The sequence below is a fragment of the Desmodus rotundus genome, chromosome 6 (assembly GCF_022682495.2).
Source record: "Desmodus rotundus isolate HL8 chromosome 6, HLdesRot8A.1, whole genome shotgun sequence".
Taxonomy (NCBI): domain Eukaryota; kingdom Metazoa; phylum Chordata; class Mammalia; order Chiroptera; family Phyllostomidae; genus Desmodus; species Desmodus rotundus.
The window spans coordinates 68,239,203-68,753,665 of record NC_071392.1 but is presented as its reverse complement, the minus strand read 5'-3'; the positions used below and the strand labels follow the sequence as shown (position 1 = coordinate 68,753,665).

At 38.4% G+C, this 514,463-nt stretch overlaps 4 protein-coding genes and 1 long non-coding RNA gene across 10 annotated transcripts; 1 reads left to right on the top strand and 4 right to left on the bottom strand.

Moving 5' to 3' along the window:
• Nucleotides 1-67,790: 67,790 nt before the first annotated feature.
• LOC123479172 (uncharacterized) lies at nt 67,791-89,399 on the bottom strand. The gene is made up of 3 exons (XR_006654706.2): nt 89,269-89,399; nt 68,554-68,674; nt 67,791-67,910 (listed from the first exon to the last, which is right to left on the bottom strand). It is a non-coding gene; the product is annotated as an uncharacterized lncRNA (long non-coding RNA).
• A 7,749-nt stretch (nt 89,400-97,148) lies between these two features.
• On the top strand, nt 97,149-147,189 carry FAM3C (FAM3 metabolism regulating signaling molecule C). The gene is made up of 10 exons (XM_024555164.3): nt 97,149-97,288; nt 110,307-110,361; nt 115,344-115,448; nt 123,999-124,028; nt 124,685-124,808; nt 132,239-132,297; nt 133,318-133,368; nt 134,531-134,615; nt 144,390-144,516; nt 145,112-147,189. Exons 2-10 carry the CDS (start codon nt 110,349-110,351, stop codon nt 145,199-145,201), a joined length of 684 nt encoding a protein of 227 aa, XP_024410932.2. The 5' UTR covers nt 97,149-97,288; nt 110,307-110,348; the 3' UTR covers nt 145,202-147,189.
• Nucleotides 147,190-155,180: 7,991 nt separating this feature from the next.
• WNT16 (Wnt family member 16) lies at nt 155,181-166,553 on the bottom strand. Its single transcript, XM_024555159.3, has 4 exons — nt 166,155-166,553; nt 165,725-165,966; nt 163,608-163,894; nt 155,181-156,787 (listed from the first exon to the last, which is right to left on the bottom strand). The coding sequence occupies exons 1-4, from the start codon at nt 166,247-166,249 to the stop codon at nt 156,323-156,325; spliced, it is 1,089 nt and encodes a 362-aa protein (XP_024410927.1). The 5' UTR covers nt 166,250-166,553; the 3' UTR covers nt 155,181-156,322.
• Nucleotides 166,554-189,363: 22,810 nt separating this feature from the next.
• CPED1 (cadherin like and PC-esterase domain containing 1) lies at nt 189,364-477,184 on the bottom strand. Of its 6 annotated transcripts, XM_053926522.2 has the most exons (25): nt 476,845-477,184; nt 475,874-476,352; nt 446,098-446,281; nt 412,789-412,895; nt 406,836-406,911; nt 369,054-369,186; nt 367,572-367,740; nt 339,883-340,059; nt 332,120-332,262; nt 331,000-331,072; nt 329,685-329,852; nt 328,699-328,803; nt 326,750-326,919; nt 322,736-322,806; nt 321,199-321,249; nt 316,726-316,912; nt 315,558-315,726; nt 236,263-236,380; nt 229,089-229,225; nt 223,460-223,561; nt 214,436-214,656; nt 214,081-214,182; nt 213,617-213,704; nt 209,487-209,633; nt 189,364-191,700 (listed from the first exon to the last, which is right to left on the bottom strand). In XM_053926522.2, exons 2-25 carry the CDS (start codon nt 476,120-476,122, stop codon nt 191,482-191,484), a joined length of 3,366 nt encoding a protein of 1,121 aa, XP_053782497.1. In that variant the 5' UTR covers nt 476,123-476,352; nt 476,845-477,184; the 3' UTR covers nt 189,364-191,481. The 6 variants fall into 6 exon arrangements, with proteins under 6 accessions (XP_053782497.1, XP_053782498.1, XP_053782499.1 ...); XM_053926523.2 differs by lacking the exons at nt 223,460-223,561; nt 476,845-477,184 and having other exon boundaries at nt 189,366-191,700; nt 475,874-476,769; XM_053926524.2 differs by lacking the exons at nt 339,883-340,059; nt 476,845-477,184 and having other exon boundaries at nt 189,367-191,700; nt 475,874-476,762.
• Nucleotides 477,185-487,581: 10,397 nt separating this feature from the next.
• Nucleotides 487,582-514,028, bottom strand: ING3 (inhibitor of growth family member 3). Its single transcript, XM_024555162.3, has 12 exons — nt 513,863-514,028; nt 513,542-513,613; nt 510,585-510,685; nt 509,087-509,152; nt 496,774-496,870; nt 494,653-494,724; nt 493,715-493,834; nt 493,296-493,453; nt 492,513-492,706; nt 491,080-491,269; nt 489,888-489,926; nt 487,582-488,124 (listed from the first exon to the last, which is right to left on the bottom strand). The coding sequence occupies exons 1-12, from the start codon at nt 513,888-513,890 to the stop codon at nt 488,008-488,010; spliced, it is 1,254 nt and encodes a 417-aa protein (XP_024410930.1). The 5' UTR covers nt 513,891-514,028; the 3' UTR covers nt 487,582-488,007.
• Nucleotides 514,029-514,463: the final 435 nt, after the last annotated feature.

Here is a 514,463-nt window from a genome sequence, read left to right as displayed (position 1 = left end):
TTTAAAGGAACCCAAAACACTAATTCAAAAAGACATATGTATTCCTATGTTCACTGAAGCATAATTTACAATAGCCAAGATATATGGACGCAACCGAAGTATCCATGAATGGATGAATGAATAAACAAGAAGTGGTACATATATAGAATGGAATATGATTCAGCCATAAAAAACAATGAAATCTTGCCATCTGCAACAACCTGAACCTAGGAGTATTATGCTAAGCGAAATAAATCAGAGAAAGACAAATACCATATGATTTCACTTAAGTGTGGAATCTAAAAAACAAAATAAACCAAAGAAGAAAACAGAAATAAACTAATAGATACAGAGAACATTTTGATGGTTGTCAGATGGTAGAGAGGTTGGAGCGTGAAAAAGGGGCAGGATGAAGATGTGCAAATTGCCAGTTACAAAAGCAGTCACAGGGATATAAAGTACAGCACAGTAATATAGTCAGCAATGTTGTACTATGTATGGTGTTAAATGGGAACTAGATTTATTGGGATGATCACTTCATAAGTTTTATAAATGTCTAATTGCTATATTATATACCTGCAACTAATATTGTCTGTCAACTATAATCAAAAAATAAAATAATTGCTTAAAAATAACATAAATTACTCTCAAGTCACCAGAAATTTCCTAATGGCCAAATTCCATGGACATATTCAGTCCTTAGCTTCCCAGACCTCTCTCTTACCAATTGACAATGTTTAATAATCTCTTGTGGAAACAAACTTGTCAGTTGAATTTCATGGAATTACTCTGTCCTTATTTTTCTCTTACTTTTTTAATTACTCCTCATTTAGTCAACATTATTATTATATTATTATTATTGTTTGTTTAATGTATATTATATATAAGGAACAATAGCTTCTTTCACAGAGTTTATTGACAAGTGGAGAGGAAAGATAATAAACTCAGCAATCACCAAAGAAGTAATGAAGGCCATAACTGGAGAAATACAGGGTGCTAGAGTAGGATGGGGAGACATTGCAGTAGTAATTAGCCCTTCTATGCTATTGACAAAAATGGCTTCCCAGAGAACTTATGCCTAAGCATAAATATCAAGAGCAAATGGGTGTTACTTATAGGGGAAGAGTGTTCAAGACAAGGGAAAAGAATTTGTGGAGGGCTGGAGGTAAGAGGTAGCATCACTCATATGAGGGACTGAAACAATTTCACCACAGTGGGACACAGGTGTGAATAACTATCATCACTGAAGACTTCTTTGTGCAAAAATCTAGATTAAGTGATTTTAGATAAAATATCTTATTTGATCCAAAATAGTTATTATTATTTCTAGTTTTACAAAAAATAAGAAGGTAGTAGCTAATATATAAGCACTTACAACCTATCAGGTATTGTTATAAGTGCTTGATATCTTAATTCACTGAATCTTCATAGCAACTTATACTGTGTAGTATAGGTTAATATTTATAGAATACATAGTATAAGTTTATATAATATGTTCTAAGTACTATTACCATCCTCATTTTACCTTATAACACAATTGGTCAGAGACAGCCAAAGGCAATCCTAGTCAATCTGTACGTTAGCAAGAGTTAGGGGACCTTACAAGTGAGGAGGATAAAGCTGGAAGAGTATGCTAGCATGGAGCTCCTGGGTCAGGAGATAGCACAGAGTGGGATCTGGGTGAGGAAGAAGAACAAAGGAGAGTGGGCTGAGAGCCCTGGAGAGGATGGATGTACAGATGGACTATCATCATGGGGAAAAATCAACAAAGGATGCCAGGGACTTTGGCTCATTTACTTCATTAAATTCGTATTTTCTCCTCTAGGTTAAGTTTTTATACCTGTTACTTTATATTTTATTGGTGGCTAAAACTGATTGAAAAATATCAACTGCACCCTGACGAGTGTTGCTCAGTTGGTTGGAGCTTTGTCTCCTAGATAGAAAGGTTGAGGGTTCAATTCCCAGTCAGGGCACTTAAAGAAGGAAAGCAATCGATGTTTCTTTTACACATCAATGTTTCTTTCTCTCTCTCTCTCTCTCTCTCTCTCTCTCTCTCTCTCTCTCTATCTCTTTCTCCCTCCCTCTCTCTTTCCCCCACCCCCTGCTCCTGCCATCTCTAAAAAGGAATGAAAAAAAATGTCTTCAGGTACAGATAAAAAGAAAAGGAAAAAAATCAACCCCTAATTTCTTAAACCATTCTTTGTAAGGGAATAGTAAACATATGAGTAAGTTGTTTTCACTCCTAAGAAATAGAATCCTTGACAGACCCACTAACATGATTGAATTTCTTTGTTGGGAAAACAATCTTTCCCTCTGTAACGTAACTTTCAAAATAAGAGCAGTACAATTCAATGAGCACCTAATACATCCCAGAATAAAGCCACCACTTTACAGGCATAATCTCATTCAATCTTTAGTATGAATCTCATTCAATCTATGTATGATCAATTCCATTCCACAGATGAGGAACTGAGGTCTAGAGGTATCAAATAACTTGTCTCAGTAGCATATTGGGTAAGTTCAGGAAGCAGAATTAAACCCTGACTGCCTGAGTCTAAAGTCCATGCTTGTCGTACTCCACATTACTCCCTCCAGGATGGATAAATGAATCTTGGATGTCCTAGGTTGTCCTACTGAACTAATTCACTCTGTTTTAGAGACATTGGTTCACTGACATCCTGCTGATACTACTCAGTAACCTACCACATCCTACTCTGCTGTAGCATGGCATACAAGACCCTTGCTTCATTACAAACCACGCCTAAGGACTCTTTGAACTCATCTCTCACCAGCTCTGTGTTTTTTCTCTTTGTCCCATCCACCCTTACCTCATAGGTAGAACCATCTTCCCAAAGACTATTTAATGTCCTGGGAATTTTTCATGAAACTGTCTTAATCATTTTTTAAATTTTCTGATAATATACATACTATGCCAATTTAGGAGATTACATGTATGAGTATGTATGTAAAAAGCCTGAAAGGATATACATAAAATATTATCAATAGCTATTTCAGGAAGGTTTTATTATAGGTGGTTTTTATTTTTTATTTATGCTTTCAGTGTCTCCCCAATTATCATAAAAATGTTTTAATAAGAAAAATTGAACAAAATGTTTACAATAGCTGTCACAATAATGCACCTGGTTTTCATAGCACGGTTATCAAATTTTCTGCAATTTGCTATAAACTAAAAAATAAAGGTGGTAGTTGCATTCACAGCCACATTGCTGAAGTTGGATGCATTACATGTATTGTGTATGTTACTATTTAAGTTAAAAACAAAATGTGGATCCATTCTCATTTTGGTGGCAGCACCTCCTCTGGCAGGCAACATATGCAGCACTGGACTGGGCTGAAATAGGTCATTTCTCTCTACTTTAAAGTTTCAAAGGGGTAAAAACACAGTATGTATCTTCATGCACTGCCTCCCAACAGGGTCTCTGGTAAGTCTGTCTCAGGTGGAAGAATAATTTTGAGAATGAGAATAATGTCTTCTGGAAAATAAAAATCATCTAATGTAGAGGTCATAAGTACAAAAGTAAAAAAAGTAATTGTGTCATTAACTATCTTGATCCCAACCAATTCTCTCTCTCCAAACTTCGTAACATCTTTTCTTCTTTCTTTCAACCTAATGCTATCTGGTTCAAAGATTTGGGGCTTTCAGTGTAATGGGGTATAGGCTGAGAGGCCCCAGAGCCTCCCCACAAGCCTGGCTGGGGGATGGGAGACATGGAGCAGGGCCGTTGAGAGTTACCTTATATATCAATAACAGCAGGCTGACTTCATACTTATATGCAAAAATGGTTATTTTGCATATCAACAGCAGGCTAGCTAGGGAGATGAGCATGACTTTGACCCATGATGTAACTGGGAGGCAGCTCCCCCAGCTATAGCACCTACACAAGAGCTTGGAGATGGTTCTCTCCCCGCCACCAGGCCACCCCTGACTGGACTACTTATGGCAGCCAAGAAAGGCAGAAAAATGCGGGAGTGCTGGCAGGTATAGCCAATTGTGGGAGGAGTTGGAAATGGTGTTAGGAAGGAGGTTCCAGGCTGAGATTTAAACTGAAAGGTGGACCACCATGTGAGACAGGGGAACAATGTGAGACCATGAGGGAAGAAAAGGAGTGAAAGGACTCTCCCTCCCTCCCCAGAGGAGGTGCCACACAATTTTGAATTAAGAACTGGAGATGGCGGCTACAAGGCTGATGGTGCTGGGGACCACAGGAGACCTGCCCAGCTGAGCACAGATTACTGGGAGGAACTGGGAGTCTAGTGAAGCTGTGGATTTCTATTTCTTTTCCTGAGATGCAATACCCCTGACTGGCCTGGTTTAGCAAGGGGAGGCAGGACTGTGTGTGTGTTTGTGGGTGTTTCAAAGTGACTGAAATTTAATGGCGACATTCTGCCATTACTCTAAACCTGTATAACTTTTTAATAAATAATTCCTTTCCTTTTCACCAAACTCTGGGCTAACTGTTACAGAGCAGGGCAGGGGATGGTTCACGATAAATTATTACAGAAAGGATTCCCCCTTTCTGTCTCTGGAGGTTCCTTCCCCCACGCTCACCTGCTAGGTTCGAAATGCCCGCCGCCAGAGGAAAGACGTCTCTCAATGCCAGAGACTGGTGAAAAGGAAAGGAATTGTTTATTTAAAAGTTACACAGACTTAGAGTAATAGCTTAATGTCTTCAATAAGATACTAAAGTCCTCTAGAATACCCACAGATGCACAGTCCTTCCCTCTCCCTGTGCCCAGTCTGGGGTACCGTGTCTCAGGAAAAGAAGTAGAAGTCCGTGGTTCAGGCTCCCAGCACCATCGGCTGTGTGGCTGCTGCAATCTCCAGTTAATCCAAAGCCATGTGGCACCTTCTCATGGCCCACCAGCAAGACTCCTGGTGGGAAGGCCTCCCCTTTTCTTCCCAGCAAAGTCTCTCCTGCTGCCTAAGCTGCGTGGCAAAAAGAAGCACTCCGTGTGGCCCCCTATTTACTTCAGAACTGCGTGGTCTTCCCTTTCTATGGCTGCCGGGCCTAGGTTTAAATCCCAGCGCCCATCTTCCTTTGCAGTCCCATTTCCGACTCCTCCTACAGTCAGTTACACCTGCCAGCATCCCTGTATTCTTCCAGCTTTTCTGAGCTGCCATAGTAAGTCTGGGCAGGTGTGGCCCCATGGCATGGAGCCAATCATCTCCAAGCTCTCACGCAGGCCCTGTAACCAGGGGGAGTTGCTTCCCAGTCCCACCTTGGGTTGAAGTCACTCCCATCTCCCTGGCTCAAAGCAGGGCCACATCTATTTAACATATCCATGAAAGGAGTTAAAGGTTATAGATATGTTAAATGACCATGCCAGGGGTTAGCTGCAAAGCTCTTGCTGCCCAAAACAGCTCTGAATGGCCCTGTTCCATGTGTCCCATCCCCCCTGGCTCAGGCTTGTGGGGGTGAGGACATCCTACATACATTTTTCTAATATTTCCTGGACACCCCGAGCTCTGGACCCCATTACAAATCCCTTCCTGGGGCCCTCCTCTTGGCTGCACCCTGCTTCATAACCACAATTCCTAATACCTGGCAGCTGGCAAGAAGAGCCATAGTACCAAAGAACCCTGGGGGTGGGGGGTACTGTTTCAGTTAACATTAGCACCATAAGAAGTTATCTTAGAAACATGTACTTTACATGTATCAAGGGTTTTAATGCCAATGAGCTCTATAAAATATCCTGTGAGAACCCAAACTTCCAAAATACATTCAAAAAGCAATAATTTTTCTTCTCTTTTTGAACTTAGTTTTAGTAATAAGATTTTTTTCTCTTGAAGATTGTCCTGGACCTATACCTCAGGAAACTGTTTCTACGTTATCACCTCACCTGCTTTCACTACCCTGCACTAGTCACCCAGGAACTCTTCGAAATAAATCTTAGGGATGTAGAATTTTAGAAGGCACCTTAGGATGCTCTGTACCAACTGCCTCACTTTATTGTCGATGAGAAAACTATAGCCCACAGAAATTAAGTGATCAGCCCAGGGTTACAGCAGAGGAAGCTGAAGATTTAGATTTCCTGATTCCAAACTGGGTACTCCTTTCATTCCACCACACACTGTTTCAAAGGAACCAGGAAATTCTTTGTAAGGCAAAGACTTTTCAAACATTGTGACAGCATCAGAGCAAACTCTCCTCTTAAGAAAGAAAAGCTTTTTGAGCAAAACTCCAGGGTTCTCCTTCAAACTCAAAGTCTCTGTGACCTTAATAGCAGCCATCTGTTAAGGGGCTACTGACTGCCCAGTTATTACAAGCACATCTCCAGCCTTCATCGCAGCCTTCAAAGTAGCTATCAAAATTCTCATTTGCTGAAAAGGAGGCTAAATAGTTGAGAGACTTATGCAATTTATCTCAGTTCCTATAGCTGAAAAGAGCAGAGACAGAATTCAAACCCAAGTCTTAAATGCTTTTTTCATTTGCTTCCCTTTCCATGATACAAGGTCTTAACTCCAGGGAAAAGGTGACTTATTTATGCTGTTTTTTAAATACAGAAAAAATATTTAGGGTTCATAATAAAACATATTCATGGTATACTACTTTGCTTTTCATTCATTCATTCAGTAGATTGGCATTGGAAACACGGGCATTATTGCAACACTCCAGAAAGAAGCCTGAAGTACTCACCAGGGAACATTCACAGACTTTGATCACTTACTCAATGACTAAAATGTGCCTACTTAATCTGTGGTTCTGGGCTACCCACTTAAGAAGAAAAAGAATTTAGAAAGGTATCTGAAGGCAGCAAAATGATTAAATGATTAGAAAGCAAAAACTACACAAAAAGGTATTCATTTCGGCAACTCAAGAGAAAAAAGTATGACAATAGTTTTCCAGAGTATGAAAGATTGTCATCCTGACAATGATGACAGACCATTCTCTATTTGCAAAAGAAGTGAGACAAAAAAAAATTAGCAAGGCATGAAGGTTTGACTAAATACGCTCAAGAGTCTAATGGGCATGAGAGATTTAAAAGTTGGCATAATTTATGGAAAAAAAGATGGAATATCAAGAGCCTAGGAGTCTCTAATCATACAAAACTTTATAAATTAGTATGATTTTCTTTAAGTACATGTGGGAAGAAGAATGGGACAAAATTGACAGTTCACAGTCCTCTAAAATGAGGTGTTTCAATATCACTATCATACAAAATGTTTAATATTACCACTTCTTACCTAAAGTTGAAATATTTATTCCTGCAGAAGGGATAGCCAACACTTTCATGACCATTGATATCTTGATGGCCACAGCTCTAGCTCTCTCTCTCTCTCTCTTCCTCCCCCTCTCTCTCTCTCATCTGCATGTGATTTGGAGCACGTGGTATGTGAAGAGCTCCCTCCCCAATCTTCCCTGAGGTGGGAACATTTTAGGTGTGGAGACCACCTAGGTAATTAAGTGTGCTCACAATTCTGGGGCCTGGAGAAGACTGAGGAGAGAAAGTGGAGGAGAAAAAAAGAGAGATCAATCATAAATTTTGAAGGGGATTCCAGAGATGACACTTGATTAGTCCTTATCTTTTAATGACTGTGCAAGTTGGTTGCTGTGCTGATTAGCACTTTCTCAGTGTTGTGAAGAAAAATTATATATACATATCCTACAATAGTGTGTGGTATGGAGTAAGCCAAATATTAACTATTATTACTATTATAATTATGACAGTCATGATATTTGTCTTAGGTTGGATTTCTTAGAAGACCCTGAGATAAGGATTCCTGAGCATTTGATTCATTAAGAGTGTCCCCCCACCCTAGAAACCAGTTAGGGAGAGAGGGAAGTATGGCATGGCAGTCATTGAAGCCAAGCTCTAATGGACTTCGGAAAAAGTCCCAGGTCCAGCCTGATCCTGTGAGGAGCTCTGAAGAATAAATTATACCTCAGCATTTGTCCTGCCTTAAGGCCAGGGAGTTGGGCTTTCATGCTCCCACACCTCCATAATCAGCTACTGGCCTCCCTGGACAATTCTTTCTGGCTGCATATGTTTGGAACCTCCCTGCCTGGTTTCAGAAGCTGTAACCCCCCATGGCTAGGTCTGAGTAAAAGACCTAGGGACCATAAGCCACTAAGGAGACAAAGCTTAACCTCTTGGCAGGGGCACAGCCTCTGCCCCCTTTACTTCACCCTGGTTGGCCCTGGTTAGCCAATGATGGGTAAGATTCCTAAAGGGAGGGGCAGCCTAACACAGGCATGGTCATGATGGGATTATCAGGGAAGAACTTGGGGGACTATAGAAAAAGGGGGTGATGGGCCCTCACCCCTCAGCTTTGACATAGCCTGAGTCCTCATTGTATCTGTAAAAAACCTCCTAATTTTTTGGCTGCCTGCATCTCCCACCTGACTTAAGCCTGAAACAATGCCTGAGGTGGGTGCGGCCCTGTGCTGGAAAGGGTGGTTCCCCAGGGCAATCAGGCCTTGGAAAAGAATGCATAAAATCCTGTGAAACCTGCTTTGCTAAGAATGCCCTCAATTTAAATGATAACGGTCCAAGTATAAAATCAGTTTGTTTCCTCAAAGTTTTATGGCCATTTAGCTATCTGACCCTGACTCAGAATAAACCCTCATATTCTTAGAATGTTATCTATTGTTTCATCATTACTTCCTGACAATGATTGATGAGCTTTATGTATATGCCCTGTATTCCTATGCAAATTAAACCCAATAAAAGCTCATTTAGGAACAGGCTCAAGGCCTTTCTCCTTTGAGAAATCAGCTACCTTTCCTCCCCAGGCAGATCATGTCTTGGTAGAATTATTCTCATCAATGGTGGCTGGTGGAGCCCTGCAGGTGGAGTCCACCCACATGCATACTCTCATAGCAGCTCCAACAGGCACAGGGCAATTTTTGAAGAAGGTCACAGTAACAAGCAGTTAGAAGCTCAGCACACAGAAGCTGAAGATGAACATATAACAGGTAAAAGGGACCCTAAGGGGGTGTGGAGAGAGCAATTAACAGTGTTTGCTCCAGTATACCATGGATATTGTACAGCCTCACCATCTCCAGTGAGCTGCCTTTACCATCAGTCAGGTAGTGACCATGCAATAAAGGAGAGCTCACTCCGGCAACACTTGCTTCCCCAACTCTCTTCCCTGACACAGAGAAGCTGACTTGACTTTTTCTACAAAAGCATTGCTACTATCATAATACATATAGCTTTAAAAAACAGTTACTACCCCTACAACTCAAGAGCAAAAAGCAAATACCCAATTAATTAACAGGCAAAGGACTTATATAGACATTTCTCCAAGGGGACATACAGATGGACAACAGGTATGTGAAAAACAAAATGCTCAACAACACTAATCATCAAAGAAATGCACAGCAAAATCACAATAAGATATCTAGCCAGGATGGTTATTATAAATTTTTAAAAAGATAAGTGTTGATTAAGTGAAGATGTGGAGAAAAGGGATTCCTTGTACATTGTTGATAGAAATGTAAATTGGTGCAGCCATTATGGAAAACAGTATGGAGGGTCCTCAAAAAATTAAGACTGGAACTAATGTATGATTAAGTAATCTGACTACTGGGTGCATATCCCAAGGAGTTGAAATCAGGATCTGGAAGAGATACCTGCACTTTCATGTTCACGGCAGCATTATTTACAATAGCCATGGCACGGGAACCATCGAAATGTCTATCAAAAGATGACCTGATAAAAAATGTGGTACAGATTATTCCGGCCAAGATGGAGGTGTAGGTAGACACACTGTGCCTCCTCGCACAACCAAAAGAAGGACAACAATGATTTAAAAACAAAAAACAACCAGAACTGACAGAGAATCAAACTGTATGGAAGTCTGGCAACCAAGGAGATAAAGAACAAACATTCAGACCCATAGGAGGGGCAGAGACGGGCAGCTGGGGCAGAGAAAACTCACAGCAAGGTGGAGGATTGTGGAATGGGGCAGGCCAGGCTGCAGCTGGTAGACTCCACAAAGTGGTGGCTGACAGACCTTGCGGCCCCACATTCATGCATAGATAAACCGGGAAGGAACAGCAGGGGAGCAAAGCAGACCATGCAACCCAGGGCTCCAGCTCCGGGAAATAAAGCCTGACACCTCTGATTGAAAACACCTGTGGGGGTTGAGGCGGCAGCAGGAGAAACTCCCTGCCTCACAGCAGAGTTCATTGGAGAGACCCACAGGGGCCTAGAACGTACACAAACCCACCCACCCGGGAAGCAGCATCAGAAGGGCCCATTTTGATTGTGGGTAGCAGAGAGAGTGATTGAAATCCGGCAGAGAGTGGAGCAAGTGCCATTGTTCCCCATTGGACCCCTCCCCCACATATAGTGTCACAGCGCAGGGATGAGTATTACCCCACCCTGGTGGACACCTAAGGCTCCGCCCCTTTACATAACAGGTGCACCAAGACACAAAAAATGGCCCAAATGAAAGAACAGATCAAAGCTCCAGAAAAATACAACTAAGCAATGAAGAGATAGCGAACCTATCAGATGCACAGTTCAAAACACTGGTAATCAGGAAGCTCACAGAATTGGTTGAATTTGGTTACAAATTAGAGGAAAACATAAAGGCTATGTTAAGAGAAACAAAGGAAAATGTATGGGTAACCAATAGTGATGGGAAGGAAACTGGGACTCAAATCAACAGTGTGGTCCAGAAGGAAGAAAGAAACATCGAACCAGAAAAGAATGAAACAACAAGAATTCAGAAAAATGAGGAGAGGCTTAGGAACCTCCAGGACATCTTGAAACGTTCAAACATCCGAATTATAGGGGTGCCAGAAGGAGAGGAGGAAGAACAAAAAATTGAAAACCTATTTGAACAAATAATGAAGGAGAACTTCCCTACTCTGGCAAAGGAAATAGACTTCCAGGAAGTCCAGGAAGCTCAGAGAGTCCCAAAGAAGCTGGACCCAAGGAGGAACACACCAAGGCACATCATAATTACAATACCCAAGATTAAACATAAGGAGAGATCTTAGAAGCAGCAAAAGAAAAGAACACAGTTACCTACAAAGGAGTTCCCATAAGACTGTCAGGTGATTTCTCCAAAGAGACCTTACAGGCAAGAAGGGACTGGCAAGAAGTATTCCAAGTCATGAAAGGCAAGGGCCTACATCCAAGATTACTGTATCCAGCAAAGCTATCATTTAGAATGGAAGGGCAGATAAAGTGCTTCTCAGATAAGGTCAAGTTAAAGGAGTTAATCATCACTAAGCCCTTATTATATGAAATGTTAAAGGGATTTATCTAAGAAAAAGAAGATAAAAAATATGAACAGTAAAAATGATAGCAAACTCACAGTTATTAACAACCACACCTAAAACAAAAACAAGAGCATACTAGGCAAACAACTAGAACAGGAACAGAACCACAGAAATGGAGATCACATGGAGGGTTATCAACAGGGGAGTGGGAGGGGTAGAGAGGGGGGGAAAGGTACAGAGAATAAGTAGCATAGATGATAGGTGGAAAATAGACAGGGGGAGGGTAAGAATAGTGTAGGAAATGTAGAAGCCAAAGAACTTATAAGTATGACCCATGGACATGAACTATGGGGGGGGAATGTGAGAGGGAGGGGGTGTGCAGGATGTAGTGGAGTGAAGTGGGGAGAAATGGAACAACTGTAATAGCATAATCAATAAATACATTTTTTAAAATGTGGTACATACATACAATGAAGTATTATTCAGCCATTAAAGAGAAGGAAATCCTGCCACATGAATGAGCATAGAGGGCATTATGGTAAGTGAAATAAGCCACACAGAGGAAGACAAGTAATGCATGATGCCACCTATATGAGAATCTATCTTTTTTTAAATTATTTATTCATTTTTATTCAGTTACAATTGTCTGCCTTTTCTCCCCATCCCTCTACCTCACCCCAGCCAGTCCCGGCTCCCTCTCCCACCTCTACCCTCCCCCTTGATTTTGTCCTTGTGACCTATATGAGAATCTAAAATGGCCGAACTCTTCAGAGCAGAGAGTAGAATGAGGGTGCCAGGGTCTGGGTAGAAGAGTAAATGGAGAGGTTTTAGTGCAAGGGTACAAGGTTTTAGTTATGCAAGGTGAATAAGTCCTAGAGATTCGTTGCATAGCATAGAGCCTATAGTTAATATTTTATTGTATACTTAGAAATTTTCTAAAAGGATAGATCTTATGTTAAGTGTTCTTATCACCAAAAAAAAAGAGTAATGATGATGATAACAATAAAGAGTGTGGGATGATATATTTGGAGGAAATGAATATGTTTATGGCATAGATTGGGTTTACGGTTTCAAAGATGTACACATATCTCCAAACTAAGAAGTTGTATATATAGTATATATATATGGCACGTCAATCATACCTCAATAAAGTGGTTTAAAAAATAAATTTCCCTTTGGATAATCTTAGTTGTTGAAATCTCAGGGCAAGAAAAGAAGTAGTGAAGAAAAGGCAAAGCAACTAACAGATACAGCTTTGACATGTGGCAATGACAAATCTCCATGAAAAATGCCACGTACTTGGGCCCTTCTGAGAGACACAGAAAGGGAGTAGAGAAGGGGGTGCTGAGCACTGAGGAACATTTTTACCTCCTCTCTACTTTGTTTCACTGTCCTTTCTGATACAAGCATATGTGCAAAGGAGGGAGTTGGAGCCCAAGTGTCCAAGATATTGAAGATATAAAAAAGCACAAATTAGAAGTGAGATAACTGTGAACCCACAGAACCACCTATTGCTAATCATTTACTATAAACAAAAGATAGCTGATTAAGTTATTTTACTAAAGCTAATTTTTCAGGTTCCAGCATCTATACATCTTCCAACTCTCAATCTACCACCCACTTATTTCATCAGTCTTCTTATGAAATTCTTTCTCATGAATAATTACATCTGAAGAATGACTTTCCAAAATCAATTGTTAACTATCCCCAACACCTGGAAAATTGCCTATCTGACAAAAAATATTCATTTTTATTCTCCCCAGTAACTGAAAATTGGCCACACTGAAATTTCATCAAATGTTTCAAAAGAGGGGAAAAAGTTAATTCTGGATTGAAAGTAAGAATAAAGATCTTACAGCCCAAAGGGGCAAAAAACTTAGAATGGAAGTGCTTTCTCAACCAGAGTATTCCTGTGGAGACATGATAATACAATGTCCGCAGTAATGGAAACAATAGTCCTACTTGGCACACTCTGAACAATACGCAATGAAACTTCATTTCTGGAGGCGTATCTGCTTGTGCAGGCATTTAGGCCTTTCTTTAGACTTGTCGCTTTTTATTGGTTATCAAATATTAAGTTTGTTGGATTAAATCGTTTAATTTGATCGTGTTTTACAAAACATGAAACCATTTTCTACAGTTCAGTAAGCCCATGGGTGGATGGCATGTATAATGTGATATTCCACTTGTTTTCCAATGTAGCTGAACTAACTGACATGCAATATCTAATCCATTTCCCCATTGTGCTTAAATTTTAAAAAGAAAAAAAAATTGAAAAGACTTATAGCCAACTTAAAATCTAATTAGGTATGAACTCTGAGGAATTGTCTCAATTCTATTGTCATACTAGAATGCTATTATATTAAATATTATTTGAAATAAGTGTGCCATAGCTAGGGCTGAAGAATAGGTTTTGGTATTTGGAAATTTTCATTGCTATAGTGCAATTTGACTTAAAATAAAAATAGGATTTAGTGTAAAGTTTGCTATCTTTTATTATCAGGAAGCCATTCATTAAATAGCTACCATATTAAATTTACAATGGCAGATTTGTGAAGGAACACACAAAAAAAATTGCCATAATTAGAGTATCTACAATTTCTAAAGAAATAATAGCATTGGTTGTACAGTTTTCATTTATTTAAAAGAATCTTTCCAAAATGATGAAGGGAAGCTTAGGTTGCAGTTGAAAAGCTAAAACAAATATACAGTTGCTCATATGGAAAAGACATGTAGGTCATGATCATTAAGTAGCTTTATTAACCCTGGGTTTTGTGTACTCAGAACCATAAACCTACTTTTGCCAAACTCAGTATAATATGTAATGTAGCTGAAAAAAATATATGTGTCAATAGTTCATATCAGTATGTGATAAATGTCAACTAGATGGCCCTATAATAACATAGAAGTTCAGAAGAAGCAATCCCTTCACACTCAGATGGGAACAATGTCATCTTTCCTCTTGGAAATGCCTACCTACAATGATGGAATTGATCGACACTTTAAAATGAATGACCAGAATGATAGATCAGACTCCAGATAATTTTGAACAATTCAACTCCAGATAAGTTCGGCAAAGCAGAGAGGAAGTGTGTTTTGTTTCCTGGGGTATAACCCAGGGTGCATGAAAACATGGTGTCAGAATAACAGTCTCTAGGGATGATGAGTGTGGTGCCGGAGGGAAGGCTCAGAGTCTGCATAACCTGCAGCTGAGGAGGAAAACGGTCAAAAATTTCTTGGCTCCTAAAAAGACACTAAAAATGCAGAAATCAGATCACTAATTCAAAGGAGTCTAATTAGGGATGAAGAAAGTGCAGAGATGAAGAAGGCTACATGTGGGACTGCACTGGTCTCAGCACATCAGGTTTAAAGGCCAATGCACGAAGGCCACAGGACCCATTACAACTCATTGGTGGCCAACCGATGCCATGGGATGGTTGAAGATCTGAAGTTTCCCTACCTGGATGACACTTAAGCCTCCCATTACTCAGATCATTAGATGGGTTAACAGGAGAAAGAGAAGCAGAAATTAGGTTATTTCTTTATACAGTGAGTTTTGTCGCTACAGAATCCATTCATTCATTCAATAGTGCTTATTGAGCTAGAATTTTTAAAACTGATATTATCTAGTTAGTGATAGCTATTATGGTAAATTTTAGACAGCATATGCATTAATAAGAAAATCTTGTCCTGAAGGTGAATACAGACTAATAAAATAGAGAAGTATGTGAACAAATGATTTCATTACAGAAGAATATGGGCTTTAATAGCATACAAACAGTACAATGAGAGTATAAGGAAGGCATAAACTTCTCAGTGAGGTATATAGGAAAGCCTTATTGTGGAGGAGATGCTGAGTTGTTATTTTTTGCTTTGTTTTGCTTTTTGTTTTTACCAGACAGAGGGAACAACAAAGAGTAAAAACATGAATATTTATCACAACATAGAGTTAAAAACAAATGTAAATCATTTAGACTGAATGGGGAGTACACTCCACTTGTGGAAAATAATGTTAGAGAGGTAGGCACAGACTAGGATTATGAAATTTTTACATATGTAAGGAGGTCATCCTTTGTATTTTGTGTTTGTTTTTAGTTAAATAAATACTAAAGAATTTTTAGGCAATTGCTAAATTATCAAATTTATGATAGATTATCTATTATCGTTACTTACTTTGTTGGTGGAGAAGCACTCCTACCCTAGGTTTATGGGATGGCCAAATACATGACACCTAGCACCAGGCAGATGAGATCAACAGCAGTTGGCTCATCGATACACGCCCAGCATGGGGATGGGGGTGCCGCAGGCAGAATATCACACAACATGCAGGGCCAGGGTTGTATTCAGGTAGAGAGTGAACAAGCAAGAGCTGTGGGTGGCAGGCTTTGTCATACCATGTCAACAAGGGGCCCTTTCCTTCTGGTGGTAGGCTGTGTTTGGCTTGTTTGAATATTCCCATGGGTTGAGAACTAAAATCCCTACTCAGAGACAAGCAGGAAGGGCAACTGGTCATCTTGATAAGGAGGGCTGTTTGATTAGGGGACAATATCCACAGTAGCAAAGTGGACAAGGGAACTTGCAGGTAGGCCAGTTGAAGTCCTCCTCATCCCACCAGATGTTAAAATAACAAATATATTGGGCTTTAATTTTAGGCCTCACACCATATAGCCTTATTTAACTAAATATAATTTTAATAATTAATTAAAATTACATTTATTTCAGACAGTGCTATTTTTAGGTTGAATGCTCCAAAATTCTAGTATGTTATTTGGAAAGAAACAGCACTTGGTGAGTACTCAATAAATGTTCTGTCCCCTTTCCATCTTTTCCTCCTGATTTCCCTGTGAAATAGTATTTTTCTCTTTGAATTTGCATAACACTCCATACCTCCCTTACTCCCTTTTTAAAAAAATGTATCCTACTATGCTTTATCATGACTGTGCTCAAATTATTTACATCTCAGGAGCATATACTCCTTAAGAGAAGAGGTAGCATTGCATGTGTCTCAGGACAATCTATACTGCTGGCAGAGTGCCATGTACATAGTAGCTACTCAATAAATTGGTCAAACTGAATGCTGAAGGAGTCGAGTAATTTGACCAAAACTGGAGCCAAATCTCTTGACACCAAGCATATCTTTCACCAACTCTGTAGACTGTTTCTATTGGAGATTTGAATACTTCTTAGAATTAAAGAAATTATTTTTCACATTGTCTTAAGCAAAATATTCCAAAAAAGACTTATTAATCACTTTAACATGCCCCTCTAGTAGATAAGAAAGAAAATAGACATGCACAAAATGAAACACTAAGTTATAATAGAATATCTTAACCTCAGTATGTTAGAATTTGATTAGTAATTGTATAGCCTCTTAAGTCACTAGTCTTCCCCTCTCTTTTGTAAAAAATATTGCTAACTATGACCTTTTCTCCCTTAGTTATATATGTGTTAATATCTCCCTCTCAAGTCAACCAATAGAAGATTGATTCAATGTGAAATGTTTGGTCCCGTCCCCAGGAACTGCTCTGGGTGGTCGATAGAAGGGTCCAGGTCTATATCTCTAGCTCCACGACAGACTTCACTGAGACTCAGAGCCATATGTCCAAATGCCTTCTGGACATTTCCACCTCCTCTTCCACAGACAGCCACAACACATACATACATTTCAAACTCATTTTTTCTCCCATACTGATCCCTTTTCTATATTCCCCGTCTAAAAATCACCATCACATCATCCACCCACTGAACCTCCAAGCTCCCCAAGCAGGAACCTTGGAGACAGCCTTGATGTCTTCCTTTTCCTCACCCAACCCCCATTACAGTCAATCTATCCTCCATAGAGCTGCTAAGGATTTTAGTGGGAAAATTTTTCTGAAAATTCAAAGTGGACTGTGTTACCTCTTTCTGAAGACTCTCAGTAACTGCCCTTTGCCTGAATAATCAATTATGAGGCCTTTGGTGTCCACCTTTCCCTTCTAATTCTTTCTTTCAAGTTCATCATTCAATGCTTCCAAACACATCCATTCATAATACATATATATGTATATATTATGTATATTTTATATATTTTAATTTTGTATATTTTAATATGTATAATATGTACTATATATTATATATATATATATATATTACATATATATAAAATCTGGAGTTCCTAGAATTCCTTCTGCAGTTCCAGATATTTTAATGTTGCTCCCTCTGCTAAATATGTCTCCACTAGACACTATGAATGAAAAGATCTCATACCCCAACTATAACTTTCCAAATTACTACCCACAAAAAGTTTCCAGGGAAGGAGAATACAAACCAGGGGCTGGCAGACTTCATTAGTTGAAAAGACACAGCTAATAATTTCGGGAGGTCAAGGGAATAGAATTTACAGCACCCCACTGATTAAATAATTCAATTAAACTCTTCAAATTGATTTGGAACAATGTGAAGAAAACTTAAAGGATTAAATTTTTATTTCAATTCCATCGTAGAATACTGAAGGAGATTTATAAGGTCGATCATCAAAGGTCAACATTTCAAATATTTAGTTGACGTTAGGTCACAAAGAAGAAAGCATGTCCTGCTATGGTAATATATAGTCTTTTATTCAACATTAACCTTGTCAAAAAAAGTTTATACTTCAGTTACTCAATTGTATATATAATAAAAATGTGAGCAAATTTCAGCAATTATAAGTATTGATTAATATGATATAGATGATTATTTAGGAACAACTGAGTTGAGTGTATATGGCAGTTAATCTTAAGTATTTCTGTTCCATAAATTTCTTAATTTAATGATAGCATTGTTTTTACTATGACCCTGTCCTCCACAAATATTCTATCCACATTATCATACCATAATATATAATTTGTTTCTCAATATTTGATTTTTGCTTTAATCTATAGTATCAACCAAAATAGTATCATATTTTATTTTCAACTAAATGAAATTCCAAAAGTATTTCACTGATTCCATAAGTTTCATAGAGAAATTGAATCATTGGAATTAATTTACTTGATTTTCTATTTGAAGTATGTGATGTCTCTGATATAGAACAGGCTTTATTAAAATGTTTGTAAAGTTCTTCTGGGGCCAACACATTGACTATTATTGCTTCATTTTTTGCACATGTTTTAAAAAATAAAAGTTAGAAATAAATGAAATTAATTCCAGGACTCATTTGATTTTAATAAAAAGTTATCCATAGACTTCCAAAAATAGCTATCTTCTTCTTAAGTAGATGCTAATACATCTCAAGCATATTCTTATTTTTCAGAGATATCATTTATTTTTATGAGATATATTTTTCATGGTTGGATGTTAACATCTTCAAATTTTGGTTTTTTTCGAAGCTCATTGCTGCCAAGAGGGTTTATTGTAAAATGAAAGAGACCAACTCATATTATATTATATTCATTATTGTATATATAATACATTACATTATTAAAATTATTATATCCTGTATAAGAAATGACTAAACCACTGTAACAAGAGCATTCAAACCACTTTATTATACACTCCACAGAATGGCTGCTAAGATTCTATTTCTCCCAATTACTTCATGTGCATGTAATTTGCAGTTTCCCGTGTTGCCCTATGATGCTACAGATTAGCAGCAATTGCCTCAATCCTTCCTCCACTCCAAAAGGGTGCCATATATCCTCTTTTACTGAAGACCATATGATCAAATAATCTACCTTTCTTCTAGAGATTTCCTTTTCAGAAGGTGAAAATCCTGTGGGAAGCTAAGTGCAGCCTTCCTAAAGGAGGTATTGGCATCTCCTTTCTTCTTGCCTTCCTTCCAGGTGAAGCACAACAGAGCCTCCTCCACTCTCTCCAAATACCTTTTAGTATTCTATTTTTTATTTTTATTTTTTAATCAAAGCTTACATTCAATAATATTTCTTATTAGTTTCAGATGTAGAGCATAGTGGTTAGACAATCACATACTTTGTAAAGTGATCCATCCCGATATTTCCAATACCCACCTGGCACCATACATAGTCATTACAATATTATCAACTATATTTCTTATGTTGCATTTTACATCCCTGTGACTATTTTGTAACTACCAATTTGTGATTTGTAATCCCTTCACCTTTTCGCCCAACCCCTCTGGCAATAACCGTGATGTCTGTTCTCTATAGCTGTGAGTCTGTTTCGGTTTTTTTTGTTCATTTTTTTCCCTTAAGATTCTACATATGAGTGAAATCATACGATACTGTCTTTCTCTTACTGACTTATTTCACTTAGCACAATACCCTCTAATTCCATCCATGCTATTGGAAATGGTAATATCTCATTCATTTTTTTTTTTACAAAAAATAGACATTTATTAAGGAAGATATAAGATACAAGAAACATTGTACATAGGACAATGATGCCTCAGTCCCCTTCAAAGAAGGCACTTTGGGACCTCACACAGTTCTCCCCACATCTTTCCACTGTTCAAAACACTCTGCAAAATCCTTTGTTGGAATCGCCATCAGCTGCCCATTGTATTTTCTTCAATCTCATGAATAGTTTGAAGTATCTTCCCTTTCTTTCTTTTTTTTATTTTTAATTTTTATTGTTATTCAATTACAGTTGTATGCCTTTTCTCCCCATCCCTCCACCCCACCCCTCATTCATTTTTATGGCTGAGTCATATATATATCACCACTTCTTTAGCCACTTGTCTGCTGATGGGCACTTGGGTTGCTTCCATATCTTAGCTATTATAATCACACTACAATGAACATAGGGGTGCATATATTCTTTTGAATTAGTATTTGGGGTTTCTTTGGATATATACCCAGAAGTGCCCACTTTCAATGTTTTGAGGAACCTCCATACTGCTTTCCACAGTGGCTGCACCAGTCTGCATCCTCACCAATAGTGTACAAGGGTTCCCTTTTCTCCACATCCTCTCCAACACTTGTTGATTGTTGATTTATTGATCATAGCCATTCTGACAGGTATGAGGTGATATGTCATTGTGGTTTTAATTTGCATCTCTCTGATGGCTAGTGACGTTGAGGATCTTTTCACATGTCTATTGGCCATCTGTAGGTCCTCTTTGGAGAAGTGTCTGTTCAGGTCCTCTGCCCATTTTTTAATTGGATTGTTTTGGTTTTTAGTCTTGAGTTGTATATGTTCTTTATAAATTTTGGATATTAAATTAACCCCTTATTGGTTGTATCATTGGCAGTATCTTCTATTCAGCAGGTTGGCATTTCATTTTGTTGGTGATTTCTTTTGCTATGAAAAAACTTTGTTGTTTGATGTAGTCCCATTTGTTTACTTTTAATTTTGTTTTCTTTGCCCAAAGAGATATATCTGAAAACATATTGCTAAAAGAAATATCAGATATTTTACTTCTTATGTTTTCTTCTAGGAATTTTATAGTTTTGAGCCTTAAATTTAAGTCTTTAATCCATTTTGAGTTTATTCTTGTGTATGGTATAAGAAATTGGTCTAGTTCCATTTTTGTGAATGTATCCATCCAATTTTCCCAACATCATTTATTGAATAGACTGTCTTCACCCCATTGAACATTCTTGAACCCTTTGGTTTTCTGATAAGAGGTATAATAGAACCCTAACAAGACCCCTTCATGCCTAGGTGAACTAGATGTCTGACCCTGGAAACTATGGTTCTTTGCTCAGCCACACTTGGGACCTGTGATTCTCCCTAGAAAGGTACTGAATATACTTCTGTGCCTTTAGTCCTCCACTTTCTTAGCTTTGAACACCATTCAGGGATCAGAAGTCTCTGCACAATTTTCTGGTCCCACTAAATTTGAAGAGTTGATTCTGTAAGCAATCAGTGAAATGACAATCTTTACTTCATATTTTTCATCTTGATATTTTCCTAGATTAAAGTTGTATGTTTGTTTGCTGTCATTCAACCACTCACAAGTTGATTTTTCTGGATCAACAGAATATACATAAATTTAATTATGTTGTTCAGTTGAGTATCATGTAATGCTTTAAAATATCGATTGCTCAGCAAGTTTCCTGCTGCCAGAGAAAACATTACTAAGTGGCTCCTCTAGATAAGTTAGGCTGGAGTATGACACCTGGGAGCTGCCTTTCTTAACTCAGGAACACCTTCACCTGATTCATTTCTTCCCATGAAAGCTTCCCATAAAAATTATAATAGACCTGAAGGGAGCTGGGGTTAGTAATATTACCTCATGATTTTATGTGAGTTTGGAAAAGTAAAACACCTCAAAGTCAAGTGAAATAGAACCATCTGTTTTTACTCTGATTGCCTCTCTACCACACTCCCATCATGCTGAAAATCTTGAGGTGGCTGTGGAATATTTAGCTTTAACTAAGCAGAGACTGAGTTGGAAATATAATATTTTAACTGCAATTTGCACAAACATTTTGAATGTTTCAATAAAACAAGTTAGAAATGACAGATCCCAATTTTTCTCATATAGAAGGGGTACCTTTTTCATATCTTTAAATTTATTTATTAAATAAATGAGAAAAAATTATAATTAATAAAACATAAAGCTTAGGGCCAAAAGTATGGTGATGGAAGATGATTTTACTTTGGGTGGTGGGCATACAATGCAATATACGGATCATGTATTGTAGAAATGTACACTTGAAACCCACATAATCTTATTAACCAATATCACACCAATAAATTTAGTTTAAAAAATTAAATTTAAAAAAGGAAAACATAAAGCAAAGGACATAAAGATGAGTAATGTAACCAATAGTAATTAGTATGTCATTGAAAAGTAAATTTTAACAGCAACATTAATTTATACCAAAAGCAACTATTCATTAAGAAAAAGATAAATTTACTAGAAAAGTAATGAATAGACTTAGATTATTTGATATACCAAATAATGAGAAGGAAAAAATTTTATGAGTACATTGGGAAAATATTTTAAATTTTTTCTCACTTGATAATGAAATATTAATATGCATGAGCATATATGGATATTTGTAAAATTACCTAGAGGGCTTGTTAAAACACAAATCCCTGTTTTCTACCCTCCAGAGTTTCTGAATTAGTAGCTCTGAGCAGGTGCGGAGCTGGGAAGGAGAGAACTTGCATTTCTAATTCATTTGTGAGTGACGCTTGATGCTCCTGATTCAGAGGCCACTTAGAGAACCACTGATTCTTTCAGATAATAATCTTACATCTCTTCTTTTTTTCCTTTTGCTTTACTGTAGTAAACTTAGTAGCCTGTTCCATACTTTAAAAACAACTGGCTGTCAATAAATATTGTCTTACATTAATAGTGACAATATTCTGATTATTTTTTATTTTTTAAAATTTTTTGTTGTTGTTCAGGTACTGTTGTCCTGTCATTTTCCCCATTGCTCTCCCCTACACCGTCCCCCCACCCCCAACTCCTACAGTAAATCTTCCCCCATTGTCCATGCCCAGGAGTCCTCTATTTGTGTTCCTTGTCTTGCCCCTTCCCCTTCTCTTTTAAAAATATTTTATTGATTATGCTATTACAGTTGTCCCATATTTTTCTTCTTTTTACTCCCCTCCATCTTGTACCTCCCTCCTACCATCATTCCCCCACCTTAGTTAATCTCCATGGCTCATATATATAAGTTCTTTGGCTTCTCCATTTCCCATAGTATTTATTCTTAACCTCCCACTGCCTATTCCTCCCACTGTCTATTTGTACCTACCACTTATACTTCTTATTCCCTGCATCTTTTCCCTCATTCTCCTTCCTTCTCCCCACTGATACCCTCTATGTGATCTCTATTTCTGTGAATATGTCCCTGTTCTAGTTGCTTGCTTAGTCTGTTTTTATTTTATTTTTTCTTTAGGCTTGCTTATTGATAGTTGTGAGTTTGTTGTCATTTCACTGTTCATATTTTTTATCTTCTTCTTTTTCTTAGGTAAGTCTCTTTAACATTTCATATAAGGGCTTGGTGATAATGAACTCCTTTAACTTGACCTTATCTGGGAAGCACTTTATCTCCCCTTCCATTGTAAATGGTAGCTTTGCTGCATAGAGAATCTTGGATGTAGGTCCTTGCCTTCCATGACTTTGAATACTTCTTTCCAGCCTCTTCTTGCCTGAAAGGTTTCTTTTGAGAAATCAGCTGATAGTCTTATGGGAACTCCTTTGTAGGTAACTGTCTCTTTTTCTCTTACAGCTTTTAAGATCCTCTCCTTTTCTTTAATCTTGGGTAATGTAATTATGATGTGCCTTGGTGTGTTCCTCTTTGGATCCAACTTGCTGGGGTTTCTCTGAGCTTCCCGAATTTATGTCTATTTCCTTCACCAGACGGGAAGTTCTCCTTCATTATATTGTCAAATAAGTTTTTAATTTCTTGCTCTTCCTCTCTTTCTTCTGGAAGCCCTATGATTCAAATGTTGGAATGTGTAAAGTTGTCCCAGAGGTTCCTAAGCCTCTCCTCATTTTTGTGAATTCTTGTTTATTCATTCTGTTCTGGTGAAATATTTATTTCTTCCTTCTGCTCCAAACCATTGATTTTAGTCCCAGTTTCCTTCCCTTCACTGTTGGTTCCCTTCATTTCATTTTTCATAGCCTTCACTTTTTCCTTTATTTTGTGACCATACTCAACTATATCTGTGAGCATCCTGATTATCAGTGTTTTGACTGCATCTGATAGGGTGGTTATCTCTTGATCGTTTAGGTGTATTTTTTCTGGAGTTTTGATCTGTTCTTTCATTTGGGCCATATTTTTGTCTCAGCACACTTGTTACATAGTAGGGGGCGAAGCCTTAGGTATTTGCCCTGGAGTGGCAACTCACTTTGCTGCACTGTGGCATTGTATGTGGGGGAGGGGTCTGAGAGGGAACAATACTCTTTGCTCAGCTCTCAGTTGACTTTCAGTCCCTTTCTCCTCTACACACAAGCAAATTGGGCCTTTTGGTGCTGATTCTCGGGTGGGTGGATTCTAGGACCCCCTAGGGTTTCTCCAGTGAATTTTCCTGTGAGGCTGGGAGTTTGTCCTGCCACCTCAAACCCCACAGGTTTTTCCAGTCAGAGGTTTGGAGGCTTTATTTCCCTGCATTGGAACCCTGGGTTGTGAGGTCTGTTTCATTCCCCAGTTGTTCCTCCCAGCTTATCCCCACACAAATGTGGGACTGCCCACTCTGCCAGCCACCACCACACCTGGTCCTCCAGCCACTGCCTTGCTGAGAGCCCTCGCCACCCATGCTGCGAGTCTCCACCCCTCCTAGAGGTCTGGGTGAGTATTTCTTGTTTAACTCGTTGTTGGACTTCCACACGGTTCAATTTTATGTCAGTTCTTGTCATTTTTTTGTTTTTAAATTTGTTGTTGATATTCTTTTGGTTGTGTGAGGATGCAAATTCTATCTACCTACACCTCCATCTTGGCCTAAAGTCTCTCCCTTTCCCCTTCTTTCCACTATTATCCGCCTCCCTTCACCCCTCTGGTCTCTGTAAGTTTGTTCTTTATTTCCATGTCTCTGGTTCTACTTTGCTCATTTGTTTGTTTTGTTGATTAGGTTCCACTTATAAGTGAGATCGTATGGTATTTGTCTTTAACCTGTTTCTGTTATTTATTCTTTGCTTTTTTCATAGAAATTCTTGTTCTTAGAATATGTTTACCACCACATGTTATCCTATACCAATTAATTTCTGACCTTAATGGATGCATATTTGAATTCTGATGAATTCAGATGGAAAATTACTCCCATGTTCAACATTTTCAAGAGTTTGTATAAACCACTTACATTTTTTTTAGTTCAAATGATGAAACAAAACCTAAAAGTCATTGCATAATGAAAGACCTTGTTGTTTTCAATATGGTCAAAATGATCATATGACCTGGTGTGACTATTAAGTTTCCTGAGGGAGTGGTTATATTTTATGAAACTGAGGTTTGGTTAACTGTTCCAGAAAACCCACAGGGGTAAGTGAATTTAGGGCATGCAAGTCATTTTTACTTAGTTGACAAGGTGATAATTGATTCTAGATTACTTGGCACATGTAACTGTCCTTGGCAAATTTCTGAGTTCTACCAGATGTTGGGCACTGTTTTTGGAAAGGTTGTGGACAGCTTCTTATGAGTGGTGTGTCACTCCAGTGCTGCAGGGAAGCACAAGCTTCATGTTTCATTTCATCAGAATGCTATTCCTTGGGCATCCCTGTCTTATCTAGTGCATTTCTTAGTCCCCCATGGGGACAGAAACTAATTCATTGATCTGGGCAGTGGTTGCATGTCATCGATTTAAGTAGATTTAAGTGGAAACTGAACTCCTTCCATAGCAAATTAATTTTCTGTTTTTTCATCTTTAATTTTACACATGAAATGTAACAAAGAGACTCTCTATGTTTTATAAAAGAAAATGAGAAATGTTTAGTGACTCTTTCATGGAAAAAAAGCAGACTGTCTCACAACAAAGTACCTTCCAGATATGGGATTGAATATGATTATTGCTTTTAAAATGGCCTTTAAGACACAAGTAAGGAACTTCCATTTCTGGGAGGATGAGGTCTACATACTCTTCCCTATTCCTTCTGCTAAATACAACTAAACATCCAGACAGTATGTGTAAAACAAACAACAACAACAAAAAAACTCCAAAACACTGAAAGAAGACAGACAAGATAGAGACTTCAATACGCAAGCAACTATATGGTGATGAGTTTCCTGAGGTTTTTCCATTGTGTGATTTTTGTTTTTTGTTTTTGTCTGAAATATCTACAGACTTGAAGCTAATGAAGCTAGTTACCTGGAGATGCCAATGAATAGAGAATAAATAAATAAATGAATAAAGTCCCAATAAAATCTGCTCTTTCAGCCAAAAGACCAAATAAGAGACGTTCTAGAAAGACAGAAAATTGTTAGATATTAACCACTCGACTTTAGACAAACACAGCAAAATAAAGTATGAACTTTAGATAATTGGTCTGTTAATTACTATTCTAATGTAAAATGTGAATAATAGGACAAACTGGGTGTATAGCATCTGGTAGCTGTAATATCTTCTCAAATATGAAGCATTCTGTTAAAATAAAGTCTTTTTAAAAATAAGAAAGGAGTTGATGTTACTAATTAAAACCTATTTAAAAATCACATCTAGATTTCCTAATGATACCTTTTTGCAAAGCAACTTACAGAGGTCGAAGGTCCATATGGTAAATGATGATCTTATTGCATCTATGTAAATAAAAAGGCCAAATATAGTAAGAGTGAGATCACCATTATTTTGACCAAGAGTCTTCTCTTTCTCTCTCTCTCTCTCTCTCTCTCTCTCTCTCTCTCTCTAGCTCTCTTTTTTATTTCAGATTATCTTTAATCAGAGTAGTGGGATATGACTGCAGAAAGAAATTTTATTTCAGTGAAAAATTGCATAGGTTTCTGAGTTATCAGATTCTGGCCCTGCTCACTGTCTTTCAATTATTTTGTACCTCTTTGTGAATTGCAGGTAACTGATGGATATGCAAACTGAGTCTTGTTTTGTTGAGATTTAATTGGCTTTTTTTCTCCACTGCAGAAAAAAATAGTTTCATTACTTACCTATAAATCCTACTACCTTGTTGCACAAATTGTCGACCCTTACACAATTTCTGATTCTTTCAGTTTCCTTCACTATCTGGCTGATGTTTCCAACTTTTCTTCCTCCCTGCTGTTTTGGCATCACAGAGAACAAAAACCTGACTGCATGGATTCTTATGGAGACCCTACTTTACCTTGTTGCTGGCCTTTCCGGCAGGATCTGAGAAAGCACTGTGAGCTCAAGCCTAAGGACATGATATCCACCTTGGAGGACTGACCATTTGTGGGCTGGATTCATGCTGGGACAAGTTGCTGTCTGGGTGTGCAATCTGGGAAGCCACACAGGGCCTTGCTCTTGGAAGGAAGGATTTCTGCTCTAATGCTCTGTTGTTGCCATCTTGAAATTTTTGATAAGTTTTGAACAAAAGGACCTGCATTTTCATTTTGCACTGGGCAATGCAAATTATGTAGCTGGGTCTGACTGTGAATTCTACAGTGGTATTTGTGGTATGAGCTTTTTGTGATGAATAACAATACTGCTCTGTCAGGAAAGCGAGAGTAAATGCTTATTAAATAAAGCCTGATCGTATTTCTTAATCATCAATGTTTTAAACCTGCAATGTAAACCATATGTGTACTGGCACTGCTATGATGTTAAAAACGTAAGATGAATGTGACTCTGGCCAAACAAGCACTGTGAAGGGTCCCAACCAAAGGGCACACACCCAACTCACTCCCTGTAATAAGCGATATGAAGAGAATCGCTGCTCGTGGAGAAGGTCGCTAGTCAGGTGAAGTGTATGTTGCAATCTCCAAATTTCCTTTCTTCCCGCCTGTCCGCTTGTGTTTTCCAACATGAACTCAGTCCCTCCCATTTCAAATCTGTTTCAACGATAAAGTTGTATGTCATTTGCACCTGCAATAATTTTTTGCCAATTAATGGTTCATTCTGGAATACTTTTATTTTGTTAACTCACTTCTAATTTTGAAATATAGCATCTTCCCCAGTAAAGAAATTATAAACATCAGACTTGAAATGACAGAGATTTTCCTAAGGTTCCTGAACTTTTGTTAATATAGGTAAGGTCTAGACATACTATTAAATGAAATATTTATGAAATGGCAGCACTTTTTCAAAGAGATATTTGCCCTGGTTTATTTAAATTAAAAATTATACATTCTGTAAAAGAAAGCTTAATTCATGTGTCCCTAATATAATTTGACTTAAATTAATAAAAATTGTTCTGATTTCCAAACTTCTGCATTTTTCCTTTATAAGTTGAGTTTGTTTTGTTTAGCTATAAATGAGTATTGCAAGGGTTTAGACTGAGATAAGCAATTTGAATTATAAATCTCTGTCTCTAATGGATTACTTTACCCAATTCACAAAGATATATATTACTCCACTCTCAGATACCTCTAAAAAAGGCGGTTGGAGGGGGCAAATATCTAAATTTACAATATAACTGTTGGCATATTGTCCCTATCTGATCAAATTCTGACAAGAAATAGCTATATGTGCTAAAGTAGTAAACTACCAATAAAATACCTAAATGCATGCGACAGCATTTGCTCACTGACCTATTCTTGGAGCAGGAACATCCATCTGGGAAATGGATGATGTCTGATCTCAGGCCATCTCCTACTGTTCCAAAGCTCAGGTTCACTTATACATTAACCCTGGCTCATGCCTGATAGAGCTTATCTGAAAAGGAACTGAAGCCATTTTATACTTCTACAGATCTTTACCTCAGATAAGTTTATATATTGTGTTTCAAAAATAAAGGCCTTTGTGATGTTAGAAATCAAAAGGCTGAAAGTTTTTACATTCATCACCTCCTTGATCCTCATGTTTTCAACCTTTTCAAAGATGACTTCATCCTTCTTCTTAATGTACCTGTGTTCTGATAGAAATGTCATTTACACCTAGCGAGGGTCTGTTTACTAAAAGAAAACATCCTGTCTTTTTCTCCTGTAAGAAAGTACTGCGGCACATTAGTGCTCAAGAGTTAAATAAAATAATTTCTTGCTAATGCCCATCTTATGACATGCATTTCAGCTCCATTTTTAGTATCAAATATGTGTTCTATCCTTCCAGTGACTTCAGTGGGAAATGTATGTAAAACGTATTTGAAGAGAAAATTGTACCAGAGGTTGATACACATTTCAGAGATAAAGGTCAGTCAAAATTATCAGTGAGATCTGTATCTCCACTATTCAACTGATGTTAAATGCACACATCAAGGTTATGCAATGATTTTTCTAGTATCAGATACTTCACACTAGTTGCTGTTTCTGCAGGTAAAGTCTCCTGGGTATACAAAGCATATGGGTCAGAATATCACTAGATGGCGCCAGGAGCATCTAAAATAGTTGAGTACCACACACAAGCGTCCAGAAATATTCCTGAATTTCAGCATGTCCTTAAATCACAGAATATTCCATGTCTGAAAGAAAAGGCATTTTTAAAAATTGCCTTTGCATATTTTTATATATCTATTTGTATAAATGTTTTCCTTTCAATGTTAAAAATATCGCAGAATTCCATTGGAAACTACATTTTTTACCCATTGAAGCATTGCCATCGCTTTTAAAACTGGTTTTCCTTCTTTGGTTATGAACCATTTAGTCCCTTAAAAGCTTACTTTTCAGAATGTATAAATGGCTATGAGAAAATTTGAAATAGTGGCTGGTAAGAGGTGGTCACAAGCATAGATTTGTGATATATAGTCTTTGTAAGTCATCCGGCAACTGCTCAGCTAGTTGCCTGCTAAGCAGACTGGCACCAAGGAATAGACAAGAGTCACACACAGCAACTGTGCTATTCACTCAGCTTTTATTGAATGCAGGTTCACTCAACATACATTAAAGTCCTACTCACACTCTAACAATCTAAGAGAAATATAACACACACAGAGCAATCAATGGGGGATAATGAACCCTATTTCCAGAGTGTCCGTCTGCAGGTCCAGGAGATAGCACAGTGGGCAAGGGAGTCATCAGTGTCTTGCAGGAAGGATCCCCAGTGGGCAGCAGGGCAGAGTCTCCAGCAGCCGATGCTGAGGGAGATCAGCATGGCGTGGAGCAGCACTCTGGTGTGTGGAGCTCAGCTGTCTCAGCAGTGGTCTGGAACCTGCCTCAGTTGTACCTTGAAAGTGGTGTCCTCCACCCTTCTGGGTCTTTTTGATAAGTGTCTTGGCACCCCTGATGCCAAGTGGGAAATTTTCCCAGGAACCTATGGGTGGTACATGGCCGTTCTGCTTGGCAGCCCGGATGGCAAGTGTGGAATTTCCCCAGGAGCCTGTCTATGAGTGGTCCCGCACTCTGCAGACGTGGCTGTTCTGATCGTGTGTGCAGACATCTTGGGTGTGTCTCCTTGCCACATGTGTCTGGCGTGACTAAGTTACTTTATGCTGTCTTGACTGAACCAATGCCATTTTATTGGTCCTGCTCTCCACAGAGGTAAAGTACCTTATCTAAAGACAGGTAAACAAGCTGCTGGTAACACTGAGTCTGACTTCCAGCCTACATAATCAAGAATCATGAAATTATAATAGTTTTTCTGACTGTAAGACATTGGATGAAACAGTGAAATGGACTGGAAAATTATGACCTCAAACAAATAGAATGGAATCCTTCATGTTGCTGATGATGGGAAACAGCTTCTAATTTCCAGGCTGCTGACCCACCATTCAATAGTTGAGCTTATTGGTACATAATTTACACTAATCTAGAGGACAGATATTTTCTTTGCTCATTTATTCTTTAATTAAAATATCATTGTTATGGGTTACATGAAGGGGGAAGACCAGATGTTAAAAGGGCTGGCGTGGGCTCCCGTTTTGTACAGGTGGAAGGATAGACTGAGGAATGGGGTCTGGAGGGAAAGCACAGAGACAAACCTACACAGTCGAGCCCGGAATGACAAAGTTTTCAGGACAATGAAAACTTTACATTATCATCTGAAGGTGGCTATTAGACCAGATGATCTCTCACAGTTGGCTCTTGGTGGTGGAGGGGGTGTTGCAATGTCTCAAAGCCAAATACTTTGGACACGAATGGGGTTTTATTCACTAAGACCTCCTTACGTTTGCACAGAGTTGTCCGGAAAGGAGATACTTTCTGATCAAATAAGTCAAATAATCAAAGCCTTATATTGGTTATCAATCAAAGATCTTTATTTTGATTTAATTGCTCATTTATCTCTATATTTACTTAGTAGTCTGAATTTTGGTTTGTACAAAGGATATTGAAAGCAGTGAACATTTTTTAAATAGGTGTTATGCAAGGTTTCATTCTTTTTTGTTGTTGTGCAATATTCCACTGTGCACATATAGGACATCTTCCTTGTCCACTCGTCTACGGATGGGTACCTGGGTTGCCTCCAGATCTTGGCTGTCATAATGAACTTGGCTGCAGTGAACATAGGGTGCACACATCTTTTCGGATTAGAAGCATCGCTGAGTTGCATGGTACATCTATTGGCAACAACACAGGTGGACCTAGAGGGTGTTATGGTAAGTGAACTAAATCAGGCAGAGAAAGACAAATATCGCATGGTTTCACTTGTACGTGGAATCTTAAAACAAAACAAAAAAAAACAAAATCAGACTCATAGAAACAGAGACCAAAGGGATGATTGATAGAAGGGACAGGGTGGAGGATAGGTAAAAAGGGGAAGGAGAATAAAGTAAATAATATTGTGATATGTTTGCCTGGTGACAGATGATTACTAGAACTAGTGGGGTGATCACACTGTAAGTTATAAAAATGTCAAATCACTATATTGTACACCAAAAACTAATATAAACAATATAAAATTATATACCAACTATCATTAAAGATAAAGTAAATTATACAAAAGAAAAAATAAAAATAGGTTTTATGCATTCAGTTGATTCCTGGAAAAAATTTAAAAAGCCAATAAATAGACATCTTTTATATTAGTAGGTCTCAGCAATATATATCATATAGGTAGAAGGCACAGATGTATTTGTTTTAACGAGTGAGTTCTAAATTTATAGATTGTTTACTGACTTCAAAAAAATAGCTTTGCAAGCATATCAGATATTAAAAGAGCATGAAACTCTATCAGACGTGTGATCCTGAGTGGAGTAATAACACCTCTGAGCCCCAGTTCCTTGCCTCTAAAATGGGGATAATACCTACCTTAAAAGAATTAGGTAAATTTAGATATCAAGTCCAGGCCAACACTTATCAGGTGCTCAGCCAATGTAAATTTCTCCCAACTCTCCAAGTCTGTCAGAGTGATGGGGTGTTATTTAAAATGGGCAGGCGTGCCGTTGGCCAGTGTGGCTCAGTTGGTTGGGGCGTTGACCCCTACACTGAAATGTGAAGGTTCTGTTCCAAGTCAGGGCACATGCCCAGGTTGAGGGTTCAATCATCTCCCTCTCTCTCTCTCTCTCATTCTCTCTCTTAATGAAAAAAAAAGTCCTTGGATGAGGGTAAACAATAAATAAATAAATAATAAAACAGGCAGACATACACTAAATTAACAGCATTTGAAAATAATATGACAGTCTTTATTTTGTCAGTGGGTAGATTCACTAAAATGGAGCAACATAAATTTCTTTAAAAACTTTTAATTGCCTCCTTTTGCTATCTCTGAAGTAAAAGCTATGCAAAGAGACTACCATATTTTTTAGACTATAAGACGCATTTTCCTCCCACAGATTTGGCAGGAAAATGGGCGTGCGTCTTATAGTCCGAATGTAGGTTACCTGGCTCGCTGGGGTGCGGGGGGTGCGGGGCGGTAGAGTGGGGTAACGGCATGCAGGAGCAGGACTGCATTTTTTGCTTCAAAACTTTTTTTCCTATTTTCCTCCTCTAAAACCTAAGTGTGTCTTACGGTCTGGTGCATCATATAATCCAAAAAATACTGTGTGTCAGTATCCGTCATAGCCTTTTCTAATGGTTCCATAAACTGACAGTTTTTTGCCTCTACTCCTCTTACTTGCCTGAAAAGTGAAAAGAAAGGGGAATGCAGCTGCCCCTGGCACCCACTTCCCCACGCCACACTGGGACTTCCCTTCGGTACTTGACGAGACAAAATGAACCAGGCAATTAGGACGCTGATTTCGTTGGTTCTGTTGCAATCCGCGGAGCGCGCCACATGATAAGATTGTCTTGGAAGGGCAGTGTTGCCTTGGACTTTTCAGGGAGGAGCAGATGAGTTACAGGTAAGAGCATTTATAGCTGGAATTGATTTGCAATCAAGAGAACAGGAAATAATTGTCTCTGTGTCTAGCTAATTTCAGGAGGACAAAGTTCTAAGCTTAGCTAATCACTCATGAAGCAAAGAACAGGAAGTTGGCTAGGGGGAAGGGGAAGGTTTGTCAGCAGTTTTAGGCAAAAGGCAAAATGTCTGCTTTTGGCCTTATCACAGGTAAACAAGGAAGTCATCTCATCTATGAGTCTTCTGGTAATCATTAGAAAAAGTGAAAAGGTATTCTTATTTAAGTCATATGCCAGAGGATGGTTCACTTCACTAAGCTGTTTTTCAGGACACAAAATGGTGAGGGATTTCAGAAAACAAGACATTGGAGAGATTTCTCAACCACCACTATTTTCTGGAAGGACAAGACTCCAGAAAGTTCCACATTGTCAATCCTCTCTCCCTTTTTGTCCAACACAAACAAATATCATTCATTGCTGAATGAAGCAGAGGTAGCCATAATCTCCTGAGTGAGGTGAACCAGGGTCTAGAAAATACTCTTTTGAGAGTTCTTATAGGAATTGTATCTGCAAAATAATTGACTCATGTATTGACAGGTAGTGTCACAGGTTAGTTTTAAGAGTTCTGGAGATCAGATATCTTAAAAGAGAAATGCCTTAAATGAAAAAACAAAAATATTAATACAAAAAACTAGATTAAAGCGAAGAGCCAGGAGTTAAGTCCCGAGAACCTTGGGTCCCGTGGCTTCCAAGAGTTGATGGATGGAAATCTTTTGATTATGCCGTACTGCTCACTGAAGTCAAGATGTCGGTGCTCTCATTGATGCTGCCCAGTTGTGGTAACTTCTCATATAAGGACACGCATGACCCAAGCATTTCACCAGACGTCCGTAGTAGCCCAGACAGCAACTTGCCCAAGGAGAAATCTGGCCCATGTGTGGCTTGTTGTGGTGATGAGACTTTCAAGGTGCATATCGTGTCATCAGGCTTTGGCTCACAAAGTGTTCCTCCTGATTTGGGGAGTAAAGGCCAGTAACAATGTAACCTAGAGTTTCAGTAAAAATCTATGCAGTCATGTGTTTGTTCCCAGTGATGCCAAGTCATGAGGGAGGGAGGAAAGTTGGAAAGGTCAGCCAGATAGTGAAGGAAACTGGAAGAATTGAAAAGTGGGTAAGGTTTGACAACTTGTGCAAAGTGACAGTGTCCAGTCCAATTTACATGGAGGTAACAAAACCATTTTTCCACAGTAGACAAGGTTATCAATTAAATCTCAACAAAACAAAACAATTTAGATTTCCATCACTTACCTACAATTTACACAGAGGTACAAAATAGTTCAAAGAAAATGAACATATTGCTTCATCATGCTCCTTATTCATCCTAATCAAAGTTCCACATCAAAAGGCCCCCTGAAACCAAACTTCAAATTTTCAACATCACGCCTTGACTTTGCCTTCTAAGACACAGCCAAAGCTCTGTCAAGTGGCGTTTTCTCTTCTTTGCCACAATAAGACAAGACAGCCTTGTCTTGTCTATAGGTCGTAAAAGTAATACATTTGAAGAGATGGCATTTGACAATTCAATGCCAAACTTTGTTAGGTTGAGGAGCTGAAAATGAAAGGAGGCTTGGATATGAGATGGGCTCAGGGGTTCAATTGGAACTCCTTCCAGGTCTTAAGTCTTAATTTGCCTTAGAATTAACAAATCTAAGTCTACACCCAGCCCGAGAAATAGATAAGATTTCATGTTTGTATATCATATTAAATGTACTGAAGTCTTTTAAAGCTATTGATTCCGTTTAGTTAAATTTGTTTCATGCTTTGTCAACCTTTTCTATCATGGTTATGAGAAGTAAATCTTCCTTTGGGAACTAATTATAACATCCAAACAAATGAAACTCTGATTTTCAACTTAGGAACCATTTCTTTTGCATTAATTATGTTTAAAAATCAACATAATGTCAGGTACTCACTGTATTTTTAAAAATATTCAGCAATATTTTTAAAATTATTTTGTGATTCATTGAGGTTATAGAAGACTCTTTAAAAATTAGAATAAATAAGTACCAATACTCTGATTTCTGCATCTTGCAATTCTTTTAAAAGTTTTATTCGAAATTTTGTTTGAAAGGTTTTAGCTAGTTTCTATTAGAGAGAAATATTCATTATTTTTGTGAATAAACCTATGCAAATATATGTTAATAGATAAGAGTACAGATAAAACTTTAACATATGGTCAGTGGACTTCCAGGTACAATGCTTCTTTATATTCTGGGTTTCTCTGGATTCCTATGTGTAAAATGATACTATATTTACACTATAACTGGTCATTTCTACCCACTTCAGAGCTCATCTGCTCTTTTATTAGCTTAATCTTATAGCTTTAGTCAAACTCATTTGGCATAGAAATGTGTGACAGACAGGGAAATGGTGATTTAAAAAGAATAAAGATGGGGGGGGAAAGATGAAAAAATGTATAAATCAGAGATATCAACATGTAGCTTTTTTAAAAGAGATTTTATTTATTTATTTTTAGAGAGAGAGGAAGGGGTGAGAAAAACGGAAATGTATGGTTGCCTCTTACCTGGCCTGCAACCCAGGAATGTGCCCTGACTGGGAATCAAACCAGCAACCCTTTGGTTTGCACTCAATCCACTGAGCCACACCAGCCAGGACTTGACATGTAGCTTTTAAACCAAGATATTTTTGAAAGTATTAGAAATAAGAATTAAATTGGTCCCTCCTTGGTATAATCAAAAAGTAAAAAAGTCTTCTATAGCCATTAAAATATCTCTTTTGTTCCCAATGACTTGCCAATATTGAAAAAAAAATCAAAACAACTAAAGAAAAGTATAGCAAATAGAAAAATCAATAGACACATTCAGAAATTAAAACCTGCTTTCTGTGATGTTTGGACATCTAAAAACAGCAGTGTGTTACCAGGAGATAATTCCCTTCCTCTACCACAGGCTTTATTTTTTGTAGTTATGACTCTATCTGCACAGACAGATTAACGATTCACTTTGGCTTTAAAGTTATTGGTGAGACACAACTGCAATTGAACTAGTGGAAAGTACTGAGCAACATTTATGAGGCTTATCTAACCATTGTGCTTATCTGCAAATGTCAGAATGAGTTATCCTTTAGTATTTCATGTGTACAGTCAATACCACTAAAGGAAGTTAAACAAATTGGTAACTGTTTAAAAACACACTTCAAAGGTACTTGATATTAGAACTGGCAGTTTCTGCAAAAATAATCATTGGGACATTCTTCAAGGAGGCTCTTTTACTCTGGCACCATTGCTTACTCCATTTTCACTGGGAGGTGTATTTTTTCTTTCTATTTCTTCTATTGACCTGTTTTTTAGATGCACAAAATATATAGGTACAGGTATATACATCTCCATTTATTCGGAATATTTTTTGAGTGTCTCATGCTGTGGCCACTGCGTTGAGGGCTGGAGACTGAGAGTTAATGCTAAAGAGCTATTTTTGCCCTAATGGAGCATCTAGTCTAGAAGAGGACAAAGTTATAAACAATGTGGTAAAATGTAATAAAATGGAGAAAGTTCAGTGTGATTTGGCAGCCTCCAGGACAGGCACCAAACAGCTTTGGGAATGGAAAAAGGAGGAGTCAGTAAGGGTCCCTGTAAAATGTAGCAAATAAGGTGGAATGGTAAGTAGGAATAAGGCATGTGGAGGTGGGAAGAGAGGATGGTCACCAGCAGAAATTAGCATGCCCTATATGTTTGAAATCAATCAAAGTCAGTTTGTGAGCACTTTCAGAGCAAGAACTCTACCTTAGTTTTATATACTGTATTTTTCAGACTATCAGATGCACCTTCCCCCAAATTTGGGAGGAAAATGGGGGCACGTCTTATAGTCCAAATGTAGCTTACTTGGCTCGCGGCGGGCGGGGGGGAACTATTATGTTATTTATGTTATTAAATATTTTACCACAATTTTTGCTTCAAAAATTTTTTTCCTATTTTCCTCCTCTAAAATCTAGGTTCATCTTATGGTCCAAAAAGTATGGTATATAACCTTGCTGCCTGGTTCAGGGGTTAGCATTTAATAGATGCACCATAATGTATTTTTTAGATGATAATTTTTTTATTCATTTTTTTATTGTTGTTCAAGTATAATTGTCTCCATTTTCTGCCCACCACACTCCCCAACCCCAGCCATCCGCACCTCCAACCCTCAACCCTACCCCCTTTTGGCTTTGTCCATACCATATGATCTCACCTGTAAGTGGAACCTAATCAACAAAACAAACAAGCGAGCAAAATAGAACCAGAGACATTGAAATTAAGAACAAACTAACAGTAACCAGAGGGTAGGTGGGAGGGGATACTGAGGGGAAAGCGGTAAGTGTTGTCAAGGAGCATGTATAAAGGACACGTGGACAAAGCACCATATTGTTTAATCAAAGAAATAAAGAAAAGATGCAGAGAGTTAACTAGGACATGCTCTAGAAGAAAGACATGAGGGCAGGAAAAAGTGAAAATCAATAGTTTAAAAAGGTGAGAAAATATATACAAGCCTTTGAGTAAGAAGTTTAAGGAAAACTGGGAATGAAATATAAACAAATGAATGGGGAAAAAAAGCAACAGGAAATGAGGTCTGAATGTCCATGCCAAGTCAAACTCATGAGGATGACCACAAAAAGAAATACCTACCAGACGTTTTGGCTACCTTATCAAGGCGCTGAAGTCCTTCGACTAGAAAAAATACCCTTGCATTGTGACAGGGACAAAGAGTTTCTACAGCGTTATTGAATCAAACGTTTATTGAATAAATAGATCTTGATCACGTTGGAAACTATTGTCCTATTTTTTATCCTTCAAAAAGGATTTGTTCCTAACATATTTATGCCATCTGTTTAACCACAAGTAAACAGTCAAATTATTTTGTTTATAACCTCAAACCCCAAAGCTTGTTCAGAACAGAAATATGAACCAGAAATAAATTACATGGTAAATCAAACCCTCATTTTTGGGGTGGGGACACTATGCAAAGTGGTTTACAATTTGTTCTTTGCAGTGTAAATGAAAACCCAAAGATATTGGCAGGAGAAGGAACCTTTTATTTTCTTTTTAAATGATGTTCTGTATACATTTGAATCAGACTTCACAAACAGAAATTTCCCCATTATCTAAAAATTTGAAAGAAAAATGACCCTTGAGAAGGTGGTAATTTTTTTAATAAGTTTATTGATTTTAGACAGATGAAGGGGGGCAGAGAGAGAGAGAAAGAACCATTGATGTGAGAGAGGAATAGCAACCAGTTGGCTCCCATATGTGCCCTGACTGGAGATGGAACCCACAACCTAGGTAGTTGCCCTGACAGGGAATCGAACCCACAAACTTCAGATGTATGGGACGATGCTCCAATCAACTGAACTAACCAGCCAGGGCAAGAAAGTGGTAATTTTTAAATATAAAAAATGTATTTTTAAAGAGAGAAATGCAAATTAAAACTACACCAAGAAGTGACTTTGCACCCATCAGATGGGCAAAACCCCAAAAGTTTGAAAACCCATCCTGCTGGTGAAGCTGCGGGAAACAGTGTCCTTCATTGAAACCTGGTGGAACTGCAAAGCGTCAAAACCCTGTGCATATGGAAGGAAATGTGATGAAACCTTTAAAAAGTACATATGCACTTGCAGAAAATGATTCCAGTGATAAACTGGCAAAAGTTGAAAATACATATGTGTAAGTGATTCACTGTCATTTTACTATGATAGTTCAAGAATGGGAATAACTCAAATGTCTGATTAAGGGACTGGTTGAACACACTATGTTTTATCACATCTACCCAATAGATTATTATGTATCTGTAAAAATAATAATTATAATTTGTAAAAAAAAAGGGATCTTCTATATAGTACAGTTATCTCTAGGATATACTGAATTAAAATAATAAAATAAAGAAAAAGGATGCATAGTATGCTACTATTTGGCTTAAAGGGAGATATGAGAATATTTCCGCATTTTCTTATATTTAAGACAATGGGATGATTACATACATAGTTATGTAATTATTGACAAAGAAATAAAGGAAATAAGATGAAAGAGAGAGAAGTACTTTTCTTAGCATATATGATATTCTGTAAATTTGACTTTGAAACCATGTAATTATTTTACTTACTCATGAACAAACATGTTTTAATCCCTAAATATTTAAAGCAAAGTTAAACAAATGACACTGAACCTGCTGGTGGCATCATTACACCAAGTGACTTTAAAACTCAGTAATTTAATTGTACATTTCTAGTGGTATATACCATGAAAATAAAAAATAAATAAGCCTGCAAAAGAATATCAAATTGTGTTTAAGGGACATCCTATTGGCATGGTAGCCTTCGTTACTAGTATGTGGGACATACTAGACTTATATTTGTATTGTGGGCCAAAGTATATAATTAATAAGGATTTTCACCATGTGAAAAAAGAGATATATATGAAAGATCAGAGAATTGTCCCTGGCTGGTGTGGCTCAGTGGATTCAGTACCGGCCTGTGAACCAAAGGGTCACAAGTTCGATTCCCAGACAGGGCACATGCCAGGGTTGAAGGCCAGGTCCCCAGTTGGGGATGTGCAAGAGGCAACCACACACTGATGTTTCTCTCCCTCTCTTTCTCTCTCTCTTCCCCTCTGTCTAAAAATAAATAAATAAAATGTTATAAAAAATAAAAATTAAATTTAAAAAATAATAAAAACCAAGTAAAAAAGTCTCTAGTCCTTTTATTAGAAGTATCAAGAGTCAGTATAAACCATAATATAGTTTATATATAAAGGTTAATGAGCTTAAAGTTAAATTTAGAGAAATTATACAAACTAAAACACAGAGAGAGAAAAAGGCTAAAAATATTAACAGAGCCTAAATGACCTCTGGAAAAATATAAAGGAATCTAACATCAAACACAAGTCAAATTGGAGTCTGAGGAAGAAAGGAGAGAATAAAGCCGAAAAAACATATTTAAGTAAATAAAGGCAAACACTTTTCCAAACTCAATTTTAAAAAATGCAACCAGGAATCCAAACGCTCATCAGTCCCCAAGCCAAGATGACCACACCTAAGCACAGCAGAGTCGAATTGCTGCTCCCCAAAGATAAACGGAAAATCTTAGCAGCAGAGAAAAACACTTCATGTTTGTGAGACAACGGTAAGAATAACCATAGACTTTTTATCAGAAATAATGCAGGGTAGAAGATAAAGAAATCAAATCTTTAAAAAAAGAAGGTAGAGTCAAAGAAAATATCCTTGAAAAATGGAGGCAAAATGAAGATATATACAGATAAGCAAAAGCTGAGAGAACTTAGCATTGACATACCTACATTAACATTACAGGGACGTTAAGTGAAGTATTTTATGCTGAACAAAATACCAGATGGACATGTGGAAATTAAGAAATTAGGGGCACAGGACATGGAAACTATACAGGCAACTATAGCAGAATTTTTCTTATTTCTTGATTTTTTTTTAAACAACTGATGTTTAGAGCCAGAATAGTAATGCTTGGATTTGGAGCAGGTAAAGATATTTAGAAAGAAAATGCATAACAATAGGAAGGACGGAGTACACGGAAGCACACTGTTGGAATAATTTTACGTTATATATGAAGTGGTGCAGTATTAGTTCATGAGCTGTAAGTTAAAGTGTTCATTATAATCTGTAGTAAAACTATATTTTTTAAAAAAGAGTTTTAGCCAAAATACCAATAGATAAGATAATAATAGACTAGTAAAAGTAAATACACAATAATTCAAATCAAGACAAGAAAGGAGAGACATGGTATAATAGATGATACAAATAGAAAACAAATATTAAAGAGTAGACAAGCCCATATATATAAAGAATTATATTAAATATAAATAAAATAAGAGAAACAAAGTATATAAATAAAGAAAACTCCATTAACATATAGAGATTATCAGCTTGGACAATAAAGCAAGACAAACTATGTACTATTTTTAGACAAGATAAACTTTAAATATGAAATATAAACAGATCTATTATTACAGTTAGATATTCAACCCACCTGTCTCAGTAATTGACATAATAACAAATCAATGTTGATACAGAAAATTTAAATAACACTTTCAATCACTTTCACTTAATTGATATTTATAAAAAAAACATTGCCCTAATTAGCAGAATATACATGCTTTTTAAAGGCTTACAGAAAAAAATATTCATTAAGTGCTTATATTAGTAAAGAAGAAATGTTATAATCAATTATATGAACTTCCACCTAACGAAAACAGAAAAAGAAAAAATTAAATCCAAAGAAAGAAGTAATTAATGAATGTAGGAATAGAGATATATGAAATAGAAAACAGAAGAACAATAGAAAATGAATGAAACCAAAGGTGCTTCTTTGAAAATACCACACAAAAATGTTTAATATTAGTTAATTCTAGAGAAGGGAATTTGTTGGCAGGGTAACAAGAATGGAAGGGAGATTTTTACTATAATAGTCTTCTCTTCCATTAGAATGTTGAGCCATCTTAATGTATTAATTAATTTCAAAACTAAATTAAATTTGCATTTAAAAGTAAAGAAAAAACTCAATTCTTTGAATCACAGTAATTGGTAGTTCTATACCTAACCCATGAGATATCTCCTGCATCAGTCCTGCCCAAGACAGGCTGAGATGTGATAATAGGATTAGAATCTAGACTGGGAGTCAGAATAGTGCAGAGAAATGTCATTACTATGAATGTCAGGTGCCAAGTTCCAGGGCACAGTAGAGGCAATCCTCAGTGTACGTGAGCCAAACTCGCAGTCTCTTACACGAAAGGTTGTGCCAAGCAGGCATTCAGACTCCTCTACAACCCCTACGTTTCCCTCCACTGCAATATAGTCCCATCCTCCAGCTCAATACCCCTGCATTGAGCACAGCTGTCTCTTATGCTGCCATCTGACCACATTTTATATGATGCTTTAAAATCCCAATCCATTCCTGGCTGGTGAGGCTTGGTGGATTGAGTGCCTGCCTGAGAACCAAAGGGTAACCGGTTCTATTCCCAGTCAGGGCACATGCCTGGGTTGCAGGCCAGGTCCCCAGTAGGGGGCACATGAGAGGCAACCACACATTGATATTACTCTCCCTCTCTTTCTCCCGCCCTTCCCCTCTCTGTAAAAATAAGTAAATAAAATCTTTAAAATTCCACTCCACACAGTCAAAGCTAAGAAGGAAGATGTAGTAGGATTTGGAAAGAGACAAATAACAGACGGGAGAGGAGAAAGTTTTTGTGATCAAATCTGGGAATCTAAGCACCCCATTATGACATAATTCACAAGGAAAAATTCACTTCTCTTTTCTATACAACCAGCATATAGACAAAACAGAAAATACAGGTCAAGGCGGATATTTAGACCCAATTAGTAAGTATGCATCTTTTTCTTGAAAATAAATCTTATATCGAATCTCATGTATGCATGGACAATACTGGCCAGTTAATGGAGATTGCAACAGAAGCAAAAGAGATGTTAGCACAGGCTTAAGGGACAGCAGACAATTCTGAAGAGCTTCAAGTTGGCAACTTTAAGTAAATTTTCTCCTCATGTGTCACTGACACAAAAATACGTGAAACAGATGGTACTGCTTGGCTATTTATAGTTTGTGTTGAAACTTGTTAAAGACAGTTTGGATCATGATTTCACAAATTTATCACCTCTTAACTGAAACATAGAATGGGGGTTTTCTTAGAAAGTGTTAGAAATGCAGTTGATAATAATAGTCAGTGTTTCTTCCTTCTACAGATTAAAAAACCCCTTAAAATCAGTAATGGCCTTCTGGATACAAACAGATATACATAGAAAATTATATACAAAATTGAGAGATATCCATGTCTATTGAATAAGCAGGTGCACCTTGGGTCTGTCTGTGATAGATTAGATAGATAGATGATAGATAGATAATAAATAGATGATAGATAGATAGATAGATATGGATAGATATAGACAGGTGGATGGATATAGATCAACATTCTACTGCAATGTACCTTTTTCCCTGAATGAGTGGTAGCAGTAAATGTATATATATCTTTGGGATAAAATTTATACATTAAGAAAAGAAGAGCTAGTGGCAGATTAATAGAAGTTCATAGAAGATGGGAGAAAAAGCACAGAATAAATTCCTAGTGCAGATAATTGCTATTCTTCCATCTTCCTTTTCTCGCTACTCTCCTCTTGTTGTCCTTCTTCCATCTCTCCACCTCCCTCCCCACTTACTCCCTTTTCTTTCCATTTTATTCTTCAAATGACTCCGAGCTCTTTATATAACACATACACAACAATGAAAGCTAAGACAAAAACTGAGGAAGTTGGAGCAAAGAGGACGGGTGGATCCAGAAAACAAATAGAGAATAATTCATACCTGTACCATGAAGAGGTAGAAAGTAGAGGTTGGAAAGCCTTGCATAGGAGCTAGGCCAGAAAGTTTCAGCATTTATCTTAGTTGTTTATTGCAGGTGTCAGTTTTATCCCCTGTGAAGGTCTCCTCATTGTCAGCCCAAATGGGCACAAATGTAAGTGAGACTGGAGCCTGGTCATGTTGCAGGGAAATGGTGAGATAGCAGCTGCTGGCCAAGGTGCCTCTAGACAGAGGAAGTTAGGGCCTCCCCTCTGCACAACCTTACGGTCCCTGGAAAGACCAAGCAACTTAGCAGCAGCTGAGAAAAAGGCTAATGAATATTTTAAATGAATTAATAATATCTGTATTATATATAAAATATAAATACATGTGTTTTTACTATTGTATAGTTTATCTAAATCTTGACATTTTTGGAGGTAGCTCTCCAACTCAAATACTTGTAAGTTTCACTTATAATATTTTTCTACAGGATGTATTTAGATTATGATATATATATATATATATAATACATATGTGAGAACATTTTCAGAGACTTCAATTATATAATTCACAGAGGGATGAAAACAGCAACTACTCAGTTTCTGTGATGATGAAAGGACAGATTGGGTGTGGAAGCGCCTGCTGCCTGGACAGGTGTTGAGGGAATGTTATTGTAGTTTTGTCAGAAACCTCGCCCGTGGAAGTGAGGCACACTCTCGACCCTCCATCTTTTACATCTCCCATGCATGTTGAATAGGAATTTTTCTTTTTTTCTTCAAACGTGGATTTTTAAAGTCCCTACATTTATTTATATGCACTTGTGTTATAGGGGACACCACTAACTATTGACCTATGATCACTGACAGAAACCACTAAATGTCTCCCAAAATATGTTTCCTTTCTACAACCAACCTTCCAGTTAATTAAATATGCTTTTTGACTACGTTTTCTCCAATGCAACGTGAGAAGTGATATGGGCCACTTCCAAATATAAATCATGTTCCATTAGGCTATTCCTAGCTCTTTTCTTCTTTTGGATCCCTGGGATAGTAATCATTAGGCTGATCCTGAACTTAATGTTTTTAGAATAACATAGGTACCATCAGTCTGGGTCTTAAAATGATTTTGTGGAGAAGAAAAATACCCTAGTAAACAAACAATTTCATAGGACTGATACATGAATGGTATTTAACCATTGATATTTTATGGTCTATTTGTTACAGCAGCTTATCCTAATTGATGTACCAAATGAGCCTCAGTATTCATGTCTGTAAAATGAGACAGTTGGACTTGATTACTTCTAAGATCACTTTTTTAAACAATATATTATGATCCTTAACCTTAGGTTAATAAACACATTGTATAAGAATTAATTTGTTCCAATCTGTAGAGACCTACACATTGAAGAGAATACTTAAAATTCAGGGGTTAAGAAAAAATAGATAATATGCATAATAATAATATAAAAAGAATCAATGAGTCCTAAAGACTAAAAGGGAAAGACTGGGGTGGGAGGAAAGAGAGGGAAAAAGAGACTCCACAGTGTCTAGAATAAGCAAACTTCTGTTTGGCTTGAAGTGTGAAGGCTTCTCAAAGCAAACAGAGGATCGTTGTGCCCACAAAGAACAAGAGCGTGTAGCCTGATAGTTTGACTGAGGGTAGAAGCCGGGTTAAACCAAGGGGGAAAGAAAAGACTTGAAGAAAGCAGACCAGAAATACCCGTGTTCAGAAGGACTGAAATTAAAAACCCCGTTAGAACCACTGCAACCTAAGAATGGCTACTCTGAGTCAGACCAAGCCCACTTTTCTTATGCCATTGTTGACCTCAAACATGTGCATTCTTTGCCCTTTCTGGTTTTATTACACTCTTTTAAATGTTCAGCAACAAAATGTGCAAAAAAAAAAAGTAGAAACCAAAATCCATGAGAACCTAAACAGTGGTTTTATAGAGAGATAGAATAATGGTTCCAGTTGGCTTCCAAAAGCATTTGCTTTATCTCAAAGGAGCTGAGAAATGGGGAGAGTTAGGATGTTAATCAAGTGCAGATGACTAGTGATGACAGAAACTGTCAGAGAGAAAGTTAAGGGTAGAGGATCTTCCAAGGAATCAGACAAAGGGCCAAGGTCTAGAACCAACCATTTGAGATGCCACATTAAATAATAAAACAACTTTGTGAGTGGTGTTATATGCTAGATATTAAAGTTTTTCATGTACTATTTCATATCTTACCCCAAATAATTTTGCCCTCACTTTATGGATTTGAAAACTAAGCTATAAAACAGCTAGAGCTGTAATTGACGTACAATTACAATGCAGTCTATCTTATTCTAATATCTACTTGGATTAGCTACATTAGATTGGTAAGCAAAATAGGTATTGAAGAGTAAAAATCATGCACTTTTATGAGACTCACAAAGGTTAAAGGCTGAGTTTAAAATAAACTTTCAGTACTGGCTGGTATGGCTCAGTGGATTGAGTACTGACCCGAAAACCAAAGGGTTTCTGGTTCAATTCCCACCCAGTAAGGGCACATGCCCAGGTGGCTGGCCAGGTCCCTACTACTGGGAGTGTAAGAGTCTACCACACATTGATATGTTTCTCCCTCTTTTTCTCTCTCCCATCCCCTCTCTCTAAAAATAAATAAATAAAATCTTTTAAAAATAAAATAAACTTTCAAAGGTGGGTTTCTTACTTTTTTCTAGACACAGTCTAACTTGTCAACAGCAGTTGATAAATTTCTGTCCTACCAGAGACCTTTCCCTTGTCACAGGTCTCTTCCTGACATCCACCCTACCCAAGACAAACAATGCATTGACCTTTTAATAATACATTAAATTTTCATCTCAATTCAAGCTAAGGGACAAAATCTGTCGTTTATTGGGAATAGGTACTTGAGCTGAAAAACCTGTGTCATCTGGGCAGTCAGTCATAATGGTTACAGACAACATGAGCAGCTCAAAGACAGCCTGAAGTCCAGGAAGAATGGGCAAAAGGTGACTGAAAGAGAAGAGAGGGAGGGAAGAGAATTCAGTGGCCCCTGAGAGTCAGAATGCATCCTCAGATCTTGACTTCCTAGTTCCCATCTCCGGTGTCCTAAACACTTGGCTCCACTTTGTGCCTTTGGGTGCTCTGGGATTCCCAGGCCCAGAAATTGGTTGTCAAATAAATGGAGGCATATGTTCTATTCATTTATTAGAAGGTAAAATGTTGTAAAGATTTCAATTCATCCCAAATTGATTTATAGGTTTAGTATAATCCCAATAAAAAGCTCATTAGTGTTTTGTTTGTTTGTTGTTTATGGAAATGGATAAGTTGGTTCTAAACTGTGTATGAAATTCAAAGGCTTAGAATAGCTAAAATAGTCAGAATAAAGCTAGAGGACTAATCCTAACCAATATCAGTAATTAATACAAAGTGACAGTAATTAAAAGAGAGTGGTATTTGCATAAGGAAAATATAATAAATCAAGGGAAAAGATCAGAGACTCTAGAAAAGCACTGGCACATAAACAGACATTAATTTATAATAAATGCCACAATACAAAGTTGCTATAGACTATGTCCCATAAATTCATTTTCTGAAAACTTAACATGAAGGTATTCAGAGGTGGGCCCTTTGGGAGGTGAACAGGTCGTAAGTGTAGAGCCCTCATGGATGGAATTAATGCCGTGATAAAAGAGACCCCAGAGAGATCCCTTGCCATTTCCAGCACATGAGGATCCAACACAACAGGAGCTACCTATGAAGTAGGCTCTCAACAGATACTGAAACTATCAGCACCTTGATCTTGGACTTCGCAGCCTTCAGAGCTGTAAGAAATATATTTATATTGTATATAAGCCACCCAAAGTTTTCTATTAGAGCATCCCAAACAGGCTAAGGCAAGAGTATAAACAACAAGGACAAGGATGTGCTTCAATAAATGCTGCCGCGCTAACTGCACAACAGTGTGAGCATGCTATGAAAAGGACCGTGACCCTACCTCACACCACACTCAGAAATCAGTCCTAGCCGAATGGCGAATGTGAAAGCTAAAACAAAAATCACCTGAACACACAAGGAGATATCTTCATGTCTTCAAGGCAGACAAAGTTATCTCAAACAAGTCACACACACACACACACAACACACACACAACACACACACACAAACGGGTTCTTTACAAAAGGAGATATCTAAATGCCACAAAACATGAAAGGGTACTGAACGTCATTATCTGTTAGAGAAAAGCAAATTAAAATCAGAGTGAAATACTACTAAACAACCACCAGAATAGCTAAAAACTAAACACACAAACTGATAACTCCAAGTGTTGGAAAGACTTGTGAAAAACTGGGATTCTCAATTTATTGCTAAGGCAAGAGAAAATGTGGTCAGCCACTTGAATATTTTGCAGTAGCTACTAAAGTTATTCATATGCTTGACATAGCAATTATACATATGTATATCTCCAACAAAAATACACCAAAATAATAGTCAGTATTCTGCTTGAATGGATCTTGTGTGGAGGAAAGGGATTCTTGTGCAACAAGTGCAGGGAAGATGAAGGCCATGAGACAAAATCCCTGCTTACCTGTTTCTTCTGCTCTGTTTAACGTGGTTTCTGATACTGCTTCCTGGACCCTTTGATCCACTCTGGGATCATGATTAAGAATAAAGGCTCTGGAGTCCCACTGTCTAGGTTCAAATCTCAGACCTCCCAGTTACCAGCTGTGTTGTTCATCTGCAAAGCACGGATGACAGTATCCTTTATTATTGTATAGTAGACCACACAATTTATAGGTTGTTTGGAGAGTTAACTAGTAAATAACTTAGGGCAATGTGTAGCACATACATGAGACTAAGTTAGTATTATTTTTCTGCAGTTAGATCACAAATATGAGTGGGAAACCCTCAAAAAACAGAATTATCTTCTGGAGGGTGAGCCCCTTGTAATACAGGTTTCTCCTGCTAGGTGAGTGTTCTAGGCAGTCATCTGTTTCATTTGTTTTTGTTTTGTCAGGTGAAAAAAGTCCTCAAAGGGAAACAGTTTGCCTGCCAATGTGGAAGAAGTAAAACAAAAAACAGCAGAAGCACTAAAAGACGTCAAAATCGATGAGTTTAAAAGATGAACAGTGGAAAAGGTCTTGATAGGTGTGTTGCATCAGATGGAATTACTCTGAAGGTGACTGAAGTTTAAATGTGTAAGAATAAATATATAATTTTTTATAAATAAATCCTGGGTTTTTTTAGGTCTCCCCTCCTATATATTTGATTTTAGAGAGAGGAACGTTGATTTGTTGTTCTACTTACTTATGCATTCATTCATTGATTCTTGTATGTTCCCTGACCAGGGATCAAATCCACAACCTTGGCATATCCGGACAACTCTCTAAGCAACTGAGCAACCTGGCCAGGGCCTCAGGAATTAATATCTTTTTGATACCCACCATGTGTGTGGGACTGTGCTAGACATTTACATATGGTGTTTCATTTATTCTACAAAACTGTGCCGTGAATTTGGTGCTGCCACCAATATTTTACAGGTGATCAGACAGGCTCAGAGAATTTATATAACTTGCCCATAGATACATAGCTGTGCAGCCTCTTTTTCGAGTCAGTGAATTGACCCAGTAATTAAAGAGGAAATGAAAAAGGAATCCCTGCACCCTGCTTTCTTCTTTCGGGCCCCTTTCCTCCTCTGCCCCACCCCCTTCTCTACAATTCACTATAGCCAAATTTGCCTCTAAAATAAAGATATTTCCATCTCCCCAAACCACACAAATGCCCAAATTGCTTTCTTCTCTCACCAAAAAGATACTCTTCTTTCATAGTCCTGAGCAAAAGTATATTAATACTCTAGATTTTAAGTAATAATATCTCCTTATTCCATCCTCAAATGTTATGCTCCACCCGACTCCCTCACCCCTACTGCTGGTTAAGTTTGCACCCGAGCTGCCCGGCAGGAATATTGCTTCACCTCCCTCCAGTGTTTTCCTGTTTACTTTTTAAACCATTATTCAGCTGGATGCTATTCCTTACAAGACTCATAAAACGGTGAATTCTTGAAGCATTCTACCAATCCTTCTTGAAGTTTCTGGGTAAATAGAGCGAGTTCGCTTTATATTTTTAGTATTTCATAAAGATATACTTTTAAAATGTGGCCACTTGATATACTTGAAGATATATGCATAACACTTTATTCTAGTCACTTTAATAGCTCTTACTGTTACACTGTGATTTTTTTATCTACGTATATAACGTTTTTCCTCTCCAAGTCAGTTTTCTCTGCACTTTTATTTCTAGAGTATAGCAATGGTCTGGCACATAGTAATCCTTCAGTCAGCAATATGTTGAATAAATGTGCTCATAAATGACCATGGTCTTTTGATAGGCTTTATCTAATATCTATCCTGGAGCAGTAGTAGTCTGAATCAAGAGGTTGTTACCCATCTCCAGTCATTTACATGAAACCATCCTCTTTACCTCCCCACCCACAGTGGGAAATGAACACTGAAAACCCTCAGACATAAGCATTTGCTTAGAAATTCCATCTGAGGATCTTACAATATTCCCACCCTAAAATGAAATGTTTGCCAGGGTTCATAACTGCAATCAACAGTGATAACTCTGACCTATTAAGCAAAGAAAAGGAGTTTATTCAAAGCCTATTCAAAAATCTCAAAATTGCCGGGAAGGCTGGGGAACCAGACTTCAGGCTAATTCTCAGGAATAAAGGCCAAAACCTCACAACAGAATTGGCCTGATGAAAAAACCTGCTGCCACTGCTGCCTTCCTTACTGCTGAGCACTGGAGGGAACTTGGCAGCTGCTGCCCACTCGATGCTACGTCTGTGCCAGGAACTCTGCTTTGGACCCTCTGGCCAGCTGCCCCTACCACTGCCAAGGCTGAAGTTCAGTGCCTCCGTTGCCACAGGCCCGAGCCAAAATGGAACCTCTTCTCAAGGACAATGCCTTTTGGTTACTTCTAACAGACACAGCCTCGGCCCAGTGCCTGCATTTTATCTGCTAGCAAGTGGGAATTAGAGCTGTGAAGAAGCAGGACCCATTGTGTGGGCATTTCCTCAAATACTGAACAGTCTCGCAAAGAAGACAGTTAGCTTTTAAAACTACAACTACATTATTAGAGACCGATTCAGACTCACTGCTGTGACTTATTAATCTCCATTTTCCTTTCAGCACTCAGCTTTGAAATCTTATTTTTCCTAACTCTAGGTGAAATCTTTACTCTGTCTCCCAGAAGGGTGTGCTCACTGGCCAGAACAACCCAGCTGAACTTACTCTCTGTAGGATCAAGAGATGAGATTAGATCAGGAATTCTGACCTTATGTCCCTACTGATAAACAATTTCATATAAAATTGTTTACAGACTGTCCACAGTGTCTGCTAATGAGTCATTTGGTTGAAATCAATTAGATGTGATGCAAAAGGTCTGCTAAAGGAAGTATATGCTATTTACTTAGGGAAAATATTACTTGTATTTCTTAAAATGAAAATGATTCACCATATAGGTTATAATTTCCCTTGTTATAGTTTCTCATTATTGATAGAATGATAGGATGTGCTTGGATTTAGATATACCACGTTAAAAGTATCTTTTCAGAAGTGAAAAATAGACAGGATTATACTGATGGAATATATGTAGCTCAGTCATCTTTGAATATCTTGAAGCTATTAAAGAAGGCACTTTTAATAACTTCAAAAATTAGTGATGACAATTTTCAGACCCTTGATGTCATAATTTCAATTTTCTTTTGTCTCCATTTCAGTCACACATTTATTTATATGGCCAAACCCAACTCATCATCTTCCTTTAAAAGTATTCCACTTCCAAGCTCCCAAAGTCGAAATGCTTTTTCCTCCCATGTGATTCTTTCTGTTCTCCTCTATCATACCTACTGAAACTGGATCCTCACCTTCTGTGACTACCAGGCCCTATATGTTGTCTTACTACCTCACATTGTTCTAACTTCACTTACTGAGCTACTGAGCAAGAATCCCTTAATCACATCACAAGTCACCACCATTAGGTAACTCCCACCTTTCTCTTCATCAGCTTCCACACCAAAGCTGCCAGACTTCACCGAAGAAAGTAAGAAAAGTATGCCTATGAGATTGTTAAATGTGTGCTTCCTAGTTGGGTGACCGCTCTGCTCCCCCTAATTTGTGTTTTCCATTTCTTGTTGATGCCCTAATTCTCAAAAGTGGTTTAAAGAAACACCTCTCCTTAAACCCCTTTTGCCTCTTACCTTTGGCCAATGGTTTATCTTTTACTCAGTTGAAAGATCACCAGCACAAAAGCCATGCTGCTTTCCCAGAGATAAAATGCTGCAAATAATGACAAAGTACAAAGTTTGATTGTATGAAACTATATTGTCCTGTTCCCATGGCCACAACTCTGGTTTAGGTCCGTATTCAAGGGCAGAGTTACCATGAAGCAAAGAAATTCTGTTTTGAGGCCCTTCATTTGTACCAATTCCAAGCCCCTGGCAGAAACCTGTGTTCACTTTCTGTTGCTTTGTAACAATGAATCTATAATTTAGCAGCTTAAAACATCACACATTTCATCTCACAGCTTCTTTGGTTCAGGAATCAAGGCGTGACTTAGCTGGGTCCTCTGACTCAAGGTTTCTCATAAAGCTTCAATCAAGGAGTTGGCCGGAGCTGTAATTTCACCTAAAGGCTCAACCCGAAAAGGATCAATATCCAGACTCCTGTGGCTGAGGACAGATTTTCAGTTCCTCAAAGGTCACTGGCCTCCCAGCTTCCTGCTTCAGTTTCTAACTGGCTGTTTGCCAGATGTCAGTCTCACGACCTCTCCAATACAGCAACTTGCTTTATAAAAGCCAGCAAGGGAGAGAGTCTTCTAGCAAAATGGCAGTGACTACGTTACAGAACGTAATCCCATTACCTTTGTCACATTCTGTTGTAGAAAAGCAAGTCACTAGGCCAGCCTACACTCAAGGGGAAGGGACTACACAGGGGTATAAATACCAGGAGACAGGGACCACTGTGGCCATTTTAAAGTATGCCTGCCACAAGACCCTAACAATATGAGACATATATTTTTATAAAATGTGCAAAAATAAAACATTTTAACTGCAACTGGTTAAGACCATTATGTCTTTTGATTTCAACATCCCTTCAACATCACTCTCCCCAGCAGTACCCATCCCCCTGTGTCACGAGGGGCATCAGCATGATGGTGGAAATTCTGTGATGCAGTAAAGAGGAAATAAAGTTGGAGATTATTTAAAGCATATTTAGTTTGGTGTGTCAAATGGTTCATAGTCATAGTTCCTTGTGCAGCATATTTCCTTGTGTGGCCACTTTATTGCTAGTTACTCAGGCGTAGGAATGGTTTCCGCTTACACAATTACTACTATGCTGACTCAGCTAGCGTTCCAACCCAGAGCAGAGGTCATATCTTGATATGCAAGTGCTCTCAGGCTTACAGTAGTAGCAGAATTAGGGCCGAGACACAAGATTTGAAAGGTACAGAGCCTGAAGTTAATGTGGGGGAAATTCAATCGTTAGATGTGTACAGTTACAAATGGAGAATTTGGTTCTCATCACCTCTCAGCCAAAACAAGTTCCATCTTGTCACGAATATATTCAGTAATTCAGCATACAGAGTTACTGTCGTAAATGCACAGGTTTTGGGGTTTTTTTTCTGAGAGGTAATTTTTGAAGTAAAATCATTAGGTTTCCTGTATATAAAGTAAAAGCACGTATGTCTCTGGGCCATTGTGTGTTTTATGTATTACATCATACTAGAAACCATCTTAGTGTGACATTATCAGTAGCAAGTTATAAAATTGGAAGAAACTTTTCTAACTTATCAATAATGTTTTTAAACTCTGATTTATCATGTCACATAAAAATGCAAATCATATTTCTGTTCTCTCTACAGAAAATTAGGTTACAATACTACTGTCTTTGGAAGAGGTAAGTATGCAGCTGAAAAATGTAACAAAATGACATGTTATAAATATATGTCAGGTTAATTTTAAAAGTTTGATGGGGGATAAATGGTAATGAAAAAATACAATAAAAAATAAATAAAATGTTAAAAAATAAAAAATAAAAGTACAATATTTTTCTGGATTTTCATGTTTATGGTATTTATTAGCTTTTTAAAGTATATGACTTTTTCCCTTTAAACAAGTGTTCACTTTAATATTTGATTTTGTATTACTTTAGTGTCCAACTGTGTAAGCTAGCTCCAGGCTCCCCAGAAACTGGATCACCCGTTTTTGGACACCATTGACCTGCACTGGTCTTGTGTACCAACTTCCTACATTATCTTCCTCACTTCAACCGGTTACATCCGCCGCTACCCAACAGTTTTCAAGGATACACTCTGACCCCATCATTACCCTGTTGAAAAAATCTTTACTGTCTCTCCATCATAATCAGTATCTGAACCTTTCAGTCTAGCAAATGAGGGTCCCAGTATAATTTTTAGTTTTTTTGTTAACAACTCCCTGTTTTTTTCTGTTGTGTTATGTTTTGTTTTTCTGCCAGCATAGCTACTTGCTATTATAATAACATCACTTTGGGTCTTTCTCTCCCTAATTTTCCTTGACTCACATTTTTATTTCTCAAAACTCTACCCATTTATTAAGACCTACTACAGATGTTTCCTGCAGGAACTTTCTCTGCTCTCTGAGACTATGATAGTCTTTCCCACATTCTGAATGCCTACAGCACAATCATTGTTCTTTTGTTTTATCATCCCATATTGTACTTGTATCACTTGATTTTTTTGAAAAAATGTTTTTTGATTCTACTTATAATCCTAAATGATCTGAGAAAAAATTTACTTATTTTTCATCACTGTAAACTCTCTAGACCCTCTCAAACTATACTTGTAGAACAATAAATATTATTAGTTGTGAAAGATTGGATGAATGAATAATGTAGCATTTGAGTAAGCAACAAATGAATCTATCCAAATGCTGCCTCGTTGTTCCTTCACAATAAACAATCATTTACTGGCGCCTTCCTATGTCATTGGTAAGAATTTAAAAATAGCAAAACAGCAACAAAAATGCATTGAGGTAGCATTCTAGTGGGGCGAACAATTCAAGAATCCCGTAAATTAATGTAAAATTTAACCCTTGATGGGGTCCCTGTAATAAAGTTAACCTGGGCTATGAGAGGATACAATGGGTCGTTCCACCTGGCAGCACAACTTCCTGTGCGGTTCCCAGGATGACCCAGAAGATGGGGCTCCATTTTATTATCCTCTTCTGTAAGAAAATAACCAAATTGTGTGGAATTTCACATAGCCACTACATACTGTTTAATTCCTCAATTAATAATTAATTTGATCTTGAAAACTGTACAAGATTAGATCAATGGTTTGTCCCTTATTTCCGAAAGTCAGCACGTTCCTGGTGCTGCTCTCTGAGGGCGGGAGTGAAACTGAGAAGCCCCGAGGGGAGGCTAAATCCTTTCCCAGGTAGAGTATTCCCTTTCTCAGGGGCCGTGGCTGTCGGTGCTGAGCCTATCCTGTCTGCCGTGCTCTTTCTTAGTCTGTCAGCCGCTGCCCACTGCCTTTGTTGCAGGATTCGGCCAGTCCTGCATCCTCCAAACAGCAGGCTGTCCGCTGCTGGGGTTCCCAGATTACAGTGTTAAAGGTTGAATTCTGTACCCCCAAGAAAAAACATTGGGGTCCTAGTCCCCCATTATCACAGACTGCACCTTTATTTAGAGATAGCTTTACAGAAGTAATCAAGTTGGAATGAAGTCATTGGGGTGAGCCCTAATCCAGTATGACTGGTGTTCTTACAAAAAGGGGAAATTTGACGCACAGACAGACAAGTACAGAGGAAAGAAGTGAAGACCCAGGGAGAGTGCCAGCTGTATGCAAGCAGTGCCTGAGACCACCACAGGCTAAGAGAGGCACAGCCCTCAGAAGAATCCGATCCTGCCAGCATCTTGATCTTGGACGTTTGACCTCCAGAACTGAGAGACAAATTTCTTTCTTTAGCCACTTAGTTTGTGGTATTTTGTTACAGCAGCGCTAGCAAACTAATAGGGTATATTTCCATGGAAAAATTTATACTAAACTAATGCCTCTGGGATGTGTATCTTATAGGATTTATCATCTCTCTAGGACTATTTACATTTCAAGCTTAAATGCAAATTCCGAAAGAGTGCCTAGAGTCTAAATGCTATTCAGCCATAAAAAAAAAAAAAAAAAAAAAAAAAAAAAGCGAATCTCTGAAAGCCCTCTTGATATGAACATTTCTTTTCTGGAACTGCCTTAACTTCACCAGGCTAGTCTGGGAGGACTTTCTCATTTTCTGCCTGCTACCACTGACAGAATTAAGAGGGAGTGTATCTGTTACACCCTCAAGCACAATGAATGAAGCCAAAAAACACTCATGAGCTGAGAATCAAAGAGGAATGTGCCAGGAACACAATGTAGTTTTGTATTAAAGTCTCTTAATGCTTGAATTACTACCATATTTACTTTAGAGATTGAACAAACCTTTGTATGTCCTGACTCACTGGGAGAGGCATTTTAAAATTCTTCCAAATGGCTGTTCCCTGTGAAGGAGTGACTACAAACTAAATAATTTCTGTTTCTTTCATCATAGAACAGCAGGAGGTGATTTGTCCCATCGGGCACAAAATATGTTCACCAAATAAAAGTAATGTATATGCTTATTTACTCTACATAAGTAGCAATAAAATTGTATAGGATAAATCCTCCTTTTAAAAATATTTGTTGATGCCCTGGCTGGTGTGGCTCAGTGGACTGAGTGTCCTCTGGGAAAGCAGAGAGTTGCTGGTTCAATTCCTGGTCAGGGCACATGCCTGGGTTGTGGGTCAGGTGCCCAGGCAGGGAGCACTAGAAGCAACCACACATCGATGTTTCTCTCCCTCTCTTCCTCCCTTCCTCCCCTCTCTCTAAAAATAAATAAAATCTTTAAAAAAATTTGTTGAGTTGGAAAAAGATAATAAAGAAATGAAATTAAATCACTATAGTTAATCTGCTAAATTATTAAAATTAAGTAGACTGAGTCATGAGAAAATGATTCTGTTTTCATTTTAACTGACTCTGGAAACTTAAACTTTTGAAATTTTTGGTTGTGTACCAATGCTTTAATATGCATTGACTCCAGAGATAACATTCTTAACAGTTCAGAAAAGAATGTTTCATTACCCAGACTATTGGACATCTTTTTAAAAAATATTGTATAATAGGCTATTATAGTTGTCCCAATTTTTCCCCTTTGCCCCACCCCCCCACTCCCGCAGGCAATCTCCGTACCAATGTCCATGTCCATGGATCATGCATGTATGTTCTTTGGCTAATGCCTTCACCTCCTTTCAACCAGCCCCCTTCTCTCCCCTTCCCTTTTACCGCTGTCAGTCTGTTCTCTATTTCTATGCCTCTGGTTCTATTTTGCTCATTAGTTATTTTTGTTCATTAGATTGTACTTATAAGTAAGATCATATGCTCTTTGTCTTTCACTGACTGGCTTATTTCACTTAGCATAATAATCTCCAGTTATAGCACCATTATTTATAATAGTCAAGATCTGGAAACAGGCTAAATGCCCATCAATAGATAAGTGGAGAAAAAGCTATGGTATGTTTATACAATGGAATACCACGCAGCAGTAAGGAAAAAAAAGGAATTCTTACCTGTTGTGACAATTGAATGCCTTGAAGACTATCATCACAGACTAATTCAGAGGCTAAGAATACATAACTGAATCTTTTCAAGAATATCCTTTTTCCTGCCCTGGCTGGTGTAGCTCAGTGAATTGAGCACCGGACTGTGAAGCAAAGGGTCGCTGGTTCAATTCCCAGTCAGGGCACATGCCTGGGTTGCGGGCCAAGTTCCTAGTTGGGGGCATGTGAGACGAAACCACACATTGATGTTTCTCCCCCTCTCTTCCTCCCTCCCTTCCCCTCTGTCTAAAAATAAAATAAATAAAATATATTTTTAAAAAAGAATATACTTTTTCCTACAAGAACTTTCAGCTTTCTTTTCAGTGTTCCTTTCTTCTTTGGAACACTCTGGGTGTTGCCTAGTTTTGTTTTGGTTTACAAATCCTAAGACCCTTGAATAAATCTTTGTCATTTATTACTAGTCAAATTCCTCCAACTCTTTGACCTCATGCACAAGCACCTACAATGTATTAAATGTTGGGAATATGCAGGTGAGCAAAAATAGGCACAGTGCCTCTCTCTTGGGGAATTGGCAGACTATCAAAGGAAATAAAGAGTAAGCACATGGCAAATTGAGACCACACTTATAAATGTAAAATTCCACCTGTTACAAGTTCTTGGAAGTACAAGTTGCAATGAGACTTGGTAATGCAATTTCAATAATCAAGATCAGGGAAACCTATAGTGAAGGTGTATACTTTTTCCATATCCGACATCTGAGCTCCCTTCCAACATTTACGGAATTTGCATTATGAGCCTTGGTGAGAGTCAGAAACACCTTCCACTACAGCTAAAAGTGTCACACACTTGTTTTCCCAGCTTCTTTTGGCTAGCATGCATGGGCTTCCCCCCCCTGTCTGCCCCTCTCTCAAGTTGTTGTAGTGGTTGTGGTTCCTCTAAGGTAAGTACCCCGTGCAGAAGTGGCAGCATTATAAACTCTAGCACATTGTGCCTCAAGACTATGGGAGAGGACTTTTCCCCAGATCAGTCTCTAAGGGGTGGTTGGCACGTTATTCTTGGATGCTGGAGCTTAGCTCTCCAGTCTGCACAAGCATCCCATCTGTGAATTACAAATATCTTTTTAACACATTTTTTTTCTGCTTAGTTCAGAAAAGCTTCTGTTGCTTATAAAGAAAAACCTTGAGTGATACAATTTTCCTGAAGAAAGTTCCACTTGGGCTGAGATTTGAAGGACAGATGGGAGTTAATTGAATGAGAAAATAGCCAAAACCATTCCAAGCAGAGAGAAAATCATGATGAGGGTTATACTGTAAGGGCAGGTGTTCAGAGAATGGGGAGAAACCCACAGTGTGAGAGGAACTTGGACACGAAGGGGAAACCATCTGACTACAACAGTTTAAAAGTAAAGGAAAACTGAGAGACTTAAGCAATAATTAAGAGGTATTTTTGAGTATCAGAACAGGTTGATAGTTTGGATTCAAAAGATAATGCAGCAAGGGGTGGACAGGAGTCAAGGCTTGCCTATCTGAGTGAATGACAATGCCACCCACTGATATAGGAAATACTAGAAATGGACCAGGTCTAGGAGTAATTAGGCAGGAGCAGAAATCATGACTTTGTCAGGGATACATAAAGCTTAAGAGATTTTAAAAATGTCCAATAAGAGGCATCAAGTAGGTAGTTTGCAGCTCAGAGACAAGGTCTAGACCAGACACTTCAATGTGGGAGTCATCAACACACATATGGTAATCAAAACTGAGATGAGCTCCTCCATTTCCAATGTTTACAAGTAGCCAACATCCCCACACTCCCAAACACCTGTTCTAGTACTCTTATCGTCTGCCTCCTTCAAATGATTTCGCCTCCTACTTCAAAGAAACAACTAAGGTTAAATTCCTCCATCTTCCTGCTTCCTCCATTATTTTCCCTTGAACATATGCTATTCTCTTTCACAACAGTTTCAGTAGGAGATGTGTCCTGCTCCTGTGCAAGGTTAATACCTCCACCTGAGAGGTAGCGGCTGATCTCTGCCTGACTGTTCAGATTTAAGGGAGGAACACTGAGAAGCTATCAGAAACTCTGTGCCCATGAACAGGGCTTGTTGACAGTGAACATTGCTGTAAGGAGTCATCTCAGGTCAGTTTCTTTCTTCTTGGACTGGTCAAATTAACCTAAAAATGGGTCTCTATCTTCTACCTAGAGCTTTACTGCCATTGATCTGGGAATTAGTGAGGGGAAGAGAGCTGAGTACCTCAACAGTCAGGATGTAAACTTTTACTTAATCTCCTTGTGTTCAATCTGGTATCCTTGTCCTTAACGGGACCTCTGTTTTACTCTCCCCAGGGGAAAAACCTCCAGTGGGAAGATTCATTCCCCTAGCTGTGTATGATTGAGGAGATTTAGGGAACTCCAGGCTCTGAAGCAGACTTTCAGCCAATCCTCTTCTTTTCTTCTTGCCCACTTATTGAGCATGGAGAGGCTTCTGTAGCTAATTGTTTTTTACCCATCATCCCTTTGCTGACTTAGCACTCAGCTTTCTTGGATCTGCTAAGTCACTGAACACTGACCATGGACTGCTTCCTAACTTCCCAAGTTTTGTTCCTGTCATCTCCTGTCATGTAAATTATCTGTTCTTGGGGCTTTACATGTTCTTGAAAACTTATTTTGCACTCATCATAACGGGGTCTTCAAAGTGAATGGAGGTAAATATATGTTTGCTAATTATATCTCACTCCTTTCATCAGAACACGTGAAGTAATGTTTCACTCTTAATCCTGGGTAGTGTAATAAGGAACATTCGTCACAAATTCATCTCACTTTTCTTACCCATTTTGGCTTCAACTTTGCTAACAACCTTTCCCTGCTTTTGTATACACAGTTAGATTAAGTGCACACAGTGTGCAGAAAACTCAAACTATAAACTGTGGACCGATGAGGTGTATTACATGAAGAAATTTTCTCCTTGCCCTTGGATTAAAGCTTTCAACTATTCTTTTCAGGCACACACTGGGGTTATTGCCAAAGGCCCTTTCACTGAGTTCTTGTCCTACCATCGAAGCTTAGGTTGGCTGAGTTCTATATTTTATCATCCTGCAACCCTGAATGCAGATCCCAACTGACCAGCCTATTTCACTAGTGGATAACCCCCGGCATATTTCTGATCAACCATCTTCCTAAGAACAATTAAGTCTCAAAACATTTTTTATTTTGACTATTTTTAATGAAAATTATATATTTCCTGCTTTAGGAAATGGGAATATTCCAATTATTTTTCTTGGAAGCTCAAGGTCATCATTCCAAGCATCAGCTAGAGTATTCTATCTTAATGATAGTTGCTGTTGGCCCAGCTAGGAAGAGGTGGTCTCTACTCTTTGCCCAGCACTGCAGCTTACACTTCTGCCCTTATGAGATTACACATTTTTTATATGTCTATCTCTGCCGTTAAACTTTGAGATCCCTAGAGACAGGAGAAAGAGAGGGACTATCTCCTTTTCATTTGTGTATTGCCTACTCCTAGCTTACTTGGTATCTTCATATAGTAAATGCTCAATAACTATTGGATGAATGAATGGGACTACATATTATATAAAACATAGAGCCAAATAAATAATGAAACTATTCACATAATTGTGACCATGTAAATACAATTTTAGCTCCTCCTCTCCCCAATCCCTCCCCAATCCCACACTATGGCTTGGTGCCCCAAGTGCTGGGATTTTCTGGGTCTTGCTTCCTGCTGGCACTCTTCCTGTGTGCTCTGTGACAGCTTCCTCTTATGTCTCCATCCGCAGCTACTCCTCTATCTTTCTGTCTTCCAAAAAGGCATTAACATCTCTTGCCCATGGTCTTGCCACCTTCTTTTCCTCCCTTTTTTTAGAAGAGATTTAACAATAAATAATATTAGCAGACAAGAACTTGATTAAAACTACTTGACATTCACCTTTCTTTACTGGTTTGAATTCTACATTATTTAGAAAGGTCACAAGGTTGAAAGCACTCTCCATTGCATGGTAAAACCACCATAAAAGTTTCTTTGACCTTTCAAGCATGAGGAAAGAATTTACTCCTATAGACAATAAAGTGTGTATAAATTTCTTAGCCAAAGGTTTTTAAATCTTTAAAGAAAAAAACAACAACAAGGAAACTGCTGCTAACAGATAGTTGATTGTATGTCACTAAATAGTTCTCTAATTGCTCTCTCTCATGAAAAGCTTTTGAGATAAGTTCTGCAGTATTATAATGACAGTTTTTATAAATTAGAAACCCCAAATCAGAAGCTAAAGAAACTTTCTTAATGTTTTTAAACAAAAAACTTTCAGGGCTGAAAGCCTTTCTAAAAGAGCGGGTTTATTGAGCTGTATGCTAGTCAGAGAAAGGACCAGGTCCTGGGGCAAGCAGTCTGAGCCATCAGCAGCAGCGACAGGCAAAGAAGACATGTCCATAGTCCTGGAGTTGGTGGGGCTCTTTTACGACACCATTCTGGGGAAGAAAGATGGAAGTCATTTTGAAAGAACTTACACTGGCTAAAGGGGATAGGAGTGTAAGGAGGGGATAGGAGGGTGCAGCCAAGGGAGGGGGCCCAAATGGGGGTTTGTAATGGGGTCCAGAACTCACTGTGTCCAGGAAAGATTAGAAAAAATATATAAATATATATACGATGCCCTCACCCCCACAAGTCTGAGCTGGGGGATGGGACGCATGGAGCAGGGCCTTTGAGAGCTGTTTTGAATAGCAACAGTTTTGCAGATAACCTCTAGAATGGTAATTTAGCATATCTATAACCTTTAACTGGTTTCCTAGATATGTTAAATAGTTGTGGCCATGCTTTGAGCCAGGGGGATGGGAGTGACTTCAACCCATGATGTAACTGGGAGGCAACTCCCTCTGGGTACAGCACCTGCGAAAAAGCTTGCAGATGATTGGCTCCATGCTATGGGGCCATGCCTGCCCGGATTTACTATGGCAGCCCAGTAAAGCTGGAAGAATATGGGAATGCTGGCAGGTGTAACTGATTGTAGGAGGAGTTGGAAATGGGGCTGCAGAGGAAGATTGGCGTTGGGATTTAAATGCAGGCATGGCGGCCATGCTCTGGCTTTTTGGGACCATGCGGCTTTGGTGAAAGTTGGGACCGTGCAGCTTTAGGATGCAACGTTTTTGCCATGTGGCTCAGGGAGCAGGAGAGACATTGCCTGGAAGAAAAAGGGTGAAAGGATTCTTGCTGGTGGGCCATAAGAAGGTGCCATGTGGTTTTGGATTAACTGGAGATCTTGGCAGTGACACAGCAGATGGTGCCGGAACTGAGGGGCTGCCTGAACCACAGACTTCTACTTCTTTTTCTGAGATACATTACCCTGGACTGGGCGAAGGGGAAAAGGAAGGACTGTGCGTTTGTGGGTATTCTAAAGGACTTTAGTATTTTTAATCAAGACATTAAGTCATTACTCTAAGTCTGTATAACTTTTAAAATAAATAATCCCTTTCCTTTTCACCAATCTGTGGCATTGAGGGATGTATTTTCCTGGCAGTGGGCAAGGCAAACCTAGTATGGGGGGGGCAGAGCACAAGGGTGGGTCCATTTGGTAAGAGTGTATCATTCACCCCCCACCCTGGGTCTGTTCTGTGACAGGAGAAGGTGAGCTGGAGCTAGTTCTGGAGATAGGTACAGAGCCCCTAAGGAAGAAGTGTTTGGTCCTTAGGGTTGGTGGTGGGCAACCGTCAGATCAGTAAGCAGGAAGAATAGGCACCTGGTGGTGGCCTACCGGACTATTCTCTCTAGATAACTGGGGAAAGAGCCACCTGGCAGTTAACTCAAAGTGTCAACACACTGTCAGGGATGAGCTGTCTTCTGTTGCTATTGCCCTGCAGCTAGTTGTTAACTGATCAACCTCTCTTATCTCCTCCTTGTAGCCTGCAGCCTCCTGTAATTCAATTTAGGGCACCTCGGAATTTTGTTCCTGTCAGTGTCCTGCACAGCTAGAAAATAGTGGGGTAAGAGTCCATTCCACAACTGACTTCTAAATCCACATTCTCCTACAACTTAATTCTTGTGGCTCTACCTCTGCCAAGGCACGAGGTTGACACAATATGCCAAAATTGATGGGTTTCCTCAGCATTCAAGTGATAGGATGAGTTTTAGTCTTTTTTTAAAAAATATTTTATTTATTATGCTATTACAGTTGTCCCATTTTTTCCTCCTCTTTATTCCCCTCCACCCTGTACCCCCCAGTCCCACCAAGCATTGCCCCACCTTAGTTCATGTCCATGGATCATACATATAAGCTCTTTTGCTTCTCCATTTCCCAAGCTATCGTCAACCTCCCCCTGTCTATTTTGTACCCGCCATTTATGCTTCTTATTCACTGTACATTTTCCCAAATTATCCCTCCTCCCCTTCCTCACCGATAACCCTCCGTTTCTGTGAATCTGTTTCTGTTCTAGTTGCTTGTTTAGTTCATCTTCAAGTTTTGAATACATTTTTAAGTTTGTTTTATCTCCACATTCTAAGTTGGCGGTAATTATAACAAACTTGCAAGTTTGTGGAGAGAGTTAAAGAGAAAATGTCATGAAAAAGCCTCGGGGAGTATGTCCTTGGCATTTGTCTCTGTTGGATTTGTTTGTTGCAAGGAAAAAGTGTCTGATTTGAGTGAGTTTAAGTAAAAGGAATTATCGTAAGGGTTTGTGTGAATGGAAAGTTCACTGAAGAGTCATCAAATTGAAGGCATCCTGCAGAGTGGGCTTTGCTTGTTTTTCCTTCTGCAGTGTGTGGGCTCGTCCGCAATCCACTTACGAGTCTCTCTGGACTCCTGCTTCGTTCTCCTCTCCCTCCTGACCTGCTTCCTCTGCTCATTTCTAATTCTGCTCCTTATAACTTCCGTTTGCATGAGGTTTCACCACAGTACCAACTCCTTTTTATGATATATTTTAGTGTAACTTCTTCTGCCTCTGCTAATAATTGGCAGAGTGGGCAGAGTACTTCACTAATTTGTTTAGTTCAGATTTTCAAGAGCAATGATCTGACTGACCCCCTTTATCCTTTCAGTTATTGACTTGATTATGCTAGGTAACTAGATTACATAGGTAACTGGGTTATACAGAACCAGAGCCAAATTTGCAGCCAAGCTTTAGTAGTTATGCAGGACTTCAGGGGACATACTTTAGTGCCCTAATTTCCCCTGGTCTCATTTTCCTAGTCTGTATTCTGTCTCTACTTTAGTCTTTAAACTTATTTGTATTTTCTACATTATTTATTTTATATATTCTCTTAAGAAACCTAATATATCTTATTTTCCAACTCTACACAAACCATCTCCATGGACAATATCTTTCTACTCCTCAAAGAAACCTAGGGTAGTGTCCTATCATTGTTAGAACAAAAAACTAGTGGTTTTGTTTTTGTATTTAAACACCATTGTGGTCTAGCAATTTCATAATCAGCAAAGCTCAGTGTGCTGGTCAAATATCCCAAATCTTATCCAGCTGAAAATTTCTCTTCTTCCTCAGCCTGAGCCTATATTGGGATTAGAAGCCTTCAGTGGGGAAGAGGGATATGAGGGGTATGTTCTCTTTTCCTGGCTCTGTCTCTTCTCCAGTTCCTGGCTGGGTTACTCATTCCTCCAAAGCCAGGCACTGAGTGAGAGGAGATCAAGGGGAAGGGTACCATTTTATCCAGCGGTGTTAGTGAGTCGGTTGGATGTTCAGAGCTGACCATTTTACTCCTCGGAAAGTTTTATAGTCCTCTTCCCTCTGGAGACCTCCAGGGTGTGTTCGGGTTCCATTAGGGATGGGAGAGGAGCAGGGAGGAGGAGAAGGCACACACACACATTCCTCAAATTCCCACAGAAGCCACAGGAAACCACGACCTCTCAGTTTGTCCTGCATAAATGGTCTAACACCTCACTTTAAAATATGGAAGTGTTTGGTATTTTGTTTTTCAGTCTTCAACCTTCAGCTGGAATAGAGTCTTCATCTAACAAGCTGTTACAGGGACAGCTAGTGAAGAGGAGGCACAGTTTCTCCCTGAAGGGCACTTACACTCTCAGAAAGTTAAAATATGCTGCTCTGAGGAAATATAATAATATAGTCCCACGAAGCTTCTTCCAGTTTGCTTAAATTCAGGGCAGAACTTGAACACTTTGGAAGACACATCTCACATCCCTAGGGGATCATTTAATGTATTATTTAGGTAGAGTTGCTGAAAATTACTTTCTGGAGTGTCTAATTTGCCATCTTTAAATCTTTAGATGGCGAAAGAACTCTAAATACACATGCATGCCACCACGAGCTGAACCTAAACAACAAAAAGAAATGACTGAACTTCCAATTGGTAGGCAAGTGCTTTTGAAGTAGTGTATAGAATACAAATTCTTCTACCTTTTTTGCAAATGAGGTGAGGTGGGGGTGGGAGATCTGAAACCTTGCTAGGTAATACACAACTTGAATTACTTTGTTTGTGATTGAATTATAACCTGGGTCTAATCTGACACATATTTCTAAGTCCTTTATTGGTTTTCATTTGAGCTGGAGTTTAGATTTGATCTCCCCTTGACCTCTTACTCTGGTTTTCCCATCCATTGTCTTTAAATGAATTCATTGTCTTGCCCTAATAAAAATGCAAGTTTTTCTTTATGCTTTATCTGTTTTAAGATGATGAAGGAAAAAAAGATTGCTGGGAATTGCTCATCCTCTCCTTCCCCTTTCTCTCCAACTTGCCACCAAGTCCTTTAATTTCTCCCATCCAACTGTCTATTGAATTCGTATGCTACTCCCCACAACTGCTGCCCCTCTTTGAATACAGACCTTCTTCGTGCCCTACCTGGATGACTGCTGGAAACTCTTACGTGGTCTCCTGGCCCTAGACTCTGCTTTACCTTTCACACCGACATGGTTCTCTTCCTGAGATACAGCTACGAAACATTTCTTCCTGGTTGCAGCTTGGCTTCAAATATTTAAAAAGTTCTTCATAAATTCTGAGTGCTATAGACAGGAATTCCTAGGACCTTTCTGATTTGATTATACTTTTCCTGCATAACGTCAGGTTATTTCCTCCATTCATTTCCCAATCCAGTTACATTACCTGACTTTTAACATGTCGGTGCCTAACATCTGCTCCTTTCTTTGCTTTGAACATGGTTTCCTGCCTTGTCTGCCACAAAACACAGTATATTTCCCAGCTCAAATACTACCCTTCAAGACACCCATTCCCTTCCTAACAAATCTAGCTCTTGTGATCCCATAGTCCTTATGGTCCCAAAGTTCTTTGCCTAACTTTCTATTTTAGCACATCTCACATTGTAAACTTTTGCTTGCAATTCTTTTTCTCCACTAGACTAAGGGGGAAATTAGTTTATTCATCTTTGCATCTCTAGCATCTAGTGCAGTGTATGACAAAGAGAATGCATTCCCTTAACATATGTTGAATAAATAAATGATTTTCGGGTACAGATCCTTTGGTGAGAAACCTAATTACTTTCTATGACATGGGAAGTACCTTTATAAAGAAGGTTCTAGAGCTGCAAACCAAATACTTAATCATTTCAGGAGTCTTGTCTGTGTCTGAGATCTAGGAACATAGCCTTCATTCCTTAATACCTTTAATACACTTCCTCTGCAGGAAATAATTAGGGATATCATACCCAAGCATTCATTTAAAGTATATTAAACCATTTGCCCCACTGTAAGAACTATGAAATCTTAATGTTCACAGGGATGTTAGTAGTAATATGACCCTTGTGAGTTGAATTGTGTTGCCCCCCAAATATGTTGAAGTCCTAACTTCCAATATCAATGCATGTGACTTCATTTGAAAACAGGGTCTTTGCAGATGTAATCAAGTTAAGATGGGGTCTCAGTGAATTAGAGTGTGCCCTACTCCCAAATATCTGATGTCCTTATGAGAAGAAACAAGACAGAAACACAGACACACAGGGAAAACGCCATGTGATGGCAGAGGCAGAGACTGGAGTCATTCATGTAGCTACAAGTCAAGGAATGCCAAGGACTGACAGTCACCACCAGAATTTAGGAAGACTCATGGAGAGTTCTCTCCAGAGTCTCAGAAGGGGCATGGTCCTGCTGACACCTTTGACTGTGGACTTGGGCCTTCAGAACTGTGGGAGACTAGACTTCTATTGTAAGGCACTGTGGTTTGGTACTTAGTAGCAGCAGTCCTAGGAAACTAATGTAATAATGCAGGCCTTATTCGATATCTTCAACATCTCAGACTGTGCTTGAATAACTCCTCAGGTGAGAGACTTACTACCTGCCAGGTTGTCACATTCCCTATCAGTGAAACCCATTATGCTGGAACGTCTCAGGAGGATTTTCTATTTACACTCTAAGCCTTTTGCTGATTATTCTCAAATTGAAGATCATGATGTATTTAGGTCCTATGGTTTTGACAGCTTTCAATGACAATTTACACGAGGATATTTATACGTGAAATGTCTGAGAGTTGAAAAATAGTGTTCGAGTTTCAAGCATATGGAGCTTCACAGATATTTTCCCTGGATTGACAAGAGACACTGGTATTATTTCAATACAACCTTACTCAGACTGACTGATGGTTTACATTTGTCATCACACCTTTCAGACAGAGGCAGATCATGTGGCTTCCTTCCTCCTACCTAGGCCTAATTAATCACATTACAGGAAGGTTTTGTCACTTTCCTGTTGACCTGGTTTCTGTGGTGCCCAATTAACTGAGTGAAAGACAGGAACAGCTATCAAGAAGCAATAACACCAAATTAAAAAATTAAAAGTCAAAGCAGCTAACATTCCAAGCAATACTGTGGGATTAAGGGAAAGCGCAGGCTGCCTGAAGGTAAGCAGGCATCCCCTGGCTATAAAATAAGAGGGGTGAGCATCACTCCAGTTTAGGATTACCATTCCTCAAGAAAATGCAACAAAAGATTTGTGAGTGTTTTTACTCTCAAATGGGCCATGCAGTTGATGTAAATTGCAATTTGAAGATCGTTTCACTTTTTCAGTCATCAGAGCTTCAGGGAAAACTGAGAACCAGGATCAGGAAGGTAAATGAATCCTTCAGATAGCTGCCAACACGGAAAATAAATGTTATCTCTACAAGAAGTGAGTGTTAACAGAGATAGTAGGTATAGAATGCTCAGATAACCACTTAAGATGCTAATCAGCGGGAACACTGGCAATGTGTGCAAATGAAAGGCTCTACGGTTATTACTCTCCCCTCTCCTCACTGCTCCACCCACCCCATCTCCCCCTCCCCCACCACAACACAAATGCTGCATTTGTAAGGCAACCCAAGGCACTAAAGGAAGCAAAAACTGATGCCATGCATTATTCTTCCCACAGAAAGCTATAGAGAGGATCACAGCTTATCCACAGCTTATCACAACTTGGTGTGTTTTTGAAAGTTTTGACCTAGAAGACTATTTTCTACCATTGAAAATTTAACACTCTACCTTGCTAGTCTGCACCCAGGGAGCAGTCAGCACAGGTGTGACCACGGGGGCATTTTGGTGGGAAGGCATGGCTGTTCTCCCTGAAGCTATCTCCACTTCTGGACTAAGGTCTCTCTTATTGTCTACCAAGCTTTCTATATTAAACTCACTTTGGGTTCCTTTCACAAAATTCCTTCAGTATAATTTCTGATAAATTCACCTGGTTAAAGAGGAAAATAAAATTCAGTTATTTCTTCATTTTAAATAAAAGTTCTACCTCTACTCAGTGTCACTCAGGCCCACTCAGAACCGGCGGCAGGAAAAGAGCTGGAGCAGTGCCAGCTCCCGCAGGGCCTCTGATTCTTAGCCTGTAGAGCAGGATGCTGCAGCCTCTGCTTCTGAGTTTCGAAATCAAGAGGAGAAAGATGCACATCAAAGACAAATCCAGGGAACTGTAAGAGGCTTACCAATAATCCATTATTTCCTTCTGTATCTTCCTTAGTTTGGCATTTACCTCACTTACCGTGCCCACTTGTCTCTCTGGTCTTCCCTCTTCAAACTCCTCATCAGCTGGTTTCTGTCTGGTAATCGCTCTGGTTGCCTACTGGAAACAGTCCAGGTTTACCTGGATTGAGTGCGAACGCAAGCTACTCAGGCTGCACCTCCACATAGAGCTTTTCCAAAGAGAGCTGTGCTTTTCAGTTGACCTTCGAGACATGGGACTGAAGGTCCCCAGACCTAGACATGTCTTATTCTATAGTTCCATGGTCACAGTGACACTCTGCAGGTGTGTGAGCAAATGGGTGCTGACAGGCTTCCATCCAGGGAGACCACGGTTCTCGGAGAATTTGAAAACAATAATCAAAACAACTAAATTTGGTCTGCTTTATATTATCATCATAGAGCAGCAATCCCACACGATGATAGTGTGGGGGGTGGGGGCTGCCCCCACCCTTGGTGAGCCACTCCTCCTGGGCCCCGACCTCCTGTACAGATCCTTGGGAGAGAAAGGCATTGTCTTTGATGACTCTTAGAAACTCCCTTTTTGGTTTCATCCATGGCACCGACCCTTCAGGCCTTCTGCTGACCTACTTGGAGACCTCCATTCCCAGCTCTGGGAGTCTCTGCTTTCTGTCTGGGCACATTTTTCTCTGTTTTGTTAACCTTACTGAAAGTTGAGTTTCAAACCGACTTAACCCTTAGATGAGCTATGCTTCTTGCTTTTTGTTCCAAATGAGCTTGGGACTTATTTTTGCCATAAGCCAGTAGCTTCAAGAGTGGATTTTGTGTGAAAGAACCCTACTCATATTTGGCTAACCCTCTGCCAGTATTCCTACTACATCTCTCTTTTGCCTTCTCTGAAACCTATTCTTTTAAAATATCTGGCCAAAGTCCTAGTGTGGTCTCTTTTTCCTCCAGAGGAATCATCTTTTATTATTTAAAAATACCATAAGCAAGCAGATTAACCAAAAACATAGACAAACAAACAGTGTGGTGATAGAAGGGAAGGAGGATGGAGGGTGGATGGAAGGGCAAAGGCTGGGGGCATGGGGATGGGGATGGAAAGAGACTTTGCTTGGGGTGATGGGCGCACCGTGCAGTGTACAGATGATGTTTTGTGGAGTTGTACACTGGAAGCCTGTATGGTTTTGCAAACCAGCGTCACCCCAATAAAGTCAATTAGAAGAAGAAATACCTTAAGCCCAGAGTTTCTCAAACCTTAGCCACTAACATATATGACCTTTAAGTACTTTCCTTTATCTAATTACCATGTAAGTAATTATTTACTCAGTAACTTTAAAAGCATGGTGCTTTCTCTCAGTAGCTCAGTGTATCTTACTTTGGGGAACCTGGTGTCATGTAAATACAGTATCAATATAGACATTTCTACCAAGGAAGAGGAAATCTGTTGCTGCACAATGCAGTATCATTGTGTAGGTAAATCATTTTTCCAGAGGAAAAATATTATATAAATGTGTTGTTTTATTAGTAGTATATACTTGCTACTGGTATCCATGAATGCCTTTGTGACGATTGATGGTGAAGTTGGTGAGTTAAGGAATACATTGTAAAGAATAGAAAACTAAAGTAGCAGCTTGTCTTGGCACAGAGCCTTTCTGATTTCTCTTCCTTTCCTCAATACAAAATTTCTAGGAAAGTCAGACCTCTGAGGCACCTACTCATCTGGCTAAATTATTAACCAAACTCTTTGCATGACAAGTAATTATTTAACAAATGCTTTCATTTCCTTGAGTATTATATACAGAATAACTATATATAATCTATATATATTATATATATATATAATCATCCATTTTGCTGAGTGTCATTTATTAACATGTTTGTGATTTAGGCTTTCTAAGTGTCTCTTTTCAAAGCTCAAAAGTTAAAACATACACACACACACACAACAAAACCAAAAGCCTTTTGTCATTTGTTTTTATCTTTGAAATATATGACCTTGGATTCTTAAGAATGATTGTGGAAACTTATCAGAGGCAGTATCTTTCAATAACCTTTGTGAGCACCCGGAAATTGAGTTTTTCCAGTGTTCAGTAATCTGAGCGATCAAACACTGAGATACTCCCATTCTACTTACTTTGTTCTTCAGAATCCAAGTAATGTGTTCCAGAGACTCTGGAAAGTTAGACAGCTTTCGAGGCAAACTGCCTAGATTTTTCAAAATATATTAGATTACTTGTTACTGTCATCAGAAAGGGTAATACAGATTCTTGGTACCACAGCCAAGGAGGAAACAATCTCCTGAACATCTTTTCATCTCAGTGGTGAGATAATGTACAGGAGCCCCTGGGCTAACAAGCATTTCTCACGTGATAGCCTCTCAGCTTTGCAAAGGCAAACTCACTACACTATTTTCATTGCTCAGTTGTGCCCTTGTCAAGGATAAATCCAAGATTAGATCCAAGGTTGCTCTTCATGGGAGGCAGCATAATCCTATTAATTGGAATGTAGTTCTAATCTGGTTGTAAAACAAAAGTGAGATATTTGTGTGTAATGCATAAAATGGACATTTGTCATTATTAAATCATAATAGTTAAATATTAAGTGATATTATGAGAAGGCAGAACTAAAAATTAGAGAATCAAGTAACATTGAATAAATATGACAGTAGCAAAAATTTGCAGTATATGAGCATAAAACATTCTAAGAAATAGCATAGATTTGTGAATTGAAAAGTGTTTCATCAATTTATGTGATAAATTTCCATTTTAAACTTAGATAAGAAATGTAGATTTGTACAAGATGAACAAAACAATGACTCAGTAGAAAGGCCTGTAATAGAAAGTGCTATATCACCAAGGAAATCCAGATTTCTGCAGATTTCGAGGCTGAGCTGAAAGGGTTGTGTGCCACTGAAGGTGGGCTCCAGTCAAATAGGAGGCATTCTCTGATCCGAAGTTGCATCTAAATGTCAGGGTTACAGGTACAGTTTACCTTTTATTTGTCATATACTAATGTAAAATATTTATTTTTATGAAGGCAATAGATGTAATATGAAAATCTTATAATAAAAATAAGCATAAATGAGATGAGAACTGAATAGCTATAAAAATTAGAAATCTTGGAAATGAAAACAATGGAATTATGGAAATGGAAACCTTAGGAGCTAGGGAAAACTACAATGGAGAGATAACAGTGAATTGAAAGATGACGTTGAGGAATTCACTCATAACACAGAACACAGAGACAAAAAGAAATTTTTTAAATTAAAAGAGATGGATTAGAAGTTAAGATGCTTCAAAATCTGCCTGATAGGTGTTACAGAAAAAGAGAAGAAAATAACAGAGAAGTAATATGTGAAGAGATGGCTAAGAATTTTCCTAAACTGAGGAAAAGCATGAATCAGATTAAAAGTATTCTCTGAGTGTCAAAGAAATACAAACAAAAATAAATCTACCCCTAGACATTTCCTAATGTAACTGCATATCCATAAAGGATAAAGAGAAAATCTTCAAAGCTATTGGAATGATCGCCTACAGAGAACCACCAGGTAGGCTGACAGAAGACTTTTAAAGATGGCGATAGTTGCCAGCACAAAGTTATACCAAAATTAAGGAAAAGCCCATCAAAACTTTTTGACAGTATTACACAATTTATTTGTTCCTAAAACTTAACATTCAAATATATAAAACAAAAACTGACGGTAGTCCGAGACAGTGAGATGGTCACTCTCATAGTCGGATGTTCATTGTAGCACCCTTTGGGGGTTTACAAACTTAGAAACAAAGAGAGTGTGCACCATGAAGGTAATGATTCGAAATACTGTGTTATACCCACACCATGCAATATTATTTAGTCATTAAAAGACTGAATTAGAAGCATGTCAGTTTCTGTTATGTTCCCACATAAATGAGAATATCACAATGCAGAGAGGTAGGTATACAATGATCCCAGTGTAAGAACAAACCCCACTGCTGATGTTTGCACCTGCTTATTATATGAGTATGATGAAATTTCTGGAAAAACACACACAAGATTACTTTAGTCACTTAACAGTTGAGGGGGGGGAGTGATGGGCACAGAAACAGATAGTGAAGGACATGGAAAGTTCATTAAATTTCAATTATTACAGAAAAAAATAACTTTGATCAAGAATACTGACCTAAATTTTTCAGTAAAGACTCTGAAGCAAGAAGGAACACAAACTACTAGGAGGAGCCCACCATGGGGCACAGAGAAGAGAATCTTTTGTTTTGTGAACAGTATGGGCTGGGAGCAGCATTTTATGTCTCCTATACAGACAGACAGACAGACATAATGTACCTTCTGTGTTGGATGATCAAACATTGCCACATCCTGTGAGGAATGCTTGTGTTTTCTTTTCTTCCTGTTTTTGTAACTTTGTCTTTAACATCTTTTAATTAGAAACAATCACTTCCAGTAATAAGTTGATCCAAAAACCAAAAGACAGTCATCATGATACCCGTCCATTGGTGCTTGAGAAAAATTGTTCTGCTCTCAAAAAATCAAAAAAAAAAAACCCTCACACATTTTCCCAAACAAAAATAACAAAGTAAAGTCAATCAGAATAGAGACTCTTTTGTGGAATTTTTGCTGTAAAATGAAGCAGAGATATGAATCAGCAGCTAGAGATGTTGGGAAAAGAAGGTTTACTGTGATCGTTGTTTGAAGAAGAGTGATTTTAAAGCAAGTATAGTATGAGGATGGGAAAAATTGAATTGAAAAGGTGACTTGGATGGGTCATGAGAAAGACAATAATTTCAGAAGTAACACCCATCAACAGCTAGGTACAGAGGGATTCTGGGGCATACGTAGGAGCTCGCCCTTAGTTCATAGCATGGACAGTCCATCCATTCTAAAAGGACATAGAGGAAGGGAAAACTGGGTAGAGATGCATGTACTTTAGTAGATCCGATGTTAGAAGGAAGAAAACTCCTTTCCTAACAGCTTCTATTTTCTCAGTGAAATCAGAATAAGGTTCATCAGTTAAAACTAAAGAGTGGAAGGATTGTTGGAAATTTAAGATTACTTCAAAGAATAAAGTGAAACTGTAAGAAAGAACAGTCAAAGGAAGAAAGCAATGATAAAGTCAACAAACATATCTATAAACAAAATTCCTGTACTTTTAAAAGAAAATAAAACTAAACCTATTTATGATTATCAAAGGCCCATGGGTAGGGGAGAACCACACTGGCCAAAGCTCTACAAATTCATAATTTGGGGAGTTTCTATCTGTAAGAATAGAGGAGTGACTTGTTACTCACATCCTTGCCGGTCTACTAACTACTTCTGGCTATTAAGATGTTTTAAACACTAAACTCAATAAAAATGGAGCCCAAATGTAAGGCAGAAGTTGAATCGAATTGATCAAGTGTCATATTATGTATGTCCTTTAATATAAAGTTTTCATGCTGATAAATGCATCATGCATAAATGGAATCCTACACTGTCCGTGGCTTAGCGGTACCAATCTCAGTCTCAGATAGGTAGTTAGAATTCAGCCTCCCTTAACTTTATTTTCACCAAAACACACTTATGCACCTTCTAGGTCCCCCATGCATTTGTTACTGTGCCCAGGTACATTCATGTGAGGACATATCTACTGTCCCAGGCAAAGAGCTAAGGATCTATATTAATCTACTTCTGTATAAAAGCCATAACGAGTCACACAGTGCTAGCATTCCTAAGGAAAAACAGATTTTATCAAATAACACTGAGATGCATAAAAAGGAATAGAGTGGGAAGACAATGGGATTCCACTAAGGTGTGTCTCAACCACAAAATTCTTCCTAGAATATGAAGATCTAACCAAGTGCCATAACACTTTGTCTCAGAAACCAAATCAGCTTAGAACCAGACTTAGGGACGGTCCAGAGCTTGTTCCAGCAGTCACACGTAACTATTGAAATTTGAACTTAGATACCTAAAGTTTTTAAAAAGTAAACACTCTGTTCTCTAGCTGTACCTGGCACATTTCCAGTACTTAACACGTGTGCGTAGCAGCCACCGTGTTGGACAGCACAGACATAGAACATTCCATCGTGACAGAGTGTTCTCCTGCGTGGTGCTGTCCAGACCACGGAAAGCCCCTGTGACTTATCTTATCCTCAAGATTGTTTCTGGCCCAAGAGAAGTGTAAAGAAATATGAACTTGTGACGCAGCCCCAGAACCCAGAACCCACTTGGACTTCAAACTGACCCCAAATTGGAGCACTGAGCTTTCCCAGTCTGGACGGGACTCAGTACAGACCCACATCAACCATCAGTTTAGGCGGAGGATAGAGCAACGCTTATACCTCAAATAACATAATAATGCCTGGGAAGGTCTTTTTAAAACTATGAAGTGTGTTGCAAAAATAAAATATTCTTTCTGTGTCCCTAAGTAGATGCCTTTACTTTGTTGTGGAGATCCCTAGATTATTATATTCAGTATTTGACTCTACAGCTTGAGACAAATACAGACAATTTGGAGGCAGTTCAAAGGAGACCCACAAAGATGATGAAGGGTTTGAGAAATAAAATACTGTGGTTCAAAATGAAAGTCATTCATCCAGGGAGAAAATTTTACAATTATCTTCAAGCATAAGCCTTTCAATTACACAGAGAATTATATCTAGCTACATTAAGAGATGCTCTGGACAGAATAGAGGAATTACATCAAATTAACAGCACAAAGAAAAACTTTCCGACAATGGTGACTGTGCCAGAGCAGGCTATTAAGGAAGTTTAATATTTTCTGGAAGTATTAGAAAGCAGAAAAGTTTCCATGTGAGATGCCTTCTAGTCACTGACTCCTTCTGAGGAAGAGTCAGATATAGCTCGTTATGCATATATTCCCACATTTTGTACCATGTGCAAATCTGGTCCCAGTTGGCCCAGGGACTGGTTCTGGCTCATATCAAGCCACAAAGAGCCTGACCAGTGACTACTATGAGACTGCGTCCAACTTTATACTGGGAGTGAGATAGAGGATAAGGTTGTTTTCAACCCAGAGCCCATTTCTCCTTTTTTTTTTAAAAAAAAAAACACAGCCCTTTTCTTTGGTGGAATCATCCCTGACCCAACCATATACCCAGGTCTAGTTACCAGAGCATTAATTCCCTCTGGTTGCCATGATTGGTTCAGAAATAACAAGTAACCCAAATGTATCTAATGAGATGTGATTTCAGGATATTTTCCTTCAAACTGCTGGGAGAATCTCTTTTGTGACATCCTTGTTTGTTAGTGGTCTGAGTGGGTTGCCACTGAATGAAGAGCAGAGCAGTAGTTCTTATATACACTTCCATTCCACTCTCCAGAGCAGAAGCATTGGAGCTCCTGCGAGGAAGCAGGCAGCTAGAGATGCTGAGCAATCCTCCAGCTACAGAGCTAGGGAAGGCAGCAGATGGAGAGGTGGGCCACTCTTTAGTCCACAGATTTTTCAATCCATCCCCCATTCTACACCAATACACTCTGCCACCTTCAGTGGCCCTTGGCTTTGTGGCACTTCCTTTCCCCTAAGCAATTTCCTGTGCCCTTAATTCAGTTACCACTGCACCATGCTTTCCTCTCTGCTAAACCTCTACCAAAATGTCCCAGCCACCGATGCCCCCTCTCTTGTTTTTGTTTTTATCTTTTGGTCCTTTGAGTATTTTATTTCCTTTACCATCATTTCAATTCAGTTTCAGTTGGGAGGTAAATGGGCCTGGTCCATCCATCATCTTTAAACTACTTTTATGGTGAGAACAAACCAAAATACCTAAGAAGAGGGAAAAATGTTCACAAGAAAGAAAGAATTAAAGCAAGACTTTATGCATGCTAGTTGTTGCCGTGAACAAGATGGCAGGCGCTAGGATGCTCTTACTCAGATGGCCCAGGAAGCCCCTGTGAACTCACCTATGACAGAGTAACCACTAATGCTTCAGGGAGGATGGAGATCAAATCCTGCTGGGTGCTGGCAGAGACCCAGTCTACAGGTGTTTGTGACTGCAATTTTCCCTAGACCCAGTGAGAGTGATATATAAGTTAATTTGCTTGTTTTGAGTTGTTCTCTACTTTAGGATTGATTTCAGATCTTTTCTCTTCATCAATTTTTTTGTTTATTTAACAAATATTTAATAACCAACTATAGCTTCAAAGTGTTATGTTATATCTTAAAATATAAAGATTAAGATCTAAGTCTTGCTTCAAAAGTTTTTCAATCTTTTAAAAAAAAGCAGTCTGTACTTTAAAAGTACAAGGGAAGGGGAGAAGTGTTTTTGAAAGAGAAATTCAGGGAAGGAGATGGAGATGAGGTGGGTGGGGTGGTGGTTGTAGGCAACAAGGGGAAATGTTTGGAAGTAGTCAGGCCTTTGGTGCCAGATTGGAACACTGATGTTTCCAGATGTCTCTGAAATCCCATCTCAGTAGCAGGGTTGATATTGGAGAGACTTACCCAGATTTGAGTGTGGGGCAATTTGTCTGGTGAAAGTACTGTTGCTAAAACACATAATTTAACTCTATTCTTGAAATGTAATCTAAAATCTTTTATGGTCCTTAGTTTTCTTGTATAATATTTCTAAGGTTGTTTCCAGTTCTGAAATTTTAACTAGAACTCAGATTCTTGTTTCTAGACAATCTTTCCATAGTCTTTCTATTTATACCACATTCTGTCCCCAACCCATTGAATTATTTTACTTTAACCCTGATTGAGAATTCTACATTACTTATTTCAGTCTCAAACCTAAGCATATTTCTTCCTCCCAATTTATTTTCAAGGTTGAAGTAAAGTTCAAGTGAAACCAAACACATATAATCCTAGAGGAGAAAAAGAAGGATATAATTTACTTTTTGGTGTAGAAGTCATTATTCAGAGCTACAAACATACTAAATGCTCCCAAATCCATGAGTGAAGTGATATTAATTGTATTTTTTCAAGGATATTCTGAAATGGGATTTTTTGACCTAAATGAATCATCCAACCATTATGGTAATAATAGCCCTCCCAAGCTGAGAAAGCCCAGGGTTTTGATACCATAATGTACTGCAAAAGCATCTCTCTATCATATAATTTAGACAACAAACTCTAATTTTATTTTCTTTCATAGTTAAAAAGGAATGGCTTAAAATTGGATGACTTTTTGAAATGGTTAGGAATTATTCATTTTTGCTCTTTGAATATGAGAATTATTCGAGTCTATGCCCAAAGAAACTTTAACTGTGCTATAAAATCTGGCCCTGACCAGGTAGACTAGTTGGTTGGAGTGCCATCCCAATGCGCCAGGGTTGCAGGTCCGATCCCTGGTCAGGGCACACACTAGAATCAACCAATGAATGCATAAATAAGTGGGACAGCAAAAATCAATGTCTGTCTGTCTGTCTTTCTCTCTCTCTGTCTCCCTTCCTTTCTCTCTCTAAAATCAATTAAAAATATATAAAATTCACTGAAAGAAATAGTGCTGTGTAAGTAGTGTTTCCCATCTTTTTCATATTATGACACATATGAAAAATGAAAATATTTGCGTGGCATGCAGGAATAAGCTGTCAAGGTCACTGTCACCCAGAGGCAACAAACCCAATAGTGGTAGGAGCCCTGCAGGCTGATAGGACCAGTATTTCACTCTTTGTTCAACACTAAGGTGTGCCAGTAAGGAAGCCTTGGGGTGCAGCAGAGAGTTTGGTACAAGAGTTACCTAAACTGCTTCCAGATCAGCACACCTGTCTTTCTACCTCTCTTCACACTCCAAAAAATCTGAATTTTGCTCAAGGGGAGCTAAGCATATGTGATTTTAATTTTACATTGGTTTAATAATTTTTAAAAATCAAAAGAAAATAACAGATGAAAATTGAATTTCAATATTCATTAGAGGTAGATTACTACATCTTCATAATAATTTTAGAGGCATACCTGCTATGAGAGATCAGCAATTAAATTGTTGACCTTAGAAACTGGGATTTAATCAACCATCAGAAGTACATATAAGCTCTCATCCAGGTGGCTTCAGTTGCATATCTAATCAAAAGCCAAGCAAAGCATGAAATATAGAAGGTATCTCTGCCATTAATTAGGTGGTTAATAAAATTCCTTAAATTTTCTGTTCATTACTTTTTACCAAGGTTTGTATAATGATCAATAAATGAGACACTAGTGTGTGATTGCTGTTGTAGAGTGCATCATAAAATCACTCCCATTTTATAGGACATTGGAAGAGAAGGAGAAATAAAGGGGGAATGAGGACAAGAGTCTCCGCAGTGAAAGAAAGGCATCTCTTCTCTTTTTCAAAAATTAATTTTGTGATAAAAAAGAAATTTACTTATTATGAAATCTTTAGATAATAAGTAAAGGAAGGCCTATGGTAACTTCCTCAGGGTCAAAGATTAAAATAATTTTTTTTTATAAACAAGAAACAGAATTGAAATTTTAACAAAATATATGGATGACTAGAATGTATCAAGTTCTGGGTACCAGACTTTGTGCCAAGCACTTCCCCAAGCTTTCCAAATTTATCTAATCCTTAGAACAACCCTATGATGTAGGCACATTGTCTTCACCATATAAATGAGAAGACAAAAACTTAAAAAAAAATTAATTGGCCAGTCTGAGTCCATACATAGGGCCAGAAAACACAAAGTCAGATTAAGAAGCTGGACTGTCCAGTAAAAGTGCCTTCCAACCTGAACACATTGCTGTAGGCCCAACTATTGTGAGAAATAGACTATAGAAAAGCTAAGCCATCTCATTTTACTAATTTAGCATGCTATTGACCAAATGTAGGTGGTTCCCTGACACAGACCTCGGCCCGCAAGATCTGTTGTGGTTGCAGTATTCCAATACACATACACACGGACTACAGAGATCCTGTGGGGGAAAAGGGACTGGGGGGCCACTCTCTCAAGAGGAGAGTGCTTCTGAGCGCCTTGGCCACACCCTCAAGGGGGGGAGTGCCACAACCCTTGCCTTGACAAGCTTTTATTGTTTTTCTAGGCCCCTTACATCAAAGAAGGTCCTCTTTTACTATGCAAAGGTTTGTTTTGGGTGGTTATCTTTGCAGACACATGAGAGGGTGTGCTGAATACATCAAAGGAGGATATTTGCAATGTAAAGGGAGAAGTGGTCCAAAGGCTAGGTTCCATACCTGGAAGGTCTAGCCCAGATTTTAGGAAGATAAAGATACTCAGTAAACATTTGCTTGCCTCAGGGTGAGGGAGTTTTAGCAAGAGCAAGTCTCATAGCAGTCTAGATACAATGCAGGCCTGATTTCCCACTGGAGAACTTATCCATGGAAGTGGGTCCTGCACGCCAACTTCACTCCCCACTGGCTTTTCCGAGTGGGGGCTGAGCCACATTTCCCACGCTTGGAACGGTTCCCCATAGTTCCCAAACATTGATACACATTAAAATAATCTGGGGAGCTTTTAACATTCCCAGCACCCAGGTTTCATCTCATACCAATTAAATCACAATGTTGAGGAGTTGGGGATGGGGGTGGGAGTGTAACCAAAATGCAGGTTTGGCTGCCACCTCAAAGAAGGCCAAACTGTGAGACAGGTGCTGGTGCAAAAGAAAAGAAGTTTATTCAGGTGCCCCAACTAAGGAGAATGGTGGACTCCCATCTCAAAGACCATTCCCTCCTTCCCTCTCACGCCCAAGATTCTTAACAATTAGGAAGGGAGGCACTTTTTTCTACCTAATCATCTTGCTCACTTTTGACACCTCAGGCCTTGTCCATTCATCTTTCTAATTTTGTTTTGTTTTTTTAAATTTTATTGTTGTTCAAGTACAGTTTCCTGCCTTTTCACACAGGGCAGAATGGCCATCATAAACAAAGCAACAAGCAAGTGCTGGAGAGGTTGTGGAGAGAAGGGAACCCTAGTGCACTGCTGGTGGGACTGCAGCCTGGTGCAGCCACAGTGGAAAACAGTATGGAATTTCCTCAGAAAACTAAAAATGGATCTGCCTTTTGACCTGGCAATTCCACTGCTAGAATTATATCTTTCTAGTTTTTGGTGTGCTCAGGCCCTGTCCATTCAGTTTTCTTTCTTTTGGCAGTGCTCAGTGTAATAACTTCACCCTGTGCCATCTTGGTGAATGGGGGAGACCCCCCAGTGCTCCCTGTCTACGGTAACAATTCTCCCCTTCAAAACTCTGGACCTTTGTAGTCTTACAAGGGTAAATGATGGAGGTTTCATCTCCTGTAGTTTCTTTCTGCTATCGAGAGGCATAGTCTTACCTAGCCCCAGGTCCAGAGATCCTCGCTATCTACTAAAGAAAGAAGGGGTCAAAAATGGAGGGAAGACTTTATGCAAGAAAGAAGGATTTCTGTCTTCATAAGGCGACGTACACGGTATCTAGAGCATGGCACTGCTGAGCAAGTGACGCTGGTAGACTGCTTCAGATTTCAAGAGACGGTGTTGCGGATGAGCTTCCAAAGTGAGATCTATTGTGTAGACAAGCAATCAAGTATACAGTGAGGGGTATGCCTACTTGTGCAGAGGGAATTGTAGTGAGATCAGAAACTGGAGAGACTACAGGATGCCTCATGACCTAATCCTGAGCAGGGCTGTGGGGTAAGTTTGCTGAGAAAGGCAGTATCTGGGATATGTGGACAAAGCATGGGCATAAAGTATAGCAACTGTTGAAAAATAGTAATAAAATAAACACTAACACTGTCACTTATCGTTGGGAGCCTCTGTCCCTTTCTGCAAGAGAAATTTTAAATCTCCTTCAGGAGTGTAGGCCTAGCTTTCTTTTGCACTATCAACAGCAGTGGCAAGATCCAAGTCCTGCTCAGGCAGTGCCCACTTTATCCATGTGTGGTGGATCTAAGACTTAATTCCTGTGAGCTTTAGGGAAGAGTGTGCTGTCAGCAGGATGACATAGGGACCAGCCCATTGCTTGGCTAACTGTTGTCCAGGACCTTGAGTCTTCCAGGTCTTTGGAAAGACTCAGTCTCCTGGCCGGAACGGGTATAAGACTCATCAGATGGGTCGATGGACTTAGAATAAGCAAACTTGTGCAAAGTTGTTAGTGTTTGCCCTAGATGTTGTACACATTGTTTGATTTTTGATCCATGTTCTAAATCTAAAGGAGTTATTCCCAAAACAGAAACTTGGAAGCGTCTCCCATAAACTATTTCAACCCACTTTGGGGGCTTAATTTAAAGCCCACTTTGAGGCATTACCCTCATCTGGAGCAAGGCAATAGGGAGTGCCTAGTCCCATTTCAACCGTGTTTCCTGGCACATTTTTCACCATGGTCTTCTTTATTGTGTGGTTCATTTCTCAGTCTTTCCTATCGATCGGGGTCTCCAAGATGCATGTCCTTTCCATTGACTCTGCAGTGACTGTCCTGTCTTCTGGGAGGTTTCTGAAGTGAATGATGGTCCATGGCTGCTTTGAATCTTGTAAGCAAGTCCAAACCTAGAGATCATTTCTTGGAATGAAAGTTTTGCTACCTCAGTTTCCCTCTCAGGTCTAGTGGGGTATGCCTCTACCCATCCAGAAAAGGTGGCTACAAAAACTATTAAAAATTTAAAGTGCCCTATGGTTTTAGGCATCAGTGTGTAGTGAACTTGCCAGTCCTCAAATGGGCATATCCTTTTCTATTGCACTCCTTTTCCTGCTGGGGCATGTTCTGTCTTAGGATTGGTTTTGGCACATATCCGACAGGTGTGGATACTTTTCTGAATGATTCTTTGTAAATGAGGGCACTTCAAATGTGGTCTAATGAGATCCACTAAAGCATACCTTCTACAATGAGTCTTTTCAGGTAGGTGTTTGAGGATGGGATGTACCAGAGCTTCAGGGAGTAAGATCATATGATGAGTACTGATCTTCCATATAGAATTAGGGCCAGTGTTAGAGAATCCCAATTCCCATACTTCACCTTGTTCTGTGTATGCGGTTTAAATTCTGACAAGTCTAAGTGGGGAATAAAAGCCCCAAGACATGGTGGCCCTGGGCCGCTTATCTTGTGGCTTTATCGGCAGCTTGGTTTTCCTGGCTTGTTTGGCACCATTCTTCTCGTGTTATGGGCAGTGCATTATGGCAGTCTGGTTTGGTAGATTCACTGCCTACAGCAATTGTAAACTCTCTTTTGCATGTTTGATGTCCTATTTCCCAAGGTTAAGAGACTTCTTTCTTTTCATATTGCTGACTGCTTTCTTTTCATATTGCTCCATGGCCATGGACTACCATGAAGGCATATTTAGAGTAAGTGTAGATGTTAACATTCTTTCTCTAAGGCTCTGGTTCAGCCTTTTGTGCTAAGGTTCCTATAGCAAGGCCCTGGGCTTCTGTTACTTTGTCTATGTTGACTACATGTACCCAGCTTGTCGTTGACAATTCTCTATGAAGTTGCTCCCATCTGCATATAATTCTCAGTCATGTTTTGTTGGCATTTGGACCAACAAATTCAGTCTGGGGTTCCATCATCCCGAACAGCTTATTAGACTGCTCATAGATCTCAGATGGGAAGATTTCACTCTGGGTCCTTCGGGCAAGTCAGGAGCACCTGGATCTGAAGAGCACGTTCTAGTGAAACTCCTAAACGTAATTGCTGCTTCTTAGAGAAAAAAGGCAGGTGTGCATGCAACTTGCAAAGTAAATATCAGCCCAATGATGGAATGAGACAGTCTGGTGTGTAGAGAAAAATTTACAAACTCTTTGATTCCTAAGCTGGCATTCTAGAAGTTGAAGAAATGCCTGTTTTTATAATTTTCCACCAGTCACTCCAGTAACCATCACTGCAGCTGAAATTTTCTTGGTTAGTTTGTATTTAGCACTGAGTATGTAGCTCCTGTACCTACGAGGAAGTAAATTAGCTTGTTTCTTAGTGTCAGTTGTACCTGGGGCTCTTGTGGGGAAATAGTAATAGGTTGGGAGGTATGTAGGGGACACACTGGGCCTCCTCATTCATCATCAGATTAATTATTAATTTCTAACATTTCTCAGCAAGGGTTTCTATCCTCTTTATTTTTCGTTTTGAGTTCCAGGTAGTCTTTTCTCTGATACCCTTCCTTTTTGCAATAGGCACATTGATTGATTGATTGGCAACTAGTGGGTCTTTCCCTTTTCTTTTCAGGTCCCACCTCTCCTTCTGGTTTCCCCATACTGTTTCTGAGAAAACAGTGGCCTGGTAAACTTTAAAGGCTATGCTCACCAGCTGGGAGGGATTCGTTCCTAACACCCCATCCAGTCATTCGAGTTTCCTTCCGAAATCCAGGACGCTTTGCCCAATAAAATTATGTATAGGACATTTTCTGGGGCCTGTGGGTATGCTTTCAATAGGTCCGATAGATTTTTTCTAAAAATTCAGAAGGATCTTCTTTTGATTTCTGTTGAGTGACCTGTATCATATTCAAGCTCTTTTGTTTAGGCATCCCTTTCTTAAGACCTTCTAATATGCACCTTTTGTAATGCTCAGGAAGGCTAGGTTGCCCCCTGTTTGGGTCCCAGTTTGGCTCTGTCAATCACCCCAGCTGGGTTGGCTTTCCCATTGAAATTCTTTTGATGAAGGCAATGAGCCTCTTCATTAACCTTATTTATAACTAGCTGCCTTTCATCTGCCATTAGTAAGATTTAAGGAGATCCTGTACATCTGCCCAGTTTGGATAGTGCGTGGCAAAAATGGAGGTGATAAGATCTGCCATTTTCTGACGATCCTCCCTATATGAATTCTTCCAGTTCAGTAAATCTGAGGTAGATAATGGAGTGTGAGCTCAGTAGTGGCCAGCAGGCTGGTTGTCCTGGTTTATTCCGCCTGTAAGGTATTGCCTTAAAGGAACTGTCCCATCTTGATAGGAAGGGTCCCTGGACAGATTGGGTGCCCTGAGAGATCTATCATGGGGGAGACCATTCCTTCATTACACAAGGATTGGACTGTCACCCCTCTAGGCCCTATTATAGGGGTACCTAGTAGCATAGTGGTGACAGGGAAAAATCTCCCTGCTGCTAACCCTGGGTTCCCTGGGTTTAGGCCATTAAAGAGACCCACCTCCTCATTTTCCTTTTCTTCCTGTGTCTTACTATTAGGGAGGGGTTTTGAAGCCAATTCCCTTCTCTGTATCATTAGGTTGTTTCTTTTCTTTGCCAAATCCCTATTGTGTAAAGACATAAATGCCTGGACATAAAGGATTCCCTTACCATTGGCAAAACAATTCCAACTGTATAATGGTATAGTAATTTAGGGAACCATTTAGGGGCCATTTTTTCCATAGTCTAAAGTATACATATTCCAAACAGTGTTACAATAGAAAATCAATTTGTTCTTAGTCATCGGATTATAGCTGTATGTGGACAAATCTGCTAAAATTCTGTCTAGTGGACTCCCTTCCGGTGTCAAAACTGAACAAACCCTGATTGCATAAAAGTACATACCCAAAACCATAGCCATAAAAAGACCCCAAAGTGGGAACATATGAACAAAACTTGTATTCATAATTCCTTTAGTCCAAGTGAGAGCTGACAAGCAAGTCCTAGCATCTTTTTGCATGCCAACTGAAATCACAAGTGGTCCTGACCAGACCCAAATGGCATGAAACCCAAGTGGCACAAAGCCCATATGGTATGAAGTCCAAGAGGCACAAAGCCCATAGCCTACCACAGGGTACATAAATGGTCCTAACTGAACCCAAGTGCACAAAGCCCAAGCAGCATGAAGCCCAAGTGGCACAAAGTCAAAGCAGCATGAACATAGAACCTTCGGGGTGCATGCTGGTTCAACTTACCCAGTCTTAGGGTCCATCTGCTCCCAAGAAACCTGTTTTATTTCACAAGCCAAGCATTTCAGGTGGCTGATGCCTTGAGAAAGAATGCAGGGAAATTCCCCAAGGAAAGCTCTTGGCAGCTGCTGGGAAGTCCCCACAGTCCCTGGCATAGGGTCAGCCTGCCACAGGCAGCTGGGACCCCTGCTGGGGTGCTCCGGGACTTATTGAGGTGCATGCTGTCCAGCAGAGCTGCCAAAAACTGTAACTGAAATGCAGGTTTAGCTGCTTGCTGCAACAAAAGTCAAACTTGTGAGACAGGTGCTAGTGCAAAAGGAAAGATATTTATTTAGGTGCCGTGACCTAGGAGAATGATAGATTCCCATCTCAGAGACCTGCCCTTCTTGCTCAAGCCCACGGTTCTTATAGGGATAGGGAAGGGAGGGCTTTTTTCTATCCAATTGTGTTGCTGGTTTTTGGTGTACTCAGGCCCTATCCATTCATCTTTCTATTTCAGTGTAAGAACCTCCCCCTGCGCCATCTTGGCCAATGTGGGGAGGCTCCCCAGCACTCCCTGACTGTCTATGGTAACAACTGGGCCACAGACTGCATAGATATTTGGTCAAATATTATTCTGTGTGCCATCGTGAGAGTGTTTGGGGATTAAATTAACATTAAATTAGTAGGCTGAGTGAAGCAGATTTGAAGTGTGAGAAATTCCTTCTGCCTTGCTGCCTTCAAACTGGGGCATGGTGTTGTCCTGCATTAAGATTCTTCACGGATGTTAAGCTGCTAGCCTTCAAATTGGAGCCACTCTTCTGAGTCTCCAGCTCGCCAAGTCAACTTGCAGACCTTGGGCCTTGTCAACCTCTATAACAGCATGAGCCAATTATTTATATTATCCTACTGGTTCTGCTTCTGTGGAGAACCCTGACTAATGTAGGCCCTACATGACTGAGCACTGCCTTATAAAGCTTGCCTTGGGTAACTCCCACATGCTTCAATTTCTTTTAATTGCCACTATTGCCAGATGAGCTCCAAACTTTCTTCTTGCCAGCTGTGCGTCAGAGCTCCCTAGCTAATCTCTCCTCTGGGCACTTCCCTGTGAGAGCCCTGCAAATGCAGTCAGTTAGTGCCATCCTCTGTTAAGAAGCACTCCGTGGCTTTTCTCTATCCTAAACTGTCTTGTCTACATTCATGACCCATTGGGCTCTAGCCCTCCTGTACATTTTCCAGTCATATGTCTCCATATCAGCCACTTGCCCTAGTCAGTTTTATTTCTTGCAGACTTATTTGGGCACAGTGGTCATTTCCCCTACAATACTTTGGGCCACATTATTACTCAAGCTTGAAATGAAACCCACCATCCTTTAAGAATTACCTCAAGCTATTTTTTCCTTCATAAAGCCTATTAGAAATCTAGCTACAGTCCGTTCACAAAGGACCAGCCTTCCTAGATGTCCTGCCCTTGACCCCTGCCTTCTTTGTATGTATGCATTCCTTATGTCTATTGTCATTATGCTTTGGCATGTATTTTCCCCACAAGGTGATTACAAACTATTCATAGATGCCACGATTCATGGACCATCTTTCCTAGGATAGTATTATGTCCCTATAAGGAGATAAAGGCATATTTCATGAAATAATGAATGGATGAATTAATTATTGCTCATTGTGGTAGGTTGAATGGTACCCCCCAAAAGATATGTTTACACCCCAACCCCTGGTAATTGTACAGGTGACCTTATTTGGAAAATGGTTTCTTGTAGTTGTGCTTAAATTAAGAATATTGAAATGAGATCATTCTGGATTTTCCAGTGATGAGTGTCCTTACAATATGCAAAAGAAGAGAGGACAGCTACAGAAGAGGAAGACAGGTGAAGGCAGACACACTCACTGGAGTGATTCATGCACCATCCCAGGAATGCCTGGAGCCCCCAGAAGCTGGAAGAGGAAAAGAAGAATTCGGCCTTAGTGGCTCCAGAGGAGCACAGCAGTATTCAAACCTTGATTTCAGAATTCTGTTCTCCAGAACTGCGAAAGAATAAATTTCTGTTGTTTAAGCCATCTACGTTGTAGTGATTTGTTATGGGCAGCCCTAGGAAACTAATACATTCATCATTCCCTTGGGCAGTTTGTAGAAATTAGTCTCCATCACATCTCGGTATAATGGTAGAACCGTTTTTATCTTAAAGGCTAAAGAGACAATGGCCCCAGGCTCCTTGCATAATAGGTACTTATTTTAATTCTTTAAAACTGCTGATGCAAAATCCCACATGTTCTTTTAAAACCTGACATTCAAATTACATGACTCAAGAATTCTGTCTTAGTCAAAAATGTTCCGTGTATAAAAAATATAACTTTTTTCATTTTGAGATCATTGTAGATTCAAATGCAGTCATAAGAAATGAAGGAAAATCTTGTGTATATTTTACCCAGTTTCCCCAAATGGTTATGTAAGGCAAACTATACTGCAATGTCACAAGCAGTGTATTGAAATGGATACAATCCAACAATCGTATTCAGATTTCCCCAGTTTTAATTGTACTTACTTGTGTGTGTGTATTTAGTTTACATAAATTGATCACCTGTGTTGGCTCATGTCCCCATCACCACAGTCAAGGCACAGACCTACTATTCTATTGCCACAAGGATCCCTCCAACTGCCCTTTTATAACTACACCCATCTCCTTCTGCACCCCACCTCCATCTTTCTCCTTGAGGATAATAAATTGGTGAATCTCTAGGAAATTATACTAAGTGAAATAAACCAATCCCAAAGTGTTCCATACTATATGATTCTGTTTACATAACCTCCTTGAAGTGACAAAATTTCAGAGATGGGTACCAGGTTGGTGATTGCTAGGGGGTGTATATTCTCTTGAAAGTGAAATATATTTAAAAATTTTCAAGGGTCTCAAAGTTGTCCTATACAGCAAATTAATTATTTTTTTCATTTAATAAACATTTGGGGAAGCATTTTGTGTCCCTGATACTACTTTGATGCTGGGAATACTCAATCTCTTCCTCAGCAAATCCACTAAGATAGCAAGTGAGAAGCCTCTAAAATTGAACTGTATGTTAATCCCTTTGGTGGGAAAAAGTACCCACCATGTATGAGAGGCTCCAAGAGAGCTAGGATATGACTGAATAACAACAATAAAAAAAAGAGCAAACAAAAGTGGAGGGGGGGTGATGAAGAGATACAATGGTGTTTATGTAAGAAAAAAGTAAAGTTCTGTCTCCATTAAGTTGTGAGAAACAGGGAACTTGGCATGTGAGTTAGGGATCTGAGAGAGTAAGTAGTTTAAGATACAGGTACAGGCAGTAAATAATAGCTTATGTGGCCTCTCCACTCCTGGAAGAGAGTAAAAAGTCCAATGAGGAACTTGAGCTCCTAGTGTTATGTTGGTATTTAGCTGATTATTGATAGGAAAGGGGAGCAAAAGGGAATTGGACATTGAGCTTAATAAAGTGGGGAGCATAAGTCTGTCTGCTTCACCAGGAAGCTTCACACCCCAGGGGCTTATAGCAGTGCTCTGCCAAGGAGATTAACACTCCTCCCTTCCCCCCACCTGAATTGTTGGGTGGCACAAGGGGAGGTGTTGAACCATAGAGGACTGTCAGTCTAACTAGGAGGTGTGGACCCATCCAAAGCCAGCAAAGCTTGGGAAGTTGATTGGTTCTTCTGAAAAAGCACCTGGTTTGTTCCAAGCCCAAGTAAATATAATCCCAAGGGAATAAACAATCTCTCTCTCTCTCTCTCTCTCTCTCTCTCTCTCTCTCTCTCTCTCTGTCTCTCCCTCTGTCTCTCTCTTGCTCAAGACGGACTCGTGTGGTGCACTCACCTGTTCTCTCCATAGCCATGTGGCCTTAGCAGCCATGTGACTTGTGGTCATGGGGACTCCACATGCAGGCTCCAGGAGTGAGCTCGAATCCTGCAACGCGGCAATGGACTGCAGCTGGAAACACATACTAAGCTACCTGGTTGCTAGACTGTACTGTACTTTAATATGGAGCAGAAACTCTGGGCAGTGGCCTTTGTCCTGGCCCTACTGAGGACAAGATGGACTTTCCCCATGGCAGCACAGACAGAGACGGATTATTGGGACATCAGGAGAGGAACCCCCTTAGTTTTACATAATCAGTAAAGTTCACCACATAGCCCCATTCTCCTGTGCTGGTCTCAGGAAATCCTTTACCTTGTGACACCGCAAGAACTCATTTTCCACCAACAATACTAGGCGGTATATCACTAGTGATGGAGACACCATGGTTCTGTTGGGCTGGAGGGTGGCAAGGGGGTTGAAGAGCCATGGGGTGTCAGCTCTGACAGACAGGCACAGGCTGTGTGCAAAAGGTAGCACAGAAAATAAATGAACAATAAAGCCCTTCAACATGAGTCCTAAGAATTTTAGAGAGCCCTAAAGAAACACCATGCAAAGTTCCAGGACAATTGGTGGCCTACAGTGGTAAACAGATATTTCACCAAGGTTTAGCATGCAGATCAAGGGATAAGAATATTTAAGAATTCTCTGGGGTCATATGTAGCAAATGAGTTTCATCTCCTACACTAAAAACTACACTAAATGTTCTCTACCACTACTACTACAAAAAGAAAATGACAAAAAAAAAGACTAAAAAACTCTGTGAATGAATTGTTATTGTTCCCATTTACAGGGAGAGAACTGACTTAGGCAGACTCAGCACTTTGTCTGAGGTCACTTAGCAGCTGGTAATAAGGAGACGTAGGATCTAAATTCATCTGTCTGACACCAAATCCAACCCAACTCCCCCATCTCAGGCTTTTCAATACGTTAAACAATGATGGGGTCAGGAGGTGGAGAAGAGAAGGGGAATTTGGAAAGGTGACATTATTTTGGAATCTATGGAAACTGAAAGTTAAATTTTCTACTCCTGATTTTGTAAAGTGAAGTGAGCAATTTCCCTGGCTCTTGCTTCATGAATAGAGATGGAAAATTTGACTATTGGATAGAACTCTACAAAATACCAGATGCTATATTTGAGCAGAACTTCTCTGGGTAAATAAATTACACTTAAAAATATGTACCAAACCTCAGTGAGGCCACATCAGTTCTACAAGAAATGTTTCAAAATAAAAGTGCAAAAAATGAACAGCTTAGGGGCTCATAAGTATCCTTTCATATTTGATCATGATACAAGGTCAGAGCAGCTCAGATGTGGTAACTTTTGGGGAAGGGGGTAGTGAAGGAACGCCAATAGAAATTGACAATCCAGTTACTGAAACAAATTTGGGTATGTAGGCTGATTCAACTTCCTTATCTAGGTCACAGGTATATCAAGAAGGACATTTTGCACACACAGCCTTGAGCAAATCATGCAGCCTTGCACAAATCATAAAGCCCGTAAGATTTGAAAGTCAACGGGATTTTCTGGGGGATTCCAACATTTCCACTGAATTCCCTGAACAGGTGATATTGAAATTAGCAATATTTAGGAAAAATTTGAACAAATTTAAGAGTGTGTATAAAACTACATGAAAAGAGCACACAAAGATGGCAACAATGCATGGAGAGTTTGTTTTGTTTGTTTTGCTGCTTGTGTATTTCTTAGGCCAGCTGTAACCACATAGGATTTTGACCTTCTGGAGCTTTGGTGAATTATGTTTAGTAAGTATGAAACCCGCTACATTACAGGTCTTAATACAGTAACAGTAATTAGATACTATTTTGTTACCCATATTCCTATTGCTTTGCCTTTCAAAGCGAACAATTCATTTTTATTTAATAAAATGGAGATTGTAATGTTTAATAAAAATACCACACTGTCAGTGAATCCTTTTGAGCTTAGACTACAAGGTTTCCATATTCAGTTCTTCAACAAGAATTGAAGTTACAGGCTGAAGCAATTATAGTTTAGGAAAACAAACTTTGTTCAGTTGCTTCCTCTCAGAGTGTTCTGGTGTTTTTGGATGACTTAATGTGAAGCTTATTCAATCATTCATTTACAATCCATTGAATGTTGGGGGTGTAGTCACACTTTCCCATTTGCTCTGTGGCAGTAAAAAAAGTATTTTCTCTCGAGGTCTGATAAATATATACAGGGCCTAGCACAAATAATGCCTCTTTTTTATTACAAAGTCATAAGCATGTAATTCTGTAACATAACAATATCACACTCAAACACAGCATATGACATTTTAGGCAAAATGTTCAAATTAAAACTATAAATTATTACACCCATATTATTACCCTACCAACCACACTCAGGCAGGCATTACTTCTGTTGGACCCCTGTACTTTAAAATACTGTATAGACTATGTGTATATTGTATATATGCAAAGAGTGTGTATGTGTGTGTGTGTGTGTGTGTTCACTCTGATCCATGGTTTCTGCATCTTTGCTTGGCACTAAAAACAGGTAACATTATCATAAAAAACTTCAAAAAGCATTTTTTAGATTATGATGCTGAGTCAGAAATATTTCTAGGAGGTAATATTTTAAAGTAAAAACAAACTATTCTTCTAAAGAAACCACTTAATAATTATTTAATACACACTTGTACATAATTTTAGGGAAAGGTAAGTTTTTCCATAGTCATGATTCTAATACATAATTTAGATGTGGGCTACCATATTCAGTATATCATTTATTCTGATTTATTCTGAGACAAAAATGCCCAATGGCCCCACATTGCAAGGTCTATTAAAAGAGCTAATCCAAAACAGTATCTTGTAAAGAGTAGAATCAAAGATATCATTGAAAAATTCAGTCTTTTATGGTATCTAGAATCATTTTTTATGTGGCTACAAAAACAGTGTTAGATGGAAAACTAGAGTGCTTCTTCATGCAAAGATACATTTGTTATGATTACATTGTATCTTAGCTACGTTTCAGTGTAAGTTAAACCACTATTTTATATAGACTGTGTTGCTTATGTATCAACTATCAATATATTGTTATGAAATCTGTGGGCATTCCAGCTTTTAAAATTACACTATGTTGTTTATTTAGGGTGTCCAAAGTAGCCAAATTCATAGAAACAGAAACCAGAATTGTAGTTTCCATGGTCTGGAGGCCCAGAGCAATTGGGAGTTTTTGTTTAATGGGTTCAGAATTTCAGGTTATTAAGATGGAAAGAGTCCTAGAGATGGATGGTGGTGCTGGAGGCACACAAGTGTGAATGTGCTTCATACCGCTGGACTGTACACTTAAAATGGTTAAAATGATAAGATTTATGTTAAAATACTAAATGTATCAAACGTGCCATGAAATCTGTGGTTATTTCCGTTTAAACCATACTATTTTGCCCTTACAGGTACCTAAAAACTGAAACAAATACAACTATTAACAAATAAAAAAGTTTATGGGTATAGCTAACCACAAAAAGAGCAGGTTCAAGTGGGTCATGGTGACCCTAAAACTGAGCATCCCCCAAATGGTTCCAAAGCTGATTTGCAGATGCTGTAACTGAAACGCAGTTTCGGCTGCTTGCCGCGAGGAAAGCCAAACTCGTGAGGCGTGTACTGGTGCAGAAGGAAAGAGGTTTGTTCAGGTGCCCACCTGGGAGAACGGTGGACTCCTGGTGCCAAAAGACCATCCCCCCTTCCTGCTCAAGCCTGTGGTTCTTATAGGAAGGAGAAGGGAGGGCTTTTTAGCCTATCCGATTATCTTGTTCTCTTTTGGTGTGCTCGGGTCCGACCCATTCACCTTGCTCGGTTTTGGACTCTCAGGCCCTGTCCATTCATCTCGCTAGCTTTTGGTGCACTCAGTGTCAGAAACTCCCCCTGTACCATCTTGGCCAGTGTGGGAGACTCCCAGCGCTCCCTGACTGCCTTTGGTTCCCGTGTTAGCACTGAAGGGAATGAGGAGTGATTTTCCTCCAAAGGCCCAGTCCTTCATCATAAACATCAACCTTCTCTTCCACTGATGTACACAGTATCTCTGCACAGAGTCTTCTATTTAAGGCACAGAAAATGTTGTATGGGAGTCTCAAGGGCGCTTCATTATCTACTTGAGTTTGAGTGCAGGTACTCAACTCGGACGGCACTAGGTCTTTCCTTCTGATCCATCGGACTTTCCGCAACAACTTGAGTAACGTGAGACAAAGGTGGAGACTCTGACACAAAGGACTACAAGAACGGGGAAAAGCCTCGCACACAGACCTGGGTATGGAGCCTCTCCCCGACAGAAAAAGAAGATGAGATGGAAGGAGGGGAATTTAGGGGGAGGCCTTTATGCAAAAGTCCAGCTGGCTCCTTAGGCCAACACAAGCTGCAAAGAAAGAGAAGTAGGGAATTTGGAAGTCTACATAGACTCCTAGCATTCAACCTGGCTCATCTGACGACTGGCCTGGCTTGGCAAGAGAAGAGCTGGTGGGAGGAGTATATTGTCCCACAGTTACACCAATGGACTGGATGAAGTTTGAGAGGTCTGAATGCACATTTTTGTGAACATTTTGAACAATAATTTTAAAACCATACCTGGGTAAGATATTTAATCTAGTATAGGTATCAGATTTGACACTTTTACTCTTGCTGTAATTATTCTACCTCTGTTCCCCACCCCCACCCCCACCCCCGCCCCCGCCCCGGCTGTTCTTTAAAAGCTAGGCACATTGCAGACCATCTCTCTATAGGCTTGACTTTATAACCCAACATAAACATGCTTAAATATAGTAAAATACCCCTATACCCTACTCCCAGACCTGGTCATCTTCTCCCCGCCCCCACCCCAAACCTTTTCCTCCAAGTTTAAGTTATCTATTGTTTATACAAAGATACCACAAAACTTAGCAACTTAATTATGTCTCAAGGTTCCATGGGCTGGCTGGTCTGAACTGGGCAGTCCCCACTTCTAATTGTCTGGAGTCACTCATGTTGTGTGTGCTCAGTGAAGAGCTCAGCTGGGGCTGGAACATGCAAGATGACTTCACTCACACCTCAGCTGGGGTAGCTGGAATGGTGAGGGCCTAAGTAGGTGGTGTCTCTTTCTTCATGTAGTTTCCCCTCATTCAGTAAATCAGTCGGCGTTTCAGTGTGACTAGATCCCAAGACAGTGGAATGAAAGTGCAAAGCCCAGAAGTCATACAGCATCACTTCCACAGCGTTCTACGGGTCAAAATAAGTCCAGGGCCAGCCTGGGTTGAAGAGGAGGGAGTACAGACTCCCCTTTTTAATGGTAAAGTTGGCATGAATTTACAGGAATGGAAGGAATTGTTGGTGATCATATTTGCAGACAATCTACTAGTTAGTATACAGAAATCCGATGCCAAATTTCATATTCTACTTGTGAACGGGTCCAATTCAAATTCTGAGACTCATCCTGGCGGGTGTAGCTCACTTGGAGCATCGTCTGTAAACCCAAAGGTCTCGGGTTCAATTTCCCACTCAGTGCACAAGCCTGGGTTGTGGTTTTGGTCCTTAGTGGGGGACATATGAGCAGTCCCTGACCAGGGCTCATAAGAGAGACAGCCGATTGATGTCTGTCTGTCTCTCTCCAATCCTCTCTCTCTAAAAGAAAAAAAAAAAGTCCTTCTGTGAGGGAAAAATAAATTAATAAATAATCAATAAACATATCCTTGGGTGAGGATGAGGATAAAAATATTCCAAGGCTTTTTACTTTTCAGCAAGTTTTATATTTAACAATATTAGATACTCCTTCAATGAGAAATTGTGTAATATGTTATAATTTTATATAAAACTCTGTACCTGTTGAAGAGAGAATGAATTTTCTTTTCAAATACCCACAGGGCATGGGCTTTGAGGCTGGGTAGGCATGTCAGTTTGGATGTTGGCTCTGCCAGATACTAGCAATAGCACCTTGGGCAACTTCCCTTTCAGTCTCACACTTTGCTCCTCTGTATTTATAGAATTACCGTGACATTAAATATATGTAAAGTGCTTGGATAAGAGCCTGGTGTACTATAAATGTGCAATAAATATTGGCTTTACAATATAAATTATCATTATCTATGACGTAACGCAGCAGCACCTGTTTTGAATTAAACCTCCTGGGGCTGCAAAAACGTGTAGTGTTACTAGAGTTAGTCCTTTATCCTGATTACTTTCACTGCCTCCCACACTTTTTGCCAAGTAGGTAGGTGAAACAATTGTTTGATTACCAGGTGTTCTAAAGCAGTGATTTACCAACTTTGATACATTGTAATTCATATTAAGAAATATAATTTACATTGTAACCCAGACCCTCAGCCACACCTAATGTTTCATGAAACAATACTTATCCTCAAGTTGTGCTATGAACTCTGATTTGTTTTCCTACTTCAGTGAAACAACAACTATTTCATTTGACCCACTATTATCAGCTTAATTGCCTACCGAAGAGTTCCAAGTTATATATTATGGTCATTGATGAATTAGGGCAGTAAACACACTTTCAGCCCAGAAATTGCTTCAAGTGTGCTGTAAGAATATGTCATACGTCATTTTCCCACAGGCCAATTTGGTTATGGAGCAAAAAAGCTCTTTCACAAATATGGCTTGACCTGCCTTCTCAAGAGACTTCATTAATTCTTTCACTGGGATAGGGGGAGGTAGAGGAAGTATGGGCACAGTAAATGTGTTTTTTGATAAGAAACAAAGTGTCTTTTTGGAGATAAATGGAGCTAGGCTGGAATTCCAACTTCACAACTTACTATACAGTATTTTGAAGCAAGTCATTTAAATTTAGTTTTTGAATCTCGGTTTTTTGATTTCTTAAAGGATTACACAGATAATATCTACTTTGGTTGTGTTGTGACCAGTGAATGAGAACACATACCCAAAGGCCCAACACATGTCCAGCAAACTGGCACCAAGAAGGCTCTTAGAACGCATTTGTTGCTTCCTTCTGGTACATGGAACTCAAACTCCAAAATACACAGCTATTCTTTAGGTCCTGCATTTTATATTTCTAGAAGAAAAGCTTAGTTTTACAGTACTTACTATGTTCAAGCCCTATTATTTTTTTAATGACACTCAATTTCGACAACCACATATTGTCCTGGTATTCTACTTAATGATAGTTAATAATGATTAATTTTTCTGCAATATGGATATGAATTACGAAACAAGTTTTTATTCTAGGGTCAGGTTTTGTACAGTGGGGTTTGCATAGAGTACCCATTCATCAATAAAATCATGGAAAGAATTTGTGTAGAGGAGAAAAACATTTCCAACTGTTGTACTGCTAAATAATTGAAACAAAATAACGTGCAAAAGATAGGCACCACTTTCTTCTTGAGTGCAATATTTAAGGTTACCAGCGCTCCAGTGCTGCGGCCAGATGGTATTTTCAGGATAGGTTAGCTAACTCTTAAGGAGTCAAAAGTAACTAACGTGGTAGGTTGTTATGACCATCTCATACTAACTAGCCAGTAGACCTTTAGAATGGGCCTGGTTATTTTAAAGTTTCTGCCGGATGATCAGCTTACGAAAGTGCCTGTGCGCGGGTTGGGGGTTGGGGAGAGGAGGGCGTGACGCATTCTCCTCTCCCCAGCGGTGCAACCCGGCGCTGCCGTGGCTCCCACGTGGCAGAGCCACACTGCGCAGCGCCGGACCCGGGCCACCGACCGAGCCGCAGACGCCTTCCTCGGCTCTCCGGCCTTTCCCTCCGGCTTGTTTCGCTCGGTCCTCCACCGCCAGGGGGCGGGCGCGGCGTCCCGGCGGCAGGGGCCCATTGGTCGTGGCGGGAAGCGGGGGAGGAGGCCCAGCGGCGAGCTGGCTTCCTCCGGCCACTCGCGGGGCTGAAGGGAAGCCGGAGGAGCTCGGGAGGAAGCGGAGAAACGACCGGGAGGCGGCGGCGGCTGCTCCCGTCGGCCTCCGGCGAGACTGACTGCGCGGAGGCCGGAATCCGGGCGAGCTTGGCGGAGAGGCGGGCGGGAGGCCGGTGAGACGGTCGGGGAGGCGAACGGAGCCGCGGCCCAGGGCGGGGAGGATGGAGGGAGGCTCTGAGGAGCGGGGAACCCACCTTCACCTTCATCCTCCGCTGACCCCGCCGCCGGGGCCTGGCCGCACGGCGCGCCCTGGTTCTCCCGGCGCGTCTGGCCGGGGGGAGGACGAGGGCAGGACCAGGGCTACCGGGGCGCGGCTGGCTGGGGGTCCGGGCTGCCGCCCCTGCGCCGTCATTCCCCCCAGGTGTCCCCTCCGGGTCTCTGGAGGGCGGGGCTGCGCCTGCACCTTGCGCTCGGGCTCCGCGCTGGGGCTGACACCTGGGGCGCGCGCTCCACGACGGGCACCGGCTCGGAAATAAGGGCTAAGTGCTTCGAAGAGGCAGGGATGGAGTTGATGTTGCATTGGAACACTGTGGAGGGCCGTCTTGGCTCACTTGTAGTAAAGTTTCAATGTCTCTTAAACTGGACGTACTTTCATTTTTAAAACTATCCAGCCCATTGTTGTTGGGTGTCGTTGATGAATGGGCTGTTCGTTCTTTTTCTTTCACCCCATTTGTTGCCTGTGCCCACTGTTTGTACCATGTGTGAGGATGAGTGACCCTGGATCCAAACAATATCAGGGATGGATTGACTGTTTGATATTGATATATCCAGCTGTGATTTTTGTGTTTTTATTCTCAACCTTAAAAAATTGTTTCGTGCAATACGGAACCACTGTTGAGTGGACAGAAGCTTTTCTTTGTTTCTTTTTTACTTATTAAAAAATATATGGATACATCAAGAAGGATGGCTGCTGTGGAATAAAAAAGTATATATAGATAGACCCTATTAGATCGCTTACCAGGAACTGTGCCAGGTGATTTCATAGGCACATTTGTTTCTTACAACCCAAAGACTAGATCCTTTTATGTATCTTTCCACACTTACAGAGAAAATATGAACTCCCCTAGGGGCAGATGTCCACAGCAGGTCCCAAATCCTTTGGCCGCCTTGGGGGCATTAATGGTATTCTATCACTTTTTCAAGTTTGGGGAAACACGACTTTCAGTCATGTGCTGCATAATGATGCTTCCAGCAGCTATGGACCCATGTCCCAGAAGAGTATGATGGAGCTGAAAAGTTTCCTATCGTCTAGTGACATCATACCGCAAAGCATTACTCACGTGTTTGAGGTGATGCTGATGCAAACAGGCCTGTGCGGCCAGCAGTGTAAGAGTAGAGCACGTACAGTTGACCCGTGAACGCCCGGGGTTAGGAGCTCCCATTCCCGCGCAGTCGAAAATCCAGGTGTAAATCTTGACTTCCACAGTCAGCTTTCCCACCCCAGATTTCACAAACTGCAGATCGAAAAAAGTATTTTCACATTCCCAACCGCAGAATCCAACTGTGGATTGTATACACTGTTTCAGTCCACATACACTGTTTTGATCCACAGTTGATTGAATACCCAGATGTGAAGGGCCGACTGTATTTATTGAAAAAAAAATCCACATATATGAGGACCCTCCCAGTTCAAACCCCTGTTCAATGGTCAACTGTATGTATAGTACACACTATTGTATTTGATAATGATAATAAATATGTACTGGTTTATGTATTTACTGTCCTATACTTTTTGTCATTATTTTAGCATGTACTCTTGTAACTTACTAAAAAAAGGTTTGCTGTGAAATAGTATGTCATACTACGCTTGCAGTAGCCTCATGTATCTCATGTTCACCTCCTCTCTCTCTCTAATGTATTGATTTTTAGAGAGAGAGAGGAAGGACAGAAGAGGGGAGAGAGAGAGGAGTGAGAGAGAGAAAGAAACATCAATTTGTTATTCCACTTACTTGTGGAGCTTCTTGTATGTGCCCTGACTGGAGATCCAACCTGAACCTGACCCTGGCCTGTTGGGCGATGCTCTAACACACTGAGACCCGGCCAGGGCTCAACCTCATCTCTTGATTGCATCATTTTATCTTGTGCTTCATTTGTTGGCTTGTGCAGCAACATGCTGTATAGCTTTGTAGCTTAGGGGTAATAGGCTGTATACGTAGCCAAGGCATACCATAGACTAGACCATCTAGGTTTGTGTAAGTGCGCTCTACGATGTTGGCACAAGGACAAAATTGCATAATGAGACATTTCTCAGAACATGTTCCCATCATTAAGCGGCACGTGACTATTCACACAGGGTTTTGCAGAGTACCAAGGGATCTCCATTTAACTTTGAAAATAAAAGTTAATAACTTAGGCCATTCAGCAAGAAATTGGCAGAGTCAGTGTCCGGCTTTGGGCACATTCACTACCTCTTTTAAAGGCTGCCCAGTTTCTGCCCAGAGTTCCGTTTACTAATTAAGTCACATTTCTTTTCAATTTTATACAGGTGTTAGTAGCTTTGTTTCACAAATTCTGTGTGATGTTTTCTCAGCATATTAAAGACTAGCATGTTTTTTTTGAAGTAGAAAAGTTCAACGCAGTGATTCTCAACCTGTGGCCCTTTCAGAATCATCCACAAATGGGGCTTTTTATTTATTTTTTGAAGTGTAGTTGGTATACCATCTTACTTATATTAGCTATATTAGTTTTAGGTGTGTTATGGCGTGACTCGATACTTTTATAACTTATATGTGACCACCCCACTAATTAGTATTCATCTGTCACCGTGTGAACTTTTTAAAAAGGACACAGGCAAGGTTCCCCTCAAATCCCTAATGTAGGGGGCTTTCTGTTTAAAAGGGAGTTAAATTGGCCCTGGCCAGATCGTCAAGTAGTTAGAATGTTGTCCTGATACGCCAAGGTTGCAGGTTAGATCCTCAGTTGGGGCACATGCAAGAACCAACCAATGAGTGGGTGAGTGAGTGGAACAACAAATTGATTTTTCTCTCCGTCTCCCTCTCTCTCTCTAAAATCAATAAATAAAATTTAAAAGTAAATAAATAAAAGAGAGTTAAATTAAGAATAAAGCACAACTGGGTTAAAGTGACTTTTAAAAATAAACTCAATGGATGTTTTAACAGAATTTTAATGTAGATTGCTACCTTAAGCATTGTCAGCTCGTCACTCTCTTCGTGATTAATGAAGATACATTAAGAAGGAAAACACAGTTGGGCTAAGAGACTGTTAAATGGCACCAAAAAAAAGTAGTGCTCACTGTTGGGGATCGTAAGAGTCTAATATTTTCACCACATATTTTAGGTCTTACCTGGTGAGTCTCAGTATTTAAAAATGTTTATATTCATTTAAAAATGTCAGAGTTCCTACTGTGCGCTAGCAGTTACCCTGGCGGCTATGAGTAAGGCAGCCTGGGCCCTCAGAAAGTGCCTTTACTCTATCTGAGGCAGTAGGACTCTCTGTCTCTCTTTTCATTTTGTACTTATTTCCTGAAGCTGAAAGGTGCAAGAAGCAAAAGATTTTGGTCTTAGATATCACAAAAATCCATCTAGTTCAGAGGTAAACACAATAGCAAAAATTTATCTCAAAAAAATTATCTCAAATTTAGTCCCAAAGGATCCTTGTCTTTGGGATCAGATAATCTGGATTTTAAACAATACCTCTGCACTCTGTTATTTCGTGAACAGGATTGGCCAGCCTATTTAATGTCATGCATGCCTTGTTCTCTTAATCTGATTGGGGAGATTGGGCAAAATTCTCAAGATCTTAAAACTTTAAAAAGCTTTATGGTTGCCCTGGCTGGTTTGGCTCAGTTGGTTGGGCGCCCTCCCGGAAACCAAAGGTCCTGACTCCCTTCTGATCTGGACACGTGCCTGGGTTGAGGGTTCGGTCCCCAGTCAGGGCTTGTGCAAGAAGCAACTGATTGATGTTTGTCTCTCACGTGGATGTTTCTCTTACCCTCTCTCTGGAATCAATAAAAGAAAAATGAATGAATATATAAATAAATAAGTGTTTTATGATTTTTATTCAGCTCCTAAAATATAGTCAGCCAAATTTCCTTTGGAGGAGGAAATTAAATGTTCCAGTACCTCTGAATTTACACAACTATTCCATCAGTATTCTTGGTTGAAACTGTTCTTATATTACTTACATTTTCCTTATTTCTAATCAAATTTTTGCTTCTGTTCATGATTTTTCTAGTTTTACTGTGTTGAATTTTCTTTTTCCATTTCATTTTTTAAAAACTCAAACATAAAGTTTGTCACTTACAATTCACTGACATTGGGTCCATTCACAGAGTGTGCAGTCATATTTCTGTTCAGCTGTAAAACATTTTTGTCACCCCAAAAGCAAACCTCATTAAGCAGTTATACCTCTGCTTTCCTCAAGCCCAGGGGTGTCAAACTCAGTTTCACCGGGGGCCACATCAGCCTCCCAGTTGCCTTCAAAGGGCCAAATGTAATTTCAACCCCTGAACAGTTAAGGAGTAGTTACATTTATATGGTCCTAAAATTATTTCGGCCCTTTGAAGGCAACTGCGAGGCTGATGTGGCCCCAGTGAAAATGCGTTTGACACCCCTGCTCCAACCCCTGGGAACCACTAGTCCACTTTCTGTCTTTATGGATTTACCTGTTCTGCATATTTCATGTAAATGGAGTCATACAATATGTGGTCATTTGTGTCTGACTTATTTCACTTAGCATTATGTTTTATGGGTCACCCATGTTGTATGTACGAAGACTGACTTCCTTTTATAGCTGAATAATACTCCACTGTGGATACGTGCCTTGTTTTGTTTAGTCATTCATCCGTTGGTGAACCCTGGGGCGTTTTTGTGTGCGTGAGGGAAAGTGGTTTGCACATCTGCGGCAGTGAGTTGGTTCCTGGGTTTTCATCCTAAGTTCTACAAGGTTTGTAAAGGTAGTATCATGGAATCAGGTGTACTACCTGTTGATATCACATGCAGTTAAGTGATCATTAAGTGTGTTTTGAAGAACCTGTGGTTGATAAAAATGAACTTTTAAATTGGTTCAGAAAATTTTACACTAGAAGGTTCTTACCACCCATTCTTTACAAATGGCTGCCAACTTGCATTCAGGGTTCTTGTTTGTTTGTTTGTTTTTAAGAATTGGTGAGCTGTCCAGGACTCTCGGGCAAATGGGACCACTCTTCTCCTACATTTGTTCACGTAGAAGTTCTGACTGACAGAATTATGTTTGCTCTCGCAGCTCTGCAGACTACTTAAAGCTCTAAAGGGCAGTGGATTTGTAGGGGGATTCTTAACCATTCATTCAGAATAGGAACCTGTAACTTCTCATATAATGTAAAATACTCCCATGAGATGAAGATAGTTATACTGTATGGAAATTTGTGCCTCTTTCTGTTCTCTTTTTCGTGGCAATTTATTAACTGGATACTTCTTTACCCTACTTATATTCAACTTATAGTTAAAATGTATTTAGTTTTATTTGTGCCAGTGTTGTCTATGATATCTATTTATTGCTGTCCTTTCATCTTCCTTCTCCTAGATGGATGGCACAGTGTAAGATTAAATTACTTTATGTTACAACTGTTTAATGGACAGTTGTAGAACTGAAGGAGCAGGCAGAACTAAAGGTCGTTTTTGTCTTGTTTTCTGTTTTGGAGATATTTTGTGCTCTTGGTTACACAAATCTGTCACCCTTTCATTTCTTTAACTGGATTATGACTTTTTAAGTAAAATTCTGCTTTGGTAGATGAAGAAAAACTGCAAGCGAACATCTGGGTAATTTTTATCTAACACTGTTGTAACCATAGCAAACAGGAGTTTTCTCAGCATCTTCTCTCCAGATTTATTCAACGGAGGCCTCTCCTCACCCCCACACGGGACCTGGCCCAGAGTCAGGCTCATTGCCATTCATTGTAAAGGAAAGAATGTAAGTTCTCATCATATGAATTTTACCTTTGGGCTTTTTTGGCCTAGATCTGCCTCACTTTTTTTTTAATTCCCCTAAATTTGTCTGTGTGTTGGGATTGATGTGGATCTGAAGTTCTCAGATCTGAGCTTGAGAGAGAATCAGTGTGGAGCTCCCAAACCAGGCCAGAGTTTTAATCCTTGCTCCTAGGGATTCTGGGCTGAGGAGTTTGTGTTGAAAAAAGCCGGCAGTTGTGGTGTTCATGCTGTGGGTGACATTTCTGCAGTTAGGGCTGCAGAAAAACAGATTTGATGTCTCCTTGAATCTAAGGTGTTTGTGAGGTACACCATATTTTATACATTAAGAAAAAAATGTAGATCTAGCCCTGACTTAGACGTGTTAAATGAGGGAAGTAATGTGCACTTCAGAATCAGTAAAACAGGGAACCACAAGCTCCTCTTTGTTATGATAAAAGGTTATTAGGAAGCATAGAAGCAATGAAATAAAAGAATTATAGTACAGTTCTTCAGACCTTTTACTATGTACAATATTTGTTTATAATAAACTTTAATATAAGGTGTCCTTACTTGGCATTTATTTGTAATGATGATTGTACTAGTGACTGTTTTAAAATGCAGTTTAGCTGTATTGTAGGCTATAAGGCACTCCAGTTTGGCCCATGTTATTTTCATCCTACCCATTTCCAGTCATTTACCGGTTGATGGTCTAGTTCAGAAGCCTTATTTCTAGCTTCTTTGCACTGTAGTGCGTTCCATTTGGAATTCCAGTCCCCTGAAATACTTAATGTTAGTTTGACATTGGGTGTGGCTTGATCATTTTATTTTTATCTTTATCATCCCCCAACCCTCATTAAGGCCAGCTAGCTGTTTATAAGCATATATACCAGCCATCTACTGTCCTGTCTTGCGTAGTTTTAGGATATAGTGGTGATGATCAGGGTCAAGCACCAAATCTGTGTCAGAGTAAACCTGAACTCTGGCTGCCAGCTGAAAAAGAGTGCTGATATTGTGGCATGTTGGGTATGGGAGGAGAGACATCTGGGGGTGAAAACAAATCTGTCTGTGCTAGTGAAGATTCAGTGAAGCATCGCCCTACCTGCCCATGGTGCTTCCTTACATCAGCTTGGAAAATGAAAAAACTTGGTCAGGAGAAAGTTCCTTAGCCATATTAGTGTACCGAGGGGAAGCAGAGCCCATGCCCATTTAGTTTTTAATCCCTGGAAGTACGTACATAGTTAAGTGCTTGTTGATCAACTGAAATATTTCAGAAATCTGATATCTCAAATTTCCAAAGAGGTAAGAACTTGAGGTGTCTAGCTAATTCACATTGATTGAGGGAGCTGTAGCTACGGAATTCTTGACATTGAAATGAACAATGTTGAAATACTTTTGCTCCCAGAATTGTAGTGTGTGTGGTCAGGTTTGGTTATGACAAGCAAAATTCCGAGGGGTCCTAAATTGAATTACAGGAGGCTGCAGGCTACAAGGAGGACATAAGAGAGGTTGATCAGTTAACAAGTAGCTGCAGGGCAATAGCGACAGAGGACAGCTCATCCCTGACAGTGTGTTGACACTTTTTTTTCAATATTTAAATTATTTATTGTTGTTCAATTACAGTTGTCTGCATTTTTCTCCCCACCCCTACCCCACCCCAGCCAAACCCACCTCCCTCCCCTGCTTCCACCCTCCCCCTTGGTTTTGTCCATGTGTCCTTTATAGTAGTTCCTGAAAACCCTTCTCCCCTCTCCTCTGGCTATTGTTAGATTGTTCTTAACTTCAGTGTCTCTGGTTATATTTTGTTTGCTTTTTTCTTTTGTTGATTATGTTCCAGTTAAAGGTGAGATCATTTGAATTAACTGCCAGGTGGCTCTTTCCCCATCTAGACAGAATAGTCCAGTAGGCCCCCACCGGTGCCTGTTCTTCCTGCTTACAGGTGATCTGACGGTTGCCCACCAACCCTAAAGAGCAAACACTTCTTCCTTAGGGACTCTGCACCTATCCCCAGAACTAGCTGTACCTCACCTTCTCCCATCCCCTTTAGCTGTAGCCAGTGTAAGTTCTTTCAGAACGGCTTCCATCTTTCTTCCCCAAACTGGTAGTGTAAAACAGCCCCATCAACTCCAGGACTGTGGACATGTCTCCACCTGGTGCTGCTGATATGGTCAGCAAAGTGTGTTTCTCTAATTTAAAAATATTTTAAATTTTATCATTTATTCCTCTATCTCAGGTTGGCAAAATTACAACCCATGGGCTCTGTATGACCCACGGCCAAGATTGGTTTTTACATTTTTAAGTGATTTTAAAAAATCAAAAGAAAATGGTATTTTAATATGTGACAATTTCATGAAATTCCAATTCAGTGTCCTTAAGTTAAGTCTGATCACAGCACACTTGGGTCCCGGGGTTGGTGTGTGGTTTGTGACTGCTTTCCAGCTACAGCGCTGGGCATAGACATTGCAGTAGAGACTGTGTGGTCCACAAAGCCCAAAGTACTGACCACCTGGCTCCTTTACAGAAAAAGTTTGCCAGCAATTGCTTTAATTTATTTACATAAATAAAGGTATTGTTGGAAATGTGTGAGAAATAGAGGCAGGAGGAACCGGATGATCTGATCCAAGTGCCTTTATTTGATGCTGCGCTTGCAGGCGGGCTGAGTCTGGACCGACTGCAGCCCTGGAGAGAGGCAGGAGTGGGGTTTTTAAAAGAAAAAGCACAGGGTTTGTGAGCGGAGGGGTTAGTCTCTTGCTCTTCTGGGTGGGTACCTCAAGGTTTCAGGATGTGAGCTGGGACAATGGGTTAGGTAAAGGGCGGGCTGTTCCCAGGTACAGGAGGATCAGTCTGACCACCTTTCTGTGGCTGGTGCCAGGTGTCTATTTTGGGAGGTGGGAGAGAGTTTCTATTGAACTGCGGGCTGTCAATTGAGTCCAGACTACTGAGTCATGAGCAGCCCAGCGGGCTGGGAAACTGGCCTGACTGGGTCATGAGCTGTCTGGCGGGCTGGGAAACTGGCCTGACCCTTTCAGGTATTTTTTGCCAATAATTTTTAATTGCATACTCGTGTTTCTACATAAAATCAGAAAAATTGAGTGACTTCGTTGCATTATCCTTTTTTGATTTCAGTATGACCACTGTTTTGGAATGAAAATTTAATCTTTTACATTTTGATTTTGAGGAGGCCTGTGTAGTCTGTGCTCTCCAGGGAAACGGAAGCAATAAGAGAGGGAGGCGGGGGACAGAGACAGAGAGATAATAGGTGGATACCATAAGGAATTGGCTCACGCAGTTGTGGAGACAGAAATCAAAGGATTTGCAGTCAACAAGCAGGAGAGCCGGTGGTAGAGTTTTGATCCCCATCCAAAGGCCTGAGAACCAGGAGGACTGATGGTGTAAGTTTCAGTCCAAGTCAGAAGGCAGGTGAAGACCAATGTCCCAGCTCAAAGACAGAAGACAGGGTCATTTCTCCCTTCCTCAGACTTTTTAGTTCTGTTGAGGCCCCCAGGCCCACTCACATTGAGGAGGGCAAACAGCCATGCTCAAGTTTTATCTAGAAACACCTTCACAGACATCCAGAATAATGTTAAACCAAATATCTGGACACCCCATGGCCCAGTCAGGTTGACACATAATTAACCATTTCTGGGCCTCAATATACTTTAAATGTACCTGCTTGTGCTTTGACCTTTTTTTCTTAGTCCTCTTGAAAAGCCCCAGTTCACATGACTATTAAGTGAATCATACACATTTCACTCAGTTGATTCATTTAAGATTGCATTTGGTCAGCATAGTTTCTTTATATTTATGAAGTTTAATTTGTAGTATTTCTTTCTGGTTTAATTGTTACCATTAATATTAAATACATCAACAGATGTGTTTGTGTGCTTCACTTTCTTCTCTCTTTGAGGAAGGTCCTAATACACATGCTTAGTCATTTTGTCACATCTCTGGAGTGGGGTTGGCAGCAGAGATTAGCAATTCCCAGAGCAATTTGCAAAAGCCAGATTGATTGGCATGGAATTTTGTCAACAAGTTCCTTATATTAGAGTATGTCAGTGAGCTGCGGGGGTGGAAGAGAAGTGGATTTGTTTGTAGCATCAGCTTCTTACGTGTCCTTCATACGACCTTAGACAAATCCCTTGACTTCATCTATAATGCCGTGCTAATGCCCACTACACTGGAGGGCTGTTGGGAAGATTACGTAGAATCAGAAGGTGTGTGAATTCCTCTGCGGTATGCATTCTTTCCTGGTTTATGTGGACTGCCAAGACCTTCCCCTCCTTGGTAAATGATTATTTTTATGATTTATTTTGTTTATATAGAATGGTGGTCTCGTAATTCAAATGATGCAGCTGGAGTCCATTTGTCAAGGAAAGAGTGAAAGGATCGACCTGTGCATTTATCTGTTTTTCCTGGTGGTGTTTGATTCCAGGACGGTACCTGCTCATTGGGCCTGATTTTCACACAACTTCCCTAAATTAGACTAAAGTAGATAATTGGGCTGAAGGAAGTGTTTAAATTATAAGACATTCAAAGCAATACGGTGTGTGTCGTTTTGAGACCCTAATTTAGGCTCTCTTCTTCAGGCTGGGGCTAGGTCACATTCTTAATTAGTGTTTATCCAGGACAGTGTCTCACTGCCGGAGGGCCTCGTGGTGACCTTGCTTGCAGTGGATTCTCAGGTGACTCTGCACTTTACCTGTTAGCAACCCGATCTGGTTCAGTCATTTATCTAAAACAGTGAAACTTGTTATTTTGGCCTATATGTATTTCACAAATGTACTCTCAGGGTTGTTTTTGTGTTTTTGTTTTAATCTGCCCCAAAATAGTTTTCCCTACCGTCAGTATTCTAGTTTCAGTAAGTGGATCTAATTTCTATATTTCTACCTTTTAATGAACATATAAGAAAAATGATAAATTCTTTACTTGTAGCTTCTGGATTAACAAGATCTGCGTTTCTAGCAGAGGCCTCTTTACACTTTCATTGTGGCGTTCGCGTTCTCTGGACCAGTTTGGTCCCTCCTTGATGGAGGTTCAGCCTCCAGTTTACACAAGATCCCACTGTTTTACTCCCCCCCCCCCCCCCCGCTGTAAGATCATGTGTAATGATGTTCCTTGTTTTTAAATGTCCTCCTAAGAAGAGGAGTTGGAATCAGCACATCGTAAACTGATGCTCCTTGATTTGCTCTCAGATATATTCAATAATCTTTCCTTATGCTGATTTACATTCTTACAAAACTAATTAGCTTCTTAAGCAAACTAATTAAAATGTGTTAGAACTGAAATTTGATGAGAATTTAATTTAGAGATTTTACTAAATGTTATTCCCTGACAAATTTAATGGAAAACATCAATTAAGCCAGACAGTTGTAGCTGCTTATATCACGGTCTTAACTGGTGACCAGTCTAGAAGCAGGCTTGTTAGGCAGCGCAGAGACAGCAGGCGTGTGAGGCAGTGACTGTAACTGCGCAGGTGTGGCCCCCTCAGCAAGTAATGGAAACAGTGAAATAGCACGGCCTTGTCTGCCCAACTTCTTATCACACTTTCAAAGAAATTTTCCTAGGTCACACTCAGATAAAGAGTTATTCTGGAACATTAGCTGGGAGGAAAAGCATGTGGGTGTTATGAACCTCGTGTCCATTTTTGCTAGAAGTCGAAACAGGGTTTATAAGCACTTGGAGTTTTCATTTGAAAAGCCGAGGATATTTTTCTGCTGTTATGTGATGGTTTGTGGATACTTCAGAATCTCTTCTTTCCTTTCGTATGTTCCAAGCTTGTGGCTAAGTAGTTAGCTTAAGTAGATGCAGAACATTGACTTTCCCTGTTATGTAGCATGTGTTCAGATAACTCACAAAGGAAAATAAATCAGTAATGCTTAATGCAGTATCAGGTCAACATGTTGGTATGTTCTTCCGGGTGATTAGGCAGAATAAAGAAGTTCACGTCAGGGCATTGACGCTTTGCATGCCCCCCACCCCGCTTACTCCCAGTGGGTGAAGAAGAAAACTGCAGGTCTCACTTCCTTTCAGTGGGTGGGGCATTGTTTTTATTTGAAGCAGGATCTGTGTATCATTAGATCAGACTTCATCAAACACCAGTATGAAAATACAGTCTAAAATAAGGATGTACATTTTTAGATTTTTTAAAATTTATCTTTAGAGACAGGGGAAGGGAAGGAGAAAGAGAGGCAGAGAAATGTCCATGTTCGAGAGATAAATTGATGGGTTGCCAAGTAGGGACCTGGCCGGAAACCCAGGCACATGCCCTGACTGGGAATTGAACTAGTGACCTTTCAGTTTACAGGCCGGAGCTCAATCCACTGAGCCACACCAGCCCAGCCTGGGCAAGATGTATTTTTGATTAATGCGATTCATTAATCAAAATTTCCTTTTGAATTCCTTTCCTGTACAATAGATTGAGTAGACAAGCTGTCTAACTAAACTTGGGCATGAACTTCCTGTTAATCACATTTACTTGCTTTTCCATTGGCTTTTTAAAATTTTACTTGAGTTATTTCTTAGGAGAGAAATATACATACACAGAATTTTTCCCAGTATCTATTTGTTGTTATTCAGATAATACCACAGGATAATTTCTTCACTGATGGTTAACATACATACACTGTCAATAATAATTGCTGCAGTATTAAAATTTTGATTCTATACTTGTGAATATATTTTTTTATAAACTGAAACTGAAAACATGAAGAGAAAGAGAAGCCTGGTATTAAAATAGGAAGGCTTTTCTGTAAGTGCTGATCATAATGACACCCGAATTATGTCACAGTGAAAAAGAAGCGGCAGCCTGTGGTGGAGTGAGCCCTGCAGCAGGGGCGGCAGACCTTTAACCCCGGACCCCTTCTGCAAGTCATTTGTTCCTGACTGACTGGATGAGCAGCTTAACCTCTTGGACCCTCAGTTGCAAATTGAAAGTTTGGAACTAAATATCCCAAGTTCCCCTTCACAAACCTGATGGCTGGTTTCCCCGCGTTTGTTCCTTCAGCTGGGAGCTGGGGGACACAGTGGAGGACATGACTCTCCCCTCAGTAGCTTCCATGGTCCAGCAGCAGGGGACACACCAGTCTTGAGAGCTTTGTCATTAGATGTCAATATTTCTAGAATGCGTGGAATGTCGGGACACTTAGTTTAATGCATACACTTCAGATTCAACCTAAGAAGGAATGTCCCTTCTAGACCTAATGCTGTTTGCCTTTTCTTTTGATTTTAGGAGCTTTTTTAATGAAAAGTGCCAAAGGCTGAAAAACCAAACATGAGGGTAGCAGGTAAGATAAACATGTCCATTCAGTAGAAATAACTTTGCTTCTTGTGTAACCTGTTTGTTTGGAGAGGATAAATAATCTTTTTCTGGATCAAATGCAAAGCTGAAATATAACAAGCTAAGTCATTATTTAGCCTCTTTACTTTTTTATGTAGTTGGCAAATCATAAATTGGACATTTAGTGAATGTTACATAAGTGGGGACTCTTTCACTGAAATTATTTATGCTCAGTAGTTTAAGTTATGGTTTTAATGTTCATGTTCATATCCATTTAGTTTATTTGCCTAATATTACATATGTAATGTCCATACGAACAATTTGACAACCTTAGGGACAGGTTTTTGTTTTTGATAAGTTCTAGCTTGTTAAGGAAAATGAGCTGTAAAGTTTAAAAGCTTAAATTTTCCTTCGGATATACATAAATTAAAACTGGTGTACGTAAAGGATTCGATAACATCTTTTCCCTTAAATGACTGAGTATAGGGTGGGGCACAAGTAGGTTTACAGTGGTGAGGACACAAAACAGAGTTTATTCTTGTGTTATTATTTATTAGTTATTATTTTCCAAATGAACAACTGTAAACCTACTTGTGCCCCACCCTGTATTTCCTAATTCAAGTTCAATCTTCCTAAATGAGATTATGCATAGGGACATCTGTTCTGTTCCTTAGGCAGCACACTGAGGAAATTGCAAAACACCACTTGATGTTCCTAGTATTAATGTAGTTATCCTTAAACATAAAAAGAGTAGGTCCATAAGTAACTAGAGGGGCTGATGACCTACCTCCTCTGAGTGATTAAGTGTGGTCCTTCCACACTTGCCCATCCTCTAGCACAGACAAGACCCTAAAGGAGGTAAACACTTCACGTAGAAATTTTTGCTAAGTGTGTGTCTGACAAAGAAGATAACCTATAAATCCTCAAAATCAAGTTAGTCTGTCTTTTATCGTCCTCTCACCAGCAAACAAAGTATTTTCCTATGGGACCATCTTTTAGAAGAACCTAAAATCAAAGTGGGAGGGCAAGTAAGTCTTTCTACAGGTGGTTAAAAATCACAATTATTAAACAAAGGTAACTGAGGGGTGTTCACTAATGCTTTTGTAGAAATTTGAAAATTGGAATATGTTAGTCATAGACTTACAAAAACATTATTTTTTGAGTAATTGTACAATTACTAAGCAAGAATATTTCCAGAAACCAAGAGCTTATTTGTGGCTTAAAAAAAGAAAGTTTAATGTCTTATGTTTTTTAACAAAAATATTATCTTTGAATACAGCTGGACTGTGATTACATATTTCCAGATGATTTTAAAAGTACATTATTTAATTAAACATAGTTATTTGAAATAATCAAAGCAAGTTTCCCTTTCTCACATAATTGTACATTCATTCTAGTTGAAATTAACTTTGTCAGCTAGTCCATTTCCCTGATTCTGACAGTTAATACCAAGGTTGATTGATGAGCAATTATTCACTGAGTGCTTATTTTATGTTCGGCACTGTTCCCAGTATAGTTCGTCAAGGGATTGCTTTCAGTGAGTGAATAGGGAAGATTAGCTATTAGTTTACTTCTTCCAAACTAATTAATCCTTTCTAATTAAAAAAAATCCTGGTTGCTTTGAAATGTGTTTATAGTCATTCATACAGAGAGGCATTGCTGTCGAAAGTTTATACTTTTTGTTTGGTGAAAAATATGATGTACTCAGATTAGTGCAGTTCATGGCTAGAAGGAATAGGGAACCTCATGGAAAGTTACGAATGAGAACCATGGTGTGACATTTGTAGGCCCCTTCAAGTTCCGAATTGGATGATGATCATCTCTGGAAGAGACCCTCTGTAACAGACATTCCAGAACTCTGACGCTATGGAGGCTCTGCCAGCCTTCACCTGCCTACTTCTCTTAGGGAACATGTGCTTGTTCTATTACCAGCTGGTTTCTCCACTTCTAACTCCACTTCCTTGGAGTATTTGTGTCCTCCTAGTTCCTCTGATGGTCCGATATAAGTGACTATGCCTTGGTTTAAGATTCAGTTCTACTACTGTCGAGTTTTGTGAACTTTGGCAAGTGGTCTAAATTCTTAGCTTTGTTTTTCTTATTTGTAAAGTGAAAATAACTATCTTGAGAAGCTGTGAGGAGAGATTATGCTTTAAAGCATGTAGCTCTGTAGTAGGCGCTAAGAAAATAGTGTATGTCTGTGTGTATGTGTGTGTGGTATGTATATGTCTGTCCAGAAGGTATCTAGCCATGTAATATGAAAAATAGAGACACTTATGGAAGAAGATACAAGATACAAGAAACACTTTACATAGGACAGTGATGCCTCAGTCCCCTTCAAAGTAGGCACCTTAGGACCTCACAAAATTCTCCCAATTGCCATCAGCTTCCCCATCATATGTTCCTGAATCTCATTGAAGATCTGAAATCTCTTCCCTTTCAAAAGTGATTTTAGTTTTGGGAAAAGCCAGAAGTCATAGGGCACCAAGTCTGGGCTGTCTGTAGGCGGGCTGAGTCACCTGGGTGATTTGATGTTTCACCAAAACACTCTGCACAAGACGTGATGCGTGAGCAGGCATGTTGTCGTGGTGGAGCTGCCAGTCACCAGTTGCCCATACCTCTGGCCTTCTGAATTATCAGAATAGTTTCCCCAGAGGAATGTTCAAGCTTAGTGCAAAGTTTGATGCAGATTTGTGGCTCTGCTCACTCAGTCATTTTGAATGTGATGGCCACAAAGAACACACGCTCACTCAATGTCATCTGCTGCCCCCACTGACTAGTGCAGTGAAGTTGTTGTTGTTCACACTCCAGTGCATTCCAGTCCACCCTCCTTGGCTGCCAGGTTACACTGATCACACACAAACCATCCTTATATCAACAATGGCTGGACTTTCTCTGTACAGACCTTCTTGTGTATATATGATGTATAGAGTTTGTTTAGTATAGGTTCAGGTGTAGCTTGGTATTGAATCTAGCCTAGAGCTTCCATATTTTATAAACTTGATATTTTAATATTTCAATCTTGAACAGCAAGGGTTTCATCTGTCTGCTTTAGAGGACAGGGAAAGGTAATCTCTAGTTTCACCGGCCCATGCTTGCTAGAAAATGAGATATTAACCTATCATGAAAATATGTAATATTCATACCAAGGGGTCTTAAATGATCCAGAAGGAATATGCTACCTATGACCATTCATCTATTTAGGAAAGACTTGTTGAGAGCAGAACTATGTGCCAGGCACCTGCTAGATCCCTTGGGGAGAAGATTTCAAAGCCTCGTGGAACTTCACTGTCTTACGTACTAAAAATATAGGCAACTTGTAGTTGCTCTTGAAACTAGGAAGCTCAGTTTGGGGAGGGGAGAAGATAGGAAACAGAAGTGGGTTGGGTTGATGAGTAGTTAGGTTTTCTTGTCACTACCTCATTTCTATATTTGGAATGATTCTCAGCGGAAATGAGCAGCTCTGAGAAACTGCTGCCTCTCAGCATTCTCAGCCCTTTGGAGCATCCTCAGTTCATTCCTTTCCCTCCTTGAGGATGTATTCCTTGTATCTTTAGGTTTATGAAATGAGAGGAATATAGTGCTATTTTACTCCTCCTCACCCAGTGAGTTGAGTTTTAGTAGTTTGGGGAGAATGTAGTGATGGGGGTTAGAACAGTGCTGTGCAGAGGGCTGGGCTGTGGCAGGGTCTCTGGATCCTGGTCCCTGTGCTGCCACTACGGTACCTGCAATCTGGGGCAGCTGCCTCACCTCTGGACCTTTGTTCCCTTACAGAGAATGAGATAACTGATGATATTTTCTACTTCCTTTTCTTTAATCCTTACCCAAGGTCATGCTTAATGATTTTAGAGAGAGGGGAAGGGAGGGAGCGCAACATCACTCAGCTGCCTCTCCTATGCACCCCAACCAGGGATCAAACCTGCAACTTGGGCACGTACCCTGACCGGGAATCGAACCTGAGACCCTTCAGTTTACAACATAACACTTCAACCACCTGAACCGTGCTGACCAGGGCTACCTCTTTTTATAGCAATATAAATTAAACTTTAGGTGAGAGAGGGTGATGGAGATTGGACAGGCAAATACTCATACTGTTCCTGAATAACCTAATGAGATGGCTGTGAACTCTGTAGGGTCAGAGGAACAAGTTTCCTTTCTGTCACTTTCCATTTCCTTTCCTGTCTTTTACTTTTACTTTCCTAGATTTACATAGTTTTGGAGAAAAAGGGCACGTGGTGATTAATATTAAGCACTTAATTAGTTAATAGGAGTGCTAACTATTTGTAAGGCACTCAGAAATGGTTAAAGATACAAAAGTATGAAAGACTAAGAGTCTGCCTTCATGGAACTTACCCTGTAACCACATTGTGAACCACCTATGGTGGGAGCTGGATGAAGTTGTATAGGAGTGGGAAAGGCCTGTCTTGAACTAGGCATCAAGTGTGAGGAAGAATACTTCTTTGTTCACCATACCAGGAGCACGCATGCACCTCAAGAGTGGTCACTTGGTGATAGGACATCTCACTTGAGAACTCCCCGTTAGGGGACAGCTTGCTCTCTTGTGTTAGTGTCTGCAGAAAGTTCAGTGTTTTGGTGTCATGCTGGACAGTACTGTTGCCCTTTACAGTTGAAAAGAATTAGGGATGGGTTCACCAACATACCTGGGGGCAGTCTTCCATCAGCCGGGACCCTCTGTGTAGTCAGCCAGCATTGCTGGCAGGTCAGGCTTTTGTACGTAAAAGCAGGCAGGTGGCTCAAGCAGTGCTTTGCCTGGATTGCTAGCTGATCTGATAATTCTTTGGTCGGGAAAATCCTTTATCTTGATAGATATTTGGTACAGTTTTTGTTGTAACTCAAGTGAAATTAAGTTCAATAAATAAAAAGTAAAAATTTATTAGTCTTAAAACTTTTTCTGTAAACTTATATTCTTCATTGAAATGTTACATAATAAAGTCCCGTGGGCTCACAAGCTCATTTCTGCACTTTATCTAGGTGCCGCGAAGTTGGTGGTAGCTGTGGCAGTATTTTTACTGACATTTTACGTTATTTCTCAAGTATTTGAAATAAAAATGGATGCAAGTTTAGGAAGTCTATTTGGTAAGTTCCATTTTTTCCCTTCCTTAAATCTTGTTTTTGATGTGATTGTTTCTTTACTACTTGCCAACATTGAGTCACCGCTGTTTAGTCTGTCTAGAAAAGAAAATGTAATTATACCAGCAGGCATGATTCATTGAATATTATAAAACACACAATAGAAAATTGTAAAATTAATTCAGTATAAAACATAAATCTTCCATTCAGCATTCTGAATACATTTAATGGAATCTATTTCATACATGCTTAGGGTCATTATTCATGGCATTCTAAATGTACATTCTAGAAGATACCAGTGTTTAGTTGGCTGCTAGAACACTTGGAACCGAACCCAACCCTCAGTTAAAAAGTGGTTAGGAGTCACGATAATGCATTTTAAATACCAGTCATAGAAATTTATTTTGCTTTTTTACCTTTATTTTCCTTCTGCAGCATTTTCCTTTTTACCAATTTATTTAATGCTACATTGTAAACACGCCACTATAAGCTACCTTAACTCAGTCTTTAACAAAATATTTACATTAATAAAACTAAATTGACATTTGAAATGTGTGCATAAGTTCTGGCAGTTGCTTAAGGTATTAAAAAACTGTGCTTGAAAGGTGAGGCTATGAAACCAATTAACAGTATTTTGACCTAGTGGCAGAAAGTGGATGAAACAGCTTTCAGATCTCTGGAATAATGAATTTTGTTTTTCATAAATTAGTATTTGGAAGGAAACCACAAGACCTAATTCACTTCCCCTTACATCTGGCTTCAGATGTAAGGAGGGAATATTGGGAGAACTGTAATAGCATAAACAATACAATATTTAAATTAAAAAAAACACCAACAGGAAGGCTAAGCACCAAATTCATTAGTCATCTGTGGGACTTGGGTAGTAGATAAGGGGACTTGAGCTTTATGTTTTATATCTTTAAAAAAAGCAAAAAAAAAAAAAACCCCACCTAGAAGTGAATGTAGGAGTGAGATTATAGATGATTGTTAAATTACTTGTTATATTTCTTTATCTGTTTTAACGTTTGCCCAAGATGCTTTGGGCAAACAAAGAAATACAAAGATAGGAAACTGAAAAAAAAAGCCCCAAACAAACATATATTATGCATCTATACCACTCTGTAATCTCTAAAAAATATACACGAAATTATGAGTCAGTTTAATTGCAGCAAACTTTTATAAGTCTTTTCAACATTCTTCTTCCAATATATCTAAAGCTTAGTTTTGAAAAAGACAAGAAAAGGAAAACAGCAATTTTTGATAAAATGCCAAAAAGAGTCATTGAGGCTACCATGAAAAAAATAAATATTTAGTAATAAACCTATTTTGAAGTTAATTTACAACAACAGCAACGACTACAAGAAGACTCCCTTAAACCAGTGCTTCTCAAACTTTACTTTCAAAGGAATTGTCAGGGAATCTTGGCCAATGCAGGTTCTGATTGATTGTCTGGGGTGGGGCCTGGGAGTCTGAATTTCTAACAGGCTCCCAGGTGGTCTGAGGTTCCTATCCATGGACCACATTCTGAGTATCAGCGCTTTAGACAATTCAGACGTGTAGTCATCAATTTCTGTGTAAGCATTTTTAGGTGACTTTCTTACAATGACTGCTTAAATGTACTTCCTTGCATTGCACTAAATTCTGCCTTTTATACTCCCAGGTAAATAATAGCAATTCATTTGCTTCTACCTGCTGGAATCCTCTTCCAGATTAATGATGTCACAAATAGTTAAATTGTAGTCATACTCCTTCAGGTCATCTTTTTAAGTTTTTATTTCATCAAGTTAAGGGAGGTTCCCTTTCAATTACTCTGTTAATGTAGTGACTATTCTTCTGAACCGTCTGCTTTTCAGCACAGGTCCTAAAATGAAGTATCCAGGATTCCACATAGAGTAGTTATTGCAAAGTGTAGTGAGCCTTGACTAACTTCTTCTGTATATGGTAGTTCTGTTACTACAGAGGCCCAGTCTGGTGGCCTTGGAGAGTGCAGCTGGTTTCAATGGAATGATGGGGCAGAGACACTGAAGGCATCCAGGACTTGTTCAGGGTTGCTGAGGCAACAGTGTGTATAACTAATTCTTCTAAGAAAGGCTGACGGTTAAGGAGGAAGATTATGGGATGGTAGTTCAAGGCCGGAGCAAGTTGGTCATTTTTTTCTTTTTTGAAGTCATGGAGAGACTTTCACTTGTCTGGAGGCCTTGGACAAAGATTCAGGGAATTACAAATCAGTGGAAAGAGATTGACAGACAAGAAAAGCACTATCCTTGAGAGAAGGGAGGCAATAGGACCATTGGTACAAATAGAACTTTTGGGAAAAGGCCCACTGTTTTCAGAGAGAAGAGTCTGGATGAAGCCAGTGTTTATGCTAGTTCGGATCTTCGTGTCGAGTCTGGACCCTTTCTGTCACCATCAAAGGGGTTTTACCTCTTTGGTATCTGCCTATCTCACCACTGCCGGAGTTACTAAGACTCATGAACCTTTAGTACTGCCGATTACCGAAGGATAAAGTCTACACTCCTTACTCAGGATGGCATTCAGAGCCCCCAGCCTGCCTCTGCTTCTCTCACCTGTTCTCTGTCCCTCCCCACCTGTGCCTCATACTCACTCTGCCAATCTGCACATGATCTGGGGACACAAAGCCCACCCTTTCATTCCCCAGCCACTGCCAGTGCCTCACCCTGCACTTCTTTCTCATCTCCCTTCATCTGTTAATCTAGTCCATTTTCAAAACTGCATAAATGTCCCCTTCTTGAGAGAAGTTGCATTTGAGCCTCCCTTTTCCCTATTAGAATGTGTTGCTCCTGTTTCTGAACTGTTTGTTCTAATGCATAGTAGTTGTGTCTCAATTGGACACTGGTTCTATTCTGCCTTATATTATAGTTTCTTTCCTTTTATCCTTTTTTATGTATTTGTCTTCCCTTACCAGGTAATAAATCTTGGGGGCAATAATACCTTGATTCTTCACCCAGCATCTAGTGCTAGGCCCATAAATAATAAATGCTGATTGAGTGGGAAATGAATGTAGGTGATTGAGAATTAGGATTTTTAGATGGAAAAAGAGTATTTCCAAAGTGGGATTCATTTAATGCTGTAGTAGTTGAAAAGCTGCTGGTCATCAGCTATGATTAAATGCTGAGCCCCTTCAACTAGGAGAGTTGTTCCTCTTCATTTTCATTTTGCGTTTTCCTGGTGTTGGGAACCTGCAGGATCTCATAGTGTGTGTTTGATTGAGGCATTCGTAGGGCAAGTGGTTGATTTTGTTGTTATAACTTAAGTCATACACCATATCCACAACACCGTATTGGATTCCAGTCTGTTGAACTGGTGAGAATTTAACTTGTATGGTTATATTTTACTTCTCATTTCAGAATAATGGAGCACGGATGGAGATACGGTTATTTTGCCATTTGTTCAGCATCTGACAATTTATCAAAGGATAACAAGTTTAACTGGGTATTAGGATTGTGTCTAAAACCAGTATCACAGGGGACCGTGAGATTAACTACGTGTCTTTTTTAAAAAAATTAAAACTATTTAAATTACAGTCAACAAAATATTTCATTAGTTTAGGTATACAAAATATATACATATAACTGATTAGACCTATATAACTTATTCACCCTGGTAAATGTAATAACTATAGTTCTTTTGGTGGTGAACATTTCCATTTTTTCATGTTGTTGATATAATATCTTAATAGTTTCATTAATTTAGATTCAGGTATAGTGTATAGTACTGCATTAGAAAAATGAAATGAAGTTATTTCTAGAAAGGAAGAATGAAGAATTTTGCCTATAATTAGTAGTTGAAATTACCAAAGTAGATTGCGATTTTTTAAAAAGATTTTAATAAAACTTTTTATTCTGTAGATTCACATGCATTTGTAAGAAATAACACACAGAGATCACATATACTCTTTACTCAGTTTTTCATTGAGTAACGTCTCATAAAACTACATACAGTGTCACAACCAGGCTATCGGCATGGGTCCAATCTGCCAATCTTAGTTATGGTTGTGATTTAACGTAGTGTTAGTGTTCAGCATGGATACTTAACATCTGTTGAATGTAATGAACACAGTCCAAGCTATTTTTTGCATATCACTGCAGTAAGTACTTAATGTTATATTGATTTATTTTTGTCCTTTCAGACTTACCATTGACATAGTGTATACATAAATTACTTCACATTACTGAAAACTGAAGTATAAAATAACTGATTTCTTTAGCCTGACTTGTTGAAAGACATTCATTGATGAAACCAAATCAGAAATGTTGATTGTTGTTGTTCCTTGAAGTGAAAAGTTGCATGTGTTGAAAGAAATTAATAATTAAAGCTATCAAGACAGTTTGAGGAATAAAAGTTGCAGAAGAGGTAGGACTTGTGTTTGTGTGCTATGCTATGCTCGTGTGCTACGTGTGGACAGTAATCCTGTTTTGTTTATGAAAATTAACCTGTTGGCTTCCAGGTGTTAAAATTCTCAGATTGCAGGGCTGGCAGAGGGCTTTCCGTGTTGATGAATATTGGATAAAAAATAGTTTTCATCTGGAAAGTCTTTCATGTGTTTCTTTATCTTTAAGCATCTCCCCGTACTTGTATACAAATTAAATGGAGGTGATGTTATTTTCTTAAAAGCCTGATGATTAAGAAACTGCTTTCTCCAAAGTTGTATGTATCCCAGTAAAATTTTTTGAACTGAGTAGCATTTACTGTTTTTACATTTAAGTTTTACAAGCAAACTAATTTGACCATTTTCGAGGCTCTTCCCTGATTTTCCTTCTACCTCCTTTTCTTCAGCCAGCCTCTCCTGAGCATTAAGTGATTATTAGTGTCTCTAAGATTCTCTCCCCAGCCCTCTTTTCACTGTATACCCTCTCTTTGGGTGGCGCCACCCAATCATTGGCTAATATTCTAGTTATATTGGTATCCTAGGTCTCATTTACTGCTGGCCTCTAGACCTTGCCACTTGGATCTTCTCCAAGTGTTTGAAATTAACAAGTCCAACACAGAACTTGCCGTCCATCCCCTACTCCCATCTCCTTACTAGATTATAATCATCTTGAATTCAGAGATGGTGGTATATGTATGTATGTTTGTATGTATATATTTTTGGCTCATGTGAATGAATAAATGAATGCATCTAAAGCTAAACATGTGAGGGACAAACTTGATTCCTCTCTTTCTATCACCCCTCCATCTAGTCTATTTCCAAGTCCCATCAGTGTTGCTTCCTTAGTTGTTCTGGACCTGCCTACTTCTTTCAAGCCCACCTTCATGGCCTTTGTTTGGGCTGCTACCCTCTTCTGCCTGGATGACTTCAGGCATCCTTGTGGACTCCTTATCTCAGGTCTTGAACCCTGTACAGTCGTCCTACACTTGAAAGTCAGAAAGTTTGTTGTGAAAACTCCATGTTTTGGCTTTCTGCTCCTAGCATGACTAGCGGTTTTTGTACATGTGATCATAAGGCCTCAGACATGCTTATTTCTGGGGTGTTGCAATGTGAGTTTGGGTGCTAGAATGAGATATGGCTTTGGAAACTACCTCTGACAGGTACTAATTATGATTTAGAACAAATCAAATCTGTAAACTTCTCTGTTCCCAGTTTCTTTCTCTTTAAAACAGGGATGATGCTCAAATCAATAATACATGCAGAAGTGTTACTGAACCCAAATAGTAGGGGGCATCCTACAGCTAACCGCCTACCAGACAAATCTCCAAAAACGGAGTTCAGTGGAAAAGAAAAGAATCTTTTATTTAATGGCAAGTTTCTGCCTAAGATACCTGGGTAACAAAAGTAAGGGGAAAGGAAAAGTCAGAGTTTGTCATTATAACTACTACATAGGTTCAAGAACTGAAAATAACATAAGAACAAAAATCTGTTCACAGTGCTGACTGGTATCACTAAGGTCTTTGGAAATAATGGCAAGTTTCTGCCTCAAAACCTGTTCCCTCTAAGACACCCAAAGAAAAATCACCCTGTCACCCTCTGCCAGTCAGTTCAAGGCTTGCACCAGGAACCACTTTTTCCACCCAAAAGTATCATGGACATAGGTGGTTTAGCTGGTGTGCAGTCGCTGTTCACCTCTAGGCATCTTTTGCAGTGTGCGCCCCTAGGCCTCTGTGCTGGCGACCGTTCACACCAGCGGGGGAGGGGAAAGAACCAACTGCCTTTTTGCTTTCTGGTGTGCTCTGTTTCCAAAGTCCTCTCCCAGAATCCTATGCACGGAAAGCGAGTGGGAGTGTCCAGCCTTCCAACCAGTGAAAGCCAGTGTTGGCCATGTTTGCTTTTGCCCGCTTCAGGCCATTAGTTCAGCAAGGGGACAAGTCTCCAGTCACGCATGCACAGCTCAAGCCCCTCCCCCATTTCCTGCGGGAGGTCGTGTTACAGAAGTGCTGATAGAGTGCCCAGCGTGTGTGAGTGGGCTACGGCGTTACCCTGCTCTGACCCGCTGTCTTCCTCTGGTCTTGCCACCTGGAGTTAGGTAGGCCAGAATTCCTGATTTGAACAGCGTTGCCCTGTAAGCAGCTTAAAACCGGAGCATCATGATAAGCGTGTTTGTTCAGGACAAAGTAAAATTGACAATTTCTAGTTCTCTGTTGTTAGTCACTGGTTGCTAATAACTCCATGGGTTTTCTCATTTTCAAAAAGTGAGTACACGGGGCCAGCTGATCTCTCTAGTTATTCTTCCTTCACATTTATTACATAATTAAGGAAAAATGGCATAATTAACAAAATTGGAAGAATAAGCCTGGTACCCTAATTTACTAACTGATCATTTTTTTGTTCCCTTCAGGTCTTTGTTTTTATCCATGAATATTTTTCATACAGATAAAGTTTGCTTTCTGCTTTATTCCAAATGCATTCAACGTTTCCTATGTTACTGCAGTGCCATTACCACTTCAATCCTGCGTAATATTCTGAGTGTTCTATAGAGTTAGTGATTCTTTAATTTACTTGGTTATTTTTCTCTTTTTAAACATTTACATAATATTTTTAAGCTTTAGCTTTCTGTTCTCTAGTTTGAGTACTGGACTTGGATACAGGAAATGCACAATTATCTAAAATAGTACAGAAATAAAAACTAAGTAACTATTTATAGTCAAACAGCTGGCAAACATTTATGACACTGCATACTTATTAGCCACTTCAGGAAATCGCTGTCCACAGCACTGCTGATGATCTGAATTGTAGTCTCCCGGGTGAGGATCAGATGTGTCTGCTTTAAAAAATCTCTAAATGTAGATGATCAGATTAAGGTGTGCTGAATTCAAGTTAAGATTTGATCAGAAGATTCTGGCTTCCTTGAACTGATAAATTATGAAACTCTTAGTAATGACCTTTATTTTTTTTATTATACACAATACATTTCTGTTTTCAAGACAAGCTGTCCACCACCACCATCCCTCTTGTGTTCTTCCCACTCTCCAATCTCCTAGCCTAAGCACTGAGGTGGGTTTATGTGTATACTCCAGGGCTTTATGTGCATATGTACATAACACCATAAAGCAGCAACAACTTTGGAACACCCTAAGAGTCACCAGCTATGTATTTAAAGCCATTTAAAAGGAAGTTTGAAGTACATATGATATCACTTAAATGTGGAGTCTGAGAACAAATTCAGAGAAACAGTAGAGTGGTGGTGATCAGGGGTGGGGGTGGGGAACATTGCTCCCAGGGCACAACTTCCAGTTACAAGGTTAGCAGGTTGGGGAATCTTGTGTTCGGCAAGGTATTTGCAGCTATTAATACTTTATCGTACTATAATACATAAATGTTGCTAAGAGAGTAGATCTTAAATATTCTTCCCACAAAGAAGAAATGGTAATTATGTGATGTGATGGAAGTAGTAGGTGATGCTATTGTGGTAATCATTTTGCAGTTTATAAATGTAGCATATCAGTACATTGTACTCCTTAAACTTGTATAGCATTAAGTGTCTGTTACATCTCAATAAAGGTGAAAAACATAAATTAAAAAAAAAATAATGGTAAGTTGCCGTGACCTGTGTGGCTCAGTTGGTTCAGCATCATCCAGCAAAGCAAAAGGTCGCTGGTTCAATTTCCCGTCAGGGCACATGCCTGGGTTGTGGGTTCAGTCCCCAGTCGGGGCGTGTATGAGAGGCAGCTGATTGATGTTTCTCTGTCACATTGATGTTTTTCTCCTTCTCTTTCCCTCTTCCTTCCCCCCTCTCAAAAAATAAATAAATATTTAAAAATTAAAATAATGGTAAGTTCATAGAATATCTTTCTGACTGGGGTGTAAGTGTATAGTAACTAAAAACAAAATGAAAATGTAAATATAAAATGTTCTATCTGTAATAAAATACTACCAGCCATAATCCCTTCACTTAATTGATTATACTGAATTATGTAGTCTAATGTTACTTTCTCACTGTTTTTCCAAAGTGATGTTCATGTTTTATTTATTATATACTGAGCAATATTCAAACACTTTTATTTTTATAGGTCTGTTAGCTCTAAATATGTTTTAAAGGTGGATACTTGCCAATAGCCTTATTCCTTTTAACAGAAATAACTTTTTTTTTTTTTTCTTAGCAAGGTCTGCATTGGACACAGCTGCTCGCTGTAAGTATTTCATCCCAATAATTTGCTGGTGGTTTATTCTGCTTTTTCTCCTTAGGCATATGAGAATTTACCTTCAAACATTGGAGATAGTTCAGTGTGAGCAAAACTAATTTAGAAATTGCTTTGTGAAGTAATAAAGATGCTATTTGATTGGATAGCCCAATATTCTTGGTATTTACTCATAAAGAATGTTTTGTTCCATTAGTGTGTTTAGCTTCAGTATGATAAGTACAGAAAGTGTGTAAAAAGAACTAGTATGTGAGCAGACTCTTCAGTGATGCCTTAGGCTTAGGCTTTTTAGTTTGCAACCATTTGTCCTGCATTTATGCACCGAAAATGCAAAGTAACAATTCAGAGCCTACCACCCATCCAGAATTCAGTAAGTAAACAAAAATAATTAGATACAATATACTTACCCTCATCCAGATCATATTATTTGGTTCATTAATATCAATTACTACCTTGGTCCCTCAGTGCTTTTTGTTTTGTTTTGAGGCTCTCTGATACCCCCAGGGGGAGGAAAAATCCTAGGGTGTGTTTTATGATATGTAGATCTTGGTGATTTACATAATTCCCTGGTGGTTTGAGATTTGAAGTAAACTGATTATAGAGTCTGTTAACATTCTCTTCTTTAAAAAAATCTTTCTTTTCCAAAGCTACAAAACCTCCCAGATACAAGTGTGGGATCTCAAAAGCTTGTCCTGAGAAGCATTTTGCTTTTAAAATGGCAAGTGGAGCAGCCAATGTAGTGGGACCCAAAATCTGCCTGGAGGACAATGTGTGAGTATTTACCCATCTGGAAGTCTAAGATGTGCTTGCTGTAAAGTTACAGCACATTGAACCTGAGTTCAGTGGGTCTTTTGAAAATGTATCGGGCATGCTTTTACTAAAGAAAACTGATTTCATTTTCATAATACATTTTTTCCCCGGGCCTTTAAGGAGTCGGAAAAGTGCTTGAATTTCATAGTAAAGAGTGGCCTAAGCGCAGTGTTCATCCAGTTTCATGGAGATGAGGGGTTTTCTGAGCGAATTCTCTAGATCTGCGCTGTCCCGTGTGGTAGCTGTGGACCCCTGCAGCTATTTAACTTTGGTTATTAAGTCATAGGAGAAAGATAATTCACTCACATTAATTAAAATTTAAACTTCAGCTCCTCAGTCACACTGGCCACACTTCAGGTGCCAGTAGCCACATGTGGCCCGAGCCCGCGGGCTGGACCAGCACTGAGAGCGAGGGTTTCCGTCCCCGCGAAGTCCTGTTTCAGCAATTTTCAGCCTTTTCACCTCATGGCGCACGTAAACTAATTACTAACATTCTTTGGCACACCAAAAAAATATATTTTTTGCCTATCTGACAAAAAAATAGGTATAATGTTGATTCACTCACACCGGACCTCTATTGTGTTGGCTGTCGGCATGTTTCCATTCGACAGTCTCCGGGGAAAGAGGTCCCTGACTGAACAGTCAGTTGGGTAGTGCATGTTCTAAAAGTTCTTACACACTGGTTGAAAATCGCTGTCCTCTTTGACAGCTGTGCCCTCGATAATGAGCACTTTATCTTTCAGACCAACACCTTTCATTTTAAATGTTTGAGTGCTGCTTGTTGAAGTATGAAATGACCCAGTAACCTCCTCAAGCCCATCGTGGCACAGGGATTCGTAAGTGGAGTGCTTCCCTGTATCGAGATGCTCTACAAAGTACAGTTTTTAGATTTTTTCAATCTCCCGCCTCAGTGTCAACTGTCACTTGTTCAAGTTCCTGCTTCTGAAGTCACAAAACCTTCTTTTAGCTGGTTGCTTTTAATCTGCTCTTGTCTAGAAAATTATATATGTGAGCTTATTTAGGCTTCATGTAAAATAATAAATATGCCATTAATTATGAAAATAAAGAGTAAAGTAATTTTACAGATAGAGGGGAGGAAACTAGGCCATTGCTCTGAGAATTTCATTTGTCTTTTCTTTTTAATAGAGAAGCTTTTAAATATTTATCCCAGCCCCTTTTCCAGTTAGCTACAGGTAGGTTCCATAGCCTCTTGTAATAATAACACTTGTCTTGTAAAATTAAAGGCTTGAGCTAGTTGATCTTTAAAGTCCCAACTCATTTGCTTTTTTTCCCTCATGGTAATAATAATCCATTGTTAATCCATTGTCTTCTGATTTCTCATTATAATAGACCTGTTTTACTGAATTATGTGAAAAATCACTTGGATTTTAGTTTGTAGATGTTACGTTAAATAATACTGTTCCTATTAACTTAGAATGTTCCCATTTCCTTATCTTACTTTGTTTGGCTAGAGAGGCTGCATGTTTGATTGTAAATAAGAGGGTGAAAGTTTTCTTAGCATTCCTGGCCCATGGATTGTCTTTGCAGATCTCCCCTACCCACATGAAGAATGTAAGTTTTAATGCAAAGAAAAGAGATCAAACTCTTTACTAGCAGGTTTTCTACATACAGATTATATAGGCTGAAAAGAAAAAAAAAAAAAGAGCATGTAGGTAGTGGAGTCTGATAAAATAAGTCCTGGGCTCAGAGCCAGGGAATTTGGTTTCTAGTGTGTGGAAATGTCATGTAGAATTTGTGTTTTAGTTTCTCTTACTGTAAAATTGAGGCAGGCCACCTGTTCGTTCTTATTTTGGGAATTGTCCCACCATTTGAATAATTGACGGGATTCTATAGCAAGGCCTTGGTCATGAAATCGAGTCCCTGGTAAAGGACTAGCCAGACATCCCCAATGGAAAAACTTCAGGGACCTGTACTTCTTCCAATACCTTCTGTTTCTGCACCAAAAGTTTTTCCAACAAAAAGATTAAAGAAAGAGTCTGAGTTTTCTTAGCATGACTTATTCACTTACTCATCAAGTGATTCTTGAGCATCGTCCCTGCTGTCGTGGGGCTCACAGCTGTTGGGGGTGATGATATTTAAGCCGGAGACACATCATAAGCTGTGCAGTTGCAGGGAGTGCGGATACGGGACTCAGATGAGGTTGAGATGTCCTACTTTAGATTGAGTCAAGGAATAATTTCTCCAACAGGATGATGTTTAGCCTGAGAACTGAAGGGTAAGAAGGAAGACAGCCAAGTGAAAAGTAGGGGAAGAACATTCTGGACAGAAGGAAGACAAGCTCAAAGGCCCGAAGATGGGAAAGAGATGGAGAGGAATGAGTAAGAGCCAGGCCAGAATTGAAGGGATTAAGAAGAACAAACTGGTAGTTAAAAAGTAGTCAGGAGGATGTAAGTAAACTATAGGGAACATAGTCAATAATACCATGAAAACTACATAGTGTCGGGTAGATACTGGAAATATCAAGGGAACACTGTGTAAAGTATATACTCGTATATGATTGTCTAACCACTGAGCATATACCTCACACCAGCAATTTTCAACCAGTGTGCTGCAGGAATTTTTAAAATACTCAATACCTGACTATTTAGTCAGGAGCACTGACCTCTTTTCCCTTAAATTGTCAAATAAAAAACTGACAACAGCCCTGCCTGGGTGCCTCAGTTGGTTGGAGCATCTTCCCATACACCAAAAGGTTGTGGGTTGCATCCCTGGTTGGATGCATATGGGAGGCAACCAATCGATCTTTCTCTCTCACTTAGATGTTTCTCTCTTCCTCTCTTTCCCCTGCCTCTTTCCCTCTTTACCTCCCTCCCTCCCTTTCTCTCTAAAATAAATAAGTATATCCTTAGGCGAGGATTTAAAAAAAAATTTTAAAAGAGGTAAGAGCCAACACAATAGCTATCCAATGTGAATGCCCTATCTTGAGCCTGAAATATATGTCATATAATAGAGTTGCATCTTATTGGTCAGGTTTTGCACAATAAGGTTGCATCTGATTGGTTAGTTCTTGGTATCAGAAATCCTCATATACAAGTATAAGCACCTGATTTTAATTAAAGTCACTTTGGATCAAAAAGGGTAGATAATCTACTACTATTATTTTTTTGTACATCCATCAAAATTATACCTATTTTTTGTCACATTGGCAAAAAATATGTTTTTGTGTGCCGCAGAATTTCAGTAATTAGTTTGTGTGTGCCATGGGATGAAAAAGGTTGAAAATTGCTGCCTTAAACCAGTACAAAAATACAATTGAAAGAAAAAAATAAAGAACCAAGCCAGTAGGAACTTGTAGGCCTTGCAGGTAAGGGATTGGGATATTTTTCTGAGTGAAATGAGAAGCTGTAGATGGTTTTCAAACTGTGGCATGACATGGTATCACTTTTGTTGAAAAACAGTCCTCTGACTGCTGTGTAAAGTGATTAGCGGAGTGGGGTAGGGAAGCGACTGGAAGGCCTGGCCAAGGGCTGCCACCCTGCCCTCCCGACCCCCACCATTGGCAACAGACTTTACATGTTACTCACTAAAATATGTAAGTAGCTACTAAAAATACATAAGGAGATATTTTAATATTTTCCTACATGTGTTCTGAGTACATGCAACTCACTTCAGAAACTTAGTGTTTCTCAATAGGGGTGATTTTGTTCCCCAGGGGACATTTGTCAGAATCTGGAGACATTTGGGGTTGCCACAGCTGTGGAGGTGTTACTTGGGGGGAGGGGCCAGGAGAGCCCCTCCACATGAATTGTCAGGCCCATAATAGCATTGACTGAGTTCGAGAAACCCTCATACGGATAAAAGACAATAGTTACGATTAGGGTTGTGGTTGTGGTTTTAAGGGTAGGTACATGCAGTCAAGATATATATTATGGAGATTACGATGCATTTCATTAGTTAGAAACACAAAATTCTGGGTATAAATATAAGGTGTCACACAACAAAAATTGTAGCTTTGTCTTCTGTATAGAGAACCATAGAACTTATGTATGTTCAGGATGTAGCTTTTATTGTGGACATATACTCATTTGATTTCAGTTTATAAAAGCTGATCTTAGGAGTAATACTTTACCTTTTATTATGTAATCTGAATATTTAGTATAGGAATATATAGCTGATTGTTTTAAGGGGGTTTTATTTTTTCCTGGGGTCAGATAATATTTTTGGTTGTGAGGGCCAAGAAGTAAAATCAAGAATATTATGCACATACCTATGCAGTTATTCAAAATGTGACCATTTAAAAGTGTAAAAGCCATTTTAAACTTATGAATAGTAAACTAACACACAAGCACACACATGAACACACACAAACTCCACAGGTGGCTGGATTTGTCCCATGAGCTGTAGTTTGTTAAACCCTGCTCTGAACTAATCACCCTAAGAGGTAGTACCTAAAACTAAAGCACATAGTAGGTATTTGAATCAAATATATTCAAGGATATAGACTCTATCTGTAGATTATATGATCATAGGATCATTTTCTTTAGATTTTTGCCTGGAGATAAGGAGTGGTAGGGGAGTGGGAACCTTCATATTCATGAAGGATAAAGGAAAATATCTCAACTGGTGTTAGTTAGAATGACGACTAAGCTTTATGCAGTTAAAATCTTCAATTCCAGGTTTTCCCTGATTGAATTGTTTCAAAAATTGGTGAGCTGCTGCCCTCTTGTGGGAAGCCCATGTTATAGTGCTTCTTTGTTGCCTTTTTTTCTTTGTTCTGTGATAGACCCCTCAGCGTACTCTGACATGATGTGTATTTGGAGAAGACACTGTGACAGTTATTAATGTAACAAGTTAATTACAACTGTTGCTTGTTAATAATAGTGTTCACTTATGTATTTCTGAAAGAAGCAGAACAAATGCATTTTGAAACCCCCTCTTTTGTTGAGCAGAATTGTTGGGCCCACCTCAGAACTGGTTTTGCACATACATAAAACATTCTGTGCTTTATTAAACGTAAATTTTATAAAATGACAAGTGAAATCTTGAAGGCAGATAGGCAACCAGTATGGGTAGATAAATAGTTAAGTGCTATTAAGTTTTTAAAAATCAAATTTTTGTACTTTTTTGTTTCTTAATACTTTTTATGGTATTTGTCCCTTACCGCCTGGCTTATTTCACTTAGCATCATGCTCTCCAGTTCCATCCACACTGTTGCAAAGGGTATAAGCTCCTTCTTTCTCTCTGCTCTGTAGAATTCCATTGTGTAAATGTATCATAGTTTTTTGATCCACTCATTTGCTGATGGGCACTTAGGTTGCTTCCAGTTCTTGGCTATTGTAAATTTTGCTGCTATGAACAGTGGGGTGCATAGGTTCTTCTGGATTGGAGTTTCTTAATACTTTTTAAATGGACATTGTAGTAGAGTCTTTTTTAACTTTTGTTTTGAAATAACTATAGAAATCACAAAAAGTTGCAAAAATGATACAGAAAGGTCCTGTGTACTCTCCACGCAGTGCAGTCATATGTCATTACAGTATAGTATCAGCATCGCAGAGCTGGCATGGGCACAATGTGTGTGTTCTGTCCCTCGCCACTTATCATATGTGTGGACCCATGTAACCAGCACAGCAATTAAGATACAGAATTTCATCCCCATAAAGATCTCTTTCTTACTACCCTGTTGTAAGTCACCCCTACCACTGACCCCTGGTGACCACTAATCAATCTGTTTATCATTCTATCATTTTGATGTTTTGAGAATGTCATAGAAATAGAATACGGTATGTGAGAATTGAGATTGGCTTTTTTCACTTGGCATAATGCTCTTGGAATACTGCTGCACCTTAATAATCTGATCCCTCTCTTCTTTACTGCTGAGTGTTGTTGTTCGGTGTGGATGGACCACAATTGGTTTATCCTCCACCTGCTGTCTTCACCCAAACAATTCCATTTGTTTCCAGTGTTGGGCTGTTACCAGTAAAGCTACTGTGAACTACAGGTTTTTATGTGGACATACACTTTTACTTCTCTTCCATAAAGTGCCCAGGAATCCTGGGTTGTGTGGTAAACAGGTATTTGATTTTGTAAGGAACCGCTGAATATTTTCCAGAGTGAGTGCACCATTTTACATTCCCACCAGCACATTGGAGAGATGCAGTTTCTTTGTACACTTGACAGCATTTGATATTGTCACTGTTTTATTGTAGCAGTTCTAATAGGTTTGTAGTGTGATATCTCAATTTTTTTCAAAATGTTTAGTAATGTTGAGCATCTTCTAATTTTTTTTTTTGCCACCTGTATGTCCTCTTTAGTGAAATGACTGTTCATATTGCTTTTCCATTTTGTTTGAGTGGTTTGGTTTTTGCTGCTGAGGTTTGAGAGTTAGTACTGCACCCGTTCATCGGCTGCAACCACAGGTTAACTACAGATGAGTTCTAGGAAAATCAGCTAGTACATTCGGTGGGAATCAGTTGGCTCTGTGGAATTACAATAAAGATAGGTTTTATTATTTGTGAAATTATGTGCCACACATACTTTATATCAGTAAAATTCACAGTAAATTTATGTACCTATATATGTATGTATAGAGTCTAAATATCTGGATACGTGTGTGTGTATTCAGACTTGTGTACTTTCCCCCCACACTGGACCTCAAACTAGGTGGTCACCATTGAACCGCACACCACTGGGAGTATTACTATTACCTTTAATTTCTAAAATTAAAGGTACCCATGATTTTAGTGTAATAACTAGTTGAACCATCTGAACCTGGTATCAAGCCAGTGTTTCACTGTTGCCTTCACTACTGTCCCAGTGTCATTGTCTGTCTGTGATGGCCTTGGCTGCGATTCCCGCAGGCGTGATGGTAAGCGGCCGCAGTGAGCCGCAGGCACTGTGAGAATGCAGCGGTACTTCTGAGCACAGGGGACCTGTACGCTGAGCCAGTTCGCAGTTAGGTGAAACTCACGAAGAGTGCTCCCGGTGCTTCTTGTGCTCAGGTTGTGAAAGGTGTGGGGAGCATCTAGCTCCCTTCTGTTTTCTTGTCACAGCTGATACTGCAGAAAGTGCAGGAGGGTGGTACAGAACTTGTGCATAATGTCCGTGTTTTAAGGATTTTCTGAAATGGCATTTCATAATCTGATGCAGAGCAGCAAGAAAGTGTTAATATTTTGCCTTAATTGTTGCTAATATATATTTCTATTTGTGAAGTATATATTTAAGGACATTGTGAAATTTTGTTTAAGGACATTGCTTTAAAGGTATTATTGGGCTGTTTTCTCTGACTTAGTAGAGACCTTTTAATCTCTGCAGTACTAAACAATTGTATATATATAATACCCCTAACCTTTTATTTTTTTGGAAGGTTTTTTCTTTGATGTATGTTTGTGCAATATCTAATTCTAAATTTGTCTTGATATTTTCCCTTTCAGTTTAATGAGCGGTGTTAAGAATAATGTTGGAAGAGGGATCAACGTTGCCTTGGTAAATGGTAAGGATAATTATTTTAGCTGACCGATATATTCGGTGGGTATTCGTATGCTCTGAAGTAAAATCTACTCTAATACCACGGGATTGGGGCAGAAGGCGCCCCTCTTGACAATAAAGCCCTACCCACCTTCCTGACTGCCCCCTAAAATTGTCCACCTCTAGGTGGAGACTTCATGTCTGAGGATTTATCACATGCTTTCTTGGAAGCATTCAGCTTCTGTGGCAACGTGTGGAGGACTTCCCATGGGATTGTCAGGATACAACCCACCTCATATTAAGTCCGTGACTTCTTGCTGCCAGTGTTGGAACCCTACCATGTGAAGGGAAATTGACACGCATGAGAGGGTGTCAAGGACAAAGGGTGATGCACTGTTGGATGGGGTGGGAGAGGAATGAAAATAAGGATTAATTGTAACTTTTCAATATTTGTCCACATTCTTCTGATAAGTTCATTAGAGTAAATAAGTTTATGAACCCTGAGTCAAATCTGAAAATATGAACCCGTGAAGTGAGGCCCCTTCACTGCATGCTGGTCTTCTCTCTGCTACAGTAATACCCTGGTAAAGCTACATGAGGGAATTAAAACACAGCCGCCTTTCCTGGTCCCTAATGTAGGGAAATATTTTTTACTTCTTTCAAAACAAGAGGTAAAATTTTGTGTTTCTTTCTTCAATTTCTTAGGTAAAAGTTTCCATACCTATTTGTCTATTTATTTGTTAATTAAGAAAAGATTTACAAAGGGAAATAAATGTAAGTGTTATAAAAGGATGTCTAAAATGTTTAACTTTGCATTGGAATTGTCTGCAGTCACTTGTGAATTCTGTGTGCTGCTCTTTGGCTTACAAGACTAGTGCGACTATCCAAGAATTACCCTTTAGAAATATGTCATTCAGATGGTAAAGGTCAGAATTTAAGTCTTTCTCAAGATAATTTACATCAGTCTTTGACTAAGAATATTTGTTTTATACAGTGTGGAGTATATTTCAGCTGCGTAATGTGATATGAATTCAATCTCTTTTAGGAAAAACAGGAGAAGTATTAGACACCAAGTATTTTGACATGTGGGGAGGAGGTAAGTTTGAGTAATACGTGCTGTTCCGTTGCTGGCACCGACTTCTTAATCACCTCAGTAAATGTAGCCCATTAACATCAGCCTCATGGCTTCATTTTTGTGTTTGTTTTGTTTCCCTTTTCATTAAATGCCCAGCTATGTTTAAGTGATCAGTCATATTGTATATATTTTTTAATAAAAATTGTGGTATATAATTAAGAATAGTGGTACAGAAATTGGGAGCTTAAAAAATCTGAGTTCTGTTCTCTGTAGGACAACTACTTCAAAGCTTTGGCTCCTTTAGGTTTCTGTCTGAAATTGTAAAAAAAAGAATAAGTAATTTGATGATGGACATAACCAAGCACTTTGGACTGACTGAATTGACTCCCTTACATATGAGTTTTCATCTCAAAAACAAATCACCTAACTAACCTACATTCTTTTCCGCAGTTTATAATAAGTAGCTATGCCCAGGAGATCCCTTAAGTCAGTATACACATTTATATAATTTTTAAAAATTACAGATCTTTTTGTGAATTGGATAAAATTTATGTATCCTCTTTTTAGAAAAGTATCCATACAAACAAATTCACACACACTGAGGGAGTCCATGAGTGTTTCTCCTGCCTCCCGAGCTCCTTACTTTAAATTATAAGTAATGCTTTCCCATGACTTTCCTATGGGGTTTTCATTTAGCCCCTTGAATGTCTGTACAAGACACACAGGATGAATCAGGGTGGGAAATTTTAAGTTATGGTGGCATCATATTAAGGAACAAGCTTAATTTTTTAACATGTTCATAAGATTTATCTCATTTGACTACTGTACATTAGAACTTATTTACAAATTTAGTATTTTTTAATAGTTTATATTTTTAAAGAGTCTTTATTCATTTTTAGAGAGATGGGAAGGGAGGGAGAAGGAGAGGGAGAGAAACTTCGATGAGTGAGAGATGCATCAACCAGTCCCCTGTCACATACCCCCAAGCAGTGACCTGGCCCACAACCCAGGCATGTGCCCTGACCGGAATCGAACTGGTGACCCTTTGGTTTGCAGGCGGGCAATCGATCCATTCAGCCACAGCAGCCAGGGCACAAATTTAGTATTTTATATTATTAACTTTATAGATTATCATGATGGTTACCCAGTCATTAAAACCAAAAACTTCAATCTTTTTCTTCAGATGTGGCCCCATTGATTGAGTTTCTGAAGTCCATACAGGATGGAACGATAGTCTTAATGGCAACGTATGACGATGGAGCAACCAAGTATGTAAAAAAAGGCTGTACGACTCTTTTGAACTGTAATTTCTATCTATGAAAGTAACATATTTTCATTGAAAAAAATTCTGAAATAGAACAGAGTTCCAGATAAACACTATTAACATTTTTTAGTTTGTTTCTTTCTGTCTTTCTGTGTATTCATTATGCATATGTCGGTATGTAAGTAGGATCCCATTGTACATAAAGTTTTCTCTTTTATATTCTGTGTTTTAAGAACTTTAAATTGTTTTCACTGATGTTAATATTCTTTGATAGCATTTTATTTTGGTTCATCCACAGTTGGCCCACCTTTATTTAAAAGCTCCCTGTTATTGCCAAGATTTTTGTATTATAAATAATGTTGTGATAAATACCCTTTTACATACTTTCTTCACCTTTAGTATGTCCTTAGGGGAAATACCTAGAAGAGGGATTGTGAAATAATAATTGCAGTATATTTTCATACAGTTTAATAGATGGTAATTTGTAACTTTTTACTTAAAGTTGTACGCTATATGTTGTAAAAGTTCAGAAATACAGAAAAGCACAAAGAAGACACAGTTCATCTCACTACTCAAAAGATAATTGTTGGTAATATTTTGGTTTCCACCTCCAGACTTTTTAATGCACAGATTTTCTTTATCCTAAACATTTGGAATGGTAGCTTTTTTTTTAATGTCTAGTATAGGTTTTAAATGTGTCATGATTCCAAATTTCTTGACTAAAATACCTACTGCTGAACTTTTAGGCTCTTTTCCAACTTTCATATTTAGCAGAAATATACTGTCTTAAAATTTTTTGAACAATCTCTTTTCCTTAAGACAAATATTTTTGAAGTGAGGTTGTTGAATTAAAGGATGAACACAATTTTTAAAAAGGATTTTTAAAGTTTGGACCAATTTTATGTGTCTTTCAGAAGTTCCATGACACTGTTAATTTTTTAAAACTTCCAATTCTAGAAGCTTTAGAAAGGAGTTTTGTTTTAACATCCCTTCCTTTGGTTATTGGTGAGATTGTATTTTTTTTTTTTTCATATTTTTAGGTCTTTGTCTTATAAAAAGTTTTTTGACCATTCAGGTTGACTCTCATTTATTTTTAAGAGCCTTTCCTATATTAAGGGCATTAACCATTTCCTATATTAAAATGTAGTATTTTCCACATTATTTGCTTTTGATTTTATTGATTTATATTGTTTCGACATTTAGATGTTTAGACTGATTCTTATATAGTCAGATCTGTGGGTTTTACTTTTTAGTTTTTCTACTTTAATACAGTACTTGAGAAGTATTTTTTTCATCTCCAAATTCCATATTTAGTAGATTTTTCTCTTCCAGTGATTTCACTGTTTTCTATGTTTTCAAAAATCCCCTTGTAACTGACTTTTCAGTAGTGACTTCCAATGCCTGTTCAGCTCAGGTATTCACAGAGAGGTGCCAGGGATATGGCCTGGGGTTGTGATGCTGTTTCAAATGTAAATTTGACTTTTTTTCTGGAAGTTCTGTTCATCCATTTATTCCTGCTTCAGTAAGATACTATTTCAATTTTTTATTAACTATTTAATACAAATAAGTACACTCAATACCTTTTTGGTGGGGCAAACTCTCATTTAATAGTCTTCTTTCTCAAAAACCTTTCCTACGATACTTTTCTCAGATGACTTTTGTCAAGAATAAAAATATATTTCTTACAGATTTTAATTGAAAAGCCTTTCAATGACAAGTTCCACACAGGAATATGGCATGTGGTTCTACTTTTTGATTTTTTTAATACATATATTTAACGTGTAGCTACATTATTGCCAATTTCCACTAAGAAAGCAGTGCCATTTTATGAATGTTTCAATTTCATTGACATTGTGCCTTTTATCTTAAAGATGTGTTAAACTTACAAGGAGGGACCTGCCCCCCCAAAAAAACAATGAATTTATTAAAAATTGTGTATTTATTCTTACATGTTTACATTTCAGTCACCTTCAAAATACTCTCCATCTGATGTGATACACCTATTGAGACCTTACTTCCACTGCTCAAAACAGTTTTTGAACTTGTCGATTTTGATGCCTTTTAGTGCTTCTGCCATTTTTTTTTGTTTCACTGCTTCTACATTGGCAAAACATTTCTCTTTGAGGAATTTTTTCATTCGGGAAAACAAAACAAAAAAAGTTGCTAGGGGCGAGATCGAGTAAATAAGGAGGGTGGGACGTGGAGGTCATGCCTCTTTTTTGGTCAAAACCTGCTGAACACTCAGTGTGGTGTGGGCAGGTGTGCTCGTGAATCACCCATCTTGAAATGGGCAAATGTGTTGCAAGAGTCTTCAAAAAAAATCAGCTGAAGCAGAGCGCAGCCTCTCACAACAGTGCCAGCTGATGCATTGATACAGATGGGTTCCTAGAACACTGACCTACTAGGGGAAGTCTGTACTACAAGGAGCCTGCCCTCCAGAAGATAATTCTGGGTTTTGGGGGGTCCTTCCTTGTATAGTTCAAAGGTTAAATAAAACAGGCATATTCAACCATTGCCATTTTCCTAGATAGAACTAAATAGACTATAATAGGCATTCTTCATCAAAAACAAGTAGCTTACTATTTGCTTTTGCTGGGAGATGAGGATATTACATGGATAATTTGAAGTTTAAAAAAAAATTTTAAAGTCTTTTCTGAATAGACACATCGTTTTCACCAGGTTACTTCATTACTATACCTGATATGCATCAGACCTGTTCCTCTTCTGCTAATAATAAATTGTAGCCATACCTAAGAACAAAGGCAAGGATGATATTATCTCTTTATCTGCTAATACTGGTATTCATTCGTTACATGCACCAAAAGCAGCCTCAGACCAGGACTCAACCTATAAGGCAAAAGCAAAAATCTAAACTTTGATATCTTTACACTTGGTCAAGTTCTGTGCATTTTTAAAAAAAATTTTGTTCAACTACAGTTGTCTCCATTTTCACCCCACCACGGCCCCCTGCCCCACCCACCCCCACCACCCACCTTTGTATCTACCCCCTTTGGCTTGTCCATGTGTCCTTTATACACGTTCCTTGATATCCCTTCCCCTATTATCCCCCATTATCTGTCTTCCTCCTCCACTCTGGTTACTGTTGGTTTGTTCTTTATTTCAGTGTCTCTGGTTATACTTTGCTTGCTTGTTTGTTTTGTTGATTAGGTTCCACTTATAGGTGAGATCATATGGTATTTGTCTTTGACCACCTGGCTTATTTCACTTAGCATATTGCTCTCCAATTCCATCCATGCTGTCGTGAAGGGTAGGAGCTCCTTCTTTCTTTCTTCTGCATAGTATTCCATTGTGTAAATGCACCTTCTGTGCATTTAAATGGTTTCTAGCTGTACACATTTTCAGTTTGGGGAACATTAATTCATATATCAAGTACTTCCCTCTTTTAAACACCAGTAAAATAAATTATAAGCATCATGTCCTTTATATGGAAATGGACAAACAATCCTTAGGAAGGGCCATCTACCTCTATTAAATATAGCAAGATGTTACCATGTATCTTGGCAGGTGTCTGAACATTGGAAATGATTCATCAGTTGTGGTATACCCAGTTTTATAATGAGATGAAAAGCTCTGTGTGTTATGGCTTTTCCTTACATGAAGCTGCTGAATTTTACCTGCTAAGGAATTGTTTGTTCTCCCCCTTATACCTGAAGGGAGTAGAGAGGATAAAATGGATGTGCCGTTCTCTCCAAGATAGGGACTTGCTATGTGTGTTGATTAGGGAAGGCAGGACTCATTTCCCCGTAGTTGTTCCTTTCTGATCCTAGTGTCTGCCATATACCGTGAGCCCCTGGGCTGTACTGGAGCTTCAGCAGACTCGCTGGGACTGGGCTTCATCACAGCACTTCCAAGCATCTTCAGTGGAACCTTAGTCCTTTAAAACTGGGGGTCACATAAGTTTGGGGATGACACCTGGTATTTTGCTCTTTTTTAGGGGTTTACAATAAAAGGCTATGAAGTTTTGTCCTAAAGAAACCTCTTTACCTTTGTTTATCCCAGTGTTTCTTGATTTTGACCAGGAAGCAAATTTTAAAAACAAATAAAACCCCAATGTCCAAGAAAAACTTACACTTTAGGGAGTGCAGGTCTCCAATGGTGCTTACTTTCCACCTCATGCCCTTCCAAAATAAGTTGCTTTTTTGTTGTTGTTGTTGTTTAGTAAAGAATGTAATAGCTTGCGTGAGCAAGCTAAATTTTGCTGTTGTATTTCTCCTTTTGGAAAGAACGCATCATGACCCGTCAGCATCATGCCTAAGTGAACCATTTAAATGATGTCTGGAAGTCAGGGATCTTTAAGACCGGGTTCCCTTGGAACTTCTCTGTGAATTCCTCCGCTGAGCTGCTCGCCTCATAACGGCTCCAATACCCTTGTCATTTCTCTATTTGAAATAAAACAAAACAAAACTACCCTGAAGTAAATGTTATGTTCTCAGGGTTGTTTCCTTCTGAATTCCACCTGATAGTCCTTTGCTTGGGTAATGGAGCAACAAAACAATAATATGTTCTCCCAAATCATTTGATACTTGAAGTGTTGGGAGCTAAATGGCATTTCTCTTTCAGTTTTCTCTTTTCCAGGCTCAGTACGTAAGGCTCTTTTAACCGTTAGTTGTGTTAATTTTCTAGGTCCATTTACCCTCCTGGCTGCATTTCATGGGCGTTCTGTGGTTGATTATTGTCTCTTAAGCTGATGCCCCACATTGCACAGTGTGTTCCAGATGTGGTCTGGCCTCTCCCGGGTACAGTGGAGATGCTAGCTCACCATGTTGTGGAGATTACATTTCTTTGAATATTCATGCAGACTCGTATTATATTAGTTTTCTTTAAACTCATCACATTTTTGGCTCATGCATTTTTGGTCAGGTTCAATTTTCTGATCTTTTCATTTGATCCTAGACTTTTCTCTTTTAACCACTGCCAAGACAGGTCTTTCTTCCCACTTAGAACTGGATTTTATTTCATCTAAATGAAGGACTTTGAATTCATGTATCCTTGTTAAATTTAATTTTGCCTATTTTTGGCCCACTTGGCCTTGATTCTGACCTTTGTGCTATAAGGTTTCCGTGATCTAAGCTTTGTATTCTCTCAAAGTCGTTCTTATGTCTAACTCTAAGTCACTGATGAAGATGCTTACCCAGAGAAGTGTGCCACCCTGCTGGAGGCCTCCTGCAAGGGATTTGTCTATTAATCAAGTGCAGAAACTGCTTTTCAAGCAGCTACTAATGGACCCTAATAGCCATGCCTTCTAGCTGCTGGGTCATTAGTTTACTCAGAGAGGCTATTTTCTGAGCCTGTCAGAAGCTCACTTGGAAATCATGAACTGTGCTAATTACTGTACCCTGGTTGACTGCCCGGAAACGTCTTCAGCAGCTGGAGTAGCTGAGATGATGTTAACTTGACCATTCCTCCTTCTTTCCCTCTACCCCTTCTCCTTCGTCTGTTCTGTTTTTAATGCTCACATGACCTTGTAATTCATTCAAGAGTTTTGCTAGGAATTGGAATTGGTTTTATTGAACTGTTGTTTCTAAAATTTTCCTTGCCTTGTTAAAAAACTGGAATGTTTAATTAACTTTTAATGTCCTTGCAACTCCATTTCCCATGATGCTTCTGAAATAACTGACACTACGTTGAAGATTATATTAACAAGTTCCTTTAGAATTTTGGTTTGTGGCGTGCATGGGCCTGGAGGTGTGATTTACTTCCGAGTGCTTACATGGACAATCTTGCACGACTGATCCCTTTTCATGTTGATTAAAGAGTGTTTGCCTCCCTGGAAAAGACACGCTTTGATCTCGATATTATATCATTCTAGTGAAACAGTACATCACTTCATTACTCACACTCAGTAGCAGGAGTTCTTTCTGTGGCCTTTAAGAGCTTTATGAGTCTCATCACATTTAAGCGCTACAGGCCTTCCCGGTAGTAGTAGTGAAAGTTGTCATTGGTAGAGTTGTTACTAGTAGAGTAGGGTTTGCCCTGCATTTTGCACACTTCATTTTTTTAAGTTTGAGCACATCACAGAACACTCTAATCATACCACCAATTCAGAAACTATCCTCCTTTTATTAGAGATTATTAGCAATTACATGATGAAATTTAAAGTCTCAGCTAATGGTTACCTATACCCAGAGCTTCCTATTCTTCCTGAGCTGACATGGTGATTTTCTTCCAAAGTTGCTGACACTTCTGCTTCCCGACACGTTCTTCCCTGGTAGTCAGACTTGAGCCCAGAATATCAGGTCTCCCCTAGAGAAAGGGAACTGGGCTTGGTTAGATGGTGTGACTGCCGGACAGTTGGATGGTCCGCCTCTCCCGGCAGAGGGGGTGGCAGAGCTGAGCCCCACTCCAGTCCCACTTCCTCTCTTTCTGCTCGAGCACTCTGTGTGGCTTCAGAATCTTTTCCAGAAACACTTGATTCCTGTCTGTCTACTTTATGGTTTGTCACAGGATAATGTATTTATTTAAAAGAAAATTCATAACTAAAATAACTTATTTCATGTAAGTTTTTAACAATGCAGCTAATTAAGACCATTGGTAAAGATTAAAACACATGTAATAAACTCATGGTGTTCCTATATAGAATAAAAAACTTATCTCTGGGCTTCATGCTGTGTATGACTATATTAGTTACTCTGTCTTTTAAAAGATGGGACATTTTGACACCTATGTGTATTAACCAATGCTTGAAACATTAGCTATGTTGTGTGGTTTTAAAATTCTTTTTGAAATATGAAGTCCTCTTTTATCTAGTTAAATAGAAAATATCAAAAAGGACTAATAAAGTCACCAAACCTACATAGGCAGGTCAGAAAAGTTTAGGAGTCATTGCGAGAATTATAAACTTCTTATAAACTAGGGAGATAGACGTGGGTAGGGACCCGTGGCAAGAAGGCCCAGGATGACTGCCAGGTGTGAAGATTCGTTAGGAGGACTGTCAGGACCCAGCATACAGACCTGCATACGTACGGCTACAGTTTGTTACATCAACAGGATACAAGGCAAAATCTGCAAGGACAGAGGTGCATGGGGTGAAGCCTAGAGGCCCGTGTTGCCAAGATTCCTCTCCCAAGTGGAGTCACACAGAGTGTGCGCAATTCTCTGGCAACAAACTGACAACACTGAGACTCTGTCTGCTGGGGAAGCTTATTAGAGACTCAGTGCCCAGGATTTTTATTGGAGGCTGGTCACTCACATAGGTACCTACTGCCCAACACATCCCAAAATTCCAGACTTCCAGAAAGAAAGTGGGTATTTATCATAAACTGCGTTTTTTGTTTTTTTTTTTTTTACATGTTAGTCACAGTGAACTCTTCTCGTCACTTTTGGGAGTGGAGGGAGGCCTGTCGAAATTCAAGTTTCCAGGTTCCAGCAAAGCCCCAGCCTTGCCAACTCGGGCCTGCTCTGTTAACACCTTTCTGCACTGGGCTCAGGGGTGTTCTCATGGGAAAGTAAGGAAAGAGATCAGCAGAGTCAAAATGTAAAGCTAACTTTTGAAGTTGCTTCTAGATCTGTTGCTAAATTGGCTTAGTTTATTTCTATAGATCAAAATGATCACTCTTGAAAATCAGAAGTTCAGAAGTAACAGTGACTACCCTTCAATATATCTCTTAAGTGATACAAAATTCGTAGCTAAGAAAGATTTTACATACTTCTTCCAGGGGCCAGGCCTGCATTTGGATAACCACCTACTTTGTGAGCAGTGTTTTGTGTACATAGCAATTCCTCAGCATTTGTGAACTTAACATTCAGCTATTTATGAGCAACCCTAAAGCCGGTGAGGAGCCAATGTGTGATTTTTCTGAGATGTAGTTGTGAATCATGCCCCAAGGCCTCTCTACAAGAAGATCGTCACTAGGCCTTGCAGTGAACCTACTGCTCAACCTCTGCACTTCAGTACTATTTATCCTAGTCCCAGCCGCAGAACTCCCGTATTTGTGCTGATGATGCAAGTAGAATGTTCTAAGAAAGTCGCCAGAAAGCAGAAGACCCGGGTAAACTAGCGAGTGGAATTTGACTGTTTCCAAATCCAGGACCTGCTACCACTGCAACTAAGGGAGCAGGGCTTAGGCAACACTCCCAGGGAGTGCCCCTCTAACGCAAGAGTTGTTTGTTGAGTGCGCTAGCGAATGAGAAGTGAGAGCTCGTTCATGAAGTGAGGATGGGCACAGGAGAGGGCTCCAGACCGACTTTGGGGAGCAAGCCACGGGCACAGACCCCAGGTTCTATGTGAAGGTCTTAAAATTTCAGGAGGCCGGAACTCCCCTGGTTCTTCGGCACATCCATTTCATTTATTTTGATTTCACTCGGTTATAAATGCTTCACTTTATGTAAATTTCAGTCCGAAAGGATAAACATTCCAGGGCAGCAGCTGATTTTTTTCACCGATTCTAGTGAACCTCCCTCAGGAGGACACCAGGGCCCAGGCTGTGGCTAAAAACAGCTCCACTGCCTTGGCCAGGGTAAGGTGGGGGGGGGGGGGCGCGGTGCATAAATCATGGAAGCCTAATGATATATGTAGTTCTCTCTTGTTCTCTGAAGCTATACACACACACACACACACACACACACACACACACAACCCCATTTATCGTTAGGTTATTTAAATGAGAACTATTGGACCCAGTGTTTTTTTATTAATATCTTAAAGGTGCTAACAGGCATTAGCATGGGATGCTTCAAAGATATCTGCACACCTTCCTTACTGACCCTCATGCTGTTTTCAGGTAGTGTCCCTCCAACCATTTACCTAGCCCCGCCCCTCCCCCAACAAACTTGCATTAGATTTTTCACAGAACAAACCTCTCAAACTGACCATAGTGCCATCTTTGGGTGAATAACAGTCTTACTGGCGAACAGCTGCACCGGAGGCCTTTAGTGGTTTTCTTTTCTTTCCTTTTCTTTTCACCTCTACAGCTGGCATGTGGCTACTGAATTTCTCCCTTTGAGACAGAGGGGAGATTGAGAATCACTCAACATTAGGATGATAACCTAATAACCTACACAAAACTCATTAATGACACCTTTCAAAGAGCTGTTGCCCTGGCAGCTGGCTTTTGCCACTGTCTGTCCTCCTGGCTGCTATGTGGTTAATATTTTCATTTTTATTAAATAACCACTTTGTACTTATCCCTGAAGTACAGTATATCCCTATTCTCAATTTTCATTTTATTGTAAAGAAAACATAGAATTAGAAATAGCTAGATTTCTATCAGCATTTACTTTTATTCAAATTCAATTTACAAATGACTTAGTGGAGATTCAAAGTGATGTTTAATTTTACAAAGATACTGGCTTCCTAAGGCCTTGGATTAGCTTAGACAGGCATCTGCTAACTGTAGTGTCCCTTACTTACCTGACGGACATAGATAAAAGTTAATTTTTATTATGATATAGAGATACCTAAAAGGTACTACTTAATGAAATAAAGTTAATTGCTAGATGTCATGTCTTTTGTCACTAAAGAATTCAAATAGTAGGAATTAATGGGGGTGATCTCAATGTAAAGTATAAAAATGTTGAATTGCTATATTGTACACCTGAAATTAATATATAATATCATATACCAACTATACTTAAATTAAAAAAAAAACTTCAAATAGGACTGTTACTCTAAAAAATGTCTTTATTCTTTTTTATGTTCTCTTATTTAGCTTACATTTCCTCATTTTATCTCACGTCATGTGTTAAATATCCTAGCTGAGTCTAGGTCACTTAGATAACGTGAGTATGCCATGTTTATCGTCTGTTCTTTTTCTCTGAGACTCAATGATGAGGCGCGGAGGCTCATTGCTGAACTGGGGAGCACGTCTATTACCAGTCTTGGTTTTAGAGACAACTGGGTCTTCTGTGGTGGGAAAGGCATTAAAACAAAAAGCCCTTTTGAACAAGTAAGTGTCGTAGATTTTCATCATTAATGGACAAAAGCAAATTGTGTAGAAGTGTACAGTACATATTCTAATCCCAGTTATTTGAAACTTAGAGCAGACATTTAATATGTTCAATTGTTTTTGTAAGTTCTTGGTAATGAATTATTTGAAATAACCATGGCACTGTTTAATTTCAAAATTTAAAAATTCAAGTTCTAGGTGGGAATGTTTTTTCCGACATGATAGCGCATTGGCATATGACTACTTTTACCTTCAGCCTTTTAGGAAGCATTGGTTAATCACAATTTTAATTGAGCTTTTGATATTAATAATCAATTAAGTTTGGAAATACTTTAGAACTTAATAGAATATAAACTTTACTTTTTGGCTAACAAATGATCCTTTAAAAAAACATCTGCAATATTTAGTTCTTCTGGCTGTTATTTGAAGGTCTGGCACCAGGCTCAGGGGTTGCGCATTTAATATCCTGAACAATAATTTACACAGACTCCTTGTTGACATGAGTGTTACTGAAACGAGTGCACTAAAGTGTGTTATTACAGATAAGCAATCCCCAGAGGTTTTTAAACTGTATACCATGACTGTGTTCCCACAGCACATAAAGAACAATAAGGACACGAACAAATACGAAGGCTGGCCTGAGGTGGTAGAGATGGAGGGATGCGTCCCCCAGAAGCAGGACTAATGTGGAGAAAACTCAAGGACGAGCGCTCTCTTACCGAGAGAGCTACGACGGAGAAACCACGCGTACATGTTCTAGGAGCATGCAGCCATCTCGTGTGTGCATGAGCATTCTCTTTTGATATCGGATTATTTATTGCTAACGTAAATAGATACCTTTGTAAATAGTCGTCATAATGAGTGAATCACTGTACCATTTCTAAGCAGACTTCTCAAATAGTACAATGTTTAGACTGCTATGAACATGACATCTTTTAATTCTGAAAGCATACTCGATCAATAACTGAACAGATTGTGAAAAATATATTGATACCTATCCTGGTTGCTGTGAAACTCTGTCGTGGATCATATGGATTTGAGGGAGACTTTGTTTGATGGCAGCACCTTGTAAATCACAAAGACGCTGGGCTGGTCGTGTGTGCGGGTTACTTTCAGTCTGGCCCTCTTGCTGTACCTCTCATAGTAGACTTTCCCTCCCCAAGAAAGCTAGAAATAAAATGATGGGGAAACTTGTAGCAGACATGTGAAAAGCACAATAAATTCTTTTTTTAATGTACACAGTAAAAAGTAAATATATAAATGCAGGTGGCTTTCCGGACTACAACTTGCTGGATTTTGTCTTGGCAATGTGAATAACTTGATTTTGGGTAAGCTGTTTAGAGAGAGAGGGTGGAGGTGGCAGCTCCACAGAACTGGGGGACCCAGCCAAGTCCCCCCACCCCGAGCCATGTCGGTGGAGAGCAATGCTGGCATGTATTTTCCTTATTTAATCATTATCGGCATCAACAAAGTGGTTTAGGAAGCGGCATGCTTTAATATCACAACAATTGTGGTTTATAAACCAAGAAATTAATTTTGCATTTATTTCATTTAACTTCATAATAGCAGTTTTTGCCAGAAGATAAATTTAGTGACATGCTGAGAAAAAAACCTACTTACTGAATAGACTGATAACATTTACAAAATAATTTTATTTGATACAAGAATGACTTTATACCCAATTATAGATAAAACTATAGAGACCTAATGTTTTTGTTAACTTCGTATGTTCACTAATTGACTCAAGTTTTTTATTTTTTTAGGCCATTAAATACTTATTGTGTAAGAAGTATCTTAAACTGGAACATAAACAGACTTAATGTTCAAACTGCCGTTCATGTTAAAAGGCAGTGCTTAAAATTGAATCTGAATTTCAAATGACTTGTATAAAACAAACTAAAAGCAGTATTTTTAATTTTGCTGTAAACCAAGTTGGAAGCTATTCAGATATTTCTTAAATACTAATGAGGTTTGCGGTACTTTTTTCCCCCTGAAGCTGAGTGTAATTCATGAATAAATGCATCTTACAAGTTCAACAATTTTTGTACACTTCAGATTTTGGTGCTTACATGCTAAATCACCTTCAGCATGTGTATCTTGATGTTTAAAATACTTCCCTTAATTCTGTAAATTATAAAGTGTTTTACAGTTCCGGAGATTGTGAAATAAATGTTGCATTTTTTAAAAGAAAATAATGAAAATAGATACTTTCAGTGTTCCATTGTGAATTTTTTGTACTATCTAGCAGAATAATATGCCTGTGGGACTTCACATTAAGGTTTGCCAAGTATTTATTGTATTGCTTAATGTGTAAAATGTACTTCATTCCTGTGTTTAAAACACACTAATATCCTCAGGATATATCTTAACATGTATAGAATTTAATTATCTAGGTAGCAGGACATCCCTTTCAAGATAAAAATTACAGAATGATACATAGCTTTGTAAGGGTGTATAAAATGTTGAAAGAAGGGACTGGGATTGGTTATGTAATCGCTTCGGTGCATTTTGCTTTTGTTTCAATTCTCTATTGAATAGACTGTGCCAGATTAACTTTGGAAGCAATAATTTTACTACATTTTCAGATGCCTTTTAAAAATCAGCATTATACATGAAACAATGTTTATTTAATGTTAAGAATTTTCTTTATTAAAACCAGAAATTTGGCATGGACACTCTGGTATTTGAAACTGTGTTTAAGGACCTATGGGTGCATATTATTTTTATTTGTAATCATAGATACTTTCCCAGAGCAAGGGTGTTATGTCTACTAATGCTGAACAAAGACATAGGACAGTAAGTGATAATTTGGGAAATTAAAGAAAAATTGAGCCAGTCTTTATATTCCTGACTTTAATTTGTTCACAGCAAAATTCATCATTGTTCTTCCTATATTTTGTTGTATTTATTTTTAAATGAATCAGCTAATATTTTACAGCTTCATGTCAGATGAAGCTCAATGCATTCAGCCTTTATTGCACTTTATACACTAACAGTTTAGACAAATCATAAATAATTGGACACCCCAAAAAGATGATAGTTATATTCAGCTTGTTTAACACTCCCTATCTTTATTTATTTTTTATTTTTATTTTTTAATTCTCCCTGGAGGATATGTGTATTGATTTTAGAGGGAGAGGGAAGGAGAGGGACACAGAGAGAAACACCAGTCGGCTGGTTGCCTCCCGTGCATGCCCAGATCGGGGATCGAACCCACAGCCTTTCACTGTGCAGGATGACACTCCAAACCCACCGGCCAGGGCAGCACTCCCCATTTGTAAATGAAAGAATGAGAAATTCCTGTATTTAATTAGTACAGCAGTTAAAACAGAAATGTATTTTGAACACTTAAAAACAGGAAAAGGAAAACTTGCTTGTGTTCATCAGGGAAAAGGTTTGCCACGTAACCTCTTTGACTCGGCCTTGGACATCAGTCAGTGCATGGAAACTGGGTTGTGGAATAAAGGGCCTGATTGCACCTTTTCTACACATTCCTAAGAAGAGGAATTTTGCTGGCTTTTCCCACAATGACTTTTCTGTGATATACTTAGATTTTCATTGTTACATGCCAGTGGCTAATTAATCTCCATTTTCCTCAAAGCTCCCTCGATCTAAGTAGGCCTCGTCTTCTCCTACGACTTACCGCCTCATCCACCCTCCCCTTTTTGAGTTCCAGCAAATCAAGGGTGTGATAGTGTGAAAAGCAGACAGGCCTGGTGGGTGCGATGTCAGTCAGTTGCTCGCCAGCCTGGAGGGAGCAGCAGAGGGTAGTGTAGGCAGCATGGTGAGAGCCCATCCAGGCAGGAGTCAGAACCTTCTGCCTGTCTGGTGAGGGCCAGACCACTGGAGGGCAGCTACATTCAGGAATCGGTTCCCACACTAGGATGTCTCTTCCAGGAGTGCTCAGAGTGCTCAGAAAGAGAAAGGGATGGCCAGCCTTTCTGTCACAGACAGGAGAGGCGTTTCTCTTCAGTTTGTTCCACAGGCAGGTTATAAGCAATCTTAACACAGGGAAGACAATCCCCCCCAACCCCAGCATAGAGAGTTCAGGGGTACCACTTGCTGCTGTTACTGAACCCGCTGTTCAACTCTGCGTACATTATGCCTACCACTGGAGTGCAGTGCATATTGAAAGAATGAGCTGAGGCTCAACTGCTAGAAGATACTGTCTTTTATTAGGAAAAATTGATTTGTGAACCTGCAAGCTCCTAATGCTCCACATAATCACACCATATTTGTTTCACTTGATAGCCAGAGAAAAATGTGCCTAAAATTTGAAAGAGGCGAGAATTATGGAATGAGACACTGCAGCATACTGGTGAAGAGTACAGACCTGCCTGAGTGTGACTGTTCCACCGTCACACATGAGGACCTTGAGGAAGTCGCTATCCTCACCTGTAAAAGAGGAATGAGACTGCGTGGTGACCAAAGTGCCTGGCAGGGACTACTCATTAAATGCAACTGCTTGTATTTCTGTTACCGTTAACTATGGCTCTCGTAGACCAGGAATGTTTAGCCCAAGAGAAAAGTCAGCCTCTCTAGCTTTCCAATCCCATCGTAGCAGGTGTTGTGGTCTGAAGGGCTGTGTTCCCCCAGAAATCCGTATGTTGAGACCTAACCCCCGATGTGATGGTGTTAGGTACTAGGGCCTCTGAGAGGTGATGCGGTCATGAGGGTGGAGCCCTCACTAGTGAATTTATTGCCCTTATAAACCAGACCTGAGAGCTCTCTGGGCCCTTCCGCCATGTGAGGACAAAGCGAGAAGATTGCTGTCTGTGAACCAGGAAGCAGGCCCTTACCAGACACCAAATCTGCTGACAGCTTGATCTTGAGCTTCCCAGTCTCCAAAACTGAAAAATAAACTTGTGATGTTTACAAGGCACTGAGTCTACAGTGTTTTGTTAGAGCAGCCCAAAGGGACCATTAATAACTCCAGCACTAAGGTTATAGAAAATGCAGCTCACTCACCTGAGGTTCCCCTTGACCTCCAAGCCGTAGAGTATATACTACCCACCCTTCCACTCACTGCACACTGACCACAAACTACCTTTCACATGCAGAATTCAAGTGTTTGTGTATCTCCAGGCAGCTAACATTTCAAATGATCACATGGTCATACAGCAGGCAGTGTTTTCTGGTTTCTTCCTGTGGCCACCCCAGTTGAAGATCCTCATAGGGGAAAACTCTGCTGAAGCCCCAGTCTGGGGGAGCACAGAATGACAGACCTTGATTCCTGCACTTAATGATCTAACTACCCACCCAACTCCTGCTCAGGGACTGGTGGCATAGCCATCAGGTCAAAGGAGATGCGGAGACTGAGCACCCTTGCGCACTAGCATTTGCTTCTTGCATTGAGGGCCTGTGACGGTTCTTACCCAAGGCCGCCTGGGCAAGAGAGGAATCCTAAATGGAAAATTTGAAATTTTTTTGCTTTTTAGGATCAACACAACAGTAAGTCTGTTATTTGAAATTTATACATTTGACTTCCAAGCACATTTTCAGCAATGAATCATGCATTCGAATGCAGTTCTGCTTGTCCACTGTGCTGTCACTACTGCTTGGATGTGACATCAGATGAACGAGCTCATAAGCTCAAAACTGGGGCCAGTGAATTCCCTGCCAAGTCTGAGCCTTCTGTGTCACCAGTGGAATAAAATGGCCAGTTTGGAAACTGACTTGTGTATACCCCTCTGGATGGGAAGCCTCATTAGAGAAGAACTGTGTGCTTTGTTTGACAAGAGCAGAAATGAACTTAAAGGAGAATGTCTTGCAAGTGCAAGCTCTGAACATTGGGGAGATTTAAAAGCAAACAGTGCTGAGCACTGTAGTTCAAAACAGGTTCAGTTGGTGGAGAAGGCAGCAGGTAGTCCCTGAGAGTTGTGCTTGAAGGTCACAGGTGAGAATTTCCTTGGGTGTGAGGAGAGGCACTGGGCCTTAAGTCCTGTGTGTCCCTTACCAAGGGGGGCTCAGGCAGCCCCCCAATAACTTCCTGCTGTCCTTCAGGGAGAGGACCTGAGGTTTAAGATCAGTAAATGAGTTTCTACCTTGACTGCTACAGGAATCTGAAACAACTCGGGAAAGAGGTTGAAAGCCAATTTTTGTGGACCTGTTAACACCTTGCAAGGGGGTACTAAAATTCTACTATAGAAATACTCTGTTGGAGCAGATTCCTTATAATTCCACAGCTCTGGGTGTGTGGGACATTGGCACAGTTACAGGAGTTGTGGCGATTGAAATTTTGAGATTGTCATGCCTATGGTCAACAAATTTTAAACTGTAGTTTTTCAAGAAATAATAAATTGGACATTTGTGGGGGGAAGTAAAGGAGTCCAATCCAGCAGAGGAAGGACTTCCTCATTCTGAATAGTGAAAGTTTGTTTTTCAATGTGTAAAATTATTTAGTCTGCACCTATTAAATGGGGGGGCATGTTAAGGAGGATTGATCACACTCATTTTTTAAGTTTTCCCACCTTGCTATTGTATCATATGCTATTTCTCACCTTGCACAGAGAGCCTTGTGAAGTATTCGTTGTCTGCAGGGAGTTTGAGATGAAACAAGTGCAACGAATAGGACTTGAAATTTATGCAATGTTATACATTAATTACATCTCAAAGCTGTGAAAAAATACAACTGACAAACATTTAAAGAGCTTATTTTAAAAGTAGGGACTATATATTAGAAGTACATAGTCAGTAGGAATGACTGACTTATGCTTTGTGTCCTGCACCTTTCCTTGGTTCATGACAAGTCTGAGGTATGTGCGAATGTATAGAGTTCAATTTGCTGAGATTCCTTGTCAATCGAAGAGTAGTTGGGAGCCGCAGGGGCCACCTTTCCTTTTCTTTGGGTAAACATGGCCCGCGTCTGGTTGTTACTAATGTGTAGAAGGGAAGGCCGTTGGCCTCCACAGAGATGAAGCCCTGAGAGGTCAGATTGGCAGTGGGATAGAGGGAAAGAGGCAGCCTCTTTCTGCTTTTCCAACTCTCCACAAATCAGATGCTTTCACTTATTCTGAAAATTAAAAAGTCACATGTAAAACTTCAGTTTGTGTTGACTTGGTCCACATTCATTATTATTCTCCCTTTACAACCAGTGGGAGAGGCTGCTTTTTCTAGCATGACTTCCTTTCAGTTTTTAATCGTGCAAACCATCTCTAGTGGTTTTTCTTTGGATGGGAATGTAAACCATTACCAATGGTAAATTTCACCCATCTATTAAAAATAACACCTTATGTAACAATTGGCTGTAAGCACAACAATAAAAAGGATGTAAGTATTTATTTAATGTCACATTAAATTAGCTTGATCTATACCCCTAGTCATTTCCTTTTAGAATGATTGTTAGGCTCTTGTAGAATCCAACTGTGAGTTGCACTGGGATCTAAAATAGCAGGCAGTTGAAATAACTTTGAGCTTAGAAATCAAGGGCCAGTGCATTTTAATTATATTTCTAAGATCTCCATTCTCCCATCACTTTACTCCCGCTCCTCAGCCAAGTTTATAAAACCAAACCATAAAGGAACATCCTGCAATTTTCATTACACTCACAAATCCTTCAAGCTCTCTAAATGATACACTGCAAACGCAGTGTGCTGACTATCCTGTGCGCAAGAGGCACAGTAATGATAGGATGGTCAAGGGCGCAGACCCTGCAGCCAGTCCATTCTGTGAAACGCTGGGCTAGCTGCCTAACTCACAGATCCTGTGTCTGTTTCCTCATGGATGGAATGTGGACCCCAGTAATGGTACCTACTTTGAGAGGTTATTGTGAGGATCAAATGTCTTTACGTATGCGTAATTAGAACAATCCCTCGTGAATAGTAAGTGCTACCTGAGTGTTTACTAACACGGTTTTCTTTTTCAAAGGAAATGAGTCCTTCGGGTGCCCCTGTGTCCCCTTTCATGCTGTGCCACACACATTTATCATTCTCGGCTTACCACATCATGCTGCTCCAAGAAATGTTGTGACTTATCACATCTGGTCTAGAGTGAAACTATTTTTTTTTTAATCAGGGCATCTTAGCCAACTTTCCTTAAGAAAGGCTTGTCTTAAAGACTATTCATGGTTCCTGGAGATGTGATTTCAATTTTTCTTCCCTCAAGTCAGCTAAGTGGATTACAGTGTTCTGGATAAATAACTAACCGGCTCCAAATGGTCGGTTTAATTCTTCAATCTTTGACGGCCTCTGGGAGGTGATGCAACAGGACCAGCAGCTCACCACATTGCCTATAAATAAATATTTTGATGGAAAGCTTTTCTGGTTCCACATTTTAAGCTGAGTAAAACCAAACATATGAGTACTGACAGTTCTTCAGAAAATTAAAGTGTGTTTCTAAAATCTTCACTGTGAATAGCACATGGTTACAAAAGCTGCAAAATAGTCACAGGATCTAAATTATGTAATAAAAATCCATTGTTATTCTTACTATAACTATCATCATTTCCTTAAAAACAAAAACAACATAACTGTCGATCTAGATCATAAAGAAATAATGCAGTTGTTTATATTTAAACAAATTTAAGAGTTTTTAATGTTTTATAAAGTACTACTATCAGCGAAATGCTTCAATTAGCCAACTTCCTCACCCAGAGACTGCAGATAATGCCACTTGTATGTTTGCCTTGATTTCATTTCAAGAGTCATCAGTGGCTCTGATCGTTGCTTCTCTTAGTTCTAAATTTACAAAAACATTGGACTTCTAAGTTGAAAATTAATACACTAGACTACCTCCTCTCCCCTTTTAACACCATAAAGGGCATTTAAACAAACCAAAGGACTTTGTACCCACAGTGCTTTTTCTAGCTGTGAGCCTGACCCTTATGATACCATAGGAAGCTGTTTCCTAAGCACATCACTAGAGCTGTGGACACCTAATAACTGTGCTGCCCAGTATAGAGACACCCGTTCACAGTAAAATAACACCCTAATTTTTCTCTGCGGACTCACTGCTTTCCTATCCGCAAACTATGTAGGTTTAGTTGGAATAAACCACACTGCCAGTCCCCCTGCATGCATCAAATTAGTGTATCACCCAATGCCAACAACCAATGGCCTTTGTGATTGGCTCAGGGATGGGCACACTAACCAATCAGGGCCAATGATGACCTTTGCTAGGCATTCTTGAGAAATGAATTTTTCCTCTCTCCTGTATGAGCAGTCCCCCCAAAAAGACCTTCCCTCTTTCCAAAGAACGGAACCCCTGTTGCTGCTGAATGAGTGGTAGAAGGATATAAGGTCTGGAAGTGTGGCAGTCATGATGATCAAAAGCAAAAACAAAAACAGAGACCATGGAGCTGCTGGGTTTGGAGGGGTGGGGGGTGACAGACACCCTTCAGCCTGATGTAGAAGATGACACCACAGAAGATCAAGCTTCGCTTTAACCGGGCAGAGCTCTGGACTTTTCAGTTACTAAGCCAATACATTTCCTTTAATGTTTGTCAGTCTGGGTTGCATTTTCTGTTACTTGCAACATAAAGAGACCTGAACTATGCAGGCAAAATAGCCTAGAGTGGATAAGAACGCATTGGGGCCCCGGATTTGTACTCTAGAACTCAGTGGTGTTATCCCCATGATGCAGAATGGGAAGGAAACGAGCTTAAGCCAGATTTTTTGTCAGTGAAACAGGTAAGAGATTCACGGATAGCTTCCATGGTGATGCCAGGGAGGAAAAGGAAAAGGAGAGCCCAAACGACATAGCTTGGGAGTTAGGAGTTCCTGCCCAGCAATGAACACATAGTATCAGGTATTTGTGAATTAGAGGCTGCCTGATTCTCACAATTGGTTGGTAAGGTAATTATGAAAAGTTTTCCAACTAATAGAAAAAATTGGTCATTAATGGGAACTACAGTATTCATTTTTTTAAAAAAGTGAGCATTTTCCATGTGGAAAAATAGATTTGCTTTGCAAAAAAAGGCATGAGAATAAATGTCTATGTTTAAGGTTATTCTAATCAGTGGATGCCAAACAATGGTAAACCACTTTTTAAAATAAGCATTGTATTTGTTCATTTGTCATTTCTGAGTATCTCATTCAATAAATAATAATTTTGTTAAACTTTAAGAGTCACATTTAAAAGTTTAGCCTTGACTTTAATATTAGACCTGAGACATTTTCCATGTATTTGCTCTTTTTCGTAACTTATTGTTCTACCTTGTGGAATGGGATTGAAAGGAAATAGAATGAGACCTGGGGGACAGGAAAACATTTCTTTAGCTTATTATTTTAAGAAAAGAATATTATTTCTTTGTCCATTCTGAACTTAGAAATCTATTTTTATATAATATTGAAATATTTAACAATTCATAAAAAACTAAGCATTTACATTAAAATACAACCTTAAATATAGCCCTGTAACTTATACTAGGAACCTTGTAAAATATGACGAATATACATGCATGAATGCCAAACCAAGAAACGCCATTCGACATTCACACGGAAAAGCAGCATTACATACAATAAAATAAATATCCAGGAAATCAAATCCACAAATTGATCATTATTCTGATTTAGATTCTTTTTTTCCAGTTAAGACTTTTACACTTTTTATATAATTTATTATAATAATTCTACAAGTTAAACATTGACTAATTAAAAACAGAGTTCAACTAATCTGACTGCTGAAATAACACAATCCTCAATATTTTGTGGCATATTTTAATCTATAACACTTATAAAACTGTCATTTTGGCAAGAAATACACATCCATATAACTAACTGCTCAATAACTTCTTTTTCAATATATAAAAAAAGGTCAGTTGATAGTATGAAAAGAAACAGAAGCTAATATTATTTCTGAGATAATTTTATTGCCTTAGCTTTTCAGTTTTGGCAATAAATGTCTTAAGGTTTAATATATATCATAACTTAAGAAGTGTATTTACAAAATATAAAACTTTTTAAAGTGAAATACTATACAAAATACTGTTTTTACACTTTTAATGGGTGCTTTTCCTTATCATGGATGCAAGTCCTTTACCTCTGATTTTCCCACATGCTTTCAGGAGCCCTTCCTCACACAGTAATTCGGAGTTGGGTTTTTAATAGTGGAAACTGGTCTACAATTAAAATATGAAGGCAAAGATCAAAGGTTACTATCGTATACCTTCTTGAGACTTTTCTAGAAACTGTCCTCCTTAAAAGCCACTTAAATCCAAATTACACATTTTACTTTTTTTACATCTTGATTCTTACCTTTTGTCACTAAATACCTCTAACAAACACTTTTTAGGAATATTATATCACTTGTGAAAATTCATTTTAATTGCCTTCCTTTTGAAATGCATGAAAGGGTAAGTAAGTACCCACCATTTCTGTTAACTTTTCAACATCTGTTTCTATGCACAAATACTTAATATAATTTCTCCATCTAAAGTACTGAGAGAATAAATGAGATTCATGTGTACTGCTCCCTGCTGCTGTAAGAGGTGTCTTTTAAAAGTTACTGATATTCACCCACCACCACTGAGTTCCATAACTGAGTGCCATAGTCAAGGATCTTATCTTGAGGACCTACCAGGTCTTTCTGCATGAGGGTTCTTTCCGTTTTTTTGTTGCTTAGGAGCCAAATTCCTTGTATGTCAATATATATTTTCCAGATCACCCAAATATGAACCTAAACCTTGCAGAATCCCTCCAAGTGCACATGCTCAGTGTGTGATTGACTGGACATCGACCAGGTAAAGGGAACTCTGAGCAGGGTCAAGGATTTGGGGATTCTGAGGCCAGCGGGCTTCACCAGCCCTGCACAGAGGCACTCTGCTGTTGTCACTGAGGAGTGTCGTCCAAGGCTGGGTGGAGTGGACTCCTTACTTGCAAGTGTGGACATCAGTCATGCTTTCACACCTCCTGCAGCGAACATAGCAGCACCAGATGAACTTGCACTCACACCTCTCCACGTGTCTGACCACGTGGGTGTTGTAGCCTCGGCCGCAGCAGAGGAGGTTGCAGCCGTCCGCACCCTCGGATGTACGGTTGCATTCTCTGCCTTGTGTCCCTGGGATCCCTAATTTCTTATCCTCCACACAGTAGTTGGGAGACTTGTTAACGTAGAGCAGGTCATCCTTGTGGATCGGTACTTTCCTCTGGTCTTTGTCTCTCCTGCGCATTTTCCTCTTTAGTTTGTCTGAGACTTGAATGCTGTTTTCATATTTATCTTTCAACAAATGTCCAATCTTTTCAAAAGAAGACATGGTTTTCCAGCATGTTTTTACAGCACAGGAGCCGGAAACTCCATGACAGCGGCAGTCTACTGACATCAGCTTAGCCACAGCCTGAAACCAACAGGAATGGTGTTAAATACCACTCGTACAGCGTTTTTACTCAACAACAGAAGCAAACTAACCTCATCACTTAACTTTCTAGGTCTGTTCCCTCCTGTATAAAAATGATGGGTTTGAATATAAAGGGTCTTTCAGATTGCTTAGGGTTCAAACGTTGTGTCCTTCTCTTGACCCTGTACAGCAAAACTTTCCGAGTCAAATTTAAGGTAGTAGACCAGGCTAGTACTGTTATTACAGATTGTCTGAGATAACAAAGCAAAGCTATTTTATTTCTAATCTCTCGTTTAATGTTTGGTGTTGGGGGATGTTCATGCATATCTCCATTTCCTGATGCCATTTAAGCACCTGGCCACTCAGAGTGTGGTTCAGGGACCAGCAATGCCAGCATCACTCGTGAAAATGCACACTTTCAGAATCAGAGCCTGCATCTTAATCAGATCCTCGGGGGACTCGGATATGCACATTAGAATTTGAGAAGCACTGATAGAGGAGTCATCCTTAGCTCGCATAGTGCATGGAAACATCCGGGGAAACTCACAAATAACCAAGTGCTCAAACCACTGAGATTCTGATTTAATTGGTCGATGTGGGGGGTCGGTAATGGTATTTCTACAAAGCTGCTCAGATGATTCTGATGCTCTCCAAGGGGTGAGACCTGCTGACTGAACTGAGTTCTCAGGTCTGACCACTGCAGTAGTCAGTTACACTCATGGAGATTGGGGCAGATGCTCTGCCCTGGTCACAGATCCCATGAGAAACCCTGACTAATCAGCTTAAGTTGGATGAAAAGAAAAAGGGGCTGGAGAGTGTGATTTTCCACAAAATCCTTCCTTTCCTCTGGAAAATTAATTCAAAACATATGTCCTGTTCTCGATGGATCAGTAACACCATTCTAACATAGAAAAAGGGGTTAATATCTATGTATTTTTTTAGTTCTGTGTGCCGAGTTTAGTTTATGTAGACTGAGAAATTAAATGCGATTACAAATATCTGTAAGAGCCCACTGCCTGGCACACATGAAGGTCTAAATGAATGCCCCCTTTCTCTGAAGAAGGTATAGTAAAAATGGAGATAAATTTCAAATAGGGTGAACAGTGCAAAAACAATAAAGAGATTTAAAAAGTTTTAGGGCTCTAAATCTCTTGCATACCAAGCTAGTCAGCATAGCTTCCTGCAACCTCCAGAGGATGGCAGAGCAGATTAATAAATCGTCAGGGCTAGCTGTGGAGTTGACGTCTGTCAACATGCTGGGTAAAGTGAAAAATTGATCTCTCCATTCAATAACTAGGAAATTGTGTGTGTAATCTCACCAAATAAAGAAGAAACCTCACAGCTCAAATTCCACTTACAGTTCTTATCAAACCGATAACATGACAGGGCTTTAGACTTCGCTATTTCTTTTGTACCAAACATGACATTGACATGTTTGTGGGATGTTACATTTCCTAACAAATTAACCAAGGTTCCTGAACATCTAATTAGACGGAATATTTCAAACAGTTTATAATATTTGTAACTTGAATGAGAACATATGGTATTGATTTATGCACTATTTGATACTTCTTACTGGTGTTTAAAATAATAAACAGAGTAGTATTTAAACCACGTTCTTTACAGACTGCAGCACACATGCGTATGCTCTTTGGGAATTCACGAACCCGAGAAGTTAGGTAGATACGTGTACTCCTTATTAACACAGGCAAAAAGGTGCCTTTCAGTGATACGAAAGCAATTTATAAAGTATGGCACACAGGCTTATTTGGTTAAATATAGGGCATTTGATATTCACAAAGCCTTAAATTTTTTAAAATGTCTCTAGGCACAGAAATATTCAAATTAATGCAATCTGCCTACTTCTGTGCAGATTTTAAGTGCCTGAAACATAAGAGAAAAAAAGGGCGCAGTCAATGCTAGGTAATAACAAAACAAATTGCCCAAAGAAAGCCCCAGATCTGAGGATGTATATTTATGTGTTTAAATCTGATCAACGTTCCGTACAGTCATCACCTAGTGATTTAACACTGCCCTTAGCTCAGGATCGTGACTGAAGAGTTGACTTTTTCTTTTACGAACCAGTTCGAATACCAGTTCAAATTGGTGTTGCCAATTTGTAAAGCGCAGCAGACAGAGTAGATGCTCACCGAAAACTTATGGAATAATTAGTCCAACTCACTTAAACAGTTTTAACTCCTCCTCTATTGGTAATCTGAATTGGGAAGAATTAATAAAAACCACTTTCTTAAAATGAGAGTCACTGCTGGCAGGCCAACGGTATTGGGAGAATTTGATCAGCAGTGGGAGTCCAAAAGAGCGACACACTGCTTTATAGGTTTGAAAGATCAAGAGAGACTGACTTTCAAATTCAATGATATAATCTGCTGAATTTGTATCACAACTTTGAAGGGATTTTCCTGCCTTAGAAAACTAGCCCTGTTAAATATCTGGAGTTAACTATAACTTTTCAGGATTAACATTTTAAAGAACTTGTACTTGATTACTTTTTAATTCTATTACTTTTTTTGTTCCTATCAATAAGTATAAAAAAGAAAGAGTGTTTTTATCTTACATACAGATATTCTTGGACAGAAAGACAAATCAACTTCAAGGAGAAGAATAACTTGACTTGCAATTTAAATGATTTATCCAAGGAAGAAACTTGAACAGACAAGGATTAAAATAAAGCAGCGTAACAACTACTACAAGAATTTGATGAAATGCAGAGTTCAAGGCAGATACACACACACACACACAAACTATGGAACTTAGTGCTCTCAGAGTGCATTTTCATAAATTATTTTACTTAATTTAGTTTTATAGGAAGAAATGTAGGTAGTTATAGACATGTACTTAATATTTCGGTTTTACAGAAAAATAAACAGTGTGGCTAAGACATTTGTCATACATAAGGAAAGTTGGTGTTACATGACATAAAATCTCTATATGAAGCTGGATAATTTTAGTAGAAGAGAAAAATGCTAGTACATTTAATACAATTGCACGAACACTTCAAAAATCTATATTCTGGAGATTTCCAGCTAAGATTCTTAATTAACGTTAAATAGCTGTTCTCAACCACAGTGATAGCACAGTCATTTTGGGGGAACAGGAAAAGTAAGAGAATAGCAACCGAATGAGTTGTATGTGGTTATGAGAAAATTCCTTTCTCTACTTTAGTTGAGTTGTTAAGGTTTATAACGATATTAACAGAGGAATGTTTTGTTAACTATTGCAAACAGATGTGCCCATTTTGGTGGAATATTTTCAAACTATGGGAGAGCAATTAAGAGGGGAACATTTAATCTACTGGGCTCCTTTGTGTTAAGTTTTGGTTTGATGCATTTCTAATGAAGTGAAATACGAAAGGCAAATCATAATACTTAAAGGTAAAAATAGAAACTGTTTGAGAAGTGAGCTAAGGAGTGACTGCTCTCACAAATTTGACTTAGGTAACACGGCAGGCAGGGACTGTTTTCCAGGGTGTCGCTCAACCCAAACTTTACAGAAATGACAAAAAACTGCTGTGTAACATTTTGTGATGAGCATTTCATTTTGTCAACTATCAGATGACTTTGTTTAAGTTTTTACGAGAACTGTGACATAAGATCGGATGATATATGTGGAATTCCTATCCCTCTGACCTATTTTGTGCCTTTTAGTCCAAAAATATATTTGAATCTGCTGAAAAGCAAAACACTTATGTGTTGTTCAAATACTTATAAATATTCTTGAAACAGGTCAATGAAAATTTGGGGTTGGGCCCTTCCCACTTTTCTGAGTTAGTCATCATAAAACAAATTATGGGGTAGGGAAACTTAAAAGTTTATGAGGTGGACATGGGAAGAATGGAAATATTTTAAGCACACCAAAAGAAATACCCATAAATATTCCAAGTCACATTATTCCCAGAAGTTCTGCCCCTGGAAGACATCACATCATTCTGTTAGCCAATCACCATTCAGCAACATTATTCTTGGAGTCATAACTTTAGGAATGGTGTCAGAAACCAAGTGGGAATTTAAGGTCAGCGGTTAGAAAATCATCTGTCCTGCTCACAGCACTACTAAGCGCCAGTACCCACATTTCTCTGAACGCTTTTCGACATTTGGAGTTTGGGATTTTGAGACTAGGAAAATCAACTCAATTAAATGCAGACCTTGAACTTTGCTCAGAATATGCCCACTAAATTAAAATTCTATTTGCCAATATCGAAAACGGAGTTGATTGTTCTTCCATGTTAGAAATAAGCTGGAAACTTGGTTAGTTTGTTGTTGTTGTGGTGGTGGTTTTTATATTTTTGGCCACCAACAGAAAGAAAAATACGAAAGTGCTTTGAATTGCAATTCTTAGTGAGAAAAGAACCATAAAACACCTCAAAATACCCAGTATTATTTTCTAATATTTTAAGTTACCATCTAGACTAATGTGAGAAAAAAGATTTAGTAGAAAATCTTTTAAAGAATCTAAAATCTTAGTAGAAAAATGTAAATTTTACATAAAATGTGTGTAAATGCATAGACTAAATTATTTTCTGCATAATTAGAATAATAGCAAGAACCTAGAGAATATAATGATATGGTGTTTTGCCAACAATGGATTAATATTGATACTGAATAGTTGTATGTTTTTAATAAAATTAGAATATAAATAATAGTTTAATATCCAACTTAATAGTTACAAAGACAAATACTGTTATTTAATTAAAAATTTCAAACAAGATAAAACTAAACAGCTGCCTACTATTATTAATAAAATACATTTTAGAAGTCTTTAGGACATTTCATAAGTTCAGAGTTGGCTTCATTCAAGAGAATCATAATATGAGTTTCTGAGTTTTGTTTCCTGGTTAAAATTTTAAAAAATTCTGACAAAATATTTAAAGAATGATTTAAAAAGATATAAGGTTTAAATTAATAATAAATATTCATTTAATTGTTTTCTTATTTTAAAAATATGTTATTGTCACCCATTTTTGTGCTTTTTTCTTGCTTAACTCCAGAGTTTTAAAGAACATATGTTAACTACAATTAATCTCTTTTATATTTATATATTAGAAGTAATTAAAAATTCCTTTATTGGATAATATTTAAAGCAAAAACTAATTTATTTAATTTTTTAATGTAAAACTTTAAGGAGAAGATACATATGCACAATTATAGTGCTAACCAAGTTACTTTAGTGATGTTAATTAACTTTTAAAATTTCTAAACAAGCCCTGTCCAGGTAGCTCAGTTGGTTAAAGCATTGTTCTAATACACCAAGTTTGCAAGTTCCATCCCTGGTCAGAACACATACAAGAAGCAACCAGTGAATGCGTAAATATGTGGAACAACAAATCAATGTCTCTCTCTCCCCCTCACCCACCTACCCTTCCTGTTTTTCTCTAAAAATATATATATATATATCAACAAAATTTTAAAAATAAATTTTAAAAAATTTTAAACAAAAATATAAAAAGCTCACATAGCTATTTACTAATTTTCTATTTTGCACCTTTTAACTGAATATTCAAATGAATTAAAAATTCAAATTTGAATTTCATGTGTTATAATGATATATTTATTGAGATTTCTGTTTTTGTATTTTAAACCAAAATGCTTAAGTAAAGAAAACTGGCTTAAACTTGCAACTATTCTGATTAAGTTCCATTTATTCATTTTCCAAAAAATGTAAAACAAATGCAACATATGCTTTAACTATTCCTGGGAGATACTGAAACTTGTTTTATTTCAGGAGAATGTGGCAGATTGTAGTGACAACGCTGGGACTTTCACAGGTTACTGGGTATTTACAGTGATATATAATATGTACTGATATTCCTGTCCTGAAAAGATTATAAGATAGAAAATATATATTCATAAAAAAAGTTTTGGGTGTTTTAGGAAAGTCACTATGAATTACCAAGTAATTCAACTACAGTGTAGAAATCAAATGTTACTGTGTCAATATTCATTAACATAGACATATAAGAGTTAAATTAAGTTACAAATTATTCAGTTATAAGAAAATTTAGTATAAAAAAGCCAGAATTCATAAAAGAGATTAATTAGATTATGCTATTTGAAATTGCTCTTGCTGAATCTTTATCCATATTTTAAAATATCCATATATTTAATACACTTATAGCTTCATTTCATTTATCTATATCAATTTTACAATGAACCTACATAGCTTTATAATAAAATACCTATTTCCCTTAAAAGACTTTGTTTTACAAAAAAAAATTAGTTAAATATTGTCTATTCCGAACGTATTCAAGAATGTTTGCTAGAAAAAGTAAAGACAAAACTGACAACATGTCTAGGAGACATTGCCCATTAAGAAATACGTTTAAAATAATAAAGTTCAAATTTGAGGAAGTGAACTTTGATCCAGTCCCATTAGGAAGGCAGATACTATAGATTTCATTTAGGCTCTGCCACTAACCAGCTAAGAGGGTGGAACCAAATAACCCAACAGGCTCTTGTACGTCTATTATTTTATAATTCGTGTGTACTAAGTGTACAGTCACAAACACTCCATAATAAGATTGAACTCATGTTAGATGGAGAACTTAAACTAAATCAATTGAAAGAAAAAATATGTAAATGCAGTTACACATATAACATACACATGTATAATATATGAAAGAAAAAATATATAAATGCAGTTACACATATAACACATACACATGTATCATATAATATGTATACACATATATGCATATATATTTCTGCAGGTATTTTTTAAAACTACTTGAATGGATTCATGCACAAGTGTAACCTTGTGTTATCTACCTAAAAGCACTGGATTTTATCCCATTTTCTATACGTACCTGCCTTCCAGCTTCATTGTTATGAAGGTTCATTGCTAACAGTACTTTGCTTTCTTTTCCCGTGGTGTTTCTGATGGGGAAATCTAGGAACTTTCGGCTGAACCACATGCCATACTGGACATCATCGGAGCAGCCTCCCCAGTGCCAGCCTTCACTCGCTGAGCCACCGTTCTGCAAGGTGGTGTCACAGGAGCACTCCGTCATGTTGCCTGCACTGCAGGACCTGGTCACGGAATGCACCAGGCCCGCGGCCATCACGGCGTAAATGAACGCCGTTTCCTTGGTGCCTAGAATAAAACATGCATCGCTGAATGAAAGAGCCATATCACTCTCTGATTACGTTTATAATAGAGCCTCCTACTCATCCTCTTGCCAGGGAAGCAATGTTTCAATTGCTTACAGTGGATGCTTTAATGAATACATATTTAGAAAGGATGATTTCCTGTTTTTCTAGTCTTTTAAAAAAGCAGCATTAATTTTGAGGTATCTTGCTTGAGGGGATTGTCATATATTGGATATCATTGTTCTCATACCTAAAAATATCTAAAATATGAGATGTATGTCAATACCTAGTTCAATGCCTAATAGACAATTAAAGCTCAATAAATACATGTCAAATTAAAAAAAAACAAACCTTTTGCGTGGATACCGTAAACAGTATACAATGCTCCCAAAGAGTCCAGATTATACTTGCTTTTAAATTTAAAATGTGTTTTTCCAAAACAAGCTGAAAAATTGGGTGCAATTTTTGTTCACATAAGCAATACATATCAGAAAGCAAATTAAAATTAAAATTAAACCAACACTAAAGCAATTAGTAGATAAATTACAATTTAGTTTCACATTAAAGACTGCTCTTTTTAGGATACCGTGAAAAACGGTCCTGGCATTATTGAATAACATGAAACCATGATATATTTTATATAGTACTGGTTAATCCTCTTACACTCTTAAAGATAAATAAAGTGAAATATGATTGAAATGTCACCCAAAACATGTTATGGAAAATTAGTGAATGTGTATTTAGCACACCTGCAATAGCGTTTGAGCTAAAACCTTGGAAAACTAAAGGCTTATTAAAGCATAAATAAAATGGACCAGAAGAGACTCCGCAGGCGACTTTTTTCTGTTCCGAGATGTTTAGATTGGAGTAGAAACAATTTCACGCCCGTTGTCCAATAAACCTTTTCAACAGCTGATGCCTTCGCTTTTCAGCAACTGTGAAGAACACACCCCCCTCCCCCCGCCCCGCAGGGGATCAGGGCTCCTTAGGAAGGGTGTGCCGGCCCGAACGCAGCAGGGCCCGGGCGATGCTCTGGCGGCTGTGTGGGTCGAGACCCGGTGGGGAAGGGTCAAAGGTGGACGGGGAACGGAAATGAATGTGAAAAGCAACGAATCTCCCAGCGCCCGGGTCCTAAAATTCTTTGAATCTGCTCATATTCCTGGAACAACCCTGGGTCTCTGTTCCTTTACCCGTAGCGAGTCACCAGGCACGTGGAAGTGCAACTTTGTTTTCTGCAGCTCCCCGCCCCCCCGCCGCGCGCAGAGGAGGGGAGAGCAGAACTCAGGGTCACTGGAAGCTGTCGTGCCCGGCTTGGCCGCACGTTGGGTTGCACAGGACAATCCCTCTTAAAAATCACCCTCGTTCTGTGTACCTGGTGCTCGGAGGAGCCAATAAACGTGGGGCTTCGCTGCGTTTAGCCACTTGTCCGGGGCTGGGTGAGCAGCGGAGCCGCTTAAATCAAAGCAGATGGGGCAGCAGCATTCCCTGCTGCCGACATCATGTTTCTCCAGCTGGCGGCCCGAGTAGGGGGGCGCTACGGGTCCGAGGGGTCGGCGGGGTGGGGTGTCAGAGTTTTCCCGCAACTCAGCCGGGCACAGCGGGAAGGAGGAAGAGCTACGTCTCCAAGCGCTGGCTCTGGACGTGGGGAGTCACCCTCTTCAGGACCGCACCTGCACCCGGGGTCTGGCTTCCGTAGCTCCCAATTCTCGTCCGCGAAAAGACCTCTTTTGGAATTTAGAGAGCGACGGGACTACACAAGCACTACTTTATGTACTGGAATTGGAGGAGTCGTCGTCCTCCGCCCCGCGTCAGCCCCGTGGGTCCCGGAACTCACCGCTGCTCAGCTCGTAGCCAAAGAGGGGGCTGGTGCCCGGCGGGGCGGCGGCGGCCACCTGGCAGTTCCATCTCTCGTGTCTGAACTGGCTCCTGCACTCCTGAATGCCCAGCCGGGCGCCCTCTCGGATGCTGGGCAGCAGGTACGGTTTCCTCTTGCACAGCTCCTTCTGGCGGCTGTTCAGCGGCAAGTTGGCGCAGCCCAGTTTCTCCGGAACCCCAAAGGAGGCGATGCCCAACCACCTGTAAGACACGGCCGCCCCTATCGTACGTCGCTCACTGGGCTCCCCAATCCCAAATTTTTTCCCCAAATTAGATCACCCGCCCTAGGGTCCCCGCCTCTACCCACCTCCCTTCTTAGCTTAAAGTTCCTGAGGCCGGGTACCTCATTTGTCACATACCCCGTGCGCCCCCGCTGCCCCCACACTTACATCCAGTTTCCTTGGGCTCCGCAAGGGAACAGCGCGAGCAGGGCTGCCCAAAGCGCGCACAAGCGGGACAGTCCCAGGAGCGCCGCTCTGTCCATGGCCCCCGCATGGATTCCCCCAGCCCCAGCCACTCCTCTTCTGCCCTCCCAGCCCAGAGGCCCGCCAGACCAGAGGTCAGTGCCCCAGCACTACGTTGTCCCTCGTCCTCTTCCTCACTGCAGACAACATAAAAAGAAGGCCAGCAGTGGTAGGGGCTCTCAGCAGCCTCCCGTCGCTTGTAGGGAGCAGTGTGAGGAGGTGGAGGAAATAGCCTGAGACTCTCCTCCCTCTCCCAGCTGGAGAAGATGGGCAGGAGATGCGGGAGAGTCCCTCGCACTCCAAGGTGAGAAACTTCTGTTGATGTAGCTGCGTCTCCATCGCCTCGGGCCTCTCCTCCCATCTCCTCCCCGCCCTGGCCGCGCCTGGAGCCTGATTGGCCGAGACTCTGCCCCGCACTCATCATCCCCAGATCTCAGGATCTCATTGGCTGAGAGCGGTCTCCACGGGAGGCACCGGGTCCGCAGGTCGAGTCCAGAGCGTCCAGACCCCGACGGGTTCTTGACTTATCCTCTGCTCACTGTTTCCAGAGCGGGTCTCTGCGGGAGAGTAAGGGACTCAGCCCTAAGACTGATAGGGACGCTTCTGTACTAGTAACCCTGAGTGGAAGCATGGATTGAATGGGAATGGGAGATGTTTCAGTTCCACCCACCCGAGTTGCACTTGGATTAATTACCCTCTGGGTGGAGTGGCTGGAAAATCTCACTGTCCCCGTTTCTTTCCTCTCCTTCACCTCACAGGAGAATAATCTTTTTGAGTCATAGTTGGTACCAAACAAGTTGACCTTTCAACACCCTGCTTGAGGTCTCAACGTGTCAGGAAGATTGAGAGGCCGGGTGAAACGCTGTCAGGCGGGAGGCATCGTCATCTGTGCAAGCATTCATTTTTAGCGAAAGGGAAGGTTCCAGCCTAGCACCTAACCTACCATATTTACATCGTGTTGTGTGATTTCCTTTCCCCAGTTTGTGTCACATTCCCCATCCTTGAAAGCACTGTCAGAAGATGGAGCACAGAAAAGCATGTGAGTGAGGGCTGTTCGAAGAGTTCTAGAATAGAGGGGGCTGCATCCTCACCCTGCTTTCCAATCTAAATTATGTCTGTCATGGAGACTTTGGCAAGGGCTACAACTGAAGACAGATTTTTAAAACATACTTATTAAACACCTACTGTGTGGCCAGTACTGTGGGAAATTACAAAGACAAGATTCTTTCCCTGGAGTACACAAACCAGCCATGGAGAGAAATCTAAAACAGAATAATATGAGCTCCTCTGTAAAGGAGAATATGGAATCCAGCCAGGTACTTGTGAGAGCCAAAGAGAGTTGGGAAGCAGAATGTTATGGTGCCTGGCAGTTTAGAAAGGTTAGTTGACTAGTGTTCTGCAGTCTCAGGGAGAGCTCTGAAGGCAAGGGGGACTGACTTAGCTGTGGTGTCAGAAAGCCCTGGCTCACCTAGTTGGTGACAGGAAATGTTTCCGAGAGGCATCACCTGCTCCTCAGAGGACCCAAGAAACGTTTGTAGATTCTCACGTGCACAGATCAGCTTAGTGGATGCCAAAACCCAGACTTACTCAAATAAAAGATCCTATTATTTGCTTTATTCTCAAGTAAAGGATTTGATGTGTTGCGTGTCTCCTATATTAGTCCAGAGCAATAAAAGCTCACTAAGATCCTCATCCTATCCCATTCACTCCTTTATTCAACAAGTAGTTATTGAGTGAACACCATGTACTAGTAAGCCGCATTGTAATTTTTAGAGAGTCAAGTTGATGATAGGGTGTAGTTACTGATCCAGAAATATTTTGGCGAATGGCTAGTGGCCTCTCTGAAACCCAGAGGCTTCATCCAAGCCTTCTTTATTCTGTGAGCCACTTCGGGAGGAGTCCTGGAGCGTTCATTGCTGTACCCCCACTACTGGGCCCAGAACATGAGATTCTGGTTCAGACGGAACACAACTTATTGAGTGAATTAACGTAATGAAGAACATTCTGAGCAGATATTTAAGTGGCTAAATGAGGAAACTAGAGAAGTGACTGCTTTTTCAGGGGACTGGAGAAGGGAGAAGAAAGCAATCTCAAAACTAGGAGAGTGGAAGACATTAATACTTTACGCTAATTTTAGTGGTAGATTTTTAAGGAAGTTGCTGGATTTTTTAATTGAAAAATATATGTTGAGCCTCTATTATGAGTTAAAAAGTGGGGGGTAAAACTAAGCTAAAGTTCATAGCCTGATTGGCAAGACAGAAAGTGAATAGGCAAGTGCAACACAGTGAGATAAATGGGGGAAGTATAGTACGCCATGAACCACACGGGAGGATTACTTACTCTAGTTTGGGAATGGGTTGGTCAGTTGAATATTGCCTTCATTTTTACTCTAGGGATCCAGCACTGTCCAGGCAGGCACTCAGATAAAGCATTTAGAGGAGAACTCAGAGTATTATGTTCTTACAGTTTAAGAACCCTAGGTCAACCGTTTTCAAATACAAGCTGCAATTTTAGGGCCTGAGTGGTGCTGTATCTCTTTTGTATAACGTAAGGCCTTCGGGTTATTCTGCCCATACCTGTAAAGCAAAGGAGACTTATTTCCAGGAGCTGATCCAGCTGAAGTAGGCATTTCATTAAATGAACAAACATTTGAGTGCCCAAATTGTGTGTGAACTTTTGTGCACCGAGACCCCCTTGTGTGCCCCCAGTGTTTTATTTCTTACTTTCTATCTCTGTCCCCTCTCTCTCTTTCTCTCTCTCTCTCTCTCACCCTGCAACATTTCAGCCCACACAATTGATCCTCATGTTATACATAAAGAAATGAATGTGGGGAGATTAAGAGACTTGCTCAAGGTCATAATAGAGTCAAAAAAATCTTATTTTAGAGGACTTATTCTTTATACCAAAACATACTGCTTCATAACCTAAGTCAAATCTTTTATGTTTTCTTAATCAAATTCCTGATCAATGGACCTCAGGGTCTGAATTTCTCTTTTGCATTCCATGGTTCTTTATCACAGTTCACAGATATCTCCATCAGAGTTCTGTGCCCTGATGCTAAACCAAAACTATATATTTCTCATTGAAAAAAATATATTGAGCCTCTATTATGAGTTAAAAGGTGGGGGATAACACTGAGCTAAATGGTAGTGGAGTTCACAGCCTGGGTGGGTCTCCTGAGGAGGTCTCCCTGAGGCCCATGGTGGTCTGCATGCATGCCTTCCATTTCCCCAGTCTTGCTGTCTGGTTTCTGTGGGCTGGGAGGACCAGTGGGAAGAGCATTGGGCTGACTTGGGTGGCTATTAATTTCAACTTTGAGCCTTAGTTTTCTTAAGTTTTAAAAGCTTCCTTTCAGATCTGAATCTCTTACTGGAGTTCCCATAGGGTTGGAGGGAGAGAACTGAGTGTGTGTGTGTGTGTGTGTGTGTGTGTGTGTGGTGGGAAGGACTGCATTTACTAGTGGATTTGCATTCCCAGGAAGAGGAAACCCTAGGCGCTGATTGACAGTTCCCAGGGTGGCTCAGTCTAGAGTTTTCTGCCCCTCATCTTGTCTTCAGTTCTACTTTTGCTTCTGGATTTCCACTAAAATGAATTATTTTAATTGCAGAAATTTTTTAAGTGCTTGGACTTTAAAATATAATATTGTCAGGTCATATGAAATTTTATTTAGAGGACAAAAGAAATTATTATGTTACAGATACTTTATTTATCCTGGAACATGAAAGTGAGGAGCTCTTTCATAATCTAATTGAGCTCCCTTGATATAAGGTGGTTCATCTCTACTAAATTAGTCTAGGTGATGCTCCTTATTTAGAGTTAAGAAATGAAGTTAAAAATGGGTGATAACCAAACATATACACAACTACACATTTCAAACTGTTTTCTTTCACAGCAAGTAGGAGACTCATTTTCTATTTATTATTTTTGATTTTTTAATTTGGAAAGAGGACAAAATATTAATTGGCTAATGGAATATGACCTGGTGTTTACTGTGCTGTGCAAGCTTTCTAAGCTTCAGGCGCCCATGTCTATAAAATGCTACAGAGATCATACCATTGACTGTTCACAACGAGAGCTAATATTACGGCATCTCATGATGCATGCAGCTACCTTGATTAGTTTTGTTAAAAGAGCACCATGTGACTCCACATTTTTATAGGTTACTGAAGCATCTAGAGCTTCTTGATTCCACAAAGAGAACATGTACTTGAACTTGTTTTTCTGGCAAGGGTAAGGTGTTTTGAGTTATATTCTAGAAAAGGATATTTAGGAGGGGGAGAGCCAGATTTCAAGCATATTCATTTCACTCAGAGGAGCTCTCTTGAGGGATTGAATCTATGACAATGGTCATCTCTGATCGGCTGGGCTAAGTGAACCAGGTACATAGCTGGCTGGCCACAAATCATATTTCCTGCTCAGGACATTTGAAGATTGTTGGCTGTAGAACCCAGAGGAGACTGTTCTTTCTGGTAGTTTTCTCTCAGTCCCTGGGAAACTCAGCAAAAAGTCTGCCTGCACAGATATGCCTTGGACTCTGCCTCTGGCAGTCCATCAGAGGACGAGACTTCTAAAGGCCCTGTTGTAAGAATTTCTGCTGCAGATCACAGAGACTTATGTACTGGAAACTGATACCAGAAGCACCCCAGCTGGTCTTAACTCCCATGACAGAACAGAAGACCAGAGGTGACTTTTTATATAACTGGGTCCCCATCCATTCTATTTTAAATTCCACCTGGATGCTACCACTGTGAGACAGAGCACAAGCTTGTGGTCGCTGGCTCTCAGGCAAAGGCAAGAATGCATTCTGGATGTCCTGCTGTCCTTTGGTGGCCAGAAAAGCCCATAGGGATAACAGTCTTGAAGCAACAGAGGAGATACCAGTGACAGAAAGAGCAGGAGTAGGATGCTGCCTTGCTTTTCAAATTTCCACAACTACAAATGTGTAATTGTTTTGCTTACTTGTGTAAGAATTCAGACTGAAAATGCCACATAAATAGTTAATAAAAGGGCTTATATCTAGTGGCATTGATACAGAGTATGCAGTCTTTTTGACAAACCCGAGTGGCCACCAGTGCCTGAGGGTGCAGGTAAACAAACACACCACAACTGAAAATGCAGGAAGAGCGTTGAGTCTCTCAGCATCTTTTTCAAAAACATTTTTCTGAATTTTGTAAAACCAAACAACTCCATGAATTGATGAATTATTACCAATTTTAATAAGTTATCAAGAAAACAACTTTAAAAATCTAGTATTTACATTCTTCTAGAGTATTATTTATGGAGCGATCACTGGGATATCTATAGTGGAAAAAAGTTTCCTCTTTTTTTATCTTTTACAAAAATTGAACAATCTGAAATTTTAAAGGAGAAAGTTCTGAGGGAAAAGTCATTTAGAAAGAATTGATGGTGCCCCTCTTAGTGTAACTGTTTGTCTGCACAATTAGACCTAATTGTTGCGATGTAATAAATGTCCTTCTGCCAATTAAATGCCCCAAATCAGCAAATGCTGAACTTTCTTTTGTATTCAGGGTTGTTCTTCATATGGTTAACTATTGGCTACTGTCCTCATTTTGGGTGAATAGCATGTCGAAGTGGAGTTGGTTAAACCCGGCCAAACAACAAATACCAGCTGGTATTCACTCATATCTCAGTCATCACATGAAAGTGAATCACATTTAAACTTGACCTTATTTTTTTACTTTCCTGATTGAAATCATTAATGATTTCTCATTTTCTCTCACCAATTTGATTTTAAACACCTTTAATCTAAGAGTATGAGTAATTGTCCTGGAACATGTTCCCCTCATTGTTTACAGCAAGACTGAGTGTGTAGTAGGCATTCAATAATGATTGTGTGGTTGTTGTTTTAACAGACAAGGAATCTCTCCTAAAAGTGGAATCAATGAAGCATTAAGTCGAGAGCTGTCAGCATTGACATAACCTACTAATTGGCCACTTTTCAATTGGAAATTCACCATGACTTGTAGCTAGTACATTGCATTAGAATGTGCCACGTGATTTGCACGAGTTCCAAGGGGACCACCAGATGGCTATGCCTAGTATTCACAGCTTCAGTTTCTGCTAGTGTTACAATCAGTAAATAAGCTGATACTCTTAAATCTTTCTGACAAATCTGTAGCTGTGCCATGGGCTCCTTTCAGGTAAGTTTGTTGAGCGAGGCTAATAACTCAAACTCTTACTGGAGTTCCCTCCAGAGAATGCTTTTATTTGAGTAGGCAAGTGCTCAGAGCCCAGGAGATTTACGAGGGTTCAGAGACATAAACACAAACTGCATAATAGGTGTGAGGTGTGTTCCAACTGCAGCCTTCTCACCTTCTGTTAATGATTACGGGAAGGGAGGCATCAATACAAAAACAGCCAACTTGAGGGCTGTCAAGTCTGCAATCTGATGAAGACTTCTGGTGCCAGACCAACTTTTGGGGTTGTCACATGGCTTTGGGAAGCAGCTTCCAAAATGGGCTGAAAACCACAATATTGATATACTGGGCCACATGCCAGAACAAAGCCTGAGTCCAGCCGACTTGGTAAAAGATTCCAGTTGCTACTTGAGCACCAGTGTATTGTCTGGAGTCCCCAGGGCACATTCATGAAACCAGCACCAGACAAATAACAGCGGAGCCACTTTTTAATGCTGTTTTGGGGAGAGAACTCATATTTGCCTTATAGGTTAACTGAGTTATGGCAGACTTCGGCTGGAAGGAGTTTTCCTTCAGGAACTGATTTGGCCTTCAGCATATCTTAATTTTATAGTAATTGTTGGCAGTCCAGGGTGGGGTTCAGTGCTGGAATCTTACCCTTCATACTCCACCCCTCCCTGCCCCAGAGGTTCTGATGAATAAAGCATGCACAGAGAGAACTGAACCAGTTTGGGCAAAGTATCAGCTTTATTAAGTGAAAGTCTTCCTAGTAGAGCTGGATTATGCAAAGTGAAGTTTCCTCTTTTTTCCCCCTGAACTGAAGACAGCAAAGCCTGTCCAATATATCAACTCAGTCTCAGGCTGAAAAGCTAAACCTCAGAGAAGAGGCTAGGATGAGGCAATAGGAAGTGGAAAGGAGAGCTCACTCTATTTGAGAATGTTCAGGTCTACGAAGAGGGCAGTTGGAGCCATCTCACTTTTTAGGTACCCACTGGTGACAGGGACTAACTAGCTGACCACTCTTTTTCCACAGGCGAGAAATAACCAATGAGGTGGGGAATAAGGTACTTGTTTCCTTACAATAGAAGAAAGAAGTAAGAGTACAGAAATTCAGAAGGGTGTCTGCACTTCCTTGCGCAGAGAGAGGAAATAAATCAGTCCTGCTAACGTAGTGTTGTAAGCCCTGAAGATAGATGGACAGGCAGATCAAGAGCCTTCATGGAAGCTATAGGCAGGATAAGTATGAGGCAAATGTCATGGACTGTATTCTGAGAAGAGACAAGCTGTGCCGTGATAATCGGCGTTAGTGGAGGAAGTGGTTGGTATAGGGTGCAATGCCACTTGCAGTCCTGCACTTGGAAGCCGTGGTAAGACACCCTCAGTGGTACAGATTAACCCAGAACACCAAAAATCGGTGTCCCTGAATAATGTCCTCCTCTACTTTTTAAACCTTAGAACACAGTATTTGGTTTATTTTTATGCTTGTGGTTTCCTTTGGTAACATTAAAATGAATTCATGGTCCCTCACATATTGTCATCTCAGGCAAGTGGCCCAGAAACATGGTGGGTGGCCCAGCGTAATCAATATGAGGCTAGAAAGGTCTGTGAGTATAAATTACAAAGTAGATTATCAACAGGAGACTCACAATCAGTAGGAAAAATTTGAGAAATGTATTATAATACTGATATAAATATAGATGTTCATAAAATGCTGAATAAATATTTTGATTCATTTTGTATGCAAATTATTTGCAGGTAGGTCGCATACACTTTCAGACTAGACAGAACATGTTATAGCTGCTTGTGACTGAATAAAACAAAATATGCTACGTTTTTAAGGATATTTTGAGTCATTTGCTGACACTTATGATGGAGGGTTATTTTTGTTAATGGCTTGCTTTAAGGTGTGTCTTGACCTGGAATTCAAAACGGAACAAAAAAAAGGAGTTGAAAGTTATAAATATATTTCACTGCTGGAGAAAACAGAAGAACCACTTAGGAAGACGAAGCTCATGCAGCATTGTTTCTCTTTTTGGCTTAGTTTTATGCAGTAGCCCACAGCAAGTCTTGGAATCTTTCTCTGTCTCTTTTCCTTATATTTTAATTGTAGCCTTCAGTAATCTAATCACAGCACAACAATAAATTAATGGAACTTTGCAAAACAACTTGAAAAATTCTCCCATTAAAATTCTCACAATATTATGGGTTTTAAAAAATCATTAAAAATCATGTGCAAGCAACCTAAGTGCCCATCAGCAAACGAGTGGATCCAAAAACTATGGTATATTTACACAATGGAATTCTACACAGCAGAGAGAAAGAAGGAGCTTATACCCTTTGCAACAGTATGGATGGAACTGGAGAGCATTATGTTAAGTGAAATAAGCCAGAGGGTGAGGGACAAATACCATATGATCTCACCTTTAACTGGAACATAATAAATAGAAAAAAAAAAAAGGAAACAAAATATAACCAGAGACATTGAAGTTAAGAACAATCTAACAATGGACAGGGGGGAGTGGGGAGGGGACAGTGAGGAGAGGGGATTACAGGAACTACTATAAAGGACACATGGACAAAATCAAAGGGGAGGGTGGAGGGCTGGGGAGAAAAGGCACACAACTGTAATTGAATAACAATAAAAAATTTAAAAAAAGTAAAATAAAAAAAATCATGTGGCCCTGGCCTGGTGGCTCAGTTGATTGGAGCACTGTCCCGTACACCAAAAGGTTGTGGGTTGAATTCCCAGTCAGGGCACATGCCTAGGTTGCATGGTGGATCCCTGGTTGGGGTACATACAGGAGGCAGCTGATAGATGTTTCTCTCTCATGTCAATGTTTCTCTCTCTATCTTTCTCTCTTTCTTCCTCTCTCTCTAAAAATCAGTAAACATATCCTTGGGCGAGAATTTTTAAAAAATCATATGTATGAAGTAATTAATTCTATTAAGTCATAACAAAAAAACAGCAGTTTCCCTCCTACCCATTTGCCATTTACCCCTCCCCAGAAGTAATAACTTTTAGCTGAATTCTTTTGGTATTTTGCTCCAATTTACTGAATATAATACTTTCACTTCTTAATTTTTAAAATTTTTGGGCATTGCATGTGACTTTCCACTGTGGAAGTTGAGGATTTGCTTTGTTTCTCTCCCATCTTCCCCTGCATATATGTGCTTTTGTATCTTGTATATTCCCAATGTAGATATCTTAAAACCGAAGTTAGACCTGCAGTTTTTATATTATTATGACACACAATGTTATTCATGCTAAGCTAGTGTACTATGGATAATTTCCTTTTCCTCACTTGCCTTTTTTCCTCTCTTTGCTTGGTTTCTGTGTATTTATCATGAATCCAGCCCCAAACCTCACCAATTTCCTGAATCTCAGATAAATAGAAGTTCTATCAATCTTTTGACACAGTATCTCCCGATGTCCCCTGACCTGTTCCAGTCCGGAAAGGTTGCCTCCCCATCTCCTGCTCCAGTGTCACATGCCGTCTGCTTCACCATCTGCCCCGAGGTCACTTTTTCCTTGTATCTGTGTAGAAAGCTCATTTTCTGAATCTTATATATTTCCCATTTTTGGTTTGGTCCCTTGTTGTAGTGGAGCATATACTTTCCTGAGAAAGAATGTGTAAATAATTTTATGAGGATTTGCCTATCTTACAAATAGCTTTATGTTATTCTAGTACTTTGGGTACATATTAAATTCTAGTTTAAGAGTCTGACTTTCTTTTAGAATTCTTAAGACATTTCTCCATTGTCTTCTAGTTTCCATCGTTAAAATTAGTGCTCTAATTTCAGATCTTTTGTGTATGAATTTATTTTTTTCCTTGATAGATTTTAGGATATTCTCTCTCCCCATTATGTTTAAAAATTTCATGATGATTGGCTAGATATGGGTATATTTTAATCAATTGGTCTAGATACCCAGTAGGCCATCTCACTATGAAAACGCATGTTTTTCACTTGTAAAAAATGTTTTTCAAAATATTTCTTGGATGATTTTCTCTCCTTTGTTTTTTTCTCCTTCCTACAAGAACTATTTTGTGACTGTTGGATCAACTTTCTGATTCTATAAGTTTTGTAATTATTCTGTCATATTTTCCACATCGTTTTTCTTCTAATTTCTGTGTTTTTCTCAATTATTTCTTTATTGGTTTCTATTTAGTTCTTCATTTCTGCTAGTATATGTGCATGTATGTATATTTATGACTATTTTTCTTAATGTTCCCTGCACATTCATTTTTTAAATTAAGTAAAATCTTGTAATTTTCAGGCAATAATAAGGTATATCATTTATCTTCTCATCATTTTGATTATATGTATTAGTTTCTTATTACTGCTATAAAAATTCTAAAATTTTAGTGACTTGAAATAACAAACAATTATTATATTACAGTTCTGGAGGTCAGAAGTGTACAATGGTTCATCAAGTTTGGGTTCCTCCTGGAAACTCTAGGGGAAAACCTTTTACTTCACCATTTCCAGCTTTAGAGGCTGCCTGCATTCCTTGGCTAGTGGTTGCCTTCCTCACATCACTTCGACCTCTGTTCTATTACCAGATCTCCTTCACTGACTGTGACCCTCTTGCCTCCCTCATAAACACTTTAGTGGTTACACTGAAATCTTGTGGATAAGCCAGAAAAATCTCTCCATCACAAGGTCTTTAATCACATCTGTAAAATTCTTTTTTGCTATCTAAGGTAACATATTTATAGGTTCTGGGGATTAGAACCCATTGTGGTGGGTCAAGTGGTGGTCTCCCAAAAGATATGTTCACATGTCTATTTCCTAATATCCAAAACCCTTATTTTGGTTCTTATTTGAATGTGATCTTATTTGTATTTTTCTGAGTTATATTTCTTTGCAGATGTAATTAAATTAAGGATCTTAAAGGAGATCATCCTGGGTTATCTGGGTGTGTCTTAAAGCCAATATAAGTGTCCTTATGAGACACAGAGAAGGAGAAGATACAGATATGGAGAAGGAAGAGAAAATATGTGAAAACTGAGGCAGACATTGGAACGATGCCTCAAGGAATGTCAGGAGCCACCAGAAGCTGGAAGAGGCAAGGATGACTTATTCCTTAGAGCTTCCAGAGGGAGTGCAGCTCTGCTGACACTTCAGTTTTCTGGCCTCCAGAACTGTGAGAGAATAGATCTCTTGTTTTAAGCAACCACATTTGTGGTACTTTGTTACGATAGCCCTGGAAAACCAATGAAGATGTGGACATACTTAGGGGCCACTGTTTAACACAGTATATTAATAACATTTTTTGCAATTTTCCCCCTGGCTTCTTCCAATTTGCTTTATTTTGTTTGCTTTGTCTCTGTTATTTTAGGAGCTTGCCTCAGATGTCTGTTCATCCTTAGTTGTAGCTCATGACTATGAGCCAATTAAAAGTTCTGAGCATGTTGGCAGGACTAATTCACTTCAGGTTTTGCTTTAGGGTAATTTCGATGGGTCATTTTATTGGCTAATCTTCAATATCAGTATATTTGCCTTGTCTCTTATGCTGGTCAGGTTCCCCAGAGAAGAATATGTCACTTTCCTGTTCTGATGATATTGGTGAAATCACTTTAGTCTAGTAGAAAAGAGGGACTGAGAGGTCTTAACATTCACTATCTAATATAATTCTTACTGCTTTCTCTTTTTTTAAAAGAAAGGCCAGCCTTGGGATGAAAATCTAATGTCATCCTCACTAGCATAACTGCATGACTTAAAGGGTTAATTTTGTCATGGACAATTCTTGAATCAGAATAAAGGACAACTTTTATTGGATTGCTGGGAAATGTGAGGTACACAATTAGCAAGTGAGTTACAGTCAGTAGGTTTATTCCTAAACTAATGACACACTCATGATTCCTAAGACTAAGCTAAGAAAAGGATTAGTCATTTCCAAAAAGCAGTTTCAAGGACTTCTGGTCAAGATGGAGGTGTAGGTAGACATGCTTTGCCTCCTTGCACAACCATAAGAAGGATCACAACTAAGCTCAAAACAAAAAATACCCAGAACTGTCAGAAGATCAAACCATATGGAAGTCTGATAACCAAGGATTTAAAGAAGCCATATTCACACAGATGGGTAGGAGGGGCAGAGAGGTTGTGGTGTGGCAGCAGTGACGCGGTGGTGGTGAGGTGACTGGCAGAACAGGCAGTCCCACGACACATTTGGTAGGTAAAATTGGGAGGTATAGTGGGGATCGAGCAATCCCAACAACAACAATAACAACAAAACGAGGAGAGAATAAGTAGACTCTAGGACAACTCCAAAAGTGCCAGTATAATCATAGGGATACCACAAGGAGAAGAGGAAGAGCAAGAAATTGAAAATTTATTTGAAAAAATAATAAAAGAAAACTTCCTTCATTTGATGAAGGAAATAAACATACAAGTCCAGGAAGCACAGAGAATCCCAAACAAGTTGGGCCCAAAGAGGACCACATCAAGACACATCATAATTAAAATGCCAGATGTTAAAGATAATCTTAAAAGCAGCAAGAGAAAAGCAGAGAATTACCTACAAAGGAGTTCCCATAAGAATGTCAGCTGATTTCTCAAAAGAAATTTTGCAGGCAAGAAAGGACTGTCAAGAAATATTCAAAGTGATGAAAAGCAATGACCTATAACCAAGATTATTCTATTCAGTAAAGCAATCATTTAGAATTGAAGGGCAGATAAAGTGTTTCCCTGACAAGGCAAAACTATAGGAGTTCATCACCATGAAACCCTTATTATATGAAATGTTAAACATTTGGAGGGTTATCAACAGGGAGGGGGAAGGAGAAGAATAGGGGAAAAGGTACAAGGATTAGGAATCATAATTGGGTAGGTACAAAATAGACAGGGGTATGTTAAGAAAAGTACAGGAAATAGTGAAACTAAAGAAGTTATATGTATGTCCCATGGACGTGAACTAAAGGGGGGATTGCTGGAGGTAAGGGGGTACCAGACAGAGGCAGGAAAGGGGGGGAAAATTGGGACAACTATAATAGTATACTCAATAAAATATGCTTAAAAAAAGGCGGTTTCAAAATGACAAAATTAATCAGTATAAAATAAGACATTTTCCTCTTGTGATTACAATTACCTCCCTCTAATAAAGAGCATCTTTGTCAGCAATGTAGTTACTTAATGGCAGTATAATCCAACATATCCAGATAATTAAAAATTTTAGTTTTTAACTGCAGACAATGACCTTTTGTTGCCTGTTTTGTGGCATATCCTCTAAAATCCATTTGCTGAACTTGTGGTTCAATTCCAGACCCTCTGATTGACTAATAATCATGACATAAAATCACATCTGCCCCCATTTCTTAGGTTTTCTAAACCTCTATTTCTTTCTCCCCTTAATTTATCTTGTTCCCATTCCTTCTCTTTCCTTATTTTTCTCATGTTCTGTTGCCTCCTCCTTCTTCTTTTCTTCTTTCCTTTTGTAACATGATGGACAAAACTCACCTTCCCAATTGGTGATGCTCCCTAACTCACACCAAAAGCTAACTAATGTTGCTGGAATCTTAGGATGGGTAGGTGACTTAAGTGTTTGAATCCTGTTCTCCCAAGAAACCTTTGCCAGAGGTCATCATTTAGTATAGCACAGAAATAAACATTGCAAAGAAGAGCATGATCTGTTCAGGTAACAACCATGCTTTTTATTTATAGGAAAAGGACAGAAGGACAGATTTTATAGTTTACCCTCAGGCCACTGAACTACCTTACCTCTGTGGAGGCCAGGGACAATAACCATATCTCATCAAATTTTTAAAATTCTTTAAAAACCTTTAAAAGAGAGAATTTCACCACAGCTTTCTTTAACGCTCTAAATATTCAGGAGCCATTCATGTCTTAGAAGCTTGATGAACATATGTTTTCATATAATGATCTGAAATAGTTTGGAGGCTCTAGAAGGAGAGCAGCATCCTCATACACTTGATGGAATAACCCCATCCTGCCCCCCACCCTGAAAAATGCACCTGCATGGAGCTGTGAGAATGGATAAAACAGCGAGGTCACTCAGCTCACCAGAGCAGTTAAATTGATCCCGGCAATCCTTGAGTTAGCTGGCATTGCAGCCAGATTGCACTTATATTCAAACCCTGTAAACAATAAAGTCCACACTTTTAGGTTCTATCAACAGTTAAGCCAGTGACTGATTGTCTCCTCATTAACCATGCTTTACATCCAGGGCGACCCTTTCAGTGGTTTGAGTTTAGATGCAGTGGGCTCCTGCTTGAAAGTGAAGTGCCATACAGCACAACCTTTTGCTGCTTTGGGTAGTGGTGAAAACCAGCAAACAGAAAGAGGCAGCAAGAAATGTCCTGTTTATTAGGTATTTTGACTAAAGCGGACAGATAAAATGCAAGACAATGGGTAATGGGAGTAGCTTAATCAGGTCATTAAAGTTTTCACCTCCCTGGGTGAGTAATTCCAATTTCTTTAGCAATTCCTGAGACATACTACATTCCAAGTTCATTGTTCAGCTGTGATTTTAAAGTTCAGCCTTTAGAGGTGAACTTAGCACAGCTTGTCAGTCAGTCCTGGTGGCCCATTGGCAGCCGATGGCCCCTCTGCTTCTCAGGCTCACCTTTCTCTCAGAGGAATCCTCTTTGCAACAGGGTTTCCCTCAAAATTATGCCCGTCCCTCTATTAACTCAGTGCATTGAGGTTATCCAGCCATTGTGAGAAAAATAATGTCATTAAATTCATTCACACTGCAAATGTTTAATAGCCTCAACTTTCAAGAATATTAGCACCTTTAGAGACTGTGGAGGTCAGTGTAATGATTTCACTAATTAAAAGGATCTCAAACAGAAGAATCTAGTAAAATAAAGAATTGTGGACACAATGGGGAGCCATCTGATAGCACAACCAGGAAGCTTTCCTTTTGTTCTTAATTCCAGATATAACTTTGCGCAAAAGTAAGGGTATCTTTCTCATGGTTTGTAGACACTCCTCTTAACACTTTCCAGATTCACATTTAAAAGGCATATGTAATATTTGTTGTAAAATCAAATTGCTAAAGAATATATCTGCTATCTTATTTTAGGGGAAAATTAAGCAGGGAAATCTTTTAGTTAATCCACTGTTGCAAAAAAATTATGGAATTGGTAAATGTAAAAGATGAGAGTACCTATTTGAAACTCACCAGAAACAGATGTCTTCCTACCTATACATTGCAGTAAAAATGCGATCCCTCCAACCGTAGTATTTTCAATTCCATAATTAAATTCAGTTGCATTGTTAATGTATGTTGACATTAACTTGTATCTCATATACACAAGACTGGGAATACACATCTGTTAACTTGAAACAGCTGTTTGCAAAATTACTACAATATGGCCAATACTTCTTTTAACCATTATGTGTTTCCATTTAAGCATAATTTGCATCTGTAAGTACCTATTATACATAAAATTAAAGGAAGATTTATGACATAATAATGAATGTTGAGGCTACATTAATATTGCATTTGACAATAGTATGGTAGAAAAATAAAGTTAATGGAATATTTCTACAGATCAGAAGCCATGACCCATTGGTATGCACACTCAGACCGTGTGTGGACATCTCCCCACACATTCTAGGGTCTGGTTAGTGGACAACTCCAGATGGGGTCACCAGCACAGTTCCTCTGTTGTCTCCTCTGTTCCCAGGAATGGTAGACTCTTCGGGATGTTGTGTGATGCTCCCCAAGTTTTCCAACTGCTCCATTTCTGGGTAGCTTTTATCTAAAGTTCTACAACTAAAAATGTCTTACTTTGTCCTTTCTTAAAACTTTAGTACCTGTGTGAGGCCTTGAATTGTATGGCCTGATGATTCATTTAGACCTGGGCATGACTTCATCAGACCCTTTCCCCTGTCAAAACTGGACAGAGAGCATCAGCCACTGCTGCGAAGAATGCCCAGGACGGTGAGGCAGAGGCCTGGAGCATCTTAGACCCGTGTGTGCTGCAAGACTTGGGGCCAGGAACCATTGCTGGCAGCTCCTCCAGTACCCAGAAACCTCCCCAGAGTCAGGGTGGCCACCCCGTGTGCAGTTCACACCTCCCCCAGCTCTTTTGTGCCCATCTCAGTCCTTGGGACACAAGAGGAACAAACAATTGGTCCTCGCTAGAGAGTTTTTGAAAGCGATAATGCCATTTCAAACATAATGCTTGCCAGAGCCTCTTAGATAAGTTCTATTCTGAGCACAGATTCTAACTCCAGAAGTGCTAGTGTATGTTAGAGTATTCATTTTTCATTTTATAAAAATGCATTGAGTGTCCTCTCTATGCTAGGCAATTTATTTCTAAACTAAGAATGCAAAGATTAAAATACTAAGTGAAAGAAGCCAGCTGGAAAAACCCCCCAAACACCCCACATATTGTATGATCCCATTTGTATGAAATGTCCAGGATAAGTAAATGTATAGAAACAGAAAGTAGATGGGTGGTTGCCTGAGGCCGGAGCGGGAGAGAGGGAGGGTGGAGAATGACTATATTTCTTTTGGCCATGACACAAATGTTTGAAAGACTATGGTGAAGGTTGCCAACGGGTGTAAATAGACTAAAAACCATTGAATTGTACACTTGAAATTAGTGAACTTTATGGTATGTAAATTTTATCTCAATAAAACAATTAAAATAATGAATGAACACAACTAAATAAGCAAAAATTTCAGTCCCTTCATCATGTTGTTTCCATTCCAGGGGATACAGACTATTAAACAGATAAAGATACAGGTCAGCATTGGGTAAATAGAGAGTGCTAAGGGAATGCAAAGAAAGGACACTTTGTTACCTGGGGAATCAGAGAAAGATTGCCAGAGGAGATGGCATCTAAGGTGAAAAGTAGTAGACAGAGAAAAGATCATGGGAAAAAATATTTGCTGAGCTCCTACTCTGTTAGATGCCGCATGGTAAAATGATGAGCAAGAGTCAATCCTAGGTCTAGAGGGGCTAAGGTCAGTGGGGTAAGGTATAAATAGGTGACTAGAGATAATTATTATATAATGGGTGTCAGCCCATGGCAGTTGGTGCAAAGTCAATGCCATCAAGAATCCCCCATTTGGTGTGCGGTGAAGAAGCAAATTTTACTTAGTACAAACCCCTTGACTGTAATGCAGCACGGCTGTGAACAACAGCTCAATAGTGCTACAGCAGCACGTCCCTGGGGCCCCGCCCCTCTTCAGCTAGGCCCGGCTGGTCCGGGATGGTTTGCTCTGCATGGGCCTGCAAGATGTTTTCTGCGCTTCAGCTCTAGCCAAGGAAATGCAGTCTTAGGTCTTTGGTGGAAAATCCACTCCCTGAGCCAGAGGGGAGCTGGTTTATATAATAAGATAAAAGTCCCCTCCCCTGGTCCCCAATTGGTTACAATAGAGACATTCTGATTGGTCAGACCTACGGGGAAAGTCTCAGTCCTATTGTTTGAAAGAGGACTCCAGGAGCTCTTCTACAAAGGCTGGCTCAGACAGCAGAAACAGTGCGGGCAGGTGGTTTACCAGCCTGGAGACAGGCAGTCTAGTGGCATGGAGGCAGGCAGTTTAGTGCAGACGCTTCTCCATAAAGTGCAGTTTGCATGAGAAGTTCCTGCACAGAAATGGCTGCTAAGCTCTGCTTCTTTGTTGTTGCTAGTTTTATTTGGGCCAAAGTAGCCACCAGGAGCCCTTCTTAGTCCTCAGGATTCACAAGGGGCAGTGCGACATAGACGGGTACAGGGAACGGGGAAGTAACAAAAAGGGGAATTAAATCTGGTCAACAGGGCGTGGCTGGTGTGGCTCAGTAGATTGAGTGTGGGCCTGTGAACCAAAGGGTCACTGGTTCCATTTCCAATCAGGGCACCTGCCTGGGTTGTGGGCCAGGTCCCCAGTAGAGGGTACCTGAGAGGCAACCACACATTGATGTTTCTCTCCCTCCTTTCCCCTCTGTCTAAAAATAAATACAATTAAAAAAAAAATCTGGTCAAGGGGGTGGAGGCTAAATAAAAATTCGACTTGGGGAGAGGTGGTTACATTTTAACCTAATATGCTGAAGAACTGTGACCTTGCCAAGTGTCTTTCACCCGATGACATCTTCTCACTCCTCGACCATGTCAGTCTTTGTCAGTGGGAAAGACCTGTGAGATCAGAGCCACTCAGGAAAGCAGGGACGTGGAAAGGAAGGTGAAGAGCCAGAGTGTATAGCTGGCATCCCTACTAACAGTAATGCCCACATTACTTGGTCTATTTATTTTCAGCAGGGTGCAGACCTGCCTAGTCCTCTTTCTTTCCCTGAGTTCTTTTTGTAATTTTAATAGTGGGAGCTCTTATGACTCTGCAGTCAAACCTTCCCTAACATCTTCTCATTCTGATGATTTCTGGCAGTTGGGTTACATGCCATCTCCCAACAGAATCGTCTGCCAGACACCTCCCCTAGCACAGCCCTCCTGGCTCTGCTTGGCAGAGGCCTCCAAGCACATTCCCCACATGTCCAGACGAGCACCTGGCTAAGGCATCCAGAGATAGAGAACCTGTTATTCAAAAGATTTTACGTACAGCTATAAATCAAAAATAAGGAGTGTTTTAAAGAAATATAATGGTTTTAAAACTATTTGGTACTTCTCTATTATTTATTTCATTTTGTAGGTATGTGTACGCACACACATGTATTTACACACACATTTGTATGCATATTTATTCAGTATGAGTTTTTGTTTAAAATAGTCCTGAATTCCTGTTTTGGAATTCCGTATTGACAACACTCTCCCCAGACACAAACCAGGAAGGCTTGGTTTGGGCCCCACGGTTTTGGCTTCTGTGTCTGCAGAGGCAGCATAACAAGACAGCGCTCAGTGGTGAGGAGAAGGCATTTATTTTCACTGCATTTGATAACTGCTCACTGAAGATAATGCCCAGGTAGGCTTCCACTGGAAGAGAAATCGGCATCCAGAAACTCAGGACTTCAAAGACTATGATGATCCCAGGAAACAGAAAAACATCATTTAGGCCAATCATTCATTTGAGACTACCCATTCCTCTGGGAAATAGGAAACTGAGATGCAATGTCTTTCTCAGCCTCTTCTCAGAATCCATAAATAATTCATGGGATATATCGATTTATTTCTAGGAAAGGTGGCCAAGAGAGTTCTGCATGTTTACCAATACCGTGGACCTGGGAACTCCAGCCCACGGAAATGACTCCTGTTAGTGGCAGGAACAACTTTGTGCTCAGGGTTGGTCCACACCCTTTTAAAAACATGCCACTAATTTTGCATAACTAACATGAACATTGAAATGGGGACTTTTTAGAGACAAGTATGAGCAGCGACCAGCTTTTCCCTAGAGGTTATGCACATGTGGTAGAAACTGGTGACCCCAAGCCTGTGCCATTCAATGACTGGACTCCTTTTAGGTTATAAAGGCATCATTTCAGTTTCCCCCTCTACTGTTCTTAATTCAGACCAAATTTTATCTTATAAGTAGAAGAAGTAGCTGCATATAATTTCATGCCCTGCCAATGACATAGGCACTGATTTTTAACAAAATGCTTATAAACTCTTTTTATGATACTGTAAAACTGGAGAGCTCATGCCCATTAAAACACAAGCTTCATGTTACATGTAATTAAGGCAAGGAGGAGAACATAAAAATGCAAGGTTTAAAATGTATCTTGTATTACATATTAAATACACACAGAAAATACTACATAAGTTCCATTTCAAAAGCCAAGATGAAGACAAGGATGAAAAGTCACTGTGGCTAAAAGATTCTATGCACGAAAGAAATTGAGATTGGAGGTTGGTTATTTCAAGTTCTCCCGAGGATATACAATTATTGGTATATTGATGATTAGAGGTCATTTTTTAGTTTTTCCTAATTATAAATAAGAAGGTATCATTAAAGGCACATTCAGCTGCTATTTGGTTAATCTAAGTTATAATTTTGGTCCAATAAAGTTTGAAAATTATTATTCATTTCATTTAAGAATGAGAGCCTCTGAAGTGACTTATACATTGAGAAGAGGTTTGAAGAAATGTCCAAGACCTGTCAAAGGCAGCTGAAAAGGGTGCTCAGAATTGCGACCCATCCCAGAACCCAGTGGAGGAGGAGGCTCTCTTCTGGAGTGACAACCAACGCTGTGGCCCCAGCTTCAACCCTTCTCTGATTGTGACGGGCTCATGGATTAACTGTGCCTCATTTACTTCAGGGTGGGCATTTTGTACCACTCTCTCACTTCCATGTATTTACGGCCAAGGGATATCAAGAATTCTGAACCCCAGATCTTCAGCTATTAATATAAGGTCTACTGGAGACTCAACAACTTCATATCTCAGTGAAGATTTGTGGATATATAGTTGATTATATGTTACAATATATGCCCATTTTATTTTAATATTCCTAAATTTTCTTCCTGTAATTCAGATCATTTACTTAATTTAAAAATCATATAATTATAGACCAAATAAAATGATATTATAAAACATAAGGAAAATTAAACTGTTAAATTTGATGCCATACACTGAGCTTTCAAACTACAGATTTTGAACATTTTATTATGGAAAAGAAATGGGAATATAATGAACAAAATATATAAATAAGTTCACAGCATCACCATTAGGCTTAGCCCAGCCCTAAACGTAGCATCAGATTGACGTGTTTCACCAGCCATCCCTGAAGTAAGAAGTCACTGCCTAGTTAAGAGGCGTGTTCTATTTCTGAGGCCATGTTACTCCTGAATTCTAATGTACAAATAACCGATTGTATTTACTTCACTTTTTAAAAATATCAAAGCATTTAAATGAATTTTATATGAATTACTTTTTTGTATAATAAAAATAATAATATGATGTTACACATAAATTTCCTACGTAAATATCTTGGTTAGATACATTAGATGTCTCCCCCTAATAAGCCAGTCAGCATAAATCCAATTCAAAACCTAATCTACCTAAATATGATGACTCTGTAGGAATATAAATCCCTTTTTATAGTGTTTTCTATAAAAGTGGCTATTTTAATTTCATTCTTATTATTACTTGGGTTTAATTATCTTCAGTTACATTGCAAATAGGCTTACAAATTGCAAATATGCCTGATACATTTTAAAAGCTAGTTTTTTGAGTGTATATTGTGTGTGTTAAAGCACAGTGATCTGACATTCACTAGAGCCATCAGACAAATGCTTTATATTTCAATGAACAGAAAGAAAACAAATGGAGGACCATTTGGGGAGGACCACATGCACTACAGCACATGGTTTTTTCTAAGAACCCTTAGAAAAAAATGAGTTCTACATTCCCCCTACACCAACTGAATGAATCATAAAAGAAATGTGGAAGGTGATAATAGCAGTTTCTACAGTAATAAAAACATGATAAAATGTTCTTGGACAGTATGAAAACTTAGAAGCCCTGCCAAGTACAAAACCTCGTTTGTAGGCACTGGCGGCGTCACGCTGTATTTAGCCGGGCTTTGGGGTTTCCAACAACTCCTGGTTCATCCCCCTAAGTCGAAATGATCTATCAAAATGTCTTAGTTTCTGAGAGCAATCAAAATCATTTGAACTTGAAACATATTGAAAAAAACTACAGTAAGCATTTGCAGAGCAATTATTACTTGATTCAGCCAAAATGACAGAATCTGCTGCTGTATCATTTTGCACTGCATACATATTTTTGACGTTATCAGCCCATTTGAGCTCACCCAAAGTTACATTGGTTCATTTTAAATACATAATCCTAGCCACTAACTTTGATGATATTTTTTATTTGTTTCTGTTTATAAGAGGAAAATTCGCAGAGAAAATTTTTAGATACTGATGCTTCTTTCCATGTTTGCTCAATTTAAGGAGCCCATAAGACAGGGGTGTCAAACTCATTTTCACCGGGGGCCACAACAGCCTCGTGGTTGCCTTCAAAGGGCCGAATGTAATCTTAGGACCTGTAAATGCAACTGCTCCTTAACAGCTAAGCGAGAGCTCACTGCTGCCCCCAGGTAGAAACAAGGTGCCGGGTCGGATAAAACAAGGTGGAGGGCTGGATTCGGCCCGTGGGCCGTGTGTTTGCCACCTGTGCCGTAAGATAATATTTAATAAGACCTTAACTGTGATCATCTTGCCACGCTCTTAACCTTATTTTTACATTAGATTTCTGCTTCCCCCTCCCACTACCCCCTAATGCCAAAGCATTACAGCTTTGAAATAACTCTTGTTGTGTTACATAGTTTTTGACCAGTGTTTGTATCCTGGAATCCTTCAGTGAAATGGAACTAAGAGGAGAAATTTCGATGCATAACAATATTATATTTTCCCCAATAAACATTATAAGAATGATTTCCATTTCAGAACTCAGTGATTTTTTGCCACTGTTTTCCCAGTAGGAATCATTGTTCTGTGGAGATGACTGCTAGGCATGGGCCAGCTATCATGAGGAAGATTAAATAAGCCGAGTGTAAACTCAACCAGCAGGCAGTAGTGAGCCCTTCTCCTTCCTCTGGCCCTCCAGGATCCTATCGGCCTGCTTGGACCGCTGGCAGCAGCACTCCGTGCTATTAAACATGTACACATGTGCCCACAAGGTCAGCAGTGATGCTCGGAAATACTTAGGCAGTTGTTCTTGACCTTTAATATTATAAATGCTTTCTTTAGTTTAGTTTAGACTGTATACTAATCAGTTTTACCAAAAAATACACTTCTTTTAACTTTCATATCTAAAAATATATTAAAATGCCTACTTTTATTTTTTACACTCAAATCATTAACTTGCTAAGCACATACAAATACACACCCATATACACACACCTATTTCCCCAAGGTAAAATACTTTGTAGTTTTTGTTCAATTAAGGAGTAACTAAAATGATTCTTAGCATTTCAGTGCTTTAGCGTAAAAAATGAAAAAGCTTACTACAGTATCATGTTCAAAAGCTTTGGTCACTGTTCAGCTGGGAGTTCCTCTGATGAAAATGTAGAAAATATCAGGGTTGGAGTGGGGTTATCTTATCAACCACACCTCCAATATCTGAGTCTGCATGATAATCTCTGTACCAAGTGGTCACCTTTGGAGGGTGGTACACCGACAGTGAAAAGGGAAATAAAAGATACTCTGAACACAGAGTATGACTCAGAAGACATTTATTAATACCCTCATTACAATTACATCTAAAATCCATTATTATTTCAATGGTGAAGAGGTAAGTGCCAGAGAAATCACATTACGTTGACAGTAAATTGCAAGAAGCATCCACTGACTAGAACCCTATTACAGAGAACATAATACGTCAGAACTCAGAGAGGCTGCATGAATTGGCAACATCTCACTTCATTGAAAAAAACAACTGAAAACCAAAAAATGGTGCTTACATGTAGCTGCAGATGGTAGGAAAAAACTCATTTCAAAAGTGAATTCTGTACCATTCTTTTAAAAAATCTATCATCTATCAAATGCAGATATGTATTGCATATATTGTGATATTTGTGCTTAAGTATAATTTAAAACATATATAAATTCATGTTACTTTCATATAAAAATATATGTATAAAAATAGAGTATTTAAAGGAGGTGGATATTCATAGTAAGGAACTGATTGATCAAAATAGTTTTATTTTTTATAAGGCAATAAAATTGAGGTATCTGTACATTTGGTAATTTCAGCCATGTGTTGAATTAACCCTCTCAGCAATTTTTTTCCCTCAAAGAAAAATAATCCTTTAAAAACCATTGTAACTGTGAGATGTTATCTCACAATGAAACATTTGTAAAATAAAGAAATTCACTATTTTGAAATTAGAATATAGAAGGAAAAGTTCTCAATACTAGAATTAGATGTGTTATATATATATATATGTATATATATATGTGTGTGTGTAATTGTTTTAATAAAAGTAATTTATGCCTACTCTAAATTTGGATTCGATACAGTTGTTCAGGGAAATAAAAGTATGGTTCCTAGTAACATAGGAGTATCTTTGGGTGTATACAAATGCTTTGTGGAAATAAACGCTTGTGCCCTTGGGAATGCCTAATCCTTTGCAAAATATTTACATAAAATGTAATTGTAATCTTACATTATATAGGGCTCTAATGGCAGCCAAATCTTTCTTAAACAATATCATCAATGAAACAAATGAAGTATACATGAGGAACTACACTTTGTTTCACACTTTAAAATTACATATTTAATCAACTCAGACTGCAGTTACCCATCCAACTTCAGGAACAGGATAGGAGGGAATGTTAATAAAATTACAAAGAGTGCAAAGTTACTTATACTGATGTTTTTACTGTAATTATTACACTTCTTATCTCTTTCATAGAATCTATTAGAATTTCTTTGTGGAGCATTCCTGTTTTCTTCCTTTCAGTTACAAAATTTAAAAAGCATAGGAAAAAATTTTTTAAATAAGCATTACATTCACAAAGCTAAAGCCATCATAAACACCCCGTGTTTCTCCTGGTAAAGGACACAGGCAAAACCCCTTCTTGCAAGTGGAATGTAGTTACTTTTTTACCCTTTTCAATATTAATGTAGTAATAGAGAAGATAACACAATACTCAGAGCATTATCCTTTCTTCCACATAATTCAAGTGTCTGCATTTCTCTCTCTCTTTTTAAAGGTTGATTTCATTCTCATTGGAGAGAAGGGGGTAAGGGAGAAAGAGAGAGAAACATTGATGGAGAAACACCGGTTGGCTGCCTCCTGCACGTACCCCAACTGAGCCCCTAACCTGGGCATGTACCCTAACCGGAAATCAAACCAATGATCTTTCAGTTACAGGATGATGTTCCAAGCTCCAAACAACTGAGCCCCACTGGCCAGGGCTGTGTCTCTCTGGATTATCACAATGCAACACCTAGCCCATGATGGTTCTTGTTCACATTGCATCTCCAGTAACCTTTTTCTGTCTCTGTCCCCAACAGAGATAACCAACTGATTCTAAGTGCACGTCTTAACTTTATAAAGCTGTAAGAAAAAAGTGTTACCACGTTTTTAGGTATGTGTGCATTGGTATGTATGTGCCGGTGTGCTAAGTGCATGTGGTGAATCTACAATACACGCGATGCAGAGAATTTGGCTCTTAGGCGGTCATCCAAGTGAGTGGTTTGTCTTCAAGTCCAAGTTCACTCCTCCTCCAGGGAGTCTACACAGTTCCTTTACTGGCACACATCCTGCTGAGTAGGATTTCAGAGCAAACCTGATTAATCGGACCTCTGACGTGATATGGCGATTGAACACTTGTTACAGAATCTTGTTGTTGTTGTAGTTTGCTTTGATTGCTGAAATATTTCCCCACAGTATGATTTCTTGATTGTCTTATTTTAATAAAGTGATTTTCTTTGGATAACTTTGATTTCACTACCTGCAAATCAAGAGCAAAAGAAATTAGGGAGGCAGCATCAAGGGCATTTGAGCTGTGCATAGAGCATTGTAACTAACTCGCAAACTTGAGCATCATTTCTATCACACGGATGGTGCCCGAAGGGCATTGTAATGACCAAGAACCAGAGTATCTTATTTTCTAGAGAAGACCAAGATTTAAGTTGGAACTTTTGCCACTTTTCTTACCGCAGAGCAGCTGTGCCCAATATAACTAAGGAACAGTCTCGGGTGTTTCTCCACCGCACTGCTGTGTGTGTGTGTGTGTGTGTGCGCGTACACCTTCAGGCCAGATGCTGTCACATTTAGCGGACGTGAATGTGCCTTTTTTCGACCACTGATTCAAACATGGTACTCTAAATCTGTCATGGCACCCTTTTAGAGAAGGACAATTCAAACTATTTTAGAGTAAAATTATTTTTCCATTGCACAGTCATAAGGTGACACCGTTGCAGTTAGTGGTTTCGTTGCTCTGGGCACCTAGCCAGTGATGGAGCTGGAGGAGCAGCCTATGCTTTATTAAGCTATTAACCCTATACTTGTTTGTACAGAGGCAGATACATTTTTATTTTAATTTTTTGAATAGGCATTGTAACAAACATTTATAAAAGCTCAAAAGGTTATATAATAAGAAATTTCCTTCCCACCCCTGCTCCCTAATCAATTCCCTCCCCAGAGGAAACATACAAGTACATTAATAGTGTCTTTGTGATTCTACTCACAGATATTTTATGACTAAAGACACACATATAGAAAGAGGCCATATTTACTGTCTATTTGTACAGTTTACAAAAACGGTGCTCTGGTGGAACCCTATAATTCTCAGCTTTGATCACTTAGTTAATATATCATTGGGTTATTAGCGAAATGATCAGAGAGAACTAGGTGGGAACCAAGACAGAGACTGGAGGGGAGTTGGGAAGTAAGGAGGAGAGAAAATACTGGCAAAACTGTTTTGGGTGTGTTTACAAATTAATAACAAATCATGAATTCCATCATATTAATGCAATTGTAAGACATTAATTTTGGTCAATATGGACACATGTGCTATTAATGACTAATGAAGGCAACACCATTTAACATGGAGTTTTAATTTTTTTTGAGTGTTTTATAATGATATGGATATATATTTTTTGATCTCATGTAAGAGAATGCAATAAAACAGTTCCAAAAATATATAATATTAAAAAGATAACTATTTTGAAGATAAGTATTTTTAGTTACGTTGCAAGTGAGCATGAACCTTTTTAGAAGATTTTTAAAGAGAAATTCTGTAATGATCTATATCTAAATGTTAACAATAGTAATTTTGGTGTGGAAAAATTATAGGTGATTTAAAGGGATTAATAAAAAAGTCATAGACACAGACAACAGTATGGCGATTACCAGAGGGAAAGAGGGGTGGGGGGAGGTAGAAGAGGGTAAAGGGGGATAAGTGGTGATGGAAGGAGACTTGACTTGGGGTGGTGAACACACAATACAATGTACAAGTGATGTGTTGTGGAATTGTACACCTAAAACCTATATAATTTTATTAACTAATGTCACCCCAATAATCTCAATAAATGTAGAATGCATTCTTTGTAACTTTCAGTCTTGACTTCCTAAAATTAATAAAATAAATGTACATTACTTGATAATCATAAAAATGTTGAAGCTATTCTCATTTTTGAAGAAAAAATGTTAACAGCAATGCATTTTAAAACCAACTATACCCGGCTAACCCCAAAGAAATGAATTGTTTTCCTGTAGCTATGGGAGGTTTGGCTTTTCATGGTCAGTCCCTCAGAGGCATTCATTGTTGAGAAGTTTAGTGAACTCAGCGGCTTGTGGTAAGGAGTCGCTATGGATCCTAATCTAGGGCTCAGTTTGCAGTTGCCCACTGATTGATATTCCAGGTCCCAAGGCTGTAAGTGTCCATTGTGTGCAGCTCCCCCTACCTCTGTTTGGTTGTACTATAGCTTTAAATATGATAGGCTGGGAGGTGCCCCAATGTTTTCCTAAGGTTTTGTCCATTTGGGGAGAGGTCTGTACTCAGTGATAGCAAGATTAGTAAACATTTTAAAAGTTTATTTAAGGAAACACTTCAGCATAAATATTACATCTGATCCTGAAAAAATATTATTGCAGGGTTCTGAAGCCAAAATAAGTTTACTTTTGTTTATATAATTTTATCTCACATTCTGGCTTTTGCAATTGCTTGGTGATCTGCATGCTAATTGCGTGTGAAATTTAAAAAATAAGTCCACCCCAATGCAAAAGGTTATAGTACTTCAAACATTATTTGAACGTTTTGTGTGATTTCAGAGCTGCGTTTCAAGTTGAATTACAAATGCTGAATAATGCTAGTGTAGACGCATGAAACAACCTTCAATGTGATTCATAAAAGAGACAGACAAAAATGCATATTTCCAGTGTATTTGCTGAAGCAGATGCTTCCACTCAGGAGTAAAGTCAATATTTTGCCATATCACAATGGGAAGTTTGATAATGTATTTCTCTTTCTAAATCACTGAGCTGATCTCTGAGAATGAAAGATGGGGTGTCCCTCGGCTTCTGAGGGCCAGCCTCTGGCCACCTGCAGTGTCAGTGCTTTATGCTTTCCTAGTGGACTCCTACACGCATGCCCGGACTGGCACAACAACTTAATGCACTTGCTTTCCTTTCAACACTATTTTTCAGGAAATAATAAAAGATGGTAAGTTTACTAATTCTCTTGATAACCCAGTATCAAACTGGTACCGAATCCTGAAAGCTGACAAATCTACAGAGAAAGAATTATTTCCATTTTCATTTGTCAATACATAGATGTAAAATAATTCTCCCAAATTCTATTGTAAATTGAATCCAGGAGCCTTTAAAAAAAATCCAGCAACATTCTACACTATGCCACTAGTACACACAATTTATTTCAGGAATGCAAATTTCAATATTATACAATGTTTAGTCATAGGAAATTACCAAAGAATTATTTGTGGCTATACTATCGTTTACATGAATACCCAAAATAATCTACTGAAAAATAATGAGATACTAGAAAGGTAATGCTTTAAAATCATATATCTTTTCTATATTTTATTAATATTCATAGGAGATATACAACAGAAAATATCCCATTACACTATTGAAACACCATTAAGTTAAACAGTAATGCAGGCAAAGAATTCATCAAAAGTCAAATGAGACATGAAAGAAAACATAAGCAAATAGAAAGACAAATCCTTCCAAACTAAATAAAGTGCTATGACAATGATAATCACAGCAGGATTTGGGAGGAACTTAACAAAGAAATTCTAAAATACATCTTTAAGAGTAAATGTAAGAAAATAACCAAGACCATCTGTGAAAGAAAAAAAGTAGTAATGAGGGGGACATTCAATACCAGACATTTATTCATCAATTTGAATGGAATGAACCTCCAACAACCATTGACGCAGTTTGTTAGTTGTATAAGCTAAGTATGAGCAGAACTTAATATTGAGAGAGGAGTACGAAGGTTCATGCTGCAGATTAAAATGCATTTAATGAACTACTACTAGTCCCTAAAATGTTTATGAAGAAATATGGTAGTTTTAAATAAAGCCCAATGCAATATAAATCCAGTAACCATAAATGTTGGCAGTATAATACTTTTAATTGCACAAGATTAAAAGCAAGAGAGCATGTTTGAAATGGAGCTCTGTGACAACCTGCTAGTAGAGTCTACAGTGGAGAAGGGGGTGAGAATTGGGAAATATGTGTAGTGTAAGGGTAGGAGTTTTTTTACTGTAAATACTAGGTTTTAAATTTTTAGAGTTAGTAAGACTCCATGTAATCCTTTAATAATAGAGAAACAGTAGGAGAGAAGCCAAATAATGCCATGTCTTATAAAGTTAAAATTTAGTTATATATTTTTCCATATATTATCCACTTTTTAATCTCCAGAGGTCTCTGCGTTGAGAAACACATGGAGTAATTCAGATATGGTCCCTCCCTCAAGGGGACTATATAAAGACACATGTCTAAGATACTTGAAGTAAGAACAAGAGCGAAATGACTTCAAAGACATTGTGTGAGACTAGCTCCCAAGGTCAGGCACCATGTTGTTTCCATGTAATGAATAGTTCCGTAGGACTTTAAAAAGTCTTAGTGCTAATTTATGATAGGCATGACAATCTGCTCACAGGCTATGACTTCTTTGAACTCATTTGTAAAATTCAGTGTCCAGCATTGGTGTCCCACTATTATATCTGAGTTTCAAAATATTATCTAATTTTACCTCCTTTTATGGGCTCTAAAGTGGAAGAAAAAGAGTAAGCTATGATTTTAAGGCCTGGAAATATTATACAAGTGAAAAATGTTTGATACCTGTACAATAAAGAGCTACTTGCTTCTTTCCTTTGATCTCATGTGTGGAAATGTGCCCACTTGGGTCCTTCCCAAAATGAGAGGACTATTTGGGATCATTAAAACCTAACTAAAGTGTCAACTGGAATGTGGCTTTGAAAGAGAGCTGTTAGCAATACAAATGTTAGTTTACCTCTGATACAAAAATAATAATAATAATAATAATAATAATAATAACAAAATTGAGCCATTAGACAACATCAGTGAAAGATTCGGGCCTTGAACCAGAGAGAAAAGACTGTAGATGTTTGTGTACAGTGGTCACCTCAATCAGAGGCAAATCTAATAGTCTGACACTTCCAAGTGTCTCTCTAAATCTGAGTGCCTATGATGCCACCACTGAGAAAGAGACGTGCCTACCTAGAGCAGTAAGGAATTACTACATATGATTAATCATACATGCATATGTGCTTTAGCAAATGTTTACATTACCTCGAATGAGTGTTAAGTGACAATTTTTTTCCACTTTAAACTAATCCAAAGTAACCTCTTGTCTTTAAGTTTTTGTTATTATTTTCCTTTTGAATTTGCTCTGTCAAATTATACTCAAAATTAGGAAGAGATAGTGAAGGGCAATTGTTCTCCAGAAAGTGTGATAAACTGTTGGATCAGCATTGTTTTAGAATCACAAGTATGAGTGTAATAATAAAATTTTTCTCACAGCAGTGTTCAAATTTAGATTGTTTCATAGAGAAATAGATGATTACAAGTGAAGATTACAGTGTTTCAAAACAATGATATATTTTAATATATTAGTTATAGAAACTTAAAGAGTAATTTTGGAGTTGGAATTACATTCTGTAAATATGAGATATTACAACATATGTAGATGATCAAATTTTTCTATGACTCAGTATGACAAGAATTAAAATTCTGTGATTTGGCATTTAGAAGTAACTTTTACATTTTCATAGGTTTCTTATACTCTAAAAGATCTCCGAGTTTATGATGGCAGATCTTTCCACATCTCTACATAAATAAGGACTTGAGGACACAGACATTTTAGAAGGCAAACAAATAGCCACGATTCAACTCGACTTGCTTGGCCGATGGCTATTATAAGACTTACAAAACAAATGAAAAACTGTCATAAAATACACACCAAAACTAACCTTGCAAGTTGTACTGTTAAATGCATGTAACTTCAACACTCAAAACTGGTTGCACATACATATTCAGCAGGAGGAGTGTATTACTATTTCAAGTAATTGCTGCACTGCAGTAACTTTGAGTTTTCAAAAAGCCAGTACAAACAAAGAAAGCTTGGTGAGTTGGAGAAGGGTCAGGAAGATTAGAAGCAAATACCTTTCCTAAAACTGATCTTGACCTGAATAACACCCAAAGAACTTCTGATGTGTTTCCAGAGCCACAGAACAAAATAGGAAACAATTTTCAGTGGTGCAAATGTTCCAAAATCTTTCTCGACTGGATTAGGGGAGGCGTTCTGACTACAAGCATGTTTCACAGTCATCAGCGGGATCTGAAGAAGACGGTGGGTAATGTCTTTTTAAAGTTGGAAAACAGGAGATTGACCAGGCAGAATATGTTAATGCCTTTCCAGATGAATGTATACAGTTGAAGTCCTTATTTGGTACAGTTGTTCTGCAGACAGCACATTCAATCGAAGGTCTTGTCATAAATTTATGACCATTTCAAAAAGTAGTCTAAGAATTCACAAAAATGGAATAAAAATAATATGATGAACAATAGGAGCAGTCAGTCCTTATAATTCATAATTCTATTTCAGGAAATCCTGTACTTTTTTAAGATAATAAAAATTTGTTCACCCCCCAAATATTTAATTATGGCCACATGAAATAAGCTATGTTTTGATTGAAGGGAGTCCAGCTTCTGAATGGGTCAAAGATGCTGAGGATTAGAGGGCAAGACTAAAGTTTTCTTTAGGAATGAAGTTTTTCGTGTTTTTTTTTTTTTTTTTTTTTTTTGTTCTTGGTGTTTCCAGATTTGCAATGTCTCAGTCCAAAACTCCAGCTCTTCTTGTACTGGCAGCTGAGCCCTTGTAAATCCTGTCTCTAGACAGAGCTCAGTTCCCAGATCTGGGAACAAATTCTGCTCTGGGGTGGGAAGGTAGGGAGGTTGATTATAAGGCGCTACCAGCCAGTAGTCTGCCAGTTCAATGTTAAACTCTTGGTTGTATCTTGTGCTCCTATGCAGTTCCCCAGACACTAACTCACTCCCCTCTATTAAACTAATTTTCCTAAGTAGCTGAATATTCATATTACTGAATTCTTAACACTATTTGAATGGCCTTCAATAGTCTGATCATAAGCTAATTTCCCACCCTCCTCAATTTATATATGTATCTTGGCTCTTGGAATCTATTTTACTCTTAACTCACAGGTATTTGTTTCCATCTATTTCTCTTAAATTTCTAATTTTTATTTAAGAACAAGAAACTAAAATGTAACTTAGAAACAATTTGTGTGGACCCAGGTTTCCAAATGCTGGCTTCATTGTAGGAATATGCTCAGCACCACTCTGGCCTTTTTAAAGGAGACCTATGGGGACCTTCAACTTCTTGTCAGAAGAGCTCTCCGTCCTCCTGTCCAGGTGGGGACATGTGCCTGTCTGCCAGTCTTCTAGGAGTTTGGGAAGAGGTTTAGGGGTTCTACCTTTCATCTTTCTGATTCCAGCCTCTGGATTAATTTGTCTTTGTTATAATTGTGTTTCTGAGTCCAGACTCTCAGCTGTTCAATTTTAAAAGCAATCATATGTATGGATGTAGGTTCTTGACTGCAGGGGTCGGGGAAGGGACTTAGGGCCCACCAGTTTTGTGTACAGACTTTTAAGCAAGTTCTTCTGACCTGTGCCTTAGCTCTGCCTTCCTCAGTGCTTGGCTCCTTTGGGTCGGAGCCATTCAGGGGATCTGTGTCGCGCCTCTACTTGCTGTGTCTCCTCTCAAGACCCATTATAACTTCCTTTGCAGGCTAGGTCAAAGTGCCTAAAATGAACTTGGATTCTTATCTGTTATGAGTTATTTCTTACTCTGTCTTTTTTGGGGGGAGTAGTAGTCAATAGCTTTATGCTTTTAAAGCCTTTTAAGCGGAGTTTCAAGTGGAAGAGAAGATAAATGCTTGCAGTCAATCTGCCACATTTAATCTGTACTCCAGGCATGATTTTAGACCTTACCCTTTAAGCTAGTTTCCCCCAAGTATGTTTAGTGAGGTGTTAATAGTTATGAAAAAAAAGACAAGTGGTTCTGTGGTCAAAAAAGTTTGGGAAAAGTTGGATCAAACTAGGCTCAATAGTCTTTTTGCTGTAGTGCTTTTGGGATCATTTAATATACTAATATTATTTGAGAATCCTTAAAGTGGAGGCATACACAGTATTTCCCAAACCACAGATCCTGCTTTCACCAGGCTAGACCATTAAAACATAGAATAGGAAATGTACATCAAGGCAATTCAAAGTCCATCTTTAGTTTGCTCTTAAAGATTGGCAGTAAACCCTCAGCTTATTGCAAAGAACATGAAATAGTGATGCACCAGCATCTCTTTCATAGGCATACTGACATTCTAGCTTCCCGTACTGCAGAGGCTGGGATGTATAGCTGCCTCATGGGGTCATAATACTCATTCAATATAGAGTGACTGACACACTCTGTGTTCCTGCTCCATTTAATCATCCATCTTAAAAGAGAGATCCTGATATAATTACTGTTACCACCATCCAATACAGGATACTCCCTTTGGAGCAGGATTTAATACCAAACCATTGCAGGAGAGATTGGACTCCCTTATGGCTAATGAATTCATTTTCACCAGGCACTCAGCTATAATGTAATCACCCTGGAAAAAAGACTAGGATTCAACTGCAGATGATGGAATGAGCACTAATTATTTTATACAGAAGGGGTGTAGGAATAGTCAGTAAAAGCTTCTGTGACTCCTCTAGTTAAAGAGCCATTAAAAGACTTTAAATAACAACATTGGATTTGAAGTATAGCAATATTATCCTGGTGGGAGTATGAAGGATGAATTCAAGAAATTGAAAGTGAATGTTCCAGGATGAAAATATAGCAACAGTCTAGGGAAGAAGAGACCACCCAGCTCACCTTGTTCATTTATCGGCGCCCTACCAACTATTCATCAGTGTCCTCGACCTGATCCTCTCCCATGTAATCAGGGGCCTTGTTCCAGCAGCCCTACTGCCTCTTATATTTTTAATGTTTCCCTTCGTACTGATAATTCCCCCTCTGCCCACAAACTGCCCCTAGACCATTTTCTGCTCTAAATTCAAGGTCTTTCCCTATTTCTTATTTTTACTAATTGAAAGGCTTTACCAGCCCCATTTCCTCACTTTTTATACCTCTTCATTATATTGTTTAATTTCTGCCCACAATATTTCACCGAAACTCTTCTTTAAAAAAAAAAAAGATTTTATTTATTTATTTTTAGAGAGAAGGGAAGGGAGGGAGAAAGAAAGGGAAACATCAATGTGTAGTTACCTCTAGTGTGCCCCCTCCTGCGGACCTGGCCTGCAACCCAGGCATGTGCCCTGACTGGGAGTCGAACTGATGACCTTTTGGTCTGCAGGACGGCACTCAAGCTACTGAGCCAGGGCCCAGAACTACTCTTACTGTGATCAGAAAGAACCTTCTCAATTCTAAAATCAATGATTATTTAAAAATCCCATCTTCATAGATCTATTACATTTGACAATATTACCCCTGTTTCAATCTCTTCTTGCAAATTTTCACTTTTTGGCTTTCCATGGCATCACACTCTATCAGAGTTGTCCTCTAACAGTCTCTATTCAAATGCACTTGTTTCTCCAAACTGCTTAAATGTCAATATTTCCAAGAGTTCCTTTCTTAGCTCTTCTTATTCTTCTCACTTTCTCTGGATGATCTGTTTTTATGGTTTAAACTATTACCTATTTTTTGATACTTCCAACTTTTTATTTCCAGCCCCACCCTGTCTCTTGTATCTCCAACCGCCTCTGATAGATCTCCACCTGGATGTCCTACAGGCATCTCAAACACAACATGTTCAAAACTGCATTCATCATCTTTTCCCTAAGCCAGCACCTTTGCAGTTATTCTCTGTCTCAATTGCCAGTTGAGCTCTCTAATCCATCACCCAAGTAGGGAATTGTCTTTGATTCTTCTTACTCCCTCATGCCACAGATAAGATCTAGGGCTTGTATTTGTCTGTTTCTCCCTTAGGTTTGCCGTCTCTGTCCTGGTTTGGGTGAGCCTTTATCACCTCTCACATGACTTTTGAAAGTCTCTCAACTTCTCTCCCTGATTTAGTCCTCTTCAAACTTCCCTCCCCACTGTTATCAGATTTACCTAATTGAAACAAAGACATGACCATCTCAATTCTATCTAAAACCTTTCATTGGCTCTTTATCACCTACAGGTTAAAGTCCAATCGCATACCATGATCTGCCCCTAGCCTGCTTTCCGCAATGCCCTTTCATGATTGATGCTTTACAATATACAGAATTGTGATTCCCTGAGAATGTCAGGTTATTTCAAAGCAACTTTGGTTCACACTGTCCCTTAGGATTGGAATGGTCTTCCTTTGCCACCACCCTGTTACCTGGGCCTTCTTTCACCATCACCCTATTACTTTGACTAGGGTCTACTCATTCTTTAACCATCAACTTGGAAAGTTTTCAAGGAGAGGTTCACTCAGTCCTCAGATTGGGCTAGGTACCCCTTCTTGGTGTTTTTACAATATACTATATATCTCTAACTTGCCATTTGACACACTGTATAATAATATGGGATTTTATGCTTGACCCTCCCACTATAACATCTCAAGGGAAGAGAGTATGTCTCATTTATTTTTGCATCACTACCATTTAGCTCAAGAACTGAACTCAGAAAACAAGTGTGGCATGACTAAATAAAGGAATAAACAAGGTCTAGGTAGTTGGAACAGAGTATAGGAAAAAAAACTTTGGAGAATATTTAGGAGGTAAAAATGTCTTGGTATCGAGCTACTTGAAGGTTGTGAGGAGGCTGGAGAAAGATAAGGAGGAGTAAAGGATGACTCTAGACTGTATGTGACAGCCCAACAGAGTAAATTTGGGAGTACTGGGGAAGAAGAAAGTTTAAAGGAAAAATTCATTCTTTCTTTGGGGACAGGATCAGCTGAGATGCTTATGGGAATTGTGCAAAATATCCTCCTGGCTCATTTTATATCAGTTAACACAATGCTAACAGGTACTCAAAATTGTGGAATTAAATTGTCATTATGAATTTATTAAAAATAGCCATGCTGATAGTTAAATTCTAGCATATAAGCTAACACTATTGGGATCAGTTCTTTTTTCTCTAAAAGTCATTTCAGTTTTTTAGATAGATAAATTTGAAGGGTTTTTTTTTTTTCATTATGTTCATGATAAACTTTTAAAGTCTGAAGGTGAAAGAGAAAAAACTTTAGGCCCATAATAAAGAAAGAAAATGTTTCTAGGCCAGATAAGCTTGTGTTTATGTAGTTAAGATTAAATAATGAGTAATAGAGGGGAAAATGGGGACAACTGTAACTGAACAACAATAAAAATTAAATAAATAAATAGATAGATAGATAGATAGGTAGATAGATAGATAGATATGATAGGATTGGGTTGGGCCCCAACCTTGAAAAAAGGTTAAATAATGAGTGTATAGTAGGGATTAAATAATAATGGAAAATCATCTCTGACAAAGAACTGAAAATCTCTTTTCGCCATGGGGCCAGAATCAAAGGAATCTGCTGCTAGTAGAGCATGGTGGTGATGCCAGAGCAGTCTTTTTTTCAGGGTGTTTTTGGGGTTTTTTTGGTGAGCCAAAAGCTGTAGTTACATCTGCCAGAAAACAGAGATATCATATAAGGTTTGTACAATTGATTAGCCCAGTGATTTTCAACTGGTGTGACACAAGAATTTTTAAAACATGCAATACACTGAACTCTTTTCCCTTAGCTTGTCAAATAAAAATAACAATAGCCAACACAACAATAGCCATCTGGTGTGAAAAAATCGTAACTATACCTATTCTTTTTTGGCCAGATTGGCCAAAAAGATATTTTTTGGAGTGCTGCAGCATTTTAGTAATTAGTTTATGTATTCTTGAGATGAAAAAGGTTGAAAATCCCTGGATTAGACTAATTAATAATCACATAGTAATTGCTTGTGGATTTGCCCCTTCTGAAGCTAGGCTTGGGCTGATAATATTTTTGCATCCTTTCCAGGTTTTAGCTTGTTGACAGTAGATGTTTGCCACATAACTAAAGGCATCATCCAAAAACCACTCTTGGGCAAGAGCAACCTGGATCCTATTTGTTGTCCTACATAAACATTGAGAAAACAAAATTCCATCTCTACCCATGAAGAGATACACCTGCTTTTCTAATCAGTGGGGACATTTTAGTCAAAACTGATGCACACCATTTGGGAAATTGTTTAAAATCTGTGGTGGCAACATATTCTCTCTTGGTGCCTTGACACATGAAAGAGATGCCCAAGCCCTTTAATTTCACCTGTGGCAACCAGAGACCGCTGGAGCAGACTTGTTATGTCTATGATCGAATTCTCACCACAAATCAAAGAGGACACATCACAAGATCCTACTGTAATGATTATAGCAATCCTTCTCAGGTATCTGTGAATCTGTTGTGGAAATGGTGTAATTGAACACCAGAAGATACAAGGCTCCCAAGTCCAAATTCTTAGGGCTTTAATAGAGCTGATTTTAATTCTTGCTATCACTGTATCACAAATTCCTTTGCCAGTTCATAAGATGAGCACAAAGAGAAAAAATGGTTATTATTTCTACCTTTTGCATGAGACTGATAATCTACTTTTCCTGGCTTGCTACATTTATTATAAAACCATTCTTTTCAAGAAGCTTTGGATTTACTTGATTATTTACAAGGTAACAGTGATTTAAGATGTTGTGTGATGGTTTAGAAAGATTATAAAACATCTGTGTCAGCACTAGAAACTTCCTGAAATACAAGTGGTACAAATTGTTCAAAAGTTAAGCAACAATTATGCCTAAGTGATGAATAAGTTTTGAGATTTTGTGATGAAGGAAGTCAGTTGAGAAAGATGATCTTATCAGCTCTGTGTGGTAACTAGAAAGGCAAATGCTCCTCGAAGTATGTTGACTCAAAAATGGAAACTTCAAAATGGAAAACACTACTTTAAAATCAATTGAGATAATTTGGAGCATACCTATATAGCCTGTCTTTCACACAGCACACATTAAAAATAGGGTTTAAGAGTTCTGGCCAGTGAGGCTCAGTTGGCAGGAGCATCATCCTATAAACTGGAAGGTTGTGAGTTCAATTCCAGGTCAGATATGCCTGTTTGTGGGTTGGTCCCCTGTCAGGGTGAGTGTGAGAGGCAACCCATCAATGTTTCTCTCTCACATGGATGTTTCTCTCCCTCCTTTACCTTCTCTCTAAAATCAAGTAATAAGCATGGTCTCAGGTGAGGATTAAAAAAGTAGAGTTTAAGAAAAAGTAATTTGTACATAATATTTGCACACAAAAAATTGTAAAATCAAGTAAGTGAAATAATTTTACCTGACATGCTTGTCATTATTATACAATTAACAACAGTTTTTATTATTAATAATTATAATCCAATTATAGTGGTTGAAAAAGTCTTTTTTTGTAGTTCCCAAATTCCATGATTATTAGTGTCAACTGGTCCTTGCTATGGCAGGAGGTACATGTAATGCAATCATGTGGGAACGGCATCTTCTGTTTTTAATTGCAGCCATGCTGGCAATCATTGGGGCACTTCTTTTTTAGACTTCCAGAGCACTAAAGCTGAAAAGGAAAAACAGATACCCACCCCTCAAATACTAATTGAAGACATTTATGAAAAATAAATAAATAAATCTCTCCTAAAAGAGACCAAAAAACCAATCTCTATGTCATCTTTCTTTCCTTTTTTAAATAATTTTTAAAAAGATTTTATTTATTTATTTTTAGAGAGAGGGGAAGGGATGGAGAAGGTGAGGGACAGAACCATCAATGTGGGGTTGCCTCTTGCACGCCCCCTACTGGGGACCTGGCCGGCAACCCAAGCATGTGTCCTGACTGGGAATCAAACCAGCGATCCTTTGGTTTGGAGGCTGGCTCTCAATCCACTGAGCCACACCAGCCAGGGCTGTATGTCATCTTTCAAAGTCCCCATTTTCTGTGAGTTTGGCAACTTTTGGTTTGTTTTTGTGGCTGACTCATATTGGGCTGACTCAGCTGCAAGTTCATTGTTTCTTCCTCTTCCAGGCTACCTGCTCTTGTGTTTCTAAGTCTTGACTTTTTGCAAATAGGATAGGCACCCGAAAGGTGTTATATTTTTTTTTTGTGGTAGAAATAAGTAGACACACAGTATGCAACAGCTTAAAATCTGTTCTGCAACAACATGTTCGAGATTAAAACTTAAAATGATTTCTACTGTGGGTGCAGGTGTTCACTGCTCTGCAATACAGATCCATTTGTCATATAAAAATGTAACATGAATCCATTAGTAGAACATACAGAAGAACCAATGCAGTGTCAATAACTTTTGGATATTCATAAAAATCTGAGGACCAGGATAAATTGTGACAGGCATCTTAAGGCTGAAAAATAAGATCAGAAGAAACCTTTAGTTGTCATCTCACTAGTCAACCCAATAAGGACAGCTTTCTGGTTTACAAAGGAGGCCAACCAAGAACAAATGAATGAATCAACATCTGACAGGATGATCAAATGAGACACTCTCCTTCTCAGTTTCAGCAAACTCCTGAGACCCAGAGCAAACAACAGTAGCCAAGTAACTTCATATTCCAAAGCAATGTCTGGTCAATGTATGCAAAACATGTAAAAATGTGGAAAGCATCCAGTTTTGCAAATCTTCGTTTCATGAAAAGAAATTGAAAAGTGAAGATGAAGTAAGAGAGAATTTCTATGTGAGAAGTTTTCTGGATGCTTTGTCATCTCTCTTTCTTTTGGATAGCTGCTTCACCTTTGCTTTAAGATAAGTGAGAAGAGGCTTCCAGTGACCAACTTTGAGAGATGGACATGTGTTATTTGGAGCTTGGGGAATGATGGAACTGGTATGAAAAGTGAAAGTTCAGCTTTACTGTGGCAGATAAACTGAGAGAGTGAGAGTGAGAGCCAGAGCAAGAAAGAGAGGGAAAAAGAGAAGGCTGCACTGGGGGCTAATTGTATTTCCAGCAACAGCTGAGCAAGGATGCACGGGTATTTCTTGTAGACCAAATGTTGGCAATTGAGTGTAGCAAGCCTAGTGTCATTCTGAATATTTTCCAAGAGGATTCCTGCAGGGGCAACATGACTACCCCAAAAGAAGGATGGACAATTAGAAGTCAAAGGGCCAAGGAAGGAATTCAGCAATGAGTGGTATTGCCTCTGTCGAGGAAACTATTTTTTGTAGGACCCCAGTGGGAGGTGCCTTCAAAGAAGTGCACAAAAGCACCCTAAAAAGAAGGAATTAGCATGTTATAATCAGAGAGTACATCTATCATTATGCTTATGTCAGTCAAGTAAGACTTTTGTTGCCCTAACACCTCCTCAGTGACCTGACCCAGTAAAGAAGGGGTGAGTGAAGAAAAGTAGCAAAGCAAGGTGAAGAAATAGGAAAGAAGCCCCCTGCTCCCTCTCTCCTACTTCAAGCTTTCGAGACCAAGGCAGGTCTGAGCTGGGAGAAGGAAATAACTTTATGTGGGTAAAAACACAGGCCTGCACAGTTTTAGTACTGAAGTGCTATTCTTCTTATACCTGAAAGTAGTTGGAGACCTTTTATTATTTTAAAGTGCTTTTTAAGTTATGGGATTTACCAAGATTTTATTCAAGTGGTGGGGAGAAGTTAATCCAAAGAGAGGTTGGAAAGGACAAGAGGGAAAGGATAACATTATTTTGTTTACCTTATCAGTTAAGCCTATTAAATTAGTGATTACAAATAAAATCATTTTGATTTATAGCCAAGATGGAGGTGTAGGTAGACACACTTTGCCTCCTCATGCAAGCAAAAGAAGGACAACAACAAATTTTAAAACAAAAAGCAACCAGAACTGACAGAAAATTGAACTGCATGAAAGTCCAACAACCAAGGAGTTAAAGAAGAAACATCCATTCAGACCACTAGGTAGGGGAGAAATGGGCAGCCAGGTAGAGAGGACTCACTGCAAGGCAGCAGCCAGAGGCTGGAGGACTGGGGCAGGCAAGGTAGCTGCTGGTGGACCGGGTAAGGCAGCGGCTGGAAGAGTGGGGCAGGTAGTCCCACATTTGTGTGCAAACTGGTAGGAACAACTGGAGAACGAGACAGACCACACAACCCAGGATTCCAGCACAGGGAAATAAAGCCTCAAAACCTCTGACTGAAAAATCCTGTGGGGGTTTTGGCAGTGGGAGAAACTCCCAGCTTCACAGGAGAGTTTGTTGAAGAGACCCACAGGGTCCTAGGATATACACAAACCCACCCACCCTGGAATCAGCACTAGAAGGGCCCAATTTGCTTATGGGTAGCGGAGGAAGGGACTGAAAGTCAGCAGAGAGCTGAGCAAGTGGCATTGTTCCCTCTTGGACCCCTCCTCCACATACAGCACCACAAAGCAGCCAAGAGGGTTGTCTTGCCCTGGTGAACACCTAAGGCTTTGCCCCTCACTATGTCACAGGCACATCTAGACAAAAAACAAAAAATACCCAATTGAAAGAACAGATCAAAACTCCAGAAAAAATACAACTAATCAATGAAGACATAGCCAATCCATCAGATACAGAGTTCAAAATACTGGTAATCAGGATGCTCACAGAATTGGTTGAGTATGGTCACGAAATAGAGGAAAAGATGAAGACTGTGAAAAGTGAAATAAACAAAAACATACAGGGAACCAATAGTGATGGGAGGGAAACTGGAACTCAACGGCGTGGACCAGAAGGAAGAAAGAAACATCCAACCAGAAAAGAATGAAGAAACAAGAATTCAAAAAAATGAGGAGAGGCTTAGGAACCTCCAGGACATCTTTCAACGTTCCAACATCCGAATTATAGGGGTACCAGAAGGAGAAGAGGAAGAGCAAGAAATGGAAAACTTATTTGAAAACATAATGAATGAAAACTTCCCTAATCTGGCAAAGGAAATAGACTTCCTGGAAGTCCAGGAAGCTGAGAGTCCCAAAGAAGTGGGACCCAAGGAGGAACACACCAAGGCACTTCATAATTACATTACCCAAGATGAAAGATAAGGAGAGAATCTTAGAAGCAGCAAGAGAAAAGGAGACAGCTATCTACAAAGGACTTCCCATAAGACTGCCAGCTGATTCCTCAAAAGAGACCTTACAGGCAAGAAGGGGCTGGACAGAAGTATTCCAAGTCATGAAAGTCAAGGACCTACATCCAAGATTACTCTATCCAGCAAAGCTTTCATTTAGAATGGAAGGGCAGATAAAGTGCTTCTCAGATAAAGTCAAATTAAAGGAGATCATCATCACCAAGCCCTTATTATATGAACTGTTAAAGGGACTTATCTAAGAAAAAGAAGATAAAAAATATAAACAGTAAAATACCAACAAACTTATAACTATCAACAACTGAACCTAAAAAAACAAAAACAAACTAGGCAAACAACTGGAACAGGAACAGAAGCACAGAAATGGAGATCACATGGAGGGTAATCAGCAGGGGAGTGGGAGGGGGAGAAAGAAGGAGAAGGTATACGGGATAAGTAGCGTAAATGGTAGGTAGAAAATAGAGAGGAAGAGGTTAAGAACAGTATAGGAAATGTAGAAGCCAAAGAACTTATATGTAAAAAGCTACCAACTAAAGAGGGAGCAGGATGTGGGTGGGAAGGGGTGTGCAGGGTGGAGAGGTATAAAGTGGGGGAAATGAGACAACTGTAATAGCATAATCAATAAAATATATTTAAAAAAAGAAAAAAAACAAATAAAATCATTTTCACCACTGAGGGGGAAAGTTACTCAAAAGACAGGCCCTCTGGTTGTGCATTGACTAAACCAAAGGAGGAAGGTCATTCGTTAGTTTAGCATATCAATAGTTTGGTTTTTCAAGCTTCCTCCACTAAAGACATCTGCCACTTTGGACACAATTTCTCATGGGAAGACTCAGCGTCTTTTAGACAAGGTAAATGCTCTCCAGGTTCCCATCTTCCTGCTTGAATTGATGAGTGATCCTGGTTTCCAAGCGTCTCCACAAACATTTTTTTTTTAAACACCTCATTTTGTTGAGCCTTAAATTGTGATTACTGCATTATTCGGCTGAATGATGACGAACATATTATTTAATCTCCTCCTGACATAGCTTTTTAATGCAAAATAAGACTGACAATGCAATTAAAAATACAATGAGCAATTTAAAAAATCAAAAGCTACAAAAATCAGAAAGCCAGAAGAAATACCTCATGGAAATGGCATCCACAGTTCCCCTGCAAAAACTCTTTGTAACGCCCCATTGTTATAGTGAATGTGTCGACTACTTCATAGCCGTATTTTTTTGCAGTATCCAGAATAATCAAGTTTTCTTTCCACAAGTTCTGAACTTCACTCTGTATTGCAAAGCAGAAGAATGAGAATTTTAATTAAGAGCATTGTTTAAGATTTAATAAATCAAGTAGAAACTGTATAAATGGCATTTTTTTTACCAATTGGTCTTATTTTGAGATAAAGAATTAATTTCACATAAATTTCTGAAATTAAGATGTGTTCTAATTTTTTAATTCAAAATATAAATGTTAAACATCTATGTATATGTAAAACAGCAACAGATAAGTATCTACAGTGATGTACAATTTGGAACTTTCCTTCCTATAAAAAGTAGCTTTATTGTCCACAAAGGTCAAAGGAAACATCTAAAATTCTCAATTTAAAAACAAGAACTTAAAAATCACACATGTTATGTCCATTTATTTAGATTTTTATTCAGGTAGTCATTTGAATATTAATTAGTATTTGTTTTGTGCTTAGCTCTGTGCTAAGCGACAGGAATAGAAGAATAAATAAATCATGGCCCCTGCTCTTAAGACATTACATTCCAATAGAAGAAACAGATATGTATACATTCACTAAGTTTTTCATTATGGGCAAATATTCCAGGCTCTGGATAGTAGAGAAAAGGAAATAGCTCTGCCAGGCACGAGGGCACAGCTGAACAGTGAGGATTCAAGAGGTGGCTCCAGTACCCAGACAAGTTTGCCATTGGGATGGGGGTGGGGAAGGAGAGCGGGCGAGTGTGCTTTGGGGAGAGAGCAGCAGAATTGAATGACGGCTCCAGCTGCTGCTTCTCTGGATCATATTCCTCCCTCCCTCCCCAACCATGTCCAAGGCCATGATCACACTCGGCGGGCGTTCTAGTACAGGTCCACTGTCAAGAAGAGGAACTCCTTCTCTACTCTAGCTCCAGGATCTGCTTGGCCAAGATTTTCTCAGACTGACCTGCTGTCTGAGGCTCTTCCTGTGTACTTCATCCTTCTCCCACACACTTCATATCAGATATGTCACAGTAAAACACAGCATACCCACTACGTAGTGAACTCAAAAAATACGTGGTGCGAGATTGAGTGATGTGCATTGGGTGCTGTGATCTGAAAGTCTTCCTACCACTCCTCTTCCTGGCAGTCTTCCCAGGCCTCTCCCTCATAAATCCCCTTCTGCTAATCTTGTCTTGCTGTCTGTGTCCTGGCAAACCCACACTGACAAAGAGAGGGAACTGTAGTTTCTCTGCCTTTTCCAAAGAACAAAAATTATTTTCATGTTCCAGGTCAAAATGCAAATTACTTGCATTGGTTACCCCAACCACAAGGCAAAAGAAGCAGTACAAATATGTCTAATTTTCTATATTCACTGTGCTCACATACTTATGTATACATTACATTCAAAGAGGAGTGTTTTGCCCCAAATAAAATAAGAAATAGAAAAGGTCCATAAAGGAGAAATATGGAGGAAAAGAGACAGATGTGAATTTTTTCCATTCTGTCACATGAAAAATGATGCTCAATGTTGTCTGTAGGCTTTTGTTTGTCCAGTTATAAGCATTTTCTCAACTTTAATATATCTAATTATGAATGGTATGTAGAAATTTACAGTAAACAATTTCTAGAGAAAGTTTTCTGGGGAAAAGTCAGTTCTCTGGGAAGTAGACTTTGGGATGGAAATTTGCATGCAGGAAGCTAACAAGAGGGTGCTCTTGGAATCAACATATGTAAGAGAGCGATGTGGTTGCAACAGAGGCTTTTGTGGATCCCACCAGGGGTCCTAGGACTGGGAAGGATCTTTGGAGATAATGGCCCAAATTAAGGAAAAGGGGCTGAGTCTTGAAACTCCTGCATGGGCAAGCTGGGTATCTGGAGCAAAAGTCAGTTCCTGCTGGGATTCAGGTGTTAGTCGTCATTAGTTCACATTTCCAGCAGCCCAGAGGAATGTCTCAGTCCTGAAGGGGAAATCTGGGAGCAGCCAAATCATACAAAGTATCATTCACTCATTCGGGCATAGGTATTTTTTAGGAGTCTACTATGTGCTGACTATTGGGTTTTGGACTAGGGCAATGCAGCCCTCCTTCTCTGGTTCTTGCTCTCACAGAGATTATTCTAGCAGGGAAGACAGACAGGCATGGACTGTATCTGTTGAATTACATGCATGAGGACACAAGACAATATTATAGGAGCTCATAGCAGCAATAGACCATGAGTCCAGTTTGCCCATTAAGTCTTCCCAGAGGAAATAGCATTTAAACTAACACTTTAATGGTGCTTGGAAATTACCCAGGTGAGGAGGTGGGACAGTAAGCTACAAAATTTCAGAGACCTGGAGAGTGACCGAGAGCATGATGTGTTTGAGAAGCTAAAACATGCTCAGCATGACCAAGCTCAGTGGTGTTGTGAGTGTGTATGTATATGGGTGCACATAGAGTGGAAGTGAGGGATAAGTCTACAGAGGAAAGCAGAGGCCAAGTCTTGAATGGCCATGTGAGCATATGAGGAGTTAAGATTTATTTTCTGCTCCCACTGCTATTATCCCTGTCTCTTTCATTGTACTGAGAACCCCCCACCTCTTGTTAAATTCTTTTGTCTTTCCTCAGTTTGAAAAGAGTGATGAACATCATCAAAGCCCAGGGGTCAGGCATAATGGTTAACACTATATCTGGTAGATAGTAAGAAATGTTTGCTGTCTGTTGAGATGGATTGATTCAGAGTTAGTAACCTAAATATATGTGAGGAACTGCAATCAAAGAAGCAAAGTGGAGCTACCAGAGTCCTCAAGAAATAATTTCAATCTTGACCTGTAGCCTTCAGATAACATTACGGGAGATTCAGCTCACAACCCAGAGCAAAAATTGTCAAGGGGCACATCCTCTTATCCTCAATAATCTCAAACTTTTCAGCTACCCCAGATCCTAGATACCTCAATTCCTTAACCCATCCCAACTTCAAGGGGCTAGAATTGAGGCTGTGCTTGGACCACTTTCTACCAGTTCTCCTGCTTTTGCATCATCGATCTGGTATCCATGTAGGTGAAGTTTCAAGAGAAGAGAGGGGGGTTATGTAATTTATGCTGGGGAAAGGTAGGGACACTCAACATTGACACAAAAATAAAAGCTCCCTCACCATACATACTAAATGAACCACTTCCTGTCCCTCCAATTCCCAGTGTTCCCTGAGCTCGCCGGCCCCCAGTCCCCTGAGCAAACACACACAAACCCAACTGCTGAGAACTCTCTGGGCTTGAACAAGAGCTGCTGGTTCCCTTACCTATGGTGTTGTCTTTCTGTTCTTTTTTGAGACTTCTCTTCAGTGTTGAGACTCATTTATTATATTCTATAAGAACTGGTCAGAGGCCTCTAACTCCTTTGATTTATGAATATCCAACCCGAGAAAAAAACTAATGATGTTACTTCAAAGGTGATTTTTTAAAAGTAAGAGTCAGATATCATCTTCAAAAAAGTCACTCTTTCCCAAAGCGCACATTAATACTGATAATTCTATCCGTGGTTTCAGCATGCGACTTTGAAGGTGTGTGAAGCATTACTAGGGAAAGGAGATGCTTAAAGCATAGTCTCTCACATCTACCATCAGTTCTCATTTTTTCAGAGTTTGGCACTCCCTTTCTGCTTTTAAGAACTCAAAGCATTTACAACACAGTATGGGTTACAGTCTCTTTATCTCCAGGAATAATTCTAACTGATCTGAAATCATAATCCATAAGTATATTATCTCCTTTGATTTTTTAAAGATTTTATTTATTTTTAGAGAGAGGAGAAGGGAGGGAGAAAGAGAGAGAGAAACATCAATGTGTGGTTACCTCTCACATGCCCCCTATGGGGACCTGGCCGGCAACCCAGGCATGTGCCCTGACAGGGAATGGAACTGGTGACCTTTTGGTTGGCAAGCCGGTGCTCAACCCACTCAACCACACCAGTCATGGCATGATTTTTATAAAGGTTGCTTAATATCAAGAGGTGCCTTTTTGTCCTTTTTTAGACACCAGCAAAGATAGGAAGCACAAAGTTCACAGAGCCTGGAGGAAATGGCCTTACCTGTGTTAAGAAATGTACTCCATCCACAGGCAGATGAAATCCTATTCCCAACGTTTTGATGATCACGAGGATATTGAGTAAATTTTCCCTGTGAAATAATTAGAATTCTAAAGTCATGAACTTCAATTACATTTCTAGATATCTGTGCTTACATAAAAAAATAAGTGGAATTCCTAGAATATGATAATTGGGCAATGAGACTAATTTCTCATTTTAAAGATTTGATGTATATTAGTTTTTTGTTCAGATAGAGCTTTATGTGTCAGTGGACATGTTTCTATCTGCAGTAAATGTGAGTTTGGATACTGAAGAGCCATCTTGTGACTGGAATATTTTAAGCTAGACTTTAAGTACTTAATTCTAAACAAGTTGCTCTTTAAACAAAATCTCGATAAAATTCAGTCACATCAAGAGTAATTTTTTTACTTCAAATACTAATGACAATGATTGTTGCAGAAATGTACCTCTTCAAAACCTTGTGAATAATTTGCAGGTGATTGGAATTAAGCCACTGAACACCACCAACAACCAAAACAGTCTGGCCCGAATTCTCCAGGGGACGTGATCTGAAATCCAGAAAGAAAAACACATGCTGCCTTGAAACAGATGGTAAACATTTTAACGAGATCGCCTCACATTTTATTGAACCATATCTGGCATCCCGATCACAGGACCTCCTCGTCATTTCCTACTCATTTTCAGCCATATTGCTTGGGCTTTAAGCTTTTCAGCACATTTGATAGATGGTGAGCAATTATGACTGCTCGTAAAACATCAGTGCATTGTGGCATTGTGCTGTTCATAATAGTTCCTTTGTACCTTTGCAGGAGATGCTCAAGTGCTTTTTCAAATGTTGGTCTCAGTGAAGGGCTTCTCCAGAACTGAGGGTAGTAGGAATAACTGACCGAAGTCTTCCCATCGTTGACATTGTGATAGGATTTAGTGCCGTGCACCTTCTGCCACTCCTGCAAGGTTGCATTCAGTCTTTCAATCAGATAGTACATTATCCCTCTGTTGGTTGAATCTCCAATGAAAAGAATCTAGAAATCAAAGAAAAAATATTTGCTTTCAAGTCTGATGTTTACATGGTGTAGCAGATAATAAAAAATAATCTGTTGAATGTACATAAACCCACAAGACTAAATCTTTGAAGAACAGCCCTTCAAACTGTTAGAAGTGGCATTCATTATATTCTCCCCAAACCTGTCTTCCATATACCTAGAAATCTCATCATCTACTGACACACTTATATTTAAAGTTTTTTGCTTCATGTCATCTTCAATTTTTCTATCTCCCTTATGCTCTTTAATTTCCCATCTAATCAACTTAAGTTTAATTGGTTGAAATAGACATGAAGTATTTTTGTGCTGTAGGAAGACTTGGAGGTTTTCCTATTTCTTGCCATGCCATCACTTGAGAAAAGAGCCAGAGGACTAGGATCTGGTTTTCTGAACAGCTGTGTGTGTCCCAGGTCACATATCCTAGTGCCATTTACCCTGGAATTCTCTCACACCCATCGCCCACCTTCCCCCCACCCCCCGCACAACCCTGCTTCAGGCTTCAAAGCTGTGCTATTGTTAATACTGCTCTCCTAATGGGTCTTCCTTCTTGCACAGTGGCTGCCCTGCATTTCATTCTACATGTGGTATTACTGAGATAGCAGTATTACTGGGATACATTTCCAAATGTCTAGCTCTGGTCATCACACTTTCATGCTTAAAAATCATATTGGCTCCTGTTTCCTATAGAATCAAATCTAACTTCCTTAGGTTCAGCTAACATTTGCTGAATTTTTACTGCATATCAGGCTTTGCTAGGTGGAGATCTCACACAGGCTACTCACTTTTAATATTCATAATTGTGAGGTTTGAGTCATTATTTCTCTTTCACAGATGAGCAATTTGAGGCTCAGGAGACTGAAGTGATAAATCTACCAAATGGGGAATACAAGACTCAAACCCAAGTCCTTTAACTCCAAGTGCAGGGTCAATGACCCCATTTTCTCAACGTTTCCACTCAGAGTCCTACTCTTTCACTGAGCATGATTTGCATTCAACAGCATCTGTTTTTCTTGTGCTGATCCAACTGCCTGGAAAGCTTCTCCTCCTGCAACCCCACTGGAGTAAAGGCCACACTGCTTCCAGACCTGACACAAATGTCCAATGCCCCAGCCAGAATGACCTTCGCTGTCCTCTGATTTCACCACAGTTTTTATTTCCCTATCAGATTTTATCAAAGACTACATGAAATTATGGCTATTTATATCTATGTCTTTTTTTTCTCATATCACATCAAGAAGTACTCGAGATCACAGTCTCTCTCAGGGTTAATGTCTAAGTTCTAATTTCCCCTGTAGTACAATGCATGGACTGTAAAAATATTTATTGAATTGAAAGTCAATGAGACTTTTGTTAGAAACAATCCCTTTTAATGTCTTTGGATAACATTTACTTTGTTCTTCAGTTTTTTCTCTCTTTGCTGATATTTCTGTTTCTGGTAGTCATACACATACTACTGGTTTTAACAGCAGTCATTTGCCGTAATTCTCAGGCACTGCTGCATTTGCCCACCCACAGCAATTCTAGTGAGAACCTGCAAAGGTTTACTCTTTCTGTGGTAACTATGTTTCAGCAGTTGTGTGCAGAAGTCCAGGAAGCCCCTGCAATTTGCCTTCAGATCATATACGGATGTCGTGAGCATCACCAAGCTCAACTGAACAACATGAGGTATCAAGGCCTCAGTCACTGATCCTCTCAGCTGACTTCCATTTGAGGCAATAGAATTCTGTACAAAAAATAATTTGTAAAATCACTTGAAATTCTTCTTACTGGACTTGACCTATAACTATTTCTCTTTGTTTTTTTGGCTGACATTTCTGAATTTTAGAACGGAACTTTGAATAATCAGGGAAGCTCTTAATTTCAGTTACTAGTAAGTATTCAACTCCTTTTGTATTAGTCTGCTGGGCTTCCATAAAAATGTACCACAGATTGGGTGGCTTAAACAGAAATTTTTTTTCTAATGATTCTGGAAGCTAGTAATCCAAGGTCAAGGTATTTGCATGATTGGTTTCTTCTGAGGACCTCTCTTCAGAAGGTCATCTTCCTGTGTCTTCACTTGGTCTCTCTTCCGTGCATGTCTGTGTCTTAATCTTGTCTCATAAGGACACCAGCCACATAGGATTAGGGCTAATCCATACAACCTTATTTTACCCTACTGACCTTTCTAAAGGCCCCTCTACAAATCAAGTCACAATCTAAGGTACTGGGAGCTTGGGTTTCAGCATATGAATTTGGTTGGGAAGGAATATAATTCAGCTCATAATACACATAATGGGCCATCAAGAACCAACTTTTAAACTAAATTGGCACCCGAGGTTTTCCTTACAGGTCCTTTTCATTTTAGTATCAAGATGCAATCTCTCCCAAGGCATTTCCAGGCAGCCAGTAAGATCACCGGGTGTCTGTACTGTGGGCTACAGAGTGATATTTAGAAGTTTTTAAAAAATCAAAGTAGCTGCATGTTACTGAGAGAGAAAAAAATCTAGATTTCTAGTTTTTTCTGTGGGTTATCTGAAGATGCATCCAGCAAAGCATTTCAGAGGTAAAAGAGTCATGTTTCAGAATTCTAGGTACTGTTACTTATTAACTGGATCATCTGAGGCAAATTATGTGACCTCTGCAAGAGTTCACTCTCTTATGTGTAACATGGGAATAATAATAGCACCACCTTAGAGGACTCCAATGAGATTTGAAATGTTTATCGTATTCCTGGCACTCAATAAGCACACTGTGAACGGGAACTAGCATCAGGACATAGGAAAGGCAAGCAGTGTTTTTGAGCACTGCCAGTGTGCCTTGCCGTGCATTGCTGGGCACTTCAAATTCATTAGCTCATTTGAGGGACATGTCAGAGTAGGCAGGGAATGTCTAAATCACAGCAGTCTCTTTCTTGCCCTACCAACCCCACTACAGACCCCCAGCAGGACTTGTAAGGTTAATGGGGAAACTGATGCTCTGGAAGAGAGATCATCACCCTGAGCAAACCAACACTCAGAACAGTCTGTTGAGCCTCCATTGCTGATTAGTGAATAACAAGAGCTACCTGCATGGGAGAAGTATCATCACCTTTGCAAAACCAGTTCTTCTATACTGCAAATACCTAGAAAGTATTTTTCAAGTTTAGTAGACACAACTCTTAGAAGACAGCTTTCTAGAGAATTATTTGATCCAAGTGCCATTCTATCCATGAAAGGTGGAAATGATAAAATATAACTAAAATGAAAATGTAGTTGTGATTTTTTTAATTCTCATTTGAAGACATTTTTTCATTGCTTTGGAGAAAGAGGAAGGAAGAGAGCAAGGGAGAGAGAGAAACATAGATGTCAGACAGAAACATTGACTGGCTGCCTCTCAATGCACCTGGACTGGGGATTGAAGCCTAACCCTAGGTATGTGCTCTGATGGGGAAATCGAAACTTGTAACCCTCCAGCTGGTACAGGACGATGCTCCAACTGAGCTACATCGGTCAGGGCTGTGGTCATGAATTTGACATTCCTCGTTTTGTAGGTGACACAGTTTTTGTAAGAGGTTAATTGGCATTCTGAACTAAATAATGTCCTAACTTCAAAACATCAGCTCTTTTAAGTGCACACACACAATTAAAAAAATATCAGGAATTAGAGAGGTTCTTTTCAGTCACATGATTCATATTCAATCTTTATATCTTTTAGAACATTCAATTTGATTAATTATTTAAAAGGAAATTTGTAGGTCAACTTCTATTTTAAAAGGTCTAACTTAGTATAACAAATATTCATAACTATCCATACAGTTTTTAAATAATTCTCCTTTCTGGTGAAAATTATTGCCTTATGTTAGCATGCACAGGTATTTGTTAGCATATGCAATCAAAGAAAGGATATGGGATCATGAAATACAAATAATCAGCAAGCAATTATAAAAGTAATCTATGTTTGCAATAAAACATTAAAATAACTAGTTTCCCCCATCAAAATAGCCATAAGTTTACAAGTCCCTGTGATATTATTAGTTCAGGGAAATGGATCCTCTCATATACTGCTGTGTAAGCTGAAGGAGGGAGAGTTTTTGTCTTCTGTTTGTTTGTTTAAATTGTTGAATCCCATGTCCAGAATAAGGCCTGGCAAAAAACGTGCTTCTCATTTGTCAAATAGATGAATAAAAACTTTCCTGTTGTCTATATAAATTGACAGTTTTTAAGAAATTTTAATTTGGTAAAACAATTAAGAATGTCTATTAAAATATATTTTAGAAGAAAAATAAATCAGCTCTGGCCAGTGTGGCTCAGTTGGTTGAATGTTGTCCCATAAGCCTAAAGGTCACAATCCAATTCTGGTCAGTGCTCGTGCCTGGGTTGGGGTGCCCTCCCTGCTGGGGAGTGTGAGGGAGGCAACGGGTCAATCTTTCTCACACATCAATGATTCTCTCACTCTCTCTCTCCCTCTCTTCCACTCTAAGTATGTCCTCAGGTAAGGATTAAAAAAAAAGAAAAGAAAAATAAATCAGAATAGCATCAACATTTATTAGATTGATTATATTAACATATAATCTTACACTTGAATTATTTTTTCTGTTAACAGTGATATTGGAACATGGATATATTGTGATGGGGAAGATTTCACAGTAGCTTTTATCAAAAGCTGATTACAATCAGAATAGAAATAATGACTGCATTTTTGTAAAAGTAAAATATGTGGGTGTACAGAAAAGTAGGTCCTGGAAATTTAATTTGATTAAAGTGGTGACATCATAACAGTTTATTAAAAAAAAAACATTTGAAAGATTTTATTTTGAAGTTTTTACAAATTCAATTTTTAACATCTTTCTATTTAAATATTTTCTTATAATTATATAAAGAAAATATTTTTAACCAAACCCCATACAGATACCCTCCAAGCCAACCTCTAATACCCCTTACTGTGCCATGTAAATGTAATCAGCCTTTATACCTGGACCATGAGAGGAAGTGGGAAAGGACTGACCTACTAACAATGATTTTACATCCCTCTTTCCTTTCTGTAGCGCTCACTTTCACCTTAGAAAATAAAAGTACCAAGCATGTTTTGCCATAGGTTTTGCCAAGGGAGGAATAACATGGTCTGGTCTTGGCTAATGAGCTGTGAGGAGAAGATTTCTGGGGACTTCAAGGAAAGGTTTGCCTTCTTAAGAAAAACAGATCATCCTTAGTCAATGTCCGTCTTCTTCACCGGATGTGAGATCCAGTTCCATGGGACACTGGAGCTGCTGCAGCTCAGTGTGCCGGTGAGACTAAATACTGCTGACAGGCTGAGGGCAGGAGAATGGAAAGATGGAAAGCACAGAGGCTCTGAACAACTGAGTAATGGACTAGCCTGGGACATCTCTACCTCTGGTTATGCTGCAGAACAAATGTCATTATTTCATCCCATTCTACTTCAGTCTTCTGTTCCTTGCAACCAAGATACCAACAAATAAAACTGCGGTGGTTTTTAAAGCATGGTCCCAAAATTATTTGACACTTCTGCCACTGAAAGGTAGGTTCTACATCCCCTCTCCTTGAACCCCAGTGGACTGCGACTGCTTCAATGATCAGAACATGCTACAAGTGATGCTGTGTGACTTCTGAGCCTGAAGGCAGTGTAGCTCCTGCCTTGCTCGAAGGCTTGCTCACGCTTGGAATTTGAGCTGCTGTATAAGATACCTGACTAAGACTGCCATGATGTTAAGAAGATGACAGTTTATTCTTTTTGTTCATTTGTATTTTCTAAAATGAACATATTTTGGTTTTTTATGTCAATAATAAAAAAGCAACAACAGCAGTATCAATAACAATAAATCTGTTTTGTTGAAAAAGCATTTTGAAAATTCATATAAAAATTGAGTACTAATGAGCTTAAATAAACTTTATTTCTACTTATGTAGAACAGGCCTTGGTTCAATAAACTGATCACAGGAATAATGTTAATCACATTTGGAACGCCAAGAGCAACTTTATTCCAAAGATTGAATTGCGTTTTTCCGTGCAGCATCTCTTTTTCGGTTCTGCAGTGCTCTAAGGGGAGGCTGTCTCCATCAAGGTGGCTCTGGAGGGGAGCAGAAACATCTGTGTCGGGGTGTGTCAGGAGAGCCTGGATCTCAGCTCATCTGCTGGAGACGGGATGTGTTTAGGAAAGGTTTGTATCTGTTCTATGCCTGAGACTCATCATGCAGTGTGTATCAAAAAGTATGTAAAGGCGGGTAGTTTCTCTGCTTTTTTCACACCCCTTCATGAACCACAGGACCTAGAAGTACATCATGTTCCCAGGATCTAGTAAAACTTGAAGCTTATTTTCAAATAGTCTTATTTAAAAACATAAAATTGTTTAATTATCTTTATTTTCATTTCCAATTTCTCAGTTATAGTTCTTATATTCAATGGGATGTATTAAGTGGTATAACAAGTTGAGCCCCTAAAGGTACAATGGCTTAAACAAAATTCAGGTTTATTTTTCCCTAGGAAAACAGTCCAGGTGGTCCTAGGCAGGTGTCTGTGTGGGGTGGGGGCAGGGAGTTCATTCAGAATCTGAGGATGATTGGCCTGTGTCTTCTTCAATTATAGTTTCCAAGAACACCTCAGGCATTGGTATCCCATTGGGGGAAGGAACAAAGAGCTGCCCGGTTTCCCATGGGCCCAGCCTGGGGGCGGGGCTCACCACTGCTGCCCACACACCATTTGTTAGCACCCAGTCACGTGGCCTCCCACACAACAGATTGCGTGGGAGACTGAGAAGTGTAGTCAAGCTATGTGCCGGGAAGAAGAGAAAATGAGTTTGATGAATACTTAGCTAGTCTTTACCACATTCTCCTACGTGCTAAGTTTTCCTGAAGAAAAACTAAACTCTAAAATCAGACTTTCCACCTGCAAATTAGCAAAAGTGTGAAGTATATGAAAGGCTAATTTATAATCCACATGATGCATAAAAGAACTTCTATTTGTAGAGAAATAGGGGCCCTGGGACAAATAATAGCAAGAAATATCATTTATTAGTGGAAATATAACCAAGATTTGGGGATTTTTTAATGTAAATACACAATAAAGTGTTTTTATTCCATTCTATTTCATCATGAATGAAGGAAACTAAAAATGATGATATAAATATTTTATTCCATTACCTGCTTTTTTCCAGAGTCACCAGAGGTAACTTAGCAAATTAAGTTATAAAGAAATGAAAAGAAAATTATTGGTGACTATCTGGGCTGAGTCAATAAAGGCAGTAAATTGCCTGAAGCTTGTTAGCTTTTTAGATTCTTTTGATCTGTTGAGGCTGGGAAAGAATTAAGTATATGTAGAATCAACAGAGAGGGAAAAACACCCTTAAAAAGTCATTTCCTTCTTCCTCCATTTTCTCCTGCATAGGTTCTATCTTCAACATTCACAGAAGTGGGGATATTTTTTCAGATCCAATAAAGTGCATTACATTCCAACAGGGCTCAGCCCTGGAATTCACTGGAACCTTCCAGGAGGGGAAATTGCATAGGACTGTAATAGGAGCTGCTTGTCCATTAATATGGGCAGTACCTACTTGTTGGAGAGCTCTCACAGCTTGAAATAAAGGGGATGAAAGTGAGGTATATAGGCATTTAATTCACTAACTCTAATCCAGGGCCAAATATAGTCCATATATTTAAAAAGCTCACAGTGAATGATTCTGGTAGGCTCATGATTGAACACCGTTGTTCTTATGAGAAAAATACCCATTTCTAACTGAGGCAAGAGACAATTCAGCTCTATATGAAGTTGAAACCGATTAGATGGCTAAGTATATTTGGTGCATGGTGAAAATCTAGCTCAACAAAGCATCACGCTGTGGAATGTAATATGATTACAAGGAATGTTTTCTAATGATGCATTTTGATTAAATTGGCTATAGATGACCGACCAAATTGTTCTTTGGGGTCAAGAACAAATGCAAATTGACATTTAGGTGAATCACTTTCAAACACATCAAATCTGGCAAAAAAAAAAAAAAGGGAAACAAACAACTAAACAAGATCACCTAGACATCTTCTAGCTGCTGGGAACAAAGTTACTTGTCTCCATTGCCATGCCATTTGGATTGTGGGCATTGAGTACAGGTCATCCTTCGCTGGTGAGAGAGAGGGGCCCTCCCTTCCTGTTGTACTCCCCCTTTCTATTGAAACTTACAAGCAACAATGAATGAGTTTTGTAACTATAATGGAATTTACATATTAGTCAGAACATATCATTGTAAATTAGCCACACTTCAAAAATTTAAACACCTTTAAGTCCAAGACACTACTTAACTTGCGAACATTACTTTAAAATTCAAGTTACATTTCCTGTTTTAACAGCTGAATTTAAGTACTTTTAACAAATACTGCCTTTTTACATTTCCCTTTCTTACTTGTACTCTTCTCTCAGATACTTAACTAATGGTTTGAATTCTGACCTATGTTTTCAGCTGACAAACAAAATAAGGGCTTTTTAAGTTCAGTTTGATAAGGCTCCTGAGTTTTTTCAGCTGCAAATGTGATGATCATGTTTGTAAATTATTTCCTACATATTTTGCACTGTGATTACAAAGTTATGCTCTGATAAATTTCATAAATGCTCCATTCAGAGTTTTTTAAGTAAAAGGTTTGTATTTACGTAGAGAGATGTGTGAGAGTATAATTGAAAACATAGCTTGTATTTTGCAATTAATTTTGCTTTGATTCAACATGATTACACATCACAAAACCTATGCATATACGCAAAAACCTAAAAATAAAAATAACTCACATTTGGATAAATGTAGAGTTTAAAAGGAGTCTCACATTTACCTGCCCTCTGTACACAAACAAGTATGCCATGGAAACAGGATACAAATGCGTCCAGGAGAAACTTTGTTCCTTCTTCCCTCCAAAGACCAATCCCCTGGTCACCTTGTTGAAATGAAGACAAGTGACAGAAGCACAGAAAGTACGGTCCTGCTCATGTACCACTGCAGTTCCTGGTCAAAGTTACCAGAGACTTGAACACTTTTTTAAAATCTCAACTGATGTGTGTCTTGTTCTTCTCCCACAGGTTGGGCATTGATAGGTTGGCCAAAAAGTCTGTTTGTTTGTTTTTCCGTAAGGTGTCTTTAGCAGTGCTCAATTGTCTTTAACTTCATCAGAAACAATTTGGTTAGGTGGTATTGTGACAGCTGTCATATCAGTGTGCATTTAAAAAAAACATGAAAATTGATGAATTTTTGCTTACCATTTTAATACTGAAGATGGAAGCAAATATGCAACATTTTGGGCATATTGTGCTTTGTTATTTCAAGAAAGGGAAAAATGCAACTGAAGGGTAAGAAAAGATTTGTTCAGTGTATGGAGAAGGTGCTGTGACTGATCAAACATGTCAAAAGTAGTTTGCAAATTTTTGTGCTTGAGATTTCTTGCTGGATGATCCTCCATGGTCTGGTAGACCAATTAAAGCTGATAGTGATCAAATCGAGACATTAATTGAGAATGATCAACATTGTACCACGTGAGAGATAGCTGATATACTCAAAATACCCAAATCAATAACGTTATTGGTAAAAATGAAAAATGTATCTTTTTATTTTACAGAAAAAACCATATAGACCTTTTGGTCAACCCAATATTTCCAAGTATATTCTTGCATTCATCAATGTAAAACAGTAATAAAAAGTTGAAAAAGGTCAAAATAAGAACATAAGGAAATTCAATGGAAAAAAATGACTACTTGGAAATTCTAAAGAAAGCATAAAACTATCTGAATTTTCAAGTAGTAATTTCTAATAATTCTCACCTGCCCAGTCAAATCCTGTTGCTTTTTAATCTGACTCTTTGGAGACAGAAAACTCAGTTCAATGTATCCCCAAAAGCTGAAGCTTGCCTTGATTAGAACATAAAATAAAGTTCTGGGTTTTTTTGTAGCATGATATATTTGCACTATGTATTCCTGGTAACAGTGAAACTTCTGGATTCTTGTTGTAAAAATCTGAGATTCACATATTAGTTGAAAGTCTTCATGTTAGTGAGGAAAATACACCATTAGAATATGCATGTTTAAGTATGTCCCCACTTTTACATAATCCAAGATGCATAAATTAGAGTTTACCAAAACAATGAGAAACTTGGGATCATCTCTAGTACACTCCTCAACTGCTTGATTCCTGCCCATCATCTAGTCCCTGCTCCTTCTGTTCCCTCTAGTAAGAGAGGAACCAAAGAAAGCAGTAGGCCCCCTGGCTGGTGTGGCTCAGTGGATTGAGCGTTGGCCTGTGAACCAAAGGATCATCGGTTCGATTCCCTGTCAGGGCACCCCGGATTGTGGGCCAGGTCCCCAGTTGGGTGCACATGAGAAGCAACCACACACTGATGTTTCTCTCCCTCTCTTCCCCTCTCTCTAAAATTTTAAAGAGTGGAATAATGTTCCTTTAAATAAAAAAGAAAGCACTAGGCTTGAGTGATAGCACTCTTACAGCAGATTCTTTGGGGGGGAAAATAAAGATTCCAGTTTTGTTTTTAGTTTAATTAAACTATTTCAAAATAATGTGATTGGTAGATTTTCTGTAACTATCACTTCAGCATCTTTTCCAGAACCTGTGAGCCTGAGTCAGGCGCCAGCCTCTATGCTTCTCCCTCGTCTGCAATTGCCAGGCTGTGGTAATGATCACACTTCTTGCATTTGTCTTCTCTTAGAAACTCAGCACCTTACAAGGATATGATGTGTGCACTTAGAACACATGCTTCGCTCCACACAAGTTCAATGAATGAGCAACATGACATCACAGAACTTACAAATATTATTCTGAACTTAACCCTGTTAAGTGATCGTCTGGATTCTCCTCTGTGGTAATATGTTAGGCACAACTGATATTGCAGAAATTCTGATATGGCACAGTAGAGTTGCTTTAATGGATTTACTAAATTAAAAATCACTTTATCTGATGGGATAAGAACTGTAGCAATATGAGGATGTTACTGCTCTATGGCCCTGCCGTCCTCACACAATTTTCTGTAGAATGTTGCTTAAAGATTATGTTTCTTTTCTTGAATGTTTGACGTAGTTGAAAGAGTCCCCTGCCCCCTCAAAATCAGTATAAAATATGCTTAAATCTAAAATATTTGTTACTTGTTTTTCTATTTTTGTAATTGTTATGCTTTCACATTTATTTGTCTTTGAAATAGAATGATGTTTTAGACAATTCTGAGTAGGACGAAAACTTAGTTGTCCCAGTGCTGAAAGGTAAGAGTTCCAGGATCATTTTGCATATTTATATTACTGTCATGGAAAGTGAAATCTAGAAGTACTGGGAAAACCTTTTATAACCTACTTCTATTCATAAATGGAGTTTTTTTTAAAGAATAAGCACTTCATAGGTATAATTGTAAGTGTTTGCACAATTATCTCTGCCTGTGTGGTGTATGAGCGTATGCACCTGCCCGTATATTACAAGGTCTTGTGATGCTAAATATAAATGATCTTTCTCAGGCTCTTCCTCCTTTGCACTCCCACTGCTCTGCCCTAGTTCTGAGGTATACAATATTTTCAAACATAGAGTTTTAGATTTACAAAATGCTCACACAGTGTAAAATGAAAGTAATACGGATGGTTAAACCGATCTCTCCACCTTTGACCAACCCTGCTTTACTGCAGATCTGGCTCCATGGACATGTGGCCTGGGCAGTTTCATGGGTCCTGTGCTTGGTTCATCGTGCTGCTGTTGACTTCTTGAAATTCTTAATAATTTTGAACGCAGGGTCCTGCTTTTTCATTTTGCACTGAGCCTCGAAAAACTTGTAGCCAGTCCTGTCACCACCTCACCCCTCTTCCACCCCTTTCCACTTATGTAATCACTCTGAGCTGTTTGCTACTTCCAGAAATATTCTGTGTGTGTGAGCATGTGTGCATTAGTTTTTCCATCGATGGGGTTATTCTATACACATTCTATACTTTTTTTGCATCCTCAGTGTTGCATGACTGAATTTTTCCATTAAACAGCCTGCACTCCCCAGCACCCATTTCCTCCTTCCCCCAGGCAGTCTCCATACTCCTGTGGGATGAGCTTTATGATTCTGGTTTTGCAGCTCTTCTGCTTAAAATGTGCAGTGTCTCCCTGTTGTGTACAGAATGAATTAGCATCCTGGTAAACAAAACAGTCTCTGTAGGGGCCCAGCCAGTGTGCTGGTGAGTTTGAGTTTCAGAGTGTGCAGGCCTGAAGGACAGCTCTGTACCAGGAAGACCACGAAGAGAAATCCTTTCTGCTGAGAAGTCAGCTAGCCAGCCTCTGCCAGGATCACCAATTCTGAACATAGGCCTTTATTTTTTGACTCTAACAGGTAGGAAAAAGTGATCTTCCCTTTGTCTTACCATTACTTTGAAGAGTTGCTAATAATTAGCCTGAAATTAGCAAAGACAATATTAGGGGCTTTGTGTTTGTGTCCCCCCAAAATGCATATGCTGTAACCCTAACCACCATGTGACGGTGTTTAGAGGTGGAGACTTTAGGAGGTAAGTAGGTGTAGACGAGGTCACAAGGACGGAGGCTAATTCTTGCAGGAAGAGGAGGAGATCGGAGCTCTCTGTCTCTGCCTTGTGAGGACACGGGAAAAAGGCACCCAGATCTTGGACTTCTCAGCCTCCAGAAATGTGAGAAATAAATATCTCTTTAAGCTACCCAGTCTATGGTATCTTCAGATAGACAGTAAAGAAAGTGTTTAGCTTTCTACAAAGTGGATTAATGTACAGTCTAGGATTAGACCATGTAGACTTATTATCTTACAGATGAAGAAAATGAGTCTGAGAAAGAAATGTATGTCATGGCCAAAGCCATGGAATTCAGTGATGAACTTAAATTAACATCTACTGCCTTTTGTGTTAACAGATTGTTTCAGCTTGGAATTTTCCTGAACCCTGTAAATTCTGAGGTTGGAATGGTATTCTGAAGGGTTTAGAGAAGTCTGATTGTTATGGCAACAACTACTTTCATTGCTTCCAGTCCTGCATTTCTAAGCTATAAAGGTTGGGTTGTCCAAGTTGGTGGTTAAAAATGCCTGCATAGTAGCCAATCACAGACATGTGTAATCATGGATGAATTACCCAATCTCTCTGAGCTTTAATTTTCTTAGGTGGAAAAGAATAGATATAATACCTACCTCACAGAACTATTAGAAATAAAGAAGACATTAACTTCTCTGTTTACTCAAATATTTCATAAGCAACTATTATCTATCAAAAATTGTGCTAATAGTGAGATTACAGCAGTGATTCACACACATATTTCCTGCCCTCATGAAGCTAACAGTCTGGTTGGACGTAAGGTGTAAGAGGGCAGCATAGTTCCTGTACAGAACCAAAGCTCAGGTAATAACAACATTAACTGGCAGCTAGTAATAATATTAACTGGCAGTTAATACATTTCTAAATGCTTTTCTTCCCTTCCTTTTTAAAAAGTAACTAATACTGCTACTTCATTTTTAGAGATAGCCTCAATCACGAAAATAGGGGTGTTTACATTGCAATCACCATGAAGAAGAAAGACATCCACCTGTGCCCCACCCCCCACCCCCATCATTCTTCTGAAATTCTTTGCTAGGAGAAACTATGAGCATCAGCCTAATCTAAAAAACTAGCATGCATTCAGTACAGTGTCCTTTTTTTATGCATTTAATAGAGCTTTTTTTTCCCCCACAAATCAGTTTTTGAACTCAATCTTGCCCATGTGTGAGAGCTTACAAACAATTTTTAAGGAACTTCCCACCTAATAAAAAGCGCTTTGAAAGTCTGGATAAAGCTTACTTACTTCATGGTAACCAAGCACGTCAGTCTACGTGCCCAGTTTGCACGTCCGAGAGCTCTGCGGGAATCTACCTAGTCAGAGCACGCCTAGCAAGAAGACACTGAATGTCCAGGAAATCAGCTTAGAGCCACGCTAAAGGAAAAGCATCCTAAGGAGGTCCACGCGAGACCTGCTCGGGAATGTGAAAGAAATCAGGAAGGTTAGTGTGTCAGGACAGCGCCATGCACTCTCTCAGCTCCGGAGGAAGTGAGTCTTACATGCAGGGGCATTTCGTTGCCTGGGCAAGCTGCAGACGTCGGTTTTGACTGCCGTGTCTTGCTAGAGCTACGCTTGACAAGGCCAGCTGCTCGGAACTGCCAACTGTCAGTGGACACGGCAGGCTCTTAGCCATTTGTGCAGAGAAGACCAGCATAGAATTGGATCAGCACAGGACATGACTTTAATATCCTCCATCTGTCAAGGAGACTTAATTGGAAATAACTGAGTGTTTTCTGAGCAAGAATTGTTAAGTCTCTTCTCTGATAACGTTTATATTGTTAGTTATCCTCTGCAGAGTGAGAGAGAGGGAATAGGTTTAGCAGATATGACTGTGTGGCCTTTGGTGCTACAGGTGGTATAAATGAAAGGCTTCCCCCACTGGATCCGGAACCTACCTTCCTTCCTCCCAGGCACTGCTGCAGCTGAGACTTAGTTAGGACACCGTATTGGCAGTTGTGGGGCTGCCAAGTTATTTCTCTCCAGTCACAGGTTCTGTTGTCTGAACAAGTAAGGCAAGGCACGATCCATTGGCCTGGAATAGACAGCAAAACCTCCTTTGCTTCAGTTTCTACTGATGAAATTGCAGTTTGCAAGTAACCCTAGGATTCAACTGTGGCACACCATCACAGGAGTTGCAGTGAGAAGACCACCCTTGCCATACAAATTGAGTGGAGCAGTGCATGGCCTCCTCCCAACCACACAGAATCGTACCGCATGATAATGTTCTGAAATAACATAGCTCATGCTAGAATCAGGCATGAGTTCTGTGCCATGAAACCACATACTTACAAAAACTTAAGTGATCAGGTAGTACTCAACTAAAAAGTATATTTTAAAATAATTTTTAAAAATAATTATATTTTTCAAGTAGTACATTAGGGCCTTAATAGAACCAAAGTAGATGGAGAGCCACTAATATTGAGGTATTTGGCCACAAGTATTTACTCGTTTAACTCATGTTTATGTTAGCAATCCAATAAGAATATTACTTTAACATTCTGGTAATTTATTATTTTGAAAGGTATTTCCTTAATTTGATCGATGGCCTTTTGATGTGAATCTCTTCACCTCTTTCTAGCTCTGTTGTCTTTGTTTCTTCAGCTGTTAGATGAGGTATGCACTGTTCTCACACGGCTGGTGTGAGGATTTAGTGGGATACTGTATTTAATGTATCGAGCACAGTTACAATACCGTATTTGCCTTTGTTACTAGCACACTTTAGGCACAAATTAGGTCACAAGCTTCAATAAATGTTTATAAAACAAATGAATATTCACAATGTAGTTAAGATCTTTTCTATTTTATTGATAAAGTAATATGCATCCAAAATACTCCAGCTTTCAGGTGAATAGATACATTAATAATTTATTAGAAAAACACCAAGAAATGATTTTTGATTTTTCTTTGTTTATCTTTTCAGAAATGGAATGTGGACTAGCACATTAAACACGAAGTGGTCATATATCTCCTTTGTGGAAAATACCCTGATATCTACAGTAATAATTTGCTCTATCCTAAAGGTCTTGCTTATGTTATCACTAAGTGTTTCTCTTTAAAATTTTGAGGAGGTGAATATTCCCAGCTACTTTTTGAGTTAGAAAAGAAAATCTCAAACAATTTTAACCATTCTGGCTTTGATTTGTGGTTCTGCCAACAGAAGTATCTGGTGTTACATTAATTTCAGCAGGAAGAAGTTCTCCTTTCAGGGGATGAATGCAGTGCAGTTTGCATTCCATGACCTCAGGGACGTCGGAACTGTGCACGGGCATGTGTGTGTGTGGAAATAGTCATGGACAACACACTTTGAAAGTAGATCTAGTGTATCGCTTACGAAATGATCGCAGAAAGAGGAAGAGGTGTAGGTATGGTGAGAGAGAAACCGGGGGAGATAAAAGAAAATATTACTCTCTAGCTGGATTTTAATTTAGCATTTTATTGAGGTGGCTACCCTAGTAGATGCTATTGGTGTTAAAATATCACAACAATTAAAAAATAATTAACATTTTCATAGCATTTGCCAGGTGTTAGAGATATTCTGAGCACTTTTAGTAAATTAACTTATTTAAACCTAACTATGTTAAACCTCAAAAATTTATAATCAGATTCCAGGCTTATAATTCACACATATAAAATAATGATAGCATAATAATAAGTAATGCATAATTGAGTAAAAATATCTGTGTGGTACTAAAAGAGCCTGGGCTTTGGAGACACACACCTGGGCTCTGCCTCCAGCTAGTTCTGTGGATCTCAATGCTGCTCATTAGGGTCACTTGGAAAGCTCTAAAATCCCCATACCCAGCTTCTCTGTTAGACGGATTAAATCAGAGCTGCTGGGTGTGGGACTCAGGCAGTATTGTTAAAGTGGTTTCCGGTAATTCCATATACAGCCAAGGTTGAGAACTACTTTTTAACTTGTACAGATCACTTAATCTTTTCTCTGTAAGGAAAATACAAGGGAGGACCCTGGCATTATCTTCTACAAGGGGGCATGTACTACAAGGGGGCAGACCTCTTGTAATACAGGCTTCCCCCACTAGGTGAGTGTTCTAGGAACCCATCTGGACGAGTGTACCAGCTGGTGTTGTTGTCAGAGGCTATGTTTGGCTACAGTGAATTTTTTTTAAAGACTCTTTCAACATGTTTGTCTATTTCATTATGGGTAATTTACAAATGCACCTGCCCACACTGTACTGAGTGTTCAGCAGTTTTTGACCAAAAACAGCGTGACCCTCATGCCCCACCCTCCCTGTTTACATGATCTCACTCTGAGTGACTATTTTTTTTCTCCCAGATGAAGAGTCCTCAAAGGGAAACATTTTGTCAATGTGGAAGCAGTGAAACAAAAAATGGCAGAAGCACTAAAAGGCATCAAAGTCAATGAGTTCAAAAACTGTTTTCAGCAGTGGAAAAAAATGTCTCAATAGCTGTGTTGCATCAAATAGAGAGAATTTGGAAGGTGACTGAAGTTTAAACGTGAAAGAATAAATACACAATTTTTGATAAATAAATTACGGGGTTTTTTGGGAGTGGGTCCCTCCTTGCATATATAGTACCTCCCACAGTGCCTGGTATCTAGCAATTGATGAATATATTTTACTCCCTACCCCCATCTTAAGTAAGCCATGATAGTTCAGAATAAAGAAGGTGACACGGGGGCGAGAGTTGTCTGGAAGATTCCATGGAACACATGAAATAAAATCAGGTCTTTTGGATAGACAAGGTTTGGACATATGGAAGGCGTGGTGCTTTGGGATAGTGATGAGGTGGCCTGAAGCGAGACTGCAGACATGACTGGCCTAAAGAACAGACTGTGTATGTCGGAGAGAAAAAGGTCTGCTGGGGGAAAGGTGTTTCTGAAGTTTCCATAAGTGGAATATAGCAGTACTACTAAAAATTGCGATGCAGAAAATTTTAAGAGTATGTTTGTTTCGCCATCCAATTCTCTTTTACAATTTTTTCTGTGTTTTTTATTCAAAATATAACTTGCTTTCTAAATGTAATTTGACCTGGCACACAAGGTTTATAATCAATAACCAACTCCTGCACCTCTTTGCTTGGTCTCTTCTTATTTTATGTGATTTAGACACAGCCTTATGTTGAATGTTTGCTGTTTAATTCCTCAAGAAAACCTCCTTCTGGAAAAGCCTTTCCTTCATAGAGATGAGCATTTTGTGGGCATATAGAACCCTCTTGGTTGGGGTTGGAATGGAATCTCCTCCTTTCCTTCCTCCTCTTTTAGAGATGAGATGAACCGAGGTCTACAGAGTTAAATGAAGGAAGTGAAATGTGCTGCTAATGACTGGGCTGGACCAGAACTGAGGCCTAGGAGTCTCTAGTTTTTTCTGATCCTTTTATCACGTTGATCTAGGTCAGCACAAAATCATCAGCTCTGGTAGCCCTTACAGGAAAACCCATAAACAGTTTTTTTTTTTAAATGAACTTATCTTCATTTCAAATACCTGAATTTATTCAGTGTTGATAGAGACAATGTTTAAAATAAAAACGTTGTTAGTTTTCTTTCTAATAGGATGGTGGGGTGGGACATGAAGGTGTTTCTACTAGTGGGATTCTATGCAGTAATATTTGGAAGGGCTCAGCTTTCTTTCATCAGGTCCTTGGGTACCCGTGAGCACCTGCATCCTCTCCCGCAGACACTTCCCCTAACCCCGTACCCTTTGCTCACAGCCAATTTTGCACAAACTGAGGCCTTCTTTGGCCATTTGCTGCTAAGGCTGAAGAAATAAGTGGCCAAATACAAGCACATGATCCAAATATGGGTGCAATTAGTTTGCGGGCACAAAATCACAGGCACATAAAAAGGACAACTGGTTGGGTCTCTAAAAATTTGGCCTCAATGGTTCCTCCTACTATATGTTTACATAGTCATAACTCCTTGTGTTTTTGTATTAATTAACAATGTCTTTTTATTGAGTTAGTAATACTGCTTAAAATAGATGTCTGTATAACATCTGCAGGACTGGAGTTCCATGATATTTTAAATGATACCAGCTCTTAACTAAAATTGTCAAAAAAGAAGGATATAAATTCTACTGAGGGAATCAAAGCTGTGATTTTTGAAATAAAATATGACATATGTTTTAGGGAAAAACATTCTAAGGCATAAAACTACCTTTTGGGGGAAGTTATATGATTTGTAATTATAGCTTTGTACTTAATGCAAGTTAAATTTCAGTCATTTAGTGAATCTGATTGGGCGACACATTGAAGAAAAAATTTAGGTTTGTAGTTTTGGACCACAGTGAGATATAAAATTGTACAGATGGTAATACTAATTCCAGACTTCATAGTGCTATAAAATAAAGCAGTTTTGACTTAAGAAGAAAAATACTACCCATGTTTTCAGTATTAGAAACATTAAAGTGTAAGTTGTCATGTTTTCTTCCTAAAACTATGATTAAGCTTTTGTTTACATATCATAAAATGAAATCTGAACTGTTTTCCTAAAAGATAATTCTCATTCAATAGTCATTGCATAAATTTATTTTTCCAAATAAAAAGAATTAAGTTTTCTTTGTTAAGTAACGGATTTTATTCTTAGGTTATGTCCTATAACTGAATTATTTTCTAAAGATTAGAAATCAACTGAAGAAGCATGTAAAAGAAAACAGTCACTCAAGATCATATTAGCTAGTATTATTAAAAGACATTTTGACGATCGTTACATTGGCAATGGGAAAAAATGAATCTAGTTCTGCCAAATGCTTATATTATGCTGTGAAAATCAGATTTTGGAAACAACCTGTGGCTTAAAAAACAATAAGCTGAAGCTAGAGCTCCTTGATAAACTTGCTTCCAATGCTGTCTACCATGATAACATCTTCCAACAGGAGGGGGCCCTCCCATCAAGGAAGGAAATCAAAAAATCCATTCTTGCAAACCACTGTCCCCCACCTCTCTCATTTCCTTGGACTCCTTAGGACCTCCCAGGTGGAGCAGTTACCCCTGGCTGACTGTGCCCCGGCTGCTCACATTCTTCTGTATAAGGGAGGAGGGCTTGGATCTTGATTTTAGTTCAGCAACCATTTTTAAATCACCTATTAGACATTGAAAGGGACAATCTCTGCTCTGGAGAAACATACAATCCAGGGCAGTCATCAGTCAAAATGCATTGCTAATGCACCGTTGACATATTAATACACATACACTGTAACATTTGTGCAAATCCTCATATATATATTTATATTTATTTATTATGTGCATTATAAAACAAAAATAAGAATGATTAGATAAAAATAAATGTACATATATTTTAATCTTAACTGGCTTTATCCTGTGTCACTGCCCCACTCGGATGCATCATTCCACTTTGCAGACTACTGAGGAGAGAGAGAGAAACATGAGCACTTGAAGCAATGAGGTAAGCGCTATGGTAGACATGCGTCCGGAGTATTCTGGGAGCACAGAAGAGAAGCTAATCTGGGGGTGGGGAGGTAAAGAAAGGCTTTCTGGAAGGAAGACACAGCATCAGGAGAACTGGCTAAAGATGAGAAGACGACTTGTAGGAGCGGGGAATAATGTGGACAAAGCCCGGAATCCTGCAGCAGCATTATTGGCATAAAGTGAGGCCGAGAGGCTGGGAGGAGTTGGGAGAGAGGGGAAGGGTCAGGTTATGGAGGCCTGGAATCGTCAGACGAGGATGATGAGCTTGACCGGGGAGTCCATTTGGGGGGTTTCTCTAAGGAAGCCCAGCTGCTCAGGTTACCAGGAGGCTCCTGCATTATGGTAGCCTCCCCAGGGAGGAGCAGGCTCCGCCACAGCTTCATGTCAGGGCCTGGCATAAATCACTGCAAATCTAACAGACAAGACCTCCTGAAGAATCTCAGTAATGTGTCCTCAACTTTTTGTTGAAGAACTTTTGACTTGGTTCAGAGGAGGAACAGAATTAAGTTGTTTTATGATTCTCATAAATTGTCATCTGATAAAAAATACTAGACACATTGGTGTCTCCCTTGTATGCAAGAATATATATCTCATTTAGCCGAGAGAATCATAAACTATACCACCTGACATGCTATAATGGGAAAGTCCCTCTTTGTGCACCAACTGTAATTTATTATTTAGAGCACATGTTCGAGAACGGGGATGTGCCCACGTTCGTTAACTGTGTGCCAAATTGCGATTCGTCCTGCCCATTTGTGAAACTCATTCCCCATTTAAACTGTGGTGTGAAGTTCATGGTAAGGGTAAAAACGCTGAGTATTTTTTCAGACTTTTTAGATGAAGGGAGACCTGGGGTCAGAGTGGTAATGAGGAATCTTGGAGATGCTCCCTGCACCTCAACACCTGGGAGGCATTTCAGTCCCAGCTCTGGCTTGCTCCGCTGGTCTCCCCTGAAAGGGGCATGCTGGGGAAGAGGGGAGACGGGAATGCGGACAGGGGCTCCAAAGTCTGTCATTCATGGTCTGCTCTTGCCTTAGGCAGGATTGAACACTAATTTGAATTGGACATCACAATTTTCCTGCCTCTATTAATGCTCCATATATGGAAGATAATAGTGATCATTCTCAAATACTTTTTTTAATTAGAGAAAACAATTTAAAACTGAATGTGTATTCTTTGGCTTTCTTTGATTCATAAGGTCAACAGACACTCATTTTGTCCCTACTCTGTAGAAAGTACAGTACTAAGTGGGTTGATCCAGTGTGAACAGCCAGACTCTTGCCCTTACATAGCTGAGAGCCGGGGAACACTAACAGTAAACATTTGATGACATGCTTAATCACTTAAATAATTCTGGAAGCTGCTACGGAAGAACAGCGACAGGGTTCTATGGGAATATAGAAAAAGGAAATAAGTCAGAGGCTCAAGGAAGACTCTGGCACAAGTCACATTTGGGCTGAGGTGAGTAGGAGAGTAGGAATTAACTGGGCAAAGGGTAGAGGGTGGAGAGAAAGTGTTTAATTAATCAAAATATTTCACCTAGTAAAACAATGCATTTCATACAAATGAAAAAGTAACTTGTTACCCTGATTTTTTGTATAAAGATTTTTAAAGTAAGCATATACTTATCTACATTCGAGTTTTTGAAAGAGATGTGATAGTCACCTTTTGTGTCCCCGGACTGACAAATTTGTAGTTCGGGCTGTGAAATGGCTTCGATGTAGTCAGAGGAAACAGGCAGTAACCCGCAGGTTTCCTCCGGGTGGATCAGCAAACCACAGTCCTGCATTAAAATGACAAAAATCAGTTGTCAGAGGAATTAACCTGCCCCATAGTAATAAAATTAAAAAAATAAGATTTCCTGTGCCAAATAACTTTAATGGATAAAAAGGAGCAATTCTTGTTTGCTTTTTTTTTGTGAATTGACTTATCAATAGTTCTTTGTGCTGTAAGTACATATTGAGCTTCTCACATTAGAGGATTAATATAAATTTTCATGACAATTTAATCTTTTTTGGTCCTGATATTCATGTACTGCTCTGTCAATTTTAAAGAAATAGATGCAAGTTTTACTTAGAAAATACCCTGTGTGCTGACACGTTAAAAATATGCTATAATAGGGGGTGATCTTACCCTTCAATGCTGTGGAAAAGACAGTTAATATGAGAAGGAAAGTGGGAAATATTCTGGAAGAATGATAACTTAACAGGTGAATTTTTAAAAATTATTTTATTGTTGTTCAATTACAGCTGTCTCCATTTACCCCAAACACTCCCCCCACCCCAGCCAAATTACTAGATGAATTTTATTTCAACATTTATTAAGGACCCATGATGTGCCAGAAATGTAATTAAATACATGCATTTTATTCAGGACATGGTCATGTATGTATAAAAGCAGGTAACATCTCACTGCTGTGGTCATTTATGGAGGCTTGTACGGAGCATGCTCAGCACTGCCTTCTACCGTCTGATGCAGTGGAGGTCAGTGTTCGTTGGCTCTCTGAAACCTCTCTCCTCGTCTCTTCTCTGCTCCAGCAGGTTGGATCACTCATTTTCTCTTAGCTGCTTCTTCAAAGCTATTGGCACCTGTACCAGTCCTATGTCCTACCCTACCTCACCTGCTTCCATGGCCGCCCTGCTCGCCAGGTTCTCTCAGTCCACCATGGTTTAGGGCAAGTAAAAATGCTGTGATCTCTCTCAGGAATGTTCTCCCTTAATTTTGCACGGAGAGTATCTTTTTGCATTTTAGGTCTCGGCAAGGCCTTCCTGAAATCCTCGCCCAATTCCACAGCCCTGTTTTTGTCTATGTCAGCACCACAGGTTTCCTTCCCACTATTCACCATTGGGAATTGGGTTTGCGGTTTGAGTCTTTTCTACGAGACTGAATATTCCATGAGAACAAATAGTTATTTCACTCACACATACACCCAGTAGCTACCATACAATAGGAAACAATAATATTTTTGAATGCATAAACGGTTAGAGTCGTCTGCCTCTTTATGTAATAAATTCTCAATAATGGAGGGAAGTAATTAGTTTGACGTCTTCTTTGATCTCTAAGTCTGCCTCTAAGGAGCAATTACTAGTCACCTTCCCTCACACTCTCAAACATCCTAACCCTCGATTCAGACTCCCAGGTCTCATACAAAAAGGTCCGGAATACTGAGGGATGGGAGGCATGGGGTGGTGCAGGGTGGTATACGACTTCTTGAAATCTTGATTCAGTAAACATATTTGCATGTTTAATTCATGACTGAAACTGCAGTTTAAGATACTTATTAAAGGTTATAGAAATAGGATTTGTATTAAAATGTTCATTATAAGAAAGCAATTAAAATAACACAAAGTTTATAATGTGAGGAGTTTTAGTATGAATAAATCATCTGAATGAGGTGTGTGTGTTTGTGTGTGAGACATCTATCTATACGTTTATTTTTGCTGAAGGCTAACCTTTTTTAGGCTAGAAAAAATGTCATTAGGCATGTATCATAGAAGATAAGAAGATGTTTATATTAAATGTTACAGAGAGCAGTGGGAAAAATTACCATGATATAATGCTGATGGGAGTGCAGATGGGTTCAGCTATTTGGAACACAGTGTGTACTAAACCTAACAATTCACAGACTTCATAGCCTTGAAGTCAGACCTTAGAGCCTGCCCCAGAGAAACTCTCATGAAATGCGTGGGAACAGGTACAAGGACAGATTGAAATGAACTAACGTGAAGAGATTTCTGAGACACATAATGAAGAAAAACCTGAAGACCATATTTTGTTACAGAACAATATATACCGTACAAGAGACACCATGAACATGCCACATCACCACCGAAAATTCATGTATTTCAGACTAAGTTGTGATGTTCAATTGTTAATTATATATATTATTCATTACACATATAATCACATATATATGTAGTAATGTTGGAATAATTCTAAAAGTCTGGATTTAGTTAAACTTTTGCCTGAAGAAGTTTATTGTTTAGGGTCTCTGGGGTGTATGTACATGATCACATCCCAGTATCCATCCGGAGGGCAGCAGAAAGAGAGTTCAGACCGCAGCGGCCCAAGCCTCAGTCTGTTATGTAGAGGCTTTGCATGTAATTGGCAAATATCAATCAATGAGAAAGGTGCCCTGTGGGAACCAGCTCAATCACTGAGACTTCGGTGATTGAACTTGCAGCACTTCGGGTGGGCTAGAGTCGCCTCCTTTCTAAGGAGTTGGCATCTGAAATGAAAGCTGCAGATAATCGGGAGGTGGGAATCCCAAGGAGGGACTGCATGTCGGAAGCCATGAGGTGGGATTTATCCGACACCTTAAGTTAAAGCAAGAAGCCATTTAGAAAAACATGCTGACAATCTACATTTTATAATCTTCTTGAAGACGGCACCTCCAAGTCAGCACAAAACTCAGTGGAAGAACGATTCATTCACAGTGTGGTCCTATGTGTTGTGGGTGCATCTTTGAGATGGAGAGGTATTAATCTGATGTCTACTATGTGTCGAGTGCCTTACCGCGAAGGCAAGGCCCTGACCTCAAAAGACATGGTCTAAATGTTCATCAGAAGTTTCTTCTTAATCTTGAACTGAAATCCACATCTTATTTGTTCTAATTACCCTCTTAGCTATGGCTTAGAAGAGATTTACTGTGATAATACAGAAGCATGTGCTGATCTGATTTTAAAGCTGCTGAAACAAATGACTGGCAATAGACCGTGATATCCTAAAATGTTCAATGTTTACACTTTCCCAATATGCAGGATCCCACGTATGGGCCCATGACAATAGAATAATCGTAATGCAGGACACAGAAAAATGAAGTGGGAGTGGGAGCCAGCTGAGCGGCCACTCCTGCTACTTAAAACCATGGCCTGGTCTCTGTTTGACCCCTGTGTCAACCTCAGTTCGAAGTTCCCATGGGCACCTGCTGTGCAACCGTTGGTACGTCACCGTGTGGGTTCTAACTAAACAGACACAGTTCTAGTAAATTCCAAAGAAGACAAGAATCAAAGCAACATTGCAGAGGATAGACAAAGCGGAGACTAGGAGAAGGACAGTATATTTTGAAGGAAATGAAATTTAAAGTCACACCTGCTATTCTGTGGTTTAGGCCAAAGAATATTCTATTATATTCTGTGCTTTCATTAAATTTTTCCTGAGCAGTTAATCTTTGACTCCAGTTCCTATTTCCTATACCTTTGCGTTTTGGAAAGTCAGGGCAGCCTGATGGAGTAGATATTAATCATTTTCTAGGTGCAGCCAAACCATGTCAGCCTTAACATTGAATGAAACAAAGTGTATACAGCCTCAGGTCCAGAGAGTGGTTGACAGAGTTGAGGGAGTTTGGGGAAGCAAAGGTGGTATCAGTATAGTTGGGTGGGCTTTCTGCATATTTCATGGGATGAGAGAACAGTGGTGTACACTGGAAAGAGCGCTGCCGTGTGGAGTCGCTCTCGTGAATTTTAGGTCTAGCTTTGCCATGAACTGGCTATGTGATACTGAGTAAGCCAGCTGATTTCATTTTCTCACTGTAAAAGGGTGAAGGGTGGAGAGAGGAGAGGAGGAAGCTGCATTAAATGATCTTGAGTACTGCAGTAGCCAATGTCAGGGGCCTACACAATATCTATTCTCCTTTCTCCCTTTCTAACAGAAAGACCTTTGTTGCTTGTAGGATGCAATGTATCTAGCATTAAAAACCACCCAAACAAAACCCTATTTCCCAGTCTCCTTTGTAGCTGGACATGGCTGTGTGACACAATTCTAGCCAAAGAAATGTAAGTGGAAATGGGCTATAGATTTCTGGAAAAGTTTTGCTTCCCGAATGCCACTTTTTCTTTGTCATTCTGTTTCATCTTACCACTTGGAATGCAGATGTGAGCCTAAGGGAGGAGCAGCCATGTTGTAACCATGAGGCAACCATGAGCAGAAAGATAGAAAGACTTTGGCTATGTACTTCTGCACTTCTTGCTGTGGAAGAAAAACAAATTCCTACTTGTAAACAACTAACTATGTGTAGGATGCAGCCAAAGTTCTCTCTTACTCTAAGAGTCTTAGGAAATTTACTCTTCTCAGGCCATATAAATCTTTTTCAGTATTTCTTTAGATCTTAAAAGTGACTATCTCCAGTAATTAAAAAAAAAACAAACAATCTTGGAAGAAAAAATTCATTAGTATCTCTCATTTCTTCTTTACTGGTGTGATTAGTAATTTGGTCAAGTTCAGGCATATTCAAGAACATGAATGACAGCTTTTCTGATCTTAAGGGTCATCTCTTAGAGCTTCTAAGTCTAGATACATGGAAAAGGTAATATTTCATAGTGTTGGTTAAAATGACATTAACCCTAGAAAGCTCCACAGTTACGGTGTATCATTTTGCTGGAGATTTCACAAATTCCTGAGCAGGCTGTCATAGTTCTCAGTAGAAGTCAGTGAGATAATTAACAGGGGTTTTGTTGCTCAAACATGTGCAGAGTATGTGTGTTTAGTACGTAATTTTAAAATATAATGAACTTCTCATGCAGTGCTGCAGTGACTAACAGAAGATACTGAGGTGCCCTTGGTTTTGCCCCGTGTCCTACCTGTGAGTACGTGGCCACTGTTCCTTGTTGTCAGTTTCTCTGAAAGCCCGTTTAATTTCTTACAGAATATTTAGTTACAAAGGAATTAATAGTACTTCTCATTTTAATGGGATGTTATTACATTATAATATGTGCTATATATATTTAGAGTAATACCATATTGGACTATTTGATCTGGCAGGTATTTTTAAAACTAACCTACTTTTTTGGCCCCATGGAATCATTATTTAAGATGAACCAGTTCTCCCCTTTTCTCATTAAAGTAAAAAATTCTCACCTAACTTTAAAAATATACATTCAGCCCTGACTGGTGTGGCTCAGTTGGTTTGAGGATTGTCCCTGTGGACCGAAAGGCCATTGGCTCAGTTCCCGGTTTGGGGCACACGCCTGGGCTGTGGGATCATGCCCAGGCGGGGTGTGTGGGAGGTGGCCAACTGATGTTTCTCTTTAGCACGGGTGTTCCTCTCCCTCTCTCTCTCCCTTCCCTTCTTTCTTAAAAAAACAAAAAAAAAAGTCAACAAGAAGTTCGCAGTGAGGATTAAAATACGGTAAAAGAGATTTAAATCCTCTATGAAAGGCAACTTGGAAATATCTCACAAACAGAATTCTAATGCTAAGAATTTATCCTACAGATATACTTTATAAAGTCGACAAAGTTTCATGTGCAAGGGAATTCATTAGAGTGTTTCATGTCAGGAAAACTTGACACGACTCGTATTCATCAATAAGGAACAGGTTAAATAACTTACATATCCATGTAATGGCATATATTATAGTTCTTAGAGAAGGAGGATGCAGGTAAATGTATATGAGATACATTATTAAAAGAATAAAGAAAGTTGCAGGACAAAGTGATAGATATTATACGCGCTTGACTGCACCTGCTAACTTCTGGAATGATACACTCACAACTCTGAAGAATGGATCTCTTAGAAGATTAAGAATAGTAGGCCAGAGATGGGGAAGCAAAACTGAACTTTCACTTTTTACTTATTTTTGAAGATTTGGCGGGTAGTATGAATCATGCTTGTATTTTTAAAAATACAAATCTAAGTAAAGAAAATAATATTTAAAAGAGTAAAGTAAAATCAGCTCCTTTGAGGTATATTAGTTTCCTAGGGCTGCCCTAACAAAGCCCCACAAACTTGGGGGGCTCAGAGCAGCAGAAATTTTCAGTCTCATCGTTCCGCTGCTCAGAAATCCCACATTAAGATGTCGGTAGGTTTGGTTTCTTCTGAGGGCTGTGGGGGGTTATGGGCCAGCACAGTCACTGAATACTCTTCTTCACTGACAAAATTAATAGTTTATCAGAGGAAACATAAATAAAAAGGAAGTGAGTAAATATTCCAAGGTAGAAGGATAAGCATATGAAACATTCTGAAGCTGAAGGAAAATGCGGCCGTGTGTGTCCCAAGTAGACGGTGTGTGGAGAACAAAACAGGAACGGAGCAGAAATCAGTACAGTTATTTTGGAACCATGATTATCATCCTTGGCTCATTTTAATGACACAACATTTAGGATTGTGGCAATGAATTAAGGTCCTATTTTGTGTTCTGTTTAAACATTCTTATCAGATAAATCTCTAAGCTCTATCCCCTTTATAAAACTTATAAAAATTTTTACTAAGTAGCTGCCCTTTTAAAAGACAGTACAAAATTAAATACCTTTACTGAAAAGACATTTTGACTTACAGTTTGTTCTCATAAAATATTTGCTGTAAACAAGGTTAACCTACATAATTGCCTTGCTTTGAATTTTGACAGAGATTAGAAGCTAGCTAAGTCATTCTACTTTGCGCAGAGAGGATCTCTAAAAACATTGTTTTAAAAGTGTTTGATGTTACTACCCTGCTTCAGTAAGAGTTTACAGCTAAGTTTTCAATTTAAAAAAAATAGAACTTGGTGTCGGGTAGCAAAATCATACATAGAAACAGCAGCTTGACTCACTGTTTATGTTTGGAGTTCATAGTCTTATTACACATTAGAATCCATGGAGTAATGAGCGCCCATATGAGATAACACCATTGTGTGCTTCTTTCCTTAAGCAAACATCAGCTGCGAAGTGGCCGTACGTTGTACTACCTAACTCAGCGAAAAGAAAAACTGGAACAAATTTTAAGCAGATGAATTGGTTCTACTCAATTAAGTTTATTAATGTGAATCAATATTTGGAATACCTTTTTTTTTATTTCTCCTACATTCCAAATGCTTGAACTAATATGTGCTTTTCTCTTTTTTAATCTAAATGGCCCCCAGATTAACTAGGATGGGGTCAGCATGATCCTGCTTGCTGGAGTCCGCTCTGAATGCGACCCTCTATTCTCAGTTCGGAAATACAGATGAATCTGGCTTGTGTAGACTTCGGACTGAAAAATCCATCGAGATGGGGCCTGTGAAATGACTAATGTTTCCCACTTCCGGTGAGCTAGGAACTCCGAGGAAAGCAGCCTTTGTTGTGGTATTTCAGCACTTCTGGTTTGGGGTCCAGATGGAGTCCAGAAGGGTAAACGTGAATGTAAATGAAAAGAAAGAATCAATGTTTGGGTATTTGAACAAAGAAGTGTGGAATTGGAACTGAATGTGTGACCATGGGCTCTTTCATACTCTGAAGAATTGGATACATTTGGGAGTGACCAAGCAATAACAACAAAAAAGAAAAGGTTATTTCCTATTCCAAAGGACCCAATCTATTATTTTTAGACTGATGCAGAGTAGTGAGTGGCAATAGTGAGTAAGCTACAGAGATTAAAAGGACCTATTAAAAGCACTACTTTTAATAGATGTGTACTTTTCAATAATGATGACACCAAGTAAATGTTACCACATATTAAGTAGCAGGCAGGTTTCTCAGGAGAAATTGATCATTCATATGAACATAGTTATGATATAGCTTTTTCAGCAGGGGCTGTCCCACTTATAAAGAGTCCCCTAATAAAACATATGAAGTTGTGATTCTTAAAAATGTAGCTTTGGAAGGGAATCTTCTGCACAAATAGAGTTGCAGATTTTAATAAAAATGCAGTCACACAGTTCTGGGCACTATGTGGACATTTCCTGCCTACATTTATCTTGGTACCTGCTATACAACACAGCTACACACACGCACACACAATCACACCCAATGATCCCCAAAGAATTGTGGGATTTTAGAACTTGAAGAAAACACACCAAGTGACATAAGGAAAATATTATGCTACAAAAGGGTTGTCTCATTACATGCCTCAAGAATTATACTTGTTTTGAGGCTTTAATAGTAATTGCTTAGCACTAAGTATTATTGTTAAAGATCATCCACTAATCATCATCTTATACACTCACAATTAAGCTCAAATTATGCTAAATGTAGCTAAATTCTGTCTAGAGGAACATACTGGTGCACTCAAAACTGAACGTCCAAACTACCAGGACATTGTGAGATCAGAAATTAATATTAATTTTTGTATAAACATATTCCAACATTGTAAAAATTAGATACCTGTGAAAATAATTGTATTATGATATAACAGTCCTTTCTATGTACAGTCTTATATTTTCATACTTGTTGATCACATTTTCTAAAAATACTCTAAAAATACCCTAGGAAGAGTCTAAATGTCACTCCCCTAAGATATTTATTAATTACAGAAGAAAAAATGTAACTTTACAGTATAGAAACCCAGCCAGCACTACTTTCACAAGTGACAAAAAAGAACACATAATTTCTACAATTTTCTTGCCACAAATGTTTAACTTCATTAAATTAAGAGAAAACATCATATAATCCCAAACTGAGAGGCACTGGAGAAAATACCCGACCTGCATCCTTCAAAGGAATCAGGGTCGTCAAAGACAAGGAGAGACTGCAGAACTGCCGCAGAGTATGGAAGACTAAGAAACATGATGACTAAAAGCAACTTGGGTGGTAGAACAGAACATTACTGAAAAAACTAATGAAATCCGTATAAGGTGTTTCATTAAGTAAATATATTATACCAATATTAATTCCTTAGTATTTAAAACATTTTAGTATTGCTTGCATTGATAAAGTACCATGTCCATGTTAAATGTTAATATGAGGGAAAGATGGACGAAGGGTACTGGGAACTTTCCGTAAGTGTAAAATTAACTTTAAATGTGAAATGATCAGTTTAGTACATTTGATAGTCATATTTTAGGGTTTTATGAAGGGCAAAAATACATTAACAATAGAAAATGTTACAACCATTAAAAGGCTTTTAAACACCATTGTTGGCATTTCATACAGCAGAGCAATGACACTGTGTAATCATGTCTTACTGGAATTCATGGATTCCTATGAATTATAAGCATATTGATCTTAAAAACTGTGGGAGCTGTGGGAGGACAGGCCACAGGCTAAAGAAGAGCTAAAGTATACCTACTGCATTTATGTACTAACTTTTTGGGGATACCAGTCTCCTGGAGTTGAAAAGCAGAAAAGGAAATTCCATTTACAGGGAACCTGGGTGACCCCAGGCACCAAGGTAGGCACTTCTCATACACTACTGCACTGCGTCTGTACACACATTCGAAGTAGTATTTTATCTTCATTCAACAGATGAGAAAACAGATGTTTGTAGAGTTCTGGGGAAGCTATTCTGAAGTCAAACAGCTTAATGAGTACAATGCCTAGAGTTTGAGTCATGGGTGCATCTGACTTCAAACCCATGCTTCAGAGACTGAAAAACAAAACAAGATAAAATAAAACACACTCTTCTAAGAAACAGAGCTCGTGTTTGTAAAACATTTACGGACCAATTAACTCTTCCTCAGGGAAGACCCTTTTCTCATGGCTACAGATGGCATCCCTAAACAAAACCAGCTTCACACTCAAATGTTCAGGGTTGGTCAAAAGTGGGGCGAGGCAAGAGTGCGAATGACGCAGGCCAATCCTGTTGTCTCCAGTGGGAAAAGCCTCACAGCACCTTTCCAGAACACGCTTTGTCACTCCAATAATTTTTAGTTTTGAATAATAGCACATTATGCTCATTAACTAAAGACCTAACACTAATCCCCATGGTAGACGATGAACAAATATTTATATATTGTTGCCAATCATCAAGGAAAACATTAATTTTTATTGATTTTCAAAATCATTAGTATTCATTTGTCATGTGTTTTCAGTTCTCCAAAGGTGTTAATAGTTTATAATATGTATTCACTTTTTTTCAATTAATTCCTTTAACAGACATTCATTCAGCATCTACACGAGCCAGCCATATCTCCTGCCCACCCCCAGGGTTCTAACAGAGAAAACAGATATGTAAACACACGACTGCCATAGAATGTGCTAAGTGCTATAAGGAAGATCGTTCCAGACACAGTGTTAGCACAAAGGACTGATCAACTCTGTTTTGCAAAGGACACTGCAACATGAAATTTGCTGGAGTTCCCCGGTCAGATGGGAGCTCGGGGGCTTTCCAAGAAGTGGCGACAACTAAGTCAGGGGTGGGGGGGCCCAGTGCGATTGGTCCTCTCCCGTACAAATGCCCACACAGGAGTGGGTATCCTTTACATCTGAGGACTAACTGAACCCTGATACAACAAATCACTGATTTTTCTTTCCTGCTGTGCCTATTAGCCTATTGGAAGAGATTCTGTACTTAGCCATAAAATACACAAGACAGTCTGGAACAAATTGGAAATGGCTTCTGTCGACTTGTGCTTGGGGACTGTGTAAGGCATATGATGTCAGTTACAAAACTCTGAAGCCCTTTGTTCAGAACCCAACCCGGCCATCTCAGTTCAGGCTTATCAGCCCGCACGGCCAGTGAGGAGCTGGCATTTTCCTGTGGAAAATGTGCCGCCTCCCTTGGCATGTAACGCAGAATTAAGGGTTACCCGTTTTCACAGAAGAACTAAAGACTCCATGACCCCAGTTACAATAGAAGGTGCCCTGGAGAAATTTCAAGATATAAATTGTCATTTAGTATGTCTTAAACTCCCCACGGGTTTTAAATTAGTTCATTATTTCCTGAACTGGAATACTGTCATTGTGATTTGATTATTACTGTAAATGGTTGTCACAACTCACTGTGTGGGATGTAATGACTCTTTCATTCATAGCCAAGTCTGCTGAGTGAGTCCTTATAGATGACATATCTCTAAGTCTCCACAGCTTTACCCACAAAAGGCTGCTGCTAGGAGTCTGCCCAGCTTGCCTCACCACATTCAGCTAAAGTCACTGGGTCTTCCCTCCTCAGCCACATGCTCAGTGGACCTGCCTTCTGCCACTGCTTCTGCATAACCCACAACCAGGTGGCATTTCAAGCTGATCTCCAGAATATGCCACTTCTCTGCATTAGTCAACAGCTGTTCTGGGATCCTGCTGTCACCAATCAGATATGTTTGCCTGGCCCAGTAGAGCCGAGTTATAGCTAACATCGCTTTAAAGTCAGGCCCTGGCTTTGTTCTACAACTTTGCAGTTGTTACCCGGCCCAGATCTGATACTTTAGTTCTGCTCAGTGTTTTATCTTTAAAAGGCCAACTGTGTCTTAAGGCTTCACTGTATTGGCTAAGTTTGACAGATCAACCCAAAATGGACATAGCATTAGACACTACTAATTCCCACCCATTCCCCTTCCTCATGGCAGGTGGTCCTTGTCATTGGAACTGTGTACATGATGGAATGGCTTAACAGCTAAGGCTGGTAACCAGGAAAAATCATATCTAGGAGGATAAATTGCTCAATAGATTGGCCATTATTTGTTATCATTCCATATAGTGTTTCATAAAAGTTCAAAACAGTATTTTAATTGTACTTTAAAAATTTTAGTGAAATAGAAATGATACAATAATTTAAAGAAGGGCTATATGTTTCAAAACGTTTGTTCCATGGCATATAGGTTTCTGGAAAGTTAACAAGTAGGTGTTAAGTAAAATAAAAATGGTGTAGGCCAACTAAACTAACTTTTGGCAAAAAAATTTTTAAATAGATTTTGCTTGTTTTCACTGTCAGTGGTAAGGCATTCCACCAAATTATTATAATTTAATAAAGCTAATTAAAATTTTTAAAGATTTATCATTGTTTATATTGTATATAACTCAGCTGTCTCAAAGAGTTTTAATATCCTGAGGAGAAAGTCATTTTTGATGAGATCTCTTTGACTGTCTGTTAAAGAACCCATGACCAGGAGAGTCTATATAAATAGCTTCTCTGGTGACTAGTTTGTGTCAAAACCACTGAACTCAGAAATCATGTGGGATCATTTGTTGTATAATGGGATCATGAGTGAAAAACCCATATGTGACAGGAAGGGTCAAAACAAAAGAAAATACTACAAAGTTATATGAGAACAACTGGCATCATTTACTATTTATTAAAAATTATAAACAGAAGAAGTATTCTGTGATGACAGATATCTGTGCGGTATAACTAAGAAATCATTCCTGGAAATGAATAAGTTCTTGAGTGACCTGCAAGTTTTCCTTTTTCAGTAAGGCACACATTAGGTACACGGTCAGTTCTATGAATACACCCATTTCATTGTTCACTAATAGAAATATTCCTGGGTAGCAGTTGTAAAGGTCACTATTCAGACTGCACATTATGCTACTTATTTTTAAAATGAAATTTCTTTTCTGAAAAATATTACTCATATCTCATATTCTACATCAGAAATTATCTATTATTATACGCCTGAAATTGGCTCCACACTAGAGGTCTCCTCTGAAATTTATGTGAGCGCCACGCCCTGCTTCCCAGAGTCATTGTGGCGGGGGTGGCACAAGAAGGGACGAGACTTCTGGTCTCCGCATGGAGGCGTGGGTTTGAATAAAAAAAATAAAATGTTTTTTTAAAAAAGAAGGGACTAGAAGGGCCTAGACCTAACTTTATTAATAGTACTGTGGTGTGAGACTGCAGAATTTATATTTCAGCTCTTACCATTTCGTGACCCTGTGCAAATTAACCCCCTAGTTGCTCCGGTTTCCTTTTCTGTGAAAGCCAGCTTCAAATACTGTGGAGACGATTAAATAAATTGATACACGTACCGAGTGAAGAACCAACTAGGCATGATGCACAAAAAGTGCTCAAAAATGTGGTTGTGATTAGAACTGAAAACCACGTGCCAATAGTCACATTGTGTACATTATCTATGAGTTAGAGAGGATTAGATCAATTAATGGAATCTCTATACAAATGGCAGGGATAGAGTTAAGTACTTTGTCTGATGTATGGCCAGAATTCAGACACAAGTCTATGATTCTAGAACCCATACTCATTTTCATATATCATTCTGGAATTTAAAAGAAAAATGCATGTGTTGCTGGTAGTTGTGTACCATGGAACAAATAAATTACTTTCTCTGAGCCTCAGTTTCCTCACATGTAAAACAGGATACTGATGTATAATGCTCCTGTACACCTTGGCATTGTTTTTGTCATTCAGGTGACACTGTGTGAGAAGGTGTCGGTTGCTGGTAAATCACAACACAATGCTCTGTTTTTATTCTTAATGACCATTATCTAATCCATTTCTCAGCCACAGGCTTATGATGAATATACAGGGTAGCAAGGGTGGACTCGATCAGACACCCATATAATGTTTCCTTTGAGTTGGTTCAACATTTGCAGGGTTATTTTCCCCCTTTGAAAAAGTTTCTTACATATATAAATAGAACACTTACTTTTGATTTGCAACTATGTTCTATGAAAAAACAAGATATGAAAATATGTATTTTTTAATTATTTGATTTGCACACAGAATCATTTTTTACTTGTAATGAGAATTAGACATTCAAACACTTTCCTCACTTTTTAAGAACAATTTTGTATGTATTGTAAATAAAAAATTAGTTGGTGACTAGATATTGTTGAGCAGTATTGAATAGCAAAAGTAGACTGCAGATTAGAAAAAACAATTATTGATAAAATTGTTTCTACCTGGATATACATAAGAACACATATTCAGAGTGTTATCCTTCATTAAATAGAATAGGAGAAAAAAATCAATGTTTTAAAAACCTGCTGTAAAAGTTCACATATTAGTTCCAACAATATTTATATTTATATGCTTGAGGATTAAGAAATTGTTCTGATCTTTTTTGTTATAAGCAATCTTAAGATCTTTAAAATTTTTCTAATAAGTATTATCTTATTTAATTCTTAGTGAATTTGAGTAACAATATATATGTAGTTAATGAGTCCCTGATGATTTTAAAAGTGACTGTGATTATTTCAATGTTAAGGAAATTAAAATTATTATATGTAAAAATAATTGAAATTAAATAAAAATTAAAAGTTTCAAAATTTAAATTTGACATGTAAGGAAACACCCATGAGTCTTTTTTAGAAAATAGAAGATTAATACAATTAGAAGTCCATGCCTGAAACTTTAATACCACAGGGAAAGTGACGTGGAGCTCTTTTCTGAGGTTGTATAAAAAGTATTAATGTGAACACTGAAGGAAGCTACATCTTCAACTGAGTGTCACTTGCAGCCAGGGTAGTTGTTATTCATCACTCACTCGCTCAGGGACCACGTGCTGTGCTCTCACATCGTCATGCGCCGTAGTACAGAGATGAGCAACAGGAAATAGCTCCAGTGTGCAAGGGGCGTGGTGTTGAAAGGGGGAAAAATTTGAAGGATGAACAGGAAGAGAAGAAACAAATGTCTTCAAAGGAGGGAATAAATATGCAAGATCCAACAATTAGAGAGGTGTGGCATGCTTTAAGTGCATCAAAGACACAGGTCCGGCTCCACGTTAGGTTGTGTGGGAGGCAGGGAGCGAGGCATGGCATGATGTAAATAATACTAAGGGGCTTGGATTTTATCTTTCCTCTCCCTCATTCACTATGTATGTATGTATGTTTTTATAATATACATATATAAATTAGCAAGTTAGAAAATAAAAATCAAATTAAAATGTACAGATAACATTTTTAATTTCCCATCATTCAATATATGCATCCTGTATTTCATTTGTGTATTATACACATGGAATTTATTATTAGTGCATACATTTTACAAAAAATGAAATTAAACTCTCCACTATGTTTCATAACCGTTTTTTTACCCTGATGCTATGTCATGAATATGAGGGAAGGATTCTAATAGCAGTGGGATATTGTGACCTAATTAAAATCTGCATGTTGAAAACATTCACAAGCTAGACTGAAAACTGGTAATGCTGGCGGTGGGACCGTGGGTTATGAGACTATTATAATTCCTCATGGGGAAAGGGATGACTGAATTAGGGTGGTGGGGGAAAGAGCAGGATACAAGAGATGTGTGAGAGGGAGATAAAAGCAGTTAAGGAGAGGGAAAATGTTTGGGTAATTTTTGGAAATCTTTGGGCTAATGAATGGACAAATAAGAAGGAAATGGCTGCTTTATAAAGTGAGATGGAGGATAGGTGTTCATTTTATTTGTTGCGCTCTAAATGATCGTGGAACATGCAGGAAGGCTGCCCAACGAACAGTTGGATGACATGCATAAATATACAATAGAATTCTGAGGAGGATGATGATTGTAACATTTATCAAAATACTGTTTCTTGGAATCAGAGCAATATTCCTTTGACTATTTATTCCCAGGGAGTTATGAGAAGCTGCCAAGCCCATGTTAGTGATGATTTCAGGTCTTTCTGGAGTGCTGCTGCTCTACCATTGCCTGATCAGCTTTGTGAGTCCTCCTGGCTTCACCAGTGGGGAAGGCATAATAACCAAAATCCTTCGCATTTAATATCAATGTCTCTCACTTGAGTGTCTCTCCCCTACTCTTTACATAATTGTCCTGTTTTCTAGCCACACAGACCTGCTTGCGGTTCACTCATACACTGTCACCCTGAGACACTTGGAAACCACACACAAATGTTATCTCTTGTGAGAAATCATTTCTGGCTCCCACTCCCCTTCCTGACCCAAAGATTTTTTCCTCCCTTTACCGTAATGTCATAACACTACACCTTTATCATACATATCACACTCCATTTAACTACTTGTCTTTAAGGAAGTACATCTTCCTAGTCAAGGTTCCTCAGGCGTATAGATCAATCTACCTATCCATCTATCTATCTGCCATCTGCCTACCTCTCTACTTGTCTACCGAGGTATATATATTTGCCCCACAACCTAGACAGCAGTAACAGAGACAATAACATCTGCTAAATAAATGTGGCTTTTAAATCGCTTTGGCCTTTCTTTAAATATAGGATATGTATCTCACAATATAGTTAAACAACACTAAATATCAATTCAGTTCTCTCCCAGTTTCTTGGCATGTAATGATATCTCTTTTGGAAATAAGAAAGTCTGAAATGAATGCCATTGGAGACAAGAATCAATGACTTCTAGAGATTTATAGAAATCAATGGAGCGTTTCCTTGTGCAAATTTTTGTCAGTGTGTTGGAGAACTAGGCAGATTTAAGATATTCACTGTAACATGTAATGCTGTAACTAATATTAGTGTTGATGAGGGTGTGGGAAAACAGGCATACTCATACATTGTGTATTGTCAAAGTTATTTGTCAGGGTATATTACAGTTTAAAATTCTCATCTGTTTTCATCTATTAATTCCACTTCTAGAAATCTTTGATACAGAAATAAAGTGCAAATATGCAAACATTTATATTTAAAAGGATAATTGTAGCCATATTAATGATAGCAAAGCATAAGAAACCATGAGTGTCTGTCATAATGGACTATATAAGTCAAAATAGCGCATTTGCATAATGAAATATTATGTGGCCTTTAAAAAGATCTGAAAATGTACACATATATTAAGGTTTGGGAGAAAAGAAAGTTTCAGAGCATAATTCAACACAGTTACTGTTTGTATTTAAAAGGATAAATAGATGCAGATGTGAATATATACATGTCAATGTCAATGTGGTCAAAATCTGGAAGGATGTGCTTCCAGAGGTTATTGTCAGCATCAGAGCCTAAGTGTGGGTGAGTAGAATCAGGTGAATGGAAAGCCGATTTTCACCAGCCTAAGTTTTCTTAAAAAGTGGTAGGATTATGAGTGACTTTTTTCTTAATTCATGATACTACCAATTCTTTCAGCCAGTGAAAATAAAAAATAAAAAGGATAAAGAAAATTGTCATGCATTGATCTATAAAGATAGCTATAATATTGCAAGTTAAAAATGTAGGTTATAAACAACAAAAGTTTATGTTGAATTGTCTTATTTTGAGTAAACATATATAATATTTAAAAGGCTAGATGTGTGTATACCAGACCATGATGTTTGGGGCAAGATTAAAAAGGACATTCATGATTTGTTCTATATATTATGTATTGTTTGCAATAAAAACAATAAAAATAGTATTAAAACAACCATTAATAAAAGGTTGTCATGGTTTTGCTTCATGCCCTAGATATATTCTTTAAAAGTTCTGTGCAAATTAATTTTAGTAAGAAAAATTAAATTTTAATTATATTTTAATTAGATCAGTAGTTTTAAATTATGCAAAATATTCTGTATAGTGCATATAATTTTCTTGTAATCTTAATATTTATGACTCCTGGCTGTCCATTTTGGCCTATTTAAAACTTGTTCTTAGAGAATTAAAAGTCAAGGGTCCTTAATTATCTGTTTAAAACAAGAAAAATGTCATTATTCTGCTTTCACTAGCACTCTCAGGGAGAGCTCTATGCCCCACTTCTGTGGGTTCAGTCTCTCTTTTCCTTTTGAGGGAGGGTATGTCTTAAGTGCTTGAAGCTCCTGTTAGCATTGATATGCAGAAGTCCCACCTTCTCCTCAGAAGGGGTCTCCTATTCCGAGACCCCTCGTGGATGCCTGAAATTGCTGGATAGTATCAAATACTATATACACTATATTTTTTCCTATACTTACATAAAAAAACTATGATAAAGTTTAATTTATAAATTAGGCATAGTAAGAGATTAACAATAATAACTAATAACATAATAGAACAATTATAACAATACATTGTGATAAAAGTTATGTAAATTGCTTTAGGGCTGTTATTAAGTACAATAAAAGTTACTTGAGCTCAAGCCGTGAGATACTGATACTGCCTCCGTGGATCTCATGCTGCTCACAAAGGTGTGCAATTTAAAACTTACAAATTGTTTGTTTCTGGAACTTTCCAATTAATACTTTTGAATAGTGACTGACCACAGGTCACTTCAACCACAAAAAGCAAAGTTGTGGGTCCGGGGGAACCACTGCAGTTTCTATTTCAAGAGGAAAGAAGGAGCATTATTGTGGCCTGTGTTTGCATGTAGGAAGCAGAGGACTGGATCTACCCAAGTTAAAAAACCCTGAGATAGCAGCTGTCTAGTCCATCTTACTGTCAGAGGAATGAATGACCTTCCCTTTCTCACAGATCTTAAGGCCTACCTTTGGTCCAGAGTCAGCTTTTATCTGCCTTTTTAAGGTAATAAATTGACCCAGTAACTTGCAGTTTTTTAACTGCTACCAATCCATGTTTTAAAGAATCTTTTCCTTCCTGAATATTTAAAGTACATTTGAATTGGCCAGGATACAGTATCATATGCCTTCAAAGTGAGCAAAGTGTTAGCCGTAACGCAGTGATCACTTCAGGTGAATGCTTTTGAGAGAGTCGAGAAAAGTGAGCCAAGTGAATGGTTTAAGTTTCATTTCTTCATATAAGATCATATCTAATTCCATTCTCCAGTTCACGACTACTAAAAAAACTATTTCAGGCTTAATTGGAGATCAGTTTTCAGAAAGTAAATTAAAAACAACAATTCTAAGTATCTTTGAAAGTGTGAAGGAAAGATTATATCCAAACTTACCTGAAAATAGGCTTTCCTAAATGTCAACTGAAGAGTAACCAGAAAAACCTTTCCACAGTATGAAAAGTGAACAAAGAATTCAGAATTTCGTGTAGGGCGAAAAACAAGAGGAATGAAATGACTAACTTCCTCCAACTGGAAGTGTTGCTTCATTGATAGCTAAGTGGGATTATAAAATACCAAGTTATAAACATTTATATAATTTCTCAGTGTCTGATTTATAAAGGGCCATGTTTCTAATGGTTCCTCATAAAACATGGGGAGACTTTCATGCATGATAATGTATACAAATTTAAGAAAAAAATCCTTTAAAAAGGAAATATTATGTTGTTATACCTGTTAGTAAATACAGCCATATAGTTTTTTTTTAGTATTTAAAATTTATCTGAAATCTTCATCAACAAAATAAACCTTGCCAGAGTGGTCAGCCTTTTCCTGAATTAATAATGAAGAGAAACCATGTCCTAGAAAAGAAAACCAATGTTTTATGGAGGTGGCCTGCAGCCCCCATTTTAATCATCAAGATTAGGGAATGACCTTTTTTGTTGTGTTGTTATACTTATCTGACCATTTTCTGTAGGAAAGGAACACTAATAGCTACATAAAGCTTCAACACATGTTGCACAGAAAGAACTGTATAATCTGCTATTACTTCTCCCTGTAAATGACTACATGTCTAGCACTAGCCTGGGGCAGAATTGGCTGCCAGGAAACTTGACCTGCATCATGGGCTTAATGAAGCTGTAACTTTCTGTTTATAATTCTTTCCACTTTTAACTAGTATTGTGTCCAGGGGAAATGAGATAATGTGCCTCTCTTTTTCAGATCATCTAGGCTACTGACCTAGTACCCTGTGAAGGGACAAGCAACAGAACCCGGACATAGTTCAGGTACTGTGACCTGTGCTGCCCATAGCTCTGGCCCGGGTGGAGCACCTGAGGATCTTCACCCTCAGCGGCAGAGTCTGAGATCTGGCTCCCTGAGTGTGGGAGGACGGGCAGACTTTGGAATCTATCTGTATAGAATTTCCTTCTGCTTTTACCCAGATGACAATGAACGAGGCTGGGTCCTTCCAACAGTTTTAGTTTCTAGAAGTTTTCCTTCAGTGTCTCCTGCCTTTTTCTGATCCTTTTTCTCCTTTAGGGGCTTCTATGTGATAAAGCTGTTATGGACTTTTAGGCTTCTGTTCTGCTATCTAGGTCACCACTAAAAAGCAAAGGATATTATTATCTTTGTTCTCTAAACTCAAAATGAATTTTAGTTTGTCTTTTAAGCCCTCTCCCCCCAATTTTGGAACAAAGGGTTTAAAACTGATATATCATTAGGGATACGGAAGAAGTTTTTATTTTAGAATAGTGATTTATTTTCCTGCGAGTGTCCTGAAATGTTGGGTGTTTGAGGAAATACAGAGTACGGTGAATCTCTCTGAGCCTCTGTGCCTCCCCTGCCTGAGAGCAGGGAATGAGGCCAGGGTGAGAGCCAGTGTGAGTGTGGGTGCCGTGATGGGCCAGGGGATGTCTTGGCTTTTCTGACCCTGTGCAGAACGGCCAAGACCTGGGCCAGCCCTGCCATACATCCCCCACTAGCAAGCAGCTTTCCACATGTCTTTCATTTCTTTTTTCCTTTCCTATTCCTTCTTCTATTCTTCTGGGACACCCAAACATTTATGCTCTGATGGTAGAGAATGGATGATTAGCGGAGTAGAAGCCATAATGTGGGGGACTTAGCTGTTGGTAGAGAAGAAGTGAAAAGATGGTAAAATGGCCCCAGGCGTCACAAGGATAGAGAAAGAATTATTTTTAAATATGGAGGTGACTTGTATGTGTGCTGACAGAAGGGAAGGAGGTAGGGGAGAGGATGAGTTTGAAGAATAATTAATGGAGGAAGGCTTCCAGGAAACAGGTAGTGAGGTTTGAGGGAAGCAAAGAGGTTAGCCTTTGACAGCGGAAAGACATCTCCCTTTCACAGAGGGAGGGATCTGTGAAGGCACAGAAGAATTTGGAGAAATGGTGGGTTCACACCAGCTGACTTTGATCTTGTTAATGATCTGTTAGGGCACAGGGAGGGAAGCTTGAGAAGAATGGAAAAGATTTGGAATGGACAGGTCAGATCCTTTGGTGGTGGGCCAAGTGTGTCATCTTTATTTATGATGAGCTGCACGTCAGCGTGTCTTAAAATAAAAGCAACTGGTTTCAGAAATTAACAAAGGCCTAAACCTGAAGGAGAGAATAATTTTAGAAAAAAATAACATCAGCAGGTTTTGCATCGAGCATATTTTGAATACTTAACTAAATATGCAAGCCTTTCTAAAGTGCTTTGGAAAAGGTATCAGAAGACCTGGGTTATAGCACCAAACTCAGCTACTTAATAGCTTAGCAGTCTTTGGCAAGATCATCAATTATTTCCAAATCAGGTTCTCCATTTACAAAATGGATATCCATTAAATCACTTGATAAATATTTATTGACTGCCCATTACATGCCAGGAGCTCTGTTAGGGATTTCAGGCACAGTAGTAAACAAGACAATCTCTGTCTTCCAATTTCCATTAGTCCAGGGGCTCCCTACCCTGCTTCCTTTACCAGGAGGGTCAAATGAGATAATACACCAAAATGTGTTTTGATAATTCTGGAGCCCAACTTTAGAAAAAAAATCAGTAGAAAAGTATTTTTTTTTCCTTTAAACAAATATCCTGTTGTGATCCCAGTCATAACAATGATTATAGTTTCCGGATAGAAGACCCTTCCTCCAAATAAAAGACTATGGCTCTCCCACGCTTAGACCTCCTACCTGCACAGCTTCTCAGCCAGGCTTGGCAGCTGCTGTCTCTCACTGGGGAACAGGGACCCTGGCTTTACACTGGGCTCATGATATCCCCACCACTTCCTCATGTCTCCAGTGACTGGTGGCCCTGTTCCTGTGGCTGGCTCCTCTGAACACAGCAGTGCTAATTCCAGCAGGGCATGGCACAGAGCTCTCTCAGAAGAGTCCTTTGATCTTCAGCCTGGTGCATTCTTTGGGTGGTCAAAACTTTGGAAGGACAAGCTAAAAGAGCACATCTAGTGATTGGAAGCCAAGTCAAAGGTAATGTTTTGTAGAGGATTTCTGGGAGTAGAATTAAGGATATTGCCTTTTCTTTTTGATGTCTAAGTCTTTTTGATGTCTACATCTAGAATAAAAAAAAATCCCTGAAAGGTATGCAGGGGTCCTGGAAAAACCTATCATTAGGGCCATAGCCACAGTTTTATTTTTTAATACGTTTATTGATTTTGGAGAAGGCGGCAGGGGGTGGGGGGAGAGAGAGAGAGAGAGAGAGAGAGAGAGGGAAACATCAAAGTGAGGGAGGAATATCAATTGGTTGCCTCCCATACATGCTGGACTGGAGAATGAACACACAACCTAAGTATGTTTGATTCCTGACCAGGAATCAAACCCCCAACATTTAGGTGTATAGGATGACGCTCCAACCAACAAAGCCACATCGGCCACGGCAGTTTTAATTTCTTTATACTTAACTTTCGTCAGTGCACTCAGTTTTGCTCCATATTTCTGTTTTATCTAACATTCAAATATTGTTGTCAGTGGAGGAAGTCCATTTCTAACACCAGGATATTTCAGAAAAAAATATATAGTCTACAGATTAGACAAAGAGCAAAGCAGAAGATGAAACTAAGATTGCTTTACTTTCTGCTTTCTCTCTTCCTCTGTGAAAGACTGTTCTCTATAAGTGAATCCACCAATTAGATTCCTAGAGACCTTACCAGGTAGGGGCATGGGCCAATCACCCCATGTTAGATGTGAGAAAAGCAGTGAAAAGCTGTGAAGAAGGCAATTTCCTGGGCACTCATCTCTAAATAATTCATTTCAATAAATCGTGACTTGGAGGTATCTGGGTAAAAAGTATACTTTCCAGAGTTTCTTCCCAAAGCTCATGTTCTTGACCCTCCCATATGACACACACCTTTTCCTGCCTTTTGCCTCAGATCCCACCGTCTTAAAAACCACAAGATTTATCTGGTAAAGGCAGAAACTCCCACATGTATTACAGTGAAGGTAGGTTTTGGTCTGTTAAACTTTGGCATATGGTTTCTGCCTTTCCTTGTTTACCCCTCTTTCCATTGCTTTCTTTGCCTCCTGTTCTCTGATTTACCTTGAATGTGACTATTTTACTGCGAACCACCCTGACCTTGAATGCTTGGGAGGAGTTGGGAGGGGCTTCCCTGCTGTGACAGTAATGACACTGTTTTTCTTGCTGTCATTTCCTCATTTGCTTCAACTTCGTGGTGTCATTTGGTTCTCCAGCTTATGAAATTCATTTCTCTTTAAGTGCTCTACCCTGCATTATTCTCTATAAAACTTCCTATTTAATTCAATCCCACAACTATTTACTGATAATTGTGCTTGGTCCAGTGTGGGATCAAGATGTGAAAGATTCTATCTCTTTTTTCCCTCTAAGGAACTTAACATTTAGGGGAGATAGCCAAATGCAGAAAGGGCCAAATGCTATAACAGAGATTTTATTGGATACACTGGAAAAGAAGTAACTGAAGGTACACCCACATCCCAATGGAGGCTTCCCAGGACCTCTTTATTTTGCCTCCTTATGATTTCCAAATTCCCACACCCCTTATTTTGGACTTAAATCAGCATTTTCCTCAGTGTATTCCTTGTAATACTAGACCCAAGAGATGCTCTGTGAAAAAACAATTTCATGATCAATTAAGAATAGGAAATATTGTACACACATTCTCTTCTTGGGAATCCACAATGTACATCAGCAAATCTGTGGTTATCACCAGCAGAGGAGCAGAAGAAAATTGTCTAGCTCCAAATATTCTAATCCTATATAATCGCACATTAATTTTTTATTGTATAACGTCTTATAAGAAATAGTGTTTCTCAGACCACACTCTTGGAATCACTCTTGCCCTAATTGATTTACTAAATGATAAATATGAAAATTTATAAAAATTCTGTTTGCAAGATTTTATTTTCATCAACATATAAAAAGACCTTTCATATTAGTTCAATTTTTAAGTGCCCAGAATTGTGCTGTCCAGTACAGTAATGGGTAACATCTAGCTCATTTCAGTTGAGATGCATCATAGTATAAAATATACACTGGATTTGAAAGACAATATGGAAGAAAGAATGTAAAATATATCATTGCTGATTATGATATATTTGGGTATATTTTGTTTAAAAACATTATTAATTTTAACTTTGTTTCTTTTTATTTCAATACAAATTTATGGTAAAAAAAAAGAGCAAAGCAACAATTGATAAATATAATTTACCATCACCAAAAAATAAATACCAACATACAATGTAAAATGTACTTTGAGATAAACAAGTGGCATTTCAATTATTTTGCTGATATGTTTATGAGAAAATGTGTTCTCATTTTCTTTCAAATTAAAAGATTTCAAAAATTAACCTCACCTCATCCTTTTAAATTTTTAAAATATGGTTACTAGAAAATTTTCAATTACATATTAATTTACATTTTTTATTGGGTGGCACTGGCCTAGAAGTCAAGAATTGTATTTTTTCTATATTTTGTATTTTCTTATAGCACACAGAAAGATGCTATGAAGACCCAGTGAAGATATTTAAAACATTCTTGCTGACTGGATTAATTTGCTTGTCAAGGTTGGGATTTGGTTGGGAAAATCTGTGAACTGAATCTTATTCTCCAAGGTGCTCACCCTCTGACTCAATATTTTAGCCCCTGTGTGGGTTGCTCCTGTTGTTGGTTCTCTACTTTAGCCTGGGAATCACAGAGAATAATGTCTTAGAGCAGATACTGACCATCTGAGACCCCCTTCTTAGGCTCTTCTTAGCTCCCCTAGCAGAATGCTAACGTGCACTTGTAATTCCTATTTCAGCACAATCATTCAGCAAATTTCAATAGTTTTCTCTAGGCATTTACAGTCCATGGAGTTACTTCCTGCTATTGAATCTGTATTTACTGAATGATGACCATTGTTTCTCATAGCCCACCAGCCTACTTCTTGGGGGATAAGGGTAAAAACAGAGGTTAACATCTTCATTATTACCACACTTGCTTCAAGAAAATCTTCACAGATGTGTACTGACCACTGAAGGTCCATGTCATAACAAAGCGAGAAAAATACTGATTTAGAAGCTCTTTTCAGTTACTGATAGAAAAGAAATTTAAGATAAAATAACACACTTTGATAAGTCATGCCACGTCTGTAATATAAGTATCCCAGCAAGTGGTATCTTGTAAGCACCTGTATCTATAACCAGAGAAAGAGTCTAAGGTAACTGTACTTCACCTGAGCATCTACAACAGCCTCTGGGCTGGCGAATTCCAGAGATGGGTGAGAAAGCAGACTTGATGTGAAAGCTGCATAGAGAGGAAAAAAGCAGGATTGGGCAGTGCTCTCCAAGGAGTGAGTCAGAGTAAAAAATAGAGAAACAACACCATGGAAAATAAACTGCAGATGCTTTCAATCAGATGAAAGTGCGCCTGCCCTACTCACACCCGCCTACCAAGAAGAATTACGGTGGAAATGGATCTGATATACTCATCCTTCAGGCAGGAGCCCAGCCAGCACACAGGAAGCCATACTGAATGTAACCATCAAAGATGAGCTTTCATTTAAAAAGTGACAGAAAGCCATCAAGAAAGATGTATGCCCATGACAGTCAGGAGTTTGCATGTGAACAATAAGATCTCTTATTTTGTCAGGCTAGGGCTTTGGGGTATTTGAGATTTTCTTATTTATGGATGCCAAGATGGAGGATATTGAGGGGTTTTTCTTTTTAAATAATAAAATACTCTGCTGGAACCAGCTTGTCTTTTGCATAATAACTACCATCCCCAAACACATCCAGAGGTATGTTTATTGATTTTAGAGAGAAAGGAAAGGAAAGGGGAGAGAGGGGGGAAGGGGAGAGAGAGAAAGGCATAGTTGTGAGAGAGAAACATTGATCGGTTGCCTCCCATACACACCCTGACCAGGGATGGAACCCACAACCTAGGTACGTGCCCTGACTGGGGATTGAACCACAGCATTTTGGTGTACAGGGTGATACTCTAACCAGCTAAGCCACCCAGTGAGGGCTTCCTTGAATTTTTAAAATTGTAATCTTATTCTGAGTAAGTTGTATCAGTCTTTCTCTATCTATCACAATTCAACCACAGGATTGTTGTTAGAATTAAACATTGAAACACACTTCTGAACTTACTTCCTCAATATTAGTATTCCATCAGTGATTTCCTGTTGACCTTAAATAAACGCCACTTTCTTTAGCCTGACCTTTTGGGTTTTTGCAATTTGGCCCAATCTACTCCTCTGGCCTTGTCACCCACAATCACTTCTGTATCCTCCAAGACTGGTGATTGGGGCAGTTTGCTTCCCCACTCCTGGGCCTGGCAGGCCCGGCCCCCAACTCTGCACATCAGCACGTACCCAGTGCCCAAGTTCATCCCAGTCCTACTGTTCTCCCCGTGGCTGGGGCTCTCCATCCTCCGGGTCCTCTCAGCACTGTTCCAAACCTTCTTCCTCTGCCTCTGCAAACACTCGCACTCAGATGTGAACAACTCTTCCTCCTGAATTAAATCCCAGTGCTGCCAATTCTGAATCTCTCTGTACCTCAGTTTCTCTAAGTACAAAAATCAGGGTAATAATGGCATCTAGTTCACAGGGTTGTTGTGAGAAATAAATGAATTTCCGTAAAGTGCTTGATACATATATGCCTTTTATAAATGATCTGCTATTAGTAGCAGTTGTGGTCATAGTAAAGGTATTAGTGGTATTGTTATTGTTTTTGTATCCCTGACAGTGCTTCACGTGATCTCATACATTGTACATGATCAATAAAGCTATATAGGATAAAAGAATACATAAATAAACATAAAGCAAGACATTTTAAAGTGAGAGTCAGTGCACGAATTTGTTATTAAGTTAAAAAAAAACTGCTTTGGGAATTCACCCTTAACAAAATTAGTACTTTTTAGAAAATATAATATAAATTTTTAAGAGGAAGGAGGAACTAAATAGAACTGTTGTTGGCAATTTGTGGATTCACCATTTTTTGAAAATGTATCTTTTAGTATATGCAAGTCTGGAGAAGCAGATATTTATCTTACTGTATATTTGATATCCTTAAATTGTAATAAACTTAAACAAAATGAAAACTGAGTTCAGTTAAGGCTGTCTGACAACTGAATGGAGTTGTTTTTTTTTTTAACTTTCCAGACTGCTTCTATGCCTATTATTTCATTAAAGCTTTCTTGCTCTAATGAGCTAGACTTGTAGTCATAGAAAAAGCTTTAGAAACAAAAATGGAACAAAGGTAAGTTGTGATCTCAATTGTGGGCACGTGTATTCTTTTCTATCAGCGTACAGTGGTGGTGCAGGGGCTAGAGAACCACTCTTAGAGCTTTGAAAATTGATGTGCATTTCGAGGAGGAGAGCTGCTGCCTTTCAATTACAGTATTTTTCCCTGCTGTCTTATAACTATGTCCTCACTAAATTTAACATGTCCCCAGCCACCTATTTAATTCTCACAGCTGGGAGACAAGACTAGCCTGCCAAATCTATTTTCCTAGACTACCTACAAATCTGTCCTTTAATAATTTATTTTCTCTTTTATAATGGTCCCTAACCAAGCTCTAATAGATTTTGCTACATAGTTGCTGCCTTAATCAGAGAAGAGAATTTTATGGGTTCATTAATCGTGTTCTTTTTCAAAAGCTACTCATTAAGCATTTGCCCTATGGTTGCAAGCAGCCAGGAGGTCGGATAGAGGCTGCTGGCTTCCCAAGTTACAGTCTGCAGGAAGCTGTCACACAAGATCCACAACAGACTGCATACAGCTAGTGCCAACTGAGCAGATTGAAGTTTCCCTTCTCCCCTGCTCCTAGCAACAGGTCACTCAACAGCAACTCTCCTCCCAACATCTTTTCACCAGGACTATTCCAGCAGGCTATAGCGAAATTCCTCCCCAGTCCCCACATCCCAGAGCAGCTAAATTATGTCTGAAAACTGAATGACAAGCTTGGCAAAAGAACATTTTCTACCACGAGACAGTGCTTATGACAGTTTACTTTGGCCTACTCAACCAGCAGACCCACTAAACTCCATCCCCCCTGCCTTCTAGGAAAGCAGCAATTTAAGCCACACAGTCGCTTTACATACGCCATTCATGTCACCAAAACAACTGCCAAACAACACAAAGAGGCTTCCTGCTCCCCAGAAAACCCCTACCCTCCACTGTCAGTTTATGGCGCGTTCATGAGAACACACCAACCAAGAACCACACCGCCCGAGTCTGAGGTTTTGTTAGAAGTCAAGACACCAGGAATAAGCAGTGAGTAGTGTTTTTGAAGAAAAAAACAAGCTACATTTATATATTTGTTTTATAAAGATGATAAATATTTTCCTTAAAATTCATAGCTGTTTGGATGTCCTTCAGATTTCTTAGATATGTATGCAAATTTCCTTTTCCCTTTAGCGGTCATTACCAGGTAGAAATGAATGGAAATATTCTTGAGGTAAATTTAGTTACCATTGGCCCCTGACTTGCTCAAACTTTCCCATGTTTGGCTCCAGAGACAATATGTAAAGTAAACATTCTCAGCTAGCATAAGCATGTTAGATGTACTTCTCCTTTGACCTAAAGTGATCAGACTTTATTTTGAAAAATTAGACCTTTACTTGAATTATCAACATTAGTTAAGTTGATGTACCTTCAATCACTAGACTAATGAGTAGTTCTTCATTTGGTAAGGGCTGCTGTATAGTGAAAGGTCCCCCCACCATCTCCCAAAATAAAGGAGATTAATTAAACTATAGAAGGAAAGGGAAATATTTTTTAATGTATGTGTCTTTATAATCAGGTTGTTAACTATACATGAGGATTTCCTAGGTCAATATTATAGATATCTGTGTAGATATTTTATTATGTCTACAAAATGAGTCTGAGAGCTTATATATTTATATTTGTAACTCCTAACTTTTAATTAATTAATACACTAATTCATAAAAACAGGAGACTTTAGTATGGTGGTTTGTGTATTATAGTATACTAAGAAAGAAACACCTACCATTTGTAGGAAAGCTAATAAAAGGGACATAACAGATCATTTTAGTTCTCCTGTAATGAAATTTATAAAATTAAAAACTCATTTTCCTTTATGAGACATTAGGAAGTCTCAAAACACAGATGAATTAGGATTCACTTCTATTCTTCACATTATATTATATTTTCTAATAAGTAATGAGGCACACTGAGTTGAAAAGCTTGACAGATTTAACAGGGAAAAAAATAAACCAAAACCATGTTCAGCTGGTAATTGGAATGATCATCAGTCACAGTTGTGCTTTGTGGAAACAATATATGTTCTGCCTCAATGGCCTGGAAAACAGGCAAAATAAATTTATAGTTTAATCTGTGGTAATTAATTGTTTTGAATCAGTATTATTTAGGTAGTGCCATGAACATTTGTTACTGCTGTCACTTAAAAATATATTATCGTCAGTGCTTTCTCATCCATGGTAGCAGAGGCTAAGTCTGCACAGATAAATGAATTGCACAGGTATTAATTTCTAACTCTTACTATATACATGTATGAAAATGCATCTGATTTATTTCTGAGACTTTGTACCAGGGATTTCTCATTCTTTTATTCAGTTTTACAGGTAATAGGAAGTAGTGAAAATTTGGCATAAGTCAGAACTACGATTAAACCCGAACTCTACCACTAATCCTGGATAAGTTACTGACCTTTTAAAGCCAGACCTCTACGTCTACAGTGCAGTTCCTCACCTCTACGGTGCGGTTAGTAACACGCATACATGGGGTTACTGTGAGGCAATGACTACAAAATACTTCAGCAAGCCCGACACATGGTGCTCGGAAAATGATAGCCCTCCCATTTCTCCTACTATTGCTCTGCTCCGAGTCTCCCCCACTCCTCAGAATCAGGGAGCACATCGTGACATTGCTGAAATTTTCAGATGATCCATGAGAAGGCAAAGAAATTAAAGAAGAAATTGAATTAATGTGATTCTGATGTTATTCGTTGAAATGACCCAAAAGAAAAATCCCCCCAAAAGAAAGAAAAGCGTTAACATTTACCAAACAAGCCTTAAAGGTACTAGGGTACTATCAATGGTTTATTTTTTCAACTAAAGTGACCCAGCTTGTTCACATTTTCCATCATTTAGCTTGATATCCTTAATACAGTGTTGGCCGTTCTAACCACTCTCACATTTCGCTTTTGGTTCTTTCTCTCTTAAAATTTTTTTTATCAAACATTTGTTTGTATGCATTGTAAAAACAAATCAAAATTAACCATAGTGATGGCTAAAATATAAACCACAAATTTGACTGAGTCAGAGGAGGTTGTTTTGGGTAACCCAAAATTCCATGTCTATGCATATGTCAGTCCCTCTGTCAACTTATTAAATGATAAATGAAAGAGATCAGATGAACAGAATAAAAATTAATCCATCTTAAGAGTTCTATATGCTCTTGGTCATATCCCAGATCCAAAAGGAAATTTGACCTAGGTTTTGAAAGCAATAGTGTCTTAGAATGATTTTACTTGATGAAGTTCCCAGAAAATACATGGTTGAGGCTTGTCAGAGAGTCAGTAGGAAGTGCTCTGCTTCTTAACTGAAAACATAAAAATCTAATCAATTTTGTTCATTTTTAATATTTTATGTAAGTGCATTTTCTTTGTCACCAGGAATACGCATTTGTTTGTTTGTTTGTTTTAAAGCACGTATTTTATATTCAGACATAGAAATGAAGAAAAGGTAATTTTTCCTGAACATTTATTTGAACTTTCATTCTTCTACCCCCCTGACTCCTAATGCATATCAGTCTGCTTTCCCCCACAAGGCTCACTGAAGTTCCACAAATTGGAACACAATGTACAGTTAATGTACAGTTAATGTACACTATGAAGCTATCTGAAGGATACAGAGAATAAGGAGCTTGTACTCAAGAAACTTATTACTTGATTTCAGAGAGTACCCATAGAAAGTAACACATAAATCCATATACACCATCCATCATATACACAACTGTTATAAGTGCCCTGCTCTAGGAGAGCATGGGGGGAAGGTGAAAGAATCTAGGAGACGGATGACACTGGAAAGTGACAATGACATTTAGAAATAGCCAATGGTGTGGTAGTTAACAGCTGCAAATTCAAATGTAATATCAAAGCTTAAGCAGATTTTTACCCTCCTCAATTTCATTCTTCTCTGCTTCTGGCTCTCTGATTTACTGGTAAGATCAGAAATAGGACCATCACACAAGGTATTTTCAATGTATGCAAAGGTCCACTTATAACTTTATTCATTACCTAGAAAGTCTCTTTGGTGCTTGTATCTTGACAAGAGATCAAACAACATTTGACTAAAATATTTATTGTGGATCTAACTGTAGTGTCATTTTGTTGTGCCAGGGAAATAATGTTGAAGGACAGTGTATAAATTGAATTGTTCAAATAATAATGCTTCCTTTTGTCTTTATACTATCTTTTTCAATTTCTGTGATGACGGTGCCAATTAAAAATGCATTTCATTGAGGTCTGAAACTGATATACCTCCCAGAGTTTTGGACCCAAAACTCAATGAAAAGGAACCACAGAGGCATGTAACCAATAACCACCCAAATTTGAGTGAATTAGAACTGTTCTGTTTTGCCACACTAGTCAGAAAGCCACAGGCATTCCACCACCCCAAAAGGATCTGGAGAATTGACAGAAAATATAAAAACTGAACACAGATTGTACATAATTGTGCTGCTGCATTCTTACTTCAACAACCATAGAAAGAACCTCATTTCAATTCAAAGGCTTCCCTTGCAACGTAAGAGCCTCTCTAATAATGATTTTGACATAGTTCTTCACTCAGCAAATTTTTAATATGCCTTTAAAAAGTTATCCTAAAAAATACAACTGATATTTTTTATTGTAAGGGAGGCAAATTCCTAAAAATTTACCTTTATTTTTTTCTTTGTATTTTTCACACTGAAGAAATAGAGATCTGTACAAAAGTTTTAGGAGTCAAACACATTAATTCATTTTATTTCACAAATATTTACTGAGAAACTCAACTACATCAAGACAATTCATCGGATACTGAAAAGAAGTTTGTAGCTGGTGAGAGAAACTTATAATAGTGCGCAGTGCAGTCTGTGATCTGTGAGAAAAGGTGACCTGAAGAAAAGAAGCCTAACATCTCCCACACTTGGTCTAAAACCTCAGGATGAGGTCCTAGGAGATGAACTCCAATTGAACATGTTTTCTGGGAAAAGGCGACAGCACTGGTAAATGAATGACAAATTAGAGCATATGATAGTAAAATGAGGTGTCCAGAAGTTGAGGCACAAGATGGGAGTTGAAACTGGGGGTCCATTATATAAGACTAGATTTTATCTTCTAAGTAGGAGGGTCAAGACACTTGTGGACAGAAAAATTTTGCACCTTAGAAAAATCATCCTAGTGCCTAGAATGTTATGAGACTAGAAGTAGAGAGAAACATAGATCAGAAGTCCAGGTGAAAAATAATGAAGATAAAATTCTAAAGATATGAAAGATGTGGAAAAGCTAGAACTCAGTGCTCAGTGAAGTGTAGGGAGAGGCAGAGAGAAAGATCACCACCCAAAATCTCAAATGAGTCTTCCTCAGTATATTTGATATATATTATTTCTGGTGAGAACTGCAAGAATCTGAGCCATCTGACTTTACAGCTTCATTTCAATTAAACTCATAGTAATCTTAGAGTTAGATGAAAATGAAGGTTTCTTCTTAATTTCAATGTCTCTGGTTATATTTCGCTTGCCTGTTTGTTTTGTTGATTATGATCCACAGGAGGTGGGAGGGGATAATGAGGGGCAAGGGGGGAAGCGTTGCCAGGAACAGGTATAAAGGACACACGGACAAAAATCAAAGAGGGGTAGGATCAAGGGTGGGTGGTGGGGGGCTGGGGTGAGGGGAGTTGTGGGGGTAAAATGGAGACAACTGTACTTGAACAACAAAAAAAATGAAGGTTTGCCCTGCCTGTCTGAAACTGTTCATAAAGAGGCACTCATTTTATACATTGTTTGGGTATAGAAATTAATATTAGCCTTTGTTTGACCTTTGACAATAATTAACGATGCTCGTCTGTCAACATAATAACTGAATTTCAATGCATACATTCCACCAAATAAAACTAGCAAGGTAGTTTCTGTTGGGTTTTGTGCACCAGTGACATTGAACTACTTGCAGTTTCTCAAGCACACTACGTTGCTTCTCATCTTTACTTCTGATGTCCCCTAGGCCAAGAAGGTGCCCTCCCCTTCAGCTTCCCTTCTACCAGCCTTTAAAAATAATCTCAGAAGTCTGCCCTAATACACTGGAATCAGTGCTTTACGTTGAAGACTGCGGGACCTGGGTTTACTCAGTAGGGCACGAGTTTCCCTATAAATCTGTACACTGTTAGTCTCTGAAAACCTTACCTTTTTCCCATGCTTAGTATATTTAGAAGTCTTTGAATTTAGTTTATATTCCCAAAGGTGGCAAAAAGCATGCATCAACCAGCTCTCTTATTTTTTTTCCCCTAGTACCTATTCCCTGAGATTTGGGAATATTTTCCTCATTCCTTTCTCACTTTCTCCAATGCCACATATTCCTTGCCTCCAACTGAACTTGACATTTATAGGCTAAAGGAACTGATATTGTAACAGCCAACACTGGCCAGACCGGCTTTAAAATTCAGCAATGACTTGGGAGGGGGAAAATCTGATTTGTATGTGTGTGACTTTTGTAAACTAATTTGTAGTTTAACTCACATGACTTCACCAAGATTTAATAAAATCCTGTCATCACATTCAGTTTTCAGACTTTAGATGTTTGTTAAATGTTGTAGAATAATTCAGAGCTGATTTAATTTTTCAGAGTTTGAAAGACTATATTATTTAAGAACATTTTCAATGATCAGAAAATTATATATGTGTCTCGGCTAATAGGAAATAAAAGTGGGACAATTAAAAATATTTTTAAATATCATTGCTTATTTATTTTTCTAGTCTTCCTGAGTCTAGAAAAACATTGTCTCTCTAGTTTTTCTAAAGTTACAATTGAAAGTAGTCACGCAAATCAATACATAGGATGGAGGCAGTTTAGCGTCTGGAGAACACAGGACTGCGAGTGAGGAAACCTTGGCCTTTGTCCTGCTTCAAGTACTCAGATATGTGGTCCTGCACAGGGGAACTGCTTTTGGCTTCAGTTTTTTCTACAAATTAGAAAGAAATGGGAGGGAATGGACTAGACGTTACTTTCAATGAATATGGCACATTGAATTTAATAACTTGACATTCAGAAATGCAACTTACTATGTTAATAATATCATGCATTCACACTAAATATTTCTTTTATTTGCCACAAATTACTTTGTGAGCTTTTCTGGGACTTTAAATGGCCTTGTGAAGCTACTTGTAAATGGCCTTGTAAAGAGTAAGAAGATGCCTATACTTTGCTTGACCATTCCTAAGATATGTCCTCAAACTTTACTCACAGTAGCAGATAAATAATGGGTGAATACACAGAAACGTACAAATGGTTTAAACATCTAAGTCAGATCATGTTGTGCTTATTCTCAAAACCATCCAACCCCTTCCCTTCCCCCTAAAAACATCCAGCCTTTAGCATGGTCTACAAGGCTTTTCATGGTCTGTCTCTGCTCCACAGCTCCCTGTGCCTGTCTCACTCTCTTTGTCTACTTCTCCTCACTCCCTCTGCTGCAGCCACCCTGCTCCTCTAACTGCTGTTCTTCAAACACCAAGACCACTCACCGCAGGGCTTTTGCACTTGCTGTCCCTTCTGCCTGGGATGCACCTCCCAGAGAGCAAGGCTCCCTCTCACCCTTCATTCATGTCTCTGCTCCAATGCCACCTCATTGCAGAGACTTCTCTGACCAACTATTAAACATGCCCTTCTCACTTTCTATCCTTTTTCCTGCTTGATCTTCCTTCATAATACTTACCACTATCTAGTATATTTATTTACAAAAAGTAAATGTCTCTTTAATCCAAATGCAAATTTCAAGAGACCAAGCATTTTGACTGTTTTTGTTTACTGCCTTGTGGCCCACTGTTATTGCCTGGTGTCTATAATAGTGCCTGGTACTTAACAAGTGCTCAGTGAGTACTTGCTGGTTTACCTGGGGAAGACGCTTTACATCTATATCCTAAATGCACACAGAGCTAAGAGGATAAAGAAGGGCATAATATATAACATTAAAAAATTAAAGAAATGGTGAGAATCAATCTCGTTTCTTTTCTAAAATTTATGGTCATTTAAAAAGTTACCCATGGATAAACTCTTTATTTTTAATAAAATATAAGGAATCATGGCTATATTATTTTTGCTAACAATCTTTGACTTTATGGGATTTTTTCATACTGACTTCAAAATATCTTCCATAAATGAATATTTTCCATAAATCTTGGAGCATGGAAGGTGTTAGAAGTGAAGGTAAAATTGAATTTTCACACTATTATGTGACAGTAGGTCCTCAGCAGTGAGGTAGACCTGAAATTTCCCATAATATATACCCGTTCCTTTTTGAGAACTTCCTGAGATAATCATACAAGGGGTGATGGCAAATGGGAACCCAGGTGACTGTTGCTTTGGCTTATGTCTGTGCTGTTTTCCTTAGTAAACAGGGAAGGTCACATACTCGAGTGCAAGGAGCAATGTCTCACTCCCCCAAGCCCGAATCCCAACCTCATCATTTTTCCTCCCTCTTGCCAATGACATATCAAAGCCAACAGTCACACATGAGATGAGAAGGACTTGCCTGCCGCATCTCACTCTGTTTCTCAGTCACATCCCACGTACTTTGATCATCATACCTGTTCTTTCTTGGTTTTGCAATGCCACACTCTCCTGACTTTCTTCCTTCAACCTTGCCCCTCCTTTTTCCACTCTCTATTGGTTGGTTCCTCCCTTCCTCTGCCTCAGAAAGTTGATTTTCTACACACGGCATTTGGATTTCTTTTTTTTTTCTTTGCAAATGCTCTCTAGGAAGTGCCATCTGTCCCTACAAATTTATTTCTGATGTTTTATTTGTAGAAAAGTTCAGACAAAAGAAAAATAGATGAAATAGTACACTGAGCAACCATCTCAACAATTAGCATGTGGCTGATTTTCTCTAAACTCCACCCTCTGATCAACAGGATTATTGTGAAGCCATTTCCAGACCATCATGCCATTTCATTCATAAGTTCTTAAATAGGTGTCTCTAAAATGTAAACCCTTTTCATGCAAGTAAAATACCATCACCAAATTTAGAAAAATTAAAAACTCCTATTTCTCAGTAAATATCCAGTGTTTATTGTTTTTTTAATTAAAATATATTGCATTTATTTCTTTAAAAATTGTTATTGAATTTATTGGGGTGACATTGGTTGATAAAGTTATATACATTTCAAGAGTACAATTCTATTATAATACATCATCTGTACATTGTATTGTGTGTTCACCACCCCAAGTCCAGTCTCTTCCCATCACCATTTATCCCCCTTTACTCTTTGCCACCTCCTCCCACCCTGCTTTCCCTCTGGTAGTCACCATACTGTTGCCTGTGTCTGTGAGCGTTTTGTTGTTGTTGTTAGTTTGTTTGCTTAGTCCCTTCACCTTTTTCACCCAGTCCCTGCAACCGCCCTCCCCTCTGACAGCTGTATGTCTGTTCTCTGTATCTGTGAGTCTGTTTATCGTTCAGTGTTTTTTAATCATTGGTTTGTTTGAATTATGAGCCTAACAAGAACTGAACACTGCATCAAATTGGTGGTACTGTATACTTCCCCATTGCGTCATATCGAGAAGTACATAGTGTCTGACTGCTCAATCTGCAACATTAAAATAAATTTTAAAATCATAAAATAAAGTAAATCACCTATGTTCCAGAATTGTAGCCATATGTCACTATGAAGTGAGAGGGCACCAGAGTATGAAAGCCAGTTCCCTTCTTTGTCCCTCAGGGTACAGAGACTTGGCAACTTCTAGGTTGCCTCACCATTCTGCTTTGCTTCTCAGCTCTCCTGTCACCTGTGTAAGCAATCCCCTCAATTAAATTAACCCTGTTTGAAAGACCTGGAGTGTTTCCTGTTCTGGGCTGACCCGACTGATACAGACAAGAACATCCCAGGTTTAATTCTGGACATGATGAGTCTGAGGTGACTTTATGTGTCAGAAACAAAATTTAAACCCTTGGTTGTGGCCTACAAAATGCTGCAGGATCTGACCCCCTGTGCCTCTGTTCTTTTCACGCACCGGCTTCTCCCTTGTCCAACCACCTTCTCATCAAACTGGCCTTTGTTTTCTTTCTTCAAAAGGGCTAACTAAGCTCTTTCTTGCCACAGACCTTTCAACGAGCAGTTTCCTATGCCTGGAATTTTCTTGCCCAGACTTTTTCAACACTGGTCTGCTCTTATGTGAAATATCCCCTTTACAGCAAGACCCTCTCTGACAATCCCACCTATAGGGATCCTTCTCATTATTCTTCATTTCCTTTATAGCATTTTGCTTAATCTGTAATTGCTATATTATTTATTTGGACATTTAATGTTTAGATCAAGTATATAGTAAATTCCACAGAGCAGGAGAGAAATCATGCATATTTTATTGACTACTGTATCCCTGTGTCTAAAGCTTACGTCTACAGTGAAAAAAAAATGAATATGTGCGTTCCAGAGCTGGCCAGGTGTGCTCACGGGTGGATCCCAGCTAGTTCAATGCAGAGCTTAGGTTGCAAGCACACAGGAGGCGCCAGCATAGCCTACACCCAGTGCTGAGTTCTTTGAAGCACAATGACTCAGCTCACTGAGCTATACGCCTACACAAAAACCTTTGAGTTTGACCTGTGTGTGGAGGTTGAGAAGGTAAGTAGAGAATTTATTTTCTCTTCTAGAAAAGACAAGACAGACTTAACCAAATTGAATCACTGGGTAAAAAGAAATCCTAGCTTAATTAAACCAGTCTCCCTAGACTTGAAAAAGATTTAAAATAACTTTAAGATGAAAATATTTATAGTAATTTTACAGATTGCATAATTCTTTCATTTCTTAGAATCTCACAAAATACTTTGTTTCTTTAATACACTCCTAGGCACCTATAATATTTGATGTCTTATTTTGATAATTTTGCTAGTTACACACACAATATCCTATGTATTGTGAATCTTCTAAGAATTATATATTATGCTGATGTTCAGATTTGCAGGAAGTAAAAAATTCACACTGGCTTAGGGAAAGCATTTTGGTGGAGGTATAAAATATCAGGAATTCCAAACAGAACCATATGACTCTCTTTTTAATAACCATATAGGAGGTCAGTGCTAGTGTCTCCCCCATAATAGATAAATATTATTTTATGAACTCTTAGGTTTATGGAAAAAGAAGCTTACTACAAATCCCCATGCACACAATTTTCATGTAATTTACAAGTATTGAAACATATTCTGTCAACAATAAATAGGGAATTTGGCTATAACAAACATTTGGAGAGCAGTTGCAAATTTGTTTCCCTCTCTGCTCAACGTTACATACAACATTGTAAATATGGAATAATGTTTTGGGAAGGAATGCAAATGAAAACATGTAAAACTAAATTTAGTCTTTTTTGTCCTGGGCCTATTTTCTTAATGATGTTGTAGAAGGGCAACAAGTGTAACTATCAAAAATATTTGTATTCCATAATGATCGATTTTGTAACCAGTTTACTAGATACGATTCTCAACACTTTAATACATTATCATGTATGGATAATTATTTGCGTGCCAAATATTTGAAATGTCTTATGTCAGATGACTACCTGCCCACTGCAATTTTACCAACATATGCTCCCTTTCCTCTCGGCTCACATATTGTTCAAGCAAAGCATCTCAGTCATCAACAGCATACTATACTTCTTAATGGGAAAAAGACCATTAGGAAACTGTGATAATTGGACACAGGTCAGCAGGAACAATTCATTTATGAGAACCTCCAGTAAATAGACACAGTTTGCCTATGTTCACCAAGCATACTTGCTTCCTGAGTTTTTCACTCCCAACTATGAAGCTTCCTAGAGACCAAGAATGAGGTGCGAAGGTAGTCATATTGGACTTTATCTTTCTTTCTTTCTTTTTTATTGTTGTTCGAATACAGTTGTCTCTATTTCCCCACCACCACTTTCCCACCCCAAGTCCCACCCTCCATCCTTCTCACCTTTGGCTTTGTCCGTGGGTCCTTTATACATGTTCCTTGATGACCCTTTCCCTTCTTTCACCCGTTATCTCTCTCTCCCCTCCCCTGTGGTTACTGTCAGATTGTTCTTAATTTCAATGTCTCTGGTTATATTTGGCTTGCCTGTTTGTTTTGTTGATTAGGTTTCACTTATAGGTGAGATCATTTGGTATTTGTCTTTCACCACCTGGCTTATTTTACTTAGCTTAATGCTCTCCAGTTCCAACCATGCTGCCGAGAAGGGTAGGAGCTCCTTCTTTCTTTCTGCTGCATAGTATTCCATTGTGTAAATGTACCACAGTTTTTGATTCACTCATTTACTGGTGGGCACCTAGGTGCTTCCAGCACTTGGCTATTGTAAATTGTGCTGCTATGAACATTGGGGTACATAGATTCTTTTGAATGAGTGTTTCAGCATTCCTAGGGTATAATCCCAGCAGTGGAATTGCTGGGTCAAAAGGCAGTTCCACTTTTAGTTTTCTGAGGAAATTCCATGCTGTTTTCCACAGCAGCTGCAGCAGTCTGCATTCCCACCAACAATGTACTAGGGTTCCCTTTTCTCCACAATGTCTCCAGCACTTACTGTTTGTGGATTTTTTTATGATGGCCATTCTGACCTGTGTGAAATGGTACCTCATTGTGGTTTTAATTTGCATCTCTCTCATGGCTAGTGATGCTGAGCATCCTTTCATATGTCTCTGGGCCCTCTGTATGCCCTCCGTGGAGAAGTGTCTGTTCACATCCTTTGCCCATTTTTTAATTGGATTGTTTTCCTGAAGTGAAGTCCTGTGAGTTCTTTATGTATTTTGGAGATCAAACCCTTGTCTAAGATATCATTGGCAAATATGTTTTCCCATATAGTTGGTTCCCTTTTCATTTTGTTGATGTTTTCTTTAGCTGTGCAGAAGCTTTTTATTTTGATCAAGTCCCATTTGTTTATTCTCTTCTTTACGTTCCTTGGTCTAGTGAATATATCGGTGAAAATATTGCTGTATGGAATGTCCGAGATTTTCCTGCCTATGTTCTCCTGTAGGAATTTTATGGTGTGTGACTTATATTTAAGTCTTTTTATCCACGTTGAGTTTATTTTTGTATGTGGTGTAAGTTGGTGGTCAAGTTTCCTTTTTTTTTTTTTTTTTTTTGCATGTAGCTGTCCAGATCTCCCAATACCATTTATTGAAGAGACTATTTTTACTCCATTTTATGCTTTTGCCCCTTTGTCGAATACTAATTGACCATAGGGACTTAGGTTTATTTCAGGGCTCTCTATTCTGTTCCATTGATCTATGTGTCTGTTCTTATGCCAGTACCAGGCTGTTCTGATTACCATAGCCTTGTAATATAGTTTGATATCAGGTATGGTGATCCCTCCTATTTTGTTCTTCTTTCTCAGAATTGCTGAAGCTATTCGGGGCTGTTTATGGTTCCATGTACATTTTTGAATGGACTCTATCTTTCTGTACCTAGTTTCTACCCAAACCTTACTATCACTTGGATATTGATTCTACAACTTAAAACTATACTCTTAATTACTGGCAATGTATGCAATTACTGGCAAAATGCATTTTATATTTTGCTCTTGGCTATTATATTTTATCAACATTTGTACATTGTGTATTTATTTTATCTCCTGTGATTTAAAAGAGATTCTGGAATTAAAATGTAAACTTGTTTAAGGGAAAAATAGATACCTTCAAATAATCCTACACTGTTTTCCTTGCTATTTGTCACAGTCACTTATGAAATGGGCTATTCCTTGTATCTAATTCTGTCTCAGTAAGAGATACATCATTTGCTACACTTTTTGGTAGCAAATATTTATATATCTAGCAAATATTAATATTTGTAGATACTATTTAAAAATTACCAGTGACAGTATATTGTTTGTTATTCATAAAGAACACATAAAGTCATGTAGAACTGATGCTGTTGACCTAAAGAACTTTTATTCTGCTTGGAAATAGATTTGCACCTAGCTAAACTTATTCCTGCAGACATTATGCAATTGCTTACGAGGAACAGCATCCATATCAGAGAGGTTTTGCTGCAGGCTGATGTATAGTATTAATTGCAGGACAGAGTGAGGTTAATCTACTCATAAAGGAATTTCTGTGTCTCCTTCACTCCTTTGGAGACACAGGAATTAACCATGGGAATTAAATAGTTCCAGCCATAGCAACAATTATTTCTATGCTTTCAACTATATACTTAATTTCCTATATACTATAGGAAATTAAACTATATACTGTTTCCTTCTCTAGGTTTGCAAGGGTCACTTTGTTAAAGAAACTTAACTGTTTTCAGAGTGAAAAAGTTGTTTATCTTTAAACTTATTTATTCTCCTATTCCCCCATTAATTTGTTAGTAAGAACTGAGTACACTTCTACTGAACCTATTTTGAAATAATTTTCTGTTCACCTACCCCTAGTTCTTATTCTAATTCCTTTGTGAGGTTTTTGATTAAATCAATTGTTAAGTGTTCTCAAAGTGTAACTCAGAAAATAGTTACAATTATGTTTAATATTGCTAAAATTGGAAGAAATAGATAACCCACCCAATAGCCTTCTGTATGAAATACAATGAAAAACTTAAAAATGTCTCCTTAAAGTTGAACAAGAAAGGCTAAGCATTCTATGGCTTTTGATGGGTATAATAAAACACATAAATAATGAAAAGCAGCTTTGGAATTAAGTTAAAACAATAATATAACTTATTTTCCACTTATCTGAAACTGGACCAGAATCTCAACAGCATTTACACTTCAACTGTTCACAAAAACTATTGATTTACCCTCAGTTTTGTTTCTGTGGACTTAACCCCCCCCCCATTTTATATTTATTATTTAAATAATAGGAAAGTGGCTAAATCCAAAACTCTTCAACATCCAATGAAGAATTAAACCGTGGTTCCACTTCTTCGTCTTGGATGAAAAGAGTCACACAAAAAACTTTTAAAGAGGTGTAAAAAACAGTTGGTTTTCCCCAAGTGAATTGCATGAATCTTTATTAATAGTCTGGTATCTCTTCAGTTGTCAAAACTTAAACATATTTTGTGCCTTATTCTTACAACATGTTATAAACCAGCTTAGAAAGCAACATTGAAATTTACCTGAAAAAATATCAATTACGTTCTTCCATTCACATCTAATCCCTGCTAAGAGGTGGAGTATTTTGTGTAAATTAAACATTTACTTGAGCTGTTTCCCACAGCCATTCATTCATTCATCTGCTGGCTGTTACTTTGTCTATTAGATGCAAAGGTCTGTGAGGAAACATGAAGAAAAAGCCCAGGGCTTAGGGAATGTATGAGAGACTCCCAGCCTTCTGCAATACTCTATAGATATGTGGAAGTCTTGAGGGCCCACATCACCTTCCCTTCCCTGGGGAAGCTTTTGGAGCATAAGGGCCCATGTTTGTCCTCAAATCCACACCCAAATTAATATTCAATAACTACCTCACAGCTGGCAGTTGTCATCAACTTTAGTTTTCAAAAGTTATAAAAACTTAAGAGCAAATACTACTTAAATTTTAAATTTTCATTGTCATATGTCACTTTATTCTCTGCTGGCAATTACAAAAAGAAGAATTTCTAAGCTGAAGGGAGGTAGAAACTGCTAGAAAACTTGAGGGAAAGAACTATTTAGTTGCCATAAGCCAAGTGATTTCTAGGCCAAAAGTTTAGATAAGCACTCAGCACTTGGGGGAAGCTTGTGGGCTCCATGGCATGTAATTACTATGAATTATCTGTGACTGTTAATAATTACAGTATTTTGCAGATTCTTACATTTTTGTAATATTTTGCAGGAAAACAAAATGAATTTTTTGTTCATCAGGACAAAGGTTTGATTTTAGAATAATAAATACAAATAATTCTCTGAAGAAAAAAGTGCTAGTGTGAAGAGGAGTAAGGAAAAGACGGAGTGAATAAATACATCAAACACCTTCTGCATACTGGGCTCAGTGGTCCTTAGGCTGCATATGTTTGTCCAATGAGATAATACAACATCTTATCAAAGTAGGTACTATTCTCCCTTTCTTACAGGTGAGGTAAAGAAATTTGTCCGAAGCAATCCCAACAGCTAAGGGAAAACCAGAATTGAAGCCCAAGGCTGTCTCTCTGACTAGAACTTAAACCCTCAGCAGGGGCACTCCCCAATGGCATGCAGCTTCCAGTTCCATCAAACATCAGTTGGAATAGGAGAGAAGTTTGAGAAACCTAATGACTCTCAATAATTACACAACAAATAATGAGAAAGAAGGAGAAAACAAAAGGGCATGGGAAGGGGAAGGAAGGAGGGAAAGAGAAAGACAGGGAAGGAAGGCAGGTGGGAAAGGAGGAATGAACTAGGAAGGAAGGAGGGAGGGAAGCAGGGAGGGAGGAAGAAGATGACTAATGAACTGTTAGCAGTTACTTTCTCTATTCATTTCTTTCCTCTCTCTATGGATTTCTTTCATTTGGATAAAGGCCAGTCTGCTTTTAATGAAGAAATAAATACCATAACATGGTCTACCTAACTCTTCTGGCATTATTTTTAATGCATTTTATATGAATTTTTATTTTAGGAAATGTAACACCATTAAAACTAAAAAAGCCTTCATTTAAGAATTTAAGTATTTAAGTGTGAGGCTGATAATTTTACTGTAGCTTTTGCCATTCTTTTATTGTTTCATGTCTAGAAATTAAAAATTGTTTTAATACATTGGACGGGTCCAGTGCAGAATATTCTTGTGAGACGAGTGACGTGAGTGACACAGCTGATACAGATAGACACAAATGGCCCCCTACCTAGTATCCTACCTTTATTTGGAATACATACAGCTTTTGAACTTTCATACATCAGTTTCTTCCAGAAATATCTAATTCAGAACCATATTAAGAGTTGTGAGGCTAAAACATAGGTAATTAATATGCATCCAATATATTTTTAGTTATGGCTGTTGGACAATTACAACCCAGTCCTGCTGTAAACTGAATGTGACCTTTGGAAAGTGAGGCATCCACTCCCTGCTTCATTTCCTTTTCTGTAAAATAAACCTAATAACAGAAATGTATTAATGTTTTTGGAAGATGTAGGTTTTAACAATTTTACCAAGGTTGATTAAAGTATTACAAATCTATAGATGCAAGCAGTAATACTTGCGAACTTTTACTATTAATCAAGCTGACATTTTGCCTAAGAACTAATATATCCTACTTACGGTTGTAATTACAGAGCATTTTATGGTACTTTTCTGATATAGAGTATATTTATCCTTCAGCATCCATGGGGGATCAGTTCCAGGACCCCCCTCAGATACCCAAATCCAGTGATGCTCAAGTCCCTTCACCCTCAATGTCCCTGGGTTCTGCATCCACAGATATGGAGGGTGCGCTGCATAAATTTTTAAGACAACTCATGATTACTGTTCAAAATCAATAATGTATTTATGTATCAATCATAACAATATTCTGTAAGAAACGTGTTTCAAACAAGTGTCTTGAATTCTATCTGCAGAAACATAAATTCCAACATAATTCAGTCATTGCCAAGGCCTGGACTTGGTGGTTCTCTACCAACCAATATTTCAATATCTTGGTATTAGAGCAACTATGAACTTCATGCCCCAGTGCATTTAACACTTCTCATACTGTTCCTTCTGCATGGAATATCCTTAGATAATAAGTGAAATGCACTTAAGCCTTATGGGATACCTGAAGAATATAGCACTGTGTCAAGCAATCGGAGAACTGAGCATATTTTTTCAAAGCTGTAAAACAGGCATCAGCTAAAACAGTTGTCTCTCCTGCAGTGTGATAGTCACTCATACAAAAATGTAATGAAGTAGTTTAAGAATCATCTCACACTGTCCCATGAAGTTTACCTGAGTGCTGTTAGATATTTTTTGAAAATGATAAAAAATAGTAGTGTAAAAATTATTTTATAAAAATAAATAGTCATTAGTTTGAAGATAATTAAATGTATGACACATCCCTGTTAACACCACATTAGTTTTAAACATTACTAAGAAAGCATTAGAGAGGAGATATTTTAAAAACTATTGGTTGATCATTTAATGATAGCATTCTATTCCTACCATTAAGGGAAGATTTAACTCTGCCTTTTTTCTCTTTACTTTTCCATTGTGCAGGGAAGAAATATGTATGAGGTCTTTCCAGAAAGTCTCCAGCCATAGTTCATATAATGAAAACAGTTTGCAGGACATTGATGTAACCTGGCAGCCAAGCAAAGTGGACTGGAATATGCATGCGTGAACAATGATGACTTCACTGTACTAGTCAGTGGAGGCAGTAGACACTGTTGAATGAGCATGTGTACTGTGTGGCTGTTGCATTCAAAATGACTGACCAAGTAGAGCAATGAATCTGCATCAAATTTGGCATTAAGCTTGAACATTTCTCTTCGGAAACTATTCGGATGATTGAGAAGGCTGCAACTATGGGCACCTGGTGATTGGCAGCTTCATCACAACAACGTGCCTGCTCCTGCATCACGTCTTGTGCAGAGTATTTTGGAGAAACTTCAAATTACCCAGGGGACTCAGCCCCTCTACAGCCCAGATTTGGCACCCTGTGACTTCAGGCTTTTCCCAAAACTAAAATAATCTTTTAAAGAAAAGAGATTTCAGATCACATTTGAGATTCTGGAAAATACGACAGGGCAGCTAATGGTGATTGGGAGAACTGTGTGAGGTCCCAAGGTGCCTACTTTGAAGCGTACAATATTTCTTGTATCTGGTGTCATCTTCAACAAATGTCTCTATATTTGTAGCACATCGCTGGATATTTTCTGGACAGACCTCATATGTGGCTCTAAAATCTGGGGCCAATAATAGTAAATGGGAGCAGTACAGAGTATACCAAGGGGTAACTCACTGCAGACAACAATACAAGCCAGGAACTTGTGGAGAATAGAGTGCAGGAAACGTAGCATGTAATTCTAGATTTTTGTCATGCAATCCATGTATTTATGTTAAAATAATTATTTTTTTAGGATACTACTATCCTATTGGTTTCAAAGTACTAAAACAAATATGAAGTTATATCTTCTTCACCTGAAGGACTGCTTACTTTATTTTTCACTTTTCTAAAGTCTAACTTTTATGTCTTTTTAAAAATTAAAATTAAGTAATGCTAAGTTTAAACTACCAGTTAAAGTGATAATACAGAATCTAGTGTTCTTTCAAGGGAAAATGACAAAACAGATGTATTCTAATTGAAAAAGGAAATAGTATATCTTTGTAACTGTGCATGAATAATGGAGAAAACCAAATTAAGAGCCTCAGAAATCTTGAAAGAAAATCAAGTTTCCTGGCACATTACAAATGTATTTCCCTTTCAACGCTGATATTTTCCCAAAGAAAGATACTTCTAAAAACCCAGGGAAATCATTCATGTGTTGGCAGAGGAAAGAAGTCCACCCGCTGACAATCATTGCCTTGCCTGCAGTGTGCCAATCTACTCATGTGAGAACATGAGTCAGTTTAAGAATCATCACACGAAACTTACAGTTTGCCCAGTGCAATGGAACCCTTACTGTCAGAAATGTGCCAGACAGAAAGTTAGGCATCATCTGGGCCACATCTGACATGATTTCAGGATTCTGGAAAACCGAGAAACCTCATTTATGAGAAGGTAGCAAAGTGATATGAACTTTGACGAAGTCACACAGTAAACAAAAATCAACTGCAAATCAGTTCTATGCTCTAAGTGTGAAGTTTTTGACTCCAGTGTGTATCACAGGACACAGCATAATCATTGTTAGCTTCTTCTTTGCTCCAAAACACTGAATAATTTAACACAGTGAATGTTTACCAATGAGTCTACCAAAGTAATGAAATCAATTTTACTTCTTATACTAATTAAAGTGCACTTCACCCTCACTACCTTGGACCAGGGCTCAATAATAAACTTTACAGCACACTGGTTAAAAAGCCAGCTATAGGGATTATACCCTAAGAACCCTGAAACACCAATTAATAAAAACCTATGCACCCCAATGTTCATAGCAGCACAATTTACAATAGCCAAGTGCTGGAAGCAACCTAAGTGCCCATCAGTAAATGAGTGGATCAAAAAACTGTGGTACATTTATACAATGGAATACTATGCAGCAGAAAGAAAGAAGGAGCTCCTACCCTTTGTGACAGCATGGATGGAACTGGAGAGCATTATGCTAAGTGAAATAAGCCAGGTGGTGAAAGACAAATACCAAATGATCTCACCTATAAGTGGAACCTAATAAAAAAAACAAGCAAGCAAGCAAAATATAACCAGAGACATTGAAATAAAGAACAAACTGACAGAAACCAGAGGGGAGGTGGGAGGGGATAATGGAGGGAAAAACAGGGAAGGGTTTTCAGGAACATGTGTAAAGGACACATGGACAAAAACCATAGGAGGGTAGGATTGAGGGTGGGAAGTGGGGATGGCTGGGGTGGGGGGAGTGGTGGGGGGAAATGGAGACAACTGTACTTGAACAACAGTAAAAAAATAAATAAGTAATAAGTAAATAAATAAATAAATAAACAGTACACTAAAAAAAGCCAGCTATAAACTGCTGTTGAGTTTAAAAGCCATTGCCACTGAGTTATTATTCATCTGAAATCCTAAGCATCTGAACACACTTAAATTCATGTAGACAATAGAAACACAAGAATGTGAAGCAAATAAAGTGAGTTTCATACTAAAGGCTTAAAGATACAGACGCAGGAAAAAACTGTCTTCTGGTACTATTTGGAAGAAGGTACCGGAAACACTCCTTTCTGTACTACTGTGGTAGCACTCCAGCAAGATGTGGGGCATAAAATTGTCTTCAGATAATAATCCTCCCAGCCTTGAAATTTATTGCACATGTACATTAAGACATAAAGGGCTATGTTAAGTTTGATATATATTATAAAATATAAATATATAGTATATATAACTTATACATAACTTATTTTATATATATATATATATATAAATTTGTCCTCATTCACTCCTTTCTTACTCCCTTAAAATCTAGCTTGTGCCCTCATCATTCCAGGGAAATAGTTTCTTCTAAGGTCTCTATCCTCCTAACTAACACACTCTTACACACTTCTATTTTCTAGAGCATTTGATTCCTCTGATTACTCATTTTTGAAACATCTTTCACTCTTGATTTTTAAAGTACGGTACAGCTTGGTTCTCCTCCCATATCTCAGACCTTGTGTTTCTGTTGTACATGCTTGTTCCTTCCTTTCTCCTATCCTCTCAATATAGGGATCTCCTATTATTCTTCATTATTTATTGGACATCTTCATTCTCTGCCTTGGATGACCTCGTATGGCTTCACAGACTCAGTTTCCAAATTCATACCATTGTAACAGTGGAAAACTGTACCGGTGGGAAATTGTAACCCACCCCAACATTCTTTTGACATTGTTCCTGTAAATGCTGGCTCTGACTAATGTGTAGCTTGTAGATGTACAGCATGTTTGTATCAGAATCCTAGCAATTAACTTCAAAAGATACAGACTTTGACCTTCAGCCATCCCAGCCCCAGAAGACTTGCTGACCTTCATCCGTGGAGCTAGGGTGACATAAAGTCAAGATGACGTGAGTCCAGGATGACCAAGCCAGGATGATGCCCACCAGGCCATCACTTGCCTTATCAGCGTGGACTGTGCTCGTCTGCATGTAGAGAACTTTTCAACCCCCTTCCTTGACCTCTTTGTTCTGTTCCCCTTTCCGTCCTTATAAAAACTTCTACCTCCACTCAGATGTGGAGATGGGCTTTGTGACATGAGTCTCCCATCTTCTCAGGGAGATGGGCTTGTGATACATCTCTCATCTTCCAGGTGGCCAGCACCTGAAAATAAACCACCTTCTTTACAGCAGCACCTGCCTTTTTGAGTGTTGCCTTTGATAACGGCAGGCAGCTGGACCTGCATTCGGTTATACCACTGACAGCCACATCTCCAAGCCTGGTCTCAACCTTCACCTTCAAATTTCTATTCAGTTGCCTGTTACCTCTACTACATGACTCACCTGTGCTTGCTTCCTTTCTAAAGATTTCAAAAATTCCCATGATGGACATTGTGTAAATAACTTGTATTTTACTTAAGATTGCCCTGGTGTTTTTCAAAATGAGAGAATATATGTTGAGAAAATGTACAATAGGTTACATCAGAGTGGTTCTTTCTACTGTCTATATATACGTACAAAATAACAATTTTTTTCTTTCTAAATCAAATCTGTTTGACAAGATATATAGGCAGCTAAACAGATAAAAAGTTGTCTCCCTCCAGGAGTCGTAGCACCTTTCAAATATTTGCAGGCTGTTGTCATGCTCCTCTCCCTTCTTTTGAGACATGTTTGGGTTCTTTAGCCACAGTTGATAAATCAGTCCTTTCATTCTCTTAATGGTTTTTCTTGCTTTTCTCTGAACTCCATCCAATTGGTTTGTATTTTTTAGTAATGAGCAAACCAAAAATAAATGTAATATCCCAACTGTGATTCTTTTCATAAATGAATTCCAAATGTGATATTACAAAAGCAATTGTTATTCTGTAAAACACTTTTTAAAAACTCAAAAATAAAACCAAGGAAAACAAAAGAAAAGAGCAAGAGATAGTGATGGCTTCTATGAATGCTGTACCTCCATGAAATAGTCATAGAAATTCCCCTCTGCTTCAATGTTACTTGGTAAACTTTGTTTTTTGTTGTTGTTATTATTCACATTACTTCCAGGAAGTGAAAAATTACTTTATTTTAACTTTTTTACTTTAACTCTAGCTCCATGGCTAGGGTCCTGTTAGCATTGGACTAATTCCTTGATTGCTTCATACCTGCCTATCCTAAAATATCAGGTATTATTCATTCCAGGACGTTCAGTGTTAAATGCCACTCACCTCCAGTCAACTTGCTGCTTCTTGTACACTTGCTGCCACCATTTTAATGGAAAAAAAAAAAAGATGAACTATGTCCCATGGTTTAGCTGCCTTGCCTCACAAATCTATTGTTATTAAGAACCACTCCCAGTCCTGTCTCACGTCGCTGGCTCATTCCAGGGCCAGCGTCAGCCTTCCTCTATCACTCTTCCTACACTGGGTGGGTGAACAGCCACGTTGTGCTGACAATTTCCAAAATATGATAATCATTAATCCAAATTTTATTTTAACTTAAAAGTTAGACCTTTATTTTAAAGATAATTCATCCTGAGTTTTAGGACTACCTTGAAGTGTTCATATTTGAATCCAAGAAACAAAAAATGTATTGCCATATACTTTGATGGCTTTTAGCTAAAAAAGTGGAAGGGTAGTGGAGAATATGTGACTGGAACCAAACTGCCTGCATTTGAATCCCAGCTCCACTATCCCATGTAATTTCTGTGAGATGCTTAATAGCTCTGTGCCTCAATTTTTATAACTATAAAATGGGGATACTAATTATAATACCTACTTCACAGGGCTATGATGATTAAATGAGTTTCAATATGTAAAACACTATTATTTTGTGACTGAGTAGTTGCCAGCACCTCTGAAGAACTGCTTGTCATTGAGCCAAATGGCAAGAGACGACATCAAGTCTCCAACAAAAATGGTCTTTGCCTCAAGGACATTGATTTCTAGTTGGATATTCAAAATATGTACATACACAAAAAAGATGACAATCACAGCCCAGCATATGTGCTTTATACAGACCCAGACTCATTTGTATAAAGTTTCAAACTATTAGTCACTAGAGATTTGCAAATCCTTCCATACTAAATCTAGATTATTCTGCTTAGCCTGGTCAGCAGAGCCTGCTGGATCTGCCAGTACATGAAGTAATCAAAAGCATGCACTTACTCCAGGTTATCATAGATTTTATTCAGGTTAGTACCTGCCTTTAAGAAGAATAAAATATAGTATAAAACCTTAAAATATACAGGTATTTGCACTAAGTTATCTATCATGTATCTATTTATCATCTATCTATCTATCTATCTATCTATCTATCTATCTATCTATCTATCTATCATTTTCTATCCTTTTAGGGCTTCCTTATATTTTAAACAGACAGGCACATAAATCAAAATTCTGACAGGATATATATATCATATTTGTTAACATATTTTATTAACACCATCATCACTAAACCTTTATATGAGAAAGCAGTTTTCTATAATGTTTAAGTTTCATAGGAGATTTGTTAACTACATTAAAGGAAGAAAAAATATTCTCCAGCATAGTTCCAACTTTAGAGACAAACATAACAAAAAACATTAAGAGTATTTCAGTCTGGACAGAATGGATAAAACTCTGAGATAAAAGATGTATATCTTTGGCTTTCAATGCTTATCTGCCATTATGAACTAAGCACTAAATTTATATTTTAAAAGTTGCTACTTACTTGTAAATCTGCAAAAATATATCTCCCAAAATTTAATCTTTAAGATACTGGTTTCTCCTCTTCCAGTACAACCCTTTCTGTGGCAGACCCAATCACTTTCCTCAGTACCCAGAGCAGTCTGGGGCTTATAGAGGGATGTGTCTGTGAGTTACTAGCTGGTTTACCTTGGTAGTTGTTTAACTTTCTATTCTTCAAGTTCTATTTTGTCACTCTATTTTATATAGTTTTCACTATAAGCCACCTACTTCAAAGTCCTCCTTTTCAGAGAAGGGTATAAATAAAAAGATTTTAGAAAGAAAAGGGGACTCAACCCTAGATTTTCTGATTCCAAATTCTAAGGTCAGGATGACAGTTAAAAATATATCATTGTCCTTTAGAAATCAATTTAACTTAAATATTCATTGATTTTATAATGACTGCATTTTAATTTAGGAATCAATAGAGATACCCCAATTCTTAGGCATTGAGAGGTTTAAAAACAGTAAGAAACACCATTTATCCATTATGGTAGGAATACACAATATATGTTTATGGGATATTAGGAAAAGTTTGTAAAAGAAAATAATCAACATTTCTCAGATGATTTCATGACATTATTTTATCATATTGAATGAGATTTACAAAGAAAGCCCAAATAGGTTATATTAGGTTTAATAACCTGAGTAGATTGTGGAAGAACATTAGCGTGAGGACAGGCTCAGGAGGTGCTGTGGGTGGATGTAACAACATCGTATATTTTAAAAATTCTTTCTTCCAGTGAAGTCTATCAGCATGTGAGTAACAGCAGAGTCTGGAATATGGTATGATGCTAGTAAAGATACAGCTACTTTTCATCTGGGAAAATTTACTGGCCAATGGACACATGAGTGACCAGAAACTAAGTTTATAGATTTCTCTAAATTTAGATATTTCATTTTTATGATATAGTATTTGATAAAGTATTATTTCTATTATCAATTAAAACAAACTCAGTTTACTGGAAAATATATAGAGATGTACTAAAGAAAACAGGAAAATTTGAGTAATTCTAATGTTTGGGCACAGGAATTATTCTAAATTTAAATATTAAGTAAGATTAATATTTACTGAATGTATTAGAAATCCTTTAACCAACACTTTATAACTCATTTAAAGACAAAACTTTTCCTTGATTATCTGTCAATATTAGATTGAAAGACAAGAATCTCATCTTCAAGATTTTAATGAAGGATGGAAACTCATTTCTCTCTGTACTTTGTACTTCCCCATAACACTGTTTATGACACTTGTAATTAATTTATTTGTGTAATTATTTATTGAACATTTGTTTTTCCCCTTAAACTCTGAGCTCCATGAGGACAGTGATTGTGTCCTTTTAAATCTACACTGTATCTGGTACATTGTAAAATAATAAGAATATGAAGTATTCACTTTTATTGAGTGTTTATTATTTGTTAGCCCCCGTTGTAAGCATTTTACATGTATTATTGTAACGTTCACTCAAATATATTTGTTGAGCTAGTAAGTACATAAATTTATAATAAACCAAAAGACCCTAAATTTATATATATAAACACAACAAACTCTTTTGCCGAGCAGAACCGAGCCTGGGTGAGAGGGCCTTTAGAGGTCAGCGACCCCACCCACATTGGTGATGGAACCAGGGCTCAGAGAGGTAAGGCCACCTGCTTAACGTCGCAGCGGAGCATCGAGGATGTGGATTTTCTGATGATGCGTCTACGCTCCTGAGTACAGGGCGTCTCATCAACTTTGATGATTTAAGTTAATCATTCTGGAAACTGTGAATATTTCTTATACGGATTTATTCTTCATCACTCATACATTCATTCAAAAAACATTTGCTGGATATCTACTGTACACCACCATGCCTCGTGCGGTGGCAAGGATCCCCAAATAAAACACATGACAAGGGAGATGTGCCTGTAAACAAGAGTGTCACTAAGGTGGGGTCAGCATAAAATAGGGGAGTGTAAGGTACGGACGGAGTGGGGGGCGCAGAGGAGGAAGTGATTTCCTCCCGTAGACATTGGAAAAATCATTTGGCTTCATGGGATGTCTCTACGGGGGGGGGAAAAATCAAACACAATTCCTGTAATGTTGTAAAAAAATGGAATCAATCTTGGATATTAACTCAGAATCAGGTTAATCAATGCCCGAGAGAATCACGTTTCAGCACTATAACCCTGTGCCTACAAGCGAAGGCAAGGGCTTCAGCGGCAGCTCTTCCTCTCCGGACGCATTCGCCATAGATCAATTTTAATAATGCAATAAAGTTGCTCTTGTGTATAGAACTTAATTTTTTATACAACCATTTTCATACTTTCTTAGGAATATGATTTAAGCTAATTTAACATACCTGTAAGAGTTACAGGCAGCTTGTAAATTTGACTTTTATGGATCAGGTGACTTGGAATCAATTCAATATTGAAACTTGTATACATATTCATTCACAATGCATCCTGAAATTTTTATCAATTACATTTCATATTTTTTAAAAACTTATAATCACCAGCACATCTTGCAAGTATGCATACATATATTTATGTTGCATTTGATATTAATTTTTGTTACCACCCATTATGAATCTAGAAAATAAAAAGATCTAGCTGATGTTTTAAACTTCAGGCTGATTTCCCCCTTTATTACTACACTTGATCTTAGCCACACGGCTGAGAAGCTATGATTCCCCCCTTTCTTACGACTGAAACATTTGTATTGTTTGCCATACTGTGTAGCTTTACAAGGAGGATTGTTTCTAAAAAACCATGTAGGAATATGTTTTGGCAAAGAAAATCATGTATTAAATGTAATGTTTAAGAGAATACAGAATTTTGATTTGTTTGGGGGAAGATTACTTTTGAAATATTAACATCTCACTAACTTTTTAAGAATTGTAAATTTTAAAAATTGATTTCAGATTTTCATTAAGTGAAAGTGTAAATGTTCAATGGATACAGAGGTAAGACGATAAGTAGCTCTTATTACAGCAACTCTTTGGACTTATTAAAACTCTGACCAGAAATAAATACTCATGCTATCAGGGTGTCTAAGGACTGTGCTCCTAAGGAAGTACCCTGCACACATGGAGAAACGGAGTCAGGTTAAGGACCTCAGGACCTGAGCTCAGCTCCTGCAAGTTTAAAAGCAGTAGACTCTTGAGGTGAACTAAAACTAATGGATTCTGGTAGGTTCTTTCACACCTTAAAATCCACACAAAATGATCAAACTTTTATATCAGATCCCAAATACATTTCAGGCATCTGCTTCAAATTGTTACAGGATTCAGATGACGCATCTATTATCTTTATTACATTTCCCAATCAGACTTTACACTGTAACTCCTTTCAACAATCCCACGATCTTAAATACGATTCCTCACCTTGCTACAATATGATGTTTATAAACCAAACAGGTTGAAACTAGTGGAGGGTGAAGGATTCAATCTTGGTTGCATTCCAAATAACTCCTTTTTCCATAATGAAATAAATTCTGTTGACAGCCCCTTATTCTTAGGGTTCTTTCCTTTTCCTACAGGGCCAGGAAGGTTTCATACACTCTTTTGCCATCATCTTGGCTGCACTCTGATTTCATGACCTCGGAGTTAATCCTTCTTTTTTTCCTATTAGTGAGTATAAGCAGGCCTACTTCAAACAGATTGTAATAGGTCACAGGTTTAATGGGCACCGAGATAATCATCTAAATTACATTTCTAGGCCTGATGGGCTAGACACACTTAGAGGGTGACTTTACCAGCGTATTTGCTGTTAATCAGCAAGCTTGGTAGGTCTGAGTGTAGCTGCCTTTGCCTTCCTCCCTGAGGGGCTGGGTCATATTGACTGATTAGTGAAGGCAGCTGCATTAACTTTCTTCTCCCACAAAATGTGTCATGTCCCTAAAGGACATAAAAGTCAAATGTGGCCACAGCTCAAACACCAGACACACTCTTTTCATCTCTGTGGAATGATCTGCCCTCTACTCGTAGAGCACAATCCGCGGCAAAACAGTTGTTCCTGATTTTCACAATCTGTTAACACGTAGGAATTTTTACACTGAAGAACTTTCTTCTACATTTATTTCTTGTAGCATCTAGGAAAATGCCATAGAGTATTGTACATTTTTATTTCTATATGATTCTTAACTTTAAAAGGAAGAGGAAACATGGAATTACTCTAAAGATAAAAGGAACCAAAATAATTTCACCTCAAAATTCAAAGACAAACATCCTTTGGAGCTAGAGAGAGAATATCATCATGAGTTGTTTGTACTGTACATACTCATTCAATTTGGTTACATGTTTCAGTTTATTACCAAAGAAAACAGCAGCTTTTCCTCTGTTAGGGTATGATGTTAGAATGTAAGTGCATCCAAAACCCCGAAAAGGAATGAACTGAAATCATTTAAATTAATCAATATGCTTAACATATAAATGAATATAATACAGTATGTCTCAATCTCTACAATCCTCTATAATTTATAAGCGGCTTTTATATCTATTTTCATTTTTTTCTTAATAACAATGCAGTAAAATAGGTTGCGGCAAATATTATCTCCATTTACAGATCATCGCACTTTCCTGAGAAGTGGCATCTCAGTGACCCTGAGGGAGTGACAGAGCAGCACAGAAATCCAGGTCTTCTGATGCCACACCCCGTATTGCATATAATTGAATAACATTTTGAAAAATGTGGTCATCTGGTGAAATGAGCTAGTGATTTAAAAAAAAAAAAGCCATTCACTCAAAGAGGCCCTATTGGCAGAGCTGGTAAGTAAACTGTGTTCACTAAATTAGCACCTAAAATTTAAAAAATCAGATATACTGAACTGATTTAATAAGAAGGATGTTGATTTGTCAAAATAGCCACATATATTCTAAAGTTTCTGGAACCCTGGATGACTCAATAGCATGGAGTTTATAAAAGCCACAATTACATGAAATCATATTTTGGTTTAATGCTGAAGAGACCATGTAGAAATTGAACAAACAAATGGACGGCAAATGAGTTATGTTAAAACTAAAATCAAAAGAAATATTTGATTTTTATAAATTCCAACCTGAAAATACTTTAAGCCTTTTTCTGAATTAAAAAAAAAAGGAAAGAAAGAATAATTTAGAAACTTTAGACTGAGTAGTAAGTTAATCATACAGAGGACTGAAGTAGGAAGCGGACCTATTGTGAACTTTGTGTGAGGTCTCTGGAGATTGGGGACAGAATGAAAGAGAAGGAAATTATAGTGTGGAGAGGATTAATTTCTAAGAAAAGGTCTTTTTAACTACATATGGATTGGCCGAATGATCACTAAACATATCATCGTCTTTCATGATGGAACACTAGCAGAAGTGGTGTAGAGATGATTTTAATGTATTCATACAATAACATGTCACCAAACATGAATCTGGAGTCTGGTCCATTAATGAGTACAGCCTTTACTCTTATTACTGATTCATTTAGAAGCTTCAAATTTTTAAAGTTTGACAAAAAGAAGTCAACCAAAAAAACAGGTACAAAACAACAGGAAAAAGCACATATTGATTAAATGAAGTTTCTTTCTATTTGGCATCTTTTGCCTGATTTGTTTTCACAGATTTGAATTATGTTTAACAAAGGCAAATAAAACTAAAAAACATAATAACTTATGATACCAAAATAGTCATTTTAACTACTAAATCCAATATAATAGGCTACATAAGGAAAACAAAAATGCCTTTGGCAATTTTGGAGATTTTGAGAAAAAAATGCGGAAAAACATTGTTCAGAATCACTTAGAGAAAAGGTTAGGAAATGGAAAAAATATATTTGTGTCATAAAAAATGCAATGGTTAATAAAGGATTGAAAGTCAACTTACAGAAAGCACCATTAAAAAGGGTTGTTGTTTTTCTCTGAAAAAAACTATCTCCCTGGTGACCGTACCTAGAAATTAGTCTTTGCACAAACAAAAACAGGGTTTGTGAGAGGTAAAGAAACAGGGCTTCCTATCATATAAATAAATGGAAAACAAAAGAACTGTTGAGAAGATAATGCACCTGAGCTCCATTATCCTGAAAGCAGGTGCATAAGTTCCCAGGCGTAAAAGGCAATGGTTTTCAGAGCGCAGTTCTTGGACCAGACGCCCAGGATCAGCATCACTAGGAAACATGTCAAAATGCAAATTCTTGGCCCCACCCAGTCCCACTAAGTCATAAACTCCAGCTGGGGCTTGCAATCTGTGCTCCAACCAACCATCTAGGATATTTTGACACATGCTCATGTTTGAGAATCACTAGCATAAGGGAAAGCAGGACAGGAGACGAATGAAAGGAAGGTGAAGGGCAACAAACCTTAGTACAAATGGTCCTACCGCCTCCAGGTGAAGGTATTCTAAGCCGCTACAAGACTCACAAGCAATCGGTAATATGTAAAGAAACTGAGATATAGATGCAAGTGAACTAAAGACGTGTACTAGACTGGAGAGGAACTAGATGGTAAACTTTGGATCTAATCATCCAAGTCTGCTTTGGCACAAAGTCCCTTTAAACCTTGGGCCAAGTAGCCTGCAGTGGGACAGGCCCTGTGGCGCCTCAGAAAGGGAGGGATCACAAGGTCTTAATTAGGCCCTTAAATCAGACTTGTGATGTTCTGAGCTTTTGCTCCTTGGCATTTGCAAACACTTAAACAGTGAAAGAAAGAACAACACCTAACAGTGAAGTGAGACTAGGATATACTTCTAAATGTTCACTGACTTAAAATGTATAGGTTAGTCAGATTTTATAAAGTCATTTGGCCTACCCAAATCTGTGATGCCTAAATTATTTCTTTATTATTGCCACCAAGTAGTCAACTAGTCAATGCTTTGGATACTTTGGAGAGAAGCTTATTGTCTCTTGAAGGAGCCTATTTTCTCCTACTTTTGGAGAGTTATAGAGAATGCATTTATATTGAATTGGTAGCTGTCTTCCTATTGTAGTAAGGCTCAATTAAATGCCAGAATTAGGGATATTTGTCATTTTTCACTGCCCATTATGCTATCTCCTCTTATTTAACAGGGATCATCTACTATAAAAGCCAGGTACTCCTGCTCCATCTGTCTCGTATACTGGACAAGGACATGTGGCCTAAACTTGGCCAACTGGATGTCCTACACCAAGACTCTGGATACAGAACAACAACAACAACAACAACAACAACAACAACAACAACAAATAAGCCCTGGCTAGTGTGGATTGAGTGTCAGCCTGCGAACCAAAGGGTCACCAGTTCGATTCCCAGTCTAGGGTGCATCCCTGGGTTACAGGCCAAGTCCCCAGTAGGGGGTATGGGAGAGGCAACAACACACTGATGTTTCCTTCTCTTCCTCCATTCTCCTCTCTAAAAAATAACTAAATAAAATCTTTTTTAAAAGACAAATAAGAAGGAGCGGTTTACAATTCATTTATGGCTTTGATGTTTAGTAGTTGCAGCCGAGGCAGCAGCCTGTGGAATCTGGAAAAGGGAATGTGCCCAGTAACAGTAGGAATGAAGGTGCCAAGAGTGGCATCCAGACCAGATGGCTCTCATGCTGTCACATTGTCTGTGGTTTCTTCTACTTCCCTTGATTCCTGTCTATGTTCTGCTTCTTTAGTGTCCCTCCATAACTAAATTCTGTAAGTCACTGATGTTGTGAATAAGTTCCTTTTTCCACTTAGGTTTGCCAGACTCAATTTCTATCTCCTGCACCTAAGAACTTTGACTGATAATGAATTCGGGAGACATGTGAGAGGACCCACAGCTGCCCAAAGCTTCCTAGATGGAGTCTGAAGAAGAAGCAATAACTAGAATGCACAGCAGTGAGACAGAGATGAAACAGGTGGTATCATTTAAGCACTGACTCAAACTTCACCTCAAGTCAGAAAAAAATCTCAATTTTTCATTTACAACAGCTAGAAAACCACTTTATTTTTTTCAGATTTTATTTATTTATTTTTAGAGAGGGGAAGGGGGGGAGAAAGAAACATCAATGTGTGGTTGCCTCTCAAGTGCCCCCTACTGGGGACCTGGCCTGCAACTCAGGCATGTGCTCTGACTGGGAATCAAACTGGCGACCTTGTGGTTTGCAGGCCGGCACTCAACCCACTGAGCCACACCAGCCAGAGTGAAAAACCCTTTGTTTTAAAATCCAGTTCAAATTGGGTTTTTAATATTAGCAGTACAAATTGTTTTAACCATTATATTCCTTCTCTCAAATCCCAGCTTTCCTCTCCCATGCACACTGATTGATTTTATCATTCATAATGTGAATAAATTGGGTTACATCAGAAGACACAAAGTAATGGCCTTTGAGTTGAATCTGATCACAGAATTTTTATTTGTTTGGCTTGCAGAAAGTTCCTTTTTAAAAATTATTACCAACATATAAAACTTGGGAGGTCTTCCATCAAATTCCAAGTATTTCATTTCTTTTGAAAAAATCAGTAAATCTGACATACCGATTATTGCATTTATTCCAAAATAGCAATAATCCCCTTGAAGGGAATAGCTGCTCTTTGTTTTTAACAAGGCATATGCTGTCCCTCTGCCACTGTCCCTACCACTGCCTCTTGCCTCACACTGGGCCTCATTTTGCCAAGTACGTTACCCACCTCTGAAAGGATTTGTACTTGCCACACTTTATGATCAGTGGGGTCTGTCCCAGGTCTTAAATGATTCTACTTAAGTATAAAGCAAATGAAGAACTGTAAACAAAATTCTAGTCTGGAAAGCCAATTCACACTCTGTATATCAGGATTATAGGAATTTATTTGGAGGAGAACATGATTTGACTATGAAAATATCCAAAGTACTAATAACATGTGTTTTCTCTGGTAACAGGTTTGCTCTCTTGTCACCTGGAGTAAAAAAACACCTTAGTATCTTAAGAGCAGATAATTGAATAGCAATTAACATCATGAACTTGAAAACCAGGTGGACCTGAATTTGAGTCCCAGGTCTGCCCCTGTTTGCTGTGATCATAGTGCCCATCACATGTGATTGTCATGTATGTTAAAGCGATAAAAGGTGACAGGAACAGAATGTGGTAATAGACATTGGCATGACAGACTGCTTTACTGCACACGCTTATTCCAATTGTGAATAATAGTTTTGACTGAGGAGATTCAACTTCTAAGGTATAAATAAAAAATAGTCTTTTTCTTTCCAACTACTGTAACTATCATGCTTCACTGACCAACGTACCTCCTTTCTTAATGGACCTGATTTCCTTAATGATGTGCAAGCCCTTTGTCATTACACTTTAGTCAATGCCACTTATAAAAAGTCTCATTTTCCTTATAAAGACTTAGGCCTATTCACTAAAACTTTAATTTCACGTTGGATCCAAAGCTTCCCCAGGGAAGGTTAGGTTTGGAGCTCCTACGGCTTATGCTGGTTTAATTCTAAGGTTGCCCCCCGGGGCAGACACACCTGCCTCCAGTGACTGGAGTGAACACGGACCTAGTGTTGCTGTGAAGGGGTTTTGCCAATGTAATCAAAGTCTCAAATCAGTTGACCTTAAGTTAGGGAGGTTAAATCTGGATCTAGAGGTCAGAGACAGGGAAGGCAGAAACAAATCCTGAGAGGGATTCCAAGTATGAATGGTTGTCCACTGCTGACTGAGAAGGTGGAGGGAACCACACGGCAAGGAATGCAGGCAGCCTCTGGGGACTGGGAGCAGCCCTCGGCTGACAGCTGGCGAGGAATGGTGCCTTCCGTCCCACAGTTGCAAGGACCTGAATTCTACAACAACCTGCATGAACTTGGAAGCCCATTCTTCCCCAGAGCCTCCAGCCAAGAATTCAACCCGACCAATACCTTGATTTCAGCTTTTAGCCCCTGAATGAAGAGTACGGTCAGAATGTCCCTGGATTTCTGAGCTACCAAACTGTGAACTAGTAAATGGATATTATTTTAAGCTACTAAATTTATAATTCATTACACAGAAATAGAAAACTAATACCAGAAGCTTGGAGGTAGCGGATGGGATCTGTTCTCTCAGAGTTTCCCTAAGCTCAGTCTTCTTGGTTTGGGTCAGGAGGAAGGAGAGGGGAACCACATTCTCCTTCTCAATGGCCATCAGCCACTGTTGGCCTAGATCACTGTCTACACTTGATCTGGACAGAAGTAGCCTCATGTAAGCCCTGATGATGAAGCAAATGCCTGGAGCAATTAGAGGCTCACCTAGCTTTTCTAGCTGATCCTGATATAAAGGCTCAGGTACGTTTTTGTCCCATGCTTGGTCCCTCATAAGAGAACCTAGTTTCTTCTATCTTCCACAGCTTCAACTCCAACTCTGGAGGCTGTGGCTGGGACAGAGGGACATACAGGTCCTGCTATACAACTTTAGGTATAGATATACATGTAGGTCCTTTCCCTTCATAGCCTGGTTAACCTCACCAGCTGCCTTATCTCAAAAAGCTCCTTCTCCTTCCTCGCAGTACAAGGCCATTCATCAAGCCTTGTAACTAAGCAGGCATCCAGCAAGGTAAAGAAGCACATTTCTCTCCTTCTTGAAGTCATCATGGACTCCTCTCCCTTCCTCAGCTGGGAGTAGAGGGAGGTAGGTAGCCTTGCTTCACAAGCAACACATTCCTCAAAGGTGACCTCTTCTCTCTCAGTCCCCTCCTATCATTTGCTGTTGAGTGTGTGGAAGTCTGAGGCTAAGGGTGCCTTTGTTTTACTAAGGCATAAAGAATTTAGAACCTTGGCATTATCTGGTTAACCTCCAGGGACAGGCACGATGCCAACACTATTCTGTTACAAATGTAATTGTACAGTTTAAGATTTTTGAAAGATGTATGCATATGAGCTATAGCATGACTTTAAAAAATAGAACATATGTTAGATTTTGTATTGAACTTGAAAGTATAATTTAATTTTACAAATATTAATTAAGAATTTTCTAGGCATTATGCTTTGGGGGGACCAAAGACCTAGAATTTGGCCTGGAGAAACTTATTCTGTGTGTGCATGTGTGCGCATCCGTACAAATGTGTGTGTGCCTGTATGTGCACATCCACACAAGTAAGTGCAAGTAAGAGGAAGAGAGAGGCAGAGGGGTAGCAGAGAGGCAGAGAGCAAGCCCCAGGAAGAGACTTGACTAAGTACAGTGTTAGAAGACAGAGACCCACAGTGATGACATCGTCTTGAGCAACATTGTGTTAATGGGCAGGAGAATCCACTCTGCTTAAAATGGAATTTGAATGAGGTTGTGAGTGCATCTTCTGGTAAGAAATAAGAGGTAGATATATTTAAAAATGCATTTAAACTAAACATTTTAAGACTTAAATATGCGTAATACCTCAAATTGTTTCTTGGCCTAATCAATCCATGTACTTCTGTTTGGCTTTTTTGAAAAAGCAAAACTAACAAACACAAACTTACAATTAAGTCAGAAGCCCTCTCTGATCTCCCAAAACTAGAAGTTTATTAAAAGGTGACCATCACTCTCCACCCATGGATACTCGGGGAAGTTTTGAAAAATCTGAGTTTTACATATCAAAAGGGTGAACTGCATAAATGTTTTTATTCTTTTTTGAACGTGAAAATTTAAATTTATACCATTTTTACTATACCCGATAAAAAGTGAAATCTTTATTCTGTGAGTCTGAACAGGCAACTTTTGAAGTCGGATGTATCTATCAACATACTTATTAGAGGCATTTTCCCCTGCAGTTTTGGAGAGAGTCTGCAAACCAACACCGGTGTGGTTTAGATATTCGTAATTGTTTACACATGTCTCAGTAACAAACTATATTTGGAGGGGCTGGTGCTTTACTTTTAGGGTATGGGACAGCTGCAAATTATTATCGTTATGGGTAAAAGTGTTCTAACTGGATAATGGGGTTAAAAGGAATATAGTATCCCAGAATGCTTCCCTCTAACATGGAACACATATTATTTTATTAAATTGAGTTATATAAATAAGAATTGGCTATTGTCTGGTCAGTTACTCATGAAGGTGTCTAAGGAAATAGGTTCTCAGTAGAAGCATCAAGTAGAAAATTACTGCCCTGGCCCAGCTGCTCAGTTGGTTGGAGCATCATCCTGAACACCAAAGGGTTTTGGGTTTGATTCTTGGCTGGGGGACATACCTAGGTTGCAGGTTCGATCCCTCGTTGGGGCGCATGTGGGAAGCAACCAATCAATGTTTCTCTCTCACATCAATGTTTCTCTTCTCCTTTCCTCTCTTTAAAACCAATAAACATATCCTCGAGTGAGGATTAAAAGATTTTTAAATAGAAAGTTAATGTGATTTATTATTATTATTATTATTAATGTTGATGTTATGCAGAGAAACCTAGTAGTCCTTTTAAGGGCTAGATAGTTAATAGTCCACACATTGCAGTGACAGATTCTAATTAAATATTTAAGAAATGGGACATTGTTTCCAATCATGGTATAATGTATGAAATACCTTGGCGATGTGGAAAAATTCTTTCCATAATTGTTTATGTAGAAAAAGAAATAACAATTAATAAAGGATTGTGTGTGGCTCCCAGAACCTGCCATGTTTCCTCTAAGGAGGTAGACCATGTCAACAGCCAAGAGGAAGCAGGGTTCAAAGGAAATTCATCTAATATTTGTGCCCTGGTTATGAAAGGGGGTAAGAAGCTGTTCATCAGCTGCATGTGGCCAGCTGGCAGGGAGGGCTGCAGGCCAGGCGAGGGGTCACTGTGATCACAGATGGACTTAGCCTGGGAAAGGAGATGCCAGAGAGTCCCAGGCAGTGCATGCTATTTTGGGGGCTTTACACAAATCATTATTTTTTCATTCTGTGCCAGTGTTGATGCAGACAAATATATTTGTTGACCAGCTATTGAATGTTTGTAGATTACTAAAGTAAGTCTCATCCTTGGAGATATCACTCAAGGATTTTTTTAAATAATGATTTATAATTACTTCTAAGTATGACACATGCCTTCTTTTCATCAAAAAAATTATAGTTTTTGTATTTTATATCAAGTGCATGCCACTAAATCTTTACAAATAAGGGTATGAAATAAAGGGAACTCTTTTTAGTCAAGAAAACTAGTCAGCAAATTTTCAATCCATCATTTATTTTATAAACTTAGACATAGCTGTGTTCACTAGAGACTTTCTTAAGGATACGGAGCTGGCTCAAGGAACTCAGGAAACATGTCTAAGTCTGGATTCTCATCTTCACTCTGCCACTTAATTGGCAATGAACCTTGGTATGCTATTAAGGATGGACCTTGACAAGTTTTGAGGTTTACTCATATGCAGGGTGAGGGGTTGGACTTCCAAGATCCCCCCAACTCTGAAGTGTAGTGTGACAGTGATTCACACATGGCCTAAAAATGGATATAACGGCTGCCCACAGAGCTACTGGTCAATCTGCAGCTGGAGACATGCCCGGCCACTCACACCCTTCTCCACTGATATCTTCCCCATTAACAGCTTTGGTCGCTGGATCCCTTCCCCCACAAACAGTTGTCGCCGAGCTCCCTGGCATACTTGCCCCCTTCCTTAGGGCCCTCCCACTATATTAATAACAGTATGTGTTAAGACGATTTTTTTCCCAGTTCTATTGAGATGTAGTTGACGAAGAGGATTTCTGAAGGTTCCCTGTAACCTAACCTCACTTGAAAACTTCCTACTATAGAAAAAAAAAATTGATGCCAAATTTCAACCACCTACAAATTAACTTTGGAGCTATAGCCTTTTGGAAAACATATGCATATTTCAACAATCTAGTTTTTCAGGGAAGTGGAGTGGCTAAGAGCATAGCTTGTAAGTAGCAGAGCTATACAACCAGGCTTCGCAGGTTCAAAAATGGGCTCTGCTGCTATAAGCTGGGTGACCTTGAGCAAGTTCTCTGTACCTCTGTTTCTCCATCTGTGAAGTGGGAATTATCAAAGTATCTACCACATATTGTTTGGTTTTGAGAATTGAGTTAATAAACACAGAGCAATTAGAATAGGACCTGGCACACAGTAAGTGCTGAGAAAATTTTATATACTATGAGTTTTAAGTATTCTAAAAAGTGAAAAATCTCTAATCTATGAAGATGTAATTGGCATTTGGGAAATATCCAAAAGTCATTTGGAAGAAATTCTGATTTTAAAAAAGTAAAGAAAGGTCCTGGCTGGTGTGGCTCAGTGGGCTGAGCACCAGCCTGGGAACCAAAGAGTTGCTGTTTAGATTCTGTCACAGCACACGTCTGGGTTGCAGGCCAGGTCCCCGGTGGGGGATGTGTGAGAGGCAACCACACATTGATGTTTCTCTCCCTCTCTCTCTCCCTTCCCCTCTCTCTAAAAATAAATAAATAAAATCTTTTTTAAAAGTGAAGAAAGTTTAATAGTTTGCATCAAAATTATGATGTGAATATATATAATGAGACTCATTTTTTCATTTAATTTATTATCAGGTAAGGATAAATTTATTGCCTCTTGAAGGGATGGCTTTCAAAATGATGGTTTTCTTAGAGACAACACATCCTAAGCATTAAATTACACTGTGGCTATCCCGTGTGCCTGCTGACGGACAAAGGCCTTCATTAGCCTCCACTGCTCATTTCTGCAAATGGCAGAGGAGACCCTGACCTCCTCACCTTTAACGGAATGCACCAAATGATATCTGTGAGGGATGTTCCTGTGTTTGGGGAAAAAAACAACTTTTCTTCTTTTTGTTAAATAATTTGAATTCTCAGCCTCTCGTTTGGGATTGCTAATAAAATGGCATAAAAAACTGCACAACTTTCAAAATTAAAACACATTTCAGGGAAAATTGTACAGTCAAATTTTGGAACTTGTGTTTTATCACATTCACCATGTAATTTGCAGTATAATTTATTAGCACAGGTGGTTTGTTCTGCAAAGCTTTTTACATTTTTATGTTACTATATCTAAATTAAAATATAAGCAGTTTAAAAATCTCCAGATCAGTTTACCAGACCTCGGTAGGAAAAAAAATCCTGTTTTAAATTTTCCTCTTATGCCAGCCTGAAGACATGTTTTATTTATCTATTTATATTTTCAAACATGTATATTGAGATCCATGCCAGGCAGTATTATAAGCTCTTCACAATATTAGCTTGGTGTTTACTTAAAACAGCCCTACAAGGTTGGTGTTGTCATACCCCTCTGATAGATGAGAAACCTGGCCCAGTTCTCCAACAGTAAGCAGTGAGCTACAGCTCAAATCCAGACAGCACAGACAATGTTTTGATCGAAGTATTTAAGAGTGGTTACTCCACTTAAAGAAAAGTCTTCCCTTTCTACTATTTCTTGAATCTTTGAAATCTGGGTCTTAACTTCATCAGCTTAATTTTAAAATAACCTACCAGGTCAAGCATCCCACATGCAATATTTGTTTTCCAAATCGTTAGGCCTGGAAAGATCATCCTCAAGCACGTGGGGCGGTGGGGCAGGGGGCGGCAGAGTAGAAAAGGTAAAATCTCAGAAAAGTCACTGAAAGCCTGCCCCACATTGCTGAAGAATGAGTCCCAAAGAGATGAGGGCCACTGGGCAGGGGAGGCCTGGTCTGCTTTGAAAAGTGAGGTCGTGCTCACAGGTTTAAACTCATTAGTCTTGCCTAAAAAAAGGATGCGAGTGAAAAAGAAAAAAAGAAAGATTAGCAGCCTTTTCAAAAGACATCAGATATGTGAGGCAGTGAAGTGTCTTAACTCTGCCTTCAGGGAACCTATGCCAAACCGGCTTGTAGCTCTATGTTCAGTGAAACCATCTGCAGGGAATACCCCACCCCTCGTTCTGGTTCCTACAACGTGTGCCTTTCAAGGAAATGGTCCAGTTGGTCAAATGCATGTGGAAATTTTCTCAGCATTACCTAATTGAGACATTAAGCCAACCTTTTCTGAACAAAAAACAATTTGTCATAGCCTGCTAAAAGAAAGCACATCAATGGCTGTGACTAACAAGGACAACAAAAATAGTCCAAATGACATATTATCAAATTTCCCTGTGTTTTCAGAACTATCATTACCTACAACTCATAACCACTTTTTGAGCCTTTGAGAAGAAAGCAATGGGAAGGTGCTCGCTCCTCACAGGTGTTGATTTCTTTTTTTTTTTTTTTTTAATTTTTTTTTAATATTTTTATTGATTATGCTATTGCAGTTGTCCCATTCCCCCCCCCACTCCACTCCATCCTGCCCACCCCCCTCCCTCCCACATTCCCCCCCATAGTTCATGTCCATAGGTCATACTTATAAGTTCTTTGGCTTCTACATTTCCTACACTATTTTTACCCTCCCCCTGTCTATTTTCCACCTATCATCTATGCTACTTATTCTCTGTACCTTTACCCACCTCTACCCCTCCCACTCCCTTAATGACAACCCTCATGTTCTAGTTGTTTGCCTAGTTTGCTCTTGTTTTTGTTTTATGTGTGGCTGTTAATAACTGTGAGTTTGCTGTCATTTTTACTGTTCCTTTTTTTGATCTTCTTTTTCTTAGGTAACTCCCTTTAACATTTCATATAATAAGGGCTTGGTGATGATGAACTTCTTTAACTTGACCTTATCTGAGAAGCACTTTATCTTCCCTTCCATTCTAAGTGATAGCTTTGCTGGATACAGTAATCTGGATGTAGGTCCCTGCGTTTAATCTTGGGTAATGTAATTATGATGTGCCTTGGCGTGTTCCTCCTTGGGTCCAGCTTCTTTGGGACTCTCTGAGCTTCCTGGACTTCCCGGAAGTCTATTTCCTTTGCCAGATTAGGGAAGTTCTCCTTCATTATTTGTTCAAATAAGTTTTCAGTTTTTTGTTCTTCCTCTTCTCCTTCTGGCACCCCTATAATTCCGATGTTGGAATGTTTCAAGGCATCCGGGAGGTTCCTGAGCCTCTCCTCATTTTTCCAAGTTCTTGTTTCTTCATTCTTTTCTGGTTGGATGTTTGTTTCTTCCTTCTGGTCCACACCATTGATTTGAGACCCAGTTTCCTTCGCCTCACTATTGGTTCCCTGTATATTTTCCTTTGTTTCTATTTGCATAGGCTTCATTTTTTCATCTGTTTTTCGAACAGATTCAACTAAGTCTGTGAGCATATTGATAACCAGTGCTTTGAACTGTGCATCCGATAGGTTGGCTATCTCTTCGTCGCTTAGTTGTATTTTTTCTGGAGCTTTGAAGTGTTCTGTCATTTGGGCCATTTTTTTTGTTGTTTGTTTGTCTTGGCGCGTCTGTTACTTTAAGGGGCGGAGCCTTAGGTGTTCACCAGGGCGGGGTAATGCTGGTCGCTGCGCTGTGACGCTGTACGTGGGGGAGGGGCCAAGTGGGAGCATTGGCGCCCGCCTCACTCTCCTCCGGCTTTCAATCTTTCACTCCGATACCCACAATCAAACTGGGCCCCTCTGGTGCTGGTTCCCGAGTAAGAGGGCCTGTGCACACTCTAGGCCCCTGTGGGTCTCTCCAACAACCTCTCCTGTGAGGCTGGGAGTCTCTCCTGCTGCCCCCCCCAACCCCCACAGGCGTTTTCAATCAGAGGTTTGAGGCTTTATTTCCCGGAGCTGGAGCCCTGGGTTGCGCAGGCTGCCGTTTGTCCGGTTTATCTGTGGGCGAATATGGTGCCGCAGGGTGCTACCCGCCACTCTGCCTGCCCCACTCTCCGCCACTGAGTCCAGCCCTCTGGGTTTATCTGTACAAATGTGGGGCCGCAGGGTCTGCTATTGCTCGGACTGCCTGCGCCATTTGTCCCACACTCCGCCAGTCTGGGTCCCGCCACAGCCACGCGAGTCCTCTCCACCCCGTGCCCGTCTCCGCCCCTCCTACCAGTCTGGATGAATGTTTATTTTCTATTTCCTTGGTGTCGGTCCCCCTTGCTGTTCGATTCTCTGTCAGTTCTGGTTGTGCGAGGAGGCGCAGTGTGTCTACCTATGCCGCCATCTTGGTTCTCACAGATGCTGATTTCTAAGGCAATATTAGATTTAGTGGCATTTTGCTTTATGAACTATAATAATTGCTGATTCTTTGTGCTAATAGCAATCACTGAAAGATAACACATAATTCCAAAAATGTAAGACTGTTATATAGACATTAATTTTTTAATCAAAATTATGAATGAAATAATATATGTAAACATTTAATAGGTTGCTCAAAGTAGGTGCTCCATAAATTGAGTTATAATCATGTACATTTTTGTCAGAAATGAAACTGACCTTACTATGTTTGTTGCTATAGCTATATTCTACTTCATATTTTGAGATACCAGAATAAGAGTTTTTTACCTGGGGCTTTTTCATATTTTTGAAATTGTATACAGCATTGGGTATGATTATACATTATTTCTTGAGACAAGGGGTCAAAACTTATATCAGATATCCATCAAAAGGAGACCTTGTGCCCTGGCTGGTGTGGTTCAGTGGATTGAGTGTCAGCCTGTGAACCAAAGGGTCGCCGGTTTGATTCCCAGTCAGGGCACATGCCTGGGTTGCAGGCCAGGTCCCCAGTAGGGGGCACGTGAGAGGCAACTGCACACTGATGTTTCTCTCCCTCTCTTCCCCCAGTTCCCCTCTCTAAAAATAAATAATATCTTTGAAATAAAAAGGATACCTTGTTTCCCCTAAAGTGTTAAGAGCCACTGGCCCAGAGTAACCATTTGCTTTAAAGCCAAACTCTGTTGTTGAATGAAGCCAAAAATGTCTTTTAAAAAAATGTCATGTTTTAGATTTGGCTTGGTAGTAGTAGGAGGACTTAACAAATGTTAACCCTAGTGCCCAGTATCTCTCCCCTTTCTCACAGCAATCCTCACTCTCTGGCTATGGACTGTTTCTACAGGTAGTTTGGACTTAAGAAATGAGGATAAAAATGCAAAATATATTTTGTGAGATAAAAGGTATAAGGACCCTTCGGAGCATTTAAATCCTATGAAGAATCATTGGAGTTATCAAGAGGGTCACAACCTCTTTCAAAGTTCCAAATGTCACAGTTGAAATCTGGTTACTCTAACTGTAATATTTTATTTAAAAACCTCTCATAGTTCCTTTCTATTTCCCCATGCAGCACAGAAATCAGAAGACTAATTCTTAGAATGCCAAACATAAACTTCAAATCAACATGAGTATACACAGCAGAAGGACGTACTCAGAAAAACTTCCCTGGATGCTGGTGGAAGCCAAGAAGATCCAATTCTCCTGCACATTGTATTGGCATTACTGTGCTAACGGTAGTAAAAGTTTGTTTCTTCATGTAAAGGAAGCAGATGTGACTTGGAGAAACACAGAGAACAGATGTGCTGCTCAAAAGTTCTTATTTAAATGGTAATTCATCTGACCATAAGTTACATAAACTCACAGGGTGAGTGTTTAACATAACTCTTTTTCAGCAACTCAGAAGGATTAATTTATATAAGCGCTGAAACAGATCATGAATTAAAGAATGCACCCAGTTCACCTGCACTTGCTTTTTAAGAAAATTGTGCTAAACAAAAATTTTCTAGCCTTCAAAGCATGTAAAGTCTTATTGGCCACTAAGGAGGCCTCTGTGTTCAGAATGTCTGGGTGTGCAAACTGCTAGTGGAAATACAATTTCACCATCCTCACCTCCACATTGACTTTTGAAGAAGCTGGTAAAGAATCGCTCAGATCCTGCACACGGAACTTGAAACACTTGCAAAAGGCTAAGTGTTTAGCAAGGGCACTTAATAAGACATGAAAGAATGCCTACAGCCCAGGTCACTGATGATGAAACGATGCCTCTGCTGGAGATCCCTCAGAGTGGATACAAGTGTGGGACAATGTCTCTAGAAGCACCTGGGGCACACAGTACTTTAGGAGCCCAGGAAAATGTTCGAATTTCCTTTAAAATTAGAAGAAAAAAAATAAACTTTTCAAAAAAAATAGCCTCTGTACATAATATTTTTGAACATTCAACAAAATTTTTTTTTAATTTTCAAATCCTCTCCTGAGGATATGTTTCTTGATTTTAGAGAGAGAAAGAAACATCAATGTGAGACAGAAACTTTGATCGGTTGCCTTCTTGCAGGCACCCTGACCAGGGATCAAACCCACAACCTTTTGGTTTTGGGATGATGCTCCAACCAAGACAACCAGCCAGGTCTCAACAAAAATACATTTTATTTTATTCCTATAATTTGGTGTGTTTCAACAATTAATGTCACTTCCAATGTTTCTCCTTCATGGAATATAAAGACAGGATTCATTTTTAAATTATAGGTGTCATTTATTTATTTATTTCTAAGTTTTATTTTTCAATTACAGTTTATACCCAATATTATATATGTATATAATGTTAACACATTCATCTTCATATACAAGTTATTGTAAAATATAATTTTAAGTATTTCTGTCACAGACAGAGCCCACAAAGGTGAAAATGCCCAGGACCCACAAACGTCAAAAATGCAACTGTAGGGAAAGCCCAGGTCGCTCACTCTCCTTTCTGACTTCCCACCAGGTACCCTGCCCAGATGCCTTTAAACTCCAGCCCCCTCAATATTGTTGGCTCCTACCCTTTCTTCTCCCTTCTTTTCCTTCTCTGTACACTTGCACATAAACCCTAGAGGCGATCTAAACAAAAAAGGGTTTGGATGATGATGACAATGATGATGCTAATTCAATATTGACTGAGCACTTACTCCAGCACTAAACTTTTGCTAAAGCTTTGCATTTATGATCTAATTGAATCCTCAGTACAATTTTAAAGATAGGTACTATTAATAGTTTTGTTCTTAAAGACGGGGGAACAGACTTTAGGGAGCTCAAATGCTTTTTACTAGGACACACAACCAATAACGCCAGTTAGAGCAGAGCCAGAGCCGCACCTCAGGTTTCCTTGACAGCAGTTACAGGCCTTGGGAGTCAGTCCCTGGCTTTTAACCAACCACTGGGTTAAAAAAAATGGCTGGAGATACTTTGTTAAGATTCAAAATTTGTTCTGATAAAATAGTTTCCACAGAGGAAACAGACTCTTACCCTCTTTCAAGAGCAAGAACAAATTCTTACTTTTGCAATGAAACTGAGTATTTCTCTCCAACAGATGCTGTTGTTGAAAAATTAAATCATGTTCCTCTGGTATATTGAGGTAAGCAAGGTAACTATAAACCACTACAGAGAGTATGTAATTGCTATTACAACTTTGACAATGAACAAAGCTTTTATTTACTAATTATTGATAAGTGCTCTTCTATTCTTTTATTATAAATATTTGTTAATATATCAGGCAACTATCCCTTGAGCTTTATGGTGATAGTCCTCTGTAGTATTGGAAAGGTACAAAAAATAAATGGGAAAATTGTAAAGCTTTTGCAAACGTTGTAACTTGAGTCATTCACACATCATTTAATAACTTAGCATCTAGATCACTAATTATTTTTTAAAAGAAAACAGTAAATGCCAGTTTAAAATGCTTAGCTAAGTGTTGCACAAGACTTTTCTTCAAAGGGTATTTTCTCTTTCCTTGGTATTTTCCTTTTATTAATAGCAATTTATTTTAAAATGAAAGCTGTTTCTAAAAATGGATCCATGAAGCATATTCTCCTACGCTTCTGCTCTATGACCTCTCTGTAGATTACATTTATGGTTTTATTCTGGCAAAACACTTTTGGGGCAAAATGCATATGAGATTGTAGATCATCTATGGAAATCAACTTCTGTGGATGCTATATCGTTATCTATGAAAAAAATTTTGGTTTAGAAAATATTAAAAGAAATATTTCCCCAGAGGTATCTTAATTTCCTTAGAACATAAATATATTTTATTAATTCCTAAGCATGACATATCCCAGCCATAATAACAGTTTATTACTTTCTAAATCTTTCTTCCTAAGAGCAAAGCATTATGCTACTTATGAGTAAATCAAAATGAAATAACATGATGTGTATGTTATATGATCTTTTAACATTTTATTAACAATCATATTTTCTATAATTGAATGCATATTTCTGATTATGATAGTTACATTACACAGAAAAGAAGGCACATTAATAAGTAGAATAAAGAGCATAGAGTAGTATCACTGACTATAGAAATGGTGAAAAGTACAGGGATTAAAAAAGATAGGAATGTTGATTCTTCAACATTTAACATTGAAGGACTACCTCTAAATAACCTGTATCAGTAGAGATCTGCTAGATTTCCTAATAGAAAATAGAAAAAAAGGACCTCTCATTGGTCTCTATCAGTGGTTCTGAACTGAGGTTGATTTCGCCTCTCAGAGGACATTTGGCAACATCCAGAGACATTGTGGGCTGTCCCTGCTTGGAGGGGGTGTACTACTGGAATCTAGTGGACAGAGGCCAGGGATTCTGCCAAATGAAAATCCTATGATGCACAGCAGAGCTCCCCAAAACAAAGAATTATCTAGCCCCACTATCAACAGTGCCAAGGTTCAGAAACCTTGTTCCAAATCTGGTTGTTTTATAAGTCATGTAAATTAGCCCTTCTCCCTCACTGGCACTACCTAAACTAAGAGTGGCCTCTGTGGCAACCATATACGAATTCCAATTGGCAATATAATTAGAAACAAACACTAAACTCAAACAGTTAATTATAACTAAGTAGGTACTTAACAGTGTTTGAGCACATAAAGGAAACAAAATGTCTGTTAATAAATTAATTAAATTATCTTATTATTCACCAAAACCTCACAGTAATTGATTTTTTAATTAACGGGTAAGCCTTATATTTGATTTCTCTTTACTGTTAGTCTTTGGTGAAAGGGTCAATGAATAGTTGATGATCAGAAAGGAGGTGAGAGAATGAGGGAAAGAGAAAGTAGGAAATTGATTAACCACAAATTAGATTTTCCTTGTTGGTTACTTGAAGGTAGATTGCCTTTTATGTTTATTTAAAATTTAATAATGGAGCCCATTAGGCCAAAATCTAATTTGAAATGTAAAGAAGAATTGTAATTTTTCCCTTAACCAACAAATAAAATATAATGAAAGTTTAATTTACTCCCTTTTAGCTTCCATATGGAAGTTTTAGAGATTCAGCTAGATCAGCCTACCATTTAATCTGCAATACTCGCACTCTGTATTTCAACCTAAAGAACATAACGATGAGGTCCCATTTGTTTATTCTTTCCTTTATGTCCCTTGCTTTAGGGGACATGTCTGTGAGGATGTTGCTGCGTGGAATGTCTGAGATTTTCCTGCCAATGTTTTCCTCTAGGACTTTTATGGTGTTAAGACTTATATTTAAGTCTTTTATCCACCTTGAATTTATTTTTGTGTATGGTGTAAATTGGTGATAAAGTTTCACTTTTTTGCACATAGCTGTCCAGATCTCCCAACACCATTTGTTAAAGAGTCTATTTTTGCTCCATTTTATGCTCCTGCCTCCTTTGACAAATATTAATTGACTGTAGAGACTTGGGTTTATTTCTGGGCTCTCTGTTCTGTTCCATTGGTCTATGCGTCTGTTTTTATGCCAGTACCAGGCTGTTTTGACTACAGTGGCCTTGTAATACAGTTTGATATCAGGTATTGTGATCCCTCCTGCTTTGTCTACACAGCAAAGAGAAAGAAGGAGCTTATACCCTTTGCAACAGTGTGGATGGAACTGGAGAGCATTATGCTAAGTGGAATAAGCCAGGCAGTGAGGGACAAATACCATATGATCTCACCTTCAACTGAAACATAATCAACAAAAGAAAAAAGCAAACAAAATATAACCAGAGACAGGTAAGTTAAGAACAATCTAACAATAGCCAGAGGGGAAGGGGACAGTGGGGAGAAGGGGTTTCAGGAACTACTATAAAGGACACATGGACAAAACCAAGGGGGAGGGTGGAAGCAGGGGAGGGAGGTGGGTTTGGCTGGGGTGGGGTAGAAGGGTGGGGAGAAAATGCAGACAACTGTAATTGAACAACAATACAATAATTTAAAAATTGAAAAAAAAAGAATATAATGAAAGAAGGCACAATGGATGCTGGCAGTAAATAAAAACAACAATTCAAAAGACCAAAAGCTTTGAAGTCCCATAATACAGGGTCCGGCAGAAGTAACTCCTGCTCAAGTGTGGTTGGTAGGGTAATAATATGGTGTCATAATTTATAGTTTTAATTTGAACATTTCATCTAAAATGTCACATGGTATGCTTGAGTGTGATATTATTACATTACAGAATTACATGCTTATGATTTTGTAATAAAAGATTCTGTAATAAAAAAGTGTGTTTATTGTGCCAGACCCTGTATATATATATATCTGTTTAGCTATTAACTTAATTTAGAAATTCTCAAATACCTGAGAAGTGATAAGAGATAGGAAATTTTAACCCTCGCTCTTTGTATTCTAAATTTGATGGTGTTATCAGCTTGCAATAAAACCTAAAGACTCTGCTGAAATTAAACATAAAAGAAAGGTCTCTAGAATTTCCACTTAAAGTTCTCAAGCTCCACTTAGAATTTTAAGTGGAGTCTCTGGTGAGAAGACCTCTTCTATCGATTTCTCCCAGTCCCTAATTAAAGTCTGCAGCAATCTCCATGACATGTTCATTAGCTGTTCACTCATGTGACAGTTTCTAAAAGGAAAACTAAAAAATACTCATGCTCATTAGATACCTTTCCATATTGTAAAATATAATACTGCTGTGGGACCACATAGAAACTATAAATTAAGACCTGGACATGATTCTTACAAATGACTGAAATACTTTCCTTCAATCACCTGTAGGATACATCCCACAAAAAAACTTTTCTAATATTTTTCTTCATATAATAGTAACAAATGCCTAATGTAACCTATTGTCTAAGGTAATTGCATGGTATTTAACTAGTTTCTAATCAATATAATATTTGAGAAGAGAGGTGTGTCTTGGAAAATAATACATACTTCCCCACTAATGCTTTTTTCTTATGTTATTGAGGTATAATTTATATCCATGTAGATAATTCATAATAGCCAAATACATTTTATGTGTTTTATATACAGTAAATTACATAAATCTTCAAAACATAGTTAATTAATGACATTTTATATATCTGTTTACCAACTGGGTATATATGTAACCACCACCCAGGTTAAGATATAAGACATTTGCTCAGCAAATTTGGTCATGCTCAGAGGTATCCACACCTTCTAGGTAACCACTAATTTGACTTCTATCACCACAGGTTAGTTTTGCCTGTTCTTAAACTTCATATAGATGTAATACAATATGTCTTTTTTTGTCAGGCTTCTTTTTTCTCAACACAGTGTTTTGGAGATTCATCCATTTCATTATGTATCAATATACACAAAACACCTCAATAATATTATGTTCAATTTGTTTATCTCTTCTCTTTTGTTTACAGCTGTGAGCTAGTATTATAAAGAGAGTTAACAATGAGATTTCTCATGCTTGAAAAAAATAAGCTATTAAGGCATTAAAATACATGAATAAACCTTAAATGCATATTACTAAGTGAAATGAAACTATCTGAGAAGGCTACTTACTGTATGATTCCAACTATATGGCATTCTGGAAAGGGTAAAACTCTGGAGATAATCAAAAAGATCAGTGGTTGCCAGGGGTTTGGTGGGAAGTGGCAGGGTGGAATAGACAGCGCATAGAGGAATTTTAGGGAAGTAAAAATACACTGCATGATTTTATAATGATGGATGCACGTCATTATACCTTTGTCCAAACCCATAGCGTGCACAACACCAGTAGTAAACCTTGAGGTAAACTACAGAATTTGGTCTGTTGTGATGTAAAAATGTAGGGTCATCCTTGGTAAAAAAAATAAACCATTCTTGTGAGTAACATTGATAATTAAGGAGGCTATGCATGTGTGGGAAGAGAGAATACATAAGAAATCACTGTACCTTCCTCTCAATTTTATTGTACACCTAATTCTGCTCTAAAAATAAACTATTTTATAAGGTTTTTTAGCTGTATATTTTGATTGGACATATTACTTCATTTATCTTAGACAAACAACTAGGAGAATGCTCAGTTGTAGGATATATGTATGTCTACCTTCAGTAGTACTGCCCAAGTTTTCCAAAGTGATCAAACATTCCGCCCCGCAGTGTTTAAAAGAAAAATTGCTCCACTTCCTCCCAACACTTGGTATTACAGTCCTTTCAATATTTTGCTTTGTGGCACATGGGTAGTGGTATCTCATTATAGTTTCAGTTTGCATTTCCCTGATGACTGATGGGATTGAGCACCTTCTCATAAGCTCTTTGGCCTTTGGGCTCTCTTCTTCTTATGAAGTAAGTGCCTTTCCATATAAGCTTCTGAAAAACTTTCCTTGACTCCTTTCTCCTTATATCATGGGGAGCAGCAAATGTTAGAAACATATCAGATGGCATCAACAGACCAAGGTGTTACCTAGTGGTCTGGGTGCCCACCTCCATTGTCACTTCTTACCCAGACTCATCCCACCTGAGCAGTTCAGGTTTGTGTAAAGGGGACTTCCCCCAACTGCCTTCTTCCTGCCAGCAGGCCAGGTCACTACCACCTTCTGGAGGACTAGTTTACTCTCTTTGGAATGAAAAGGATTACTATCCGATGAAGAAAATCAAAAGGTGGATAACCGAGAGGAACATGTTTTGAACTTGTCTCCATAGTCCAACCCAGTGTTTCCTCAACTGCATTGCACAGAAGAATATTTCATAGCCATTCCCCAAAAAGAACATCAAATATGTTTGGAAATGCTACACAGTGCATATTCTCCTTTTGAAGACCTACCATTTTAATTAGAGTATGAAAAGTGCAGATAAGTCCTACAATAAAGAAACCTACTTAATTTTGTTCAGCCCATTGCTTCTTAAATGTATTTGACCTTGGAACCCTACTTTTTCCACCTTTCAAGTACATCTATTATTATCTTCCAGAATAATGATTCAGTCCTGCTTTAGCGCAATCTTTAGACCAGTGTGAAATTCCCTGTGAATTGGTGCTAGCTCATAAATTGAAGATATGTGTTTACTTGGAAAATATAAAACTCAGTGATGGGTACCCTTACAAAACAGTATTATATTCTGGGGAATAGATGAGATTGTGGTGGTGGTGGGCAGAAAGGAAGAGAATACCACATTTGGCCACTACATTAAAGAAAACATGGACCCCGACTGGTGTGGTTGGAAATCGTCCTACAAAGCAAAACATTGCTGGTTTGATTCCCAGTTAAGTCACATGCCTAGGTTGCGGGTTCAGTCACCGGTTGGGGTGCACACAAGAGGCAACCAATCAATGTTTCTCTCTCACATTGATATTTCTCTCCTCTTTCTCTCTTCCTTCCTCTCTCTAAAACAAACACAAATAAAAATGTATATCCACACCACTCACTGAGGTCTAATTGGCTATTACTCTCTTGCTAACCCTTTGTACTTCCCTGCTCCCAGCAGCATACAAATCCCTGTGACATGATGTATTTGCGATTATACTTTCTGACTGGATTAGTACATATGATAACAGCACCAATTACTACTTCCCTGGAATCACCTGTAGTGAGGGTATATGCTGTGAGGGAATATAGAAGTTTATGCATAGAATCCTAAAAAAGGAAAAAAAACAGAGGAAAGAACCTCAAACAAGATGAAGTCTCTGGGTGTTGTTCACCCTCCTCTAAAACCAACAGGGCAACAAAATTTGTGTTGCTCACAAGAGAAACTACAGCCTTTAGGAACAATCAAGTATTAGAAGTGAGTTAGAAATATATCTGTCCAAGTAAATTTAATTTCATTTATGGGGTATCCCTTCTCTAGAATAATTGCATCAATGTTCCTCTCATTCTTTAAAATAAATTCTACCAAACCTAGTTTAAAATTTCAAAAGTAGATCCAAGGAGCAATCCAAAAAACACAGCACAATTTAAAAGGGAAATATAAAACCAATTTCATAACCAAGTGTGAGTACTCAGACATTTTTTTTTCAATATTAACCACAATAAATCCAGTGAACACGGTAAGTGCAGGGAGGAGCCATCCCACTAAAAAGAAAACCATTTATAACAGGGCATCTTAGATACCTGGCTGAGACTCTTGGTTTTTGAAATGAGACCACAGTTTGGATTTAAAGGCATACTTTTTTCCTAACAATTTTCATTTGGCATTTTTCACCTGGGTTAATATCACTTCCAATTCAATCCAAGTGCAAATATAAAATTCACTTACCTGCACAAAACCGCATGCTGTGAAGTCCTCAAAGAAAGGCAGACTTGGACGGTCTTCTCGATAGATGGTGAGTTTGTAAGTCATCAGGGTCTCAGCCTGGGCTAGAGATTCATCCACCACAAGCATTGAGATTTTGTTTGCTCCTAAGCCTAGAGGGTAGTTGGCAAAGCTGGAGAGAGAAACAACTATTCAGCCCAAATGAATTCATACATCAATATTAAATGCCTACAATTTATATAAGGTCTGTACAATTTCATAGGAAACCTAAAATGTGAAATAAATATTTAAACTACTCTTTCCCAGTACTTTGGTAAGCTAAGAGTTATCATGCAGAGCAAGTCACATCTCCCATAAACTATAGAAAATGGAACCGATGTTTATTAACCACCTGTCAGGGTCATATATTATCTCATTTAATACTCACAACACCTCCATACAAAACTACCATTGTCCTAATTTTAAATATAGACACCATGACATAGAACTAGGAAACAAATTGCCCCAGTCACATAACAGAGTCAGTTTTGGGACCCAGGTGTGTCTGACTTGACTCCTCTTTTCTTTCTACTACATTTTCTTGGCTCCCAGAGATACAAGGACATTTCTTACCCTACAGCATAGGAGAGGAGTATCTTCCTTGCTATAGACATGGATATAAAAATGTTTTATCCTCTGTTCAAAATTACAAACAAAATAGTTGGTGAATCTCCAAAGGGTGGGAAGAACAAAATCCCAGTGAGACTAGGAGAGTTAATGTGACTATGTCTACACATTGTCCTCACCATGTTTATTCAGTTATCAACCTCTGAGTATTCAAAAACTAGAGGAGTTGGGTTGAGTAGAAGGAGGCCACTGTTAGGAAAGATTAACTCTTCAGCAATGTAAAAAAATGAACTTCTCCCTTAATGAGTCCTTTTTAATATTTCATAGCACAAGACCCACTCTTAAAACATGGTTACCAAGACTCTGTACAAAGATTGCAATAGATCAGTAGAACGCTGCTGTGTACTTTCTAACCACGTGACACCTGAAAAGTGGAAAGACTTCACACCCTGGCCATCTTTCCAGCTGATCTTGTGCCTCAACGTTTCTGAACCACCTTGGAAGGTTGCCTCAGTTGTCTGTTTCCAAATGTGATGGCATCGCCCAGCCCAGCAGCACTCCGTACCTTGGCCCTGCCCGATCATGCAGGTACACCTTGCACTGACAGTTCGAAGTCTCCACTCCAATTGTCACTGTTAACACATCAAATGGGACTTCGGAGTAATAATCTTTGATCTTCGTGTTAAATTCAGGACTTAGTTCCAAATGTGGAAGCGTGAAGATCTGCTTTATATAACATTGTTTGTCTTCATCTGTTTTTTTTTTATGACAAAAAAAAAAGGACAACTGGTCAAATTTTATAGCATTTCCTTTATATAACAGCTATGCCTTTACTGGTATTATGTAGCTCACAGTTTTTTGTCCAGCACAGGAGGTGGGAAAATGTCTTTCCAGTGGATTGATAACACATTCATGGCATTTATCGCATATATCAAGCAACCATGTAAAAGGGGGTGGTGACTCTGTCAGGTGGTGACAGAAGGGTACCAGCAGGAAATGAGGAAAATTTCTGAATGGGGAGTATCATTAAACTGCTGTTGGATTGATAAGTGGTTTGCAGGCAGCAGGGTGGAGCAAAGAATGTGAACTCCAATCTTATACCAAACAATGAGATACGAAGACATCACAGGGTGCCCGCCACCCGCTCCCTACCCCAGCCACCTCAGCCTAAGAGAGTACACTGAAGTATATAAGAGGGAAATGCTATATTCTTCCCAATTCCGTTAAAAAACAGCATATTACTTCACACCATTGATTCTAAGTCATTTTAAAGAATGTTTCTATCTGGCAGACCAATTTTTACAAAAGTATCTTGGTAAGAAAAAAGAAAAATAGCTATACAGGCACATATACCAGCCACTGCTAAATTATATTGTAGTCAGATTTGGAATAACCAAATTACTCAAAAGAAAGTTAGCAAATGTTTTTCAAAGGAATATTAACAAGCATTTAGTTCCAAAGTACTTTTCAATAAACAATAAAGAAAAACATAGCTAATTCTACAGAAATTAGTGAAATAAAAGTGTCTTTGCACTGCCTTTAAATTAAATGTTCAGTGATGTTAAACAACTTAGCAACAAAAATGGTAACAGAATTCGCTGTGGGAAGTTATACAACTGAACTTAGAAAATATATTATCTTATTAACTGTTGTCTCTTCCTCTATTTTTTTAATCCTCACCCAAGGATACACCTGTTGATTTTAGAAAGGAAGGGAAAGAGAGGAAGAGGAACATCAATGTGAGAGAGAAACATCCATCAGTTGCCTCTCATACGCACCCTGACCAGGGATCGAACCCACAACCTTTGGTGTATGGGACAATGCTCCAACCCACTGAGCTACCTGTCCAGACCTCTCCCTCTATTTTTATATGACAATCACAATTAATTTCTTAAAATCAAGTCTGATGATTTGTCTTCAATGTTTTAATGGTTTCTCATCACCTCCAGTATTCAGTCCAAGCCCCTAATAAACCAGGCAAGGCATTTCACAATCTCTTCCTCGTCTTCCTCTGTATTTGTTGCATCTCCTATTACATCCTAGACTCTGTGCTTCAGCAACACCAAAAGTTTTAATTTCTCTGACAGACATGGAGATGCACGACCAAATCCACATTAATGGATACCAATAACCTTAGGAATATATTATTCTAGTTCTGAGAACTAGGTCACAGTATAACTCCCATCATTCACTAAAATGATGACAATGAAAAATCTCTAAATTTTGGACCTACCTCTATGGTTTTCTCAGTCAGTGGAAGGAAAAATTACTCAGGTATAAATTAGGAACAATACAACAGATATGTTGGAATATCATTGTAGAAAAAACTTGTAATGAAAAAATAAACAAGTAGTCAATTTACTAGAATAGGTCAGCGAATTGAGTAAACCACCTGCTTGATTAAGTTTACTTGTTACCAAAAATTTTTATCTGGCTGATGGATATAGGTAGATTACAACTATAATTTTAATGATCATACCACCTCCTAAATCTTTTATAATAAATTTAAAAAATGAAGGCAAGAGCATGTTATTAGATTTCATCTTGAAAAGGACCATAACTTTGTATTCTAATTCAAGCACTTGTTAATAATGCATTTTTTCATCAAAGATTTTTTTCCAGCATAGTCTGCATTCGAGGCACTGAGTAAAGCCCAGTAAAAGCAAGCTGTTGTTGGTCACAAGAGCTGACTGGAGACTGTGAACCCAACCTAACTCTGTAAACAAGCTGATGTGTGGTGACACGAAGGTGCTTTGCAGAGGACCATTCCCTAGGCAAAAAAGGAATTTATAGACCTGCACTACACTTTTATGCTCTAAACCAGTTAAACAAATAACAAAATGGGAGGGGTTTTTTTTTTCAAAATAGTAATCATAGAAGATGTACTTCAATTTAATATATATATTTTATGAAATAGTCATGGAAAGTTGATTTCCCTATAGTTTACACTTAAACTTAACAGTGAAAGTTTCCAGTAGGGCTCTCCCTCCCATTGCAACACTGAAACTTAGCCCTACATGAGACAAAATATGTGATCCTACTTTTAAGCAAGATTTTTAGCAAGTACTTGTTTTGGGTTTCATTAGAAACTTCACTTCTGGCTTAAGTGCTGCATCCTAGACTCCTGCTTGAAAGCTCATGTACCCCTGACATCACATTCAACTGAATCATCAGTGTCGCTGCCTTCAAACACCTGGTGTTTCCTTGGCATCTTTCCCGTCCCAGTCCTAACTTGTCCCCGGCCAGCTTACTTTAGATCTATGGAGAACCTTGTGTAGGGTATGATGGTAGCGGGCTGCTTAACCTACTTGGCAGGTATGTGTGGGAAAGCTGTTTGAAGATTTGGTTGCTTTTAATGTATTTCTTTTAACCACAAAATTTTATTGCCCTCTTGAGGGATCATCATAACTCATATTAAACATGAGAACAGCCTAAACTCTGAAATATAATCCCACCTGTTCTGAGGCATTATTCAGTTATCTTTAAAGTCTTTTTACCACAAAAGTAGGAAGATTAATTATGAAGACACAGGTCAGATCCATTTTTTTAACATAAAAAATGAACAATGTTGAAGAACTTATCTAACATATTCACATTATTTATACCATGTAACTTAGAAACTGGAAAAAAATGAGATGACCTCATATAGTAACTTCATTTTATAAATGAGAAACAAGAAGACCAAAGAGGCGAACTGGCTTTCTTGCTGCTGCATCAACCCAAAGCCTGACACACAGCAGACTCTTGACAAATGTTCACTCTAATCTTGCTCCTGCTTTCCCACTGCACACTAGGCAGCAGTCTCCCAAGAGAACTGAACTGAGTAGGATGTGTTTCTCTGGGAGTGAGATGTTGAATGGTAAGTGCGGGGAAACAACAGCATAAGTAATATCTGTTATCTTTTCCTGATTAGCAATACCTTATTTAAAATGTTTTTTCTTTAATTGGATGCATTTATTGATTCTATTAAACCACATCATTACATAACCTTTCAGTGTACCCTAATTTTAATGATACTGTTAAACATAATGAATGTATTAAATTACATTTTAGAAGATACAAATTAGATTTTATTAAATTAGAAGACATAATAAATTAGACCTTAATCCATAATTACTTTCAGCTTTAATGTTTTACAAGAAAAGATTTTTTTATTTGTGAAAGACTAAATTTTCTAAGTACATGTTTTAGCATCAAATATATATATACTTAACATCAAACATATATATATATATGTGTGTGTGTGTGTATGTATGTTATATAAGGTCACAAAAAACCTACTAAATAGAACTCTTTTCTTTTTCCATCATATTATTATAAGATATGAAGGTAATTCATGAGCTTTGGACAAAGAATCTGAAGATTCGGCTTTGTGACCCAGCTCAGACATTTACTAGCCATGTAATCTTGGAAAAGTCAGTTAGATTCTCTAAAATGATTTATTTGCAAGACCACTGCAATAACGTTGAGCAGAGAGTGAAGAAAATTATTTTTAAATTTTAAAATCCATGTAATATTTGAAAATGTAATATATATATATATATTTCTTGGTTATACTTAGATTAAAATTCATGAATTTTAAGGAAACATATTGAAAATTAGCTTAAAAACTTTCAATTGTTATAAAGAAAATTTGACTCAAGTCCTATTATTCACAATCTGGCAGGGAAGGAATCACTATGGGGTGGCGAGTCCTAAAAATCCACGTAAAAAGCAGGGGAGCTAAGCTTTTCCCCTTGAGCAGCCTCCAACGTAAAGCCTTAGCATCCAGAGAACGCCTCAACAGAAGCTGGGAAGTCACTGACTTTAAACAAGTAAACATACAGTATAATATTTCCAGTTCAAAAATAGAAAATTAAAACATGTTTTTATGCAAAAGTGATAAATATTGACTCATTCAGAAACCTCATAACTTCTAATAACTTACTTAAAATAAATTAATAGCCTAAAGATACAGAAATAAAATAAAATGATGGCTTATTCAAGGCAGGGCCGTGCCTGTTAATCATGCCACTGATACGCTTCCACTGGAACTCACCGTTCCTGCAATGCACTTCTTTGGTTACATTCATAATTTGTGGAAGCACGACTGAAAAAAAAGTAAATTTAAATTGAAAACTGTTAATAAAATTTAAAAGAATACATATTCAGTAATCTCAAACAGCATAATTTAATGAAACATATTTTATTATTTAACTTTGTTACATCAGAAAGTACTTCTAAGTTAAACTGAAAGCTAGGTTAAACAAAAGAAGTTATCTGGTTCAAATCTCAAAAAGAATGATTATTTCAAGTAGGAAAATATTAAGGGACAAATATAGTCTAAATGTCATTCTTTGGCTCAAGGTGCTATCTCATAATTCCTTCTAGTTCTATAATCCTGGGGCTATAATAATTTCTAATATTATTAGAATTAGAGAAATTCCATCCAATCAGTTCAACTGATACCTACTAGAAGTTTCTGAATTCAACCAAACATCTATCTAAAATACTTCTTCATAAGTATCTATGGTACAAATGAGTGAATACACAACAACACTGAGTGCTTAAACCATTCATTTTAAAGGGCAAAAAAATGGTGGGAGAGAGTAAGACAGACTATCAGTTCATCATCAGTTCTCTACTGGGCCTGCTGCTTCCTTCTGTTGAAGCAGCGATCCCCAAGCTTTAGTGTGCTCAGAATCATCTGAAGGACTTGTAAAAGTACAGAATGCTGGGCCTCACACCCAGAGATTCTGATTCAGTAGATCGGAATTTTCCAAGTTTCCCAGATGACACTGATGCTGCTGGTCTGGGGACCACACACTCACAACAATTGGATTAAACTTGACTTTTAGTAAGAAAACTTTGACTTTTTAAAAATTATAGACATGGTATATTTTATTTTTTCTTCTTAAAATATTTTCTTTTCTTGCAATGAAAGTTCAGGTATTCTTTAGGAAAAAGTTGGAAAATAGAATAAAAATAAAAGAAAGAAAAATTATAAATTATAGATAAAATACAAGAGGTGAAATCAAAATCAGCATTAATTTTCCTTGAGGCTCATGTTGCTTGTAGCCAATTGTTTTACTTAATGATAAATCAAAAGCATCTTTCATGTCATAAATATTATTCCACAATATTAGAATGTCTTTATAGTATTTTATTGGATGACTATAGCTTATTTTATTTATCTTGTCCACTATTATTGCAATAGAGATGGCTTCTATTTTTTCATTTATTAATAACTTTTGTAATAAAATTTTGTTTACAATTTGAATTATTTCCTTAAAATTAGTATCCAGAAGTGATATTTCTGGTCTACAAAAATAACTTGAAAGCTTCTCTTGTATGTTGTTAAATGACCCTTTATGAAAGGTTCTAATTCATACATCTACCAGCAACATGAGAGTATTTACTTCTCTACACTCTCCCCAACTCTATTATTTTTAAGAAGAAACACATCTCTAGCCATGAGGGAAACAGCAATTCCTTGTTTTTCATTTTGATTGCTAATGAAGCTAAATAATTTTATATGTTTTTCTGCCCATGCCATACTAATTTTCATATTGAATTAAGCAGGACTATCCTTTTACCTTTTTTATGTTCAGTTGCATCAAATGGCACTTGTGGTTTTTCAAAGTTCTCATCTTCTGCGAAGGAATTCCTACAAATGCAATGCCAAACAATTTGATCAATGAAATGCACAAAATTCATGGAAATTACATCTAACAAACTTTTTTTTTCTGTGTGGGCCCAGTTATTTTGCTGAACACAAAGAAACACTTTCTGGATTTCATTCCTCAAAACTGGCAATCTTGCCTCAAGTGAGTTTGGTGGAAATCTCATCATCTCTAATCAGCAGAAGCACATTTGAAGAAAACCAGGGCAAAAAGTCTCTCTGCAGTCCAAAAGTAAGCAATCTCTGATAGCTGGGGCCCAACAGGAGTGACTCAGGAACACACATCCTTATTGGAATCTGTTTGGCTGAAGTAACAGTCCTGAAACGAGAAGCCTTGGAAACTCTGAGGCACAGACTGAGAAGAACATGTGTATAATCTACAAAGTGCAAGTGTACCATGCAGAAAGGCTTGCCAAGGCTTCCATCCTTAAGCTCTGATCAACAGTAGAGAGTGGTAAGGGTTAGTTATGTCTGGATGTGTTTGCCTCTTTCTTCTGTTGTGTAAGTAAATGCTTGGCCAGATTGCTCCTTAAATTCTCAATTTGGGGAACAAAATAATCTAAATTATTGCTGGTCCTGATAATAAAGAAAAGTAGGCGGGATGTGACTTGATTTTCCTGTGTTTTGTGGTAGAACATTTCTACTCCAACAAAATAGGGATAACATTACTGGCCGAACTTCACAGAGATGCAATTAGAATTAAATCAAATGCTCTGTGTTTAATTACATTTTATAAATATTTATCATCCCAGATATGTGCTGGGCACTGTGGTAGAGAAGAGATGAAAAAGCCACATTCAATTCCTTCAAAATATAAACATCAGCTAGGAAATTAAGAAGAATTGAGAAATTAAAAATATTACTGTGTGATAATTGCAGTTTTACTTTTGTCTGTGTATACATATATACATATATACATTATATATATAATGAAATAATTAAGGATAAAAATCATGATGTCTAGGACTTACTTTAAAAGACAGTTGACCTTTGAACAACATGGGGGTTAGGGGTACAAGCCCCAGTGCAGTAAAAAATTCACATATAACTTTTGACTCCCCCCAAACTTAACTACCATTGGCCTTTTGCAACCAAGGATTCAACCAACTACAATCGAAAATAACATTTTCGATCTGCAGTTGGGAATCTGTGCTTGGGAATGTGGAATACTGTTTTCCATCCGTAGTTAGTTGAATCTAGAGATGCAAAACCCAAGGATACTAACAGCTGAGTGTACTTATTGAAAAATACCCACAATAGGTGGACCTGTGCAGTTCAAACCAGTATTGTTCAAAGGTCAACTGTATTTCCCTCCCCAAAAGGAATTAAAAAGCAGATAAAGCAAGCATGGTGTGAAATATGTTTAATTGAAAATCTCTGAATTCATATGAAGCAAAAACTCCAGCTGAAGCTCATAAAAGATACACCCCTGAAATGCAAGGAAACTAAAGTTTGGAAATGTTATTATCTTAATGGAATGAGATACTTTTGTATATCAAGGCAACCTGCAGTGGTTTCTCATTTAATTTTGTGACTAAATTATGTTTTGAAAATATGAGTTTTCATGGAAAGCACATGAACAAAGTGCACTTGCAACTTTATTTCCAACAAAGTCAAAATTAGCAGAGTGCACCTTCTGTTCAGATTTTCTCCTATAGTGATTCTGTTGGGACCTTTGTTCTCTGCACGTGGGACTCACATTCCTGTCACCTTTTCTAACTATTGCTTTTCTGACTATCTCTTTTCACCTTGTAGCTATAAGCAGGTGATCTGTATTTAAAAGAAAGTAGAAAGTCAGGAAACCGTATAAGTAATACAGGTATGTAAAATTGGCTTTTTCTGTAGGAAAAAAAACAAAAAACAAAAAACCCTGAAGTTGACCACTGTGAAGATAAAAGCAGTGATGAATGACCACACCTGACCTCCCTGTCCCGGCTGCCTGATGTACTGGAATAAAGCACTGGACCATGGATGTGCAGGTCACCTCTGTTTCTATATATTACCTGTGTGGCTCAAGTAAATGACCCACCTTCTCAGGACCTCAGTTTCCTCATCTAGAAAATGTGTATGATATGCTTCCTTCTTATAATACAGCACAGATGATAGTTTATGCTCACAGGTAAACTTGAATATAATTAGAAATGAGTATCTTTCTTAAAATGTTCTAAAAGCAATTTACTATTTGCTTCCTGATAAAGATCTAAAGCTTACTTCTCTCAGTGTTAACTTTGCTAAATCTGTCAATTGTATCTTGTTCTTCCTATAATAAGTGAAATATTTTCCCCACTGTTGATGCTAAAGTGAACTTAGGACGGTATAGCAACATGAAAAAGAAAGCATGCTAATGATTTCTACCCACCTGCCCTGCAGCACACCACACAGCGCGCAGCGCCTGCCGGTTATCTTAGGTGATCCTTCTGGAGTAATACATGGTAGGTAGTACAATCCATATTTTACACATGTGGAAACTGAGTCTCAGAGGGGTCAGAACTTTACCTGCTATAATTAATAAACTCCAAAGTTGGGATTTTTGAATGTCGGTCTGTCTGATTCGAAAATGTCCTGACCTTTTCTAACTACATTCAACACTGACCATCAGTAAATTCCCTTATTGAAAGGTAATCAGTTAGGGTTAGGCTTAGGGGTAAATTCAATATTCTGAATTTAAGGTAACTTAATTGGTTAACTTTGCAACATATGTGGAGCTTGAAAAACCCCACTTTTTTGGGAAACAACCTTTCCAAAGTTTGCATATCCGAAGGGAACTTAAAGTTAAAAATACAAACAAAGAAACAGTACTTAAATAGTCTCCCCAGTAAATCAAGTATGCTCTTCCCCAGTCAATTATGACAAATGAGACAGTTTTGGATTATTTCAGTGAGTGCAAGGAGCAAACAAAGGGGCATTGAGCTATACTGTTTAAAACCTGATTTTCAAACACATAAAACCTTCTGTCAGGCCTACTACTTACTTCCAAGTATTGAAGGAATAAGGCCAACTTCATAAAGTTGTTAAAATTAAAGTGATTTTTTATCCTGAGAGATGCCTTAAGAATTCATCAAACATATAATTATTGGTATTTTTGAATTACAGGAAAAAATATTTCTTATAGACTTGCTTTCACTATCTCCTGAGGCAGAAGGAAATGAAAGCCAAGTCTGAAGTCATTCCGGAAGGTGACTGCCAGCGACATAAGATTACCGTGGCCTTTGTCTTTCACCTCCCTAGGAGGTTTCCTTCTGTTTTCCTGCCCATAGAAAAGTCAAGTATTCTCTTAATTCTATTACATAAAAGAGAAGTAGCCTCAGCTCAGGCCGTGGGCACTGCTCTTTTCACTAGCTGCAGGAGGTGTTAACATGTTCACCTGGTCCATCTGCCCTCCCATTCCCCCATTAGAATGGAAATGGAGATGGGAGGCCAAGAAACTTTTCTCCCAGCCCCATGCTTCCCTCTGAGTTTCTACCTTCTAAAAAATGTTTTCTAATATTGTGGCAGGGACAGAGATTTTTATAAATTTGCATAGATTTTGCCCAAAATAAAGTCATGCCTCAAAAAGCCTCTAAATAAATGCTTACACTGATGGTTCATAAAACAAATCTCACCTAATTCTTTCTGTCTGATGTTCCTATAATTCGAGGATATGTATTATTAAATGAAATTAGGTTGAAACTTTTAACTTCAAACATTATTTTTGAGTGGGTCAAGTCCAGTTGATTGGAAAAACTGTTGGATATATTTTTGTTACAGTGTTTGAAGACCACTAGAATCATTATGGTTTCAGTGATTTAAAGAAGCTTATTTTCCAGAGCATGAATTTTTGGACACACTTGTTTTTGTTGCTTTCTCTAATGTATCAAAGCCTTTTGAAATCAATCTTCAGACTAGAGATTTTTTTGGCCCGCACAATTCAAATTTGTGGCTATCTTACCATTCCAATGCATGTAGCTGTGCCTTTTTATCCAGGAGCTGAAACTGATCAAACACATTTAAAAGAGACGAATACTGAATCCAGACTGAACCAGGTTTTCCCATAGGATTTGCCATATCATAAAATTCACGTATCAAAGATCGAATCCCAGGAGAAGTTGATGGGACAAGCTGAGAAGAAATATTCAAAGACAGAATATCAGAATAAATGGTAGATAATAAATTAAAATGTAGTAGTACTAAGAAACTAATTTATAGCCATATTTATTAGATATTTTAAAAATCAAATATGCATTAAAAATCCATTTCAGTACCAGAACTTTTCTGTGCAGTTGTCAAGGTAAATGCTACTTTTACTAAGGTATTAATTTTTTTGATGATCATGTTTCCAAATGGGGTGAGTTTTTGTTCTCTTCTCATTTAATGTAAATATAAGTCTTCTTCCTTTAGATACCTGAGAATAGCTGAGTAACAGAGGGAGTCAGGCAGCAGGAAGAATGAGGAGGAATCCTCTAGTGCTGCAAGTGAGTTATACCCAAGTGAGAGATATTAATCCTGCCAAAAAATATCTATAGGTATTCTCTTTCTACTCCCAGTCAGTAAATTGGGGTGCGCCCTTTCTCCTGCAGAATAATTCTTCAGTTCTTCCTCACATCGTGCCAAGAGATGTTCCTGACATTCACAGTATCTGGAATGATGAATTCCTGAAGAATGAGGCCAGGTCTCTTTGACTATCTTTGTACATATGGAGCCAAACTGCCTTGAATGTAATACTATATTTCAAGTAATTAAAATGATAATCCATTCATTTAATTATCTTTGGGGCAATAAACTTACTTTGAACCCTCCAACATATGGCACTAAATTATAAAAACAAGTTGTCAAACGCTCCTTAATTAACTTAGTAAATTGGTTATAACTCATACAAGTAGCACATCAATACATAATTTTTAATAGTAAGAAACAAATATTTGATCAAAACACATTAATAATAAATTAACAGTGGATTTTTTAAATGTTATATTAAAATGTTTTGTATAAACAAGTCTTAAGTGAAAAAATGCAAATTCATTATAGTCTATACAAGTGGCAAAACTAGAAACACAGCACATTTGTGTGTAAATTATCCTTTGTTATTGATCAATAAATTAACAGTCCCAAAGAAAACACATAGAAAAGAAAACAATGTCACATTTTAGGCTGAAACCAATAAAAGTTATTATAATTATTTACATTTTCTTTCTTTCCTCACATTTTCTTAGTTTCCTGTGAGTTACAACAAATTAAGATGTAGGCGATTTCCTTAAATATTGTTGTTATACTCAATAATATTTGACTTTACATAACAAAAAGGGCCTAATAAGCAGGGGGAAAATTTGGTCACATGTAAATATTCCAAAGCTAAGAGTAAAACTTGTTTAGAAAAATTTGGATATTTTCCCCTTAAACACTGTCAAATCCATCCTGACTGGGGGGCTCAGTTGTTGAAGCGTCATCCCTGACCCCTGGAGGTTGCAGGTTCGATACCTAGTCAGGGCACATACTCAGGTTTTGGGTTGGATCCTCGAGGTCTGGGCACATAGGGGAGGCAACCAATCAATGTTTCTCTCTCACATCAACGCTTCTCTCTCTCCTTTCCTCTCTCTCTAAAATCAATGAATATATCCTCAGGTGAGGATTAAGAAGAAAAAAAAAAACCTGTCAAATCCTGGCAGCTATACTAACCTCATATTCTCTTCCTTTAATAAGTTACATTATTTGCAAACTCTTAAAGAATATGGATTCTGCTCATCTTAATATTTAGATATCTGAAAAGAGGAAAGGAGCTTACAAAAATTTCTGTTTCTTAAAGAAATAGCTTCACCTAAATTGAAGACAAATCAAGTAAGTTATGGCTGATCTACTATAATCTCAGTAATCAAGAGGAATCAAATGTCACTTTTGTTTTACCAGTTGGAATTGTCCCAAATTCCCAAGTTCCTTTAAGAAATTCATAATTGAGTTAATCTCCTCTAAAGGTAAGCATTGATTTAGTTCCTTTTCATAGTTTTCACCCTGTAATAGGAGGGGAAATATAAAAACAACTCTTAAACAATTGCTACAGCCCAGTTGCCTCCCACTTCATAATCCAATAAAATTTTGAACTCTATAAATAAGCAGCTGAGCTAATTAATGCTAAATAATACACAGTAACTGCAACTTGTAACAATGGTGTCTGAATATGAGAACTTCCCATTTGACAGAAAGAACCTGAATGAAATTGCTCAATAGTGCTTTGCGAGGAAGACTGGGGAGATGAGCCCAGAAGTGTGGAAATGTGTGACAGTGTGGGAATGCAGAAAGCATCTCCTTTAGCCTTCAGGTACTGGAGAATGGAGCAGCAAAATGTAGAGAACAATACTGCACCTACTAATCTGTACAGATATTTTGAGGCACTTAAAAACTTACATTAACATACCATAAAAACTAATCAATGCTACTCAGGGGTTCTATACCCTAATCATTATCTAATCAAAGATGTTAACCAGCTGTCAATGCTTTAAAAAATTAGTATTATAAGCCAAGCCCCTTGATGTTAATCTAGAACACTCACTGGTATTCTAGACTACCTCCAAAAAGTTATGGTATTCTTTTTCAACTATTCTGTAACATATAATACATATTATTCATAATGTCCACAAAATTTCTGTAGGAATTAGGAACTGCTTTACTTCATTTCAACCCATAATTTTACCATAATCAATCACATACTTAGTTGACACAAAAATAACATTGGTACTCAGGTCAGAAAAATATTAAAAGTTATAATTGATACAAATTAATTTCAAATGAATGATCAAGTTGCTTAGTTGCACAATAACTGCACAATGAATTATCAAGTTGCTTATAAAAAATGACTTGAAAAAATATTTGTCAGTACAAAAATATGCACTTACCTTAAAGACACCTAATTTATAAAGTCTCTGAAATATCTTGGAAAATATGGAAAGTGAAGATTCATTAGAGAAAAGAAAATTGAAAGTGTCTTTTAAAAGAAATTCTTCTGTATTTTGGTCCTCCAAATCCATATAATCATCATCTTGAAATTTTAAATGCTCATGCACCTGTGAAAAAAATAAAAACACAGAAAATAGTTTTCACTGACTTGCTTTTAATAAAGTGGAATCACTTTTAAGACATGATTCATTTCCTGTTGGACTGTAGATCAGAACTGACATCTAGTGGTCTTTTTAGAGGTCAACACTTTCATAAAAATGTAGTATTCTTTTGAAGATACTATCTTTCATAAGAAAATTAGCTAATGAATTATAAAGTCACATTAGTCTAGCTTGAACCATTGTTGAAGAATTGGTGTTCATAGAAGATAATATATAACATTTCTAAACAATGACCTTTAAAAGAATATATCATAAACTCTTAGGTGTGTGTAAAATAATGAATGACCGTTAACATACATAAATTCATAAAGTTTCAAATTTTATGGATCTTTGGATGATTCAACCAAATGTCTGAGCTATGTACAATGTAATTATTCTCCTAATAAGAAAGTTTGAAAATACGTCAATGCTATATGCAATTGAATTCTGGTTGCACATAATTTTATTTTGTCTCCCTTCCTGTCTTCCCACTCTATCCCAAAATAAAGTTTTCTATAGATTAATCCCATCAATATTTTTCACTAATGGCTATTTTAGATTAAAAATATCTTGGAGGAAATGATCTGAATGAGTTAATTTGATCTGAGTGGAAGTAAAAGTATCAAAGTATACAAAACACTCTTCAATTTATATATATTTATACTAGAAAAAATATATATTCAAAAATTCCTATGACTGTTTAAATTAATATATAGGTCAATTTTATATTTTACATATAGGTCTATATGTAAAAAGTAAGAGTTACCTTTCCATGAACCCATGTGAATAAGCTAGGAAATCTGCTAGTGTCTATTGTCTAAGTGTCTGCTTTTCTGCATTACTGCATACTTAGTTTTCTGCCATATTTATTTCACAAACAGTGTTGGAACCATAGAAAATCCACGATTGTTCTATAGGAATGCATGGCAGGAGGTGGAACTCAAGCCACAGATTTTCCACGTACTACTTAGTTCTCTGAACTGCCATAAATGTAAGTAGTGAATTTAATGAAGTTTCTATTTATTGATTCATTACTATGAATGAAAGGAACACAAACACACACACATCCTCCAGCAAAAGGTAAATGTTCACAGGAGGCCTTTGGCACACTCACCTGGAGTACTACAGGGGACCTGACACCGCCGTAACCAATATCAAAAGTTAAAAGTTGAAAACATAATCTACATCTGAAATAAAAGCACAGGGAACAAAATTATAATCAGCTTACTACATTTAATCTATTACTGGAATTATATTATTATTATATACTTGAAATTATATTATATATTATATATATTACACATATTGATAGCTACTAGTGTTAAATTTCAAGGTCTGTAATAATTTTTAAATGCCATTGCTTGGATAATCTACAATTACATATAATTTAATTTTGTATTTGGAATCTGTTTTGTTTCTTACTGAAAATACAAATTTATCTAAAGTATTCATAACACATTAAACTAAATGTTGAAGTCACTCTGTGAAAACCTAACTATAGCGAAGGAAACTCTCCTACTCCTACATGCCAGGCATTCTTTTTTTTTAAGATTTTATTTATTTACTTTTAGAGAGAGGAAGGGAAGGAGAAAGAGAGGGAGAGAAACATTAATGTGTGGTTGCCTCTCACGTGCCCCCTACTGGGGACCTGGCCCATCCCAGGCATGTGCCCTGACTGGGAATCAAACCACTGACCCTTTGGTTTGCAGGCCCATGCTCAATTCACTGAGCTATACCAGCCAGGGCCCATGCCAGGCATTCTTATCCACATATAAAGCATGATAAAGCTTAATTAAATTACCACCTTTGTTTGGCACATATGTTTTAAAATTTCCCTAGAAAATAGGCATAAAATTACACTCAAGTTAACAGATATGGAGAGAGGAGTTATTGAATTTTGTTAATAAAATTCTGTAAATAATAATATGCCTAGTCAATGGTAAGTATATATGATAGAAATAGCTAAGCTTGAAAGGGGCTATAATTTTAAAGATCAATTTAAGGAACTGTGCTTTACCTTCTGTTATCACTATTCAGATACTAACAAGTCTGCAATGTGCTCTGATGTTTTAGGATCTATAAACAAGGAAACATAAGTTTGGAAGTTTGTGTTTGTATACTGATATAAAATTTCCCAAGAAGAACTTACTTGTGATAATTAAGATATATGTTCACTACCAATCAATTTCTAGAAGGTAGACTTCTTAATATTTATTTATTTATTTATTTATTACCTATTGAAGGCCTTTGGTCCTAGAGTTGATGTTTCACTGAATACTTCGGCTGCCAGCAGGAGTTTGCTAATTGCTTCCTTCATATTATCAAAAGCCTGGAGAGGTGAACCGGCCCTCAGGAATGTCTCAAAAAAGGTTTGCAGCTGTGAACAAAGTAAAGAATTTACATGTTCAAACAACATCTCCCTTTGTCTCTCTATCATTTCCAAGGTGACCAATTTGAAGGATTCCTTTAGGTTATCTCTGTCACAACTTAAAAAGCAGACCCCTAGATAGAAAAGTTTGATAATCTAAGACATACATAGTATATATAATATATATAGAAAGAGTATATAATAGTCTGTAACTATGTAATGAATACAGGAGCTAGCAAAAAGTAGATTAACAAAAATAATACTACATAATTTAATAATGGTAAATAATAATCTAAGAATAAGCTGTTTCATGTACTCACACTATAAACCTACTTCTGCCAACCTCTGTTTATATCATATACATAATATATAATATATATTACATATATTTTTAAAATGTAAGCTTTTCAATTGAATATGAGGTGCCACTCCATCTTGTAATTTCAAATAATTTAGAGGTGTGTACTCCATTTTTATTTCTCTTTTTATGGAATCATGGAGAAAGAAGTGCAAGTGTAAGGCTTGTGATCAGAATGCCCAAGTTTAATTTGTTACTCTACTAACCAGGTGACTTTGGAGTTGCAACTCAATTCTCCAAATTTTTGTGTCTTCTTTAAAATGAGTTAATACCTACCAACAAGAGTGGTGTGCAACCAAATTAGGAGGGTGATGGCAGAGGAGTAAATGGAAGCTACACTAACCTCCTCCCAGGACCAATCTGGAATTACAACTAAATTGTAGAGAAATCATCTTGAATAACCAACAGACACTAGCTGGAAAGAAGACTTATAACCAAAGACAGACAGAAGAAACCACTTCACCACAAGACTGGTAGGAAGTAGAGGAGGCGCAAGAGGGCTGGCCGGGCTTCCATGGACAACAGCTTAAGTTCCAAAGGGATATTTCAGCAGCTTGGGGATTCCCCCTGAGAAGTGTGGGGTATAAACTCCAACCTGAGCTCCCCAGCCTGCAGCACCAGTGCTGGAAAGGAAACCAGATAACATCCAGTTGTGAAAAGTAGCAGGGTTTCTGGCTGCCAGGGTGAGATGATTGGAGATGCAGAGAGCCTCTTAAGGGGCCAAACACAAAAAATTTCATTTTCAGCCACTTAACCTGAGCTCCAGCAGAGGAAGGGCAGAGTGGACTAGAGATGCTTGAGGAGGGTCTGAGGTTGGTGGTTCTGGGGTGAAAACTGAAAGAACAGCCACCAGGATCCCTATGCTAAGACATTGTCCATGATGTAAAAACCACCTTTCTCAGGTGGAGCACTCCCCTCCAAATGACATCAGCCTGAGGGGAGCAATAGCCCCATCCACAGGAATTACTCTGCTCCACCCTGTGGAGCTGAAGCTGGGCTGCTGATTACAGCTTGATTAAATTAACAAACTGATCAGTTTAACTACTAAGGCAGAAAATACAAAGAAGCGGCCAAAATGGGAAGACAAAGAAGCAGACTTCAAATAAAAGAACAAGAGAATTATCCAGGAGAACTAGTTGAAATAGAGGCAAGCAATTTATCAGATAGAGAGTTTAGAGTAATGATCATAAAGATACTCAACAGCATGAAAAAAAGACACAGAAACCATATAAAAGGACCAGTCAGAAACAAAGAAAGCAATATCTAAAATAAATAATACACAGGAAGGAATAAATAGTAGGTTAGGTGAAGCAGATGATCAAGTCAGTGGTTTGGAAGACAAGGTAGAAAAAAAACACCCAAGCAGAGAAGCAAAAAGAAAAAATAATTTTAAAAAATGAGGAGAGCTTAAGAAACATTTTGGACAATATGAAATGTAACACCATCCATATCATGGGAATGCCAGAAGGAGAAGAGAATGAGCAAGGGGATCAAGAAACTATTTGAAGAAATAATGACTTCCCTAATCCAGTGAAGGAAAAAGACACACAAGGCCAGGAATCTCAGAGACTTCCAAACAAGTTGGACCTAAAAAGAGGCCTACATTAAGACATATCATAATTAAAAAGACAAGGCTCAAAGACAAGGAGAAAATCCTAAAAGCTGCAAGAGAAAGCAAGGTAGTTACCTAAAAGGGAGCACAAATTAGACTGGCTATCTGATTACTCAACAGAAACATTTCAGACAAGAAAGGAGTAGTGTGAAATATTCAAGGCGATGAAAAATAAGCCCATACAACCAAGGCTACTTTACCCAGCAAGGCTATAATTTAAAATCGAAGGAGAAATAAGGAGCTACCCAGACAAGAAAAAGCTAAAGGAGTTTGCTAACGCCAAACCAGTACTGCAACAAATGTTGCTTTAAGAAGAAGAAAAAGAAAAAGAAAAAAACAGAGGAAAACAGTCAAACAATAAAATGGCACTACATACATATTTATCAATAATAACCTTAAATGTAAATGGCTTAAATGCTCCATTCAAAAGACATAGGGTAGCTGAATGGATAAGAAAATAAGACACATACATATGCTGCCCCCAAGAGACCCACCTCAGATCAAAAGACACACACAGACTAAAAGTAAAAGTATGGAAAAAGATATTTCATGCAAATGGAAAGGAAAAAAGCTGGGGTAGCAGTACTCATATCTAACAAAATAGACTTTAAAACTAAGGCTATAGTAAGAGACAAAGAAGGACACGAAATAACAATAAAAGGAACAATCCAACAAGAGGATATAACCCTAGTAAATATAACATAGGAGCACCTAAATATGTGAAGCAAATCTTGATGGACATAAAGGGAGAGGTCAACACAAATACAGTCATAGTCGGGGATTTTAACACCCCATGGACTTCAATGGATAGATCTTCCAGGCAGAAAATCAACAAGGAGACAGTGGCCTTTAACTACCCACAAGATCAAATGGATTTAATTGATATCTTCAGAGCATGTCACCCCTAAGGAGCAGAATATATATACTTTTCAAGTGCACAAGGGTAGACCACACATTAGGAAGTCTCAATAAATTTAAGAAAATTGAAATCATATCAAGCACCTTCTCTGACCACAATGCTATGAAACTAGAAATCAATTACAAGAACAACACTGACAAACACACAGAGACATGGAAGCTAAATAATTTGTTATTAAACAATGAATGGGTCAACAATGAGATCAAGGAAGAAATCAAAAGATACCTTGAAGCAAATCCAAATCTGTGGGACACTGGGAAAGCATCCAAAGATGGAAATTCATAGCATCACAAGTCTATCAAAAAAAAAAGCTCAAATAAACAATCTAATTTCATATTTAAAGGAACCTGAAAATGAACAACAAACAAAGCCCAAAGTGAGTAGAAGGAAGGAAATAATAAAGATCAGAGCAGAAATAAATGAAATAGAGTCTTAAAAAAGATACAAAAGATCAATGAATCCAGAGCTGGTTCCTTGAATAGATAAACAAGATTGACAAACATTTAACCAGACTCATCAGGAAAAAAAAAGAGCGATAACCCAAATAAATAAAATCAGAAATGAAAGAGGAGAAAGAACAACTGACACTAAAGAAATACAAAGGACAGTAAGAAAATATTATGAATAACCATATGCCAACAAACTGGACAACCTGAATGAAATGGATGAATTCCTAGAAACATACAATCTTCTGATACTAAATCAGGAAAAATCAGAGAATCTGAATAGACATATTACACCTAGTGAAATTGAAGCAGTAACAATAACCTCCCAACAAACAAAAGCTTAGGACAGGAGTGGCTTCACAAGTGAGTTTACCAATCATTCTGAGAACTAACACGTCTACTTCTCCAACTATTTCATAAAACTCCCAATGAGGGAAGTCTTCCAAATTCATTTTATGAGGCCAGGATTATCCTAATTCCAAAACCTGATGAAGACACTAAAAGAAACAAAATCACAGGCCAATATCCCTGATGAACATAGACACTAAAATCCTCAACAAAATATTAGCAAACTGAATACTGAAATGCATCGAAAAGATCATACACTGTGATTGAGTGGGATTTATTCTGGGAATGCAAGGTTGGTACAGCATTTGCAAATCAATAAGTGTGATTCCCCATATAAGCAAAATGAAAGATAAAATTCACATGATCCTATCAATAGATGGAGAAAAAGCATTTGACAAATTCTAGCACCCATTTATGATCAAAACTATCAGCAAAGTGGGAATAGATTGAACATACCTAAACATAATAAAGGCTATATATGACTAACCCACTGCCAGCATCATACTCAATGTGCATTTACTACAAACATTCCCCTTAAGAGCCAGAACAAGACAGGGATGTCCACTTTCACCTCTCTTATTCAACATAGTACTGGAATTCTAGCCACAACAATCAAACAAGAAGGAGAACAAAAATGCATCCAAATTGAAAAGAAAGAAATGAAACTGTAATTATTTGAAGATGACATGATACTGTATATAGAGAACCCTAAAGACACAACCAAGAATTTACTAGAAGTGACAAATGAATTAAAAAAAGTAGTAGGATACAAAATTAATATCCAGAAATCAGTTGTATTTTTATATGCCAATAATGAACTAACAGAAATGGAAATTAAGAAAACAGTTCCATTCATAATTACTTCAAAAACTAAAATACCTATGAATAAACCTAACCAAGGATGTAAAAGACCTGTACTCAGAAAATTATAAGACACTGAAGAAAGAAATTGAAAAAGATATAAATAAGTTGAAGAACATACCATGTTCATGGATAGGATGGATTAACTTCATTAAAATGTCCATAGCACCCAAAACAATCTATAAATTTAACACCATTCCTATCAAGATTCCAATTCTGTATTTCACAGAAGTAAAACAAATATTTCAAAAATTTATATGGAACCACAGAAGAGGCCACATAGCAAGAGCAATCTGAGAAAGATCAACAAAGTTAGAGGAATCAGGCTACCTAATATCAAACTATACTACAAGGACGTAGTAATCAACACAGCCTGGTTCTGGCATAAAAACAGATACATAGATCCATGGAACAGAATAGACAGCCCAGAAATAAACCCATACATTTATAGTCAATTAATTCAACAAAGTAAGCAAGCATGTACAATGGGCTAAAGATACTTTATTCAATAAATGGTGTTGGGAAAATTGGAGAGACACATGAAGAAAAATGAAACTAGACCACTTTCTTACACCACACACAAAATTAAATTCAAAATGGATCAAAGACTTAAGTGTCAGATTCAAAACCATAAAAGTCCTAGAAGAAAACATAGGCAGCAAAATCTGACATTGCTCATAGCAATTTTTTATCGGGTATATCTCCCCAGGCAAGGGAAACAAAAGAAAAAAATAAACAAATGAGACTATATCTAACTAAAAGATTTTTGCACAGCAAAGAAAATCATCCACAAAATAAAAATGCAACCTACAGAATGGAAGAACATATTCTCCAATACATCTGATAAGGGGTTGATATCCAAAATTAATAAAGTACCTACAAAACTCAACACCAAAAAAAAAAATTAAAAAATGTGCAAAGGCCCTGAATAGACGCTCCTCCAAGGAGTACATAGAAATAGCCAATAGACATATAAAAAGATGCTCAATATCACTAATCATCAGAGAAACGCAAATTAAAATTGCAATGAGATACCATCTCACACCTATGAGAATGGTTATCATCAATAAATCAATAAGCACATGTGCTGGCAAGGATGTGGAGGATGTGGAGAAAGGGGAACCCTGTTGCACTGTTGGTGGGAATGCAGACTAGGGCAGCCACTCTGGAAAGCAGTGTAGAGATACCTCAAAAAATTAAAAGTGGACCTGCCTTTTGACCCAGCAATCCTACTTCGGGGAATATATCCAAAGGAACTCAAAACACTAATCTGAAAGAACATAAGCACCCCTGTGTTCACTGAAGCATTATTTACAGTTGCCAAGATATGGAAGAAGCCCAAGTGTCCATCAGTAGATGAGTGGATAAAACAACTAAGGAACATTTCCATGATGGAATACTACTCGGCTATAAAAAAGAAGAAAGTTTTACTCTTTGTGACAATATGGATGGACCTGGATAACATTATGCTAAGTGAAATAAACCAGTCAGAGAAAGACAAATACTATATGATTTCATTCATATGTGCAATCTAATAAAAAAACTGAACTAACAAGGAAAATGGAGAGAGACTCATAGATGGAAAGCAGGAGGACAACTAGTGGGGGTGGTTAGGGGATGGAGGAATCGAGCAAAAAGGAAAAAGGGCTCATAGACATGGACAACAGTGTGGTGACTGCAGGAGGGAGGAGGGTATAATGGGACTAAATGATAATGGAAAAAATACAATGAAGCTTGAGTTTTAAAAAAGAAACCAAATTAGGAGAAAATGTATTTGAATGCCACTGTAAAGTATGAAATTCAAATCTAAGCTTATTATCACTTCTCTGCATATATCAGAACAAAAATAACTCTATCAAAGTTGTTTCTTCAGCCCTGGCTGGTGTGGTTCAGTGGATTGAGTGCTGGCCTGCAAAGCTAAAGGTTTGTGGTTCAATTCCTGGTCAGGGCACATGCCAGGGTTGTGGGCCAGGTACCCAGTTGGGGCAGCGCAAAGCAGCTAGTGGATGTTTCTCTTCCTCTCTTTCTCCTTCCCTTTCCCTCTCTCTAAAAATAAATAAATAAAATATTGTTTAAAAAGTTTCTTCTTCACTACATTTTGCTATGGGAGATCTATAACTGTTAAAGACTCTAACAGAATTTCAGTGTTCTAACATTTTAACCTAAGTTTTCATGTGGATAGAGAGGATAGGTTTATTCCCCTATTGCAAAGGGGAATGAAGCTCAGATTTATTCCTTCTTAGAAACACTGTAGTTGGTATCACAAGTGTCTACTTTTACTTGCTTAAATATTGAAGTAATTAAATTAAACTACTTCAAGAGGATGCTTAGCATCAGAGTTCATGACATATTTTTTAAAAAGTATAAAACAAATCTCATATTAATTCATAGACTTTAGATAAACATGCTCTTTCAAAGATGAACAAAAATATTTTTGACATCTGAAACTAATATAAATAATATTGTCAACTGTAATTGAAAAATAAAAAAATTAAATAATTTTTGAAGAAACATAAAGCAAGTATTCTATTCATGTTTTGAAAGAATAGACATCTATCTGAACTGCTTAAGAGTGCAAACAGAAAAACTTTTGTTGCTATGATGAGGAAGGACAGATATTGGCACAAATCAACTGACAGAAATGGTAAATGTATCTTCAAAATATCCAAGTAAAATTCCCCCAGAGAAACAAATATGGACTTCATAAATTTTACCAGCTTAAAAACAGAAACCTAATAAGATAAATACTTTAGGGCCCTATGAACACATTAGCTTTGGCAATTGGGATGTTTTTCTATTACACTAAGAAAAATTAATGCAATAATTGAATGATCAAAAGAAAACAAATTAATGCAATCACTGAAGATGTTAACATCCTTAAGTCAAAAAGGGGTAATGTTATATTTTTTCCAAATAAAAGTAGCTCACATATTTCACTCAGCTCACCATATTACGTATAAAGTTATTGATGACATTATTGTATTTGCCCACTTCAATGCTTCCTGAATATCACAAAGTTCAAGGTTAATAATTTAAGAAACTTGGAAATGTCAGTGTAGCCTATAACATACATAAGATTGATTACCAGCCTTGGTTGGTGTGGTTCAGTGGATTGAGTGCCGGCCTGCAAACCAAAGGGTCGCTGGTTTGATTCCCAGTCAGGGCACATGCCTGGGTTGCAGGTCAGGCCCCCAGTTGGGGGCGTGTGAGAGGCAACCACACATTGATGTTTCCCTCTCTTTCTCCTTCCCTTCCTCTCTCTCTAAAAGTAAATAAATAAAATCTTTTAAAAATATCAGCCTCATCATTTAAAAAATTTATTCAGGTTATATTCTCCATGGCAATAAAGTAATAAGAAAATTAATGTCTTGGGTTATGTTTACTCTTCTGCTGTGAAAAGGATTATTTCTTAATTTCTGGCTATAAATGAACATTGAATATGGGCTGCCAGTACATGTTCAGTTCCATTTAATTTAACCTTTGTGAGAATTTTACCATGCTCTGAGCTTTGGAGGACAAGCACATAGCACAGAAGTAACTCTAAAAGCAAAAGTCCCAGCAGCAAAACTTTGGATCTATGTCTGTTACTATTACATGGTGAGACCTTGTGGGATTAAAGTACCTACTTTAAAAAGGTATCGCTAAGATTAAGTGAGAGAATATACATAAGTTACATCATCACATGGCATGTCAATAACTTAGTACTTATTAATGCCTTTTATTAATTAAAACAAGGCCAAAGCCATTTAAAGGAAAATTCAACTACAGTGGATGTTGCATCAAGACTCTCACAATGCAACACATGATTAAAGAATCAAACTGCTTCTGGGAATGCAGACACCAGCCAAGGAAGAACATTTAAAAAGTATATATGAGCCTTCCAATAGAAACGTTTTTAAAAGAGAATACTGAGGCACGGTGACTGAATGGACCCCTCCTGGTGATACGCCCACCCAGTCCTGAAATGAAAGAGCAGGACTGAAGGACCCAAATAACTGGTTTTCTCCCACCTCCCCCAAGAACTCAGTCTGCTAAGAGAGGGACTAGCATGGGCCAACAACCATGGGAGCCAGGACTGGACACAGCTGCCTTTATAAATATAGGTCTGAAGGGAAAAGAGAGAAGCGACACTTGAAAAGCAAGAGCCAATTGTGCTGCTATGAATATTGGGGTGCATAGGTTCTTTTGGATTGGTGTTTCAGGGTTCTTAGGGTATAATCCCAGCAGCAGAAATGCTGGGTCAAAGGGCAGTTCCATTTTTAGTTTTCTGAGGAAATTCCATACTGTTTTCCACAGTGGCCGCACCAGTCTGCATTCCCAGCAACAATGTACTAGGGTTCCCTTTTCTCTGCATCCTCTCCAACACTTGATTGTTGACTTGTTTATGTTGGCCACTCTGACTGGTGTGAGATGGTACCTCATTGTGGTTTTAATTTGCATCTTTCTGATGGCTAGTGATGCTGAGCATCTTTTCATATGTCTCTGGGCCTTCTGTATGTCTTCCTTGGAGCATGGATGGAACTGGAGATCATTATGCTAAGTGAAATAAGCCAGGAGGTGAGGGACAAATACCATGTGATCTCACCTTTAACTGGAACATAATCAACAGGAGAAAAAAGCAAACAAAATATAACCAGAGACATTGTAGTTAAGAACAATCTAACAATAGCCAGAGGGGAGTGGGGAGGGTGGAGGCAGGGCAGGGAGGTGGGTTTGGCTGGGGTGGGGTGGAGGGATGGGGAGAAAATGCAGACAACTGTAATTGAATAACAATAAAAATTAAAAAGAAAAAAGAAAAAAGGAAAGCAAGAGTCAAGATGGAGCAACTTGTTTTATTTGTGTGTTATTTCCACTCACAATTTTTGTTTCTGTATTTCCTTCTATCTCATTGCATGGATTTCAATTTATTTAAGCCCCTCAATTCAAAGGAAGTTCCAGTTGAGTGACCTCTTCTATTCAATTTATTTAGTATATTGGCAAGCAAACTACAGAAATGAGAGTAAAATCATGCAAATACTTACTAGGTATTTTTTTTAATCATCAATTTTCAATAAGTCACCTAAAGAGGGCACAATACCTCTATTAGTTTTTGTGATTAATCCACTTAGGCTAAGTGAAAAACTTCTTTGAATGTCTGGTTGTGTTTTATTACACTAATTTATATTTCCTTGGTCAAATTACTTGAGTTCTCAGTGCATCTCAGTGAGCTCAGATGTAGGAATAGAGAACTAGACTCAATGATCTCATAAGACAATGCCAAATCTGAGATTATTTGATATTAATTGCATTCAAAACTGTAAGAACCTGAAAAACACATTTCACCCAGGAGCTTTCTTAACTCAAGTACAAATGCCAGAAGCAGCACCTTCACTTTCTTTGTTAGTTTAAAGCAGTCAAACCATGAGATCACATATCAAAGATATTTCTGCTTCTCTGGATCAAGACTTTTAATCAATGTTTTTGAGTTACATAAAAAGAGACTATAAGATCCCAAGGAAATCAGTGCCTTGGCAATGAGGTAAAAATGAATTCAGGAACATCTTAAAACTTTTAACATGACATGAACCTATTTTACAAACTATAAATATTCCTCCTTCAATGTAAAAGTGAGGTACAAATTTAGTGCAAAATAAATTATGTACAAAATGACTTTGTAAGATCATGGCTGTCAAATCAGGCAGTTAAAGCATCACCATTTGTATCTGTGTAAAATTCAAGCAATAACACAGTATTTATAATTTTTATATCTATCCATTCAAGAAATTTATTAAAATTTACATAAAGGACCAAAATTATCAATTAAAGTGAAAGGATAAGAGGAACTGAGAAGAACTTGAACATATTTGTAGGAAAATTTTAGTTATACCTTGATATATTTTTAAAAAATTTTTATTGTTATTCAATTACAGTTATATGCCTTTTCTCCCCATCCCTCCACCCCACCCCAGCTGAACCCACTTCCCTCCCCCACCTCCACCATCCCCCCCAATTTTGTCCATGTGTCCTTTATAATAGTTCCTGCAATCCCCTCTTCCCACTGTCCCCACCGCACTCCCCCCTGGCCACTGCTAGACTGTTCCCAACCTCAATGTCTCTGGTTATATTTTGTTATTTTGTTTGCTTTTTTCTTCTATTGATTATGTTCCAGTTAAGGGTGAGATCATATGGTATTTGTCCCTCACCGCCTGGCTTATTTCACTTAGCATAATGCTCTCCAGTTTCATCCATGCTGTTGCAAAGGGTATAAGCTCCTTCTTTCTCTCTGCTGTGTAGAGTTCCATTGTGTAAATATACCATAGTTTTTGGATCCACTCATTTGCTGATGGGCACTTAGATTGCTTCCAGTACTTGCCTTTTGTAAATTGTGCTGCTATGAACATTGGGGTGCACAGGTTCTTTTGGATTGGTGTTTCAGGGTTCTTAGGGTATAATCCTAGCAGTGGAATTGCTGGGTCAAAGGGCAGTTCCATTTTTAGTTTTCTGAGGAAATTCCATATTGTTTTCCACAGTGGCCTCACAAGTCTGCATTCCCACCAACAGTGCACTAGGGTTCCCTTTTCTCCTCATCCTCTCCAACATTTGTTTGTGGATTTGTTTATGTTGGCCACTCTGACTGGTGTGAGATGGTACCTCATTGTGGTTTTAATTTGCATCTCTCTGATGGCTAGTGATGCTGAGCATCTTTTCATATGTCTCTGGGCCCTCTGTATGTCTTCCTTGGAGAAGTGTCTGTTCAAGTCCTTTGCCCATTTTTTAATTGGGTTGTTTGTCTTCCTGGAGTGGAGTCGTGTGAGTTCTTTATATATTTTGGAGATCAGGCCCTTGTCTGAGATATCATTGGCAAATATGTTTTCCCATACTGTTGGTTCTCTTTGTAATTTGGTGCCGTTTTCTTTAGCCTTGCAGAAGCTTTTTATTTTGATGAGGTCCCACTTGTTTATTCTTTCCTTTATGTCCCTTGCTTTAGGGGACATGTCTGTGAGGATGTTGCTGCGTGGAATGTCTGAGATTTTCCTGCCAATGTTTTCCTCAAGGACTTTTATGGTGTTACAACTTATATTTAAGTCTTTTATCCATCTTGAGTTTATTTTCGTGTATGGTGTAAGTGGGTGATCGAGTTTCATTTTTTTGAACATAGCTGTCCAGATCTCCCAACACCATCTGTTGAAGAGGCTGTTTTTGCTCCATTTTATGCTCCTGCCTCCTTTGTCAAATATTAATTGACCGTAAAGACTTGAGTTTATTTCTGGGTTCTGTGCTGTTCCATTGGTCTATATGCCTGTTTTTATGCCCGTACCAGGCTGTTTTGATTACAGTGGCCTTGTAATACAGTTTCATATCAGGTATTGTGATCCCTCCTGCTTTGTTCTTCTTCCTCAAAATTGCTGCAGATATTCGGGGTCGTTTATGGTTCCATATAAATTTCTGAAATGTTCGTTCTATATCTGTGAAATATGTCATGGGTACTCTAATAGGGATTGCATTGAATCTATAAATTGCTTTGGGTAGTAAGGCCATTTTGATGATATTAATTCTTCCAATCCATGAGCATGGTACATGCTTCCATTTGTTTGTATCTTCCTGAATTTCTTTCTTCAGTGTTCTGTAGTTTTCTGAGTACATGTCTTTTACCTCCTTGGTTAGGTTGATTCCTAGGTACTTTATTTTTCTTGTTGCTGTATGAAATGGGATTTTTTTTTCCTGATTTCTGTTTCTGCAGTTTCGTTGTTGGTATACAGGAATGCCTTTGAGTTCTCAGTATTGACTTTGTATCCAGCTGTTTTGCCAAATTCATTTATTAGGTCAAGTGGTTTTTTGGTGGAGTCTATAGGATTTTCCATGTACACTATCATGCCATCTGCAAACACTGACAATTTCATTTCCTCCTTTCCAATTTGGATGCCTTTTATTGCTTTTTCTTGTCTGATTGCTGTGGCTAGGACTTCCAATACTATGTTGAATAGGAGTGGTGAGAGAGGGCATACTTGTCTTGTTCCTGATCTTAGTGGGAAAGCTCTAAGTTTTTGTCCATTGAGTGTGATGTTGGCTGTAGGTCTCTCATATATGGCCTTTATTATGTTGAGGAATGCCCCCTCTATCCCCACTTTGCTGAGTGTTTTTATCAGAAATGGGTGCTGTATCTTATCAAATGCTTTTTCTGCATCTATTGATAGGATCATGTGATTTTTGTCTTTGCTGTTGTTGATGTGATGTATTATGTTTATTGATTTGCAAATATTGTACCATCCTTGCATCCCTGGGATGAATCCCACTTGGTCATGGTGTATGATCTTTTTAATGTATTGCTGGATGCGGTTTGCCAATATTTTGTTGAGAATTTTAGCGTCTGTGTTCATCAGAGATATTGGCCTGAAGTTTTCTTTCTTTGTTGTGTCTTTATCTGGTTTTGGGATTAGGATGATGCTGGCTTCATAAAAAGAGTTTGGGAGTCTTCCATCAGTTTGGATTTTTTCGAATAGTCTGTGAAGGATAGGGGTTAGCTCTTCCTTAAATGCTTTGTAGAATTCTCCTGTGAAACCATCTGGTCCAGGGCTTTTGTGTGGTGGGAGTTTTTTGATGACTGCTTCAATTTCCTCTGCTGTTATTGGTCTGTTCAGGTTTTCTGCTTCTTCTTCATTCAGTTTTGGAAGATTATGTTTTTCTAGAAATGTGTCCATTTCACCTAGGTTTTCAAATTTCTTGGCATACAGTTCTTCGTAGTAATTTCTTACAATCCTTTGTATTTCTGTGGTATCAGTTGTAATCTCTCCTCTTTCATTTCTAATTCTGTTTATTTGGATCCTCTCTCTTTTCTTCTTGATGAGCCTACTTAAAGGCTTGTCGATTTTGTTTATCTTTTCAAAGAACCAGCTCCTGGATTCATTGATCCTTAGGATTGTGCTTTTAGTCTCTATGTCATTTAACTCTGCTCTGATCTTGGTTATTTCCTTCCTTCTGCTTGCTCTGGGCTGTCTTTGTTGTTGTTCCTCCAGTTCTTGTAGGCATAGGGTTAGGTTGTTTGTGTGAACGGTTTCTATCTTTTTAAGGTAGGCCTGTATTGCTATGAACTTCCCTCTCAGGACTGCCTTTGCTGTGTCCCATAGGTTTTGGGTTGTTGTGAGTTCGTTTTCATTTGTTTCCGGGAAGTTTTTGATTTCTTCCCTAATCTCGTTCTTGACCCATTCATTGTTTAATAGCATGCTATTCAGTCTCCATGTTTTTGAGTGTTTTGGGTTTTTACCTTTGGGGTTGGTTTCTAGTTTCAGACCCTTGTGGTCAGAGAAGATGCTTGATATGATTTCAATTTTCTTGAATTTGTTGAGGCTTGCTTTGTGTCCTATCATGTGGTCTATCTTTGAAAAAGTTCCATGGACACTTGAAAAGAATGTGTATTTTGCTTCTTTGGGATGAAAAGCTCTATGCATATCAGTTAAGTCCATTTCCTCTATGGTATTGTTAAGTGACACAATATTCTTGTTGATATTTTGTTTGGAAGACCTGTCCATTTTTGATAGTGGGGTGTTAAAGTCCCCTACTATAATTGTGTTGCTGTCAATATCTTTCTTGAAGTCCTCCAAGATTTTCTTAATGTATTTGGGTGCTCCTATGTTGGGTGCATATATATTTACAATGTTTATGTCTTCTTGGTGGATTCTTCCTTTGAGTATTATGAAGTGACCTTCTGGGTCTCTCTTTATGGCCCTTCTTTGGAAGTCTATTTTGTCTGATATGAGTATTGCTACCCCTGCTTTTTTTTCCTGTCCGTTTGCTTGGAAAATTTGTTTCCAGCCCTTCACTTTCAGACTGTGTAAGTCTTTTGTCCTGAGATGGGTCTCTTGTAGGCAGCATATGTGTGGGTCATGTTTTCTTATCCATTCAGCTATTCTATGTCTTTTGATTGGAGCATTTAATCCATTTACGTTTAAGGTTATTATCGATAGGTAGTTATTCATTGCCATTTTTTCCTACCTGTGTTCCTTTCTCTTTCTCTTTTCCTTCCTTTCCTTAAAGCAGTCCCTTTAGCATCTCTTGCAGAGCTGGTTTGGTGGAAGCGTATTCTTTTAGACTTCTTTTGTTTGGGAAACTCTTTATTTGGTCTTCTATCTTGATTGAGAGCCTTGATGGGTAAAGTAGCCTTGGTTGCAGGCCTCTGGTTCTCATTACTTGGAATATTTTTTGCCATTCTCTTCTGGCTTGGAGCATTTCCATTGAGAAGTAAGTTGCTAACCTTATTGGGGCTCCCTTGTATGTTACTTCCTGTTTCTCCCTTGCTGCCTTTATGATCCTCTCTTTGTCTTCGAAATTTTGCCATTTTAATTATGGTGTGTCTTGCAGTGGGTCTCTTTGGGTTCCTCTTCCTTGGGACTCTCTGTGTTTCCTGGATTTGGGTGACTTTTTCTCTCCTCAGATTAGGGAAATTTTCCATCATTACTTTTTCAAACAGGTTTTCTATCCCTTGCTCTTCTTCTTCTCCTTCTGGTATTCCTTTTATACGGATATTATGTTTCATGTTGTCCTGCGTTTCCCTTATTGCCTCTTCATTCTTTCTGAGCCTCTTTTCCTTTTCTTGCCCTTTCTGGGTGTTTTTTTCTACTTTGTCCTCCAGCTCGCTGATCCGATCTTCTGCTTCATCAAGTCTGCTTTTCATTCCTTCTACTGTGTTCTTCAATTCAGAAATTGTATTCTTCATTTCCTCTTGGCTCTTGTTGATAGTTTCTATTTCCTTTTTCATGTTGATATAGTTTGCAGTGAGTTCTTTGTAGTTTCCCTATAGTTTCTGGTAGTTCTCTTTGAGCTCAGTGAGCTTCCTGATAACCATTGCTTTGAACTCAGTATCTGATAGTTGACTTGCCTCTTTTTCAGTTAGCATTCTTTCTGAGGCTTCATCCTTTCCTTTCATTTGGGAATTGTTTCTTTGTCTTCCCATTGTTTGTGAGACTCTTCTTGTTGGCCTCTGCTTCTTAAATTGCTCTATTCTGACTCCCTGGGTTTATGGTATGAACTTCTATGGTAGAATGCCAATGGGATTCAGTGGTGCTATCTCCTTAATCTCCTGTGCTCACTGGTCTTGAGCTGACGTTTATGGGTGTAACAGGGTCTAACTCTGGTCTTTTCAGCACTCCAGGTTTTGTTGTCTCACCTGTGGGAAAAAGAGAAAGGGGGAAAGAAAAAAAAAAGAAGGGAAGGAGGGAAAAAGGAAATAGAAAAGGAAAGGAAGGAAGTAAGAGGGAATAAAGAAAGATTGGAGGCAAGATAAGAAGGAATTTTAACAAAAATTAAAACAAAGGAATAAATAAAAGAAAGCAGGAAGAAGGCATAAAAAAGGTAAAGGATGGGATGAAGAAGGAATAAAAAAAGAAAGGAAGAAGGAATTCAGGGGGAAAGGAGGAAAGGAAAAAGAAAAAGAAAAAAAAGTCTTCTGCTGGCTTTAAACCGGTCAGGTTAGTTCTGCTGGTCGTCCTGTCTGTGGAACGGGAGGGGGTGGTTGGAAGGATTGGTTTCACTTTTCTCCCTTCCTGGGCCACACTGTTTGCTGTTGTTCAGCCTGCAGTCCAGTTCCTCATGGCCCATCTGCTCCCCAGTAGGCCTTTAGTTCACCAGTTGTGCTGTCCTTGAGTTGCACCAATTAGGGGCAACTCACACTCTACCTTCTTGCTCTTTGCTGTCTTAGATGCTAGCGGCTCTGGGTGCTGCTATGGGGTAGTTCAGCCCCCTACTGGGTCGAGTCTTTCTGGGGAATGCAGTCTCCCCTAACCCTGCAGCTCCCCTCTGCTGGGTGTTCTGCCTTTGTCCTAGAGAGCCAGTAGGCCCTGCAGGGCTCTGTAGGCAGGCGTTAGGTAGGCGTTGTAGGTGTGGTCCCTGGCAGGCAGCCAGGCCGTTGATCAGCCAATCCAGCCGCTTTGGGCTTGAGTCTCTCGGGTGGGCAGGGCTGCTTTGGGACTGAGTCACACTGCACTCGGGTCTGCTGTTTTGGGCCTGTTGGTGGAGCAGCTAGCCTCTGCCCCAGATGTGCACCCACCTGAGGTTTCAGGTGTGGGCCCCCAGGCCGCTAATCTGCGTGCGCGCAACCGGGCTTCAGGTGAGCGCCGGGGCTGCTTATCCCGCGTTCACAGTCCAGGGGCAGAGGGGGGAGGGGTGCCAGAGGCCAAGGCTGCTGCCGAGAGTCCTCTAACTAGCCCCTGAGTGCCTCTATTTTCTTTTTCTTTTTGAGAAATTCTTCCTATTCAAGCCCCCCAGGTCTAAACAAGCACCTGGCTGCTCACAGCTCAGCCTGGCTCTCTCCCAAGAATCCTGCAGCAGCCCCTGCGCCGGGCCGGGGCTTCTGCCGCCCTAGTCCCCTGGCGGGTCCCGGGGACCTTATTGTCCTTAAGCACTCTTCTTACCATCAGATCTTTCAATGTCCTCTATCTTTGGTCTCTGATCTTCATATGTGCTGGAATACTGTTGGCTGTTTGCTCTGCTCCTCAGATCAGCTAGGTATTTCACTGGCGTTGAGGGGAAGTGGACTCCGCTCCCACCTATGGTGCCGCCATCTTCCCATGAAAAGCCCCTATACCTTGATATCTTAAAGCACTTCCAAGGTGCCCTTCTACCTACCTCATTCCCCCTCCCCATCTCTCACAGCCCCTCACATGCTAAACTCTGGAATTGGCCTCATTATTTCCCTTTATCTTCCCACAAGACCTTGGGGAAATTGCTCTCAAAGACAACATGTGCTGCTCTGTGTTAAATTTGTTGACTTTTTTAAATCTGCTCTCCATCAGATTATGAGCTCTGTAAGGGCAGAAACTATACTGTTTTATCTTTGGGTGGTCAGTACCTAACACAGAGTAGGTATTGCAAAAGACTGTTGAATGAGTAAACCTAAGCACAGCATTACAGAAACCACAGAGACTTTGATAACAGAGATAGTTTACTGGGGCTTGAGGATAACATAATTTTCCTCTTTCAGACGCATGTTTACTTCTTATTTCCATCTCATGAGACAAGGAGTATATGCATTTTTTCTGGTGCTTTGTAATAAAACCTTTGAAAAGCAGAAGCTTACAGCTATTCGAGAGGATTTTTGAGCTAAGAAAGTTTAATCTAAAAGTTAAAACAAAGGCTAAAAAACTAACCAATTTTTTCAAAAACAGAGGTTTTTTTTTTTTTGTCGTATTCTTAACTAACTGGAAAACTACAAGAGCATACTGGTATTTCAATATTTTGAACAGTAGCATTATGCCTTACTAATGTTTACTAGAATTTCTGTCAATACTAATGTATAAAATAAAATTTTTCATCTTCTCAGAGTAAAGAATATTGGTACTTAAATCATTCTGCACCAACAATATATGAAAAGATGCTCAATATCACTAATCATTAGGGGAATGAAAATCACAACCACAATGAGATATTACCTCACATCGATCAGGATAACTACTATCAAAAATAAAACCATAAACTTTTAAGTGTTGATAAGGATGTGAAGAAATCAGAATACTTGGGCAAAATTGGTGGGAATATAAAATGGTACAACCACTATGTAAAACAATATGGAGGTTCCTCAAAAAATCAAAAGTAGACTTACCATATGATCCATAATTCAACATAGCCAAAGGAACTTAAAACAGGGTTTCAAAGAGATATTTACACACCCATGTTCATATCAGCACTATTCACAATAACCAAAAGGTGGAAGCAACTCATGTCTCCATCGATGGATGAGTAGATAAACAAAATATGGTAAACACATACAGTGGACTGTTCAGTCCTGGAAAGGAAGGACACATACTAAACTACTAGAGGATATTAACCTAAGTGAAGTAATCCAATTAGAAAAGATACTGTAATGAGGTATCTAGAGCAGGGGTCCCCGACCCCTGGGTCGTGGACCAGAAGCCAGTGCAAGCAAAGCTTCCTGAGCTCTGCCTCCTATCACCCAGTCCGCTTGCCCATCCATCCCCAGTGGGTAAGTGAGTGAGGCTCACCATGGCCCCTGAGCTCTGCCTCCTGCCCCCCGACCCCTTCTTCCACAAAACCTGTCCTTGGTGCCAACAAGGTTGAGAACCACTGATCTAGACTAGTCAAATTTACAGAAACAGAAAATAGAATGGTAGTTGCTGGTGGCCAGGGGGAGAGGGAAATGTGAGTTGTTATTTCATGGGTATATAATTTCAGTTTTGCAAAATGTTCTGGAAGTTGGTTGTATAACAATGTAAATATATTAAATAGTTCTGAACTGTACACTTCAAAATGGCTCAAAGGGTAAATTTTATGTCATATGAGGTCTGTCCAGAAACTATCCAGCCTTATACTATGAAAAATAGAGACATTTATTGAGGAACATACAAGATACAAGAAACATTGCAATAGGACAATGACACCTCAGTCCCCTTCAAAGTTAAGACTTTCTTGAGGAAATCTGTTCATTGGTAGTGGTTTGAATCAAGTCATTAGCAACTGCAGCATGATGTTCCTTCTGCTCTGGTAGCAGAAGCCACAGAACAAATGTTGCCATGACACCTTTCATGCCAAGATCCTGCATCAAAGTCTCAGACACAGTAGTTTTTGGAATCCCCAGATCGGCTTCTAGTTCTCTCACTGTCAGGTCACCGATCTTTGTTGATTGCAGCTTGTACACATTCAACATGCTCAGGTATTCAGCCTGTAGCAGGTCTTCCAGAATGTGGATCACTTTCAACAGACTCTTGAATATCTTTGAAGTTTTTGCACCACATTTTTATTTGTGCTGTACTCATTGCATCACCCTGAAAGCCTTCTAAATCATCCGAATAGTTTCCACAGAGGAATGTTCAAGCCTAACACAAAATTTGATGCAGACTCATTGCTCTACTTGCTCAGTCATTTTGAAAGTAAAGGCCACACAGTGCACAGGCTCACTCAGCAGTGTCTACTGCCCCCACTGACTAGTACACTGAAGTCATCATTGTTCACGTACATTCCAATTCACTCTCCTTGGCTGCCAGATTACATTGATGTCACACAGACCATTCTCATTATATTAACAATGGCTGGACTTTTTTCCAGACAGACATCATATCTATTAAAAAATTTTAAAATTTAAACAATTAAAAATTTTTAAAGTAATTTTGCACTTTTTACAGCCTTACTCCTTCCAACAACCATGTTTAAACACGTGCTAATTTTGTATCACCAAAGTCCAAAGAAACACTTCTTTCAGGGTTAGAAATTTTGCAAAGGAAACAATAAAAAATACCTCTCCTTCACTTCATTTCTCAGCTCCTGAAAATAGTGAAATCTCCATCTCTGCCCCATCTCCTCTTAGTCACTGTTTTACCGACAGTCTTTTGACCCTGAACTATTTGTGCATTTGTTTCAGATTAGAAATATCAAGTCAGGTAGATTGCATGTTGAAAAGAATGATCCAGAAGAGAAGCCAAACAAAGTCCAGAGAATGATCATTTCAGGTAATAGTCAATATGCAAAAGGAAATAACATGAGAGCTCACCCTTAATTTTATCAATGCGTAGAACTAAAGGCACTCAGTTAAACACATAAAATCCAAGATTCTATGTTCTTAGTCCAAATTAAAGGGGAAACAAGGATGCATACACATCTACCTATTTCTAATACATGTCCTGTTCTTGACTAATGTTATTATTCTGCCTTTTACGAACTCAGCTGGGATCTCTCTAACTGACTGAACCAATCTCTCACCAGGCTCTTGTAGAACTCTTGAAATGCACCTGAAGGAACCTGAATGCCTCAGAGTTGTACCTTAATGTAATATATTTAATATATGAAAAACTTTGATCACTCTATAATTCTCATTAAGAAAAACATGTTAATAAATGAGTTTTTAAAATTTCAGTTATCATATGGTTCTAAGTTTTTTCTTCCAAAAAATGTCAAGATTATAGTTATTGATTGTATACAATTGGTTGAAACAATAGAAATGTGTTACAAATCTTATTAAATAATTACTAGAATAAACAAGTAAAATTGTATTGAGTCCTGACCAGGTAGCTCAGTTGGTTAGAGCTTTGTCCCAACAGGCCAAGGTTGCAAGTTTGATCCTGGGTCAGGGCACATATAAAAATCAACCAATCAGTGCATAAATAAGTGGAACAACAAGTCCTCTCTCTCTCTTTCTCTCTTTCTCCCCCCCCTTCCTTTTTCTCTATAAGATCAATAAATAAACAAGTGCTGGTGAGGGTATGGAGAAAGGGGAACCCTTTTGCATTGTCGGTGGGAAAGCAGATTGGTGCAGCCACTGTGGAAAGCAGTATGGAGATTCCTCAAAAATTTAAAATGGATCTGCCTTTTGACCAAGCAATCCTACTTTTGGGAATATATCCAAAGGAACTCAAAACACTAATCTGAAAGAACATAAGCACCCCTGTGTTCATTGCAGCATTATTTACAATCCCCAAGATATGGAAACAGCCCAGATGTCCATCAGTAGATGAGTGGATAAAGCAACTAAGGAACATTTTCATGATGGAATACCTCCTAGAAGTAAAAAAAGAAGAAAATTTTACTCTTTGTGACAGTTTGGATGGACCTGGATAACATTATGCTAAGTGAAATAAGCCAGTCAGAGAAAGACAAATACCATATGATTTAACTCATATGTGGAATCTAATGAACAAACTAAACTAACAAGGAACATGGGGAGAGACTCATAGATGGAGAGCAAGTTGACAGCTATGGCAGGGGAGGTGGGGTTAGGGAGTGGAGGGATCAAGCAAAAAGGGCAAAGGACTCATGGACATGGACACCAGTGTGGTGATTGCAGGGGGAAGAGGGTATAAGGGGGGTAAATGGTAATTGAAAAAATACAATAAAATCGATAAATAAATTTTAAAAATTGCATTGAAAATGCACCCCTAACATTAATATGATTTTTTATTCAATTGTTTTGTATGTCCATTGAGAGAATATTACCTATTACTAAAATGAGAAGGGTTCAGTATCAGTATTTTTAATGTGAGCATACAAAACTTGTTCACATAAATACATAGTAACAGATAGAAGAGTTTAGTTATAGCAACAGATTTAATTCTGTGAACTCTCTCCAAAATATATGAAAAACACACAGTGATTTATCATGAAATATTTACTTTTGTTAAAGACTGAAAACAATCTGAGCAGTGAAGGAATTATTACTTAGTGCTTAACATCCTTCATTTTGTCTAACAAAGATCATAATTAAATTAGTCTGTTTTGGGGTTGTTTTTTGTTTGCATAGATTTTCACCCTGGAGCAGTCTTCATCATCACATTATGGAGAGATGAGAGCTGCTCTTTCTTTCAAAGAGTAGAGGGGATTCTAGGAACGGGATGGGAAAGGAGAACCTGCTTGAGAGGTGCCACCCAGTGAGATCAAATTTTAGCAAGGTATAAACATCAAAGATGAAGTTATGAGCAATAAATCTCAAAACTATCCAAGTGCTTGTGAATCCCTTAGAGAGCCTTTATGGATCCCCAGAGGCACGGACACCTTGCTTGAGGATCACGGCTCTGGATGTGTGTGGCCCAAGGAACACAGCTGCCACGTGTCAGAGGGCTGTGCAAGATAAGGTTCTACTGAATATTGAGGACTCTAGGGAGAAGTCTCCTCGGTGTTTTAAAGGGACATGCTTTATGAAAAAAAATCTGATATTTATAAAGAGAAGAAAAAATATTTGAGAAAGGGAAAAAATGACTAAATAACAAGCTTAAGTACTGATGTAAGGTTTCACTTAGTGCACACGTGGTATTTGGGTATAATTCTGTGTTGCACTTAATAATCATTAACCTTAGTTAAGCTGACACCATTTGCCAGACACCATGCACTCCTCATGCACTGTTTTGTTCATATTCATAGCAATGCTCAGCTTGATACTCGTCATCCCCATTTTATACAGAAGAATCTGAGTCTTCCATTAGAACACAAGTAACGTGCCTAAGGTTCTGCAGCCAGGAGGTGACCAGTACACCTGCGGAAGCCTGTAAGCTTGGCAGCAAAGCCCCAGTGTTACTTCCGCCATTGTGCCTTGGATTGAGCTAGTTCAGGAAAATGGATAGACCCTGAAATACAGAAGATTTAATCATCTGTTTTCAGTTTTATGAAAAATATGTTTGAAACTGTTACAATTTTGAAGTGTATCTAAAATATGAATTCAACAACTTGAGCATTTATGTAGCCTAATTACCTTTTGGAAAAACTAAGAATATTTTTTGTAACTTAAATAGCCTGGATCAAGAACAAATTTTGTGTTAAGTCAAATGATTTAAGAACATAAATATTCTCATCATTTGTTTTAGCTCATGGAAAATTGGCTTCCTTTAGGGTAAACCATGAAAAAAAAAACTGAATTAATTGGCTGAACCTACATTTGGATACTTTTTACTCACTCCCTGGAATCAGATCAAAACTCTTAATATTTAAATAAGTTTTATGCTTCCAGTGACATGAATAATTTTATTCATTTGTACTTATTAACAACCCTAAGCTTTAAAGCAAACATTAAATTTGGAAATTATATGTGATTTAATAACTTTTATAGTTGAAATTTTTAAGTTTTCCACATGTAATTCATCAGATAATTGATCAGAGGCAAGGTACAGAAATACAAAAGGCTGTGAATAGCACAAAAATGTAATTATTGCTTTGAATGGAAGTACCCTGATTGCATTATATTCAACCTTCTAAGAGAACTGTCAGGCTACCTTTATTACCTGTTGGGAAATCTTTCAGTGACTTACGAAGGAGTAGAGAGATTGAACAATAAAGAGAAAAGGTTAAAGTTGCAGAGATTTTATTATTGGACTCTGCACGTACATGGCTACTAATTTTCTTTATATGAACATTATTGTTCAAGCAGGTCAAAATGATTTCCATTAAAGTTAAAACATATGCATTCTTTAAGCCTTCAAAAAAATAAGTTCTGACAGCTTGTTTTGAAAACTTTCCATCTGTTACTGTCTTGAATATAAAATGACATTGAAATCTACAAATATTTTTAACAGGCAGTACAAGAACGTGCAAACAGGGATGCATTTGACAGAAAGATACCTATCTGATCTCTCTATATTCTCAAGTGAGTAAGGAAGTAAAAAGAGAAAATATTTTTCATTTATGTACTGGATATTTTATGCAGGGTATCTCTTTTAGGTCTCATTCAGTTTCATGGTCAATCACAAAAGAAAAGGAAATGTATTCATTATAAAAATAATGGGTTCTGGCTGTACAGTAAAGAAAATGATATCACAATTTGCCCTAACTTATGAAGCTGTAGTGCTACAGTCTGCAGAATCCATAGATTTATTACAACACTCTCTATTGCCCTACACCTCTCTCATATTACTTACCTTATACCTCTCTCTCACCAGTGTCCAAACAAAACTCATTCTTTCATATGGGGCACTTCAAATGGGCATTTAACTGTTGTGCATAATTGAAAAGTTCATGATTTAGTGTTCTAATTAAATATAATGCTATGTAGCCCAAACAAATGTCTTCTCATTGTGGTCTTCACTACTGACTTCTGATTTTCCTGCCCCCAACCACTTTCTCTTTGATTGCTGCCAGAGTCATCTTTGTGAAGCTCAGTTCAAATCATGTCATTCTTCCTGGGCCCGTGGGACATGTCTCATCACATTAGGAAGTGAGAGCAACTATTTATTCTTCTATTATTTAGAAGTGATGTAATACCTCTTTTGGAAATGGCGTGAGGGAAAGGAGGATGGGGAGGAGAAAGGCAAGGAAAGAAAGTGAATGGGTAAAGAAACATCAAATTCCCAAGGCAGAGGTTTTCTATGAAGAACCCTCCGGTAGGGTACGGAGCACAGGAGGCCTAAGGACCAAGCATGTGGATAGGAACTGTGGCAAGATAGAAAGAAGCGAGGGAAATTTCTTGGACAGTGGGATAAGGGAAACTGGGACAAAATAATTAAACAAGGCCAAACAATTTGAGCAATTTACAGCCAGCTAATGAATTACAGGTCTTATCTTCCCTAACCAAGGACACAGGAGCAAATGCTTTACACATTTCAGATTGTCCTAGAGCAGACCATGCTTGGCCCCAGTTCCTTTCTTTTTTTTTTTTTATAATTCTCACTTAAGGATATGTTTATTGTTTTTAGACAGAGAGGAAAGAGAAGGGGTGAGTGTGGGGGGATGGGGGAGGGGGAGAGAGAGGTGAGAGAGAAACACTGATAGGTTGCCTCCCATACACACCCCAAACAGGAATTGAACCAACAACCTTTGGTGTACTGGACGATGCTCCAACCAACTGAGCCACCTGGCCAGGGCTATCCAGGATCCTCTTAATGATGTTCTTGAAAGTAAAATTAACCAGAAAATAACCCTGACCCCACTCTACATACATTTTAATGGATCAACATATCAAAGAACACACCTGGAAAGCTAATGAATATTCTGTTAAGACCTTCCCCTGAGACATCCCCTAGGATTCCCACTGGCCAAAGAAAGATAAAAAGCCTCAAGACCATGAATCCAGTGTGCTCTTTCTAGCACATTGATGCCTTGTATCTCTCTTCTCTGTCTCCTCAACTCTAAGAGTCCCCACGAGATTGCATCCAGGGGAGCAGTGGACAATGGCAGCTCGCCCCAGGCTGACCCCCTGAACCTGTCTCCAAGGCCCCCTTGACTCTGATTTCCCAGTGAGCTGACAGCAGCCCCGCCTCGGCTCACTTCTGTCACTGTGACTTCTGCTTGTCAGTGAGCCAAAGCAACGTTACTTAGGCTCTCTCCTGTTACTTCTTCTACTCCAAGTTCTTCCTTTATTTCACTGACCCCAGCTTTAATAAATACACTCTCAAAATCACCTGGGCTCGTGCTGTGAAATCTTGCCTGCACAAAGTCAAGAACCCACGCACTACAGGCCGGCTGGAGGCAGACCTACTGCGGGGCCAGATCTGGTCTGGTAACCCAACGGCATAAATGGGTAAGTTGCTGTGAGATCCGGAGCCCGTCCCCCTCCACACTGTCCCACTCCCTTCCATCTGACCTATCTCAGCGAATGGAACCACCATTCTAATAAAGGCTGAAGAATCATATTTGAGCCATCTTCATCTGCCTGCCTTCTGAACTCATCACCAATTTGTGTCTACCTCCAAAAGGTATCCACTTATCTCCCTCTTCAAATGATATCCCACTAAGTAGTGCAAGCCACCATCCTCTTCACATGGTCACCTGAACAGGCCTGGAACTAATTATCTGCTTCCGCTAACAATCCCCTTCAATCTGTCCTCCCCACAGCTGCAGAGTGGGCTTGAAAAGGTCAATCAAATACCATTCCCCTGTTCACTGTCTTGCAGTAGAGTGTCTCTGCCCAAAGGAAGATGTTTCCGAATTCCATACGTGCCTCTCAGCTCTGTGTGATTTGCTATCACCTTTCTCTCCTACCTCCTCTCCACCACTCTCCTTTTGTTCAGCAGGACACACCTTCAGTGCTACTGACGTTCTGTGAACCTGCAAGGGCTCTCCTGCCTCAGGATGTTGGAATTGTCCATCTGCAAGGAATGTTTCTCCACAAACTCTTCATATGACCCTTAGTCTCATCCATGAATTACAATTCGTATGTCTTCTAGTCGGGAAGATCCCTCTGCCTCTCACGAAGTGGGCAATCCGGTTACTTTTCACACATCGCCCTCATTCATTTCTTTCTTAGCTATATGTATTTAAACATTTGTAATTGTCTGTATTTCTTTATATACATATAATTAGTTCTTTATCTCTATCTCATCTATAATTCCATACAAACTCCACAAAAGCATAGACTTTGTCTTGTTTATTACTATGTCACTGGAACCTAATACAATATGTAGCATAAGGAAACTACCCAGTCAATATGTGTAGAAGGAATGAAAAACCTAATTTAACCCATCGGAAATTATTCCTATTTTACAGATAGAAAAAGAAGTTCAGAGAGGTTGAAAGACTTGCCTGAGGTCAGACAGCTGGTATGAGGACTTCCCCATGGGACATCTATCCCAAGGCCCCTAGAAGCCTTGCCTTGGGATTTTTCTTTTTAATCTTCTAGATCCCACACAATAGGTCCAGTGTTAGTGGTTTATTTCTCTCTCTGTTAGAGTAAAAGTACAATCGGATATTTGCTTATCACTCAGATTGAAAGGATATCATCATTGTCCTATTTATATTTTTAAATCACATTTCTTTTCACTTTAACAGTAACTCTTTGCAAGCATGAAAATGAAATATTTTTCCTTAGCATAATGTTTTTCTTCTGTGACTTCTGAATTAGAGTAATGTGATTCTAATACATATTATTTATGTGGATGATTTGGGTAATCAAGCACACGGAAGAAATCTCATACTTTTTAAGTAGAAATAAAATTTCCAGTAGAAATCATTTGGGTACAGTACTTTTTTAAGCAGGGAGAGAAGGCTGTGGTACCTGGAACTATTGGATTCTGGAAGACTAGACACTAGGCTTGGAAAAGCTGATTTAAGGGGGAGCCACACAACAAGAGTATATACAGGGGTGGGCAAAAGTAGGTTCACAGTTGTGAGTATGTGAAACATACAGTTTATTTTGACTATTATTTGTTAATTATTATATTATCTTCCATACAAACAACTGCAACCTATTTTTCCCACCCCTGCATAAATACAGGGGGACCTGGATTTCTTCTCCTGTCTGCAATCTCTTTCTCTGAATATTAAATACTTGCTTCATAGAGCTTCTAAGAACAGGTTTTGTTAAGTGCGGCAGGGGGATGAGAGGACAAGCTGTTATGAGACAAAGCGGATGGGGTAGTGGGGTGGGGATGCTGCATATCAGTAAGTGAGAAGTCAAAGAATCACTGCCTATGGGCAGCTGCCCCACAGAGATAGCATTAACAAAAGCACTGAAATCTATCTGCATATAACAGCGGATATAGAATGCAGCACGATGCATGTGTGTGGATCCCGAGAAAGAATCCATCTTTGTTTTAGCAGCACTCAGAGAAATTTCAGTTCCACATCATGATATTAGGACACTAGATAATTCAAAGGAATTCCAGGTTAATAGGTGGTCTGAGGCTCAGGTTGAAATGAAATAGAAATACACACAAAAGACAACGGATAAAAGTAGTGTATTTTCAGATGCTAAGTCTAAAATCCTAGTGCTAACTTTACAATACTTTAATAAACTCGATATATCACAAAATTGTTTTAAATATAAAAACAATGTCCAATGACTGACAAATGCTGAAAACATTCTAAATAATTTTGTGGCCTAGGCCATTTAAATTGCACTGAAGATTTATCACCATTCAGAATCTCTACTTAGCAATACAGCCTTCCTAAAGCATGCATGAATAATCAAGTAACATTGAAAAAACAAATATGTATAATCCAATGAAAGAAAAAGGTCAAAGCTCTGCTGTCTAAACATTTTTGTCTGTTTTCCTTTCACCGTGGGATGAACAAGTCAGGCTATTAGTGCAGTGCCTAAAAGAACCACTTGGGGGCAATACAGCGTTTTTATTTTTATCTCATAGCTTTGCAGGTCTCCAGGCTATTTCTTTCAAATTTGAAGACACCTTTAACTATATGGGAGGGAAAAGCCTGTATTTCACTTTAAATTTGCAATGCATAAATCACATAAGACAAATGCAAGGCAGATTTTCTTCTGAAGGGAGCAAAAGTCTGTCTTCTTTTAGCCTACAAATCAATTTTTACTTTGTTGGCACAGTTACAAATATCTTATACTTAGAATTTTTCACAGTTGCTGAATATATCTCCAAGAATAAAGGAAAATTTTAATAGAAATGTTTAAAATGATGATAATAAGATTTAAAATGTACTAAGGGAAAATTGTTTTGTTTCTATATCTGAAAAAAACCTGTAAATATCATCTGTCTTTTTCACTGGGTATACATTTTTAATAAACTTAAGCATTAAAGTTATGATTTTTTGGAGACATTCCTTCCATAGTTTTTACTGTTATTATACTTTGCATTCACATACTACTTTATAAAGGAGTTATTTTTATTCCTAATTATTCTTTTCAGCAATTTGATGGGTGGAGTCTCTATTCCTAGCCACCTCCTTCACCACATCTGCTGAATACTAGGTATTATGTCAGGCACTGAAGGTTTGTTTCCTTTTCAAATAAAAGATAAACTTAGTCTCCTTTCTCAAGGATTTTAAACATATTTAGGCAAATAAATGTTTCTTCTTTTTTGTTCTCCTGATTCTTTGCTGACTTTATCTGATATTTTTCTCCTAACATATTCTCCGGTCCTCAGAAAATATTTACCATTACCACAGTGACGGAGAACTCTGGTGAGCCTTGTTGTCAAAGTCCAGGAATCAAGATTTATAAAATTAAATTCAGTAACTCTCTATGTGCCTGCACAGAAGTGGAAAAACTCAGGAAGTTTGCAGGAAGTTTTTGCCTTGATTTATGATCCCATTACCCCAAGCTCCATCTTAACAATTCTTTATTGTTTGGAGGGTAGTGAAAGAAGAGATTACAGCTGCTCTGTCTTTGAACATCTTTCTAGTTTAGCAAGCTCATCTATCAAAAAAAAAATAATGAGAAACTCAGAAGGAAAAGAGGAAAAGCAAGAAATTGAAAACTTATTTGAAAAAATAATGAGAGAAAACTTCCCCAATTTGGCAAAAGAAATAGACACAGAAGTCCAGGAAACTCAGAGAGTCCCAAATAAGATGGACCCGAAGAGGGCCACACCAAGACACATCATAATTAAAATGCCAAAGGTTAAAGAAAAAGTATTAAAAGCAGCAAGAGAAAAGCACAGAGTTACCTACAAAGGAGTTCCCATAAGACTATCAGCTAATTTCTCAAAAAAAACTTTACAGGAAAGAAGGTAATGGCAAGAAGTATTCAAAGTCATGACAAGCAAGGACCTACATCCAAGATTACTCTCTCCAGCAAAGCTATCGTTTAGAATGGAAGGGCAGCTAAAATGGTTCCCAGATAAGGTCAAGTTAAAGAAGTTCATCATCACCAAGTCCTTATTATATGAAATGTTAAAGGGACTTATCTAAGAAAAAGAAGAAGATCAAAACTATAAACAGTGAAATGACAACAAACTCACAACTATCAATAACTGAACCTAAAAACAAAAAAAGAAACAAACAAAAAAACCCCTAAGCAAACAACTAGAATAGAAAGAGAATCATGGAAATGGAGATCACATGGAGGGTTATCAGTGGAGAGGGGAAAAGGGGAGAAGGAAGGAAAAGATACAGGAATAAGAAGCATAAATGATAGGCACAAAACAGACAGGGGGGAGTTAAGAATAGTATAGGAAATAGAGAAGAACTTATATATATGACCCATGGACATGAATTAAATGGAGGGAATGCTGGAGGAAATGGGGGTTCTGGACAGAGGAGGACAAAGGGAAAAATGAGACAGTAATAGCATAATCAATACACTATAATTTAAAAAAAACAACGAGAAACTAAAACATCAAGATGATGCCATTCTGTGTGGACACAAAGTGTTTGAAACGTTGTTTATACTACTTCTTTTACTCTAAACACTTGTTTATTTTATAAACATGTTCAGTGAGATGTAATGGAAATCAAGCAACACTTCTGTACTGGACAATGGCAGAAAGAGAAAAAGCCTTCATAGACTAATTTATAAGAGTTTCGATGACATCCATAGGCCATCAACTCCTAGGCTCCAGTTTGGAAAAGATAACATTTGCTCTTGGCAATTCCTCAACTGGGACATTTCCTCATCCCCGCAAGGGTATCCTTTAGATGATGCAAAGGAGAAGCGGGCTTTGGACAGGTGAAAAGTGTTGAGCAAAGGACGAGGGAAATACACATTCTAACTTTCAAGATACCACTGAGGAATCTCCTTTCCCATCTTTAAAGCACCCTAAAGGAATTCCCTTACCTCTCCTGATTTCACACTTTCAGAAAATCTGGAATATTAGCTAACTTTCATTTTTCTGGATATATAATTGACAATTGCCCATCAGTTTTCCAGTAGTAAAGGAAATCATTTTTAAAATAATGATGGGAATAATAATTAGCAAGTTTATTTATTAGAGTTAAGTTTTACCTTATGTTGTCACTGTAACACACACACATATATATATGTATATATACATATAATATATAGTACAGACATTTCAGTTAATTATATTTACATATATGTATCATCTCAGTACATTAATTCAGAAAAGATATATTTGAATTCACACATCTTTTTTTACAGAACATATTCTTAAATCATATTTTTCCAAGATGGAAGTTTTTAGTATGTTATAATTAACAAGGCATCTTTAATAAAAGTTGCAGTGAGAGACAAACATGCACTGTAAACACGGCCAAGGGGCTGCTGTGCCAGGCGTCTGTGAGGCTCTGGGACACGGATGTGTTGCCTGTTGTTCTGGACCTAAGGGTCACGTGTTTAAATGGTTGCTTTTTTTATCAAATAAACATGACCACAATTAATGAATAATTTTCCCCCTATTTAAGATAACAATTGATGCTCGGTATTAAAACTAATAGGATTTAGTATTTTCAGTATTTAATAAATGCACAAAATTACCTGACAAACCTTTTATGGAACAAAGTTGGGAATGAATAAAATGAATGAATGAATAAAATTTTTCAAAACAGGACACAAATATCCTATTAACAGTATAAATTTATTCCGCATTGATGGGGTGCACCTTAAAATCACGTGCAGTTGCAAACCAGTTATCATTTTTATAGAGCAAACATATATCTAAAATAATCTTTAAGTCCAATCTGGGCTGATCAGGTAACTGCTTTTTTGCAATTATTATTCTGATTATTACTCTAAGACAGTTTTACCCACCTGTTTATTTATTTAATTTTGTGCTGTTATCTATAATTTCTCTTTGTATAAAGTCATGCTTTAAAATGAACACCCTGGTGCAATTTTTAAATTTAATCCACGAGTAGATTAAGTGATACATCAAGTCATTATACAAACTCCCAGGAGCAGGCTTTTATTCACACTCTTTCTATGTCTGATATAAATCTCGCTGGCCTGCAGAAGGGCCAGATGCTCAGTGAAAACATCTTTTATAAGGTCTGTTCCACGGTCCGCAGCTTTAGATGTAAAAAGGAAGATTGGGAGAACACTTTCTAAGGTTGAAAACCATACTGTAACTTTATACTTGCTTCCAAAGACATTACTCATTTTTACCCTGGGAATATATGAGCTATCTCACCTGACGTGATGAAAGGCACTGCAGAAATATTGACGACAAATGAAGCTAACTTCATCCCTGCGACACATCATGTTTCCAAAACTGAATAGGAGATATACACACTCTTTAAAAAGGGTCCTTGTAAATAACATTCCCTGCTTTGCCAAGGTTCACTCTCCTCTGTGCACTTTTGCTGATCACACCGATGTGAGCGGCAATATAGGCGCCAGAAATGGAAGAATGGTCCCCCAAAGGCCAATGCAGTGGTGGTAGACAGCTGATGATTTAGAGCCCCAGACTGAGCAAGAGCTTGCTTTAACTTGGGCTCCCAATGGAGAAGATTCTCACAGATACCAAGTGGAGAAAAGGCTGCATTAGCTCACATCTCCCCCTTTCTGTCAAAGTGGCCCTGCCAAGACATTCAGATTATGATGTCTTTCTAATGCATTTACTGAAAAAAACATTGGAAGATCATTGTAAAATACAGAGACTGGGTTAGACAGGTATTAAACAGACTTGGGCACCCTGTCTGGTGTCGCCGGTTATCCCCAGTCTAGGGCACATGCCTGGGTTGCTGGCCAGGTCCCCAGTGGAGGGTGTGCAAGAGGCAACCAGACATCGATGTTTCTCTCCCTTTCTCTCTCCCTCCCTATCCCTTTCTCTAAAAATAAATAAATAAAATCTTTAAAAAAATAAACAGATTTTGGCAAGTTATTCACATAGTTAAATTTTTTAAAATGATCTTCAACTGAACTCAATCCAAGACACATTTATTGAGAGCTGACTACATTCAAGGAATCAGCTTCATATAACTTTTGAACACTGAATATCATCAAATGAACATCTTTCAGTGTGGGCTGGCTGATCATACTATGAATTCATTTATGTCTCAACTAGATAGAATAAGGCTTTTCACAGTTCTTCCTGTCAAAAGTCACAAATCACTCCAGCAATACATTTTCATCAAAGCAGTCAGCTATGATCACAGGTATAAAGAATCTTCAGATGTCAAAAACTAGTCACAGATATGAGAGTTTCCTCTCTACTGGATAATTTTACAATGGATGAAGGGATGGCCTGCCACTTTTTACTCCAAGAGCCAAATTTCAATTTATGACATTTCTTGCAATTAATCTATGTGACCTGTGTAAGATAGCCATGAATGCATTTGACCAAAAGGTATAGCAAGAATGGTTATGAAAGAGTTATAAATTCATAGATATAACTGAAGTGTTTTATAATTTAGTTGGGAACTTTTTAGAGGAAGAAAAATTTTAATAAAATTATCACTTAGATTGTATTATAAATGATATAGATTGTAAATGATATAGTAAGCAAATGTTTCATTTGCTATTAATTTTTTCCTCTTTTCCATCTTCCTCCCCCTTTTAAATTTGAAATCCATTGGAAATATCTAACACTTAAATTTTAAATTATTTTTATTTTATAGAAGAGAATTATAGAAAAACTTAGTTTATAAATATAGTTTACAAATTTCTACTGTCCATTATTTCTCAAATTTCCTTTCCTTGATATTTTTCAGCTCTCTCCAAAGCTTTAGCAGATAAAGTATCTAGCAGCAGACCTAATTGGAAATAAATGAGCTCATAGTTATATCTGTTATTACTTTCAGACCACCGTTAGCTGCCAGGATACTCTATAAATGGGCGCAGATAACCAGTTTAGAGGGCTTGCCTCACTGCAGAGCGCATAAATCACCACCGATTTAACTACGTAATTTAGCCTTCGAATCCATGATTCAGTGCACACACACGTTATGTTTTGTGGAATTTAAGGACAGGATTTAATAAAACTGTGATGTCATGTGATGAGTCTTTACAGTGGGTTTTGGTTCTGTCTTCCAGATTAGCACTGAGAACTGCTTCTGTGTATTTTTTCATATCTAAAAATATTAAGAGAAAGCAGCGTTTGGAAGGCAGTACTGATTTAACAGATAAGTATAATCTATTTGTTTTGGCTGAAGCAATAAGTACTTCGGTTGACATGTAAATAAATATTCCTTTGTTTTCTGAAATCTACCTGTAGCATTAAGTATAACTTTGACCTCGTAAGGAATAATTGTTTGCTGACACATTAGCCCAGGAAGCTACAGGGCCTCTTCTCTTTGAGAGCAGGTGACAGTGTTATCCAGAATAATCAGGCAAGATCTTGAAAAGACAAATCCCAAAGAGGGGATGAATATGACAAGAACTACATGCTTTCCTGTGCTACAACTGTAGCTTGTATCTGTCCCACAGATGCAACAAAGATGTGAATGAAAAACAAAATAGTAAATATAGCGTGAAATGTAAAGAAATCAAATCACAGAGAATTTTATTTTCTCATGATATAACATTAGGAAGTCCATAAAAACGATCACAGAAGTGCCTATCATTTCTACCAGTCATTGCTACTATGGTTGGGGAAGTTGTGTTTAAATGCAAAAGAAGTAAAACTTTAACAAACTATTTGGAGTACCTGGAAGCCTCCATTGCTGCTGCTGCTGTTGTTGTTTATCAAGATGGTGAACTAATATAGCTGAAATGAGACTGAAGCATGAATTTAACAAAGAGACACATAATAAAAACCTGTGCGAAAGGGATCCTGAGCACTGGTTTGAGTGGCTCTGGCCAGTGGTGGCAGTAGACAGGGACATGTGGAGTTCGGGGAGGGTGGTCGCTGAGGCTTAAGAGGACAGGCTGAGGAAAGGATTTTCCTCCCTCCTCTCCCTTGTGATCGCACTGCCTCCTCCTTTCCTGATAAGGACATGAAGTCCATCTGCTCAGGTGAGGACTTGATGAGGAAATGTGTGAGATTGTGTTCACCCTCCCCACACTTTTTTCTCTCAAACCCTGAGTGTGATGGGTTATAACAGAGGGAAGTTCCTCCTCTCAGGGCTTTTCTTCCTAAGTGTTTATGGGATGAAATTCTGACCAGACAAATCACCTTGTATGTGTCCTAACAATACAAGGACAAAAACAAACAATTATTTCTGAAGAATCAGAAATGCCTTAACATTTATCAAATATGTTGTCACTAGAATTTTTTTTAACTAAGTTAACCTGAGTAACCTTTTATAACGAAACTTTTTGTGTTATTATGAAGTCCTTTCCTGAAACCCTTCGCACCACCCTGTATGTTAGTGCTTACCCCTGTATTGGCCCCGCCTGAGGGCTTTGTTTTTCACTCAGCAAATATTCCCTACGTACTGTTGTAATGAAATGTACTGTTCCTAAGAATGAAGCAAAACTGTAAGGGCAAAATTAGTATATTTTTATTTTTATTTGTTGCATTGATGATATTTTTCTTGAATAGTGAAAAGTCAAGAAAAACAATACAGTTGAGAACTAGCTTTGTAATAGGTCAAAGAACCTATAATGATGAATTCAGCAAAAAAAAAAAAAAAAGATGTAGCCTTTGTTATCCCTAGTGAATTAAGCTGCTTCAAGTTCATTTTTGAACCAACAACTGTTAAATGAAAATCTCTGCTTCCAGCAATAAAATGGTGCAATTTTTGTTCAATGGGATTTGATCATCATAAAGGTTAGAGAAAGGTGGCCCAACTCACTTTACTTCTCCTTGGTTTACTTTGTGGGAAATATCAACTTGACGGAAATTTTACCTTAACAGTGAAGCGTTTCTTCTTTGGTGGATCCCAGACGGTGCCAGTTGAATGAATGAATGCACGCAAAGGGGTCAAGGATGTCACCAACACATACGCTTTAAGAATCACAGATAGATCTTCAGCTCTGAAGACTGCTTCATGTGGAGCAAGGACTGTTGTTTGACCCCTAAAAAATAAAACAGCACAGCTAGTGTCCCGCATCATAGGGTATGTAATTTGTAAATCACTACAAAGCTTTGTACACTCATCTATCCTTCATTGGACCCCAGCCTTCAGTGTGCAAGCTTCCTTAAACAAGTTTACTGTGTATCAGCATCACTACCGGGTGGAGGGTACAGGTATAGAGAAAAGGATCAAAGTAATGAGTTCCTCACTCAGGCAGATTTAATCAAAATATTTTTTAAAGAAAGGTACAAAAATAGTACATAAATTAAGGTTTGAAGATTTTTAAAATTTAAATTAGTCACTTATGGTACCATTATAACAAAAGTGATACAAGTGAAAGCTTAGGGAACAGTGAAATACCTGAAATTTTCTGGCTCTGCCTTTGTCTGCCTTTATTGTACTGTTTTCTTGATAAGAAAAGATGTTATGTTTCTCGATAGTGGACAGGTTGCCAAAAATATGCCAAAATATTTTCCCCACTAGTTTGTTTCTACTTAATAATCCTCATCACAAATAATTAGGAGTTAATTTAAGGAATGAAATATCGGGAAAACACTTTAGTCTACAAAGGAAAAGAGAACACTAGTTTAATGTTTTATGATGAGCAACTGTACTTTCATCATAAATGGTACCAAAATGTATAACTATTTGCTTTTCTGAGCCACGTTTCTACATTCAAAATGTCTAACTTTGATCAATGAGAAGATGTTCTATTTCAACTTGAGAAGGCTAAGTAAGCAAAAGATACATATGATTCTTCAATAACCACTGTTAACTGTGGAAATACTGCCTCATGACTATACAGTTAGGTGAGGAAAAGTATTTTGTGCCTTGGATAAGATAATTAAAATCCCTTAATTTATCTACTTTACAAAATCATTTCCCTAGAGATAATTTGAATAATGTGGTACCCCAAGTTGCTTTCTTAGATCCTGGGAACCATAAAAAAAGTAATTAGGAAGAAAATTCCTTCAGCCATATTCATAGACTAAGGAAATGTCATTTGAGTATAAAATGGAAGTTAAAATTTTATAGTTTCACCTTTTCAAGGTTTTAAATTCAATTTACATTAATTTAACTTCCGAGATAAAAGTCCTATTTACCCAAATGTTTATTCTATGGCAGGAGAGGTTCGAATTAGTCTGGAAGAAAATCAATGATGGCATTTTTTATTAAAAAGAGAGAGCCAAAAATTAATGAAAGAGACCTAATAATTCAAACCTGCAAAAACCCCGAGATCTGTTCAGCATTTTTCTCTTGTTAGCTGTCTCCTAAAACGCATGCTGGAAATAACAATTCAAATGACTAACTTACAGTTGTTCATGTCTCCAGGCCCACAGTTTCCACATCTGTGGCTTCACTGTTTTTGAGAGGTGACTCCAAGTACTCAGCTTGAATTGTGTGCTCTGGTCCAAACACACAGAGGGGCTCACCAGAAGTCGCAGTTCTGAAAAGATTCCAAAGAGCAATAACCAGTCATTCTATTGCTTCCTTTTGAAATTGCTTCCAAAATAGAGTCTGCTGTGTTAAAACTACATTTGTTTTGTAGTATATTTTCCTACCACAGACTAGGAAAGCAAGTGTAATATCTGATTTGAAGTTTTCTTGCTCAGAAGAGGGGGGTAGACATGATGCCTCCTAGTGCGCTGCACCAGGCAGATCGATCTGCCACACAGCTCAGAGATGCATTCTCCATGTGGGGAGCTGACTTGGTTTGCAAGGAGCATGTTCCATAGACAACTTGAGTTTATTTCCTAACAATGTAGTCTTTCGCATGTAGAGTGTGTCATGCTCTGTGACCTAACAACAGTGCTTTATTATTTTGTAAGTATTATTTATTGGGTTTTTGCATTATATAAAAGACCAACAACAGTGACTTCAAAACACTCATGTTGGTATTTTTAAAAAATAGATGTACATAATTTTAAAAATCAAATTGTAGAGAAAACTATTGAAAAGAAAAGCATCCAGCAACTCACCCCCATGTAGGATCCCTCCCTTCAAGTCAAAGCCAAAGTATTCACTTTACCATCCAGCTAAGTAGAAAGTTGATAAGATGCACAACATCTTCAATATATAACTTGAAATAAATATCATTATTATCTACATAAACCCGTACATGTGGATACAGACGGTCCCTGACTCATGATTTTTTGACTTTATGATACAAAAGCACTACACATTCAAGAGAAACCATACTTCAAGTTTTGGATTTTGATCTTTTCCTAGGCTAGAGATATGTGGTACCATACTTCTCTGTGATGCTGAGCAGTAGCAGTGACCTGCAGCTCCAAGTCAGCCCTGCCACACGACACTCTAAACCAGAGACTTTCACCTCTTTCATCTCATGGTACATATAAACTAATTACTCAAATTCTGCGGCACACCAAAAAAAATATACATTTTTTGTCAATCTGACAAAAATAGGTATAATTTTGATACATTCACACAAGATGGCTATTGCTGTGTTGGTTGTTGTTATTTTTCTTTATTTGACAAACTAAGGGAGAAGACGTCAGTGTCTCTGACTAAATAGTCAGGTATTGCATGTTTTAAAAGTGCTGGCAGCACACCGGTTGGAAACCACTGCTCTAAACAATGGATACTCTACAGTGTATTCAGCATTAGGTGATTCTGCCCAACTGTAGGTTAATGTAAGTGTTCTGAACACATTTAAAGTAGGCTAAGCTAAGCTGTGATGTTCAGCAGATTAGATGTATTAAATGTATTTTCAACTTAGGATGCATGTATCAGGAAGTAGTCCCGTCCTAAGTCAAGGAGCCTCTGTATTTCTGCTTTTTAAGTTATCCAAGAGCCATTATAGTGGTCTGTGTCTGGCTTGTTCACCTACTAACCCATCCTGGAGTCCTTTCCATAGTAGCATATACGGAATTACCCTGTACTTCTTACTGGCTTAGAGTGCATCGTTAAATGAATATACATTTAATTTAACTATTCCTTTTTTGTTGTATATTTAGATTATTTTTATAATACTTTCCTTTTACTATTTCAAAAGTACTATAGTGAATGCTTTTCTACATCTGTTTTGGTGTACTTTTACAAGTCTATCCAGGGTCAATTCTAATCTGCATGTATGATTGCCAGGTCAATGAGTAAATGCATTGCAAATTTGACAGACATTATCACTAAATCGGCTTCCAAAGAGGTTGCCCCAATTTCCACTGTCTTCAACAGCATGCGAAAGTTGTTACTTCCTTACTGCCCGGTCACGGTGCTTTATTTTTAAATTATACAATATATCTAGCTCTCAAAATGGAACGGAGCCTTTAAATTATTTTCCCCTGGTGCACACTTCATCAATACTAACATAGTCTAATTTAAAACACTTCACACTCTTAAGTAAAAGTCAGCAGAAGTCAAGCTGTTCAATGTATTCCCATATCTCATTATTTAGCACAGTGTGATCTTTCTCAAAAAAATGATGGCCTATTTATGAAGCTTCCCTATTAATGACGTTCTAACACATCTTAATAAAAGAAATATTCGAACTGCTTGTTTCTGGAGGTGACAAATGAAGAGTCCTTAAGGTCATGGCTTTTTTTAAAGAATCAGTTGAAGTGTTTGTATAATCCTTTAGATTTTCAGTAAGAAAATAAGGGAATTATTTTTCACTAGACAATTTTGTAGATTAAATTTGCAGGAAGACAATATGTGTTCTTTTTTTTCACTAAATAGACATTTTTTAGAATTTGTTACTAAGGAAAATTTTGTCTCCCCTGAAGCGCTAATGTGTAGCCTTTTTTGTATAATGAGAACAGTGTAATTTACTCTGATTTCCCTTTACTTTTGCCTCCCAGAAGCAAAGCACCAATTCGAAGCCCAAACAGAAGTGACCTTGAAGAAACTAGACATATTAAGTGTTTCACCCAGGTAGCAGCTCAATAATTTTGAGGAAGTAGTCAAGAAATATGTCAAAAGAGTAAACAATTTTATGTCACTCTTGGTTTAGTTCAAGTGGAGGAGCCCATGCCGTGTACTTGAAGGAACGCAATACAGGAATTGCAAAGAATATGTCAGATTTCCACATTGGCCTCTAAAACTGTGGTCAAACAATGGAACTGAATATTGAGTAAAGTCATTTTTACCCTTTGTGTGTGTGTGTGTGTGTGTATACATGTACACATATATATTAGACTTTCAATTATATTATTCCAGGTTGGGAGGTTACGTTTATGATTTTAAAGAAATGAATAAACAAAACTCTGTTATTACAGGTCCCCTGACATCTAAAATCATTTCCACTTGATTACAGCCAAAAATTAAAAATAAGCTCCATTGATACATTTAAAAAGCTGCAAGTGCATTTTATGGAGCTTTCATAAATAGTTATGGAAACTTTAAGTGCCATAGGTTCTTATTTGACTGAGTCAAAGGTTTGTCAGCAGCCCCAACTCCTCATATCTCTCATTTGGCATTTCTACTAACGGCTCTCTAGATAGACCAGTCCAATCCACCTGTCTTAATTTCCATTCCCCTTCTCTCTTGGACACACACAAAGAGCCTAGAAATCTATAAAAATGTCAAAACTAGCTTTTGCTTTTGGAAGGAATTTGTGATGTGAGGATCTATGATACAAACAGTCTTCAAATGGCCTTGTAATTCATTAACACATTTATTAAATATTTTCAGAAAGTAATTAAATATGGAGGGCCCCGCATGTGTCTTTAGGGATTTCCTGCCCCATACTTTGAGAACTGAATAGATAGCAAATACAGATATGAAATATTATATGAACTTTTATTTATTTATTACTCTTAGCTTATTTTAAAGAACTTTAAAGCCTATAGCTTCACCACTCACCCAGAATAAATATAAATAATTTGTTAAGGATACCTGAAGACTGCCTTTATTGTGCCTTCCAATGTCTGGATGCCCAGGCAACCTGCTGACTATGGTACAGGTTTATGAAGAGGAAGATTAAACCTGAACCATGAGACATGGGTTTTCAGTTTGATTCTTTACAATCAATGCTTAATGGGCATGTGACATTGTCAAGGAACATTCTAGAATCCAGCATCTGATTCCTCATGAATTTTCTGAATGCCCCACATCACTAAACCCAATGCTTATACAAAATAAGTGGTCAGTAAATGTTTGTTCTAGCAATGAACTAGTTTTGGAAGGTTCAATGTGCAGTTAGAACAAAATAATATTTCAATGTATTAAACTATTTACTTGGGGGTTTTTCCCTTCTATTTGACATATAATTATATATGAACATCACAGCCAAAGACTAATACTGGAGAACAGCTGTACTAGCAAAGATTAGCCACCAAACTTATATCATATTTTATTTAGTATTTCCCCATAGCTAATAATAGGAAAGAAAGAGTGAAAATATGATTATATTTCACAACTGTTTGAATATTGTCTTGCATTTAGTATCAGGAAGCTAAATTTAGCCCATATTTTCTTATTTTAAAGCTTCCAGTGAGGCCAAAGGCCTTAATTAATTATTAACAATTAGTTTTCGCATAAATAGAAAGATGGCGGCAACATAGGTGGGAGCAGAGTCCACTTCCCCTCAATGCCAGGGAAATAACTAGCTGATCTGAGGAGCAGAGCGAACAGCCAACAGTATTCCAGCATATATGAAGATCAGAGACCAAATATAGAAGACATTGAAAGATCTGACGGTAAGAAGAGTGCTTAAGGACAATAAGGTCCCCGGGACCCGGGTCCACGCGGTACAAGGGCAGCAGAAGCGCCAGCCCAGGCGCAGGGGCTGCTGCAGGAGTCTTGGGAGAGGGCCAGGCTGAGCTGTGAGCAGCCAGGTGCTTGATTGGACCAGGGGGGCTTGAAAAGGAGGAATTTCTCAAAAAGAAAAAGAAAATAGAGACACTCAAAGGCTAGTTAGAAAACTCTCGGCAGCAGCTGCGGCCCCTGGCGCCCCTCCCCCCTCCGCCCCTGGACAGCGAGCGCAGGATAAGCAGCACCGGAGCCCCAGTGCTCACCTGAGGCCCGGTTGCGCGTGCACGCAGATTAGCGAACTGGAGGCCCACACATGAAACCCCGGAGGGGCGCCCACACCTGAAACCTCAGGTGGGAGAGCATCTGGAGCAGAGGCTAGCTGCTCCACCCACAGGCCCAAAACCTTGGACCCGAGTGCCGCGTGATTCAGTCCCAGGGTGGCCCCGCCCGCCCAAGAGACTCAAGCACAGGGCCCCTGGCTCAGCCGGCTGCGCGCTTGCCAGGCGCAGGGCCGGCTGACTGCGCACGTTCCAAGCACAAAGCCGCTTGCGAGCTTCCTAAACCCAAGGCGGCCGGATCCGCTGCTTGCGCGCGTCCCAAGAACAAAGCTGCTGGGTTGGCTGATCAACAGCCTGATTGCCTGCCAGGGACCACACCTACAATGCCTACCTAACACTTGCGCACAGAGCCCTGCAGGGCCTACTAGCTCTCTAAGACAAAGGCAGAACACCCAGCAGAGGGGAGCTGCAGGGCTGGGGGAGACTGCAGGCTGAACAACAGTGAAGAGTGTGGCCCAGGAAGGGAGAAAAGTGAAACCAATCCTTCCAACCACCCCCTCCCGTTGCACAGACAGGACGACCAGGAGAACTAAACTGAACGGTTTAAAGCCAGCAGAAGATTTTTTTTTTCCCTTTCCTCCTTTCCCCCTGAAGTCCTTCTTCCTCTCTCTTTCTTTTTTTTTCATTCCTTATTCCTCCCATCCTTTACCACTTTTATGTCTTCTTCCTGCCTTCTTTTATCTATTTCTATGTTTTAATTTTTGTTAAAATTCCTTCTTATCTTGCCTCCAATCTTTCTTTATTCCTTCTTCACTCCTCCCTTCCTTTCCTCCTTCTCTATTTCCTTTTTCCCTCCTTCCCTTCTTTTTTTTTTCTTTCTTCCCCCCTTTCTCTTTTTCCCACAGGTGAGACAACAAAACCTGGAGTGCTGAAAAGACTAGAGTTAGACTGTGTTAAACCCATAAATGTCAGCTCAAGACCAGTGAGCACAGGAGATTACGGAGACAGCACCACTGAATCCCATAGGCATTCTACCATAGAAGTTCATACCATAAACCCAGGAAGTCAGAATAGAGCAATTTAAGAAGCAGAGGCCAACAAGAAGAGTCTCACAAACAATGGGAAGACAAAGAAACAATTCCCAAATGAAAGGAAAGGAGGAAGTCTCAGAAAGAATGCTAACTGAAAAAGAGGCAAGTCAACTATCAGATACTGAGTTCAAAGCAATGGTCATCAGGAAGCTCACTGAGCTCTCTGAGCTCAAAGAGAACTACCAGAAACTACAAGGAAACTACAATGAACTCACTGCAAACTATATCAACATGAAAAAGGAAATAGAAACTATCAACAAGAGCCAAGAGGAAATGAAGAATACAATTTCTGAATTGAAGAACACAGTAGAAGGAATGAAAAGCAGACTTGATGAAGCAGAGGATCAGATCAGCGAGCTGGAGGACAAAGTAGAAAAAAACACCCAGAAAGGGCAAGAAAAGGAAAAGAGGCTCAGAAAGAATGAAGAGGCAATAAGGGAAATGCAGGACAACATGAAACTAACAATATCCGTATAAAAGGAATACCAGAAGGAGAAGAAGAAGAGCAAGGGAAAGAAAACCTGTTTGAAAAAGTAATGATGGAAAATTTCCCTAATCTGAGGAGAGAAAAAGTCACACAAATCCAGGAATCACAGAGAGTCCCAAGCAAGAGGAACCCAAAGAGATCCACTGCAAGACACATCATAATTAAAATGGCAAATTTCGAAGACAAAGAGAGGATCTTAAAGGCAGCAAGGGAGAAAAAGGAAGTAACATACAAGGGAGCCCCAATAAGGTTAGCAACTGACTTCTCAATGGAAACGCTCCAAGCCAGAAGAGAATGGTAAAACATATTCCAAGTAATGAGAACCAGAGGCCTGCAACCAAGGCTACTTTACCCAGCAAGGCTCTCAATCAAGATAGAAGGCCAAATAAAGAGTTTCCCAGACAAAAGAAGTCTAAAAGAATACGCTTCCACCAAACCAGCTCTGCAAGAGATGCTAAAGGGACTGCTTTAAGGAAAGGAAGGAAAAGAGAAAGAGAGAGGAACACAGGTAGGAAAAAATGGCAATGAATAACTACCTATCGATAATAACCTTAAACGTAAATGGATTAAATGCTCCAATCAAAAGACATAGAATAGCTGAATGGATAAGAAAACATGACCCACACATATGCTGCCTACAAGAGACCCATCTCAGGACAAAAGACTTACACAGACTGAAAGTGAAGGGCTGGAAACAAATTTTCCAAGCAAACGGACAGGAAAAAAAACCAGGGGTAGCAATACTCATATCAGACAAAATAGACTTCCAAAGAAGGGCCATAAAGAGAGACCCAGAAGGTCACTTCATAATACTCAAAGGAAGAATCCACCAAGAAGACATAAACATTGTAAATATATATGCACCCAACATAGGAGCACCCAAAGTAGAGGACTTTAACACCCCACTATCAAAAATGGACAGGTCTTCCAAACAAAATATCAACAAGGATATTGTGTCACTTAACAATACCCTAGAGGAAATGGACTTAACTGATATATATATAGAGCTTTTCATCCCAAAGAAGCAAAATACACGTCCTTTTCAAGTATACATGGAACTTTTTCAAAGATAGACCACATGATAGGACACAAAGCAAGCCTCAACAAATTCAAGAAAATTGAAATCATATCAAGCATTTTCTCTGACCATAAGGGACTGAAACTAGAAACCAACCCCAAAGGAAGAAACCCAAAACACTCAAAATCATGGAGACTGAATAGCATGCTATTAAACAATGAATGGGTCAAGAACGAGATTAGGGAAGAAATCAAAAACTTCCTGGAAACAAATGAAAACGAACTCACAACAACCCAAAACCTATGGGACACAGCAAAGGCAGTCCTGAGAGGGAAGTTCATAGCAATACAGGCCTACCTTAAGAAGATAGAAACAGTTCAAACAAACAACCTAACCCTATGCCTACAAGAACTGGAGGAACAACAACAAAGACAGCCCAGAGCAAGCAGAAGAAAGGAAATAACCAAGATCAGAGCAGAACTAAATGACATAGAGACTAAAAGCACAGTCCTAAGGATCAATGAATCCAGGAGCTGGTTCTTTGAAAAGATAAACAAAATCGACAAGCCTTTAAGTAGGCTCATCAAGAAGAAAAGAGAGAGGATCCAAATAAACACAATTAGAAATGAAAGAGGAGAGATTACAACTGATACCACAGAAATACACAGGATTGTAAGAAATTACTATGAAGAATTGTATGCTAAGAAATTTGAAAACCTAGGTGAAATGGACACATTTCTAGAAAAATATAATCTTCTAAAACTGAATGAAGAAGAAGCAGAAAACCTGAACAGACCAATAACAGCAAAGGAAATTGAAGCAGTCATCAAAAAACTCCCAACACACAAAAGCCCTGGACCATATGGTTTCACAGGAGAATTCTACAAAGCATTTAAGGAAGAGCTAACCCCTATCCTTCACAGACTATTCGAAAAAATCCAGACTGATGGAAGACTCCCAAACTCTTTTTATGAAGCCAGCATCATCCTAATCCCAAAACCAGATAAAGACACAACAAAGAAAGAAAACTTCAGGCCAATATCTCTGATGAACATAGACGCTAAAATTCTCAACAAAATATTGGCAAACTGCATCCAGCAATACATTAAAAAGATCATCCACCATGACCAAGTGGGATTCATCCCAGGGATGCAAGGATGGTACAATATTCGCAAATCAATAAACATAATACATCACATCAACAACAGCAAAGACAAAAATCAAATGATCATATCAATAGATGCGGAAAAAGCATTCGATAAGATACAGCACCCATTTCTGATAAAAACACTCAGCAAAGTGGGAATAGAGGGAGCATTCCTCAACATAATAAAGGTCATATATGAGAGACCTACAGCCAACATCACACTCAATGGACAAAAACTTAGAGCTTTCCCACTAAGATCAGGAATAAGACAAGGATGCCCTCTCTCACCACTCCTATTCAACATAGTATTGGAAGTCCTAGCCACAGCAATCAGACAAGAAAAACAAATTAAAAGGCATCCAAATTGGAAAGGAGGAAATGAAACTGTCACTGTTCGCAGATGACATGATAGTGTACATGGAAAATCCTATAGACTCCACCAAAAAACCACTTGACCTAGTAAATGAATTTGGCAAAACAGCTGGATACAGAGTCAATACCCAGAAATCAAAGGCATTCCTGTACACCAGCAACGAAACTGCAGAAAGAGAAATCAGGAAAAAAATCCCATTTGATATAGCAACAAGAACAATAAAGTACCTAGGAATAAACCTAACCAAGGAGGTAAAAGACCTGTACTCAGAAAACTACACAACACTGAAGAAAGAAATTAAGGAAGACACAAACAAATGGAAGCATGTACCATGTTCATGGATTGGAAGAATTAACATCATCAAAATGGCCAAACTACCCAAAGCAACTTATAGATTCAATGCAATCCCTATTAGAGTACCCATGACATATTTCACAGATATAGAACAAACATTTCAGAAATTCATATGGAACCATAAACGACCCCGAATAGCTGCAGTAATTTTGAGAAAGAAGAACAAAGCAGGAGGGATCACAATACCTGATATCAAACTGTATTACAAGGCCACGGTAATCAAAAGAGCCTGGTACTGGCATAAAAACAGGCACATAGACCAATGGAACAGATAAACCAATGCCCAGAAATAAACTCAAGTCTATACGGTCAATTAATATTTGACAAAGGAGGCAGGAGCATAAAATGGAGCAAAAACAGCCTCTTCAACAGATGGTGTTGGGAGATCTGGACAGCTACGTGCAAAAAAATGAAACTCGATCACCAACTTACGCCATACACGAAAATAAACTCAAGATGGATAAAAGATTTCAATATAAGTTGTAACACCATAAAAGTCCTTGAGGAAAACATTGGCAGGAAAATCTCAGACATTCCACGCAGCAACATCCTCACAGACACATCCCCTAAAGCAAGGGACATAAAGGAAAGAATAAACAAATGGGACCTCATCAAAATAAAGAGCTTCTGCATGGCTAAAGAAAACAGCACCAAATTACAAAGAGAACCAACAGTATGGGAAAACATATTTGCCAATGATACCTCAGACAAGGGCCTGATATCCAAAATATATAAAGAACTCACACGACTCCACTCCAGGAAGACAAACAACCCAATTAAAAAATGGGCAAAGGACTTGAACAGACACTTCTCCAAGGAAGACATACAGAGGGCCCAGAGACATATGAAAAGATGCTCAGCATCACTAGCCATCAGAGAGATGCAAATCAAAACCACAATGAGGTATCATCTCACACCAGTCAGAGTGGCCAACATAAACAAATCCACAAACAAATGTTGGAGAGGATGCAGAGAAAAGGGAACCCTAGTGCACTGTTGGTAGGAATGCAGACTGGTGAGGCCACTGTGGAAAACAATATGGAATTTCCTCAGAAAACTAAAAATGGAACTGCCCTTTGACCCAGTAATTCCGCTGCTGGGATTATACCCTAAGAACACTGAAACACCAATCCAAAAGAATCTGTGCACCCCAATGTTCATAGCAGCACAATTTACAATAGCTAAGTACTGGAAGCAACCTAAGTGTCCATCAGCAAACGAGTGGATCCAAAAACTATGGTATATTTACACAATGGAATTCTACGCAGCAGAGAGAAAGAAGGAGCTTATACCCTTTGCAACAGCATGGATGAAACTGGAGAGCATTATGCTAAGTGAAATAAGCCAGGCGGTGAGGGACAAATACCATATGATCTCACCTTTAACTGGAACATAACCAATAGAAGAAAAAACCAAACAAAATATAACCAGAGACATTGAAGTTAAGAACAATCTAAGAATAGCCAGGGCGTGGGGGGTGGGGGGGCGGGGACAGTGGGAAGAGGGGATTACAGGAACTACTATAAAGGACACATGGACAAAACCAAGGGGGAGGGTGGAGGTGGGGGTAGGAGGTGGGTTCACCTGGGGTGGGGTGGAGGGATGGGGAGAAAAGGCATACAACTTTAATTGAATAACAATAAAAATAAAAAATAAATAAAAATAAAAAAATGCAAAAAAAAATTAGTTTTGAGATTAGAAGTATAAATAAGTACTATTAGTGGATGTATTAATTCTTCTTCTTGCCTGAGGACACTTAGAAGTCTTAGTCCTTAGCCTGTAGGCATAAAAGCTATGTAAAAATATCCTCAGAATTTACATGCATAGCAGGTATTAACTAATATACATACACACTGAGGTCATAGCCAGAAAATAACTCTGTCAGGCCGTTGGGAGAAAATGGACAAGTGGCAGAATCAAAGGGGTAACTGAAGAGACTAACGAAGAGACAAAGAAGGGAATGTCAACAAACAAGTAGGAGGGAAGAGTTAAAGACAAACAGCGGTAAGTAGTAAAGCTCCCCATGGTGACAAATGGAAGCTCTGGGCCACCCTGGAAGAAGACTTGTCTTGGGCCACACATTAAATACACAAATACTAATGAAAACTGATAAGCAAAAAAAAAGTTTTAAGTGAATTTATGATTTTGTGTTGGGCCGTGTTCATAGCCATCTTGGGCTGCACGTGGCCCGTGGGCCGTGGGTTGGAACCCCTGGTAGAGTGAACATGGAGAGGCAAATGGAGAATATCCAGCATAAACCCTATACTTGGAAAATAATGTGTTTTGCTGCTAGTCTCCTCCTTCCTCTGACTCAGATATGAGATATGTGCATTGGTCACAGAAAAGGGGACCAACTGAAAAGAATGAGCAAGCAAAGTGCTAAGCAGTTTTGCTAGAGTTGTAGGTGAACCTTTCTGTCACAGCCTAGGAAATGAGTGTAACATGAGCAAGGATTGGTTTTCTCTCTCGACTTCAATGGGGTGTCTACTAGAGTGGCCTGATCGGCTCAGCCATATTAGGACGCTGCAACAGAACTGAGGCAGCACGAATGAGGAGGCAGAGAGGGACATCCTGAGATGTCCGGTGTCACAGAGCCCCCCTGGGACCCCTAAGAGCACAGGAAGCCATGTTCGAGGTCACCAGCAGCCAGCCACGGGGAAAGCGGTACAGAGGCTGGACCGGGCAGACTGAACCTGGGCCCGAGGAGACATGGGTGAACCCAGTAAAGACACATGTTCTAACTTGCCCAGCATATTGTCATATAGTTGCTGATAAATTTTTCCCTCAAAAATATTTTACAAGTAGTATCCCAAATAACATTTATTTTTAAAGGCCTACCTCCTATCTATTAATGGATTTCTATTCATAGATGTGACCATGAACTAATTATTTAAGTTCAGTGCCTTTACCTCGAGCACGAGGATAATAATAATAGTAACAACAATAAGAACCTACCTCACATGGACTCTGAGAGAACTAAATATAAAATTTCTTTTAAAGTACTTTGCATAGCATTTGGCATATATAGAACACTCAAAAATATTAAATAGCAACTAGTAATAGAAGTTTAGTATAACCCTTTTCTATAAACTAGAAAACCTGCTTACAACTTTAGAAACTTCGAAGTGTAACTAAAACTTTACCCCTTTTGAATTTTTTCAACATAAGGGCTCCTTACCACTGCAGACTATCAAATAAAGGCTGATCTATTAAATCCTCTTTTACATGATTCTTAAACATCTGACATTTGACATTAGCCTCTTAAGAACAAAGCAGGAAGTATGTGGGATAAGCAAAATGTTGTGTAGACCAAAACAAAACACAGCATCTTTCTTATAAGGAGCCTATAAAGACACCCTCTGTTTTTTAGTGATTCAAGTGTAATGATTAAAGTTTAGTGGTTCAAGTTTAGCAATGCAGTATCCCAGCAAAGCAGTTCGTTTCCTGTACACTCCACGTATTTAAAGGAGTTCCGCATTAAAGCTAAGTGTCTATGGATGGAATGACCCAATTAGTGTAAAATTTAAGTCTATTCCTCTCTGTTTTGTTCAGGGAATGACTTTTTTGCAAACACCCAATACAAATTTAAACAAAACCACCTCTTATTCAACAGATTTATGACAGACAGGTAGACAAACGCTCTGGTCTCTTTAGACTTACTTGCACTTAAATGATGTAATTTAGATCTGTATACTCCAAACACAACAATTCCTTAATAAGTTTTTACTTTTATTTTGTACAAGTAGCATCAGCCAAATATTTAAGGGTGTCATTAATACATAATTCTAGCCTTACATCAGGGAACTCAAAATTCAAAATTCCCTCCTAAAATCTGACATTATTATACTATTGTCTATATGGTTTTGACACCAATAGTTCGCTATCTATAGCTTCAGAATAATTCTCATATGCTATTACTATATAAGGGTGCCTAAGACCACAAACACAAACAGCATAGTATGTCAATATAGTATTTATAGGGAGAGAATAACTTCCACTTTATGTTATAGAAAAATGAGATGAGGTCCATGTCCTGATGTAAGTGGGGACATAATTTGACATGTAAAAATGGGCCAGATCAATGACATTGCAATGTTCTTTAAATGGGAAGGCATTGTATAAAGTTTTCACCAACTGACCAATCAATCAAATGCTTATGGAGCACTCAGTAAATGGAGAGCCGTAAGTGTTCGCTTTTCTGTTCTGTTTCAGTGGACGTGTCAAAGTCATGTAATTCTACACAAACAATTTTCCTCATGGACTGCTCTATGTTTTGACCATGACAACATAAGAACCTTGAATTCAGCTCATTTTCTTTGATAATAAAAGCTATGTCTAGACTACTTCAATTTTCTTGGCCCTAGGACTTCACTGCAATGACCAAATAGCATGAAAGATTGTTTTATTACTTTATGGCAGCTTAATTTTGCTTCAATGTTTTTCTGAGTGAATTTTCCAGAGGAAAAGAAAAATAATGCTTGACTGCTTCAACAAAACCAGAGACAAATAATTTAATATAAATTAATGAGCATCATTAATAACAATTTGAACACAATCCCAAATATTAATACAGAGTACAACAAATATGAAAATAGAACAGTTGTCTCAGCCTACCCACCATAAAAGTAAGTTAATTCCATTTCAACATTAAACTTTTTCCTCAGGAATATTTTCTGGAGTAAGCTATGAAATATTATTGAAATTACATCAGAATAATTAATGACTTAGCAAAACTCTCTAATAGTGATTTGAAGTTCTTTTCAAGTATATTAAGTCAAGCCTGATTTAAATGTAAGACACAAACACTAGGGTCATTACCCCTATTTTAAATAAAGCCACTAATCAACATATCTCTCCTTTAATAGTTGGCAACTTCCTAGACCAACTCAATTTTAAACTGTTACCTATTTTTGGATGTAATAAAGTATGCATGATATTACTGTCAATTTGCTTCTCTAATCAATATTATTTACAAACAAATGCATTATACAAACCAAGTATATATTTAAAATATCAAGATGTTTCATAATATCTGACGCTAAGAGAGTGAGACCGAAATATGAAACATGCAGAGACTGCGGCCAATTGTTAAAATGAAATCTAGTGGGAGACAAAGATCCAAATGCCAGAAACGGGTCAGGAAGACGGACGGTGTCAGCAGAGATTTTTCACTGAGACACTCAACAAGCACATTTCTACGAAAACACTCCGTCCTCATATTTTTTCTCTCCAATTGACCAGCAACAAGATTGGAGTCTGTGGAGCACGTTGGGCTGACAGGCATTACAACGCAGAGTCCACTCCTAATGGATGAGGGCACAAAGGGCGAGGTCAGAAGCCAGGCAACACCTGACAAGAGTTTCTGAAACATGTCTCAGTGTTTGACCTTAGCTAGGTACCTTTGGAACTAATCAGGTCCATTAGCCTGTTTCATACCTTGTAAATAACTAAAGAATGAATCAATTAATTGAGCCAAAGTGGGAGGAGCCTTCATATCTGAAGTGCTAAATAATCCTTGGTCTTTAAAGATGTTAATTAGGGCGCTGGCTGGTACGGCTAAGTTAGTGGGAGTGTCATCCTATAAACCGAAATGTTGCGAGCTCTATTCCTGGTCAAGGTACAGAGTAGGAGAGGCAGCTAATATATATTTCTCTCTCACATCGGTGTTCCTCTCCCTCTCTCTCTCCCTCCCTTCCGCCCTCTCTAAATCTATAATCTAATCTATAAGCACGTCCTTGGGTGAGGATAAAAAACAAAACAAAACAAAAAATATGTTAATTAGGTGATTAAATTCTTGTCTGGATTTTAAACTTTGAAGTTAATCTGTCTCTCCTCCAGGTAGAATTTAGACCAGGACACTAAATTCAAATAACTATATTCTATAAGGATATTATTCATATCTTCTTCATATATCTTTGCCAAGATGCCATATACAGGAAGTATTTTTCAGAGATCCAATATACTGTAACTCAGCTTCAGAGTTCTGACATCAGCATATCATCTCAATTAACACCACTTGTTTGCATGTCCCTGATAGAACTTCCAGTTCTAAGCTGCTACTTAAAGGCCTTAAAATAGGTGGATGATGGATTACAAGTCATTTTTATCTCGCTATTTCTTACCAAATGCATAATATGTCATAGAATAATTTTATGGCACCCAGTCATTTCAACTTAAATTAGGGCTTTGTAGTTGTTGCTTGAAAAGTCCTGTGACCTCTGGCATCACTCAGGTATTCAAAGTCCTGAGTTAACTGCTTCCAGTCTTTTCTGTAGTTTGATTCTGTAGGCCCAGCCAACAGAAGCTGAATTGAAAAGCTTGGATTGTACGTAGTGGAAAGAATTCAAGCTAGCTTTAAGTCAAAATAGGAAACTTTGGATAACAGTGATAAAATATCAAAAGAAAGGATATCCTTCCTCCTTTTCCCTCTAAGAAAGAACGATACCTTCTTCTTTGGGAACCAAGTCTTTGTTATGTTGTTTAATAATAGGAATAGATAAATTGACTTTAATCTACATAAATGAGTTGGAGAAAAGAGTGGACAAAGAGACCCATGAAGAGAGGTTGTGCCAGACAGTGTTTTGGTGAGTGAGAGGGGGTGCATAAGGAGAGAAGAGAGTTACAAAAACAGAATTTGGCAAAAATGTCATTGTGTTGAAAAAGGCTAATTACCCTATTGCTGACATTTTTGCCTCCAAATTAATGAGCATCAGCCATTAATGAGCACCAGCCTTCCCTCAAAAAAAAAGAACTATTAAAAATTTAAAATAATCTTCAAGGCTTTTGGAGTCAGATCAGTTGTTGGAGGAGGCGTTCTGCCTGTTTATCTGTTTGCTTAACACAACAGAGTGCTCAAGCATTCTCTCAAAGGGGCGATTCTTGCCCAGGTCCCTTACCATGCCTGGCTCAATCCCCTCAGGCCAAGTTCAGGTCCAATTGCCCAAGTTGGCAGCTAGGACTCTTCACAGTGAGGGAAGGGCGGTCACTGTCAGCTGAACAAACTCCAATTTAAAGGAAAAGTACGTGAAGTTTCTATTAGGAGAAAAGCTAAACTCAAGCGTGCTCATTCAATTTCATGGATCTGGAGTGAAAAGTGACAGAAGTCCGTGGCCGCCGTTATCCATCAGATGATTTGCAGTTCAGGTTTCAGCACTCTGCTCCAAAACTGCTCACCCAGTCTCCAGCCCGCCACTGCCGCCCACTGCTTGGAGAACACTGCCCTTTACTCGGCATTTTATCTGACCCCCAGCCCTGGCTTTTATTTACCAAATTTCTTTAAACATTCAGAGGATCAATTAGTCCCAGGAGCTTGAGTTAACATTAGGGCACATGTTTCTCACTAGAAATTTCAAAATTGGCATGAGACTCTAGTTTTTTGCTTGTTTGTTTTTTGTTGTTGTTTTTTTCAGGTTTGCTTCCTGTGTTGCGACCATTCAAGACCTGGCAGGTCCATGGCATTCAGGCAGACGGAGAATATTCACGGAGCCGTTGGGATGTCTGACAAGCCTTTATTCAAGGGTGGGAGAGTCACACCTGCTGCAAGCCACGTATCTCCCTGCATGTCTCTGCATAGCTCACACCATGGCCCTTGCTCCCCAGCATGGCATCCAGCATGGAGCCCCTACTGTCTTCTTAAATATTAGAACAAACGAAGCTGGCAAAAGCCAGAAAATTATATAACATAGCATGATTCTGCGCATGCGAGCCCACTTCATATTACGGGAACAGTTTCTCGGACCCAGTCTCAAGGCTGTGAGAGCACCACTTGATCAAGCCCATTCAAGACTATGGGAACACTGCTTCCCTTAGTTACCCAGACACCTGGGTGAGGAAGCCAGACTGCCTCCACTCACCCTACACTTCCCCAGCCATGAGCCATATTCTATATTATTAAGGCTTTTCACCCCCAAACAGCTGAATATGTTTCAATAGCTTATAAACAGCAAAATATCCTAATAAAATGTGTCCAATGGGTAAAATTTCTCTTAATTTAAAACTCAAAATACACCTGGTACATTGCTCATTTTGCTCTTGGCACAACACATGCGTAGATTTACCAATAAATCATGAAACTGGAAAATTTTAAATATCACTTTGTGGGTGGTATCTTTGCTTTTTATAGCCTTCTATGAATGTAGTTTGAAGTTTTTTTCCATTAAATAGCACAATCTCTTCTAAAATTGGCTGTTAAATGGCCAACTACATAAGACTAAGAAGGAATCTAGAAATAGAAACATTTCAACACACTGAACTGAAAAAGATAAATTAGGCATAACCAGCTTACTTAACTATGTAACCTTTCTCCTTTTCTTCTTAATTCTGTATTTAGACTTAAAGGAGACTTTCTGCCTCTGCAATACTTGGAACACAAGAATATAAATAGTTATGGCTTTCTATGTTGAGGGTAAATATAGCCCTATTTCCATACCTTGTTCAAGAGAAATATTTCAGGTCCAGTTGTGACATTTTACAACACAGCAATTCTGAACATCCCCATCACAACTCCCAAAACAGAAGAAAAGAAAAATACACCTGTTTTTGTTATTCTTTCAAACTGTATGGTCAATGAGAGATTATGCGAATGCTCTCAGGTTATGATTTACCAGTGCAGTGGAGTTTTATTGAGAAACTAATGTGTTCACTGAAGAATTCACCATGTCTGGCCTTGACTAGAACTGTGGGTGAGGCCTAACAGCAAGTACGGGATCGACGTTAAAGAAAGAGAGGTGGCTGGAGCGAAGCCCAAGGATCACAGGACGGCCTAAAAGAGGAGGGCAGCCTTCATTCTGCTGTTCCTACATCCCATAGGCTCTCTTCCACCACTGGTCTAGGTAAGAAACTAAAACAATATTAAAATGTACGTATTTTTTTTCAAATTATCTGTGAGATCGAAGATATAACATTGCCTTTAATAGGAAAAAAATATAGCATAAAGAAGGATTTTAATTACTGGTATTTGACAATTTAGTTTTGACTTATTCAGCCTTCAGAGAACACCAAGGGACTTCCAGCCGTGGGCAAGACAGTGACCGCACAACAGGGCTTGGCACCAAGGGAAAGCAGCAACCGGAGGGAAAACAGGCACAGCAGGAACTCGGTGTCCCTGACGCCGGGCCTGGCACCTTAACACAGTCAGCGACAAACACAGCAAATGCAGCCTGTGCCATGTGGGTCCCCAGCGCCAGAGCCCCTGTGGTGGGCATGACCAGTGGTGCACATCAGCAGCAGACGACCACAGGACACCAGGGCAGAGTGGAGCGAGGGCTGGACACAGTATCAGATATGGGTGTACTGCATTCATGAGCACGTGGGATACACCAGCTAAGATAAAGAGGGCATCTGAGGGCATCACAATGATTAAGAATGCTATAGAAATGTAATGGCTAAGGGTCATAAATTCTAGATTTTTGCCTTGTGTAGAATAAAGCTGGTGTTTATTTGGAATGCATTAGCAAGATGTAAAGTCCGCATCTGAATAGTTAGGCATCCATCTCATTAGCCAGTACACACACCACGACAGCTGTTACAATGTTAAGTATCACTCTGGGCACAACAAAATTCTCCCTTCTCCCGCATAGCTTTTGAATGTCTCACTGGATGTGGATGTAAAGCCTGTTGCTAATTATTTGAACCTAGGGCTTGAATGCATTTTATATATAAACTCCAAGCATCGTACCCACTTTTGACACACTGAATTTTGCAAAATGCAATTTCATGGTCAAGCAAGGGAACACTGTGTTCCGTTTTTTGCAGGAGTTGTTTACCATTTGGAAAGACACATCACCAATAGCAATGAGACCCATGGAATCTTAGTTTCCTTACAATACAAACACACCGATCTGAATTTGTTCGTATCTGTCACATTTATGATGATTCAAAATATAAGCAGGAACATTCGACTATTTCATTACACTCCACAGTGTCATTATGCCAAAGCAGTAATGGCATTATACTGATTTGCTGAAATCATGTGTATAGGTAAGTTATAGATATTTCCTTCCAGATTAACCAGAGGTCAGTAACTATATTTCTCATCAAAAGAGAATGTGAGGCCTTTTGGGGGGAGGGAAGATTGCTTTAGGACGACCCAAATGCAACTAGTGGCACGATTTTGAGATGAAGGGGCCTGAAGATATTGAGTACAGGTAAGACAAAGAAATATTTTTGTGGCCATTTTAACATCCTAGTTTGATTCCCAAGTTAGTGAATTTTGAAAAACATGGACCTCACCAAACTAGATAAAAGTAGTAGTTAGCAATTCTTAACTAATGCTTAATGAAAGTTACTTATTGAAGTAACAATCATAATTCTTAACTTTGTGGGTTGTTGGCTCTATGCAAGGCACCCCTTCCAAGTGGTCCAAGGTGGTCACTATCGTTCCAGCCACCCAGACCTGAGGCTGGTGGCTACAGCTGCATCTGAGTCACCCCTCATCCCAGGCATATGCTACAGTGTGACATTCGTCATAATAAATTTTCTGCTTTGCTTAGAAAGGTTTGCTTAGAAAGAGAGGATTCAAATCAGCATGGTGGCATACAGGGCAGCACGTGAGTTATGGACCTGCTCTTTCTAGCGGTGTAGACGGCAGGTTCTCAGAGCTTCCGTCTCTCTCTCTAACGAGGCAGTGACAGTGTCTGCCCCCCAGACAGTTGGTTACACAGGGTTAAAGAACACGTAGGAAAGTGCTTGACACAGTGTCTGACACTTAATAAGTAAAATTTAACATGACCTCTCATTATTATTTTAGGGTAATTTATCTGTAAAATGACACTGTGGCATAAACCAAGAAGCCCCACTATGGTTATGAAACAAACCCAGACTAGTCTGTTTGACGTCTATGCACTCAGCCTCCCTCTCTACGTAACACTGGCCTATTTCTCTCTGGGTTGCGATGACTCCAACAGGAAGAACACATATTGTTGTGAAGGTTTTATGTTAATGTGGAAAACTGAAAACATCATTCACTTTTTCCCCAAGTCAACTCACAGATATCTTGATTAATATAGAAACATTGCCTTACATATTACTTTTACAGATTTATAATACATATTCTATTATTTTTTACTAATCACATGATGTCTTATTTTTTACATACTTTTTTTACATATTCTTTTATAAAGCATTTTCATGACAACTCTACGTGCAAAGAATAGTCAGTACAATAGTTCCTACTTTTCACGTCCAGAAGGGAAGTAGAGACGGACCACATACTTTCCCAGGGACATATAACTGGTTAGCCACTGGGTGAAGCTTTAATTCTGGTTTCCTCCAACTCAGGCCAAATGATTCCTCACTTCTGCCTTCCCTGGGTGGAAAGTTAGATTTCTTCTACCTCTTAGATTAGAAATGTTACCATATGTACTTTCTCATAGAGGCTTAGAAATGAGTGAGGCAAGATGGGCCTTCAAGAGGCCCTCTCAACTAATGTGGATGAATTACTCACTTCTTTCCTTCGGGGGTAAGTTAGCTTTTTGATGTGCTACACGTTTTCTTGTGCAATGACTATCAGCACTGGGATTGTACTGCAGCCATTCCCCTACAATTTAATTAACTAAAATGACTCGAGTAGAGAGAAAGTTCCATATTTTACCATTAGATGGTGCTAAAAGAAGTTTAAAGAAAAGAGTCCCCAAAGTTACTGGTGCAATGAATCACAGGATTTGATTGGGGTTTACTAAAAAATAGAGTCCGTGCTTCTTTCCCATACAGAAGCACACCCAACCCATCATCAGAGAGTAAGACGTCTTCCAGAGCCACCCTATTCATTCAACTGTACTTCTGCCAACTTCAACTACAAAGGAGGATTCTAAGATTCTATTTAGGGGAGTGAATGTATTTCCCTTGGTTTATAGCTTGCCACAACTGTCATGTCAGGTCTTTATCAATATGTTTTCAACAGAATGTGTCAGTTGGAGGACACTGCATGCTTAATAAATTCTATTATTAATTATTAAGTTATAATGAGAAGTTCAAAAGACTAGTCACAGCAAGCATCATCTTCCCATCAATAATGTGTTATATAACATGCACTTTGTGAAGTTGTGTGCATTACAGTTAATGCATCACTCTAGTGGGCTTTTATTTTCTAATATTGATGATATCTGGCAAATAAAAGTCAGGTCATGGCCCTGAACATCTATGACTATGAATGAATAAAACCTTGAGTACCACAAATTTACTAACATTTTCTCTGACAACACTTTTAAGTTTTTCTTGTTGCTGTTCAATAGCACTGGAAGGAAACTGGGAGAGAGATTATGTTGAAGTTCAATACTGTATGTCCCCAACACTGACTACTCCGACTGTATATTGTGTATGTCATATAATAGACAAACTAATCCAAGTCAGAGAAGATTCAAATTTGCTTACTGGTTTCCCTCACAAAACAAAACAAGCGTGTAAGTTTCAGGATGAGTTTTCACCATGTCAGCAGCTAAGTCCTACAACCTGATTTTGTTCCACACTCTTCTTGACCCATTCCTTGAAATCTCCAAGTGGTGCATCCCCTGGTGGCTTAAAAATAAAAAGTTTGCCACTTCTATAAAAAACTCTTTCATCTATTTTGTAGTGAGTTATGTTCTTTAGGCAGCTTATCAAGACTTCAGAAGCACTGCTAATATTTCTGTTGCAAAAACAGTGATTCAGAAAGAACTGATATGGGGAAATCACTGCTTGGGTGATGAATTTGTGGAAGAAAATGCAAACAAATACGGTATAGTTTATTTTAGCAGGCTACATTCTGAGTCGTGGAATAAGCCATTGGTTGATAGATGTAGGCTGAATAAACAGCACAACCAAACTCAGGAAGTACAAATACAGTTTACTGCATTTTTATTATGTGATGCAAATAAAAGGTTTTAGTATGTAGCCCAATTTCATTGTTTCAAGTTCTTCATGTGTTAGCAAGCTGTTTTGGCATTGTTTAGATGCAATGCTACTTGCCTTTGTTTATCACTGAAATAAGTAAACAGAGGACTACTGGAAAGAGACAACAAAAGTGACTATCACTCTTATCGCCTCTTCCTTTATGGTCTGTTGAAAATCAGAATTAATAATCAGAATCACACAGAATGTACGTTTGCTGCACACTGTTGCCCCTGGTGTGTAAGAGTGGTAAGCACAAGATAAACTAAGTAAAATAAGTAAATATGCCTACAAGATGGCATGAGAGACAGAGGTCATAATCCAGAAATGGAAAATGTTACCAAATCAGTTCAACTTTAAAAGGTTAAGACCTTTGAAACTTGCCCTACCAAAGAGCAGAGGGATGAACAAGCTCCCTCAGCTAGTCAGTCTTTAGCACAACTTCTGATAAGTTAACAAGCTACCAAATGTTTACTGGAAAAGGTTATTTTCAAACAGATTTGATGCCAAACGTGCAAAGTATAAAGCCCTGAGCGACACAAGAGCAGGAGATACCTTTGGGGCAGTGAGGTTAGTCTAGCTTCTCCCAAAGACAAGGAAAAGTGAGTCTCCCAAAGCTCAGGCTCATCCACATATCCCAGTGTCACCCAGCTGCCATTGACCTTCCCTCTCGTCTCACCTGTGACCAGCCATGAAGTGTCCCATGCACACTGACAAGCTTGCTCCTCAGTTTTTAAGAAATGGCAAGTGAAAGGAAAAATTATGTAGTTTCCAACTAACAGGCTACAGTAAGCAGCAGATATTTTTTCCCATTTTCAAGGAAATGAAACAAGGCTATCATTTTCCCAAAATCTTCATTTGATTTTAGCTGTAATTAGTTAATTAAGAGATTTATGGTTCACAGGGCCAGTGGTGAATGTTATGAATAGGTGAGCCTGGGTAATTACTGCATTTGCATGATTCAACAGTTTCCATGTGGTTCTGACCAGTCTGCAAGGTTGTCTAAAATTCTTATCAATAGAATTACCCTCGCCTGAGGACATTTTTTTATTGCTTTTTTTAGAGAGAGATAAATATCAATGTGATTGGTTGCCTCCCATGCGTGGACCAGGAATCAAATCCATGACCTTGGATTTATGGAAGGCATTCCAACCAACTGAGCCACACCAGCCAGGGCTCTTATCAAAAGAATTATTCATTGGGGTTGAAGTGTGTCCTGTGGGGGAGAAGTGTACTTTTGAGAGAGGAAAAGAGAACAATGCTAATTAACTTATCATAATTAACTAGCTCTGGAGAACAGAGGCAAGGTCTGAGAAATGTGAGGGTTGGGGTTCAAGGTGGTAAGAGAGAACCAATCATGACACAGAAAAGCAAATCCCCATATAGACCAGCAGAAGGACACTTGGGTAGCTAGTGGATAGTATTGAGCTCTTGGTGCTAAAGAGAAGGAAATGTGAATATTTCCTTACTTTAAAATGATTTTGGGGGTAGAGGCAGATAGTTCTGCCTAAAGAATTTCATGGGCTTTATCATAACCAATCAATAAATATTTATTAATTGCCTATAATAATAGACATTGTCTGTACAACATCTCTTTCTTCTTTCGGGGATCTGTTCTCCCCTCTCCATATGGATTCGCTGAAACTGCCAGTCACAGTTTCCTGCCTCCTCCACCTACCCTTAGTTGTTATGGGCTGGTTTATATCCCCTCAAAATTCGTATGTTTAAGTACTAACTACCCAGTAACTCAGAATATGACTGAATTTGGAGAAAAGGTCTTTAAAGAGATGATTACGTTGACGTCACTATGGTTCATAGAAATGGGATGACGATAGAGGAGAGGGCAATAAAGTGTGCTGTTGCAGGGACAGTGAAGGGAGGAGCCAGCTTAAGCAGAGAGCTAGGTGAGTAAATAGTGGGAGACCAGGGAGAAATGCAGACTGCCTCAGACTATGCAGGTCTTAACTGCCACCCTGAGGAGTTTGGCAGAGGGAAGTGGTTAAGAAGATGGGCTCTGGAGTCATCCCACCCATGTGCAGATACCACATGTCAGACATGTGATCTTGGAAGCATCACCTCACTTGGCCACAGACCTGCATAAAGTAGGAATAATACTGAATCTCCTTCATGGAGATATTGTAAAGTGCTAAATAAATTAATATATGTATGTATGTAAATATATTTTTTAAAACATTAACATACATTTCACATAGATATTATATAAACAGGTAAGATATATAATAAAAATATATTTATTTTTAACTTAACCACATGGTTGAATATAGTGGATATTTTTCTATGCCAATAAATGTAGATATCCATCATTTTTAATGTCTTCATAGTTTTTACTGATAAATGTGATATAATTTGTTCACATTTGAATTGCATAATATTTTAGTATGTAAACATTGTACAGGAATAGAGAAGTTATGAAAATTGTGCAATTTCACTAAATTTTTATATTTTTCTTTCTGTTTATTTGAATTTTCTAGTCTCATAATTAATGTATATTACTAGTATAATAAAGTCATAATAAAAGGAAAAGGAAAAGAAATATTTAAAATACATATTTGATCATTTTTTAAATTTGATTTCTGTTTTCATTAACTTCCTTCTCATGAGTGGTCAAAGACCTAAACAGGATTCAGGAAAGAAACAGAATAACATTTCTGCTGACTTTCATGCTTGATAAATAAAAAAGAATAAAAAAAAGTATTTCCCACACCCACTGACTGCTGTTAACTCTCTTGATACTACAGTTCCTTATCTGGAGTTCCGGACTGAACTCTCCCGCGCTTCTGCGGGGCTGGGCAGTGTCATGAGGTTGCCTCTGTGGGCTCTGTCAGGGAGAAGAAAAGAAAGGGCAAAGGCGAGAAAGAAGAGGGGAGAATCCTACCTGTTATTGATCAAAGCAATTCCATTTCTTCATTAAATAGAGCCACTGAGATTTCTTTTGAGGTTTGGAGTTTAAAAAAGAAAAATAATCCACCTGGCGTCCACTGTAATCTAGACCAATGACCTTTCTTTCTGATTTAGGTTTCCTGGCACTATCTCAGACTCTCTCTCTTTCTTTCACAGAATCTGTGGAGATAAAATGCTGAAGCACAATAGTCAGCAAGAAGTATTGGATTTATTTCCTCTGCCCTAAATGCAGAACCATTAAGGTGAAGAAAACTGTCTAGAAAGTTAATCTATAAGAAGTAGTAAAACATTACTGGGTAAGTGAAGAGAGCAAACTCTCACCATTGTTTTCTTACTCCATCCTTCTGGCAGTCAGCACTTAGCTTCTCCCCTAAAGAAATGGTGAACAAATATTTATAGCATTGTGGGTTGAAATGCCTAAGGGTGTACATGTCCATATCCAGCCTACATGAATGAGGATCAACCGACAATGTGAGAAAAATGTTACATTTACCCTTTTAGGCAGCAACGTGGTGATCAGTCTCTTGGTTGCCATGGTAATCACCTAGAAGTTGTTACTACATCATGTAATTTATTGACACCAGTCTGCCTTGTATATGTGTAATTAGAGTTCTCTACTTATTTCATAAATGCAAATATCTTATTTCTCAAAATGGGTAATTATATCTTAAAGTAATGAGACAGTATTTTCACCTTCTCTTGCCTCTCTTCTCCAACCCACAGCCCAACTCAATATTGAGCTCTTCATAGGTAAACAGAGAAATCTGTCTAAGCATTGCCAAGACACTCTGATGATGGGCAGGGCTCCCATTCCACAACTCTGACTCCCTCAGAAGTGTCTTCTCGAGTCTTTCATTTAGAAATATGAGAGTGACTATTATACGGCAGGAACTAAGACCATGCACTGAGCTTGAGAAGTGAAAAATAAGGAAGTCTTAGTCCCTGGGGGGAGACAAACACATGCAAATACAACTGAGAGATAATGTGATGGCTATAATGGAGGCTTTCACAAGGTTCAATAGGAACGAAGTATAAATCTAGCTCACCAAATCAGGTAGACTTTACTTGGAAGACACACCTGAGTACTAATAGTTTAGATTTTCAAAACAAACTACACAAATGTTCCTACTAATTATCTCTGGGCTGGTGAATTCAGGATATTTATTTTCTTTTTCATATTATCTTCATTTTTAGAACAATATGCTCAGTTTGGGTCGGGGGAGGTATCTTTGGCCCATCACTTGACTTTTCTGAGACCTATAGTTGAATGGCAGATTAAGTTCCATTTCCTGGTCTCTAACTTACCTACCCCAACTCACCAATGGCTGGCTAAAGTGTCAGAAGACATTTTTTTTTTTACCAACCACAACCAAACCATTAGCACACTCTGCTGGCTTTTCTTGTGAAATACATCCTAACCATGGAAGAGAGGTTCTTCTCTACCTTTTATGAACTGAACAAAGCCTCAAGAACTACAATTTACTTAGAATCACAAAAGTCTGAATCTATGAGCCTTCGAGTGCATGAAAATTCCTCTTATATTCTTCTATAATGTGAGTGCTAGGAGTAGTTCTTAAATTTTTTATGTATTTTCATAAGTATTTTAGAGAAAAATTAGGAGAGGTTGCTTCAGGTGCCACTGGCCAGTTGTGTTGTTGGCAGTATAGTTTATTGTAGGAATAGTTTGACTCTTTCCATTTTAGCAAGTAAAAAAAAAAATCCTTGGAAGTGAACGCCAGCTCCTGTGATTTTCTCCAGTGTTTGTGGTGTGGAGCAGTGAAATGAGATTGCAGGATGTGGTGTAGAAGAAAAATACACATGTTGGAGGCGCTTGTATGGAAATACTTCAAGGGGCAGACTAAGGGGTCCAGGCTTGGTAGAAAAGAAGTTATGACCAAAAATGGCTGACAGACTTGGAGAAAGTAGCAGACTTAAGAGTATCAGAAGTGTCATTCGAGATCCAAGACTCAGTAACACTGGATAAATAAAAAAGCCAGAAAGGCTGTGATTATAAAGTGGTGAATTACTTTAAGCTTTCACAGATGGAGTAGTTTTCCATGATGCACGTTTCTGAGCAAGGCTATGAAGTGGGATTAGAAGTAAAGATCATGGATTTGATGAGATGAAAAAGCTGTGAGGTTAGGACGGTGTAAGGGTCATCTGTGCAAACATCATTTTGCTAAGAATAATGGCAGATTTGTAGTAGAGAGGAAGAAGTTAACTCAGGTGAGAATAAGGTTAAATAATATGATGAATAATCAAGATGTTGGTAGATAATAGTAAGAAGGAGTAGTGAAGAGATGTTGACAATGCCTCCCAAATCCAGAGACTAAAGTTTTAGCAGAAAACACAGCTTCATTGTTCTCAGACGTTAACAAACTTATTGTTCTGTGAAGAAAATCAAAGCTAGAGTGACCAAGGGTTTAGGGAAATGCAAAGATCTGCTAAAAGAGGGAACATAGAGAAGTATGGGGATAAGGAGGTAGGATCTGTAAAATTCAGTTACAGGAAACAATATAACAGGGAAGAGAGACATGAGAGAACTTTAAGTTTCTGATATTTTAACATTGCTGAGTTATATCTGGGTGATGCCACGTGGTAACAGCTTGCATTTTCCTGTGTCTTCAACCCCTTTTCTTAAAACCAAATGGGGAAATCCAGCCAAGATGGAGGAGTAAGTAGATGTGCTTCACTTCCTTGCACATCCAAAAAAAGGATAACAACCAATTAAAAAATGAAAAACAACCAGAACTGTCATAAAATTGAACTGTATGGAAGTCCAATAACCAAGAGTTAAAGAAGAAATATTCTTCCAGACTGGTGGAAGGGGTGGAGATGGGCAGCCGGCACGGAAAGGATGCACAGCAAGGCGGAGGCTGGTGGACCAGATGAGTGAGGCAATGCCTTGTGGACTGGCATATCTCACATTCACATGTGGATAAGCCAGGAGGAGCAACTGGGGAGAGAGACAAACCACACAACCCAGGGTTCCAGTGCAGAAAACTAAAGCCTCAAAACTTCTGAATGTCAAAATCTGTGGAGATTGCGGTTTTGGGAGAAACTCGAAGTCTCACAGGACAGTCCATTGCAGAGGCCCATGGGATCCTAGAACATACACAAACCCACCCACCTGGGGAATCAGCACCTGAAAGGGCACAATCCACTTGTGGGAAGTGAGGGAAGTGACGGAAAGTGGGGCTAGAGCCAAGTAAGCTAGCAAGCATTGTCCCCTCTGACGCCTCCCCCACAGACAGCACCACAATACATCAAAGTGGGTTGCCCTGCCTTGATGAATACCTAAGGCTCCACCCCTTAAGCATAACAGGTGTATTGAGACAAAGAAATATGGCTCAAATGAAAGAACAGATCAAAACTCCAGAAAAAGAACTAAGCTACGAGGAGATAGCCAACATATCCAATGTACAGTTCAAAACACTGGTAATCAGGATGTTCCCAGAAATTGAGTATGGTTGCAAAATAAATGAAGAAATAAAGGCTATAAAAAGTGAAATAAAGGAAAATATACAGGGAACCAACAGTGAGGGGAAGGAAACCAGGACTCAAATCAACGATTTGGAACAACAGGAAGAAATAAACATCCAACCAGAACAGTATGAAGAAATAAAATTTCAAAAAAATGAGGAGAAGCTGAGGAATCTCTGGGACAACTTTAAACATTCCAACATCCAAATCATAGGGATGCCAGAAGGAGAAGAGGAAGAGCAAGAAATTGAAAACTTATTTGAACAAATAATGAAGGAAAACTTCCCCAATCTGGAGAAGGAACTAGACATGCAAGTCCAGGATGCTCAGAGTCCCAAGGAAGTTGGATCCAAGAAGAAATACCCCAAGGCACATCATAAATAATTACCCGAGATTAAAGAGAAGGAGAGAATCTTGAAAGCAGCAAGAGAAAAGCAAAGAGTTATCACAAAGGATTTCCCATAAGACTATCAGCTGATTTCTCAAAAGAAACATTACAGGCAAGAAGGGGCTGGAAAGAAGTATTCCAAGTCATAAAAGGCAAGGACTTACATCCAAGATTACTGTATCCAGCAAAGCTTTCATTTAGAATGGAAGGGCAGATAAAGTGCTTCCCAGGTAAGGTCAAGTTAAAAGAGTTCATCATCACCAAGCCCGTATATGAAATGTTAAAAGGACTTATCTAAGAAAAAGAAGATCAAAACTATGAACAATAAAATGACAACAAACTCACAACTATCAACAACTGAACCTAAAAAAAAACAAAAACTAAAACTAAGCCAACAACTAAAACAGGAATAGAATCACAGAAAGGGAGATCACATAGAGAGTTATCAGTGGAAAGGTGGAAGGGGAGAATGGGGGGAAAAGGTACAGGGAATAAGAAACATAAATGGTAGGCACAAAATAGACAGGAAGAGGTTAAGAATCATATAGGACATGGAGAAGCCAAAGAACTTATATGTACGACCAATGGACATGATGAACTAAGGGGCAGGGGATGCTGGAGAGAGTGGGGGTGCTGGACAGAGGTGGGTAAAGGGGAGAAAAAAATGAGATAACTGTAATAACATAACCAATAAAATATACTTTACAAAAAAACCCCAAATGAGCTACATTAAAGAGTCTACATTTTGAGGACAGATACTGAAAATGTGCAGGTTATAGAGCCTTTCAAACTTCTCAATTTGTTATGAGTTTTTTATTTCATGTGCCAGGCCCCTGTAAATGTTTGGATGGGTGACATCTGTTGTAGATAAAATTGAAACCAGGAAAGTCAGCATTTGTGCTACCAGAACCAATAAGCGGAGACAAGGGTTGAATCTTTATGTGTGCTTTATTCAGATGCCAGCGATCTGAGAAGTGGGTTATGCACCCTAAAAACCATGTTAACATCTCATCTCAAGCCAACCTTTTTATAAGGAGAAGGAGGTAAGGGGTTTGGAAAAAAAGTTATTCAGATAAGAGTTGCAGTCCAGTGGTGATTTTCCTAGTATTTCTTTAACTTCTGATCAACAAGTCTTTATCTGTCACAGACATTCCCTCCCTGGAACACAATGGCTCTGATGCCATTTCCATCTCCATGGCTTGCTGGCGCCCTGGGGCACAAGGTTTGAATTGCTTGTCGACCTTCTGGAGTCATGTACGTCATGCATTCCAGTTCCTGGAATAACAGCTTGCCACTTGCGTTACTCACTTACGCCTATCAACTAGAACTATCAAAATCTATCCCTGAATCAAGTCAGAGCATCAGACAACTTGTTACCTGGGCCCCACTGGTTTAGTCCCTAAACAGACTGCTGGGAGTGAGCCTAATAAACTTGTTTTCTTTATGAAGGGGATAGAGGAAAGATCACTTTGGATGCAGTCTCAGTAAAGGACTGTAGTTTTCAAGAACACGAAGGGAAGAGGGGAGGATAGCAGAGAATGCTAACTTGGATTAGGCTGGTCATGGTAGAGATGGAGAGAAGTAGATAAGTAAGGTAAGCTTTGGGTTTGCTGATGAACTGAATGGGAATTTGAATGTACTTCCAGAAATTCTACTAATTAGAAATTCATTGGATTTGTAAGATTCTTTTATAAAAATGCAAATGTATCTAAGAGGCTTATGCCTGGGCTAAGTGTGTAATTTAGCCTGCATTAGTTCCATCAGCGTGCTTTTTACTACCAGCTAGCTGGAATCAGTCATACTAAAGAGATGAAAGTTTTGCTTGGGGAAAAGAATGTTTTGCATAAAGGTATAGTCATGTGTGAAAGAGGTGGGAGACTTTGGAAAGATAGGAACCTCAAAGAGCATGCAGAGATGGGGGCGACATTTGAGAGGACAGAGAATAAGCAAACTGGCCTCCCCTGAAAGTTTGACTAATTGCCTCAAAAAGATAAGTTCCCAATCTTCTTTAATACTGGGAATGTCTCATTTTTTGTACTCTTTTTTTAAAGATTTTATTGATTCACTTTTAGAGAAGGAAAGGGAGGGAGAAAAAGAGGGAGAGAAGCATTGGTATGAGAAGGGAGTATCAATTGGTTGCTTCTCATACACACCCTGACCTGGAACCAAAACGCAACCCAGGCATGTGCCGTGACCAGGGGACCTTTCACTTTGTGGGATGACACGAAACCAACTAAGTCACACCAGTCACGGCATTTCTTGTTTGAAGAAAAACTTTCCTCCGAGTTACAGAAGAGGGGAAAAATGAAATGAAAGCAATAAAAATCTTCAAATGGTATTAAGCAATGACAATTTCCATGTTGCTTTGTTTATTTTTTTATTTATTGATTTTAAAGAGAGAGGAAGGAGGAGCAAGAGCAAGAGAGAGATAAAGAGACATCAATTACTTGTTCTACTTATATGCAGTCATTGGTTGCTTCTTATATGTGCCCTGACCCCAAACCCGCAACCCTGCTGTATCAGGACAATGCTCTAACCAACTGAGCTAGCCGGCCAAAACCATGTTGCTTTATTTATGTTTTAACTTTTTTTTTAATTGATGTTATCGAGAGAGAGAAAGAGAGAGAAACATCAGTTTGTTGTTCCACTTATTCATGCATTCATTTGTTGCTTCTTATATGTGACCTGACGGGATATCAAACCCACACCTTGGTGTATCAGGACGATGCTCTAACCACCTGAGCTACCTGGCTTTGTTTAAAGTCAAGGTAGACTACCTAATTCCCTGACAATATTGTACTGGTATCATATGACAAATAGGAATTTTTAAACCTAAAATATTCAAAACCATCATCGGTGCCATGTGAGATAAGTAACTATTATTGGTCAATGTTTAAAAACTAATTATAGAACTGGCTGATGTGGTTCAGTGGATTGAGTGCCAGCCAGTAAAGCAAAGGGTTGCTGGTTCAATTGCCAATCAGGGCAACGTGACTGGGTTGCGGGTCAGGTCCCCAGTGGGGGGTGTGTGAGAGGCAACCACACATTGATGTGTCTCTCCCTCCCCCTCTCTAAAAATACATAAATAAAATCTTAAAAAAATAATTTCCATTATGTTATTAAGATATGTTTTATATTTGGTAGTAAATATCCACAATTTTTTAAAGTCCAGTCTTGTTTAGGTACAACAAAAGGTATTAAATTTTATTTATTGTTTTAACTTGCATGTTACTAAAAAATAATGACACTTATCCTAAAATGTTCAAAATGCTATCTTTGTGTACAAATTTGGGTACACTTCAAACTTTACATGAAAGCCACTGTTCACAGCTAAGATAATATTACTGGAAAGAATGAGTAATAGCCATAAATTTGGCTCATTCCTAACCCTGACTTCTTGGATGGTATTACTACATAAAAAAGAACAAAAACAACAACTCAAAACCCAAATAAAATAATTCTCTGATGTTTTGTTTGGACTTATATTTCAAATATGGAAAAGAAATCCTTTTTTATCAAAAACACAAACTTAATAAAAAGTAAAAAAATCAACAGCAACAAGTTTGAGCCATCTAAAAATTTTAAAACTTATTTTTTAAGCAAAGCATTAAGTGAGAAGATAGCCAGTAAAAATTCCATGAATTTGTGACTCTCAATGTGAGTCACAAGTCTAATGGCAGGTAAACTGTTTAGCTTTAGAATGGAACAGACTCTTAGTCTTACTTGCTGTCTTCAAGCACTCCTCCGCATCTGGCCCAACTCTCTCCTGCTGCTCTAGCAGGGTCCCAGCACGTTTACCGGTACGATCACCCATCCTTTCTTAGCATCCCTGTCTTTATTTACTGTTTCAGATAAAACCTGAGACAACATGTCTGTACGGGCAGAAGGCACAGTGGAAGCAGGGAATCTTAGCACTATTGATCCTTGCCAAACATCATTGTTTTTATAGATTAGGAAACTGAAGCCCAGATAGGCTTTAAATCTTGCTCAGCATCACACATGACATTTCAGAGATGGAAATTGTCAGGTAATCTCTAAAACCATTGAGTCACTTCTTCACGTACCTTTTACATTCCTGCACGTTGTGCAAACAGAGGCGCTGGCAATCTTTGTTCCGAACTATCTTTCCAAAGATATTTATATAGCAGATAGCATTGAAATATAGAGGTGGTGTCTGACTCCAGAGCAAAGAGTAGATGTTGTCCAATAGAACAAAAATAATGTCTCCCTCTGGGGCAAAGGGCAGACATGTTCACTGCTTAGTATGAAACAGTCAAAGTCCCTAAGGTAGGAGTTCCTCTCTTGAACTACAAACCACTAAGTGTACAAGTGTCATTTATGCTCTTCACATAGCCCTCTGGGGACTGGGATGCAGTGAACTGGTGCAAATGCTGAGAGCCTGACTGCAGCTATTGCTGTAAATAATAGAATCATTTGTCTCTGACCCCGGAGTCTCAGAGTCTCACGTCCCCTGCCAGCATCCATGAAGCTGTGGCAGGCTGACTTGTGGGCTGGGAAGTAGGAAGAAATCTCATGCTATTCACACTTTTTGACAGAAACATAGAATTTTAGGGACAATCAATTATGTAAAAAACACCTAATGAGAGGCCTTTTCCTTGGTTTTTCAAATCTAGCGTGATCCAGTTAATACCGTTATGTATTAACTATAATATATACTATATTACATTATATTATATATTATAATATCCAATCAAATTACACACACACATAATATATACTTTGTTTTTTAAATTTAATTGATGAAATGGTCTCATTATCCTCACATTACAGATTTAAAAAAAAACAACAACAGCAGCACCTTTAAGTTAAGTCACATAGCTAATAGGTGGTAGAACTAAAATCTCTGGTTTCAAATTTGTGTTTTACCTACCTCCAAATAAAACACAGTTTAAAATGGCATGGGCCATTTTGGTTTTATAAAATGGTTAAATTATATAGTATTGTGTTTAGTTTTACTCTCTTAGGTTTTAATAGTACTATTGTTTAGGTAGTGACATGCTGCAACCTAATATGTACTTAATATTAAATATTCAGTATTCACAACACATAAAATGCTCCTAATCTTATAAATGCTGAATTTATATTATATTATTATATAGTCACAGAAAAGGCCTACCACAAAAAGCTATGGTTTATAAGATTTGAATCATAAAATAATGCACTAGATATATTCTTTTAAAGCTACACAGCTGGAGAACCAAGATGGCGGCATAGGTAGACACACTGCGCCTCCTTGCACAACCAGAACTGACAGAAAATCCAACGGCAAGGGGGTCTGACACCAAGGAAAGAAAAAATAAACATTCATCCAGACTGGTAGGAGGGGCGGAGATGGGCAGCCGGAGTGGAGAGGACTCGCGTGGCCATGGCGGGACCCAGACTGGCGGAGTGTGGGACGAACGGGGCAGGCAGTCTGACCACTGGCAGACCCTGCGACCCCACATTCGCGCAGATAAACCAAGAGGGCCGGACTCAGAGTGGTGGAGAGTGGGTCAGGCAGAGCGGCGGGTAGCACCCCATGGCCCCACATTCGAGCACAGATAAACCAGACAAACGGTGGGGAGCAAAGCAGACTGAGCAACCCACGGCTCCAGCACGGGGAAATAAAGCCTCAGACCTCTGATTGAAAACTCCCGTGGGGGTTGGGGCAGCATCAGGAGAAACTCCAAGCCGCACGGGAGAGGTCGTTGGAGAGGCCCACAGGGGCCTAGAGTGTGCACAAGCCCACCCACTCGGGAACCAGCACCAGAGGGGCCCAGTTTGAGTGTGGGTAGCGGAGTGAAAGATTGAGGTCCGGTGGAGAATGGAGTGGGCGCCATTGCTCCCTCTGGGCCCCTGCCCCATGTACAGCACTGCGACCAGCATTACTCCGCCCCACCCTGGGAACACCTAAGGCTCCACCCCTTTAAGGAACAGATGCGCCAAGACAAAAAAAAAAAAAAAAGGCCCAAATGACAGAACACTTCAAAGCCCCAGAAAAAAATACAACTAAGAGAGGAAGAGATAGCCAACCTATCGGATGCACAGTTCAAAACACTGGTTATCAAGACACTCACAGAATTGGTTGAATTTGTTCAAAAACCAGATGAAAAAATGAAGCCTATGCTAAGAGAAACAAAGGAAAACGTACAGGGAACCAATAGTGATGTGAGGGAAACTGGGACTCAAATCAACGGTGTGGACCAGAAGGAAGAAAGAAACATTCAACCAAAAAAGAATGAAGAAACAAGAATTCGGAAAAATGAGGAGAGGCTTAGGAACCTCCAGGACATCTTGAAACGTTCCAACATCAGAATTATAGGGGTGCTAGAAGGAGAAGAGGAATAACAAAAAATTGAAAACTTATTTGAACAAATAATGAAGGAAAATGTCCCCAATCTGGAGAAGGAAATAGACTTCCAGGAAGTCCAGGAAGCTCAGAGAGTCCCATAGAAGCTGGACCCCAGGAGGAACACACTAAGGCACATCATCATTACATTACCCAAGATGAAACAGAAGGAGAGAATCTTAGAAGCAGCAAGAGAAAAGAACACAGTTACCTACAAAGGACTTCCCATAAGACTGTCAGCTGATTTCTCCAAAGAGACCTTACAGGCAAGAAGGGGCTGGCAAGAAGTATTCCAAGTCATGAAAGGCAAGGACTTACATCCAAGATTACTGTAACCAGCAAAGCTATCATTTAAAATGGAAGGGAAGGTAAAGTGCTTCTCAGAGAAGGTCAAGTTAAAGAAGTTCATCATCACCAAGCCCTTATTATATGAAATGTTAAAGGGACTTATCTAAGAAAAAGAAGATAAAAAATGTGAACAGTAAAAATCACAGCAAACTCACAGTTATTAACGACCGCACCTACAACAAAAACAAGAGCAAACTAGGCAAACAACTAGAACAGGAAGAGAACCATAGAGATGGAGATCACATGGAGGGTTGTCAATAGGGGAGTGGGAGGGGGAGGGGGGGGAAAGGTACAGAGAATAAGTAGCATAGATGATAGGTGGAAAATAGACAGGGGGAGGGTAAGAATAGTGTAGGAAATGTAGAAGCCAAAGAACTTATAAGTATGACCCATGGACATGAACTATAGGGGGGGAATTTGGGAGGGAGGGGGTGGGCAGGATGGAGTAGAGTGAGGGGGGTGGGAAATGGGACAACTGTAATAGCATAATCAATAAATATATTTAAAAAATAAATAAAAATAAAGCTACACAGCTAAGAAAATAGGACAGGAGAAATAATTCCACTTAAAAGACTATATAGTCCATAAAAATATCTTGTTAGTCACAGAAATAAAAAAAAAATAACACACTAACAGAATGGAGAGAGGACATTTACGTAGAACGTACAGATGTTCTGAGGAATAAAAAGTGCTTAAAGCAAAAGGAAACAAAAAAAGCTTCTTAGTTCTATGGAAGCAAAATATAAACTATAAACTTATAAAGTGGCAGTCCATTTCTCACTAAAAACGGGCGTTCATTCCTGTGACTCTATTCTAATTCTAATGCCAAATAAGCTTAATGTCCTGAGTCAACCATTTTGAAATGTAAATGGCAACAACAGAAAAACTTAAAATGTAAACGTTATTTTCAAATTGCCTTAACTGTATTTCCAGGTACTTATTAGAAGTGTATTAATGAAAGTAATTATTTTACTTGCTCCTCACAGCAACATGACTCTTTTTTTAATAAAATAACTACCCAGCTGTCATTTACAAAACCCAAAGAATTTAAAGATTATAGAGTCAGGTACAATTGTGAAGTAAAATAGTAACTACTGAACCAAGTTTATACAGTTATCATTTATTAGACAGGTATCTTAAATCAAAAGTTTAATTGATGCCCTGGCTGGTGTGGCTCAGTGGATTGAGCGCTGGCCTGAGAACCAAAGGGTCACCGGTTCGATTGCCAGTCAGGGCACAGGCCTGGGTTGTGGGCCAGGTCAGGTCCCCAGTGGGGGGCGCTCGAGAGGCAACCACACATTGATGTTTCTGTCCCTCTCTTTTTTGCTCCCTTCCCCTCTGTCTAAAATAAGTAAATAAAGTCTTAGAAAAAAAAGTTTAATTGCTAATTCATTTTAAGTTATTTCAATCCTTGGTAAATAACAGTAAGAAAACTGTAGTCTTCATAATGGAACATAACCAATGTTGTTAGTATGTGGTGTGAGAGCAGAAACCTCATGGGAAAGTTGATGGGTTAAGATATTAGTTTTCTGGTTCCATTTGGACACTAATTAAATTTTGAAATAATTAAAGCTATGTGGATCTAAATTTTAATTATATAGTAAAAAACTTCCTAAGGGCATACTTATTAAACATTAAATGGATTTTAAACAAGAAATCTGAAGAACCCTTACACTGATAAGTTTTAAAATAGGCTACAGTATCATCTATGAAGACTCATAACATCTGATGTTATTTTTTTTTCCTCTTGGGGAATCTATGAGAAAATAAGATGGTAATTTTTATCCCAAACTTCTGATGTTGTCAAGACACAAAATTTACTAATTCAGTACCCTGTCTTAAAAACACAGACAAAATGAAAGGATTTTTAGAAAGAAGAAACCTTTCTTAGGATCAGAATCACTTAATCATGAAGAAAAATATTTTTTTAAATGTCAAGTTTTCTTTAATTAAGAAGTACTATAATAAAAAGCAGAAGGGTATTAAAGACAAACATATAGAAAGAAAATGCATATTTATCTAGAAAGATGGAAAGCAAAACTAAAAGAAAGAATATTAATGTTGCACTCATATTTCTTATTATCAAGCTCCCCCCATTGGCAAAACTTTGTGGATGCTGGAGGATTTGTGATAGTGGAATTGGAAGACAAAGGAGCTCAATATGCAGACCTGAGATCTCATCTGTCAGAGGGTATCTGACAGGAGGGTATCGCTAGAGGGTATCTCTACAGAAGCCTACATATCTCACACATTTATGCATGAAGAAGCAAACAAAAGATTACCTGGAAATCTTGTAATTATTTGACATAATCCTTCCTTTCTGCAAAGCTGATACTGTATTTCTGGTAATATGTTTACCTGAAAGGAATGAAAAAATTCTAGTCAGTTGGGCACTTACAAATGCTAAAATCAAAGCAAAGGAAACACAGGTGTGAAGGTATACAGATGTGATACACAACCACACCCTACTCTCAAATATCTGCAAGTCAACATTTAGATCCAGGATAATAAAGTGGTTTCTTTGGTAACATAAAATCAAAGCCTTTCTTTTAGAAATCTTCAGAAATATTTGGGAATACTTCTGGAAAACCTTTCTATATTTCAAAGCCGTATTTGCTAGAAATAAAAGGAGACACTATGTTCTTATGGCAAACAGAGTAACACAAGTAACTTCATAGTTTCAAATTTAGCTTTGGCAAAAAATAGCACTAAACATAGCTCAAAGTCAACTAAAGTCCAAAGTTCCAAAGGCACCCAGTGATGTGAATCACAGACATTTACTGGAAATTCAGTGCTAAACCTATTTCAAAACTTCATGATAGTTTTCATTTCATATTGAAGGCCATTATTGCTTCCAAATGTAAATCCCGGTCATCAGGAAACACTATTTTAACAAAAATTTGTTCTTAAAAAGCCTCATAAATGTTATCACAAATCCATATATATATGTATATACTTTAACTTATAAAGATACAAACAAGGCAATTCTCTCCTCTTATGAATTTACAGATTGGTTAACTAGCTATTGTCAACAAAATCTCAAAAATAAACTCCAGACATGGTAAAGCCTTGTTAAAACCAACAAAAAGGGATCAATGTAAATTTGAGTACCAGAGTTATTTTTGAACAGTTATTACTCTCAAATTAATTCACTCTAAACTAAAAAAATACTGTACATTCTCTACAGTGTCCTGCTGGCTTGATTAGATAAAAAGAACTCAGTTTCAGTTGGTGAAACTCAAGGGAACCAGAACCGTGTTGTGGTCCCATTTCTCGCCCTTAACAGCATGGTAACCTTAAGCACATCCCGTGGCCTCTCTCACTTTTTCAGTTTGCAAAATAAAGCAGATAGAGCCTTTGGTCTTTAAGTTCCAGTTCTGCTCTAAGATTTTATCAATTCAAAATATTTTCATAGCAGTTGATGGTGCTGGGAACTGAGGGAGACCTGCTCAGCTGAGCATGGATTACAGGGAGGAACTGGGAGTCTAGCCGAGCTATGGGACTTCTATTTCTTTTTCCTGAGGTGTGGTACCCCTGACTGGCATGGTTGGGCAAAGGGGGAAAGACAGGACTGTGTTTCTGTGTTTGTGGGTGTTTTAAAAGGATTTGGGGATTTTAATGGCAACATTCCACCATTACTCTAAACCTGTATAACTTTTGAATAAATAGTTCCTTTCCTTTTTACCAAACTCTTGCATTGAAAGCCACAATTCCTAAGGGTGGTAGGCAAGACGAACAATAGTACAGAAAGACTGTACTATTGGGGAGGGGGGCTTGTTTTGGTAATGGTAGCTGGGCCCCCTACAACAGGCTCTTTTCTGTAACACTAGCACAGGGTAGAGGTCAAGGACAGAGCACTGCAAATATACAGGTAACTCATAACAAAAGTTTGAATTTTTTTTCTTAAGTTAACAGACAAAGAATCATTTAGGTGTAAAAAGCTTCAAAAGTCAATAAACTTAAACCATTTTCCCCCACATCAGGCAAAATGACGCAGTTGCTATTGACTAAATAGAATCTTTAATAGTAGAAGGACCCAGAAAGAGAACCAGCATTGGGTAAGTGACGTTAAAGACTGAGCACTGGCTCAGGTCCAGTGTAAAACCCTCTCCCACTCCTTGAAAGGCTCAGAGCAAACGTGTTGTCACTGCAAATGCTTAGAGCGTCCCAGGTCCCAGCGTCTGCTACAAACTAACAGGAAGAGAAGATTCCTGGCAACATGGGTAACAAAAACTGAACTAATGAGCCAGGAAAATCTGTGTAGATGCTTCACACACTGCACAACGTGTACAGGTTTCCCATAGAAGGGTAGGCTGCTGTGTCTCATCAGAGATGACTTTTCTCTTGGGACCTTGGGGCAGAAGAATGAACTGACTCAAGGTCAACAAAGGACCTGCTTCAAAACACTAGAGCCAAACCAAGGGAAGCAACTGCTCTTCCCCTTCCGCCTTCTGTTTTCCCATCCCCCACCAAAGACCTCTGCCCGTGCTCTTTCCTCCAAAGCGTATCTTTGGAAATCACAGAGTTGCAGCAGATGGTGACACATGGCACCAGAAACATCATTTCCATCCTACTCTGGAACTTAGCTCCACACTAAGCAGTTAAACGGAATGACTCAGCACAAAGATATAAACACATGCAAGGGCTACGGGTCGTACAGCTGTGGCAAATCAACTATATTATACATACTTTAATTTTTTAATTGTTAAGCCTAATAGTGCTCTTCTGTATCTTAGTACTTTGTATTCTTATTTTTATGTACATCGTAAAATTGATCAGATTTGCATCATTATCAAGTGGAACATGGAAGAAGTTTTTACTTGGTTTAGCTGACTTTTATATGATGAGCTTCTCCAGCTGCACAATGCAGTAAACATTTTTTATCAGGCTGTATTTGTGGGGGTAGTTGAGATTCACAGCAAAACTGAGCAGAAGGCACAGAGATCTTTCATATCTTTGAAAGGATTAGAATAAATATAAAAATGATAATGACATTTGAGCCTGGTATATTTCTGAGGTCAAACTAGGAGAAAGGAAATGTGCATTTGAAAAGATTTCAATACCAGCGTAATTTCTAAAATCCTAATCTGTGATAATCTGCACCTAAAGTATTTTCATTACATACTGTTAGAAGCAAAAGTAAAAAATAATTCTTATTTTGAGAACTTGAATAACAGCAACAGTACAATATTAATGATAAACATTGAGAAAGTATTTAAAAATAAAACAAACTAAAACTACAGTAATTCATTAAGGAGAATAGACATTTAAATTTAGACTATTTATAAAGTTTAAGAAAACACCTAAGAAGCCTTAACCAGTGTGGCTCAGTTGGCTGGGCGTCATTCCCGCAAAGCAGAAGGTCACTGGTTTGATTCCTGGTCAGCACACATGCCTGGGTTGTGGGGTTGTTCTGGCCAATCGATGTTTCTCTCTCACATATGTTTCTCTCCCACTCTTTCTCCCTCCTTCCCCTCTCTCTAAAAATAAATATTTTTTTAAAGAGAAGAGACGACACCCAAGTAAAAATAGTGTTTTTAGTCACTTGTGAACATCGAGAGTGGCGCGCACTTCACATTGTATCTTAGGACTGCTCTTTTTCTTCATTAGATGTGCACAGACCTCATATCTTCCATTTTCTCAAAAATAGGGTCTCTGACAGCTGTTCATTATCATCCATAAGAAGGAATTCATGACAATAAGAGAAACAACTAATTCATCCCCCATGTCTCTAACGTACAATCATCATTCCATCAAGTTCACCTGAAAATGGCCTTGCGTGCGTTCAAAGAGGAGCCATTTCAATAGTTCTCAGTGCTCCGAGTACTAAAAACAGCACCCTGGCTTTAGGGGCTGCTACTCCTACAAACACTTAGAGCTAGAAATCAATCCCTCTGCTCTGGAAACACTAGAACCATCTGCTCTAGTGAGGAGGTGAGATACAGCCCCAGTTGCTAAATTAAGTGCTACCCCAAGTAGTGGACCTCACTTCACTTTCAGCATCACATGGACCAACACAGCTTTAAGTTTATGTCACCCTCGTCCTGGCTAGAGAGACTCCTGACCATTCATTTTCTACAACAGATCCAAAGATCACTTTCATAAAGCACTTAAATTCCAAAGCTCCGACATGATTAGTAATTTTGATTTGAATAGGTGCCCTTTCTTTGCTCATTCTACAGTCATTGACAATCCTACAACATCCTCAACAAATTTGAAGCAACCTGTTTTGATATGTTTGCATAAATAAGTCATAGCCCAAGAAGCTTCAAATTATTTATGTTCCAAAGTAATAGCGAATAAGTATCATTTAGAATTTATGTATTCTTTAAGAATATTCATTAGTATAGGCTGTAAGTGCACTGGCTAAATATTTATGTAGAAAGGTTCTATAGTGATATGGTTATGAAAACAGAATTCGAAGTCAGACTGAATCCTCATTGTTTCATTTATTAGCTGCGAGGCCTTAGGTGATTTTTTTAACCTCTATGCACTTTAGTCTCCTCAATTAGGACACAAATAAATATGTAAGTTCTTCAAATGGTGCCTGGTACCACCGGGAGGCCTTGGCAAGAGATAAAACAGTGGGAGTGGGGAGAGGCTGGATACTTATCTCCTGGCTTCCTCTCTGTAGGATTATGATTTGGCAATGGCTAACTTTCCTACATTTATAGCTCCTCTCTTATAGCTCCTCCGCAGACCTCTCTCAGCTCCAGCTCTCATTAGGATGCACTACCCCATTCCTTCTGCGTACCTTCTTCAGACCAGAGGTGGGTAAAAAGTTATGATGTTGCTGGTTTCTTTGAGTCTCTAATCTTTTTGTTTGTTTGTTTGTTTTTCTCATCCTGTCAAAACCCCTATAAGTAGCTCCTTCATTAGTTTCTCTTTAGTTATATCCTTTGGAATATGACATTTTTTTCCTGCTGGGAGGCGGATTGGTAAACACAGAAACTATTGTAGACTTTATGTTTTTCACTGTGACAACTGTGGCCCGGACTAGCTTCAGAAAACGTAAAGGTAGTAAGTACAAATATTTGAGAAATATTGAGTAGGAAAATAATTGAGAAATATTGAGATTCCTTAGTATTGGTGATTGATGGAACGCAGATGACAAAGGAGAAAGGCTCGAGGGTGAAGGCCAGATTTCTAACCTAGGAAGTGACAGGGAATTGATCATGCTTATGACCAATAGAACAGAAGTTCGCAAAGCTTCTAAATGCAAGACAGGAGCATATTTACCAGAGAAAACAATGGGCTATTTTTCTCCATGTTGAGTTTGAGGTGTCTGTGAGACATACAGGGAAGATGATCAGCAGGCCTGGGGATATACATGCAAGCCCAAAGCCTGGGAAAGTGCTGTGAACTTTAGATGTAGCTTCGGGAATCACTAACTGCAAATGGTGGTTGAAACTTTAGGAGTGGCATTAGGAAACACAGGCATTTAAGAATAAGCAGGGAAAAGGTGGCTATTGAAAAAAAAAAACAAAGGGAGAGAAGAAATGACCAAAGATGTATAAGAACCAAAACAATGTGCTCAGCCCAAAGGCCAAGTGAGTAAAGAGTTAGATTGAGGAAGGAGTTACCAAGACTGTCAGTTGCAGAAATACCAAGTGCCTGTGGTTGCTACAATATATTTTGTTAATACCACTAAAAAATAGCTATTGGTTTTGACACTTTTCTCAGACTTGTTATAGGTACTGAAATAGAGCATATGCAAATTTTCTAGCACAGAGACTAGCACATTAAAGGTATTTGATAATTTTTAAACTTTTCTAAAAGCATTTATAAAAATTCACACAAAGTAGACAGTAATATTGGATGCCAATTTTTAAAGTTATTAAGAAATTATATAAATTTTATTATATCTCAGGATACCATTTTAACTTTGAAAAAGAAAAAACAGTGATCTAGAAAATGAAGATTTTACTACTTTGGATGAGCACGTGGTCAAGGTAAGCAACTATCCATTGACTACAGATTTCCCAATCAAGTTTGGGTCTTACTAGATAAAACTGGGTCTTTAATGATAGTAGCTGAAGTTAAGGGGGATTCTGTCAAACAAAAAGTGGTAAACTTTTTATGGTAAAGTGTGTAAGTCATGGCCATAGAAATTTCTCCAAATATACAATGAATCTAATTTTTGAGACTCTTTTTTTATATTATGGAATAAGAAATACTGGCAGTAATATCTATAGGGCTGGTGTAATCTGTGCACATTTGAAAAAAAATTTTTACCTTTTGATGTAAACCTAACTGGCACATGTCTTCCTTGGATATGCAGGGTTTTCCACCGGCTTTCCTAGAAGACAGGCAAATGAGCAGATCCCAAGAGCCCAACTCACCTATTAGCAAAAGAGCATTGAAAAAAAAAATATCAGATTTTTTAAAGACAGTATTTACTTATTCAGGTTAAAGAATGTAATTACTTCAATCCTACAACACAAGCAACAATGATTTTAAATATACTTAAAAGTCTATATCCAAAATAACTAAAATTCAACTTTTCTAATTTGGCATTTTTATATTTAGTATTATATCATAGGGAAATTTGAATTATCTGAAGCAATATCATAAAATTCCTTTAAAAATTATAATTGGAATATTTAAATAACTAACTTTATAAATTTGTAGTCTTATTTGGAGATTGAGAGGAAAGACGATTATAAAGCTTGTAAGATTGGAGATAGTTACAAAACAAAACAATGATAAGAAGTCAAAACACTGAATTTTTTGTTCTGGGCTTCAGCAGCACCTTTATTTTTCATAGATCTCAAACATCAAAATACTTTTGTAAGATTCTTACAAATAAAAATTGCAGTAGGCAGAAAATAAAATTCAATGAAAAATTTACAAGACAGATTTTGTCCAAAAGGAATTTGTGGGTCTAGTTATACACAGCACACAGTTAGTTCAAAATACAGAGTATAACATGGACCAATGAAAATAATATTTCAATTATTTCACCAAGGACAAAACTCTTTGCCAACAAATCTTAGTAACTTGCCAAAATAATCTCAGGAAAGTACATTCTTGTATAATAATTGAACACTTAAAAATTAACATTTGCATATATTTCACTTATTCTCTTTGATTTATATAAATTTTATCGACATTCCTTGCATAAAATTGGTACTTTAAAAATATTTGTCAAGTGAATGAATGAATAAGTTGCCCATGACAGGGTGGTAGACATATTACTTCAGAGAGGACATACAAATATGTATCTCAAAAATAACCAAAAAAGTTGTGTATAAAAGAATTGATATTACTTGGGAAAATTCCCTATTTTGGACAGAAATACAGTATAAAAAATTAAGTAATTTCTGTACACATGGTCTTTTGTTGACTACTCATGAGATAATGTTCCTTTAAGTCACTATTTACACCAGACCTTCCAAGTCATCTCCCACATTAGGTATTAGTGGTCTCTAAAAGGTAGAAATAACCAATATCTCCAAATGTTATCTTTTAAAATTTTCCCAGAAGAATTTCTCACTTGAGAGCCTAACATTTTTAAAGAAGGGATTTATAGAAAAAAAGATTAATAAGGAAAAGTGAAATGTGACAATTAGGAATGAAATTTCACTCTTCCCTAATCAAGTCTTTTATAATCTGACAAGCTCTGTGCTGTCTGGGCTATTGGTTCCTCTGTTTGTCATTGTTCTGTTGCTAGAAGAGAAACCTCTCTGCCAAACAAAAGGATCCAGGCAACTGAACTCCAGTTAACACCTGAGCTCTTGTCCTAGAGCTTCTCTGTTTCCTGTGTATCCCAACATGCTGAAAGATCATACAATAGTTCAAAGGGACAAGGAGAAACGGTGCAGGTGATTTGGGGGTAGGAGAAATCTCTCCATCTAATTGTTCCACACACCCTTACTTTGAAGGAAATCAGAGATTCCATTAATCCAATCCAAATACTCTGATGATTCCAATACTTTATTTTAAATGTGCACCTCACGTTTTTAGCCAAAACCTCATGATACAGATTCAAGGGGAAAACCGTAAAGACAATTTCACTCAATATTATTTTATTTCTACCCCAGGAAACACTACAACCCTAGAAGAAACATCCTGTCATAATTTACTCAACTAAATATTTTAAGAACATAAGGTGGTACATTTACACAATGGAATACTACACAGCAGAAAGAAAGAAGGAAGTCCTACCTTTTGCAAGTTCCAGCATGGATGGAACTGGTGATTATTATGCTAAGTGAAATAAGCCAATCAGTGAAAAACAAATATTATATGGCCTCATTTATAACTGGAATCTAATGAGCAAAGTATACTAATGAGAAAAATAGAACTAGAGACATGGAAACATGAAACAGACTGATGGCTATAGGAGGGGAGAAGAGAGGGGGATTGTGGTGGAAAGAAGGGGAAGGGACTAGTCAAAGAACATGTATGAATGATTCATGGACAACAGAGAGGGGATTGACTATGGGCAAGAAGGGTGGGCTGGGTGGAGAGGGGCAAAAGGGAAAAAATGAAACAACCATAATAGAATAAACAATAATTTTTTTAAAAAGATAAGGACATACAAACAGAGGATTTCAAATTATAAACTGTATTGTTCATGTATTAAAAGTGGAGTACATTTTTTATGTTCCTCCAAGACTGAGGCATGGCCTCCTTCACTACCCAGGGCATACATACAATGTCTGGATTTGGTAGAAAAAAAAAAGCCATAAATGTTTAAAACTGAAAGATACCTTTAAATAATTAAAAGCACCCAATTTATCAAGAACTTCCAATAAGCAGAACACTGTACTAGAAATATGAAAGTAAATAGCAAAAAAAAAAGAAAGAAAGAATGCAGTCACTGCCTTCAGCAATCTATCTGAGGGATGTAAACATGAAAAAGAATTTAGGATAACTTACAAAGCATCACAGTTTTTGACATTCATGTGGGTTACCCATCATCTCTCAAAACTATTTAATTAATATTTAGTATTCTAAATTAACAGTGTAAAAATACTTTATAGTACATAAATTTCCCTTTAAAATGAAATAAAGTAAAACTGAAATTTTCAAGCCATCTCTTTATATTTACTTCTTATCTAATTTTTGCTACCATGGTCTGAAAAAATGCTGATTGTTTCCACTCAAAATTCTTATTGTTACCTTCATCAAATTCCACCTCAAACTATTTTCCAGTTAAAGGTTAAACATTTAGTAGTCCTTTTCACTTTCTTTTCATTTCTTTCTCCAACATTAGAAGTCAACTACCTTTCCCAACTCCCACAGCCCTTTTTGAGAGTAAAAGCTTTGTTTCATAAGTGATATTGGGTATTCAAACTTGATTTTTCAAACCCCCAAAGCCACATGGAATTATAGAAACTGGGCGGAAAGCAAAGTACTAGCTAAGTAAATCACATTCAGAAGTCAACCTTGGAGCATTTGGGATACAAATTTTTGCCTCAGCAAAATTACAAATGAATGGACATGTGGAGCTTTGGGGCATGCTCACGGAGCTGGCAGCAGGAGACTGGATCCGCACATGCCCAGTGTGCACAGCAAAACTGTGGACTATGGGTGCTCAGGGAGAGTCAAGCCCATGTGGGGGGTGTGTTTGGCCTGCACAGTGTTAGTTTTGGTTTTGTTTTAGATTCAAGTGTTAGTCAAAATGCAAATATCAGCACAATTCACATAAAACTCCCAATTTCAGCCTTCATTTGAAAACTGGGATGCTCTAATAATACTCGGTCCATGCCCTACATGGCAGCCACTAACTAGAGCTAAGTACAGCTTCCCACATGCTCTCCTGTTTACCATACTGGTCCTGCCTGGTCCCAGTGCTGCCTGGTGGGCTCTGTCTCTAGCAGCAGAAAACAGTACTAGACCTGATGTAAAACACCCATGTGTCAGTGTCCCACCAATTGCTCATTCAGCAAGTTGATGCTCCATGTTTTAGCTTTTAATGAATTTACACTCGTCATTATATAAATTGATTTTGATGACTTCAGGCAAATTGATATTTGGTCAGTTGGTCTTAAAAGGATGTGTGAGTTTACCCTTTGATTTCCAGACTTGGCCATACTCTCCCATAATGTTGAATAAGGTCCCCTCAACTCAAAAGACATTTCATTGGCTATATTGAAGTTAGAAAGGACTGACATGTGACCTCTTAAGAGTTATCATTCTCTCAGGAGCCTACAAAGGCAAGAGTGGCCTGTGACCATCTTTTTCACTTAAGTCTTTTTCTCTGGTTGGATTTGCTAAAGTGGCCCCAGTCCTACTCTAAGATTGGTCAGCTCTCATCATTTTCTTACTCACACTCTGTTCTTGGACTCTTTTCCATATACAGCCTGCCTCAGCCTGTAGCAACAGTTATAAATGGCCTATGCCAGGCTTTTTCTAGGCATTGGGGCAAACATTCTTGGAGTTCATCTTACTTGGTGTGGTTCTTCTGCCCCCAGAAGGTTGACATCGGAGTGTAAGAGCTGAGAAGTCAAATGTGGCTTTGGGAAAAACAGGCAAAGCAGACCAGAAAGGTTAAATTAACTAGTTAGAGGTGGGAAGAGAATTTGATTATAGGAAGTCTAGTTCTAGGGGCCATTTTTGATACCATGACATCATTATCTCTTCAAAAAACAAGGAGGCAACAGAGAAACTTAGCTTTTGGTGCCTTATATATTAACTTATACAGAACTTCCAACAACACTGTGGGGTAGAAACAATTATGTATACTTTATGAGACAGGAGACTGAGACAAAAAGAAATTATTTAGCTTCGGTATTTTTCTAACTACTGCCCCATGCATCTATTTTCTTTGGGACCTTGGAGAAAAAAAAATACTGTAACAGGGATAGCTCAGGTATTACGAACCCTCACCCAGCAATGGCACGCTGCAAAAACATTATTAGTAATACCATTGGTAATTGAAGTAAAATTTTCATATGTAAAAGAGGCAGTATTCAACTGCACAAGTACTCAGAAACTATACATATTAACCTGGCCTCTACCTACTTTTGAAAAGAAATCTCTAAATGTTGCTTTGATTTTTTTGATGGTTAAACGAGTTTCATTTCCAAAGAAACCAGAGCAGGACTAGCCCCCCCCCCACCCCACCCCCGACTGAGTTAGTCAAACCCTTAAATGGAGAGGTCATGGGACATTGTTCTAGAAAAACAGGATGTAGATGTTTCATTCTCCATCTCAAAATTACAAAAAAACATGAAAAAATCTACAGGCGGTTCTCCATAAGCTGTGAAACAGAGTGGCTGATAACACCACTCCTATCACATCTCCACAGTGTCAGCTCTGGAAGCAGGATGACGTGCAGACAACTTCAGAAGGACTTGTCAGGGTCCAGATTTATATTCAGACATGAAATAGCACCGGTTGTTGTTTTTGTCCTTCTCTAAGGACTCTCAGAAACCAGCGGACATCTCAGTGTTAAAAGTAAGAAAAAATTTTAAAGGTTTTTACTTTTGTTTTTGTTTTAATCATGCATCTGCCCTAAGGAGTGAGGCTGCCTTTAGAATATTCCCAGCCTCTCACAGGCAGGCTGCCATGCAAAACAAACAATCATTTCCTGGCTCCCAGATGACCTCCCTCATTGATAAGATCTGCCAGCTCAGTCATTCAATCCAGAGAACAACAGAAAATTCTCAGATAGCAGCTCTATGTCACTGCTGTTTATTCTCGAGGAATGACAACTTCAATTTTCTGGCACATTGTATAAAAATCTCAGGATATTAAGTCTATTCGTGCTTTATTTTTCTTGATAGCATTTATCATCATCTGCCAGAGTATATATTTGTCACTATTTGTTTATTTACTGGCTCTCCCCATTTGAATGTGAGTTCCATGAGGGCAGAACTGTTTTGTTCATGACTATATGAGGTCTGTCCAGAAAAAGCCCAGCCATTGTTAATATAAGAAGAATGGTTTGCATGACATCCATACAACCTGGCAGTCAAGGAGAGTGGACTGGAATGCTCATGCATGAACAATGGCGACTTCATTGCACGAGTCAGTGGGGGTGGTATATGCCATTGAGTGAGCATGTGTACTGTGTAGCCATCACATTCAAAATGACTGAGTAGAGCAATGAATTGCAACAAATTTTGTGTTAAGTTTGAACATTCCTCTGCAGAAACTGTTCAGATGATTCAGAAGGCTATAGCTATGGGCAACTGGTGATTGGGCACCTTCATCACAACAGTGCACCAACTCATGCATCATGTCGTGTGCCAAGTTTTTTGGCAAAATGTCAAATCACCCAGGTGACTCAGCCCACCTCCACAGCCCAGATTTCGAGCCCTACAACTTCTGGCTTTTCCCAAAACTAAAATCACCTTTGAAAGGGAAGGATCAGACCATCTATGAGATTCAGTAAAATATGACAGGGCAGCTGATGGTGACTGGGAGAAGTGTGTAAGGTCCCAAGGTGCCTACTTTGATGGGGACTGAGACGTCAATGTCTTATGTATAATATTGCTTATATCTTGTATCTTCTTCAATAAGTGTCACTAATTTACATATGACATGGCTAGATATCTGCTGGACAGACCTTGTATTCTCATTCTCAGTACCTACGACAGGGGCTGGAAAGTAAGAAATATTTGCTACAAATCTGATAAATGCATAACTAAATAAATAACTCAATGTTGAGTATCAAGTCAACAATTATAAATCAAAAACCAATACACTGAAACACTTTTGTAAAAGTTAAAGATGAAAGATAGTGAAAAAAATTGTTAAAGTTGTTTTGAAAGGACCTACAGATATGTTCTTTCAGTAGAATGAAGGAAGAGACATAAACATAAAAACAAAGTTAACTATATTCATTGCATTGAAATAATTATAAAAACAAACAGCAGATTCTAAGAGTTTTTCTTACCGGAAACTTTTCTGGGAACACACACATGTTAGACTGAAGCAGAAAAGATTTACAGAAAATGACTCAAAAAATAAATTTGTCCATGAGCTTCTAAGATACATAGCTACAAAACCCAAGCCTCTTTTACTTATTCACAGTATTGATTACTATAACCATAAGGATACACCTAGTATGACTTCCTAAAATTTGTTTTCTTTTAGTGTAAAATACTGAAGAAGTTTACTTTCTAAATAATATATAATATTTCTTTACCACATAAGCATATTTCACATTGCACTGTTCCATCTGTATACCCTTCTCTTCACAAATAGATTATTAAGATTCTCATTGAATAACAAATCTTACTCTCTCTGTATCCATCCTTTATAAGGATTAGTATATGGTGTTACATTCATGAATACATTATTAACTTATTAATAATAAATTAGATCCTGTGCTTGATTCCACCACTGCATTGTTTGGATGTAAATTAGCTATTGGAAATACATATATCTTTTTCTGAAGCTGTTAAGTTTCATCAATCAGTTCCTTTAACTGTACTCTTAATATGATGAATCTATAGAGCAGTAACAGAGCACCCATAACTACATTTATTCATACCATTTTCTTTTTTATTGTTGTTCAATTATAGTTGTCCCCATTCCGCCCCATTACTCTCCCCTGCCCTACCCACTGCCACCTCCCACATTCAGTCTTCCTCTGCCCCATTGTCTTTGTCCATGGGTCATTTATACATGTTCCTTGACGACCCTTCCCCTTCTTTCCCCTGTTATCCCCCTCACCCCCACTCTGATTACTGTCAGTTTGCTCTTTATTTCCAAGTCTCTGGTTCTGTTTTGTTCATTTGTTTGTTTTGTTGATTAGGTTCCACTTAAAGGTGAGATCATATGGTATTAGTCTTTCACCACCTGGCTTATTTCACTTAGCATAATGCTCTCCAGTTCCATCTATGGTGTCATGAAGGGTAGGAGGTCCTTCTTTCTTTCTGCTGCATAGTATTCCATTGAGTAAATGTACCACAGTTTTTGATCCACTTATTTACCGATGGGCACTTAGGCTGTTTCCAGCACTTGGCTATTGTAAATTGTGCTGCTATGAACATAGCTTCTTTTAAGAACAAAAGAACATTTACCTTCTTGTATCTAACACTGATTATAGTAGACATTTAGAAGATGTTTATTGGATTGACTATTTCAATTTTCAGAATTCACTTGAATAGAAATCATATATACAAAACCTTGAGGTCTTCAATGAATTATACAACACAGTACAAAATCTAATTAAATCTGATTCCTTACTGGTCATAAGTTTTTGCTTGTTGTGCCTCTGGCTTCTTACTGTTTAAGAGCTGATGATTAAAACTTTGTGTTTTATCATAGAGAAAATCTCAACCATTCTCTCCCTCATTGTTCCATACCCACACCAAGGATCAAGCTTTTCTGTCCTAATATCTATCCCCTTTCTGCCCTGTGAGAGGTTGTGAAGGTCAATGAGATGGTTTCTGTGAATCATTTTGAGGTTCTGAAATTCTTCTAATCTATGCAAAAGGTCAAGAAAGCATGATTATTCTTAAATTTTTGCAAAAGTTTAAAAGATTCCTGCTTTGAAGAAATTTTCCATTAAGAAGAGCATGAAAGGAAATAGATTTTATTCTTATGAAATAAATTCAATAAATGTTTACTTTAGAGGGCTTGCTAAAGTTCCTTCCATACATTTCTTAAATGACTTTAAAAAATTTTTATTTGATTTTAGAGAGAAAGAGAGACAGACATCAATTTCTTGTTCCACTTATGCACTCACTGGTTGATTCTTGTATGTGCCCTGACCCGGGATCAAACCTGCAACCCTGGTCTATCCAGATGATGCTCCAACAACTGAGCTACCTGGCCAGTGCTGAATGCCTTTTTAAAAGGCTTTTTTGCCACTTCTGTTGTTTTCTATTGAAGTGTGGCTGGTTGTGTATATGTGTATGTGTGTTTAAACTTTCTTTGCTTTCAAGATCATTTTCTGTGTAAAAGAAAGCACTCATTACTGCATTTTTACCAAATATCTGATGTCTGCAATTCTTACCACTTAAAAGAAATGGACACTGCAGCAATTTAAAAATCATACTGCATCTAGTGCCCAGATACTGGTTTCTAATATTTTTTTCAATAAAAAGAACCAAGGTTCTTTGGAGAACTGGCTGATTCGAGAACTGGAGCAGTAAATATACAAGATGAGCCTGGAACATCCTAGTGCCAGAAAGTGAGAAAGAGCTCAAAACAAACAAGGAAAGGAACAAACAAAAGCAATGACGAAGGTATGTCAAGGGGTCACAGGAGCCAATGGTCAAAACTGGAAACAATTCGAGTAGCAAAAGTAATATTGGATTATAATCCAAAGAATAAAAAAAATTCCATGTGTTCATACTGACAAAAACAAATGATTAAATAAATAAATAATAAGTAGGGCATGAGGGGACAAATCTTCCATCCAGAAAAACTCCAAATAATATCCATGGCTACTCAGTAAAGGATAAGAAGCACAACTTCTTACTCCCTTTGTGTGGGCTGTACATAACGACATCCTTCCAAAGACTACAGTAAGGAAAGTGGAAGTAAAGGAAAAACTGCAGTGGACAATCTGACTAACACCCCCACAGTCAGGATATCGGGGTTAGTAGCAACTGCCATGTCATGTTGACAGTATATATACCCTTGATGTGGGGGGATGGGAACTGCTGTGGTCTTACTCCCCAAAACCACAACCCCCGTCCAATCATGAGAAAAACAGTAGGCAAATCCTAGCTGAAGGATATCAAAATGCCTGACCAGTTCTTCTCAAAACAGCCCAGGTTATTAAAAAAAAAAAAAATCGGAGAAACTATCACAGCCAAGAGAAGTCTAAGGAAAATGATGACTAAATGTAACGTGGCATGCTGAGTGGGATCTTGGACCAGAAAAGGGACATGAAGTAAAAACTAAGAAAATCTGAATAAAGTATAGACTTAGTTTTTAAAATATTAGAATAAGCAAATTCTATGGAAGGAAATAAGATGATGATTATGGCTGTAGCTAGAGGTAAACTCTCGAATACTAGTTACATGTCTCCCCAAGTATTTTATATTAAGAATGTTGTATTCTGTGCCCTGGCAGGTGTGGCTCAGTGGATTGAGTGCCAGCCTGCAAACCAGAAGGTCGCTGATTTGATTCCCAGTCAGGGCACGTGTCTGGATTGCAGACCCGGTCCCCAGTGGGGGGCACGTGAGAGGCAACCACATATTGATGTTTCTCTCCCTCTCTCTCCTTTCCTTCCCTTCTCTAAAAATAAATTTAAAAATATTTTTAAAAAAGAATGTTGTATTTAAAGCAATTCAGCACCACCATGCAGAAAGTGAAAAATAATTGCTTTTTATGCACACTGCATTCTTCAGTTAACAGAGATTTCAGTGATATTTAAAATACAGAGAACTGAAAAATAGATCAAGTGTTGAGTTCGTCACCCTCCTCTTAACATGTGCAGCCCCCATGTTCCAATCGTCTCTTTACAACTGTTACTCTCTCTGAATTCAACTCCTTCAGTGATTTTATTTAGATCCATTGCTTCAGCTCTTGCTTCTCTGCCATTGACTACCAAATTTACCTTTCTTGACCTTTCCTGTTTCAGAGAGGGATTTTCTATTACATTCTAGACCAGATACCCTTCTGAACAAGTACAATTCTGAACCTATTATTTCCTACCAGAAAACCTGTCTCTCCTCTGTTCTTACCATCAAAGGTGTAGCTGCTCTCTCTCTCTAACTAGAAAGCATAACCTCCTCTTTAATTTGTACTTGTCTTTCACTCTACTTCCCACTGATTTCCAATTCCCACCAGTCCTAAAGTAGGATTTCTTAAAACATTCCCTGACGTTTCCAAGTCCTATCATATTCAATAAGTCTAAGATCTTGCCATCTCTGCAAAGATTCCTAATTAGTCTCCTAGCTTCTACTTCTTTTTCCCTCTATAATTCAACTTCCCACCTACAAGCCACGGTCATCTTCTGAAAACACATCTCTATCACTGCCAGCACAATACAGATCGAATTCCTTAGCAAAGCAACCAAGGCCCTTCACATCTGCCCCAACCTATTCTTCTAGTCCCATTTCCCTCAAAGAAGCCCCCCTCCTTCCTCTTCAGCCGCACTGACCACTTGTTATCCCTGAGACTCCAAGCCCTTTGTACACCTGTGTGTCTTCAACATGCAGGTCCTGCTGCTGAATGTTCTTCCCTCCAAAACATGAATGAAAATCATTGTTACATGCCAAGAATTGTACTTGGGACACCTTCCCAGGTACCCACATTCAAAATGGTTTGCTTCCTTTTCTGTTTCCCCAGAACATTTTCTCTGCCCTTCATACTGCTTCTATTTTATCTAATATTACAAGTAAGCATATATATCCTTGCTCCTCAGAAATGGTTCTCAGACCTGCAACATTTTTATCAACTAAAAGCTTGTTAGAAATGAAAAAATTTCAGCCCCTGACTTTGAACTTACCAAATTAGAATTTGTCAGCCACCAGATCCCCGGGTAATCTCCAAGCACCTGTGAGTCTGAGAAGCACTGAAATACCCTTCTACCCTAGAGTTCCTTGAAAAGTCCCACTCACTCACCTTTGCAATGCTCTCCCACTACCCCCAAACAATTAGCTCTTGTGTTAAATAAAACTTAAATGTTTAGGGTAATTATAAAACATCCTGATGCCTTACTGCAATGTCCTCTTCATAATTCTTGTTATGAAGTTGGTGCTTTAAAATAGGTTCATTTGTTACTTGAGTGCTTGACATGAGTTTCTGACAGACACTCCTTATACCAAATTCCACAAAATGGCACAGGAGGTTTTTAATTAGCATTGTGACACTTCATTTAACCAAATATTATTCCTTCTTCCTGTTTTATTAAAAGTCGTTTTGCATGACTTCTTTAAAATGCCATGAATAAAACCTAGACAGAGTTAGTTTAACATTGCATAATAATGCACTGGGGACTTTGAGTAATCTGAGAGGAGAGGACAGTCATTGATTTAAAATTTATTCTAAGAATAATTTCACACTAATTCAACACAGATGAGAATTACATCCTAAGAAAACATAATTCACTAACATGGGAAGCAGAATCAATTCTCTCAATGGCTTACTACTTAATGCCACAAGTATTTTAGGATGATACATCTCTTATTCATAAGGCATTATTTTCATAATCTTTGGAGATTTATTTAATCCAAACATAATACTTCTGTAAGATATTTGTGGGGCCAGTCTTATCTTCCATTTTAAAATCGAGCAATAGATAATCTGATGAGCTTGTTCAAGGTCATTCTAAAAATCACCTATGGGCATAAAACTCAGACCTTCCACTAATAATAATACCAACATTAGGGGGATGGTAGGAGGATTAAAATAGTTAATATTTTGAGGTGTTTAGAACAGTGTCCAGGAATTAATGAACTTTATATCCATATCTGTTTAATGAAGAAATAGGTGGATGGTAGGTAGACATAGGCAGATAAATTCCAGATCTAAGTGATGAACTTCCAAGAAACAAAATGTAACTTCCATGTGTCTAGCAGCCTATTAAAGACTTCTGAATAGAATGATATAAGGGTAATTTAGAAAATTCATGAAATAATCTCTCACTGAACTCAATGCTACCCTCTCATGTTTCTTGAAAAGGCCTTCCTACCATAGAAGAAGGATATGTTAACTCAACAGACACTCATTGGTGGTTTCAATCTAAGGAAAAGAAAAGACCTCATTAATAGTAGGCTCCATTAAACCCATGCACATTTTCTAGAACTGGGCTCCCCAGTTTTCCCTCATTGGCATTATAAGTGAATTTGCTAAAATAGGTAACATCTTAAGCCTTCAGACAGTGAGGGAATGTAAATTTTCATGCATAAGTAGCAACAAGCTCCAAGTGGTAGGCATGACCTGGCCAGCTAGGCCAAACCTTGTGGGACCTAAAGTTGGTGTTTTAGATAAGGAGGGACCTGGGCAATGAGTAAACAGGGGTATCACCTAAGACAAGTTACATCCACTTCACAATTTTCCTAAAATTGGCCCTGCTCCCAGAAGCAAACGGGATATCAGAAGATAATAATAATGTGTGTCTTGAAGCTAATAACTCTGTTATACATGAGCTGAAGACTATTTAGGTCAATGTGAAACTGCGCCAAGTGCTATTGAAATGTGCCATACCTAAGGTGTGTTGTTTCTACATATCTGAGAAGCATATTTTATCCCACACAATTTAACAAAATTACGAAAAATTATCGTGGCCTCTATACGCAAAACATTAATTTTTTACCTCTGTAAAGATGTTTCGAACATAATTTGCTTTTTTCTTAACTATTTACTACTCAAATTTTGCATAGTAATCTTATTTCCCTTATTTAAAATCATTTCCTGTACTTCATTGACATTGAAATTTTTTTAAATTTACATATATATTTTATTATATTCTGATGCTTTAATTTCTATCAAATTCATTCCCAAGAATAATATTGCTGGCTTAAAAAGTATAAGTATTTAAAATTTTATTTTTCCCAGATTGTTTTGCCCACAAAAGGCTGTATTTCACATTTCCACATGCAATGTATGAGAGCTTCTTTTCCCAGAACTCCTACCAGCCATAGGTGATGTCAGCATTTTTGGATTTGGGCAGTCCTATAAATGTAAAATGACATGCTATAATTTAAATTGTCCTTCTGTAACTTTTTCTGAATTTCATGATCTTTGTTTTCAAGCAGCTTATTTGAATTCTTGGTATAAAAAAGATTTGTAAATAAAATATTAAGTTAAAATGGTACATAAAAGACATTTTTAATTGAATATGCAAGTAAAACTTTCTATTAAAAATCAAACTAACATGTCATTTTTTAACCTCATCAGATTTTAAAATGTGTTAACGTCTATTACCGAAGATCCATGGAGAACTAGTACTGTTGATGAAAGTATATTCAATGAGTAACCATTCTTTTATAGAGGAATGTGGCAGACTTCTACAATTTTAGGAAGAACCACAGTTTTAATATTTTCACCAATTGACCCAGTAATTCAGCATTATACTCAAATCTGTAAAATATAATATAAATCAATATTGTAGGAAAGTTGTATTGTATAGAATCTAGTGAAAATATTCTAAGTATGTATCAAGCAGGACTTAGTTAAAAATTATGGTATACCCATACAATAAAATACTAAAAATCATAAAGCAAATATTTTCCATACATTTTCAGGAAATTAGCCCTATATTGTAGTTAAAGGCTCAGGCTTGGAAAGAATAATCCTGGGAGCAAACCTCAGTCCCACCATTCATGAGATGCACGACTTAGTTCCTCATTAGTGAAACAGAAATACCTACCTGATGGACTAGGAGTGAGAATTCAATGAGGTAATGTGTGTAAAGTGGATGCACAGTGCATTTAGTTAATAATTTAAAAAAGGCACACCCTGGCTGGTGTGGCTCCATGGACTGAGTGCCAGCCTGCAAACCAAAGGGTTGCTAGTTCGATTCCCAGTCAGGGCACATACCTGGGCTGCAGGCCAGGTCCCCAGTAGGGGGCACACATTGATGTTTCTCTCCCTTCCTTTCTCCTCCCTTCCCCCCTCTCCAAAAATAAATAAATGAAAATTTTAAAAAGGCTAAAAAATTATTGATATGAAAATTTAATTAAAAATTTTGAGCTTTTCCAATGGCAAAACCTTCATCATAATATTAAAATTCTATCCGTTAAAACATGAGAAAAAGAGGTGGGAGGCAAAAGGACAGAATGTGAGTGTGTGTGCGTGTGTTACCCTTAGAGATACACCTGGGAAACATGCGAAGCATTGTTAACCATGAGCTAACCATTGTTAACCATAACCAAGCTTTTGTCTGTGGGTGCCGGGACCTACAGCAATTTTCACTTTCATCTTTATATTTGTAAATATTTCATTCTGTATTCTACTATAAACATGTAATATCTTTGTAAAAGGAAAACCAATTTTTTAAAAATGCAGTTAGAATATGTATCCAAGTACAACATAGTATTTTTTGAGAAAAACAACTTTGAACCTTTTCACATATTATACACCTTTCAAGGTACTGTAAAATGTCAATTAACTTGTATAGCAACAAAAAATATAGAAAATTAATTTGGATCTTGATCATTTTAAAATTCAAAATATCTCTGATGTAACAGAATGCATTTTTCTTCCCATAAGAAACAAAAATCAGTCTGAGCATGCTATAGTCATGCAGTGCCCAGTCATGAGCTAGAGGTTTCAGGCACCACACAAAATAAGGTCTTGCTGATAAACTTAAAATGCTATTTCTTCCAAAATGTACAAATAATGAAAAAAAATCCTTGAGCAAACAAACCAACAGAAGTGCAAATACTCGCTGTGCCTGATACATTGCCAATCTAGATGAGTCTTCAGATTACCAAGGAATGTACCTGCCGTTCTGGCATTCCCAGCATTCCCCCCGTGATGCTAATAATTTCTAGCAGAAAAGTTATCTGTTTCACACTACAGCTGTGAATTTAGATTTCCATGCTATACTTCCATAAAATAACAGGTAAAGTTCTCATTCTTAAAACAACCTCATTTAATAAAATGACTGTTTTAATATTGGTGAGGTTTCGTGAGATGGGACATTTCTTGCATATCTAATGGACAATGCTTTAACCTTCTCAGGTAGGGTTTTGACAACATGAATGAAGAGCTTTAAAATGGATTCTCATCATTCATACCAGTAAATTTAATTTTAGACATCTATGCTAAAGACGTAATTTAAAATGTGGACAAACACTTGTATACACAAAATTTGTGAGTGCATTATTTACAACAGAACATTGGAAAATAAATATCTGGATTAAGAAAATTAAATTAAGTGAACATTAAATACATCTATATAACATTTTATAGCCATTGAAATAAGGTCTAAAAAGTTTTTATGGCAGTGTTTAGGATAAATCACACGTCCATATTTTTTCCTTGACCCCACTATATTCCAGCAAGCCCAGCATGTCCAAAAGACAGTTTAAATTCAGCTGCTTATTTTTCAAATGAGGTCACGGGCCTTGACTGTAAAGCACTGAGCTAAGATACACCAAGGCTTTACATGTCAAGTCATAATTAATGGGTTTAGCATCTATGTATATTTAGTAGTGGGGCTTCTCATCAATGTGGAATGTTGATTCAGGGTCTGGATAAGACAAATGGGGAGTTGTCTGGCCATTAACTTCTTCGACAGCAAATAGGCAGAATTTCTTTGTGCTTCTGGAACACTGAAAACCTGTAATAAAGAAGTACCTAGCACAGCAGTTCTCAGTAAACAGTGCTGGACCAGCATATTACCATTACCTAGTAACTTATTTCTCAACCAGCCTTCCGCTGTTACTGACTCAGATCTACTGGGTGCACAGCCCAGCAATCTGTGACTTAACAAGCCTTTCGGACAATTCTAACACATACTAAGTTTGAGTATCCGGGTTCTAACAAATCGGTAGGTACTATGGTGGAACTTTGCCAAAACAAAGTTCTTTAAGCAAACATTTAGACAGGGATTCCCTTTTCCTTCTGATAAGTACAATATACAAAGCTAGCTATTAAAGAAGCAGGGCCCCCTGAGAGTAATCTCTGCCCTCCACATCCCTTAATCACTTGTTTGGTTACTCTGATAGTGAGGTAGAATGCTAAACAAGATTTTTTAAATTCCAAGAGTTCCCTGCTTTAAATGGACCATTCCGTTTTGCAGATCATGAGATTCACACATGACTTTCATATTTTTTCTTAGAAAATGCGCTGAAATGACTTATCATGATTATTAAAAGGCTATTAACTAATTAGTGGAATTCTTCCTTTCTCAAAAACCGAGACATCACTGACTTGACCAACTCGGATGGTCAAGGTTACAGAGAACACAGAGGGCGTGAGTTCTGTTCTTCTGCTGGTTTTGTTCAGATACAGCCTAGAGCTCATTTCACTTTGCTCTACCATACACCGATTTCCGGTCATACTCACTCTTTTTCCCCTAAACCTCAAAAGAATCAAATGGTGCTTGAATATCTGAAGAAAAAGAAAAGACTCAGCTATTTTATTAGTGTATTTGTAGGGTTTATTGTTTTAAATTTCTAATCCATTTAATTTTGTGCCTACCGGATATATGCAGAGCACTGTCCTATGCAGAATCGTGTGTAATGGACCAATAAAACAGTCCCTGCTTTACAAGAAGTTGAAAACATAGAAAGACAAACGAGATGAAAACATAAGAATTATAAACAATGTAGCAAAAGCACACTCCGGACATCAGAGATGGGCGAACAATGTTCGATGAGGCTTCAGATAACTTGTTTGCCAACTCCAGTTTGAGGGGAATTTATGGGGGAATATGTATATATGCATATATACAAACACATATATTTGGATTTTAGGAGATGGCAGAAAAGAGGTGATTTTAGCAGGCAAAAATCTCAACAGCATTGCACAGTTGAAAGCTTTCCAATGCGATCAGATGAGCAGGCCAATTACTTTAGTTCAGCTACCTGCCTACTCATTACTATCACCTGGGAAGTTTGTTGTTATTGTTTTAATTACAGTTTATAGTCAACATTATTTTATTAGTTTCAGGTGTAGAGCAAAGTGGTTAGAGAATCATATACCTTGCAAAGTGGTCCCCCCAATATTTCCAGTACCCACCTGGCACCACACATAGTTATTACACAGTATTGGCTATATTCCCTGTGCTGTACTTTACATCCCTATGACTATTTTGTAACCACCAGCTTGTACTTTTCAATCCCTCCACCTGAGAAATTTTTAAAAATATAATGATGAGCAGGTCCATTCCCCTCCCCAAAGGTTCAGATGTAATTTTCTGAAATGGGGACTGGGCACTGGCTTCTCTAATTTTTCAGTTCCCCAGATATTTGGAGAGTGAGGGCAGCCGGAGAACCATGACGCAGCAGGGATGCTGCGGTGGCTGAATCGGAGCACGGAAAGCTATGAATGCAGGACTAAGAACAACGGATTCTGTGCAGGAGGAAACGAGATGTCACTGTAGACTTGTGCACAGGGAAGCGATGTGAACAGGGCTGTGCCTGTGGAAAATTAAACTGGCAGTTGTGGTGGGCTGAGCCAGCAGCTGGGAGAGTATCGGGTAGGTGCTGTGACAGCACAGGAGAGAGACACAGTAACTGTACGGAATGCGGAGCGATGGCGGGAAGGAGCACACTTGTCAGGGCTTGGGGCCTGGTGTGTGCTGTGGCTGAAGGACAGTGAGGCCCTGAGTGTGAGCGTTAGAGCTGAGGGAACACTGCACCAACAGAAGCATAGTGGCCAAGAACCACGGTAACGCTGGGGTGAAAATGACAGTTCAGTTTCATACACATTTATACACAAAAATCAAAACATCTTACAGGTACCTTAAAAATCTGGACTCTCAAAATTCTGCCTACAGGGGACAGGTTAGGATTTGACATTATTTAAAGGTTATGTCTCCTGATGAGATTATTGAATCTGTAGAGTAGACAAATTTCTTGATGGAGTGCATTAAGGAAAGGTACAAGAAGATAACTAGGGATAAGTGTTTGGAGAATGCCATATTTGGAGAGAGAACTTAAAAAGGAGGGTCAGAAAGGTGGCAGAAGCAGGAGATGGCAGTATTGAGGAGACTAAAAGAGGAAAGGGTTTATAAGAAAATTCTAGACCCCGCAGCACCCACTCTGTGCAAGGGCAGGTGTTTAATTCGCTTTTATCCTACACTTCACCGTGTTTGAAAAGCACTGCTCGAGTAAGATAAAGAAAGCTGAGAAATTTCCTCTGTGAATTCATTTTAAGCTTAATTTATAGTTTTATAAATATTTGATATGATTTGAGAAACACTGACATTGTATTCATGCTCAAATCTGCTCTTGAACCAAAAATAATGCAATCATAAATAATAGTGACTAGATTTTGTAACAAAAAAGAAGTTTCTAGGAAAATTTTGAAAGGACATTTTTGGAAGGAGGTGTATATGTTGGGTGAAAGTCAAAATATTGAGTCTTGGCTGGTAGAGCTCAGTGGACTGAGCACCAGCCTGCGAACCAAAGGGTCACCGGTTCAATTCCCAGTCAGGGCACATGCCTGGGTTGTGGGAGCGTGAGAGGCAACCACACATTGATGTTTCTCTCCATCTCTTTCTCCCTCCCTTCCCCTCTCTCTAAAAATAAATAAATAAAATATTTTAAAAAATAATATTGAGAGTTAATCAGAGAGACATTGCTAAGGAAAAAATACCTACTTTTCCTTAAGTCTTTGTTTCCCAAAATGAACAAAAAGACACTATAAGGAAGAAACAACTTTAGCTAGAATAAGATGAAAAATCACAAAGGTTATCCAGAGGGAAATACTGTTTAACTGGGGAAAGTCAAGTCTGAAAAGGAAGTGATTCAGGTTTCAACCATATTTATAACATGAAAAGTGAAAAATTAAAGTGGTACAAAAATTAAAGGTCACTCTTCTTTCTTTTTCATTTTAAGTCATTTTATTTTTCAATTACAGTTGACATACATTATTATATTAGTTTCACATGTATACCACAGTTATTAGACATCACAAAACTTACTAAGTGATCATCCCAATAAATCTGACATTATACATAGTTATTAGTATATTACTGACTATATTCCTTATGCTGTACTTTACATCCCCGTGACTATTCTGTAATGGCTGATTTGCACTTCTTAATCTCTCACCTTTTTCACCCATCCCCACAACCACCCCCCAATCTGGCACACCATCAAAATGTTCTCTGTATCTATAATCTGTTTCTGTTCTGCTTCTTTGTTTATTTTGTTTTTTAGATTAAATTGTTTATATGCATTCATTGCCATTTTTATTGTTCATATCTTTTTTTTTCTTCTTCTTAAAGAAGACCCTTTAACATTTTATATACTACTGGTTCAGTGGTGATGAACTACTTTAGCTTTTTCTTGTCTGGGAAGCTTTTTATCTGCCCTTTGATTCTACAAAATAGCTTTGCTGGATAGAGTAATCTTAGTTGTAAGTCTTTGCTTTTCATCACTTTGTACATTTGTTGTCACTCCCTTCTGGCCTGAAGTGTTCAGCTGACAGACTTACGGGAGCTCCCTTGTAGGTAACTAACTGCTTTTCTCTTGCTGATTTTAAGAGTCTCTCTTGGTCTTTAACCTTTTGCATTTTAATTATAATGTGTCTGGGTGTGGACAATTTGGGTTCATCTTACTTGGGACTCTGCACATCCTGGACTTATTACATCCATTTCCTTCACCAAGTTAAGGAACTTTTCTGTCATTATTTTTTCAGAAAGGCTTTCAACTTCCTGCCCTCTCTCTTCTCCTTTTGATGTGACTTGTATGCTTGAAGTTGTTCCACAGACTCCTTTTCTATTTTTTCTGTTTGATTCTTTTTCTTTTTACTGTTCTGACTGCGTGTTTGGTTTTTTGTTTTGTGGGGGGGAGGGTTGCTTTCTTTTATTCCAAATCACTGATTTGATTCTCAGCTTCATCTACTCTACTGTTAATCCTTGTAAATTATTCTTCATTTAGTTAGTATATCCTTCATTTCTGACTGGTCCTTTTTTATGCTGCTGAGGTCCTCACTAAGTTCACTGAGCACCTTGTAACCAGTGTTGTGAACTCTGCATCTAGTTGATTGCTTGTCTCCATTTTGTTTAGTTCTTTTTCGGGAGTTCTGTTCTGTTCTTTCATTTGGATCATGTTTCTTTGTCTCATTTTGGCAGCCTTTTCATGTTTGTTGCTATGTGTTAGATGCAGCTGCTATGTCTCTTTGGCTTGATACAGTGGCCTAATGTAGTAGGTGTTCTGTAAGATCCAGTGGTACAGCCTCCCCTATCACCCAAGCTGGGTGCTCAAGGTGCGGCCCCATGTGATCTGTGTACACTCTCCCCTTGTAGTTGAGCCTTGATTGCTGCTGACTCATCAATGGGAGAGATTTACCTCCAGGCTGATCAGCAGCCAGGACTGGCTGCAACCACTGACCACTGACCACCACGGAGGATCAGCTGTGCAGGTGTCCATGCCAGAGAAGAACTTACTTCAGCAAGGCTCTGGTGCCCACTGAGTCCACCCCTTGAGTGTGTTGCTTGGGTGAGGGTGCTTGGGTGGTGATGCTTGGACATGGTTTGAATCTGTCCACTGGGTGCACTGGCTCTGGAGACTCCTGGGAGGTGCATGCCAAGGCGAGCTGCTGCCTGTGTTCTGCCTGGGGCCACCTGGCATGAACTACAAATTGATCTGCAGATGGCTACTACTTGTGCTGGACTTGAAGGTGCCCAAGCACCCAAGCAAGGCCAAGCAGTGAACCAAGGCCAGCTGCTGCTAGTGTCAGGGCTGAGATCACTTAGAGACAGATAAAGAGCACTCTGAGGCCAGATGCTGCTTATTTGAGTGATTTTAGGAAAATCTGAAGCATGATCCAAGAGAGGCTATTTATATGGAAAAGCCATTGGAAATAGCTAGGGTGGGCTTAAAAGCTGGGTAGGGTGGGACCTCAGGGAATCACCAGGGCAGTGCAAACAGTATGAGCCAGGGTGATGAAAACTCAGATATGGCACCCACCTGCCAGCTCTGTGGTGATGAGAGTGCAGAAAAGAAACAATGGCCTCTGCCAGCACTTCTGTCTGAGAGAAAGCTGCCCCCCACCCCTAGCTCTCACCCAGATGCCAGATAATTCATTTCCTTCCCCTATGTCTCTGGTGCCTTTCAAACTGCTGCCCTGGCACTGGAGCTCAGAGGAAGTAAATCTAAGTAAATCTCTGCATGGGCCCTTTAAAAGTAACTGCTTAGGACTCTAGCAGAGCTTCCATCTCTCTCAGCCTTAATCCTCACTGGTTTTTATAACCAGAAATTATAGGGACTTCTCTTCTGAACACTGGAACCCTGAGCTGGGGGGGCCTGGTGTGCAGCTGTACCCCTTTGCTCCTCAGGGGACCTCTGCAGCCGAGATATCCCTCCCAATTTTTATCTGCCACATGTGGGTGTGGGACCAACCCATTCCACATCCCCACCGCTCCTAACAGTCTCAGTGTGGCTTCTTTTTGAACTCTCTACTTGTAGGACTTCCATTCAGCCAGATTTCAGGTGGTTCTGAATGATGGGTGTTCTGTAGTTTAGTTGTAAAAGACACCAAGAGACAGTCTTGACAATATGGTTTAGATCCTCCCAAACTTCTCCCGAACCAGAGATGTCTAAAGTATTTCAAGCAGCTAATTCTAATAATACACAAGCATAGTATACACACCATATTTGGAGTCCCCAAACTCCCTATGAATTAATCCACACATTCATTTAAAAGGTCCCATATGAAAGAGTTCATTTTTCTTTCCTGGAGTCTTTCTTCATCTAAATATAATATGAATATTATTTGTTTTTACAAGTTAAATCTGCCATTCAAAGCACAGTTTAGACTTTGGCAAACCACACAAAAATTTCTAATTTCTTTTGTAAAAGATAAGTCTTTTTAATTTTAAAGAATATGAAAAGAACAATGACCTGAAATAAATTATTTATAAAAATTTCAGTGCTGCATCTTTTCAAAAATATAAAAGTATCAGAAAGTACATTTAAAGAAACAGGACTGAGAATGTATCTTCAAAGCTATATTAAACATTTCCCAGCTTGGGAAAATTCACATACCCAATCTGGTTTCTATGAAACTTTAAAAGATCAAACAATTAGAAGGAAGCTGGGCTTGAAGGAGAAATGCTAGGGATTTTAGTAAACATCTGGTTACCATTTTAAATTGTAAGAACTAACACACTTAAGGAGGCAGTTTAGTTCCTTTGGAGCAAAAATGAGACACTGGCTTTTTGTTCTCCTTGCACAGTGGAGGGTAGAGGAAACATCAGAACAGCGAGGTCACTTGAAACTCAACTTTTATAAATAAAAAAGCTTTTTTCAAAAGCTAAAGTAAATTGAACTCAGGTCCCTGTAGTATAAACAACTCAACTGAGTTAAGGTTAAATAAACATTCCTTGAGCTCTAGCGTGCCAATTAAAGAACACATTCTATTTGGTCGTAAATACATCAGTAATTCTATAAGCACTGAGGAAAACAACAATAAACCTGAACACACAATTACCGGGTACCATAATACAATAAAACAGAATGGTGCAGGCTTATAAGTTTATTTGATTCGATTTCTTTTTTTTTTTTCCAGTTTGATTAACTGAAGGCACAGAAGCACTTCTGATATTGTGCAAAACCTATTACTTGCATAATAAAAAACGTATGTCAAATGTGTCCTAGGCGAAATACTGCCAAAGCAAAACACACTGTGCCTTTTAAATGTGACCTTTACTTTTTTGTCTTCCTGCTAAATAGTCATACACCATAGTAAACTCAGGAAAGCAGCAGGGGTGGTGTGGGGCCTGAGGGGGGAAGGGAATGAGCAGGGAAGTTCATTAGGCTCTCGAGCTTTAAATTGTCGGTAGAAGCATCTGCTGTAAATGTGTCCTACTAGCCAAAAAGGACCAGATCCACATTTCTCCACTCCTCTCTGCAGCCCATTCCTCTCTGCTGCCCGCAGGACGCAAGACTACTAGCAAAGGCTGAAGGAAAGGAATTCCTAGAACGATGGAGGTTTAATATCTTGATTGCTCTCCCTCAGTCTGGGTGTGTAAATGTTAGAGCCCATCACAGAACTACAAATTTGAAAACGACTTTGGTGGTTAGTTGACTCACTCTCCTGAGTAACAAAGCAATTCTCTCAGCAGCATCCCTGACCCGCTTCTGTTCTAAAACTTCCTACTTTTTTGAGATAGGCTGTGCCGTTCCTGGATAACACTGACTGATACAACATTCATCCTTAAATTGGTCCTGGTTACACCTTCTAGAGTTACTACAAATAAATCTTATACTTGAGTATCCCATCAAACAGTGGGAATACAAAAACACTGGTGGAACTACTTACAGGGCCTCCCGGAAATATTTTTGGTTGGAACAATCAATAGTGTCATTCCTACTGCCGTTCTGTTTCAGCTGCAACTGTAGAAATAGGCCCTCTTCGAGGACACGTACATAGTTCTGACCCAATGATAACATATATTCTGGGTCAGAGCCTCTTAAACCACATATTATTTGGACTCTACCCTGAGAGCAAGTTTAAAACTTTTGAAACACATTTATTCTCTCTTAGGCCACTATTTCATTCTATGAACTGGAACAATGACTTGCTAAATAGCACCTGGATGATATGAAAGACAATAATTTGATGGTACTTCTGTCTTTTTCTTTAGAGAAGTATATGTTATAAATCCTGGGTCATATGATATGATTTTCTAAAACAAGGGGCTAGAGGAGCATAAAAATAAATATTTTACACTATGGTAATTAAAGAACTAGAGAGCTTAATGTAGAGGACACAAAGGGACCTAAATGATGGGGTAGGGGCAGGGGGAAGGGGGGCACGTCCTTAATGCTTCCTATGTTCTCAAACAGCAAAAGCTATATGCTTACGTTTATGTGTCCTTTACTGGAGAGCATTTTGAGGTAACGCTATGTGTTCCATTGTGTTATGGAATATTAAACCTTCAGTGAGCCAGTTGTCAGCTCTAAGCAGATAGCCCACCAGTGTTCATATCCTTCCCCAGCATCTGTTTTCTCCACGATCTGCTAAATACATTCATGTGAAAAGCTCACAGCACCAGAGACTGTGTTACGTGTAGACCTAAACTCACCCACTGTCTCCCAAAACCAACAGGCTGAGTAATGCTGGTAAATGACAGGGGAGTCTTAAAAGCAAAAGAAGAGAGGAACTCCTAAAAAATGGACACAAGCACTCAAAAGCTTTAGCTGTCTAGAATCATTGTGGTATGAAGTACCAGCCCTATAAACCACTGTCTTGGTGGGTACTTGATTTTCATTATAAGAGCAGATTTGAGCATGAGTAGGATATCAGTGTTCCTCTAAAGTTCTATAAAAATTAAACGCTTATCAGTTAAGTTTTAATGTGAATTCTCTCAGGTGGTTCACTACTTAAAGGGCCCAAATATTGGTTCACTATTTTATCTTCATTTACTCGTGTATTCAATAAATATTTATCATATGCCCCTATGTGGAAGGCATGGTTTTAAGTGATAAGCAGAACAGACATGGTCCCTGACCTCAAAAAGCTTACAGATTTTTTGGAAGTGAGCGTTTTTTCCAGATGAGATGATCCAGAATCCTGTGTGTTGGAATTCAGGAGCATTTACAACCCAGACCATTCCATGAGAATATGTACGTTGAGACAGAGTACCTTGAAAACATCTAAAAAGTTTATTTGTCCCCAAATATCTAGCAGCAGCATCCTTAGGTTACTTTGTATGGAACCCATTGTATATGTACCTCCCCACTAAGGAACCTTCACAATCTCCTTCTGTAGCTAGTTTGTGACAGTAGTAACAGATATCTCCTCCCATTTGTGGATTCCTACAGCGTCCCAGGCCCAGACCAATCTGAAAGAAGCAATTTGCAGAGGAGAAAAACAAGGCTTTGGGAGGGTATCTTGCCCACAGTTATGTAACCATAAAATGGTAATACTAGGGACTGCAACCCTGGTTCGATCTTACTCTAAAGCTTATTCTTTTTAATTACCACAGTCTACTACTTCCCCAAGAAAGCAATTTTGTGGTTAAGCTCTCCTTACTTGTGGGTAATTCAAATCACAACTTCCTAGTAGCTACTTTTTGAATACAAATAAGTGAAAGAAAAATTTGAAATGGGTTTTTCATTACAAAAGTTAAGATTGGTATGTTGTAGATATTTCTTTTCCATACAAACTTCAGAAACAGCTTTTGGCAAGCAGCCGTTATAAATAAACCCTCAAAGTTAGACTAAATTTCAAATGCTACATGGATGTGTTAGAAATTTTTTGAGTGTAAGTGAATGTAAATGAAAATAAAAGAAAGTGGAAATCTATTAAATTATACACAAGAGAAAAAATAGCCTTTTTTTCTTTTCTAATATATTTTCTACAACATTAAGGAGGGATCTGTATCTCTCACTCTATTATCTGTTAATAGTCCTTCCCAAGAACATAGTGCAGTAAATTATAGTGTCCTAATTATGGGGGGAAGATGCTGTGAGCAACGTTATTTAAATTACCATTCTCCAGAATACGGTATATCAAGTGTAATGTCAATACAAATATCAATGAGTACTACTTATCACGGCCTTAAGTCTAGCCCTCAGAGATATGCCTTCACTGCACCACGCTGGGATGTTCTCTCAGCTCATGCTGGAAAGTCGCTGTATGAACCAAGATATGATGTTCATTTATTGCAACACAAATGTTGCTCTGGTCCTTGACCCGTCACATAACACAGTGTTGTCTACTTAATACTCCCTTTGAGAAAGTTGTTTTCCATGTACTACCTGGGCAGGCAGAAGATTTACGGGAATGAACTGCAATGTTCCCTTCTTCCCAAGAGTGAAACTTAAATTCTTTCCCTGTTGCTCTGAGGACTCAAAATCTCAAAGCCAAAATCAAGCCTAAATTATGGTAGCTGAGATATCCAGTTTGAGCCCAATTTTTGTATTTTCAGTTTAGCAATTTTACAATTACATGTTTTAGCATAAACCATCAAATTCTTTTTGAATACGGTTTGGTATAAGTTAAAAATACCAAACTATCACAGTCCCAGACTTTGATCATCAGCTTGGTAAGGGAGCAAATGACATAGAATTAGTCTAGGTATGAGAGGCAGCGAACTTTTTCTGTGAAGGATCCCACAATAAACATTTTAGGTTTTGAGAGACATGCAGCCTCTGCTGCAACTAACTACTCAGCTCCGCTGTTGGAGAACAGAAGCGGCACAGCCAGGACAAAAATAGATGCGCGGCTGTGTTCCAACCAAACTGTGTTACAAAGACAGGTATCGGGCTGAACTGGCCCCTGGGCCTCCAATTGCCAAACCCTGGCAAGAAAATCAATATGATCTTTCACTTTTTGTATTTCTTCAGAAAACATTCCATGTACAATCCCAAAATTCTAAAAACAAGAGCAATTTCAAACTAGAAGAGTGACTCCTATTCTGTAGCTTTGATAGCAGTCGGCATTTGTTTTTTAGGTGAACTATAGAATATATTTAATTTAAAAGTGCAAGATTTCCTCAGAAAACTAAAAATAGAACTTCCTTTTGACCCAGCAATTCCACTGCTGGGACTATACCCTAAGAATCCTGAAATACCAATTCAAAAGAACCTATGCACCCCAATGTACATAGCAGCACAATTTACAATAGCCAAGTGCTGGAAGCAACCTGTGTGCCCATCAGTAAGTGAGTGGATCAAAAACTGTGGTACATTTACACAATGGAATTCTACACAGCAGAAAGAAAGAAGGAGCTCCTATCCTTCGGGACAGCATGGATGGAACTGGAGAGCATTATGGTAAGGGAAGTAAGCCAGGTAGTGAAAGACAAGTACCATGTGATCTCACCTATAAGTGAACCTAATCAACAAAACAAACAAGGAAACAAGTTATAACCAGAGACATTGAAATAAAGAACAAACTGACAGTAACCAGAGGGTAGGGGGGAAGGAGATAATGGGGAAAAAAGGGGAAGGGTCATCAAGGAACACATATAAAGGACATGTGGACAAAGCCAAAGCGGAGTAGGATCAAGGGTGGGAGATGGGGATGGGTAGGGAAGGCAGGAATAGTGGGGGGGAAAATGGAAACAACTATACTTGAACAACAACAAAAAATAAAAGTGCAAGATGCATTCAAAAGTGGACAGAAATTGCTAAATGTGCACTCTCCTTCAATTTCCATTTTTAACATATGCACATAAATAATTCTATCCAATGATAAAATCTACTGAGTCAGTCTCTTGGACCACATACTATTTGCATGTTACCATGGAATAAATTAAAAACTTTTGGGGAAATCTACTGTCTTTTAGACCACTGTATTATTCTGTGTACCAAAGCACTGATTTACTGCATACTACCTAGACACTAGGAAAGGGAATGATTGGTCCTTCTATCTTTTCCTTTAGAGAATTATATGTTCCTGTAAATGCAGAGACATAGATATATTTTTCCAAAACAAGGTTTGAAGGACCATAAAAGTATATGTTTTACATTGTTTTGTAGGCCTAAATCTAGAGACAATTGTCTTTTTGCTGTTCTCAAAATCAGCCTAAATATGAAACGCTTGTAAATACCTATACAGTTAAATCTTAAGTAGTGCAATGTCATTATAACAAGCTGACTTTTTTGCATTTTATTTCCAAAATTAACCCTAAAGATTGTTACTCCTTGAACCAATAGTATAGCCCTAGGACAGTACTCCCCAAACTGGACTATACATCAGAATTACTTGTTTCCATTTTTAACATATAAATTTCTGGGACCCACTCCCAGACTATTGAATGAGAAATATATTGGCTGGGTTTTACTGTGTCTCCTCCCAGAACTCTCATGGGGGTGGACAAAGTGATTAAATTCTTACCACATCCTATTGTGAAGTACATATCGTTACTGCCTTTAACAGATAAGAGAACTAGGGCTCAGAGAACTTTACTTGTTTAAGGTCATGTAGCCACAGCCCTATCCTTCCGGAGAGAGCCACCAACTTCTGTTATGTCACTAGAATGGAATTAACCATATTCTAATTTAGAACCCAAGACTTCTTTTCCTGTCAATGAGTGTTTACTAAATAAGTGGCAGGAAAATGAAATAAAGTATAAACTCCAAATGTCACTCCACAAGAACAGATTTTATTTAATAGTGGCATGTTGCCTGCCTGGCCTATGACCCTTTTATTGTTTTCTAATTTTTATGTATTTCTGTTTTTAAAAGTTTTTTAAAAAATGGCCCAAACTGGAAAGAGGCTACTGTGCTTCAAAGGCTGGTACAGAAAGAGGTCAGCAGAAGTGAGGGGGGTTGACAGGAAAGGAGAGGAGAGCAGGTAGAATGGATAGGTAGAAGAGGAAAAATGCGTTTTGTGTTTGCTTTCCTATGACAAGAATATATTTTATAAATGTGTCAAGTCTGCACCTGCATACTTAGTAACTTTTGCGGCAGTACTTATATTGTTTCTAATGTACTATTCAAATTTCAGGATCGCAAACAGCAGAAACTGCAATGGTAAAGTGAAGGATAGGTTGGTAGGTTTCTAGATCATTCTGAATTGCTTCCACTTGCTCCAGGCAGAGATTAAGTTTAACTGAGCCGACAGCATCAGACTTTCTGCTGCTGCTCATACATTAAAATAAGCAAGAGGTGAATATGTGGAAGTAAAGCAAAATGAATTTTGCAAGACTCAGATCTCTAGGAGGTATTTTTTGTAGTAAATTTATCAATTCAAACATAATTTATACATTAAACTTGTATCCATGGCAAATAAGCTGCAGTAAAAAAGTGTTTTTTTCATATGTTAGATAATCAAGGATATGTTAGATTGCAGTCACAGAAATTTTGTATTTCGGGACTCAGTGCATATTGATCTCAGTGAAAACTGCAAAATCAAGTGAAAAGCAAAACAAACAAACAAACAAACAAACACCATTTTTCTATACTGGTGAAATTACTAGCCTTTCCTGAGGCCTACCCAGGAATAATATCTCACTATACACAGTAAAAGAATACCAAGAAATAGTTAGGAAATGGATGCTTCCAAAGCTGAGGGAATGTGGGGGAGAGCAGAGGAAACAACATTTACAAGTGACAAATTCTGGTGACACTATCTGGTTATCTCATGCTACTGGGCCCAGTAGCTCCTTTGGCAACTACGTTCTATTTCTTGCCTTCAGGCTGCCTTTGCACTTTCTTAATATTTGGAAGCTACAAAGTAATCCTTTTTCTTGTAAAACTGACCCAAGGACCTCAAGGGAAAGAGGAGACATATTCCCTCTGCTTTGCAACTGGAAAAAACTGAAAATTGAATTGAATGAAATTGAAATGCACAGATGATCTGTGTTGTGCCCACACACAGCCAGGAGCACCTCTGAGGAGGGAGGGGAACACAGGAATTTCAGACGACAGTGGCGTTCTGCACAACTCAGGAGCACAGCACACATGGCATGCGTGTGGTGGTTCTATCACTACATACAGTCAACCATATGGTTCGGTGATGGGCTAAACTATTCTGCAGGATGAGAGGGAGTTTCCTTAACACCTCTTCTGATAAATGGTTTCCTGACAATATCACATATGGATGTTCTAGAACTCTAGATTGGTCCATCTTATTAGAACCAACCTCAATGAGGTTTATAACATTTGTTTCCACCCTTACTTGATATTCCAGAACAATTGTCTTCCCTTTCGTTTTTCTCAGTGGCTTCCAGAAGCCCAGTGCTCCTATGTTTCCATACTATCGCTTAGGGGGCAGGGACCAGCAAATGACATTCCTGAAAGCCTGTCCTCATAGCCCATACTATCCACACTTTTAACACCTTTCTATTCACCAAAGTGGATTTTGGGGTTCTCTAATCCCTGGGATTTTGCTAGCTAAGTAGCTTACAACTTAACAGCCAATGAGGTAAAAGGTGAACATAGTACGGAGCAATCATGGCTGAATGTTTCCCCGGCCTCTTTCTTTTTTAAAAAATAAATTTTATTGATTATGCTATTATAGTTGTCCCATCTCCCCCCTTTATTCCCCTCTGCCCCGTACCCGCAACCCTCCTACATTCCCACCCCCGCCTTAGTTCATGTCCATGGGTCGTACACATAAGTTCTCTGGCTTCTACATTTCCTATACTATTCTTAACCTTCCCCTGTCTATTTTGTACCTACCATTTGTGCTACTTATTCTCTGTACCTTTTCCCCCATTCCCCCTCTCTCCTTTCCTGCTGATAAGCCTCTATGTGATCTCCATTTCTGTGATTCTGTTCCATTCTAGTTGTTCGCTTAGTTTGTTTTTGTTTTTTGTTTTTTGTTTTTTTAGGTTTGGTTGCTGACAGTTGTGAGTTTGTTGTCATTTTACTTTCAAGTTCTTATCTTCTTCTTTTTCTTAGATAAGTCTCTTTAACATTTCATATAATAAGGGCTTGGTGATGATGAACTCCTTTAACTTGACCTTATCTGGGAAGCACTTCATCTGCCCTCCATTCTAAATGAAAGCTTTGCTGGATAGAGTAGTCTTAGATATAGGTCCTTGCCTTTAATGACTTCAAATAATCCTTCTCAGCCCCTTCTTGCCTGCAAGGTTTCTTTTGAGAAATCATATGATAGTCTTATGGGAACTCCTTTGTAGGTAACTGTCCCCATTTCTCTTGACACTTTTAAGATTCTCTGCTTCTCTTTAATCTTGAGTAATGTAATTATGATGTGCCTTGGTGTGTGTTTCCTTGGGTCCAACTTTTTTGAGACTCTCTGAGCTTCCTGGAATTCCTGGAAGTCTGTTACCTTTGCCAGATTGGGGAAGTTCTCCTTCATTATTTGTTCAAATAAGTTTTCAATTTGTTGCTCTTTCTCTTCTGCCTCTGGCACCCCTATGATTCAGATGTTGGAACATTTAAAGTTGTCCTGGAAGGTCCTAAGCCTATCTTCATTTTTTTGAATTCTTGTTTCTTCATTCTGTTCTGGTTGAATGTTTCTTTCTTCCTTCCTTCCAATGGTCCAAACCGTTGATGTGAGTCCTGGTTTCCTTCCCTTCACTGTTGGTTCCCTGTACATTTTCCTTTATTTCACTTTTCATAGCCTTCACTTTTTCCTCTATTTTGCAACCATACTCAACCAATTCTGTGAGCATCCTGATCACCGGTGGTTTGAACTGTGCATTGGATAAGTAAGCTATTTGTTCATCGCTCAGTTGTATTTTTTTTCTGGAGCTTTCATCTCTTCTTTTATTTGGGCCATTTTTTTTTGTCTTGGAGCACCTGTTACATAGTAAGGGATGGAGCCTTAGGTATTCACTGGGATGGGGGAACACACATAGCTGCATTGTGGTACTGTATGTGGGGGAGGGGTCCAAGAGGGAACAGTGCTGCTTGCTCGGCTCTCAGCCAGCTTTCAGTCACTTCTTCCTCTACCCACAAGCAAATTGGGCCCTTCTGGTGCTGATTCCAGGGTGGGTGGTTCTGTGTAAATTCTGGGACCCTGTGAGTCTCTCCAACAAACTCTCCTGTGAAGCTGGAAGTTTCTGCTGCTGCAACCCCCACAGTTTTTTCAGTCAGAGGTTTTGAAGCTTTATTTCCCTGCTTTGGAACCCTGGGTTGCATGGTCTGTCTTGCTCCCCAGTTGTTCCTCCCCATTTATCTGCACGGAAATGTGGGACCACCTGCTCTGCAAGCCACCACCTCATCTACCCTGGTTCTCCAGCCACAGCTTTGCCATGAGTCCTCTCTACCCTGGTTGCCCATCTCTGCCCCTCCTACCAGTGTGGATGAATATTTCTTCTTTAACTCCTATTGTCAGACTTCCATATAGTTCAATTTTCTGGCAGTTCTGGTTGTGTTTTGTTTTTACATTTGTTGTTTTCCTTCTTTTGGTTGTGTGAGGAGGCACAGTGTATCTACCTATGCCTCCATCTTGGCCAGAAGTCCAAATTTTCCCCCTGACTCTTTCATTCACCAGCATAAACCTAGCACATTAAAGAGTGAGGGGCCACCTAACTGATGAAGAAGTACTACGATGATGGCAAGATTGTTGAAACTTAAGTGATAAATAAATATTACTATGGTACCAGGGTCTGCATATTCTCTTCTAAAGGAAACCACTGCTGAGATCAGCAGTGGATTCAAATTACTATTTCTTCCCTCTCTTATAAAGAGAAAAGTGTGATTTGCTCAAGCTGAATGAACATTCCACATCCTTGTAGATCTAATAATAATACAGCCATGCAGGATAATGGGCCAAAAGAGAGACTGAGGCAATGAGAAGGTGAAGAAGATGAGCACACAAGTGAGAGCTGGAACAAGGGGGTTCAAATCCTGCCCTTTCCTCACCCCAGGTTTAAGAAACAGGGTGTGTCACTCCACCTCTTGAAACTTCAGTTTCCTCTTCTGAAATATGGGGGACAGGGTTTAATATTTCTTAATCTTAGGGTACTCAGGGGGTTGCAGTGAGGATTAAATGAGATTATGAATATAGAATAGAGCATAGTGTCTGTCATGGGGATAGTTGCCAAGTGTGAGCTGTTCTTGTCACTGCCCTTTTTGACCTTCATCATCTCTTCAGCTCTCTTTTCAAATAAGTTGTTGAAACACTTGTCTTTTATTTTTCACTTCAAATGAAAGAAATAAAAGTATTTGACTAGTAATAGCATGTGTGATAAATATCCACACTTCTTTCACATTTAGAGACAATCTGTGTATCACATTTAAGCTGGTTTCTTGAAACAATTTCCAGCACATTCTACTTTCAGTCAGATGAATTGGCAATTTTCTTAAAATATGGAGCAGTTTGGTGCTGGGAAGAACATGTATTCAGGCTCATAAACATAAACATTTTTTATGTAGCATTTAAACATGAACTATGCAACTCCAAAATGCTATAAAAGTATAAACTAATAATGTCAAGAATAAAGACATATAGCTGAAGAAAAATTGAGAGGAAGTAAAAAAGTAGCCAAGTTTTCTAAGGTACAAGGAAGCTGACTGGTGGCAAAAATTTGTTTTAATGAATTTTTTTTAGAGGAAGATAGTAGCACATTCCAGAAATTATTTAATATTCTATGTGAAGACACTTTGGTAATTACTTTTGTATTCTGACCTTTTCCTAGCAGCTCCAGCCCATGGTCAGCACCGAGTCTTTCTTCAGCAATGAGCACTGTGTACTGAAGTTGAGTGAGAATGTGCTGGTAAAGCTGAAGCTCCTTTTTGCTGTAGGAAGGAGGCCTGTAGAGGACGGCCCTTCTGCCATGGCTGCCAAAGTGTGTCTCAATTGATTCTTCGATCTAAAAAAAGAAAGAAGGCATAAAAACACAAAAGGAAGAAGTTGCACGTTTTTCTTGAAGAACATCATAAATGCAAATCAAGGACCATTCAGAAAGTTATCCTTTAAGTTATTCTCTAGATGTGAAAGACTCTGAAAGGCTAACAAGGCCAAAGACAATCTCACATGCAAGAACTGAAGGTGAACTGAATTTTTCTCACTTTTATGGAAAGATGAAAATTTGGGGCCATTAAAATATAAGACTCTTACAGGAATACTATGACCTAGAAATATAAAGCTTAATTCTAGCTGAAAATCTAAATTAATAGCAATGTCTTTCATCTGCATTGTGCTTTTATAAAGTAGTTCCAGCTGCATTATCTTATAACAGGTCTTTTAGGTAAACATGGTGGAGGAAACAGACTCAGAGAGAGAAGATGAATTTTGTGCAGGAAGAAACTGTTCAGGAAGCAGTAGAGCTGAGAAGTAATCCCAGAGCTCTTTAGAGATGTGCATTGCTACAGCTTTTCTCAGGATGCAGCAAAACTAGAATGCACATCAATGAGACTGAATGGATCTTTGTGTGAAGAAAATTACCAAAATATCATAATTTTAGGATCTCCCTTAAACAGTTTATTGTCTTCCAAATAAGTACTCCTATTTCTCACAATAATAAAAGGGAGAAAAGGTAAACGACAAAACTGGGAATCCAAGTTACTTTTAGTGGAAGTTCTGAATCAAACTGCCCATTATATGGATCTAAAACACAGTAAGCACCATGTCTTACAATATTTAAATTTCTTCATTATTTCTCATTACTGAAAGAATCAACTCCACATCTTTATCAGGGAACATGAGGCCATTCAAACTTAGACCCTATTTCCTGGGTTTCTGGTCATATTATGCTCTTAATAATTTCCATCCCTGAGTACACCCTGAACCTTCATATATACATAACACTGTGCTTTCACCTGCAATTCCTACCTCTCTCTCCATTCATCCATCTAGCAAACTCCAAATCAAACACTAGCCCTTTTGAAAAATTCTGTACATTTTCAAAAAAAGAATGTAATTGAAGTACATCCTGCCATTAGGCCTCATGAAACCGTGTCTCTCCCTGATGCGAGCTCTTTAAGAGGCAACCTGCTTTGTCCTGGTCTTCAGTACACACCGTACATATGTAATAAATGAAGGTATCTGCTAAATTAATGAGCTATAGCGCTATATCTGGATCTTTGAAGGTTAGTATGGAAAGAAGAAAGAAACATATTTAGATTATAAACCCTCTGAAGGCAAAAAACCATATCCCATTTTGCCCTGCACACAAATTATTTCTATCTGAAATTACTAGACAAAGCATAGTGCAGTGTAGAACACAAACTCTGGAGCCAGAATGCTGGGCTTAAATTCCCTGGCTCCACCAGCACTATGTGTGTGACCTTGGCCTTCCTCCTAAGGTGCTGTGAGAATTAAGGAGTTAATATTTGTAAATTGCTTAGAACTGTGCCTGGCATACAAGGAGTATATGTGTTTTTAAAATAATAATATATCATAAAGAGCAAAGAATGAAGAAAAAAGTTTCTGATTCTGAGCTCTGCCTGCCACATGTTATCATAGGCACTTACTACACGTGTGATGGGTATAATGGAAAAGAATAGAGCCTTACCTACTCACACTGTCTGTGCATGGTACTTTAGCAAAACATGATTGATTAGGTCTTTTTCCTTGTTAAAGGATATTGCATTTTATTAGTGATGAAACCATTTAAAGTTAAGAATTTAACTGCAAATTGGGACATGCTTCCCCCACAAAATCTGGTAATACTTTGGATAAACTTGTAAGAAGGAGTACTTGAACCCAAATACAGTCTGACCTTTTGGACACAAGAGTTAGAGGGAACCAGTAGCCCATTGGAAGCCAAAATAAAGAAACATGCATCTAGGTGGAAGGGGAAGACAGATGTTTCCAAATATATCAGTGTCACTCAAGCAAAACACGCAGTGCCCAGAATTCCCTTCTCAGATTATTTTCTTACGTAACCACAGGATGTGTGTCTCTCTGTTACAGATGGCTCAAGTATAGCAGTGATTTCACATAAAGAGACTGTATTTTCAAATTTTAAGTTATTATTTAGGAAGATGCCATTCCTCCTTTTCCCCCAACCAGGATCAGTTTAAGCAACACAAAGGTGGCCCTTACTGATATATCTTATGTAGATCATATTCTAGGTAAAGTATAAAACTGGCCGTATTTTGTAATAACCTTGATATAGCTGAAATTTTAACTCACGTCTCAGACTACAGGGATTAAATAGGAAATAAGATTGTCAGTCAAATTATGTTGTATTATCCTGTCATATGAACCGCCTTGTCCTTGCAATATTTATAACACACTGTATCAGCAGAATGGCCCAATACCAAGGAGCAAGAACAGTTTTAGCAGCCTGACAACAGGTGCACACACTGCGTATGTGAAATAAAAAACTATGTGAACAGTTTTATCAACCGCACCAGCAAATGTGGGATTGGAAAATGCCAAGAGGAGCACTTTTGGAAATAAAAGCTTCTGATTACTCGTACAATTTTGAAGATATATATTTAGTGGAACATACATTTAACCCGGCCACCACTGCAAGTAAACTTGAGACTCGTGAACGTCCTCGTGAGAATTTAGAAACTCTGGATGTTGGCAGTCGGATCTCTAAGTCGCTGCCCTCTTTCCCTTCTCCTTGAGAGACCTGTGGGCTATTCCCTCAGAAATCATTTCCTGGGATACATGATAGTTGTCTTATTAACTGAACACATTTTTATTAGAAGGACTTTACAACACCTTCAAGAAAGCGAAGGATAAGAGTGTTGTAATAAACTACTTCGAGTGTTAGATGCAGCAAGATAGAGTAAGAACAGAGAAACATTGGAAACTCAAAAATCTGAATTTGAATTCTGGCTGTGCCAATTGCTCACTTCATCCACTGGGGTAGTTATTACAGAATCTCTCTTTTATCAGAGTTTTCTCATAGATGTAATTAGAAATCCTACTTCATGAGGTTGTATTGGGCATTCCATGAAGTTTCTATGTGAAAGTAGGCAACATAATGTCTGACCAATAAATGATGTTAAATACATATGAATAAAACTGAATAATAATCAGTTACAATATGTTGTAACTCTGTTCTTATATTAGGAATTCTATAAGCTTTTCAGTTAATACAATTAGTCCCTATCAAAAAGAAAAAATCCACAATAAACTATACACATCCATATACTCTAATATGTTTTTCTTTGTAGTACACAACACCTTTTAATACAAAAATATTACTATTTATTTAATATGTTTATTTTCTGTCTCCACACACCATAAAAGAAGGTAAATGAAAATACATATTATTGTCTGTTTTGTTCACTTTCGTTTCCTCAATGTAAGAACAGTATTTGGAATATGATAAATAGTCTTCAAATGAATGAATGCAAACATCTTTTTCCAATGTGTAAAAGTCTCTGTTATAAATATTACCATAGAATATTGGGAATAAAAAAGGGAAAAAATTTGTATCAAGAAATTTATTTCAGTAGAATCATGAATGATAACAAGAATGACAAAAATAGAGTTAAATATTTGAGAAAAATAATGAATTTCAGTAAAAAAATAAATTAAAAGCTATATTATAAAAGTACTATATTTCATAGTCACAGTTTTAAGAAGTTTTTGCCAAGAATCACCAGGAAATCAAGAAATACAGCTCTTTAAAATATAGTAGGATCAAAAACAAAACTTTTTTTCTACACAATGGAAAGATTTCCTTCCAGATTCATTAAAGTAGCCATGTATTTTTGACATCTTTTGATGTTTTTACAAAAATATAGTGGACCTAAGATATGTGTCATATATAACTAAAAGTCAAATTGCCTTGCTGGTCTAAATTTTTGACATTTTACAAATATTACAGAGCCTATTATTATGAATTATGTTTTAATTTTTCCACTATAAGAATAAAAGAGATTTTTTCAATTGATGAAGTGTACACTTATTTTAGAGAATTCAAAAAATAAAATGGATAAAGTTTGCTAAGGTGTGTATCTTCCACATTTTCTATTTAAAAGTTATTTGTAATTTCAGGATGGTTTAGGGGCCACAGGTTCCCTGGCAGTGCAAGCAGCATCTCTGGAGAATCTCACAGCTAACTCAACAGGATTTCAAGCCCATCATGGAATGATCACACATTTCTCAGAACTTACTCCATAACACTGAGCACCTTCTGATTGTACTTGCAAACTGTACATTGGGGCTAGCGTAACACTCAACATCCAGGGAAAGGTAAGTTTGCTCATTTGTGGCTCTATGTAAGATCTAAACAAATAATAAAGAAACAAAAGCAATAAAGTCTCAATATATCAACAAATGTATCCTCACCCCTGGCCAGGTTGTTCTGTTGGCTGGAGCATCGTCCTGTACACTAAAAAGGTTACGGGTCCTATACCAGGTCCGGACACATACTAGGCTGCAGGCTCGATCCCCAGTTGGGCTCATATGGGAGGCAACTGATCGATGTTTCTGTCTCACATCGATGTTCCCCTCTGTCCCAGCCCAATGAACATATACTTGGGTGAGGATTTTTAAAAAATGATCTTCAGTATAGTTTTGAGAAAATGGCACTCACTTAAACAGTCACTACCAAAACCCATCATCACCTATTCCTCAATCTAATTTTCTCTTTGGCATTCTTCACAATTTATAATTATCTGTAATTTGTTTAATATCTGCCTCTCCTACTAGTCTGTACGTTCCATGAGGGTCTAGAGTTGTCTGCTTGGGTCACTGTACATACAGCTTACTGCCAGGTTCTGAATAAGAGGAAATGAATGAATGAATGAGCAAATGAATTAATGCAAGATACAAAGTATGAGTTCATTATTTGTAACCACATGCATGCTCTTTAATTATTTTACTTACTATCAGGTGAAAAATCCCCTAGAAAATCTCAGTGGATGCTTCAGCATCTGCATCTCAAGCCATAATATATCCATGACCTCTTCACCCCAATGACTAGCTTCTCTACATCATTGCAAACATCCATTCCAAGGGCTACATCCTGGATTCTGTGGTCCCCTCACAGCCCCCCCTCTGAAATTATAAAATAACCTATTTCTTTTTTAAAATATATTTATTGATTATGCTATTACAGTTGTCCCATTCCCCCCCCCACTCCACTCCATCCTGCCCACACCCTCCCTCCCACATTCCCCCCCCTATAGTTCATGTCCATGGGTCATACTCATAAGTTCTTTGGCTTCTACATTTCCTACACTATTCTTATCCTCCCCCTGTCTATTTTCCACCTATCATCTATGCTACTTATTCTCTGTACCTTTCCCCCCCTCTCCCCCTCCCACTCCCCTATTGACAACCCTCCATGCCTAGTTTGCTCTTGTTTTTGTTTTAGGTGTGGTCGTTAATAACTGTGAGTTTGCTGTCATTTTTACTGTTCATATTTTTTACCTTCTTTTTCTTAGATAAATGCCTTTAACATTTCATATAATAAGGGCTTGGTGATGATGAACTTCTTTAACTTGACCTTCTCTGAGAAGCACTTTACCTTCCCTTCCATTTTAAATGATAGCTTTGCTGGATACAGTAATCTTGGAGGTAAGTCCTTGCCTTTCATGACTTGGAATACTTCTTGCCAGCCCCTTCTTGCCTGTAAGGTCTCTTTGGAGAAATCAGCTGACAGTCTTATGGGAACTCCTTTGTAGGTAACTGTGTTCTTTTCTCTTGCTGCTTCTAAGATTCTCTCCTTCTGTTTTATCTTGGCTAATGTAATTATGATGTGCCTTGGTGTGTTCCTCCTTGGGTCCAGCTTCTTTGGGACTCTCTGAGCTTCCTGGACTTCCTGGAAGTCTATTTCCTTTGCCAGATTAGGGAAGTTCTCCTTCATTATTTGTTCAAATAAGTTTTCAATTTTTTGTTATTCCTCTTCTCCTTCTGGCACCCCTATAATTTGGATGTTGGAACATTTCAAGATGTCCTGGAGGTTCCTAAGCCTCTCCTCATTTTTCTGAATTCTTGTTTCTTCATTCTTTTCTGGTTGGATGTTTCTTTCTTCCTTCTGGTCCACACCGTTGATTTGAGTCCCAGTTTCCTTTGCATCACTATTGGTTCCCTGTACATTTTCCTTTGTTTCTCTTAGCATAGCCTTCATTTTTTCATCTAGTTTTTGAACAAATTCAACCAATTCTGTGAGCTTCTTGATTACCAGTGTTTTGAACTGTGCATCTGATAGGTTGGCTATCTGCTCGCTGCTTAGTTGAATTATTTCTGGAGGTTTGAAGTGTTCTGTCATTTGGGCCATTTTTTTTTTTTTTTTTTTTTTTTGGTCTTGGTGCTTCTGTTACTTAAAGGGGCAGAGCTTTAGGTGTTCCCCGGATCGGGGTAATGCTGGTGGCTGCGCTGTGACACTGTATGTGGGGGAGGGGCCGAGAGGGAGCAATGGCGCCTGCTTCACTCTCCACGGGATTTCAATTTTTCACTCCGCTACCCACAATCAAACTGGGCCCCTCTGGTGCTGGTTCCTGAGTGGGTGGGCTTGTGCGTGCCGTAGGCCCCTGTGGGTCTCTCCAACGACCTCTCCTGTGAGGCTGGGAGTCTCTCCTGCTGCCGCCACAACCCCCACGGGTGTTTTCAATCAGAGGTTTGAGGCTTTATTTCCCTGAGCTGGAGCCCTGGGTTGCACGGTCTGCTTCGCTCCCCGCCGTTCGTCCAGTTTATCTGTAGGCGAATGTGGTGCCACAGGGTGCTACCCGCTGCTCTGCCTGCCCCGTTCTCTGCCACTCTGAGTCCGGCCCTCTGGGGTTATCTGTGAAAATGTGGGGCCGCAGGGTCTGCTAGTGCTTGGACTGCCTGCGCCATTTGTCCCACACTCTGCCAGTCTCAGTCCTGCCACAGCCACGTGAGTCCTCTCCACCCAGGTGCCCATCTCCGCCCCTCCTACCTGTCTGGATGAATGTTTATTTTTCATTTCCTTGGTGTCAGACTTCCTTGCCGTTTGATTTTCTGTCAGTTCTGGTTGTGCGAGGAGGCGCAGTGTGTCTACCTACGCCACCATCTTGGTTCTCCAAAATAACCTATTTCATTCCCTAATCACATTCATATATTTCCAGCTCTTCTCATATATTCCCCAAACACCAGTTCTGCAACCACCAGTCTTTCCCCCAAATGCCAGCTTTCTACTAACTTCCTTTTCCACCTTCTTTCTCTGTAGCTCAGATTCCATGGTTCAGCATCCCAAACCCTGTCTGCCTGTTATGTTAAATTCCCTTTCTCCACTGTACTTCCATCGCATTTATGTGCAAAACCTCAAGCTTGGAAGAGACGGGGATACAACAGTAAACAAGACAGCAGGTCTCTGCCCCCACAGAGCTCACAGCTTATCAAAGAAGACAGAAATAAGCAAGTAATTATAAGAAGTCAGGACAAGGCAGGTAAATCAGGGGGAATAAGATGTTATGCAAACTAAGCTGTAAGACCCAAGATCTCTGCAGTGAACTACTGAAGAAAAGTGCCCATTGGCCTGATTCTGGTTGGGAAAGCCAATTCAGTCTTCAGGCTTCCCAGACCATTCTGCTATGCATCCCTGGTCAATTCTTTCTTACATTGTCCACAGTGACAAAACTTTTCCACTCTCCAGCTGCCTCTTATTTCTATAAATAACTGCCTCCCCATTCATAGAGGAAATCAGCACTATTAGAAGGAAACACACTGAGTTACACAGCCTGTTTTGGCAAACCTGTAGGCTATTGACACAACGAACATTTCCTCTTTTCTTCTGATTTCCATAGGAGAAACCTGTCCTCCACTTACTTATGACTAATCACTCTGCTTATTCTTCAGATTCCACACTCCTCCTCCCCCAGGCAAAAAACTTCTTCCCTATGTCCATGCTCAAATCATTGAGAACTTCATCTTTAGCTCCTCTTCCTGAATCCTTAAAATTCCCTCCCCCTTCTCTCCCAGGGGCTCTTTTCCAATATTTATTCATTCACCTATTTAATATTTTTGAACACCTCCTATGCGACAGGCATAGTTGTAGGCTCTGAGGTATATAACAGTGAAAAACCCTGACAAATTTCTGTCTTTTTCTGAGCTTACTTTTTAGTGGGAGGAGCAATAAGCAACAAAATCATGCAATGTAAGTTGCTGCAGAGATAAGAGGTCAGGTTAGAAGTGTTAAAGAATGACCCAGGAGCCCTTTTAGGTGGCATGATACTGTTCTTGCCTGGGTTATGAATGTTGGGTATGAAAGAACATGAGAGGAGAAAGACAATTCTTAAGGAAGAGAAAAGATGCAAAAAAAATTAAAACAAATTCCTTGAAGGTCAGCACCATAGGTACTTTTTATTGTGAGTGGTAAATATGGTCAGGTGGGTAACAAGAGATAACTAGCAATGAGAATAAAAGTAGAGGTCATGCAACATTACATATTATCACGTTAAGTAGCTAGTTAGAAACCAAAACCTAGTGAGTAAAAGTTAATTTAAAAATAATAACTTTATGTTGGTCTTTCTACTTAGGTCCAACTTCATGAACATTGATTCCTTTTACTAAAAGACAGAGAAGGGAAGAGTCAGATGAGGAAAACTAGACTTACTATAGGGAGGGAGGGTGTTTTTCTTGTTTTATTTTGTTTCTGAATGGGTGGGTATCCTAACAGATTCCAGATGCCCAGACTTTTACAACCTAAGTCACAGGATTTCCTAGAGACTATATGCCACTGGGCTCTCATAGTACAAAATAAGAGGTTTCTTAAAAAAAAAAAAAAAAAAAAAAAAAAAAAAAGGAAACAGTCAGTGACCTGAGTGATCAAGTCATAAGAGAGAGCTGAGACCTGTCCTAAGGAGTCATCTCATCACACTGGGAGTGAGATAGGGTATGTGGCATAATCAATAAATCCTATGGGAGCTATGGAGAAGAAGGAAAACCACCCCACACCAGGTTTATAGCTTAAACCAGCAGAGGCCAACTCGATCCAACATGGCAACTAATTTCTTCTACAGGTAACCCCTGGCCTGATTATACGTTCATTGTAATACATCAGCATGCTAAACGACACTCCACATGCCACCATAATCAGAAATGGAAAGCCCATGTAAGGACACAAAATGGCCACAAAGCTCCTCCAAGAAATCTCCACCTCTTTCCTAGAAAGATCCTGAATATTCCTCCCCTTCATGGAATACTCTACCCCAGATGAAATGAAACTCCGTAAAGGAAGCAAATTCAGCTAAAAGGGCCACTGCTCTGTCTACGGGGTAGCCCATTCTCTTTCTCACTGCTTCACTAACAAACTCACTTTCACTTTAAACTCTATGCTGGCTCGTCTTTGAATTCTTTCCTGGGTGAAGCCAAGAACCTACAGTGGGTCCCAGACCCTCGGGTGCCCAGACCCCTGGAATGCCTGCATCAGGAGGGCAGGCACAGTCAGCACTGCACTATGAAGCCTGGTTTGGTTACAGAGAGTAAAGGGAAGCAGCCACAGGGCTGTCAAATCACAAGTCATGGTCTGTGTAGCTGAGAAAAGGACGGAGGATGGAAACCTAACAGGAGTAAAGAGAAAAGTCCCAAAAAGGATTTACTGCAAATATACTAAATAAACTGAGAAGGAGTCAGTAAGCTGACTGTGAGAATAAGAGAGCCCAGCGCAAAAGGGGAAAACAGATGAGAACAGCAGGCCAGACCCTGGACTGGACATCTTTGGCTAGAAAATCTATAACGATAAATAATGTCAAGTTGCCTTAGTCCACTGGGAACATCTAAAATACACTTAAGAGATATATTACAATGTTTGCTTATCAGAAAAGACTTTCCATGAAATCTATAAAGTATTAACCTATAATCTGAAGGTAAACTCTGAGAATTCTTAGGTAACCTCTAAGGATTAGGTTCATCCTTCTCACGCACAACCTGGAACCACGCAGTGCCTTCTGAAAGGGATGCACAGCCCTGGCCAGTGTGGCTCAGTTGGTTGGAGCATTGTCCCATAGACCAAAAAAGCTGGGGTTCAGTTCCCAGTCAGGGCACATACCAAGGTCACAGGTTCGACACCCCATCAGGGAATGTATGGGAGGCAACCAATGTTTTGATCTCTCTCTCTCTCTCTCTCTCTCACCCTCTCCTTTTCTTTCTCTTTAAAATCAATAGACATACTTTAAAAATAAAAAGTATAAAGGGCGCAAAGTATACAGCTTGTGTAACTGAAAGAAGGAGAAGAGAAAGTAAAGAAGAGCAAGTTGCAAGGCAGAAAGAAAGAAAACAGGCAGACTGAACAGTTCAGCACTTCAGTCATTCTGGGCATCGCTTCAGCTGTGTGCTGCTCATCCCTTCGCCAGGCTAACACTCACACAGAGCAGGAATCTTGGATACCGGGAGAAATTAAAAACAAAACTAAGGGCACAAGAACAGCGCTTTCTCCTCTAGTCCTCTCTAGAGTCTCCTGCTGTGACTTCTAGCCTCCCCAGGACCTCAGCAGTTGTTGGCTACCTCTGTTTGCCCCTGCTGACATGCTCGCCCATTTCAATGAATGTGTAGTTTATAGTCCCTTCCTTCTTGGCTTCTCCCATTTTCGTTTCTATCTGTTTTGAAAGTCATATTAGGTGTTTTTTTCAGGCTCCTCTGGAGGCTTTTCCTCCAATTAGTTTTCCTTGAGATGCCACCCATGATGCACAGCTGTGGGTCATCAGTTTGCTATTTGCTGTAATTTTACAGACATAACAAACTAAAGTAAGATTATAAACACAGGGGAATAGCTGGGAGATGGTAGTCATGATAGCTTCCTTCAAAGTATCTTTAAATATAAGATAAAGCTTTAAATGCAATCCGGAGAGAATGTAGATTGCTTTTTCCTTTGGTTCAATTGATTTTGCTTCCTATTTTGGAGCAAACCAAAACCACTCTGACGTCCTTCTTTTGTACCTTTTCTTTCATTCTGCCTTCCTTCTTCTTTGCCTCTTCCCTGAACACCCCATCCCTTCCCCACCCACTCTCAGAAATTTACACAGAGCTTAAGAGGAGGAAGAAGTCATTGTCTTTCTGTTCTTAAGCCCTGAGGGCATTTGCTGGTTCTCCAGTAAATGTTCTCTAGCCCCCCCCACCCCCTCCGAATCTTATCAACAGTAAACAACATCCATAATGAAGAATATGGAAAACCAACAACTAACAATTGTGAAAAACCAAGCAGAGCACAAGGAGAGACCTTGTTCTTTTGAAAAAATAAATGTTCAAATAATGGCAAGTCTCTGTCTCCTGATGCCAAAACAAGTTAATTCAGCAATTCAAACTTAAAATAGTCCATGCAAAGGCAACATAAAAAGAGAGAGAGAGAGAGAGAGAGAGAGAGAGAGAGAACACCGAGTTCATTACAATATCAATACCTAAGCATTTGTAATCTACCCACTTTCATAGATGCCAGACACTCGAAAGCTAGGTTCCAGGCTTTGCCAGTAACACCCCAAGGCCTTCTGAATCCTGGGTCTACCCTCTATTTCTCTATCTGCTGACACCACTTAAGCTCCTCCTGATGTACTTCACTTTTCTCAGCAAATGAGCACGAACCTTCCATCTTATTTTTCATGCTATTGTAGGGATGAAAGGAGACTCAAACAGTGAAGATAAAGGCATTTGAAAATATATAGCTCCTCATAAATATAAGGCACATTTCAATATCTCTTAAAGAAATCATCACACAGAAGAATCTCTTGACAAATGAAATATTTGAAATTGTTCAAAGATAAACTGAAAGATACTAAAATTTTTAAGATTATTTGCACAAAAATCTATTGGAATTAGGCAGTGTTAACCCGGAAGTGGTTAGGAGTGCTTCCCCACCTCTAAATCCCCCATAGGAACCAGGGGAAAACTTTACATATAAAGTGTGTAAGCAAAAAAAGGAAATTACTACACTGCCTGTCTCTTGAGGCATTTATAGGGTTAGATTTTGGTTGCCTACAAAGGGTGCCACAACATCAGAGCCACCTCAGTCTAATGGCTTCCTTGGTAATTAATTCAACAAAATAAAAACTTAAAAAGATTTCTTAAACAAATTTATTTATCTATTAGAGAGAGGGAAAGGGAGGAAAAAAGAAAGAGAGAGAAACATTGATGTGAGAAACATCAACTGGTCATCTGCCACGTACATACTAAACCAGGGACGGAGCCCGAAACCCAGGCATGTGCCCTCACCAGGAATTGAACTGGCTACCTTTTTTCACTTTGTGGATGACACCCAACCAACTGAGTCACACCAGCCATGTCAAAAAAATTTGAATCATATGATTTCACAAGGGGTGTCAAATTAAAGTAGAATATGAAAAAGCTAGTGTTTGTATATTAGGGGCAATAAAGCATTTATTTTATTTTATTTTTAATTTTATTTTTCAATTACAGTTTACATTCAGTGTTATTTTGTATTAGTTTCAGGTGTACAGAACAGTGGTCAGACAATCATATACTTCACAAAGTAAGTGATCCCCCGATATTTCCAGTACCTACCTGGTACCATGCATGTTATTATAATATTATTGACTACATTCCCTATGGTGTACTTTACATCCCCATGACTATTTTTACAGTTTTTAAGTATATTTTATTGATTATGCTATTACATTTGTCCCAACTTTTTCCCCTTTGCCCTCCTCTGACTGGTATCCTCATGTTCATGTCCATGGGCATTCATATAAGTTCTTTGGCTTCTCCACTTCCAATACTATTCTTAACATTCCCCTGTATATTTTTAGTCTACCAATTATGCCTTTTAATCCCTGAACCTTTTCCCACATTCTTCCCCTCCTCCTTCCCCACTGCTAACCCTCCATGTGATCTCCGATTCTATGATTCTGTTCCTGTTCCTAGTTATTTGACTAGCTTCTTTTTGGTTTTGGTTTTGGTTTTATTTTTATTTTTTAGATTCAATTGTTGATACTTGTGAGTTTGTTGTCATTTTACTGTTCAAAGTTTTGATTTTCTTCTTTTTCTTAAATAAGTCCATTTAACATTTCATATAATAAGGGCTTTATGATGATGAACTCCTTTAGCTTTACCTTGTCTGGAAGCACTTTATCTGCCATTCCATTTTAAATGGTAGCTTTGCTGGATAGAGTAATCTACATCCTTGTTTTTCATCACTTTGAATACTTCTTGCCGGTCCCTTCTTGCTTTTAAAGCTTCTTTTGAGAAATCAGCTGATAGCCTTATGGGAACTCCTTTGTAAATAACTTTCTGCTTTTCTCTTGCTGCTTTTAACATTCTCTCTTTATCTTTTAAAATTTGTCATTTTAATTATGATGTGTCTTGGTGTTGCTCTCTTTGGGTCCAACTTGTTTGGGACTCTCTGTGCTTCCTGGACTTGTATGTCTATTTCCCTCACCAAATTATGGAAGGTTTATTTCATTATTTTTTCAAATAAGTTTTCAATTTCTTGCTCTTCCTCTTCTCCTTCTGGCATCCTTATGATTTGGATGTTGGCACATTTGGAGATGTCCCAGAGGCTTCTTATGTTCTCATCATGTTTTTTAATATTCATGCTTCTTCATTCTGTACTGGTCAACTGTTTATTTCTTCTTTATGTTCCAAATCATTGATTTGAACCCTGGCTTCTTTCCCTTCACTGTTGGTTCCCTGTGGATTTTTCTTTATTCCAGTTAGTGTAGCCTTCATTTCTTCCCTTGTGCATTTACCATACTCAGTGAGATCTCTAAGAATCCTTGCCACCAGTGTTTTGAAGTCTGCATCTCATGGGTTGGCTATCTTCATTTTGCTTAGTTCTTTTTCTGGAGTTTTGATCTGTTTTTTCATTTGAGCCATACTTCTTTGTATCCTCAATTTGGCAGCCTCCCTGTGTTTGCTTCTGTGTATTGGGTAGAGCTGTTTGACTCCTGTCTTAGCATACCTGTTATGTTGTAAGGCGAGGAGCCTTAGGTAGTCGCCAGGGTGGGGCAACCCACTTTGCCTTTTTGTTGCTCTATATGTGGGGGAAGTGTCCGAGAGGGAACAATGCCACTTGCTTGGCTCTCACTCCATTTCCAGTCCTTCCCTCCACTTCACATATGTGACTGGTGCCCTTGTAGCTGCTGCCCTGGTACTGAATCCCAGAGTAGATGGGTTTGTGTACATTCTAAGGCCATGCAGTTCCCTTAAACAGACTCTCCTGAGAGACCTGCAGTTTCTTCCACTGTCCCAACACCCACTGGTTTTTACAGCCAAAAGTTATGAGGCTTTATTTTCCCAGCACTGGAACCCTGGGCTGTGCAGTCTGGCTGGGTCTGGGATGGCTCACTCCCCAGTTGTCCCTCCTAATTTTTATCTACCACAGGTGAATGTGGGATTTTCTGGTCAACTGGCCACCACCACCGCACTTCGCCACCTCACCTGGTCCTCTCTGCCCCAGCTCTCCATCTCCACCCTCCTACCCATCTTCTTTAAATCCTTGGTTGTCAGACTTCCATACAGTTCAGTTTTCTGGAAGCTGTGATTGTACTTTGTTTTGAGATTAGTTGTGATCTTTATGGTTGTGTGAGGAGGCGAAGCCTGTCTACCTACACCTCCACCTTGGCCAGAAGTCCCCATGACTATTTTGTAACTACCAGTTGGTATTTCTTAATCCCTTCACCTTTAGGGACAATAAAGGTAAAAATAATTATTACCAAACTCTGGTGCTCAAGTTCCTATTATGTTACCATCCTGTGGTGGGGACTGTGGTGGTAGGGATGAGGGGGGAACATGACAATGACAATACTTTGGTTCTAGGTACAGCTGGAGGCCAAAGTTCTCTCCTCTGCACATTTGTCAGCTGTATGACAAGTAGTTTTCACCTGTTGTCTCTAAACAGCAACTCAGTATCTGGCTAAATAGGATAGGACCATCCTGAGCTGGGTCTGAGGTTACATAATCAGTGGATCACCATCTCCACTATTCTCTGAATAAAACCCAGTGTTAGAGCAAACATATCAGATGAAAAAAATGGCCATTGAGACCATGTATAAAATGAACATACTTCTTAGGTTTGAGTGCAGGATAATAAAAATTAGGCAGTTTGTTAACTGCACAACTAAATATGATTTAATTTTATACTTTGTTATAATGTTGTATAAACAAATTCAACTGGAAGTATAAAAAGTCCTTCATTACATTCCCTGTTTTTGTCTTAGAAAATATGGTCATCACTGTCCAGTCTTAGAACCTTTAAAAGTATTCACCCATTAAGTTGACGAACCTCCCATTTTCAGTTCCACTTCATTCCTCATTCTCTTCTCTCCGCTCTCCCTACGAGGTTTGCTGCTCATCCCCCCACTACCCTTTCTGCCCCGTCATGACTTCAGCACTCCTCTGAGCCCAAGGTCTTCCCTGAATTTCACCACTGCACACATTCAGACCCCAGGCTTCTGCAGTAGGCCATCATGAAAGAATCTGGGGCAGCCAGTCTGGAATCTCTTTCAGTACCATAGCAAACATGCCTTATCCTGGACAGAGAGTCTAGCCAAATAAAATAACTCTGGACATAAGGTTCAGGCACTGAGTAGGGGATTAAGATTTTCCATCCACTGCCTATCCAGTCACCACACCCATAGCCCTCCCTCTTCCCTTCTCCCAGAGAGGATGGGTTCCTAAGCCCACTTCAAGTGTCTCATTGGTCAGTCCCATGCACATAACTGGCTCCTGTCTTCTCCCTTAGTGTTCACATCCCTATACCAACAAGTTCATCTGGATTCTCTCCAGAAACCCAGGGTCTCCAGGAACTGCACAGGTGGATAAGGATGAAAGCCAGCATCCTCCATGCAGCATGCAGGTGGCCCCACAGCTCCAGGGCAGCAAAGGTTAACTCCAGTTCTCGGTTGAATGAAATGCTACAGGATGCAGGCACATACCTTACAAACCCTCATCCTACCCATGAGAGGGCCAAAGTATTAAGAAGAGTTGGGGGAGAAAGTGTGAAAGATTCAGACACTACCTGACGTAAAAGAACACCCTGCCTTATACCAAATTTGTACACCAAGTTTCATTAAGTACACATTTACTTCTTAGCACTTACTCTGAATTTTTGTTTACTTTGAGTACCCTTGTAGCTGCTCACTTTCCATGGCTTCCTCATCTTGTCCCTTCAGCTTACTGGCCAGCACTAATATACAACTTTGGCTCTCCTTGGTGATTCCCCTGGGTAACATTTTTCCCAGCCTAAGCCTTAAGAATCCTAGAAGCCTCCACCCAGTCTCTTCCTGATCTGCTCATATTGCCAGATGTTGCATTATTATGCCAACACATAATAATGCAATATGTGGATTTAACACAACCTCACATATTCCTTTCAAACTCTGTTTTAGAGCTCTCAAAATTATACACTTAATCTAGAATGTTTACACATTTGATGGCCAACTTTTTGCTTTAAAAATAAAAAATTGGCAGGATGACAATACCTAGTAATAGCACAACATAAGCACTATGTCTAAAGGAAAGAATAAAACATCGTCCAATACTGTTATCAAATTTGAAACTCCTTAAACTCTGTAATTCTTCCGTTAGAGGATGAATTATTGCACAATAGCATTTGGATTTCTTCTATGACTGTCTAAAAAATGAGTTCCCTTCCTGGAAATCCAGTTTATTCTTAAAGGGTCCAGCTGAAGGCCTCAGAAGCCAAGCCTAAAGAAGAAACCATCTCATTTAACACCACAGATTGCTTTGGTCTTCTCAGGAAAGCAGGAGGTAAGGACATCTTATAAATGGAGGAAGACCTAGATAGGACACGAGAGTTTAAGAATCCAACTGAAAATACAAAAGAAGAATTTAAGGACTGCTGGCCACCACAGGAAGTCCTACACTGGACACACAGCATGGATTATACTAGATCCCATTTATCCATCCCTTCAAACTGTTTTGTGCCAGGCATTGAGTAAACTTGATCCCTGACCTCATCCAACTGCCAGCAATTAGGTTTTGTTTAAATGGTAAACTTCACAGGGAGTGGTTGGTTACTTTATTATAAATGTATGGTGACTTTGTTCAGTGATTTGCTAAGAATTGTGCTTAAGAATACGCGTACATCAATTGGCTAATGAGACAGACTCACATTCACATCACAGAAAGAAGGCTTCTTAAAATATTGATGTTAAAATATCATTATTTTATAGTAAAAAGAGACAATTCTAGCATCTTTAGGCTTTTATTTCTGACAGAATATATTCTCATAAATACATTTTATCTACTCTTCAGCAATCAGATTTCTTGAAAGCAGACATAGTATTTCTTTAATCATTGCTTTTTTAAAAGAAAAATAATCAGCTTACCTCTTTTTTCTTTATCCTTATCTACTCTTTGACCAAAAATAAAATCAACTCTCCAAATATACCTGCTTTTAAATTAGCTTCTCTGCACTAAAGTACCTAGATAAATAGATTTAGCTTGTGTGTAGGAAGCCTCAAATGTGTTATTAACGTTTTCACTTTTTACTCAGAAAAAAATTATAAAGATAGTTAATAATAAAAGGAGGAGTAAGGAAAAGCCCATTTGAAATCACTTCTGCCTTCTGGGTCTGTCCAGTAGGGAAGGTTTACTGTTCAATAAGTCGACTTTCTGGTTGATACTTTTTAAAGGGTAGGTAGTTCCTGCACTGCTACAGAAAAGTTAATTTCCTGTTACATTTTTCCAGAAGCATTTGTGCACTTTGGCTAAATTAATGCTAGATTTTCCACTAGGGAAGGACCAGGCTGAGGGCTGAAACTACTCACTTTCTCTTGCTTGTTAAAGAAACTGTGAAACATCAAGAGGAAACTCAGTTGTGACAGCACAATTTTGGATTCCTAGTGGCATTTCGAAACATAACTGTATAACTTGACATTTAAATAGCACAGTATGTTATAACTCTTCAATGAAAAAATGAGTATCCCTGGTACTCACATTTATGTTGCTAATATGCATTCTTTTTCGTCAAGAGGGGCTGCAATAAGAGTATTTTCATGACGTTATCCTTTGGGATGTGTTAAATTAATTGAACGAGGAAGTCATTAGACTAACGTGGATTTAATTCCTTATCAGGTTTTATAAGCACACCAAAACCTAAGTCCATAAACGCCTCAAAGTTATGAAATCAGAACCTAAGAACAACCAATCGCAAACAGCCAACTAGGCTTTAAGTTACAGCCCATCAGTAACTCCCTTTCTTTGCTTCTGCCTTTTCTGTATAAAAGTCTCTCCCTGATCTCCTGTCGCTGGAGTGTTCCTAACCACTTCCGGTTTGGTGTTGCCTGATTTGAATAGATTTTTGCTCAAATAAACTCTTAAAATTTTTAATATGCCTGCTTCTCTTTTAATAATGTTTATTCCCCTGCTTGGTATAATCTCAATATTTTCCAAAGCATTCAGTTACTGTGTCTAATTCAGTCCCATAACATCTCTGCAACAGACATTTCCATCCCTATGCTACAGTCTAGGAAAATGAAACACAAATGAGTCACTTGTCCATGGTCATTCAACTCTTCAGTATCAGAACTGGGCCCCCATTGGTGCTTTTTCTTTTGGAGAGAGTGGGGCACAGCAGGATCTGCCTCAGAGACATGAACTTTTGACAGGTGATTCAGAAGATTTCCACTACCCAAACAACATCCATTTTTTTATATCACCAGGACCCTGGAGCAATATTGCTGTTTAAATCAATTCTATTTTCTCTCCATAAGTTATTCACTACTATCATCAGGCTTTTCTCACTTGCCTGACTCTCCCATTCTGAATTAGCCACTTTTTCCCAGATCCCTCTCTTCGGCATAGTCAGAAAACACTTAGAGCAGCAGAAATCAACTCAACTTAAGATCAGCTGTAAGGTGTACTATAAGAAATTGGCTACAAAAAGAATTAAAATATCAAAATTTGTAAATAATTTACACTTTATAAATCACAGAAAATGTGTCACATTCCTACTACTTGAACTCAAACACTTTCTTGATCCAGAGCGAAAGGAAATATCATGCAGAGCCCTGGAAAAATCAGTGGAATGTGTCTGCATTTGATTGCACTTAAGAGCTTTCAGAGAAAAGTAACTGAAGACTGTTACCATAGGACACGCTGACTTAAACATTTGCCTGAGCAAAAGCTGATGAAGAAAACACATAGGCTGAGGAACAAAAATATGTACTACATGGGCATTCTTGAAGCAAGTATATTATAAGCCATCTAAAGTGCTTATTTTGGGGCCAGAGTTTAAACCCAGCTTCTCAGGGGCAGGCAGGGCACATTGAATGCTTCTCATGGTCAGCCATCATGCTTGGTGTTTTCAGCCATGCTTGGAGGACTTAGTTAGCTCCATATTTTCAGTGAGAATATGAGAATTTAGAAATCCAGGTAAAATTTGCCTGCACCCTGTAGCTAGTAAATGACAGCAGGAATTTGAACCAACAGGTACCAAAGTCCAGGTTTGTTCCACATCATAACTATGCTTTGTTAAACTTCTAATTCAATATACTTAGAAGATTTTTGATTAGAAAGCCTTGCTGGAGATAGTTAGGTCTATTCTCATCACCAATACTCAGATTTACGGAGACTCCTGCTTAGCAAGTTGCTCTGGTTGGGATGTACTATAAGCAAATGGGTGTGTGTGTGTGGTGGGGGTGTCTCTCCAGTCCCCAAGTAAAGATTAGAGACACCAAATACAGCTATATTTCAGAATACATGATTGGACCCATTCCATACCTCCAAATCCATGTGCTCTTCTTAATAATTATTTTGGTTCATCTTTTATTTTGAATCATAAGTACTCTTAGCCTCCATTAGTGAATTTAATTGAAAATGTTTTCTTCATTAGGATCTTTCCATATAGCAAAGACTCAATTCTTATTTTATCAGTATATTCCATTTTTAACCCTGTACATAACAGGTCAAGATGTTTTGTTTTACACTTTGAACACAGCTGACCAAGCACTGTTTATCTTGCAAATGTCCAACTTTGGTATAGTTTCTGTTAGAGAATATGAATCCCATTTTAGAACATGAGCTCATCCTTTCAGTGAACATGGCTCCCTAGAAAAGATATGCAAAGGAAACTGAAGGGAAAAATGAAACCAAAACATTTCTTTCACCCCAAAAGGCCACACACTCAAAGTTGATAACAGGAAGCACTTCTTATAATGTCACTGGTTCCCATTTCAAAGGATTTATCTTATGTGATCTTCTAACTAATTGCATTAGAACAAGAAACAGAATTAGTTAAAGAAGCAGAAGCTATCTTGAAAAAACAAGAGAGAATATGTATAAACTGATTAATTCCTTGATTCATAGGAAAATTAATATAACTTGCTTAAATATGAGCTTCATCAAGGCTCCACTAAAATTTATCTAATGTAAGCAAATTTGAATTTAAAATTCTCTCAGCATGGACAATTTTCACCCATGTGCATATTTCATTATAAAAATTTAACATAGCTCTAATCAACTATCTCAGAGAAATTTCTAGGCATTAAATGCTAACTAATTCTAAGAAAGTTGTATACCGGTTAGTATGCTGACAACATCTCCTGAGAGCCTGTCTACATGCTCAGCATGATTTTAAAATCTTTACCTTCAAATATGAGGTTAGACGATGGTGACAAAGAAGCCAACAGAGATGGGAAGTAGTTAGAAAGTACTTGGGAAAGAATGTTGTTTTTTGTTGTTTTAATATGGTAGATCCTTTAGAATGTTTATAGAATAAGGTACCCAACATGACAAATGAGCTGATGAGAACAGGAGAGATGGATGCTAATTGAAGAAGCAGATTCAAGGTAGCAAAATGGCAGGATGATTAGCATTAATCAGAAGTGCAAGAAATGGTACAGGAGTTCAAGGGGCACTGGCACAGGAAAAAGATGGAGTGGAAAATTTGAGAGTCAGCAAAGAAAAAAAGAGGGAAGAAGTTGTTCCTCTCATTTCATTTCTTGGCCTCTGCTCTAAAGTAGGCCTTCTCTGACCCTTAAATTCATGATTCATTTATGTATTCACTCATTGACAAGGTATTTATTCAGTACCATGTGTCAGATACTGTGTTGGTAGTGGAGATGTAGCAGTAAGTGAAGCAAAGTCCTTGTCCCTAAAGAGCTTAAATTCTGTGTAAGGAGGCAGACGGTACATATACAGGGTAGATTTACAGTTGTTCGTATGGAAAATAATATGATAATTAATAAATAAGAATACAAGAATAAACTGTGCTTCATGTACTTACAACTGTAAACCTACTTTTGCCCCAACCTGTGTGTAAATTTGTTCAAGGTCCAAAATCTTAACATCTTAACCTCTTTCTCCTCTTGCTCCCTATTTCTATGTCCCCAGCTGTAGCATATTATTTTTCCAACATCTCAAGTTAAAAAAAAAAAAAGGAATTCAGCCCAAACTGAAGACCTTGCCTACAGACAAGCAGACCTGACTCTGAAGTAACATATCAGCCCCCCTAAATTTTGTCCTGATTCTGATGGTTCATTTTCCTGCAAAAATGCATCAGCTTAGAAGCTGGCAGATGGGGAGAGAAAACCGATGAGGCCCTCATCTCAGGCACTCTTGCCCAAGTACTTATGCTCACTGCAGCAATTATTTACTGCTCACCTACTTTGTGGAAACAACATGTTTGGATCTGTAGGGATTACAGAAATGAGTAAATCCTCAAGGATATTAAATCATAATTGTTCTGATACTTAATATTCAATGAGCACTTTCTATCTGCCAGATACTTTAAGTGCTTCACATGATTTATTTCATTTAAACCTCATATTAGCCTTGTAAGGTAAGTGATAATATATCCAGTTTCAGGTGAGCAAACAAAATCTTAAAGAGGTCAAGAAATGTGCCCCCAAGTAGTGAAGAAGGAAGCATGTGCTGTTAATCTGACTCCAGAGCTCACGTGCTGAATTATGCTGCCTCCCCAATTTTATTAGTTTCCTTGAGCCACTGTAACAAAGTACCACAAACTGGGTGGCTTAAAACAACAGAAATGTATTGTCTCACAATTCTGGGGGCAATTCTGAAATCAGGCCTCAGCAGCACCATGCTTCCTCTGAAAACTGCAGGGGAGTTCTTCCAGGCTTCTGGGGGGTTGCCGGCAATCTTCAGGGTTCCTTGGCTTGAAGCTGCATGACTCCAACCTCTGTCTTTATTGTCATATGGCAGTCTCCCGGTGTGTCTCTGTCTTCATGTGGCTGTCTTCTTATAATACACGTCATATGGGATTGGGGGCCCGCCCCACTCTAGTGTGACCTCATCTTCACTAATTATATCTACAACAACCACATTTCAGATCACATTCTGAGGTACTGGGGGGTTAGAGTTTCAATGTATACATTCATAACGCCAATGAATGGGGATAGTATGTGGAAATACACAGGAGATAGAGAAAAACACAAGTCTTAATCGAATCCAGTTATCGTTATCAACGTGACGTGTTACTTTCAGAGAGGTCCTTTTCTTCTGTGAGCTTCATTTTCTTCACTTATAAAATAAATACCTTGAACTTAATGATCTCTAACATGTTTCCAGTTCTAATATTTTCATGTTTATTCATTTCTAAGTAATTATAATGAAAAATAAGTTTTATTAGGCATGTTTAGTAGACATCAATTTATGGAGATAAGGCCTGCCACCACGGAAGAGGTGAAATCCCATAGGTTCCAGAATGCTTTGAGGATAATCAGAAAGGTTACTAGAGGTGTCGACTAGCGCAGACTTGCTGGAGGAGACTTCAGGCAGAGGTAGAGATGTTAGCATTTGGAGAACAGGGTATGGGCTGGCTTATGGATTACAAATAAAGGCAGAGTGAGAGACAAGGCTGGAAAGCTATCTTGGGACATGCTAGGAGCAGAAGAGATGGTTTCTAATTAACTTAGTGGGCACTCAACATTAAAACTACTGAAAGCTTTTCAGGAGCAATATTATAGGAGTTATGCACAAATGTCTTCGAATGTGAAGGTAGATTGAGGGATAACTCATCAGACCACTGTCGGTGACAATGAGGACACAGCATAGAGATTGTGGAGGAAGACTCTAAGATTTTAAAATATTGATTAGTTATTCCCTGGATTCATTTGGGGAGCTAGAGAAAAGCCCACTTTACAGAGCAATACACGCCTGTGCTTAGGTAATACTTACTAAAGTCACTCAGTATGATAAAGGGCCAAAGGCATACCATGCAGTCTCAGGGAAAAGTTCAAAGTCAGAGTTAGAAAAGGAACAGCATGTCTAAAGGCAGCATATAAACCACACAGAGGAAATCTAGGTGTGGGTCATAAGCCAGGGAAATACAACATTGCAGTTGAGTGGGGTTGGAAAAAATAGTTCCAAATAAGGACTGTGAGCAAGGCAAGAATGCTGTGGCCTTTACACAACAATGTAAACATGATTAGTACTACTGGACTGTACTTTTAAAAATGGTAAAGAGGGTAAATTTTATATTTTGTGTTTTTATTTTGATTTAAAATTTTAAAAGAGATAATAATTTTTAAAAAGAAAAAATAATCTGAAAAATGTTGTCGCCTTTCTAACTTGGAGTTGTCCATGCACATCAGTGACAGGCCTACAGATTCGGTGAGGAGACAGGCTAGACAGATTGGGTTATGGGCAAGATATGGAGAAAGAGCAATAATTACCAAACATAACTCTAAGTTGTAAAACCTATGCATACAGAGGAATGGGGGAAGAGTAGTGGTATTTATGGAAATAGGTCAAGAAGAGTCACTGATTTGGGCATGAAAATTTTGGGAGAAAGTTATTTGAGTTTTCAAAGTTCTTGTTACTCCCCAAATAAAAGATAACAATAAAATTGGGAAAGCAGGTCGGGGGGTTCAGGAGTGAGATCCAAGATACAAATATACCTGAAAGGTGATCTGTATATAAAAGGGTAAAAATTAACAATGTACAAAGTTGAAATAATCATCAAAGGAAAGTACAAAACAAGATAATAAAGGCCCAATAAACTACACTTGGGAATGTCTACTTTCAGCATCGGACTGAGTAAAGGAACACTAAAGGAGGCTGCAAGGTTTTCACACTGGTCAGAGAAAAACCCTGTTGTGTCATGGAAATCAAGAGGTGAGTTCTCAAGAAAAAGTTGTTGCCCAACAGTGTAAAACTCTTCAAAGAAGAAAAATGTAGATTGAAAATAAATTATTTGATTTGGTAGCCAACGGGTCACCAATTTGGACATTTCAGTAGAAAAGACCAAACGAAAAGGGATGGGTAGGGGTGGCTGGAAGTGCCCCCAGAGAGAACCAGCTACAGTTTCTCTGAAGGAAGAGAGAGAAGGAGCATATTGGGTGAGGTGGATTGCCAACTACAGTGAAAGCTTGCTGTTGTATCAGTTATGAACATGCTTTTTAGCAGAAGGTATGGTCTGAACAGGAAAGGTTTAAAATTTTAATGTTGTCACCCTGGCTGGTATGGTTCAGTGTATTGAACACCCACATGCAAAATGAAGGGTTGCCGGTTCAAATCCCAGCTAGAGCACAAGCCTGGTTTGTGGGCCAGGTCCCCAGCTGGGGGTGTATGAGAAGCAACCAACCTATGTTTCTTTACCAATCTCTGTTTCTCATGCACATCAATGTTATACTCCCTCCCTTCCTTCCCCTCTCTCTAAAAATAAATACCTAACATAACATAACATAAAAAAATTGTAATATTGTAAGTAACAGAGAGTAACTCTGGAATAGAGCAAGAGAGAGTCTGTAAGAGGTTGAAAAAGCATGTTCAAGAACACAAGAGGAAAGGATGATTTGGCAAAGAAGGTGTGTTAATATTTTGAAATTGCCTCCCAACTGCTCTACCTAGTTTCAATTCTACCCACTCCAGTCCATCCTGCAATGTGCTTTCTGGAGTGTTCTCTCTACAACATAAAACTATTCATGCACATGTAAACTATTCAATAAATATTTACTTAGTGAATGTAGAAAATGAATAAGTAAATTAATAAATGAATGGGAAGAAGAAGAGAAAGAGGAGATTTCTCAGTGAGATAATTACAAACATTTCATTTGAAGAAAGCAAAGCCATTTTCCAAAAGTAAAGGCACATTTTGGCATTTTCTCTGGATTTTAGAAAGCAAAATGAGCATAACTACTCTATCAGACACTAGATCAGCTTGCCTTAGACACCCTTCCAGTGGGTATTGCTCTGGCCATTTACTGTGGTAAGCTATGGAAACTCTTTTTACTACTTCAGCTGCCACAGACCTAGGAGCTCCTATGAACAGTACTGATGGAAAAGGAGCAGTGAGGCTCAGTTGGTTGAAGCATTGTCCTATAACCAAAAGGTTGCAGGTCTGATTCCCAGTCAGGGCACCTACCATACCCAGTCCAAGTGCATATGGAGGCAACTAATTGATGCTTCTCTCTGACATCAATGATTCTCCCTCTCCATTCCTCTCTCTCTAAAAGCAATGAAAATAAAATGTCCTTGGGTGAGGAGATATATAGACAGATAGAAAAAGATACAGAGACAGAGATAGGGATAAAGATAAAGACAGAGATAGAGATAGAGATAGAGATAGAGAGATATAAAGGGAGGGAGCAGCTCGCCTTTGCCCTGGCAGGACTGAACCACTGAGGCCCTGGCTCCCCAGTGGCTTCCCAGAGACTCTAGGTAACACTATTTGGAAGTAGGATGGGACAAACTCTAGCCAACGGAAGACAGGAGAAGGGGAAAGCCAGAAGAATAATTACTAGTCCTTCTTGCCCACTTACCCCAGTGCCTGTTCTGATACAAAATAGTTTAACACAGCTTCTCTGGAAATGTCTCTCAATGATGGACCCATTTGTGTTCTCTCTCCCTCTTCCTTCCCCTCTCCCAACTCTTGCATTCTGGGATTGTACCATTCAATAAAGTGTTAGCATTAAGTGTGTGCCTCTGCTTCTATTTCCAGAAAAGCTGATCTAAACAAGTAATTTTTAGAAATTTGCAAATGTTAAGTATGTTGGAAGATATTTAGAAGCACAAAACAAAAACAAAACATACTTGTAGTGAAAAAATTCATTAATTTGCATTGGGTTAGGGTGGGGTGCTGGAAAGAGTGGTTGTAAAGAAAAGTCACTGAAGGAGAATGAAGTCAAGAAGAAATGGAGAATAAACAGTCAAGCAACAAAGAAATGGTAATTCTCCTTCTAGAACATCAACAGGACATAATCAGAAACACATGGCTAGGGTAAGTATAAATGTATTCCCCAAATAGCAAAGTTTCCACTAAAGGAGCACATACTAAGGAGATTTTCTTCCATTTTTTCTGTTTATAATTTATGTGTTCCTATGTTACAAAATATATATTAAAGTGTTAGATTCCATAAAAATAAGTAAATCCACTGAGTGACCTACTTTAGAGAAAACAACTGAAATTGTCTTCAGTTTATAGATTAAATTGATGTAATTTTAAGACATGTCAAATTACCAGCCAAAATTCAAACAAGTTATGTTGGGAGAAAACCCAGAAGAAATGACAAAAGTATGTCGGCTTAGGCAAGGCTCCTTGGGACGTTAAAATGGAAAAAAAGAGTTGAAATTTGGCCAAAAAGAGAGAGAGTATTTCCTCACTTTGGAAAGTTGTCATATACTATATGCCATGATCTCAATCTCTACTGAAAACAGTTTTAGACATTGAATCAGATCCCAACTGTAAAGATGTAAAGGGAGCCCACCTTTAAATATTACTGCAGAGCCCTCTGTTGCTGGGCTGACTCAGTACAAAAGGTCTTGTCTTAGAAACAACTGAAACCAAACGACTGGAACATACTCATGGCTCTTCATGAAAGTATGAAAACTATGGTTCAAGAAATACTCCACGAGATACACTTTGGTTTCTGAAAGTACATTCCTGCAGACTCTACAGCATTCATTAAATCACTTTTTCAAATGTCCTCCAGTGGATTCTTTACGAATTTTTCTCCTTTTGTTAGACTTATACATTCAGATGCAACTTCTACTTTACAGGGAGGCAGTTAGTTTAAAGTTTAAATGTCTTGCTTTTTACGCATTTTTCATGTGTCTTGCTATTTCTTTGGGTGTGAATATCTGAAGAGGACCACGACTTTTCGCAGAGAATTGCACATACACATACACACAATAATATTTTCTATAAAATGCTTGACTTCAGTGGACATCTTATACATCCAAGTACTTTCTGGAGTCCGTGAACCTCAGGTCAAATCCACCTGTTTTAAGTAACTTTAAAAATCACTTAAAGATGGATGGGCACAGCAAGAGAAGGCCCTATTAATAAGCATATTTTGGTATGCTAATCAAAGTAAAAACAAACCCCAAATTTTGTAGATAGGAGCAATGATGCTTCTACAAAAGTCCTAAAAGTTGTATTTTAGGTCTTAAGGGCCTTAAAGAAAATCTATGTAGCATCTTATCAGTTATTTTTAAATAAACTTTAATAAGTAGCTTTTTGTGAGAATGATCTATATGTTGACCTAAAAGGCACTTCTTTCTTCACTTAAACTGTCAGAAAGAATATTAATCTTCAAAAGTAAAATATTATTCAATTCTCTTATGTGTCATATACCACAAGAATAACTAATTTATACCTGATTTAAACTAACTTCCATGTCTAACTTCCTTTCTATCTCTAATTAAAAAATGGCTCTAAACCAATGGCTGGCACAAGTTAAGTTAAAAATAGAGTTAAGTGGCAAATGTTTGGAAATTCAGTGATCAGATCTACTGGATTTCTGGACTGTAACTGTGAGTTTAGAATCTTGCTTATGATTAAAATATTTAAGGCTGTTAACAATTTGAAAAAATTCATCATGTATTTTTTTTGCATGAAGAAAATTCTAGAGTGAATGTTTTACACAAGCAGCCAATAGGTTTCAGATGGTTTTTAAGTGGTAGGAGATCCAAAGCTCAAATGGAATTTTCTGTGACAGCTTAGAAATAACAGTTAACATATGCCTAAGTTACAGACAAAAGCAGGACTCACATAAAGTCAAGTAGGGATAAGAAGGACTGTAAGGTAATGAATAAAAACCTTTTTGTCCAAAATTCTCAGTAAAAATTTTAGTCACTTAAAGAGCAAAACCATCTCAACTATTTTTAAAGAAATTATATTTATTGATATTAGAAATAAACAAGAAGTAACTTTCAAAAGTTAGTTTACACCCGTCATAAATCTGAGGTACTCAAAAAAGCACAAAAATTGCAAGAGTTAAGTTAATGCTTGTATAAATGAACAAAAATGCACATTCTTCAATTACTTTAGAGTATTTAATAACTGATTCACACTTGCAGTTGAAGTTCATCTAGGAGTGTTGCTGAGTTGAGTTATTATCTGCTATTTTTTACATCATATTTCTTGGTTAAGATGCTTCTTGACATTATTAATAAAATAAGTCATTTAGTTAAAAGTGCGAATTTCCCTTGTTTTAACCTAATATTATTTTGTATTTCAATAAGTTCTAGAGTTGCAGCTTCACAAGTTATTATTAGAAGCTTCGCACTTATTTTTATTTCGAGCCTCAGTCCTGCAGTAGAAACCAGGTAGATGTATCACGTCAGAATGCTGGCCCAGTGGCCTGCCTGAACACCTTTGAATGTCAGTCACCTTGTCTGTAAAATAATGACATTCTAGCCTACCTTGACTATCTCACAGGGTTATAAGTCTGATATGAAATCCATAAGAGTTTTTAAAGCAAGATGGTGCTGGTGCTGGAGGTGTTGGCAATAATAGTAGAAGTACTGCCGAGATTTCATAAGAAATTCTACTCTAAACAATAACCATGATCAGAGGATTTACTGCAGAAATAAGACAGTACTTTATGGATTCCTAAATTATCTTGCTACAATACCTGCTGTAGCATAGAAATCATTGACTTTGCTCTTAGGAATTTTGTCTGTTTTTCTTTTCCTCTTTTTGACTGGACTATTTTAAATGTCATCATTTCACTGACAAACATAAAGAGAGTGGTATATTAAAACAGAAATTCTGGGTGTTTTTATGTGTTTTTGCCCACAAGTTGACAAGGGAGACTAATAAAGTTAATTAGCATAACGTAAGTATAGAATAATCTGTATTTCCCTGTTTCTATAAGCAATAAAATACAGTGTGTCAGTTCTTTTGTAGAAACCTATTATATTTTTCTCTCAAATGCTTCAGAAATAAATATTTGCTGTAGAAAAGTGTTCACCAATTAACAATTGACTTAACCTATTACAAATTGAAGTTTTGGAGTATCTTTGAGTCTGAAGTGGTCTGGTCACTCATACTGACTGTCCTGAGGAAAGAGACACCAGTGTTTATCAAATTTTAGGAATCTTTAATTTATGTTCCTAAACGTTAAATCTTTAGGTCTCTTAGGATCCCAATATTTTAGAAAGCATTCACATCACTCCCACCTCCTCCAAACTGTCTATCTCGTTCAGCTGAAATGAAGTGAAATTCTAAGGGATAAAATAATGGTCAGGGCTTTCTGGAAGCAAGAAGCTGAAGCTCACATGTGCTTCACTGTCACAAGGTCACTCTTGGGGCTGTGTATATATCCTGGCTCCCTTTCAGACCCCATGGAAGTTAATTTTAGTTTTATAGAAAGGACAGAGAGAGGCTATCTTTGCAGAAAATGTCAAGGTTAACTGACGGCGGTCTTACCTTTCTGATTTCCGGAGCATTACCGGAGAGAAGGAAGCACTGTTTGTCCACAGAGAATCCTTTCTCGCATCTGCTCGCCTGGGTGTCGGTGGGTGTGCTTGGGGCAGCCCCAGGGACGGTACCTGTGAGCTTCTTCGTCCCTCGGAGTGTCAGGGTCTGGTAGAAAAGACAGATTGCCACCACCAAGCCCACCAAGAAAGGCCGGGGGCAAAATCGCCGACGACAAAGGAACACTGGACGACAGACCATGACCAGTTCAGCTTCACTTGGCCCCTGTCCACGTTGCCGGAAAAGTCATAGCAGCTATTTTTTGTCAGCATGAAGAATACAAATCTGTCTTCTTTTTCCACAGCTTACATCAAGATTGCTCCATCCCGCTTAAGAACTTTCCGAAGAATCATGCCAAAGAATTATCGGTCCAAAAAGTCCGAGGCAGTTACTAAGAGCCCTTCCATGGATGACAGTAGAAACTGTCTGTCCTGGGTTTAAAAAAAGAAGAAGAAGAAGAAGACATCAAAATAATAACTGTTGTAACTAATATCTTGAATGTACCCCAGGCTGCCAAATTGTTGCTTCCGGTAATGCCTTATTTCCACAACATCCTTAAACTCCCAGTGAAGACTGTGCAGGAAAAGCGAAGACAGCCAACTCCCGAGTGAATCTGGAGCCTTAAACCAGCGCGGAAGAACGCAAGAGGTTAAAGCCCACAGCGCCTGTTGCACAGCTGGGCGCAGGCCAGCTCGCCTTAGCAGTTCCTCATTTTCCTCCCGCTTTGAAAGCAGCCCTGCTTTCCGCCTTTCAAGTTCCTTAACTACTTCCCTTCATTCAGGGTTAAATTGCCACTTTCCTGTAAGCATTTATGGCTTTTAATATACAAAAAGGAATAGCCGCTTTGAATGGACATGGTTACTGTTAGGGTTTTGCTTGTATTTGTTACATTCCGTTTCAAGTTCAAAATTCTGTGTACTTACTCGGTTTTCATCCTTTTAGGCAGAAAAAGTTTCCATGACCCCCTCCCTAACGGACTGTTGATCAGAACCACTCAGAAGGTAACACCCAGTCGTGTGACTCCAACTCATCTCCCGCCCACGGACACCCGCGCGGACACCCACGGCCCCACGCCCGCCTGCCGCCCTCCCTGCGGGCAGCACCGGCAGGCCGGCGGCCGGGGCGGGGCTCCTAGCCCGGGGCTCCTCGGGTCCTCGGGCCGCTGGGGCCGCGCGCTCAGCTCTGGATGAGGAAGAAACGGGGGCTTCCACAGACTGGGAACAGCATTTCTCCTTTTCCCCCGAAATGCGTCTGCCTCCCCAGAGCTGCAGAATTTTAAATACACATTTGATTTTCGATGCCTTATGTAATTTCTGTTTCCTAATATCATGTTACAAAAACAAATAGCCCTTCGTCAACTGATGACCAAAGTCGAGGGGGAGATTAAAGAAGACTGCGTGAATTGGGAGTATCTTCACTTCAGAGAATTGTGGTCACTCTTACGGGGTCACAACTGCTGTCTGGACCTCAGAACAGCAAGCCTGTTGTATGCACAGAATAACTGGAAGTGAGCTTTCTGTTTTAGTACCTAACTCATATCACAGTTATTATTAGTCCTTTCCTGGACTAATGGCTGAGCCTTTCAAAGGTTAATTGCTGGCACTGCTCTTATAATAGCTGATTGTAACAGCTATCGGGTAACTCCTGCTCTGCAGAAAGGGGTACACGGCATGCTTTGTCCAGAATTCAACTTAATCTGTTGCTGCTATGCAGACCGCCCGCAAAAACACTCGTAGTCCGGCAATTCTGCAAACGCCATCCACTTTTGCTGAGCCAGCTGAGGGAATTTCAGGGGGAAAGCAATCTGCCTTACGCATGGTGCTCACCTCTCCCGGCCCTCGCTTTGCGAACTGGCTTAGGCTCATAGCTGCCATCTTCAAAGGCTCTGAATCTAAATAGCTTTGTAACCTGTTTCTAACTCGAACTCATTTTTGTGGGCTGAGGTTCTCCTGTGAGGCCACACCCCCGGAGTGATCCCGTCCTTTAGGCACGCTCCCGTTAGTCATTTAGATTTTGTGAGATGGTGCGCCCCCTAGGGGTGCTCAGCTACTATAGACTGAGAAATGGGCATCTAGATAGGAAACAATTTCAACGCCTTATAAAACAGCTTCAGTTTTACAGAATCAATATTCACACAAAATCTAGACTCATCCAAAGTCCTTGCATATATTTCCTCTAGTGTGTTTAATATTAATTTATAGCATCAGGGTCCTCAATCCCATGACAAGTGAAAGAGAGAAAAATGAGGTGGCACTGGACTTTAGGAAGCCAAGACAGATTTTAGAAGAAATGACTAAACAATAGTGTTTTGGAAGGAAGGTAGGAAGGTAGTTTTGGGGGATGCAATGTGATCTGAGACATCATAGGAATTATGGTATCTCTAAGTCTTAATTGTCCCCGTGTTGATGAGATCCAGGCTGTGACAGTTGTTTACTACATGGAAAGGACTGGGCATGCAGTTTTAGTAAGGCAAAACGTCTGAAGAACCAAGAGTTTGAGGAATATAAAGGGTCGTTTTTATGCATTATTAAATTGTTGACTACAGGATACAAAGGAGACAATAAATCAGATGCTACAGTAATATTGCCTTGGGGCTGGGAGAAGAGAAAAACAACAGAGATAATTTTAGAGCTAGACTTCAGATAACAGGAGTCTGAAAGATGGAAAATTAGTGTTCTAGAAATAATGCTGGCAGATTGAAGAACCCAGTTTCCTATTTAGTCTCAGGGAGTGCGAGAGGACAGCAGATAAAAGGATGTCTGCAGAAGTGAGGAAAAAGTTCATTAGAGTGGAATGGCAGAAAGAAGAGGTGGAAAAGTTACAGCAAGAATCAGCCCCAAACAAACTAAGGGAGTCCATAAACAACATTTGATATTACAATTAACCCAACCTGGGTATGAATCATGTTGCTTTTTATCAATTGTTTTTTAGCATGTGGTTTATGAAATAAGGATACTGATGCCTCCTTGGAAGTGCTGTTGGCATGACTAGATGAAATAGTGTATGGAAAGCACCTAAACATTCTTTGCACATTTGTTGGAAGAAAGCATGCTGAATGCATGTCTCTTATGTTTTGGATCCTGAGACTGAGCTCGGTCTTACATGGTGTCAAACACATGAACAGATCATTACCAGTGTAGTGGGGTTCTTGGGACACAGAAGCATCAAAGGCAAACGTGTGCTCAGTGTTAGATCTCTCCCCGTTACTCTGTGAGATGGAGGTGGGTGGCAGATGCTAGTTTGGAAGTGTGAGAGAAAGGGTGGGATGGGAGTGAGTTGTAGGTGGAGACTACAGATGGGAGGGATTTATGCCCGAGTAGTAAGGGAAGCAGTTTGAGCAGGAGGCATCAGAAGAGGGAGGAATGAAGAAAAGGTTGGTTCAGTGAGGGGTGTAGGAGGGCAAATATGCAGTAGAACTATGAACCTGTGGATTCCGGCAGTGTTTCAGAGTGAATGTTTTTGTGTGTCTGGTTTCATAAAGTAGCCCTTCCACTAAATCATTTCGGTACCCAAGGGCTGTTATGTAAGGAGCATCAACCTGGGGCAAGAGAGTGACAGATCTCTCCAACAACACAAAATATACCCTTTTAGTCTGGAGTGTGATGAAGGGAGCAGATTTGTTTAATAATCATTGTTTGCAGAAGGCATTTTATTTTATCATTTAAACTAGAGCAGTAAAATATCCATAACAGACAAGATTCCAGTGTGGGATCAGGAACTTTGGGAAAGTAATTTGCCTCTTTGAGTATCAGCTTCCTCATAAAATACTTCCTCTGAGTATCAAATTCAGTGATCACTAGATCTCAAAGGGCACCTGAGACTTCTAAGTTATCCTTCTAAGGATGCATTTTGACACAGATTTCCTCTCTCTTACAACTTGGCAGGAAGGTGTAATCTTCAGATTCTGGGCCCTCTTGGTTTCCTACAGGGGAAGCGTTTCCCTTTCAAGAGGCTCTTGACCATGGTGATGTGAATTACATCCTGGCCGTGCTGTCAATGATACCTGGGCGCTCAGCCTCCAGCTCTTCTTCCCTAGAGTTTGATGGCCCTCTCCTCAGCTCCTACCACCCTTCATCTAATGCTGGCTTTAGAACTTCCTCCCTTAGCTTTAAACATAAGATGATTTTTAGATCATGAATCATGTATTTAAATCTCTACCATGCCAAAACACTGTCCTAGGCACCATGGACAACAGAAGACATATGGCATATATTGTAAAATACTAAAATATAATAAACACACTGATAGATTGGTCAAGGTAGAATAACTTCTGTCACAAACAACCTCAAAACCTTAGTGGCTTGATACAATAAAAGGACTCATAATTTTCCAGGGTTTGTCAGTTTTCATTAAGACATTTGGTACCCAGGGTCCTTCCACCTGGTGGCTTTCCTTCCACACCCTAAAATCTTGCTCACCCACTGGGGTCCTCTGAACACCACAGGCAGATGAAGAATGGGAGAAGGGCATGAGGATGGTGTGGGAGCTCTTTCAGGGCCAAGCTTCAAATTGTCATATATTCTCCGGCCCACCTTCCATGGGCCAGAGCCCAGTAACATGGGCCCACCTAAGTGAAAGTGAGCTGGGAAATGTTTAGCTACATGCCCGAGAGGAAAAGAAAACAAGGCTGATAGACATATAGCTAGCTGTTCCAGCCACAACTAAGAGGGTAGTAACTGCCATGGAGACTCAAAATAGAGAAATCACATCTTTTGGAAAGTGATAAGAAAAGTGGTAATTTCTTAAGCAGGCCCTAAAGTGTCATGAAGATTTCAATGGCTTCAAAAGGGCAAATACAGGTTTAATGTCTCAGTGGAAGACCACCGAGGATAAAGCTGGAAAGTTGGGTCCAGGTCAAGGATGGCTATATTTCTAAATTTATGAGTGTATTTAGCCTTTATCTGCAGACAGCATGAATCCAAAAATAAAGTTTCTTTCCCAGAATATATATATGAATGAAATATCATTGACAGTTGTCAGGATATAGGTTGGCCTTTATTTACAATTACCCGAGAATACTGTTCTATTACTATTAACTTTAATGGTAAACTCAGAGCAAAATCTCTTGTTTAGATCAGGTTTAGGATCATGCATCCTTCCATCTGTATTTACAGCTTTACACTTGCCTTTCATTATAACGACATACCAGAAGTTCAGTCCACAGTCAGGTCCATGCCTGGTTCTTTATATGATAGAGGAGAATGAACAGATATCCTCAGTCCTGCAATTTTTAATTCAGTCAACATTTAAACTTGCTTAATTTCTTTTCAACCTAGTTACATTGCTTCTCTCCAAATCATTTCACTTACTTAAAGTCAATTTTTGTGTATAAATCTATGGGTTTCAATTTAAGACCACTGAACCTTTTATGGGGGTTCAGTAAAGGTTTCTCTCTTCCTTTCCAGTGGTTCGAAAGCCACTGAAGGCTGCTGCCTAGTGACAGCAGGATTCAGCAGAGGTCTGGAGAATCAGGGTAAAGGGCTCCGTGTGCAGGAGTTCCCTCAGACACAGCATTTGTTCGATTTACACATGGAGATAAGATGCTGCAGGCCAAAACTTCATTTTTCTACTATTCTGCCTTTGTTCAATGTTTATTTATTTAAACAGACAATTCTACAGTCTCTTTACATATCTAAATGAACAGTCCAGATAGACCAAACACTTCAAAGTAAATGCTTTTCATTTTGAACTGTCCAGGAGACTGGTATTTCCAAGCACACAAATCACCTTGAGGTCCCATATAACAACACTAAGCACTTCCTTTTTAAATGCAACATACAGTAAGTCCTTACTGAATGCCATCAATAGGTTCTGGGGAATTGAGATTTTAAGGAAAACGACAGATGAGAGCAATTTTACCATAGACTACTTGATATAAATGAGTAAAGTTCCTACAGCATATTTCTGATTACAGAAACATCACCAAACTTCTAAATAAAGACCCAAATCAATTCTAATATTAAACATCAAAATAAATGTGAACTATACATACATTTAAGAAAGATTAATAAAAACATGTACGGTAATGATTTTCCAACCTGCTGATTCCAGAACCTACCTCAGCAGCTCAGGGCACAAGGCAGGAACTCAACCTGGACAGGAAACCTTCCATAGCAGGGCCACTCACACACTCACACTTGCTCAGGCTGGGACAATGTAGACACACCAGTTCACCTCACAGGCACATCTTTGGGATGTGGGAGGAAACTGAAGTCCCTGGGGAAAACCAACACAGCCATAAGGAGAATGTGCAAACTCCACACAGACAGTGGCCAGTCGAAGAATTTATTTCATCTTTCTCATCAATGTTGAGAACCAAATGACGTTGAACAAAATGCTGCTATTCAAGGATCTGCTGCACTGGTGACCTTGCTTATTGTCCACAAGCTCTCTTTATAAGCATTTTGACTTTGCTTGCATCAGTACCAAAATTACTTTGATCATATTCTGCACTGTATTTTAGTTACTAGTATACTTATATCTTTACAGTATAGACTGCTTTATGACAGAAACTATTTTACTCAACTCCGTATTCTTGTGGCTTCTAGCAGTGTCTTCCCTTGAGTTGATTGAACAACTTGTATTTGTTTGAGATCTACATGTCATAAATTCAAATACTTTCCATATTATCCCCATTCTTCCCACAAGAAGTATTTCACATCTTGGTAACCTGTAACCCAGTAGGGCAGTTCTGTCCCCCAGAACAAATCTGGCAATGTCTAGACAGTTTCAGTTGTCACACTTGAGGCTGAAGGTGCTATTGACATCTAGTGTGCAGGTTGGAGGGAAGCACCTCCCCCCACAGAGAATCATCTGGCATGAAATGCCCATTGTGCTGAGGTTGGGAAACTGAAATTTAACCAAAGGAATTGTTGTTGCATAATTTTTGTATGTGGCTAAGATTGTTACTTAAATTAGAATAGTGAGCACTTGAACAGTTTGTGGCAACGACATTGGGATTTTAACCACTTCCTTAATGTGTAATTATCAAATAGATGATAAACTACTTTCTTTAAGTGGTGAGCACACAGGTAGAATGACAAACGTTTAACCCAATAAATTGTTTTACTTTCTTTAGGGCAGTTTTACCTTGGCATAAAGCCAGCATTTCTACGTTTTTATTAATCAATATATAAAACAAATTTAGCTTTCTTTTGTCATACCATAGTATCAAATTACATTCTTTTACTCAATTAGAAATTTCATGTCTTCTCTGTAGACCTGCAATAGTCCAAGAACGATAATACCTTTTTTATAGTTTTTTTTTGAGAGGGAGGAAGGGCGGAGAAAGAGAGGAAGAGAAATATCTATTTGTTCTGCTTATTGATGCATTCATTGCTTCTTGTATGTGCCCTGACTGGAGATCAAATCTGCAACCTTAGTGTATCCAGAGGATACTCGAACCAACTGAGCTACCTGGCCAGGTAAAAATCATCTCAGGAAAGCCATGTAATTTACCTTGTTTCTTTCAATTTAAATGCAATCAAAACTCAGTCATCCATTTTTATTTTCAGAAAAGGTTATTTTGAAATTGTTAAAGCTTCAAATTTGTTTCCTAAAAAAATTAATGTGTGTGATGGGGGATGGAAGATGAGGAGGTTTGGTCTTATCACTCTAATGAAGGCTGGCACTCATTCAGCTAATCTGGCCGACAAAAAAGTACTTTGTCAAAGTATGGTTCTTTGGTGACATGTATACCACATAAAGTCAAAATACTACTTCTGTATCTAAACCGTATGGTCTCTGATACGTAAGCTTAATTTTTTGTTTTCAACAGGATAATGAACTTTTTTAAACATTTATAAATGACAAACATTGGTAAAGTGAACACGTTTGGCACCCTTGGGAAACCCAATCAAGAAAAGTCATTTGTCATGTTAAAGACAAATACATAAATGCCTCAAGGATACAAACATTAATACCGATAAATTCTAATGAGACACACTGGGCAAGTCATACTAAAACTTTCTTCTAACTAGTTATTAGTAAAGTCATTCTAATGAACCAACTCGCATTTATACTCAGGGTTATTTCTGGCTGCCTCCTTGTATTCCATATGATCTAGAAAGCTTAGTACCTATTACAATTGTTTTTAATTTCAACACGGAGGGTCTCTACTGGGGTAGATTCAACAATGAAAAAAGAATTAAAATGTGACCATTGCTTTTCCCTACATGTTAAACTTGTGAATGTTTTAAATTAGTTCACTATTAGAGTCTAGCAACTGTATGCTTTCCTAAGGAAAACTATTCTTATTCATTAACATAGGCCATTGGAAATGGGGAGCAAGAATAAACATGCACACAAGCATGCACATTCCTTATCCCGCTTCCCGCACCAGCGTCTGAATTGTTAATAAGCAGCAGAAAAATGATTATACTGTCTCTATTGCCATTAGTAAAGAAATTAAAAAGTGGCTCTGAATTAATTAACTGAATCATATGGCTCTGAAGAATTTATTAAGAAATTAAATTTCTTTCAAATAAACATTTAAAGTTATCAAAGTCCCTTTATTAGTTAAGATATTGACTTACCAGGTATAAACGACTTACTACCTTAACATGAAAATGGCCAGAGGGGGTATAACCTTCTTTCTTCTGTCAAATTCAATTAAAATAACAACAAAAGTCCTGAAGTCAGTTTATCACTTTAAACTTTAACTTACTTTTCTGTGTAGCAGAATCAAATCATGAATATTAAGATCCTGGGCCAGAAATTGCAATCTGAGTAATTTAGATTTTATCATCTAACTAAGGAAATCTAAAAATCTTGACTAGCAATTCTAATTTGTAGCTTTTCAAAAATTGAGGGAAAAGATTCACCTTAAATTTAGAATTTTTAAAAACAATTTCCAAGTTACAGACTAATCAACTTTGTCATCCTATTTGTAATCTTAATAAAAGTGCTGTGATTTGATTAAGCTGTTCAAATAATAACAATACTAATGAATAGGTTGCCACTATCTACATTAGCGACTCCATGGCACACTGTAACATGTGTGTGAACAGACTCTTGCTCCGCTTCTGGCTTCGTTCACAGACACACCTGTGTACCCCATGTATAGAGATGTGTACCGACTCATTCCTGGCTCTTTTCGTTCCCTGAATGTATGTGGCTCTTGAACAATCTCTTCTGCCTTGCAAACCTTCCCTACTTATCTGTCTTCAGGCATCAGTTCAAATGAAACCTATGTCAAGTCTCCCAGTGTTCCCGGAGTGCTTTGTATTCCCATATATTATAGCGTGTATTAGATACTGCGATTGTTTGTTAACTCGCCTGTCCTCCCCACTCCCCACAGGCACACACACACACACACACACACTCCCCTTCATTTCTGTATTCTCAACACTTAGGTGCTTAATGTTTGTAAAATTATAAACTTTTTTCAGGGTACTTTTTCTTTGAAAGCTCATCTGTTGAAAGATTTCATTTTAAACATGTGAGAATTTAATGTCTACATTCTACAATGTCTACACATTCAAAGAGTATCTTATCCTTTCCAAACCAAGTATATTAGACATTTACTTTTTCTAATATTGAAATAGTTAATTAATTAGATCAAGAAGACCACTTAAGAGGTCTAAGGAAAAAGGGCACTAACACTGCACAAGCCTAAGACTATTAAAAATCTAAAAGATGTTGAATTTGCTTTAAAGGAGACAAGAGTAAAAAATTAACTGCCCTTAAAAAGAATAATTGCATGTTTATCAAACACTCAGCTTCACTTAGGCATTTAATTAAGCCATTTATTGCTTCCAGTGTGTCACCACGAACATGTTCATATACACTTCACAGCAGTAAGGCCTCCATTTGCACCACCTGAAAACTGTGAACCCACTTTTTTTTTTTTTGTGCCACCAATTGTTACAAGAGTTTTGTACAACAAAGATTTAGAATGTGTATGTTATAATACCAAAATGCTCATTATACCACTTGGTGTAAATGTCACAAAGAATATTAATAGCTGGCCACTTCTTTTTTTTTTTTTTGATGAGGTAGTTCCATGTCTGGCTATATGAGATATTAACAGGCTGTACCTATTAATAAATATCTGCCCAAAGTGTGGGTTTATTTCTTTATACATGCTTCATAAAATATTCAGTGTTTGCGTTTAAGATTTGTCAAACTGTTTCTGAATGATTTGGTAAGTAGTGGAATTCACATACTGAAAAAGGCTGCAGCAGCTGAAAACAGGGATGTTCCTGACTCTGACAAGGAACTTTCTCTTACAATAAGGCTGTATATAAGGCTTTTTCCTTTGACCAATTCCTATTAACAACAAATAAGTTTGGAAAATCATTCTATATCATTAGAACATTAAACAATACCACTAAGCATCTCCAGGCAACATGCCGATAAGCTAACTGAATACTACATTATATATTATTTCTTAAAGGTTTATAAAACTCCATAAAAATATTGAGTACCACGAAATCATCATACTCATGATACTATGAAATCATGAGTACCCACAAATGCACCTAACGTAGCTTTATGGGTTGTCCAGTTATAAAATCAGACTGCAGCATCTCAGAACTGTGGAACAGTGAAGCTGGAGGGAGACCCTTGAAACCCCCTAACCTATAACCTTTGGGTAGCACTGCATAGACTTCGCAGTGTACTGAGTAAGTTCTAAGAGGCTCATAAGTGGTTTTCATTAACGCAAAAATCTGATGGACCCACTAAGTTTGGATACAAAAAAATAATAATAATAATGTAAGTATTTTTAAAGCTTTAAGGGTTTTTCTACCAACCAGACTGGACAGTATGCAAAATTTATAATTTAAATAGCACCTGTAGAATAAAGCCTTAGAAGTGCTTCAGAAACTTCCTAGAGCTAGCATCGCCCTGGTTTAATAAGGCCCAGAGTGATTCAAAATTTGGATTAACTGTCATACCAATATATGGTAAAATAAAAAGAAGTGAATTTTAAGCTCCAATCCAGGGGGTCTCTTTATTTAAATTGGCCACACTGCCTTCAAGTCAAAACATCTATGACCATTATTTTCATTTTATCTGTCGTAATTAGACTTCTTTCATGTCCTTCCAATGGAAGGAAAAGCCTGGGAATGCTCTAAAAAAATACATTTGCATTTTAAATTTACTTTAAAAATGTCTTTCCCTTATTTTCACATCACAAATTTCAAGCATTATTAAAGAAATCACAGATTACACAGCTTCCTGAGTCCTGGGTCTCTGTACCTTTTTACATTATGAAAATTGGAATCTGACTGGAATTAAGAAGTTTTCAATATTAAGTGTGTAAATTATAAATACAAGTAATTTTTTAAAAACTTTATTTTAACACCTAATACAATTCCAATTTTAAGTATTACTTGCACAAAAAAATAAACACATTTGGTATAAAAATGTATCACTTTAACACCCTCTCCCCTGCAGCCCCTCCCGGCCCACCCCCAGGAACTGCACTCTGTCTGGATGCAGAAACATATAAAGACTAATGGCACAGAAGAGTTTTCACCTACAGGAGTTTCTGTTCAAGTGCCCAGGTACTCTAGAGGACACCAGCTCACTTTATCACACGAACCATCTCCTTCAGCCTGCTGAACGTAGTTTCACAAAGAAACAAAGCTTATTATAAAGGCATTTAAAAAACCATTATCTTAAATTCTTCTTAGAAGCACTAACTTTTTTTTTGCAACCATTTATATACAGTGTTACATAACAGCTCTGGAGTACAGTACATGCAGCAGAACATACCTGTTAAATATAAAATACTTTTCTTAAAATCTTCATCGTTGGAATTCTTTGAAGTCTAAATTATAGAATGCCCATTACTTTGAGAAAATGGCTGAGGAATACAAATATCTGCATATGTTGGCCACTGAAATAATCCAAGGCTAACTGGAATAATATTCATAGCACACCAGGAGTGCATAAATAATTTACTTACATTATTAAAATACAACCCATAAAATTCAAATTCAAGAAATCACAGGATTGTCTATGTGAATCCTTTAAGTGGTTGCCTAGAAATGCATTGTTTCTTCTTTCTCTTTTCTTCTTTAAAGTCCTATATAAAATGCTTAGTCGAAGTTTTTCTTTCTCACGGGAAACAAACGCCTCTATTTGTGCCGACTGCCCCTTCTCTTCATTGCCGCGGTGCACTGTGGACAGTACCATTTTCCTTTTGGTGCTTCTGTCAGTCCAACACAGCCGTAGTGGAACCACTCGATGGGGCACTGGAAAGCAAAAGTGCAGAGGAATCGTTGTCAGTGCCTCTAAAGATTAGGGAGTATACAAACATATGCCCAGTAAAATGAGTATTAGTGAGATTAATGGGAAGAAATGTTTACATCTAGGAGCTGACACAAAAATCACATGGTCCAACTGATAAGCTTCAGAGAAAAGGAAATGGAGGCACAGAAAAATTATGCATCTTTGTTAACTCAGATTCATGTAATCCTAAATAATGAACTAAAATTAAAATTTACTAATTTTACTTCTAAAATTACTTGGGAGAGTAATTTTATTTTCACTAAAATTATTTGGAGAGTAAGTTGATACCAACTTTTTTTAAAAAAGATTTTATGTGTTTTTTTTTTAAAGAGAAGAGAAGGGAAGGACAAAGAAAAGGAGACAAACGCTGATCGGCTGCCTCTCCTGCACCCTCTACTGGGGACCTGGCCCACAACCCAGGCACGTGCCCTACTTGGGAATCAAACAGGCCACTTTTTAATTTGCAAGCAGGCACTGAATCCACTGAGTCACAGCAGCCAGGGTGATACCAACTTTCAAAGACAAAAAGTGAGATGGGTCTCTTATGTAGAAAGGAAATGTATCTTAAAGATCTTATTTAATATTCAGCCTTATTCTTTCCCACATAAAGTGGAATAAGCTACTTGTAATAAGACATAAAGGAATACCCTGGCTTTCTTTTTGTATCCATTGCTAGATATGGAGAGGAAAAGCACTATACTCTGCAATACATTAGGCAGTTCCATGCTTCCACAGAAAATCTTAGCATTCAGAAGGGTGCAACTGGGAACAAGAGAGATCAGAGTATGATGGGGTATGCACAAAGATCTCATTTGTCATTTTCACTAACTGCCCAGAAGACAGTTTCCAAGGCTGTTCTTGAAATGCGTGGGCAACACTGTTTTTTGCAATAATCACAAACAGCCCACAAGCGATTCTAAAAAAGGAAGTGGATAGAGGGTATTTCTCTCTCTATGTGAACATGCTGTTGGGACCCTGTCGGGTCAGAAGAAGCCCAAATTTTAATGCACCAAGCTAATCCTGCTCAATCGTCACATTGTTTAAAAATTTAAATCTCTTAGTATTAACCTTAAGATCCTGATCCTATTGAGTAGGATTTCTATAGAATTCAGAGTTGTTACCTCCTCTGGAGGATGGGCAAAAGAGCTATGTGAAAATACGGAGTGAAAATTCCTAAACCACACATTCTCAACATTCAATAAAAGCATGTACCTAACAAAAATTAAGCTTCCAAAAGAAAGAGTAATGTCAAATACCCTTTACTTTTTTTATATCAGAAGTGGCTTTTCTCAGCTGACACCTGAAGACTACAATAGGAAATGCTACGCTAATGGGAGGAAAACAATGTCACGTTAGATCCTCACCGTTCCCACACTTCGCCTGAGCATCCTACTTCTTGACAGAATGTATTGTTTGGAATTCCAATTCTTCACTCTGATAAGTGAACTAGATTCTAGTAAACACAACATTCTTTAGCAAAAGGGGAGGGGGTGCTTCTGATTTCCATACAATGTAACACCTTTTTGAGAAATATAATCTGCATAAAACCCTAAAATTAGTTTTAAAAGTTAAAATAGGGAACACATTAAGGGACACTATTCTATCTTGGAGAGGAAAATTCTTCTGCACAACTGTTTTCTTAGACTGAGAGACACAGTAAATAAACATATTCAAGTTAATAATATGTGATGTTTTTCATTCCTAAAGAGAAAAATTTAATACTTACATCTTGGTTATCACAGCCCACCATCTCACCATAGGATACCTAGTTAAAAAAATTTAAATATTCTTACTATGACTATATATCAAGCACCTAAATCCAAATTAATTGTTTTTAATACTGTTAGAAAATACGGAAATATACCAAACATACAACTTCATTAAGAAACAGGGTATATAGAGATTTATTCAGTTTACATATTTTTTCTAAAAGACTTTACAGGGGCACAGGGGGAGATACACAGAAATTATACCCTCTTTCAAAGTCTGAAAGAACTTGCTCTGTAAATCATCTTTGTGGGTGGTTCCTTATGTAAAGATTTCAAGTTTCTTCTTTGGTTACTTACCTACTTAGGTCTTTTATTTTTTCTTGTGTCATGTTAGGCCATTTATATTTTAGCAGTCAATACTCCATTTAAACTTCTAAACGTTATTACCTTATATGTAATTACCTTATATACATATACCCTGCCTCATTATCTTTTTGCTATTCATTACTAGCACTTTATAGTATAACTCCTCATTACTGAATTCACTGAAGTTTTCAACAGACCGAATAATTTTCCAGAAAGGATTAAATAGATGGCATACTTTCTATTCTATGCACACGAACAAGTAACTTCTCTGGGTAACAGCTTTTCGGAGGACACTCAGACTTCTCTCTCAAAGCTCTAGATACATATTTCAACAAATTCTAGATTTTAGTGTTACGGAGGGAAATCATGGGTGAATCTGATTTTGTTCTTTTGTAAGTAACCCACTTTCATTGCCAAGGTATTTACTGGATTTTCTTCCTTTCTTAACCCAGGAATGGAATCAGCACCTTGATCTTGGACTACCCAGCCTCCAGAACTGTGAGAAAATAAATTTCTGTTCTTTAAACCACCCAGTCTGTGGTATGGTATTATGGCAACATGAGCAGACTACAATAATACGCACTTGGGGTATGTAGTAGTGGTACATCCAAATGTTTAGTTACCTGTTATACCTGAGGGCTGAGATTATGGTTGACTTACATATTGCTGTATATTCTTTGTATTTACAACACACATCATTTGTATAAGAAACAGGAGAAAATTATACAAAAAAAGGAAGGGTATTTTAACTATAGTAAAAATATCACTTGAACAAAATCAAATTGTTTTCTTTTTCCTAGTTTATTCAGGTTATGCTTTTATGGATATATGCCAGATTTTTACCTGATTGCAAATACAGTATCGCGGTTCATTTGGGTCGTAAGTCCAATCAACCTGACTGTTTGAGTCAGATTCCGGCACTACTGTGGTTTGTTGAGAGATTTCTTGTACTACAGTTGATGATGAAGAACATGATGACAAGGAAGAGGAGGAGGACGAAGATGATGACTGCTGGCTTGAAGACTTGTTGTTTCTGAAAAAAACAGTATCGGTTTTATTTGCTCAGGATCCAGAAGTTACCTGAGAATAACTCCTAAATAAAAGTGGTATGAAATGAAATCAATTGAATAAATTAATGTTTAAGACCAAGTTAAAGTCATCTGATAAAGAGATTTAAAAGTACAATTGTTTAGAACAAAGCATCATTTTCCATAATGGTTTATTTTTGCTATCTGGAGAATAAAGGTATTTAAAAGGAAATTTTTTCAAAGTATTTCAAATTTTTTAAAGTAATTTTTTAATTAGTTACTATTTACTACTGACATAAATTGTAGGTAATACCTTTAAGAATTAGTATTAGTTATGGTTACCTTATAGGTAATTCTTTGTATTTTTAAGCAAACTGAATACTCATCAAAATCTAAAATACAAATATGTACACAAAAGCATTTGGTGAAAATAATCGTGACCATCAGGCAATGTGTGAATACTTACCTGTGTAGGACAGGAAACCGCGAGTTTTAAAACTCTGAAACAATTTAGCATTACCTATATGCTAATTAAATATTAAACATACAAAAATTATTACCAGTAGTTATAATAAATTTGGGTCATTAAGATGAATTAATTTTTAAATTACTTATCACTTCTGTGGTAATCTGCATTGATCATTCTTTTAGGGATTTACTCACAAAAACAGAATCCAGCAAAAAATTATAATTATTAGGTAACTAGTTCTCTTGGACCAGCATTTGGACTTCATTATCTACGGACAGTGGGCATATGCAGGCACTTACCATCCTAGGAGGGCCATATGCAAAGTCTGGGGATATTTTCATAATTTCACTTTTAGGGACAATAAGACCAAGAATTAAGACACCTTGTTTTTAATCAAAATGAAGAATCTCATTTAAAAACAAAAAATTTCCAGTATGTAATTTGTATTTTATATATCAATTTACCTAAAACACATGAGAACATAAGGGTTTACAATGAAGAACGTCTCATAAAATGGTTTATCCTAATGAACAAAAGAAGGTAAACATTTGTTAACAAACCCAATTTAAGACTCTAAAAAAATTAGACTTAACACTTTTTACAGACTCTACCACTTCAAAGTATGGCAGCAAAGTATGGAGTAACAATGTTGTGTCTTCCACCTCTCCAAAGTGCACTCGGATCCCTCATAGGCTGCCTGTGTTAGCACAGGAAAGCCCGTGGGATGTCAAGCCCAGTGCGCACACCTGGTAAAGATACAGGGCTCCTGGACGACTTACTTGCTCTTTCTCCCACTTCGTGAGTCCGCTGCTGATGAACCAGCATTCTGTGTTAATGTAGTCATGAGTGCCGAAGAAGATGAATAGCCAGCTGTTTCCCTGGGCATTGAAAATTCTTTTCCCAGCTGAAAGTCATTATTTTTAAATGCTTCATAACTGGCTTTTAAACTTGATGTTCTTCGTCCTTCTTTCATCTTGAATAGAGACATTCATTGATAGTATTAATATATATAAACACGTAGATTGTCTTTTTCAAGTTAATGCTGTTACTAGTTACAGCATTATTTTGGTTTAACCAATAGTACTTTATTTTGTTTAAACCATTATTTTCATCACTGATATTTAAGCTATTTTATGTAAAGAATTAAAACCAGTTTTTACACAGTTATGATGTAATTACAGGATTGGTAACTTAATGTGGAATAGACACAGACTGTAGAAGTGAACCATTTCAGGGCAACCTAAGTTCTGAGGCTGCAGAGAAAGCCCTGGAACATAGAGTGAACAAAGGGTTGTCCTAGCAGATGGGTTATAGTCAAGAACGTGGACACCAGGAGCAATTATTGTGAGAAGGAATCTGCATGACAATGTATGAGTCTGTATTTTTACTTTTCATTATCAATCAAGTAATTTCTGCGTATTCATTTCATTAAATAAAATGTAGGATATCATAAAACTATGATTAAAAAACTAAACTATACAATTAAGAAAATGCTTTTTGTTCACATCTAGTTGTTTCTACTAGAGTTTGCCAATAGTTAGGGCACAGCCTCTGCCTTTTACCTGAGCTGTAGCTTGGACTGCTTGCGCTGCCGCCATGGTAATCGCCCCGGCACCTGTTCCTGATGAGAATGAGCCGATGTTATATGATGCCAGGGGTTGGGAGGAATTCACATTATAAGCATTGTTGGAAGAGGCTGTAGAATTATTGTTTCGACAACCTGTGTAGAATTAAAGAGGAAATAAAAATGGTCAGAGAGAACATAAACTTAGTGCATTTAAGATAACATTATTTTGCATCACAGATATAATAATTAATTTAAAATTTTCACGTCATGTTTTTCCTTTTCCTTCTTTCCCCATTTGTAGACTTTAACCAGGCAAAGACACTGTATGATTAATTAATCTTGAATGCTTTCAATTCCCCTTATTTTAACATGAACAAACTAAAGCAACCAATCATACTTAAGAAATAAATTTACCTAGTGTATTTTCCTTAGAGGCATCTGACGTTAGGGTGGATAGAAGAGCTTCAGATTTAAACTTTTTTTCAGGAATATGATCTGTTGTTGCATGGTGAGAAGTTGGATTATACTTCCTTTCTGCATATAAATAAAGAATGCATGTGTTTTTAAACTTTAGAGAACTATGGACGAGGCATAATACTTCCATCTAGTTATAAACTAGTACACTTATGATCTGAGTTTCTCAGGAAATACAGAATACTATGTTTTCTCAGAAGACAGGACAAACACCTCTCTGTGTCACAGGTTTTATCAAGAGCAGAATGCTCAAACTTAAAAAAAAAAACTTCAGAAGGAAAGTATTGAAGATAACCCATGATGCACCATGGTTTCATATGCAGCATGAGGGAAAGTCTGTTTTGAAAACATTATCTACACTTGAGGTTAAGTTTTTATTCAACACCTCTTTCATGTCAAATTGATTTGTCAAAAAAAATCGCACAGATAAAGTCATGAAGCTGACTGGCTAACCATTCATTTAGTCACTAAATGAAACTTTATTATATGCCAAACAGGAGGCTAGGCACTGGAGACGCAAGAATGAAAAACACAGAGAGCTTGCCATCAAGTAGCCCACTGCCTGGCTCAGTTCTACACTCCCTAGGGAGAACCAAGTGGTTGTATGTAAGAAGTATATACTATTAGTGCCAGACATTCTTCCTCTATATGGATTCCAGAGTAAAACAAATTCCCTGTTCCCAAATCAAATATGCTTTTCCCAAGTGAAGAAGAGAAGTCTGCCAGTAGTCACAATGATAAATACATATCTAACAAAATAAAGGAAGAGAAAGATACTTATTTCTCAATCAGGTGTACAGACCTAATAAAAGAGAATATACAGGTAATATGAGTTTTTAATTATGTTTAAAAATTTATTTGCATTAAACCAAACTTACTTTCCACTGGAGTATGTGAATGAGCATGGTGATTGTTCACTGGCTGTGAAGGAGTATCTAATTCCAGAGATCCTAAAAAAGAAGGGAGGGGGGCACAGACACTCACTGCCATTAACTGTCACCACAGAACTTTACATATCAATCAAATACAGGTATTGTGTACCCTTACTCAGAAGAGGACTAGCAAACTCTGAGGCACATGCCTCATTTTAGTCAGACACGTTAGGTTACCACTGCCAATTTCACCCTGAGCCAAGTCTATAGTTTCTATAAACAATAAGTAGCCCTCTTCTCAATATTCACCTTAAGTACAAAACAGGTCAAGTCATGCTAATGACTAATAAGGGAATTCACAACAGTAGGTATTACATATATGAATGAATGGCTATTACAATCCACTACTGCTAAGAGGTAAAACATTCAACGTAGTTTTACTGAATTGAAGACTTTTCTATGGGAAACCCTAAAGTATAAGGCAATTGGGCATTATTACGTGAAAGAAAATTCTTTGATCATTAAAATAACCTAAGATAGTAAAAACTTCCTAAAAGAAGTTAAGAGATTTTGCTTGTGGAAAATGAAGCACAAAATCTCTACTGCCAAGCTTTAAAATACTTTTAAATAAATGTTCTGGGTTTCTTTTGATCCCTTGAGATGAAACTGTGGCAGGGCAAAGAGTGGAACAGTTTTTATACTGGGTCTGATTTAGTTTCACATGTCTGTGTCCTTATGAGGATGCTTCATGGACTTTCCTGCAGTACTGAATAGGCGTAAATTATCGTTAGAGCTATCATCAGCATTTCAAAAAAAATCAAGGCAGCTATAGGATATTTTATTTTGTCTCAAAATAGTTATTATCTTCAGATAGGGTTCCCCTGGAATATCAGATGATCATCTACAGTGAGGGATCCATCCTGACTAGTTTGGCTCAGTAGGTTGGGCATCATCTGGTAAACTGAAAGGTTGCCACCTTGACTTCCGGTCAGGGCACATGCCTGGGTTGCAAGAGAGGTACCTGGTTGGGGGACTGTGAGAGGCTATGGATCGATGTTTCTCTTCCTCTTTTTCTCCCTCCCTTCCCCTCTCTCTAAAAATAAATAAATAAAATCTTTAAAAAATAAATAAAGTGACGGATCTACTTTTGAATACGAAATGCAACTATGGACACCAAGATGGATTTGTGCCTGGCAGCTTCTCTAGTTGACTTTTAGTTAGAGTATAAACAGAGATAAATTAACCTCATGCTGTAAAGAAACCTTTTATCTGTATGTAGAAATAAGTACATGTTCTTGCTGTTGAAATGCACCAAAAAAAAAAAAAAAAAAAAAAAGATGTTTGAGCCCTTTAAATAAATTCTAGTAGAAATCAGCCGTAATACTAACTTGGTTCACTAACACTGAGCTAGAGCCTACTCTGGGTTTAGCCCCACACCGTATGCTTTATGGACATTACATATTTAGGTTGGAAAAAGTGCTAAACTAATTAAACAAAGCTCTTGTCTCCATTTTTGGGAAGGCTCCTTAGTTAAATCCAAACAGTGATATGGGTGAACTATAGCAAGAGATCGATCATGTTGAGCCTTGCAAAGAACACTATTAACATGGCTTCTTGCTGATACAAGAAAGTTTAGAAAGACTTTTTTGAGAGAAAGAGACAGTACTGTGGAAACCATTAAAATCTTTCTTAGTAACACAGTTGGGCAAAAGCCTTAAGATAGTTCTTAAGAAGAAATAATAACCTTTCTCAAAGTTTACTGTTTATACAAAGCATAAAGAGGCAGGGCAAAGTCAATACATTTAATGACAGATGGTTGACTTGTTTCTAGATGGTTATTTTTCTTTAAATCTTTGTTCTTACCACTCATCTTACTAGCACACTGCACATTTAAAAATGGAATGACTCAACATGTTATTTCCATAGTGGGTGAATGACTACCCTATTTATCTCTCTCAGTTTCCATGACCCGAACAGTTCCAACTGCCAAGGCTCCAAAGCTCTTTGCCCCGGCTGCCACCACTCAGCAAAGTGCAGGATCCGAGGAGTCGCTGTGGGTCCGGTATCTCCTTGGTGATTTGCACACACACTGTCCAACATTAATGGAAAACTGTAAATTTTACTTACGCCTCTCTAATATTTCTGTAATTCCAGCATTATCAGCTTCCAGCTCCATTTTAAATTTAGCCAGTTCCTGATCCAGCTTTCTCAAGTGTCGATCTACCTGTTTCAAAGAAGACCAAAGATAACCACCAAAATTTGGGACACTATTAAAGTGTCAGTTCAATGAGGAAATCTGCATCTTTATTTCTGTTAGCGAATCTGTTTTGTATCCTTGAGCAGATCAATTAACCTACACCTCAGGTTTTTAATCTATAAAATGAAGGTGCTGGCTAAATAATCTCTGAAGCCCTCTTTAATAAATTTTAAGTTTTAAGAAAACAAAATTGCAATTTGTTAGAAAATGTTTCAAAAAAGTGGGATATAAAAACTAAAGTAAAGCTGACATCAGGGATTTGGGGGAGGGGTGAGGCATGGAAAAAGGCTGGCAAGTTTTCATAGTTCGCCCCAGATTAGTTTTAGCCTAACCTCGCCCTGCTTCTAACAAGGCCATCCATACTGCCACACCACCACCACAGTTACCCAGAACGAGCAATGAAAGACCCTCAGTCCACAAACAAAGAAGCTACTCTACTCTATACATACATTTCTCTGAGGCAGGAATGTGGGCCGCTACACTTGTAAACATTTATGTAAAGGGCTGAAACAAAAGGGTTGTTTAGCCAGAAAACTCATTCCCCAAAGAGCCTGGTTAAAATGGTTTTATTGTAAAACTACTGCCCTTGTAAAGGCAGCTAATTTTATTTTCTCATTCTCCTACAGACCTTTTGACTGATTTCAGAAAATGATATGACATCTCAAACTCACAACAAGTCTTAATTTATTTTTTAAGCTTATTAAATACTTTTTCAAATTTATTATTTTGAAGTGAAACAAAAAAATCATGAAATCTTCGAAAAGTATTCACATTACATTACTGACCACATCTTTTTTCAAACTACTTTCGCACAGGACCACTGTTGTAATGAAGAGTAACTTTCTTACAAATATCAAAATGTTTATGATACATTACAAGAGCAAAAAATTTAAATAAGAATTGCAATTAAATAATATGTATCCAAAATAAGGGGGAAGCGGAGAAAAGTAGCAAAAGATAATATGTGTGCACTAGATACAAAGTAATGTGCTTGGTGCTTAAATGGCCTCTCTTTTCTAGCCCTCCCTCTAATCTTTTGAGATAGGTTATTACTGTTTCCATTTCATAAGAAGAAACCAAGGCTCACAGCGGTTAAGTAACATGCTGAAAGTCAATAGCTAATGCATTATGGAAATGAGATTTAACTCTGATCTAACTGTGGTAAGTTGTGTTTCACCATTTATACCTACCATTGCCCTCTGAACCTCTGTATGCAGAGGCCAGTTGTTTTTTTAACTCAGAGTAGTAATTCAAATTGAAAATATAGGAATATTGTCTTATTATTTATATTTTATACATCACAGCAATGACTGGGGTGTTGGTTTGATTTTTCAATAAATTAAAGCTCAATTTTCCTCCATCTTCACATACAAGTTATTTTTCAGAGCTTGGCAGAAGTTGTAATTACAATATTTAAAATCCTATAGGGTCACATATTATGGACACTTGCTGCTATTCAAAGAACCTGCAGGTAATAGAGCATCCTTTAAAGGACCCTCCCTTCCAAAAATAAAGTATGAACACAGACCTCAGTTATTCAAGAATATATTTTACATTGTCAAAATTTAATCTCAAGGGAAATCAGAAAAATACTCATATTTGATTCCAAGACCAGTTAATGCACAGAAAGTACTCCACCACCCTTCTTCCCTACTATTACACTACTAATAAATATTGAGTTCTTATTATGTGCTTGGCGCTGGGTTACATGAAGGACACATGAAGTATGAGAAACCCTGACTTCATAGTAATTAGAATTTAGCTAACAAATCAAGATTTATGTAAGATTTTAAAATATGATAAGATTTAATATGACAAAGGTTTAAAGTATATCGATACACTAGATGTATCAAATAAGCAACAGTTGAAAAAGGGTCAGAAGTAGCACTTAAAAAAGATAACACTGGGCAGTACAGACATAAAGGAAGCATGAAGGTGTTAGTGAAGAATGGATTGTATTCAAAAAGACAAAGAGGGGGAGATGGCAGCGTAGGTAGACACACTGCGCCTCCTCGCACAACCAGAACTAACAGAAAATTGAACGGCAAGGAAGTCCCACACCAAGGAAATAAAAAATAAACATTCATCCAGACCGGTAGGAGGGGAGGAGACGGGCACCAGGGTGGAGAGGACTCGGCTGTGGCAGGACCGAGACTGGCGGAGTGTGGGACGAACGGGGCAGGCAGTCCAAGCACTAGCAGACCATGCGGCCCCACATTCGCGCACAGATAAACCGGACAAACAGCGGGGAGTGAAGCAGACCACACAACCCAGGGCTCCAGCGCGGGGGAAATAAAGCCTCAAACCTCTGATTGAAAACGCCCGTGGGGGTTGGGGCGGCAGCAGGAGAGACTCCCAGCCGCACGGGAGAGGTTGTTGGAGAGACCCACAGGGGCCTAGGGCGTGCACAAGCCCACCCACTCGGGAACCAGCACCAGAGGGGCCCAATTTGATTGCGGGTAGCAGAGGGAGTGACTGAAATCCGGCAGAGAGTGGAGTGGGTGCCATTACCCCCTCTCAGCCCCTCCACCACATACAGTGTCACAGCACAGCCACCAGTGTTACCCCCACCCGGGGAACACCTAAAGCTCCGCCCCTTTAAGTAACAGAAGCACCAAGACAAAAAAAAAAAAAAAATGGCCCAAATGACAGAACACTTCAAAGCTCCAGAAATAATTCAACTAAGCAGCGAGCAGATAGCCAACCTATCAGATGCATAGTTCAAAACACTGGTAATCAAGAAGCTCACAGAATTGGTTGAATTTGTTCGAAAACTAGATGAAAAAATGAAGCCTATGCTAAAAGAGACAAAGGAAAATGTACAGGGAACCAATAGTGATGCAAAGGAAACTGGGACTCAAATCAACGGTGTGGACCAGAAGAAAGAAACATCCAACCAGAAAAGAATGAAGAAACAAGAACTCGGAAAAATGAGGAGAGGCTTAGGAACCTACAGGACATCTTTAAACATCCAAATTATAGGGGTGCCAGAAGGAGAAGAGGAATAACAAAAAATTGAAAACTTCTTTGAACAAATAATAAGGAGAACTCCCCCAATCTGGCAAAGGAAATAGACTTCCAGGAAGTCCAGGAAGCTCAGAGAGTCCCAAAGAAGCTGGACCCAAGGAGGAACACACCAAGGCACATCATAATTACATTAACCAAGATGAAACAGAAGGAGAGAATCTTAGAAGCAGTAAGAGAAAAGGACACAGTTACCTACAAAGGACTTCCCATAAGACTGTCAGCTGATTTCTCCAAAGAGACCTTGCAGGCAAGAAGGGGCTGGAAAGAAGTATTCCAAGTCATGAAAGGCAAGGACCTACATCCAAGATCACTGTATCCAGCAAAGCTATCATTTAGAATGGAAGGGCAGATAAAGTGCTTCTCAGATAAGGTCAAGTTCAAGGAGTTCATCATCACCAAGCCCTTATTATATGAAATGTTAATCTAAGAAAAAGAAGATAAAAAATATGCACAGTAAGAATGATAGCAAACTCACAGTTATTAACAACCACACCTAAAACAAAAACAAGAGCAAACTAGGCAAACAACTAGAACAGGAACGGAACCACAGAAATCGAGCTCACATGGAGGGTTATCAATAGGGGAGTGGGAGGGGGAGGCGGGGGAAGATACAGAGAATAAGTAGCATAAATGATAGGTGGAAAATAGACAGGGGGAGCGTAAGAATAGTATAGGAAATGTAGAAGCCAAAGAACTTATAAGTATGACCCATGGACATGAACTATAGAGGGAATGTGGGAGGGAGGGGGTGGGCAGGATGGAGTGGAGTGCGGGGGGGGGGGGGAATGGGACAACTGTAATAGCATAATCAATAAATATATTTAAAAAAATGAAAAAAAACCCCAAAAGACAAAGAGGAGTAATAACTAAAGAATGTAAAGAGACAGGAAGACAAACAGTGTTGTTAGAGAAAAATAGAGTATGGCCTGTAATAGGTACATATAGCTTATTAGAATCTCAGTTGGGAGAGTGGGAGAAGGGTAAGATGAAGACATCATCACACCCCAACTTCACCCTGCGGTGAAAAACTACTTTACTATATTAAAGACAGTACTGACAAGGTTTATTACACCTGAAATTTTAGAAACTAATGATGAGAATTTCTACTACTACACAGCTCAAAAAAAGCACTGCAACCCAAAGAATTAATAATGCAAAAAAACCCACATTCATAACTTCAATAAACAAACACAGAAAAGCCTTAACCACACTGTTGTGGGCAGCTTTGTAAGATAACTTATAATCATTTCCACCTCCTGACATATAAAAAAGATTATGAACTGATTAATAACACAAGCAATTAGTAGTCAATGAGAATTTTCTTAGATTCACCATTGTTGTATTAAATCAAATTAGAAGCTGGAAGATAAGTTAAACACAATATTTAACTTAAGCTATAAAACACCAGGATACTTACAGGGTATTAAAAAGCCATAGCAAAAGTTTAATTGAACTTGACTGTAATCTATAAAGTGCATCTCTTCTACCTACATGATTTTGAATGGCTGAAGTATCTATTCTAGCTAATCACCATAATGGCCTCACAGATTAGACAAAGCAAGAACCTAAGTTACCAGACCCCTGTACACATACCTGACCCCATAAGACTGATTTACAGCAGTAAAGAAGGTACTTATCCAACTGAGATTTTCCATTGAATATAGACTGTAACACAAAGCTGACCAAGGAGTCCGATTATTGATTGGTTCCCCACTTAATGTCAATAAGTGCTAGCCACAAAAGTTTCCTTAAACTCCAAAATCCTACCCTATATAACACCAGATCTCAGTACTTTAAAATTATCATCATTTTTCTGGTCTCTTCAGGGACAAAGGAAATTCTCTCGGCATATTTAAGATATTCATGATCATAAAGATACGTAAGTTACACTTGGCTCCTGTGCATGAAACAAAGAAAAAAACCCTCATTCTTTGACATTTTTGCATAGAGTTGTGATCCTTTATCCTCTTTTGACTCTCCCAGTGTTCTAATATTCACATTTTCATATGCCACTGATAGACCCAAACTGAACTAAACACATAAAGCTTTCTAAAAGTTTCTACATGATTTATGGTTCTCAATATAGACAAATCTAAAATTTAGATGTCTAACCTACCCTTTTCTAATGAGCACTCGGTCTACAGGGTTCGAAGTTGAAATCTGCGGCAATAAGAGATAAATTTCTATGCATGAAAAGATCAGGTAATAGTGAATAAGGAGGGTAAGTTGGGGAAGAAAAAAGAACCATGATAGTAAAGTATTTCTCTGATAAGTCATGAAAATGATTCTTTCCATCTCTGAATTATATTTAAACTAGAAGAAAATTTGATCTATCTTTAGGCTGAATCAAATACTTGAGGCCCTAGCACATAAACTACATCTAGTCATCTTCCTAAAAGACAGTAAGGGTAGGAGAAAAATCAAAAGGTCAAACTTGCATAATATATTTTCTTAATTAGGGTACCAGATGAAGAATTCTCAAATTTATAGGTAAAACGTTGGCCTGAAATAAAATCATCTCAGGAATAGGCCAGGATATAAAAAAGAAGCAGGTTCAAGGTTATTGGGCACTGTAACAGACTGCTGAAATCATTCAAGCATTAACTAAAAGTTCAAATTTTATCAGAGGATACATAAATCAACTTTATTAGGTATTGTAATCTAATGCAGCCTAATGACAGTGACATCTGGCTGAGGAACACCAATGAATGTATGATGATTATGAGTATCAGGATTCTAGAAGGAAATTATTGTAATAAAAGACAGATTTTTTTTCTGTTAGTCAAATTTCACTAAAACACTACTGAAATAAATTTTTAGTTTGTTCTATTGAACCCTAATTCCACAAAGTTATTCATTTGTTGATATTTATGCAGTCCAGTTTCTTCTCTTCATAAATGAGGTTGTAAGTGCAATGCAGGTCATAGGAATAAAAAGTTTACCACTGATTTTAAAAGAAACAAAATATTTCAATGAAAAACCATGTAATGAAATATGCTACAGTAAAACACTGAAGGCCGAAATCAAACACGATTATATACTAAATTGTTGTATCTTAAAATCTGTCAAAATAATACATGCTTACTTAAAATTACCATAAACTATGCTTAAGCAAAGGCATACATCAGTCATCAGTCTCCTCTAAGGTGTGCTTCACTCCTCTGCTGAGACTCCTTCGCAGGCCTCCCATTGCCGTTAGAATAAAAATCACACGCTCCATGCACTCTCACAGCCCTGCACGTGCTGGCTCCTGCCTGCTCCCCCTCAGACCACTCCTCCTTTCTCACTGTACTTCAACCACACTGGCCATTCTCCTGGTTCAATCTGCCAAGCCCTTTCCCACCTCAGACTCTGCACTTGGTACATCATCTGCCTGAAATGCTTTTCTTTAAAGCTTTTCACATGGCTGGCTCTTTCTCATTTTCCAAGTACCCCCTCAACTGTCACCTCCTGAGACTACATTCATTCTGACTATACTCTTAACAGCTTCCCCCAGTTACTCATTCTTTTTCCCTCTCTGCACAATGTTTATATCCTTCACAGCACTTAGCAAAATCTAAAATAATCTTTATTTACTAGTTTGCTTATATTCTTTGCCTATGCACATCATTACTGCCCACCTAGCACCAGTAACTGTTTATAGCTGGAGCTCTATAAATATTTGCTGAATGAAAGTTATACTTTCCCCCTACATATAATTTAATCAGAAGTAGCACTGTTAACTGGATGAATGATCTATGAATAAAAAGTTCTGTAATTTTACACTTACACTATGTCCCACCTACTCACCTCTCAAGTACATAGCATTCTAAAGTCTCAAATGTTAAATGTTACCAGAATTTAATTTCTCTTTAATGTTTATAAAAACTTTCACTTGGATGTTTACTGTTATTTTGGGGAGCAGAACTAATTTCAGGTGGTAAATGCATTTACTGACCTCCCTACTGAACAAGGCCCTTCCATCTGATTGCAATTACTTGCGAGGCTAATAAGGTAAATTTCTTGGCCTCAAGCATAAAGGGTCACATACCACAAGCCACCCTGGCACCACAGTGCAGCACGCACAGCACAAACATTCCAGGAGGATGTGTAATTGCTGTTACCATTTTAGTAATTATTTATTTGAGATAAGTAATGCTAGTTTTCATTCATGTAAATAATATCAAATTTGTAAGTTTACCCCTTAAATAAATTTCCTTTAAAAAGTTACTTGGTAAATAGATGTACAAATGCTATGGAGATATTGTAAAAACCTTAAAGGTGGAATACAAATGACTGAAGTTAGGAAAATATTGGGTTGGATCACCTCAAAAAAGTCTTCTTTGTCCTTTTATGCATGATTCACCTGATCTGTGCCAGGCTGTGAGGGTACAGAATGACTTAGAACCTCACCTATCCTCAGGGGCCCTGGTTACAGCTAATATTTTTTATTTTACAAAAATCATAAAACATACCCTGGCCAGTGTGGCTCAGTTGGTTGGAGGGTCATCCCATAAACTAAAAGGTCAGAGCTTTAATACTCGGTTGGGGCACATGCCTGGATTTCAGGCTCTGTCCCAGGTCCAGGTGCATACAAGAGGCAACAGATTGATGTTTCTCTTTCACATCTAGTTTTCTCCCCCTCCCTTCCCCTCTCTAAAAATTAATAAGTGTATCCTCGGGTGAGGATGAAATAATAATAATAATCCAAGACTTTATTGGGAATGAGTTAACTGGATATTCAGTGTTGTCATTACTTTGTATAGTAAGGTCTAATAATGTTTTTTTTTTTTTAAATTTGTTTCTTTTATTGATTCCAGAGAGAGGGAAAGAGAGAAAAAGGGAGAGAAACATCAATGTAAAAGAGAAACATCCACTAGTTGCCTCTTGCATGCGTCCTGACTGGGGACTGAACCCACAACTCAGGCATACGCTCCCGACCAGGAATTGAACCTGTGACATCTCAGTTTGTGGGATGACATCCAACCAAGGCACACAGGCCAGAGCAAGGTCTAATAACACTTAATAAATACTTTACTATAATTTAAAAGAATCCTTTCTAAAAGCAAAGGAATTGAAAAGAGCAAAAGATTTATATGTAATGTATAATTATTCAGGGGAAGAGAGCAATTTAAAAAGAAGGACACCAAAAATATTGAGCAAAGACATGGATCATAAGACTGTTTGATCTCTGAAAATGATTCCATGAAGGACACTAAACTTACCTGAACTTTATTACTTTCCCTTTTCCTGCTTTAAAGTCATACTTTGAAAAGAAGTGGCTATTTGCACTGCAGTCTACCAAACCAATCTCAGCATACTAAAATATAACTCTATTACCTTTAAAGAAATTATCAGCCAACTACACTGTGTCTGACACCAACAATGACACCAATGAACTCTATCTATCCATAAGACTCACATCTTGGGGGCCATATTACTGCTCCTTTTTCTCCATCAACTTACGCAGGTGATTTTGTTTAACAAATATTTATTGAGGAGTAACTATGAAGACACACACACAAAAAGACACAGTTGTTGACATTTACAATAGGGAAAAGATAAAAGGTACATAAAAGTAAAAAAAAAAAAGTAAATAAATGACTACAACATAATTCGAGTAGTAATAAACGATTAACGATTTGGAGGCTGGTATGATTCTGTTGAGGGGTAGGGCAAGGCAAAAGCTGCTAATTAGCTACTCAATATGTATTCTCTCCTTTCTCCTTTCAGCCCACATGCAGGGGCTGGCAATGTGCCATGTTACTCAGCTTTTCTCAGCCTCCTTTGCAGCAGGAAGTCTGTAGGTGAGACTTCCAGAAAGGCTCTTTTTAAAGGAGCTGACTGAACTGTAAAACCAGCCCTTCTGAGGAATCCCCTACTGCAGTTCTTCCACTTGTCCAGGAGGGGGAACAGACTGGGAACAGTCTGGGGCCCTGATGATGTTGGAGCCCTGGTCTATCTTCTCTAACAGTTATTTTACATGAAATAAAAAATAAATCTTTTGTTTCAATCACTATTGTGTAGCTTTTCTGTTATAAGTTGTCAAGTCTCTTCTAGATATAAATGACACAAATATCAAGATTACTAATATCAAGATCACAAATATCGAGATGACTTTAATAAAGAAGCAATGTCTGTGTAGGATTATGAAAGATAAAGTTTACCAAGCAAAGATGAAAAGGAAACGCACTCCAGGCAATTTTTTCTTTTTAAAGTACTTGGACAATGGCATGCTGAAGTGGACAGGAAGAGATGATGAGAGGTACATACTTAGAAACTAAAATGAACAAGACATGGTGATTGACTAAATGTGGGGAAGGTAGGGAGACAAGGAGTCTAGGATGGCTTCCAGTATTCCAATGTGAATGACTAGGATGTGGATGGTTCTCCTGAGATTAAGAACGTGCATGTGGGGCGGGGTGGGGGGAGGGGGGCGGCAGGCTGAGGGAGTGAGAGAACAAAAAGGAGAGGCTATGAGTTAAGTTTTAATACACGGAGTTCCAGGACCTAGGAACTCTCAGGTAAGATGAACAGACTCAGAAGAAAATGCTGAGCTTGAGGAATAATTAATGTATAATTGTCAAAACTAAGAGAACACACAGAAAAGTAACGGAGCAATGTTTTTCAACTTGGGTGGTGTGTGTGGGCACCAAGGAGGTAAAACTGGCATTTTTATATTACAGTAATATAAACAAATCTTCACCATGTGGCATTTGGTCTTCCTGGCTTCTGGAACTGGGGGAACCAATGGGAAGAGAGTTTACCTCTATATACTAAGAAACAACTTGAATAGACGAGGGCACAACAAAGGTCAAACACCAAACGCCAGGGAACAGCAAACATTGTAAGCGATATTCAAGAAGGAAGAGAAAGGCCACAAAGGTGAGAGAATAATACTGATGATTAATATTAAGTCTTAAAGAAGAATGGATTTTTATATTATGAATATGATGGTCACCTGAAGTAGCAATGGAGTATTAAAAAAGGAGGAAAGGAGAGAAGGGGAAAAAAGTAAACAGGAAGCAGAGGAGGAGGCAGGAAAGGGAAGGAGGAGAGAAAAAGAATGAAAAGAAGACAAAAGGCAGTGCTAGAAATACTGGGGGAATGGGAATAAAACAGGTTCAGCCTGGCAGAGCTGAAAAAGAAGTGGCTTCAAGAAAGTAGAAAATGTCAGTCAGAGAAATGAGATGGAATGAGGATTTAAAGGAGTGATGCCTACTATCTGCCAAGCTAAGAGCATCACATTCATACATGGTAACTCCTCCTTCAAGGTGCAAATTAATACTCTTGTTCCACAGGTAAGGAAAGTGAGGTTCCAGGATTAAACTTTTTCAAAGGCCTGCTATTAGTGAAGAAGCTCAAATCATGTCTGTATAGATCTGTTATAACACCTGTTTTTACTAAATTATATCACTTTTTATTACCTTACTCTCTAGGTAAATAATCTATCCCCCACAAAGAATTTCATTTTCATTTTCTTTCTGAGTGAAATGCTCTCCCTTCCGTAGAATGCCTAACCCAGACCCCTGAGCCTCTGAATAAATTCTGTTCAAAACTTATCTCATATCCTTCAAGAAATCAACAATAACTCCGTATGGCTTAGTTCAGTCTTTTAACTAGATACGCCTTAATACTCAACTGCATTAATCTTTATTTGTTATATGTTTCTATTCAGGCTCTTCACGTTACTTTCTGGGCATGTCTTCCCAACTAGTTTACCTTAAGGACAGGAGCCATTTGTAGTATTTTTTCTTCACTCCTCCATTATACCCAGGCAAACGCCATTATATTAAGCACAGAGTGGAAGAAAACTCTGGTTCATAAGTAAGAGATGGATACACACACAAACACACACGCACACATTTAAAAAGCATATATTTATGTTACATATATCTTTCTAAATGCCTGAATTATTTTTAATAAAGGTATAAAAAGAAGCAAAATAATAAAAATAAACAAAACAGAGTAGAACCAAAGAGCTGTATGATTTAAAAAGCAGGTAGTCTCTAAATAAAGATTGACACATACAGTCATTTAATATGAGGAAGAATGTTACTAAAAAAAATTAGTCTTGGGTTCAAATAACAATGTCTTTTTCTATGTTTATAAACATAATTCAAGATCAAAACAGTTAAGAACTTTTTTTCATTCCACAGTAAATCAAGCTACAGCCCCCTCTATCTATTCTGAGAAAATGATTGTTTTCAGAATAATTGTAGAGACAAACAAGCCTAGGTTATTATAGCCAAAAATATTTTCACTATGTAAAAACAACTAAACATCTTCTATGGCTTTACATGACAAACGTTTTCTAGTTTTGTGTAAGTATTTACAATGTACATCATATGTGGTATGCATCTTTTTTCTGTGTCTTGCTTACCAATGATCATGAAATTTACATACTTGTTCAGTAATAAGATTGTGTCCAGATTATAAAATAAGATATAAAATCTATATGGTAAAGTTCACCAAAAGTGAACATTTGTTTTCAGCTTCAACTTGCTTTGAGGTGAAACCAGAAATGAGTATTACTTAAAGCAGCTAATTTAGGAAAAGATGCTTTACATTAAGAAGAGCACCATATTTATACCAGCTTGAGAAATATTGCATATACCTGCCTTCGTAGTGATTTCAATCTCTTATAAGCACTGCTGAAAAAAAAAAAAAAACCCTTCTTTTAAAATTCATCTAACCTAGTGTTTCCCATTTTTGATACCTAAGCCAGCTGTGTACTGTCTATCGACATCACTGAATACAGTTGAGTATGATCTTCCTTCTAACCAGACTACCAAGAACTCTTGTCAACACAGTGGTCTTAGGTGTATTTTACCACAGAAACAATCTCAATATGATTTATCAGGAAAGTAAACACACTACCTTAAAAAGATAAAGATTACTAAAATAAAGCTAAACACCAATTCTTGTTTAAAAATAAAAAGTCTAAGATCAGATGCCATTTGAAGGCAATGTAGATTTGGCTAATATGTAAGGATCTTGACCTGTAAATAAGCACTGTGGACATTCCAGGACTCTTTTCCACAAAGAAACCAAATAGACACTGAACTCGCAAGTTAAACATTTCAGTCTGTTCTTCTTATTACATTTAAGCCAATAATATTTAAAATAACCATAATTCAAGTATTTATGGCATATATGCACATTAATTTTACTTACCAAATCATATATCTGATTTGCCAACTGTACCTTCTCATCTGCATCTTCCAAAGCTTTATAGTAATCCTAAATAAAAATATTTTCATTTCAAGAATAAATTAATAATCTTAAAATTATCATATCTTGTTATCACTCAGTTATCCTAATAAGTAATAAAAATCCAGTTAAGGGAAGGGTAGAGATGAGATAGGATTAGAAATTAGGCACGATGGCCAAGAATTAAAGAAAAATGTTCAGAATTCCTAGAAAAGATATAAACAAAAGTAAATACTATTCCAAGTCTAGCCTCCATACTAGTAAAAGTTATATGACCTAATGAATAATCTTTTTCTTTAAAAAAATTTTTTTAAGTTAAGATTTGTCTAATTTGTAGAGAACATTTAAGGTCTCCACTTTTAAAACATTTTTTATGAAAGTACTACTACTACTAAAAAAATCTGCCCTGCATGTCCCTATTTTCCAATTGCTCTGTAACTCTCATTTTAAGTTAGATATCAGTTCATATAACTCAACCTACACTTTAGATTTCTCCGGAGTATAAATGAAATTGTTTAAAAAAAAAATGGATTCTATAATTTCCATGTACTACTAGACTTTTCAGAGCATATCCAAGGTGTATTACCCCAAAAATGTAACAGGTAAAAGGCATGAGGAATGAGTTTAGGATGTATATATGTTATATCTATATTCAAACACACCTAAGTCTCCAAGAACCCTCTAAACCAGGACCAACTGTCATAAGTTCTAAAATGTTTTATCTTAACAGTAATAATCACCTCCCATGTAGTAAAATAAATTACACAAATACTCTAAATTTGTAGGTTTCAAACTTATTAGTTGATCCTTGAACAATTCTATGAAGGTTGGGGCTGGGGGAGCCATTATTACTAAGAGATATTAAAGGACCTGTCCAATGTCACAGAGCTAAATGGCACAGTCATGACCAAAGCCAGGCGCTTAAGTAGTTCTACCAACGTACCCCGAAAAACTAGATCATACCTTTGAAGTAAACCTTAGAGGGACAGTTGATATCCATTCCAATCTGAAGATAATCTTTAAGTACTATACAACTAATCGAAAACATAAAGAATTCTTTATTTCTAAACCTAACTCATGTATAAATTTAGAATTTTAAACCGAAAGATTTTTTAAGGATCCTTTCAGCTCTTAGGATTCTGTTCTGTGAGTCCACCTATTTAGGTACCTAGCAATGTAAAAACTATGCTTCAAGATTTGCTAATTGAAAATGTATTTTTTATGGTTCTGTGATTCTCTAATAAAAGTCACTAATTACTGAAATAATTTTTATAATACCAAAATTCTTCAATAATTAAAAATTCCTACATCTGAAGTTCTAAAACACAACAATTATTTAAATTCTAAAGAGCCATTGAAAACTTTCCCTCATTTTGATATCCAGAAAACTATTTAATTTTAAAATATCTTTCTGAGAGGGTCCCACTTTTAACTAACAAATCACCCGGAGTGTTGAACATACTTTTTTGATGGATGCCATTTGCTCTTCTCTCCACTCTGGTTTATTTTTCTTTGCATTCATAAAGAATTCACTGACTCTTTGTTCTAGTTGATCCATTGCATCTACAACATAATAAAAGCATTTCATATTCAGATGGCTAAATTCATACACTTACTATACATGTTTGATCTGCGGGGGAAAAAACCAAATATCTGACATCATACACTCCTTCACTTGGCCACTAACTTAAATATGTCATACTTTAATTCTGTGAGTATATCATATTTTAATTACCTTAGTAAAAGAGAAAGTTTCAATATTCTCTACTAATAATTTATTTTTGTTATTATTTCAAAACTTTTTCCAATAGTCAAAGTAGTCAACAACATAGATAGGCTCTATACCACAGTTTCTGAATAGGCTGAGGTCAAAGCTAATGCTATTAAATCAGCCAAATGTGCCAAAACACAATGTCCAGTAAGCACCACTAGATATTTGTCACATTTCTTTTAATAAGAAAAAGTGATAAAAAAGATATTAACCTCTTACCATATGGCCTTAAACACATGATCACCTCATATCATGATTAAAAGCAGTAAGTACAATCATTTATTCACTAAATATACTGTATTATTTATTCTAGGTAAGTTTTTTTTTTTCTAAATGCGTGCCAAGAACAGTCACCTCATTTCATGACTGCTAAAAAAGAAAAAGTAAATAAAAGGGATTCTGTTGCCATGTAAACAGAGGAAAACTCTTTTACTCTGTCCTTCAAAATTGTGATTTTCAGTGATACGTCTTACAGTTAATTTTTTAAAAGAACCTTCCTTTATTTAAATAAGCATTTCCAAATTTATTTGCTAACCAGGTCTCTTTTGTGAATCCATGATACCTATTAACTTTAGAAAATTCTAACTATTATTTAAAAATACAAGTTTAAAGACCTCTACTTTACATAAGCTAAGTACAAATTACAAGAAAATTTAAAATTGGTAATGATAATAAAAAAAGCATAAAATAAGCAATTCCTTATTCAATGCATATTTGTTTCAGGTACTATGTGTTCTAATTTCTGTATTATTTTAATTCTCAGATGGTTCTCATTTTATAGACAATGAAAACTCCTCAGAAGAGGTAATGAGATAAGGTCAATAGATAAGGTCAATAGGGTAAGTCAGGGCATTTTAATGCCCTAAAATGAACTCAGATCTGACATCAAAATCTGTGCTCAAACCTGTAGACAACACTGCTACTTTAGAAAATCTTTAGCATTTCAACTACATTAAAGTTAAAATGAACTTCGTGGGCAAGTGGATAAACACATAATTCAGACTTCCACACCACAATACACTGAATAAAAGAGGGTGGCTTTCATATATCACCCGTAGCATGTGCCACATGAAACTGACAACAGGCTGAGAAAACTGTATTCCCGAATAAAGGGTTGTGTGTGGTGGGGGGCGGGGAGCAGGGAAGCAAGGGGGAGGAGAAAAGAACAGATTCTCAGCTACCTCAAGACCGCCAGGCTCTGGAATGCTGGCTCTCTGATCTCTTTTCCTGATACTACTTCCCTCCCTATCACACCCTGAAACCCAGATCTTCCTTCACCAGTACTTTTATAAGAAAATCTGGCGGCACTAACACACAGAATAAATGAGATTAAGAAAAATATCTTCTGCAGATATACCCCATGCAGGCCAGTCATTAATACTACTTAAGTAATTTTATTAAAGAGTACCTACATTTCTCCAAAGAAAGGAAGTGACACATGGCCAAAAAAGTACACTTGATTATCCATTTTCATTGTGAGTCATACAATTTATTTTGCATCTTTAATTTATAATATAGTATCTATACGAGATAGTAAACAGCTATATTATATTCACTTCAGAGAGGGGGAAGGTTTATGAGGTTCTCTCAAAACATAATGACCATAAATTTGGTACTCATCACTGTTTCCCTGTTTATTTTTTAAAGATTTTATTTATTTTTGAAGAGATGGGAGGGGAGTGAGAAAGAGGGGAAAAGACATCTATGTGCGAGAGAAACATCAACCGGTCGACAATCGGCTGCCTCTCGCACACCCTCAACGAGGTACCTGGCCCACGACCCAGGCGCGTACTGACTGGAATCAAACCCGTGACCCTTCCGTCTGCAGGAAGACGCCCAACCCACTGAGCTACACCAGCCGGAGCACCGTTTCCTTGTTTTAAGTGTAATTTTGCTCTAAGTATTTACCTTCTTATCTCCGAAGGCACTGATTCTTTTTGAATCATTAACCCTTTTAAGAAACTTCACAGAAAAAAAAAATCATGTAAACCAAATAATGCTGTAAAGAGCAAGGTTCATTTTGGGGAAAAGTTACTAAATTACCAAGCTATCACTAACAGAAGAGCCAAATTTTTTATTATGGCAGACAACAACCTTATTTCCCTCATTTATTTTGACTAACAAAATACCACGCTGTTGACAACTAAGGATATATTCTATAATGCGTAACCTTTCAAATTTGAAATGCCAAGGGTCTTTGAAAAGAAAAAACAAACCACATATAACCCGTGCTTCTATGTGTTTTCTGCTCTCGAAAAATTTTTTATTAGGATGAACTTTAACAAAAGTATAATACTAAAATCTATGTTCAATACATAAAGGCTCAAAGTCAAAATTTTAACGTTTATGCCGATGTGAATTAAAACATATATCTACATTCTCAATGAAGGTACAGGAAATTTTATTGCGCAATCCAAAATTCAAGAAAAAAAAAAACACAAGCCCTCTAATGTCTCCTCCTGTCAACGCCAGGAGAAAAGTAGAGTGGGAGGCAAGAAGAGGCAGGATTTGGCATTGAGAATTCTTTTTGATAATTCCTATGTACTAGTCAATGAACAGGAGGAGAGTCAAGTAGTAGAGGCGCTGGAGTCGATGGCAAGTCTGGCACTGAAAGTGCGCAGCAAACAAGGTTAAACGCGCCGACTTACTCTGCACCTGCAGGTCCATCTCGCGCATCTCCGTGAAGCGGTCCCGCAGGTCCATTGGAAGCTGCTCAATCACTGTCAAAGAGAGAGTCCGTCAGAGGGGCGGGGCCAACGGCGAAAGTACGCGCGTACGTCACTGCGTGCGCCCGTGCGTGCGTCGGGGGGGTCGAAGGAGCCGCCAGCCCAGAGCGAGGCTGCCAGTTACCGTGAGAAAGAAACATCCCCCGCCTCCCCCTCCCTCCCGCCATCCCGCCATCCCGTCCACTTACGCTCTCGCCCGCCCGCAGGTCCCACAGGCTACCTCCGCCAGCGCTGCCCACTTACTTTCGAGATAGTCCTCTAGGTACAACATCGCGGGCCTTTAGCTCTTAGAGAACGAGGGGGTCCAGGGGTTTATTTGTGTCACTTGCTGTCGCCGGAGTTTTGTCCCTTCCAATATGGCGCCTCCGCTAGCAGCGCCCGCTCGGCTTCGGCGGAAAAAAAAAAAAAAAGAAAAGAAAAAAAACCACTTTGGCGCCTGACGGCGCTTGCCTCACTGCCGCCCGGAGCTGTCATTGGTTTGCTGAAGTAATGACGTAGCCTGACCGGAGGCCGTTCCCGCGCCATTGTGGGAAGTGTAGTTTTATTCCCTCTGCAGCAAGAGCTAACATGCTGGCAGTTTTTCACCGGGAAACTACAAATACCAGAAGCCGTGGGGGTGGGCTGCGCAACAGAATCTGAAATACGGTGCCTCTGTTTATTTGTTGATTTTCGTACAGGGAATGACGGGAATTGTATGCGCCTACGTAACACAACTAGGAACAACTTTTCACCTGTTCTTACTGCTGTGATTACATTCTCTAGCATTTGTGAGTCATGGATCTGAAGTCATGCTAGAAAAATATCGAATGCTAGACTATCCCGCAAAGTTCGGGCAATTCGAACT

Bases quoted from the DNA above. Each gene is read 5' to 3' on its own strand.
- FAM3C (XM_024555164.3), top strand. The intron at 124,809-132,238 runs GTGAGTATTTAC...TTTCCCTTTCAG, and splicing joins ATCTGCCTGGAGGACAATGT to TTTAATGAGCGGTGTTAAGA. The intron at 133,369-134,530 runs GTAAGTTTGAGT...CTTTTTCTTCAG, and splicing joins TTTTGACATGTGGGGAGGAG to ATGTGGCCCCATTGATTGAG.
- WNT16 (XM_024555159.3), bottom strand. From the start codon at position 166,249: ATGGACAGAGCGGCGCTCCTGGGACTGTCCCGCTTGTGCGCGCTTTGG. The intron at 165,967-166,154 runs GTAAGTGTGGGG...CGTGTCTTACAG, and splicing joins GGAGCCCAAGGAAACTGGAT to GTGGTTGGGCATCGCCTCCT. The intron at 156,788-163,607 runs GTACGTATAGAA...TGTTGGTTTCAG, and splicing joins ACAATGAAGCTGGAAGGCAG to GCTGTGGCTAAGCTGATGTC.
- CPED1 (XM_053926522.2), bottom strand. From the start codon at position 476,122: ATGGTCTGTCGTCCAGTGTTCCTTTGTCGTCGGCGATTTTGCCCCCGG. The intron at 328,804-329,684 runs GTAAGTGCATAT...CTCCTATTACAG, and splicing joins ATAAATTAGGTGTCTTTAAG to GGTGAAAACTATGAAAAGGA. The intron at 321,250-322,735 runs GTAAAAGGATAG...CTTTTTTTTCAG, and splicing joins TGCAACTGAACATAAAAAAG to TCGTGCTTCCACAAATTATG.
- ING3 (XM_024555162.3), bottom strand. From the start codon at position 513,890: ATGTTGTACCTAGAGGACTATCTCGAAA. The intron at 513,614-513,862 runs GTAAGTGGGCAG...TCTCTTTGACAG, and splicing joins CCTAGAGGACTATCTCGAAA to TGATTGAGCAGCTTCCAATG. The intron at 496,871-509,086 runs GTAAGTAAAATT...TCTTTGAAACAG, and splicing joins CAAATCAGATATATGATTTG to GTAGATCGACACTTGAGAAA.